Source organism: Heptranchias perlo, chromosome 19 (assembly GCF_035084215.1).
Source record: "Heptranchias perlo isolate sHepPer1 chromosome 19, sHepPer1.hap1, whole genome shotgun sequence".
In the NCBI taxonomy this organism is placed as follows: Eukaryota; Metazoa; Chordata; class Chondrichthyes; order Hexanchiformes; family Hexanchidae; genus Heptranchias; species Heptranchias perlo.
The window spans coordinates 19,881,512-20,458,227 of NC_090343.1; the positions used below are offsets into that span (position 1 = coordinate 19,881,512).

The following is a 576,716-nucleotide window of genomic DNA, read 5'->3' on the forward strand; positions in this document are numbered from 1 at the left end:
AGAGTGCCACTGATGGTGGGAATACTGTGCTCCTGCTGTCGCCAGCACTCTAATGAGATAGAAGTACCTTTAGGTCACACTTGTTAACAGTACTGAAATGGGCACTTTCCTGTTAATTTGTTTAAGTATTCATTAGACTTTGCATTGGATGTTTTCATTTACCATTGATGATAAATTGTTTTGCAATAATGGAAAATACCATAAAGGTTCATTGGTATCAATGTGTTTAATGCCTAGTTACTCCAAAAATGCCTACAAAATTATTCTGGTACCAAAGAGAATATTTTTCAATAAAACCAAATATTCATTGTGAATCCTTAGTTAGAATGTATTCATTAAATCAGAACTTGTTCTAGTAGCAGCTATAGGAACAGAGGTGTTCTTTTGATTCTTCCTAATTTTTTTTACATAATGAGCTACTGTTTCATGTTCATACAGTTAACTTTTCAAAAAAGTCTAAAGGGATTCTTTATAATCATAGCAAGAGGAAATGGCCTATTAAAGTACCGTTGATTAGCAACAGGAATGCATACCCTGACAATGTTAGCTTAGTAACACCGGTCTCAGTTTTGGCTGGCACCAGGCCTGATAAGTGTTTGAACTGGTACTTGGAGTAGAGTTTGTTCTAAGTACCACTGAGATAAGGATCTGACCTGCTCCATTTACATTACCGGCATAGCACAGCAGTTCAGATAACAAAGGCTTCACTTTTTAGGAAATGTATAAGTATGGTAACGATCATAGAAGCATATTTCTGTCATGATGTGTATAGATGATGCTGCACTTGAAGTTGTCAAATACAATCTTCATTCCATGTGCAAAGCAGTTATGCAGGCCTCCCACAAGTTGGACTAAATGTTGGTTACAGCATCACACTTACACAATGTTTGTGAATGAGTTTTGTGTGGTGTACCTCCTGTGGCATTGCATATGGAGACGGGAAACCAAGTGTGGTCTTCAGGTGAAAAGGGGTTAGAGAGCAGGGGTTAATTGAACCAGGGAGTGCGGATGCAATTCAGTCCTCACTTTAAAGTCAGACATTCTATCCTTATTTTGTATAATACTTTGACAAAACCTAGGAAAATTTGAAAAGCAAAGAAGTAGAGTTAGTTGCAGCATAGGAGTTTCTCTACAGTACAGGCTAAGGAGCTGGGAGACACAAAGCTGAGGTGCCAGAGTGTCACCACTGGTGGGAGCATGTAATTATTGTGTGGCAAGTTTACATAGGCAGTTTGCATTATAAATTTATAATAAATTCCACATTCTATATATGTGGGATAATGGGCCTATGTTGCATGCCGTTCTGGGCCATAAAAAGTTTTTTAAAAAATGTATCACAACAGTATTAGGGAATACAAATACATCAATCTTGAAATTGCACTGTGGGATATAAGCAAACAAATGCTAAACATGTTCTTCCGAAATGACCACAGCTGCTACTTTAGCGGAGGTATTAAAAATAGCAGAGAATACTTTCAGATGACCACATTAAGCATTCGTACATTGGTGTACCTAAGCACAATTTCAGGACCATGGAATCTAAACAACACCATAACTAATGGGATAGTTATTGTAATGTGGAGCTCAGAAATAGGCTTCAACAGCAACATGGCTGTTGGGGAAAGTCCTTGAATTGGTTTTATATCAGAATAAATAAAGGAAAAGAAAAAAAACTGCAAATGCTGGAATTCTGAAACAAAAGCAGAAAATGCTAGGAATACACAAGTCAGTGAGCATCTGTAAAGAGAATACCTAGGTTATTGCTTTGGATGTATACCTGAAAGTGGAGACATCAGAACAAATGAAATGGAGACGAAGAAACTAGGAGAAAGAGATGGAGCCTTTCCAGGAAGTGGGATTGAAAGAAGTACATTCCAGGTGCGAGGGACTGGGCTTGTAATAGATGTCTGTAGAAAGCCCATTGCTAGAGATTTTAATGGAATACTTATTTTATTAATAATTGCACTGGATATTGGATATAAACTGAAATAAATGCATTTGTACAAAACTCCTTTGTTGGTTATTTTAAATTATTTGGTTAAAATAAATGGATTAATGCCTTTATATGAATAGTGAACAAAGGAATTTCACATGAACCCATTAACATTTTGTTACAAATATTGCACATTGCAATTTCAACACAATAATCTCCAGTCAGAGAACTTCAATCATTAAAAAAAATATTGGAGGTGACTCAATTGCAATCTGTGCCAAGTTAGCTTATCTCAGTCAGGGTAGTGGTTGCAGTGCTACTATTGTCCTCAGTGTCCTTGTGGAAGTTTACTTAGGGAAAAAGTCAATGAGAATTCTTGCTCTTAATCATTACCAGTGAAGTACCAATGTGCGGACATTAAATGAAGACAGAATTCAGCTTGGCTGTGATGGCCCATGTTTGAATAGCCTGTTGATACTCACTTACAAGGATCCCAAAATAGGCACTTGGAGAAGGTAGTGGAGGGTGATCAATGCTCCAGCAACAGCCCTAATTTTAACTTGGAGCAGGAATTGGGCAGGCAGGGGCAAACCCCTCCTGACGATGCCAGCGTGAGGCCCAGCCAATTTTTGATGCCCAGGCCTCATTTGAATAAGATTGGTGGGCTGCCCAACCAATCGTATTGGGAAACGGGCAGCCCACCCATTTTCACAGTGCAATTTCTGGTGGGCCGTCCGAGGGCTATATAAAGCGAAAATGTACCTCTTAAAGTGAGGTTGCATTCCCTTCTGCTCGATTTGCTTGTTAGATTGCTGGAAGAAGGATCAAATATTAGAAAAAGTTGCAGTGCTGCCCCCAGGTTTTCTGATGTCTCCCTGGAGGTCCTGATGGAGGAGGTTAGGACAAGGAGGAAGATCCCAGCACCCACAAGGCGGCGAATATCCAGCAGGCCTGAACAGAGGTGGCTGAGAGGGTCAGTGCCAGCAGCATCATCAGGTACAGTGATATACAGTCAGGAGGGAGTGGCCCTGGGAGTCCTCAACATTGACTCCGGACCCCATGAAATCTCATGGCATCAGGTCAAACATAGGCAAGGAAATCTCCTGCTGATTACCACCTACCGTCCTCCCTCAGCTGACGAATCAGTCCTCCTCCATGTTGAGCACCACTTGGAGGAAGCACTGAGGGTAGCAAGGGCACAGAATGTACTCTGGGTAGGGGACTTCAATGTCGATCACCAGGAGTGGCTCAATAGCACCATGACTGACCAAACTGGCCGAGTCCTGAAGGACATAGCTCCCAGAATGGGCCTGCGGCAGGTGGTGAGTGAACCAACACGAGGGAAAAACCTATTTGACCTCGTCCTCGCTAATCTATCTGTCAGAGATGCATCTGTCCATGACAGTATTGGTAAGAGTAACCACCGCACAGTCCTCGTGGAGATGAAGTCCCGTCTTCGCACTGAGGACACCATCCAACATGTTGTGTGGCACTATCACCGTGCTAAATGGGATAGATTCAGGACAGATCTAGCAGCTCAAAACTGGGCATCCATGAGGTGCTGTGGGCCATCAGCAGCAGCAGAATTGTATTCCAGAACAATCTGTAACCTCATGGCCTGGCGTATTCCTCACTCTACCATTACCAACAAGCCAGGGGATCAACCCTGGTTCAATGAGGAGTGTAGAAGAGCATGCCAGGAGCAGCACCAGGCGTACTTAAAAATGAGATGCCAACCTGGTGAAGCTACAACTCAGGACTACATGCATGCTAAACAGCGGAAGCAACATGCTATAGACAGAGCTAAGCGATTCCACAACCAACGGATCAGATCAAAGCTCTGCAGACGTGCCACATCCAGTCATGAATGGTGGTGGACAATTAAACAATTAACGGGAGGAGGAGGCTCTGTAAACATCCCCATCCTCAATGATGATGGAGTCCAGCACGTGAGTGCAAAAGACAAGACTGAAGCGTTTGCAACCATCTTCAGTCAGAAGTGCCGAGTGGATGATCCACCTCAGCCTCCTCCCAATATCCCCACCATCACAGGAGCCAGTCTTCAGCCAATTCGATTCACTCCACGTGATATCAAGAAATGGCTGAGTGCACTGGATACAGCAAAGGCTATGGGCCCCAACAACATCCCGGCTGTAGTGCTGAAGGCTTGTGCTCCAGAACTAGCTGCATCTCTAGCCAAACTGTTCCGGTACAGCTACAACACTGGCATCTACCTGACAATGTGGAAAATTGCCCAGGTATGTCCTGTCCACAAAAAGCAGGACAAATCCAATCCGGCCAATTACCGACCCATCAGCCTACTCTCAATCATCAGCAAAGTGATGGAAGGTGTCGTTGACAGTGCTATCAAGCGGCACTTACTCACCAATAACCTGCTCACCGATGTTCAGTTTGGGTTCCGCCAGGACCACTCGGCTCCAGACCTCTTTACAGCCTTGGTCCAAACATGGACAAAAGAGCTGAATTCCAGAGGTGAGGTGAGAGTGACTGCCCTTGACGTCAAGGCAGCATTTGACCAAGTGTGGCACCAAGGAGCCCTAGTTAAATTGAAGTCAATGGGAATCAGGGGGAAAACTCTCCAGTGGCTGGAGTCATACCTAGCACAAAGGAAGATGGTAGTGGTTGTTGGAGCCCCAGGACATTGCTGCAGGAGTTCCTCAGGGCAGTGTCCTAGGCCCAACCATCTTCAGCTGCTTCATTAATGACCTTCCCACCATCATAAGGTCAGAAATGGGGATGTTCACTGATGATTGCACAGTGTTCAGTTCCATTCGCAACACCTCACATAATGAAACAGTCTGTGCCCGCATGCAGCAAGACCTGGACAACATCTAGGCTTGGGCTCATAAGTGGCAAGTAACATTCGCACCAGACAAGTGCCAGGCAATGATCATCTCCAACAAGAGACAGTCTAACCACCTCCCCTTGACATTCAACGGCGTAACCATCGCCAAATCCCCCACCATCAACATCCTGGGGGTCACCATTGACCAGAAACTTAACTGGACCAGCCACATAAATACTGTGGCTACAAGTGCAGGTCAGAGGCTGGGTATTCTGTGGTGAGTGACTCACCTCCTGACTCCCCAAAGCCTTTCCACCATCTACAAGGCACAAGTCAGGATTGTGATGGAATACTCTCCACTTGCCTGGATGAGTGCAGCTCCAACAACACTCAAGAAGCTCGACACCATCCAGGACAAAGCAGCCCGTTTGATTGGCACCCCATCCACCACCCTAAACATTAACTCCCTTCACCACCAGCGCACTGTGGCTGCTGTGTGTACGATCCACAGGATGCACTGCAGCAACTTGCCAAGGCTTCTTCGACAGCCCTCCCAAACCCGCGACCTCTACCACCTAGAAGGACAAGGGCAGCAGGTACATGGGAACAACACCACTTGCACGTTCCCCTCCAAGTCACACACCATCCCGACTTGGAAATATATCGCCATTCCTTCATCATCGCTGGATCAAAATCCTGGAACTCCCTTCCTAACAGCACTGTGGGAGAACCTTCACCACACACACTGCAGCGGTTCAAGAAGGTGGCTCACCACCACCTTCTCAAGGGCAATTAGTGATGGGCAATAAATGCTGGTCTTGCCAGCGACGCCCACATCCCATGAATGAATAAAAAAATAAATCCCCAGGACCTGGTTTCAATGTAGAAAGAAATTTAATGATACCACTAGAGCAGCAAGGGTGAGTACAGATCTCCATCTCCTTCAACAGCACCCGCCAACACTCTTTTCACTCCTTCCCCCAGCAATCTCAATTATTTCCTAGCTTCCATCACATCCTGCAAAATCCAAAAAAAGGGTACACTCCACCGCCTCTCTTTCTGATTCCAAGCACACTCACCTCTTCCTTTGCAGTCATCGCACCAGATACTAACAGTATTCTCTTCACACATGCTAGCAATTGCAGAACCAGCAACTCCTCCCAGGACTCCTTCCTCACTTTACATTCCAGACACTTGGATTTCCATTTATCACCTCCCCAACCTCATGCCATGTTGCCTCTTCTGCAGTTCTCAGCCGATGCACTATATGCAGAAGGCCTACACATCTCCACTTTCCTTTTCAAGAGCGACTCACAAACTCATGCCCTCTCTTTCTGCAGGACAATAAAGCACACCATGCCTGGGAAAGGAAAAAGACCGGCAGAGCAGTACTTGACATCTTTGCCCTCACCCAAATAGAACAGGAAGCCTTGGCGATCGTGGGAGTGGCAGTGATGCTATGGGAGTGGTACGTGTTGCCTTCTCACAGGATGTCAGCATGTTTGCTCCTTTGCCACCCCCTCAACCAATGCCTTTATGTACAAGGATATGAGCTGTTCCAGACTGCCCCGGCAACAGCCGAGGTACAGTAGTCTGCAGCCTGGCCCTCACAGGCTCAAGTATCCAGAAGTCGCTGTCTTTGAGCATTTCAAAGGTCCCAAAATGACCGACAGAAGCCTTCCACCTGCTTTGATGAGGCCACTAGGGGGTAGTTCCTCATAGGAGTAGTGTAGTTAGTAAACCATTTTAGAAAGGAACCATAGTTTGACACTTGGGAGAGAAATGAATTCAAAACAATTATTGTGTTTGGCGTAAAATTATATATCTTTATATCACATTTGGCACTTCGGTCTGCAGTGTGGTTTATAGCAGCACCTGAGTCTGCGTTATCAGTATGTCATTGATCTAGACGTTGGCTGAATGGTTTCAGTGTATAACTATACAGGGCAGGCAAATGTACAGGCCTCTGGAATCACTGTACAATTAACTACAAGGCGTTGAGGTGACCTTCCTTCTTCTGCTGCTTCTTCAGCTTCACCCCGTCTTACTTGTCCAATGAGGACTACTGCTGTTGCTTTGGCTCCTCCAAATGCAGACCTCTCTGTATAGCAGGGTTGTACAGGGTGCAGCACACCACTGTGAAGTGGAAGACTCTTTGTGCGACATATTGTAGGGAACCCCCAGTGCTATGGAGACACCTGAACCTTAGTTTGAGGAGCCCTCTGAAGTGCTCAATTATGATCCTGGCGATCCCAAGGCTCTGATTATATACCTTAGGTGTGTTGGGATTGTGGAGGGGTGTCATGAGCCCTGTATTTAGGGCTATCCCTTGTTCCCCAGCAGCCATCCTGTCACATTCCTGGAAAGGTCAAATATTGAGGAGATAGTTCAGTGTCACAGGATAAAAGCATCATGACTGCTGCTTGGGAACCTTGCACAAACTTGCATTACTCTGTTTAAATGCAAGTTCTTTCTTTTCTTTAGTTTTGTAATTGGAGATGAAATGCACATTAATTGAGTGGTAGCCCTTCCTATTTATGAAGGCTGTTGGCTGGTCTTCTGGTGCCCTGATGGTAACATGTGTGCAGTCAATGATGCCCTGGACTCAAGGGTAGCTGGCCACTTCTGAAATTCCCTGAGTTCTCTCCTGTTGACTGTTGATGTCAATGGGGAAAGTGATGTACTGGTTTGCTCTGGCAAGGAGGACACTGGTCACCTGCTTAATGTAGCTGTGCACTACAGATTGGGATATTGGGAGATGCCCCCTGTAGCAGGCTGGAATGAGCCAGTGGAAAAGATGTTAAGGGTTGTGGTAACTTTTACAGCCAGTGGCAAAGCATGGCCACCTGGTCCAGCAGGCAGCAGATCCTGTTGCAGGAGGCTGCAGAGGTCTGTAATAACCTGCCTGGAAAAGCAGAGCCTCTTGATGCACTACTCTTCAGATAGATCCAAGGAATTGGCCTAGAAATTTGAGCAAGCAAATGTTTGGGCATGCGGGAGGTGCATAGAACAATTCCTGCACCTGAATGGATTGGCTTGAGGCGCACCCAATATTGGGCCTTGGGCCTCATCATCATCAAGCTGCTGACACCTTATAGGCGTCCTCAGACAGCTCACTGGTGAAGAAAAATGGAAGATTGGGCCGCTGCGATGCCAGAATCATTCATCAGGTACAAGTGTTTAAAGGGGACCGGGAAGCGGGACAATCGGGAGGGGGGTTGACCTGCAGTGTAGGCCATCGGAAAGCGGGGGGGTGACATGGAGGGTTGGCGATCAACTTGGGGGGGTAGTGGGAGTCGGGAAGGAGGATAGCAGTCAACAGCGACCGCGAGGGGTATAGGCCAGGATCCGGGGCAAAGGCCGGGCTTGGTGGAGGAGCATTGGCCGGTAGCGTTCCGCAAGACTTGAATGTGGAGTCGGGAGAAGCATTCCTGCTCCTCCCAGCTCCACGTCCAGGGCAAACTAACAGTACAGAGAGGGCTTCAAACAGGCATTAGGCCTCTTATTTTTAGACGTAGGCCTTGGACGCTGATGTTTTTGCCTTTACCAATATGGTGGGTAGTGCACTTCTGTCTCGTAAGTTACTGAGAGACCATCCCACTAGGTTTTACTAGCTGGTTGCTGCTGGGTTCTGTGATTTCAAGTTAAAATCGCGACGGAGTCCTAATAATGTCATAGGATCAAGCAGAAGTTCACTGGAAGGGCAGTAATCTACACTGGGACCCAGATACATGGGGACTCAGCCTCGTACAGGAATTCCTGATTGGCCTTGTAAGGAGTGAAGCCTCTGCCTCCCTTTTACAAGGCCAATGAGGTAAGAGACGGTGAGCCCTGAGGTGGGGTCTCTGAATATCAGAGTTCCCAAATCACTACCATTTCAATTGGCAAGTGACGGATCGGCAGCCGGTTTACCTGGTGAAACCAGGAGTACCAGCCTAACTTATGGATATTGCTGGAGGCAGTTACGTTCTGTTTCTGATAGCCCGACAGCCCCCACCTGGCACACTTTGGCTACAATGTGCAGCATCTTCAGTAGGAGGACACTTGCCATTCACAGGTCAATTAGTGGACCTTTCCTGACCCTGCAAACTTTGCTGGGGTCAGCAGTGGAGATCTAAGGTGGGTGCATTTTAGCCTATAGGGGATTTTCGGGTCAGGATATGTTAGTCTCTCCCTTACTTCTGAACTGATGTCAGGAAGCACTTCTTCATATAAAGAATGATTAATACCCGAAGTATTCTTCTGGGGAGTGGAGGCAAAAATCCTGGAGTTGTTCAAGAGGCAATTGGATGCTGTGGTAGGGAACTAAAGGTTTCTATGAAAGCATGAGGTTGACAGGCCAAATAGTTTTCCTCATCTGTATTTATTCTTGTGATCTTAAGATCACTTGTCATGATTCATTCTTCTTTACATAGAAGGCCAGGGCTCAGCTCCACATTCAGGTAAGTATTTTAAAAAACGTACCTTTATCGTGGTGGTCCCTTTAAGGATTGCTGGTTAGGCCACATGTAGACCATGTTTTCCTGAAACAATTTCCTTGAAGCGCAAACAGCCGAAACAGTCTGTTTCAAGCTCAAACCCTGGTCGCCTCAATATGGTGAGCAGCGCACTTCTGGCACGTAATGAGCACGTGCACCCAGCCCTCCATATTGAATGCTTAGGTACCCGTTTAAAGCTACAAAACAGACATGGCACCATCACATTCCTAGGCCATTATCTTCTCGTCCACATAATCTTGCATTAAAAGTCTACAAAATATATTTGCTGAATTATTGGGAAAGCTTAATATAAGTTTGTACCTAATTTAGAGTTGACATCACTAACCATGATATTTATCTACCCTCATATAGAGATTGTATCACAATTTATTTGATCAAGTCAAATGTTCTTTCTCAGAGGCAACTGACATTGTTGTGATCATTTATCTTTGGTTATTAGCTGGGTAATTGGCAGACAGTCACCTCCCATGCCTTGACCTAATTGACACTGTAATTAGTTCTGTGGGCCTGCACTGCCTCCGGCACTCCTCCCATCTCAAAATTCTGCCTGTTTGAGTGATCCCAGCCTTTTCTTCATAATTGTCCACAAAGAGGGACCTTTATCTGGTCTAAAGATAGTACAAACATAATTTTTCCACTTGGGCAATTTTTCATAATAACTGGATTTAGGCATAAAGGTGGGGTTGCCTCAAATTAATGCTGCATCAAAGAGGTGCTGCAAGTAATTTACTCAGGGAGGCAAGAGTTTGACAGGTTTGAAAGGTAGGCCTTTCCGTCTAGTTAAATCAACATTTTTAATTTTATTCTAGTTTTTATATAAATCATGCACCAACAATTTCCACAGTCCCCTAGAATGCAGAAACTTTGGCTTGGAAGAAATGTCTACCATTCTCTTTATGAAGAAGCTATACCTTAAGTTTGAATTCATGTACTCTTGTACTGATATGGAACATCATTCTAAGATCCAATTTATCTATTCCCTTGAAGATCTTGAATACCTCAAAATCACCTCTAAGCCACTTTTTTCAATCAAGTCCCAAGTATACTTAGTCTTTCCACGTAGTTCCAGTTCCTAATCCATTTATCAAATTAGTCACCCTTCTTTGTACTCTCCCAGACAAGGATATCCCCTGCTTTATGGCCCAGTATTGTACAACATACACAAATGATGCGACTATTTGTTAATCACTCTTATATATCCATTACTTAATGTTATTTATTTTTTTGCTCAGCAAAGTGAAGGATGTCAGTGCAAAGAATTTATGAGCACTCATTGTCAGTATCAAGAACACCAGGTCAAGTATAGCATGGGCTGAAGCAAAGTGAAGCACTTTCTTCTCTGCCCCAGTAATAAGTCTTAACCATAACTTCAGAAGGGCACCTCCTGCAATCCGAGTGTCAACTTTTCCACTTCCAACACCACTTTCCACATCTTTACAGTCTTTCAGAGTGAGATTTCAAATATTATGTAAATTGTGGGCAGTTCTATACTGTAAACTCCCACCTGCTAACAGGTGAGTTTACAATGCCCATTTTGTTTTTGCCAGGTGCTGGTGTTATTGTTAGGATGCTCCATGTATGATGCTACTACCCTCATTGAATGGTTAACATTTTAATGTAATTTTTATGGAATTTCAAGCCAGGAAAATCAGTTGATTTTTTGGTTCCACAGAAAACTGCACTCCCGCCCCAAGAGCCAACACAAATACTACCCTCTTAACAGACTGCCAGATAAGAGGTCTATGTAAGGGTTTGGGCATAATTAGTATTCTGACAGGAAATATTTATCATATCACATTGATGACCATGACGGATTCTACTTAAATAATACATTAGATATTTTATTTAATACATATTATAAGTAACAACTTACATTTAATTAAAAGCAGAAAAAAACTATAATTGGCCCTGAAATTATGCTGTGGGATACTAATGTACAAATACGAACTTATTTTACTGAAATTCCTCTCTCTGGTATTTTAGAAAGGGTTAAACTGTTTTAATTAATGCTTCTGCGGAAATAATGGAGAGATGGATTTCAGATGAACATGGTAAGTGTTTATACACTACTATTCCACAGTGAAATTTCAAGGCCCAAAGTTGCTTTGTAATGTCACTATTATTTGGAAATCTGCTTTTATTTCACCGATTTGTTTCTCTGATTGATTTTGCTGATTTTAATTCTCTGATTTTATTTCGCTGATTTATTTCACTGACATGCCTTACTTCAAAATCAATCAAGAAAAATCTTCACAATTTTTGTTTCTCACAATTAAGATTGTTTGCCTAGCTTACAAAAGGGGAGAGAAAGAAAATTGTTCCTGTAGATAATTTTAGTTTAAAAAAAGTCAGCATGAGTATGGCAGGAATCCCATTTAGTACTCACACCAATTTTTTTTAAAATTATCAACAGGAAGAATTTCACCCCAACAGTAGGAAGAAGGAAATTATATCTAGGTGTGATCCTAAACCAAGCAACATTTAGAAATTATTTTGATATTTTCATTATACATCCTCACCAGTCCTGACGTGCACTTGCCACTTATTAATGTAAGCTTTTCTTAAATTACATTTTCTTTGTGATTCTGAAATGTGCCCTGGGCAAAACAAATCCACTGGAACAGACTATAGAGCCATGCAAGTGAACTCAGGTCTTCCTATGACAAGCTTGACAACATGTTCAAACAGTGCTACAGGAAAATCAATCCCTATGACCGCACATTTATGTTTATTTTGTCATTTTCTATTGGAAGTTTTCAGCTGCATATTTACAGGAAGATATTCAGCTTGTTTTAATTATTTTTTCTATTTGTAATTTCGCTATCTGCGAATGAACTAAACACTGTCATAATTTTTTTCTGAAAATGAAACAGAGACATGAAGCCTTAAATAGATGAATAATCAGAACCAAAGTGATCGCTGTTATCACACCTTTTAGGCAGCACTGTTCATCACAACATTTCAAACACAACAAATAATTTAATATCTTAGCAAATGAGAATATACTCTAAAAGGTGAACAAACTAAGTCACTAACTGGGTAAATATATATTCAAACCCACTAATAAACAAGCTGTCAAGCTAGTGAATTCATGAGTCTCCTGTGTGTATGCCTATATATGTGTGTATGTGAGTGTGTGTATATAGATAGAGGTAGAGAGAGAGGGAGGGGGTGTCTCTGTCTCTTTGTGTCCCTCACTTTATTTCTATTTCTTTTCCTCTATCTCACTGTCTCTTCCCCTGCAGGCACAAGCAGTCTGACAGTTAAAGAAAGTACACACTGTTGAAAAAATCCTGGCAGTTATTCAACCTGCTGAAAACAAAGTCTTGTTACTGATTTCTGGTCCCACACACACAACACAGCCTGAAACAGAAGCTGGTGGACAGGTACATTCATGCGATTTGCTCAACCTCTCTCAATTTTTCATACAATAAAATAATGGAATGAGGGGGAAAAAAATCAAACTTCTAAAGAATTGGGGCACCTACACGTAACCAGTGAGCCTCCTTTATCTTAGTTGCAATCATTCAAGTTTAACTGTTAAGCTCTTAAATATTTTTATGTAAGTCAATAAATATTTTTGATAGCTACATGATCATTTATTAATAATCAAGCTAAGCAAGTAGGAGGGGCTTTCTGATTTTATTTAATTACAATGATGACAGAAGTGGATGTTAAAATGAGTGGAAGCTGGCAGAGAAGCCCAAACTATTAGTTTTTCCTTTTTTTTAACTGTTCTTTTTTGCCCATAAAACAGAAGGAGTGGAATTGTAATGACATTTTTTTTGATAAATCTGCTTGTATGTTTTCTACTGGAGAGAATTAAAATTATCAGGCAGCTAAACTGGATGGCACATTGCATTTCCACCTCTGTGACCTGGGTATATATCCAGCCCAGATTGATGGAATGAAGATCGCTTTGTCTGCTAGCTGTTAAGATTCCATGTGAACTGTTTCCAAGGGTTGACTGGTCTGGAACAAGAGAACATGAATATAAGGTTAAATGTATGATATTTAGGACAGGCAGCAAGAGAACCAGTTTTACATAGAAGGCTGTGAGGCTGTGGAATGCACTACTGGAGTTAGTGTTTAAAGTAGAGACCATGTCAACACTTAAGACTAGGATAGATAGGTGGTTAAAGGAAAGGCGATAAAGGGATGGGGAACAGGTTGAACATACGAGATTAGGGCTACTATTCGCATTGAGGATAAACACTAACATGGACTGGTTGGGCCGAACAGCCTGTTTCTGTGTTATTTCTATACAAATGACTTTAGGCAGTCGCAGTTCAGTTCCCAGTGAGCATTGGCCTACATTGTAAAACCGTCTCTAATTTGGTGGGTGTCTCATTGTCGCGCTTCTGAGATTGCGGCTAAGGCATATTGTTGGCAGAGCAGAAGCTGTGCTATGCCTGGTCTGGGAATGTTGATGCTGACACTGGATGCCTGAAATGGGAAGAATTCCATTCCCATGAAGTAACATCCCTCACCCTGATGAGCACCAAAAAAACAATTAAATTAGCCTTGAAGGTTTTGCACTCCTTTCACCCATTTGGAGTAGCCCCTGAGGGTAGCCCTATGTGCGGTTGAAGTCTTAAAGGTGCACAGTTCTGAAACCTGAAATGTTAACTTGTCTTTCCTCTTTATGAATATGTGCATTTTCAGCATTTGCATTTTTTTCTTTTTTATTATTTAAAGGGCAGAGTTTTTAGCAATTTCTTTTAATTTCTCGTTTCACCATATGTTTGGTATATGTTTTTAGCATTAGCTTTTGTTCACATTTTGTTCACACTCTGAGTTTACGATGAACTGGAATATTCAATGTATGTGGCTCGCTTCCCCTATCTTCATGCATATTCTACCTAATTACCAGAGAAAGCCTATCAACGTATAGGGTAGGGGAGGTGGATTTGGATTTGCCCTGGGAACGGTGTCAGTTCCAGCTAGTATATTGGAGCTGGCACAGTACAAATTCACATCTGGACTTTCATTTTTGGATGATCTGACAGAAAGTGCAACAGGGATACTGATTCCTTACAAATCACTACACCCTGTAAATCTAGTGGTAACAGGGCACTTAGAACACCATAATATGATTATGCAGAGTCAACATAGTCTTATGAAAGGGGAATTGTGTTTAACAAATTTATTAGAGTTTTTTGAGGATGTAACTAGCAGGGTGGATAAAGGAGAACCAATGGATGTAGTATATTTGGATTTTGAAAAGGCATTTGATGAGGTGCCACATAAAAGGTTGTTACGCAAGATAAGGGCTCGTGGGGTTGGGGGTAACATATTAGCATGGATGGAGGATTGATTAACGGACAGAAAACAGAGAGTAGGGATAAATGGATCATTTTCAGGTTGGCAGGCTGTCACTAGTGGGGTGCCACAAGGATCGGTGCTTGGGCCTCAGCTATTTACAATCTATATTAATAACTTGGATGAAGGGGCCGAGTGTAGTGTATCCAAGTTTGCTGATGATACAAAGCTAGCTGGGAAAGTAAGCTGTGAGGAGGACTCAAAGGGATCAACTTTGAAATGGTGGCAGGTTAGCAGCAGGGGGATGAAGGTGCGCATGGCAAACCCGAATAAAAAAAGCTTACCTTTTCCGATGCAATCGCGATGTAATTGATGGTGATTAAAGTTGTTTCCAGGTTTCGCGCCCGGCAGCCAGCCTGATTGACAGGCTGGCTGCCGGCAGGAGCTGCAATGCCAAGGTGGGGGGGGGGGGAGAGAAAGGGACCCCAATATTAGCAGGGAGGCGGGTTGGCAGCGGGGGGGGCGATTGGGCGTGTGGCAAACCCGCATGAACCAAACTTACCATTTCCGACGCGATCGCACTCAGCTAGCCTGATTGACAGGCTGGCTGCCATCAGGAACTGCAACGTGAGGGGGGAACAGGAAAGAGAGAGAGTCAGACGTCATCCGGCGCTGGACTGGAAGACCAGGGAGGGGGGGAGCAGAAGGGAAGACCGGGGGGGGGAGGGGAAGATCGGGGGGGGGGGGAAGAGGGGAAGATCGGGAGGGAGAGGGGAAGATGGGGGAGGAGAGAGGACGATCGGGGGGATATCAGGGGAAGATCGGGAGGGTGAGATCGGGGGGACATTGGAAGGGTGAAGAGGGGGAACATCGGAGCGAGAGACATTGGACATCGGAGCAGGTTTCAAAGGTAGATGCATTTAGTGTTTTCACTTCATTGCATGTTTTTTTATTTAATTTATTTTGTTTCTTGTTCCCTGATCTGGCCCCAGGCGTGAATTGGAAGCCGTGGGAAAGCCGCCCAGGTAAGTTTAAAATCATTTTAACTATCTACTGCATCAGAAATAAAGTACCTTAAGTACCTCAATGAGGTAAATTTGGTTCTTTAACTATCATCCTGCCGGCTTTAATTGCCGGCGGGACTTGCGCACTTGTGAAGCGCGCGCACAGACGCATCTGTGGGGAACCCAGAAGTTGGTGGGTTGGAGCCAGCTTCCTCATCCGCTCGGGATTTCCCCAATTTTCGCAGCCCCCCCCCCCTCCCCACAATGCACCCGCAATTTCCTTTGAAAATCAGGGCCAGAGTGTCTGCAAAGGGATATAGACAGGTTAAGTGAGTGGGCAAGAAGGTGGCAGATGGAGTATAATGTGGGGAAATGTGAGGTTATTCACTTTGGTAGGAAGAATAGAGAAACAGAATATTTTTTAGATGGTGAGAAGCTATTAAATGTTGGGGTTCAGAGAGACTTGGGTGTCCTCGTACAAGAAACACAAAAAGTTAGCATGCAGGCACAGCAAGCAATTAGGAAGGCAAATGGCATGTTGGCCTTTATTGCAAGGGGTTAAAGTACAAGAGTAAGGAAGTCTTACTACAGTTGTACAGGGCTTTGGTGAGACCTCACCTGGAATACTGCATACAGTTTTGGTCTCTTTATCCTAGGAAGGATATACTTGCCTTAGAGGCAGTGCAAAGAAGGTTCACCAGATTAATTCCTGGGATGAGAGGGTTGTCCTATGAGGAGAGGTTGAGTAGAATGGGTCTATACTCTCTGGAATTTAGAAGAATGAGGTGAACTCATTGAAACATATAAGATTCTGAGGGGGCTTGACAGGGTAGAGGCTGAGAGGTTGTTTCCCCGTCAGGAGAGTCTAGAACTGCAGGGCATAGTTGTAGGATAAGGGGTCGACCATTTAAGATGAGATGAGGAGGCATTTCTTCGCTCAGAGGGTTGTGACTCTTTGGAATTCTCTACCCCAGAGGGCTGTGCATGCTGAGTCGTTGAGTATATTCAAGGCTGAGATAGATAATTTTTTGGAATCTAGGGGAATCAAGGGAAACGGGGATCAGGCAGGAAAGTGGAGTTGAGGTTGAAGATCAGCTATGATCTGATTCAAAGGTGGAGCAGGCTCGAGGGGCCGTATGGCCTGCTCCTGCTCCTATTTCTTATGTTCTTATGTTCTAATGTCAGAATTCCACTAATACCATTGCAAATAAAGCACAAATCTGGTAGTATAATAACAGTACTAGTCTACACCTGGTTATTTCTGGGCAATCAGTCACAGTGGAAGGGTCTGTACTATTGTGGGAGATTTAATGAAAGACAACAACAAATCCTGCACCAAACTACAGATTCTGAAGAAGAAAAATACATTCCTGTTGCCATTGATCCTGAGTTGGAGGAGCATGAGAATGTCAGCAGTAATTCATTAATCAAAACTAGAAGCCGAGGGAAACAACTGACACAACAAAAAAATGACCCCGGAAAAATCAAATGGCCGTTGAAATCAATTGTGAGAATAATGTTCAAGAAGAAGCACTTGGAATTCAATAACTGACAAAAGTATTCCTCCTTTACAAATTGCATGTGTGTCATCAATCACCCTCTGGAAATTGAAAGAGGATTTAATTTGAATCCAATCTAAGGGATTTTAATTATTGAAAGACAATCATCTTAAACCTACTCCATTTCCAAAGGAAACAGGAAATCTTCTTGGTCACATGAGAAAAGAAAGATAAGGAGGACTAACATACGAAGGACATGAGAGCTCTAGCTAAGTGAACGTGTCTTCAGAACTTATGCTTTCTGTTTTGAAAAAGTACTAGTTCTTCAATCTACTTCTATGGAACAAGAGAGAAAAGTCACTTTTCCAACACAATGGCACAGCCAGTTATTACAATACTGCCACAAGAGTAGTGATGTGGCCAAACTTAGCTCCAGGCTGCTTTTCCTTATTACAAGATCTTGTCAGAGGTTTTTATCACTAGACTGGAGAAGGTTCTTTCAGTTCTGATACATCAGGATCAACTTGGATTTATATGTGGTAGATAATATATGTCACCAAAGATAAGCATTCACATCAATCCAGACATGGTTCAAGTCTGAAGTCATTTAAAACTCAGGTCAGTGTGTGAGAGACCCTCTAATCAGCCATAAAACTTTGATACAACCCCCCAGCCATTACCATGGAAATTGGACACATTCCCCATCACCAGACAGTCAGGCACATTCCTCCATCCATTCGACTGGTAGTAATTGATTGGCAGAGGGGGGAAAAATTAAGAAAAGAAAATTTCTTGAACCATTCTTTCCTAACTAATAACAATTGACCAAATATAGAAGCATGAAACCTTACATGCCACTGAAAAAATAACACTGTACATGCTCAGAAAAGACCTAAACCAACAAATTGTCCCAGTACATCTGTGCTGCCATTCTAAACATAAGGATATAAAAAGACCAGAAGGAGAAAAGGCTATTAAGTCCACCAAGCCAGTTCAATCCAGAGTCCATGTATAATTACTCTATCATTTTTAAATTTTTTTTATTCGTTCACGGGATGTGGGCGTCGCTGGCAAGGCCGGCATTTATTGCCCATCCCTAATTGCCCTCGAGAAGGTGGTGGTGAGCCGCCTTCTTGAACCGCTGCAGTCCGTGTGGTGACGGTTCTCCCACAGTGCTGTTAGGAAGGGAGTTCCAGGATTTTGACCCAGCGACAATGAAGGAACGGCGATATATTTCCAAGTCGGGATGGTGTGTGACTTGGAGGGGAACGTGCAGGTGGTGTTGTTCCCATGCGCCTGCTGCCCTTGTCCTTCTAGGTGGTAGAGGTCGCGGGTTTGGGAGGTGCTGTCGAAGAAGCCTTGGCGAGTTGCTGCAGTGCATCCTGTGGATGGTACACACTGCAGCCACAGTGCGCCGGTGGTGGAGGGAGTGAATGTTTAGGGTGGTGGATGGGGTGCCAATCAAGCGGGCTGCTTTATCTTGGATGGTGTCGAGCTTCTTGAGTGTTGTTGGAGCTGCACTCATCCAGGCAAGTGGAGAGTATTCCATCACACTCCTGACTTGTCAGGACTAACCCTACCCCCCACTTCTACACCTTCAAATCTTGATCTTTAAGGAACACTAATTCCTTCTCCTGCTTCCCCAGAGAAAAAAATCAAGCAGTATTGTTATCTTTATGACCCTAAATTCCCATTCTCCTAAAGAAGCAGACCATCCTGATTTGAATGGTCAGAGCTCGAAAACATATCTGATTTTTTTGTTTTAAACAATATTTTACCTTTGGCATAATTCAGGTCATTGTGGCTTCAGAAATTGACATGCTTGTGTGATGCAGAATAGTTGCTCTTCTTCAATTGGTGCCTTTGGATCTTTTGCAACCACCTGAGCAGGCAGACAGTGCCTCAATTTAATGTCTCATCCAAAAGATAGCAGGGGCGATTTTCACTCTTTCCGTCCAGTGCAAATGGGGCAGTAGTGGAGTTAAAATTGTAGTGGTAGATTTTCTGCCCTATTCACGCTTGCTTCCTGCCTGCTGCTATATAGCTTCCGGAGTTTTCATGGAGGGCTGAGGCGTCCGCCTCAATCAGGTGGGAGCCTCATGAATCCATGAAAATCGAGGTTCTATGATGTAAATAGGACCCTGATGCAATTTTAACAGCCGAATGAGTGTCCCGTGGACGCTCTGCTCAATAAGACCTGATGGGCAAGAGAAAAAGGCCCGCAAAGGTAAGTGTTAAAAAAAACTTGTGGGGCCAGGAGGAGGAGCAGGAATCTAACTGCTGGCTCCAGAAGAATAATGCGGGCCATTGCCACCTCAGGCTCCCCCCCACCTCGATGTTTGGACCTCCTCTTGAGCCTACCTTTCGGCTACCCAATATTGCGTTGGCCCGAAGCCAGCGAGCTTCAGTGGGACACCCATTTGGGGCGTGCATCTCACTGGATGTATTTTAAGGAGGCCCAGCCCTCTGCAGGTATTAGGCAGTGCTCTACTGGCCAGCCACCTGCAAGTTAAAATTCCACCAGCAAATCCATCAATACAGTTCTGCACTGAAGTATCAGCACAGATTATCTGATAATGTCCACAACGGGGCTTGAACCCACAACCTTCTAATTAAGAGGCAAGAGTGCTACCAACTGAGCCAAGCTGATATAGTGGGCCTAACTAAAATGTAGAAACTTACCATCAACTTTTCTTGAGTTTTTGATAATTTAATATATCAACAATTTGCATCTTTAGAGTGCCTTTAACATAATGAACCATCCCAAGGTGCTTCACAGGTGAGAGTTGGATTCAAGCACGTGAAAAAGGATTTGGGAAAGGTGTCCAAATGCAAGGTCAAAGAGGTAGGTTTTAGGGAGGCTTTTGAAGGTGCAGATAGATATAGAAAGGTGGAGGCCTTTAGGGAGAGAATTCCAGGAGGCAAGATGACTGAAGGCTGTCCACAGATGATAGAGTGGGGGAGGAGGAATCCACAAAAGACCAGAGTTAGAAGAGCAGAGGATCTGAGTGGGAACGTAGAGCAAGAGCTAGGGGAATCTAAGAGGAGGGGTGCAGAACCTAAGAGATCTAATAATAATTAAAGGATATATAATTCGCCATATTTCTTGTGTGAAGTATTGCAGAAAATTTATATATACACAAGTGCGATACATAACTGTGTCTTTCGGATGAGACATTAAACCGAAGCCCCATCTGCCCTCTTAGGTGGGTGTAAAAGATACCATGGCACTATTTGAAGAAAAGCAGTGTACTGGCCAATATTTATCCCTCAAACAGCATCATTATCTGGTCATTATCACATTGCTGATGGTGGGACCTTGCTGTGCATAAATCGGCTGCCGTGTTTCCCATATTACAACAGTGACTACACTTCAAAAATAATTTATTGGCTGTAAAGCGCTCTGAGACATTCTCAGGTCATGAAAGGCGCTATAAAAATGCAAGTCCTTTTTTTTAAAGAGTACTTTTAACAGATGAACAGTTCAGGAGGAAGTTGATAAAACAGCAGAGGGCGCTAACTGACAAGTTAAAATTGCAGCTCCAGTTTGTAGGGAAGCCCTTATTCAGTTTCACGCTTTTGTTACAAGAGTTGGCGATTCATGTACTGTATGATGTTATCAATTTATTAACCACTGTAAACATATATATTTGAGTTTTAAAAAAAATTCTTACAACTCTATGTGAAAACCTGAAAAACATGCATTGTGACTCTGCTTTTTAGTTTATTCATATTTTCCTATTTTAATGTACTTTATTATCCCCTCCCCCGTGTTATTGACCAATTTTCAGCTGAGAGGGCAGCTAGTTAGCCTACTCCTGGGTCTCTGCCAATACTGCTCTGTATCCAGCTGCTCGGAGGTTGATTCATGTTCCAATTTTCCCTCACTCTCTCCTTTCTGGGGAAATAGCTGGCCTGTGCTTGGTGTCTCTCACCAAGGTCCAGTAAGAGTAGAGACTCATCGCATGGGAAATCATAAGTATGACATTTATTAAGATTATAGCAGGGGTGAGAGGCTTTAGTTGTAAGGAGAAATTTGAAAAACTGTTTTCACTAGAACAAAGATCTGATAGTGGTGTTCAAAATCATGAGGGGTTCTGATAAGGTAGATTTCACTAGTTGATGAGGATAACTAGAAGGCATAATTTTAAAACCAATCATTTAAAGACGGAGAGATTAAGAGAATTTTCTTATGCAGAGGATTTTTAGGGAATGGAGTGCCTCACCAGAAGCAGTGGTGGAAGCAGAATCCATAATATAGCTTTTAAAGGGGAAGTAGATAAATATTTGGAAAAAGAAAAATTAAAAAGGTATGGGGAAAGGGAGGGGAATGAGCCAAAGGGGCAGACATTCTGCTAGTACATTTCGTCCAGCACATTTGGCACTGCAGGGGGAACTTCCCTGCGGTTTCCATTGTCCTCTCATTTAAATATTACTGATACACTCTCAATGCAATTTGCAACACATGCTGGGAGTGCAGAGATCTGGATTTCCTGGGCAGGAGTAGTAATGTGCTGGTACAGCTTCTTAAAGTGGTACAGTACCTGCTCTTTCTGATGGTGGCAAAATTTGAAATTGGTCATTTTCTGCTGTGTTTTGTGCTGAAATGAGGCAGCAGAATGTTTGGGGGGGAGAGGCAGAATAAGCTGTCAGACAAAGTGCTTAGAATGGTGGGGTCCAGCAATAAAGTTCAAATCAAACAAAAAGGAATAAATAAATATCCAGCCAAAGAAACATGCAATGGTGCAATGTCAGGAAACCAAAGATGGCCAAAGGTGATGACTACTATCATTGAAAGGTCAATTTTAAAGGGGAGGCATATTGGGGGGCCTAAGCCAGCAGTTGGCAGCGGGCCACGGTATTTTTCTGGTCCCACAAACATTCCCCATAAAAAATTCCAGGCCATTTTTGGAGCAGCCTTTTAAGGACCGTTGGTAAGGCCAATTACCGCCTGGTACAAATGGACAGAGTGATCATGGCGCAAACTCCGCCCATTTGGACTTGAAAATTGCGAATGCAGTCCTGCAACAGGCGTAGGACCCCGATTTGCATATGAAAACAGCTTTTTGCATATTTTGTATGGGCCTGTTAGGCCCAGCTGAAAACTGTATAGGGTGATCGCTGTTTCCCTGCCATTTTCAACTGCCCGACACCTCGTAAGTGGGGCAGCCGACAGTTGAATATCACCCCTACAGTTGCAGATCCTGTTTACTGCTTGTCCTGTGCCCTGTGCACACCAGGGCCACTGGTGGACAGTAGCCGATTTTCAGCCCTTAAATGGAAAACTCTTTTAGAGAGGTGACATAGGGGTGATGAGCTGAATGGCCTTTTTCTGTACTGTAAAATTCTATAATTCTATGAACCCACATGCTTCCAATCCAAGTCTCCTTAAATGTACTTTTAATCCAAGGATGCTTATCAGTAAATAGGGTTAGGTTTCCCCATTGATATTATCACATTAGCTGGTGAAAATATTAGGCAATATCGAAACTAATCTTTACTGTGCTCAGAATCCACAAAAATACTCAGAGATGCCTATCACACTGACTGAAGGAAACTATCTCTAAACCCATGCATCAAGGAAAGTGAATGGAAAAAAGAATAGAATCTCCAAATCCCTAGTGAAAGTCCAAGAAATTCTTGGAATTCCATGTAATAAAAGTGAATTTTTTATTACCGTAAAAGAGGTGTCCCTAATAATAAATTGATGGAACTGCAGAATGGAATTCCCCAAAGGCACTAGTAAAATTCCTGGAAGCTCATGATATAAAAATGGAATTTGACATTTTCAGTAATTGTAAAACAGTTGCCCTGCGCATGTGGCAGAATAAAGCCTTTTAGAGTGTTTTTAGAGTAATGATTGGTGTAGTCGCATGAATCTCATTGAGAACCACATTTTAGTGTGAGAGTAGGATGTTTTGTCATTGGCTTAAAAGTGAAACATGTATTGCAATAGCAAATTAAATGGAAAGTTAGGAGTGATATTAAAATTGTTCCATTAATATGAGGATAAAACATATTTAAAGATCTTTTAAGTGCTAGCTTGACTCACCCAGTTGATAGCACTTTCGACTATAAGTCAGAAGGTTGTGGGTTCAAACTTCATTATGTAATGTCAATGCAGAACTGAGGGAGTGCTGCACTGTTGAGGTACTACCTTTTGAATGAGATATTAAATTGATGCCCCGTCTGTCTGCGGGAGGTACAATTGCACTAATCGAGGAAGAGCAGAGGCTCTCCTGACTAACATTCCTCCCTTTTATCACATTTGCTTTTTGTGTGATCTTGTGTGCAATTTGGGTTGTTGCAATTGCGTACATAACAGTGACTACACTTCAAAAATGAATTAATTGGATGAAAAGTACTTTGGGATGTCCTGAGGACATGATAACATGCTAAATGAATGCAAGTTCTTTCTGTTTCCATTCTGTCTGATGTGAAAAATAAATTGTCTCAATTTATTTGCTATTATAAGCAGTATCACTATGCTTAGTATGAGTATAATGTTGAATGCAGCAATAGTCAAGTACCATGATTTGCCAAAGCTAATATTGGTGACTCTCTTCACATATATCACTAAAGTCAGAAAGCAGCTGTATTTTAATCCTGGATCTCAACATTAGAGGCTTTTTGGCAAATAAAATCATTAATAAGTCTGGCAATTTACTGCCAAAGAACTAACACTGCATTTTCTAATTTGGTATAATGGTAAATCTACTCATGATGAGTTTGATTATCCAATCAAGTGCAAGTAGACAAAATATAGATTAATCATTTTAATAACCCACCAAACAGCCACTTGAGGTTTGCAAGTAAATCTGGTATCGTTTCTGATGCCAGTAAGCTTTGGGAAATTGTGGCAAAAAACAAGTTTGAAAATAGAGTAATGTTATTTGCAAATCAAGGGAACTAGCACTCAACCCTTATGGACTTGACAATGCAAGGGCACAAATTACCAAAATTATTAACACAGCCTAAAACATCAAATAAGATGGTGGTGACTGCAGAAAACGTCTGAATGTGACAAAAGTGGCTAAGAACAAGATCACCTTTGGATATAAATCTGAACATGCAACGGGAAGGGAAGGGGGGACCAAAAGAAAAACCCTTGACTCATGATGAGCAGAGACTGGCACAGCTTTTTAGCCTGGAGGCCATAGAGATAGAGAAACAAATACTGAAATGGAAAGCTTAAATAACTCTAAAAGACTCTGATGAGCCATTGAAAATAAAGACAAACACATTTTAAAATTGTCCATAGCTACTGCAAGTGCAGAATTTCTCATATGCAGATCATAAATAAAATATTTTGTTCTGTAAAAAATGCCATTGAGTCATTAACTGATATTACAAAATCATTCTAAAATTAAATGTTTTAATAAAAACTTTCGAGCATTGACTAATATATGGTCAATTGTCCTAGGATGTCCATATAACATACCATATAGTGTCCACATTATAGCTATAAGTAGAAAAATGTCCCAAGCATTTTACAGAGAAAATAAAGAAATGGGAACAGATACCCAATGGTGCAAGAATTAGCAGAGGTGACTGAAAGCTTAGTTGAAAAGATGGGTTTTTAAAGGTGAAGAGAGAAGTCAAAGTGAAGGGCTTTAGGGAGGGACTTCTTATAAGTAGGATAAAGTAATTGAAGGCTCTGCCATTACAGAGAATGTCGAATTCTTTGGGTTGTGACTATCAACCAAGCCTGCAGATTTTGGCAAAATATCCACCACTCTGGTTTCAGAAGAGGAAGAGAGCAAGAAGCTGAAGAAACTACCATCTGCGAACTGTACCTCTCATGACAAAAAGACAAACAACTATATGAAACCCAGACAGTGCAAATACCCAGTAGGAGAAGAAATCGGCACCAGAAATATCACAAGGGCAGCCAGGGTTGAAACTAAGCAATGCATTCTGGAATGAGAAAGAGAATAGAATGGCCGCTAACATAAAAGGAAATCCAAAAGTCTTCTATAGGCATATAAATGGCAAATAGGTAGTAAGAGGAGGGGTGGAGCCGATTAGGGATCAAAAAGGAGATCTACGCATAGAGGCAGAGGGCATGGCTGAGGTACTAAATGAGTACTTTGCATCTGTCTTTACCAAGGAAGAAAATGCTGCCAAAGTCACAGTGAAAGAGGAGATAGTTGAGATACTGGATGGGCTAAAAATTGATAAAGAGGAGGTACTAGAAATGCTGGTTGTACTTTAAGTAGATAAGTCTTCTGGCCTACATGGGATGCAACCTATGTTGCTGAGGGAAGGAAGGGTGGAAATTGCAGAGGTGCTGGCCATAATCTTCCAATTCTCCTTAGATATGGGGGTGGTGCCAGAGGACTAGACAATTGCAAATGTTACACCCTAGTTCAATAAAGAGTGTAAGGATAAACCCGGTAACTACAAGCCAGTCAGTTTAACCTCGGTGGTGGGCAAACTTTTAGAAACAATAATCCGGGACAAAATTTATAGTCGCTTGGAAAAGTATGGATTAATAAAGGAAAGCCAGCATGGCTTTGTTAAAGGCAAATCGTGTTCAACTAACTTGATTGAGTTTTTTGATGAGGTAACAGAGAGGGTTGATGAGGGCAATATGGTTGATGTTGTGTATATGGACTTTCAAAAGGCATTTGATAAAGTGCCACATAATAGGCTTGACAGCAAAACTGAAGCCCGTGGAATAAAAGGGGCAGTGGCAGCATGGATATAAAATTGGCTAAGTGACAGGAAACAGAGAATAGTGATCAACGGTTGTTTTTCGGATTGAAGGAAGGTATATAGTGGTGTTCCCCAGGGGTCGGTACTAGGAACACTGCTTTTTTTGATATATATTAATGACTTGGACTTGGGTACACAGGGCACAATTTTAAAATTTGCAGATGGCACAAAATTTGGAAGTGTAGTAAACTGTAAGAAGGATAGGGATAGTAATAGAATTCAAGAAGACATAGACAGGCTGGTGGAATGGGCGGACACATGGCAGATGAAATTTAACGCAGAGAAGTGCAAAGTGATACATTTTTGCAGGAAGAACGAGGAGAGGCAATATAAACTAAATGGTACAATTCTAAAGGGGGTGCAGGAACAGAGGTGGCAGAACAAGTTGAGAAAGCGGTAAAAAAGCAGTAAAAAAAGATTTACTAGAATGGCTCCAGGGATGAGGGACTTCAGTTACGAGGATAGACTGGAGAAGCTGGGATAGTTCTCATTAAAGCAGAGAAGGTTGAGAGGAGATTTGATAGAAGTGTTCAAAATCATGAAGGGTTTAGATAAAGTAAATAAAGAGAAACTGTTCCAATTGGCGGAAGGTCCAAGAACCAGAGGACACAGATTTAAGATGATTGGCAAAAGAACCAAAGGCGACATGAGGAAAAAGTTTTTTACGCAGCGAGTAGTTATAATCTGGAATGCGCTGCCTGAAAGGTGGTGGAAGCAGATTCAATCGTGGCTTTCAAAAAGGAATTGGATAAGTACTTGAGGGGGAAAAAATTGCATGGCTACGGGGATAGAGCGGGATTGTTCTTACAAAGAGCCGGATCGGCCTTGATGGGCCGAATAGCCTCCTTCTGTGCTGTAACCATTCTTTGATTCTATGATTCTAATTACTCATATCCTTCCAGTCCTTTTCCCTCCTTCAGCCATCTCAGGGATACAGCTCAGGAGACACCATATGGTCCAGTTGCAGGAAATGTTGAGGCAGCTTTAAGTGCCGCAGTGGCTTCTGGGTATTCTGAGGCAGCCTTTGAGCAGCTTGCCAGTTCCAACTGCAGCTCTACACCAAGCAGCAATAAAAATTCTTTTTGGAGTTCTTTTCTACTTGCATTTTCTTCACAGATTGGCTTAATTGACTTTAAGGGGTGAAATTCCCCATTTAACAAAAATTGAAAAATGCTTATTTCTTTTTCTCTGTAATTAAAGACCCCTCTTCACAGACATGCCCCCACTTTTTGTTAAAACTGTAATTTCACTCCTTTAACTCCTCAGGGAATAAACCACTGATCATTCATAATGAGTAAATCTCCAAACTGGCAGTAAGTAAGCTATGCTGCAAAAAGTGTTACCACAAGCAGAAAAAACTGCCCAAATGCAATACGAACAAAGGAAGATTCAAACCACAAAAGACTGTCTGCAGTGAAGCATTGAATGGTCTTCAGAACTACTGACCATACTATATTTGTGGTAATTGGGTAAATCTGGTACATTTACATAGCACCTACACATTGTGTAAGCACTCCTATAACATTGGCTTAATTGACTTTAAGGGGTAAAATTCGCCATTTAACAAAAATTTTAAAACGCTTGTTTTCTTTCTCTGTAATTAAAGACCCCTCCTAGCCAGCATTTTATACTCCCAATACTTGTCTTCAGGTTTGACGGTAAGCAGGAAGCAAGCTGAGCACCAGGAAATAAAGATATGTAAACACTATTGCTGTCATCTTTCACCACTTTACGCAGGTGAAAATATATTTGTGTCAGCATGGCTCAGTTGGTAGTACTCTGTTTCTTAGGGGTAGATCTTGACTTTGTGCGATAGTGTAAAGCGGGTGATAGCAAGTCAGCGGCCCATTTTACATCTCTCCTGATTTTTATTTCCATTGAAGTTAATGGAAATACAAATTGGGAGAGATGTAAAACGGGCCGCTGACTCGCTATTACCCGTTTTACACTATCGCACAAAGACAATATCTACCCCTTAGTGAGAAGACCATGGGCTCAAGCTCCAATGGGCTCAAGCTGGTCATTTAATTTGTTTGCTGTTTGTAGGAAGTTCCCAAGCACAAATTTAGCTGCTGCGTTCTCCTACATGACTGTACTTGATGGTTTCCTCTCCTCAGGTACTGTCCCCCTCCCTTTCAAATCTGCCGTCATCATCCTCCTCCTCAAAAAAGCTACCCTTGATTCCTCTGTCCTTGCAAACTACTGCCCCATCTCCAACCTCCCTTTCCTCTCCAAAGTCCTTGAACGTGTTGTCACCTCCCAAATCCATGCCCATCTTTCCCGCAACTCCATGTTTGAATCCCTCCAATCAGGTTTCCGTCCCTGCCACAGCACTGAAACAGCCTTTATCAAAGTCACAAATGACATCCCATGTGGCTGTGACCATGGTAAACGATCCCTCCTCATCCTTCTCGACCTGTCTGCAGCCTTTGACATGGTTGACCGCACCATCTTCCTATAAAGCTTCTCCTCCGGCGTCCAGCTGGGTGGGACTGCCCTCGCCTAGTTCCATTCCTATCTATCCAGTCGTAGCCAGAGGATCACCTGCAGTGGCTTCTCTTTCCACTCCCGAACCATTACCTCTGGAGTCCCCCAAGGATCTATCCTTGGCCCCCTACTATTTCTCATCTACGTGCAGCCCTTCAGCGACATCATCTGAAAACTCAATGACAGGTTCCACATGTACGCTGATAACAGCCAGCTCTACCATGCCACCACCTCCCTCGACCCCTCCATTGCCTCTGATTTGTCATTCAGCTTGTCCGACATCCAGTACCAGACCAGCAGAAATTTTCTCCAACTAAATATTGGGAAGACTGAAGACATTGTCTTCGGTCCCCGCCACAAACTCCGTTCTCTAGCCTCCGACTCCATCCCTCTCCCTGGCCACTGTCTGAGGCTGAACCAGACTGTTTGCAACCTTGGCATTCTATTTGACCCTGAGATGAGCTTCCAACCCCATACCCGCTCCCTCACCAAGATCACCAACTTCCACCTCCATAGCATCACCCGTCTCCGCTCCTGCCTCAGCTCATCTGCTGTTGAAACCCTAATCCATGCCTTTGTTACCTCTAGACTTGATTATTCCAAAGCTCTCCTGGCCGGCCTCCCATCTTCCACCCTCCATAATCTTGAGCTCATCCCAAACTCTGCTGCCCGTATACTAACTTGCACCAAGTCCCGTTCACCCATCACCCCTGTGCTTGCTGACCTACATTGGCTCCCAGTCTGACAATGCCTCAATTTTAATGTTCTGATCCTGGTTTTCAAATCTCTCCATGGCCTCGTCCCTCTGTAACCTCCTTCACTTACAACCCTCCAAGATGTCTGCGCTCCTCCAATTCTGGCCTCTTGCGCATCCCAGATTTTAATTGCTCCACCAGTGGTGGTCGTGTCTTCAGCTGCCTAGGCCCTAAGCTCTGGAATTCCCTCCCTAAATCTCTCCGCCTCTCTACCTCTCTCTCCTCCTTTAAGACGCTCCTTAAAACCTACCTCTTTGACCAAGCTTTTGGTCACCTGTCCTAATATCTCCTTATGTGGCTCCGTATCAAATTTTGCTTGGGGTGTTTTACTACATTAAAGGCGCTATATAAATGTTCTTGTTGTTGTGGTTATACTTGGAAAATAATTCATTGACTGCAAAGTGCTTTAGAATGGATGTGATAAGGTGCTATATAATTGCAATTTCTTATAGATCAAAGGGCTTCTTTTCAACTTGAATTTAGTTGGGTGCCAAATCCTACTGGGGGATTTACTCCCACGCCAATTGTGGAGATTAATAATGTGGCATGTGCCAACTACCTGCCAAAGGGAACATCTATGGCAAATATCTGCAAATAGAAAAGAGGAGAAAGTAATGTATAAATAACACTACCTTTTGACGAACAATTGGTGAACATTTAAAGAAATAATTCATAATTCTCAATGAATATACATTCCCTTGAGGAATAAAACTCCGCAGGAAAAGTGATCCAACCATAGCTAACTAGAGAAGATAAGGATAACATTAGATTAAAAGATGAGGTTTACAAAAAGAGTAATAAGCCTGAAGATTGGGAGGATTTTAGAAATCAGCAAATGATGACCAAGAAATTGACAAAGAGGGAGAAAATTGAATATGAGAGTAAACTAGGAAGAAATATAAAAGTAAAAAGTAATAAGAAATACAAGTATGTAAAAAAGAAGAGATTAGCGAAAGTAAACATAGGTCTCTTAGAGGCAGAGACAGGAGAAATTATAATAAAGAATAAGGAACTGGCAGAGACATTAAACAAATATTTTGTATCTGTCTTCACAGTAGAAGACACAAAAAACATATTCGAAATAGTGGGGAACCAACGGTCTAATGAGAGTGAGGAAATTAAAGTAATTAAGATTAGTAAAGAAAAAGTACTGGAGAAATTAATGGGACTAAAAGCCAACAAATCCCCTGGATATGACGGCCTACACCTAAGGTTTTAAATGAGGTGGGTGCAGAGATAGTGGATGCATTGGTTTTGATCTTCCAGAATTCCCTAGATTCTAGAACGGTCCCCATGGATTGGAAGATAGCAAATGTAACCCTGCTATTCAAGAAAAGAGGGAGAGAGAAAATAGGAAACTGTAGGCCAGTTAGCCTGACATCAATAGTAGGGAAAATATTAGAATTTATTATTGAGGATGTAGTAACAGGGCATTTAAAAATCATAATATGATTGGGCAGAGTCAACACGGTTTTATGAAAGGGAAATCATGTTTGACAAATCTATTAGAGTTTTTTGAATGTGTAACTAGCAGGTTGGATAAGGGGGAACCAGTGGATGTAGACAGTTTCCTAGAAGTAAATGGAATTAAGGGTTACGGGGAGCGGGCAGGAAATTGGACATGAATTTAGATTTGAGGTTAGGATCAGATCAGCCATGATCTTATTGAATGACGGAGCAGGCTCGAGGGGCCGATTGGCCTACTCCTGCTCCTATTTCTTATGTTCTTATGTAGTATATTTGGATTTTCAAAAGGCAATCGATAAAGTGCCACACAAAAGGTTGTTACATAAGATTAGGGCTCATGGGGTTGGCGTAATATATTAGCATGGATTAAGGATTGGTTAACGGACAGAAAACAGAGAGTAGGAATAAATGGGTCATTTTTGAGTTGGCAGGTTGTAACTAGTGGGGTGCTGCAAGGATCAGTGCTTGGGCCTCAGCTGTTTACAATATATATCAGATGAGGGGAACGAGTGTAATGTATCCAAGTTTGCTGATGATACAAAGTTAGGTGGGAAAGTAAGCTGTGAGGTGGACGCAAAGAAGCTGCAAGGGGATATAAACAGGTTAAGTGAGTGGGCAAGAACATGTAGGGAAATGCGAAATTCTCCACTTTGATAGAAAGTATAGAAAAGCAGAATATTTTTTAAAAGGTGAGAGACTAAGAAATATTTTAGTCAGAGAGATTTGGGTGTCCTTGTACATGAATCACAGAAAGTTAACATGCAGGTACAGCAAGCAATTAGGAAGACAAATGATTTGTTAGCCTTTATTGCAAGGGGTTTGGAGTATAAGAGTAAGGAGGTCTTGTTGCAATTGTATGGGGCTCTGGTGAGACCACACCTGGAGTACTGTGTACAGATTTGGTCTCCTTATCTAAGGAAGGATGTACTTGCCTTTGAGGGGTTGTAACAAAGCTTCACTGGATTGATTCCTTAGATGAGAGGGTTGTCCTATGAAGAGAGATTGAGTAGAATGGGCCTATATTCTCTGGAGTTTAGAAGAATGAGAGGTGATGTCATTGAAATATATAAAATTCTTAGAGGACTTGAAAGGATAGATCCTGAGAGGCTGTTGCCCCTGGCTGTAGAGTCTGGAACTAAAAGTCATAGTCTCAAGATAAGAGGTCGGCCATTTCGGACCAAGATGAGGAGAAATTTCTTCACTCAGAGGGCTGTGAATCTTTGTCATTCTCTACCCCAGAAGGCTGTAGATGCTCAGTCGCTCAGTCGTTGAGTATATTCAAGACTGAGAGCGATATATTTTTGGACTCTAGGGGAATCAAGGGATATGGGGATGGGGCAGGAAAGTGGAGTTGAGGTAGACGATCAGCCATGATCTTACTGAATGGCGGAGCAGGCTTGAGAGGCCGTATGGCCTACTCCTGCTCCTATTTCTTATGTTCTTATGTTGACAACCAGTGTGAACAATGTTAACAAAATTACATTTTGAATGAATCAGGTACCTGCCTCCAAGGATAGAGAAAGCAAAAGGAAGATATTTCTTTAAAGTAATGAAATGTTCAAATGTTCCAAATGGTTTTAGTCCACAAAAGTTACTTTTTTGGTAAGTCTTTTTACTCTTTTGCCTGACATTACTAATTTCACACAGTGAGCTGCATCAAGTGCTATGAGTACTAGATGAAAAATGGCTGCATATGGGTTTTATTCTTATTACAAGGATGACCTACATGATACACTCACCAGGTGCCTCCTATCGGCAGTCTTGTATGGCCTATCAACTAACTGAAGATTGACTTCGGCTAATGCTTCCTGTCATCTACCTGTCTTCTCAGCAGAGATTAGCAGAAGGTCTGGGAAGACCTAAAGAGGGTGAAAACAAACAAAAAAGTTATGCTAATTTTGTTTTGTTTTTCAATAAGGTTGGCACTCTCTTTTTCCTCTCCCAACTCATACCAACAATCTGTCAAGTCACTTCTATATTCCTATGTTCTTATATTCCTATGTTCCTTCTTATAGTCTGCATGTAAAACAGTCAATATTACACATTCCAGAACAATAGGAATCCCTCTTACCAGTCCAGCATTCTAAAATATGATTTATACTTCAGGTATCTATTTGGACACTCAAACCCTACTGTACAAAATCAAGGAGGAGAATACTGTCCGAAATTAGCATTTAGATATGTTTGTATGAAATTCCCTTCTCTGCTGTTTTAATGGCGTTGATGTGACTGTTAACACATTTACAACAGCCAGATTGCATCCCATAATTATAATACCTTGTATACTACAAAACATTTATACCTAAAAGTGTTAGTATTTTAAGGAACTCGGGGGCTTAAATTGGGCCACATGGCGCTCATTTTTCAGGCACTACAAGGCCTCCTGAGGCCCCGAAATGGCAGGCAGGAAACTTGCGCACACTTCTGACCAGAAATGCACTGCCCACCATATTGGGTAAGGACAAACTAGAGAGCTCCATTATCCACGTCTGAAGAAGGCATTAGGCTATTTGCATTTGCAAATAAGGGGCCTAACGCCTAATTCAGGTCGCTGCTGCAACATTGCCCCAAGGTAGTTAGCTCAGCGCTGGCAGCCTCGGGATAGGAACATAGTAACATAGGAACAGGAGTAGGCCACTTAGCCCCTCGTGCCTGCTCCGCCATTTGATAAGATCATGGCTCATCTGTGATCTAGCTCCATATACCTGCCTTTGGCCCATATCTCTTAATACCTTTGGTTGCCAAAAAGCTATCTATCTCACATTTAAATTTAGCATTTGAGCTAGTATCAATTGCCATTTGCGGAAGAGAGTTCCAAACTTCTACCACCCTTTGTGTGTAGAAATGTTTTCTAATCTCGCTCCTGAAAGGTCTGGCTATAATTTTTAGACTGTGCCCCCTACTCCTAGAATCCCCAACCAGCGGAAATAGTTTCTCTCTATCCACCCTATCTGTTCCCCTTAATATCTTATAAACTTCGATCAGATCACCCCTTAACCTTCTAAACTCTAGAGAATACAATCCCAATTTGTGTAATCTCTCCTCGTAACTTAACCCTTGAAGTCCGGGTATCATTCTAGTAAACCTACGCTGCACTCACTCCATGGCCAATATGTCCTTCCGAAGGTGCGGTGCCCAGAACTGCTCACAGTATTCCAGGTGCGGTCTAACCAGGGTTTTGTATAGCTGCCCCCTTGTACTCCAGTCCTCTAGATATAAAGGCCAGCATTCCATTAGCCTTATTGATTATTTTCTGCACCTGTTCATGACACTTCAATGATCGATGTACCTGAACCCCTAAGTCCTTTTGGACAGCCACTGTTTTTAACTTTTTACCATTTAGAAAGTACCCTGTTCTATCCTTTTTTGATCCAAAGTGGATGACCTCACATTTGTCTACATTGAATTCCATTTGCCACAGTTTTGCCCATTCACCTAATCTATCAACATCCCTTTGTAATTTTATGTTTTCATCTACACTGCTTACAATGCCACCAATCTTTGTGTCATCGGCAAACTTAGATATGAGACTTTCTTTGCCTTCATCTAAGTCGTTAATAAATATTGTGAATAATTGAGGCCCCAAGACAGATCCCTGCGGGACTCCACTAGTCACATCCTGCCAATGTGAGTACTTACCCATTATCCCTACTCTCTGTCACCTTTCGCTCAGCCAATTTCCTAACCAAGTCCGTACTTTTCCCTTGATTCCATGGGCTTCTATCTTAGCTAACAGTCTCTTATGTGGGACCTTATCAAAGGCCTTCTGGAAGTCCATATAAATAACATCCATTGACATTCCCCTGTCCACTACTTTAGTCACCTCTTCAAAAAATTCAATCAGGTTTGTCAGGCACGACCTACCTTTCACAAATTCATGCTGGCTCTCTCTGAGTAACTGAAAATTCTCAAGGTGTTCAGTCACCCTATCCTTAATTATAGACTCCAGCAATTTCCCCACAACAGATGTTAGGCTAACTGGTCTATAATTCCTTGGTTTCCCTCTCTCTCCTTTCTTAAAAAGCAGAGTGACATGTGCAATTTTCCAATCTAGAGGGACAGTTCCTGAATCTAGAAAGCTTTGAAAGATTATAGTTAGGGCATCTGCAATCTGCTCACCTACTTCCTTTAAAACCATGGGATGGAAACCATCTGGTCCTGGGGATTTGTCACTCTTTAGTGCTATTATTTTCTTCATTACTGTTGCTTTACTTATGTTAATTTTATCGAGTCCCTGTCCCCGATTCAATATTAGTTTTCTTGGGATTTCCAGCATGCTATCCTCTTTTTCTACTGTAAATAATGACGCAAAATAATTTTTCAACATGTCCGCCATTTCCCCATTGTCAATGACAATATCCCCACTTTCAGTTTTTAAAGGGCCAACACTAAACATCATGTGTGAAAAAAAGGAAGTACTTCCCATCCCAATCGGTGACGCTGCCGGTCCCGACATCCTCGACTTCTGACCTCCAGGCCCTGGCCACGATCTCCTTCCCCCACTGATTCCCCCCCACCCAGCCCCGACCTCCATGCCCCCCCACCCCGATCTTCCTCCGGAACCTGACCTCCAGGTCCCCTGATCCTCAATACCTCTCTCCCGGCCAAGTGATCGCTCCTCTGAAGCCTCCAATCCTCCACCCAGTTCCCCCAATGCCGACTCCGAAGCTCCTGTTCTTCCTCTCTCAGTCCCCCGATGCTGCCTTGACCCCCAATCCTGAGCACTAGCAGCAGCTCAAACTTGGAGTACCTATCTACCCTCACAGCGCCGTCTTCATGGTGATGTGGTTCGGAGCCTAATATCAGGTGCTCCTCGTACCTCACCATTTGTGCGTGGGGACTAACACTGCGCCGGGGTGGGGTGGGGAGCCCAAAAGAGGGCGCTCTCAAATTTAACCCCCCAGATCTTTAAAGAAGTTATATTTTGCAAAATGTGAAACTAGACAATTTGTGATAAATTGAATTATAAAATAATCTTGAGCACACATTGCACTATGAGCACATAATGGGAGTCCTTATTCCAGTAGGACATACTGAAATATGATCTATAATTGGAATATTGAACATAACAATTGTTTATTTACTTTAATGAGATCCTCCATAATTAATGCAATAATTTTAGGAAAAATTTGTAGGGCTATGGGGAAAGAGCAAGGGAATGGGACTAACTCTTTCAAAGAGCCGGTACAGGCACGATAGGCCGATTGGCCTCCTTCTATGCTGTACGATTCTATGATTCTAATTAAAAAGAATAATGTAACTTTCCAGAGATTTGTGCATTTGCCCCAGGCTTAATTACTTATTATTCCAGCTCTCTACAGCATATAAGTGAATGTTATTTATTATCTATTCTTTTACACTTTCATTATTCATGTCTCATTTTTCTGTGGAATTTGTTATCATTTGGAGAAATTTGTAAATTTGCTTTTAAAACATTCATTTTTTACAATTTTTGCAAGCAGGGGTCAAATATATTTGTTTATGGTGCCCTCTGGCATAAAATGCTGGATGAAGGAGGTGGAATTTAATCAAAAGTATATATTTTTTAGATAACATGACAAGTTCTCTGTGAAAAATGAAAGTCTTAAAAAGAAATTATAGGAGCATTTCTACCCAATACACAAGGCAGTGCACATAGCCTCAATGTCCATGCAACAACAATGTAATTGCAGCATCAATTAACTTGCCTTTAGGGCTGGGATAATGTGCTAATATTTGCCTTTTCGGTGACATAGCGATGTAATTAAATTCACAATTGTAAGCCATTAGTATTTTTGTTTTTATCCTAACTTGAATATACCTAAGACAATTTTAAAAATGCATTGAAAATATTTACACTGCACTACAGAATGAACTAGGGGTAGTCGCCAAGACAGTGGCATTTGGAGAAGGCTGTTCAAGCAACTAATGCTAGCCAAAAATAACCCTGAACAAAGTGATAATAATCCTTATGCAATATAATGATTACTGCAGCAACAGAAATACAATTTGTAGCATTTGAAGTTTTACGTATTAAATGAAATGTATAAATAAGAATGAAAATTACTCTATCAAATGCATGTATCAGACCTTAATGCATCTTCAAAGGTCCAAGAAAATGTATTGAAGGAATGGATTTGGGCTTATGTTTCCCACTCATTGAATACAAAAGCAAGGAGATTATGATAAATTTGTACAAGATTATTGTTAGGCCAAAGCTAGAATATTGCTTTCAATTTTGACCACCCCATTATGGAAAGGATGGAACCATGGAAAAGATGCAACATGGATTTATTAGGATGATACCAATCATAAGCTGATATTGTTATAATGAAAGGCATGAAAAACTAGGCTAGTAATTACTAAAACACAAAAGACTAAGGTGGGGGGTGTATAGAAGTGCTCAAAGTTTTGAATGGGTTTGAGAGGCTAAATAGTGAAAGATAATTTCCACTGGTTGGTGAATTGGTAACAAGGGGGCATAAATTTAATGTTAGTGGTCATAGCTTAAAGGGGAGGAGAATTTTTTTCACACAAAGCGTTATTAGAATATGGAATATATTACCACAAGTGAATCAGTCATAGCATTAAAAAGGTAATCAGATGCATGCTTGATGAGGAAAAATGTTAAAGGATCTGGGTATAGCAGGGAAGCAGGATTAGAATTAATGCTACCGATGTGGAGTTAGTGCTGGTACAGATATGATGGACTGAATGGTCTCTGTCCACAATAATACTTTGATGATTCTGTGATTCATGCAAATCTGGTATAAATCATTGTGCTGTGGTGATTTAGGAGTAGATAGTTTGTAAAATGCAGCAGTGCCACTATAAAAATATGATAACTTGCATTTCTATAGCGATTACAAAATCATGACATGTTACACTTTCCTATATCAATTAGTAATTTTCCTTGACTTAAACAAAATGCTTCTGGCTACCCTCCTGCAATCTAACCTTCTGAGTCTGGAGAAAGCTTACCCATGCAGCTTTCTATTTAAAAACCAGACTGACTGCATGTGTCTCTGTCTCTGCTTTTTATGACCTTGTTTCACAACTTGAGGGGAGGACCTATGCCAGACAACTGCTGGCAAACATGCAGGACTAGAGATCTCCCAACATAATGCTAAGGTGTTTATTGATTACCAAGACAGGCTGATGAATTGCTTATTGTTTACAGTCTTTGGGAAACAACTTCAAAGCTTAGCTCATGAGCATTTTAATCACCTTTCATCTCAGTACCTTTTTTTTCAACTTGTGTGAATATACTTTGCTTTAAGACACAATCCTTAAATGTAACTCTTTTCTTTACAAATCTTTTCCTTGGAAAAATAGTCAAAAAATCCCAAAACGTGACTCTGGTTATTCATCGTTTGCTATATGTGGGACGTTGTGTGCAGTTAGTTGCTGCATTTGCCTACATAATAACAATGGCTGCACTTTAAAAAGTAATTTGTTTGTTGGGAAGTGCTTTGAGATATGCTGAGGATGTGATAATGTATTATATAAATGCAAGTTTGTTCTTTATTTACTTGTTGTCTAGGCTTAAAATAAGTAGATATTTTGAAGGAAGCAAATGCCTGACACCATGCTACATGTTCCAGTTTTTTAAGAGGTTATCCTCAATCGAATGCAATTTTCCTCAGTCGACTTTGAGATTACAATACACAAGTTAGTCGTAACACTGTATTTTCAAACTCTGCCATTGAATGTATCATACATTACTCACTGTGTTGCAATGTACAGCACTGTGTGCTGTTTTATATAAAATATGATCACAATATAGTGCAACCAAAAGCATATTTACAACTCTAATAAACTTTGTAGAAACACAAAAAGTCAATTCAGTACCCTATAATGTTTCTGAATATTCTTTCATAGCAGTCCTTGCACTAGTAATAACAAGACAAGGAAATGACCCGTGGTATGCTGTTACTTAGCTATTGTAAATCTCCATGCCCTTTAACTCCTTTAGCACAAGTGCAATAATCAGTTTCTCAGCCTTCACACATTGTGCAGTGCATTCAGCACTTTCTAAAGCTGGTTCTGCTGTATAAGACTTTTGGCTGATAACAGAATGCAGAACTTGTATCAGGCTGTGGAATATTAATTGTTCCTGCTCACAGTCCAACCCCTCTTCAACATTTGGAGCAAGTGCAGTCTGTCTATCATCTTCAGTTTCATTCTGCACATTCTGATGTTGAAATTCTTTTCCAAGCAGTTTTTCCCAATCATGTCTCATTTGTGATCAAAGTCTAAGAACTGTAACTGGATGCTGTAATTAGAAATTGTATCAATAGTGCAGTGAGATTACCAACACATTTGCTTCCGTTTCTGAAACTTCAGTATGCCAAACACCAATCTTTAAGATGTGAAATACTGAGTAATAATGTCTGAGGAAACTTTGTTCAATGTCTATGCTGTCTGATTAATGACAACTAGAACAGTTAGTTTGTCAGCTGTCTGTGAGGTACTTTTAGTGTCCTCAACCTTCATCAATACTGATGTACTTGCTGCTGATAGTGTACTTTGAAGGTTGGATGAACCTGCGCCAAATAATTTAAGTTGTATTTAAGCCAATTATAAATCAAGATGTTAATATCACCATTCTCAGATGTATGGCTCTTTTATTTACAAGAATCACATATGACTCTCTCCCAGTGATATTTGTTCTTTGTTCTCTTCTCCCCAATTTTTTTCCTTTGCTTCTCTTTTCCTGGAGGCGGCATCCCATGGTGAGTACAGGTTCACAATTGTTGGCAGCCCTCCAGTATCTCCCATGAGTAACCATTCGTCATGTGTGACCCTGGACAGTGAACTTTTATAGACAGGAGGGACATCACAAGCACGTCTGATCCTGTCCTCACTCAATGCTGACATAAGTTCAATACACCAGGGGCTACTGGATAGTAATTAAGAACAGGAAAGCTGGTTGATTTTTTTTCCCTCCCTTGCCTGGGGGCACTGAAGAAAATTTTAGTGTCCCAAGCACTGCCTGACTCAGCATAGACCAGTGAGTGAAGCTAAGGTCTTCCTCATTTGCATCATTCAGTACTGCATCACGTGAATCATCAGGAAAGCTTCTGTTCTTTGTTTTGCAAAATGCTGAAAATTTTGTTTTACCCCCACAAACATTTGAATTACTTAATGTGAGCCCATTTGAGTCTCAAGTGTGTTTAACGTGAATTTACATCACAATGGTGCTGGTACACTTTGCACTGATGCTAAGAAGCTGTAGTGTAAATCTAGACTCAGGGCTGATTTGATTCTAGATTGGAGGGAGTGAGACTGTCTCTTCCAGGGAGTATCACCATGTCTTACTCTGGAGTCAGGGCCTGACCTGAGTCCAGATTTACACTATAAATTTAGCATCAGTGTTAAACAAAACCTCTTTGCACTGACATTACAGTTGTAGAGTAAATTCAGCCATTAAAATCTCAAGTCATTCAGAATATTTTTTTTCTGCTTCAATTAAAAAACATTTAAAATTAAATTTGAAAATAAAACTTTCTTTCACAGAATATTTGTATTGAAATGTCTTCATGGTTGACAGCAACATTTAAAAATAATTGAACGACGTTATACAAATAGACCTCAAAGGAAAACTTGATAGAGTGCTGCATTTTATCCCTCTACTCTGCAACGTTCCCATGTGTTATTTTTCTGTTTAAACCTGAACCTGAGGTTGAATCAGAATGGTTGTATGGTGAGTAATGGCAACGGAATTCCAAAAGAGATACCAAATGGCACCTACTAACGGGTGTTCATCAAAATCTATGTTCAAGAATCTCTTTCCTATCTTTCACTACTATGGTGAGATTGGATGATGAGACATACCAAGTGTAGCTTATTGAGTTAGGCCAGCTAAATGATCCTCCAAGCTTCTGAGTTAATCGCCTGTAACTGATTTGAAATTTGAGGAGGGGTCCCCATTAAAAAACAATGTTAAGCATTTAAAAAACATAAATATATAAGCCTTGCAGTACTGCTGGGGCCTAAAATCAGAACAACTCATTTATAGGCCAGCAAATTGGGGCAGATACCATTTACTCTTGTTTTTTTGTGCCTTAAATACAGCATCCAAATTTCGAAACAGGATTTGGCCCTTACAATGATCAGCCCGCCGAGTCTCACACACCTAATTTGAATGTATTTAACTGAATGTCAGTGGCAACACAGTTTGAATTTCCTGTACTTACACTCACTGTGCGCTAGGAGTAAGTTAGAATGAATATTATAAGGTGCATCAAATGCCAGGATCAACTGAGACTGGCAGAAGTAAGAAGGTTTTCAGCCTGAAGACTGCAGATAGTTTGAGTAGCAATTACTATGAGGAGAGATTGAGAAGGATGGGCCTATATTCTCTGGAGTTTAGAAGAATGAGAGTAGATGCAAAGAGGCTGTTTCCCCTGGCTGGAGAGTGTAGAACAAGGGGGCATAGTCTCAGGATAAGGGGTGGATGATTTAGGACTGAGATGAGGAGGAATTTCTTCACTCAGAGAGTGGTGAATCTTTGTAATTCTCTACCCCAGAGGTGGAGATGCCGGTGATGGACTGGGGTTGACAATTGTAAACAATTTTACAACACCAAGTTATAGTCCAGCAATTTTATTTTAAATTCACAAGCTTTCGGAGGCTTCCTCCTTCCTCAGGTGAATGTTGTGGAAATGTTTCGAGGATTTCATTTCCACAACATTCACCTGAGGAAGGAGGAAGCCTCCGAAAGCTTGTGAATTTAAAATAAAATTGCTGGACTATAACTTGGTGTTGTAAAATTGTTTACAATTGTCTACCCCAGAGGGCTGTGGATGCTCAGTTGTTGAGTATATTCAAGACTGAGATCGATAGATTTTTGGACTCTAAGGGAATCAAGGGATATGGGGATCAGATGGGAAAGTGGAGTTGAGGTTGAAGATCAGCCACGATCTTATTAAATGGCGGAGCAGGCTTGAGGGGCCGTATGGCCTACTTCTGCTTCTATTTCTTATGTTCTTATGTACTGCAGCTAGGAATGATATTTTGAAGCTTTTTTTTGCATTGAATATAGACAACTTTGGACTTGCTTCTAACTATGTAAGACCACCGGAGATTTTGACCTGCACCCATAGTGAGTAATTATCAGGAGAAGGTATGTCATTCCCATGGGCATACCTCTGCATGGATATAGTAGCCTAGTGGTTCTGGTACTGGAATAGCAACCCAGAATTCAAATCCTATCATGGAAAGTTGTGAAACTGAATTCAAAAAATCTGGTGATTTGTGGGTTAATACCAGAAAAGGACCATGAAAGCTGTCGAGTGTCATAAAAATCCAACTAGTTCATTAATGTCCTGTAGGAAAGGGAACCTGTCATACCTACCTGTTCTGCCCTACATGTGACACCAGTTCTGCATTTTGTGGTTGACTCTTAATGCCCTCAGGGCAGTTAGTCATGGACAATAAATACTGCAGTGTCACCCACATCCCAAAAACAAATTTTAAAAAAAGAGGAGCTGGAGAGGTTGGAAGAAAGGATTGTGAGGTAGCATTTAAAGAGGATATACCCCATAAAGTAATATTCTCTCTCCCCACCCTCCACAAAATATACAGGCAACATAGGTCCTACAAAGGCTTTAGTGAGGAGATGTGTGTTAGAAGTGTGAATTTCACCAAGGAAGCAATAGGGGGAGCTGAGCCAGCTACTGCATGAGGACCTGCAGCGAAGAGCATCAGCCCGCACAGCTCTATCTAGAGTAATGAAGGTGACAACCACACTTAACATTTATGGCACCAGGTCATCTCAGGCAGCCACAGAGGATCTCACGGGATCCAAGGTGAGGTAGCCAATTGGATACAAAATTGACTTGACGACAGAAGACAGAGGGTGGTTGTAGAGGGCTGTTTTTCAAACTGGAGGCCTGTGTCCAGCAGTGTGCCTCAGGGATCGGTGCTGGGTCCGCTGTTATTTGTTATTTATATTAATGATTTGGATGAGAATTTAGGAGGCATGGTTAGTAAGTTTGCAGATGACACCAAGATTGGTGGCATTGTGGACAGTGAAGAAGGTTATCTAGGATTGCAACGGGATCTTGATAAATTGGGCCAGTGGGCCGATGAATGGCAGATGGAGTTTAATTTAGATAAATGTGTGGTGATGCATTTTGGTAGATCGAATCGGGCCAGGACCTACTCCGTTAATGGTAGGGCGTTAGGGAGAGTTATAGAACAAAGAGATCTAGGAGTGCAGGTTCATAGCTCCTTGAAAGTGGAGTCACAGGTGGATAGGGTGGTGAAGAAGGCATTTGGCATGCTTGGTTTCATTGGTCAGAACATTGAATACAGGAGTTGGGATGTCTTGTTGAAGTTGTACAAGACATTAGTAAGGCCACACTTGGAATACTGTGTACAGTTCTGGTCACCCTATTATAGAAAGGATATTATTAAACTAGAAAGAGTGCAGAAAAGATTTACTAGGATGCTACCGGGACTTGATGGTTTGACTTATAGGGAGAGGTTAGATAGACTGGGACTTTTTTCCCTGGAGAGTAGGAGGTTTAGGGATGATCTTATAGAAGTCTATAAAATAATGAGGGGCATAGATAAGGTAGATAGTCAAAATCTTTTCCCAAAGGTAGGGGAGTCTATAACAAGGGGACATAGATTTAAGGTGAGGGGGGAGAGATACAAAAGGGTCCAGAGGGGCAATTTTTTCACTCAAAGGGTGGTGAGTGTCTGGAACGAGCTGCCAGAGGCAGTAGTAGAGGCGGGTACAATTTTGTCTTTTAAAAAGCATTTGGACAGTTACATGGGTAAGATGGGTATAGAGGGATATGGGCCAAGTGCAGGCAATTGGGACTAGCTTAGTGGTATAAACTGGGCGACATGGACATGTTGGGCCAAAGGGCCTGTTTCCATGTTGTAACTTCTATGATTCTATGATCTTTGTAATATCAGTCAGGGTGCTATCCAGACATGAATTCATCAACTTACATTGAGTCTACAGCACAGAAATAGGCTAGTCGACCCAACTTGTCTATGCCGGCGTTTATGCTCCACACGAGCCTCCTCCCACCCCTCTTCATCTAACCCTATCAGTATACCTTTCTATTTCTTTCTCCCTCATGTTTATCTAGCTTCCCCTTAAATGCATCTATGCTATTTGCCTCAACTACTTCTTGTGGTAGCGCATTCCACATTCTTACCAATCTTTGAGTAAAGAAGTTTCTCCTGAATTCCCTATTGGATTTATTAGTGACTATCTTATATTTATGACCTTTAGGTGACTGATGCATTCTTCAGGAGAGCCGGGGAATTCATTGAGTTTGGCAAAGCACCAACGAATTTCTAGGCCACTGTGTACAAGCTACTTCTGGAACCAAATTGAGCGAATTAGGTGAAGGTTAGCATGTTTCCTGGGAGACATTGGACAGCTGATGAAAGAGATCTGTTGGTATCACACTGTTAAAGTGGAGAAACAGGTTTTAAGATTCTGCATGCAAGTAATAGTTATTGCGGAGGGCAACACATAGCGTAAAATCCCGATTTAATGCCCTGCTTAACCAGAGTGCACTGTGAAGGGTTAACTGTACAGCTCTTTATTTTCAAAGGTTGAAGAGTTTGCTGGTGCCCAGGTTGCCAATGAAGAAAAACAGAGTGGCATTGGGTTACCTTGCCTGCTTTTTTGCATCATTGATTTGTAGTTTTGGGAATGAGAGTTGGCACGGCGCCACCTCCTCCCCTCCCCCCACATGACTCCAAACTCATTCACTCAAACTAAAGCAAAATACTGCGGATGCTGGAAATCTGAAATAAAAAACAAAAAATACTGGAAATACTCAGCAGGTCAGGCAGCATCGGAGGAGAGAGATGATCGACCTGAAACGTTATCACTGTTTCTGTCTCCACAGATGCTGCCTGACCAGCAGGATAATCATCACTTTATCAAAAATAATGGCTATCGTATGTAGTTTTAGATTTGGTGATCACTCTTCCCATATTACAGGTATTTTTTGCAATTTGTTTTCTTAAGGCCAAAGCATTTAAATGTAACTCTAGTCCATTTGAAACTAAAGAATTGAAACATGACCATTGTGTGGATTAAAGATATGGTTATTACTTTATTTAATTTTGTATCCCAAAAGTAAGGCAAAGGATTTCACTAAGTTTAAAGGAGATAAAATAGAAGGTTGCAGGCTACTAATAAGTAAAAGATTGTCATTGAGAACTATTATGTGTGTGCTTCAAACTGTAGTCTTCAATTTCCTTGTAAGTGCATATTGTTTCTGCAAGAAACTCAAAGGCTATTACAAAAAAAAAGATGGCCTTGATGGGCTGAGAGCTGAAAAGCAATTCCATAAAATGGCAGGACTGCTGAGAATGGCTCACTAAAGATAACACTGGTGTATCAGTTAAAAGAAGGCCTAAACCCAAAATGGTGAAGCGTTGAATTAAATAGTTATGTAATACTTTATCAAATAACTTCTCTGGATCTAAGGACAGCGTAATATTTATTTTAGGGACTTGTGCTCTTGTCATGTGCTCTAGTCATGTGGATAAAGCTACAAAAGCATTATTTTGAAGGCAGATCTTTAAACTTTTTTGATCCAAGTTGAGCAATGTATTTCTAACAGTTAGATAAGCTGCTCGTTGACAATGAAGCTATCAGAAACACTTTGATCTGTTCACATGAGTATGTGTGAGAGTGGATTGTTCCCTCAATAATGCAAATGAATTTGTGTAAATGCCCAGCTCCAGGAGAAAACGCACAGCACCTGGAAAGAAGAGTTTTACTGTCCCCCAGGTGACGTGCTTACAAAAGCCTGAATACTGTTTTCTTTCATTCCTTTTGAATTGTATTTTCAAATTATTTTCAACTGCCTGAAATTTCTCTTTTTTGACATTGTTCCTTCTGCATTCATTCACGTACCATATTGAGTTAGAATCAGCGAAAAGGGATTACAAAACTTACTATTGTGTAGCTTTACATATGAGACCATTTAACCTGGGATCTGATAACTAACTCGATTACACTGATGTGCTGTTAGAAAATACAATCCTGAAAATGCATATACTGTTCACTCTATAAAAATATTAACAATACCCAAGATGTAGTTATCAAATGGAAAATTATTAACAGTTACAATCATCATTTTAAATTCATAGCTACTAAATACATTTATTGATACTTGCAAAAGAAAATAACTATTTATTTAGTATTCTGCATATTTTGATGATTAAATAATGTGTTAATGTTGATGAGTTGGTAGTTGAGGAATAACCAAAAGAATGATAGAGTGCAATATTCATAATTCATAGACCAATTTGTAGACAGCAGACAGATTATTCACATAATCCTAATGTAGCAAGGTTCTCCTGCTTGCTGCTCATGGTCTCACTATTTCATAACAATGAAACAAATACATCTTATTGGGAGTCCAATAATGCACCACATTGGAGTACAAATACTATACAATGGAATGGCACAATATCAGTTTATGTGGCAATTCTCTACACAATGAGGTCCCAACTTTAGCTGTGTCGTCAGCAGCTGGTGCTGAGCAAAGTGAGGAAAATAAAATTGAAAGTGAGAGTGTCTAGGCTACTCCAGCATATCTGTTGGCTAATTATGAAATGGCCTGAGAGCAAGTAACTTATCTGCCTCTCTGAGAGATGAGATGGTACTTTTTCTCTTCGTTAACACCACAGATATGCTAGACCACATGCAGAGCTTGTTGTAGTGAACCAGAACTAGAACCTCATCTACTCTCTTGTGCTCTTGTTTATTTTCAAATAGACAAATATGGATGCATAATATCAATTTTTCAGTAATCTGTATAACTCAATTTGAAAAGTAATTGGTGACAGCTTTCTAGAAATATTTAGTTTGTAAAACAGAATTGAAGTTAGTGAAACAGAATTGAAATAAACGGAACAAAAATGATTACGAGAATGGCTTTTTTATGTATACCGAAAAACCCTGCCAAAGTGTCACCAATTTTTGGAGGTGAAATTGATCTTCAACAATAGTGCAAAATAGACGATGGCAAATCTTTAGCCCATTTTACACCCCGCCCAATTAGCTTTACCACTGACTTCAATGGAAAATAAAATTGGGAGGGTTATAAAACAGTCTGCTAATTTGCTATCATCTGTTTTGTGCTAGCGCCCGAGACTAATTTGACTCCTATTATGCTCCAAAACTTTGCTCTTGAATGAGGAATCAACATGGTTCTGCTGGAACAGGACATCACTAAACATTACCAAAGAAATGTTATTTGGGAGCCTGATGAACCAGAGGATTCAACAGTAAAAGCACCTATGCCAGTTGTAAGAGCCAGTCGACAGTCTCTCATAGAGAACACCTCCCCATAATTAACCCAATCCCCTTTTGCACAAGCAGTCTTTCCTCTTTTTCATGCCCTGGAAAAAAATCAGCATCAACAATGTTTGCACAGAAACCTACTTAACTGGCAGCCATAGCACTCCTCTCAACTGTGCATGTGTTTTGCTGAGCCATACAAATAAAATTCTCCACACATGCTGCAACTCCAGTATCACCATATTTTGTTATCCAAAATTCAATGTTTCTGATTCTAGTGCCTGCTACCACAATGCTTCTCTTTCCGAACAATCTGTGTGTGTTGTACTGTCCTACATAATCTTGTGTGATTCTTCTCGGTGCTACCTCAGTGGCTGGAGCCTTTGATGTGTTTGTGTGCCGTAAGACTGAGATAGCACTCAACCTCTGTGGGCATGGTCCTGAGATGATCCAGCTGCTGGCTGCTGCATTTCCACAGCTGGGAGTACCTGCTTTCTAATACACCTGAAGTCATCAGAGGAGGGTGACGGATTGGTGCAGATATGTTACCATGGGAAAGATATAAACATCAACCATTATCATTTCATGCCTGCTCCTGCTCCTAGATTCAATGTCATCAGACATGGCTACAGAACAGAAAACAGAGAGTAGGGGTTAAATAAAGGTAGTTACTCAAACTTGCAAAAGGTGGGAAGTGGTGTCCACAATGATCGGTGCTGGGACCATTATTGTTCACCATTTACATAAACGATTTGAACTCGGGAATCGGAAGTACAATTTCAAAATTTGCGGATGACACCAAATTGGAGGGTGTAGTTATTACTGAGGAGGACTGCGACAAAATACAGGAAGACATTAATAAACTTGCAGAAAGGGCATGTAATTGGCAAAAAGTGTGAGGTGGTACATTTTGATAGGAATAATAAGGAGGCCACATACTCCTTGGAAAATAAGAGTCTAAATGGGTAGAGGAGCAGAGGGATCTGGGAGTACAGATACACAAATCACTAAAAGTAGCGATGCAGGTTAATAAGGCCATTAAAAAAAAAGCAAAGAAAGCACTGGGGTTCATTTCTAGAGGGATAAAATTGAAAAGTAGGGAAGTTATGTTAAACTTGTATAGAACCTTGGTTAGGCCACACTTGGAGTACTGTGAACAGTTCTGGTCTCCATATTATAAAAACGACTAGAGGCACTGGAGAAGGTGCAAAAAAGATTTACTAGGGTGACACCAGAACTGAGAGGCTATACCTATCAGGGAAGACTGAACAGGCTGGGACTCTTTACTCTAAAAAAGAGAAGGCTGAGGGGTGACCTGATAGAGGTCTTTAAGATTATAAAAGTGTTTGATAGGGTAGATGTGGAGAAGATATTTCTACTTGCGGGGAGACCAGAACTAGGGGCGATAAATATAGGATAGTCACTAATAAATCCAATAGGGAATTCAGGAGAAATTTCTTTACCCAGAGAGTGGTTAGAATGTGGAACTAACTGCCACAAGGAGTACTTGAGATAACTAGCATAGGTGCATTTAAGGGGAATCTAGATAAACACATGAGGGAGAAAAGAATAGAAGGATATGTTGATGGGGTTAGATGAAGAGGGGTGGGAGAAGGCTCCTGTGGAACATACACACCATCATGGCCCCATTGGGCCGACTGGCCTGTTTCTGTGCTGTACATTCCATGTAATTACCTGCCAATCTGCAGATCAGCTAATGTCAGAACATCAGTGACATTACCGAGGCTTTCTCCAGTTGAACACTAAACCTTAGGTGTCACTGCAACCCACGCCCTCTATGGCAGCAGTCTGAACATTCATGAGAGATGCATTTGGGCCTCCATTGTGGGGGGCTCCACTGCAGATTGACCATGGAGTTGCCACACATTTCAAGGTGGTCTGCGGAGTTTTCATCCCATGCCACATTTGTGGGCATTGGACTATTTCACGCGAGCCACCGCATGATGGAAACTAGTAGGCCTGCTCTCCAATGAATTCATAATCTTTCATGCTCAGAAAACATCCTTGTTTTAAAAGCTGGGCCCTGAAAAGCAGGATTCCTTTTGCTATCAGCTGTGGATGGTTGTGATCTCACCCTTTGATCAGCTGCTTTCTACTTCTACTAAAACACTTTCGTCTGTTGCTGTTTACTTGTGCTCTGTTTTTCACCCAGTGTACCTTACTCAAATCCCACGGGGTGGATGCACCTGTACTACTATTTGTCAAGTTGCAATTGTATGATGGGATTTACTTTGACATGTAAGAAAGAAATACTTGCATTTATATAGTGCTTTTCATGACCTCAGGATATCCCAAAGCACTTTACAGCCAAAGTAATACGTTTGAAGTGTAGTCACTGTTGTAATGTAGGAAACGCGGCAGCCGATTTACGCACAGAAAGGTTCCACAAACAGCAATGTGAAAATGACCAGAAAATCTGTTTTAGTGTAAAGTCCAAATAGTGTAAGAATGTGCGGGTAAGAGGAAATTTTTGCTACATTGCTATGATGTCACAGTGTGGTCCCCTACCTTTCCACACCTGGTGAGATCATTGAACTTTTTCCAGAACCGAGCCCAGAATTGTCTGGACAGTGGTGCTGGCATTGACATGATCAGTAACCTCCTACCAAATCCCTGACTTACCCTTCAGTTGACTCAACAGCCAACTGGAGCAAAAGAGATGTCCCTCCTCTGGTGAACTTGCAGCAGCAAAATTTCTATAGCCATCTCCTTAAACTGTGGCATCCTGCTGCTGGCACAACTCCTCATCAACTTTTTCGGTTTCTCTTCCAGTACATCAGCAGAAAAATGAAGAAAAGATTGCCCCTTTAAGCTGTTGCAGACCCCCTAATGGGTGAGTACTGCATTGGAGATGTGAATCACATCTGGTGCTCATCCATATCATCTAAATGAGCTGAAATACAGCTGGGTTCAGCAAAGTTAAAGTTGAATGCATGTGCACTGTGCACTGCCTGATTTACACTGGGGCAATGGGCTGACTTGAAAATCAGCCTCTACATGTTAATTGGTTTTGGTTAGCTTTCAACTTTGGTAGAGGCGTAAAACTGGCTTCCATGGAAAGGAAAATCGGCCGAGCTTTATGATAAGCAGTTGATCCGATACCTCTGGCTTTACGACCCTGCCAAAGTTGAATGTTTACCCCATTGTTTGTACCCTCGCTCACTGAGTCAGAGCTTCAGTGTAGTTTTAGCATTTTACCTGTGGAGCTCTAAAATCTTTAGTAATTATTGCTACTCTGTAACCTGACTTACATAAAAGCAGAAAATATTGGTAATACATAGTAGGCCCATCAGCATCTCAAAAGAGAACCGTTTGTCAGTAGCAGTTCTGACTAAGAGTCTCTGTTCAGTATGTTAAAGAATAACAAAAAAAAGCTGGAAATGCACAGCAGGTCAGAAAGCATCTGCAAAGACAAAAGACAGTTTATGTTGTTCTGGGTTTTGTACACTTCATCAGAACTGATTTCAGATTTCCATCTTTTGCAGTTTTCCTTTTTCATTTTGTCATCTATTATGTTACTTGCCTTTTCTCTTTTCAGTTCCTGGTGGGTCTGCTGTACATTTCTAGCCCTTTCTGTTTCTAATTTAGATTTCCAACATTCACATTGTTATCTAACTTGCATAGTTGTAAAATTGTTACTTTGGTGGTTTGCAGTACATTTGTGTGGTTTTATATGGGAGATTTTCTGCTTCAGCGTTCCTGAGGCCAAAATAAATGGATGAAAAATCAAAAGCTGGAGGTGTGTAATTTCCTAATTTGTGCTCTTGCAGGACAGAAGCGGAAAATCTCCCCTTGTGTTTTCAGTAAATTTGGTGCAATTTCTGTTCACTGTGATCTTTGGATATGTGCAGTCAGGACAGAGCTGGGACTGTCTTAGGAGAAGAGATTTTATTTTTGTCCATGAAGAAGCCATTGTACAACTGTTACTATGAAAACACAGTATCAAATTGTAAAATTGATGAGTACGTATTAGAAAAAAAAGTATCAAAATATTAATTATTTGTTTGCTAATGATGAGAGAGAGCAGTGCTAACTGCTAATGCTAGTTTTAATTACAATCCATATAAAACACATAATGCATTAATTGTCCAAGTGGTTCAGGAAGAGACGATTTATCCAATAAGCAGTTCACAGGGGTTCCATTATTTTATGGTCGTGGTTACATTCAATGCCTCACAGTGCTGTGCTAGTTTCTGAATGATCTGAATTTCAAATGATGGTTGTTGCACAAATGATTTAACGCAGCACCAAATGATAAGATCCCTAGGGAATTGACATCTCTGAAGTCTGAGAGATGAAATGGACTGTCTTTTACTTTTGATACAAATGTGTACATTGTCACATCTGAGATGCAGAAATACAAACACGTAACATAAAATCACAGCATTTCTTTGGTATACTTTGTTTTAAAAATCAACAACGATCCCATGTGAATTATTCAGGAATCATTTTCCAGTGATAACCAGTAATTTCCTGGATTGTTGCAGGTTTATTTTAAAAAGGAACATAATATTCATGTTATGCAACCAATCATTCAAATTTCATGCCTGTGTTAATAAGAACTTATCATCCATTATTCAGCAACATAGTGCTAAAGTTCCTCAGGCTTCATAAAAAGCTGTTACTAGCTGTTGGCCTAGTAAGGCTCCAATAGAGTACATGTATAACTATGCAAGGTACTTTTCTCACCTACTCCAGTATTTTCAAATTGCTTTATATAATTTCATTGAAGTGTTACCAAATTTATTGACCCTGAAATATAGATGGTGGTTGGCATTTGCAGTTTGCCACAATCCTAAAAATACCATTCAACTTTAGCTTGCAGAGGTTCTCATCGAATAGTTAGAAAACCACTTCTGGAACTTTGGCTCAAATCCAGTCCAGGTTGAGGAACTGGTAGTCTCAGTTGGTAAGGGTGCTAAGTTTAGGCAGATTCTAATTCTCAACGAATAGGAATCTATAGCAAAAAATGACCCTGAAATTCATTACTGAAGCAAATTAGACTGTCTTGCTGGATCGAGTGTATATACTCTGATGGGTGAGCAGGCAATGAAAGTAGTACTGGAGGAGGATGGTGTGATTGTATTGAAGGCGGTAGGGAGGTCAAGGGAGACAAGGAGGGTCACAGTCACAGAAAATATTGTTTGTGACTTTGGTTATGATTGTTTTGATAGAAGTGGAAACCTGATAGGATGGATTCAAACAGGGAGTTGTCGGAGAGGTGGGCACAGAGCTGGGAGGTGACAACAAGTTCACAGACATTGGAGAGGAAAGAGAGGTTGGAGATTGGGCTGTAGTTACTGAGAACAGAGGGATCTGGGGTGTTTTTTTTGAAGGAATGGGATGATGATGGCGGTTTTGAAAGGGAGGAGGACAGTGCCTATGGAGAGGGTACCATTTACAATGTCATCTAACGTGGTGCCAGGAAGTGAAGTTGGGTGGACAAAAGTCTAGTGGGAATGGGGTCAAGGCAACAGGAAGTGAGTCTCATGGATGAAATAAGCTTGGAGATGGCATAGAGTAGATGGGGGAGAAAGTAGAGAGAGACTGGGGTTCAGGCTAGGGTAGGGGAGAGACTGAACAGGGTTTGGCTTTGAGGAAGGGGAAGGACGAAGCATCAGAGGTAGATACTTTGGTGATGAAGAAATCCTCATAATTATTGATAGATGTGATGGTGGAGGGAGCAGGAGAAGAGGGATTTAAGGAGGTACTAGAGGAAAGGAGTCGGGGTATTTTTGACCTCGAAGATAATCCTAGAGTCGGGCCCCATATAGTACTTATGCAATAAAACCCTGATAAACTGAACTCTAGTACAGTATAATGAAAAATTCTTTATAAAAATTTTTAAACACACTGATGTTGAAGACAGTAAAATGTTTCTCATAATAACATTTTGAAAAGACAAAAACTATACATCAAATTGGGTGAATTGGTAGCACTCTCACCTTTGGATCAGAAGATTGTGGGTTTGAGTCCCACACCATCACTCTGAAGTGATAATCCTGTGACGTACTGAGAAGATGCTATGTTGTTGGAGGTGCCATCCTTTGGTTGAGATGTTAAAACAAGGTCCTGTTCAGGTGGATGGTAAAGAGCCCGAGGCATATTTGAAGAATAGCGGCGAGTTTTGCCTGGTGTTCTAGTACAGAATAACTATTGTGTTTACCTGCATAATAACAGTCACCATCACCAGAATTTTCAACTTCAGTAGGGGCATAAAATGGACAGTAGTTGATCAGCTGCCCGTTATACACCCTGCTCGATTTTAGGAAAATTGGGTGGGGTGTATAATGGGAGACCAATCTGCTACCGCTCGTTTTATACCCCCGATGAAGTTGAAATTTCACATGTTATGCGCTTTGAGACGTTTCTATTATGTTATGATACTAGATAAGTCAAGTTTTAAAAAATTTCTTATTTTGCACACATCTTTGCATCTGCAGTGGTTCATACTCTTGTTACACAAAATGGTTTCAATCAACTGTATTCAATAATTGTACCTAAACATAAGGTATACTTTGTTGATGTTGATTTACTTTGTATAAGAAACTTATTTCTAAGAATAAGTACTTTGCCATAGAATAAGTACCTTGCTATTTGGTGCGCCATATAAAACTCTCTATTTGTTTTATAAAGCATGCATATATTCCTATATCTACGACACCCTCTTTGACTAAACTGGAAGCTCAGTTTATTAAAGGCAGTTAAAGATTATTTTTTGAGAATAATTTTAAGTATTTGTACACCCGCAGGTGGCAATTCAGGCATGGAGGTTAGTGAAGGTTGGATTTTCCATTTATTAAAATTAATGGATGGAAAATCCTGCGCAGTCTGCTGACTTTTGTGCTAAAATTCCCGATATCCGCTCATGTCAGGCGACCCTCCACGCCAGAAGCACGATTTCCTAAAATCTACCCTTCTGGCTTACTTCTAATTTGTTTTCCATTTTGCATCTAGCACCATTTCTACATGTATATAAGGGTGTTATAAAATAAAAATGACCAACTACTATATTTACATTTATATAGTGCTCCTCATGTAACAGAACATATCAGAGAACTTTATGAAAAGAAGAGATGGACACTGAGCGGGAAATAATGGAATTCGGGTGGAGGGAAAACGTGATCAAAGAAAGTGCTTTTATGTCAGGGGCGTCTTTAGTGTGGGTTGCAGGAAAATAATTGTGTCAGTCTGCCATGTTTAAGCATACTTGCTGAGCTGGTGTCCTTGCAGACTGGCCTCCGGATTGTAAACTTTGAGAATCTGCACATACACCAGTAGCTGTGCCACATAGGCAATTATGCATGTGTGAAATATTAGGACTGTGACATCAGCAATGACCAGCTCCACTGTTAAGCATAAAACAAGGAGTGGCACTTCCATGACCCAGGCTGCAGAATCTCTTAGTACAAAAGCAACCTAATGGACAAACTATTGCTTACCAGCATCATTTAAAGTCCAGGGTTAGGGTGGGCGAAAGAAAAGCACATCTTGGCTACATCACATGCACTGAGCTAATCCCATGCATCTTTGCACTGTTTCATGACACTGATTCGCATCATGCCATCAGGCTATAGACATGCTGAAACTAATTTAGGAAACATCAAGAACCGATGGTGCTGGAGAAAACGAAGTAAAAACCAGGCCTCTGCTACCACTGGACTTAACAGGCTGGTAAACTTATCTTTGATGGTGCTACTGGAGCATAGGACTTGTACACAGGAACCAACAGTGCTAGCATAATGTAAAAGTGCCTATAGATAGGTTTTTAGGACACAAGTGATGTAGTAAGGTGTAGAAATCTTGCAGTTTTCATATTGAAAATTAAGATCAAGCATGCTTTCATCTTTCTGCTTCATGAGAAGTTTCTGAGCTTCCTGAACTGGCTTTAGGATGCTTTCCATTGATGGAAACTGTTAGCAGGCCAATTAAATACAGTAAATCCTTTGTATATGAAGTAATAAATCTCTGTATAATCAGTTAATTCCAAAATAATAAATAACACTATTATTTAATAGAGGCAGCTTTGATGTGCTCCTCCAGTGTAAGGTGTGGTAGTTCATTCTTTTTTAAATGTTAGATATAAGGAACATATTCACAGTCAATAAGCTGCAGCATTTAGACTTTATGGTTTATATAACATACAGAAATATCCCTATCCACAGCTAGAATTGAAAGAAACATACTGCACACCTTTTAATTGGAAAAGATAACATTCACTTTAAATCTTAGACTACTGAACACTATGCCTAGTTTTAAAACTATTTGTAATAATGGACACCTGGGAATGCATTATATAGGGAATCAAGGAAGCCAAGAGTAATTGCACAGCAGTAATTTAATTGAGGGCTCAGGCAATACCATTAACTGCAAGAATGAAGCTTCAATGGTTCATAAGAAACATACAAATCACAAGATTCAACTGCAGCCTTGAGATTACTCCTTGGTATTGGTTGTTGTTTTATATTATATACAGTTTCAATTTTCTGTGTGTTTGTGGGGATGCATTTAGTTTTGGGTCAATACTTCCATCAGCAATGACTGTCAGTGCTAATGTCAAGTATAGTTCCCCATGCTGATGATGTGTGATATGGCTCAGACTGAAGGATTAACAGCATTGCTATAATTTTATCAAGAAATAATTTGCAGATAACTGGAAAGTTCTATGGCCAGAGTACAGTGCTGTGATTCCCTATTAAACTATATTATCAAAGCTATTGAACAATTTATAATCACCATCTAAACCATGATATTACAATGCAATCATGAACTCTGTATACTATATATAAATAATATTATGTCTGCAAGTATTTCTTCTCTACAAATCAGTGTTCTGTTGTCATGTATTTGTTACACTTTGGTGTCAACTTTTCTCTTTATAAATTCCTATGTCCACATTTATATTGAAAACTGCCTATGTAAACTTGTCATCCTGTAATTACACCCTCCTGTCAGTGGTGGCACTACAGCACCTAAGTTTTGCATCTCCCAGCTCCTCAGCCTACACCCAACTCTACTTCTCTGCTTCTCAAATTGGCGTAAGTTTTGCTAGTCAACTATAAATAATATCAAATCTAAGTGTAAATGCAAAAAAGGAACAAAATGTTTGTCTTTAAAATAAAAAATTAATTGCATTTGCATTCAACAACTTGCATTTATATAGCGCCTTTAATATAATAAAACATCCCAAGGCACTTCATAGGAACATTATCAAACAAAATTTAACACTGAGCCACATAAGGAGATATTAGAACAGGTGACCAAAAATTTGGTCAAAGAGGTAGGTTTTAAGGGGCATCTTAAAGGAGGAGAGGTGGCGGGGAGGTTTAGGGAGGGAATTCCAGAGCTTACGGCCTAGACAGCTGAAGGCACAGTCGCCAATGGTAGAGCAATTAAAATCGGGGATGTGCAAGAGGCAAGAATTGGGGGAGCGCAGAGATCTTGGAGGGCTATAGGGCAGGAGAAGGTTACAGAGATAGGGAGGGCGAGGCCATGGAGGAATTTGAAAACAAGGATGAGGATTTTAAAATTGAGGTGTTCAACACACTCCCAGTGATTACATTATTATATTTCTAGTTCCAACTTTGTTTAAGCCTAATATTATGACGTACGCTTTTCATTGCATTTTTGCATTTAAAGGCAATAAACTAATCAAGAGGTTCACCTGGCATCACAAATCGCATGTGTGTAGCTCAAGTGCTTTATTAGGATCATCTGAGCCCTGATATTAGATTACTGCCCTGAATTCACTCTAGGCTATCTCCTATTTTTTTTTACATATATAGTGTTCATTTTGTGGAGTAGTTTTATTCTGTTTTGGTTCATTATCTGCACCATCAGCAGCTTTTCAATGCCAACACCCACTGCCTGCCTGCTTCACATCACCAATGTGTGGTGATGGCACTGAAAAACAAATGATTGTGACATAATTGCTGGAAATTTATCAAGAAATAATTTGCAACTGACCATCAGGATATTATAGGGCCAGTGTAGGTTATGTTTAAACGCATGAATGTTAATGGACAATCGTATCTGGATTTAATTAATAGGGAAACGAAAATAACAAAGGTTATATATTAATAAATTTATGAAAATCTCTTAGTTCCAGCAGATTTTCTGGAGATTTGTATCTAAACTTAAAAACCTCGATAAATAGGACATTTAAAAATGCAATGAAAAGCGTAGGTCATCATATTAGGCTTAAACAAAGTTGGAACTGGAAATATAATAATACAACCACTAGCAATGTGTTGATCGCGTAAGGATTCAGCCCACTGATGCCTTTGCGCCATTTAATTGTTTTCTAGTGAGAGTGACAGCTACACCGTACCAGCAACTTCACGTTCTGAATAAGCTTCCAGTGACAAAACACTGCTGAAAGCATGTTAGATCTATGGATTTGCACTCGGCCAAATGTTTACGGCAGTGCAGCCATGGCAACAGATGAACTGCTGTTCCAGGTTAGGTGGATATTCTATTTACCAGGAGAAGCAGACTCCGGATTGCCTGTTCTGCTTGTACATATCACTAACCCATTATGTATCCTTTAAATCGTTCCTTACAATATTTTACAAGTATATATACGGCTTTACTAAAAAAAACTCTCAACAAGGTTTAAAATTATATTTGTGTGTTTTATATTCAGATATGTATTAAAGTTTTGTGTCCAGTTACGTTCCCACACGACAAAATATTTATCGATTTGTAACGAAACTGAAGAATTTGATTTAATGCTTACCTATAAAGGCACTATACGGAAAAGCTGTTGTAAGTTATTAAATGTGTCAATCAAGGAACGTGTTGAGAAAACGAATGTTAACAGTTCTGTTGTATTTAATAACTAGACCTGGAATCTGCGAAGCAAGTATGTGTTTGGGATGAAAGCAATTTTTACAGCTCAGGTCCAGGTATGTAGTTGAGAATTTGAATTCGTTTCCAACAATTGCATACCACAAATATTACAGCAAGACCTAGGCAAAATAGTCATCATTCAGCTGATGCCATCCATGGTGGAGGGTGTATCAGTTTTGTTTCTCTGATGTATATTTCTGTAAATTTCTACTAGTTTATTTTAAATTGGATATGTTAATTCCAAATGAAATGGTGATGTTTAGGCTCGTTTTCTTATTTAATATACACGTTATGAATAGAAATTTCTACACTCTAGCTTTTGTTTTAAAAAATGAATCAAAAACAAATACTAAATTTATGTCTGCTTGATATAAAGTGCTAAATAGTAAATCCAGATTTATTCAAGACACTAATTTCCATACTAAGTCCCAGTATCAGTTGTACCTGAGTTATATCTTTTGAATCCACAGACGAGTAGACATTGAGATGTCAAGAGAGAGATATACATATGCGTTTATAAATTCAATATACTGGTTTATGAATATGCATTTGGGACACATGTGTCATTAACCTGTTCTAAAGAACAGTGGGCGGTGGGACTTCAAACTGTGCCCGTGTTCTCAATTCTCAAATTAGCCGATTCAGAAGGGATGAGGCGGAGGCAAAAAATAATTTCACAAATGCCACTTATGGTAAAGCTAAAATTATTAGTAGCAGACCTGCTAGTGTGGTCCATATTTACTCCCAAAGCATTTTTAAAAAATCTGACAATGTTTCACACAGGCTTTGGAGAGAGAAAAAAAAGAAACAAGCAATTTTAAATTCTAATGCTACGAGTTGCTGTAATCCAAGCTAAAAGCAGTGGGCTTTGTTGCAGGCTGCAGAGGTGTGCTGCACAGTAACAGAGTCCAGCCTGAGGATTGGCCCCTCTGCTCCATTCCCAGCCCGCGCAGGCGCGCTCCGCCGCATTCCTAAATGGGACATCTGGCCGTGACATCATTGATTGGCTGTCATCCGAGAAACTTTTGTCCCTGCGTCCAATCAGGTCACCGGGTGAGAAGAGGAAGAGGAAGGGGGGCTGGACCAGGAACAGAGACCCCTCTGGAGGCGCATTTCCAGCACTACACCATCACCTAGAGCGTCTCAACCGGACCCTACAGCCTGCCCCAACCTCCCACCAAGTGGCTCCAAATCCAGCCCATCCAACCTGCAACAAGCTGTTCTTCCACAACTAGATCCGCCGCTTCAATCGCACTGACCATGCCCGGCCATCAGGTTTATTGATCCGGACGATCTATTGCAATTTTTTTTTGGGGAGGGGGGGAGGAGATCCTCCGCAAAAAGGTACCGAAGTGCTCGCAAACTGATTGAGCCCATTCTGTCTTTTTTTTTTAAAGGGTTTTTTTTACGGAGGTGTAAAGATTTTTTTCTCTCCCCCCCCCCCCCCCTCTCCTTCTTACATGGCGAACAAAGCGATCGATTGGGAGAGCAGCGGGGATCGCGACATGTACCGTCACTTTCAGGACTGGTGTCTGAGGACCTACGGGGATTCGGGCAAAACAAAGACGGTCACTCGGAAAAAATACGATCGGATTGTGCAGCTCCTGAGCGGAGCCGAGCTCAGCTCGGTTGATAATGCCAAATTCAAATTTTGGGTGAAATCGAAGGGATTCCAGCTGGGGATGGGCGATCAGAAAAAGGGTGCTGCCGGAAAACCAGCGGTGTACGTACCAGTAAAAACAACGGTTAGTCTCCAGAGTGGGCAATTTATTCATTTATATCTAACCAATAAATGTTTTGTCTGTCTTAAAGTCTGGGTAGTTGCTGCGCTGTGTAGTATTTTAGGCGGTCCTCCGGCTGTCACGTATTGATTTGCATGGCTGCTTAGTGTTGAACACCTGGCCGCTGTCTCTATGTAAAATAAGGTAAATAAATGGTTGCTCCAAATGCTGGAGCCCTGCATCTGAACTTTGTCCAGCTCTGATCTTGAAATCATTGTTAGACATTCAGTCATTTCAGAGGAAAGCAGATACAGCCGAATGGAAGCCCTCGAAATAAAGACGAAATCTATATCTCTATATGTTCATTGAACTGCAAAATGGTATTGCAAGTTTGCACGAGTTTTCAAATTGCGTTCTAACCAGTACAGATCATTTTCTATTTATAGGAGGGATGAAGTTAGCGATATACCTATTCCCTATTTTTGCAAGGTTAATGACAGTGAAACAACTGATGGGAATTTGTCCGGGATACAAAAAATATCACAGAGCACAGTGGCCATAGGTCGATGTTCCGGAATACCATTCTGCAGTGATGTGCTGTCGAGGTGCCCCCTGGCACACATCGACTGTTTCCTGCTCCCTCTACCCATCAGACTCCGTTTTTTCTCTCTCTCCTAGCTTAGTTCTCTAACGGTCTTCAAAATGTGCGTACGTTTCATTTTCTTATGTGTTACCATCAACTGTCTCTGCCCCCATCTTCGTCCTGTCTTTATTTTTATCCAGTGCCATCTTAAGCGGTCTGGTTTCTGTGGCCAGTCTCCACCTCACTGTATGACACTGTCAGTTAGGTCTTCCGTTTTCTTATTTGGAAAAACACAGGATGCTTTCGTTTGCTTTATGTAAAACGAATAGCAGTTTCAGGGGAGAAACACGATCCATTAGACCACTTAGAAGTCAATTCTACGGATATAAAAATTGAAAGTGGCACAGTCTGCCCAACCTAGGTTGTTAGTTTCCCTTCCTTTTCGTCGCTTCGTCTTGTTTTCTTTATCCCCACCCCCTCCCATTTGTTCAGTGCTTCTCGCTGCCTGCAGTAGTCACTAATTAGCCTGCATTAGCACTCTCCTGGCCAGGTAAATTGCACTTGGATGAGCAGTGCAAAGCACCAGCTCTCCGGTTCATTATAATTAGCTAAATGAGCCAGTCCTAAGAGAGTAGAACAGCGGAAACCACAAGTGGAAAACAGAAAGACGCCTGGGACTAAAACGAATTAATAGGGGAAATTGGGAACCAATCTCACTGGGATGTTTTTTTAAATGAGATTTTTTTTGTGTGTGTATGTGGAGAGACTGTTGACACAAATAATAGATTTTTGCATTTAGCGGTAACCTTTTGGTTCTTCCACGAGTAATCACAAAAGAGGTAAATTTTAGATAGCAGTATGGAAGTCAGACTGGTACACTGGATGTACTTCGTCGCCAGGCAACAAGCTCTGCGTCCCAGCTCCAGATTGTGTGCTGGAGGACGAGTAGATTTCTATAGAAGGCTCTCACTTAAATAAGTATTATTTCTGCTGCAAATATATCTATGATTTGCGTTTTTTTTAAAGCTGAGGTTTTATGCATACTATTTTAATTAAATATTGACTGTAGAATGGAATCACGCGTGTAGTATGCTAGTGTGTTGCTCTTTGACAGACTTTATTGTGCCTTTGCTGTTAACTACTTAAACGCACCGATTTCTGGGAAGCTTTCTGTGTGCAATAAATAAATTAGATTGATAATTTCGACGCTTGAAAACTGTTAAAAATCTGTTTCCAATCTGGTGGGTAGTTTGGCTTTATTGCATTGAATTCTATTTTTGAGGTAAAATCGAGTGGGAGAAGATAACGTTGGACATGTGATACTTCTGTAATTTGGCAGTTGGAGAAAAAAGATGCTTGATGTGAAGAGCTAGTATTTTGTCAGAAGCAGAAGGGAGTAACAGCATCCCACAGCACTCGTGTCACTGAACATGATTTTATGTGCAAACATCACCACAAATCCAGTAGTTTAAATAAGAGAACTCTAACCCGATATGTTTTTTTAAAAAACACTTTTCTACAAAGATACAACATGGGCTGGGCCATCGGTTTACTGTGGTTGAATAAGTCAAATCCCGTTTTTATTACATGGGATTCTGGGACTTTTACTACTGTGTGGGGACCTCTTTCCGTGATTCCAATGGTTTATAATTAAGGCTATTAGTTTACAGTGACTGAACGAGTCAAATTCCATTTTTATTTTATGGGATTCTGGGAGTTTCATGTATTTTTAGGAATCTCATTTCATCATTCCATTCATTTATAATTAGGCCCCATGGTTAACGGCAACCAAATAAGTCAAAATTCAGTTATTACAGGATTTTCACTGGTGTTTCAGGAATCGCATTCTGCAATTCCATCCATTTTCTATGAGAACTGGAAATCAGTGGCCTTGACCATGTCACATCCCAACTCATCTAGTTATTTCAGCAATACCTGTACATTGATTTTGTTTCAACACAAAGATTGTATTATCTAGAACTATGTTTAAATATTTTGCACATATCAGGATTAAAATCACAGTAAAGGTATATTTATATAGAAACATATTTTAGGTAACACAATATTCCTTTTATCCATGCACTTATTCACACATCTCCCTCTCATTGATTATGTAATGCGTGTCTGCCTTTCAGTTTGATTCAATATATAAAGATTAATCGACTTTATACTAAACTAATTTATTTACATTTATCGCAATGTAATTGTCAGTATATGGAAGTGTATGTATGTACACAAAATCTCGATCTATATACGAACCCGTTCAAAATACATTGACGGAATTTTGAATATAGACATAAATCACATTTGTACACCTTTGTTGAATACCTGACGTGCCACAATACATGTATATATGAAACTATAGCGCAGAGCAGCACTTTACACAGCTCATGTTGTGGGATTAGAGCTCGCCTACCAGGATCCTACTTCTCATCGAGACACTGGCGTTACCATAGAGACACTCATTACCTGTCTCCCTAGTAGAGTGGACCCAGGCACTCAGCTCCAGGAATTAACTTTAATGGAAGCTCTACCCACCAAGCGCACAGCCATCGCTTGTTCACAGCGCTCTGTTTACAGCTATGCTCAGGACAAAAGGCCCAACATGAGGTTAATTAAACAAATGTGAAGGAGATACGAGCACCTCAACCAGCAAGGGGCAGGAAGTAGTGGGGCAAGTTTGGCTGTCCACGACGACTTCAAGGCCCTGATACAGATTTCCCCCAAAAAATGCATTCGGTTTAAAAAAAGCACAAATCTGGCAGAGTGACAGGACAAGCAGACAAGAACAACAAGCCAAAATCGGTCTATTTATAACCGGACGCTAAAGCACTGGGGGAGGGCTCCCTGACTTTAAACTTCCCCTCCCCGCCCCGTAAATAAAGAAACACATTTTTGCTGTGAAATTATATTCCTAAAATACGATTCTAAGCAAAAGGAAACTATGAGGCATACAGAAGAGAATATATTTCTAAAATATTTTGAATGAAAATTGAATTTATACTCGTGTATTGTTTCAGAACTCACATAAAAAAGCCAATTTCATTCCTCACAGCCTCCACCCCGCACAGCTGCTTGTCCCTACCAGGATGATGAGAAATTAAATTTTCGGCAATTATGTAATATAAACAGAACCTGAACTTTCGTAGACAAGAAAAAATACTGCAGATGCTGCAAATCTGAAAACAAAAACAGAAAAAGCTGAAAATAGCTAGTCAGTCAGGCGACATTTCAGGTCTGAGACCCTCACCCAGGACCTGTACTTCCCGCCTTTTCTGCTCTCTGGGCTTTCATAGATTGCTCTGCAAAGACGATTAAACACAGAAGGGCAGAAATAATACTATCTGAATAAAGTAACAAACTCCACGGCTGGCCGAACTTAAAAGTTCGGAATGTAAAAGAATATGGGGAAAGAGAAAAGGCCATCGGCCCATTAAATTCTGCCCCAATGCACCCAAAACCTTTCGGATCTCTTCCTGGTGTCTTTTTTTTCTTTAGTCCCTTCTGAAATGCCTTCATTTCATTTTCAGCAAGATAAAAAACGAACGCAGGACATGTACATCCTTAAACAGAGTTATTACACAATATAAAATCGGATTTTATATCTTGGTGCTTCATTTAAAGAAAATGCATCACCCTAGAATTAGTGTTGCGAGTATCAGTGGCCGCCCTTAATGTATGACATTCTTTTGTCACTGTTTTAGCGGACACATCAACTCGTTTAAAGTATATGGGTTAGTGACTTAAAACAGTGGAGAAAGGAATGTCATAGGATTGCGTTAAGCATTTGTCCGCTAAACCAACAAGTTTCCATCTGATAGAGACCTCCTTTTGTAAATTGTAATACAATAATGCCTCTTGTTTAATTTTTGGGGTTGTTTCTTACGGATTATTTTTAAAATTTAAAATGTAATTTAAATGTTCATTTGGATGAGTATAGTACACAAGGAACATTAGCTAACTTAGATGAAATTGTGGGTCAGATATCGGTTTTGCAGCGATTTGACAGTTTCTGTGTCGCGTCCTAGGGATACACTGGAACTATCTTTTAATGTGAAGCAAAGAGTTTTTTGGTGCATATCAATGCAAACGTGGCAGTACAACTAAGGAGTTCGATCCGCTCTGATTCCCAAGCACAACAACAACAACTTGCATTTATATAGCGCATTTAATGTAGTAAAACGTCCCAAGGTCTTCACAGGAGAGTTATCAAACAAAATTTGACACTCTCTAAGAGACCATCTTACACTAGTTGGACTCAAGATCAGTGCCTAGATGGTCCACTGAATCTCATGGAGACTTTAAAAACAGTGAAAAATAAATTTATAACATTAGTAGTAGAAAGTCCATATGCACTTGGTAGTATAACTCTGGTCTGTCAGCTGCACATCACACACCACAGCTACAACATGACAGCAATCATTGCAAAACCAACTTTTCAAGGTTAAAATGAAAGTTGAAAAAGTTTCCAGGTATTCTGCTATGCTATCTTTACATTTCAATGAGACTGGACAGTCAGCTCTTTATTAGCTTTAGGAATTTCAGTGACATTTGGACCATGGTTAGCAGAGCTCTGTGCATGTTTAAGTGTGCACGTGTAGAGCTTTGCTTTGCCTGGTCATGGGGTAATGTGAACAGAGCACTATAGCTTGGTGATGTCTTCTCAAACTGCTGTCAAAGTACTTACCACAGTACGCTAACAGCCTTAAGTTTATTCTCAATCGACAGGTAAATTCTTTTAAATTATATTTTAACTGCTATTAATCATTCAAACCAAATGTTAACCACAGCTTTTATTTGACATTCTTTTATACTTCGCACATTTACCAAATTGTTGACTCATTTGCTGCCAGAATCAATGCTAACAATGTTACGGTTTCTGGCTCATATATTTTTACAATTAAAACAGCAGTCTGGTACAACATAGGCCCATTCAGTAATTACTTAGAGAATAATTGCCCAGTCACAAGTGGATCCTTCAAGAGAAGGTAAGGAGCAGAGGCACTTCCCCAGAGGGAAGGGAAAATCACAGGTCAAGACAATCTATATTGCTCTGGCAGATGTCCTGGACAATGGTTCAGAAGCAAAAAGGGAGAGATCTTTTAAAGTCTCGTACATGTTTGTTAAGTTAGGGAGTGGTTCGTGAGACAAGGGGAATCTTAAGAAAGCAAGAACATAATGTAGGAAATAGAGCAAAAATTTTTGTTTTGAAAAGCATTGTCTCATAAATGCTCTCCCAGACACTAAAATATTATACATTTTTAAGGGAAATCGCAAACATTATTTAGCAGTGTCATATTTACTGTGGTAACTTCTATATTTATAAAAAATAAAAATAAACAAATTGTAAAGTTTCTGATCTCAGATACCAGCCACAATTGTCAAACTGGCACAAGCATATACAACATATCCTGAGGCAAGGAGGTGCTAAAATTGTCCATTTTCTTTTGGCTCACTATCAAATATTTAAAAAAATGGATTGAGTTAACTCTATTACCTGACAGTTCCAAAAACTTCCAGCTAGATGAAATAGCGGACATCTGGCAATGTGTACAAAATATCACAGCGGAAGATCTATGATTTTTACACTTTTAGAGCTAGCCAAACTCTCAGTGTAGTGCAGATGAGGTCATTGCCGCTAACTGTGTGGGATGTGTAAGGGATCAGGCAAGGGAGACATTGTTAAAAAGAGATAAAAGGAGATACTGATAAAGGCACATATTCAGAAAAGATCCATCAACCCCCTCCAAGAAAGAGAACTGTATATCACCAGGTAGGAATACACAGATCTCACAGAAGAAACAAAGGGAAAGAGACATATTATTATTTATTTATTTGGGGGGGGGGGCGGTGGGTGGGAGAGACCATTAATTTTTAGTGGATACTTTGGGGAGAGAGGGAAAGTGAATGATCAACCTTGAATTGAGAGCCAGAGCTCCACTTGCAGGTCTCCACTTGCCTGGACTGACTGGAGCAGGGATCAAATCCTGTACCATCTAACTCAGACGCGGGAACGCTAACACCAAACCAAAGGCTTGCTCCTGAACACGAGGTGACCATACAAGATGTGCACTTGGGGGAAAGGGATGCGTGGTGTGGTGATATGTATGAACATTCCAACAGCTGGAAAACAACAGTCATATAATGTAGTGAAAAATAGTTTGCAACTTTTTAAAATTATATGCGCCTAACAGTTTAAGCCTAAACTCACCAAGCTGAGAAATGTATGCATGCATCACAGAATAAAATTAATAAATGTGATTTTCAAAGTTACAAATATTAAATTGCATAGTGCAATATAACAGGTTGCATGTCACTGAGCTACTAATTTTAGATATTTAGTAGCTTTGTATTACTAAAAAGTTAAATTATTACACCAGAATGTCTTTACTGGCACTATTTTAGTATGACAACCCTTCCATTGATAAATGTAAAAGACGACAGACCTAACAGCATTTAAGCAGCATTTTATAGCTGTATTCCATTAAGTCTGTTAGCGGAATAAAAGTATTTTAATTACTATTAAAATACACTGAATGTAAACCAACGATGACAAAAATAAAATAAAAACATAGCGAATGGCCCATTTTAAAAAATGCATCTTTATTCAATATTAAAATAATTGCCTTCAGCCAAAAATATCTTTAAGCAGCATTGAGTCATATATTACCATTATGGTCAATTGATTGTTCAAATCCAAAATGGATACCTTCATTTGAACAAAGTTCAAACTCCATGCAGTATATTATTTTTAGGTCAGTGGTACCAGCTTCCCTCTTCCAATGTCATGCCAATGCTGTGCAACCCTATAGGTTTTACTCAGATGCACTTTCCTGCCAAGTTTATTTCTAGGTGACAACTGAGAATTTTCCTTTCCATGGTTGTAACTTAGTTCCAGGCCCTCGTGGAAGTAATAGCTTCTGATTAGATGCTCTCCACAAGCAAAAACTTTCAACTAGGTCCCTCAGAGTAACAACCTGGTTTTTCACAACAACAACATCCCTCGCAACGGAAGCAGCAACATCAGCTTTCCTCCACATCCCTTGCACTGGCAGCCGCTTCCCTCCAGAGCCCCCTGGTAGCAACAGCTTCCCTCTCTATGGACAGCAGAGGCTTCCATTCAGGCCACTTTTCTCTAGGCCCTTTAAATAGGAGCAGCTTTCCTCCAAATATGTTTCTACCAGCCTAGTTCCAGCCAAATGTGACAAATCTGTGATTTGTTCATTTCATTTTGATTAAAGAACTTCTGCTGTCTTCTGATTTACATCAAATTGGTTAATTGATTTAAATTGACAATGGCCACATCTATGTAAGTAGCAGAAGTTTCCAGTAATCTGAACATGCTAATTGTTGCCAGAATACTTGTTAATGTGGTTTGGAGTTGAACTGACACAAAAGTAATTTCCTGCTATTTGTGTTGTATGAATTTTGTTGAGTTCTACTGTTGCAGAAATATACACTCACGTATTCATATGTGTACGTAGCATGTATCTATTGTAATATTTGTATATAATGTCATTAAGTTTGTCTCAATAGGCTAAAAGAGGGAATTTGTTTCACGATATATCCTTCAGGAATCGGTGTTAGGACTGTTGCTATTTCAATTGATGGATCTAGATGTAGGTGTTGGGGGAATGATCCACAAGTTTGCAGACGACACCAAGATATGTGCAAGAGTTAGTACTATAGAGGATGCTCGACTACTACCAGCAAATCAAGATGTGTTGAGGGATTGGTCCCGTGTTTGGCAAATGCTGTTTAACTTAGAAAAGTGTAGTCATGCACGTGGGCAGGTCAAATGCTAAACATACATACACTCTACAGGGGAAAAATTAAAACCAGTTATGAAAGAAAGAGATCTGGGTGTTTTGGTGCATCAGTCTCTAAAAGGTCCATGACCAATGCCGTGAAGCTACAGCTAAAGCGAACAGGGTTCTAGGGTATATTCACAGTACAATTCACTATAATACAAAGCATACCATTTTGTCCTTGTACAAGAGCTTGGTTAGGTCTGTTAGAATACTGTGCCCAGTTTTGGTCTACTCATATGGCAGGGGATATTGAGGCTTTGGAAAGAGTTTACAGGAAGGCCACAAGATTAATTGCCAGTTTAAAATATCTTAAGTTACTCAGATAGGCCCAACGAGCTGGGACTCTATACTTTAGAGAAGTGTAGACTTAGGGATGATTTGATCGAAATTATAAAATAATGCAGGCCCTAGGTTGTGTTTATTTAGACCAATTATTTCAAGGGAATTGTGATGTGGAGATGCCGGTGATGGACTGGGGTTGACAATTGTAAACAATTTTACAACACCAAGTTATAGTCCAGCAATTTTATTTTAAATTCACAAGCTTTCGGAGGCTTCCTCCTTCGTCAGGTTCAAGGGAATTGGTATGGGAAGACCATGGATCACGCTTACAAGTTATGTAAGGGCAGAACGAGGTTGGATGTTAGGCGATTCTTCTTTTCCTAGAGAATAGTGGATATGTGGAACAGGTTGCCAGCTCGTGCGGTGAATACTGATTCACTGTATTCCGTCAAGTGAGCTCTGGACCCGTTTCTGGCTGGGCCAGAGATCACCTCGTACGAGAGGTAAATATTCTGTAACATATATCAGGGCCAATGTGATCTCCTGGAATAGTTTTGATTGTCTAAGGGGTCGGAGAGGAATTTTCCAGTTTTTTTTTCCTTAATTGGCCTGGAGTTTTATCTGTTTTTTTGCCTCTCTCAGGAGATTACATGGCTCCGGGGTGGATGGGGAGTGTATGTATTGTGATGCAAAATGCATCACAACTATGTGCGACAGGCTGGATGGACCAGTATGTCTGTTCCTGTCTGTCATTTTCGTATGCTCGTATATAGCAAATAAGATCTTATATCATACACTTTGTGAAAAAAGCACAATATAGCATGATGATTCTTTGTAAGATTTTGATTATTTTCAGATTTGGGCCAGGATTAAAATGCCCACTTGTGACTAATACGTGACCCCTAGTCGTGCCTAATTAAGGTTTAACTGTCCCTGTTCAAATTCCTCCATGGCCTCGCCCCTCCCTATCCTGTAACCTCCTTCAGCTCTACAACCCACCGAGATCGCTGCATTCCTCCTATTCTGGCCTCTTGTGCATCCCCGATGTCCTTCGTTCCATCAGTGGCGGCAGTGCCTTCAGCAGCCTAGGTCCTAAGCTCTGGAATTCCTTCTCTAAGACTCGCTTTCCTCCTTTAAGTCGCTCCTTAAAAATTACCTCTTTGACTAAGCTTTTGGTCACCTGTCCCAATATCTCTGCAAGTGACTTGGTGTCAAATTTTGTTTGATGACTCTCCTGACAAGCGCCGTAGGACATTTTTTTTTTATTTGTTCATGGGATGTGCCAGCATCTATTGCCCATCCCTAATTGCCCTTGAGAAGGTGGTGGTGAGCCGCCTTCTTGAACCGCTGCAGTCCATGTGGTGGAGGTTCTCCCACAGTGCTGTTAGGTAGGGAGTTCCAGGATTTTGACCCAGTGACGATGAAGGAACGGCGATATATTTCCAAGTCGGGATGGTGTGTGACTTGGAGGGGAATGTGCAGGTGGTGTTGTTCCCATGTGCCTGCTGCCCTTGTCCTTCTAGGTGATAGGGGTCGCGGGTTTGGGAGGTGCTGTCGAAGAAGCCTTGGCGAGTTGCTGCAGTGCATCCTATGGATGGCACATACTGCAGCCACAGTGTGCCGGTGGTGAAGGGAGTGAATGTTTATGGTGGTGCATGGGGTGTCAATCAAGCGGGCTGCTTTTTCCTGGATGGTGTTGAGCTTGTTGAGTGTTGTCGAGCACTCATCCAGACAAGTGGAGAGTATTCCATCACACTCCTGACCTGTGCCTTGTAGATGATGGAAAGGCTTTGGGGAGTCAGGAGGTGAGTCAATCGCTGCAGAATACCCAGCCTCTGACCTGCTCTTGTAGCCACAATATTTTTGTGGCTGGTCCAGTTAAGTTTCTGGTCAATGGTGACTCCCAGGATGTTGATGGTGGGGGATTCGGCGATGGTAATGCCGTTGAATGTCAAGTGGAGGTGGTTAGACTCTCTCTTGTTGGAGATGGTCATTGCCTAGCACTTGTCTGGCGCGAATGTTACTTGCCACTTATCAGCCCAAGCCTGGATGTTGTCCAGGTCTTGCTGCATGCGGGCATGGATTGCTTCATTATCTGAGGGGTTGCGAATGGAACTGAGCACTGTGCAATCATCAGTGAACATCCCCATTTCTGACCTTATGATGGAGGGAAGGTCATTGATGAAGCAGCTGAAGATGGTTGGGCCTAGGACACTGCCCTGAGGAACTCCTGCAGCAATGTCCTGGGGCTGAGATGATTGGCCTCCATCAACCACTACCATTTTCCTTTGTGCTAGGTATGACTCCAGCCACTGGAGAGTTTTCCCCCTGATTCCCATAGACTTCAATTTTACTGGGGCTCCTTGGTGCCACACTCGGTCAAATGCTGCCTTGATGTCAAGGGCAGTCACTCTCACCTCACCTCTGGAATTCTGCTCTTTTGTCCATGTTTGGACCAAGGCTGTAATGAGGTCTGGAGCCGAGTGGTCCTGGCGGAACCCAAACTGAGCATCAGTGAGCAGGTTATTGGTGAGTAAGTGCCGCTTGATAGCACTGTCGATGACACCTTCCATCACTTTGCTGATGATTGAGAGTGGGCTGATGGGGCGGTAATTGGCTGGATTGGATTTGTCCTGCTTTTTGTGGACAGGACATACCTGGGCAATTTTCCACATTGTCGGGTAGATGCCAGTGTTGTAACTGTACTGGACAGTTTGGCTAGAGATGCAGCTAGTTCTGGAGCACAAGTCTTCAGCACTACAGCCGGGATGTTGTTGGGGTCCATAGCCTTTGCTGTATCCAGTGCACTCAGCTATGAAGAGAGACTGGGAAGATTGGGTTTGTTTTCCTTGGAGCAGAGGAGGCTGAGGGGGGACATGATTGAGGTGTACAAAATTATGAGGGGCACAGATAGGATGGATACTAAGGAGCTTTTTCCCTTCGTTGAGGGTTCTATAACAAGGGGACATAGATTCAAGGTAAAAGGCGGGAGGTTTAGAGGGGATTTGAGAAAGAACTTTTTCACCCAGAGGGTGGTTGGAGTCTGGAACTCACTGCCTGAAAGTGTTGTGGAGGCAGGAACCCTCACAACATTCAAGAAGCATTTGGATGAGCACTTGAAATGCCATAGCATACAAGGCTACGGACCAAATGCTGGAATATGGGACTAGAGTAGACAGGGCTTGATGGCCGGCGCGGACACGATGGGCCGAAGGGCCTCTATCCGTGCTGTATAACTCTATGACTCTATATCACGTGGAGTGAATCGAATTGGCTAAAGACTGGCTTCTCTGATGGTGGGGATCCTCGGGAGGAGGCCGAAATGGATCATCCACTCGGCACTTCTGGCTGAAGATGGCTGCAGACGCTGCAGCCTTGTCTTTTGCACTCACGTGCTGGACTCTGCCATCATTGAGGATGGGGCTGTTTACAGAGCCTCCTCCTCTCGTTAGTTGTTTAATTGTCCACCACCATTCACGACTGCATGTGGCAGGACTGCACAGCTTTGATCTGATCCGTTGATTGTGGAATCGCTTAGCTCTGTCTATAGCATGTTGCTTCCGCTGTTACGCTGTTTGCTACGTTAAAGGTGCTATATAAATGCAAATTGTTGTTGTTGTTGTAACTCTTGGAAGGAATAAAAAACTGCAAACAGTCATGTACAATTGCTTTGTTTTGCAGTTATTTTTCAAACCTATTAAAATAATGTATCAAAAATAAAGATTTTGAAAGTAAGTTTAATTCATAGAATGATACAGCATAGAAGGAGGTCATTCAGCCCATCATTCCTGTGCCGGCTCTTTGAATGAGCTATTTATTTAGTCCCACTCCCCTGCCCTTTCCCCATAACCATGCAAAATTTTCCCCTTCAAGTATTTATCCAATTCCCTTTTGAAAGTTATTTTTGAACCTACTTCCTCCAGGCCTTCAGGCAGTACATTCCAGATCATAACAACTTGCTGCGTAAAAAAATTTATCCGTGAGAGAAAATACTTTCATCACACTACTTCTTAGTTATGTGACAAATCTATATTTTATATAAACAATAATTATTTAAACATAAACATTATACCCTCATTTGACGCATTCTGAGGCTGTAATTTCACTGAAAACTGCAAGAAAGCTATACACTGTGCAGGAAAAATGACTGCATATTGTGATAGAAATGCATATGTTAAGTAAATAATGGAGTATGATCTCAGTCTTATCTGTCAATTAATAGGATCCAATTCAGCTTTATGCGCAGTACTGACATGTAATTTTTTAAATGACAACAAGCACAAGGCTGTACACTTCAAAGTTGCTTTGCCACTTGCAGCATTGTGTTGAACTACAATAATCAATTTGTAACATGCTTCATGCCTTCAGGCAAAGTAAACCACAGTGGCTCCCATCCTTTTGTTGAGAGTTTCCATTCCCATTTATCTGGATTAGAAAAGTATGGATCAAGAATAAAAAGGCGTGAGCCTAACAATGTTCTTCTTCCAGATTGGGGGCTCCTTTGGTGTGCTCCAGATGTACTTCCTTGGTTGGAGGATAGACCTCCAAGCAGCATGTCCTTTGTGTGAAGAGCTGCTTCCTGGCTTGGCTAACCTAAGTCCCATCAGAACAACAACAACTTGCATTTATATAGCACCTTTAACCTAGTAAAACGTCTCAAGGCGCTTCACAGGAGCATTATCAATCAAAATTTGACACCGAGCCACATAAGGAGATATTAGGACAGGTGACCAAAAGCTTGGTCAAAGAGGTAGGTTTTAAGAAGTGTCTTAAAGGAGGAGAGAGAGATAGGGAGGCGGAGAGGATTAGGGAGGGAATTCCAGAGCTTAAGACCTAGGCAGCTGAAGGCACGGCCACCAATGGTGGAGCAATTAAAATCTGGGATACACAAGAGATTGAAACTGGTCTTGTTATATGATAAATCCAAGAACATAACATTTTCATGTGTGACTTGATGTGATGTTTAGTAAAGTTGGAGGAATGCAGGGAAAGTATTCCAAGTTGTCCAAGCAATTTATTTGCACCTGCCTGCAAAAAATGAGACTGTTATACTCCTAAAGGGATTAAATGCAGGAATGGATTGACACTGCCTTGGCAGTTTCGTGAACAGCTATTTACTGGAAGTACTTGCCAGTTCCAAAAGCAATCCAAAGTTCATCAATTTGGGTTTGTTGACATCAACACAAAAGACACAAAACATCTGTGTCTACCAAATGAATCAATTGTTTTTGCACCTTCTTGCAGCATTGGCTGTGTGCAGTAAGAGCTATGTGTAAGCCTCATGGGAGCACAGTGGGAGATTGTCCATATCCTCTCTCAGCCAAATACAAGACATTCTCACTGACCATGGCATACATCTCCCCGTCCTGTTCTGCACACTTTGTAATTCCTTGGATAGATAGACGAATAGTTCTGATTTATTTCTGTCAATGTAAAGAAATTCTTTGCACTTTCAAGGCTCCTTTGCTGTGGTGATTAAGTGTTCTTGTGTGGTTTTGAAACATTTGGACCTGGGGGATATTTGTTCAGACTACCTGGCAGACATACATCTCAGACAATATCTGTTCTTTTCATATGTATGTGAAAAGATATTGTGAAGCCAACTTCCAAATTTTTATCATTTGTTCTAGAATACCAATAAGATGTTCTGCACACACAATTACAAGTCAATTACTTGGTGCTTGTCAGATATAACTATGCTTGCTATGTTTAATTTTTCAAAACAAATATACAATTTGAGTCCATTTTTGGGCTGACCTACATAATTTCCAGGTTTATATGCTTTTAATGTTCACAATTGAGTATAAATTGTGCACAGGCTCTAATTGGTCCTTTTGAAGTACCTGGGAACATTTTTACAATGACCCTATGTCTGAAAATGTCTAGTACTTCTCACAATGTTATTTTGCAAAGTTTCATTATTCTTTTTCCACAAGATGCACAATTTATGCATACTATAGACCTTAGCTACTGGACGATCAGTTCAGCACTTTTTTCTGAGTTCCGGTACCTGAGCAGAAGAATACTCTGTTAAGTTCTGCCTCATGTTAAGATTCTTAAAAATGCTAATACCAAAAGGACAAAAACAGGTTGGATTTACCATTCAGAGGCAGAACTTTTTTCTCAACACTGTGGCCTCAAAATTCTGGGATCCCTGCTTTGCTGACAGGAGTGTGATTGAGTGAGATGCCTTACTGCCTGCTGCGGTAGATGGGTTCATTTTGATAATCAGGGTGGGTGGCCTGTGCCTGTAGAGACACCCAACCCAATGGGGAGAGCCAGACTCCTGAAGGGCCAAAGATTCAAATTTTAAAAGAAAATATTTTGCCTTCAGGGTAACAAAGTACCTCCATTGAGAAGATAATCAACCACCTCTGCCATTGATTATCTTCACCTCTCACATGCTTCTAGTGCTTTACTAGGCCCACAATGGAACCCATGTCTGTTTTCAGCAGGTATGGCTTCTACTGGGTGTAAGGAGAGTGTACAGGCTGCAATTCTTAGGGTATCACAGACATGCTCCCAAAGCTGCCTGTGGCCCTCTGAGCTGAATTTTAGAGGCAGGTTGCACGGTGTGGAAATCCACCAAATCTGGGTTCCACCCCATATTCCCGCCCTCCTTGCGGGTAATCCATCCACTTTGCCAACCCCCACCCCGAAAGGGTATTGGCCCCATTCCTTTAATACCTGAAAGTGTACTTTCAAAGGATAATTGACCATTCTGGTCTTTTCTCATTGTTATTATGGTATATGTTGTTGCTTTAGTACTTTGCTGGCCTTTTAAGCTTCAAATCTACAATTTATAAATAAATATATTAGTTGCTATAGTCTGTAAAAATGAATGCCTTTGTTTAATATCTTATTTCAAAAACACAAGCTTTAATTAATAAGTAGATTGCTGCAAGTAGGGTAATTGTTAATCCATAGGTCATGCAATTTTGCAACGGATAGATTTAAAATAGGCACAGCTTCTGGTTCGTAGGGGACAAGACCCACTTAGAAGAACTGCAGTGGCTGTTACGAGAGAAAATTATCTATAAAAACCCTAAATTTTAAACTGCTTCCCTCCTTGGGGATAATTTTGACTTTGGGTGAAAGTGTAAAATTGGCAATATTGATTCAGCCGCCCGTTTACACATCTTTCCCGGGAGAGATGTATAACAGGCGGCTGAATCAATACGGCCCGTTTAACACTTTCACCCAAAGTCAAAACTACCCCCCCTCCCCATGTCTCTTGCTGCCAAGCTATTCCCAAGCAAAATACTTGCCAATCACAATTATCTCCTGAGCGCCAAGTAAAGCAAACTTGCATTTTAGCACTTTTTCATCTCTCTCAGAACACCCCAAAGCTTCACACACAATTAATACTTTGAAGTCTAGTCACTGTTGTTATATAAGCAAATGTTGCACCCATTTGAGCAAATCCAGCTTTTATAAACATCAATGAGATGAATAACCAATTGGTTAATAATGTAAGAAATAGGAGCAGGAGTAGGCCATACAGCCCCTTAAATCAGCTCCGCCATTCATCAGATCATGGCTGATCTTCTACCTCATCTCCACTTTCCCGCCTGATCCCCATATCCCTTGATTCCCTTAGTGTCCAAAAATCTATCGATTTTTGAAGGAGTGGTGTCGGCCAGGACACCAGGAGAATGCTTTGGTTTTCTTCAAGTAGTGCCATGTGATCTTTAACATCCACCTGTACAGGCAGACAGAGCCTCAGTTTAATATCTTACCCAAAAGACAACAGGGCAGATTTATCCAATCTCCATCAGTGCTAAATTTGAAGTGTGCTGCTCTTGTGCAACTCCAGGATTTCTGAGATTCCTGCCCCAGGCCATTTACTTGGCAGGGCCTTGTGCTGGCAGAAGGAGCAGGAAAACTTAGGCTTCTGGCTGTATGTCGGGCTTGGATATCGGAACCCTCTGGCTGCCAATTGGGGAAGTGCTGACACTTTAAAAAATGGCCAACCCGAATATCTTTGTCCTGCCCTGGGACCCTGGTGGACTCCCCCAGGGGAGGTGGCGGGGTGGGCAGAGCAGGCACAGGGTTTTGTTCTTTGGGAGTCTAACAAGTAGGCAATCAGGGAAATGACGCTGGAGACCAGGGATGTCGCCTTATTAGCATGCTCCAGATAGGTCTGAGCTTGAACTCCATCCCTCCCCCCCCCACCCCCATCATACAAATCGTGGGACAACATAAGAAGGACAGAGATAAGTCTCCACCTCTTGTTCCTGACCTTTGCAATACTACACCACATCAGTACTACACTGAAAGGCCAACCTCGACTTTGTGCTTAAACTCCAGGAGCGGGGCTTAAATCCACAACCTTCTGATTCAGAAGAAAGAGTGCTATCAATTGAGCCAAGCCAACACATTGTATCTTCCCGTTCTAGGTCTCTCAGAGCAATAACTTCCTTCTAGATCCCTCCCTGACCCTGGCTCTGTTTATATCATGGCATTTACTTATGCTTCATACTCTGAAGGAAGCTATTCCTGTGAGAAAGATTATCCAGAGAACTAATATCATTTCTGTATCAATGTGATTATAACTTCAATAAGTTAATTGTAATTTGCTTACTTGTGAGCAATTAGATGAACTTTACGCATAATAAAAATCACATTACGCAGTTCCTTATAGTGGTCAGTCTAGCTCACCTACTTAGTTCTTTAACTTAATATCCCTAATTTTCTTTCATTAAACAGATTTTGTATTTTTAATTTTTTTTTCACATACTTGTACATTGACAGCTATATTAATTTATCTGTTTTCTTTTTAACTTTGTCTTTCGGTTTTGATTATGCTGCATTTTTGCTACAGTTCCTGAGTTATCGCATTCAATACAAATCACCAAGATTTAAACTTAATGTAGATTCCCAAGGTTTATACTTCCCAATGCCCCAATTCAGTTCACATACCAGACAGTATTAAATAGGCAGATCAATGCAAGTACTAAATATTATCCCAGCAACAATTGGCAGATTTTCATCATATGAAGTGGATCTCTTGGTTCACAAGCCTAGGGGTAGGACTTGCAGGAAAGAAATTCTTCATATGAGTTCTGTGTTAGTTCTTCAGTATTTCTTTATCTTGTCCCCAGTCTCAATGACTAACCGCCACTGGTATTTTCCTGTGATTACAAAGATTCACCTGTATGAAGGATTGACTCTGGTGTATTACAATTTAGCATTTAATTGTTTCTAGATATCCTTTGCAATACCTTACTGAGTATTTCAACACTTTATAATCACAGTGTCTTGCATACTCTCTGTGAAAGAACATACTGTTCGGATTGAGATATATTTATCAACAGAATTTTATAAATAACTTCTATTCACAATATAATATGGAAATAACAAATCAAGGAAGTAGGTTAAATAATCACCAAAGAAGTTAAACAAGCTGATGGAAACATGAAACTTTTCAATTACCTTTGTTGGAATCAAACAAAACTAATAAAAGTTATTTTCAAATAAATAAATATATTTTTGAGGAATTATCATATAATTACAGGAAGTTAAATATGTGCGATGATTCCTACTTTGGACATTAACTTAAGCTAGAACAGTCACTGTCCTGTCCTCTTCATACTTTTGAGATAAACTAATGGTTTACTTTGAGTGTGTACAGTGAGGCATTTGAGTACTTTCAGTTGTTTGGCTTGAAGTACAAAATAACTGGATCATAACAGCTGCCCTCTCTTTCAATAAGGCTTTGATAGAACACAATTCAACAGCGTATTGATATAACATGATTCTTTTATTATTCTTTACGTATAGAGAACCAATATGTAATACATTCTATGTTCTGCCAATCCCTTTCTAATATGTTTTAGTACACACCCCAAAACAGCCTTAAGAAAGTTTATGCAGATTTTAGTTCAAATTTATTTTGCATAAACAAAACAAAATATTTATCCCTCAACCAACATCACTAAAATAGATTATCTCATCATTATTCTATTGCTGTTTGTGGGACCTTGCTGTGCGCAAATTGGCTGCCACGTATCCTACATTACAACAGTGACTACTACACTTCAAATGTACTTTATTGGCTGTAAAGCACTTTGAGACATCCTGAGGTCATGAAAGGCGTTATATAAGTCTTTCTTTTTTATGAATTTAACTCACAATGTATACTGAGCTCCAAAGGTTTATTTTGGTATCCTCCTAGCCTCTTCAACTAACCTGATATTGCAAAGCACTGTACTCTCTACACTTTTTCCTGATTTGTTTATTATTTTCAGTTTCAATAATTTAGTCTTTCAATTAAGATCAAAGGTGCATTAATATGTGGACTTTAAAATGTATGCTTAGTTTTTAAGCTGTAGAGGATATTGGTCATTTCCATCACCAATGGAAATTAAAATTGGGTGGTTTCTATAATGGGCAGCCAATCTACAATGCCCGTTTTACACCTAGGTGGCAAGTTGAAAATATATCTGCTGATGTGATAAATAGCTCCATGCAGATGAATGGCAAATAGGTAATAGTTACCCGTGAATTGATAGTCACCAGATCACAGAGTCGGCCATGTCATAGCCTATTTTTTCTCATCATCTGCATTAAAAATCAGACAAAGCAATGTCTTATGAATTCATTAAGTGTTTGTTCGCTAATATTGCAAACATTAATTTTTAGGCTTATATCTTTATTTCTGTGTTAAAAATTCTCTTGCTAAAGCACTTACTTACTCAGCTGCTACCAAGTGGTTCGGAGTCAGAGGATTTGGGTTCAAATTCCACTAAGGACTTAATTGAGGCTGACTCTGAAATGAGGGAGCGTTGCATCGTCGGAGGTGCTGTCTTCTGAAAGGCTACTTATGGTAAGGCTCTGTCCTTACCGTTCACTGATGATCGCACAGGACATTCGCCTGAGCATATTAAATTATAATTGCACGAATAGTTTAAAGTTTTTACCATAAAACAGGTCCAGTGATTTTAAAAAGAAAGGACTTGCATGTATATAGTGCCTTTCAAGTCCTCAGGATAATTCAAAGCACTTTATAGCCAGTGAAGTCACTGTTCTTATGTAGGCAAACACTGTAGCCAATTTGTGCAAAGCAAGGTTTCATAAATAGCAAATGAGATAACTGACCAGTTAATCTGTTTTGGTGATGTTGGTTGAGAGATGAATATTGGCTAAGAATTCAGAAGAACTTCCTGCTGCTCTTCAAATAATGCCATGGAATCTTTTATATCCACCTAAGCAGGTAGATAGCACCTCAGTTTAATATCTCATCCAAAAGGTGGCTCTTCCAACAAAACAGCACTCACAGTACTGCACTGAAGTGTCAGCCTTAGTGTTCTGCTAATGTCCATAATAGCTTTAACTCAGAGGCAAGAATGTTACCAACTTGGCCAAACGGTTCATAGAAACATAGAAAATAGGAGCAGGAGTAGGCCATTCGGCCTTTCGAGCCTGCTCCGCCATTCAGTATGATCATGGCTGATCCTCTATCTCAATACCAGATTCCCGTTCTCTCCCCATACCCCTTGATGCCTTTTGTGTCTAGAAATCTATCTAGCTCCTTCTTAAATATATTCAGTGACTTGGCCTCCACAGCCTTTTATGGTAGAGAATTCCACAAGTTCACCACCCTCTGAGTGAAGAAATTTCTCCTCATCTCAGTCCAAAATGTCCTACCCCGTATCCTGAAACTGTGACCCCTCGTTCTGACCCCCCAGACAGGGGAAACATCCTCCCTGCATCCATTCTGTCCAGCCCTGTCAGAATTTTATATGTTTCAATGAGATCCTCTCTCATTCTTCTAAACTTGAGTGAATCCAGGCCGAGTCGACCCAATCTCTCCTCATACGACAGTCCTGCCATCCCAGGAATCAGTCTGGTGAACCTTTGTTGCACTCCCTCTATGGCAAGTATATCCTTTCTTAGGTAAGGAGACCAAAACTGCACACAATACTCCAAGTGTGGTCTCACCAAGGCCCTGTATAACTGCAGTAAGACATCCTTGCTCCTATACTCAAATCCTCTTGCAATGAAGGCCAACATACCATTTGCCTTCCTAACTGCTTGCTGCACCTGCATGTTTCCTTTCAGTGACTGGTGTACAAGAACACCCCGGTCCCTTTGTACATCAACATTTCCCAATCTTCACCATTTAAATAATACTCTGCCTTTCTGTATTTCCTTCCGAAGTGGATAACTTCACATTTATCCACATTATACTGCATCTGCCATGTATTTGCCCACTCACTCAACTTGTTCAAATTCTGTTTTTATAATATGGGAATTTTACTGATATTTTGGGGATTGCATTCCATGATTCCATCCATTTGTAGCGCATTTACACTAGAGTTTAGCATTGGTGGGAAGTGGTTTGGGCTTTGCACTGATGCAAGCATAAGTCGGGTGTGAAGCCTGAACTGATTCATAAGTGAAGCGGAGTGAGACTCTCCCCTCCACAGAGTCTCACTCTGCTTCATTACAGTCCCTGGTGTCACATTTCAGGGCTTTTAAACATTTTTTCATGGAACAAATTTGAGAATAAGTTACATTTGAGTGTGTGTTTCAAATTAAAGTGAGTTCACATAGTTTTAAAATCTGCCTCAGAGCCAAATGCTGCAGCTGTTGAGACAAAAGGGAGATTGATATGTTAATAAGCCAGGCATTAGATGTTATCCACATCCAGGGACAATATGTAATTCATTGGCTCGTCTCAGACTCCCATCAGGCATTCACACCTATAGTTGGGAAGAAGCCCAGGCCCAGGAGGCATGCATACAACTACATTACTACATTGGGTTGTCTTCTGAGAATCCACTTTTGGGGTCGGGGGAGGGGGGGGGGCTGCGGGTGGGGGGTAGGTGATAGCCAATTTAATTGTCAGGCCTACCAGGCAACCATGGCTGGAGGGAAGTCGGAGGGACAGCCCTTTCTGTGAACATGAGGACAAAGGAACACATGTCAGGTAGTGAGTCATTTCCAACAAAAGCTGCGAGAGGCAGGGTTGGCTCCTGTATGGAATTAAGATACAGCTAATCAGTCTTTACAGCTAGAGGCTGACCAGAAAGAAAGAAAGAAAAAATTAAATATGAGCATTCTATCTGTAGTGCGTTTGATTGTTTTATACTTCGTATGTAGTGTTATGGAAGAAGTTAAAAAGAAATCTGGCTATACCACCTTGTTCAACCATGGGCATTCTGCAAAATAAACCAGCTTCTTGATTTTATACTGATCTCGTCTCACCAGAGTGTTTATCAGTTCCGCCTACTGGAAGATTGGAGAAACACGCATGAGGACACATGCAAAAGATATTGGCCTAGAAATTGCTGGAAAAATAATGGGAGTTCACGGTGCCTGCCATTATTGTGTAAAAATCCCAGAAATTTGTGGCAAGGAAGAGTTGCACCGTGAGATGCAAATCGCCACAAATCGCTGGACGATTTGCGCCGCTCCACTGTTAGCCTCACAAAAATGGCAGCTCACCGTCAACCTCCCTATATCAAGAAACTGCTGTATTTGCGCCGTAAATACAAGTGAATCTTGCCGCAGATATTTAGGGCTGCTATTTCATGTCGTAAGGACCCTGCTAATGACATGATTTATGGTCATGACATGAAACTCAACCTTAGAGGCCAAGAAAGGGGACAGTTGAAACTGTGGAGTCTCACTCCTGCAGCTAATAAATTTTAAGTTTTAAAGAATTTTTTTCTTAATTTTCCTTTCAGTCTCTGTTTTCTCCTTCTCTGAATCTTTCTTTCCCTCTCTTTATTTCTCTTTCTGTATCTATTTGACTATAATTAACCCTTTTTCCTTCTCCATCATTCGCTCTGTTTCTTTTTCTACACTTAAATTTTATTGGTTAAGGAGATAGACCATTGGACCCAATGTTCATGAGGTCCCAGATGCCCCATTATCAATTTGCAATTCCGGCAATTTGCAATGCAAAATTGTTTTGGGGTAAAATAATATGACCAGAAGGGTGAAGAAGAAAATCCAATTTGCAGGCTTGATGTGAGATGCCCTGCTCTGACAATTTCTGGGCCATGGGAGGCAATTTCCATTGCCTCTGCTAGCAGTAATGGGGCAGTAGTGCTCTGAAAATCACGGGGATGAACTTACCGCCTCATTCTTGCTCACAATCTGCCTGCTACCAATTTGTTTGGGGCCTTCACAAGGGCGGCCAAGGCACCCGCCTGTTACAGGCGGAAGCCTACTTGTAATATTTAAATCAGGGATCTATGATGTACACAGGACTTCAAAATGATTCTGAGGTACTAATGGCGGAGCGTACGCTGTGCATATTCTGCTCACTGGTACTAGGCTAAGAGTGGCCTAACCAGTGGTCCTTAAAGGGACTGCTGCAGGCTGCTCAGAAAAATGTGAAAGGAATGTTTCTCCTGGCCCCACAAAAGTCTTCCCACCTGCTGCCAGCCAGCTCTGTGCCCCCCTCCTGATTGCTTCCCCCCTCCCCCCCCATAACTCATTACATCCAACTTGGTTCCACGCAGAAGCTGCCAGATTTCCCACCCCCTCCGAATTGCGAGCTGCCTGTGAGTGCTGGTCCAGCACTCGCAGCTCACCGTGCAAATTGAAATGAGGCTCGATCATTAAAATGGTTTGGACCTCTCAGCAAGGTCATTGGGCAAGCAGCACGTTCTCATCTCCCATTGCCTCCCCAATATCCACCCAAAGATAAGATTGGCCCCATGGTATCCAGTTCATTTGAGAATATGGATGCATTGTTACACCCCCAGGTTATCTATTGTATGAGTAGACTTTGGGCAGTACCAGTTAACTCTGAAATGCCATAAATGTGGAGACTGGTTATGGGAGTGACCATTGCCACTGAACCTAAGAGAATATCTAAAGCAGGTCCAAAATTTGTAACATTGCTACGAGTGTGCTTGTCTCCAGTCATGATGTGGAGATGCCGGTGATGGACTGGGGTTGACAATTGTAAACAATTTTACAACACCAAGTTATAGTCCAGCAATTTTATTTTAAATTCACAAGCTTTCGGAGGCTTCCTCCTTCCTCGGAGGCTTCCTCCTTCCTCAGGTACCTGAGGAAGGAGGAAGCCTCCGAAAGCTTGTGAATTTAAAATAAAATTGCTGGACTATAACTTGGTGTTGTAAAATTGTTTACAATTGTCTCCAGTCAGGCCATGACACCGGATTTGGGTTGCATTTACACTATGAGTGCAGTGTCAGTACGAAGCAAATCGCTTTACACTGATGCTACAGTTGTAGTAAAACCGCAGCCTAAGTAAAATGTTTGATATGAACCTACAAATAAAATGTGACCAATTATTTAATGGTAATATATTCAAACTTCTAAAAATTTCTGCTGCTCAGCTTAAACCTTGGAGATACTTGAGCATATGTCCTAATCATTAAAAAAAAATCAATCGCATCATTGAAATAAGGGCTCCAAGTGCCCATTACCCAAGGAGAGTTTCATTTCATGCATCAGGATTAGGTGCATAAAGTTCATGGGCAACATGCACTCAGTGTGTATGAAGTCAAACTGACCTTTGAGCACACAGCTGTGATTACTTTATTGTCCTGGAGACAGGTGTCTAATTTGTACACACACTGCAAGGTAGGCACAGATTACCAAACAGATTATGTGTGAAATCAAACAGAAATACTGCATTTTAAACTCCTTAGTTGAAACTATCCCCAGACAGAAAACAACTGTTTAACATTTGGAAGTATATATAAAAGAAATAAATTTCTACTTGACAGCTCTTATTGGGCAGGAATTGATTTAGTTTTCTTGTTTCAATATCTTGTACAAATGGTTTTAGTCAGTTGTAAGGGAGATATCAGCATAATAATTTGGTTTTGCTAGACCTGTAATAAATGCTTTGTAACTATCTATTTTAATATATTAAAAATCTTATGTCTGCACATACTTCCTGTCAATTTTTCAAAGTATAAATTCTTATGTTCACATTTATAATGGAAACTGCTTAGGTAAATTTGTCACACTGTAATTACACCCTCTCCCCAGTGGAGGTACTCCAGCACCACTCATCGGTGGAGGTTGTAATTACAGTGTGACAAGTTTACATAGGCAGTTTCCATTATAAATGTGGACATATAAATTTATAGTTGAAATATAAAAATCCAGAATTTATGCATTTAAAATGGGGACTGAATTACATAGAATCATAGAGCAGAGAAGGAGGCCATACGGCCCATCATGCCTGTGCCGGCTCTTTGAAAGAGCTATCCAATTAGTCCCACTCCCCTGCTCTTTCCCCATAGCCCTGGAAATTTTCCAGTATATATCGAATTCCCTTTTGAAAGTTACTATTGGTTACCGACCTTCCTGCCAGTGGAAACAATTTCTCCCTAACCACTCTATCAAGACCCCTCATCATTTTGAACCTCTATTAAATCCCCCCTTAACCATCTCTGCTCTAAGGAGAACAATCCCAGCTTCTCTAGTCTCTCCACATAACTGAAATCCCTCAGCCCTGGTACCAGTTCTAGTAAATCTTCTCAGCACCCTCTCCAAGGCCTTGACATCCTTCCTAAAGTGTGGTGCCCAGAATTTGACATGATACTCCAGCTGAGGCCTAATATCTGTGCACCAATATCCAATTCTTGGCTTCCAACCCTGCTTCACCTAAGGACTACACCTGGTCTTGACTCCCCATATGCAGTGCCATGGGAGATAAACTAGTGACTTTTGTGTCTATGCCCCTCTCTTCATTTTTCTCCAAAATGTCTGGTCACTTACAAAAAAAGGCCCTTGCTATTCGTCACCTTATTACGGTTGATCGTATTGATATCATCACGTTGATCGAAACCTGGCTTGTGGTAGGCAACCACTTCTTCCTCAACAAATTCTCCCATCTGGCTTTACTTTCTATCAACTCCACCCCCCCCCCCCCACCCCAAATCCCTTGCCTCTCTCTAGTTTCTCCCCCTCTTCCCTTACCCTGTCCAAGCTCATCTCATCCATGAGACCTACCTTCTGTTCGCTCGACCCTATCCCCACTAAACTCATAATCGCCCAAAGTCCCATCCTGGCCCCCATGCTAACTGACATCACAAATGATTACCTACCTCCAATCAGGCACTGTCCATCTCCCTTTCAAAGCCACGGTCATCACCGCCCTCCTCAAAGAAAACACCCTTGACCCTTCTGTCCTCATTATTGCCACACTTCCAAGCTTATTTTCCCCTCCAAGATCCCTCAAGGCATTGTTAGCTTCCAGTTCCATGCCCATCTCTCCCACAACACCCTGTTTGAATCCCTCTCACCCGGTTCCTGCCAACAAAATGAACCTAATCAAAGTCACGAATGGCATTCTCTGTGACTGTAATCATGGCGCATTATCCTTCCTTGACCTCTCTGCAGCCTTCAACAAAGTTAACCATACCATCCTCTTCCAACATCTTTCCTCAGTTGTCTATCTCCAAAGGACTAAATGTTTTAAATCCTGTTTTATACTTTATCTCTGAACTCCGTTTTCAATCTCGAAGGTTTCCTACTTAACTCAATTTTGAACTGATTTAACATCTCAGGCTTGTATTGGCTCTCCTGTTAAAAAGTTTTCTCCTTCTCCTCCTTTGCTGGAAGGATGGGATATAATGAATGGAAAGGGACACAGGGAAGAGTTCTAGTCTCTTCCTCGGTTCACTTTCCAGAACCTCTATGACGGCCTCTCTCATACCTGCAACTCCCAGACCATCTTTTCCCTTTTCATTCTCAGTTTTGAGATGGTCCCTTTCTACAGAAACTTTAAATGTTTCTGAACAAGCTACTGCTGCTTTTTGATCAACAACATAATCTCCAAATTGCTGGATTTCCTTGTCCTAAGCTTCTACTTCTAACTGTTTCTGCTTATTTTCTTTTTCCTTTAACTGAGCGTCCTGTCGACTGAGCGTGGAGGCAGTAACCATAACAGGGTTCTGTTTTAATGTTACAGGCTCGTCATCTAAAACTACAACCACTCGTTGCGAACCTCTCGGCCCAAATTCATATAGGGTTTGTATCGTTTGTCCATAGCTACTCTTCAGATACTGCCTCCATGCTCAGTTGGCAGGAGGCTCAGTTAAAGGAAGAGTTAAAGGAAAAAGAAAATAAGCAGAAACAGTTAGAAGTAGACAGGTTAAAAAGGCATACTGGATCTTGGGCTTTACAAATAGAGGCATAGAGTACAAAAACCAAGAAATTATGTTGAACCTTTATAAAACACTCGTTCGGCCACAACTGGAGTATTGTGTCCAGTTCTGGGCACCACACTTTAGGAAGGATGTGAGGGCCTTAGAGAGGGTGCAGATAAGATTTACTAGAATGGTTCCAAGGATGAGGGACTTCAGTTATGTGGAGAGACTGGAGAAGCTTGGGTTGTTCTCCTTTGAGAAGAGAAGGTTGAGAGGAGATTTGATAGAAGTATTCAAAATCATGACGGGTTTAGATAAAGTAATTAAAGAGAAACCGTTCCCTTTGGCGGAAGAGTTGAGAACCAGAGGACACAGATTTAAGGTGATTGGCAAAAGAGCAAAAGGCGACACGAGGAAAAACTTTTTTTTAACGCAGCGAGTGGTTATGATCTGGAATGCGCTGCCTGAAAGGGTGGTGGAAGCAGATTCAATCATGGCTTTCAAAAAGGAATTGGATAAATACTTGAAGGGAAATAAAATTGCAGGACTACGGGGACAGAGCGGGGGAATGGGACTAACTTGATTCCTCTTACAAAGAGCCAGAACGGGCTCAATGGGCCAAATAGCCTCCTTCTGTGCTGTAACCATTCTATGATTCTATGACTATCCTCACTTGGTTGCACTCTTATCTTTCCAATTGTAGCCAGAACATCTCTAGCAATGGCCTCTCTTTCCACTCTCGCACCATTACCTCTTTGGAGGCCCCAAAGATCCATTTTTGACCCTCTCCTCTTCCTTGTCTACTTACTACCCTACCCATCTCTACCTTTTTTGATCCCTCCACTATCTTTGTTATGTGGACTGCTTATCTGGTATCCAGTCTTGAGGCCTAACATCCTCCAGTTAAACATTGGGAAGACTAAATCCATTGCCTTTGATCCTGCTACAGACTTCCTCCCTCATTAGTGACTCCATTAATCTCCCCAGCCATTCTCTCAGACTGCACCAGATTGTTCACAATTTTGGAGTCCTGTTTGACCCTGAACTAAGTTTCCAACCCCATATCTTCATCAGAAAGACTGTCTACTTTCACTTCTGTAACATCAACCTCCTCCACCCCTACCTCAGCCCATTTGCTGCTGAAAACCTAATTTGTGCCTTCGTCATCTCCAAACTTGATTACTCCAAAGTTCTCCTTGCCAGTCTCTCATCCTCCTCCATCTATAAATTCCAACTCGCCCAAAACTCTGCTGCTCGTATCTTATTTTCAAGTCCTATTTGCACATCACTTACATTGCTTCCTAGTTTTCCAATCTTTCAAGTTAAAATTCTTGTCTTTAAATCCCTCCATGGCCCGATTGCTCCTCCTTACCTCTGTAACCTCCTCCTCGAACTCTCCAGACCTCTGATTCTGTCCTCTTTTGCATCCCCTCCTCCAGTGGTAGTCATGCTTTCAGTCACCTTGGTCCTACTTTCTTCCCCAAACCGCTCTGCCTCATCACCTCCATCCATCCCCTCCTTCAAGACCCCCATGTCTTCAACCAAGCTTCTGGTCACTTCTCCTAATCTCTCCTTTATCTGGTATTTTTTGGAAGCACTGTAGACCTTTTCTATGTTAAACAGTCCACTGTTATATAGGCAAATTCGGCAGCTGAAAGATGGCACCTCCAACAATGCAGCATTCCCTCGGTAGTTTATTGAAGTGTCAGCCTAGATTTTGTGCTCAAGTCGAGTAGTGGGGCTTGTTAACTTCCTGCCACTGTTTTACAGTGATTGAAGGGGACACAATCCATTTTTAGTAAATGATATTATGGGATTTTTGCTGATGCTTTAATGATTGAAATCCATATTTCTGCTCATAATTCTGTGAAAGGTGATAGTGTGTGTAGTGTATGTGTATATATATATATATATATATATATATACACACAAACACATACAGTCCCTACCGCTTATATCAGGCAAATTGGTGTTTGCCCGCTATGAGGTGGACAGTAAACAAAGTAAATCAGTGGCTTTACAAACTTTAAGCCACACTTGTTAAAAAAACACCAAAGAAACAGTAACTTCTCATTTCATTATAGAACATGTAATTGTAGTGTACTTTACAGTTTGCATCATAAGAAGTCCTACTTGTCTCAGGTGAAAAACTCTAATCCGCATGTAATAATCATGCTGAGGTTTATGGTTTTCTCTTTCCAGCATGAGGTGTGTGTGTGTGTGTATTTACCTATGTATTTAAATTTATCTTTTACCAATTTTAAAGTTGAGGATATACAGCAAGATGGTGTGTAAAGTTTACCATTTGGACCTAAAATATCTGCTATTTAGTATTGCTGGGTAGGGGGAGTAGAATGTAGGTATACTGGGGATGCTTCTGGATTTTGATAATCCTGGGGTATATTTCTGGACTTTGGTAGCACTGGAGAATGTTCTGGTCTTTGGAATAACTGGGATGGGGGTTTAGAAGTTTGGCAGCACTGCAGTTGAACTGCTGGGATTTGGCAGCATGGAGGGGGGGGATCTTTTGGTCTGGCATCATTGTAAAAGGGGAACTGGGGGTTTGGTAGAACTGTGGAGGTGAAATATGTGGTTTGGCAGAAGTGTGTGTGTGTGTGTGTGATTGAGGAGGGGTGGGGGGGTGGGAGATGTGGGTTTTAATCAATGGTGGATTCCCAATGTCTGTCAGCATTTGAGGGAAGAGGGAGGGCATGAACCTGAAAGAATGGCATAGGATGGGTGCACGCACCCCAGGTCTGGAAGCACTGGTTTGTAATTTTCGAAGAGATCTCTGCAAATATTTATGTATTGCGTTTTGTGATTACTTCCTGGAAGTGTATCTCTGTTATTCTGTCCCTTTCTATTTGGCTCTCTCTCTCTCATGTCAGTAATTAGAATATTTACATTTTTTTAATCAACAAAACATAGGTGATAATCAGATGATGATTAAAGGCTTCCTTTACTTTCAAAATACAACTCATTTGTTCTCTAAAAAGAACTAGAATTAAGATGAGGTGCGTCTATCTCTCAGCTTCATTATGCTTTCTGAAGATTATAGAGGATTTATAATTCAAAACCAACTACAGATGATAGAATATTTTTCTCTCAGTTTGCTACAAAATCTATTTGTTTGATTTTCAAAATTATTTGAAGGAAAGTTAGAAGACAAATTTCTAAAACTTTATTTGGGTAAAATTTATGATGTATAATCAGTGCAGTCTGTTAATTTTTTTCTCTGTAGCTCTCACGCTCACGACATACACAGCCTCAATTTAAAAAAAAACTCAAAATAAATTTTACCCAAATAAAGTTTTAGAAATTTGTCTTCTAACTTTCCTTCAAATAATTTTGAAAATCAACCAAATAGATTTTGTAGCAAGCTGAGAGAAAAATATTCTATCATTTGTCTAGCTAAAAGCTACTGGTAGATCCTAGGAATTTGTGCCCACTGCATATTCTCATACTGCAGGATCTACCTGAAGCTGTCAGTCACCTCCCTGGGTAAAAAAATTCAAGTCCAAACATAGGCTTTTGAGGGAGGCCTCGGCCTTCAAGTAAAAAAACTTTAAAGGATGAATTTAATCATATTATTTTAAAATATGTTTTTATTTTATTTTGAACATTAGAAATTTTAGAACATTAGAAAAATAGCATTTGAAAAGCATTTTGAGTAATTTGATTGGTTCATTATGAGGCAAAATGATTACATGCGGTTTTCCTATTATAAAATGTTGACATGTTTAGATAGGGTTTTCCATTCTAAATGTTTACGTAGGAAGTTTCCTTTATAAACATTTGTGAACAGGAAGTTTACACCATACATAGGATTTTTAATAATATACCAGCATATCTCCCATACTGTTGCTTACAGTGAGTCGAAGGTTTTATAACAGGGGTGTTATACCAAGCAGTATTAGTAGGTACACTGACTTGTCACCACTGGGAGACAATTCTGCAATCTGGGAGTAATGGGAAAGGGGATCCAGAGTCTAATAGTACTGGAATTAGATCTCAGGGTCTAGCAGGTACTTGGGAGCACTGGGAAGAGAGTCCAAGACTTCTTGTAACGCTGGAGAAGCTGGTTATAGAAACACTAGGGCAAGTTCTGGGATATGAGGCACATCTCTGAGAAAGTGATCCTGGGATCTGGGGGCACTGCTTCATGTTTGTCACATAGACCCTTGGAGAGACTCTATTCCTGTATTTAGCCTTTCCATCCTCCTGGACCCCCCCTCTCGGGCCTCTTGCCATCTCTCTTTTCATTGAGAACTGCTGCTGTGGTATCTGTAGTCTGAGGTTCTCCATTTCCCTTAAAGAAGTTATGACCAAGGGCCTACACCTTAAATATTAGCAAGTCCTTTATTTTTACAAATGTTGATGGATCTTGTTATTTCCAGTATTTTTTGTTTTTATTTGAAATTCTTCTTTTGATCTGATGATATTTTTTGAGCGGTTTCAATGTTGATTTTATTTGTGACTATCAATGCTGTATTGCATAATTAAATCAATATTCCCCAATAGAGCTTCATTTTTCTAGAAAATAAGATTTGTTTGGAAAACTATTCACTATCTGATACTCGTGCAGTGTGGGGCTTGATTGCTCTCTTAAAATGTGAAGATATAACTATTAGAAAAATGGATAGGCCAAATTGACTGATCTCAGAATACTGACAGTATTGTCAAAAACTACTAAATGGATCAGATTTGTACCTGATTTTCTATCATCTCTTAAAGTTACAAGGTTTCACAGTTCCTTATTTATTAATTTCTTTATAAACGATATCTTGCAATTCGGAGAGGCCTGTCCTAGTCATCTATATAGGCTGTCTTGAGCTACTAATGATTAAGAAAAGAAACTGAATTTATATAGCGCTTTTCATGTTCCCATGACATCCCAAAGTGCTTCACAGGCACCGAATTACTGTCACTATTGCTATGAAGACAAACGCAGCAGCCATTTGTGCATAGCAGGGTCCCATAAACAGCAATGAGATGAATGATCAGTTAATTTGTTTTGGTGGTTTTGGTTGAGGGACGAATGTTGGCCAGGACACCAGGAATACTCCTTGCTCTTCTTTGAATATGTGCCATGGGATCTGAACTGGCAGAGCAGGCCTTGGTTTAATATCTCATCCAAAACATAACACCACCGAAAATGCAGCATCTCATCAGTACTGCACTTAAGTGTCAGTCTAGATAGTGTGCCCAAGTCCTGGAGTGGGGCTTGAACCCACAATGTTTGGACTCGGGAAGTGCGAGTGCTGCCAACAGATCCAAACTGGCACTATAGAGACACTGCTGATGTCTGATTAAAAGGTGCACAACATTATTCACAAACAGCTTCCCCCCACGGGTCAATATCCATCACTTAATATAGTGTATGGCATAGTACAAAGGTATTTTTCCCGATTGAACAGCAACTGATTTCTATCAGTCCAGCTACACTGGACTCTTATAGTGATGCTCTCATGTAGCTGGCCCCTGAGTACTTGTGTTTGCAGCTAGAAGCAATTACACTATTTGTGAGATAACATTAAAAACAACCAATGGATCATACCGATGTTTAATACGTTGCTACATTGCTCAGTTAGGATGTATCAGACAATAATTAACTGTGAGATTACTTAGGCGCGAAGCTGCTGGGGGCGGGGTATAAATTGCGAATGATTTTAAATGAAAAATAATTGCTGGTGTGATTAATGAGCCGTTTAATTCACAATCCTGCTAATTCCCAGCCTCGTCACTAAACCGTTACATATGAAAATTGTCTTTTAAGTACACTCAGAACGGCTAAAGGCAAAATTCGTTTACTTAACCATTTTGATCTCAACGCACTAAATATCCAAGTTCAGTACCATATTAGTGTGAAGGTTTTACAATGATTACAAATTATTAAAAGATACACATTTGATTATTTCCAATTTGGTTTATCCTGTCTAACTTGAATCGAGTAAATAGTACAAATTATAAATTTGATATACTATTTTTTGAATTGAGTTATGGCTGCAAATAATTTGGATACATGACGATCAAACCCCATCCCAAAGGTGAGATTAACTGTTTTATGTATGAAGCCATGACGCTCATTTATTAATTCACGTTTCGCAGTCAATTTGAAGTCAAATCTTTGCTGCTATTTTAGGCGGAAAATGAAGCCATTGAAATATGTGTAGTGAAGTACAGGACATTCCTTGTGCTGAATGTCTATGCAGTGAGATATACGGTAATCGAAGGAATTAGAAGTCGTCATTTTTTTTGCTTCCAATGGAAATTTGCTGACGAGCCAAATTAGATTTTCAGTGGTGTTTGTGTATTCTTCAATTTCTCTGTTCCTGTCCCAGTTTTACCACAATCTTAAATGTATAATGCGTGTTTGCATGCTTTGTGATAAATGATATCATTAATAATCTATCGCTGCTCTGTTCGTTGCTAACTAGTTGAATAAACACGCCCAGCTGTGATGCACAGTCTAAGATGTTTCTGAAACAATTGCTGCTGGTGAATATTGTAATGTGCTTTCACAGACTGGAGATGGAGTCACAGCTAAAGAGAGCATCTCGCTGAAACGCGTGGCCGTGGTGGAGGATTTTTTCGACATCATTTATTCTATGCATGTGGAAACTGGAACAGAGACTGGGAAGACGGCGAAACACGCCGGACAGAAGCGGACTTATAAAGCGGTGAGCTAAAACTTTTCACTTTAATTATTTATTTTCAAATAAATGTTCCCATAGGGTGTAGTCCTGGGCTATTTTATTAATAAAGATATGGTTTACTATATTGTTGCTGTGTCCCTTAAAGGAATCGAATGTATAAGTGTAGTTTTATAATTATGAAACCTTCCCGAGTGTAATTTATGCCTACTTTGTTTCGATCATAAAATGACTGCTAATATTAAATATTAGAACCACATTGTGACTATTAGCTATAAAATCAATACAAACATTTTGGCAGCAGCTTCATTCGAATTGTGCTCCTTGCCAGTTAAGTATTCTTACCAGGTAGAGATGCACTGTTTTGAGTCAGGGCTTCCACACTTGGAGGGAGGTTACATTGGTGCTTTAATCCTGATCTCTGCTGTTGCTGTTACTTTAAAATACATCAATCTGAGCGACAGGTTCTAAAACGCTTCACATCATAATACAAACTAATGTAACTGAATGTCTTCCTACAATACACACACACTGCCCCGATTATTGATTCGGGTTGTAACATTCTATGAAGGGGAATTACATACTCGGTACCTTCCCATTATTAACTTCAAGTTTCGTTTCAAAGGAGACATTTTTTTCTGGGGGCAAATGAAATCTAACCAGTCAGAAACATTTAATAGATTGCCCATTATAATTCTCCCTCCTCCCAGAAAAAAAAACCCTCAAGGCTCCCTTTTGTTTAAGCATTCTTATCTTTTGCACTATTGTTCTCACAAATTGGCATAAAACGTCACAGGAATTCCAACTGTTCCTCAGTCAGTCCCACCCAATCCCAATCCCAAAGGTTGAAGGATGGATCTGTATTAAGTTTTAATTTTCTTTTCCGAATCGTGACATTTAATTGAGAGCTAGTGACTTAAAGCGAAACGACCCAGCTTCAAACTAAATGGTGTTTCAGGAGCTGTTCGCGTTACCAGGAGCACCATAGCTATCAAAATGCCAGCCTGGTTGTTGTTGAGATGTGAAGGTTCCAGGATGAGTCGGAAACGTCATTAACTCAGCTGAGCGGTTCTATCCGTTGACAAGCACTTGTAGGCTTCAGAAGACCTATCACACAGTTTCATTCTTTATTGTGGAAAATAATCAGGCTATTTTATTGGAGACAGGCTGACCTTCGTAGGATGTGACTCTTAGAGGTGAGAATCAGATGAAGCTGGTCTCTCAATCTGTGATTATGAACAGCATCAAATCAGAGCCAAAATAGGAAAGCCACCTTGGTAACTAGAATATATCTTTTCAATAGCCCAGTATTTAACTGGTGTATAAATGTGTGCTTTTACAAAACGGCGATTCGTAACACCCCCATCAAATCTCATTGACACGAGCCTCAATAACGCCTATATCAAGGCTATAAATAGGTTCCCTTTTCTAGGGCCTCTTAAGGATCAACAAGGTCATCTATGTGCGGAACCACAAGAGATGGGTGAAATCCTAAATGAATATTTCGCATCGGTATTTACGGTTGAGAAAGGCATGGAGGTTAGGGAACTTGGGGAAATAAATAGTGATGTCTTGAGGAATGTACATATTACAGAGAGGGAGGTGCTGGAATTCTTAACGCGCATCAAGGTAGATAAATCTCCGGGACCTGATGAACTATATCCCAGGACGTTATGGGAGGTTAGGGAGGAAATTGCGGGTCCCCTAGCAGAGATATTTGAATCATCGACAGCTACAGGTGAGGTGCCTGAAGATTGGAGGGTAGCAAATGTTGTGCCTTTGTTTAAGAAGGGCGGCAGGGAAAAGCCTGGGAACTACAGACCGGTGAGTCTGACATCTGTAGTGGGTAAGTTGTTAGAGGGTATTCTGAGAGACAGGATCTACGGGCATTTGGAGAGGCAGGGACTGATTAGGAACAGTCAGCATGGTTTTGTGAGAGGAAAATCATGTCTCACGAATTTGATTGAGTTTTTTGAAGGGGTAACCAAGAAGATAGATGAGGGCTGTGCAGTAGACGTGGTCTACATGGACTTTAGCAAAGCCTTTGACAAGGTACCGCATGGTAGGTTGTTACATAAGGTTAAATCTCACGGGATCCAAGGTGAGGTAGCCAATTGGATACAAAATTGGATTGACGACAGAAGACAGAGGGTGGTTGTAGAGGGTTGTTTTTCAAACTGGAGGCCTGTGACCAGCGGTGTGCCTCAGGGATCGGTGCTGGGTCCGCTGTTATTTGTTATTTATATTAATGATTTGGATGAGAATTTAGGAGGGATGGTTAGTAAGTTTGCAGATGACACCAAGATTGGTGGCATTGTGGACAGTGAAGAAGGTTATCTAGGATTGCAACGGGATCTTGATAAATTGGGCCAGTGGGCCGATGAATGGCAGATGGAGTTTAATTTAGATAAATGTGAGGTGATGCATTTTGGTAGATCGAATCGGGCCAGGAACTACTCCATTAATGGTAGGGCGTTGGGGAGAGTTATAGAACAAAGAGATCTAGGAGTACAGGTTCATAGCTCCTTGAAAGTGGAGTCACAGGTGGACAGGGTGGTGAAGAAGGCATTCAGCATGCTTGGTTTCATTGGTCAGAACATTAAATACAGGAGTTGGGATGTCTTGTTGAAGTTGTACAAGACATTAGTATGGCAAACACTTGAAATACTGTGTACAGTTCTGGTCACTCTATTATAGAAAGGATATTATTAAACTAGAAAGAGTGCAGAAAAGATTTACTAGGATGCTACCGGGACTTGATGGTTTGACTTATAGGGAGAGGTTGGATAGACTGAGACTTTTTTCCCTGGAGAGTAGGAGGTTTAGGGGTGATCTTATAGAAATCTATAAAATAATGAGGGGCATAGATAAGGTAGATAGCCAAAATCTTTTCCCAAAGGTAGGGGAATCTATAACGAGGGGGCATAGATTTAAGGTAAGAGGGGAGAGATACAAAGGGGTCCAGAGGGGCAATTTTTTCACTCAAAGGGTGGTGAGTGTCTGGAACGAGCTGCCAGAGGCAGTAGTAGAGGCGGGTACAATTTTGTCTTTTAAAAAGCATTTGGAGAGTTACATGGGTAAGATGGGTATAGAGGGATATGGGCCAAGTGCAGGCAATTGGGACTAACTTAGTGGTATAAACTGGGCGACATGGACATGTTGGGCCGAAGGGCCTGTTTCCATGTTGTAAACTTCTATGATTCTATGATTCTAAACGCTGTTCTGTCCAGTCAATAAATGCATTTGAAGATCATTCGTTAGGTATCCAGCGCGATTGAAAACACTGAAGTTAATTAGATTTGGTACCATTATGAAATTGGACTGGGTACAGTATTACAAGAGACGCTGCCAATTCCTTATTGGAGTTAAATTAGCAAGAGTAACTAGGATCAACCACCAAATAAAGATTAGGAGCAATTTATGGGGTTATTAAATTCGGTGGCTACATATTGCCAAGGTTACAAAATCAAACAAATGTGGAGAAATAAATGAATACTATATTTATGAAACCACTAATGCAACTGACATCCAGGTGCAGTAAACATGTCCAGAATTAAGAGTACAGAAAATTAGCAAAAATGCCACTTGCAAGAACCTGCTGTTTTTAACAGTTTTTTAAAAAAACAAAATTATCAGTGGATTAATGCTTCAGGCTATTCATTTAACATAAACTGAGCCCTTTTAAGTTTTCATCAGATAGTTCTGGCTTAAAGCTAACTTTTTCAATACTTAATAACCAAGTAAATGATTCATAATTGTCACAAATCTCTCAATGCAAACATTCCAGATGCTATGTACCTATACAACCACTGGTCATTCATGAAGTCTATAAGTGCCTCCATCACATAAGGTACTGTCCCTCTTGCTAGCCGTTATCACACCCCTCCTCAAAAAACTCACCTACCAACACCTCCCTCAACCCCTCTACTGCCTATGTGTTGTCAGTCTTGGTTGAGACATAATTTCCTTGAGTTAAACATAGGAACAGGAGTAGGCCATTTAGCCCCTCGAGCCTGTTCCGCCATTCAATGAGATCATGGCTGATCTGTGACCTATCTCCATATACCCGCCTTAGCCACATATCCCTTAATACCTTTGGTTAACAAAAATCTATCAATCTCAAACTTAAAATTAACAATTGCCATTTGCGGAAGAGAGTTCCAAACTTCTACCACCCTTTGTGTGTAGAAGTGTTTACTAACTTCACTCCTGAAAGTCCTAGCTCTAATTTTTAGGTTAGTCCCCTAATCCTAGACTCCCCAACCAGCAGAAATAGTTTCTTTCTATCTACCCTATTATTTCCCTTCAATAGCTTGAAAATTTCAATCAAAACACCCTTTAATCTTCAAAATTCCAGGGACTACAACCTAATTTGTGTAATCTCTCCTCGTAATTTAACCCTTGGAGTCCAGGTATCATTCAAGTAAATCTGTGTTGCACTCCCTCCAAGGTCATTATGTCCTTCCTAAGGTGCAGTGCCCAGAACTGAACACAGTACTCCAGGTGTAATCTAACCAGGGCTTTGTATAGCTGTAGCATAACTTCTACCCCTCGTAGCCTAGGCCTTTAGATATAAAGGCCAGGATTCTGTTAGCCTTTTTGATTATTTTCGGTACCATCCATGACATTTTAATGATCTATGTATGTGAATCCCTAAGTCTCTTTGGACCTTCACGGTTTTGAGCTCTTCACAATTTATTAAGTACTCTGATCAATCCTTTTTAGGTGCAAAGTGGATGATCTCACACTCGGCCACATTGAAATCCATTTGCCACATTTTTGTCCATTCATTTAATCTATTAATCTCTCTCTGTAGTTCTATGCTTCCATCTACACTGCTTACAATGCTGCCTATCTTTGTGTCATCGGCAAACTCTGATATGTGGCTCTCTATCCCATCACCTATGTCGTTAATAATTGCAGTGAATAGTTGAGGCCCTAACACTGATCCCTATGGGACACCACTAGTCACATCCTGCCAATTTGAGTACCTGCCCATTATCCCTACTTCTGTCTCCTGCCGCTCAGCCAATTTCCTAACCAGGTCAATAATTTGCCCTCAATTCCATGAGCTTCAACTTTAGTTAACAGTCTGTATGAGGGACTTTATCGAATGCCTTATGGAAGTCCTTATAAACAACATCCATAGACATCCCCCTTTCCACTACTTTAGTCACCTCTTCAAAAAATTTAATCAGGTTCATCAGGCATGACTTGCCCTCTCTGATCAGCTGAAAATTTTCATGGTGTTCAGTTCTCTATCTTTAATTATAGACTCTAGTAATTTCCCGACAACAGATGTCAGGCTAACGGGTCTATAATTCCCTGGTTTCCCTCTCTCACCTTTCTTAAATAGCGGAGTGACATGTGCAATTTTCCAATCTAAAGGAACGGATCCTGAATTGAGAGAACTTTGAAAGATTATAGTTAGGGCATCTGCAATGTCCTCACCTACTTCCTTTAAAATCCTGGGATGGAAACCATCCGGTCCTGGGAATTTGTCATTCTTTAGTACCATGATTTTCTTCATTACTGTTAATTTGCTTACGTTAATTATGGCGAGTCCCCATCCCTGATTCAAAATTAATTTCCTTGGGGTGTCCGGTATCCTCTTCCTCTACTGTAAATACTGACGCAAAGTCATTATTTAACATGTCCGCCATTTCCGTATTTTCATTTACAATATCACCATTATCAGTTTTTAAGGGGCCCACATTGCTCTTGACCACCCTCTTTTTCATAATATAATTGTAAAAGTGTTGATTTTGATATCCTATGCAAGTTTCTTTTCATATTCCCTTTATGTAGCTCTATCTGTTTTGTCACCCTCTGCTGTTCTTTGTTTCTCTCCCAGTCACCAGGATCTGTGCTATTTTTTGTATTTTTGTATGCAATCGGTAAGAAAGAAGCCATTTTCTTCAGCCCATACCACAAAGTCTCTACCCTTGCCACCAATTCCATTCCCTTCCCTGGCCATTGTCTCAGACTAAATCAGACTGTTTGCTGTCGGCTTCCTATTCAACCCCGAGCTAAGCTTCCGACCCCATATACACTCTATCACAAAGACCGCTTACTTCCACCTCCTTAATATCGCGCGCCCTGCCTCAGCCCAACTGCTTCTGAAACCCTCATCCATGTCTTTGTCACCTTCAGATTCAACTATTCCAATGCTATCCTGGCTGGTCTCTTGTCCTCCACTCTCCATAAACCAGCTCATTCAACATTTTGCTGCCTGTACCCTATCCCAAACCAGATCCACTCACCTATCACCCCTGTCCTTACTGACTTACATTGGCTCCCGGTTCCCCAAAGCCTCCAATTTAAAAATCTCATCCTCGTATTTAAATCCCTTAATGGCCATGTCCATCTCTATCTCCGTATCCTTCAGTCCACTCCCCAAGGCCTTCTGGCCTTTTGTGTACCACAATATTGGCAGCCAGGCCTTCAGCTGTTTATGCCCACACTGTGGAATTCTCTTCCTAAACCCAGCCTCCTCCCTCTCCTCCTTTTAAGGTCCTCCTTAAAATCCACCTCTTTGACCAAGCTTTTGGTCACCCCTCCTAATACTTCCTTCCGTTTCTTGGTGTCTATTTTTGTCTGATTACACCTCTGAAGTGCCTTGGGACTTTTATTCTGTAATAATGGCACAATATAAGTGCATTGTTGTTGCAATGAGGCCAACTATATTAGGAAAAGAGTTGAGTAACAAGGTTAATAAATTTTACATTATTGTGAATATCAAAATTGAAGTTTAACATCAATTATTTGTCCCACTGATATTACTAATCTTAATATGCTTAGCTGCAGCAGTCTATAAAAATGATTCATCTTATTGCTGTTAATAAGATCCAAACTAGTAATCTAATATTACTTGTTTAGCCACTTTCAACATCAAAGATTTTGTCACAACAATTAAAGCTGTAATGCCTTAAGTCCATGTAAAAGTATTAAATTGGGAAGCAAACTCTGTTGATTCACTTTGTTAAAAATTATGTATGTATAATGTAATGAATGTTATTATTGCAGCCAGGCAGCTGCATGGCTTCAGAAAGTCTGTTACTTCTATCTGCAGTGTATCTGCATCAGTGCCAAGAGTCTCCTTTGCTGAAGGCGTTGGAGGCTCATTGGTTTCAAGGTGGAGTCTGGAGTGACTTTTGTGTGCTACAAGATAGCACAGAATTGCTGCAGAAATAAGTACTAACGGTCTGCTCTTAAATAAATAAAAACCAAATCTGCTGGAAATACTCAGCAAGTCAAGCAGCATCTATGGAGAAAGAAACAGTTAATGTTTCAGGTCGATGACCCTTCGTCAGAACTGGAAGAAGTTCTGAAGAACTCTTGTCTTCTCCATGAATGCCACTGCTGGACAGCATGTTCTCACCAGGCCCTGAGTTCTCTGAATCTCTATTTCATGGTTACCTGTAAGTATTTACCAAGCAAGTTCAAACTGGGTAGGACTGCTTAGTTCAACCTATCCTTTATCACTTTACACTGTTTTGTATATGGAGACAATATGGCACAATACTGTCCATGTATTTTAGGGGTGTACCCAGAAAAAATACTTCTTTGCACACTAGTTGCATATTGTCTGCCTCCCCTTAGTTGTGGGATATGGGGATTATTACTTCCACAGGGGCTGTGTGAACAAAGGTTTCATGTATGCAGTTTGATATTAAACAAACTATTTTCATAGGTAAAATAAGTTTATGCAAGAAGTTTACCTGAGGTTTGTGGACTGTTTGAAGTCAGGGGACTTGTGTTGATCTGGTTGATATCTGAAGTAAGAATGGCATCAATATGGTAATCCTGGGGTAGCCCTGAGTGATCAGGTCATAAAAAAGACTGAACAAGCCAAAGTCATTAATAGAAGATGTCAAACTGCTGCACTGATCAGTAGTAGGATCATGCCTCCAAAAAGATACTTCAGGGCCACCTCCTCATGCTGGTCATTACCTGTATTTCACTAACTGTGATTTTAAATTATTTTCTTTCCCGATTCTAATTAATTAATACAATGTAGATTAACTGCTTTAATCAGATGGCATGCTGAGAACTTATTTCCTGCAATTCAAACCTGCTGGTTTAGTAAGATAGTAATTTGCATGCATCTAGGTGAAATAAATAAACGTTTGGGAATGATTAGGTGCTTTGTTCTGTTGTGTTTATCAGCAACTGTTCAATCAATCCCTCCAGCAGAGGTGTGGAAACCATTAATGAGCTGCAATAGGTATTTAATTCTTTGCATTCAATGTCAATACTGGTCCTATTCATACTAGCAGAGATGCAAAATTACCACGGAGGAATTTGCTGGGTAGAGTTTGGACCATAAACTGGCAGATTATCAGTTGGGGAACCGTAGAATCAGCTGTGCAACTTTGTTCCTTTCTGTTCCCCCAACCTTGCTATCCCAACATTTCAATCAGTTCTGAGCCTCAATTGTTGTATCCACATGAAATATAACTGAATCGCACAACTGGTCGCAGAGTCTGGGAACAGAACAATCAGCTGTGAAACTCAACTGTGCTACTATACTGGACACAACAACTTCAACAACTTGCATTTATATAGCACCTTTAACATAGTAAAACGTTCCAAAACACCCTTGCTGTAGCCCCTGTGGAAAAATACAGTATACCATGTATGCCTGTCTATATCCATGCATTAGATCTAACATCCACTGTTGGAAAACAGGTCCACAAATACAGGTATCCTACAATAACTTAGGAAGAGCTAGCAGCTTTGTGCTACATCAGCTTATCTCTTACGCACCCCTACTTCTGCTGGCCCTTGCATTATCAACACTGTGGGCCGGAATTTGTTGTCAAAATAACAGTGAGGCTAATGGCGCTCGCCGTTATTTATGCTCAAATGCAACAGGAACTTCAGGTGAGGGGCAGATGCGTGGTTAAATATCGGAATCCAAAAGTTGCTGATGCAGATGTGCCGTTCCGCCGTTTGCTTTGTGAAAACAGTATCTCGCTGTCTGCCTCATCGTTGAATTGCATTGCAAACTATATGAGGGCCACCAGTGCAACAAATAGTTCACCCTCCCAGAAGCAACCATTAATTTCCAAGTGAACAAATGTTACATTAATGTATCTATGCTTAATAATTCATGTAACCCTCACCACTCTCCTTGAGGCAAGTGCTGTTACAGATATAGACACTTCATGGCAAATATATAGGGCCATAATTTGCTGTGGCAGGGCATCTAGTCTGCCATTAGTTAGACTTGCCCGTACGTGTTTAGGTTTTTAATTTTTTTGCGTGACAAGTTGCTGAAAGTGTGAGGTGATAACGTTGCAACGAGGGAAACGGCATCTGGGACCTGAGTGAACAGGGCAAGCAACTGGGTATCTCCTTAACCAACCGGATTGAAGGACTGAGAAATAAACAGTGCAAGGACTGAGAAGGAAGTGTAAATTAGTGGGTGAATTCAATGTCAAATCAGGTACAGAAAGAGAAATAAAGAGAGGGAAAGAAGGATTAGATTAAGAGAGAAAAAAGAAACAAAAAAGTAAAAAAAAGTAAACATTTAAATTTTACATTTTTGAAATCTCCAACAACAATTAAAACCTGAAGGATTGAGACTCTACACTTGTAATAGTTCATTTTTAGCTCCAGAGAGGTTAACTGGCAGTAATTAACACTTATCACATCATTAAAAGGGTACTGGGAGTGAAATGGACAAGACTTAACTTTTTGTGGCGAGTTTTGTTCGCAAATACAGCAACCTCACGTTGTGAAGTGTCTATATCTGTAACAGCAGTTGCCTCAAGGGGAGGGTGAGGGTTAGTGCTCTTCAGGTGCATGTATTGTCATTACATGAACTATTAAGCATAGATACTTTAATGTAACATTTGTTCACTTGGAAATTAATGGTTGCTTCTGGGAGGGTGCACTATTTGTTGCACTGGTGGCCCTCATATAGTTTGCAAGTTTAGCTTATGAAAATAAATGTGGTTAAGAAAGGCTGATTTGGTACTTGCAAAACTTCTTTCAGACTTCCTTACAGTAGTAGAGTCCAAGTTCATGCGTTCCACAACATATTGCCACAATCTTTGGGCTCAATCTTCAAAGTAAAAAACAGGGGGGTTGGGGGCAGGGGGCATTGAAAATTGCCACCATTTCAGACCCGCCCTCAACCCACCCATTTCCGGTTTTCACCAGGGCGGGAAGAGGGGCGGGCGACCAACCTGCTCCCAGGAGGCGGGTCAGGCCTTAAAACCTTTCAAGGAGGCCTCGGGCCTTCATTTTTCTCGAATTCCTGATTTCAACATCGGGCTGGGGGGGTGGGGGGGGTGTAGGATTCCCAGGCCTTCCGTTTTACCCCTCGCGGAAGGAGGTGAGAAGGCCCGAGACTAACAGGTAGGTGCACAGATTGTGGGCCCAGGGGAGCAGGAGTGCTTCCCCCAGGCCCAACAAACCTACCTGCACCGACCCCCCCCCACTGATCGCGGACCCCTGACCCCCGGCCCCAATCCCCCGATCCTCTTCCTCCAACCCCGACCCACCCCCGACCCCGATCCTCCGACCCTCAACGATCGTGGACACCCGATCACATTCCCCATGACTTGCGACCCCTGCGCCAACCTATGCCCACCCGTCCCCAACGTCAACCTGTGCCCACCCATGCCAACCCCCCCCAAACAAACGAAGACTTACCTGAAGACGTCCACTTCCTGGCTGGTCTCCTGTCCGACTGAGACCAGCCTGTCAATCAGGCCAGTCAGTCGGATGGAAAACTGACAAATAAAATAAAAGACGTCCTTATGTCAAAATCGTAAGGACGTCCGGGAAACCCATACTAATGGGTTTTCCAACCTTAATTTGAGCCCCCTTCCCCTTTCTCGGCTCTGTTTTATAATTGAGCCCTTTGTGTCTGTTCCTTACTTATAAGTTGCTCTGCCATATCAAAAGATCATTTATGAAGTGGACTTGTCAAATTTTGTACTACTTTTGTGCCACAGCTGAATGAACAAAATCTTCATAATTTGTACTAGTTAAGTGACGTGGTATCTGCTTGTGAAGTGTGAAAGAAGAATCATCATGTGCATTTTGATTGGTTTCAGGTTGCACAAATTGGTTGTGGGAAAATTGCTCACTGCCATTTTGATTGGCAGTTGTGAAATCTACATATATATATATATATATATACACACACAATATATGAATATTAACCCTTTTTTTGGAGAGAGAAAATGTAGTCTTTAGTGCTATATAATGGAATTCAGAGTCAGAATTCCAAAAACATTGGTAAAGAGGGAGATATAAGACTGCATAAGCTCTGATGTTAAACTTCAAATGAGAGAAGGTTTTAATTTTAGATCTCCTTATTAGTCCCTAATGAACATTCTGGGGTATATTCTGGGAATAACTTGACAACCGTAGTGTGAAATCTGGTTCTCTCATTTCATAATTGACATGATAACTTCAATATTACAAGCAGGTTCTCCACTTCTGGGTTAAAAACCGCTGGTGCATAGGAAATTTCTAACATATCTATAAGTAAATTGATGAAAATTATGTATTTTTATACTAGTAGAATAATTGACGGGAGAAATTTGAAAGAAAACAAAGTTTATTACTCTATGATGTAATGCATTAACTTGTATAAGGACAGAAACAAATGTCACTTTTTACATAACTTATGATGATTCAGTACATTGATGTGAGAACAGGAGCTGGCACTCTATAGTATCATTGTAGGTACAGCCTAGGAGGAGGCCATTCGGCCCATTAAGCCTGTGCTGGCTCTTTGAAAGAACTATCCAATTAGTTCCATTCCCTTGCTCTTTCCCCATAGCCCTGTAATTTTTTTCCTTTCAAGTATTTATCCAATTCTCTTTTGAAAGTTACTATTGAATCTGCTTCCACCACCCTTTCAGGCAGTGCATTCCAGATCATTACAACTCACTGCGTAAAAAAATGTTTCCTCATGTTACCTCTGGCTCTTTTGCCGATCACCTTAAATCTGTGTCCTCTGGTTACTGACCCTTCTGCCACTGAAAACAGTTTCTCCGTATTTACTCTGTCAAGACTGTTCATGATTTTTAAAAAATTCATTCATGGGATGTGGGCGTCGCTGGCAACGCCAGCATTTATTGCCCATCCCTAATTGCTCTTGAACCGCTGCAGTCCGTGTGGTAAAGGTTCTCCCACAGTGCTGTTAGGTAGGGAGTTCCTAGGATTTTGACCCAGCAACGATGAAGGAACAGCGATATATTTCCAAGTCGGGATGGTGTGTGACTTGGAGGGGAACGTGCAGGTGGTATTGTTCCCATGTGCCTGCTGCCCTTGTCCTTCTAGGTGGTAGAGTCGTGGGTTTGGGAGGTGCTGTTGAAGAAGCCTTGGCAAGTTGCTGCAGTGCATCCTTTGGATGATACACACTGCAGCCACGGTGTGCCGGTGGTGAAGGGAGTGAATGTTTAGGGTGGTGGATGGGGTGCCAATCAAGCGGGATGCTTTGTCCTGGATAGTGTCGGGCTTCTTGAGTGTTATTGGAGCTGCACTCATCCAGGCAAGTGGACAATATTCCATCAAACTCCTGACTCGTGCCTTGTAGATAGTGGAAAGGCTTTGGGGAGTCAGGCGGTGAGTCATTCGCCGGAGAATACCTCTATCAAATTTCCCCTTAACCTTCTCTGTTCTAAGGAGAACAACCCCAGCTTCTCCAGTCTCTCCACATAACTGAAGTCCCTCATTCCTGGCACTATCCTGCTAAATCTCTTCTGCACCCTCTAAGGCCTTGATATCCTTCCTAAAGCGTGGTGCCCAGAACTGAACACAATACTCCAGCTGAGGCCTAACCAGTGTTTTATAGAGGTTTAGTATAACTTCCTTGCTTTTGCACTCTATGCCTCTATTAATAAAGCCCAGGATCTCATATGCTTTTCAACAGCCTTCTCAACTTGCCCTTTCAGTATTTTTTATAAACAATTAAAATGTTATCAACAATTGTTTTTCTGTGGTGCTTTTCCTTGCATCTAAAAATGAGAATACAATTTTCAACCTCAAATTTGTGAGAATGTAATGGATTTGAATGCTTAAACCTTCAGACGAACATGAAAATGTCATTATAGTTGCCACCATTCGATCCTGTGTAGAAAGTCTGTTTAGTTGAAAAAATTAACATCAATGTTAATTGATTAAAGTAACAGTGCTACTGGCGTTCATCTTTATTAATCATTTGGTAGAGTTCAACAAATGAGAATTAATTTTTTTACATCAGTAAAACAGCATAAGTTTTGAAGGTTATCAAAATATGTATGACGTGAGTACAGCAGTATGTGGCCTCTGGGAACAAGCTCCTGCAGAGGATGATTGGGGTGGTGTGGGTGAAATGCCACTTTTGCAAACATGCCTCATTAAGATACACATTTAGAGTGCACTTCAGAAGAACTCCCATTTCATCACAACCACAGATATTGAAATGCAATATTCAGCTTATATATATTAACAGAAGCCTAACTGTTGGAATCTAATTTTTCAATTAAACTGTTTTTTGTAAGTCTATAATATGTAGGATTTTTGTCTCCACGTGTATAGTGTGAACATAGCTGCAAGAATGCTAAGGACACATTTTCGATGATGGTTCACCATTTTTAACACAGCAGACTTGTGGATTGATGCCAAGTCTGATTTTGAACAGGCCGACAACTCTCCAAATACACTACTTTCATAACACTGGAATCCTAATGAACCTTTCATTCCTGAGGGCAAACAGAGGCAGAGCTTTAGATGCTAATATATTTTGATATGTATAGCTGTTTTTCTTTCTACATACCCAAGTTAAATAGTTCATTTTACTGTGCAATGTATTGAGTTAATAGAGCTTAATGAGCCTGGTTATGCAGGGTACACGGTGTGTAGACTGTTGCTTTACGCTCAGTGGTTTATACTACCATTCATCCAGTACAGATTTCTTTTCACCACACACAGTTAGGATAGGAAATGCTTGCCGTGAAAAGTAATATTTTTATTTTTGAAAAGCTTAAATTATTTTTTTTAAGCCAACTCTGATGCTTCACTATGATTTATTTCATTGTATAATGACATATCCATCAAATTATCTAGCTCATTCAGCTGATGTTGAGATAGCCTCAGTAAATTAAACAGTTGCTATTACCACTGTATTCAGAATAATTGATCAGCATTCAGAGAAAAAAATAAAAACAGCACAAAACCATGGCAGTTCATACCACCTAGCAATATTGTACAGCTATTAAATACCAGTCATGCACACAACAGAAACCAGCCTTCCCTCCCAAACATGTCCAAAAATAACATTACATGCACAATTATTTAATGACCTTTAATATTTTAACTCTCAATTATTTAACATCTTAATTATATTCTGATGTATTGTTGAAATAAAAAAGTGTATATTAGATCCCTTAAAGTCATCAAGAGGACTTTTCCCAATGTTGATTTGCTTCTGACTGTCTAACACGATGTGAAGCAGCAGTACTACACACACCAAATCAATTACTAGCTTCCACATTGGTTTAAGATGTTGAAAACAGGTTTGTAAAACTGTTGCAAAAGCACTAATTAAGCTCTTTATGTGGGGGGGGGGGGATCCAATTAAAGTTTCTGCAGTTTCTAATCAATGAAGCGTTCTGCACATCTGTCCCCCACGTCCAGCTTAGTGCTGGCAATAATGGGGAAAACTCATTCACAAACTCTCCAAGTGGAATGGAATTTTGTCCTATGGCAGTTGCCATCATTTTGTCAGACAAGCAGCAGGACAAACCGGAGTTTCACTTTACAACACATGGATTTGCAATGTTGTAACTTATTTGATAATCTACTGAAGTTGTGATCTTCTGAAAATTAGAATGTGAAGCTAGGGAATGGAAAACTGGTAAGGATACTAGTTTATTTTATTTTACAGATCATATTATGATCCTTTGTTACCAACAATGTTAATTTTCTCTCTCTGGACACACATAGAATCAGAATGTTATAGATATAAATGTCTATGGATAGGGTAACCAGCAGACTGAATGGGTCAATTTGTAGACAAGGTTTGGAATTTGTATTACTTTACCTGCCGAAGAAAAAGTAAATAATCTGATTGACACAAAAGCTTAAACAGTACTTGCTTGAAAGAGACATGTTGAAATTTGTCTGGCAGTGATTTGTGCCTATGCCCCTTAGTATAAATTGAACTGCTGCATGTGCCCTTTGTCCAGGAGGGTGGGGCATGGGTGAGTATTATTGCCATTACTGGGGGGGGGGTGGAGGAAGTGATTAAAAGGAAGGCAAATGATTGGAAGAAAAATTAGAGCAATAGCTCTAAAATGTTTCTTTTAAAAAACAAAGTACAATTTTTTTTATTATTATGATATAGCATTTAAGAAAGTCATGCCTGGAAAACAACAAGGGCGTGCAACTATCACGTGGTCGGTTGTTTGAAAATCTGCTAAAGAAATGTAAAATAAAAATGTTACAATCTGTGCATTGAAAAGAGCTAAAAAAAAGTTATTCCTAAGTGCTTTAAATGAAATAGCACTTTCATTTATAGTATTTTGTGAGGCTGAAATAGAAGTGTGATTTGTGGTTACTTAGAAAATATATTTTGTATTTCTTTCAGTACACCACAGCAAAGTTTAAATAAATGTTCTTGTATGATATTGAAATTAACCACCAACAAGGCTATATTTACAAAGTTTCCACTGATAAAATTATTTTAAACCTTGCAATAATCTTGTGTAAGATTAGAAGATGTAGCTCAAATATATTTGTTTACATGTATTTTCACTGACTGAATCTTAACTACAAATGATATGGTACACTAACAAACTGTTTAGGTCATTCCAAGAATGTACTCGGTTTCTGTGACAACCTCCAAGAATACAAGTGAAATCTTTACATTACAGCACCAATTTTATTCTCATCTACAAATACTAACACTTAATGATTACACAGATCAAGTCATGAAGTGACAGGTGTTTAATAAGCGTGAAGGAAGGTTTCTTTTCTGTCCAGCACTATTTTATGCCTTGAATTACAGATTGCCTTAGTAAATCAAATGGTGGTTTCATCCTAACTGAAATATTCTCCATTTCTCAAAACCAGATTGCTGAGACGTATGCATTCCTCCCAAGAGAAGCAGTGACAAGGTTTCTAATGAGCTGCACCGAATGTCAAAAACGAATGCACATAAACCCGAATGGTGTGGACTCAAAAGGTAAGTGTTGGAGATTTATTGAATCTGGTATATTTCTGCAGGAACAATTAATTTTATTCCTGATGCATGGAAACAATAAATCATATTGCAGTTTACTTTACACATTTTTCAGAAAATGAAAGACCTTCCTCACTGGCTGGGGTGATAGATTATAATATGCCCATTACTGCCACATACCTGAAGCAGATGAAACTCCAGTTTATGAGTGCACCTCAAGAACAGGTAGGTTTGACAAATAACGCAGACATTTCATATTTACATTGTTATATTTAAGATTTTCTGGTTTAATCAATAAAACTCCCAGTTAATGCAACATTTTAAAGTTGGTGTTTATTTTGATAAAAATTACTAGAAAAAATATGAAATATTCTCACCGGAAAATCTCCAGTTTCATCAGGCTGATTAAAAACTAACAACTGTCTGAATGATTTTGTCAGGAAACTTATGACCAAGAAGTTCATGTTCACGTTTGCTTTGCTCAGTGAATCACATACACTAATTCTGCTGACTGACGCCAGTAAATAAGTGCACCTTTACTGATTTAGCTTGATGTTGATTGTTCTATTTTTTTTTAAAAAGCACAAATACAATGCATTTGGTGAAATTGAAAAATACATTAACAATAAACACAAAAAACTGGAAAGCTTAGTTATATTAGGGTAACACAATATGTTGTCATGAAGTGATAGGACATGCCTGTTTTTCCCCAGAAGTTTCTTATATACCGTTAACCTAATAGCCAATTTAAAAGTAGTATTCCCAAAGGCCTGGGAACAGTTGGAACGATAACGGGAGATATAGATGAGGCAGGAGAAAATAATTTACAAAATAGAAGAGGGGCAGGAAATAATAAAAACAAAATAAATCTGTGTGTTTATCCAACAAAGTTTATATGTTTCATAGTAGCTGAATAACAAGGCATTTTTACATTTTCATGTAGTGCAGATTGAGATGCGTTATTGATTATATACCATCTGGCAACTGTTTGAGCCAAGCTTGCCCTCTGGTGTTAGAGATTTGCAATTAATAAATTGATTGTATAGTAATAAATGTCTCAATTGTTTGGAGAAATGTTTAACTGTCATTTCTTGATTATTTTAGCAAAATAGCTGCATTAGAAGTATTTGAAAAAGTTATGAAAATACTACACTCATCTCAATGCTGTCACCTTGAAGTCACCTAACTAGAAATTGCAAACAAAATTAAATAAATCTGCAATACTGCTTCTTCAAATGATCAATTTGGCAATTTTAAAATCAGGTTTACAATTTTTTTTAAAATCAACTGGCTAGTGATCTCAAGAGCCAGATAAAATTGCTCTAACTGCTATTTTTGTGGAGGCTCATAGTAAATTTTTCAATATAAAATAAATGGGGTAATGCCCCTGATAAAATAGCAGAAAGAAATTTCAAACAATTTCCAGACACTTTCGTACACTAGTATTCTATAGCACATGGGTGTTAAAAGTTGTTGACTTTGTGGGCAACTCAGGTGCATAACATTGAGCCTTGGGAGTCACAGATAAAGTTTAAATCAATGTTCCCATTAATTTACATATAACTCAAATTGCTGAAACTAATAGATTATGGTGTTCTGCGTTAGGATTTATCGACCAATCAGCCAACAGTGAGAAGAAAAGCCCCTTTCAAACTTCATGACCCAAATAGGAACAGGAGTAGGCCATTTAGCCACTTGAGCCTGTTCCGCCATTCAATGAGATCATAGAGTCATAGAGTTATACAGCACGGATAGAGGCCCTTCGGCCCATCGTGTCCGCGCCGGCCATCAGCCCTGTCTACTCTAATCCCATATTCCAGCATTTGGTCCGTAGCCTTGTATGCTATGGCATTTCAAGTGCTCATCCAAATGCTTCTTGAATGTTGTGAGGGTTCCTGCCTCCACAACCCTTTCAGGCAGTGAGTTCCAGACTCCAACCACCCTCTGGGTGAAAAAGTTCTTTCTCAAATCCCCTCTAAACCTCCCGCCTTTTACCTTGAATCTACGTCCCCTTGTTATAGTACCCTCAACGAAGGGAAAAAGCTCCTTAGTATCCATCCTATCTGTGCCCCTCATAATTTTGTACACCTCAATCATGTCCCCCCTCAGCCTCCTCTGCTCCAAGGAAAACAAACCCAATCTTCCCAGTCTCTCTTCATAGCTGAAGCGCTCCAGCCCTGGTAACATCCTGGTGAATCTCCTCTGCACCCTCTCGAAAGCGATCACATCCTTCCTGTAGTGTGGCGACCAGAACTGCACACAGTACTCCAGCTGTGGCCTAACCAGTGTTTTATACAGCTCCATCATAACCTCCTTGCTCTTATATTCTATGCCTCGGCTAATAAAGGCAAGTATCCCATATGCCTTCTTTACCACCTTATCTACCTGTTCCGCCGCCTTCAGGGATCTGTGAACTTGCACACCAAGATCCCTCTGACCCTCTGTCTTGCCTAGGGTCCTCCCATTCATTGTGTATTCCCTTGCCTTGTTAGTCCCTCCTAAGTGCATCACCTCGCACTTTTCCGGGTTAAATTCCATTTGCCACTGTTCCGCCCATCTGACCAACCCATCTATATCGTCCTGCAGACTGAGGCTATCCTCCTCGCTATTTACCACCCTACCAATCTTTGTATCATCAGCGAACTTACTGATCATACCTTTTACATTCATATCCAAGTCATTAATGTAGACCACAAACAGCAAGGGACCCAGCACCGATCCCTGTGGTACCCCACTGGCCACAGGCTTTCAGTCACAAAAACAACCTTCGACCATCACCCTCTGCCTTCTGCCACTAAGCCAGTTTTGTATCCAAAGTGCCAAGGCACCCTGGATTCCATGGGCTCGTACCTTCTTGACCAGTCTCCTGTGGGGGACTTTATCGAAGGCCTTACTGAAATCCATGTATACCACATCCACTGCGTTACCCTCATCCACACGCCTAGTCACCCCCTCAAAAAATTCAATCAAATTAGTCAGACATGATCTTCCCTTGACAAAGCCATGTTGACTATCCCTGATTAATCCTTGCTTCTCCAAGTGGAGACTAATTTTGTCCTTCAGAATTTTTTCCAATAATTTTCCTACCACTGATGTTAGGCTCACTGGCCTGTAGTTCCCCGGTTTTTCCCTACTCCGCTTCTTGAATAATGGTATTACATTAGCGGTTCTCCAGTCCTCTGGCACATCCCCTGTGGCCAGAGAGGTTCTGAATATATGTGTCAGAGCCCCCGCAATCTCCTCCTTTGCCTCACACAGTAGCCTGGGATACATTTCGTCCGGGCCTGGGGATTTATCCATTTTTAGGCCTGCTAAAACCGCCAATACCTCCTCCCGCTCGATGTTAATATGTTCGAGTATATCACAGTCCCCCTGCCGTATTTCTATGTCTACATCGTCCTTCTCCATAGTGAAAACAGATGCAAAAAATTCATTTAGAACCCCTCCTACATCTGCCGGCTCCACACACAGATTGCCATTTTTGTCCCTAATGGGCCCTATTTTTTCCCTAGTCATCCTCTTACCCTTAATATACTTATAAAACATCTTAGGATTTTCCTTTATTTTGCTCGCCAGTGTTATTTCATGGCCCCTCCTTGATCTCCTAATTTCTTTTTTAAGTATCCCCCTGCACTTTTTGTACTCCTCTAGGGTTTCCTCCGTCTTTAGCCTTTTGTATCTGCCAAAAGCCCTCCTTTTTTTCCTAATCCATTCTCGTATATCCCCTGACATCCAAGGTTCCCTGGAGTTCTTGGAACCACCCTTGACCTTTACGGGAACATGTTGCCATTGTATGGTCTCAATCTCCCTTCTGAAAGACTCCCATTGCTCCGATGCGGATTTTCCTACAAGCAGCTGATCCCAGTCCATTTTGGCCAGATCCTGCCTTATCCTATTAAAATCGGCCTTCCCCCAATTTAGAACCTTTATTTCCGGCCCCTCCCTGTCCTTTTCCATGACCACCTTAAATCTCACTGAATTATGGTCACTGTCACCAAAGTGCTCACCTACTAGTACTTCTTCCACTTGGCCGGCCACATTCCCTAGAATTAGGTCCAGTACCGCCCCCTCTCTTGTAGGACTTTCTACATGCTGGCTCAAAAAGCTCTCCTGGATGCACGTTAAGAATTTTGTACCCTCTAAGCCTTTTACACTCTGAGTATCCCAGTTAATATTGGGGAAGTTGAAATCCCCCACTATTATTACCCTATTATTTGCACAATTTTCTGAGATTTGCCTACATATCTGTTCCTCTATCTCCCCCTGACTGTTTGGGGGCCGATAGTACACTCCCATCAAAGTGCTTGCCCCCTTTTTGTTTTTAAGCTCCACCCATATGGCCTCATTAGAGGAACCTGCTAATATATCATCCCTCCTTATGGCAGTAATTGATTCTTTAATTAATATTGCGACCCCCCCCTCCTCTTATACCTCCCCCTCTGTCTCGCCTGAAGATTCTGTACCCCGGAATATTGAGCTGCCAGTCTTGCCCCTCCCTCAACCATGTCTCTGTGACAGCAACAATATCATACTCCCATGTGTTTATCAACACCTTCAGTTCATCCACCTTATTCGCAAGACTCCTTGCATTAAAATAGATGCCATCCAGCCTTGCCCTCATATATTTGCCCTGTCTTCCAAGCTGACTGGTTTTTTTCTCTATATTTGGCTGCACATCACCCCCTATTGTAGCTCCACTCTGTATCCCATCCCCTTGCCAAGTTAGTTTAAACCCCCCCCAACAGTGCTAGCAAACCTCCCCGCAAGGATATTTGTACCGCTCTGGTTCAGGTGCAACCCGTCCGACTTGTACAAGTCCTACCTTCCCCAGAAGCAGGCCCAGTGATCCAGGAAACTGAAACCCTCCCTCCTGCACCAACTCTTTAGCCACGCATTCATCTGTTCTATCCTCCTATTTCTATACTCACTAGCCCGTGGCACTGGGAGTAATCCAGAGATTACAACCTTTGAGGTCCTGCTCTTTAATCTGCTACCTAGCTCCCTAAATTCTTGATGCAGGACCTCATCTCCCTTCCTACCTATGTCGTTGGTCCCAATGTGGACCACGACCTCTGCCTGCTCACCCTCCCCCTTGAGAATGCCCTGTAGCCGCTCAGTGACATCCATGACCCTGGCACCAGGGAGGCAACAAACCATCCTGGAGTCACGTTTACGGCCACAGAAACGCCTGTCTGTTCCCCTTACGATAGAATCCCCTACCACTATAGCTCTTCCACTCTTTTTCCTCCCAGCCTGTGCAGCAGAGCTACCCCTGGTGCCAGGAAGTTGGCTGCTGCTGCCTTCCCCTGATAAGTCATCCCCCTCAACAATATCCAAAGCGGTATATTTGTTTGAGAGGGGGACGGCCACAGGGGACCCCTGCACTGCCTGCCTGCTCTTCTTACTCTGCCTGGTGGTCACCCAATTACTTCCTGCCTGTACAACCTTTACCTGCGGTGTGACCATCTCACTAAACGTGCTATCCACGACGTTTTCAGCATCGCGAATGCTCCATAATGAATCCATCCGCAGCTCCAGTGCCGCAATGCGGTTTGTCAGTAGCTGCAGCTGGATGCATTTTCCGCACACATGGTCGTCAGGGACACCGGAAGGGTCCCTGATTTCCCACATAGAGCAGGAAGAGCATAACACGGGGCTGGGCTGTCCTGACATGACTTACCCTTTAACTAATTAATTCAAATTAAATGAATCCCACCAATTTCACTTCAATTAAAAAGGTATACTCAAGGGCCCTTGCTGAACAGCAGTCCCCCACTACACAACAGAGACCAGAGAATCCACAAACTCTAACCTTAGACAAATTCAGCAGGAAAATACTCACCAGCCAATCACTTACCTCTTCCTTGGCTGATTTGTGACCTAACTCCATACACCCGCCTTAGCCCCATATCCCTTAATAGATTTTTGTTAACAAAAATCTATCAATCTCAAATTTAAAATTGACAACTGAGCTAGCATCAACTGCTGTTTGCGGAACAGTGTTCCAAACTTCTACCACCCTTTGCGTGTAGAAGTGTTTCCTAACTTCACTCCTGAAAGTCGTGGCTCTAATTTTTAGGCTATGTCCTCCAGTCCTAGACTCCCCAACCAGCAGAAATAGTTTCTCCCTCTCTACCCTATCAGTTCCTCCTAATATCTAGAAAACTTCAATCTAATGTCAAACAGGGCAAACCTGCGAATAAGAAATGTAAGCACAAATAGGACTGCCATTGTATTCCTCCCCCTGACCCTAATGGATAAGCTTTGATGGCCAGGAATTGGGGGCTAAATGTGACCCATGGGCTGTAGATTGGATACCACTGCCATAGCATAATTTCAAGGCCTATGTATTCACATTCATTTGCTGTTTGTGGAACCTTGCTGTATGCACATTGGTTGCTGCATCAGCCGATGCAACAACAATGTTCTGGAACATCTTGAGGACATGATCAGATGCAACATATTTAAAAGTTATTTATTTCTACATACAGTATTTGGTCTTCATGTAAGCAAAAAGTGAATACACCAATCATTTACAAAATACACTGCCAGTTGTGATGGGCTCCCACACAAACATCATTATGGGTACACAACGTAATTGTGAATATTGTTGCCTGTGCAAAATATCTGTTTGAGAGTTTGGCATACTGATTTGCTTAGCATCTGAATGGCACCTGGTGGGTCAACATCTTAATGGTGTTTTAGTTATGGGGCACAAAATTAGTATATAGTCCTTAATCTAGTCTAGGAATGAAAAGTAGTAAAATTTGTAGACCGTAGAATATTAACTAAATTTAAGTTTACTTTACAATGTCTTCAACAGTATAATTTTTGGCAGTATTCGTCCCGTTGAGGCATTTTGCCCCCAAAACTAATCTGTCACTGTTTAACAGTGTTTTTGCATGTCTGATTTTGAATTATCAATATTTCATTCTTTTTTCTTTCCTTGCAACCAAATTCTTAGTCACTGTTGCCACATTACAGGATTTCAATGTAGGTGGAAAGGTTCTTGTAGAAAAGTAAAAAAAACTCAATGTGTGTTTATACTGTTAAACGATATCAACTTTAAAAACACTGTCACACTGGGAAGCTTGATCATTATTATTACTCAGGAATACAGTGCATGCAGAACATCTTGATTCTGTCACAATCAACAAGCTTTAAAATAAAAAATAAACTCAATTCTCTAACTATTTTTAAAGAGTTTATCCTGTTATATTCCTTATATTTCTGTAAACTTTATTCAGTGCCATCCTTGTACCTTTGTAAACAATTTTACAACACCAAGTTATAGTCCAACAAATTTATTTTAAATTCCACAAGCTTCCTCCTTCCTCAGGTGAACGGTGTGGAAATGAAATTTTCGAATCCTTCGCATTTGAAAATCACAGAACAATGCCTGGTGATTACTGCCCACCAGGCATTGTTCTGTGATTTTCAAATGCGAAGGATTCGAAAATTTCGTTTCCACACCGTTCACCTGAGGAAGGAGGAAGCCTCCGAAAGCTTGTGGAATTTAAAATAAATTTGTTGGACTATAACTTGGTGTTGTAAAATTGTTTACAATTGTCAACCCCAGTCCATCACCGGCATCTCCACATCATGGCTACCATCGATATCCTTGTACCTCTGTTTGAACAATATTTTGGCGTAATGATAGTTTACTGCATACAACTAGTACTGCATTTTAATATCACAACTAGAAAAATGGTTTTGCTTTGTTTACGTAAGTTACATTCAGTTACTAGTTAATCCAATCTATGCACATTAATAATAACCGATAATTTAGCTATATCCTTTGTGAGGAAAACATCCTAGTAGTAACTTTCACTGGTACTGCTCTTTCAACATTCTTATGCATAATAAGTGAAATGCTGATTTTTTAAAAAAAAATCCCCCATTGATCATTGTCAGTTTATTATTATATGGAATCTTACCTACTTGGTAATGGCCTGACACCGACTCTTTTATGGCCTCTCCCTGGCTCTGGTGGCCTGTCTCTCTCCTCAACACACCTGCCCAGCCCCGGGACCTCCTGCCCTCCTGCCTCACCTGATGGCCAGCCACTGGCTGTCTGCTGTTAGCCCATTACCCCTGGCTACCACTCCCGCCCGCCCCGGTCTTCGAACCACCACCGTCGCCCTTGCTCCAAGAGCTCGAGACTTCCCAAGTACGGTGGCCACTGGCTGCCAAATGAGCCGCGCCGCACGGCGGAGTGCGTGACGTCAGCGCCCGTCTCCATCCCCATCTGTCAGCTGCTGCGCCGCTCGCTCTGTCTCTCGCCGGCTTCCCTTTCTGCCTTCACTGTAGATTCCCCTCCGCTCGGGACCTCCTCGCACCGTGAACCGTCACGGAGTCGCCGATCGCCGAAACGACTCCCCCCAGAGCCCAGCTAGCAGTGCATTAGGTGAGTGCCGGCGCAGGGCGATCTTCTGGGAGAAGTGGAGTAAGTGGGAGCAGCTTGGATCTATCTGCCAGTGTGTTGGGAGGGAGGGGGAGCCCTGGACTAGACTTGGCTTTAAAATGCAATGACCTGATCCATTTTGTCTAAGAAGCGCATGCTTGGCCGTTATAAAAGCTTACTTATTAAATGGCACTCTTGTCTGTGCAATGTAGATCGCGAGGAAGTCTGATCGCTTGGCAAAAAATCTGATTTTTTTTGAGGGGAATAATTGCATGTGAGCTTGTGTTTTTTTAAAAAAGTATCCTCTGGTTTCTTTTGGATGCTAATATTTTTTTTGCCAAATGAATATGACTATGTCTTAGTACGAATTTTCTTCCATTTCGATCGGCGCCAATTAAGTCCTTAGTTCGATTAACGAAATAAAGGAGCGATAAGCGTTTCGTTCTATCTCATTATTTTCTCTTATCCGTTGTACTTACAGTGTAGTCTATGCATATATTTAAATCATTTTTGCTCTCCATTATCGCAGCGCAAAGGCCGGTGTTTGCAGGAGTCGTGATTGCATATTGTCATTGAGGTATTATCCCCAATACCTCTAAAAAGTTAGTCTTCACCAGTAATTCTACCGCGTTTATAAAAAAGAAAACGGTACAAATCGATGAAACTGCTGCAGCCTCATCAATCCATAATTGAATATTCTTTTTGCAAATTGATTTTTTTTCTATTGGATTTTCCAAATCAAGCCTATCGCAAGGTTTCGTTTAATATATCATCTGCGTGATATTGTGCAATATAATGCTACATCAACTTTTTCACTGAGTACGGTACTGTAATTTATACTTGTGGTTTTTCAAGTGCACGTTTTAATGATAAATTATAATGTACAGAATGATGATTTTTGGGAGTTGTGTGACTGATTAGATAATGGAAAATGAATAAAGGGATTTTGTTTCAGGAAAATAAATTAGTTTAGAATACAGGCTGAAAATATAAATATTGTATTAAAAAATAAAGTATAAGAATACCAGAGTTCACATTTCTGAAAATAGTCATAATAATAAACTAGAAAAGGAGTTCCACACTTTTTGGAATAGCTTCTTGGTCTTAGTTTAAGTGCATGCTGTATCAATGGAATTTGCTTTGGAATGCTCATACATGCAGTAACTTAATGTTATGGATTTTTTCCTTCTTCCAGTAATTTATACTTCCTCCAAAATCAGGCTGTTACAGGATTGGTTTGTTGTTTGTTCTATACTTTTCTCACTTTCAGCCACACAAAGATATTATGAGGTGTACAGGCTGTAAACTGCAAAGAGAAAGCTGCTGAAAATGCACCGAATTTATGCTTTATCTGCATTTTCCTTAGATGGATTGAGATTATTTAGGAAGGTAGTTAATACTACTTGTTAAGAAATAGAGTATTGGGAAAATCTTGCTTTTTGCAAGTCTTTGATACAGAAAGAAGACTTGCATTTATATAGTGTGCTATCTTGTCTCTCAGGAAGTTTCAAAGCACTTCACATCCAATGAACATAAGATTCTGCTTTTTAGTTATTCTAGTGTGGAGATGCAGTTATATGCCCAGTTTCACATATTAGGTAAATAATATAAAAATAAAGAAAAAAGGCTTCTCAATCAAAATCTTTCTTATCAGAAGTTCACTGTTACTGATTGGTCCAGAACTTAGATATGTGTTGTAAGCAGCTCTTTATTCATTTATACGTTAGTTGTAATACCTGATCGATTTTTTTGCATTAAATCAGAATTTTATTAGATGTCTCACCAAGGAAGGTCCAGGTTTTTTTTAGGAAACCAATGTGAAAGGCCAAGACCAATATTGCAAGACATCACCTGGTTGAAAGTAAATAGGAGAGATATTGAGCAACATCAAGAAGTAATGGTTAGGTGAAACAAAGCTTGGGTTTTAAAACTGTAGATTACAAGAGGAAGTAAAACGGAGGGATGTGCAATAATAGGGTAAGTACTAGATAGGTAATCTGTTGTCTTTTTTTGCCTCTATGAATAAATGACTAAAACTCTGAGGCTTTTATTGTGGTAATATGGACCACTACAGGCAATTAAGTGGTATAGCCCTAAAAACAAAGAGCACATCTTTGATCACCTAGTAGCTGAAAATTAAGGTAAAAGCGGAAATGTTTGCTTCTCGCAGAACATTTACAGTTTCGTAGAAATGAATGGAGGAAATAAAATGGATGGAACTTGCCCTTAAACTGAACTTGCTGTTATCAGATTTGTTTTTTTTTGTGTTAAGTAGCCTGTACTTAAATGTTATTAACTTGCACTGGGACTAGGAAACAAATCACTCTAACAGCATATACACTCTACCAATGCAGTCTTGTCATCACCTATTTATCATTAATCAGTCAGCATCTGTTTTTCATTGTAACTGAATGCAAGTTGTAATTTTGTCCACATCTTACATTGTACAGTAGAGGAAACATTTTTAATCAGGTTAATAGTAGATGGCCTAACATGTGAAGTCTGTACTTGTCTTTTATGTATACACCATCTTATATACCACCATAAATAGGGCCCTGTGATTCACACATGCACCATCTGTGGCAAGGACTGTCGCTCAAGAATTGGACTACAGCCACTAATAATGTTGCAGCATGGCAAATTTACGAACTGCTTATTGCTTACACCATTATCTTTTGAGATGAGCAGTTGCCATATCAAATATGGGACCTAATTAGATAATGTTAAGGAAATTTAACTACAGCGAAACAGAAAAAAGAACTAGCATTTGTATAGTGACTTGTGTCCTCAGGACATCTCAAAGTGCTTCACAACCAATGGATTATTTTTGAAGTGTAGACACTCTTGTTATGTCTGTAAATGGAGCAGTCAATGCACAGAGCAAAGTCCGACAAACAGTAAGTGAGATAAGTGACCAGTTGATCTATTTTTTTAATATGGTTTTGGTGTAAGGAGGAATGTCACCCAGAATACTGGGAGAACTCCCTGCTGTTCTTCTAATAGTGCCATGGGACTTATCATGCCCACCCGAACAGTCAGATGGACCTCAGTTTTTAACATCTCATTCAAGAAACAAAACCTCCAGCAGTACTTCCTTTGTACTGTACTGAAGTCGGCCTAGATTATGTGCTCAAGTTCTGGAATAGACCTTGAACCTGCAACCTTCTGACTGAATGCGACCAATTGAAAAGCTATAAACTGAAAAGTGCTGTTTTTGTTCTTTTGACACATGAATCATAGAAATTTGTAGTCTTTCAGTGTGATTTCTCACCCCCAAACAATAGTTGCTCAAGTGGATGATTTGGTTGCATAGTGCTATAGCTTATTGGAGCAGCAACACATGACATCATAGAGTGTAGCATACAGCTTTAATTCTCCCACTCTGCTGAATTCCTGATCTTGCTCCTGTTGTTTTGAGGAAATACTGAATGGAGTCCATGTGCTTTGCTATAGGGTATAAGGAAATATCAAAAGAAGAGTCAGTGTTAGGGCATGTTCTCATGCACTTCCTATTAGCCAGATCAAGATTAGCATGCAGAAAACTTGGAAGCGGGCCATCTGCCTGCTCCTCTGTTATAGGAGATGAATGATGTGGGAGACTAGAAGGGGGGAAAAATCAAGGATAACCCTCAAAAAAGGTGGGTGGTGACATGCTGCAGTCTGGTTTAAATTATCCGCCAAAATTGGCTTATGTAAACAAACTACAGAACATCATTGAACTGTCCAATAACTCATGCAATCCGAATCATTTCAAGAATTCCTGTTATGTTAAATGGGAATTGTATACCGAGCATTGGACTGATTCCTAGTGAAAGATTTAAGTATAATACTTTGAAAGGCAACCTGCCAAGCAGTCTATGGAGGGTTTTTCTTTGGCAATCTTGCAGTAAAGAATGTGACTGCTACCTGTGAATGGACTGAGAGTGTTGTTAATGATTCCTAACAAATTGAGATGTGTATGTGTGTGTGCAAGAGACATAGTTTGCTGCTTACAAACAATGTTTTGAAGTTGTCTGAGCATATTAACAGAGCATGTTAGAGAAATTCTGCATGGTGCAGACACGGTGAGGAAATTGAGGACATACTGTGTCAGTTATTTCAATACAATGTAATCAGTATATATGTGTCAGGCTCTTCAGTGCAGTATATTAATTGTACTAAAAATACTCAATGAATGATTTTACTGCATAAATTTATAAGTGACTTTGACAAGGATGGTACAATTAGCTGACTGATTTTATATCATTCAGTCCCTGCCATTCCATGTTCCATTGCATGCCCTAAAACGGAATTGAATTTTAGCACTTTAAAGAATGCTTAAATAACTTTTTTTGTTTACTGGATTCCACTGAAGGCAGAGTGGAACTTGATGACATTGATGGATGTGACAAAAGTCATGACATTGCTGTAGTAGACCCAGATCTTGTAGTGTTTAATGGGTGGCATTCAGCAGGCCACTGGGCATTTTCATACAATAAAGTAAGAACCAAAAAGTGGGGTTAGATTTTCTTTTTTTTTTTGGTTATATGTTTCCCACATTTTTCTGCCTTAGAATTGTTTGGCTCTGTGCAGCCTTCAACTTGATGGGAAGGGAAGAATCATAAATTTCTGGGCAATTCATTGCCCCTATACATTCAGCCAAGAGTTATGCTTGTTTTGGAGCGAGACACACTACACTTGATATTTTTTCCTTCTACCTGGTGTGATGCTTTTTGATGTTGCCAGGTGAGCACTCTCAGTTCCAAAATCAGACGCTGAAAAAATGACAAATGTGGTTGGCAGAATGGAGAGTGAGACAGCCATAGAACTCAAATCTATAAGCATGATTTTGAACTGAGCATCTTAACTGCTGCATTACCAGCCTAGCAATGAAAGGCTTTAAGATTTAGTTTTGCATATCTTAACTTTTGGCTTTTATGAAAGACATTGCCCTGGGAAAGGGGCTTGTGGTGCCCTTTTATATACAGTTACTGTATTACCATAGAAACCTGGGCATAAATACCACCAGAACTGAAAGGATGCATAATTTATAGGAAAATTCTTTAAGTCTTTCTAACCTGTCTCTAGAGAGGCTTGCTCTCAGAACACTAATGTCTGTCATCACTTACACAGAAATGGGGGCAACGATGGCAACAAGCAAACCAATTGAATCCTCCATGTTGTATAAGATTGGCTGAATGATTGGAACACCAACAATTTGAATATTAACTTTTTAAATGTTTCTATTATATCTGTTTCTTGAAACAGAAATGTAATTTATCTCCTCCGAAATGTCCCAGGTCATAAGACATTGAGGAGATATGAAAATGAGCAGCATGATGCTATTTGTATGTTCATGCTACTGTTGAGAACATGCTTCTTCAAGAAAGGAGATTAAACAATATTGCATAGGAGGATTCTCTTTTAAACCCCTTCTAATCTTGGGTTATTAAGGTAACTTTTTATGTGATATGCTATATTTGAGAGGTGTGATGGGGTTGTGAATGTCTACTAAGCTATTTAGGCCAGCAAGTTATTTTGACATAGTTTGGAAAAGCTAATCTTGTTGAAATACTGTAGGAAATGTAAAACACTTGCAAGCAAATCTTGTTTTCTTAAATGTTGAAGTAAAAAAGACGAGTGTTCGCAGCCAGGGCTGTAGCTAGCAAATGTACAAATGCATACAGTTTATAAAAATGCTCACTATCCTTTCCTCATTCTTTGCCCATTGATAATTTTAATTTTTCACATTAAAAATGCTACATTCTGATTAATTTGGAACACTTGTTAACTTCACAATTAATTAACTTTTAATCCAAAAATAAGTGTTTTTTGATTTATTCATATTCAACAAACTAATCAGACCATCACCTTCCCCAAAAGCTACCTGAACAGTCGCTTTCACAGGCATCCTTGCAGCATTCATAGAGGCACTCCTCCCAGTATAAAGAGGCACTGTCTCCTCCAGTTCATAGAAGCACTCTTTTCCCTACTCCTAGTTCACAGCGGCACTCTTCCCTAAAATCCCTTCCTCCTCTCCGAGGCACTTTGTCTCTCACTCCCCTCCCCCACCCCACCCCATCCTAATACTTCATAGACACACTTTATTCTCTTGATGAACAGCTGACGGCAGGTCCCATTGCTGTTTTGTTCTATGGACCAGAGTCTTTGCTGCTGGCAGGAATTTCCATGGGGCAGTGTGAACTCACACTCCCAACAGTTGAGTTTCCAACCCAGGGGATAGAAACTGTACATATTTGCATATACTGTTTATGCCTAGCTGTTCCATTGCACACAGACAACATTCAATGAAATTTAGCTGGGCTTAATGAATGAATTTTCTCTTGTAGGATGAAAGTTCAGTGAGCAGCGATGATTTTGATATGAGTGACACCACATGGATTTCAGCTGACCAGTGTATGAACTCTGATTTAAGCCCCAGTCAAGAAGAAAGAATGCACAGCCCACAGAATCTGCATAACCAGGAAGATGGTAAGTGGTTTGTTCAATAATAAAATCAAGCAAGAAGCTGGGGTTATTGTGACTTAATTCTTTTCTGGTCAATTAAAATGGAAACTATATTTTGGATGAAAATAAGAAAGAAAGAACTTGCATTTATAAAGCATCTTTTAGGGCATCCTAAAGCGCTTCACAACCAACGAAGTACTTTTGAATTTTAGTCACTGTTGTAATGTAGGGAAATACAGCAGCCAATTTGTGAACAGCAAGGCCCCACAAACAGCATTGAGATAAATGACCAGATCATCTGTTTTAGTGATGTTGGTAGAGGGATAAATATTAGCCAGGACACTAGGAGAAATCCCTGCTCTTCTTCGACTAGTCCCATACACCTTGAGAGGGAAGACGGGGCCTTTGTTTAATATAAGACAGCATTTCCGCACTCCCTCAGTACTGCACTGGGGTGTCAGTGTGGAATACGTGCGCAAGTCTTTTGAGTGGGGCTTGAACCCACGACTTTCTGACTCCAAGGCAAGAGTGCTGATACTGAGCCAAGGCTGACCCCTAGTAAAGTTTGTTAGATTCATATATTTTTATTCTGTTACCCATCTCTTTCTGTACCAGTACTTCACCTCAGCTACTTTGCCCAAGTTATAGGCTTTTTTTGCTAAAGTTATATTTGAATTAACTAACTACGTGAAGAAAAAACATCAGCATTTATACCATCTTGTCATTTTGTAGACATTTTTCAAAGCACTTCACAAAATGAATTGTGTTTGGAACATAGTGACTGTAGTTTTATAGATACATTTCTAAAAATGCAATGTTCTTTAATATGAAGATTTCTTTTTGAGGGGCATATAGGTATTTTCAAATGGAAATGTTGTTGCTTAGTGAGACAGAGCAAAATGTGTGTAAAATGTGAAACTTTGCAGTAGTCTTCTTAGGCCTCTTCAGGAATTTCTCAAACCCACATTTGCCAGTTGTCTAATGACCATCCTCTTTGGGTGTGAGGTAAGTCAGGTCTCCTTGAGGGAAGATGGCTCCAGGATTACACACCTGGTAAAGACTGAAACCAAGTGAACATTCCATGGCATACTTAGTAGTCTAATATGTGAGCAAGGCAGGTTAACAGTACATTGTTGTTGATTGATTGAACACCCAGTCTGGCTCATTAATGGGATCTAGAGGGGTGGAATTGTAATTGCAAGTTGGTATTCCTCCCTCTTCACACCAGAAAACCCTGCAAACCATGCTCTAATGGATAGGATATTTGTGGCTGGACAAGCAGTAGGAAGCATATCAGTGGTCTGTGCTGGTATGCTGTGTGGATTTAATTGGTTAAACTCCTGCAGTACCCCTATGCACACTTGGATTTCCTAAGCTTTGATTCTTGCCAACTTGCACCTAGCTCTCTGGATCTGGATAAGTGGGTTTCTTTTGTTACAGGAAGAGAATATGCACTCCATATCAGGCAAACCAGAAACTCCACCTGTGAGGTTGTCTCTGGTTATGTGTTTGCATCTGTGTTAGAAGCCTGGTTGGCAAAAAATAAATGAAATCTTACCCTAGTGAAAATAGTTCCCTTTTTTCCATTTCAGGAACTGGTCAATATCAAAGTTCACCATCACCACAGACTGTGGCATGTTAAAGTTGCATGTTGGTACCAATTCATTGTATGATGATGAGATTTTAACATGATTGTTACTAGCCACTGATGTAAAGAAATGGAAACCTGTGAAGCAAAGAGGGAGGGCAACAAGGGACTAAGAATGCTAGTCACTTTCTGTTTAATGAATATCCTGTTTACCACAGAGTTTTATTCACCTACTAGGAGTTCAGAAGTGAAATATCAGTAAAACCTTTCAGTAGCACGTGTTCTTACATATTTTTAATTGTAGTGGGATATTTTGAAAAATGTAAACTATTTCATATTGTTACCTTTCATTCACTATATTTTGCCAGATTGTAGATGTAATAGAAGTTGTGTAGTAGTAATGGAAATCACGTAAGGTTATTAAATTTTGGCAAACTATACCACTTAGTTAACATTTCTTATACTAGATAAAATCAGAAATATTCACTTCATCTCTAGGCAGTGACAATAAAAACTAATACAAGTGACCAGGATTGTCCACTTAATTGCCTATTGCATTATGTGCCAGAACGTACCATATGTAATCATAGAATCATAGAAATTTATGGCACAAAAGGAGGCCATTCAGCCCATTGTGTCTGTGTAATATATACTAGTAGGTCTCCTGCAGCATTGCTCACAGGTAGTCCGAGGCTTTGCGTTCGGTTTTAGATGTTTACCACAGCCTCAATGCAGGTTGAACATCACAGCAGTTCTCCCATCGTATTATACTAATTTACTGAAGCAATGAATCACGTGACTGACATGAAGTTAAAAATATTACACGCCTACTGATATTTGAAAAGAGAGGCCTTACAGATATAATACTTGCAATACAATTTACTGACAACTATACAAAACTTGCTTAAAATGCAAGCAGCTTTGTTTGTTCTCCCCCACCACCTCTCCCCCCCGCAAATCTTATTTTGAGTTAGTTACCTGATAATTGTTTTGCTGCACCTTCTACATTGGTTTTGCAGTTTTTGCTTAAGAAGAATGTACTTTATTTATTTATTCTTCCCTCGTCCCTCCCCAAAACCTTTGTTATTTCAATTATTTACATGATTATCAAATATACTTTTTCTCTGCCTTACTTCCTTGTTAGATTTGTTGTGCATGCTGGAACAGTTATTGGTGTAACGCTGCCCCGAGAGTTCTCACACTATCAAAGGACCATCACTTGAACAGGTGTCCATTCACAATCATCCAAGCCAAGGCCAGGATTGCAGGCGTTCTTAGACCCATTGTTGAAAGCGCAGGCATTGCGGAGGCAAGGCTAGAACAGAAGCATTCCTGGGCTGAGGCTGGATAGACTACCAGGGTTGGTTCTGCATAACATATAGCATGTTTACACTATCATGGTTTATTATGTATTACAAGCCCATATATATACTATAGAACAAAAACAGAAAACACTGGGAATATTCAGCAGATCTGTCAGCATCTGCCAAGAGAAAGAAATGTTCACATTTTGGATACAAACTGTTCATCAGAGAAATGACACATTTGATAATCTCTTTCCAGGTGCTTGTCGACTTGCTGTATATTTCCAGCATTTATGTTTTTATTTCAGACAGATGGACAATTTAGTAAATGGATACCATTGAAGAGCTTAAAATAAAAAGAATTTTAAAAATGAGCAACGCAAGACATGAAGCAACGGCACAAGAAGAAATATTTCACCGGTGTGTCCAGGAAAACCTGGAAATATTTCAACAGTGGTTTTGGTGTATTTTAACCATACAAACATAAGAAAAGAAAACTAAAATTATTTTTAAAAAATAAAGAACTATTCACTTATCAGGTATTCAATTGAGTTAACACTGGTACAATTTGATGAAAATATTGCATTAGTCAGAGTTGATTGCTAGTTGCTGTTTTCATTGCTGCAATCCACTAATTGCAAATCGTAGATTGAAGGTTTTGCTGTGGTGTGAAGTGAAATTAGAACGTAGGAATAGGAGTAGGCCATTCAGCCCCTCAAGCCTGTTCTTCCATTCAGTTAGATCATATTTGATCTGCAACTCAACTCCATTTACCCGCCTTTGCTCCAAATCCCTTGATACCGATACCTAACAAAATTATATTGATCTCAGTCTTGAGAATTTCAATTCGCCCAGCACTCACAGACTTTTGGGAGAGTTCCAGAATTCTACTACTGTTTGTGTGAAAAAGTATTTCCTAATTTCAGTCCTAAATGGCTTAGCTCTAATTTTAAAATTATGCCCTCTTCTTCTGGATTCCCCATCAAAGGAAATAGTTTATCTGTATCTACTCTATCAAATCCCTTAATCATTTTATATACCTCAATGAGATCACTCCTCAACTTTCTAAACTCAAGAAAATACGAGTCAAGTTTACGCAACCTGTCCTCATAATTTAACCTTTTAAGCCCAGGTATCAGTCTGGTGAATCTGCACTGTACCCATTCCAAAGCCAATATATCTTTCCTCAGGTTCAGTGCTAAAAGCTGAATCCAATACTCCAGATGGGATCTGACCAAGGCTCTGTACAACTGAAGCATCGCTTCCTCACTTTTCAATTCCAATTCCCTTGTGATAAAGGCTAACATTCCATTAGCCTTTTTGATTACTTTTTGTACCTGTGCACTAGCTTTTAGTAATTTCTATACATGGACACCTAAATCCTTTTGCTCCTCCACAGTTCCTAGTCTCTCAACATTAAGAAATTTGTCTTCCTCGGATCTAAAATGGATGACCTTACACCTCCCCACATTGAACTCCATCTGCAAATGTTACACCCCTGTTCAAAAAAGAGGAGAGGGATAAACCCGGCAACTACAGGCCAGTCAGCCTAACATTGGTGGTGGGGAAACCTTTAGAGACAATAAACCGGAAGAATACTAATTGGCACTTGGAAAAATATGGGTTAATAAATGAAAGCCAGCACGGATTTGTTAAAGGCAAATTGTGCTTGACTAACTTGATTGAGTTCTTTGATGAAGTAATGGAGAGGGTTGATGAGGGTAATGCGGTTGATGTGTATACGGACTTTCAAAAGGTGTTTGATAAAGTACCACATAATAGACTTGTTAGCAAAATTGAAGCCCATGGGATTAAAGGGTCAGTGGCAGCATGGATTAAAATTGGCTAGGGGACAGGAAGCAGAGAGTAGTGGTGAACGGTTGTTTTTCAGACTGGAGGGAAGTAATGGTGTTCCCCAGGGGTCAGTATTAGGACCACTGCTCTTTTTGATTATGTTAGTGACCTAGACTTGGGTATAGAGAGTATAATTTTCAAAGTTTGCAGATGACACAAAACTCGGTAATGTAGTAAACAATGTGGAGGAAGTAACAAACTTCAGGAAGACACAGACAGACTGGTGAAATGGACAGACTCATGGCAGATGAAATTTAATGCAGAGAAGTGTGATGTGGAGATGCCGGTGATGGACTGGGGTTGACAATTGTAAACAATTTTACAACACCAAGTTATAGTCCAGCAATTTTATTTTAAATTCACAAGCTTTCGGAGGCTTCCTCCTTCCTCAGGTGAACGAAAAAAAAATTTAAAAAAATTGTACCATTTAGTTTATATTGCCTCTCCTCATTCCTCCTACCAAAATGCATCACTTCACCTGAGAAGTGTGAAGTGATGCATTTTGGTAGGAGGAATGAGGAGAGGCAATATAAACTAAATGGTACAATTTTAAAGGGGATGCAGGAACAAAGAGGCCTGGAGTTGCACACACACATATCTTTGAAGCTGGTAGGACAGGTTGAGAAGACTATTAAAAAAGCGCATGGAATCCTGGGCTTTATTAATAAAGGCATAGGGTACAAAAGCAGGGAAGCTGTGCTAAACCTTTATAAAACATTGGTTAGACCTCAGCTGGAGTATTGTGTTCAATTCTGGGCACCACACTTTAGGAAGGATGTCAAGGCCTTCGAGAGGGTGCAGAAGAGATTTACTAGAATGGTGCCAGGGATGAGGGACTTCAGTTATGTGGAGAGAAGCTGGGGTTGTTCTCTTTAAAACAGTGAAGGTTAAGGGAGATTTGATAGAGGTGTTCAAAATCATGAACGGTTTTCGCAGAGTAAATAAGGAGAAATTGTTTCCAGTCGCAGAAGGGTCGGTAATCAGAGGACACAGATTTAAGGTGATCGGCAAAAGAACCAGAGGCAACATGAGGAAATATTTTTTTACACAGCGAGTTATTATGATCTAGAATGTACTGCCTGCAAGGGTGGTGGAAGCAGATTCAATAGTAACTTTCAAAGGGAATTGGATAAATACTTGAAGGGAAAAAATTTACAGGGCTATGGGGACAGAGCAGGGGAATGGGACTTATTGGATAGCTATTTCAAAGAGCAGGCACAGACACGATGGGCCGAATGGCCTTCTCCTGTGCTGTACCTGCTATGATACTATGACCTGGACTTGGATGTGCAGGGCATAATTTCAAAGTTTGCAGATGACACAAAACTCAGAATGTAGTAAACAATGAGGAGAATAGTAACAGACTTCAGGAGGACATAGACATGTGGGTAAAATGGACAGACACATGATAAATGAAATTTAACTCAGAGTAGTGTGAAGTGATTCATTTTGGTAGGAAGAATAGGAAAAGGCAATATTAAGTAAATGGTACAATTTTAAAGGGGGTGTAGGAACAGAGCTACCTGGAGGTGCACACACCCAAATCTTTGAAGGTGACAGGACAAATTGAAAAGGCTGTTAAAAAGGCATACAGGATCCTGAGCTTTATAAATAGGGGCATAGAGTACAAAAGCAAGGAAGTTGTGCTAAACTTTTATAAAACACTGATTAGGCCCCAGTTGGAGTATTGTGGCTATTTCTGGCTGCCACACTTTAGGATTTTTTTTTTTATTCGTTCATGAGATGTGGGCGTCGCTGGCAAGGCTAGCATTTATTGCCAATCCCTAATTGCCCTTGAGAAGATGGTGGTGAGCCGCCTTCTTGAACTGCTGCAGTCCGTGTTGTGAAGGTTCTAACCCACAGTGCTGTTAGGTAGGGAGTTCCAGGATTTTGACCCAGCGACGATGAAGGAACGGCGATATATTTCCAAGTCGAGATGGTGTGTGACTTGGAGGGAATGTGCAGGTGGTGTTGTTCCCATATACCTGCTGCCCTTGTCCTGGATGTTGTCCAGGTTTTGCTGCACGCGGGCACGGACTGCTTCATTGTCTGAGAGGTTGCGAATGCATCTGAACACTGTGCAATCATCGGCGAACATCCCCATTTCTGACCTTATGATGGAGGGAAGGTCATTGATGAAGCAGCTGAAGATGGTTGGGCCTAGGACACTGCCCTGAGGAACTCCTGCAGCAATGTCCTGGGGCTGAGATGATTGGCCTCCAACAACCACTACCATCTTCCTTTGTGCTAGGTATGACTCCAGCCACTGGAGAGTTTTCCCCCTGATTCCCATTGACTTCAATTTTACTGGGGCTCCTTGGTGCCACACTCGATCAAATGCTGCCTTAATGTCAAGGACAGTTTCTCTCACCTCACCTCTGGAATTCAGCTCTTTTGTCCATGTTTGGACCAAGGCTGTAATGAGGTCTGGAGCCGAGCGGTCCTGGCGGAACCCAAACTGAGCATCGGTGAGCAGGTTGTTGGTGAATAAGTGCTGCTTGATAGCACTGTCGGCGACACCTTCCATCACTTTGCTGATGATTGAGAGTAGACTGATGGGGCGGTCATTGGCCAGATTGGACTTGTCCTGCTTTTTGTGGACAAGACATACCTGGGCAATTTTCCACATTATCGGGTAGATGCCAGTGTTGTAGCTGTACTGGAACAGTTTGGCTCGAGGCGCGGCTAGTTCTGGAGCACAAGTCTTCAGCACGACAGCCGGGATGTTGTCGGGGCCCATAGCCTTTGCTGTGTTCAGTGCACTCAGCCGTTTCTTGATATCACGTGGAATGACTCGAATTGGCTGAAGACTGGCTTCTGTGATGGTGGGGATATCGGGAGGAGGCCGAGATGGATCGTCCACTCGGCACTTCTGGCTGAAGATGGTTGCAAACGCTTCAGCCTTGTCTTTTTCACTCACGTGCTGGACTCCACCATCATTGAGGATGATGTCAAGACCTTAGAGATGGTGCAGAGGAGATTTGCTAGAATGGTAACAGGGATGAAAAACTTTGGTTACATGGAGAGACTAGAGAACTGGGGTTGTTTTTCTTAGAGCAGAGAAGGTTAAAGGGAGATTTGATAGAGGTGTTCAAAATCATGAAGGGTTTGGATAGAGTAAATAAGGAGAAACTGTTTCCAGTGGCAGAAGGGTCGGTAACCAGAGGATTCAGATTTAGGGTAATTGGCAAAAGAACCAAAGGCGACATGAGGAAACATTTTTTAACACAGCTAGTTATTATGATCTAGAATGTACTGCCTGAAAGGGTAGTGGATGCAGATTCAATAATAACTTTCAAAAGGGAATTGGATAATTACTTGAGGAGTGAAAATTGACAGAGCAATGGGGAAAGAGCAGGGGAGTGGGACTAATTGGATAGCTCTTTCAAAGATCCGGCAGAGGCATGATGGGTCAAACGGCCTCCTCCTGTGCTGTACCATACTATGATTCTATGATCTGTCATAGTTTTGTTCATTCAGTCTGTTCATGTCCCTTTGTAATTTCCTGCTCCCATCTATACAACTTACTGTGCCTCCTAACTTAGTGTCATCTACAAACTTGGATATACAATTCTCTATTCCTTCTTCCAAGTCATTAATATATATGGTGAAAAGCTGAGGCCGCAGTACAGATCCCTGGGGAACACCACATGTCACATCCTGCCAATCAGAAAACAAATCGTCTTTCCCTACTCTCTGTCTCCTTCCTCCTAACCAATTACTGACTCGTATCACAAGGTTACCTGCAATTCTATGCGCTCTCATTTTTGCTAATAACCTCTTGTGCAGAACCGAATCAAATGCCTTCTGGTAGTCCACATGACAACACCAATAGACAGTCCGCTATCGAGCATGTTAGTGAACTCATCAAAACATTCAACTAAATTAGTCAGACATGACCTAGCCATCATAAATCCATACTGACTCCCTTTGATACTTGTCATTCATTCTGTCTCTGATGATAAATTCCGATAACTCTGTCTCTGATGATAAATTCCAATAACTTCCCCACAATTGATGTTAAAGTGACAGGTTTATAGTTACCTGGGGCCCGAATTTAGCAGGCCTGCGGGTTCCCAGCGGGTGGTCCTCCGGGAGCGTGGTCAACACGCTCGGCGAAATTAGTGGGTTGCCCACGCGATCGTAGCAGGCAACCCACTAATTGGAATCAATTACCTGCTCCTCCGGGGTCCACGGCGCTGGCCTGCGCATCGGTCGGGCTGCGCATGCGCAGTACGATCTGTCAGCTGGAGGCTCTCTAGTTAAAGGGGCAGTCCTCCACTGACTGATGCTGCAACCAATGGGACAAATTGCAGCATGGAGCAGCCCAGGGGGAAGGCTGCTCCCAGTTTAATGATGCCTCACCCCAGCTATCATCAGATGGGGTGAGGAGGAGGGGGAGGACACAGATCTTCCACCCGTTGGCGGGAGGAAGCGGCCTGCCTCTGCCACCAAGAAGGCCTGGCTCGAGGTGGCAGAGGGGGTCACTTGCGCCACCAACATATCGCCCACCTGCATACAGTGCAGGAGGCGCTGCAATGACCGCAGTAGGTCAGCCGCAGTGAGAACACGAAGTCTTTCCCCTACACTCCGTCTGCCACAACACTGCCCCCACCCCACATCTCCTTCGGCACCGCCAACACTATTCTGTCACATCACCCTTCATACCCACTCACACCCCATCCTCATCTTACCTCCACCTACTCACCTCGCCAGTACTCACCCTGCCACTAACACGCAACCCACTCCTCATACAATCTCATTGCTCCATCCCATACTCACCCTCTCGTGCATCTCCCTCACGGCCAGCCTCACTCAACGTGCCACCACCTGTGCTGCAGCCACAGGGCATGCATCACATATGTGCAGTAGGCAGCGTAAGGCAAACGTGTCGTGAGCATGAAGGGGGTGCACAAGGGTGTCTGAGGGTTTGTCATGGGTGTTACCCATATTGAATTTCAGAGCAACAAACAGCGCACATTATATTGACACCACCACTGCCATGTCTCTGCGAATCCTGTCCGTTGTGTCCAATAATGCCCGCTCCTGGGTATCACTATGAGGACCCACCACTGATGCCACCCATTGTGTTACTGCAGAGTAGGTGCAGGTGTATTTGCAGGGCTCGTCCGCGCAGACGACTGAGAGACATCGGCGGTGTAGCCGGCTGCACCCTGGAAGGATGCGGAGGAGAAGGTGTGGAGGGCAGTGGTGAATTTGCCAGCGACAGGTAAGCAGTTGGTGCTGGGGCCAGCCAGGAGCAGCTCAGCATGAAAGAGGCTGCAGATCTCCACGACTACATGTCGAGCGAATCTGCGCCTCCCTGTGCACTGCTGCTCGGAGAGGTCCGGGGAGCTGCGCCTCGGTCTGTGGACCCTGTGGCGAGGGTAGTGCCCTCTGCGACGCGTCTCTCTCTGCGGTAGCCCTCCCTCCTGCTGTGCAGGTGGGCGTGCAACAACACCGTGTTGGGGGGATCCACGTCCCTGCGGCGGACGGCGTGGACTGCGAGGCTGCTGGTGCTGGTCATGCTCTTCGTCCTCCGAGGGTCTCCACACACCACCCAACTGGCAGGTGTTGGTCTGAGGGGTTGTGCAGGGTAGGTGTGTGGTTCCTCGGACTGGGGCTGCGGTTTCGTGTCGGTCTGTCCTCTGGCTTGGCGGGGGGTGGTGGAGGGCAGGGGTTGCCCTATGTGACGCGGTGGCCTCCTGCGTGGGTGAGGGCTCTCCCCCGTGGAGCGCACCTTGGCACCTGCCACAGGCTGCTGGCTGCAACACGCCTGGTTGGAGGGAGACTGTTTCCCCCAGTGTGGGAAACTCACTGCCTTGAACCTAAAATCCCACACTTCCTCTTTTGACAGCTGCTTCAGCTCATTAACTGACCACAACGAGCAAGGTAAGTACTCTCAAGTGGAACCCCGCTGGCTTTAATTGCCTGCGGGATTCCCACCAGCGGGGCTTGCGCGCACAGCCCCGCACGTCAGCGCGGTACCCGGAAGTGGCCGGGATTTCGTCGCGATCCGGTCACGTGACCGGAGATCGGGATTTTCGGGGCCACCCCGCTGGGAACCCGCCGGAAACACGCTCCTAAAATCGAGCCCCTGGTTTCTCTGTCCTTCCCTTCTTAAATAATGGAGTGACATTTGCAATTTTCCAATCTAAAAACACAATTCCTGAATCTAGAGAGCTTTGGAAAATTCTAACTAATGCATCTTCAATTTTCTCACCTATTTCTTTTAATACCCTGGGATGGAAGCCATCAGATCCTGGAGATTTGTCTATCTTAAGTCCCATTATTTTCTCTATTACCATTTTTCCACTTATATTAAATCCACTAAGTTCCTCCCCTTGACTTATTTTTAGGTTCCCTTGTACCATTGGCATTTTATTCTCTTCCTCCACTATGAAAACGGATACAAAGTACTCATTTAACAAGTCTGCCATTTCCTTATTATCCATTACAGCCTTGTCGTTAATGGGCCCATATTCTCTATTTGCCATTCTCTTTTTTAATGTATTTTTAAAAACTTTTGTTGTTATCTTTGATATCCCTTGCTTGTTTATTTTCATATTCCCTTTTGATCTCGTATTACTTTGTTTGTATCCCTTTGTTGCTTCTCCAGTCTGCTGGATTTCCACTTTTCCCTGCATTTGTGTAAGTCTTTTCTTTTAGCTTGATACTGTCCCTTAACTCATTTGTTGGTCATCCTTGCTTAACTACACAAGTGGAGCAGTTGCCTTTTAGGGCTAGGCTCTGGTTTCATAGCATACCAATCACTTCTTTGAATACTTTCCACTGTTTTACGTAGGTTTACCCCTTAACTGTTCAGCCCATCTTACTGTGGTCAATTTATTTCTCATCTGTTCAAAGTTTGACTCACTTAATTTAAAACCTTGGTTTGTGACTCTCCCTTCTCCTTCTCAAACCTAATATCAAATTAAATCATATTATGGCCACTGTTTGCAAGATGCTTCCTTACCGTCAGATTGTTAATTAATTCTGGTTCGTTACTCATCACTAAATCTCGTATGAACTGTTCCCTTGTTGCTTCTAAAACATAATGTTCTAGAAAACTGTCCCGAATACATTCTAGAAATTCATTGCTTTTATTACTTTAGCTGTTATGCTTCTCCCAGTCTATTTGAAAAGTTAAGTCTTCCATTATAGCCACTTTGTTTTTGCTACATGCTTCCCTGATCTCCATATTCTCATAAAAGAAAAAAGAAAAAGAAAGACTTGCATTTAGATAGCGCCGTTCAGGAACTCAGGAAATCCCAAAGCGCCTTACAGCCATTTAAGTACTTTTGAAGTGTAGCCACTGTTCTGTTGTAGGAAAAATAGATTGTACTACATCATTTTGCAACAGTATCACAGGAAATCTATACCACTTGGTTATGAAATATAAAGTGATGGTGTCACCATTAACCCTCCTCCCTAAAATTGTTACAAAGAACTATCAGTAACATGTTTTAATTCATTTCTCTTTTACTGTTGCTCGTTTACTACTGAGCTTCACAGTGCAAAGGAACCATTGTTAATAAATATTATAAGCAAAAAAAATTCAGTGGAAGTGGCAATAGTGACACTCGGTTATTTTTAAATATTTAAGTACATATGCACAGTGCCATGACAATGTTGGAGGTTCAGTCTCCCATTTTGCTGAGTTCCCGGTTTGAGCTGTGTCAGACAGAGAGATGGTGGGTGAAGGCTGCAGCAGCTTCCCACAAAGTGGAGAGATAATTGGACTATCCTTTCTGAGTGGTACCTTGTGCCTCCAGCAGACACCCAAAATGAACATTTGCAAAAATCTGGGAGCAGGCTTCCCCTCGCTGTTGGTAGCAGAAATATGAATCCATGTAGACATAAGGCAAAAAAAAGTAAAATTAACAAAACTTATATTTCAAAGAAAGATACAAATTCATTGCAAGGACATAGTTGACATTGCAGCATTTGATGTCAGTATAATAAATGTTTCTATGCTACTATTTTAACAAAGGCATTAACCTGCTTATTTTAACGGCTTGAGGAATTTTATACAAACACGTTATATCTATTTAGGTATATTATTCTGTGGTGTATTACTGAGCCACATTGTTCCATAATTTGGTGCTGTTCCATGCACTTTCCTGTGGGTTTTGTAAAGGATAATTGGAATAAGTTGTGAAACTGCTGTTGGCCACTCTTCACGCAACAACGAGTTAATATAATTTTCCAGGAGAAGACAGGTTATTCTTTTATATTTAGAGGTGTAGTATTTAAGAAATGCACGATGTTCATCGGGGTGCAAAATGGGTCGGCCGCTGGTCACGCATCCGATTTTTTTCCATTCCATATTTTTATTTGATGCTTTACTGAAGAGTATGAGGAAGTGTGTTATGAAACTCAACTAGGAACTGAGAAAATATATTTTAAAAATATTTAATATATTGTTCTTGGGATGTGTGTGTAACTGGCAAGACTGCATTTATTGTACATCACTAATTGCCCAGAGGGCATTAAGAGTCACTGTTCTGGGATTGGAGTCACATGTAGTCCATACTGGGTAGGGGTGACCGATTCCCCTCCCTGAAGGACATTAGTAAACCACTTGGGTTTATAAGAAATCTGGCTATCTGGTGCCAGCCCACAAATGACCAGATTTCCTGAATTCAATTCACCAATTTGGGATTTGAACTATGGATTGCTTGTCCAGTATCACAACCACTAGGTTACTGTGTCCATAGTGGCTACTGTACTCACAGTAAGGGTCAGTATTATATGATAAATAATACGTAGATCAGAAAATAAGTTAGTGCATTACTGATTTTTGTTACAAGTTTTGAAATGCACATGAGCAACAGATACCGAGTAGATTGCAGGACAAAAGCTTATTGATTTGGAGATGCACTGTTTAGAAAGGAAGCATTTTGAGGTCCGGGCCTCCTTTAAATAGAACTGGTGAGCTGCAGGTGCCAATGTGTGTCCTGATGCAATGCATCGAATTTAGACCGGTGCAATATTGAGCAGCTCGGAGGGCACCTGACTGGCAGCAAGGCAAGGAGTGGGGGTGAGGGGGTTGGGGGTTGTGATTGCCGAGGGGGCAGTTTGGGGTGACAAAAATAATATATAACATACTTTTTCGGGTCTCTTCTGTAATACCACTAGTAAAACTCTTCTCAGTTCTGTCCTAAAATAGCAATCATGGTCCTACCTACATCATATTACTCTAATTTGCATATTTAAAAATGACGGCAGCTTGCGTGTTGGCATTAATGGGGCAGTAAGTCTGTTGACCCCTTTTTTAGGCCATTATATGCTTGTTAATGCCGATTTGGCCAAGCTAAATTTGGCTCCAACATTTGTTATGTAGGCAAAAGCAGCTGCCAATTTGCACACAGCAAGGTCCTACAAAGAAGATGAATGACCAGTTAATCTGGTTTTGTTTGAGGGAGGAAAGTTGGTCAGTACATTAGAACAACTCCATAGTGCTCTTCAGATAGTACCGTGAAATCTTTTTATGTCCACCTGAACAGGAACCTCTGACAGAGCAGTCCTCCCTTAGTATTTTACTCAAGTGTCAGTCTAGATTACGTGCTCAAGCCCCGGACCACAGCCTTCCAGCTCATAGGCTCAGTTGGTAGCACTCTTGCCTATATGACACTGAAAAAAGTGTGCTTTGGATTTCATGATGGATTTTGAGTGTGGTATTTAGAATGACTGCATCCTAGCTGACAGGTTAACAATTAACTGAGTAGCATTTTACTGGTAAGAATGAAGGAGTAGACAGCAAATTATATGCTTGACAGAACATGACCCTCATCATAATGTAGTTAACATAAATGTGATTCAATAGAAATTAATAGAATACAGCTTGAAGGCACAATGCATTGGAGCACCTAGGTGCTTTGTCATGGAGTGGTAAAATAAAGTTTTGTACCCATGATTCTCACAAACTGAGTTTTCAGTGTCAGCCACAATCGATGTTCAGCACAGCTCATGTGGACCGGAGGTTAGGGTTACTGCAGGCTGCTCTCATGTACCTCCTAGTGGCTGGCTAAAGAGCAGGAGTATAATCAGAGACAAGGAAGTAGGCCTGCTGTCTCAGTTGGACATTGGTGGATAGTCAACCATGCCTAAGGTAAGTGGAGAAAATAAAATAAGGATCTATTTTTGGTTTTGAAAACAATACTTTTAACAGGTATGGAGCATAAAAAACTAATCAGAATGACCAGGTAATCTGTTTTTAGTGGTGTTGGTCAAGGGAGGGATGTTGCCAGGACACCAGGAGAAGTCCTTGCTCTTGTATGAATAGTGCCAAGGAATTTCTATGTCTATTTGAGCAGGAAGCTGGACTCTTGGTTTAACTTATCATTCAAAACATGGCATCTCCATCATCGCAGCCCTGTACTGAAGTGTCAGCCTAGATTATCTGAAATTTAACCTTTAATGTTTGTCCAGGTAATAAGACTTTATTATGGTCCTCCAATACCATTTTCTGCTGATCTACAGCAATTATGATTGCTATAAATAACCTGATTTGTGATAATCATACTTCTGTATTTTCCTGATTGTGATAATCATTTATATATTGCAACAGCCCTAATTAAAAACACACACCACTGTGCAGTGCTTGTTTTAAATTTAAATTATTTATTACTTTTTAATCATTCACTGAATAGTTTCATGCACTAAATGTTACTCGAGATGAAAATAAAAAGATATCCAGTCTGATGTGCAGAATCATTTTGAGAACAAAAATTAAAGTTCCACTTGCTTATAAAGCCAGAAAGGTAGGATTTGTGCTATTGGGGATGTCCTCATGCCAAATTTTATTATAAAAATGGGGTTAGGTCTTAGGGAAATCATGCAGGTTGATTTATTTTTAACTTCCTTTTGCTTCACCAATTTTCTCTTCCTCCCACCCTATAGTCTGTGTCCGTTGCTGGGGCATGATTCTGTGGGTGCTGGCTACACTCCACTACCTCCTCCCAACTAGCCATTCTTTGCATGTGAACCTTGACAGTAAGTCTTAGTGGGTTATTCAAGCATTGGAAGCATCACAGCCAACCCCAGTCCTGTCCTTACCCAATGCTTACACGTCTATACTTCTGTTGCTGGACAGAGATCAGGAGCAGGAACCGTGGCCAATTTTCCCTGCTCTATCCTACAGACGTTGAGACCAGTTGCAGAGTCCCTACTCCCATTCTGGGGGAAGCCTCCGAAAGCTTGTGAATTTAAAATAAAATTGCTGGACTATAACTTGGTGTTGTAAAATTGTTTACAATTGTCAACCCCAGTCCATCACCGGCATCTCCACACCATTCTGGTTGAGATCAGGTAACTCAGGACAGACTAGACATCACACCTGAGCTGCTTATTGGATAAATTCACTGAGCCTGTAGGGGAGCTCAACACTCCATTTAAATGTTTTTGCTTTGCACATTCAAATTATACTACTGAAATTCTGGGGTGATTTAATAATAAACAAATATAAGAGAGAGTAAATAAAAATATGTGGGAGTGAGTGGGTGAGGTAGAGTGACTGAGGAGAAAGGCTGAATGTGTGAGAGAATAGAAACTGAAAGGTCAATTTCTGTCAAGTCCATATAGCTGAATTGTATGAAGAGACAAATTGTTTGCCAGTCATTGGAAATTGCTTGGTCCTTGCTTTCCACCTCACTCTTTGGCATGACTGAGAGTGAAATCTTGATATTTGGAAACTTTGGTCATGACCTGTGCCCTACCTTGCAGTTTTACACCCACGATTCTTTAAACATAATTTCACTATCTCATTGTGCCTGAACTGCATTGTGCACAGTACTTCTTGTTTTACTCCTATGTGTCTGTTTTTAACATATGTCCTCTTTCTCTGGGTCTCTTTTCCATGCTTCTGTCTTTTTTTTGTCTGCTGTCCATGTTTTCTCTTTTTTTCTTCTGCGTCTCCTTTTCATATTTCTGTCCTTTCCATGTTAAGTTGGTACTTTCCTCTCCTTTTCTATGTCTTCATTTGTTCTTCTTCTCCGTCTCCTATGCTTTCCTCATTGTCTCCTTTATGCACTTCTTTGTCCCTTCTCCATTTCTTTCAACAACAACAACATGCATTTATATTGCACCTTTAACATAGGAAAACATCCCAAGGCGCTTCACAAGGGGCATAACCAGGCAAAAATTGACACTGAGCCAAAGAAGGAGATATTAGGATGGGTGATTAAAAGCTTGGTTAAAGAAGGTTTTAAGGAAGGTCTTAAAGGAGGGTGGAGAGGTTTGGGAGGGAATTCTAGACCTTAGGGCCCAAACGACTGAAAGCATAGCCGCTAATCATGGGGTGAAGGGAGTGGGGGATGCACAAGAGGCCAGAGTTGGAGGGATGAAGAGTTCTTAGAGGGTTGTAGTGTGGAGGAAGTCGCAGAGATAGGAAGGAGCAAGGCCATGCAAGGATTTGAACAGAGGATGACAATTTTAAAATCAATGCTTTGGTGTACTGGGAGCCAATGTAGGTCAGCGAGCACAGGGGTGATGGGTGAGTGGGACTTGTTGCAGGTTAGGATACAGGCAGCAGAATTTTGGATGAGCTTAAGTTCATGGAGGGTGGCAGATGATTCACCTCATTAATTTCATCAGGGTATGCTCATTTTAATGATCTTTGCCATCACAATAAATTAAATGCAGCCTCCTGCCTTTATTGTATACTGTGCAAATATACATAACTAATACAGGAGACAGGTAGAATAATCATATATCGACCCTGGATGAAGCTGACTTGATGGTCAAAATGGCCTTTTCTCACTCTGGATTTTCTTAGAAAAATAATTATGCAACTGATCCTACACATTCAAATTTAAATGAAGCTAAAGAATGAAACTACAGCATATGGTCTACAACACTGGTTTACTATCAGGCAATATGATTTTTTTCGATTGGGACAATAAAAATTTAAAATGACCGAACCTTAAGGAACCTGATGAAACAAAAGTTATAACTAAGATTTAGAGAAATTATTATCGTGTGCCATTTGGGAGTGCAGTAGCATTTCCTCAGATTAGACTGGAGTTACATTTAACTGATTTGAGTGAGAATTCAGTTTATGATTCAAAAAATTTAATAATTAGTCCAAATCTACAAAATGGCCACACTTATTCTGGGAGCTTTTAATTTATTCATTTGCTTATTTCAGTTGAAGGTATGTATCCTTCTGTTTTTTTCCATCTAAGTACCTGCCCAGTTTATATTTCCCAGGTTAGAGAGAATAGGGAACAGCCAACTGGTAGGCCCCAGTCTGTACCACTGTGGAGTTGGCTGCTTGGAGATATGCGAGAGTGGCCCTGCAAATTATGTTCTCTCCCTCCCCTTCCCATGGCTGAGATTAGCAACTTTGGGGGGAGGGTGAAATCAAAGGCTCAGTTCCACAAATGAACTCCAAAATATTGTGTCAATATGCTGTCCATTCTGCATGTTTTAAAACATTTTTTGTGAGCTAGTGTAAGTCATTGTTAGTTATTTTGGAAAAAATAAAATCGGAAAAACATAGTAAATATGGTCTGAACAATTAATCAGTAAAACTGAATGATCAGCTAAATTGCTGACATTTGGCTTAGCTGAAGATGAGCTCAGAAGGAGTTCTTAGTTAAGTGAGCTTTTTAATGTGTTTAGATTAGAATATCCAGTACAGACTGTAACCCTTTGGTTTTCTAATGGAAGTTAAGTGGCTGAACGATGAAGCCAGGTTTCAAGCTTGCCACAAGTTTGAATACGGGTGCATCTACATTTTTGAGTTGACATCCAAAGCTGCACACTTAGTCACTGTGTGCTCTTTGACCCACAATAACCTGTAAAACTCAATGTGGCTGCACTCCAATTTTTGTCATAAATTTCGCTCGTGAAATGTTTATGAGCCAGATGCTCCTGGGGAAAATGATTAACTTCAAGCAGTAACACTTACACGCAGTATGGTACTTAATGTTTTTGGTGTAAAAATCCACTTTGACAATACAAGCCTCCTTGGCCTTTTTCTCTGTTGTTTTATTTGCCATATATATGACCTTGTCATTGGCATGTTGTGTTCTGGACTAGTTTGAGGTGAAATTATGTCACTGTTATGCAAAAATGAATGAGAACCTATGCAAAACTCACAACAGATACACTCTGTAACATAGCCTCAGAACCAATCTCAACCCTCAACAAATGTTTCCCGTTAATCTAACTAACTGGTTGTATAGTGAATGAAAAGTTGGGCAAACCTATACTGAATTGTTACTATTTCAGTCTTTAAACCTACATTTCAGTTCATGACATTACAAGAGTTCAAACCACTTCGAACCACTGCCACTTTTTGTGCACATATCTGGCGCAGGTAGTCCCACCGCAAAATTGGTAAGTGGAACGCAGATTCTACGCTCAAAAACTTGACAAAAAGTGAAGGAATTTCTACCTCTATGACTTTTTTAGTCACCGTTTTGCATTTACTTTACAGTGTAAATGCACAAATAGAAAATTAGATGGTAGTTATGAAAAATTGAAAAGACTATTTGGACAGTTTAAATTTTAATATTTTTTTCTAGAGCATTTCTTTAGCTGTTCAGAATCATATTGAGTCCCAGAAATCTGGAATACCAATGTAGTATGTGACAAAAACTGTAAAGTATTTTGGAAGCAGCACTAAAAGGATCATGGCACTACAGTTAATCAATCTGTTTCACCACAGAGCCAAGTCGGGGCCTAACTCGACTAATATTACAAACATTTAGCAGCAGTGAGAACTGGAAACTGCTTTGCTCCAACTTGCAGTGTAAATGCAACCTATGATTTGAAGTGGTTTGTTATTGCAATGTTAATTTTGCACCGTTTTATTAAAAGTAGTAATTTATCGGGAATTAATTTACAATTGCACTATCAGCACAGTCCAGACTTCAATTACTGTATTCAGAATTTTAAAGTGCAATGCGCATTATGTTTGAGATTATGTGCTTGAATTTATTGCAGGAGCCCAGTCAAAGATTTGATGTTGTCCACACTGGAAAATTTTATAGTAATAGATTAGAATGAGTAATGTGTGAACTGGAAAAAACAAAATGGATTCTAAAAGGAAATGTTTAGGTCCAGAGCTTAATCTGACAATGTTATTAGAATAGTTTTGTTTCATTCACTCTTTGTACATGTAATCTTGTTCACATTTTCTGGATTGTTGTGACATTTTGTTTTAGAATTTGAGAAAAGCCAAATTAGGAAGAGTTAACAAAACACTTTGTGGCTCTGTATCAATGTTACATTTCTAATTATAATGATCAACAATAGAAATTCCAGAAAATAGTATTTACAGATATTATTTAGAAACAACACTGCATGAATCTTGAAATTCACAGATCAAATTCAGGGCGGAACTTTCAGCTTTGGGGTGTAATACAGACGGTAGTGGATTGGCCGTCCATTCTATACCTCATCTGATTTTCCTTTCCATTGACTTCAATTGGGCTGGGCAGCCAATCGGCTGCTGCCCATTTTACGCCTCCGCCGAAGTTGAAGGTTCCGGCGTTTTTTTTTAAAAGCTTCATGGATGGAGTACAGCACAGTTGACTGATCTAAACTGGATTTGTGGCTGTACTATCCAACATGTTGAGTAGTCTGTTTCTGTGGTCAACAGCTTGGTGACTGGCTATATGTCAGTTGAGTGAATTAGTGATTAATGGACAAATGTTACAGTGAGAGAGGGTTGTGTCAGGCTATGTTAAAATCATAAATTTATATGGTTTGAGTGTTACCCACTCTTTAAACGACTTGCACAGTGTCAATAGTTGGTGGTTAACTAGGACTAGTGATATCAGTTACAGTGGTGACCTGGAGCTTACCTGATTGCCTTTAGAGGTCAGAGAGGAATTGTCCAGAGTTGGTGCATCTAGGTTGCACCATTGTCAGGAAGGGACAAGCTTGATGGAGCAGTTGGACTTTAACTGTCCTTCTTTTGTGTTCATAACTTTAGTAATGTTCATAACTTAACTTTGCATTAGTATGCATACTGATTAAGGTTCTTTAACATGAATGGAATGGTGTTTTAAACCATTTCATTTTTGGAAATGTAAGGTTGCCTCTAACTAAGGAACGACATTTTACAATTGTCAGCAGTACGTGGTAGTTCCACATCAATCTCTAGTCTATTCTATTCTATTCTGTTCTGTTCACGTACTCCATATTCTATGATGACAAACTGAAAATGTACCCATTTCATTTCTGCATCTACATTTTTTCCATCCTCTTTTTAATTTAAGCCTCTATCCCCAAGAGCTTTCAATGGCAAATGTTAACCAAATGCTTTAATCAGGCAAAAGTAGTGCTGTAGAAGCAATCTTTATTCTATGTCGAGTTTTTCATCAAGGCATAGTAAGGGGAGATGTAAAGTGGAGGAGAAAAATATGCATATATGAATACACTTAAGTTAATGCATTGAAAGACATTAAACAACCTAAGCACATGTTTGTATAATTGTACATAAACCATAGGCTGTTGACCTTTGTAGAAGTGCAAAACCACACAAACTTATCAATGATGTGCTGTGCAGAAGCAGTTAAAATTACATTGTTGTAAAGTCTGAAATACTTGCATGGATTGTTGATTTAATATAATTGTCCCAGCCTAAGGTACAAGTCATTATCTTGCCTCCCACTTCTTCCTCTACAAACACAGCTGTTACTTCAGAGCATTTCGGAGAGAGATTGACTGTCACTACTTCCACCATCTGAGCTGGGAATTCAGGGAGACCAAAGGCATCTAGACGTTATGGTTTGCTTCTAGTTGTGATTGAAGAACTGGAGGTCTAATTGAAGACTTCAGTCAAAGAGCAGATTAAACTGTGATGGAGACAGATAGGAAGAGCAGTATATTTTAACAGAGGTTACAAGACGAATGAGTGTGCCTCAGTTGCATGGTTATAGAGCCGATCTCACAATCTTCATACAACTTTAAAAGGAAGAAATGGAGGATTTTGCTTGGGTTCATTTCAACCCGAAGTAGTCTCTCTCTCAATAATTACTGTTGAACTATATAATCTTGGGAGAATGCAGTTGGACTTAGTTTCTCTATTTCTTGCTGTTGCTGCTTCAGACAAGGCATATATTATAGCTGAATGTGCCATTGCCAGTGGCTGTTTTCTGTTGTTGTGTCTTCTCTTTTACAGAACTCCACTGTTAAGACTAGGAGATTATTTGTCTTAAATACAACCAGTAAGACTGTAAAGGAGCTTTTTGGTTATAGTAGTAGATTTGGATATACAACTTGAGACAAGTAGGTTATCAAAACTGGCACTGCTTCAACATTTCTGATGCTTACAGGTTTTGGGCTTTGAAGTCACTGTGGATGTTTTTGATAACCCTCCAGCCCTCATCATGTTTCTTCAGTGTAATAGTGAATGACTTCATGGGCAAATCAAAAGGTCCCATCTTTCTGTAAATAAGTGTTTTTTTTTTGATTTGCTATGTTTTGTAATTTATTTTAATTGACACGCTTTATTATTAACACAATGCTGCATTTATTGTGAAAATTATTTCTGTAGTTAAAATCAGTATTTACTTTTCATATTGCCTTGAGTGATATTTATTTTAGAATGTTGTATGTTACCCAGACTGTTGGACTTTGCTGTCAAAAGCAATTACCAGATTAATAATATTAATAAAACCCATAGGGCCCATACAATATTCATAAAATGAATCCAGCTGTTACTGATGTTGTATCCCAGGCAAAGACTAAAAATATTTTTCCTTTGAATATGTTCTCCCTCTATTCTCAGTCCATTACCATTCAGGATAAATCTGCTAAAGGATGGGGAAATAGGCTTTGGCATGTTAAGATTAAAATGGTAAGTGCTGGAAGCAGCTGTAACCCATTAAGTTATAAATGAAACATAACCCACATAATTAGAATTATAAGCCTAATTACTAGGTGAAAGTCAGGAGAAAAGAGAACAAAACAAAAATGAACTGCAACATAGTGCAATTTGGTTGGAAAATTCTTTAAAAAAAAACGTAATTAAATAATATCAGCAAGATGCACATAAAAGAAATAAATTAATGTTACAATATCCTGATCTTCTGGATTAATGACGTAGAAATCTTAACCTTGGCATTAGACCTTTAAATAAATTACAGAAACTACACACTATTGTGGGAAAAAATGTTTGCGGACCAAATTGGAAAAGACAATTTCTGTAAAGATAGATTTTGTTGCCGTTGTCCTTCTGAAAAGTAGGGAACATACGCACTGCTGTATAATTTAAAACAAGAAATGTAGGAAGGGCTGCCAAATAACACAAAAGTCTATTTGTTAGTTTCAAGGTTGTGAGTGTAATATTTCAATGGCTTATACATTCTTCACAAATACTATCTGGGGAGTGATTGTGGAGGAGGATTTATGTGTCAAAATGAATCTTTCTCTAGTGGCACAAAGAGAACTGGAATTCTTGAGACAGGATTTCTCATGTAGAAAAGGCACCAAAGGATTTACTGAAATGTGAAATGTAGTTTGTGTTTTTCCTGGATTAAGGTTCTCTGCAGTTACATTATAGTACTGCAGACTTCATCTGAGTGCACACAGGGCAGGAGCATTTTGACACTTAATGAATTGATTTAGTTTTGTTTTATATTTTCTCTTTACAGTGAAATGCAGATTTCAGAGATAAAGGGGGTGATTTTAAACCCCAAGAACGGGTGGGTGGTTTGGAAGTTGGAAATAGTTGTTTTTTTGAGTCGCAACTGCAAAATTTACGGACTTTGCATTCCCAGTGGGAAGCTTGTACTTTTACGCGCCAACGTTAAACCCAGAAATAAAGCCTGGTTGCGGTCGGGACCCAAAAAGCAACTACTTTCAACTCCCACCCACCCCCAACCCACCTGTTCTTGGGGTTTAAAATCACCCCCAAAATATCCAAACATATGCTTAAGTGAGTACAAATGAAATTAGGAAAAATACATTTATGTCATCACTCATGGAGGTGAACAGATACTGACAACAGTGCCTACCCCCATTATATTATAGATTAGCAAAGTGGGCTTGGGTACAAGATGGCAGTTTAGACTGTATTGATGTGAAAGTCTCCAATCTAATAGTTCTTTTTATTTTTCCTATTCTCTGTTCTATAGCGAATATTCTATTTCTAAACATTTGAAATACAGGTCAATAAAAATAAGATCCACAAATGATTAAAATAAAAGATCACCTGAAGAGAAGGGCATTAAATAACAGGACTGACCAGTAGATGACTGCAGTGAGGTATTGATAATTCTGATTGCATACATTGAAACCTAGACTGTAAAAGTTTCAAAAATATTTCTTCTCAAAATGATGCCCTTAAGACATATTTTAAAAATCTGTTTTTGGTAGCCTCACTGTCATTTAGATTGATTCATCCTATTGTTACTACTAATCTAAACCTTAGTTAACTGTTGATATTATATTAAATAATATTTAGCATAAACTTGCTACCTTTCTAATATCATGTCTCAAAGGACTGGGAGTGTAAAATGTCTGTGACATAACTTTCAATTACACCAGATACCTGCTGGGTCTTTTAGCATTAGCTCCAGCGCAGCAATTATTTTGTTTGCAACACTTTTATTTGAAAGCAGGTTTGCACTGACTAGCTCCATTTTGTGAGTTGCCAAGAATGATATAATACTTATGGTGTGGTTTATTACCTGGTTTATCAGATGCAGAACTGTATGTAAGCTTTGATTTTTAAAAAATTGGTGATTTGTAGTTTAACTTTGTTCTGTTTCTATTCTTCAAAGAACATTTGAATTTATTGAGTAACACACTATCTTCAGGTTTTGATAATTTGAGATATTTATTGTATTGAAACTTTGCCACTAATAATTTCTATTGGTGATATTAGCCAGGGAATATTTAATGTGTTTGTGTCATATTCCTCGGTTTGCAAATTTCAAAGAGGTGTTAATACATTTATTTTAAATGGGTAACGGCTCCATTAAAATTACAGAGGAATGCCATATGAAGATGTTAAGTGTTCATCCCTGAACATAGACAATGGTAATTATTAGGCTATAGTCATTTACTTTTGGATTTTGACTGCACAATATTGTATTTCTTTGGGAAAATATTTTTAGCTTCGGTTTTTGTTTCCAATATTATTATTTTCACTGGGATCAACCTATATTTAGTCTCAAACACAAGTCTCTTGATGCTAGGCTCCTTGAATATTAATGTCCAAGCATTTAGTGTGTTCATATAAAATTCCTTTGGTCACTATTTTAGTGGAGGCACTAATCAGTTTAAATGGGCTAACAGCCTCATAAATAGTATTTTACACTATTATTCAAAGAATCTAATTTGAAGACAAATGTCTTCAGCTGGGTAGAATTTCTGTTTAACATGTTTCCCCTTTCTTGGAGTTAGTAAAATTCCTATGACTAAAATGTGTATTTTTAACCATATTCAATGAAAGTTAAATTTAAAAAAATAAACATATCTCCAGAACATTGCTCCAAGCTGTGGAGGACAGATTGAACAGCAAGAAGGCACTGAGGTATTGGTTTAATTGTAAAACAGCCAGCTGCTCTCTTCTTTGTTTGAGGTGCACTCAGCATAAACCCCACCCAATTTCTATTGATTTCATAATCACTTACAGACCTCTACCTTCCTTTCTTGTAATACTGCTAAGCAAATGGAATGGCTGACTGTTTGTTTATAAGTAGAACGGTGAGAACTACTGGTAATGTTTTGGCCAGGCAGGATGAGAAATGTAACATCCTGACTGTAGTATCCCCAAACTGAATGCTTGTGCTTCTGAGATCAAAGAACAAAGCCACACTAACATCTTAACTGCATGTCCTATCACAGTGAGGCAATGACTCTGGAATGATGCCCAGCCTGAAGATAGTAACACCATATGGCTGTTTTATGAGTCACAGTATGTTGAACCTTTTGAGGGTCAAAAGTCAGAAAGATCAAAACATAGTATAATGGCCTGAAAGTTTTCAACTCTTTCAATCTGCTAAAAATAAAATGTTTACTGAGATATTAAGATGTTAGATCTGAATTTGTGAAGACCTTGGTGGCAATATTCTGAGTTTGCGCTGCCGGCAGTAAATCATCTGCACATATCGGGAAAATATGGGCACACTGTCCACGATTTTTGATCCATTAAAGTGAATGGTGGGGAAATAATGGGCAGCTGTCCTGCTATTTCTTGATATGTGCTGCCAGGGATGAGGTTTCTCACTGACAGAAAATCAGACTTCTTATGTGCACATGCTTTTGTGCATGCACATAACAATGCTACATCGAGTTACATCGAAACTACAGCACAGAGACAGGCCATTCAGTCCAACTGGTCTATGCTGGCATTAATGCTCCACACAAGCCCCTTCTCTCCCTACGTCATCTAACCCTATTGGGATACCCTTCTATTCCTTTCTCCCCCATGTGCTTATTTATCTTCCCTTTAAATGCACCTATGCTATTTTCTCCTTGTGGTAGCGCGTTCCACATTCTTACCACTCTTCGGCTAAAAATGTTTCTCCTGATTTCCCTATTGGATTTATTAGCGACTGTTTTATATTTATGACCTCTAGTTTTGGACACCCCCACAGGTGGAAACATTTTCTCTACGTCTACCCTATCAAATCCTATCATTATGTTAAAGGGACCTCTTTCAGGTCACCCTCGGTCTTCTCTTTTCTAGAGAAAACAGCCCCTGCCTGTTAAGCCTTTCCTGATAAGGAAACAATGCTAAATTTCTGAAAACATATATAAAAGTTAAAATAGCAACAGCACCTTTAGTTCTAGAATAAATGAAAATCTTGTCTGAGCTGTTCTATGTTTAACTACCCTTTAGATAATTATGCTGCTGATACCAATTTTTAAGATTTAAGAATGGATTTAAATTACATAATAATATTCAGCAAAGTATTTGAAATTGACTTCTGGTTTTACACACTGGATTTTCTGTGAGAGTTGCTTTCCATCCGAGATATGCAGAAATGAACCATTTAGATCAGTTAATATTAGTTTGAACTACGTGTGTATAGGGAGCCCAGCTACAGTAATGCTACATTTTTTTAATTCAAGAAGTGTTTCATATGGTGATTTGGTCTTTGTATTCCAAACTCTGACATTGTTAAGTAATTGTTCAACTCATCCCTTCTGACTTGTTGAATCATTCATCACATGATTTGGTGCATATTCAATTTTTCAAGTTTGGTATTTTGAAAAATTAAATTTTTCATTTTATTTACAAATAGGACATTATCAAGCCAACCCCCTCCCCCTGCAAAAAATCTAAGCAAATGTCAATGGTTTTCTCTTTCCACAGCACTTATGACAATTTCTGTGCATTCCAAATACAAATATGTTCCTGGAGGAGGAAAAGAAAGTTAGATAATAAGTTTCACAAAGTAAAAAATTATCAGTGAATTAGTAACAATAAGGTGCAGAGTAGTGTGATTGGGTAGATACTACAAGCACCAAAAGACAACAAAGGTTTATTGTCACTGTCATGAAGAATGTTTTCTAAGAAACCTCAACTAGCAGCAGAGCTGTAGGGTGATCATGTTGTTCCCAAGAAATGTATGTTCCATTGATGCTTCCCACACAAAAAGTCTCCCACACAACTAGCTTTTTTGTAAACTGTAGCCAATTAGAAGCCCATTAATTCAAGAGGCGCCACATTAACACTACACTATCCTTATTGGTACCTTCAAGCAATAATATTGTCATTGAATAATCACAACATTGCAGACTTATCATTTCCCATTCACTGTCTCCAATTTGATTCTGTACATTTGTTTTGTAGATATAATTACATTGAGTTACATCGAAACTACAGCACAGAAACAGGCCATTTGGCCCAACTGGTCTATGCTGGCATTTATTCTCCACACGAGCCTCCTCCCTCCCTACATCATCTAACCCTATCAGGATACCCTTCTATTCCTTTCACCCCCATGTGCTTAGCTAGCTTCCCCTTAAATGCATCTATGCTATTTGCCTCAACTACTCCTTGCGGTAGTGCATTCCATATTCTTACCACTCTTTGGGTAAAGAGGTTTCTCCTGAATTCCCTATTGGATTTATTAGCGACTATTTTATAATTATGACCTCTACTTTTGGACTCCCCCACACGTGGAAACATTTTCTCTACGTGTACCCTATCAAATCCTATCATTATCTTTAAGACCTCTTTCAGGTCACCCCTCAGTCTCTTAGAGTCCCAGCCTGTTTAGCCTTTCCTGATAAGGATATCTTCTCAGTTTTGGAATCATCTTTGTGAATCTCATTTGCACTTTCTCCAATGCCTCTACATCCTGTTCTATAATAAGGAGACCAGAACTGTACACAATACTCCAAGTGTGATCTAACCAAGGTTCTATACAAGTTTAACATAACTTCTTTGCTTTTTTTTTGCAAAGGGTAGTTTCCGCTTTGGTCGCAATCAAGAAATTGCACCCAAAATATGCTTGAAATTGCACTGGTTAGGTTACAGTTTTATTTGCATAATCACAAAGGTAAAATCTTCCATGAACTAGCACAATCGGGCAGTGTAATAGAATGCAATCATTTTGTGGGCGGGGCCTGATTCAGGTGAGCTGAATCTTGAACCAGCGTAAAAGATTGTGGAAAACGCGAGCATAAGTGTTTTTAGGCATAGCTCACGTTTTAAATTCCCCGATCTTTTGCGCTGGTTCGGCCTATTGCGCTGGAACGTGTGCGCAAAACTAGCGGAAAAAAGTGGAATCTCTATCCCCAGACCTGCTGCCGGATCCCATTGGGTGACAGGAATCATTAGGCTCGTTTAATACACTACCATCTTCAAATTTAGATTGCTCTTACTCATGCAACATATCCCTGTCCATTAGAAAAGGCCTTCAGTTCTATCCCTACTAGGGTCTAGCTAGTCCTGTCACTTTATTCTGTTTCCTGTTGCCATTAAATAAAAACATGTCAGTCATAGGAATTGATAAAGAAAATTGCCAGATAGGCTCAAAATGGCAGAAACAGTGTAGATTAGATTACAGTCAACATATTGCAGGGGATCTGCACTTCAGGTAAAGTATATTATAACCTATGAATATCATACTATTAGTCTAGAAAGATCCATCCCTTGATTATACTTATTTTAGGAAATTGAAAAATTAGTGAAAATCATTTAGTTCTATCTTTATTTTCAAAGTAGCACAATTAGGAAAAGAGGCAAAGTGCAGAGGTCTGGCTTCAGAATTGGGATAAAAGCACCACAAAGACACATTTTGTTACGTCTTTAAAGAACTGTCTCATTATTCATTTTGAAAATATGTCTTCATCAATCTACAAAAAAAGAACAAAAAGAAAAGGTTAAAAATTGCCCTCAAAAGTTTCTATTGGTTATTCTGTATAGGAGGTTTGTATAGGAAGAATGAATACTCAGATTTGTTCCTTACAGTCTGTGTAATTTTGTATGGTTACTCCCCAAGGGCATTTTTGAAATGAACCCTGGAATGAGTAGATACAGTGCTGGGAGTGAACTGCCTCCTGCATTATGACTGAATGCAATTGATCCTGTGCAATCTGGTGTCAACAAATCTCTGAGCGTCTGCAGAGTTAGTAGTTTCATACAAGACAGACTTGAGGGACCAGTAAATACCAAAAATATGTTCTTTTAAACTAGCAATTTCAGAAGCAGAATTTGAACCTGCTAAAACAAGTCTCTGTGACCATTTTACATGTAAAGCGCATCTGTGTTTGAGTATACCAAAATATACATATGGAACACGTGATGTCTTTTTCATTCAGCAGACAGTTTTTCTCTCTGCCCTCCCTCTTTCCTCCCCCCCCAACAAGATTCCAAACCATGATTTGAAATCAAGTCCTGCTGAGGTGTGATCATGCAGCAACTGTACTTGCTGAATATTCAATTACGATATGGGCTTGAGCTGCATAGAGCTGTAGACAAGAAGCACAGCTGTCTGCATAAGAACAAATGTTAAATTTGTCCTTCCTTTGTGGCAGAACATTTCCTTATAACCAGTCTCCATTTCCCTTTTATGGAACAGTGAGTGACCATCATTCTGCCTACTATTTTGACCCGACTGCTGAATTGATCACTTGTAATGTGCCCATCAGGCAGTATTCCATGTATGTGGATTTCATTATCAGTAGGACACTCAATGGCTGGTTGACATCATTATGATGGTAAAAGAATTTAACCCTTTCATTAAGAGTTGGAATGATCCAGAAGCTCTGGATATTTCCATCTGCTTATCAAGTTTCACAGAAAAATAAACATAAGAACATGATGAGTAGAAGGTGTTGGCAGTTTTCTTCTGTTTTTACCATTATGTAAATTATAATTCCATGCAACAGTGTGCTTACGAACAAAACATTGTTCATCAAGGACTATTAATCATGAGAATCGCTAGCGGACTTTTGCGTTTGTGTGTGTGTGTTTGTGTGTGTGTGTGTGTGTGGTAAGGAAAGGGTGGTGTGAAGAAATGAAAATTGAGCTAGTTTTCACATTTAGAATGCTGAGTTAGTTAAATTAAGGAAGAACAATTTTACTATTAGATCTGTATGTATTTAAAAAACTCATTGGAAAAATGACTTTCAAAACATTAGATATCTGCATAAAACAGCATTTTTTTCTCAGAGAATTTAAGGAACCCTGTAATAACTTGCCGTTGTTTTGGATATATTTTAATAATTATGTATTTTTCATTTGACGTTTAATAGAATAATAATAACTGATATTTAATTAGCAATGACAGACCAATAATAAAAATCCTGAAATTCACTGTATATAACAAGTAACTGCATTTTGACATAAAGGTGCAATAGGGTGTCTGTTTTTCTGTTGTATGTGGTCAGCATCGGACATATAGTGAAGGACATAACAGAGATTAATGTAAAAAACAATACAATTCCCCCAAAAAAGTGTCTCCTGTCATAGTATTAGTTGCTGAGCAAGATAATGGAAGCTATCCTGCACCATCTGCAGTAGGTACTTTCCATTAGAGGTTAATTGTCCTTTGCAAGTAGATGACTCTCTATTGCCACAGAATCAATGTGTTTCAATCTCCCTCCTTTTACTCGGTCAACATTATAGGTTGACTACACCTGGGTGTGTAATCATAAATGCACAGCCTAGGGAAGTCTAAAGCCACCAGAGATCTATAGGTTGCCAGTGAAACCTTGCATCCAGCCAATACACTTACTCCTTCCACTGGGGAAGTGGAAGAAGTATTGGCTTATGTGTCATACATTTGAAACAAAGCACAAGTACCAAGGGGCAATACCATGACAGCTTAAGCTGCCAATATTCATACACTGCACAGTAGAAGAAATAAATGCACTCCACTTGGATCTGAATATTGTGCTGAATATTCATTGTCATTGTTTACAATTCAACAGTTTAAGTGAGTGGGCAAGAAGGTGGCAGATGGAGTATAATGTGGGGAAATGTAAGGTTATTCACTTTGGTAGGAAGAATAGAAAAAAAGAATATTTTTTAAATGATGAGAAACTATTAAATGTTGGCGTTCAGAGAGGCTTGGGTGTCCTCATACAAGAAACACAAAAAGTTAGTATGCAGGTACAGCAGGCAATCAGGAAAGCAAATGGCATGTTGGCCTCTTTTGCAAGGGGGTTGGAGTACAAGTGTAAGGAAGTCTTACTACGGTTGTACAGGGCTTTAGTGAAACCTCACCTGGAATACTGCATACAGTTTTGGTCTCCTTATCTAAGGAAGAATATGCTTGCCTTGGAGTTTAGAAGAATGAGAGGTGACCTCATTGAAACAAATAAGATTATGAGGGGACTTGACAGAGTAGACGCTGAGAGATTGTTTCCCCTGGCTAGTGAGTCTAGAATTAGGTGGCATAGTCGCAGGATAAGGGGTCGGCCATTCAAGACTGAGATGAGGAGGAATTTCTTCACTCAGCGGGTTGTGAATCTTTGGAATTCTCTACCCCAGAGGGCTGAGAATGCTGAGTCATTGAATATATTCAAAGCTGAGATAGATAGATTTTTGGACTCCAGGGGAATCAAGGGATATGGGGATCCAGCGGGAAAGTGGAGTTGAAGCTTGAAGATCGGCCATGATCTTATTGAATGGCGGAGCAGGCTCGAGGGGCCGTATGGCCTACTCCTTCTCCTTATGTTCTTAACAGGAGCCCAGGATTATTCCAGTAGATGGTATTTGAAGATTTGAGTGTGAAAAGGTAGAATAAAGTGGCTTGGACAGAGTTACTTAGCAGAATAGGTTTGAACCTTTTGGACCATAAGACCTTAAGAGATAGGAGCAGGAGTAGGCTATTTGGCCTTTCGAGCCTGCTCCGTCATTTAATGAGATCATGGCTGATCTGATTTTTACCTCAACTCCACATTCCCGCCTTTTCCCCATATCCTTTGACTCGCTTGCTGATCAAAAATTTGTCTAATTCAGCCTTGAATGTATGCAATGACTCAGCCTTTGGGATATAGAATTCCAAAGATTCACGACCCTCTGGGAGAAGAAATTCCACCTCATTTCCGTCTTAAACGGGCGACCCCTTATTCTGAGACTATGCCACCTAGTTTTAGATTCCCCCATGAGGGGTAACATCCTCTCAGCATCTACCCTATCGAGTCCCCTCGGAATCTTATGTGTTTCATTACGATCTCCTCTCATTCTTCTAAACTCCTACGAATATAGACTCAACCTGTTCAATCTTTCCTCATAAGACAACCCTTCCATACCCGGAATGAATGTAGTGAACCTTCTCTGAACTGCCTCCAATGCAAGTATATCCTTCCTCAAATAAGGGCACCAGAACTGTACGCAGTACTCCAGGAGTGGTTTCACCAGCACCCTGTACAGTTGTAGCATGACTTTTCTGCTTTTATACTCCATCCCCCTAGAAATAAAGGCCAATATTCCATTTGCCTTTTGGATTACCTGCATAAAGTATGTTGACTTTTTGTGTTTAATGTATGAGGACACCCAGATCCCTCTGTACCGCAGCATTTTGTAGTATTTCTCCATTCAAATAATATTTTGCTTTTTTATTTTTCCTCCCAAAGTGGATGACTTCACATTTTCCCACATTATATTCCATCTGCCAAATTTTTGCCCATTCGCTTAACCTGTCAATATCCCTTTGCAGACACTTTGGGGGTGATTTTAAACCCCAGGAATGGGTGGGTTGGGGGCGGGTGGGAGTTGAAAATAGTTGTTTTTTTGGGTCGCTACCGCAAAATTTTTGGACTTTGCATTCCCAGTGAGAAGCCTGTACTTTTATGTGCCGATGTAAATAAAGCCGGGTTGCAGTCGCAACCCAAAAAACACCTATTTTCAACTCCCACCCGCCCCCAACCCACCCGTTTTTGGGGTTTAAAATCACCCCCTTTGTGTCCTCCATGCAACTTGCTTTTTCACCTGTCTTTCTATCATCAGCAAATTTGGCCACAATACACTGTGTTCCTTCATCCAAGTCTTTGATATATATTGTAAATAGTTGAGGCCCCAGCACTGATCCCTGCGGCACCCCACTAGTTACAGATTGCCATTTTGAAACTGACCCTTTTATTCCGACTCTTTGTTTTCTGTTAGTTAGCCAATCCTCTATCCATGCTAGTATATTACCCCCAACACCATGAGCTCTTATCTTGTGCAGTAACCTTTTATGTGGCACCTTATCGAATGCCTTTTGGAAATCCAAATATACTGCATCTATTGGTTCCCCTTTATCCACCCTGCCCATTACTTCCTCAAAGAACTCTAATAAATTTGTCAGACACGATTTCCCCTTCATAAAACCATGTTGACTCTCCTTGATTGTATTATGAGTCTCCAAATGTCCAGCTACTACTTCCTTAATAATGAATTCTAGCATTTTCCCAATGACAGATGTTAGGCTAACTGGTCTATAGTTACCTGCTTTCTGTCTCACTTCCTTCCTGAATAGGGGTGTTATGTTTGCGCTTTTAAACAAAAAATCATTTAGCTGTGATATTCCTTGGAAAACATCTGGAATTAGAGCTTCGCAGATCAGTCTCCCACACTGCATTGTCCATACACATTTTCACGACCTTTTTATTCTGACACGTGTTGCAGTCCTACTCATTGAGCTGCATGCAGAGGCCATTTTTTAAGGTTGAAATTGTGGAGCAAGTAGCGGACAACAATTCTCCTGGAAACCGTGGGGTGGGGGAAAAGAGACTGTACTGTATGGCTGCTCCCAATTGCTCCAGACTGTGCAGTGATATGTTGGATAATTGCAGTATAGCGGTTACAGTAACAACCAAGTAGTCATGATTTCAAACCCCACCACGGAAAGTTATGAAATTGAATTCAGCAAATCTAGTTATTTATGCAGTAGCACCAGGAACAGTGGCCAAAAACTAAATAGGCTCATTAATGTACTTCAGAGAAGGAAATGGAGCTTTCCACCCCTACACATTACTGCAGTCCTACAATATGTAATTGACTCCTACTAAGCCGCTACAGTTGTAAACAATCGCTACAGAACACAATCTTAATAGAACATCATCATGAAGTCATGACTGCTGTAGATTTAATACTATTAAGCAACTATAATGTGCATCACTGGTCTGTGGAGTTTGCTGTGATTGACAAATGGTGTGCCCATTTACCTGTAGTACAGCATCTCTTTAAACTGGAAAAATTAGAATAGAAATTCCATCAGTAAACTACGCTTACATGCACATCCTATATTTTTGTGTGTGTCATTTTTATGCAGGCAGTAACCCATATTTTCAGTTTAGCATCTGCATAAACATAGCAGGAGTTGAGCATTAAACTTACATACATAAGCTTGCATGATTGGAATTTCTACCCTTTGATCTGTTGTGGATCTGGGACTTGCTTTCCATGAACATTGAACCTTGTGGGTAAATTGCCATTTTGTGCATTTTTGTTGAACACACATTTTGCAGGCCTCACAGCTGCATTAGTGACATTTTTGGCAGTTATAACTATGGAGGGACTATGTAACAGCTTTAAAAATGTGAAAGGGGTGTTATTACTGAAGACTCATAATTGGCCAGCATTCTTTTGTAACTCACTAATGGCTTTGGGTTTAATGAACTGACCTGCAGGAAAATTATGCACACCTGCTATTTTGATTTGGGCTTGTTAAAATTTCTGAATTCTGAGAAATTAACGTTTTACTTGCAAAAAGAGGAAAATATACCCCATTCAAGTTTTTGGACATTAGCCTGGATTTTTCACAAGGGAGGGTGCAGTTTTGGAGCCTAAGGAGAGGGAGGGTTGCCCTTTTTCAAAACGGGCTTCGGAGAGCTTTCTGCTGCAGTATTGGGGTTTACCACCACCCTTCTCCTGATGGTCCCAGGAGTTGGTAGCAGTTGCTATTTACATGTGGGCATCTTCCCTGCTGAGGTGTGGGGGGAGAAAAATCATCATGATGCTGGTAGGGGCAGGAATGTGGTGGTAGGCCCACCTGCCTGATTTTCCACCACTATACTACCTGATGTTGATGGTGATGTTGATGATATAGCAGAAGAAAATCCAGTCCATTATCTCTGTTGATTCTGTTCTGTTGATTAATGATTATTTTATAATTTTCCAAAATTTCCTGTTGAACTGTATCTGGTTTACATGGATTTCACAGAACGTCACACAGGTGTGAAGTTTAATTGCTGAAATCAAACAGAAAGGAGTGCAAACAGTAATGGTGGCTTTTGCCATCTGGAGTACACATTCAAACTGAAAAGTAGGTTTTACTATTCTTTGTAGAGGGTTGGCCGGTATGACATTGCATTTTATTCTACATTTTATCATTTTTACACTTGCAAATCTAAACTGATTTATAAATTAAATTGGATACAAAAGATGTGGTAAGGCTAGGATATTTTGAGAGGGATGTTTTGATAGCCCACTATCTGAAATAAAGCAATAGATTTCAAATCTATTATGTAAAATCTAATATTTTTTTCTGATGTTTGTCTTTACATTTTAGCTGTTACACTGCACAATGCAATCATCTGACAGAATAATTATGTAGTATATGTAACTGATTAAAACAGGTACAACAGCCAGAGATCCATGTTGATACTAAAGCTTGATAAGAGCTGGGAAATAACCATAATGTGGGAGGTATTCCCAGGTCTCATGTGACTAATGATAGTCCTTTGGTGAGACTGCCATGAAGAGCGCTTGGGAAAACGTCTGAAAAAAATGACATCTCTTCAGGAAATAGGAACTGGAGAAAGCAGAATTTTGTTTACTGTAACTACACCTTTTTATTCTTTGAACAGTGTATTTTTAATTATTGTTGTGCTCCAAATGACATTATCATGCCTGTGCATTCATATTCTACATCATGTCTGATAAGGTTAAATAATGAATCACAATAACTTTATGGTTTTATGAAAGGTTCTGTTTGGAACAAGCTGGTTTTGTATTATAAAATTATAGACTGCCCCAACAAGTCTGTGCCAGTGTTTCTCCACATGAGCCACCTAGTCTAATCCCACTCTCCTCCTTGTTCCCCAAACCCTTTAATATTTGACTTTTTCAAGCAACCATCTAATTCCCATTTAAAAGAATTTATGGACTCTGCTTTAACAACGATTTGTAGTAAAAAAAATCCACGTTCTAATCACCCCTATTTGAAGAATTTTTTTCTAACTTTGCCTTTAAATCTTCTTGCGAGTACCTTAAATTTATGCCCTCTCATTCCTGTCCTGCCATCCAGTGGAAACAATCTATCACTATTTACCTTTTCATAACCCATCGTAATCTTGAAGGTCTCCATCATATCACCAATCTCCAGTGAAAAACACTTCAACTTCTCTAGTCTTTCTTCATAATTGTAACCAGAATTCCCTGTTAACATTTTAGTGAGTCTTTGCAATGTCTTATCCATTGCTTTTATATCCTTCCTGTAATGCTTTGCCCAAAATTGTACTCAATACTCCAAATGCAGTCTTAACTAAGGTCTTGCACAAACTCCACATTACCTCTTTGCTTCAAGACCTTTGTCATTGCTGCTCTGCATCTGGCTACTGAGCACATCCTCTGATGTTTCTGTGCTTAAAGCTGTGTAGGACCCTTTTCTACATTAAAGGCGCTATATAAATGCAAGTTGTTGTGGCAAAGTAATGCCCTACCCTCTGCACCTCCCCATGATGGTACAGTTGAGATTGAAATTTACCCTGGGAGAAATTACACACACAAACATATTGGCTCACTACTCCATTGTTTATCCCAAAGATAATGCAGCTCCCTAAATCAGCACTCTACTTATAACAGAAAAAAGCCTAAACAATGGTTCCTTGGACCTTTTTGAAGCTCCCTCCCCTCCGTGCCCCTGTATACCTTACAAGTAATAATGTCTAATTTCTAGGAAAATAATAAAAACTTAAAAGGACCATCTTAATTTTTCCAAAGAAAATGCTGCTCTAGAGAAGAAATGGGGCTCCCGAGGGATCACAAAAGCACGCATTAGACTGGTTTATCTACTGGATGTGAAATTATTTCAGGACCACAGTAAATGATTGGATTGAAACCGAAGTAAGATAGACTTCATTATAAGAAACTCAGTTATTGCAAACTTCATGTTCTAGCAAATGTTTTTCATGGGCCTGATAGAATTTCCATTAAAGGCCAGTTGCCTTATCTTGCTGAGAAGCATGATACTTCAATTTGAGATGTGATTGTCTTCCCACCTGTGTCTGGAACTATTCATTTTATTTTTTACAAGTTTTTTTTGAAGAGAACTAAAATTAATTGGAAAATTTTGCTGCAGCATATTGGGTTGCAGCTGACATTGTGGTGCCATTATAGATTAGCTGTTGAGTTCAAAAGAAGACTGACTGAAAAATCACCTTTGTGGCAATAATGCCCCAGTAAAATAAATACAGGAGTAGAGATTTCAATATAAGAAAGCTGAAAAAACTCTCTGTTCCAGTACTCTGTCGTTTTGATAATCAGAATCCCCTGAATCTCTGTTTATTCTGAAAAAAGGCAACGATCAGTAAAAGGTTTTTTGCTCTAGTGCCTTTCTCCATTTGAACTCCTTTGTTTGCAGCAAGGGAAGTCACAGAATGTCACTTCTGCAGGTGTTATAATGTGATACATATGTGCAAAATGAACTTTCCTGGTTTCTTTAAAGATAAAGATGAAAGGGTGGGATTCACAATGCAAAGTAATCAATAATACTTTACTGTCTCAAAGAGCATTACAAAATCAAGAGCCCAGATTTTAACTCCCAGTGGGAGCTATGCGGCTGGTGGCCGAAGCAGACCGGAAACCCTCTAGCCCTCCCGAGCGCGAAGCCTGGAAAATTTTAACTTCCAGGTCTCATCCGCATGGGCCCCGTCAGTCTCCCACCCGAACCCAGCAGGAAACGCTAGCTGGCCAGTGAGCGGGGTTTCAGGTGACAGGAGTTGGTCGTTGGGGACCCGAAGAAACTGTCCCCAGCAAGTAAGTGCTTAGAAGGGCGACTCGGGAGGGCATCAGGGGAGGGGGAAGGAAGCTTGGGGCAAGGAAGGCCCAAGGTTGTCTTGTGCAGTCCAGAGGAACACTCTTGGCCCACAAGGAAACAAAAAAATATTAAAATGGCTTTCTTGTCTGGGTCTCTTCTGACCTTGGATCCACTTGCTGTCATATTGGCCTGGCAAGGAAGCTATGACGGCTTCCCCATGCAGGCCTCGGATTAAAATTGCAGTCGTGCTCTAAACATCGCCTGCTCAAAAAAGGTTAAAATTGGAACCCACAGGAAGGCAGGTAAGGGTACGTTGCTGTGGCCATTTTAACTGCCCACCACCTGGTTTCCACTGGGTGGTCAGGAATAAAATCGGCCCTAGGCTTTAAAAGTTGTCTCTTCAAAGAGTTTAATTAATTTCTAATTGCCTCATTTCCTCCCCATGCTGTACCCACACCAAGAGGGTATCTGCTCAAATGTCTTTGTCAATGGTGCCAGGAAGTCAAGAAGAATGGTCCAAGATAACTTCCTGTTTTACAAACAAAGTTTCTTCCCGATTCCCCCTCCCACAAAAATGAAGGTGTTCTCTTCCACTGTCAATGTCTTCTGATCAGCACAATCAATATCAGGATCACTGTGTCTGAAATCTTGGGTATAAACATGTATTCGATTGCAATAGTGATCATAACATAATAAAGTTTAAAATAATGATTGAGAAAGACATAAGTATGACAAAGACCAAAGTAATAGATTGGAACAAAAGCTAATTTTGAGGGGATGAGCATGGAACTAAGGAAGGCAAACTGGAAAAAAATTTTGACAGTCAAAGAAATAGAACAGCAGCAGATAATATTCAAAACAGTGATCAATAGAGTTCAGGAGAAATATATTCCTTTAAAAAGCAAGAACAAACCAGCCAATAATGAAACACCATGGATGAATAAAGAGATAAGGGAAAAATTGAAACCAAAGTAAAAGGCATACTCTAAGTACATAGACAATAAAGGAGAGGATGACAAAAGGAATACGAAGAGATTAGGAATGAAGTAAAAAAAAACAATTAGGAAAGCAAAGAGGAACTACAAGATTAAATTAGCAAGGAATATAAAAAGAAATAGTAAAATATTCTACAGGCACACAAATAACAAAAGAAAAATCAGAATAGGTATAGGGCCACTAAGGGATGCACAAGATAAACTCACAGGTAACGACAGTGAAATGGCAGAAATATTGAATAGTTACTCTGCCCCCATATTTACAAGGGAGACTAACAAGATGGGCAGGACATTAGAAGAAGAGGTTGAAAATGATATTTAAAGACTTAAGATAGAAAGGGGGGAGATAATTGATAAACTAATCAAACTTAGGGAGGATAAGACCCCTAGTCCGGATGAATTGCATTTGCAAATATTAAAGGAAGTTAGGGAGGTGATAGCAGAGGCACTATTACATATACATAAAAATTCACTAGAAAAGGGAATAGTGCAAGAGGACTGCTGGACAGCTAATATTATTCCTATATTTAAAAAGGAAGATAGAACAAGTCCCAGGAACTATAGACCAGTTAGCTTAAGGTCAGTGGTAGAAAAGATAATGGAATCTTTACCCAAAGATGTAATAGAAAGACATCCAGGAAATGAAAATAAAATAAAGAATAGTCAGCATGGATTTCAGAAGGGAGAGCCATGCTTGACCAACCTTACTGAATTCTTTGAAGAAGTAACAGAAAAAGTAGACAAGGGTAATGCGGTAGATGTAATATATTTGGATTTTCAAAAGGCCTAAGATAAGGTATGCATAGTAGACTCATAGCTAAGGTGGAGTCAGGGGCTAGGTAACAGAATGGATAGCAAGCTGGCTACAAAACAGAAAACAGAGAGTAGGGGTTAAGGGTAGCTACTCAGACTGACAAAAGGTGGGAAATGGTGTTCCACAGGGATTGGTGCTGGGACCACCGTTGTTCACAATTTACATTAACGATCTGGAGATTACTACCCGAGCCACGTGTTAATTGGCATGGGGATAGATCAGGAAGATGAATGCATGTCTGAAAGACTGGTGTGGAAAGGAGGGGTTCCATTTCATGGGACACTGGCACCAGTACTGGGACAGAAAGGAGCTGTACTGCTGGGATGGGCTCCACCTGAACCAGAAAGGATTAATAGGGCTGTGGACAGGACTTCAAACTAGTAAGACGGGGGAGGGATCTGGTGAAAATAACATAAGCCTGAAGGTAAAAAAAATAGGAGATGAGAGTAAAGGTCAGACCAAGGTAAAGAATAAGGATAACATAAATGGTCAGGGAATAGCTATAGTTATAGAACATATGATAAAATGACTGTTAAAAATAAAGTGAGTGGAACAATGAATAAAAACAAATTAAATTGCCTGTACAGCAATGAGCACAGCACCCGAAACAAAACGGGGGAGCTGGGGGCAATAATTCATAGCGAGGAGCCAGATGTAGTCGGGATAACTGAAATATAGCTTAATAAAAAACACGACTGGCAGTTAAATGTTGCAGGATATAACATATTTAGAAAGGATAGGGAAGGAAGAAGGGGGCATGGGGCAGCTGTACTAATTAGAGATAACATAATGGCATAGACAAAAGGGACGTAATTAATATTAAGATAGAAACAGAATCCATATGGTTTGAGACAAAAGATAAGAAGGGATTGATTACGTTAATGTGGGTATTCATCAGACCACCTAATAGTGGAAAGGAAGGGGAGGAAGAAATATGTAGGCAAATCAATGAAATGAGTAAAAGATATGGAATAATAATCATGGGAGATATCAACTACCCCCAAATAAACTGGCAAGAAGGGGTAGGGAAAGGGGAAACGGGAATGGAGTTTTTAGTGTGTTCAGGACTCCTTTCTTACCCAGTGCATAAGAAGTCCAATCAGAGAGGAATCACGACTGGATCTAGTAATGGGAAATGAACCAGAGCAGATAAAAGAAGTAAGCGTAAGGGAACATCTAGGCAATAGCAATCATAACATAATGAGGTTTAAAATAATGATTGAGAAAGACATAATTAATAGATTGGAAAAAAACTAATTTTGAGGGGATGAGAATGGAACTAGGGAAGGCAAACTGGAAAAAAATGTTGACAAGCAGATAGAACATGAGTGGGAAATATTTAAAACAGTGATCAATAGAGTTCAGGAGAAATATATTCCTCCAAAAAACAAGAACAAACTAGCCAATAATTCAACACAATGGATTAATAAATAGAAATGGGTAAAATTGAAACAAAAAAAAGGCATACACTAAGTACATGGACAATAAAGGAGAGGATTGTAAAAGGGAATACGAAGAGGTTAGGAAAGAAGTCAAAAAACAATAAGGAACACAAAGAGGAACTGCGAAATTAAATTATCAAGGACTATGAAAAGAAATAGCAAAGTATTCTACAGACACATAAATAATAAACGAAAAATCAGGATAGGGATAGGGCCACTAAGGGATGCACAAGATAAACTCACAGATAATGACAGCAAAATGGCAGAAATATTGAATAGTTCCTTTGGGCCCGATATTAGGAGGACGGCGGGTTCGCAGCGTGGAGTCGACTGGGCGCGTGGACTGCACATGCGAAGCGTAGGCTGTCAGCTAGAGGAGCCCTATTTAAAGGGGCAGTCCTCCACTGACTGATGCTGCAGGAAATAGGAAAAATTACAGTATGGAGCAGCCCAGGGGGAAGGCTGCTCCCAGGTTTAATGATGCCTCACTCCGGGTATTATTGGATGCGGTGAGGAGAAGGGGGAGGACAGAGATTTCCCCCCGGCGGGCGGGAGGAAGCGGCCTGCCTCTGCCACCAAGAAGGCGTGGCTCGAGGTGGCAGAGGAGGTCACCTGCATCACCAACATATCGCGCACCTGCATACAGTGCAGGAGGCGCTTCAATGACCTAAGTAGGTCAGCCGAGGTGAGTACACTTACTCATTCCCCGACACTCCGTCTGCCACATCACCGCCCCCACCCCACATCTCCTTCTGCACTGCCAACACTATTCTATCACATCACTCCTCACCCACTCAAAGCTCATCCTCATCTTACCTGCACTTACTCACCTTGTCAGTACTCATCCCGCCACTACCACTCAACCCAATCCTCATACAATCTCATGGCTCTATCTCATACTCACCCTCTCGTGCATCTCTTTCATGGTTTAGCCTCACTCAACCTGCCACTACCTGTGCTGCAGCCACAGGGCATGCATCACATATGTGCAGTAGGAAGCGTAAGGCAAACGTGTTGTGAGCATGAAGGGGATGCTCAAGAGTGTTTGAGGGTTTGTCATGGTTTTTACCTATATTTAATTTCTGATCAACTCACAGAACATATTATATTGTCACCACTACTGCCACATCTTTGCGAATCTTGTCTGGTTTGTGTAATAATGCCCTTTCCTGAGGATCACTATGAGGACCCACGACTGATGCCACCCATTGTGTCACTGCAGAGTGGGTGTAGGTGTATTTGCAGGGCTCTTTTGTGCAGACGACAGAGAGATGTCGGCGATGTCCCCGGTGGCACCCTGGAAGGATGCGGAGGAGAAGTTGTTGAGGGCAGTGGTGACTTTGACAGCGACAGGTAAGAAGATGGTGCTTGGGCCAGCAGGGAGCAGCTCGGCATGAAGGAGGCTGCAGATGTCTGCGACTACCTGGCGTATGACTCTGAGCCTCCGTGTGCACTGCTGCTCAGCGAGGTCCAGGAAGCTGAGCCTCGGTCTGTAGACCCTATGGCGAGGGTAGTGCCTTATGCGACGCATCTTTCTCTGCGGTTACCCTCCCTCCTGCTGTGCAGGTGGATGTGTCACAGCACTGTGTTGTGGGGCTCCACGTGTCAGAGGTGGACGGTGTGGCCGGCGAGGCTGGTGATGCTGTTCGTCCTCCGAGGAGATCATGACTGCAGCTACGGCGGCCCCCATCCAGAAGATGTACGTTTGAGGGGGTCCACAAGGTAGGTAAATGTGTCTGGACACCGGGGTAAGTGTGCAAGTTGGTGAATTTTATTGTTAGGAGGAGGATGGTGGAGGCCAAACTTTGTCCAAAGTGACAAAGTGGCCTCCTGCAATGAGTGACGGTCTCCCCACCCCCCCCCCCCCCCCCCCCCCCAACCTGTCAAATGGACCTTTGCAGTTGCCACAGGCTGATGGCTGCAACACGTCCATTTGAACTGGGAGTGTTTCCCCCAGCACGGGAAACAGTCCCAGTTGTTTGCAAAATCCCACCCCTCCTAAAATACCATGTTAATCAGGTCTCTAAACGATCTGACATACCTAAATAATTACTTTAAGTCTAAAGCCGGCGGGAGTCCCACATGCGGGGGCTGCGCGCGCATGTCAGCGTGTCACTGGGGAACCTGGAAGTGGGCGGGTTGGAGCCGGGCTCCGGACCCGCCCCGGGAATCCCCTATTTTCGCAGCCCCCCCGCCACGAACGCACCCGCTCGGGGGTACGAAAATTGAGCCCCTTGTCTCAGTGCTTACCAGAGAGACTAACAAGGTGGGTATGACATTAGAAGAAGGGATCAAAAAAGATATAAAGACATTTAAGATAGAAAGGGGGAAGATAATTGATAAACTATTAAACTCAGAGAGGATAAAACCCCTGGTCCGGATGGATTGTATCCACGCATATTAAAAGAAGTTAGGGAAGAGATAGCAGAGGCACTTTTCCATATATATATTATATATATATATTATATATATGTGTATATATATGTATATATATAAATTCATTAGAAATGGGAATCGTGCCGGGGGCTGGCAGACAGCTGATGTTATTCCTTTATTAAACAGGAGATAGAACAAGTCCAGGGAATTACAGTTAGCTTAACGTCGGTAGTAGAAAAGATAATGGAATGTTTACTTAGAAGAAAATCTAGAAAACAAAAATATAATAAAGAATAGTCAGCACGGATTTCAGAAGGGAAAGTCATGCTTGACCAACCTTATTGAATTCTTTGAAGAAGTAACAGAAAGAGTAGACAAGGTTAATGCAGTGGATGTGATATATTTGGATTTTCAAAAGGCCTTCGATAAGGTACCATATAGTAGAATCATGACTAAGGTCAGAGCATGTGGAGTAAGGGGACAGGTAGCAGAATGAATTGTAAGCTGGCTACAAACCAGAAAACAGAGAGTAGGATTTAAGGGTAGCTACTCAGACTGGTAAAAGGCGGGAAGTGGTGTTCCACAGGGATTGGTGCTGGGACTACTGTTGTTCAAAATTTACATTAATGATTTGGCTTCGGGAATCGGAAGCACAATTTCAAAATTTGCGGATGACATCAAATTGGGAGGTCTAGTTAATACAGAGGAAGAATGCGACAAGTTACAGGAAGACATTAATGAACTTGCAGAATGGGCATGTAAATGGCAAATGAATTTCCATATAGCTAAGTGTGAGGTGGTGCATTTTGATAGGGAGGATAAGGAGGCCACATATTGCTTGGATAATAAGAGTCTAAATGGGGTAAAGGACCAAAGAGATTATGGGGAACAGATACACAAATCACTAAAAGTAACAATGCGTGTTAATAATGCCATTAAAAAAAGCAAACAAAGCACTGGGGTTAATTTTTAGAAGGATAGAATTGAAAAGCAGAGAAGTTATGTTAAACTTGTATAAAACCTTGGTTAGACCACACTTGGAGTACTATGCACAGTTCTGGTCTCCATATTATAAAAAGGATATAGAGGTACTGGAGAAGGTACAAAAAAGATTCACATGGATGATACCAGAACTGAGAGGATATACTTATCAGGAAAGGCTGAACAGGCGGGGGCTCTTTTCTCTAGAAAAGGGAAGACTGAGGGTGACCTGAACGACATCTTTAAGATAATGAAAGGGTTTGATAGGGTGGACTTAGAGAAAATGTTTCCACTTGTGGGGGTGTCCAAAACTAGAGGTCATAAATATTAGATAGTCACTAATAAATCCAATAGGGAATTCAGGAGAAACTTCTTTATCCAAAGAGTGGTAAGAATGTGGAATGCGCTACCACAAGGGGTAGTTGAAGCAAATAATATAGGTGCATTTAGGGGAAGCTAGATAAGCAAATGAGGGAGAAAGGAATAGAAGGATATGCTGATAGAGTTAGATGAAGAGGAGTGAAAGAAGGCTTGTGTGGAGTATAAACGCTGGCATAGACTTGTTGGGCTGAAAGACCTGTTTCTGTGCTGTAGACTCTATGTAACTCTGTGTAATAAATGAATACTTCACATCGGTCTTCACCAGAGACGAGGATGCTGCCAATGTAAGCAGTAAAGGAGGAGGTAGTAGCGATATTGGAGAGGATAAAAATAGATAACAAGGAGGTACATAAAAGATTGGCAGTACTCAAAGTAGAAAAGTCACCAGGTCCAGATGATATGCATCCTAGTTAACTGAGGGAAGTAAGAATGGAAATTGCGGAGGCTCTGGCCACAATCTTCCAATCCTTATTTATGGGAGTGGTGCCAGAGGACTGAAGGATTGCAAATGTTAGACCCCTGATCAAAAAAGGGTGAGGGACAAACCTGACAATTACAGGCCAGTCAGCTTTACGTCAGTAGTGGAGAAACTTTTAGAGACAAAATTCTGGAACAAATTTAATTGGCACTTGGAAAAGTACGGGCTAATAAATAAAAGCCAGCACGGAATTGTTAAAGGAAAATCGTGTTTGACTATTTTGATTGAATTCTTTGATGAAGTAATGATGTGGAGATGCCGGTGATGGACTGGGGTTGACAATTGTAAACAATTTTACAACACCAAGTTATAGTCCAGCAATTTTATTTTAAATTCACAAGCTTTCGGAGACTTTAATTTAACGCAGAGAATTGTGAAGTGATACATTTTGGTAGGAAGATTGAGGAGAGGCAATATAAACTAAATGGTACAATTTTAAAGGGAGTGCAGGAACAGAGAGACCTGGGGTTGTATGTACACAAATCTTGAAGGTGGCAGGACAAGTTGAGAAGTTTGTTAAAAAAGCTTATGGGATCCTTGGTTTCATAAGTAGAGGTATAGAGTACAAAAGCAAGGAAGTTATGCTAAACCTTTATAAAACACAGGTCAGGCCTCAGCTAGAGTATTGTGTTCAATTCTGGGCACCACATTTTAAGAAGGATGCCAAGGCCTTAGAGAGGGTGCAGAAGAGATTTAATAGAGTGGTTCCAGGGTTGAGGGACTTCAGTTATGTGGAGAGACTGGAGAATCTGGGGTTGTTCTCCCTAGAGCAGAGAAGGTTAACAGAAGATTTGATTGAGGTGTTCAAAATCATGAACGGTTTTGATAGGGTAAATAAGGAGAAACTGTTTCCATTGGCAGAAGAGTCGGTAACCAGAGGACACAGATTTAAAGTAATTGGCAAAAGAACCAGAGGTGACATGAGGAAACCTTCTCTTATCCAGCTACTATGATCTGGATTGCTCTGCCTGAAAGGGTGGTGGAAGCAGATTCAATAGTAACTTTCAAAAGGGAATTGAATGAATGCTTGAAGGAAAAAAAATTACGGGACTATGGGGAAAGAGCAGGGGATTGGGACTAATTAGAGAGCTCTTTCAAAAAGCTGGCACAGGCATGATGGGCCGATTGGCCTTCTCTTCTGTACCATACTATGATACTGTGATAATAGTGACTCCCTTCAAAAGTACTTCATTGGCTGTAAAGTACTTTGGGGTGATTTGAAGCTGTGAAAGGCACTATGGCCTGGAGATTCAGCTTTGGGTATAATCGGCATTTAGGTGCAACTGTGCATTTTACACCAAGTTATGCCGAGTTTCCACTAAAATGTATTAACATAATCAAAGATTTAAAATCTGCCACGAATCAGCGCAGTTCGGCAGCTGATATAGCTGAAAACGTAATTGTTTCTTTTTTTTGCTGTCAAAAATATTCGTAGATGTATTTAAGAGTGGCAACCTGGTGCAGTTTTATTAATATTGCTGAAAATGGGTTTATCACTAAAAATAACCACTTTTAATAAAGGTGTCTAGACATTTGCTTGTGAGTAACCTGATTTAAACTCTCTGATACTGACTCAAAAAAACTATATTGAAGCATTTCCTACTTTCATTGGTGTACACTTGTCAGTTTCTTAGTAAATTTATATTTTAGACTATTTAAAACCAGCCTACTAGTGCCTTTGCACCTAAGAAAACTAGCTTAATTTTAAACCCCTCCACGAACGGCCACAGGCTGGCGCAATTGGCAGAAACTCACCATCCTCGTTGTCTTGAGTGGGGTGGGGGGAGGGGAGCATGGCCACTTTTGTGGATTTGGCTAGTTTCAGGCTTTTGCAGTAAGGTAGCACTCAGGAAAAGAACTTAAGCCTGTTACCTACTGTGTTATGTCTCCATTTCAGAACACCTACATTGAAAAATCTACTGTGTGCCTTTGACCTCAATTAACAACAAGCCATTCATTCTGTGAATTTGATTCAGGGTACATAGTTTCAAGTTACACCAAAATGAGTTTTATTTAAATTTATTATAAAATTTCATTGAGAATAATGCCCAGCACTGGCAGAATTCAAGCCAAAATGGGCTGGACTCGGGAACTGCACGAAACACAACTTGAAGTCCAAGTTAGATCAATTTTTGACAATTTGCTTGAACTGAGGCAAATGTGAACTTTTGCCTGCTCAGTTTACTGTTTCTGCAGAAATGAAAAGGCTTGGTTTTGTTAAACAATCTATTAAGAATAAGCAGTTAATGAGAGATTTTCTACATCAGCACTCCTGGCACACACATCTACATATATCGAAAAATTCCACACACCCAGCCTAGGATTTTCCATTGATTAATTTTAATAGGTTCAAATCATAGGCTGAGGGTTTGCAATTTCCCAAACTGCACTAGTGGCATGTACCTATAGTGCTGAGATGGAAAATCACCCCTTCAGTATATTTTTTGGATGGAAGGGAATCAATATCGAATTTAGAGTTTGGAAAATGTTGATATTGGCACAACAGAAGGTCAGAGGATAGACTTTGCAGCCATCAGGATTGTTTACATTGTGCAATCTGGGCATGCAAGGGTCATGAGATCCATGTTCCCAGATCTCCTGCTCAAATGCGCAGTACAAAATCTTCAGCTGGCCGTTGAGGCCCTTCTAAACTGCTCAACGCTTTCATTTTAATATGTATCATTTTAAGATCGATAGATTTTTGTTAGGTAAGGATATCAAGGGTTATGGACAAAAGGTGGGTAAATGGAGTTGAGGTACAGAGAATCTATGATCTAATAGAATGGCAGAAACGGCCTGAGAGGCTGAATGGCCTACTCCTGTTTTCGTGTTCTTTTGTAAGTCCATAGGAATTGCATTGAATGTGCAATTCCCTAACTTTTTTGTTGTGCACAATGAAGGTCAGGCACATTCTAGCCTTTCACAAAGTTGAACTGTAGCATTTTTGATGGACAAATTTGTGATGGTGTCATTTTTCTTTGGATTTCTGATTGCTAAGGTTTCTTTTTCCTGCATTTTTATTTGCAAAATTTTTGATTGCTCAATTCCTATGCAGTATTCCTAACTATATGAGTTTGTTAAAGCAATAATTATAGGAAGGAAGGAGAGCGGCAAGGTAGGTTCTCACAGACCAGATGTAGACTGCTTGCATCGCTGTTACTCACATGACCAGGTGTACAGACCAAGGCACACTTACCCTGAAATGTCTGAACACAACTCTCTTCACAGGCACTGCTTTGCCAGGGAGGCAGTGACAGAGTTGTGCCATCTCCTGGAAGCAGACTTCCAGCCAGTGGCAGTGAAGGTCACTAGAGCCATGAATATTTATGCCTCATTCCAAGCTTTCACAGGGGGCATCGATAACACTAGCCAGCCTGCAGTACACACATCCATCAAATGATCACTGATGCATTGTTCATCAGTTCAAGCGCCTTCATCACTTTACCCATGCAAAACCAGCAACAGAATGAGAGGGCACTGCAATTATTCACATTACAGGATTCTCCAAAATCCAGGATGTTGCTGATGGTATCCATGTGGCCCCCTGAACCCTACACACAATGCTATGGCTTCATGAATTGTAAGGGATTCCACTTTATCAATGTGCAGTGAGAAATGACCAGCAACAGAGGATTATGTTGATCAGTGCCCACCTTCTAGGCAGCAGTCAAAATTCCTTCATTTTACAACAGTGCTCTGTGCCTGTGCTGTTTGATGAAGAAAGAAGACTAGAAGGATAGCTCCAAGAGGTCAAATTACGCTCTTTAGCCCTGGCTTATGACAGCAGTATGACTGCTGTGAACACCAGCTGAGCAAAGATATAATAAGTCAGTAAGTCTACTATTAGCTAAGCCAGGTCAGGAGGGTATTACGTACAGATCCACCATGGTCTCTAGAATTATTGTCTACAGCATGCCACACAACTTTCCATTCAGAAAAGTCTAACCATGAAGTAGATGGAGCATCAGGAAGCCCAACAGCAGCCAAAGATAGAGAAGGACCCTGGCAATGACCCAGAATGTACCCCTGCTGAAATACCTTTGTAGCCAGAAAAAGTCAGATGCCAAGCTCTCATAGACAAGGGATTTTCCACTTTAGCACTCCTGGTGTGCACTTTAGCCCCTGATTTTCTGACTATTAAAATTAATAATCGGAAAATCACTTGTGGAATTTTTCACTATGTGTTCCTGGTGTACACCGGGAGTGCTGAAGTGGAAAATCCCAGACAAGACCTTCACCTTAGTGCCTGAGTACCCATTACTGTAATAGTTATGTCCACATGCACAACGCAGTGTTCCAATACACCTTCACTAACATTGTCTTCTATGCACATTCAACTAATATGGATACCCAAAACTCTCTGGACACAGTTGAAATAAAGTGACGCCAAATTTAATACCCTAAAGGTAATGAGTGCATATGCCCAGTGCACAGAATTCCTGTTGGTGACAGTGTATGATGCAAATCTACTAGAACTTAAACTAGTGATCTTTCTATGTTCTTTCCTACTGGAAAGATTAGCTGAAGTGGTGGCTGCTGGGCTTCAGTTGGTGCTTCTTGCCTTGTGCTTGGTCATGAGATGGTCCTGCAACTTATTCTTGGTTCCTGTGTGGTACTTGGACTTTCTGGCACATGTATTCTTATTTGAGTGGTGGTTGGGTGGCTGATAAAGCCGAATGTGTCATTGGCCTGAGAGAGACAGCAGCCACATCTGTGCCTACTCTCAACATGCTTCTGCTAGGCGTTCCTTTAGTGTGACCAATGACCTGCATGGGAGCAGCCCTCCAGGCAGCAATGAGGCTTCTGAAGTCCCGTGTAATGGATCTCTTAACCAATTCCTTAGCATGTTGAAGCTGGATGAGAGAGTGTCTTGCAGTTTGGAGCCAAAGGCTTCCATTGCAGCAGTGCAAGGACTCATCAGAGATACTCATAAAGTACAAAAGATCCCATCACTGACTACAAAATAACATATTTTGCGAGTTTCCACTCCTGGAGTGGAGCCTTGCTAACATTAAGTGCAGGTTGGAAAATCAGGACTACAATACTGTAGTCCTAGCTCTGCTGTCACATTCAAAAAATTACCACTATTCTCTAATTCTGTTCTTTTGTATCTATGGCTTTTATCTTTTGCAATCGATACAAAACTGTATCTGGGAGCTGTGTGTATCTGCTTTACATAATTATATAAAATGGTGTTGAATGATGAGCTGTTTCACAAAAATCCCAATTTAATGTGCTTGAACTCTAAAGCTGGCCTGTACTTTTGTTCTCTTGTACTATATTGTCATCCATATTGGCAACACTTCACATATAAAATCCATACCTTCAACTCAACCCATTTTTTTCTGTAAAAAAGTCTGGCCTATTTGTGCATTGATACCATATACTCCAGGTAATCATTTCTATCTAACTGAATTGTCGACCAATAGAAGGTAAAGCCTCTTGTTAACATGGTAATAGTGCTCTAGGGAAGCTACAGAGCAATGGATGGGTAGTTGGCTGTAGTCCCAATATGGTGAGTTTTCCAATGCCAGCCATTCTTTGTGGGGAGGCATCAAGCAAGCTGAAATCCGAGGCTTCCCAACAGGACAGTGGAGAAAGTCAGAAGCCCATCAGCCTTCTTAGCTCCAGGAGTTTGTTTTATAGAATTTTGTAATAATATTTGTTGGAGGCATGACAGCAGATTTCTAGCCTTTGTCTTAACTAGGAAGGCATGTGATTTGGGAAGACCTCAGCAGTGGACAATTTGGAGAAAATTAGGAAATAATTTAAAGGAAAACGAGTATTAGCTTAGAATTATTTTTCATACTAGGATATTATGGGCTCGATTTTAGGAGCGTGTTTCCGGCGGGTTACCAGCGGGGTGGCCCCGAAAATCCCGATCTCCGGTCATGTGACCGGATCACGACGAAATCCCGGCCACTTCCGGGTACCGCGCTGACGTGCGGGGCTGCACGCGCAAGCCCCGCTGGTGGGAATCCCGCAGGCAATTAAAGCCAGCGGGGTTCCACTTGAGAGTACTTACCTTGCTCGTTGTGGTCAGTTAATGAGCTGAAGCAGCTGTCAAAAGAGGAAGTGTGGGATGTTAGGTTCAAGGCAGTGAGTTTCCCACACTGGGGGAAACAGTCTCCCTCCAACCAGGCGTGTTGCAGCCAGCAGCCTGTGGCAGGTGCCAAGGTGCGCTCCACGGGGGAGAGCCCTCACCCACGCAGGAGGCCACCGTGTCACATAGGGCAACCCCTGCCCTCCACCACCCCCCGCCAAGCCAGAGGACAGACCGACACGAAACCGCAGCCCCAGTCCGAGGAACCACACACCTACCCTGCACAACCCCTCAGACCAACACCTGCCAGATGGGTGGTGTGTGGAGACCCTCGGAGGACGAAGAGCATGACCAGCACCAGCAGCCTCGCAGTCCACGCCGTCCGCCGCAGGGACGTGGATCCCCCCAACACGGTGTTGTTGCACGCCCACCTGCACAGCAGGAGGGAGGGCTACCGCAGAGAGAGACGCGTCGCAGAGGGCACTACCCTCGCCACAGGGTCCACAGACCGAGGCGCAGCTCCCCGGACCTCTCCGAGCAGCAGTGCACAGGGAGGCGCAGATTCGCTCGACATGTAGTCGTGGAGATCTGCAGCCTCTTTCATGCCGAGCTGTTCCTGGCTGGCCCCAGCACCAACTGCTTACCTGTCGCTGGCAAAGTCACCACTGCCCTCCACACCTTCTCCTCCGCATCCTTCCAGGGTGCAGCCGGCTACACTGCCGATGTCTCTCAGTCGTCTGCGCGGACGAGCCCTGCAAATACACCTGCACCTACTCTGCAGTAACACGATGGGTGGCATCAGTGGTGGGTCCTCATAGTGATACCCAGGAGCGGGCATTATTGGACACAACGGACAGGATTCGCGGAGACATGGCAGTGGTGGTGTCAATATAATGTGTGCTGTTTGTTGCTCTGAAATTCAATATGGGTAACACCCATGACAAACCCTCAGACACCCTTGTGCACCCCCTTCATGCTGACGAGACGTTTGCCTTACGCTGCCTACTGCACATATGTGATGCATGCCCTGTGGCTGCAGCACAGGTGGTGGCAGGTTGAGTGAGGCTGGCCGTGAGGGAGATGCACGAGAGGGTGAGTATGGGATGGAGCCATGAGATTGTATGAGGATTGGGTTGCGTGTTAGTGGCAGGATGAGTACTGGTGAGGTGAGTAGGTGGAGGTAAGATGAGGATGGGGTGTGAGTGGGTATGAAGGGTGATGTGACAGAATAGTGTTGGCGGTGCCGAAGGAGATTTGGGGTGGGGGCAGTGTTGTGGCAGACGGAGTGCAGGGGAAAGACTTCGTGTTCTCACTGCGGTTGACCTACTGCGGTCATTGCAGCGCCTCCTGCACTGTATGCAGGTGGGCGATATGTTGGTGGTGCAGGTGACCCCCTCTGCCACCTCGAGCCAGGCCTTCTTGGTGGCAGAGGCAGGCCGCTTCCTCCCGCCCGCCGGGGGGAAGATCTGTGTCCTCCCCCTCCTCCTCACCCCATCTGATGATACCTGGGGTGAGGCATCATTAAACTGGGAGCAGCCTTCCCCCTGGGCTGCTCCATGCTGCAATTTGTTCCATTGGTTGCAGCATCTGTCAGTGGAGGACTGCCCCTTTAACTAGAGAGCCTCCAGCTGACAGATCGTACTGCGCATGCGCAGCCCGACCGACGCGCAGGCCAGCGCCGTGGACCCCGGAGGAGCAGGTAATTGATTCCTATTAGTGGGTTGCCTGCTACGATCGCGTGGGCAACCCACTAATTTCGCCGTCCGCGTTTTCGACGCTCCCGGAGGACCACCCGCTGGGAACCCGCAGGCCTGCTAAATTCGAGCCCCCCATCTCTATTTTACTTTTTTCTCTCCTGCTCAGCATTCACATTTCTTCCTCAATATGAAGCACTTTGAGCTTTTTTTTGCAAGTGAGAAGCGCATCATCCATCACTTTTCACCTCTTTCCATTAAACTTCTTTACTGGCTATTTTTCCCAAGAACTTCTCTCCATAATTAGGATCAGCATTCCTTATACTTTTTACGCTGATGTTCTTATCCCTTTCTTCTTTGTTTTGTTCAGCCCTATTAAGGGGCTCTTCTTTTCCTTTCATTTTGAGTTATTACAAAGGGTGTACACCCAAAATATTAACCTGTTCTTTCTCTTTACAGATGGTAACAGACCTGCTGAACGTATCCATTTTTTTGTTTTTAATCTTGGTAATTATGGGGAACTGGATGGCAAAATGGATTAACCACTAATTAAAGGCCATAAGACATGAAACATTAACCCTACCTTCCTCTCTCCATAGATGCTACCTGACCTATTGAGTGTTTCCAGCATTTTCTGTTTTTATTTCCAGCATCTGCAGTATTTTGCTTTTTGGGAGCGCTTGATGGTGATATTGAGTTCCATTCCTCAGCACCAACATCCCTCACCTTGATCAGCTCAAAAAATAAATGACTGTGTGATTGCAGCACAGACATAACATGCCCAATAAATGGATTAATTCAAAACTAACAGATGGAATTGAGCAGTACCCTTCAACACCTTTTGAACAACAAGTTGGATCTGTGTTCTTGAATACTATTGCTATATTTTCCAAGAAGGAACTCACTCTTCTATTTAATTTGGTAATCTTTTCCAAAAATAGATTTGGAGCAGTGTTCCTCAACATATTGGCAGCATTCTGAAGCTGAAATTTGTACAGTAGTCTGGCACCCTTATTAAATTGGAACACTATTCTCCAACATGCTGGTAACAATCCAAAGATTAAATTGGAATGTTACTCAATGCACAGACAGGTCTTCCAAGTTGAATTTAGAACATTAGTATCCAATATACCTGCACCATTTTGCATATAATGTTGGAATACAACAGCACTGTGTAATTAGCATTTCCACCATAAGAAAATGATCACTGGCAATAAAGAACTGATTAATACATTGTTTTAGAATGTGAACACATTATTAAAATATTGGAGTGTGGGGAAGGTCAACAGGAGTTGGCTAGTGCCGACTGGTCTTGTACTGAAATATTGTAACATGGAAAATTGGTTTTGTATTGAAGTTCTTGAATGGAGCTGGCAGTTTTATTGCACTGGACAACTGCTTGAACCTTAGTATATATAGTACACGAATTTCAGTGTATCTACTAAAATCAGAAACAGTTTAAATAAATCCTTTGCTTAGATTTACAAAGCAAAATTATGATACAAAGTCAATATCCTTTCACAATTTATCATTTCAAAGCCTTGCATAATCTTGAAAATTTCCCTTAAGACTCCCACTAACCTTCCCTGTTCCAATGAAAAAGTCCCACTTTTTGAGCCTTTTCTGAAAACAGTAACCTCTCATTCCTGGAATAATTCTCAAGAATCTTCATTGTTGGATATCTCACTACAATCTTTGTTGGATATCTCACTACAACCTCTTGTTCTATAAATACTGCAGGTTTATCTCGCAAGTAGTATGATGTTGAAAGACATATGTGTTACTCAGGACCGGTTAGGTGCATGAATATTACTACACCTCTGATTCCCCTGCCTCCTGCTTCCCCAGGACTAAGGTGAGATAAACAATCCTACAGCCAGAAGTGCAGCTCCCATATGACACATTAGGGTATTGTTTCTCAGATGTCAGTTCATAATATAAAATAGATATTCAAAATGAAAATTAATCAGTTGCTTAGTATTCTGTATAGCCTATGTACATTTTGTAAATCAACATAAGCAGTCCAGTTTCCACTTAAAATGTCGACTCTTATTTTCCAAGTCTGATTCTGGAATTGGCAGACTGCAGCCAATATTACAGCCAAGTTCTGACCTGAAATAGTACTTTAATTTCACCTCAACAAACAAATAGTTGGCAGAAGCAGTACAACACCCATGAATATCAGATTTAAAATGTTTAGTTAATGGTCAACCCATAGCGACACCCTCAGTCCTCCATATAGATCTTCAATAATGCTGACTCGTTGTGTGAAGTAAGATATTTACCATTTTATTTGATTACTTAATAATGCAATCCAATCATTTCATCATCCAACCACATACTACATTTTCAAAATCTTGTGGTAGCATACTGGACTAATATTGAATAATACTTGAATAACTAAAATAAGTTCAGGCATAAAGATGCATGGGCTCGAATTTAGCAGGCCTGCGGGTTCCCAGCGGGTGGTCCTCCGGGAGCGTCGAAAACGCGGACGGCGAAATTAGTGGGTTGCCCACGCGATCGTAGCAGGCAACCCACTAATAGGAATCAATTACCTGCTCCTCCGGGGTCCACGGCGCTGGCCTGCGCGTCGGTCGGGCTGCGCATGCGCAGTACGATCTGTCAGCTGGAGGCTCTCTAGTTAAAGGGGCAGTCCTCCACTGACAGATGCTGCAACCAATGGAACAAATTGCAGCATGGAGCAGCCCAGGGGGAAGGCTGCTCCCAGTTTAATGATGCCTCATCCCAGGTATCATCAGATGGGGTGAGGAGGAGGGGGAGGACACAGATCCTCCCCCCGGCGGGCGGGAGGAAGCGGCCTGCCTCTGCCACCAAGAAGGCCTGGCTCGAGGTGGCAGAGGGGGTCACCTGCACCACCAACATATCGCCCACCTGCATACAGTGCAGGAGGCGCTGCAATGACCGCAGTAGGTCAACCGCAGTGAGAACACGAAGTCTTTCCCCTGCACTCCGTCTGCCACAACACTGCCCCCACCCCAAATCTCCTTCGGCACCGCCAACACTATTCTGTCACATCACCCTTCATACCCACTCACACCCCATCCTCATCTTACCTCCACCTACTCACCTCGCCAGTACTCATCCTGCCACTAACACGCAACCCAATCCTCATACAATCTCATGGCTCCATCCCATACTCACCCTCTCGTGCATCTCCCTCACGGCCAGCCTCACTCAACCTGCCACCACCTGTGCTGCAGCCACAGGTCATGCATCACATATGTGCAGTAGGCAGCGTAAGGCAAACGTCTCGTCAGCATGAAGGGGGTGCACAAGGGTGTCTGAGGGTTTGTCATGGGTGTTACCCATATTGAATTTCAGAGCAACAAACAGCACACATTATATTGACACCACCACTGCCATGTCTCCGCGAATCCTGTCCGTTGTGTCCAATAATGCCCGCTCCTGGGTATCACTATGAGGACCCACCACTGATGCCACCCATCGTGTTACTGCAGAGTAGGTGCAGGTGTATTTGCAGGGCTCGTCCGCGCAGACGACTGAGAGACATCGGCGGTGTAGCCGGCTGCACCCTGGAAGGATGCGGAGGAGAAGGTGTGGAGGGCAGTGGTGACTTTGCCAGCGACAGGTAAGCAGTTGGTGCTGGGGCCAGCCAGGAGCAGCTCGGCATGAAAGAGGCTGCAGATCTCCACGACTACATGTCGAGCGAATCTGCGCCTCCCTGTGCACTGCTGCTCGGAGAGGTCCGGGGAGCTGCGCCTCGGTCTGTGGACCCTGTGGCGAGGGTAGTGCCCTCTGCGACGCGTCTCTCTCTGCGGTAGCCCTCCCTCCTGCTGTGCAGGTGGGCGTGCAACAACACCGTGTTGGGGGGATCCACGTCCCTGCGGCGGACGGCGTGGACTGCGAGGCTGCTGGTGCTGGTCATGCTCTTCGTCCTCCGAGGGTCTCCACACACCACCCATCTGGCAGGTGTTGGTCTGAGGGGTTGTGCAGGGTAGGTGTGTGGTTCCTCGGACTGGGGCTGCGGTTTCGTGTCAGTCTGTCCTCTGGCTTGGCGGGGGGTGGTGGAGGGCAGGGGTTGCCCTATGTGACACGGTGGCCTCCTGCGTGGGTGAGGGCTCTCCCCCGTGGAGCGCACCTTGGCACCTGCCACAGGCTGCTGGCTGCAACACGCCTGGTTGGAGGGAGACTGTTTCCCCCAGTGTGGGAAACTCACTGCCTTGAACCTAAAATCCCACACTTCCTCTTTTGACAGCTGCTTCAGCTCATTAACTGACCACAACGAGCAAGGTAAGTACTCTCAAGTGGAACCCCGCTGGCTTTAATTGCCTGCGGGATTCCCACCAGCGGGGCTTGCGCGCGCAGCCCCGCACGTCAGCGCGGTACCCGGAAGTGGCCGGGATTTCGTCGCGATCCGGTCACGTGACCGGAGATCGGGATTTTCGGGGCCACCCCGCTGGTAACCCGCCGGAAACACGCTCCTAAAATCGAGCCCGGGGTGCCTGAAGACATATTTGAAAAGGAGGGTTTTGAGATTTTTTAAAAGCAGGGAGGAAGGTGGCAAGACAGAGGATTCTAAGGGGGGAGTTGCAGGTGGCAGGAGCATAGTGGCTGGAAGTGCAGTTACCAATGGTGTAGCAGAGGGAGTGGGAAACACAGATCTGATTACGGTTAACAAAACCATAAAAAGTGCAAACAAAGCACTGGCATTCATTTCTAGATCAATAGAATTCAAAAGCAGTGATGTTATGTTAAACCTATATAGAACCTTGTTTATTCCACACTTAAAATACTGTGCACAGTTCTGGTCTCCATATTACAACAAGGATATAGAAGCATTGGAGAAAGTGCAAAGAAGATTTACAAGGATGATACCAGAACTGAGAGGGTACAACTATCAGAAAAGATTGAATAGGCTGGGGCTGTTTCCTCTAGAAAAGAGAAGGCCGAGGGGTAACCTGATAGATGTCTTTAAAATTATGAAGGGGTTCGATAGGATAGACATAGAGAAGGTGTTTCCACTTGTGGGGGAGTCCAAAACTATGGGCCATAAATATAAGGTAATCATTAATAAATCCAACATGGAATTCAGGAGAAACTTCTTACCACATGGTGTGGTTGAGGCAATTAGCTTAGATGCATTTAAGGGAAAGCTAGATAAGTACATGAGGGAGAAAATAAAAGAAGGATATGTTGATAGGGTGAGATGAAGTAAGATGGGAGAAGGCTCGTGTGGAGCTTAAATACCAGCATAGACCTGTTGGGCTGAATGGCCTGTTTCTGTGCTATAAAATTCTATGTAATTCAATGCTGTCAAAGGAGCACAATGTGTGTGAGGATACACCTGTTGAAATACATGATAAATATGAGGTAGAATTTCTTTGGTTGTTACATGCAGCAAAATCATAAAGACCTTTTTCCCCAATCTCTATCTCAGCTCCCCTTGCACTTTCTTCTCTGAATTCACCACCTTCATGTCCTCCCTAAACTTCTCCCTCTATATAAACTCTCCCACCCATATTCATGGCCTCACCATCTCCCATGATCTCTCCACTCCTGTGATCTCAATCACTGATGAGGCTATCTCCAGCTATTTCCTTGTATCCCTCACCAACCATGTACCGCTGCCCTCTTCCAATCTCACTTCCTTTTGTGTCTTCCCCAGGGGAAAAAAACGTCCCTACGTCAATTACAACTGATCTTTCAAACTCCTGACCATCTAATCTTCCATGCACCACAATACTTTTGCAGCTGTTGATTTGCTCAAAAATTCCCTCATCTCTACCTTTTAATGCCCTTGTCCCCGACAAAACCTTTACTATCTTCCATCCCTGTAATTTCTCCAGTATAATGCCATCTTTGCTCTTCAAGTCCAAGGGGAATAGACTTGAGCATATCTAGTGCACCAGATCTGGCTGGACCACATCGAGCTCCAGCAGGACTCCCTCTCCTCTGCTAAAAACTAGGGTCATCCTGGAAAGTAAAGAAAAAACCCCAGCTTTGTTTCTGTACTAACAATCTCCTCTTCAAACTCCTCTCCCCTCCCTTCTGACAACTAGTGCAAGGAGCTCATGGATTTCTTCATCATCCCTGCTGCTTTCTCATCAGAACTTTCCCTAGCCCCCACTACCATAGCCTTAAAACCCTGCTTCTCTAGTTTATCTCCTATCTCTTCGCATGCCCTCTCAGAACTTATCTTGTCCTTGAGAGCCATCTCCCGCTCCCTCAATCCTATTCCCACTAAATTACTGCCCATACAACTTCCTTTCCAGACCCCCATGCTAGCTCATTATAAATAGTTCTCTCTTCTTCGATACTGAGACCCTCCCTTTCAAGACCACCTCTGCCCCCTCCTGAAAAAAAACACCACTGGCCGTTCTGTCCTTTTCAAACTATTGCTCCATCTTCAACCCAATAGTGACTAACAGGGCTGTTGATGTTGAACAATGTAGTGACCATCAATTTATCATATTATTTAAATGTTTATTGTACCATCAAAAAAGTCAGATCATGCCACCTTGATCATATTGAATTGTGAAATGAGAGGATTATCTGTGAAAGTTCAAAAACCCAACAGAACCATGGGTGTTCTGCAATCATTAGAAATCCAGTAAACTAGCTTTTAGTTTGAACTTCTTATTGAAGTATTCATATCAAAAGCTTCTAATTTTTTGCTGATCTATCATTACATTATTTATGAATTTTGTGGGGTTTTTATTGTTCACAGCTATTGGATACCATCAGAATTTTTAAGTGACTGTTTATTATTGTCCCGTAGCCCATACATACAAATCTAAGACAATAAAAGCTATTTAATTGAGATTTTGATTCCAGCCACTAGAACACTGCCATGCATTTCAAATTATGTTGAACTTTGCCATCTTATTTCCTATCCCTAATGAAAAAATCCATTAACTAGAGCACAATTTTGTTTAAAAGCTTTCATTATTCGTAATTTATATTTAAATTTGATTGAATAATAAAATTTGCACAGTAGGAGTAACTGCACTGAATACACAAAGGATAACCTGTAATTTATTTTGTAATCAGAGATTTCTTTTGGAGGCTAGAGATAGTAAAATTGTATATCTCTTTCTTCTTAAATGAAAAAAGTAATCAGATTAACAGGCGTGCTTTGGCCTTTAAATTTAAGTGCAAGAGATGGAAGCACGGAAATCTTTGTTAGAATTGAACTTTAAATGTGAATCTTATAAGAGGAAAATTTGTATCGCTCTGTTTCTGTGTTCGGAATAGTCAGGGACTTAGTAATATATTAATGTTCACAAAAGGAAGGAACATTGTTTGCTGAGTGAGAACTAAACCTAAACCAGAGCATTTCTGTTGTTCCAACAATTAAAAATAGTGCCAGTTGTGATGCTATAACTTTGGGGATAATGCCATCACTAAGTGGCATTACATTCACTTATAACCCTGTAACTAAGCATTGGTTGACACTCTTGTTACATCAGCCAATCTTTCAGGGCATTTTGCTAGTTTGTGACTGAATGTTTGGGTGGAATATCTTGCAGCTGAAGAGCATTTGACTTTGGGAAAGAAATGACATCTGATGTACTTGTTCTCTAAGCTGGAAGGGAATGGGCGGAGGTGAGAGCTCAGAAGATGCAGGAAAAAGCAGATAAAATGAGAAATGTAAAGGCTGGTATCCTTCACTGTTGTTCTTGGCAGAGCACATGGCAGCCTTTCCCTTTGACTATTCCTATTGGAATATATTACAGTTCCTAAAATAAATTACACTATATGAAAGAGGTTGCATTTATATAGCACCTTTCATGACCTCAGGATGTCCCAAAGTGCTTCACAGCCAATCAAGTACTTTTGAAGGGTGGTTACTGCTGTAATGTAGGGAAATACAGCAGCCAATTTGCACACAGCAAAGTCCCACAAACAACAATGAGATAAATGACTAGATAATCTGTATTAGTGATGTTGGTTGAGGGATAAATGTTGGATAGGACACTGGGAGAACTCTCCCGCTCTTCTTCGAATAGTGACATGGGATATTTTCTGTCCAGCTGAGAGAGCAGACAGGGTCTCAATTTAACGTCTCATCCAAATGACAGCACCATCGTCAATACAGCACTCCTTCAGTACTGCACTGGAGTGTCAGCCTGGATTATGTGCTCATGTCACTGGAGCGGGGCTTGACCCCACGACCTTCTGACTCAGTGGCAAGAGTGCTACCACTGAGCCAAGACCGACAGTCTGGGTGCATTTATACTTACAGCTGTAGTGTCTGTGCAAAGCAGTTTTGTTTCAGTTGCGGTTATAATATAAATGCAACCTGTATCTGGTTTTATCTGATACTGGAACAAAGTAAGGAGAGACTTCCTGGAGAAGGAAGTCTCACTCTGCTTACCTCAGTCAGCTTGAATCCTCACACCCAATTTACATCCACAAGTTTCGTGCTGGTGCAAAGCTGAAGGTGCCTCATACCAACACTAAACGTGCAGTGTGATGCACTAATAGCTTAAATGTTGAATAAGATACTTGCAAACTGGTTTCAATGTGCAAATGTGCTACGCAGTGGTACAACTCTGAATCGTGCCCACATATTGCCTTTTCATCAAACCTGATGCTATCCATACTGCAGAGGAAACACAGTGTGGAGTTTAGGCACTTCCCCCAGAGGGAAGGTCAATGTCTACTCATTCTCCCGGTGGGCAGATTAATGCTGACATTAACAGAGATCTAGTAGCAGATCAGTTCCGATTGCTTTTGGCTAGGCAGTGGTGCATTTTATATGTGTGTGTGTGTGTGTGCGTGTGCGCGTCTGTGTGTGTGTGTGTGTGTGTGTGTGAGCGAGTGAAGGGGGGAGGGGTGGGGGGAGATCAGAGAGGGGAGGTCCGAAAAAAGAGAACAAATGAATTAAAAAATATAAATAAAAATAAAAATCTGTGAAAGTTGTGCATATTCACCTTAAAAGACGTATTTGATCTTCCAGCAGTTAATTAAAAGAGCCCATTATTAGAGCATTCAAGCTGAGTAAACTCTCTTCATATTTGCAGCAAAGGTCTTTCCTTTTAATCTTTAATTACTAGGGCTGAACAGACCTGCTGTAATTAACATAAACACAAGTTCGTGGGTTCACTGGCAGTTAAGGAGTTCAAATTCTGTGTATTAGACCTGAAGCAATTTTCATCCCTTGGTACTGTGATGAGGATTTGACGTCAGTGGGGCAGCTCTGCTTAAGTCTCATTATTCTGCTGTGCAGCAGTTAGTTGAGCAAAACAATCTGCAAGAGAAACCAGAATATTGCGCATCAGTAAGCAAAGAAAACAACTCACCATAATGACATGGAACTCAGATGCACACTGCCACTAAACTGTCAGGTATCTAAGACATACCTACACCTTCCCCCACTGAAACTTGAACACTAGAAGATGAGGGAATAACCAAATTGGAACACACAAAAAAAAACATTTCTTCCTTTGTATCTTGTTTGCTGCAGTAGCTCAAGTCACAGATACAAACACCAAAAAATGTTGGTATTATACAGAAAGTGTTAACCTATATACATGGAGGAACAATACCTCTCTCTCTCCCTCAATACGTTTACTACTACTTCTTTAAAGAAATAAAATCCTAGGCTGCTCTGATTGAGGACAGACTTGGGCTCAACCTGATGTGCAAAGCAGATTAAACAATCCTTAAGTAGAGTGCCAGTAAACAGGTTCATATCCAGTGCAGAATGGACAGACCCGAAATGTGATGCAGATTAAGTAATGCCTATAAATAGTGCAGATTAAAAAATTCTTAAATACAGTGCATACTGCACAGACCATATGTACAGTGTTGGCTGAAGGGGAATATTACAGTGAGGAGTTCCTTTTAATCTAATGGCAGATCCCTGCTGGTGTCACTCACAATAAATCGGAGAATATGTTGTTTTATAACAATAGGACCATTATGTCATGCATTGCACAATGTATTATATAATAAGGGCTATGTTGTATAATATGCTGTGTCTTGACAGGTGGAGAGGGACTGGTGTAAGGGAAGCCACCTACTGCTAAGATGGAGTTCTGTTCATTTAAGAGCACAAAGTTTACTCCCTATGAGCAAGTGTTCTAAATAGTCAGTTGGAGGCTAAATGCAATGTTCATAGAAATTTGCCCACTGATAGTAAAGTTTTGGCTTCTCCCCTTGGGGAGAGGCCATGTTAACAAGGCCAGCAGGAAATGACTGGCTTTTTTATTTTTTAGGTACAGCTTTTAAAAAGATTCTTCCAATGTGATTTGGTGCTCTTTTATGAATATGATATTAGAACCAATGAGATGCAATTATTGTATATTCTTCTCATGTTACACTTTCAAGAGTAACAGATCTATTAAAAGTCTTTTGTCTAGCATATGTACCAGCTGATATCCCATGGGGTTCCTCACAGTGAATTAGAGTGTTACAAGAACAGAGGTGGCAGCCAAGTAGTAGTATTGAGGATACTGATTTATTAGCTTTTGGATGACCCTCAGATCTTAGAGCACTGGAAAGTGGGCCTGGGACCTGGCACTACTAGTATGCAGAGAGGTGTTAAGATCCCAGAATCTGGAATCACTGCAACAAGGTCCTAGAATCTAGGAACATTGGAAGGGAGGCTTTAATGCCTGTGAATGTTGGCAATAGTCCTGGAATCAGGGAACATTGGGGAGGGGGATCCCAGAGATTGGGAGGGATGGAAAAGACCTGAGGAGGGCATTCCTTGGATCCAGGACTATGGCGGAGGGTCCAGATGCATTGGGGGTGACTAGGATCTGGCAATATTTTTGGGGGGATTGATGGTGGGGAACAACAGGTTCTGGTAGCCTTGAAGTGGGGGGGGGGCGGGGTGAGGAGAATGGGCCATTAGTTCCTTTTGAACCATCAGACACCCTACTTCACTGTATTCCCACCTATCAGCCTTCTCTCCCAACCCAGCCATGACCCTTTGGATCATCAGAAATCTCTCACCATTTTACCCATTGTCAGCCAGTTTTTGTCCTGCATTTTGGCAATGGGTTTTCAATTTAATCTCAAATACTATAATGAATATCTGGGGAATAATTGAGCCACCAATCTTCATTTATGTATAGCAACTAGCTGACAGTGGATCTTTTGGACACACCCTTCGATTGGATCTTTTTCCACCCACATGTTTGGGATTTCATGATGCTTTTACATCATATAAATCAAGAAATATCGTTTCAAGGAGCGAGCACTTTTATAACTTTTTTCATGCTACTTGTAGGCGTACTTCACATTAAAAGTACTTCCCACCCAAGTTAATTCTCCCCTTTATGCAAAGCTGATGTGCTTAAAAAAAAAATTTGTTCACACAATGTGGACAGTGCTCGCAAGCCTGTTTTTACTGCCAATCCCTCGTTGCGCTGAGAAGGTGGTGGTGGGCTCCTTTCTTGAATTGCTGTGGCCCTTGTGGTGATGATGCTTCCACAACATTGACCTAGCAACGACAATATCTTTTCAAGTCAGGATGGTGTGTGACTTGGAAGTGGTGTTTCCATGATATTGCTAGTCTTGTCCTTCTTGATGACGAAGGTCACTGAGCTGGGAGATGCTCTCAAACCAATCTTGATGAGTGCATCCTGTTGATAGTACATGCTACAGCCACAGGACATCAGTAGTGGAGGGCGTGGATATTGAGATTCTGGCAGTGGTGTCAATCAAGTAGACTGCTCTGTCCTGGATGAGGTTGAGCTTCTTGAGTGTTCTTGCAGCTGCACCCATCCAGAAGAGTGGTGAGTATTCCACCACACTCGTGACTTGAGCCTAGTAGATGGTGGAGAATTTTGGAGGGCTCTGACATTGAGCCACTCATTGCAAAGTACCCAAACTCTATTCTGCCCTTTTAGCCATGGTGTGGATGTGGCTTGTGAACTTCAGTTTTTGGATCAGTGATGCTGCCTAGATGTTGATGCTGAAGGAACTCAACAACGATGATGCTGTCAGAGGTAGGTGGTTGAGCTATTATTTAAAGGTATCAGCTTTGGCTCATTGGTAGCACCCTTGCCTCTGAGTTAGAAGGTTGTGGCTTCAAGCCCCGCTCCAGAGACTTGAGCACATAATCTAGCCTAACAGTTCAATGCAGTATTGACAGGGTACTGCACTGTTGATAAGACGTTAAATCAAGGCTCCGTCTGCCCTCGCCAGTGAACGTAAGGATTGCGTGACGCTATTCAAAGAAGAGCAAGGGAATTCTCCTGATGTCCTGGCTAATATTTATCCCCAACCAATATCACTAAAATAGATTTATCTTGTAGCTGTCTGTAGAACCTTGCTGTGTGCAAATTGGCTGCTGCGTTTCCTACATCACAACAGTGACTACACTTCAAAAGTACTTAATTGGCTGTGAAATGTTTGGGACCTCCCAAGGTCATGAAAGATGCTATATTACTGAAGCTGGTTGTTACCTGGCATTTATGTAGCGTGAATTATACCTGCAGTGATGTGCAGTAATCTTCTTTGTACGTAGCATTTATTTAACCTCTACTATATACAGGGACTTCCCTAACACAAATCTGTAATTGCCAGCATACTGGCGTTGCTGCCTTATTATTTGAAACTCCTCCTCGGTTCAGGTACATATAATGGTCAAAGGAAAGTGAAATTAAAAGTGTATTTACACTAAAGTGGTAGCTTTGTTGTGAAGTAGTTTCATTTTGCACCAACACTAAAATTTTGTAGTGTAATTCAGGAAAGTGCTGCCACTTTGATTTAAATATAATCTCGTGCAGAAGTATGGAGAAAGGATGCAAACAGCAAATTGCAAAACCTCTGGCCATTTAAAAAAATATTTTACTTTAAAATATATGTGCTGAGATATCACAAAATCCATTAGCTGACTTGGATGAAAATATTAGCCTGACTGAAATTTGACCTGCATTTTGCAGTCACCAATACTGTGCAATAGAAAACTGTCTTTCTGATATAGAAGCGAAGCAATTTGCAGTAGGTTTTACAACTCCAGTACAAAATGAGTTCACTACAAAGCAGCTTCTTCCTGAACACCTGAGATTGTAGTTCGTGTTTACACTAAGGAGCATTCTGCAGAATTAATATTTACTTCATAGGATAGTACTTTGTCAGCTTTGAATCTGAATACTGTAATGCTTTGTAACAATTTAATATAATTCTTTGCCAGAGCACTCTCTTTAATAAAGAAACCATAGAATACATCTGTATAGCATACTCTCTTAATATACATTACTTTTTGTTTGCTCCCTCCCAGGCAGGATTATAAAGCGGGTATAATTTATAAGGCTAATCGATTGATGTTCTTTTGCATAGAATTACATAGAAATTACAGCACAGAAAGCGGCCATTCGGCCCAACTGGTCTATGTTGGTGTTTATGCTCCACACGAATCTCCTCCCACCCTACTTCATCTAACCCTATCAGCATATCCTTCTATTCCTTTCTCGCTCAAGTACTTATCTAGCTGCCCCTTAAATGCATCTATGCTATTTGCCTCAATTACTCCATGTGGTAGCAAGTTCCACATTCTAACTCCTCTCTGTGTAAAGAAGTTTCTCCTGCAGTATATTTTTATATATTCCATATAATTTTTTAAAAATCATTTATACTGGTATCAAGAATTCTGCCCTCTGGAGCATTATACTGCATTTAAATCAGGTTGTTAAATCAACCTGGATATGTTGGCACTTTCCCTGGTTCTTAAACTGAATGAAAGTGCATAATTATAGAAGAGAAGTAAGTGGTGCCTTTAAATAGACTGAATTAGATTGATCCACCTCATGATATCTGCAACTATCAGAATACTTCATAGTGTAAATTTTACAATGTGCAACTTTGACATAAAGCAAATATTGGGAAATTGCACACTTAAATTTCCAATTTGCGCTCCCCTTGGGTGAGGCTCCATGTTGCATTAGAAAATTTACCCTAAATCTCTAGCAGCACTGATAAAAAGGGGGAAAAATGCCAATGCTGGAAATCTAAAATAAAAAAACATAAAATAGTGTAAAAGAGAAAAAACAAATTGTTTCAGTTGGAGACCAGTTCTGTCAAAGGGTCCCCACCTGAAACATTAACCTATCTTTTTTCTCTCAGCTGGCTGATCTACTGTGTATTCCCAGCATTTTCTGTTTTTATCACTACATTGCTGCTTGACAAAGCAAGGTGCATCTCTGGTGGGTTATGTTACTGGTTTCTGTCTTGCTGGTGACAGTACATGCATGAACTGGACCCATTGTGAGCTTTTGGTTTCATAAGAAGTTATTTGAGCCCTGGGCCCAGTGGGGGAGGTGCATCTGAGGCACACAGTCCATAATTTTATGTTCATTAGAGAAAAGCCGTGCACCTGCAACGTACATGCTGGGAGTGCGGCAACACAGAATCGGCCTTTTATTCTGATCAGGCATTTGTTGGTGAGGTTATCTGCAGTTAATGCATGTGCTGTATTTAATAGACATGAATTCTCACTCATTTTATGCTACACACTTCGTCAAGGCTTATGTTTAGGTCAACTATAGGGATTGTTTAACAGGCAGGCTTTATCTTTCATTGTTGCGTGACTAAGGATTTATATTTGACAGCAGAATTTTCTGAGGCTGCAATAAGGGAAAAAATAGGAGTGTTTCTGTTGACTGACCCATTTATTCCATAACCCTTTTTGTTACCAATGAATGAAGTGTTTTGGTATCTTTCATCCACTGGGAATGAAATGGGCATGGGAGCATATTATTTTCAGTGGAGGCTGTGTAGAAGGTGACTGGATCGAGGTGGCAATGATCTGTTGTGTGCCCTTTGACCCATGCAGGATATGAAAGCCTCTATTCTGCATGGTGTAAATGTGCTCATTATTGGGCAGAGTTATCCTGCATGGGAACAGAGTAAACGAATCAGACTATTTTGCATAATTTATATTCTGTCACAGTTTTGCATGAATTCTTTCTCCCTTGAGTACAATTTGTTGGCCAAGCATTTAGTGCATTAATGGGTAAATAATTAATTTTAACTCTTAAAGGGCTAGTCATGCTATTTGGAATAAGAATACAGATCTCCTTTTTATTCTGCAGCAAAAGTATTAATAAAAACCTTTCTAGAGATATTGGGTCAATATTAAGACATTAAATGCAACACCTCAAGTGGACAAGGCATAAAAAGCTAATAGAATAACGGAAAGAAGTATAGAATACAAAAGTCAAGATGTAACGGTGAATCTATATAGCAGACCAATAAGGCCACAGTTTGGAGTAGTAAGTGCACTTTTGGGCCGTAGACTATAGGAAAGATGTTGAGGCAATAGAGAGGGCACAATGCAGATTCATTAACATGGTGCCTGATATGAGAAAGTAAAAATATGAAGAAAGACTTGAAAAATTGGGGCAATTTTCATTAGATCAGAGGAGATTACATGGTGATTTGACAGAAGTGTTCAAAATTATGAAAGGATGAAATAGAATAGATAGAATCAGATTATTTCCAGTAGTTGAGGGGTCTAGAGAACATAGTAAGGCATAGATATAAGATTAAATGTAAAAAATTTAGGACAGAGAATCATAGAAACTTACGGCACAGAAGGAGGTAATTTGGCCCATCGTGTCCGTACCGGCCGAAAAAGAGCTATCCAGCTTAATCCCACTTTCCAGCGCTTGGTCCGTAGCCCTATAGGTTACGGCACCTCAAGTGCTCATCCAAGTACTTTTTAAATGAGTAGAGGGTTTCTACCGACACCATTCTTTCAGGCAGTGAGTTCCAGACCCCCACCAGCCTCTGGGTGAAAAAATTTCTTTCTACCGACACCATTCTTTCAGGCAGTGAGTTCCAGACCCCCACCAGCCTCTGGGTGAAAAAATTTCTCCTCAGCTCCCCTCTAATCCTTCGACCAATTACTTTAAATCTATGCCCCCTGGTCAGTGACCCCTCTGCTAAGGGAAATATGTCCTCCCTATCCATTCTATCGAGTCCGTCATAATTTTATACACCTCAATTAAATCTCCCCTCAGCCTCCTTTGTACCAAAGAAAACAACCCCAGCCTATCCAATCTTTCCTCATAGCTAAAATTCTCCAGCCCTGGCAACATCCTCGTAAATCTCCTCTGTACCCTCTCCAGTGCAATCACATCTTTCCTGTAATGTGGTGACCAGAACTGTACGCAGTACTCAAGCTGTGGCCTAACCAATGTTTCATACAAATGTAAGGAATCTTACAACACCAGGTTATAGTCCAACAATTTTATTTTAAAATCACAAGCTTTCAGAGATTATCTCCTTCGTCAGGTGAGTAGTGAATGAGAGGTTCTCAAATCGCATATCTTATATTAGGCTGGGACACCATCACACCAATCAAAGGTGTCGTTGGTGTTCAGACAGGTTAGCCACGGAAAACAGTAGGTCCCAGTATGCTGAATACACATTGTGTCAAATTACACAGACAGAGAGAAAGAGACACGAAAGGCAGAGAGAGAGAGAATTTCCAGTTGTATTAAAAACAGATAACTTTTTTTCCCCTTGCTGGTGGGGTTACGTGCAGCGTGACATGAACCCAAGATCCCGGTTGAGGCCGTCCTCATGGGTGCGGAACTTGGCTATCAATTTCTGCTCGATGATTTTGTGTTGTCGTGTGTCTCGAAGGCCGCCTTAGAGAACGCTTACCCAAAGATCGGTGGCTGAATGTCCTTGACTGCTGAAGTGTTCCCCGACTGGGAGGGAACCCTCCTGTCTGGCGATTGTTGCGTGGTGTCCGTTCATCCGTTGTCGCAGTGTCTGCATGGTCTCGCCAATGTACCATGCTCCGGGGCATCCTTTCCTGCAACGTATGAGGTAGACAACGTTGGCCGAGTCACAGGAGTATGAATCATGTACCTGGTGGGTGGTGTCCTCTCGTGTGATGGTGGTATCTGTGTCGATGATCTGGCATGTCTTGCAGAGGTTGCCGTGGCAGGGTTGTGTGGTGTCGTGGACGCTGTTCTCCTGAAAGCTGGGTAATTTGCTGCGAACGATGGTCTGTTTGAGGTTGGGTGGCTGTTTGAAGGCGAGTAGTGGAGGCGTGGGGATCGCCTTAGCGAGGTGTTCGTCGTCATCGATGACATGTTGAAGGCTGCGGAGAACATGGCGTTGTTTCTCCGCTCCGGGGAAGTACTGGACGACGAAGGGTAATCTGTTGGTTGCGTCCCGTGTTTGTCTTCTGAGGAGGTCTATGCGATTCTTCGCTGTGGCCCGTCGGAACTGTCGATCGACAAGTCGAGCATCATATCCCGTTCTTACGAGGGCGTCTTTCAGCGTCTGTAGGTGTCCATCGCGTTCCTCCTCGTCTGAGCAGATCCTGTGTATTCGTAGGGCCTGTCCATAGGGGATGGCCTCTTTGACGTGATTGGGGTGGAAGCTGGAAAAGTGGAGCATCGTGAGGTTGTCCGTGGGCTTGCGGTAGAGTGAGGTGCTGAGGTGCCCGTCTTTGATGGAGATTTGTGTGTCCAAGAAAGAAACCGATTCTGAGGAGTAGTCCATGGTGAGTCATACAGTTCAAGCATAATCTCCCTGCTCTTATATTCTATGCCGCGGCTAATAAAGGAAAGTATCCCATATGCCTCCTTAACCACCATATCCATCTGTCCTGCTATCTTCAGGGATCTAGAGACATGCACTCCAAGGTCCCTTTGTTCCTCTACATCTCTCAGTATCCTCCCATTTATTGTGTACTCCTTTGCCTTGTTTACCCTCCCCAAATGCATTACCTCACACATCTCTGGATTGAATTTCATTTGCCACCTTTCTGCCCACCTGATCAGTCCATTGATATCTTCCTGCCGTCTACAGCTTTCCTCCTCATTATCAACCACATGGCCAATTTTTGTATCATCTGCAAAATTCTTGATTAAGCCCCCCACATTCATGTCCAAATCATTAATATATACCACAAAAAGCAAGAGACCTAGTACTGAGCCCTGTGGGACCCCACTGGAAACAGTCTTCCAGTGGCAAAAACACCCATCAACTATTATCCTTTGCTTCCTGCCACTGAGCCAATTTTGGATCCAACTAGCCACTTTCCCTTGGATCCTATGGACTTTTACTTTTTTGACCAGTCTGCCATGTGGGACCTTGTCAAAAGCCTTGCTAAAATCCATGTGTACTACATCAAACATGTTACCCTCATCGACCTCCTTGTTACCTGCTCAAAAAATTCAATCAAATTAGTCAGTACTTCCCTTAACAAATCCACACTGAATGTCCTTGATTAACCCCTGCCTTTCTAAATGACGATTAATGCTGTTCCTCAGAACCGATTCCAATAATTTGCCCACCACCGAGGTTAGACTGACTGGCCAATAATTACTCGGTCTATCTCTTTCTCTCTTTTTAAACAACGGTACAACATTAGCAGTCCTCCAATCCTCCGGCACCACGCCTATAGCCAGGGAGGATTGGAAAATGATGGTCAGAGCCCCTGCTATTTCCTCCCTTGCTTCTCTTAACAGTCTGGGATACATTTCATCAGGGCCTCGCGATTTATCTACTTTCATCGATGCTAATGCCCTTAATAGAGAGCAGGAGAAACATTTTTACACAGAGTGCTGTGAGGCTGTGGAATGCAACAGCAGAATAAGTGATTGAAACAGAGAACATGCCATCATTTAAGAATAGGTTAGATAGGCGATTGAAGGATAGGAAGATAAAAGGATATTGGAACAGGGTGGGCAAATGGGATTAGGACTACTGCTCATGTGGACGATAAACACCTTCAAAGACTGGTAAGGCTGAATGGCCTGTTTCCATGTTATTATTTCTATGTAATTCTATATGATGGAGTTGTGGATGCTGTCCAATAAATGATAAATAAATGGACCTGTTTGTTCTTCTGATTTGTTGAACAGTGAAGGTATGAGGGTTAATAATATTGGAGAAATCCATTCTGACATCAAGTGAGGGTGTTTATATGGGGCAGTAATGTGGAAGCACAGTATTCAATGGCATATACATCACGTTGAGTACTGAGCTATAGTATACAGTCATCGAGATCCCGATAATACAGCATGTGGCTTTCATTGAAATGGTTTTTAAAACATACAAATTGACTGCAATTATATGTGATTGCTTGTCATATGATTTCTATAATGTCACCATTTGTTATAAGACAAGCCTGACAGTATTTTAGGGCTTTCTTTTTTAGGCAGTTTTTTATTTTGTTCAAGTAAGTTTCACATTTGAAGGTGAAATTCCTCTTTTTAATGAAAAAGAGAATACTTGATTTTCGTGTAACTAACATCCTGCTAATGAATTCCAGAGGTGAGGTGAGAGTGACTGCCCTTGACATCAAGGCAGCATTTGACCAAGTGTAGCATCAAGGGGCCCTAGTAAAATTGAAGTCACTGGGAATCAGGGGGAAAACTCTCCAGTGGCTGGAGTCATACCTAGCACAAAGGAAGATGGTAGTGGTTGTTGGAGGCCAATCATCTCAGCCCCAGGACATTGCCGCAGGAGTTCCTCACAGCAGTGTCCTAGGCCCAACCATCCTCAACTGCTTCATCAATGACCTTCACTCCATCATAAGGTCAGAAATGCGGATGTATGCTGATGATTGCACAGTGTTCAGTTCCATTCACATCCACTCAGATAATGAAGCAGTCTGTGCCCACATGCAACAAGACCTGGACAACATCCAGGCTTGGGCTGATAAGTAGCAAGTAACATTCGCGCCAGACAAGTGCCAGGCATTGACCATCTCCAACAAGAGAGAGTCTAACCACCTCCCCTTGACATTCAGCGGCATTACCATCGCCGAATCCCCCACCATCAACATCCTAGGAGTCACCCTTGACCAGAAACTTAACTGGACCAGCCACATAAATACTGTGGCTACAAGAGCAGGTCAGAGGCTGGGTATTCTGTGGCGAGTGACTCACCTCCTGACTCCCCAAAGCCTTTCCACCATCTACAAGGCGCAAGTCAGGAGTGTGATGGAATACTCTCCACTTGCCTGGATGAGTGCAGCTCCAACAACACTCAAAGCTCGACACCATCTAGGTCAAAGCAGCCCGCTTGATTGGCACCCCATCCACCACCATAAACATTCACTTGCTCCACCACCGGCGCACCTTGGCTGCAGTGTGTACCATCTACAAGATGCACTGCAGCAACTCGCCAAGGCTTCTTCGACAACACCTCCCAAACCCATAACTTCTACCACCTTTAAGGACAAGGGCAGCAGGTGCATGGGAACACCTCCACCTGCACGTTCCCCTCCAAGTCACACACCATCCTGACTTGGAAATATATCGCTGTTCCTTCATCATCACTGGGTCAAAATCCTGGAACTCCCTACCTAACAGCACTGTGGGAGTACCTTCACCACATGGACTGCAGCGGTTCAAGAAGGCAGCTCACCACCACCTTCTCAAGGGCAATTAGGGATGGCAATAAATGCTGGCCTTGCCAGTAACGTGCACATCCCATGAATGAATAAACAAAAATGAAATTGCAAACATGTGGAGTACGGTACAGTAGTTTACTGGTTATAAGGGGTACGGTAGTGTACTGGTTATAAGGGTTATGGTAGTGTAGTGGTTATAAAGAATACAGTAGTGTACTGGTTATAAGGAGTACAGTAGTATACTGGTTGTAAGAGGTATGGTAATGTACTAGTTATAATGGGTACTGTAGTGTAGTGGTTATAAAGGGTACAGTCGTGCAGTGGTTATAAGGGCTATGGTTGTGTGCTGGTTATGTTACTGGATTAGTAATCAAGAGGCTGGACTAATAATCCAGAGAACACGTTTTAAATCCCAGTTTGGGAATTTGAATTCAGTTTTTAAAAAATCTGGAAATAAAAAGCTGGTATCAATAAAAGTGACCATAAAGCTATTGAATTATCATAAAAACCCAACTGGTTCACTGGTCTGGGCTATAGATGACTCCAGTCCCATACCAATGTGGTTGACTCTTAACTGCGGCTCTGAATTTGTATCATATCGCTGGCGGTTCAATAAGAAGGCCCAACACAACCTTCTCAGGGCAACCAGGGATGCACAATAAATGCTGGCCTTACCAGAGATGTCTATCCCGAGAACGAATTACAAAAACGTGGAGTTTTGAAATTGGCAATTTCTGACAATACGATTTTGTTACTGGGTAATTAATTACAAAGAATAAAGTGAACATTCACATGTATTTGTTAAAAGAGGAATTTCACCTCTTAATTCTCCTGCCCTTTGATTTTGTGAGCTCTTTGTTCTTGTTATTTTGATGTTATATTTCTAGTCTGACAGAAATGAGCTGTAAAATTGTTCATTTTATCTGCTTGGTTGTCCAGATGTTAAGCTTCTTTGGGCTTTTGCAAGGATGGTTTGAAAGCCTGGATAATAGCAGTACAGTGTGTTGGCCATTGTTAGGATCATTGTGTAGTTAATACTAAAATGTTTTGCAGTACAGAAGGTGTAACTTATAAATTAAACTTTGCACCCAGGATCATTAGTTATTATGTTGTGAAATTATAAGAATTGACCTGGATCTGATGGGACTACTTCCAGGGAGAAAATGGAATATTTTATGAATCTGTTTGTTGCAGTAAATGGTACATTTTGAAAGCTGGGTGTTGTTGGATTATTGAGGAGTTGGATTAAACCACCTTTTTCTATTTATTGATAAGGTAATTCCACTCACAAGATCTCATTTCATTGTGTATTCTTGGAAACTAATTATTTAAGTGCCATGGATTTAAACTGGCTGCATTCTTCACAGAAAGCACACTATTAAAGGAGGTGTTGTGTCTTTTGAACCCTTCCTTATTTGGTTATTTTCTCTATAAAAGTTACTTTGATATTTCAGCACTGGGGTCTTAGGAGAGCACTGCTATATTTGCTTATGAGCGGTGCTTTCTCCCATTTACGACATTACCATTTAATGTAACAAAGAGATTTTTTAAGTTCCAGTCTCCATCATGCGCAATGCTGCAGCAGAAATGGCAAATCCAACAGCAGTGGAGAGTCACTTGTTTGTGGGATCAAGTGACCAATGGTGGAGAAACTACACTTATCAGCTTCAATTGTAAAAGTGCTATTGACCTGTCTTCCCTCATGCCCACATTTTGTGCTGTTCCAATATCAAGGGGGGGTGGGTAGATGCTCGCGCAGCTCTGCTAGCTCTGCTAATACTGCTGTGGAAGTGTGCCTAGCTTCCTCTAGGCAACACCCTCCCTAATGGTCAGCTGAAGATTAACAGTTGAGAATATGTGAACAAACTAAAGTGGAAATCAGTGCACAACACACTGTAGAGCAGTACATTGGTAATTAAGCTGTGTACTGTAGAGCAGTACATTGGTAATTAAGCTGTGTACTGTAGAGCAGTACATTGGTAATTAAGCTGTGTAATCAAGCTCGCCCCGTGTTACATACCGTTGTATTATTGTACTCTGTAATAGTACTCATTATTAAAACATCCTCTTAAACAAAGAAGTGTAATTTCAAAACATCTGTTCATTAGAAAATAAAGCCGGTTTTTAGAGTTATTAGGGCCGATTTATCGGCAGAGAACAGCCGCCTGCCCACCCATTCTTGCTGGCGGAAGGCCCAAGCCATTTAGAGGCCGTTCCATTTTTCTGAGAAACTGTGGTGCCAGATGGGCAACCCGCTGCAGCTCGTTGGTTCTGAGAGGACAGGAAATCAATCGGGTTCCCACACTGAGGTGGCTGACAGTCGGAGCCCAGTGCATGGAGCCTCGGAGGGGCAGGCAGCGGCCTGGATTTCTTGGTGAGCCCAGAAAGAGCGCTCTTGCTCTTCCAAGCCCCACCAAAATGTTTTTAAAATTCTGGGCTGTTTTGTGAACGGCTTCCAGCAGTCCTTTTAAGGATGGAGCATGCGTGATCCCATTTGTACCTCAAAATTGCAATTGGGGTCCTATATGTGTCATAGGACCCCTATTTGCATATTTAATGAGGCTCCCGCCTGATTCAAGTGGACGCCTGGGTCACCCTTGTAAAGGCCCTGAGAAAATTGCAAATTTGGTGCAAGAATGGTGCAATAAATGCGACCAATTTTAGGGCTGCTACTGCCCTGTTCCCGCCTGGTGAACGGAGTTAAGATTGGCCGTGTTCTATCATTTTAATAACTATAGGGTCAGTTTTCTAAAGAGTTACTGAAGGGTTATAAATCTGCAAGGGCTTTTTCAGCAGCTGTTCTGCTCTAGAATTTTAATTGTGATGTATTTAAGTTGGAAGCAAGTCTGAAGCTATTTAGTTGGAAGTCACATCTCCTATTGCTATGTTGTTTTCAGAATTTGTTTCCTGCTACATGTATAGGGGTCGTTTTTAAAGGTTTTGTTAGCCAGTGCAAAACCTTGCTCAATGAAGCATGGATGGGAAAATTGGGTGCAGGGATCATTGCAGCCAATTTGTAGCTCTCCTGATTTCACCAGAAAATTGGGAGCGTGGCAAATTACTGAACACAATGATAGAACGATATGTAACGTGGTATGAACTTGATCATAGAGAGCACTGGATTACCACGGTCTATACCTGATTTTCTAATTCATGCACCTTTCAAGTGAGGCTTCAAGCTCATGAAATCAACCCTATAAATGTAGATACACTGTATTGTAAATTTAATCACCATGACATCACAATGTTGCAAATGGGGGACTTTTTCAGCTTAAATCAGGAATTCTCTGAGAGGAATATTCTAATTTTGTATGGACGTCACATTTAGGGGGCTTCCTATTCCAACAACGTTTCAGTGTCAATTCAAACTGTGTGTGTGCGCACACACATGTATAAAACCAAGGGTATCCCGTATTTGGGATGAAGAAACAAAGGAGAGATCCCATTTTATATTTTGTCAGCAGTGGTTATAAAGATGTAAGGTTACTAGTAATCAGTACAGTATTGAATTTGGCCACACACTGGGGTTAGCACGATTCACCAAATGTTTCCCTGCTATTTTTTTCAAAATTTTACTGCAGGCGATACAGATATTTCAACTTATGTCGGTAGTTTTGTCAAAAGCCCAGTAAATTTTACTCCAGCCCTTTAAAATTCACAACTTAGCTGGAGTGCAATAGGTGAAACACAACAAAGCTGCACATAATTTTCAAACATTTTAAGTTCAGGCTTTATCTTGACTCCAATAGCTCATGTGATCGAGAGCTTGAAACCATAGCAGGACAGTTCCAGGCCGACTGTCATGTGAACTTACTTGATTAAGTTGGATGAATTAAAAAAGTTGTCCAGCAAAAGTAGTGTTTGACAAAGAGTAGTCTATTTTGGCTACTATTTTGGCTAACTACAAACTTCCTAGCAAGAACTCATAGTAAGAACAGATTTAAAATGGCAACACCAGAAATATACTAATATGAAATGTTTTGTGGCATAGTGACACTGTATGTGTTGAGATCAACAACATATGGCACTACAGATCAGTGTGATTAGAGCTCCTTGCACCTCCATTCTGAACAAGGAGCACCCGGACACAGCAACATATTATTCAGTTTGCAGTAAAAATGGACTAGTGTCACGTTGTATTGTGCTGCGAGTGGATGAACCTTGATAAAAGCCAGTCACGAACATCTTGTTTAAAATATTGTGATGGTCTCAGATGGAGTGAGGGGATGTAAACAAAAACTGAATCTGGAGCTCCAGGTCAAACCTGGCATTAGTGTGTTTCACTAATGGGAAGATTTCGAAGTAAAGAGACACTGAAAAGACAAGCGATAGATTAATAGTAAAGTTAGAGGACAGAACAATAAATTTGCTGGACAGCTGACACGTAAAATAGCTTTGAATTTTGTAAGCACTGTTTTACATGTACAGACTGCCTGGTTTAACGATACAAAGGTTGCCCGTTGAAAAAGAGGTTACAGCAACTCAGTATTATACTATAATACTGAGTTGCTGGAACCTCTTTTTCTAAATCTGCTTTTCGGTTTTCCCTCTATTATTGCTTCAGAATACAATATTTCCCACTACCACTTCAATGGAAAAGAAAATCGAGCACAACGTAAAACATATGAGCCTGTTTTTGCACTGCTGGCACAGACCAATTTCACCCCCATGATGTAGAAGTCTAGTGGTGTTGGGAGGAGAGTCACAGTGTGGGCTGGAACTTAGCTCCGCCAGGTTTCCGCCCCTTGTAAGAAGCCCCATAATTTGCACCCTGGGAGGGGAAGGCAGTTTCTAGGCCCACTGCTATTATGACTGCAGCCTGCTTTGAGGGCACGCATGGGAATTCTACAAAGCACACCCATTAGGGCCAGAGGTTTCCTTGTCTGCTGAGAGCAGGTGTGGATTCCATTGGGAGCCTACTAAAGGCCCCAAATATGCAGAGGAATTAAAGTAATCGATCCCTGCAGGAAATTTATTTTTGGCAACTTATACCCATGATCTGATAAGGGCTTTATCCCCCCACCCCCGCCAAAGCTATCCATTTATTTTGGCATGATAAGCCTAAAGCTTGTAGGACATTAATAAACCTGTCATGCATTATAGCACCAGGAATAGCACCAAAGTTTCTGCTGGCAAAACGGGTTGGGTGCTTCTATTGCGCCTGTTACAGGCCCGGTGCATCCACCTCGGATATTTAAATTACCCCATCCATAGTATTTAGGACAGAGTCATGGGGAGGCCAAAATAGTGGGCAGAAATCCCACCCCACCATACTTCCGCCACAACGAATGGCATTGCATATTTTCTGGCCTGTGCACCTTCCCATAAGGAATGAGGGAAAATAATGAATTTAGGAATCCTGCGCTGCTCTTGCTCACCTTCCAGCAGCCCCCTCTAGAGTATCATTGGCAGAGGAGTCAAGTTGCCTGTCCACCTTTTAGCTTATGGATAAAATGTCGCATGGGGTTTACCTAAGGAGAGGATAGAAAATGTGCCTAAAGAAATTGTAACATAAAATTATTTTTAAATTTGCCATAAGATTTGAAAAAAGATTTGAATTTTGAAAACAACAAATTGAGAAAGAGCTGGTCTTTCACTAGAAAAATATGTGAGCAACACTGTTTACTATAAAGCTGAAATTGCTGAGGTTATTAGGGATTTAGGAATTAAAAAAACAAAGTGGAGATATTGTACTGGATTGTAATGTATTTTCTTCCATTCACTGCTAGCTGTGTCTTGGTCTGAGTTACAGTGGCTGGCAGGCTGTGAGCTCAGTATGAGCACTACCCATTTATATGACCAGTCATATCTCAGTGGAAAACTTGAAGGGGGAGGTCAGTAATCCAGATTGAAAATCATCACGGAGGAAAGACCCGAGGCCTAGTCTGACAGCCAAGGACATCGTTCGCTGTTAGTTCTTTAGAGCTTTTCATTGGCTATGCAGCGAAAAGGAGCTCAGTTGCCATGGCAATGCCAGCTCTTCTGCAGGCATGAAGACTTGCTCGTGCTGCCTCTCAGAGGGATAAACCAACTTAATCCCAGGGTGCAGAGTCAGTGAAAAGGTTGGACCACCCCTGAGGGACATTGTGGCAAGTACAATGAAGGAATTAGCAACTGCAAGCACTGATGTTAAGGCCAAGCTAAGGAAATCACTTTACGTTGTCAGTATGTCTGGGGTGGAATGAAAAATGAGACTGTTACGAGTCTAGCCCCTATACTTTGTAACACATTTTTCAGACAGTGAAAATGAATAAAAAGTGGAGCAAGAGTCTGTTATGCATTCTGTTTTATATATTAATGTTACTTTTAACAAAAAAACATAAATAAAAACAATAATAAAATATTGATGGGACTGTTTCTGTGAATTTGTTGAGTGTTAAAAAAATATTTTGTAGCTTTCAAAGTCCAACTGTATTTTCGATAACAGAACAGGTGATATTAGATCAATTTTAATACTGTCTATCGTCAAATGGAATTAGAGAATCGTAACACATTTCTGTCTTCAAAAGATGTGTGCTAAAAATAAGATAGCAGCCTTGTTTATTTTTTGGTGCAGGAATACTACTGTAGCCCTAAAAAGGGTAAATTATGCAAAACTGCTTCTGCATCAATGAATAAATAAATACTATTCCCACAGCTTTCAGAAGAGAGTGGGAGGACCATAATGCATGACAGGTTTATTAATGTCCTACAAGCTTTAGGTTTATCATGCCAAAATAAATGGATAACTGCAGTGAATTATAACGTTGTCATTATTTAATTGTTCTAGTATAATAGTGGGCTTTCATTGGAGAGCTGGCCTGTGACATTTGAGGGTCTCTTAAGACTTGGTCTGAATGCTATTTCAATATATCGGTTCCTCATCAGAACCCATGAGCACTTGCTCCCAGCTCAGAGTGCAGTGTCTATAAGGCATTCTGGAAGTGATAGATTATCTCTCATGGGTACTGTCTCCAGGTCTTAGCACTCAGAGCAATTTGCAAGCAGAGTTCCCTCAGAACAACATGCATTGCAGACAATACCCACACACCTCTGGCATGATAAAGACTCTCGTATGTCAAAGTGACATTTAGCTTCCACAGGAGTTTGACTTGCATTGTCATAGGCATTCGGGGAGGGAAGAGGGAGTGTTATGGAGCAAACAAGTTTGACAGTTGTTTTGTACCATTTTCTACTGGGATTCTAATGAAAATTTCACAGCGGGCATCTGACTTAGCTGTTTAGTCCAGCTCAATTAAAATTAATATTGCAAACCACAGTGGGAGGAAGGAGTGGAGGGAGCTATTAAAAGTCAGTTGGACATAGAAGGAAAAAAAAATACAGTTCACAATTTGGCACTGTGCCTGCTCACTTGAGAATGACACAGCTTTCCTTCTTTGGATTTTCTTCTTTGCCGGAGAGGAATTAGGCTAGGTTTAGTTCTTCTAGATGAATGATTCTTCTACTCTAATAAGCTGATGGCACAGCTATAAGTGAATGCAGAGGTATTCTACATCAGTAGCATATCAATGCCTTCTAGTGAGTTATGTACTCTAACACCACCACCTCTAGTTTTTCTGTTATTCTGTTACAGGACTGCTTGTCAGATTATTAAGCAAGGAAAGATAAAGAAACCACAATTTAATAACGCATTTCCTGTTTAAGCATACTGCTGGATAATTTATTAGGGGAACATCCAGTGTGGTTGCCCATCAAAACTGTGGTTCCTGTTTTTAAGTTCTGTATAAATTAGCCCTTTATGGACTATGTAGGATTTTTCACCAAAATAGATTAGAGTGGTAATTTTAAACCTACCCACCCAGCTGAAAACGGGCGATCAGGCAGTTAAGGCAGACTCACCCACTGACGTCCTGCACTATTCCCATTATCTTCTCTTTTAACCTGCTCTTCTGAGCAGGCAACAAGGCCACCCGCCCGAAGCCGGCGAGGTCATTCTTTAAATATCCAGATTGAGGCGCATTGATGTCCCCAGACTGCAATTTTAACTGTGACCTGAACAGGGAAGCCGTTGTGGCTTTTTCAGCTGGTAAAAACAGCAGGAAGCGGATACGGGATCGGAAGATGTAATTTGAGGTACATTACTGGCCCTTGGCTTCCATCCCCTTCCCCTTCCATGAGACCATCCCAATACCCACCCCCTACGACTTAACTTGTTGCCGGTGAAGGTGCCTTTTGTGCCAGCCAGTGGTCGTCTGCTACCCGATATTCTACTCCCATCCGCCATTCAGTTGCCACTTCCCACCCGTTTCGGGCGCACACCTGACTGGTGGCATGCAGATGAAGTCCGGGGGTTAAAATCGCCTGGGTCTCATGCTATCAGGGAGGGGAGGGGAGGTTGGCACTCCCCTCACTTCCCCCCCACCCCCATACCCGATTTCCACTCCCAATGGAAATAGTGCTGTGATATTCGTAATGTGTGCGTTAACATGTCATACAAAAATTTTTTTTTATTCGTTCATGGAATGTGGGCGTCACCCATCCCTAATTGCCCTTGAGAAGGTGGTAGTGAGCCTCCTTCTTGAACTGCTGCAGTCCGTGTGGTGAAGGTTCTCCCACAGTGCTGTGCTGTGAGGAAGGGAGTTCCAGGATTTTGACCCAGCAACGATGAGGAACGGCGATATATTTGCAAGTCTGGATGGTGTGTAACTTGGAGGGGAAATTGCAGGCAGTGTTGTTCCCATGTGCCTGCTGCCCTTGTCCTTCTAGGTGGTAGAGGTCAAGGGTTTAGGAGGTGCTGTCGAAGAAGCCTTGGTGAGTTGCTGCCGTGCATCCTGTGGATGGTACACACTGCAGCCATGGTGCACTGGTGGTGAAGGGAGTGAATGTTTAGGGTGGTGGATGGGGTGCCAATCAAGTGAGTTGCTTTGTCCTGGATGGTGTCGAGCTTCTTGAGTGTTGTTGGAGCTGCACTCATCCAGGTAAGTGGAGAGTATTCCATCACACTCCTGACTTGTGGCTTGTAGATGGTGGAAAGGCTTTGGGGAGTCAGGAAGTGAGTCACTCGCCGCAGAATACCCAGCCTCTGACCTGCTCTTGCAGCCACAGTATTTATGTGGCTGGTCCAGTTAAGGTTCGGGTCAGGATGTTGATGGTGGGGTTGCGGCGATGGTAATGTCGTTGAATGTCATGGGGAGGTGGTTAGACTCTCTCTTGTTCGAGATGGTCATTGCCTGCACTTGTCTGGCACGAATGTTACTTGCCACTTATCAGCCTAAGCCTGGATGTTGTCCAGGTCTTGTTGCATGCGGACACGGACTGCTTCATTATCTGAGGGGTCGCTCCACTATTTATATGAAGGCAATAACTCATTATGTTAAACAGGTTAGCAGCTCCATAAAAAAATTTATACCAACACATATGCACTTGTTACTAATATTGCACTATACAATTTCAATCCCCTGTATGATTTACACAGAAAGTATGAATGATTTGCCCAGGAAGTGTCCACTGTGTCCATGCAGGAGGCGGGTTCTGTTGTCGTGGATACAGAAGATGTGGGCCTTTGGTACAAACAGCTTGTGTTGTTGGCACAGGAAATATGTGCCATTTGTACAGTCGGTCCTTTTCACTTTCCCAGTTTTTTATGTCCCTCATTATTACTTCCAGTTACAGTGCTTTTTCAGTTTCGGGGGAGGATTTCAACAGTCCCAGCTGGGGAAATCGTCATTAATGTTAATGCCATTCCATGGCTGGTGACCTTTGCCTTACCTCCAAGATGAAATGTTTTCTTGCCAATGGTTGACCAAGAGTTGACGAATGATTTTCTTTGTGAAATTATAAACCTGTACTTCCTTTACACAAAATGAACAAGGGAAATCTTCCTTCAGTTTTGAATTTATAACCTTTTCTACTGCTAGAGCCATGCTGGTGTTCCCCCATAGCCAGTAGTTTTGTTCATCCCCGTCCTTTTCATGTATTTGTTTGCCTCAGTGTTTTAAAGTATCATCCTACAGATGAATCAAAAGGCAGGTACTTTCCTGCCAGGTCTCTAACAGGGCTACTCTTAAAGTAAGATCAGTCTGGCATGATATCCCCTCTGAGTTTGTGTGACAGTGGCTAGCCTCTGCTCAGCAATTTCCTTGATAGCCCAATTGAGATTGGAAGCTAGCCATGTGCAGAGAGCTGCAGGGTGCAGACCAATATCTTACCACTGTTCGGCACAGTGCATTGGTACCCCTGGTCTTTCCAACCAATCTTTTTTAAATTGCTGCTGCTTTTGCAAACAAATAATTAAATACTTCATAGTCCAATGGGTTGACTCTTATTGCAAACTGTAGTTCTGGAGGTTATCAATATTTGAATATACATATTTTAATCATTTAAAATATGAAACTCACAATTACAAAGATTGCACTGTACTTGCCATCTACTAGAATTATTAATTGATGTCAAATATCGATTCCCAGTCTTTTATGGCGGTTGCTTTAAAGCACAGGCTGATGGAAGAAGTCCAATGATAGACAATAAAGCTGGAGGACTCGGAAGAAGCCGAAGTGGCCGGAGATTGTTTTTACAAACTGGGTTAAATTTTCTGACTTTGTGCTGCTGGCTGGATCCTTACCTGCCAGTCTCACCTATTGGGAGATCTTGGGCACATTTCCCACAATTTTATGTCCATGAAAATTAAAATTATGTACAGCACATCCACGATTTTCCAAATAGCGCTGCCAACAGGAGAGGCTCCCAGTTGGCAGCTGGCAATTTTTTTTTTAAATGAGCATAGAAAATATTTAAGAGTAAATGCACTCTGAGGTGATATATTACATGGTTTGAAACTGGCTAAAAGGAAGGAAACAAAGGAGAGTTATCATCAGTACCTGAGCCAGGGTGATTCACAGTACTCTGGGGCACTGTTAAGGATTGACCAACTACCCTGCCTCACCTGCAATAGTAGACCTACTACAAGGGTCTGAGTTCTTCCCACTTGGCTCCAGATAATGCTGCAAGCCAACATGGTAATGTGTAGGGTGGTTTTGGCTGGTCAAGCAGCAGGAAGTTGGTAGGCTGCATGGGTTTAGCTGGTTAAACTCCAGTAATACCCTTGCACACATCTTTGGATCTTTATGTAAATAAGTTCCTACTTAACTAGATGTAGGCAATGTAAAGCGATTATTTATATTTACCAGCCTCTAGTTTCTAATAAATATATTCTTGTAATCTTTACATTCTTGCATCACAATATTTTCATTATTTTAATGTAATTTGGTCCCTCTCATACAAGCTGACCATGTTTTACTGTGGTATCACCTGTTTATTATTTTTTGTTACCCATGGTTGTTAGTTATCTAATATCCAACTAATGACGATCCTCCTTTGAGGGGAGGTGGGTGAGGTGACTAAGATATCATGCATGGCAGTGCAAGTTTGGAAACAAAGCAACCCTCTGCGGCAAGCTCAGTAATTCATTTTTCTTTACTCGCCAATATACTGTCAGCCATTAATCATGAGGGAGACAAGTTATCAGGACATATGCACATACTGATATCAAACCAACTCACAATTGTACACAACAACAATCAACAACTTGCATTTATATAGCGCCTCTGACATAGTAAAACGTCCCAAGGTGCTTCATAGAAGCGTTATCAAACAAAATTTGACACCGAGCCACTTAAGGAGGTGACCAAAAGCTTGGTCAAAGAGGTAGGTTTTAAGGAGTGTCTTAAAGGAGCTTAGAACCTAGGCAGATGAAGGCATGGCTGCTAATTATTACACAATCATAATGCATCACTCACTGTCTATTATTCATACTTTGCTCCACACTATTGTACTATTCTGCTACATGCTTGCCTGTATAAATTACAGTTCAATTTTCTATGTTATTGTAAGTTAACCTATATTAGGGGCAAGAATGCAGTGGTAAATCACGTATTTTTAGAAATATTATCCAACACGATTGAAAGGCAGTCTCCCACTTACTAATGAACAATTCTGTGTAGAATTATTCCCCGGGGAAGTTGATCAAGAATTATAGTAATAAACATGGTTAAGACATGATATGCGGAACTTTATGTCTCATACATTTCTATGTGCAGTGCCATTGTTGTATTAGTTAGGTATGTATGACTCAATGGTTTATTTAGTGGATAAATGACTGAGATATGTTTCAATGTTAAATGCTGTAGGGGATTTTGTCTGAAAGTTTTCTTTCCTAGCTAAATGCACTTTGGAAAGTTTAGAAGGCTTGAAAGGACATGGATGAGAGGAGACCTATGTATGAGTGGAGTAGAAAAGGTTGATCCAGAGCACTACTTCAAGTGAATCCATGATTGCAGGACAAGGAGTCATAGGTACAATCTGTTAAAAGGCAAGTTAAGGACTGACGTAGGATGCTCATGTTCACACTAATGGAAAATCTCTGGAATTATTCAAGAGGCAGTTAAATGCTGTGATAGGTAGATCAAAGGTTTCTATGGAAGGCGGAGCTATATGGGCTGACTGTTTTCTTATATGTGTACAGATTTTTATGATGTTTCAAATGTGGGTTTTAACCACTTTTCATCCTCTCAAATTAAAGGAGACCTGCACGTATACTGAGTGCTGACACTAATAATGTGCAAATGAAGCATTCTTCTACTTTGGCACAAAATGTGGTAGTTTGTGTGCACCCAGATGTATTTCAAGTTTTATAAATGTTAATTTTATTTATGAGACTGCAGACAAACAGGAAAAATGTGGAATTTTTCATAAAAACTCCAAACAACAGGATCAAAAGCACTCAGTACCTCAACAAAGTATGGGTGGGATGGAGAACTTTTGAGACCATCCTATGTCATCATGGGCTACATTTTTGTAAACATACATTATTTCAACAGTACAGAACCTTTGAAAATATTTCCTGTTCTTTATGGACTATAAATCTGACATCTGTTGGCTATTAAATAAATCTCTTTCCCCTTGTGGTCTATAGAGAGAGATCGCACCATTCAGTATATTGACTCCTTGTTTTATTTATCTATACATTTTAAATAAAGTTTCTGGAATGTTACAAAACAGAGTTGAAAACACATCTAATGTAAGTGGCCTCTTGATTTAATGAACAGTGTTAATTATATTGAAAGTGCTCATTAAATGTGCTGTAGTGCCATGCTACCCAAACATACAAAGCAACATTCTTGGCAAAAATCCCATTGGTGTACTTGCTGAATTTGCTGTCTATGCCACTGACTGCATAAATGAAGTAGAGTTATATTTTGTTATTTTTCAGAACAGCTTCCTTATTTATTATTTCATATCTCACAAGGCCTAGATTTAAGGCCATAGCAGAAGAAGTAACTGACCCCATGGTTTTACATCGAATCTACAGGTCATGCAGCCCAACTGGTCTATACTGGTGTATAGGCTTCACATGAGCCTCCTCCTCTCTAATTACTTCTTCCCATCCTGCCCCCATATCCCTCTATTCCCTTCTCCCTCATGTATGCATCAAGCCTCCTCTTAAATATGTCAACACTATCTTCTGCAACCAATCCATGTGGCAGCAAGTTCCACATTCGCACCACTCTCTGTGTAAAGCAATTCCTCCTAAATTCTTTATTTGGTCTGTTAGTGGCTGTCTTATATTTATGCTCCTTCTGGGCTCACCCACTAGTGGAATGTTTTTCATGTCCACCCTATCAAATCCCTTTATAATTTTAAAGACCTCCATCAGGTCTCCTCTTCGTCTTCTCTTTTCCAGAGAAAATAACACCAGACCGCTCAATCTTTCCTGATAATTGCATCCTCTCAATTCTGGTAACATTCTTGTAAATCTTTTCTGCACTTTCTCCCATGCTTCAATTTCCTTTTTCAGTATGGAGACCAGAACTGCGCCCAGTACTCCAAATGTGGCCTAACCAAGGTTCTATATAAATTTAACCTGCTCTTGTATTCTCCCTGCTTTTGTATTCTGTTCCTCTAGAAATGAACCACGCTTTATGGCCATATCAACTTGCATTACTACTTTTAGCGATTTATATATCTGTATTCCCAGATCTTTTTGCTCCTCTGCCTCATTTAATTTCTTACCTTCTGAGGAATAAGTGGCCTCCTTACTTCTCCTACCAAAATAAACTATTGGTCTACTGATGTAATAGAAATGAGGAAACCACACATACCTTTGGTGAGAATTAATAGGGTTTTAATATACGATGCTATTCAGTGATAAGCTGGAATCAACAAAAAAAATTATGAACTTGCATTGGATTAAAAAGGATCCCTTTTACCTTTGTGGTAAACCTCTCAGCTTTCATTGGAGGTTTTAACAAAAAGCTACTCACTGAATCTCATTCACAAATGCATGTTTACGGAGGGACAAGTCTACACAGCAACCTCTCTGACTGAGTGCAATATACCTCTGTACTGTTGGGAAGAATACAGGACTGACGTGACTGCAGACAGCTGTCCCATTTTCACTTTCCTTGCAAATCCTTGCAGCTTGGGTACAGCTGACTAAGACTGTGCCTGTGTACGAGTAGATGATTTGAAATAGTTGGTTTCATTTGTTTTACATTCATATTGAAACATCCAAATTACTGTAAACAACTGACCTAAACACCTTGGGGGCAATTTTCACCTTCACCGCTTGGGCGGTAAACTAGTAGAGCTGATTGCTCGCCTGTTATAGAACCCACCTGATTTCATCTCCATTTGGAAATGAAAATTAACAGGTAGGCATCCTACTCTGCTATTTTTCTGCCCAAGCGGTGAAAGTGAAAATTACCCCCTGTGTGTGCACATTAAACGGAGGCTTGAGCAGTGGGAGTGGATTAATTGAATTAACTCCCAACGGCATTTCTTGAATCCATCACCCAAATTAGCATGGAAATGTCATCAATTCATTCAACAACAAAAAAAATCGGAATCGTTTTGTGGTATTGAAAATTGAAATAAATATTGATAAGAATGATTTAAATTCTTTTTAGATTATTCATAATCTGGAGAATGCAGAAATATACTATTCAGCTACGGAAAGTAGAGGGAAGTTTTTAAAATGGATGTCAGGATGTTTATGGTTTTCAGTTGAACTGAATATTATGGATGAGCAGAAAGAAAAAAAAACAACATCTTTACTTCCCTTCATCCTTATATTCAAATTCATATTCAGAAACTGCTTTTGGGCTGGTCTCTGGAGATCACCCGAATCTGACAAGACGTTGCTTCAAATCATTTAAGGGGTCCCTGGAGAGTACATACAGCAAAACACCAGGCAAGAACTGGTAATATTTAAACGTTTTGCATGTGGTAAGGATGTAAACGTTTAACCGTAGGAGAAGAATTGTCAGAGTTTGTATCCTTAATATATGAATAAAACCTACTTCAGTGAGTTACGCTGCATTATTTAAATGACTCAATATACAAAATTAGTCTTTTTGCTACATTGTGCTTTTGTGAGCTAATTTATGTTTTCCCTCTGCTGTGTCTCCCCACACCCAGACAATCTGCCACCTTTGTAATATAAGATGTAACTGGTCACCAGGAGGTGTACAAGAGTGCCCCATGGCCAAGTTCCCCTCTATTCGTGTGGGGAAGTTCCTGGTCCCTGCTCAGTGACTCCCCCTGATGGATTGAAATGTTGCCATGTGGGAACAGATTCAGGTTTTGCCACTAAGAAGTGCAGTGTATTGGAGCTTTTACATGGCCCTATGCCATAAATAAAAGCTATTATGACACTTAATTTATTTAATATAAGTTCACACTACTGAATTCAGGTGCTTTTGAATCAAATAAGTAGGGTAGTTGGACTCCAGAATTGTAAATCTCTATCTGGTGGTTTCATAGTGTTTTTCATCAGAAAAGTAGAGGTGCATTTTAACATTTTTTTCAGGCAGCAGGAATCAATATTTACGTAAGAAACCTCCTCTCAGAGTATTTTATCAACGACCTGTTCTTACAGTGTTCTCTCTTTTTCCTCATCAGATGATTCATCTTCAGAATGCTACAGTGGGAATGGCTCCACTACACTGAATCCTGCAACATCAAACAGTACACAGGGAGACAGCACATTCCCAGAAATAAATGGAAACAGCTCCACTGGCTTGGACTACAGTGCTAGCCCAGAGGACCAGCCAGTCAACCTCAGTGAGCGGCTTCAGCCTTTTCAAGTGGATAATGGCAGTACAGATGGGCAAAGAAACCGGGTCAAATACACTGGAAAAGCAACATCCGATGTCAGATTGAACAGGGACACAAGGAACTATGGGAGTAAGGTACAATCTGCTATCATTTAATTTAATTGAGAAAGATATTTCCATTCAACACTGAAATCTACACCAGGAACTTGTTTTGAGAACAGAAGGGGTACTGCATTTATATAGTGTAGATAGAACATACTTATTGAAATCCACCACCAAAAATTAATCCTCTGAAAGCTGAAAGTAATGAGCAGATTTGAAAAGCTTACAATTGCTTCTATGTAACCAATTTGGTGACCGTAACATTTTAACATTAGAAATTGTTACGATGTACAACAACATTAATTTCTAAATGGGGTAAGCTGCAGATCCTGGCCCAAATTGATCAGATTGATTTGCACTCATTAAATTTGGCCCAATTTAGACAATTTCAGGTTCTCCTGGGACTAATTCTGTGAGCAATTGACAGTGCTGCAGCACCCCATCTCCGGCTTGATGGATGGCCAAATGAATATGCAGCTGCGTGAGGAGGGTTGCCCTTTTTGGTCCTTTAAGGCATCCTTAACCCAAGCCAGCAGTGCATTATTCCAGGCAGCAACTGGTAACCTGACACAGTGATGTGTACACCACTGCAGGTTCTGGGAGCAAATGTATAAAAAGACAACACACCTCAATAGTGCCATGTATCTTGTAGGTGGCTCAAGATTGTATACCGCAAAGTCTGCCAACCTGTCCCCACATTTACTGCTCATCCGTGCCAAGCCTTTATGCAATTTTATAGTTCTTTCATTGAGTCTCGTGCATACCCACATCTCAGTAAGGCACATCTTCAATATGCAACGTAAAGTTGAAAACCGTCCCACACTCACATCTTCAAAGACCATAAACACCTCAAGCATCGTGCAGCTAGGTTGTTTTACAGTCACTTACTAACATCCAGGTTATCCACGTTTATTAATGTACATGTACAATCCTGAAGCAGGGTCTCCCTGGTCAAGTGTAAGTAGTGAAGGCACATCTTCTCAGAGTTGCCCAAGTAGCTCCGGAGCAGTGTGTGAAACTACCTATTTAGGTAATAGTGAGTCTGTGCAAGTTACAGCCAGACATCTCGCTGACAGTTCGTCTTCGGTCTCTATCTCCCCGAAGTCAAAAAGAGTTCCAAAAGGATTGCTCATCCTATCACCAGGGGCTGTCACAGTGAAATACCCTTGAATGGTAGGTGGTGAAAAGAGAAAAAGTGGAGGGAAAAAATAAAAGGCAAAATTAAATTGAAATGCAAAAAAATGCACCTCAATAAATGCAACAAAAGGAAACCAAAAAGGCCAAAATCAATGAACAGGCAGCTTTAAAAGACCAGACTTTTCTTGGTACACAGCAATGACCAGTGCCGCTGGAGCAAGCAATTGTCAAATTCGGTGCAGGGAGGCCCTGCCTTAATTAACATTTTTTGTTAGTCAAATGAGGCATGTGCATTCCAGCGGCTAATCCACCGTACATATTTCCAACGCTCGGCCTCTGCGCCCAATTTTCCATACCCAGGGTACGCTTGCCGTGCATGGGAATTGATAATCTACCCTGTGGTTTCTTAATGAAATATACATGAAGACTGGCTTCTAATTGTGCACTTTCAAAGTGCACAAACATTGGAATGGCACGCAGCAATCAATGATTTTTGTCAATGAAATTGCATTTGAGAATACTTATATCATACTTAATCAGTTAATCTATGTATCTATCTATGCAACATGTCCGTCACATCTGAAAGTGCCAAAGCACATGTCCATCGTACTTCAAAGTGTCAAAAAGGCAGTGACTTCATCCTGTTTTTTCCTGACCTGGGGCTGGAAATTTACAAGCACCTGTCAATCTGCAAACTTCCCTCACCAAGAAAGGTAGGTTGTAATTGACCTCACCATGTGCCTATTTAGAATAATTAGGCTTTGTGGTCTTAAAAGCACAGGCCAACTAAAACACAACCCCACCGTAGCAACAGAATACTAAATTGTGTGTTACATGGTATAGTGTTCCTGTCCTTTTAAAACAGCTTATTCTCTGCCTTACTGTAAGAAATGCCACAGGAGATCTGCTGGTATATAAAATTTTGAGTGTCACACTCAAATGACACACTTTGTTACAGAAGCAAAATGGCCACTTAATAAATGAAAAAGATAAAGAAAGCCAGTGATTTCCTATTGCTGCCAATCTACATTGTTGTATATTGGCAAACAAGGTAGCTAAATTAAAGCTAATTTGAATAATTGTTCACAACTTCGGAAGCAAACTCATTGGGCCTAGGGAAGAAGCTATTAATGAGAGGGGAAAATTGCCTGTAAATTAAAGGGGAGCAGCACAATTGGCAGGGGAAGGAAAATTCAGCCTGCTTTCGAAGAGACTTGAAAAAGCATCTCTCGCCCGATCCCTCGCCCGGCCCGTCGAGATCCGATCCCTCGCCCAGCCCTCCGCAATCCGATCCCTCGCCGGCCCGCCGCCATCCAATCCCTCGCCCGGCCCGCCGCGATCCGATCCCTCGCCCGGCCCGCCGCGATCCGATCCCTCGCCCGGCCCACTGCCATCCGATCCCTCGCCCGGCCTGCCGCCATCCGCTATCTGTCTCTCTCCCCCTCCCCCGCCATCCGCTCTCTCTCTCCCCCCCCCACCATCCGCTGTCTCTCGCCCCTTCCCCGCCCATCCGCTCTCCCTCGCCCCTCTCCCCGCCATCCACTCTTTCTTGCCCCCATCCCCGCCATCTGATTTTGCCCCCACCCCCGGCAACCTCTCCCACCCTCCTCTCCGGTCCCTGGCTGTGGCCTTGTACAGCAGGCTTTCACGCCCGGCAGCGGCCAGCCTCTCAATCTGGCTGGCTGCCAGGCAGGAAACGGAGTAAAATAATTATAATGAGGGCCTGCTCTTAAATTTGGCAGAACCTCCGCCTTCCCGGTATTTCTGGGCTTCTTGGCCGCTGATAGGCTCCCCCGCTTCCTCCCCACCTCCCTGTAAATACTGGGGCCTTACTGTTTGATTTGCATCTTGTAAATCCAGTGGCCACCATAAGCTAAACTTGCCAGATTTTTTAAGACCGGCAACTGGAAGACCTGTTTTTCACTGGATTTTACCAGATCTTTCCACTGCTGCTGGTCCCCCTGAGTCCAGTAAAAGTGCTATTCAGCAGCAGCATGATCCTTCTCATGATGTCATGTAGCAATTTCATGATGTCAGCACCAATTCATTGTGGTGATATATGAGGCAATATCACAACATCAGTTTTTGGTACATTTGCACTAGCCAAACTGCTGCACATGTGCTATATAGCAGGATTGACTTTGCTATAGTATTCAAACATAAATGCAGGAGAGTGACATACTTGGGTCATGTTCCTGAAACTTACATAGAATTTACAGCACAGAAACAGGCCATTCGACCCAACTGGTCTATGCCAGTGTTTATGTTCCACATGTGCCTCCTCCCACTCTACTTCATCTAACCCTATCAGCATACCCTTCTATTCCTTTCTCTCTCATGCTTATCCAGCTTCCCCTTAAATGCATCTGTGCTTTTCGCCTCAACTACTCCTTGTGGTAGCGAGTTCCACATTCTAATCACTCTCTGGGAAAAGAAGTTTCTCTTAAATTCCTTGTTGAATTTATTAATGACTACCTTACATTTATGATCCCTAGTTCTAGTCTCCCCCACAAGTGGAAACATCTTCTCTACATCTACCCCATCAAACCCCTTCATAATTTTAAAGACCTCTATTAAGTCACCTTGCAGCCACCTTTTTTCTGGAGAAAAGAGCCTGTTCAGTCTTTCCTGATAGGTATAACCTCTCAGTTCTGGTATCATCATTGTAAACATTTTTTGCACCTTCTCCAGTGTCTCTATATCTTTTTTGTAATATGGAGACCAGAACTGTGCACACACTCGATCTGCCATGGGGAAGCAGGGGCCATCATCCAGCCTATTGAGTTGAGTTGACTGCACAAAGTATCAAATATTCTGTATGGAAGAACAATGGCAGTGTTACTTCAGAGGGAGCATTACTATAGGTAGATGAAACAGTAGAATTTGATCTCATCCCAGAAGAACTGCCTTCAATCTAGAATAAACCTATTCACCTGGAACAATGGTCCCTGTTAGTGACTCCTGTACTGTAATGCACGGCACTGTAGAATGCACAGTACTGTAAACTGCCTTTATATTGTACAAGACCCATACTAATATCACCAACTGCTGATATGTAGGTCTTGTACAGTATAAATGACAATGGGTCCAGGTTTGATGCCTTAAAAAAAACCTTCTCATGTTGTGAAATTACTTAATAAAGCAAATAAACTCGACAGCCATTTCATCACTCCTCAGCTCACCAAGAGACTGTGATAGACAAACTATCAATTTAAATAACTGCACTATCAATTTGAGTGCCGAGTGCAAAATTGGTTTGTATGCTCAGTAAGCCTCGTGCTATAATAGAATTCTGTGTGCATTGAGACCTATTCTAATACTCTATGACTTTTTTAGAAAATTATTCTAATTATAAATTATGGATGATTGAAGACTTCTATATTCCACAATTTAATACAGAAAGGTTATCATGCAATGTACAAAATGATTATGGGCAATGTCTAGATGGGCTTGCATGAGAATTGTGTGTGCCATTCCAAGATTCATGATATCTGTCCGTTTGCAGACTGATAAATGTGCTGAGATTACTGTATATTTAGTAGTTATTGTCAGCTCTTGAACATTACTGCCAGAGCCAACAAACCACAGTTTATTCCTGTTGTACCACACCTCATAAAGAACCTCTATAATGTATCTTAAATACCAACATGTTTATTATCTTTCCTGGGGCTACTTCAGTGATGCTTGCTATAGGTCCAGATTAAATCTGTATTACCTGTCCTGCCACTCTGTTTGGTCTGTTCCTCTCGACTGATAAATTACAGGATTATAATGTAATATTCCTAATTGGTGACAGTGCATCTGAGAATAATGTGTGCAAAAGGGAATTTAATTTTTGGAGACAACAATTATATTTTACTTTTATTTTTTTATTGATGAATATCCCACGGTGTTTTCTGTTAAATGCATTTGGATGTCGCCAATTGAAGGTAAGTGGCCACATAGAAGGGTGCGAAAATTCTTAGAGCCTTTGGAAAAGCTCAAAAGGCATTTTAACCCCCTGAAGCCTTTGCCAAGGCTAAAGGAGGAGAGGGGGAAAAAATACCAGGAAAAACTAAGTGAAAAGAACTTCATTGTTGAGGTGTGGAATGAAATTTGCTTGTACATGGTGGAAAGGCTTTGGGGAGTCAGGAGGTGAGTCAATCGCCGCAGAATACCCAGTATTCACAGTAGTCACAGTATTTATGTGGCTAGTCCAGTTAAGTTTCTGGTCAATGGTGACCCCCAGGATGTTGATGGTGGGGGATTCGACGATGGTAATGCTGTTGAACATTAAGGGGAGGTGGTTAGACTCTCTCTTGTTGAAGATAGTCATTGCCTGGCACTTGTCTGGCGCAAATGTTACTTGCCACTTATCAGCCCAAGCCTGGATGCTGTTCAGATCTTGCTGCATGCGGACAAAGACTGCTTCATTATCTGCGGGGTTGCGAGTGGAACTGAACACTGAGCAACCATCAGCAAACATTCCCACTTCTGACTTTATAATGGAGGGAAGGCCATTGAGGAAGCAGCTGAAGATGGTTGGACCAGGGCACTGCTCTGAGGAACTCCTGCAGCGATATCCTGGGGCTGAGATGATTAGCTTCCAACAACCACTACCATCTTCCTTTGTGCCAGGTATGACTCCAGCTACTGGAGAGTTTTCCCCCCGATTCCCAATGACTTCAATTTTACTAGGGCCCCTTGATGCCACACTCGGTCAAATGCTGCTTTGATGTCAAGGGCAATCACTCTCACCTCACCTCTGGAATTGAGCTCTTTTGTCCATGTTTGGAACAAATCTGTAATGAGTTCTGGAGCCGAGTGGTCCTGGTGGAACCCAAACTAAGCATCGGTGAGCAGGTTATTGGTAAGTAAGTGCCGCTTGATAGCACTGTCGACGACACCTTCCATCACTTTGCTGATGATTGAGAGTAGACTGATGGGGCGGTAATTGGACAGCTTGGATTTGTCCTGCTTTTTGTGGACAGGACAAACCTGGGCAATTTTCCACATTGTCAGGTAGATGCCAGTGTTGTAGCTGTACTGGAACAGCTTGGCTAGAGGCATGGCTAGTTCTGGAGCACAAGTGTTCAGCACTACAGCTGGAATGTTGTCAGGGCCCATAGCCTTTGCTGTATCCAGTGCACTCAGCCATTTCTTGATATCACGTGGAGTGAATCGAATTGGCTGAAGACTGGCTTCTGTGATGGTGGGGATATCGGGAGGAGGCCGAGATGGATCATCCACTCGGCACTTCTGGCTGAAGATGGTTGAAAATGCTTCAGCCTTGACTTTTGCACTCATGTGCTGGGCTCTGCCATCATTGAGGATGGTGATGTTCACTCCTCTTTCCGTTAGTTGTTTAACTGTCCACCACCATTCAGGACTGGATGTGGCAGGACTGCAGAGCTTTAATCTGATCTGTTGGTTGTAGGATCGCTTAGCTCTGTCTATAGCATGCTGCTGCCACTGTTTAGCATGCATGTAATCCTGTGTTGTAGCTTCACCAGGTTGGCACCTCATTTTTAGGTACGCCTGGTGCTACTCTTCCACACTCCTCATTGAACCAGGGTTGATCCCTGGCTTGATGATAATAGTAGAGTGAGAGATATGCCGGGCCATGAGGTTACAGATTGTGGTGGAATGCAATTCTGCTGCTGCTGATGACCCACAGTGCCTCATGGATGCAAAGTTTTGAGCTGCTAGATCTATTCTGAATCTATCCCATTTAGCAAGGTGGTAGTGCCACACAATACGATGGATGGTGTCCTCAGTGTGAAGGTGGGACTTCATCTCCACAAGGACTGTGCAGTGGTTACTCCCGCTAATACTGTCCTGGACAGATGCATCTGCGACAGATAGATTGTGAGGACGAGGCCAAGTAGGTTTTTCCCCCGTGTTGGTTCCCGCACCAACTGCCACAGGCCCAGTCTGGCAGCTATTCCTTTAGGACTCGACCAGCTCGGTCAGTAGTGGTGCTACCGAACCACTCTTGGTGATGGACATTGAAGTCCCCCACCCAGAGTACATTCTGTGCCCTTGCTACCCTTAGTGATTCCTCCAATTTCTATGACTTACGTAAACTACGGAAGTGCCTTGTCACTGAGCCTTCTACATAACTAACAAAGTAACTCATAAAAGCACTTAAAAAACAATCCTATACAACCTGTAGTCTGTATTCCTCTGTTCCCTTTTAATTCAATACTTCCATAACCAATAACTGCCTACCAATCTTGGGTGACAGCTGTATATGATCATTTTTATGAAGAATGCATATCTGAAGTAAATGTGGGGAAATGGCGAGGACATCTGTTTGATATAATTTCCCTTATTACGATGGTGAAATTAATCTCCCACCTCTTTCTGGTGGGAACTCCCACCAGAAATGTGTGCCACGTGCATTATGGGTTGAGATCTGGAGCAAATGATCAAGCCTGAATGTGCCTGTTTATGGGACAAATTGTTGACAAAAATCCTGGCTTCTGCCACTAGCTGCATATCCTCTCATTCTACTCACACTGAAATTGGCAAGGCCTTTTTCTGTTCAGTAGTAATTGCTTTAAAAGTAAATTTGCAATCATTAATGGTGACAGTGTTTACTTTATAGACTCCAAAAATCTGTTAGAGCTAAATTATGAGCACTTGTTGAAAGCTTGCAACAGCTAAATGGAGGAAAAGAAAGTTCTGTTTCCTGTTAAAATGAACAAGAAACAGTGCCCTGAAAGTTCCAACCACCATCAGCACACTGTGGGTGTGATTCACTGATGGCCTCACTGTGTCATTTATTGACCTAGCAGCACAAGCCATGGAGTATCTACCTCCCAATCACATTGGAGGTGAAGTTGATGTCCAGGGATCTCTCAGTCAAGTCCACCACTCAATGCTGAGAACGCACTTTAAGGTAAAATGTGTGAAACTCTGCTTCTGGCTTGGAGATTCACTCGACAGGAAGGCAGATTGGAGAATCAAGCATGGAGAACAGCATGCCCGATTCAGAGTTCCTGATTTTCTGGCCATCATTTTGAATTACTGGAAGGTTGAGTACGCTCCATGAGTATGCGACTGATTCTTGACCTGCGCTGTCGTCGAGCCAGAATCTCACAGAATTTGGTCCCTTTGGTGTTTTCTTTTAATTTTGGCTCCATTTAGGGGATAAAAGTAACTGACCTAGTTGGGTTGCCTTGCAACAAACATCCCTCCTGTCGTCTAATCACAGAACAGCGTTGATAGTAAACATGAAGTTTCCCATGATCATCCCATCCACTCAAACCTTACTGGTACATGTAGAGAATGGCAGAGTAAGGAAAGAAAAAATATTGCCTTGTTATATTTTTACTTTGGCAGAACAGTGCGTGGTATTTAAATATAATCCTAATAGAACGCTTAAGTCACAGAAACAAATGCAAACAGGTTAATGACTGGGTGAGGGTCACAAAATTCTACTTTTAATTGCTCCACTCATAAATATTTCACTGGGAAAGGGAGCTCTAATTTAATCCCATAGTAATACATGACAATAGTGCAAATGCATAAATTGCCATGGTTTGCTAGATACAAAATCAATGTGGAAACTCCAGGAATGCCTGAGAAAGAGGTCTCCTTTATGTAACAAATAAGTCAGTGGTTTGTAGAAAAAGTAAAATCCGTATCTATTAGCTTTTAAGAATGCATAGATCAGGCTAATACTTTAGTGCAGTATTGAGGAACTACTGCACTGTAGCGGTGATGCCTTTCAGATGAGGTGTTAAACCAAGGCCCCACGTGCTGTTCCTGTGGATGTAAAATATCCCATGGCATTATTCCAAAAAGAGGAAGGAGTTCGCCTGGTGTACTGGCCAACATTCCCTCCTCAACCAACAGCACAAAAAACAGATTAACTGGTTCTTCATCTCATTTGCTATATTTGGGTGCTAGCTGTGAGCATACTGAGTGCTGTATATGCCTGCATAATAACAGTGTCTTCATTTCAAAAAAATATCTCAATGGATGTGAAGCACTTAGTGATCTACTGACAATGTGATAAGGCGCTATATAAAGACAAGTTCTTCCTTTCTTTCTAAGTCTAGATAGCTCACGTCATTTTAGAAATGTTTCTTTTAGAAAGAAGAAAGAACTTGCAAGTATGTAGTGCCTTTCACGACCTCAGGACATCGCAAAGAGCTTTATAGCCAATTAAGTACTTTTGAAGTGTAAGTGTTTTATGATGTGATGTAAACCACAGGTTTTAAATCTGGTGAAAGAGGCATGTGCGGCAGATTGCATTGTAGTTCCAGGAAATGTTCAGTTAATCCTACCTTATTCCCTTACATTTTATAAAGTGTGTTTCCTATCTCACATGGAGGTACAGTGCATTGGAATTCTAAAATTCCTCAGATAATGCCCGCATGCAGCAAGACGTGGACAACAGTCAGGCTTGAGCTGATAAGTGGCAAGTAACATTCACGCCACACAAGTGCCAGGCAATGACCATCTCCAACAAGAGATAGTCTAACCACCTCCCCTTGACATTCAACAGCATGACCATCGCCGAATCCCCCACCATCAACATCCTGGGGGTCACCATTGACCAGAAACTTAACTGGACCAGCCACATAAATACTGTGGCTACAACAACAATAGACAGTTTCCTAGAAGTAAAGGGAATTAGGGGTTACGGGGAGCGGGCAGGAAATTGGACATGAATTTATGGACATGAATGGCGGAGCAGGCTCGAGGGGCCGATTGGCCTACTCCTGCTCCTATTTCTTATGTTCTTATGTTCCTATGTTCTTAGGTCAGAGGCTGGGTATTCTGTGGTGAATGACTCACCTCCTGGCTCCCCAAAGCCTTTCCACCATCTACAAGGCACAAGTCAGGAGTGTGATGGAATACTTCCACTTGCCTGGATGAGTGCAGCTACAACAACACTCAAGAAGCTCGACGCCATCCAGGACAAAGCAGCCTGCTTGATTGGCACCCCATCCACCACCCTAAACGTTCACTCCCTTCACCACCGGCGCACAGTGGCTGCAGTGTGTACCATCTACATGATGCACTGCAGCAACTTGCCAAGGCTTCTTCGACAGCAACTCCCAAACCTGCGACTCTGCCACCGAGAAGGACAAGGGCAGCAGGTGCATGGGAACAACACCACCTGCACGTTACCCTCCAAGTCCCATACAATCCTGACTTGGAAATATATTGCCGTTCCTTCATCGTTCGTTGGGTCAAAATTCTGGAACTCCCTACCTAACAGCACTGTGGGAGAACCTTCACCACACGGACGGAAGCAGTTCAAGAACCACCACCTTTTCAAGGGGAATTAGAGATGGGCAATAAAAATGCTGGCCTTACCAGCGACGTTCACATCCCATGAACTACTTTTTAAAAAGTGGCATGAATCTGATACGAATTTGTTGAAGGAAAGTCCTGTTTGACTAACTTGATTGAGTTCTTTGATGAAGTAACAGAGAAGGTTGATGAGGGTAATGTGTTTGATGTTGTGTATATGGACTTTCAAAACACATTTGATAAAGTACCACATAATAGACTTGTAAGTGAAGTTGAAGCCATGGGATTAAAGGGACATTGGCAGCGTGGATACAAAATTGGCTAGGGGACAGAAAGCAGAGAGTAGTGGTGAACAGTTGTTTTTCAGACTGGAGGGAAGTATACATTGGTATTCCCCAGAGGTCAGTATTAGGACCACTGCTCTTTTGATGTATATTAATGACCTGGACTTGGGTACAGAGGGTATAATTTCAAAGCTTGCAGATGGCACGAAACTCGGTAATATAGTAAACAATGTGGAGGATAGTAACAGACTTCAGGAGGACATAGATAGGTGAAATGGACGGACACATGGCAGATGAAATTTAACGCAGAGAAATGTTGCATTTTGGTAAGAAGAATGCGGCGAGGCAATACAAACTAAATGGTACAATTTTAAAGGGGGTGCAGGAACACAGAGATCTGGGGCTGTACGTACACAAATCTATGAAGGTGGCCTGACAAGTTGAGAAGGCTGTTAAAAAAGCATATGGGATCCCAGGCTTTATTGATAGAGGCATAGAGTACAAAAGCAAGGAAGTTATGCTAAACCTTTATAAAACACTGGTTAGGCCTCAGCTGAAGTATTGTGATCAATTCTGGGCACCACACTTTAGGAAGGATGTCAAGGCGTTAAAGAGGGTGCAGAAGAGATTTACTAGAATGGTAGCAGGGATGGGGGACTTCAATCATGCGGAGAGACTGGAGAAGCTAGGGTTGTTATCCTTAGAACAGAGAATGTTAAGGGGAGATTTGATAGAGGTGTTCAAGATCATGAACGGTTTTGATCGAGTAAATAGGGAGAAACTGTTTCCAGTGGCAGAAGGCTTGGTAACCAGAAGACACAGATTTAAGGTAATTGGCAAAAGAAACAGAAAGGGTGCAGAGGAAAAAAATGTTTTACACAGCGAATTTTTATGATCGGGGATGCACTGCCTGAAAGGGTGGTGGAAGCAGATTCAACATTAACTTTCAAAAAGGAATTGGATAAATATTTGAAGGGGAATCATTTACAGGGCTATAGGGAAAGAGCAGGGGAATGGGACTAATTGGATAGCTCTTTCAAAGAGCTGGCACAGACACGATGAGCTGAATGGCCCCCTCCTGTGCTATACCTACTATGATACTATGAAGTGTTAGCTTTGGTTTGTGCCCACTAGTTTTCATTGAGAGAGTTAGTGATCTCTGCCCTGCTGTCAGCAAAGAGTAGGTCCTTTCCCAAAGGCAGGAAGGGAAAATCCTGTGCCTCCCTCCCATAAATCCTTCATCATCTTTAAAATTAATGGACAGAAAATTATGTGGGGGAGTGTACCTAAATTCCCAATATACAACAACAACTTGCATTTATATAATGCCTTTTAATATAGCAAAACTTCCCAAGGCATTTCACAGGAACGATTATCAAACAAAATTTGACACCGAGCTACATAAGGTGATATTAGGACAGGTGACCAAAAGCTTGGTCAAAGAGGTAGGTTTTAAGGAGTGTCTCAAAGGAGGAGAGAGAGGCGGAGAGGTTTAGGGAGGGAATTCTGGAGCTTAGGCCTTGGCAGCTGAAGGCACGGCCGCCAATGGTTAAGCAATTAAAATCGCAGACGCGCAAGAATTGGAGGAGCGCAGAGATTGCGGAGGGATGTAAGGCTGGAGGAGGTACGGAGATAGGAGGGGGCAAGACCATGGAGGGATTTGAAAACTAGGATGAGATTTTAAAATTGAGGCATTCCCGGACCGGGAGTCAATGTAGGTCAGTCAGCACAGGAGTGATGGGCGAATGCGAGTTGGTGCGAGTTAGGATACGGGCAGCAGAGTTTTGGACGAGCTCAAGTTTATGGAGGGTGGAAGATGGGAGGCCGGCCAGGAGAACATTGGAATAGTATATTCTAGCACACAATGTTGTGCACTGGGGCACTAAAGGTGAAAATTTATGTCACCATCATTATTGCTAGTTTATTGAAATGGAATTTCAACTGATCCCAGATTTGTGGTGGAAAGCAGATGGAGAGTTACTGAGATCCAGGATTTGCTCCATCCCCCATCATGTTCGGATATTGAGGTCTTCAACCAGCCACAGTGCACAAAAATTTTCCAAAGGGTATTTCAGTTTGCTGAATCATTGGCCATCTTGAAGTTCCAGAAAGCAGGAGCTTATGTGCATTCCCAGGCCTTCTCATTTAATTAATTTAAGAAATGTGGCTGTGGCTGGCTTTTTTCAGATTTGACACCACATTAAGATTTCAGCAGCTCATTGTCAAAATTTCCCAACACTGTTTTACATACTACTCCGTAGATCTCATCAGGTACTCTAAGAAGGCTTGTACTCCTGTCATTGAAAGAAAGCACTTTATCACCTAAATAAAAAAGGCTGATAATTACAGCCCCATTCATATTGACCATAGGACACATAACAGCCATTGAAGGATAATGTAGCCATCCTGTTTAGGAAATTCTGCCTTTATGTTGTTAGTCCCTGGGGATTTGTGGTTCTTCTCTGCTTCCTCCAGACTTGGTTCCGGTTCATACGCAGAGGCTGCATTTTGCAATAAAATAAATTGCATGCAATTTTTGGTCTGCTAGTCTCTGCATTAAACAGTTCAGTAAAGTTTTCCCTTAACCTTTTGCTTTTCCTTTCATACGTTCAACCTTTTAAAAATATGTATTATATTGTCAAAAGCAGCAGTGGTGCCATAGCTTGCTTCCAGAGCTCAGACACAGCTGGCAGTACTTTAATTAGTTTAAAAAGCAATGGAGCTTATTTTGTGTCATGTCGGGCTCAAGCCCCCAGGGCATCTTTTCCCTTGTCTGTGTAGTGAGACAACACCTTTGCAGTGATGTTGACCCATTGCCTGCAGGTTACTGGTTATGTTTGAGGTTAAAGCTGAATTTGAATTTGTTTAGAAGCAATACTGTGCTCAAACATTGTGTACCTTTAGTTAAATAGAGTTCTAATCCAATTCTAAGAAAATGATATAACAAAGCAAGTATCAGCTTTATGATAGTATTTGGTTTACTTTTATTGGCTAATACAGTATTGACCATTATAGTCCATCCATTCCATTTCATGATTACTATTGATAATCAGGTCATTGCTGTTATTGGTGATGTTGGTTATAGAGGAAGCAATGTTGAAAAATGGGTGTTAGATAGTCAACATGATCCATACCCAAAGGCAATTTACCTCATATCTTTACTTACTCAGAGTCACTGATCCTTGCTGAGCCAAACACAAGAGATATGAGCCTAGAAATTACCACTGGCAGTATTCATGGACAAATGCTTAAAGTGTTTGCATAACAGTCCACTGTTTGCTACCCATTTTAATACCCATTTAAAATAGCAAATAAAGGAATGTTGTAGGATCCTTTTTTAAATTTGTTTGTTAACACCACCAGCAATAATTTATGGACTTTAACTTTTTAAAGCAGAAGAGAAAGCATCCTCTGTTATATCATTGGAAGCTGAAATACTTTGGTTAAATGTAGTTATCCAGCAAAGAGCGTTACACTTGTAAATAGGTAAGTGAATAACATGCAATCTTTGTACAGTATTGCATTGTTTTGACATTGTAATATTGATAACTGCAGCATTGTGTACTGCAGACAGTATAATGCTGAAGCAAATAAACTCTATAATGACTGAATACTCATCTGACAGCTGTAATTTAGATGTAAGGGCCTAGCCCACTTCTGATAGACTAACTGGGTCTCTGGGTAGACAGAAGTGATTCAAAGATATAGACTAAAGATTAGCACTCTCTATACTCCCAAGAAGCACTGGCCATTGAAGTAACCAGCAGTAAAAAAAAAATCAATACATTGGGCAGAATGCTACACAGTAAAACACTTGGCCTACAAGAATTCTCTCCAATATGTTGCCACTGAAGTTGTCATTGCCACTTCTACCCTGAAACTTCTGCCTCTTCTCAGCTCATTCAACACTTGTTGAGAAACTTTAAGGTAAGGTAGAAAAAAGAAATCTGACAACACAATACTCTTATACCACATTTATTGTGATTTGGACCTTGTAGTTTCAGACAGCTCCTTATTTTTCATCTAATAGCAATCAAGTATTTTGCAAAAGCATTACAAAAATGGGGACAGAATCAAAGCTAACATTTTTTAATGTTACATTGTAGTTTGCTTTACATTAGTTAATTTTGGATCTGGGACAAAAATTGATAAAACTCGGCCCAGTGAGATAAATGAACTGGAGTGACAGATAGTTGTGGGACTGAACTTGTGACCTTCGAGGTGATAATCACATACAGCTAGATGTAAGAGATACCACTCAATGGATAGTATTAGTTTGTAGCTGTATGCCCAGGAAGACATCCCTGTGAGGAGGAAAGACTCCACAAAAAGGGTGAACCAACCATGGCAAACTAAGGAAGTAAAGAATGGTATCAGGTTAAAAGAAACAGCATACAACATGGCAAAGATTGCCGGTAAGCCCGAACATTGGGAAAACTTTAAAAACCAGCAAAGGATGACTAAAAGAATAATAAAGAGGGAGAAAATAAATTATGAGAGTTAATTAGCAAGAAATATAAAAACTGACAGTAAAAGCTTCTATAAGTTTATAAAAAGGAAGAGGGTAGCTAAAGTAAACATTGGCCCCTTAGAGGATGAGACTGGGGAAATAATAATGGAAAACAAGGAAATGGCAGAGGAATTGAACAGATATTTTGTATCTGTCTTCACAGTAGAAGACACTAATAACATACCAATAATAGTAGATAATCAAGGGGCAAAAGGGAGGGAGGAACTAAAGATTATCACTAGAGAAAAAGTACTAGGTAAACTAATGGGACTAAAGGCTGACAAGTCCCCTGGACCTGATGGCTTGCATCCGAGGGTCTTAAAGGAAGTGGCTCCAGAAATAGTGGATGCATTGGTTGTAATCTTCCAGAATTCACTAGTTTCTGGAAAGGTCCCAGTGGATTGGAAAACCGCAAACGTAACACCCCTATTCAAGAAGGGAGTGAGACAGAAAGCAGGTAACTATAGACCAGTTAACCTAACATCTGCCATTAGGAAAATGCTAGAATCCGTTATTAAGGAAATAGTAACAGGACATTTGGAGACTCATAATACAATCAAGGAGAGTCAACATGGTTTTATGAAGGGGAAATCATGTCTGACAAATTTATTAGAGTTCTTTGAGGAAGTAACGTGCAGGGTGGATAAAGGGGAACCAATGGATGCAGTATATTTGGATTTCCAAAAGGCATTCGATAAGATTCTGTTTACTTGGCAATTAAAATTGGTGGCCTTAAAGGGACACAGTTGTACCTTAAAATGAATAATACATTACATGCTATTTACAAGAACAGTAGTGTTACATCAGTTGACTTCCTGTGAGCAATTCCATGTAGTGCAGTAAGATCACCTGAATTTCTAGTGAAATAAGTTCAAGTCCCATCAGTGCCTGATGCTCCGGCCCACCAATCTATTGGGTGCACATTGGGTAAAAGTGCACATTTCAGTCACTTCTGCTATTGCATTGCTCAAGTAGTGTCCAAGTATGAATTTTGCAGTAAATTAGGTGCTTTGTTAGACTATTGCAGCAAATGAGCTAGATATTGAATATAGGGGGCATGATCAAGAAGTTTGCAGATGATACAATAATTGGCTGTGTGGTTGATAGTGAGGAGGAAAACTGCAGACTGGGGAAGATATCAATGGACTGGTCAGGTGGGCGGAAAAGTGGCAAATGGAATTCAATTCAGAGAAGTGTGAGGTAATGCATTTGGGGAGGGCAAACACAATAAATGGGAGGATACTGAGAGGCGTAGAGGAACAGAGGAACTTTGGAGTGCATGTCCACAGATCCCTGAAGATAGCAGGACAGGTAGATATAGTGGTTAAGAAGGCATTCGGAATACTTTCCTTTATTAGCCGAGGCGTAGAATATAAGAGCAGAGAGGTTATGCTAGAACTGTTAGAGCACAGCTTGAGTACTGCGTACAGTTCTGGTCACCACATTACAGGAAAGATGTGATTGCACTAGAGAGGGTACAGTGGAGATTTACGAGGATGTTGCCAGGGCTGGAAAATTTTAACTATGAGAAAAGATTGGATAGGCTGGGGCTGTTTTCTTGAGAACAAAGGAGGCTGAGGGGAGATTTAATTGAGGTATATAAAATTATGACAGGGCTAGATAGAGTGGATAGGGAGGACCTATTTCCCTTAGCAGAGGGGTCAGTGACCAGGGGGCATAGATTTAAAGTAATTGGTAGAAGGATTAGAGGGGAGCTGAGGAGAATCTTTTTCACCCAGAGGGTGATGGGGATCTGGAACTCACTGCCTGAAAGGGTGGTAGAGGCAGAAACCTTCAACTCATTTGACTTGGATGTGCACTTGAATTGCCGTAACCTATAGGGTTACGGACCAAGTGCTGGAAAGTGGGATTAAGCTGGATAGCTCTTTTTCGGCCAGCATGGACACAATGGTTCGAATGGCCTCCTTCTGTGCCGTAACTTCCTATGATTCTATGATTAGAGAGCAAGGGAAACTACTGGTGAGGGAGGAGGCAGTGAATGTTCTAAATGAGGTGGGGGGGATCTTGGCATTTATTTTCTTTACAGATTGGTAAAACTAGTGCACAGCTTTCACATGACGTGTGCCAGAGTCAACCTTTATGCTTATATATAATGAGCTTCACAAGTTCCCATGAGTTTATAATAATAGGGTCATCTTAACCCCTGAGTGGAATAAATCTATGTTAATTTTGAACAAAATGCCTCCAGGACAGTTATAGTCTAAGTTTAGATCTAAATTGTTCTTTTTTGTACATCCTTTCAGAATAAACATGAAGCCTAAGTCACCTATGCCATTTTTCTCTTACATTTGTTGTAGAGCGTAGGCTGCATATAAATGCTTATAGGTAACCAATGCTAGGTTTTCCTTTATAGCTAGCATTTTATTTTATGGTCTACCATACAATCTAGTGTATAAATTCTGGCTTTATTCATGTGATGCGTCTGAATCAAAAAAAATGACTGGATTATACAGGAGTTATAGGATTTTTACTGAAAGGTTAACTGTAATATATACACTGGTGTGATTTCTAGTGCAAATATATACATTGGGGATAGTTTTCTAACTTTACACTTCCAGTGGGGAAGCTCATCCGGCCTACATAGTGGAAGTTTGGGCCCATGCTGTGCACAGTTTTCTGACAGCATTGGCTGGAACATACTCAAAAATACAAAATGGCAGGCAACCTAGTAAAAAGAACTAATGCAAGTACACTGATGACACATAGCTCTCTACCTCCTCTTAACCCAAAGGGTGTTGCTACACTCTCTAACTGTCTGCTAAGATCTTGATGGGCCAAAACTTCATCCAGCTTAATGTCAGGAAAACTGCAGCCATCCTCTCTGTGCCCACCAGCACCTACATGCTTCTGGCCTTGACCCCCATTCCTGGCTGCCACATCAAACCAAATCTTGCCAGGGCCAATTCTGCAACCTGTGCTTCCATCAAGCAAGGCTCCATGCTAGAGCACAGCTTCACTAAAGTTACCCTCTATTTTAAGATAATAAGAACATTTAGACATTAAAGCGCTTGTGTTTTTCTTTGTTTCTTGACATGTTGGTCCATTCAATTCGTTACCCATGAGTTGCACATTTTCAAAGGGCCTGTCAAAAAATTATTTTGCTTATCTTCTGGGACAGCTCAGTCTTGCTATCCCATTACTGAAAGAAACACGGGCTGTTGGTTGGAAAAAAAATTCATAAAATTGTTTTTTCTTTTAGAAACCGTGAAATATCCTCTCACACTAGATCTGCTCACAGCGCTATAACCTGTCAATGACTCCTGAGACTACTCTGAAAAGGAAAACTCCCTGAGCAAACATTATGAAACGGTGCAGTACAAATGTCACACCTGTTTGGCATTCAGTAAATGAATGCACATATGATACCTGTAGTTCAATAGAGAATTTAACATTTAATATTTTTTAACAATTACAGCAGAATTTCCTTTGGAACCCTTAACAAAAAACATGTGAAGAAGATTTAATAGGGTTTTTCTGTTAGAGTAAGCAATCAGTGTGACATTAGAGGTTGTGGCACATCAGACACTGTCCTAGAAATAGGTGGCTTCTATTTGAATACCCAACAGAAGGTATAGCTTCAAATATATCTTCACAGTAGCCATGATTGGTGTTGTGTATCTACTCGTATTACAGAAAAGTACTCTGCGTGCATGCACTTTTTTTGAAGTTTATATTTGCAACATGTGTTGATGTGGTAGCTTTCCTGTTACAATGAACTGTATATTAATTTCAGGTCAGTTTCAGATATTCAGAGTTATCAGCCAATGATCTACATGCACATAGCAGATACAAAGGCAGAAGTAGGGTCCTTCCCCTCACCCACCGTGTCCCTTTTCCAAATCTAAACATTCAGCAGATTTACTAATATCTGTTGACCTGCCTTAGGAAATGAATCTCAAACACCTATTTCCCTCTCAAAATCCTGACTGCTCCCATGATAACTGAATTCAGTGCATTAGAAGCAGGTGCATCAGTATATAAATTACTGTAGTAAAACTTAAATAGCTTTTATAATAAAAATGAATGATATGAAATCATACAAATTAAGACAAGATGCAGTGTTCCTTTATTCTGTTTAACATGAATCTATAAAATCCTCACAATGCAGGATTTGGCAGATTTACAAAGCTGACCTTTCAAGAGACTACGGGGTAGAAATTGATTTATGTTGCACCTGTTTTACAGGCATAAACGGTGCAAAAAGATCAACTTCGGGGCGCAACATCCCGCACCCAATCTGCGGTAGGAATATGGGCGCCAAAAATTTGTCGTAGGCAACTGCCCAGACCCCTGTGGCACCTGTCTGAAAAAGGCATTGGGCCTTTGCATATATAAATGAGGGGCCTAATACCTGCTTCAAGCCCCGTGCAGTAAATTGAGAAGCACTGAGAGGAGCAGGCACCAGCCTCGCCCCGCTTCGCTTTCCATAGCGATGGCTGCTGACTAAGCAGCCTGCACTACCAAAAAGGTGAATTTCTTTTAGTCAAACCTTCCTCCTCCCAGCTCCACAGCACTCCTGAATGCCACTGATGGCTCACAATCACCTCCCTTGCATTGTCGTCCTTCTACATTCCCTCCTCTCCCTGCCCCCTCGGGAATTACCTGAGGGCCACAGGCTGGCAACCCAAAGTTGAGCTGGCCACACAGGCTGCATCTGGAGATGCAACAGATGCTGGCGGCTCGCCCCTATTATTACATTGAGGCCTGACCCCCAAGTTCTGACAAGACTCGAGCCTTCTGGTTCGGGTGCATGCTGGAAGCGGACTGTCAGTTGCATGCCTGAAGACAGGCCATAACGAATTTGTACCCCTGTCATTTATTCGTGAATGTTTGTAATGTATATCATTTTAAAGGATGCGGATAATTAAAGAGGAGAGATTCACTAGTGCATGTTCAGTCAAAGCTACTTTGCAGTTTTAATTATTTAATGAAGATGGCTATTGATGGCAGTGCTCTTACAAATGTTACCCTGGTATTTGCACTAAGCAGTATTGTATATGCTAGTAAAAAGTAGCAATTCATACCAGACTAATACTGACTAGCTAGAAACAAGTAGAGACAGTGATTATCAACTGCTCCGTCTGCCTTGTGTAAATTGTATACGGGTATAACTTTGCTTCCTGCAGTCAAAATAAAACTTTTAGAGGTTCCACATATAATCGGATATTAAAGATAATCAAAATTAATGTTTAAAAAAGCACACTTTTTTATAATAAAAATGAAATAAAGATGTCTCATTTTATCATTTGTTTTTTCTCTGTAGGAGCTGCTTGCTACAATCTTTCTCAGCTTTCAAAGCAGAGAATGGTGTGAGTGCAATTTTGCATAATTACTGTTTAAAGGGACTTTGTGATGGTGTAACAAAAGATAAACATCTCATGGAGTGAGCTGAAACTGCAGTTTTTCCCTCTGCTACAGCCAGCCGCTCCATTAAGTAAACTGGGAAAACTCCCAATGGTGACAGATCTGGACTGGAATCAAAGTAGCCATGGAACTTGAACCCATTGCCAGCTGCTAGGGAAGCAGCTGTTCTGCTGCCTGCCCTGTCAAACCTTTTATAAGGGATGACTTTACTTTGACAGAATCATATTACATGAAATTTTACGGTAATACTTCCTAAGACAGAACAACCGTCTATATATCAAAAATCTTAGTCTGCACTTCCTGTCAATTTTTTGTATTACAAATTCTGATGTCCACATTTATAATGGAAGCTGCTTATGCAAACTTGTCACACTGTAATTGCACCCTTCTTCCAGTGGAGGTGCTGCAGTGCCACCAATGGCTGGAGAGTGTAATTACTGAGTGACAAGTTTACATAGCCAAGTTCCATTTTAAATTTGGACATAGGAATTTATACTGAAAATAATATAAAAATAAGGACAGACAACATGGGTACAGAATTACATGTATGCACCCTGGTCCAATTATCCCCCTCTCTAACCCCATTTCACCTGAAGACTACACTTTGGTGTTATTCCTGTGTGCAAGATCACAGGAAATCGGCTAATAATATATTAAAAATTTTGGGTTTGTATTGCTGTCAACCTGAAATCAATGGGTAAAAAATAACCGATGTTATTCTTACTTGCTTGCTTTAGGTGTGGCACTGTATCCTTTTTCAGCCTGTTCAACAAGCACAGCTAAAAGATATACCATTTCCTCTCATTAACCATGAACAAGGACACAGGAGATTCACTAGTATATGTGGGTAATATGCAAATAACAGAATAGTGAAATAACAAACTCTAACCAAATTAACATTTTTTCCCAGTCACCCCCTATGTAATGTCAAATGAACTCCCTCGTGTAATCAATTGTTTAGTGTCTAAAGGGTTAAATTTCCTTCGGTAGTGCACTGCTTAAAGAGTTAGCACAAAATTCCTTTATATGCTTTTTAATTCATTATAATATTTAAAATAAATGGGTTAATGACCACATTAAAATAGAACAGAAATAAATTTATGCAAATGCATTAAGTAATGCCTTATCAGAATAAATTAAACTCAACTTTCGGTCACCAGAGTGATTGCGACCTCGGAGAGCTCTCATGATCTGAAATTACTAATCCTAATACATTGAGGCGGAGAGATGCCAAAGACTATTAAACTTTATATCAAGGATTAAGGAGGAACTATCACCATCGGGAACTATCAGCATCAGTAGAAAACCCCACAGCTCCAAAACCTTGGGAACAGCATGGCAAAGAACAGCAAGGAGCTTCGAAGAGAGCAGGTGAAACAAAGGGAGTGAAACAACTTAAAAAGGAAAGAAATCTAAAAAAAAAAGGTAGCATAGGCAGAAACAAATTTATTAAATAGAGGGCAGCTAAGTTAATTCAAGAGCAAAGGGGACAGTTAAAAATATAAAACAGAAATCCAAAGAAAAATAATAATTAAAAGGGGCACCACTCAGAAGTAAAATCAAAAGGGACCTCTGGAGATAAGAAAGCAAAATTGAAAGAGGGCAACAGGAGAAATAAAATAAAACAGGGAAACACCTTGAATGCTGCATCCAATTCTAGTCACCAAAAAATTAAAAAGACATTCAAACCCTGAAGGAAATGCAGAGAAGAGCCACGAGGCTGAACTCTAGTGTCAGTGATCTGAGTTATGACGTAAGACTGGAGAAACTTGAACTTTTCAGCCTGGAAAGGAAGTGTCTAAGAGGTGATCTTGTAGAGTTATATAAGATTGGTAAGGGTATATTGCTTTAAATTAAACTGTAGGAGTAGAACTAGGGGACACATGTTCAAACTAGTAAAAGGTAATTTTAGGACTGATTTCAAAAAAATTGTTTTCACACAAAAAGTGATTAATATGTGGAATAAAATTCCAGATATAGAGTAATGGAGGCAAAAACCCTGGAATTATTTAAGAATGGATGCTACAAAGGTGGGATATTAGGATCTCTTTGGATGGATGAATGACCTTCCTCCTCCATAATTATCTTGTGATCTTGTAATATTCTGTTGCGCGTCAGCAATATGAACAACAAAGACAACCTGTTGTTTCACTTTGAGCTGTTTCCCAACTATTGCTCGAATTCAAGTCTGATCAGCAGTTTCCGTAAGCAGATCAAAACCCTTATAAAACAAAACTTGGAGTTGAGTTACAGATCAGCCATGATCTAATTGAATGGCGGAATAGGCTCGAGGGGCTGAATGGCCTACTCCAGTTCCTATGTTGCATCTTCCTTTACTGAGTGGGAGAATATGTGGGATGCCCAGCACACAACATTAGACCAGTGTGTAAAGGCTAAAACTATTTGGTCAATTTATTTACAGATGAAATAAGATAAAGAAGCAAGAGACAGAAACAGCACAATAATCAAATTTACACAATATATGAACTGTTTGAAGACAAGAGACAGTTCAAAATCCTTACAGTTTTGTTCAGAAAGTTCAATAAGTCCTTGAAAATGAAAAGTATGGTGGAAAATTATGTTGGAACAAATTTTATCGACATGTATTATTGGCAAAGCTAATAGGAAATTTGGAATCATGAGATCATCCTGGGATTATATGGAATCTTTCCCTTTGAAGATCAAATGATTCAGATCCCTGGTGGACATCACTAGCTATATCCAAAAAACATCCATTTACTCCTATCTCTGCTTTCTACACTTCCATCCATCCCTGTACCTGTACCACCACTTTATCTTTAAAATGTGGCCACGTACTGTGTGAGCTGTGTTATTGTACACTAACAATTCAATGCCAGCTGGAATAAAAGTGATTTTTAGCACACAAAAGTTTTCAAAACCTGTTTGATATTAGATGGGTAGGAGTGAGTTACAAGTTAGTTATGCAATTATGGCATTCAGAAAAGTGTCGTAAACCACAAAAACAAACCTTGAGCAGCTTATAAATGTCATCTGAACCTTGAGGTTATGTATCTCATAACTCACCCTATTCTACATATTGTTTCTTTTAAAATAATTTATAATTTGAAGTTTTAAAGATAATTGACTCAAATATACAGGGAGTGTTTTTCATTAAAACATTTAGATAAACACAGCAGGCCCATCAAAATGTATAAAGAGAAAATTCAATGATTCTATAAAAGTAAGGAATCTTACAACACCAGGTTATAGTCCAACAAATTTATTTTAAAATCACAAGCTTTCGGAGATTATCCCCTTCGTCAGATGAATGAGTGAAAAGGTTCTCAAATCGCATATCTTATACTATGCTGGGACAGCATCACACCAATCAAAAGGTGTCGTTGTTATTCAAACAGGCCAGTCACGGAGAACAGCACGTCCCAGTACACTGGATATACATTGTGTCAATTACACAGGCAGGCAGAAAGAAACCCAAAATGGCAGAGAGAGAGAGAGAGAGAATATTAAAAAACATATAATTTTTTTCCCCCTTTTTGCTGGTGGGGTTACGTGTAGCGTGACATGAACCCAAGATCCTGGTTGAGGCCGTCCTCATGGGTGCGGAACTTGGCTATCAACTTCTGCTCGACGATTTTGCGTTGTCGTGTGTCTCGAAGGCCGCCTTGGAGAACGCTTACCCGAAGATCGGTGGCTGAATGTCCTTGACTGCTAAAGTGTTCCCCGACTGGGAGGGAACCCTCCTGTCTGGCGATTGTTGCGCGGTGTCCGTTCATCCGTTGTCGCAGTGTCTGCATGGTCTCGCCAATGTACCATGCTCCGGGGCATCCTTTCCTGCAACGTATGAGGTAGACAACATTGGCCGAGTCACAGGAGTATGAACCATGTAACTGGTGGGTGGTGTCCTCTCGTGTGATGGTGGTATCCGTGTCGATGATCTGGCATGTCTTGCAGAGGTTGCCGTGGCAGGGTTGTGTGGTGTCCTGGACGCTGTTCTCCTGAAAACTGGGTACCTTGCTGCGAACGATGGTCTGTTTGAGGTTGGGTGGCTGTTTAAAGGCGAGCAGTGGAGGCGTGGGGATGGCCTTAGCGAGGTGTTCGTCATCATCGATGACATGTTGAAGGCTGCGGAGAACATGGTGTAGTTTCTCCGCTCCAGGGAAGTACTGGACGACGAAGGGTACTCTGTTGGTTGCGTCCCGTGTTTGTCTTCTGAGGAGGTCTATGCGATTCTTCGCTGTGGCCCGTCGGAACTGTCGATCGACAAGTCGAGCATCAAATCCCGTTCTTACGAGGATGTCTTTCAGCGTCTGTAGGTGTCCATCGCGTTCCTCCTCGTCTGAGCAGATCCTGTGTATTCGTAGGGCCTGTCCATAGGGGATGGCCTCTTTGACGTGGTTGGGGTGGAAGCTGGAAAAGTGGAGCATCGTGAGGTTGTCCGTGGGCTTGCGGTAGAGTGAGGTGCTGAGGTGCCCGTCTTTGATGGAGATTTGTGTGTCCAAGAAAGAAACCGATTCTGAGGAGTAGTCCATGGTGAGTTTGATGGTGGGATGGAACTTGTTGATGTTATCGTGTAGTCTCTTCAGTGATTCTTCGCCGTGGGTCCATAGGAAGAAAATGTCGTCGATGTATCTGGTGTATAGCGTTGGTTGGAGGTCCTGTGCAGTGAAGAAGTCGTGCTCGAACTTGTGCATGAAAATGTTGGCGTATTGGGGTGCGAATTTGGTCCCCATGGCTGTTCCGTGTGTTTGGGTAAAGAACTGTAAAAGTAGGTTAATGTTTGGGTGTAGACCCTCTGTCAGATCTTTGCACACTTATTTGAACTTCATGGGCTCCTCAGGTCTTGTGTTGTGAAATTACTGAATGCTAAATAGAAGGCTTTGTTTACAGCTCATGCACAGTAACCGTGTGATTGGTAGAAAAACATCATCAGGTTGTTTTTTCAATGAGATACCATACTATTTGCTGGTGCATTCAATCTAAGGGTACATTTATAAATTACACAGATGCTAAACTTGTGTAATGTAACTGTGGAGTTAACAACAACTTGCATTTATATAGTGCCTTTAACATAGAAAAATGTCCCATGGCACAACTGCCAATGGCTGGTGTTGGCCAGGGGCTGCAGAAACTACTGAGTTTATTCCGAACTGCTGACACACAGGCAAAAGCAACTTTTGAACTGAAGTAACCTGAGTTCAGTTGCTGGCCTGAGCTGGCTGGAACCGGTTTGAATTAGCTAAGTTTCGTGAAAGACAAAGGAGATGTGATAAGACACAAGTCCTTATTTAGAAAAGGTGTAATGAGGTAATGCTACCTAAGTCCTTGGGACAGAGCCAATGAGGAGAAGACACGGACTAGGCGAGCAAGCCTAAACCAACGGGAGAGAGACAGCACAGCTTGAAGAGATAAGATTCGGAATAAGAATGAAGAATCTCGGGCGTGGAGCCAGCGAAGACTCCGGAGACCAACCATCACGGAAGTGGAAGAACCTACATCATGGACGTAGAGACGACGTCGGAAGAGAGAGAGAGAGAGAGAACGTAGCGCCTGGCCAGCATCAGCTCTCCTTTTCGGGTATTAGCCTTTATATTCTGTGACCGCTCAGGGAGTGTCAGAGAAACCTAGTGGGTGTGTATTTAGATCCTAGTTTGGGTCCAGCCTAGAATGAAGGGGATAATGCATTTTGTTGCTATCGGATTGACCATCATCAGAACTGCGGTTGAACCTGCCTCGGAGCCATCACGACGAATGAACGTGCCTGAAGCAGTGTCGACGGCGGAGGGATATCCCAAGACCAGGAACAACTTTGCTCTGCAGAATAAGACAGTGCGAACCAACAAAGGGAAAAGAGAGGATTTAAATTTGTATTATACGGGAGTGGATGGGTTAGCGTGCGCGGGAAAGACTTTGGGTATACCGGAGGGAGCGGGAGTACAGTTTTCATGCAACAAAATTCTAGAGGTGACATTGTTGGTAATCCCAGGGGGAAAAATCATTAGTCAATTTGTGGGTCCATTTATTGAGCGACCATCGGGGAACGACGGTCAAGGTAAAATTATGGTCCACTGGGACCACACCTATGTGAATATTGACTGGGGTAGCGACTCATACCAGAGATATATTGATTGGGGTGGATATAGCAGGCGTTTTAGAAAGATTGGCTGGATCATCATCAATTGTACAAAGGAAGACACAACACAGGAAAGGGATAGAGCAAAAAGGGCGTTAAGGGTTGCAGACAGGAGTTTCTGTCGGGAGCCAGGACCCTTCATAATTTTCAGGACCCCAAGGAGGCTTACCACACCACCCCCTCCAGTGATTAAAACCACACTGGAACCTAGATGTAGCGAATCTCAGTACAAAACGGACGGTGTAGGTCTGATGCTGGAAGAAACAGGAGAATCTGCCACTTTGGTACTGGGATATCAACACTGGGCAAAGGGAGGGGGGGGATGCACAAGAGGCCAGAGTCGGAGGAACGCAAAGTTCTAGTCGGTTGTAAGGCTGGAGGAGGTTACAGAGATAAGGAGGGACGTGGCAATGAAGAAATTTGGATGAGCTGAAGTTTATGGAGGGTGGAAGATGGGAGGCTGGCCAGGAAAACATTGGAATAGTCATGTCTGGAGGTGATAAAGGCATGACTGAGGGTTTCAGCAGCAGATTGGCTGAGGCAGGGATGGAGGCAGGCAATGTTACGAAGGCGGAAATAGGCAGTCTTTGGGACGGAGAGGATATGAGGCTGGAAGCTCAGCTCAAGGTCGAATAGAACACAGAGAGGTGGTGAACAGTCTGGTTCAACCTAAGACGGTGGTGTAGGGGGTATGTGAAATAACTGGGTGGGCCAGTCATTCCAATAGTCAACTGCAGGAAATTGTGGCTCATTCAAGGCTGGATGTTGGGCAAGCAGTCTGACAACACAGAGGCAGTGGAGGGGTCAAGAGAGCTGACGTAGAGGCAGAGCTGGGTGTTGTCAGCTATATGTGGAAGCTGACCCTATGTCTGCGGATAATATTGGCCAGGCGCAGTATGCAGATGATGAACAGGAGGGAGACTAGGATAGATCCATGGGAAATTCCCACAATGGCGGGAAGAGAAACCATTGCTGGAGATGCTCTGTCTACAATTGCTTAGGTAAGAATGGAATCAAGCGAGGGCAGTCCCACTTAGCTGGACTGCAGGGGAGAGGTGTTGAAGGAGGAAGGTGTGGTTGATCGTGTCAAAGGCTGCAGAGTGGTCGAGGAGGGATAGTGCACTACGGTCACAGTCACACAGGATGTCATTTGTGACTTTGATTACGGCTGTTTCAGTGCTGTTGGTAGGGGTGGAAACCTGACTGGAGAGATTCAATCATGGAGTTGCAGGAAAGATAGACGTGGATTTGGGAGGCGACAACACATTCTACGACTTTAGAGAAGAAAGGGCGGTTGGAAATAGGGTGGTAGTTTACAAGGACAGAGGAGTCAAGGGTGGCTTTTTTGAGAAAGGGGATGCTGACAGTGGTTTTGAAAGGGAAGGGGACAGTCCCTGAGAGGGAACCGTTTACAAAGTTAGCTAGCATGGGGGTCAGGAAGGGAAGTTGGGTGGTCATCAGTTTAGTGAGAATGGGGGCAAGAGGTTGGTCTTGTGGACAAGATAAGCTTGGAGAGCAAGAGAGGAGATAAAAGAAACTAGAAAAAGATGTGGGTTCAGAGGTAGTGCTGGAAGGTTCCATGGGGGAGGTTTGGCTTGATGGGCAAGAGGATATTGGGGAAGCAGTAGAGACAACTGAACAGATGGTCTCAATCTCAGTGGCAAAGAAGTCCATGAGTTCCTTGAACTTGTTTTAGGAGGTGAGGATGAAGGAGGCAGAGGACAGGAATTTAAGGAGACGGTTACGACCCAACTAGACTCTGGAGAGAATCAGAGTGAGACTCCCTCTCCGGGCAAGTCTTATTTCACTTCTTGTACAGGGTTGGATTCTGACTTTAGGTTTAGGCTGCATTTACACCAAAACAGTAGTGTTGGTGTGAAACAAAACCACTTTGTATCCATACTACAGAAGTTTAAATGCACCCTAATAGTCCCTTGAGGTAATAAATTTAATCCATTATCATCTGCAGCAAAGGCAACTGGTAGTCCCAAAAGCACTCTTATGTGATAAAAACGTAAGTCAATTAAACTATCTCACTTTTATTTATGATGAAGTTAGTGACATAAACTACTATATAGTAAATTATGGAAATAAAAAAAAGTATCTTTCTGGAAAGTGAATGCTGTTGTGCTTGTATGTCAGATTTTCACACAAACCTGTTCAATGATTGTGAAATGGAAGAATACCTTTAAGCAGGACTCAAATATTAGTTTGAGTTCCCCCAATTAATGGGCAAGGGAACTAGACAGTGAAGCATTAAAGGCAAACAGACCTGAAAGCTGTAGGTTCCATTCCTGGTCTGTGCTGAGTTAACTGATCTCAGCCACGACTGCATTGGGGTGTTACAGTTGGCCTCAGCATACCTGGAGTGGGAAGGGAAAAGGTCAGCCTGGACTCATGCGTCTGATCGGTCGGTATCCAGTGACCCCTGCTGGCAAATGTGGGTGTGTGGATAAAGACAAGATCAGGCTCAGCTGTGATAGCCTGTCAACACAAAGGGCCCGAATTTAGCAGGCCTGCGGGTTCCCAGCGGGTGGTCCTCCGGGAGCGTGGTCAACACGCTCGGCGAAATTAGTGGGTTGCCCACGCGATCGTAGCAGGCAACCCACTAATAGGAATCAATTACCTGCTCCTCCGGGGTCCACGGCGCTGGCCTGCGCGTCGGTCGGGCTGCGCATGCGCAGTACGATCTGTCAGCTGGAGGCTCTCTCGTTAAAGGGGCAGTCCTCCACTGACAGATGCTGCAACCAATGGGACAAATTGCAGCATGGAGCAGCCCAGGGGGAAGGCTGCTCCCAGTTTAATGATGCCTCACCCCAGGTATCATCAGATGGGGTGAGGAGGAGGGGGAGGACACAGATCTTCCACCCGGCGGGCGGGAGGAAGCGGTCTGCCTCTGCCACCAAGAAGGCCTGGCTCGAGGTGGCAGAGGGGGTCACCTGCGCCACCAACATATCGCCCACCTGCATACAGTGCAGGAGGCGCTGCAATGACCGCAGTAGGTCAGCCGCAGTGAGAACACGAAGTCTTTCCCCTACACTCCGTCTGCCACAACACTGCCCCCACCCCACATCTCCTTCGGCACCGCCAACACTATTCTGTCACATCACCCTTCATACCCACTCACACCCCATCCTCATCTTACCTCCACCTACTCACCTCGCCAGTACTCACCCTGCCACTAACACGCAACCCACTCCTCATACAATCTCATTGCTCCATCCCATACTCACCCTCTCGTGCATCTCCCTCACGGCCAGCCTCACTCAACCTGCCACCACCTGTGCTGCAGCCACAGGGCATGCATCACATATGTGCAGTAGGCAGCGTAAGGCAAACGTCTCGTCAGCATGAAGGGGGTGCACAAGGGTGTCTGAGGGTTTGTCATGGGTGTTACCCATATTGAATTTCAGAGCAACAAACAGCACACATTATATTGACACCACCACTGCCATGTCTCCGCAAATCCTGTCCGTTGTGTTCAATAATGCCCGCTCCTGGGTATCACTATGAGAACCCACCACTGATGCCACCCATCGTGTTACTGCAGAGTAGGTGCAGGTGTATTTGCAGGGCTCGTCCGCGCAGACGACTGAGAGACATCGGCGGTGTAGCCGGCTGCACCCTGGAAGGATGCGGAGGAGAAGGTGTGGAGGGCAGTGGTGACTTTGCCAGCGACAGGTAAGCAGTTGGTGCTGGGGCCAGCCAGGAGCAGCTCGGCATGAAAGAGGCTGCAGATCTCCACGACTACATGTCGAGCGAATCTGCGCCTCCCTGTGCACTGCTGCTCGGAGAGGTCCGGGGAGCTGCGCCTCGGTCTGTGGACCCTGTGGCGAGGGTAGTGCCCTCTGCGACGCGTCTCTCTCTGCGGTAGCCCTCCCTCCTGCTGTGCAGGTGGGCGTGCAACAACACCGTGTTGGGGGGATCCACGTCTCTGCGGCGGACGGCGTGGACTGCGAGGCTGCTGGTGCTGGTCATGCTCTTCGTCCTCCGAGGGTCTCCACACACCACCCAACTGGCAGGTGTTGGTCTGAGGGGTTGTGCAGGGTAGGTGTGTGGTTCCTCGGACTGGGGCTGCGGTTTCGTGTCGGTCTGTCCTCTGGCTTGGCGGGGGGTGGTGGAGGGCATGGGTTGCCCTATGTGACGCAGTGGCCTCCTGCGTGGGTGAGGGCTCTCCCCCGTGGAGCGCACCTTGGCACCTGCCACAGGCTGCTGGCTGCAACACGCCTGGTTGGAGGGAGACTGTTTCCCCCAGTGTGGGAAACTCACTGCCTTGAACCGAAAATCCCACACTTCCTCTTTTGACAGCTGCTTCAGCTCATTAACTGACCACAACGAGCAAGGTAAGTACTCTCAAGTGGAACCCCGCTGGCTTTAATTGCCTGCGGGATTCCCACCAGCGGGGCTAGCGTGCGCAGCCCCGCACGTCAGCGCGGTACCCGGAAGTGGCCGGGATTTCGTCGCGATCCGGTCACGTGACCGGAGATCGGGATTTTCGGGGCCACCCCGCTGGGAACCCGCCGGAAACACGATCCTAAAATCGAGCCCAAAGTGTCTAGGCTCACACATAAAGAATAACTATTTGTGTGAGGTTCTGAGAACACATCGGATCGTCAGGGGTGCTCAATGCGCAACGATAATAGGAACATAGGAACAGGAGTAGGCCATTCAGCCCCTTAAGCCTGTTCCGCTATTCAGTTAGATCATGGCTGATCTATATCTTAACTGCATCTACCTGCCTTTGTTCTGTAACCCTTAATATCCTTGCCTAATAAAAATCTATCAACACCAAATCTCACTCATGTATGCCATGTATGTCTTGGTTCTCAAGGGGTGGATGTGAGAGTCACGTAATTGACACATTAACAGGAAGCAGAACGAGTTCCTCGGTAGTGGGAGTTGCACTAGCTAGACAGTGGTCATACAAACAGAGATAGCTGGCAGCAGAATCTTTACAAAGGTCTCAGCTAGTGTCACGGGGAAACATGGCTATGTGGGGCAGTCTGATGGGCAGCCAGCCACCAGTCCGGCAACACCCAAATCTCATACCACATGATGTATGGGAATGTAACAAGTGTAAATTGCAAGATGTGATTGTTGTAGGGGGAACAAATCTGTCAGGAGAGTTCTGCGTGTTCCAGAAAGCATTTTAATTAGAAAGATGTTGTCCAGGACTGTTCACCTAAGCAAGAAGCTGGACATGTTCTCGCAAGTGCCGCACAGAAGGCAGCAGTGAGTGACCATCTTTTTCTATGGACAAGTGGTGTAATTATTAGAGCAATTTCTGTATTACATTTGTTTTTATGAATTTAGAGAGGCAGGGTAAATGTGATTTAAAAATTGGCTTCAGATGGCTATACTGTTGCTTCTCTGTCAGCGAAGTAATCAATATGCAAAACTGACAAAATGTATCCATATTTTCAATGAGGGTCAGCTTTGTTAGTGTTATCATTTGCACTGAGACTAATTAGGTCAAAGTTTGCTTTGCGGCTAGCCAGCCCCTTTTAGAAATGTTAATGCATGCCAATCTATAGACTGGGAAAGTAGACAAATTAAATATCTCTAATGGCTGGCCATCCAGAAATGTCCTTGGAAAGAAGATAGTTAACAGCCTAGATTTTCTTGTCCCAATTGGAAAACTGGGTGCAGATCTGCAACACCAAATCTCCGCCCACTTTGTGCTGCAGCCACATTTCCAGAAGCTCAGAAAATGGGGGCATGAAGTGTCCACCTTGAAACAGTTAGGAACTTCATTGAAATATTAAAATATGAATGGGGTTCTTGCATCCTATTTCCCGATGTTTGCGTACGTAGGACGTCCATTCTTCTTCCTCCAAAAAGACTTGATGCGGGGGAAGGTGGAATTCCAAATAACATCATACATAAGGGTGCAGGCTTCAATTCATGGACAAGGGGCACGGGGAAGCTTTTCCAATCACCTGCAGCAGAACAGGTGGCCACTCCAAGCTTGGTTTACTAGATGACTCTGCCTGCAGTGTCTGCGGTCAACATCAAAGTGCCTCATAACTTCCCATCTGGTCCTGGTGCAAACATCCATCCTTATTACTGGTTTTTATTTTTGATGTTTTTTTCTGCCAGTCATGCCTCTCAATTATTTGCAAATTTTCTTTGTGGTGATGTGTGTGGTGATGCACTGTGATCATTGCAGTTCTGCTGGTGCAGGGTGAGAACTACAACTTTCATGATGCATCTCTGCTCGCACAGAATTTGTCCACAGGGGCTGGAAATACCTAAATAAATTTATAGCTCAAACTCCAAGCTCCAGACAAAAGGGTAGCCCTGTATGGGGCAACGTTATTGCAAGCATTTCTAACATTTAATGAGAAATTTTATGGATACATTTAGTAATTGTTTTTCAAAATTGTTTTCTTTAATATATGTTGTAAATATTATTGTTAGCTGTACACACTCACCCGAGCGACGAAGGAAAATGGCAGCTGAAAACAGTGTGAGGAAATAATTTCAGTCATTTGATTGGTATTATTCTACTGATTACACTTTACTTAGTGGCACTTCATGCTACTTTTGTTTAATTCACATTTAGTTGATTGGATATTCGGCAACTAAACAGATAGTTGTGCCAATCATGATTTTTTTTTTGCCTTGTTTATATGATGCTTTGAAGGTGTGCTCCTTGATGTGTGACACTTTTGAGGTGTGAGCCTCAGAAGTCACACTTTCAGATATGACAACTTTGAAAGGTGTGGCACTATGGACATGTGTTAGAAGCAAGACTTCTGATTATTTGGATAATCTGGTAAGAGATGTATCAGCATTCATTTTTAGTGCTTGCAGTTGTAAGCTTATAATATGTACATACAGGTTTATAAATCAAACAAAGCATCTACATTAATATGCCTCCATTTTATAAGAAGATATTAACTGAGCCCTGAAGCACATTCTGTCATCCTGAACAGGGTATGTTGAAGGGGCTATTTAGTACATAACATTTTGAATTATGTTTGCATATGGTCTCTGTTCAAATGTCAATAAAAAGGGATCTTGCACCTTGGAACAAATCCAGCTACCACACCTAAAATTATGGCTCCTTCATTGTCAACAGCAGGCTATTTCAATAAAGGGTAAAGAATGGAAAGACAGAAACATTTAATAGTAGCTTATGTGGCAAATTTATAGACTTTGCATCATCAAAGACTGTATCATATTTGAAAAAGAACCAGCATTTGGAGTTTCACAAGATTGAATCATAATAATTGAGTTCTTCGTCATAAGTATCTTGGTGCTAGTGTTTAAACATGAGAGTGCTGAGTTGTAAACTGTCACTGTTTGAACTCATTTGATCCCTTGGTATTTATTGACCCTGAAACTGACCTTCCTCTCTTCTATTACTTGGGGTCATATGCAGGGCTTGACTGATCCTGCTAATATAGATTAGTCAGCCAGTGTAAGCAGACTTGAAACTCAAATTCTTTAGAAGGATTGAATGTGAAAATGAATAAACCACTTCAGTTACCGTATATCCTTGAAAAAGTAACCCAGTCTTTGAATTTAAAATAGATTGAAATATTAATCGATAAGGTTAACAGAAAATTGTAGGGCCACAAATTGGGAGTGCTGACCTCCATGCCCGAATTCCCGTTATGTACTCCCGATGGAGAGCCTCGCCCATGGGGAGCATATATCAAAAATTTGGGTGCTTGATTTTCCAAACATTTCACTTAATGGTTGCAAAATCATGCCTGGCATGTACCCAAATTTCTGATATGCACGTCTAACAGGTGAGGCTCTCCACCTGGTGTGCAAAGTCAGAAAACTTTACCTTTTACCTCATCTTGTGCAACAAATGATCCTGTTTATAATTACAACACCTAGATGCAGAATGTCCCTGCATCACAGATAATGCACAGCACTGTCATTGGAAAATATATTATTTGTCATTCTAAGCTTGTTGGCTTAACTATTGAAAAAAGATTACATCGCAGGAGATTGACTACTAAGCTCACAACATGTGATCAGCATGCACAGTACTTGAAGTTATATATTAGATGTGTATTTCCTATTAAAATAGCAATCTTTTTTGTTAGTGAACCTACTTTACTTGCACAGCAGCAACATTTTAATATTGCTATTAATAAGAAACTAGGTGAAGGTCCATAGTTCAGGATACCACCAAGGTTGAAAAGAGCTCAAGAGAAGACAAGATAAATCAGGAAATTGTGATTAGATGATGCAAAGCTTTGGCTTTAAAGACTTGTAGCTTGTAGGAGAAAGGAAAGACTGAGAGAGACAGATAGTTTCACTGTTCTGACATCATGTTAGAGTAGGAGACTATGCGATGAATCTTGATTTTGAAACATTGATGGATACAAGGAAAAGGATGGCATTTTTGGAGCTTGAAAGGAACAGGGGAAGAAATTCAGAGGCGAACTTACTATTGTATCAATCAAATATGGAGTGGCAAGAAGCGAGAGAGAGAGAGATGGCTTGGGCTGATAAGTGGCAAGTAACATTCGCACCAGACAAGTGCCAGGCAATTACCATCTCCAACAAGAGAGAGTCTAACCACCTCCACTTGACATTCAACGGCATTACCATTGCCGAATCCCCCACCATCAACATCCTGGGGGTCACCATTGACCAGAAACTTAACTGGAGCAGCCATATAAATATTGTGGCTACAAGAGCAGGTCAGAGGCTGGGTATTCTGCAGCGAGTCACTCATCTCCTGACTCCCCAAAGCATTTCCACCATCTACAAAGCACAGGTCAGGAGTGTGATGGAATATTCTCCACTTGCCTGGATGAGTGAAGCTCCAACAACACTCAAGAAGCTCAACACCATCCAGGACAAAGCAGCCCGCTTGATTGGCACCCCATCCACCACTCTAAACATTCACTCCCTTCAACACCGGCACACCGTGGCTGCAGTGTGTACCATCCACAGGATGCACTGCAGCAACTCGCCAAGGCTTCTTCAACAGCACCTCCCAAACCCGCGACCTCTACCACCTAGAAGGATGAGGGCAGCAGGCACATGGGAACACCACCACCTTCACATTCCCCTCCAAGTCACACACCATCCCGACTTGGAAATATATTGCCGTTCCTTCATTGTCACTGGGTCAAAATCCTGGAACTCCCTACCTAACAACACTGTGGGAGAACCTTCACCACACAGACTGCAGTGGTTCAAGAAGGCGGCTCACCACCACCTTCTCAAGGGCAATTAGGGATAAGCAATAAATGCTGGCCTTACCAGCGACACCCACATCCCATGAACGAATAAAAAAAAAAGGATTCTCTGGGGAAGAGTGATCATAATATGATAGAATTTCACATTGAGTTTGAGAGTGACATACTTAAGTCCGAAACTAGAGACTTAAACTTAAATAAAGCCAATTACATAGGCATGAGGGGCGAGTTGGGTAAGGTAGATTGGGAAATTAGATTAAAAGGTAGGAAGGTAGATAACCAGTGGCAGACATTTAAAGAATTCAAATTCTCAACGAGTATACATTCCATTGAGAAATAAAAACTCCATGGGAAAAGTGACCTATCCGTGACTAACTAAAGAAGTTAAGGATAGTATTAGATTAAAAGAAGAGGCTCATAATGTTGCAAAGAAGAGTAGTAAGCCTGAGGATTGGGAGAGTTTTAGAAACCAGAAAAGGTTGACCAAAAAATTGATAAAAAGGGAGAAAATAGAATATGAGAGTAAACTATCAAGAAATATAAAAACAGATTGTAAGAGCTTCTACAAGTATGTAAAAAGGAAGAAAGTAGCAAAAGTAAACGTTGGTCCCTTAGAGGCTGAGTCAGGAGAAATTATAATGGGGAATAAGGAAATAGTAGAGACACAAAAAGCATACCAAAAATAGTGGGGAACCAAGGGTCTAATGAGAATGAGGAACTTAAAGCAATTCGCATCAGTAGAGAAAAAGAACTAGAGAAACTAATGGGACTAAAAACCGACAAATCCCCTGGACCTGATGGCCTACATCCTAGGGTTCTAAAAGAGGTGGCTGCAGAGATAGTGGATGCATTGGTTATGATCTTCCAAAATTCCCTAGATTCTAGAACAGTCCCAGCGGTTTGGAAGGTAGCAAATGTAACACCACTATTCAAGAAAGGAGGGAGAGAGAAAACAGGGAACTACAGGCCAGTTAGCCTGACATCAGTCGTCGGGAAAATGCTGGAATCCATTATTAAGAAAATGGTAACAGGGCACTTAGAAAATCATAATATGATGAGGTAGAGTCAACATGGTTTTATGAAAGGGAAATCGTGTTTAACAAATTTATTAGAGTTTTTTGAGGATGTAACTAGCAGGGTAGATAAAGGGGAACCAGTGGATGTAGTATATTTGGATTTCCAAAAGGCATTCGATAAGGTGCTACATAAGGTTGTTACACAAGATCAGTGCTCATGGGATTGGGGGTAATATATTAACATGGATAGAGGATTGGTTAACGGACAGAAAACAGAGAGTAGGGATAAATGGGTCATTTTCAGGTTGGCAGGCTGTAACAAGTGGGGTGCCACATGGATCAGTGCATGGGCCTCAACTATTTACAATCTATATTAATGACTTAGATAAAGGGACCGAGTGTAATGTATCCAAGTTTGCAGACGATACAAAGGTAGGTGGGAAAGTTAGCTGTGAGGAGGACACAAAGGGGGTGATTTTAAACCCCAAGAATGGGTGGGTTGGGGGCGGGTGGGAGTTGAAAATAGTTGTTTTTTTGGGTCGCAACCACAAAATTTTCGGACTTTGCATTCCCAGTGGGAAGCCTGTATTTTTACACGCCGATGTTAAACCCGGAAATAAAGCTGGGGCTGCAGTCGCAACCCAAAAAACAACTATGTTCAACTCCCACCCGGTCTTGTGATTTAAAATCACCCCCAAAGAGTCTGCAAAGGGATATAGACAGGTTAAGTGAGTGGGCAAGAAGGTAGCAGATGGAGGATAATGTGGAGAAATGTAAGATTATTCACTTTGATAGGAAGAATAGAAAAATAGAATATTTTTTAAATGGTGAGAAACTATTAAATGTTGGTATTCAGAGAGATCTGGGTGTCCTCGTACAAGAAACACAGAAAGTAAGCATGCAGGTACAGCAAGCAATTAGGAAGGCAAATGGCATGTTGGCCTTTATTGTAAGGGGTTTGGAGTACAGGAGTAAGGAAGTCTTACTACAATTGTACAGGGCTTTGGTGAGACAACACCTGGAGTATTGTGTACAGTTTTGGTCTCCTTATCTAAGGAAGGATATACTTGCCGTAGAGGCGGTCCAACAAAGGTTCACTGGATTGATTCCTTGGGTGAGAGGGTTATTTTATGATGAGAGATTAAGTAAAATGGGCCCATATTCTCTGGAGTTTAGAAGAATGAGAGGCGATCTCATTGAAACATACATGATTCTGAGGAAGCTTGACGGGGTAGATGCTGACAGGTTGTTTCCCCTGGCTGGAGAGTCTAGAACTAGAGGTCATAGTCTCAGGATAAGGGGTCGGCCATTTAAGATTGAGATGAGGAGGAATTTCTTTACTCAGAGGGTTGTGAATCTTTGAACTTCTCGACCCCAAAGGGCCTTGGATGCTGAGTCGTTGAGTATATTCAAAGCTGAGTTAGATAGATTTTTGGAGTCATGGGGAATCAAGGGATATGGGGATCGGGCGGGAAAGTGGGAGTTGAGGTTGAAGATCAGCTACGATGTTATTGAATGGTAGAGCAGGCTCGAGGAGCCGTATGGCCTACTCCTGCTCCTGCTTATGCTCCAGAATTAGCCACGCCTCTAGCCAAGCTGTTCCAGAACAGATACAACACTGGCATCTGCCCAACAAAATGGAAAATTGCCACGGTATTTTCTGTCCACAAAAATCAGGACAAATCCAATCTGGCCAATCACCACCCCATCAGTCTACCCTCAATCATCAGCAAAGTGATGGAAGGTGTCAGGGACAGTGCTATCAAACGCATTTACTCACCAATAACCTGCTCACCGATGCTCAGTTTGGGATCCACCAGGACCACTCGGCTCCAGAACTCATTACAGCCTTAGTTCAAACATGGACAAAATAGCTGAATTCCAGAGATGAGATGAGAGTGATTGCCCTTGACATCAAGACAGCATTTGACCGAGTGCGGCGATAAGGCGCCCTAGTATAATTGAAGTCAATGGGAATCAGGGGGAAAGCTGTCCAGTGGCTGTTGTCATACCTAGCACAAAGGAAGATAGTAGTAGTTGTTGGAGGCCAATCATCTCAGCCCCAGGACATTGCTGCAGGAGTTCCTCAGGGCAGTGTCCTAGGCCCAATCTTCAGCTGCTTCATTAATGACCTTCCCTCCATCATTAGGTCAGAAATGGGGATGTTTTCTGATGATTGCACAGTGTTCAGCTCCATTCGCAACCCCTCAGATAATGAATCAGTCCGTGCCCGCATGCAGCAAGACCTGGACAACATCCAGGCTTGGGCTGCTAAGTGGCAAGTAAAATTCACGCCAGACAAGTACCAGGCAATGACCATCTCCAACAAGAGAGAGTCTACCGCCTCCCCTTGCTAGTCAATGGCATTAACATCACCAAATCCCCCACCATCAACATCCTGGGGGTTACAATTGACCAGAAACTTAACTAGAAGGTATAAAGTTTGCAGATGACATGAAACTCGGAAATGTAGTAAACAATGTGGAGGGTAGTAACAGACTTCAGGAGGACATAGACAGGTGAAATGGACAGACACATGGCAGTTGAAATTTAATGCAGAGAAATGTTGCATTTTGGTAGAAAGAATGAGGAGAGGCAATATAAACTAAATGGTACAATTTTAAAGTGGGTGCTGGAACACAGAGACCTGGGGGTGTATGTACACAAATCTTTGAAAGTGGCCGGACAAGTTGAGCTGTTAAAAAAGCATATGGGATCCCAGGCTTTATTAATAGAAGCATACAGTACAAAAGTAAGGAAGTTATGACAAACCTTTATAAAACACTGGTTAGGCCTCAGCTGAAGTATTGTGTTCAATTCTGGGCACCACACTTTAGGAAGGATGTCAAGGCATTAAAGAGGGTGAAGAAGAGATTTACTAGAATGGTACCAGGGATGGGGGTCTTCAGTCATGTGGAGAGACTGGAGAAGCTAGGGTTGTTACCTTTAGAACAGAGAATGTTAAGGGGAGATTTGATAGAGGTGTTCAAGATCATGAACGAGGTTTTGATAGAGAAAATAGGGAGAAACTGTTTCCAGTGGCAGAAGGGTTGGTAACCAAAGGACACAGATTTAAGGTAATTGGCAAAAGAACCAGAGGTGACATGAGGAAAAGTTTTTCTTTTAATACAGCTAGTTATGATGATCAGGAATGCAATGCCTGGAAGGGTGGTGGAAGCAGATTCAGTCGTAACTTTCAAAAGGGAATTGGATAAATATTTGAAGGGGAGTCATTTACTGGGCTATGGGGAAAGAGCAGGGGAATGGGACTAATTGGATAGCTCTTTCAAAGAGCCGGCACAGACACGATGGGCTGAATGGCCTCCTCCTGTGCTGTACCTATTATGATACTATGTGGCTACAAGAGCAGGGCAGAGGCTGGTTATTCTGCAGTGAGTGACTCACCACCTGACTCCCCAAAGCCTTTTCACCATCTACAAAGCACAAGTCAGAAGTGTGATGGCATACTCTGAACTTGCCTTGATAAGTGCAGCTCCAACAACACTCAAGAAGCTCGACACCATCCAGGACAAAACAGCCCGCTTGATTGGCACCCCATCCACCACCTTAAACATTCACTCCCTTCACCACCAGCGGACCATGGCTGTAGTGTGTACCATCTACAAGATGCACTGCAGCAACGTGTCAAGACTTCTTCGACAGCACCTCCCAAACCCATGACCTCTACAACCTAGAAGGACAAGGGCAGCAAGCATATGGGAACACCACCACCTGCACATTCCCCTCCAAGCCACACACCATCCTGACTTGGAAATATATCGCTGTTCCTTCATTGTTGCTGGGTCAAAATCCTGGAACTCCCTACCTAACAGCACTATAGATTGTGGAACAGTTCCTGCAGATTGGAGGGTGGCAAATGTAACCCCACTATTTAAAAAAGGAGGGAGAGAGAAAACAGGGAACTACAGACCGGTTAGCCTAACATCAGTAGTAGGGAAAATTCTAGAGTCTATTATAAAGGATGTGATAATAGGACACTTGGAAAATATCAACGGGATTAGACAAAGTCAACATGAATTTATGAAAGGGATATCATGTTTGACAAAGCTACTGGAGTTTTTTGAGGATGTAACTGGTGGAATAGATAAGGGAGAACCATTGAATGTTGTTTATTTGGATTTCAGAAGGCCTTTGATAAAGTCCCACATAAGAGGTTGGTGTGCAAAATTAAAGCACATGGGAATGGTGGTAATATACCGGCATGGATTAAAAATTGGTTAACAGACAGGAAACAGAGAGTAGGAATAAATGGGTCTTTTTCGGGGTGGCAGGCAGTGACTAATGGGGTACCGCAGGGATCAGTTCTTGGGCCCCAGCTAGTCACAATATATCTCAATGATTTGGATGAGGGTACCAAATGTAATATTTCCAAGTTTGCTGACGACACAAAACTAGGTGGGATCCTGAGTTGTGAGGGGGATGCAAAGAGGCTTCAAGGTGATTTAGACAAGTTGAGTGAATGGGCAAATACATGGCAGATGCAGTATAACGTGGATAAATGTGAAGTTATCCACTTCGGAAGGAAAAACAGGAAGGCAGAGTATTATTTACACGGTGATAGATTGGGAAATGTTGATGTACAAAGGGACCTGGGTGTCCTTGTACACCACTCACTGAAAGCAAACATGCAGGTACAGCAAGCAGCTAGGAAGGCAAATGGTATGTTGGTCTTCATTGCAAGAGGATTTGAGTACAGGAGCAAGGATGTCTTACTGCAGTTATACAGAGCCTTGGTGAGACCACACCTGGAGTATTGTGTACAGTTTTGGTCTCCTTACCTAAGAAAGGATATTCTTACCATAGAGGGAGTGCAGCGAAGGCTCACCAGACTGATTCCTGGGATGGCAGGACTGTCGTGTGAGGAGAGATTGGGTCGACTCGGCCTGAATTCACTCGAGTTTAGAGAATGAGAGAGCATCTCATTGAAATGTATAAAATTCTGACAGGGCTAGACAGACTGGATGCAGGGAGAATGTTTCCCCTGGCTGGGGGGTCTAGAACAAGGGGTCACAGACTAAGGATACGGGGTAGGACATTTAGGACTGCGATGAGGAGAAATTTCTTCACTCAGAAGGTGGTGAACCTGTGGAATTCTCTACCACAGAAGGCTGTGGAGGCCAAGTCACTGAATATATTTAAGAAGGAGCTAGATAGATTTCTAGACACAAAAGGCATCAAGGGGTATGAGGAGAGAGCGGGAATCTGGTATTGAGATAGAGGATCAGCCATGATCATGTTGAATGACGGAGCAGGCTCGAAGGGCCAAATGGCCTACTCCTGTTCCTATTTTCTATGTTTCTATGCTTCACCACATGGACTGCAGCTGTTCAAGAAGGCAGCACACCACCACATCCTCAAGGGCAATTAGGGTTCGGAAATAAATGCTGGCCTTGCCAGCGACACCCACATCCCATGAATGAATAAAAAAAATTCTTATGTTCTTATGATTTATAGAAATTGTTCCTTGGGCCTCATCTACATAATAATGGAGAGTTGCCAGGCTGGTGATGCCTCTACAGGCAGCTCGTCCCACGAGAGAAACCAATTTCGGGCTGCCACGGCCTTCGGTATGTCCCAGGAGGGGGAATTGGAGTGGGCTACAGGGGGGGGGGTGTCATCACAACGCCTGTGGAGTCATGGGAGCACTACTCCTCCTGGCTCCTTAGGAAGGTGTTTAAGAAAAAAACATTTCAAAAACTTAACTTTTGTTTGGCAATCGCAGGGGCCACTAAAGAATCCTGATGATAACAAACTCAGCACAGACAGGGGATTAAACCTAGTACTTTCCTGGTTTATTTGGTTGAGCATTTCATTGTCTTCACTAGTTGAACACTAAGAGAACCTGTGTATTTTATTTTTATAGCTTCCATATTTTACCTTTGCATTGGCTCTACCATTATTGTCAGAGTAAGTAACAAGTTATTAACAATTAAAATATTTGCAATTACAAAATAGAGACTTAACCTGGCAAAAAGCTTCTTATGTGTGTTGGTTACAAATCTATACTAGTAAATGAAAATAACTCTTAGTATACACCTAATAGAATCAGGATCTATAAAACTGAGTGGGTGAAGATCATACACTTAAGAGTGCACACCTATTAAGACCAACAAAATGCTTTAAATGTTTAAGTAAAAATCTGATGATTTATGTTTTTGTTCCAGTCTCCACCCTACAGCTCAGGAAGTTATGACTCTGGCCGAAATGAGCTTTCAGGAAGTTGCCCTGAGGACCTGTCGATCAGCAGGGGTGGGGACGACGATGATGACGATCACGATGACCATGAAGACAATGAGAAGATTAATGACTCTGAGGGAATGGATCCCGAGCGGCTGAAAGCCTTCAATGTAAGAATAATGCTTTGGTTCTTGTGTACAGTTTCAAGGCACTTCTGTGAACGGTCTGGTCTACAGACTCCAACACAGGTACAATCTCTTTAAATACATCACTCTTATTAAATGGCTCTTGCAGGATAACCCATAGAAAAGAATTTAAACCCATAGAATTCATTTCTTTGGTCCTTGGAGCTTTCACGAGAATAAAGCAGAAGCAACATTTCCATGAATAGATTCCTGTCCTTCCTATACCTGTGCTTTGTAGATGGTGGAAAGGCTTTGGGGAGTCAGGAGGTGAGTCACTCACTGCAGAATACCCAGCCTCTGACCTGCTCTTGTAGCCACAGTATTTATATGGCTGGTCCAGTTAAGTTTCTGGTCAATGGTGACCCCCAGGATGTTGATGGTGGGGGATTCGGCGATGGTAATGCCATTGAATATCAAGGGGAGGTGGTTAGACTCTCTCTTGTTGGAGATGGTCATTGCCTGACACTTGTCTGGCGCGAATATTACTTGCCACTTATCAGCCCAAGCCTGGATGTTGTCCAGGTCTTGCTGCGTGTGGGCTCGGACTGCTTCATTATCTGAGGGGTTGCGAATGGAACTGAACACTGTGCAATCATCTGCGAACATCCCCATTTCTGACCTTATGATGGAGGGAAGGTCATTGATGAAGCAGCTGAAAGTGGTTGGACCTAGGACGCTGCCTTGAGGAACTCCTGCAGCAATGTCCTGGGGCTGAGCTGATTGGCCTCCAACAACCAATACCATCTTCCTTTGTGCTAGGTATGACTCCTGCCACTGGAGAGTTTTCCCCCTGATTCCCATTGACTTCAATTTTATTAGGGCTCCTTGGTGGCTCACTCGGTCAAATGCTGCCTTGATGTCAAGGGTAGTCACTCTCACCTCACCTCTGGAATTCAGCTCTTTTGTCCATGTTTGGACCATGGCTGTAATGAGGTCTAAATAGCATCTATATGGAAAAAAGACAGGTAACACTTAGGGTGTATACACTGCCAGTTTTGACAATGGATGTACACACTAAGTATTAACCCACCTATCCTCTTTACAGAAGCTGATAGGCCTGTTGTGTATTTCCAGCATTTTCTTTTTCATTTGATATACTTTAGCTGTCTGGCTGATTAGATACGAGGCAAAGATGTAAGCTTGTGTGTTTTGATGGGTTTTCCGACAACTTTCAATCATTATAGAATAAATATTTATTCCAGAATGATTTCTATGGGGGCTATTTGTGTTCCTATTTATTATAACTGGTTTACAGCTAGACTTTACTTTGGCTTTGTGTACCTACATCCAATTTGACTGCTGTGTGCCACTACTAGCTTTTCTGTGAGTTTAGTGTCCCCAAACAGAGTTTAATTTATCTGAACCACAACCAGACTTTGAGTTAGCTTGCTTGGCTCAGCCCACCAAGCTTAGTTTATGTGGATTGAGCCACAGCTATGATTTACATTGGCTAAGCTTAGCTAAACTGAACCTGTTTTAATTGAGCTGAACCACCATCTGGCTTTACACCAGCCCCTTTTGGCTTGGACTTGGACTTCTCCAAGAAGTTCGAATCCAAACTGACAAAGATCTAAGTTTTCATGTGATGGCAGTTCTAGTTGATTTGAACTGAGCTAGAATACATCCAAATGGTTTGCTCACCTGTACCCAGCACAGTTCTGAAGGATCAAGTCAGATTGGGCATTCTTTCTTCACCATTTCCAACCTTGTACAGGTCAACTCTATTATGATAATGTCAAGTGCTTACAAGTCTACAGATTATTTCAGAAGGCAGTATGAACTAAGAAATTATAGTTGATATCTTTATGTTAATTGTTACCACAAGAAGCCACAGGGGAGAAATTTGGTGCAGAGTCAGTAATGTGGCAATCTTACCTCAGAAATTAGAGTGACACCTGAAGGAAAGAAGAAAGGACTATTGAAATGGTTGTAATAAAATGCCCAGTTAGGTGCATTCTGTCTGTGTGCTGGCATCATTGCTATTTTACTGCTTCTAAACAGCCCAGGATATGGGTGACTACAACTCACATGGGTGAGTCTTGATGCTAAGTTTTGTCAGGCTGTTTTACCACACAGGCATCATAACTTGACCCCATCCTATCCTTAGCAGATGTGCACACGGTGCACAGGATAGCAATCAGGAGCAGGAACCGTGGATGAATTTTCCATCCCTAACCCAAAGGCACCGAGGCCAATTGTAGCACCCTTACCATTGCCCTGGCTGAGATCAGCTAACTCGGCCATTGTACCTATGACCTTCCTGGTCTATCTCAGCTACTCACTGAATCATTAGGGATGAAGTTTAATTTCTTGTTTGTTCACAAGCTATTCCAAACATACATGGGCTATAAATATTTAGGAAAACTACTGTATAGTCCATGATGCAAGGGACACCTAAAAATATATCTATTCATATAAAGTTTTGAGAGGGTCCCGTCACACTCCAGATATCATATTTTGTATAGAACACCATTAAAAAATCACAGCTAAACAATCTTAAAGGATAGAAAGAAACCCAGTTATTTCCCGCTGTTTTTTTTTGATCTTGAGATAAGCTGAAGAAGTTGTTGAGATAACTGCACTGGTGTAAGTCATGTCTAAAAGGTTAAGAACTGGTGCTAATAGCACTCAGATTTCTTGGGTCAGCTGATCTGCATCATTATTCACAGATCTAGGTTCAGATCGGGCAAATGTAAAGAGCACATTAGTGGTGGAATGGAAAATCTCATGTAGGTGAATTTTAAAGGAATGGGAATAACTAAATCAGAGGAGAACAATTCTGAAAGGCCCAAATGGCACCTCAACCCATTAACAGCCTTTACCAAGGCTGAAGCGGTAGGGCTTGAAGAAGTGACAAATAGAAATGAAGGGAAGGGAAACCCCATGTGCAGGCTTGAGGCTGCAGCTGAGTGGTTCTGTCACTGGCTGACCCAACGTTATAGTGCATGTTAACAGCAGGTATCCTTGCAGCAGATAACACAGTATGAAGACACTTCCTCACAGCTAGGTACGTCAATGCCTGCAAATATGGTTAACGGCATCTTGGCGGGTTGGCCAATCAGACTTGGTTGGTTGATGATCACCCTGGCATGCGTGCCTTCATGCAGCGCCATGTAAAGCATGACATACTGTTATTGGGATACTTCTAAAGAACCATCCAGCTTAATGGTTAGCCGAGCCTTCACACATATCTGTACCATTGAGCCTGCTATCACAACCTGATTTGAGCATTTGAGCCTATGCGGGCACTCATCATTTGCCAAATCGAGGTTTCGTTGCCTGTAACTACAAATGTGGGTGTGCAGGTACTGGGCAGAGGACACAAATGATCTCTTGTGCAACCCAACGTGCTTGGCATCCATCCGTTGGACTTCATCTTCCCAGCATCTCAGATAGGGTATTCCCAATGGGAAACCTATTATTGCCAGTAATGGTGCTTTGGCCAAAAAAAGAATTGGCACTAAAGCCCACGAAAACCTTAGCGCCAGGAGAAAAAAAATTAAGAACAGGCCAGAAAAATCCTCAAAACTGCTGCAAGAATGTTCTTTCTGGCACTGTTCTGTACGCCGTCCAGCAACACCGGGCATTAATTTCTCTGGTGTAAAGGATGCAAAAAGACATGGGAGGTATCAGAATGTTATTATTGTGTCATTTAAATATGATAATGAAGCCATACCTGTTTCAAACGGGAGTTCCCCCCATCCCACTGGAAGCGTGTGTTGTGTAGAAAAGGAGTGGGGACCCAGCGTTATGGGTCTCCGTACCTATTTCTTGTCCCTAGTGGCCCAGGAACTGGAGAGCCAGGCAGCTGCCAATATACAGAAACTTACTACAGCAACAATAATTAGACTCTAATTGACCTTAGTACCTACTTAGGCTTCTTTCCTATAGGGAATACCTGAGCAGTTGCTTTAAAGGGACAGGGCAGGTTAGCAGATAAACATTATAACTGTGCTCCAGACTACATGTGAGCAATGTCACAGATCAACTGTGTTAAAATAAAAAGGGGTAATTTTTTTTATTGTAGGACGCTTCCCTAAAGTAAACTGTAATTATAAAGATAATTTATCTGCAAAAATTTGGAAGTACCAAATTGGAAAATGAGATTCCTTATTAAGGCCTTAGTTGCAGTTAGTTCATAAGTTTGTGAGGAGGGAAATGGTTGTTATTGGAAAAGCAAAATGGTAAGGAAATTAGAAAAACAAGAAATAAAGAACAGAACTATTAAGATCAAGGGGAAAAAATAGAATGAGAGACAAATACAAGCAAAACAAAATCTGCAATAGGGAAAATTAAAATTGACATCAATAATGCATCTCATGTAAGTGCTATTGTGACACGATGGTCTGCAGCAATGCCCTTACCTTAGATTCTCAAATGTTTGTAAGTGCACATTATTGCCTTCAACTGGTATGGGGTTTGATTTATTGATTTGTTGCACCTTGCAGCAATGGATGATCTTGCAGCTATTTGGAGTCTGCTGACACACAGCATGTAATGTAGACGTTTTGTCTTAGTCACTTTGTAGTATGTAGTACCAGTACTGAGGAAGGTGCAAAAAAGAGTCAAGAGAAGTACACACTAGCAATGTTGAACTCACAAATTAATAATGAAGTCAACTCAACCTTCAGAAAATCCCTCATAACTGATCTTTTCTTTATTTGTCTTCCCTCCTATCTCTATAGCCTCTCCCTATATAATATTGGCATATAAATCCCATTTAGCGAGCAAAGGGCTTGTCATGGAAAAAAACTATTGTTTTTAGTGCAGTAAAAAGCCCAGCATTCACATGGCAAAAAAATCTACTAGCAAGAAACATTACTGGGACCTTGAAATTGTGCCGTAGAATCAAATGCTCGATGCATTTGTTTAAAATTCCTCTCTCCGTTATTTTAATGGAGGCATCAACTTGTTTAGAGTAAATAGGTTAAAGTCTCTACTAAATTAGTGGGGAGAGGAATATGTAGTGAACTGAATAGGCATTTGTACCTATTTCCCACAGCTCAAGTACTTAACTTGGATCCTTACCGTAGTAATGTGTACTACAGTATTATTAATGTTCCTGATAATACATTCAAAATTATTTTAACAACATTCTGGGGAAAACTAGCTACTCATTGCAGAATACTGGCACTTACAATCTAACGTGAACGAGGTTTAAAAACCATGTAGAAGGAACATGTGAAGATTTAGGTTAAAAAAACACTAATTGTACATGATGAAATAGACCAAAGAAACATCAAATGTAGGAACAAAAATGCTGAGCTGAATATAAACCAGGGGTGAAAGTGGATTGGCACAAAGTGACAGGGCCATGTCATCTACTTTCACTATAACTGCTAGACCAGAGGATTCTCTGTAGCTTATCTTGCTCAGTGCTAGAGGTATTTTTATAAAGCTCCACGGTGAGGTTTTGCTGCTTATTATAAGGACAGGCAATGCATTATTCACAAGGTGGTTAGAGTCATTTGTATGCAATTCATAGTTGTCTTTTCTACAAAGATTCCAGAAGAGCTAGGGCCTTCCCCTGTAGGCCTGGCTTAAAGAAGATTTAAAAATTATGAATAAAAATTTGAGGAGAAAAGGAAGCAACTGAATACACTATGTTTTTAGTAATAATCAAACCGTTGAATATTAAAAAGGTTTAATTTAAATAGGTTCATTCTGGGCAACAGACTGGAGCAAAGCTAGGCTGATCTCCCATATTGCTGAGATTTATATCCCTAACATACCACTGCAAGAAGTCTGGAGCTTCCCCTCATGGAGGAGAGAAAATCTGAGGGACAGTCACCCCCTAATGGCCAGTTCAGATTGGCATTAATAATTGACTGATGCCCACCTGAACCAGTATGTGTCTCACAAAGATCAAGGAAAAGGGAAAAAGTAGTGGGAGTCTTACCCACAAACTAAACAGAAATGAAATGAAATAGTACACTCTGTAATCATGGACTTTATGAATTAAAGGGCTTTAGTGGTACACTTTCTGAGAGACCTGCAATACTAGTGTACATGAGAACAAACAAATAATTAGATGACTTTTCAAAGCTAGAATATAAACATATTTATTTAAATATTTACAAGAATAATATTATGTAAAACATGAATTAGATTAAGCAAGCAAATAAATGAAAATACAACAAACTAAATACTTTCTCTGTACAAAAATGTTTAAACTAAATTGTTTATACTTGTAGTCAGTGACTTAAGAATATTTTATCATGTTTGAATCAAACTTTCAAAGTGTTTTCTCCTCAGACATGGGAGTTCCACTTAAAACTCTCACTGTTTTATCATTCCTAGATCTAAACTTAGCTTCAGTTTACTGCAATACTTTTTTCTGTCACCTTCTTACATGATTTGGGTTGGTACCAAACTAGCATTTAAAACTGGTATCAATAATAAAGGCATATTTTACATAATAAAAATGCTGTTCCGGTTCTTTTTTAACTCATTTATTGTATCATTCGCATGTCTCTGTATTTCGATCCCCAGACAATTTTAACTGCATTTTTGAATGGCTGCACCCCATGCCTTTAGCAAGGGATTTCTGTTTAAAACAGCACAAGAAAGCAGCCCAGTCAGACTGCCTGACCTCTGTCAGTATTTACATAGAAACATAGAAAATAGGAGCAGGAATAGGCCATTCGGCCCTTCAAGCCTGCTCCGCCATTCAGTATGATCATGGCTGATCCTCTATCTCAATATCATATTCCCGCTCTCTCCCCATACCCCTTGATGACTTTTGTGTCTAGAAATCCATCTAGCTCCTTCTTAAATATATTCAGTGACTTGGCCTCCGCAGCCTTCTGTGGTTCACCATCCTCTGAGTGAAGATATTTCTCCTCATCTCAGTCCTAAATGTCCTACCCCGTATCCTTAGACTGTGACCCCTCGTTCTAGAACCCCCTGCCAGGGGAAACATCCTCCCTGCATCCAGTCTGTCTAGCCCTGTCAGAATTTTATACGTTTAATGAGATCCTCTCTCATTCTTCTAAACTCTAGTGAATACAGGCCTAGTCAACCCAATCTCTTGGCTTCATCTTACTAGCACCACGAGCTACCTATAACTTATCCATTTTAGGAAAAAAAGGACGGAAAGTTGTCCCTTACTGATTAGAACAACAAGGTATCTGATAGAAAATGAGACAGCCAGGGTTAAGAAAATGCATCTTTTGCATAAAGATACATTCTCTTAATAAATAAAAATCCTGGTTCCAAATGAAACTATGTGGTGCCTTCCACTGCTTTTGTGTCTTTAACGCAGTTATGGAACTAGAATACCTAAAGTAGTCCATGAGATCAGCAAAGCCAAATGTAACTTTGAAAATGAGCACAGTTAGTAATGGGGTGGAATTACAACAACAGCAGCTTACATTTATAAAGTACCTTTAATGCAGCAGGATTTTAAATTGAAACAAAGCCAATTACGTAGGTATGAGGGGTGAGTTGGCTAAGGTAGATTGGGAAATTAGATTAAATGATATGATGTTAGATAAGCAATGGCGAACAGTAAAGAAATAATTCATAATTTTCAATGAATATACATTCCCTTGAGGAATAAAAACTCCATGGGAAAAGCAGTCCAACTGTGGCTAACTAGAGAAGTTAAATATAGTATTAGATTAAAAGAAGAGGCCTACAATGTTGCCAAAAAAAGTGGGAAACCTGAGGATTGGGAGGGATTTAGAAATCAGCAAAGGATGACCAAGAAATTGATAAAGAGGGAGAAAATAGAATAAGAGAGTAAACTAGTAAGAAATATAAAAACAGATTGTAAGAGTCTCTACAAATATGTAAAAAGGAAGAGATTAGCGAAAGTAAACGTGGGTCCCTTAAAGGTAAAATCAGGAGAAATTGTAATGGGGAATAAGGAAATGGCAGAGACGTTAAACAAATATTTTGTATCTGTCTTCACAGTAGAAGACACAAGAAACATACTGGAAATAGCGGGGAACCAAGGGTCTAATGAGAGTGAGGAACTTAAAGTAATTAATATTAGTAAAGAAAAAGTATTGGAGAAATTAATGGGACTAAAAGCCGACAAATCTCCTGGACTTGATAGCCTACATTCTAGCATTTTAAAAGAGGTGGCTGCAGAGATAGTGGATGCATTGGTTTTGTTCTTCCAGAATTCCCTAGATTCTAGAACAGTCCTCGTGGATTGGAAGGTAGGAAATATAACCCCACTATTCAAGAAAGAAGGGAGAGAGAAAACAGGGAACTACAGGCCAGTTAGCCTGACATTAGTAGTAGGGAAAGTGCTAGAATTTATTATCAAGGACGTGGTAACAGGGCACTTAGAAAATCATTATATGATTAGGCAGTCATCACGGTTTCATGAAAGAGAAATCATGTTTGACAAATCTATCAGAGCTTTTTGAGGGTGTAACTAGCAGGGTAGATAAGGGGGAATCAGTGGATGCAGTATATTTGAATTTTCAAAAGGCATTCGATAAGGTGCCACACAAGAGGTTGTTACACAAGATTAGGGCTCATGGGATTGGGGGTAATATATGGATTGAGGCTTGGTTGACAGACAGAAAATAGTGAGTAGGAATAAACAGGTCATTGTCGGGTTGGTAGGTTGTAACTAGTGGGGTGCTGCAAGGATCAGTGCTCGGACCTCAACTATTTACAATCTATATCAATGATTTAGATGAGTGGACCAAGTGTAATGTATCCAAGTTTGCTGACGATACAAAGCTAGGTGGGAAATTAAATTGTGAGGAAGATGCAAAGCGGCTGGCTACAAAGGGATATAGACACGATAAGTGATTGGGCAAAAAGGTGGCAGGTGGAGTATAATGTGGGGAAACGTGGAATTATCCACTTTGATAGGAAGAATAGAAAAGCAGAATATTTTTTAAAAGGTGAGAGACTAGTAAATGTTGATATTCAGAAGGATTTGGGTTTCCTTGTACACGAATCACAGAAAGTTATCATGCAGGTACAGCAAGCAATTAGGAAAGCAAATGTTATGTTAGCCTTTATTGCAAGGGGTTTGGAGTATAAGAGTAAGGAAGTCTTGCTGCAATTATATAGGGTTTTGGTAAGAACTGTGTACAGTTTTGATCTCCTTACCTAAGGAAGGATGTACTTGCCTTAGAGGGGGTACGACGATGGCTCACTAAATTGATTCCTGGGATGAGAGGGTTGTCCTATGAGGAGGGATTGAGTAGAATGGGCCCATATTCTCTGGAGTTTAGAAGAATGAGAGGTGATCTCATTGAAACATGTAAAATTCTTATAGGGCTTGACAGGGTTGATGCTGAGAGGCTGTTTTCCCTGACGGGAAAGCCTAGAACTAGGGGTCATAGTCTCAGGATAAGGGATTGGCCATTTAACCCTCACTCAGAGGGTTGGGAATCTTTGAAATTCTCTATCTCAGAGGGCTGTGGATGCTCAGTCGTTGAGTATATTCAAAACTGAGATCAATAGATTTTTGGACACTAAGGGAATCAAGAGATGTAGGAATAGGGCGGGTAAGTGGACTTGAGGTAAAAGGTCAGCCATGATTTCATTGAATGGCGGAGCAAGCTTGAGGGGCCATATGCCCTACCCCTGCTCCTATTTCTTATGTTCTTAAAACATCACAGGGCACATCAGAACCAAGGGCTAGATTGGAGGTATTAAGCAGTTTAAAAAATGATCCATGGACAATCATTTTTAAAACAATAATTGGATTCACAGCTCCAGGAGAATACTGATGGAGGAATTTCATACGGATGTATTAATGTGTTAAGAGAATCTCCTCACCACCCCCACCACCATCCAAACAGAAAAAAATGTGTTTCAAGAATAGTGAAGATATTTCTGACTCTTTAATGTTTTCTTTTGCCAACAGATGTTTGTGAGGCTGTTTGTTGATGAAAATCTTGACCGAATGGTTCCCATTTCAAAACAGCCCAAAGAAAAGATTCAAGCTATCATTGAGTCGTGCAGCCGACAGTTCCCTGAATTTCAGGTGCGGGCCCGGAAGCGCATTCGCACTTACCTCAAGTCCTGCAGGCGAATGAAAAAAAATGGCATTGAACTGGTAAGAGGCATTCAAAGTAAATCTGAATTTCAGCATGTCCTGCTAGAACAGGGCCGTTTATAAATTTGGAGAAATGTAGGAACAATCTATTTGAATTGTTTTGCATCTTGCAACATGAATATATATTCACTGGGACAATTCCTACTGGAATATATTCTTTTTAAAAGACTTAATACTTTTTTGAAATGAATATTTAAATTACACTCTTGTGTCTTGAGGGGATACTTTTTTTTCATTGCTAGTCTAACATACACCTAACCCAGCTGGTATTACCCCCTCTGGATTAACTGGAATCACAGATGTGATAGTGAACTTATTGCATGTGTCACTGTACTACAGACTGCCTGGGGAGGGGGTTCAGGCTGATGGTAGCTGGAAGGTTTCAATCTGTTCAGTACGCCCAGACCAGAAGTGGCTGCGTATTAATGATTTTACTGCTAATGATGTCAACCGAGACATATCCACTTTATCAAGAAATTGTTGCTTTCTGTTTTGATTTGAAATTGAAGTGTAGCCCCTAAAGCTTGTGCATGCCAGGAATTTAATTTAGGTCAGCCTAGCAAATATCATCTTTGTACTTGCTATCTATCTGAAATAGAAATTGACCTGAAATGGGAAGTTATTCATTTTTCCATTGACGAGCACAAACATTCATTAAAAGTAATTTTCAAAATCACAGAATAATTCTTACTTTGAATAACCTGACATTTTGGGGGGAATTTTAATGCCCCCACCCCACCTGGCAGAAACCAAGTGGGGGGAGAGGCAGTTAAAATAGGGTGGGAGCCTTGTCCACTTGCCTCCTGCTCCGATCCTGCCGACTGCAAATTTAAATTGCGAAGTCCAAGGACACCTGCCCGAAGCTGGCTAGGTCCTTGTTTAAATATGCAGATCAGGTCCCGATGACATCATCGGGATCGAACTGCAATATTAACCCCAGGCCTATGTGGGGAAGCCCTTGTTCCTTCCTCGCCAGGCCAAACCTACCGGGAACAGGAGCCATTTTGGGAATCGTGTTTTGTGATTCCATCCATTTTTCGTGAATACAACATATTCAGTCCTCTCCCTGCAACTGGGAATTTCTCATCAAAGATTTTTTTTAAATGAAATAATCTAATTATTTAAAATAAAAGCTTTAACTGGAATCTTTTATTAGTGTTTTTTAAACCTTTGTTTCAAAAAGATCCTCTAATGCAAAGAGGAGATTTAGACCTATGCACTCTGGGTAGTTTTCTATTTACTACCAGGATTATTTTTGAATAAACATTTTATTTGGAAAACCAACGCTAAAATTCTTTTCTTCACCTCTCACCTTTTAAAACAACTGAATTTTAAAAAAGCAAAATCAGTAACCCTTAATGAAAACAGCATATCCCATTGATACATTGTCACATTCTTCCACAACACACACAGTCATAGGAACATAGGAACAGGAGTAAGCCATTCAGCCTCTTGAGATTGCTCCGCCATTCAATTAGATCATGGCTGATCTGTACCTCAACTTCATTAACCCACCGTAGCTCCGTATCCCTTGATACCCTTACCTAACAAAAATCTATCAATCTCAGGCTTGAAAGCTCCAATTGTCCCTTAAGCCACAGCCTTTTGTGGGAGAGAATTCTAGATTTCTACTAAAATCTGCTTTCAGGGCAACTGCTGTTACATTTTACAGCAACAGACTGCGGACTTTGTGAAGAGGCAACAGATCAGGTTTCAGGGCGATACGTGACAGCAGATCAGGACTTGGTTGGGAAGCCGCAAAAGGAAAGGCGTGTAGGAGATTGGCACTTGGGCAGGAGATGGTAGATTGGGACTCTGGCAGACAGGAACAGCAGATTGAGACGTGAGTGAGCAGGAGGTGGCATACTGGGACTTGGGAGGCGGCAGATTGGAAATTGAGTTATTTAAAAGCCAGAGTGCAACACGGAAGCAATCCAGTCCATTATAAGTGCAAGGCAAACTAAAAATGGTGACCTATGCAGCCACATGAGTCGTGTATGCCTAAGGTCAGCCCTGTATCAATATGTTAATCATGCTGTATAAATCAAGGCTGATCGCAATGCATTTCCTTTCTTCTCTTGCCTGGTGGGAGATTCTTAACTCATTATTATTTCCACTGTTGCTTCTCCTCGCTATTCATGATCCCAGAATATCAAGGATTCTCCTGACATGATGCATATTTGTAATTTGCAAGATGTCATAGAAATGCACTGCTCTAAGGTATGCTCTTGGTCTGAAAATATTCATCAGTCCATAATAGCATAGAATCATAGAATGATGTAGCACAGAAGGAGGCCATTCGGCCCATTGCGCATGTGCCGGTTCTTTGATAGAGCTATCCAATTAGTCGCACTCCCCTGCTCTTTCTCCATAACTCTGTAAATTTTTCCCTTCAAGTATTTATCCAATGCCCTTTTGAAAATTTCTGTTGAATCTGCTTCCAACTCCTGGAATGCATTCCAGATCACAGCAATCCTTAAGATGGAGTTTAAAACTTAATTGAGATTCAAATAAAGTATGAGATATTGCTATATAAAGTAATTAGCCCTTTTCATTGCAATTTAAAAATAAAATTCTCTTTTTCTCCTGGGGAGTTTACATAACTTTAATGAGCACCTCAGGGAATTGTTTTTATGTTGTTTTAATAGAGTCCTTTTTGGCAATTTCTTAATTTGAGATAATTTTCATGAGTTTGTAGTTATTCTGGCAGCAATCATTTCAATCAAGACACAGGATCATCAGGTTATTGTAATAAACTTTAAAGAATTTAAGAAGAAAATCTCCTTTATCTTCTATATTCAATAAGTTAGCTACTGGGTTTTGCGGTGAGCAGGAAGCTTACTGCTGAATTTTGTAAATATTTTGTCTGACGGTAATATCATAGTTTCATCTACCATCTTTCTGTTGGCCCCCATACAGGTGACTTTGGGTTACCACTGCTGTAAGCAGAGTATGGAGTGTTGGAATTTTCCATTTCTTTTGATACTATTGGTGTTAAGGCCAAACAAAGATTTCCTTCACACCACAGATTTTATTTTTAAAAGAATCCAGCCTGGTTCTGTCTCACTGAGACCAGGACACCAATCATATTAATGGAAGACACAACTTCCCATTGATTTTAATTAGCTGTGCAGCACTGGAAAAATGGTAATTCTGGCAGAAAACTCAAGAGGATAGACTCCCAAATAGCTACACCTCCTGCCCCTTCCTAGACCCTAAACACTAAGATCAACATCATGATTAAGCTGCCAGGAGAAGCACTGGGCCCTCTTCACTCACATTTGACCCAGCCATGAGAGTGCTGAGACTTGTCCTGTGGGCAGGCCCAAGATGTAAATGTCAGTTGAGACTCAGATTGAACTTGGGCTGATCCAAACTTTTATGTGGAATTAAGTGCTATATTAGTGCCATAGATCTCACACTGCAAATAGCAACCCTGAAGTAAATTTATTGGTCTTCCAGGAGCAGGCCCCAGTGAATCTGGTAAGTTTACTTTTGGGTTGTTGCAAACAGTGTAAGACCCATGCATTTGGCACCAGAAGCATTAGTAGGGCAATATAAAAGCAGGTAAAACTGTCCAGTCAGGCCTGTTTATCTTTTTTAATTAAATCAATATGAATTTGTGAAATTGTGTTCTTCGAATCAGTAAGTGAATATATAAGTAAAACAAGTAGCTCTCATGATTAGCTGCTTTAACATTTTGTAAACTTTGTCAAATTTAATAAAAACAACCTTTCAACTAAAAGTGTAAAAGGAGCAGGATTGTGATAAAATCAGTTTGCAATTCAAACAAGGGTAATTGCACCTTTTCTTGTCCATTTATCCTCCCCCTCCCTTTTTTTTATTTCCATCTTTAGGCGTCTCGCCTACATGCCTCCTCTTTCAGACAGGAGGACAGGGAAGAGGGGGCCTCCAACTTCTTCATGACTACTGTCGCTGGTGCAGCTCCTTCTTCAGCCAACAGGAAGCGTGCTTGCTGGAGGGTGAGACGGACATCGGGTTTTCCTTCCTCTGAGGTGAGACGCTGCGTTTCGCGGGGCGCCCCACCCAGAGTCCCCACTGAAAAATTCTGGAAGTAATCTTGTGGAACTGGCGGGTGCGAGTTACAGAAAGCCCTGGGACTCAAACTTGCTGCTACACAAGTGAGAAGCAAGCATCTTATCAGCAACGTTATTGTCTCAGAACAATGTCCGTTCATTGTTCCCATGTCCTCCTCCCCCTCCAGTTAAAACCATCACTGGCATTGCCAGTTTTTCTCCCACTGAGGTAGAGTGGGAGCCTGGCTGAAAACTGTCAAAGTTTGACTATCAGTTGAGGCCAGGAAGAATCCAGTACTCTGCTGTATGACAGACTAGGCCTTCCCTGCTGCATCTAGCGCATGTCCATCACACTTCAGATGTCACACTTCAAAGTGTTGAAGTGTGTTAAAAGAAAAAGAAAAAACTTGTCATTTCCTGTACATTTTTCTGACCTTGATAAACTAGCCCCCAAAGGGCAGGGCCAGGGAATTACAAACAGCTGCCAATCTAGAGAAGCTTTCCTCAACAAATAGCCTTAAAAGTGCAGATTAAACACTGTTCGACTTTAGCAGTTTAATATCACAATCTACAGCACGCCAGATCCCCATCTACCTTGAGCAGCTCCATTTTGATCAGCTGGTGTTAGTTAATGATTGCTCAGAAAGACACTAGAGAAAAATTGTACACCCTGAAGATCAGAGGGAAAAATGTTGATTGGTATATATTTCCAGGAGGGATAAGCTTTGTGGCAGAGAGGCATATTCTAAATGAGCAAAAAGACAATAAGAACTGACAGTAAGTTCTACAGAAGTTTGTTGGTATCTGCTTGTCTCTCATGTGTACGTGTGTACAACTATAGCTGTTTTTATTTTGGAGCCAAATAAATTTGGATTCCAGGATTATGGCATCTCCCAACTGGATTAGTCACCTTTACACGGCTACATTTGACTCCCTTATCCCACCGGTAACCTCATAGATCTACAAAAACCTGGATTTATGCCAGGACAAAGGAGCCAAATTTAGCAGTGTAAACACCAGCAGCTGAATCAAGAACATTACTCTCCCAGAATCTGTATTAAAATGGCAGGAATATAAAAATAGATTAGGCGTTTCTGTGTGGCATGTATTACATTTTCTTTTTTTAGAACACAAATCCCCCTGCCCGCCCTAGCCCCAACCCCAAGGCCCATCCTGGTGCTGAAGATAGAAAAGGTAAGAATGTCTTCAGCTGCCAGGGGAGCCATGCAACATTTATTTTTAAAAGGTTAATCAAACCCCTCCAGTGTGGGGTGGCTGGGAACTTCTCCAGACACACACCCTTGGCAAAGGGAGATGGACCGAATATCAGTCCACAATATTACCCCACTGAAGTTTAAAGGGTCAGTCCAAACAGGGCAGAATCCTAGCGGAACCAAGTACCGCCTCAAATTCCTGGCCCACTCAACTGGAAATTTTGAGGTCACATCTACAAATTACTGTGATATTTTTCAGTTTGGGTTCAGGAACCTGTCTATCAAGAACTATGCCCTGTGCTGTACTTTAGCTTACATGAAGTTGTGAACGAGTCATTGTCTCACAGCAAACAAAAACTCCTGATTCTTTTACCCATCATGTGATGTGGGATCATGCATTTGCTTACCTCATGAATGGTTACAATATAGGCGAACTTCTTTCAATTTGCATTTCCAATGCAGAGCTTTTCCCACTGGGATCACATATTGAATATTTGAGTGTGCATCTGACTAGCCGGCAGGCAAAGCTCTGCGGCAAGAGAGCGAATTTGTAAAGTTGCTCTTTATGTATTTGCCAACATAATTTTCAAAAGGTTGGAGTTGCCCTAGGATTGACAAATCACTGGGAATTAAATCAGATTTATAGATATTATTCAAATGTAACAGCTAGTGGGAAGTTAAATAAGGAATGGAATATTAAGGTCCAGATAATTTGTATAAAGTACTTGAGCTTCAGAGCTTATTGAAGAAATTATCTAAATCTATTGATTATGTTACTGCCTCAAAGCCCATGTCACCTATCAGTTATTCTTGCTATCATTTGTGCTGTGATTTGACGTTCCCGTTTCAAACAGATTGCCAAATTAGTTTTTATTTTTATAAATATATAGCAGTTGTGTTAACATTTTCACAAGGTTAACGTTACCAAATGTTTGGAAGATGATCTGTAAAGCTGAGTTCTGCTGAATTCAGAAAATAACATTCTGTATGATAACGTATGTCCCCGAGCTGGAATAAAGCTACAAATGACAAACCGATTAGTTGCTGGAGAACTACTGAAGAACTGATTAGCGGGAATTTGCTTGATATCTCAGAGCCTGCTGGGGATGTTTCCATGGCTTTTGGGATTCAGTAAAACGAGGAATTTCAAGATTATATATTTTTCTTGCTATTTTCTTAAAGTTTTCATTAAAATTAGCAAACATTATCCATGATTGTTAGATTCTCTGTTGATTCTTCAAGGCTTTTTCAGGTCATTTTATTGAAAAGGCCCTTATTCCTGAGTATTTGCTTAAAAATACACCCCCACGTGTATTTGAAATCTGTGGACAGCAGCAGTGAAGATGATACTCCAAACAGGAGGCTACTCATCTTGTGGGGAGATCATTAAAAAAAATTCGATACGTGTAGGGCTGTGTTTGTAAAATGAATACTGAAGGTGTGGGATCTTATTCTGAAATATGCCTTATAACATCAGTGTTTCTGTACTGTTGAAGGTTATTAAAGTAGTTTCACGTTTCATGATTGTGTTTTGCGGTTAAGTTAAACTTGGGGATCTGAGTGGTGCATTGGATTAGACACTGCTTTTTTACCTCTGGGACCTGGGTTTAAATCCAGTTCAGACTGATGGGATTAAAGTCCCTGCTGGCTATAAGGGTCCTATTTGAAATGAGTTTGGGCAGTCTCCATTCATTTCCTAGTAAGGATGAGCCTATAGAGCAAAACTGGCACTGATTAACACTATCACCACAGGATAACTAGTATGGGAAATGGAAAAAATATCACAATGGGGTATTCTTCTGAGTTTGAGGCTGAGACATATTGTTCAGACAAAGTAAAGGGAGTTTTACTTTAATTTGGTTGTGCTATACCTGATTTGCTAGATGTTGATACGGTACCATAATGAGCACTAAATAAATAAGTTTATTTTAAAAATTTAACCCAATGGCCCTGAAACTACACCTTGGGATACCAGCATGTGAATCCTTTCTGTGCTTATCTGAATTTTTTCTCCTGCCTAAGGCATCAACCTATTTAAAATAAATGGATTAATACCTCCACTAGTACAATAGACAGTGGAATTTCAGACAAATATATTAAGGGTTCATACACTACTGTCCACATTGTAATTTCAGGGCCCATGTTTTGTTGAAAGATTGCACTGAGTGCTGGAACTTCCTCTGAGTTAGAAGGTAGCAGGTTTAAGCACAAAATCTAGGCTGACATTCCAGTTAATTACTGAGGGACTGCTGCATTGTGCGAGGTGCTGTGTTTTGGGTGAAATGTTAAACTCAGGCTCCATCTGCCTGTTCTCGTGGACGTAAAAGACCCTTAACTAATTTATTGGCAATGAAGAGGTTTGGAACGTCCTGAGGATATGATAGCGTGCCATATAAATGCAAGTTCTTGCTCTTTCTTAATGAAAGAAATTACGTACATCAGAAAGTAATCATTAATTGATACCAAGCCTAAGTGTTAAAAGTATGAAGATTGTAGCAGGAAGGAAAAGGTGAGGGGGTAAGGAGTTCCACAGTTATGAGGTTCTGAGAAAGAACAAATTAAAGTAGGATCGTGTATGATGAGTCTTGAATTTAAAACACTGAGGATGAAGGAACAGGTAGGAAGGAGGTATAGGATTGTGTATTTACAGCTTCTGAGGAATAAAAGAGCAAAGTTCAGAGGAGCACTGACAGACAAGAAAAAGTGTCAGCTTAGGAACGAGAGGTGAGAGATGCATTGCCTATCATATGTCAAATTTTTCTTGTACTCTGTTCAAGAGTTGTTGGACAAGTATCCCCAGATTTGGAAGCAATATTCTAGTTTTGAAAATACTGAGTTTTATAAGGTATCGAATTGTTGAGGAGGGAAGTGTTTGTCAAAAGGAGAAAACAAGGATATAGCAATGCAGAAGATATGAAAGAACTTGCGTTTATATAGCGCCTTTCATGAACTCAGGACCCCAAAGCACTTTACAGCCAATAAAGTATTTTGAAATGTAGCCACTATTGCAATGTAGGGAAACATGGTAGCCAGTTTGCACACAGCAAGATCCCACAAACAGCAGTGAGATAAGCAGTTTTTTTTATATTGATGTTGGTTGAAGAATAATTGTTGACCAGAATAATTCCCCTGCTTTTCTTCAAATAGTGCCATGGTATTTTTTACATCCACCTGAGAGGGCAGACGGGATCTCGGTTTAACATCTCATCCAAAAGACAGGACCTCCGCCAGTGCAGTACTGCACAGGAGTGTCGGCCTAGATAATGTGCTCATGTCATGGAATGTGGCTTGAACCTTCAGGCTCAAAAGTGAGAGTGCTACCACTGAGCCAAGGCTGACACTTTTGTGGGAGTTTCATTTGAGATTAGGGAGATTATGTGCATCTCCTAGTGACTGGCACAGAAGGAGGGCGAGGAATAACTCACCTGTCATCCCTCTTGGCTAGAAATGGTGCATGCCCTGTAGAAACAAGGGAGAAAGGGGAAAATAAAAATACACTCCTTAAAAATAAATATAAGGATCTCACATTCAAAATGGAGCATAGGTCAGAATATAGGTCAGAGTGGCTCACCACCACCTTCTCAAGGGCAATTAGGGATGGGCAATAAATGCTGGCCTTGCCAGCAACGCCCACATCCCATGAACAAATAAAAAAAAATATTGGCACTGCAGTGTTACAGCCCTATCTCCAACTTGCGTGCCCTTTTCTCTGTCTTTTCCAGTCCCCATGCAACATTCAACATTGTCTTGTCAAGAGAGAAAGTGCCTTTGACAGCAGCCCAGGTTGACTTGCAAAAGTTTGAAATTACGAAAGTTTAATGTACCCACATAAAATCACTCTCCACTATTTTAACAGTGGTTTCAATTCATTTAAAACAGGTTGACTTGAACTTCAATTTTCCTTGCTTATTGTGAAGAAGGACCTTACTTCTGCTTGTTGTCCACACCCCTCCCCATCCACTAAGACAATCTGATCAAAATCAGAAACTTGGCCACTCGGTATTTCTGGGTGGGAATCCACACTATTATTTTGTGGCACAGCATGCGGGTATATTTACCTCCCTCTGTCTTTTCTTTCTCCCACAATCATCATGCTTTCAAAACCCATCCAATCACTACTTCTTTATTTACCTCATCTTTTCTCCCACTCTTTTCAGAAGGATCATGTCCTGCACTATGGGCCTTGGCCATTCATCAGATTTTGTCAACTTAAAAAACTATTGGGCATAAAGTAGGTACTTTGTAAAAGAAGAGATTTTATATGGATTCTTGATTAGTGAGGAGCCATAAACAGTACATATTACATTAGTAGTCGTTGTATATCCCAGAGTGTCCTCACGAGGCATAATTCTGCCAAACTCTTCTCTCCAGACTAATAGTGTTGGCAAATGTAGCAACTTATTGAAAAAAAAGTTAAACTAATGTGCCTAGAAATTACAAAAGTTTAATGTACTCACATAAAATCACTCTTTCACTATTTTAACAGAGGTTTTAATTCATTTAAAACAGAATAAAATAGCAGAGAGAGAGCGATTTGATTCATGCGCGTTAAGCATTCGCACAATAACATTACTACATGTAATTTCCAGACTGTGATTCTTTCTGGTTAATGCTGAGGGCTCTAGTTCTCCTGCATTTCTCATGATAAATGGTATCACTGCAAAGCAATGATAATTTCCTGGAGACTTTACAGCATCAAACAATTCCAGACCTCCCTGCTCAATAGCCTGTTGCAAACACATTTTGAAGTCACATTCCTTGAAAGCTTGTAAATATTAACATTGGCTCTATTTTAGGAAGCATCTTCTTAAAATTGACAAATGCCACATTTTGAAAATTTGGTCCCAGGTCTGTACATTTCACCCTCCCATGCTGAAATAGATACGCCTGACTGCAGCACAGTCGGAGATGTTTCAGTGAATATTTCATTTTGGAGGTGAATAAAAGATTTTGCATCTCATTGCTGAGATCACAGGGTTTCTCTATAGTTAAATGCATTTTGTTTTGGCACTAAAAACCAAGCATATGATTCCTAAGAAAAGTGCATGAGAGATCTGTCTATGCTGCTCAGTGATTGAACTAGATTCAGTTTGCCACCTGACTAAAGGAGCCATTTATCTTGAGAACAGTGAGTATTTTTCACAAGCAGGACTTGTGATTGAGCAGGTCTGTTTCAGTGTCCCATGTTCATTTAGCTTTGAGTGATTTGATGCAGCAGTGTTCAACTTGTGTATCCTTTTCTTCTCTGTAGTCACGACCCACCCCTCCTCACTTGACCTCAGCTATGGCGGAGAATATTCTGGCTGCTGCATGCGAAAGCGAAAGCAGGAAAGCAGCAAAACGAATGCGACTGGAAACATATCAGCAGCAGGTACTATTAACACTTAGCTATTTGAGGGGACTGAAATACAAAGTGGGGGAGTTATGCTTCCCTTGTATAGAGCCTTGGTCAGACCCCTTCTGGTGTACTGCGTTCAGTTTCGGGCACCGCACCTCAGGAAGGATATATTGGCTTTGGAGGTGGTGCAGCGTACGTTCACCAGAATGATACCGGGTCTTAGAGGGTTAAATTAAGAGGATAGGTTGCATAAACTTGGCTTGTATTCCCTTAACTATGGTAGATGGAGGGGTGATCTGATCAAGGTGTTTAAATTGATACCTCTGCATTGCCTCCAAGGCCTGCATAATCCTTTTGTGTCGTGGTTGCCAGAACTGTACACAGTACTCTAGGCGCAGTCTGACCAGAGCACCGTACAGTTTCAATGTGGCATCTAGGGGTTTGAACTCAACTGATTTGGTGATATAATCCTGCATCCTATTTGTGTTGCTTATTGCTGTCTTACTCTATTTAGACACGGTGAGTGGTAAGTCAACTAACACTTCTGGATGTCCTTTAATCTTTCCATGTTTTCAATCCATAGTGCCTCCTATTTTTATCTACAATATGCAGTGCCTTGCGTTTGCTACTGATCAGCCCAGGTCTAAACCCTGTTGAGCTCTCTGTAAGATCTTGGCTGAGATTCTCTGAGTCCTCACATCCCTAACTTGGTGTCATTTGTAAATTTAACTACTTTGCATTAAGACTGCGATTTGGGATAATTTGTAAATATCAGGAAGAGTTGACATCTAACTCAGACCTTGGGGCACCCCACTGAATCGCTCTCCCAAGTGCAACTTAGCTCCCCTTAACAAATATGGTTTACTTCCTTCCCTTTAGCCACGTGTTATATTTGATACCCACTCGATGTTTATAAAGGAGTCTTTTATGCAGTACTTTATCAAAAGCCTTTTGGAAATCTAGGTAGACTACGTCATATGGCTTCCTTCCTTCAACAGTGTCCATTGTACAAAGTGAGGAACAGGAGAACATCTGGAGGGGTGGGGGGAGGAGGGGAGGATGAGAAACTCAAAATTACTACTTTGTAAAAGAAAATAAGGTTACTGGTTTAAACCACTACAACATGATAAAAGATTAGAGGAAGGGGTTCTTAACGAAAGGAGTGTGTACAGAAAAAGCTAGATAGCAACAAGTAAGTGATTGGAAATCAGTTGCTCAGAAAAAGCATACAAATTCCCTGAGGTACACTGTCACACCTTATGACATCCATTGAGTTGTGTCATATAACTCACTCACTGGGGGTTAAATTGGTGAACCCCTGAATCCGGGCGCGGGCATCGCGTTGCGCAATTAACCCGCACCCGGTGGTATCTACACAGCCAGCATGTTGGATTGATGCTGCAACTTCATTTACCTGATAGGTGCACAGCGTGGAGCCCTAGCTGCGTTTGTCTCTCCATTTTCTCCATTCTCTCCACTTCTCACCAGCATGGGGGGGCCCAAATTTCGGGTGAGTTGCTCGCACCTCTTAAAGGCAGACTGCACCTCTTATTTGCAAAAAATAAGATACAGGTCCGCACGGAGTCTGAATGAAGATCAGACATTGCTCAAGTAAAACACAGATGCAGGTCCCATCCCTATGTTTAAAACTGTTGAGTTATGTTAAAACATTGAATAAAGATTACGCACTACTAAATCCCACATCCTCCAATCTGCATGCCAGACCTCACCAATTTGCCGATCTGAGTTTGTACCAGCTCTGCGAGGGAGCTTGCGCCAAGGTTTTCAGATGATGCACAAGCAACCTTGGTGCAAGAGGTGGACAACAGGAGGGGCATCCTATATCCACAGGAGGGCAAGAGGCCCTTCAGAAATATACTCCCGAGGCAGTGGGATGCAGTAAGGGACGAAGTCAATGCCAGGTGCATAGCACCACAAACATGGATGCAGTGCAGGAAGAAGTTCATTACTTTGACACGAGTGGTCAAGGTGAGTGAGGTCAACTATCAAGTGGCTTCTCTTACCTACTGCACCACTAGCCATATTCACTGCTCCATGGACGACACCCCCCCATCACCCACATACCAACAAACTCGTTCAATCAGTACTCAACTCTTCCAATCAGACACTTCCTCTCACCCTCACACATTACCACTGTTACAAACCGTACACCCACAAGTCACAGATCACACACTGGCAGCTATTCAACCATGACAGGCATATCACCCAAACACACATCCCACTTTCTTGCAGGAGAAAGTGGTGTATAACAGGAGGCAGCAAGTGGCAGTGGCATTTAGCCCCTCAAACCTGTTCCACCATTCAGTAAGATCATGGCTGATCTGTGACATAACTCCATATACCCGCCTTAGCCCCATATCCCTTAATACCCTTGGTTAACAAACATCTATCAATCTTAGACTTAAAATTAACAATTGAGCTAGCGTTCCAAACTTCTACCACCCTTTGTGCGTAGAAGCGTTTCCTAACTTCACTCTGCAAGTCCTGGCTTTAAATTTTAGGCTATGTCCCCTAGTCCTAGTATTCAAGTATAGGAGCCCTCCAAAAACAGGTAAAAATGCATCAGCAGCCAGAAGCAATAATCCAGCAACTAACCTGTAAATCCTGCATGGTCCCTTTAAAAAGCACTGGCGAGGGGTCCTCCAGGCCATCTAGGACATGTTTAGCTGGTCATGGTTAAGACAGTGCGTTGGCTGCAGCGTTAAGTGCCAAAATGGTATCCATGCCTTTAAATCAGCATTGCACACTGATCTAACGTATATTCTCCTTACTTTACATGCTGCCGGCATTCGTTTTCTGCGCCTGCACAAACCCCTTTACGAAGATGGTGTCCGGCGCACGTCACACTAGAAGCATGTGCGTGCATCCCGGACGCCATTTTGGAACTTCGGGAGGCCGCATAGCGCCGAAACAACGGGCGCTACATGACCGAATTTCTAGCCCGCTATCTTTTAATTTTATTTTTTAAATACAGCTAACAGATTTTGTCATCTTGTGCTAAGGTCTGATATTAAATAGATTGTTGATAGTGTTGTAAAATGCAATGGCCCTGAAAGTATAAGCCTACGATCCTTATTTTAATTGGCATTAACTGGCACCCACATCTCTAACAGTTAGTCTTAGGCCACAGTTAAATCCCTAAAATGAAAAAATCCCTTTTCTTTGGGATCTAATCTGGGGCTGGGGATGCAGGAAGTCCTAGGCAGTACCCATGCCCAGACCCACCTGCTCTGATACCACTAGCCATGGAAGGGATGGGTGGAGGCTCTGCCGCTTCCTAGGCTGGCAGAGTCCCCCACCTTAAGTCTGGGACTGGCATTTCTGGGTCCACCCAGAATTAATTTCCGCCCTTTCAGCACACACTCAACGGAGGATTTTAGCCCCAGTTTCTAGACAAGCCACAAACTTTGAGACACGAGCCACTCACATCACCCTCTTGTCTTTCAACTGGCACAAATTGCCCTCAGCCTTGAAAAACTGTTTCTGCTGGCAGGAGGGTCGGTAACCAGAGGACACAGATTTAAGATAATTGTCAAAAAAGCCAGGGGGAGATGAAGAGAAATTTGTTTACGCAGCGAGTTGTTATGATCTGGAATGAATTGCCCAAAAGGGTGGTGGAAGCAGATTCAATAGTAATTTTCAAAAGTGAATTGGATATATATTTAAAAAAGAAAAAATTTGCAGGACTATGGGGAAAGAACAGGGGTGAGACTAATTGGATAGCTCTTTCAAAGAGCCGGCACAGGTATGATGGGCCAAATGGCCTCCTTCTGTGCTGTATGATTCTATGAATGTCAATACGGTAACCAAGACTTTATTGCTTCCTCACTTTTTGCCACTGTGAGCATCTTTCCATGGTTCCACAAAGCCACTTGGTGACACATCTGAGTATTTGCAGTTACTGTAGATCATGCAAGGACAACTTGGCAGATAGGTAACAAGACTGCCCTGTGTGAATCTCTGAATGATCACTCAACAAGACTTCAGTATATCTAAAGTTAGTCTCAATATCCCTCAACTGAACCAAATTGAACTGATGGAAGTTGTTGTGCCTGATTTTAGAGAAGTTGTCCTTGTTGAAATTCCCAAGGAACATCGATGACTGAGCAACTAGGAATAATCTATACAGAATGAATGCCAATGACAATGGAAGAGTTTTTCATACAGGCGTATACGTGGTCAGAACCAGTTAGTAAGTCCCAAAGGTAAAGTCCAATGTATATACTTCTGCAGCCAAAGCAATTATACTTCATTCAGGCAGCTGACCTAGCAGTTTGTCCGACAAACCCATTACAGCTACAGCTGCAGCAGTCAGAAGAAAGCGATTCTTAGGATATATGCATTAGACTTTGAATAAAGCAGGGAGTTATTTTTAGGCTTTGTGGATCCTGAGATAACAGCCTATCTTATAACATAAACATTGGATTAGTGACCAGAAATTGTGAATTTAAAAGCCGAAAATCAAAATTCTTTGACAAATAATAACACTCGCCCCAAAATTCCAACCATGTAAGTAGGGAAGACCTCCAATTGAGGTCCAGAAAATTGATTTAGAATCCGACTTCTGCCCCATTTGTGCCCTTAGGAGAAATTCCAATGGGTGGGGCGTGGGCATTCCTTCAACCCCACGTCATGGAGTATGTCTGGGGAAGGTCCCCGGCTTTTCCAGGAATTCCATCCAATGTGCCACTTAAAGGCCTCAATGGAACTTTCACCAGCTGACAGCTGGCATGAGTCCCAACGATGTCCCAAAAAAGGCCCCAAAACTCTTCCAGGTAAAGGCAATCGATCGTGGGTGGGATCGATTACCTTCAAACAATGTCTCTCGGCGCCATTGGGAGCGGAATTTGGTGAAAAGGTAGCTTTTTATTGGAACCCTTTCTAGCCCTACCTCAGGTCCCGGACCTGACTCCCAAGTTATATTACCTCAGGCCCCGGACCTGACTCCCAGGTTATATTACCTCTGGTCCTGGACCTGACTCCAAGGTTATATTACCTCAGGTTCTGGACCTGACTCTCAAGTTATATTACCTGTTTTGCATCAGTGGGCATTTGAAGCCACTGTATATCAATGTAAAGCAGTAAGATAACAATACGGTAATGCATTTTAATGGTTATTCCAAGACTTGCTGCCATACGTTGCTAATTCATAAATATCATCACAGTGGTAGAACATGTCTTAGTGACTGGGGTCATTATATGCATAGTACACAGGCCCACAATCGCTTGTCATTGATATGACAATTAGTCAATTGTTTAATTTTCTGTTGATTACACTTTGCAATCAATTAATATTTATGTTGAGTGAATCAGCACAGCCTCGCTTAAATACAATGAAGTGCTGCAGAAATATTCTACTCAAGGGCTGTCCTATTGTACCAACTCCTAGAGATGCAGGAACACTTAGATTATCTACTTCACTAATGTTGTCAATTTATCTGTTCAACACTGTTCTTATTGAAATGTTTTTATAAGAAGAATGTTTGTGGCTGCTTTCTAAAAATAATTTCATTTTCTTGGTGAATAAAGCCTGCACACAATTTTATTCTCATTAAGATAGTAGCCTGTACTGTTCTTAATTAACTCTTATCTTTCAAATCTATCTACTTTCTATCCAGTTTCCTTGGCTTCTGTACGTCATGCATTAACTAAAACAAAGAAGGCAGATATACCTGTTTTCAACTCATCTGTTCTCCTCACCAACCATTTCATCTTTAACCACTCTTTCCTCTCTAAGGTCCTTGAACACATCAGTCTAGAAATTCGGCTGCATAGCGCCTGTTTTTCAGGCGCTAAACGACCTCCCAAGCCTCCAATATGGCAGGCAGGAAGCACACGCTCATTACAAGCCAGAGGTGCGCTACCCACGATATTGGTAAAAGCCAAAAAAGCGGCATGCAGTGCCCACGTCTGAAACAGGCATTAGACTCTTTGTATATACAAATAAGGGGACTAACCCCTTTTTGTTTGAGGTTCCCACTGCAGGATTGGTCTGCCCTGAGGCATCCGACTCTGGCTGCACTCAGGAAAACCAGGTCCAACTAACAGACATCCCTTAACGAGACCGCCTGTTAGGCCGCAACCAACAAGGTAAGATCTTAAAATATACTTAACCTGACTCCTCCTGACATCACATTCAAAGAACACAGGCTGCTGCTGCTGCTACTGCTACTGCTCTCCCACCCCCGATCACCGCCACCACCTCCAGCCACCGCTACCTGCTGACTCGTTCGCTCCACTTCCCGACCCAATCGCTTCCCTTCCGGATCACACCCTTCCCCGTCCCTGTAATCACTTACCCGAGAGCCGCTGCTGGCGTCGGGGCAGCCCGATCTTCCATTCCGCTTCTCTGACAAGCTGGATATTATTGTCCACAGCTCGCTGGCTCAATGGTATGAGGCCCGAGGCTCCATTCAGGCACAGGGATTTTTCCCTGTGATCCTGCGTGTCCAAATATGGGCGATTTTCTACGCGGTCATTTTTTCTCAGTTCTATGCTCATTTCTCCCAAAACTCCCTGGTTAAATTCCTTGAGTCTGCCTGGGTCAGCATTCATATGTAAGCTGATGACACCCAGCCCTACCTCTCCACTATTTTCTTCAACCCCACGACAACTTCTGTCTGATATCAAGTAACAATTTTTTGGAGTCACAATTTCTCCAAATGAACAACTGGAAGACCAAAGCCAACATTTTCGACCCCCGCCATAAACTCCATTCTTTTGTCATTTACTCCATCCTCTCCATGGGTACCTGCTCAGATTGAATCAGACCATGCAAAAATCTTGGCAATTCAGCACTGGGCTTCATATCCCATCTATCCATCACCATGACTGTTTATTTCCACCTCTGTATTATCAGTCGCCTCTGCCCGTACCTCAACCCCACTGCCGCACCTATCCACACTTTTCTCACATCTGGATTTGATTCTTCCAACATCCTCCTTCCCAGCCTCCCATCCTCCATTCATCATAAATTCAGCTGCCCATATCTTGTCCCGCACTAAGTCCTACGTGCCTATCACTGCTATCCTTGTTGACCTACATTGGCTTTCTGTTCCCAAATGCATTAAATTTAAAATCCATGTCCTCATCTTCAAATCCCTCTATAACCTCACTCCAGTGTATCTCTGCAACCTCCTCCAGCCTTGCATCCCCTCCTGTACCCTTTGATTCTCAGTCATTACCCATTTGTGCATCTCCCTTCCCTTCACCACACCATCGGTGACAGAGCCTTCAGCTGACTCGACTTCACTCTCTGGTACTTCCTGCCTAAACCCCTAAGCTTTTCCACTTCTCCCCGCACCTTTAAAAACTTTCTCACAACCCAGCTTAGCAATCAAGCTGTCAATTGCCTCTCCTAATTCTCGCATCATAGCTCTGTGACCACATGGTATACATCAAAGTTGAGGGATTATAGTTATGAAGGCAGACTTGGGAAGTTAGGGCTTTTTTCCACTACAGCTGAAAAGGTTGAGGGCTGACATGATAGAGGTCTTGAAGATTATGAAGTGTTATGAAAAGATAAATAAATAAGGTTATTTCCACTCATCGAGCTGAAAAGAAGAGGGCACAAATTTACGAAAGTCAGAAAAAGATTTAAAAAGATTAGAAAAATTTTCTGCACTGCTCCTGTCCAGCGTTGAGTGGGGGGGGGGGGGGCAGGAAAGTGTACCCTCCTGAATTCTTTTAAAAGAAAATTAGATAGTTGCTTGAAAAGGAGGAATATTATAGGGTATGGGGAGCGTGCAGGGGAGTGGAATTAGACTAATTGGGCCGTGGAGCAAAATGTGGCACAGAGTTGATGGACCAAACTTCTTGTTCCTACGCTGTAACATTCTGTAATTCTATAAATCAAGTATTTCCAAGATTGTACATATTTTATGATAGTTTGATTTGGTTCAGAAGCCAAGTGGCTTTCCCCAAATGAACACTGGGATCGTTGTTTGTGTAAATATATAGAACTGACCTGAATTTGAGAGGAGCACTGGAAAAGATCGACTGCAGCTCTGACTGTGCTGTATCAGACTACATGACTCAATTCACTCCTTATTTTTAAACTGCTTTTGTTGAGGCAAAGAGACATTAAAAAAACAATTTTAAAGAGCTATTGATTTATTATTGTATTACAGCTCTATAGAAGATTCACTGAATATTGTCTGTATTAGAGTGAGTTTTTATTCATGTTGCATTTTTTAGCAGTTGCGCACCCAGTTCTAACCAACATCAGTAGATGAAGGGCATCGAAATAGTAAGGACAAAGGCTGTGGGGGATGGGTTTCTCCTTCAGTAATCCAGGCTGCCTGTGCCTCAATAGCCGCTTCATAGAATCTTGGATCTGCCATAGGTCAGTCACGTTAATGGTTTTCCTTATTTGGACGAACTAGTGTTCTGTGGTGAACTAATTATCCTCCATTGCCAAGGATCTTTTTCTTCACTCTAGATTGGTTCTTGCTAGCTACAGTTTTCTATTTAACTAAAACTGTTGCCTTCCTTCCTGTTTCTTGAAAGCGCGATGTTTCTAGTATATAATGTGCACCTAATTAATTTTGTTCTGCTTGAGAGTGGGTTAGGATGATTCTTTTCCCATGGGCCACTGCCTTCCCCTCATCAGGGCTCTGTTGCATCACTCGATGGGGCAGTTCAGTCACAGTGCACAGGGCTGTTTATTTTTTTTAAACTGACCTGAAATTGAGATATTGCAGATCCTTGGAAAGGGGATAGTACAGCTTTCATGTGCTAACATATAACAGAGCTGCAGCTGAACACTTAACCAGCCTTACAGCTGGGACTCTCATCTTAGCAGCGACACAAGATAGAGTAAAAACATGGTTTGGCTTTGAATCATACAAATACATCGGTCCTATTTTATCTGCATTGATCCTCATAAGTTTAGATTTTTCTTTTGAGGTTAGAACTTTGAAAAAAAGAAGTTGCATTTATATAACACCTTATCACATCTCTCTGAAATATCCATAATGCTTCATTTAGAATAAATTGATTTGACTGTTATGTGTACAAACTGTGCACAACAAGATCCCACAAACAGCAAATGGATGAATGACCAGTTAATCTATTGGTAGGGGGAAGAACATTGGCTGGAACCTCAGGAGAAATCCCTGCTTTTCAAATAATGCCATGGAATCCTTAACATCCACCTGACAGATAGAGAGACAAGTACTCAGTTTAATGCCTCGTCCAAAGGGCAACATCTCCATCAAGGGAACTCTTCCTCAGTGCACCACTGGAGTGTTTTCCTTATTTAGGCACTCAAGTTCTGCAATAGGACTTGACCCCACAATCTTCTCACTCATAGGCAACGGTTCTACCAACTGAATCAAGCTGATGAACAATACAGCATAAAATATCTGTTCCAACAAACTAACATGATTGTGACTTTGAAACTGAAGAAATACTTAATAGTACTGCATGTCTCTAATTCTACTTAATAATTACTGTGCTTTTATTCAGAGAAAATTGCTTTTTATAGTTTATATATGGAAAAGTATCAGATTTTTATAGCTGAGGAGGTTCAATATTGAAAGGATTTGAAATAAATAAACACAGAAGTACAACCACTGTACAAAGAAGCTGTTTCCAGCAGAGATTTTATTTTATGTATAATTTAGAAAAGCCTTATCTGATTTTTATGAACTAACCTCCAGCCAATGAAGGATTAATTGGTGCTTTGGGAGTGGAGAGTACACTATATAAATCTTTATACAGTCTGTAATAAAATAAATCATTTTATTCCCACAAAATGATTCCTGACACGATGGGCCGAAGGGCCTCTATCCGTGCTGTATAACTCTATGACATTAGGCTAGAAATTACTGTTTGCAATATTAGTGGAGAAATGCTTAATGCTTTCATAGGTCCACCATTTCTTCACAGATGTTAACATGTTAATTTCACCCTGGTTAATGCCAACTTTAAATTAGAAGGCAGAGTTAATCATTCATCTGCTGATATTGGCAACAGTAATTTCTAGGCTCTTGGTGTTTTAACATTAGCTGCACCACATACGTGGGGCTTCACTGATTGGAAGTTAGGCTCTCCACAAAGAGCACATATGAAAATCAGAGAGCTGGAGCACTTCCCATACCTCCCAACACTATTGACAAAGCCTTGCAAGCAGTTTCCTGTTTTCTTCCTCAGCTAAAGAATGGTGCTTAGCACTGGGGGACTTAACGAAGGAGAGAAAAATATACACTAATGGTGGAACAGCTTTCATGTGCTAACATAGAAAACAGCTGCAGCTGTACATTCACAGATCTGACAAATGGAACTCTTATCTGTACCCTTACAAGGTGCTGAAGGGAAAATCTTTTGCCTATCACTTTGTATTGTATCATCGCATGGGCATTATTTTATATTAGTTGAGCTTACTTCTTTAATAGCAATACCTGAAGTAGTGTGTGGGGTAGCTGGGGAACTCTTATTCTATCATCATCAACAGGATCAATTCCAAAATACAGTGGAATCAAAGCAGAGTACTAAAAGCCAACCTGTTTTTATCTTTGTCAGAACAACCTATAGGTAACCCCTTCTAAACAGATTTTCCATATGGCCAGGCATCTTGTGATATATCTGAGCTCCTGCTAGTGAGTAATTATTCATTCACGGAGGTATTAGAGAGGATCTTATGACTGTATTTCTATTATCAATAGAGTGGAACAATTTGGTCTGGTGAAGTAGATGCCATGCTATAATACTGTGTATATGAAGAGGTAGCTATTATGGTGAGGCCTACATGCTGTTGACAGGTTTGTCAATAGCAATACGTAATGAAAAACCTGCTGAGTGAGAGATTGAGTAGTCCTTACTAGCAAGGACAGAATTTGCTGAATTTTTATGTTACATGAACCTGCCATCCTTAACATTTGAATGCTTGTCCCAAGGAAATTCACTTTTGCACTAATTTCAATGAGTGAATGGATAGTTTCTACTGTCACTGACTAAAAAGCTCTGGTCCAGTTCTCACTGGCACTGTAATCTAGTGTACTTAACTGACTGGTAAGCTCTGGTACAATTTCTGTTGACACTGGTGCTTGATGTACTTAGCTATCTGGATCTTAAATTCAGAAATACATATTGCAGAACATAAATTTCAGACTGTACCTCCAGAGAGGATATAAAGTAAAGGCTGGGGCCTGACCACTGACAACATTTTCAACTATTGGACAGTTACACAAACTCCAGCTGCCGATGTGTGAAGAATGTGTTTATAAATTTGAAAAAAAGTGTACTGAAGTAAACACAAAGAAATGAACAGCCCCAATAAGGCTGCATGAGCACATTACTAGCAGACTGGAGCCAACGATTTGTTAATTTTGTTTTGCTGTTTTTTTTGCTGTAGGATGAACCGATTGCACTAGATAAACACACCCAACAAGCCAGGGATACTGCCCAGCTCGCGCACACCACATATTCACTGCCAGCTGCTTCCTACTCACAGGATCAGATGTATATCAATGGAGGACTGAACTACAGTTACCGTGGTTACGGAGGAATAGGAGGTGGACTGCAGCATGCGACTTCTTTGCAGACTGGCACCCTCAGCAATGGTATGAAAATCATAACAGCCAGATGCCGTTGACTGGTTTTAGCTATCCTTTGCTGTTTTTAAAATTAGGCTATGCTGTGTAAAGCAAAGGTTCATTCATCTGTATTATAGTTACAACTATTCGAAATTTAATTTTTTTTTAAAGTAGAAATAAAACTGTGTAATGTAAGTTGGAATAATTTTATGCTTCCTTAAAAAAAAGACTGTTGATAAACCTTTTCAAATGTACATATCTGCCATTTACTTGTAGGTTTATTTGGGTTGTGATAAATACTGTCAAAGCCAGGAAACAAGCAATAGCGCATATTTTAGGTGAAAGTATTACAACAAAGGACAATATTCTTTTTCCCACTCCTTTTCCATAACATGAAAATAAGCTTTCTTCAGGGAGTTTTCCTCTAATTTAGAGCACTGAAGAGAGGATTTTCACGGTGTTTGTCTGTCTGTCCTGCCTTGCACTAACCCACCTAATCCAGCGCTTGTTGTTGGCTGGAGAATAATATAATAACAATTTGCATTTTTGCATTAAATTTTTGCATTAAATTGTGCGTTTAACGTAGAAAAACGTGTCAAAGAGTGGATTTTAAGGTAGATCTTACAGGAAGAGAGGGAGGAAGAGAGACAGTGGGAGTTAGGGAGAGAATTCCAGAGCATTGGGCCTAGATTAGTGAGGCAAAGGGAGGGGGGCTGCAGAATAGGCCAAAGTGAGAGGAACAGAGAGCTTATGGGGGGAAAGTAGTGCAATAGTCAAGTATGGCAGTGGCAAAAACATGCATGAGGATTTCAGCGGCAGATAAGCTGAGACGAGCGGAGATGGGTGATGTTACAGATGTGAAAATAGGCGGTCTTTCTGATACAGAGGATATGGGGTCATAACTTCAGCTACCCCAGAATCTACGCTTCTCTAAAGTATACAGACCCATCTCTTTAAGCCTATCTGGGTCGCTAAGGTTTTTTAAACTGGGAATCAATCTTTTGCCCTTTTCCAAAGCCTCAATATCCCCCACTATGTGAGGGGACCAAAAAAATGGACACAGTGAGACTTGACCAAGGTCTTGTACAAAGACACAATGGTATGTTTTGTTTTGTAGTGAATTGTCCTGTGAATGCAACCTCATACCCTGTTTACTTTAGATATAGCTTCACGGCATTGGTCATGAACCTTTATAGAGTGATGCACTAGAACACTCGGATCTTTTTCTTTCACCACTGGCTTCAGTTCTGTTCCCTGTAAGATCTAGGTAAATTTAGCATTAGACCAGCCCATATGCATAACACTACACTTTTCTAAATTAAATATAATTTGCCTAACACGAGTCCTTTCCCCCAACACATCGAGATCTGCTGCCAGTAGTTTAGCATCCTCTACAGTCCTAACACTCACACATAGCTTTGTATAGTCCACAAATTTGCGGATCATTCCCCAACACCTACATCTAGATTATTAATGAAGATAGTAAAGAGCAAAGGCCCCATCACCGATCCCTGTGGAACACCACTGGTAACCGGTCTCCAAGCAGATCCAAATCCATTGGCAACAACTTTCTGCCTGTGTACATTCAGCCAATTCTTAATCCACCACTGCAGATTACTACCAATTTCACAAGATTCTATCTTGTAGAGTGGCCTCCTGTGAGTTACCTGATCAAAGGCTTTTTGAATGTCCAGGTACACAATGTCTACTGGGTTCCCTCATCCACTAACTTAGTAACTTCTTCAAAAAGTTTAATCAAATTATTAAGACACTTCTTTTCCAGAAGCCATCCATTGATGTGATTTTGTTTCCGGGAGAGGTTAGGAAGGGACAAATTTCAAAGGATCAATGCATTGTGACAACTTCCAGCGCATCTGACATTGAGATGTAGGATCCTCTTCATTTTGTCTCATACAATGTGTACATTGAGGGAGTGGAAGACCTTCCTATTGAGGTTGTTGATGGAGCTTGCAAAACTTTGGATGCCATCAATTGCACCGTGAACCTTGGAAAAGCCAGCAATCCTATCTTACTGCTGCCTTGCTGTGATACCAAACGTGATGAATTCCCCAGCTCTTCTGTAAAGTGCTTCAGTCAGTTGATGAATGCATAACCATATTGCAGCCTGACTGATATTACGGAGATCACCCATGAGCTTGTGGCATAATGGTCACCTTCATAGCCACAGACAGAGCAGTGCGGGTGGATGAGCTTGGCTTTAGGCGCTCATGCCGTACGTGACAGAGTTCCTCTATTGCCTCTTTGGTGAAGGTCATTTTTCTTATACACATCTCCACAGTATAGCCTTCATATGACCTGTACTGCCTGTTTATTCTATTCCATAAATGCTGCCTGACTCTTCTTTGCTCCATTCTTTGCTGCTGCTCCTCCTCCATGATAACCGCATACAAGGGTATGCCTGCAGGGAATGTCATTCCTGTTGCTGGGCATCTCTGACTGTGGATAGATAGTGGGGGCACACCGAAAATCTCCTGGTTGTCTGATGGAAACAGCTTCTTCCCAATTTTCCCGCCACAAAGATTTACGAACCCCATTTATGGTCCAGAAAGACACCAAAAATGACAAGGAAATTCACCCCACTAATTTTTGGCTTCATTTTAGTTAAATTTGACCCAACTACCCAAAGCCTGATTTATTTTAATTTCACAAGACATGCCGAAGACATGGTTTTATGCCCAGATTCCTCATTGAGTGAGTTCTTGATCTAAATAGGCAATTGGGATAGGGGCTGAGTGGAGCGGAGGCACTTTCCTTTAGAGAGGGAGGACAATCAGAAGGCATGTCAATTTAGGGTGATAGGTTACAAAGAAAATTGATCAGTCACAGACATGAAACAGTAGAAAGAAATCTAAAACTAAAAAAAATGATGGTGAGGAAGAAAAATAAAATAACCAAGTTGTAAAGAAACAGTGGAGCTATAAAATATTTCAGCTTTCTGGAAAAATACTCTATGCATTTAAAATGTAATTCAAACTACAGCCGGTATTGTAACTTTTCGGAACCTGAAGCTAGCAGCAGATTTCTATAATACAGCTACTACTTCATTTATTTAAATATATTGGGCCAGACTTTGTTCATTAGACTTGCACTTGCCCACAGACTTTCTGTGAGCTTTTGCATGGCAAGCTACTGTCAATGGGACAACTAAATGACATGGCACCCACTACAGAGCGTCTTGGACCTGCGTGAACAGGGCAAGCAACTAAGTAACTCCTTAACCAATCAGATTGAAGAATCGTTAATAACAGCGCCGAGTCAGAACCAGGTTAGAACAGGTAAGTTAGAATAGTGAATTCAATGTCATATCAGGTACAGAAAGTGAAGTAAAGAGAGGGAAAGAAAAACTGAATTAAGAAACAGAGATAAAAGAGACAAAGAAAAAGTTTTTAAAAAAATTATTCAAATTTTTGTATAAGTTAATTTTCAGTGCCACAGAAGTTATTTGGCAGTAATTAAGACTTACCACACCATTAAAAGGGTGCTTACACAGGAAAGGACAGGACCTAACTTTTTTTGGTGAGTTTAGTCCGTACCTACAATGTCAGTACAGGAACTTCACACCGTTCAATACATTTGAACGGGGAGTCAGACAGCCAGAAGACGTTTTTGCACAGCTTTTAGAGGAGCATCGCATCTTGAACAGCAACTTCCGGATTTCCATGTTTAACTGCGTGGTCGCCGGAAGTTATTGTTCGATTTGCACATAAACAACGGTGAGCACTATTGGCCTCACCATTTTTTTTACAGCAAAATTCAGCCCAACGTTCTTTAAGATAAGTCTTGGGTGAGACAGTACCATTATGTAGATTTGATTTTTAGAGGTTTTTTTTAGGAACAGTCAAGACAAGCTGAACAAAGATTTGCAGCCTGGAGATTACAATAAGTGACATTATGATATGAGCATTTAACGGGCTAGTATCAAATTTTTCTGAGGTAGTTGCTAACCTATCTTTTAAATGGGTTAATGCCTCTGTTAAAATAGTGGAGAGAGGAATTTGATATCAGCGCATTAAGTGCACTGAGGATAACATCGCTCACGGAAACTTCCAGGCTATACGTTTCACCATTTTGAAATTGCTCAAAATGAAGAAAACAGAACAGTTGGAGGCTGAATCTGCTCTCATGCTCCCATACACCTGCACTGAAAAAAAATTAACCTCCTGGAGTTCTAATAAGATTAGATGTCTCCAGGTCCATCACCTGCCTACCAGTAAAATGTAATTATTTGAGATGGGGTCAGGGAGGTGCAGCATTCTGGGTTTTGAAAGCAGTGCATCTCAGGGATTAACTGTTCTTATCCCACCTTAATCCTGTTCAGCGAGGCCTTGGCTGACGTGCTAGATGAGGGTGGCATTACTCAGGTGACTAATAATCCTACTTCTTTTAATGTGAGTGGATCCATTGTCAGGAGCAGATGCATCATTCATGTAGATCTGCACATCAGATGCTAATGGAATTAACATTTGCTCTTTGTGCCTCACACTTTCATTAGAAACAGCTAAAAATTTACCAGCAGTGATGTGCAATCAGCTGAAACATTACAGTGTAATCTGAGGTCAATGAGTTTGGATAGGTAACTAATAAATTAAACTAAATATGCAACCCCTGCTTAACCACTTAACGCAGAATTTATTTTTCATGTAATTTCCAATCCATAATTTTGAAACACATTGTTATTGCAGAAAAAGGATAAAGAGCTTATACAAGCTGGTATTAATTATATGCTTCACATGATAACTAATACATCTTAGCAGAGAATTTGCAGAGCTGGTAAATATACATTTATTTGAAGTAAAAAAAACACTGTTCAGCAAGCAGAATGTAGCATAAAACATTTGCCTTGATTTAAAGAAAGTTTTCATTGGATGGCCCAATTACACACAGCACAACCGACTCCTTTACAATCCAGGGGGTTACAAATTCATGTCCCAGCCTGCCTGTAGTTTACATCACCTGCCTTTATTTTAATGAGTTTGGTCAGGTTGTGGCTAGACCGTGAAGTTGAATTACCTGACAACAGTACAAGAGAGGAGTAAACTGATTTCCCTACCATAGCATCACAGTCAAGGCTGCCCTGCCATTCCAACATAGGAATGCTATCTGGAATTAAGCTGTCCTGTGATGAAGAATTTGGAAATGAAAATCTTTCGCCTTTAACTGCACGATGCTTCAAAATTTAAACAAGTTTTGTAATTGAGCAGTTGGACTCCGTTAGATTGAATGAGAAAGCAGTGCCACATCAAAATTCTTTAATATAACAACAACTTGCATTTATATATCTTTGACATAGTAAAACGTCCCAAGGCGCTTCTCCAATTCTTGCTTCTTGTGCATCCCCGATTTTAATCGCTTCTCCATTGGCGGCTGTGCCTTCAGCTGCCTAGGCCCTAAGCTCTGGAATTCCCTCCCTAAACCTCTCCGTCCTCCTTTAAGACGCTCCTTAAAACCTACCTCTTTGACCAAACTTTTGGTCACCTGTCCTAATATCTCCTTATGTGGCTCGCTGTCAAATTTTGTTTCATAATGCTCCTGTGAAGCGCCTTGAGATGTTTTACCACATTAAAGGTGCTATATAAATGCAAGCTGTTGTAGTATTGGCACAGTGCAGAACAGTTCTCACTTGGTTTTATTACTGCACTTGTGTGTCACAAATTGCTTGTATTTGTTGCCCTACCCATTAGTTCAGTGGTGATTTTCATCAGTCCTAATTAAATCAGATACCAAGCAGATTAGATCCAGTCTCGAGGCCTGAAACTTTATGCAAATAAGCAGTTTCCGCACATAAATGAGTTCAGTTTAGTCAGGAATGTTAAATAGACATAAGGGAGAAATATTGAGACTTAAACTCGTGTAATTAAGCAGGTTATTTAATTATTACCCAATTAGTGAGAAGCACTATATTACAGCATGAGTTTGGAAGGTTTTTGTGCTACAATTTGTATTTGAAGACAGAGATAATCCTTTACTGTTACGAAATTATATTTTAGGTTGTGATAGGCCTGTGGATGAAATACTTTGTATGCAGTTCACCTGCAAGCAAGTGACTGAGTACTGTACACACAGCAATAAGAGTCAAGTTGAATGCCCAAATTGTTTATTCATATAGATATGTGCTAATGTCATAATGCATGGTATAGATGTGTGCTGCAGACCACATCAGAATAGCACAATGAGGATTGAATCAGTAGACACTTCAGTTCAGCATAAATAATGAGAGGTGAGTCAATGGATATATGACATGGTCCAAATATCAATTGGTTGACAAATTGACAATTTGGCTGCAGGAGGATCTGAATGCTCAGCTTTAAGACTATTTACAATAACTCCAGAAGAACAGCTTCTCAGGGAAAGAGACATGTTTTAATCACGATTTTTATGTTCTAAAATTATGTACAGTTCATCCCTTTTTTCCTGATGATTACTGTTGCTCAAAACTGACTAAATCAAAAAACAGTAACGTAAAGATAATGGGGTAGAGTTTCCGCTTTGCGTCCTAAATATGCTCGATATTCCACTGGTTATTGCACAGTTCAAGTTTCCGATAAAATTCATTTGCATGATCACAAACAAAATCTTCCATGAGCCAGCGCAATCGGGCAGCGTAATAGAACATAATCGTTTATTTTTTTTCCATTTAAAAAGTATTCATTGATGTATTTAAGAGTGGTAACCTGGTGCAATTTTATTAATACAACTAAAAATGGGTTTATCGCCAAAAATAAGCATTTTTAATGTGTGTCCAGTTCTTCACCTGTGAGTAACCTGATTTTATATCACTGAAAATGACTTTAAAAAGCTATACTTTTCTAGTTTCATTGGTGTATACTAGTCAGTTCTTCAGAAAATTAAATCATTTTTGATATGAAAAATCTTTTAAAATGCGCCTACTGGTGCCTGTGCACCAAGTTACTAAGAAAATGAACGCAATTTGAAGAGCCTTTCCTAACCAGCGCAATCGGGAGAAACTTGCAATGTTGACCTGGTCAGTTTTGTGAGCAGGGCCTGATCCGCACGGATTGAATCTTAGACCAGTGTAAAAGATTGCGGAAAAGACGAACGTAAGTAGTTTTGGGCATAACTCACATTTAAAATTCCCCTTTCTTTTGCGCTGGTTTGGCCGATTGCGCTGAAATCTATGCGCAAAACAAGTGGAAACAATCAGAAACTCTAGTACAATAAATTTTAGGAACAGGAATAGGCCATTCAGCCCCTCAAATGCATTCTGCCATTCAATTAGATCTTGGCTTATCTGTACGTCAACTCAATTTACCTGTCTTTGCTCCATATCATAGTATCAAAGTAGGTACAGCACTGGAGGAGGCCATTCAGCCCATCGTGCCTGTGCCAGCTCTTTTAAAGAGCTATCCAATTAGTCCCATTCCCCTGCTCTTGCCCCATAGCCCTGTAAATTGTTTCCCTTCAAGTATTTATCCAGTTCCCTTTTCAAAGAAATTATTGAATCTGCTTCCACCACGTATATCTTGCCTAACAAAAATCTATTTATCCCAGTCTTGAAAATTTCAATTAACCCAGCATCCACAGCCTTCTGGGGGAGAAAGTTCCAGATTTATACTACCCTTTGCGTGAAAAATACTTTCGGATTTATTTCCTAAATGCCCTCGCTCTAATTTTAAGATTATGTCTCCTTGTTCTGGATCTCCCCCATCTGAGGAAATAGTTTCTCTGTGTGTACCCTTCTGAATCCCTTTATCATTTTTAAACGCCATGATTAGATCACCATTCCAACTTCCAAACCCAAGTGAATACAAGCCAAGTTTATGCAACCTGTCCTCATAATTTAACCCTTTAAGCCCTGTTGTAACTCTGGTGAATCTGTACTGTACCCTCTCCAAGGCAAATACATCTTTCCTGAGGTTTGATGCCCAAAACTGAATGTATTACTCCAGATGGGGTCTGACCAAGGTTCTGTACTACTAAAGCATCACTTCCTCACTTTTGAGTTCCAACTCCCTTGGGATAAAGGTCAACATTCCATTAGCCTTTTTGATTACTGTTTATACCTGTGCACTAGCCTTTAGTGATTTGTGACCATGAACACCTAAATCACCTTGCTCCTCCACAACTCCTAGTCTCTCACCATTAAGAGAAAGAAAGCAGAGAGTAGTGGTGAACAGTTCTTTTTATCAGACTGGAGGGAAGTATACAGTGGTGTTCCCCAGGGGTCGTTATTAGGACTATTGCTCGTTTTGATGTGGACTTGGGTGTACTGGGCATAATTTCAAAGTTTGCAGATGACACGAAACTCGAAATGTAGTAAACAATGAGGAGGATAGTAACAGACTTCAGAAGGACATAGACAGACTGGTGAAATGGGCAGACACATGGCAGATGCAATTTAACGCAGAGAAGTGGTAGGATGATTGAGGAGGGACAATATAAATTAAATGGTACAATTTTAAAGGGGATGCAGGAACAGAGAGACCTGGGGGTATACGTACACAAATCTTTGAAGGTCGCAGGACAGGTTGAGAAGGCTTTTAAAAATGCATATGGGATCCTTGACTTTATTAATAGAGGCATAGAGTACAAGTGTAAGAAAGTTATGCCAAACCTTAATAAAACACTGGTTAGGCCTCAGCTGGAGTATTCTGGGCACCACACTTTAGGAAGAATGTCAAGGCCTTAGAGAGGGTGCAGAATGGTAACAGAGATGAGGGACTTCAGTTACATGGAGAGACTAGTGAAGCTGGGGTTATTCTCCTTAGAGCAGAGAAGGTTATGGGGAGATTTGATAGAGGTATTCAAAATCATAAATGGGGTTTTCATAGAGTAAATAAGGAGAAACTGTTTCCAGTGGCAGAAGGCTTGGTAACCAAAGGAGACAGATTTAAGATGTCAGGAAAAAGAACTTGAGGCGACATGAGGAAAAAAGAATTTACGCAGCGTGTTTTTGTAATCTGGAATGCACAGCTTGACAGGGTGGCGAAAGCAGACTCAATAGTAACTTTTAAAAGGGAATTGAATAAAGGCTTGAAGGGAGAAAATTTACAGAGTTATGGGGAAAGAGCAGGGGAATGGGACTAATTGGTAGCTCTACCAAAGAGCCAGCACAGGGATGATGGGGACGAACGGCCTCCTTCTGTGCTGTATCATTCGCTGACCTACATTGGGTCCCGGTCCAGCAACACCTCGAATTTAAAATTCTTATCCTTGTTTTCAAATCCCTCCATGGCCTCGCCCCTCCCTATCTCTGTAACCTCCTCCAGCCCTGCAACCCTCCAAGATCTCTGCGCTCCTCCAATTCTAGTGCAGCGCTGATTTTAATCACTCCACCGTTGACGGCCATGCCTTCAGTTGCCCAGGCCCTAAGGTCGGGAATTCCCTCCCTAAACCTCTCCACCTCCCTACCTCTCTCTCCTCCTTTAAGATGCTCCTTAAAACTGACCTTTTTGACCAAACTTCCATCTTCAGCCAGAAGTGCCAAGTGGATGATCCATCTTAGCCTCCTCCCCACCATCACAGAAGCCAGCCTTCAGCCAATTCGATTCACCCCACGTGATATCAAGAAAAGGCTGAGTGCACTGGATACAGCAAAGGCTATGGGCCCCAACAACATCCCAGCTGTAGTGCTGAAGATTTGTGCTCCATAACTAGCCATGCCTCTAGCCAAGCTGTTCCAGTACAGCTACAACACTGGCATCTACCCAACAAAGTGGAAAATTCCCCAGGTTTGTCCTGTCCACAAAAAACAGGACAAATCCAATCCGGCCAACTACAGCCTGTCAGCCTCTCAATCATGAGCAAAGTGATGGAAGGTGTCATCAACAGTGCTATCAAGCAGCACTTACTCACCAACAACCTGCTCACTGATGCTCAGTTTGGGTTCTGCCAGGACCACTCTGCTCCAGACCTCATTACAGCCTTGGTCCAAACATGGACAAAAGAGCTGAATTCCAGAGGTGAGGTGAGAGTGACTGCCCTTGACATCAAGGCAGCATTTGACTGAATGTGGCTTCAAGGAGCCCTAATAAAATTGAAGTCAATGGGAATCAGGGGGAAAACTCTCCATGAAGTTCTCATACCTAGCACAAAGGAAGATGGTAGTGGTTGTTGGAGGCCAGTCATCTCAGCCCCAGGACATCGCAGCAGGAGTTCCTCAGGGCAGTGTCCTAGGCCCAACCATCTTCAGCTGCTTCATTTATGACCTTCCCTCCATCATTAGGTCAGAAATGGGGATGTTCGCTGATGATTGCACAGTGTTCAGTTCAATTCGCAACCACTCAGATAATGAAGTAGTCCGTGCCCACATGCAGCAAGACCTGGACAACATCCAGGCTTGGGCTGATAAATGGCAAGTAATATTTGCACAAGATACGTGCCAGGCAATGATCATCTCCAAGAAGAAAGAGTCTAACCACCTCCCCTTGACATTCAACGGCATTACCATCGCCGAATCCCCCACCATCAACATCCTGGGGGTCACCATTGACTAGAAACTTAACTGGACCAGCCACATAAGTACTGTGGCTACAAGAGCAGGTCAGAGACTGGGTATTCTGCGGCTAGTGACTCACCTCCTGACTCCCCAAAGCCTTTCCACCATCTACAAGGCACATGTCAGGAAGGAGTGTGATGGAATACTCTCCACTTACCTGGATGAGCGCAGCTACAACAACACTCAAGAAGCTTGACACCATCCAGGACAAAGCAGCCCACTTGATTGGCACCCCATCCACCACCTTAAACATTCACTCCCTCCACCACTGGCGCATCATGGCTGCAGTGTATACCATCTACAAGATGGACTCCAGCTACTCACCAAGGCTTTTTCGATAGCACCTCCCAAACCCGCAAACTCTACCACCTAGAAGGACAAGGGCATGGGAACACCACCACCTGCACGTTCCCCTCCAAGTCACACACCATCTTGACTTGGAAATATATCACCATTCCTTCATCGACGCTGGGTCAAAATCCTGGAACTCCCTTCCTAACAGCACTGTGGGAGAACCTTCACCACATGACTGCACCGGTTCAAGATGGCGGTTCACCACCACCTTCTCAAGGCCAATTAGTGATGGCAATAAATGCTGGCCTTGCCAGCGACGGCCACATCCCATGAATGAATTTTTAAAAAAGCTTTTAGTTACCTATCCTAATATCTCCTTATGTGGCACAGTGTCAAATTTTGTTTGATAAGACTCCTGTGAAGCGCCTTGGGACATTTTACTACGTTAAAGGTGCTATATAAATGCAAGTTGTTGTTTTTGATTCTGTGATTCTGTAATATCGTGGACAGAATAATATTTTCAAACCAAGAGCACATCATACCTTAGAATAGTGAATTTCTGTGGCACCTTGCAAATTACAAATATGCATTATGTCAAGACAATCCTTGCTATTCTGGGATCATGAGTAGCGAGGAGAAGCAATGGTGGAAATAATACCATAAGCACAAGTGTTAGTTGTTCCTTAAGGCTCAGGTTGTACAAATTGTTCTGAAACAATATTAAACCAAGACCACATTAAATAAATCAAATATTGCCGGTTGATGCTTCCTACATAAGGAAGATGCCTCCATAACTCATTTGTATCTGTGGTTGTGTGTTAAGAATCTCCCACCATACAAGAGAAGAAAGGAAATTCACTGCGACCAGCCCAACAGCCTTGATTTATATAGCACGATTAACACATTGATACAGGGCTGACCTTAGGCATACACTACTCATGTGGCTGCATAGGTCACCTTTATTGCGCTGGTGGTTATAATGGACTGAATTGCTTCGGTATGGCACTCTGGCTTTTAAATATCTCAACTCCCAATCTGCCGCCTCCCGAGTCTCAGTATGCCACCTCCTGCACACCCAAGTCCCAATCTGCTGTTCCTGCCTGCCAGAGTCCCAATCCACCATCTCCTGCCAAGTGCCAAACTCCCACACGAGTGACAATATCCTTCCACCTGCCAGAATGCTAATCTCCTACTTGCCTTTCCTTTTGCCGCTTCCCAACCAAGTCCTGATCTGCAGTCACATATCGCCCTGAAACCTGATCTGTTGCCCCTTCACAGAGTCTGCAGTCTGTTGCTGTGAAATGTAACAGCAGTTGCCCTGACAGCAGAATAGGCATCAGGACTACTACTATTTTATATATATTTTAATGACGTGGACTTGGCTATAGGGGGCATAATTTCAAAGTTTGCAGATGACACCATGGGGTAAATTTTAACCCGGAGCAGGGGTGGAGGGAGATTCCTGACAGGAAAGTCAGAAGGACAGGTTTCCCGGACGTCCTTACGATTTTGACGTAAGGACGTCCTTTTTCTTTTGTCGGCTTCCCACCTGACAGGCCAGCCTGATTGACAGGCTGGTCGTCAGTCGGACGGGAGAAGAGCCAAGAAGCGGATGCGAGCAGGTAAGTCTTAGATGGGGAGGGGATTGGGGTCGCAGGTCATCGGGGGTCGGGAGTCATGGGGATGTTGGTCATTGGGGGGGTGGGGTCGATCATCGGGGGTCGGGAGTTGTCGGGTGTCACCAGGGGCCTGAGATAGTGGGATTGGAGATCGTGGTGGGGAGGTCGCTGCAAGTAGGCTTATTGAGCCTGGGGGAAGCACTCCTGCTCCTCCGGGCCCACAAGCAGTGCGATAAAGGCACTTACCTGCTGAGCTGGGCCTTCTCACCTCCTCTCACATGACATGAAGCAGAAGGTCCCGGAATCCTGGCCCCCAGCAGTTGAAAATAAAAAAGCTGTAAAAATGGAGGCCCGCAGCCTCCTTGAAAGCTTTCACTGACCCACCCACATCCTAAGAGTGGGTTGGTCGCCGGCCTCCGTTAAAACCTGAAGTGGGCGGGTTGGAGGCGAGCTGGGGTTGGGTTTTAGTTTTTTACAATTTTAACCTTCCCACCCGCCCCCAACCCACCCATTCGTGGGGTTAAAATTTAGGCCCATGTTTGGAAATGTAATGAACAGCAGCAGAGTTCAGGAGGACATAGACAGACTGAAATTTAATGCAGAGAAGTGTGTAGTGATGCATTTTGGAAGCAATAATGAGGAGATGCAACATAAATTAAATGGTACATTTTTGAAGAGGGTACAGGAACAGAGAGACCTTGGGGTTCACATACACAAATCTTTGACGGTGGCAGGACAAGTTGATAAGGCTGTTGAAAAAGCATACGGGATCCTCGGCTTTATAAATAGAGGCATAGAGTACAAAAGCAAGGAAGTTATGGTAAATCTTTGTAAAATACTGGTTAGGCCTCAGCTAGAGTATTGTGTCCAATTCTGGGCACTACACTTTAGCAAGGTTGTCTAGGTGAGAATGTGCACAGGAGATTTACAAAAATGGCACCATGGATGAGGAACTTCAGTTATGTGGAGAGACTAGAGAATCTGGGATTGGAGCCATTGACTCCACCCCTCTCCCTGGCCACTGTCTGAGGCTGAACCAAACCGTTTGCAACCTTGGCATCTCATTTGACCCTGAGACGAGCTTCCGACCACATATCCGCTCCATCACCAAGACTGTCTACTAGCACCTCCATAACATCGCCCGTGCCTCAGCTCATCTGTTGCTGAAACCCTCATCCAAGCCTTTGTTACCTTTAGACTGGACAATTCCAATGCTCTCCTGGCCGGCCTCCCATCTTCTACCCTCCATAAACTTGAGCTCATCCAAAACTCTGCTGCCCGTATCCTAACTCATACCCAGTCCCGTGCATCATCCATGTGCTCGCTGACCTACATTGACTCCCAGTCCAGGAATGCCTCAATTTTAAAATTCTCATCCTTGTTTTCAAATTCCTCCATAGCCTCACCTCCCTATCTCTGTAACCTCCTCCAGCCCTACAACCCTCCGCGATCTCTGCGCTCCTCCAATTCTTACCTCTTGCGCATCCCCGTATTTAATCGCTTCACCATTGGCGGCCTTGCCTTTAGCTGCCTAGGCCCTAAGCTCTGGAATCCCTCCACCTCTCTACCGCTCTCTCCTCCTTTAAGATGCTCCTTAAAACCTACCTCTTTGACCAAGCTTTTGGTTACCTGTCCTAATATCTCCTTATGTGACTCAATGTCAAATTTTGTTTGATATTGCTCCTTGGGACGTTTTACTGCGTTAAAGGTGTTATATAAATGCAAGTTGTTGTTTGGAACAGGCTCGAGAGGCTGAATGGCCTACTCCTGTTCCTATGTTTTGTTCCTATGTTCTCCTTAAAGCAGAGAAGGTTAAAGGGAGATTTAATAGAGGTGTTCAAAATTATGAAGGGTTTTGATAGAGTAGATAGGGAGAAATTTTTTCCACTGGCAGGTGAGTTGGTAACCAAAGGACACATATTTGAGATAATTGGCAAAAAATCCAGAGGGGAAATGAGGAGAAATATTTTTTACGCAGCGCATTGTTATAATCTGGAATGCACTGCCTGAAAAGTTGGTGGAATTTGATTCAATAGTAACTTTCAAAAGGGAATTGGATATTTACTTGAAAAGGAGAAATTTGCAGGGCTATAGGGAAAGAGCAGGAGAGTGGGACACATGATGGGCCGAATGGCCTCCTTCTGCGCTGTATGATTCTAGAGTCTATGCTTAAGAAAATATTCCAATTTGCCCTTCTCAGATCCAAAGTAGATGACCTCACTTCCCCACATTACATTCGCAATATTTTTGCCCACTCATTTAGTCTGTCGATGTCCCTTTGTAATTTCCTGCTCCTATCTACACAACTTACTTAGTGTCATCCTAACCTAGGGTCATCTGCAAACTTGGATATACAACTCTTTATTCCTTCATCCAAGTCATTCCTATATATGGAGAAAAGCTGAGGCTCCAGTACAGATCTCTAAGAAACACAACTTGTTACACCCCACCAATCACAATAAATTCCATTTATCTATACTCTCTATCTCCTACCTCCCAGCCAATTACTGACACATGTCACAAGGTTACCTCCAATTCCGTGCACTCTCATTTTTGCTAATAATCTTTTATGTGGAATTTTATCAAATGTCTTCTGGAAATTCATATAGACAACATCCCTGAGCACTCCTCTATCCACCTCCTCAAAATATTCACCTAGATTAGTCAGTCATGACCTACCCTTCACTAATCCATGCTGACTCTCATTGATCAGCTGGTACTTGTCCTAGTGCTCAGTCACTGGGGGCAATTTTTAATCTAACCCTCCTGTCGTGAAACTGACGAGATCGGATCAAACGCTGGTTTTACACCCCACCCGATTTTACTCTCCACCCAATCCCTTGGTTTCCCGCCCACCCAGTTAGGTTAAAATTGCCTCCTCTGTCTCTGATGATATATACTAATAACTTCCCCACAATTAATGTTAAACTGATAGTTCTGTACTTACCTAGTTTCTCCATCCCTCCCTTCTTAAATAATGGAGTGACATTTGCAATTTTCCAATCCAAAGTGATAGACATTATGTTTTCAGGGCAGTTCAGTGAACCTGCTTCTTGCAGCATTAATGCGTTGCCAGGCTTCTTCTTACAGGAGAAGAGAAAACTTAGTTGAGGAAGTTCCACTGGGCCAGTCTCTCCTGGCTCCTAGCAACCAAGCCAAAGATGGCATTGGAATCCCTGGGAGCAACTTGCTGCCTGTGCCCTCTGGAAAATGGGGGGGGGGGGGTCTGTTCCTAGTAAAACCAATAAAAAGAGAAAATAAATTATAACACCTCAAAGCCTGCTCAAAGATATCATGTTGATCCATGGGAAATGCACCAGACTTGGCTGTTTTCTTTTCACCAGTTCAGTGATTAAGGTGAAGAGAGGACAGATGTTTCATATATCCTGAAGACTCCAGTATCACTTGTATGGTTGTAACTGTCACTCTGAGTTACTATATGAAAATATGCAGCGTGGAGAGATTGTTAATTAACCTTTCTGATGCCATTAGAATAAGCAGCATTTTGGTTCTTCGAGAATGAAAGGAACAATGTGCAAAGCAAAATATAGTCCCTTTGGATTTTATTCCTTTTGTATTTTTTTTCATTTTAAAATTTTATGTATAATTTGTCCAGCACATCGGTAAACAAGCTTTTTCTACTTTTCCTCCAGATCAACTGGAGTGACAGATATGGTATGCTACATAGCAATTGGGAACAGAATACAGATGGCAGAGATGTGAAGCTGCAATCTGTGAGGTCCCCTGATGGTTCAGCTGATTTATCCAGTACGTAGTTGAGCCAGACAGACATTAATGATTCCAGGTTTGATCTATGCGGAAATCACTGATTCAGGACTGTGCTACAATTGGTATCAGCACCCTGGGTTTGGAGAAGGAAAATCGATCAGGATTCCAGTTCCTGATTACTGTCCAGTGACTTCTGCTGGAAATATGTCTGGATATTGGGTGAGGAGAGGATTGCAATTTGCTGTGATTCCCCCTATGGTCTATAAGCCTGCTGACGTCCAACGTCAATGTTCACATATGAAGAACGGATATTTGGGTGAAGGATCAAAGCTGCCTGTGGAACTGTACCCCAGCAAGGAGTCAATACCTGGGGGAGGGAATTATTTTTTGCTGCAATCTGTTCACCCCTCCCACATTCAACACAGGGACTTCGGGAAACAGCCGCTTGCCATTGTGTTGAAAATCTTTTTTTAAAGTGTTAGAGATAATTTTAATCAAGAGATTGTTATTAGTAAAATGACATTATTTAGAGTTCTGAATATTTGTGATTTTGTCACCATCAATGACCAACAGGAACTTTTAAATGATTTCAATTTATGACTCTACTCTGCTTATCAGAGCACTTGATCTTGTCTCTTGTGAGCTTGGAAATTGCCTTTGATGGGCTATTCATGGGTAAACAGTGAGTTGTTAAAAGTTTTTGGGTATAATAGAGCTTGCTGGTTTACTTCAAAATTTGCTGTTTAATTTTGATGACATATGGGCTATATCTTCCATGCAACAGGCCTACTAATGTAAAGGGAGAAGCACTAATCCTCTAAACCAGCTGTGAACTGCACTGGCAATTAGTTAAGCACCTGAAGTAACACTGGGAAGACAAAGACAGATGTTTACTCAGCAACATTGCTGAGTAAACAGAGCATTACAGAATTGAGGAAACCCAGTTTTACAGGCCAGACACTCTAAACCCTACTGAGAGGAGGCTCATAATTCTTGGACTAATGGCCACCTCTTCCCACAGAAGCACTTGGTCCACCAGCCCAAAGAGGTCTAGGGCCATAACAATTTCAGCAAACCTCCAGTGAAACCCTGCAGTCAACCAACACACATACTCCTGCCACTAGGGCTCCTTTAGAAGACATTGTAGGTTAGGCATTACCCATCACACACAATTTATCAGCACAAAGGAGAAACACTGTGAATAAACACATTGACATCATTCACACATCATGCAAATTATTCAGTGAATTTTTGTGCACTTGATTTGTACATTATTCTGAGAATGTAATTGTGCAGAATTATGCAGCAGCAGTGAAAACAACGAGCATTGATGGTGGTAGAAGAAGAGGACAGTGGTGCTGAAGGAATTTTGGGCAAATTCTTTGTTATGTGGACAGGAGTTTTTTTTAAAAAGGGGCAACACAGTCACCTAGCAAACTATCTTGTATTAGTACCTAGCACAACAATCTTCTAGGCTGCATTAGTGTTACAAAGCTGCGTCTTCATTTTCACTGGCACACTTCCTGTATTTTGCATCAGAGCAAAGTTACGAAGCATACAGCAAATGGCAATGACTTGTGGTGAGGGGAGAGGGAGGTTGTTCTATAATTCATCTAGACATTTGAAACACTGTTTCACTATGCTTAATAATGATTTTGGTGGGCCTCATTATATCAGCACTTAGGTTCTCTCAATGGGTGGTGCAAAGGTATTATGGGTCTTCCTGGTATCATTGTTTCACTGCTACTTCCCCCTTCAGATAAGGCTGACAAAGAAAATTGGGACAAAATGAATGTATCAAGGGAGCTGCAAAGATCTAGCCATTGACCTGGATGATTCTATTCTGGTGGTAGCAGACCTGCTGAATGAGAGAGTAGAATCACTTTCTGTTCATGTAGGTCATATCATTATGGGCAGGAGCCCGATGCAATTAGTGTGGCCAGTCAATTACCCTATAAATTCATAGAAAGTCAGCAATACTTTGGAACTATGCAACTCTTTCACTGCTGCTGCTAAGTGGTAAATGTTAAGAAAGTGCTGGCCGTCTTTCATCAGTCGCAATCCTTGCTGCATCTGTGAGCAGCAAATTGATTGACCCTGCATATGTCCCCAATGCCAGCCCGGAAGGAGTCAGAAGCATAAAAATCGAGGATCGCAATGATCTTCATGGCTACTGGTATTACTGTTCAGTTTATTGTTGTTGTCTTAAGCCTTTGTGTAGGAGATATCACAGTTTGATCACTGCCGTTTGATCACTGCCTCCCTCCTAAACTGTAGCCTCCAGAGACCTGGGCTTCCAGATAGTACACCTTTGGTGCCACATCACATTTTTGCTAGCCCATTCCTAAACATGCTGATGCTCCACAGCCAAATCGAATGGCTGGGAGAGCACTGAATGTTATCCCTTTTGTGCTGTGTTTAGAGAACAGTGTTGATGGAAACTCAGAAAAGCAGCTGTTTCCCGGTAAATCTCCACTATAAAGGTGCTGTTTCAGCTCAAACACCAGAGTTGTACAGATAGTAGGAGCACGTAGCATACATGTTATGGAAGCTGATAAATATGGTTCCTCCCCCTCCCCCCAGGTAACTGACACTTACGCCGGTATTAATTGCCTTAATTATTAACCTAATGCCCACACTGTACGCTTTTAGTACACAGAAGCCTCCTCACATGGCCAGCAATGTAGCTGATTGGGACTGCAGCATAATACACATTTCCCAATTTTATTGCCACATTTCTCTACTTATCGTCAGTTTAAAGGCTCAATTTCTAGGCTATGGAATTTACTTATGTCTAAACATCACAAATGCTTATTACTTTTTGGGGCTTTCTCACCAATTTGATGAAATCTAGCAGCAGGCAACTTCCCTTTCCTCTTGCCTGAGAGGTAGCAAATCTGAAAACTCAATGATTATCAGTACAGGAATCTGGTAGCTGGTGTAACCCAAATATTACATCTTTGGAATGTTTTCAAATGTAACTATCCAGTTCTGCTGTAAAGGAGTTAAACATTACATATACAAATGCACTTTTCAGATTTTCATCATTAAGATTCTCCCCTATGCTTATACTGCCAGTTGCTCATCAAAATCACCTTTTGGTTAGTAAAATTACTGATTATGTTAACATGTAAAATTAAAGATAAATCGGTTCATTTCTTAATCCTTTCAGGTCCAACTGATCTCAGCATGAAGGCACTGGCCTCAAACTCAACTTCATCCAACACAAACAACAGCAGGAGTGTACCAGCAGCACAGCTCAGCCCAACAGAAATTAACGCGGTCCGGCAGCTCATCGCTGGCTACAGAGAGTCAGCAGCCTTCCTCCTCCGCTCCGCAGATGAACTGGAAAACCTCATTTTACAACAGAATTGACTCTTGTCAGCACAGTCCTAGTGATAAACCCCCACGTCCTGTAGTTACCCAGTTCAAAACTGGAAATTGGGAGGAGATTCCTCTTGTTACATGATGGCCATTAACCCATTGCTGCTATGGAAGTGATAATGCCACCAACCTTTAACCTCAGACCTTCATCAGGACCGAGTGTGTGAGTGCGTATGTCTTCAACCCAAGGACCTCATTCACCAGAGTATCTTTTTTTTCTTCGCTGGCAGCACAAACTGAAAGATTTGACACGTGCAAGGTCTCGGCTCCCTTCACAGGCAGCTGTAGTTCTTGGCCAGTTGCCACACAAAACCCACATAGCATTCAATTCCCAGGTGCAATACCTAGTAACGCTGCTAATAGAAATAACCTAGTCTGGGCCTTCTGGAAGAACGATAGAGCAGAGGAGTTAATCTCTATTGGTTTTGCGTTCATTCTGGTCATCAGTTTGATGTATTATGAGGATAGTAACATCAATGGTACATGCATTATTCAACTAATATACAAGAATTGTCTGCGTGCTAACTTTTTTCTGCTCATTTCAGGATCTAAATATTTATCCACTAAATAGTATCTGCAGTGAGGTCTGCAATACATTAATGCTGCAACTAATGGAGGCAACTGTCGGGGATCCACATAAAATGTCCTGTTATTAAATCTGATCACATATCAAATAATGTAGGGCCAAAGCTGGGTGTGCAGATTGATTTTAGGGGTAAATTTGTGTACAAAAGATATAGCCGTGAGTGTACATACAACTCCAAAGGTGGTGAAAGATCACGAACATTTATCTATAACTAATGGAGTGCACTTTTTAAGTATAAGACATGCAGCCCATTTTGTGCTTGCCTGTACATACGGATTGGTATAGCAGAGTGAGCGACTACACAGCTGAGTGCTAGTTTATTAATATTGGACATATAAGTTCTGAATAATTCTAGTGCATGTTCTGATGTCAGAATATGCCTAATAGAAAATATAGGATTTATAGCCGGTAATTATAACGTTATTTGATACATAGTGTCAGCAAGATAGGCATTCTTTAGAAACACATTCCATCAGACAACAAAATTCCAGTTTCAGCCATAACTAGTTTGATATCAGCCTCTATGTTATTAGTATAATACTTTAACAGAAATAGTGGCTGTAGTATAAATGCAGAGTCAGGACCCAGCTTGACTCCAAAGAGAACCAGTATGAGACTGCCTGGAAGGGATAGTCCCATTCCACCGGTTTGACAACACATGGAGTGGAAATCCATTCAGTATCAAAGCAGGTGTAAAAAGTGCTCAGGTGTGCCTTGTAACTCATGGGCACCTTTTAAAGTGTTCAGATAGTGTAGACACTGATGTTCACACTCTCTAAACATTTAAAATTTAACTGTTGGAAGAGAAGCTCTGTGAACTGCCGTAAGCATACACATGTGGGGCTCTCTCTTGGGCAAGAGACTCAAAGTTCCAGCAAGTCAATGTAAATAGGGTGTTGCCTGGCTAGAACTGACAATATAAATGCAGTCTGAGGGGTACATTTTGCAGCCAGTTAAGCACTTATTCATTATTGTAGGTAAACCCCAAATCCCAGTTGCAGTCCTTCATCTCATGAAGTTACATCAGATATCTTTCACTTTATTCACTGTCAAATGCTTGATCTCAAATCTTGCAAGATTAAGTTTTTGTCTCTTCAACAAATGAAAGTGCATCATGAAACCTTTCAGAACTCAGGTAACAATTTATACCAACGTAAAATTTTTACTATTTTTTTTAAAGTGAATACTGTGAAACAGGAAATGGTTTGTCATTTTATACTTTTCTCTAATTCTGCTTTTTAATAGTTATCATTAGCAACTTAAAAATAATTATTGTAGGTCTTGTATTGTAAGAAATAAACAGTGTTTGGAAAGTTTCAAATTAAATTTAGTTCTCAAAAGGTTAAACTTTCTTCACTGACACCAAATTGTATAAATATTTGAACAAGATGGCTCTAGGAAGGCATTAACCTACATTTAGGTTTGTTTCACTGCAATGATATTGTTTGGGTTTTCTTTCAGGTTAATAAAACCCATGGATTACCGCAAAGTCTTGTTCTCTACATTCAAGGGTGAACTCATTAACTTTGCAGAAATATTGAGATAAAATTATTTTGCTGATGCTAGCAGATAACCCTTTACAGAAGAGAATAGGGCTGCCCACACAAAATACAGAAACCATGAGCAAGATGTGTGAAAGTTAGTGGGTCTGCTTCCAAATTCATTAATATGTTGTTAGCTTTCCAAAGAACTCTAGTAAAACCTACTTACTGTGGGAAGCCCACAGTTTTGCTGGGGAACCAATAAAGGATACATCTTTTAAAAAAGAGTCAAACTCCTACAACTTTTGACCATAGCAAACGTGTGAAGAATAGGTGTGCCCTAGGTTGCTGCCTGCACCTAAAGTTCATCCTACCTTTGGAACAAATCTCAGTTGCACTTTGTAGAAAGATTGCTTCAGGACTGATGTTGCCCAGATATCACTAAATATGCTGGTTACTAACCTTTAACCACTCCTGTAAAAAGGCATGAGATACCTCTACCTCAGTTTTCCCTTCATTATTTTAAATATCAGCCGTAGAGTAAAAATCAACCACACACTAAGGTCTACATCACCTTGAATTGGAACTTAATACCAACCCTCATACAGTGACTGATCTGTAAAACAATTAGCTTGAGATGTTACTTGCTCTCTGTATTTCTCCCCTGTCCCAACCCATTGATAACTTCTTTCTTTCACTTCACTTCTTAGAATATATCTGAAGAGTATGAATAAACTATACACTGGATTAAGATGGCATTGAAAGATTGCAGTGAAAAGCTGTCTTGTTTAAGAATGGATATTTTCCCTTCAACAAACCTCAATAATGATTTGAGATTTAATTATAATGGGGAAACCTTGTAAGATCCATGTTAATTTTGAAATGTAATGTTTATTCACTCAATAACAAACTTATTTAGGAAATAAATGATCATCCATCCAACAGCTTGTGAATGAAGACCAAAACAATACAGCTTCATTTATTTAAATGTAGAACCAGATAGTAAACAACTGTGAACCTTAAACAGAAACATTCCTCAACCAGACCATCTAGGTGCCATACTGAGAGCTATCTGGCAAACACATCCTGTGTTGAAGGCATAAAATCAGAATTTCTTCACAACTATATCATCTGACAGGTTCATTAGTATCAGGTAGATTTTAAAGTTTGTTAAAAAAAACACTCCTTCATCCATATTGAAAATGCTACTATCCTCATAACAGCCCAACTGTACAAACCAATGGCATGAATGGATTTTGAATCAGTGGTCATTTACACCACTGTGATAGCTATGTTGAAAGGTGATGAAAGCTTAATATAACCTCATTCATATACTTTCGGGACCTCTTTCAGGCCGAAGAGCAGGTGTCTGTCTGTTCTCTGCCCTCTGTTTTATGCTAATTGTCCTTGTGAGTGATTTGTATATGACACAGAGTTACTTTTCTTCGTAGTGGGGGGGGGGTGGGGGGGGTGTGGGGGCAGGGAAAGATATTTTTTATGTACAGGATGTTGCAAAGTTTTGTTCTGTGTGGGTTGTTGTCCTTAGCAGTTCCAGAAAAGAGAAGAAATAGGCAAAAGACAATCTTAGCCCCCTTTGATGCTGTGAGTTACTTTTTCTTAAGTGCAGCTATTGAGTAAAACTGGGGGACCACTAAGTATTTTTCAGCCATAACTTAAAGTCACTGAAATGTTGTTGCACAATGATAATGAGTAGTTTTGAGGACTGTGTGTAATTATACAGTCATCATTCAAAGATCTTAACCCTTTGAGTGCTGATTTTTAAAAAAATTCTAGCTGTTAGGCTGTTTACTTTGTTGATCTACTGTACTATTGCACCCTTATGCAGAAAATGCTGACCACACGGAGGACATTTTCTGAATGGAAACCATTCCAAGTAACACTGAATAATGCTAACTGTACTGCTGCAGAAATATTTCCTGTAGGATTCAGAGGGTTAATAACTATTAACTGGCTAGAATTTGATGTGTTGTATAGTTGCAGTTAGCAAATTAACTGGACGTTGTTAAAAAAAAAACAACAAAATAGCGGTGCTTTTGATTTATTTTGACTGGGAAGAGGAGAATCCGGTTCCTTAACTGTTTGTACCTAATACCAATGTGAACTTTGTATTTCCTTCTGATTTTTGACTCAGTGAAAGTGTGGCTGTTTACATGTACAGATTTTGCAATTTCCTTGTGTTCTCCAACACCCTGTATTAATGCTGTAGAAAAAAAAACAAAATAACCCAAATTCTTTTAATATTTATTGCATATACACAGTGAATATGTTTTCCAATACAAGTGGCTAATATTTGGATTCTTCGTGTTGATATACGTAAAGCAACTGAGTTCTTTGTATTTTCTGTTTGCTAAATGAATAGCATGGGCAGTTCTACTTACATATCACTTTAATTATGAACCAATGATCTTGCTGGAGCTGTCAGTATGGTGTCAAACTAGCAAAATGCACTGGTTTCATTATACTCTGTGGAATATTCTCTGAACTATATACATATATAAGATGGAGTACTAATAAAACCAATATGCTGTGTATCAGACAGGATACTTAGATGCTAATATTTTATTATTCTAGTGCTGACTCTTGTGCGCACCAACGTGAACAATACTCGCTGAGAAATGGGATACCTTTCCATCTCTCAGTGCCAACTTCAAATCTACTTTCATTTTGTAACAGACTTCAACCAGTGCAACAAACGCATATTGGAAACCCAACATTATTTCTGGTAGAAGTTTGTATGTATGAATTCTGCAATCCCTCCACCCTCACTCTTTGGGTTTCCTTCAAACTGTGCCTCCCACTATTCGGAGATTCTCCTCAGCTTGGGGAACCCACCGGTATCACAGTGTCTCTTCTTGATTAGCCATTAGGAGGTGCTGTTACAGTATTGCAGGATAGATGCCCTCATGTTCCAGTAGCCAGCACTCTACATATGTACAATTGCTGAACTAAAACATCTTCATGCTGTATGGTGGAACATTGTCTTTCAGGCTGCACACAACAAGCAGGTCTAAAGCAACTGAGCAATATCAATTTTAACAAATCTGACTGCGAATTTCCTAGGGAAATTTTTTAGCGTAAAACAGGAAGGAGGGGACCAGCCAGAACAGGAAATGGGATAGGACCCAGAAAAACCAAGTGCTTGCCCTGAAGAGTAACTATAGGAATTCCTGCTCTGGAAGGGGGTGTGGTGAGAAGTTCCATCCACCCCATTGATGGCCTGACATGTAAAAGGACACAGGGCCAGCAGAATTATTTCACCTGCTGGAATTCCTCCGGCCTCTACCTACTTTGCCCTTAGTGACCTGAATGCCAACAGGTTACCAGCATCCAGGTCAATAGGGCAGCAGAAGCGGGACCACAGGAGTTCCAAGTCTGGGTGACAGCCTAGAAAATCCCGCAAAGATAACAGCATTCATATTCTGAATGGGCCCTCTTATAAAGGGAGCAGCTTGCCATAGATCAGTGTTCTTTGAAGCAGGGCCCACTGGCTCACACAGCATGCAACACTACATATTCCTCTTTCTTTCATTTTCCCCGCCTGGCACACATTCCTACTGATGTAGTCATCCACCGCGTTATCTTAATTACAGGATCTCATCATGACCCCAGCTACTCTGGCAGGGTCTGGAATGCAAGTCACAGTGAATGATGATTCCCACTCTGCCAGATACTGCACGGCGTTTGGTTGCAAATTTTCAGCCCCATATTTTCCTTTGCAACATTTAAGAAATATGGAGTAATGCAGTAGAATATACTTCCCCTTTAAAGAGTTCTACACTGTTATTACAAACAATATGCCAAATTCACTTAGGAGAGGCACTCTTACTTTTTGTCTTTACTTCCTAAATTTTTTCTTCCCCTTTTTGAGGAGGAAATCATAAAATGCGATATTGGTAAAACTTGTTGACACATTTGTATGAAGTTCCTCTGTCTGATATTTTAAGCAAAGTGTTAATCCGCTTATTTTTAAAAAAATGACAGATGAAAAAGTTTCATTAGGACTGCATTAACACATTCATTACTAATGTCATAGAGCATGATTTTACCATTTCCTCTATAATACCTGCTCTAGCAGAGTGACAAAGGTGAGTTTTATGTAAGTGTGCCACAAAGCTGGATAAGAAAAAACCTCTTATATTGGTGTAGCAATCTATGAAAATGTAATATTTAGTGTAGCTGCTTACATGCACATTTTGAATAGCTGTAGCCCCCTCCTCTCTCATCTACATGCAGACCCTAGGCAACATTATCCTCAGACATGGGGTCAGCTTCCACATGTATGCTGATGACACCCATCTCTACCACACCACCACCTCTCTTGTCCTCTCCACTGCTTGTGTGTTGTCAGTCTGTCCGCTATCCAGTTGTGCATGAGCTACAATATCCTCCACTTAAGCATCGGGAAGACTAAAGCAGTCATCCATTGACCTCGCCATAAACTCCTTACCCTCAATGCCCCTCACAGCCATTGTCTCAGGCTGATCTAGACTGTTCACAATCTGTGTCTTATTTGACCCATATACCCATCATCCATGTCTTTGTCACCTCTGCATTTGACTATTGCAATGTGCTGGTCAGCCTCACTTCCTCCATAAACTTCAGCTAATCCAAAGTTCTGCTGCCCGTATTTTATCCCGCACTAGATCCCACTCAACAATCACCCATATCCTTGCTGACTTATGTTGGTTCCTAATCCCCCAGTGCCTCCAAGTTAAAATTCTCACCCTCATGTTTAAATCCCTCAGCATGACCCCTTTCTATCTCTGTAACCGCTTCCAACCTTACAACTCCACCTCCCCAAAATCCCTGCTCCTACGAAGGGGCCGTTGCGCTTTCCCTTTGCCTCACCCTTGGCAGCCATGTCTACAGTGGTCTCAGCGAATACTTTGGAATTCCCTCCCTAAGCTCACCTGAGTTAAGGATGAGGTCAATTTAGACAGGAGTGCAAAGAAGTCAGAGGAGGAGGTGCAAGGACAATATAGGCGAAGTTTGAAATCACAGAAGATGAGAAGTCACTCGGTGCAGAGGTAAAGTGAGGAGAGGAGGGTAGGGATTTTGGCTAGGGGACTGTCAAGCAAACTGGGGGGAGTAGCAGTAGACAAAATGGAGAAATTTGAGGGATAGTAGAGGATGAGCTGCTCCAGGAGGAGAAGGTACTAGAGTAAAGCAACAGAACAAGATGGACCTGGCATTGATAGTCACAGCAGTTAGGATGAGTGATGTAATGGTACATATAGCTGGGTGGGTTAGCCACAGTAAGGGGAAAGAAGTCATCATCTGTGAGCCAAGTTTCAATAAGATCCAGGATACCCATGGCCTCCTCTAGAATGAGGATGTGAATAATGACAGCCTTATTTGCAAGAGAGCAGACATTTTGAAAGGCAACGCAGATTGGATGAGTAGTAACAGCCTCATAGAAGTGGTTGGAGATTGGGGCAGATGCAGAGCAAGAGAGAAAATTGCAGTGGTGTGCTCCTAAAAAGGGAGAGATGGGTAGGCTATGCCCTGTGATAGGAGAATGAGACAGCATGAAGCCCTGATTGGTGCAGCAGAAAATATCAAATGAAGCCACAGGCTTATCCAAGAAGATTCAATCCTGGGGCAGCAGTAGCAGAGGTGGTCAGTGGAGGAGTAGCAGTGAGGCAGTACGGTTAGAAGTGGGAAGTGATTGATAATAGGGCAGTAGAAAATAGGCCACAGGACCAAGGAAATAAGTCATGGGACGAGAAGAGGGAACCATAGCAGGAGGGGAGGTGGTCAACAAGAAAAATGAGGGAGACAGGTCATAGAACATCATGTTCATGGTACTTTGCAACAATGTAAGAAAGGCAGAACAGGATGCAGTGTAAAGCTCTTTAATATCACGTATAGCACAGACCAGATGTAGCATACAGCTCTCAGCAACATTCTTCAATACAACACAGAATAGCATCCCTTATTTCCTTAGTGTGACACCTGTATGACCTCAGCATGAAACATGGGCTGGGAAGTTTCTTGGGGCTTCTCCCACCCCACTGCCATAACTTTGGTGGAAGTTCATCAGAAACCCCATTTACGTGCACCAAAGTTATGCTGGCGGAGCAGGAAAAGCTCCAAGGAAATTGCCAGCCTCTTAAATTTAATAACAATTTTGTGACGACTCATGGTCACTAAAAACTGGGTTAAGATTGCCAAATTCATTTCAATTGGGAGCTTTACAGCTGTGAAATTTTCATCCCTTTAGTCTGAACTGGACCAAGTCTGAACTAGACCTTATAGAAGCTAAAATGGGCGAGTGGCTATTCACATCAATACTGAGCTTGTGATCTACAAGTACCATATTTGGAGCTCAGAAATGCACTATAGTAACAATATGTATCACATGGCACCCTGATGCTGTGGGGGACTAGTCTAGCTTAGTGGAATTGGGTAGACAAAATAAAAATATGGCTAGCAACCAAATTTATGCAGCTATTTTGTTATATTTCCATCTGCCATGTAACCGAAGGATTCCAATTATAAATGCTGTCATTTTCTAAAGGCCATTGTCCTGACATTGATATTCTTGCCCATACAGTTTTATTTCTAAATGGAGTACTTCTTCACTACCACCAGATGTCTCTAGTACACTTAGGGATTTTTCCCAGTGGTTCAGAATTTCCAAATATGGATATAAGTGGGGAAAATGGCAGCGTGTTAAACGGTTTAAGATCAAATCGTAACAGACATGGTGTGAAATGATGTTTACATACATGATTCCCGCATCCTGTGCAACACTTGCCAGGTTGCTTTTAGCCTGAAAAGCTATTTTTGAAGAAAGTAAATTTATGGAAAATTCCATATTGGCAATTAGTGCATTGGCAACAGCTCAGTGTGTTTCCCAATAAGTAGAGACTGACTGGGGGATATTGCCACCTTCAATTGAAAATCTGATATAAATGATACACAACATGGAACAAAAAGAGAACTAGAAAAGCAGGCAAAAAGTGAAATATCCTATAATTTCTTTAAAATATCCTACTTGTACGCAAGCTGTAGTGAAAATATCTTGCATTTTGTATAGCATCTTTAATGTAGTAAACACCCAAGGCACTTCACAGTATCTGAGCCATAGTAGAAAAATTAGGGTAGACAACTGAAAATATGGTCAAAGGAGAAGGATTGGAGAAGGCTTTTGAAGGTGGGAAGAAAAGTAGCAAAGGTTTAGAGAAGAAAGTTCCAGAGGGTAGGGCCCGGATGGCTGAAGGCTTTGTCATTGATGGTTGAACAGAAGGGAGAGAGTTATACAAAGGCAGCCAGAATCAGAGGAGGGTATAGGCTGGCAGACAGTACTGAAGGTGATTATAGAGATAAAAACTAGAGAGAAGTGTTTGCATTTTAATCTAATGACTATAGACAAATAGCTGCTTGTTTTTGGCAATATATTACAACAATTTGCATTTATATAGCACCTTTAACATAGTAAAACATCCCAAGGCGCTTCACAGGAGCGTGATTAGATAAAATTTGACACCGAGCCACAGAGAGAGATATCAGGACAGGTAAGCTTGATCAAGGATGAAGGTTTTAATGAGCATCTTAAAAGGAGGAGAGCGAGGTGGCGTGGTTTACGTGGGGAAGTCCAGAGCTTAGGGCCTAGGCAGCTGAAGGCACGGCCGCCAATGGTGGGGCGATGGAAATCAGGGATGCCCAAGAGGCCAGGATTGGAGGAACACGGAGATCTCAGAGGGTTGTAGGGGTAGAGGAAGTTACAAAGGTAGGGAGGGGCGAGGCCATAGAGGGATTTGAACAAAAGGATGAAAATTTTTTTAATTGAGGCGTTCCTGGACCAGGAGCCAACGTAGGACAGTGAGCACAAAGGTGTCAGGTGAACTGGACTTGGTGCAAGTTAGGATATGGGCAGCAGAGTTTTGGATGAGCTGATGTTAGCAGAGACCAGGAGAGCATTGGAATAGTTGAGTCTGGAGATAACAAAAGCATGGATGATGGTTTCAGCAGCAGAGGCTAAAGCAGGGGCAGAGACAGGTGGAAACAGAAAGTCTTGGTGATAGAGTGGACATGTGTCGTAAGCTCAGCTCAGGGTCGAATAGGACGCCGAAGTTGCGAACATTCTGGTTCAGCCTCAGACAGCGGCTAGGGAGGGGGACGGTAGCTAGGGAACGGAATCTGTGGCAGGAACTGAAAACAACGGCTTCGGTCTTTCCAATATTTAATCGGAGGAAATTTCTGCTCATTTAATACTGGACGTCAGTTAAGCAGAGTGAGAAATCAGAGGCAGTGGAGTCGTCGAGAGAGAGGTGGTGGTGAGGTAGAGCTGGGTGTTGTCAGGGTACACGTGGAATCAGACGTCATGTTTTCAGGCAATGTCACCGGGGAGGAGCATGTAGATGAGAAATAGGAAGGGGCCAAGGATAGATCTTTGGGTGATTCCAGAGGTAACAGCGGGAGCAGGAAGAGAAGCTATTACAGATACATTTTTTAAAAATGTTTACACAGTGAGAAAATGCTATTTGCATTACATACTTCCTACAGTACAGAATTTCACACTGTTGGAATAATTAAGAGGACAAAGGTCCATGTGTCCACTCTCTAACCACAGAATTCAATCTGACAGGAACTTTTTCCTCAGTTTAGTATAATGGGTTGATTTGTATTCTTAGCCATGCATGTATCAAGCTGACTGAGTGCAGAGTTCTCCAAACATTAATAGGTGAAATTAATTTAAAATCAGGATGTTTCTGGAGTAGATCTTAAGATAGGTACAGGGTAGATATTTTTAAGCTTTATCCTTAACTTTTGTCTACAACAAGGTTAACCTTTTATCTCATTGTGTCGGTCCCCATGGAAGAAGCTAAAATGGCACACCAGCACCACATGTGCTGAGCTAGAGTAACACATAAGGTGGTTTAGCATCATGGCTCTTGGCCTTCCTTCACATTTGTAATACACAGACATGGGGATATTTTGTTTTATAAAGTGTGTAATTTTTTAAAATTATAATTCTGTCATGATGTCATGTGGTGCCAGGGAACAATAGTGTTACGGTGGAGGCAAGTGTGTTGCTCATGGAGGTCAAAAAAGGCGTTTCACTTACTTTGCAAGTAAAGTCAGTGGATGTATTGGAGTATTGCAGAGGAGCAGCCTTCTCAACCCTCCAAAAAATTTAAACTCATTCAAAATGCTGCAACCCGGTTTGCACTTGCACCAAGTCCCAAACTCCCAATCACCCGTTCTCTTCAGGATTCTCGTGCTCTAGTTTATTGATTTCAAAATTCTCATTCTGGTTTTCAAGTCCCTCCATGGCCTCACTCTGCCTTACTTTTGTGATCTCCACCTGCTATACACTGCTCCACCGGACTTCTCACCATTTACGCATCGATCCACGATAACTGTCAGGCACTGTCACTTTTCTTTGGAACTCTTCACTCAGTTCCCTCTGCCTTGCCACCTCCTTCCTGTTGTCAAAGTCATTCTCAAAACCCTCTTCAGTTCCCCATCCAAGCCTCTCCACTTTTCCCCCCCTTTCCCAATACCCCATGTTCACCATTTCCTTATTCTCCTATTGTAAAACTCAGGATAAGAAAAGACAATTTAGCTCTTTAAAGCTCATCCCTCTGGCACATTAATTGTCCCATTCACTTTTGCTATCAGCTCTGCTACCTGGTGTTATGGAGCTACATATATAGAGTAGAAATATGAAACACTCAAATATCTGCCTGCATGTGAGGAGAGCTACATGACTGCAAGTTGCTAATTGTATTTTTCAATGGTTCAGCTGAGGGAAACAGTGTGATCACTGTCAGCAAGGCTTTGTTTTGCAGCAATAATCCCCTCACTGGAAGTCAGGGGAGTTATTTAAATTTAATTGCTTGCAGGACTGAGGTACCTGAAATCTAATGTCCTGCTGACAGAAAAAGATAGGTGCAGATGTCTAACCCAGCGATGGATGTTACTGAAAATGGTTTGGATCACATGAATTAGTTTCCCCTTCAATCGATTGCTGTCAATATCTCCCAGCTGTTTCTTACTACTCTAGGCAGAGGACCATGTGTTCACTTACACACTCCATGTAAAGCTAATTTCTGCCAGGACATCACTTTCCTCAAGTCTGTGTGTCCAGGGCTGGGTCTGTATCTGTATCAGTAGAGGTCTACACATTAACATTGTATCACAGGATACCGTACAGTAACTGCCTCATGCACTGTCCAAGCAAATCCTTAAAACAGAGCTCGAGTATGATCTTAGCCAGGCAGCAGTCCTTTGTTTAATATTTCTGTTCTACATGTAACACTAAGCCACATAGCTACTGGCGGAAGGGATGGGAGAGTTAATGTTCCAGAGGGATAAGCTTTAATGAGCCAAATAGTTTTCTCTCACCTTATATTCTAAAACAACTTCCCCAGTGTGGGGAACACAAGTCACGCAATCCTGCTACACAGGAAACAAGACTCCAGCCACTAATAGGACTTCTTTCAAAAAAGAAAGCTATTCTAAATTTAAATTGGCAAAGTAGCATTTTAAGTGACAGGTTTTCTATTGAATCCAATATTATATACACTCAAGTTATTACAGGTTACATTACTCGCTACTTGTAGCCATGATGTGGAGATGCCGGTGATGGACTGGGGTTAACAATTGTAAACAATTTTACAACACCAAGTTATAGTCCAACGATTTTATTTTTAATCCCACAAGCTTTCGGGGGCTTTCCCCTTCCTCAGGCGGTGTGGAAAATGGCTACGACTGTAGTTGCATTTATTTTAGTGTAGATGCTGAGTTCTGAGGTTATAGGGAAAGGGAAGATCAAGGCCATGAAGGGGTTTGAACAAGAGAATGAGCATTTTAAATTGGAAATGTTTGGGTACCAGGAGCCAACATATGTCAGTGAGCACAGGGTTGATGGGACTTGGTGCATGTTAGGCTGTGGTCAGCAAAGTTTTGGACGAGCTCAAGTTTATGGATGGTGAAGGATTCAACAGATGGGGTGAGGCGAGGTAGCGATGGATGATGTTAGAGGTAGTCCTTGTGATGGAGCGCCAAATATCTTTATAACCTTCAATTACTGAGTAAATAATAACTAAAATAAATGCAACTACAGTAATGGTCCACACCGCCTGAGGAAGGGGAAAGCCCCCGAAAACTTGTGGGATTAAAAATAAAATCGTTGGACTATAACTTGGTGTTGTAAAATTGTTTACAATTGCTACTTGTAGTTCATGCATTGTATTGAGGATTGATTGGGGTAGGAATTTTTGCTTGTTACCAGGGTTGAGGTATGAGCTAGTGAGGGTGTGTTCATATATGCCAACCTAGAAACTAGTAAAAGCTGACTAAGAGCATCAAAAAAAGTTGGCACAGCCTCGAATCAGTCCTGAATATAGGCCTCATGCTACATGAAGACAAGTTAGACTGAAAGTGCAGTTTAGACATGGGCTTATCGTAACTTTAGCTGCAGCTGCCCGTCATTCACTTATTGCAGAAGCACAAACCTAAAGTACACAAAAGTGCAGTTTGTAACACTGGTGGATTTAGAAATTGCTGAAGGGAGATGCAAGTGGCAAAGGCATGAGTTTTATTTTCTAGGGGGCTCTGGGGACATGCATGCTCCCCATTCCAAAAAATGATTAACACTTTATTTGGTGCATTGTCTGGCATTTTGAAACAGACTGTAAATCTGCCTTCCAAGACAAAAATAATTTCTCCTCAACAGGTTGCAGATAACAAAAAAAACCCTTACATTTACATAACGCCTTTTAACATAGGAAAAATTGACAGTCAAAGGAGATATTAGGAGGGGAGACTAAAAGCTTGGTCAAAGAGAGGGGTTTAGGGAGGGAATTACAGAGCTTAGGGCCGAGATGGCTGAAGGTACAGCTGCCAATGGTGGAGCAAATGGAATAGGGGATGCATAAGAGGTCAGAGTTGGTGGGATGCTGAGTTCTGAGGTTATAGGGAAAGGGAAGATCAAGGCCATGAAGGGGTTTGAACAAGAGAATGAGCATTTTAAATTGGAAATGTTTGGGTACCAGGAGCCAACATATGTCAGTGAGCACAGGGTTGATGGGACTTGGTGCAGGTTAGGCTGTGGTCAGCAAAGTTTTGGATGAGCTCAAGTTTATGGATGGTGAAGGATTCAACAGATGGGGTGAGGCGAGGTAGCGATGGATGATGTTAGAGGTCGTCCTTGTGATGGAGCGCCAAATATCTTTATAACCTTCAATTACTGAGTAAATAATAACTAAAATAAATGCAACTACAGTAATAGCCAAAGATCAGAACTAGAAGATTAAATGAACACAAGCAAAATATAAAAAATGTATTGTACATACCATCATGAAGTAAAAAAGAACAAATGTCTATCAACTTAATTCAGGATCAATTAATGATCAGTGAAGGAGGAAAGGTTTAATTGTGAAGTGTAATGAGGGTGGATGCTAAAAGAAAGTAAATCAAGATGATCGGCATATTATGCAAAATATGAGAATGACGTTTAAGCTCCAATTACTTTTCATCAGGTCTTGGAGAATTTTTACATCCGCTGCATGTTATCAATGTCATTTCAGTCAGTTACAACATTTCTCTCCTGGAATCTCAAAATAATTAAACACATCGTACCCTTACAATAAGAAAGCTGAAGAGCCAAACCTCCTCCATGTTGGAGACCAAGTGTGCAGTGTTGTACAACAAAACAATAAAACATGAAAAAAAAATGGAAGACAAAGCATGCAAACTAAAAGCACAATACAATTGTTGAGGGTCTTATAATGGAGGTTCTCTAGACCAGGTACTGACAACTACTGCGTTTAATTTTCCAAAAGTAAAAATTTAGCTTGAAGCCTTTGCTTAGAGGAAATGATTAAAAGTTCATTAGAAGCTTCCATATGTTTTGAGATTGGATTCTCCATCATTTTACCATGTGTTGATTGACCTACTCACTAGAATTTAAGGATTTATCCAAGTCACGCATAGTTTATATGAAATAGACATAAAAGCTATAAGTATATAAAAACTTGGGTCTGCATGTACTTCCAGTCTACAAGACACTATTACCTGTTATCACATGTGTCAACTTTTTCTCATTATAAATTACTTGGAAACTGCTTATGTAATTTATGATGTGGAGATGCCAGTGATGGACTGGGGTTGACAAATGTAAGGAATCTTACAACACCAGGTTATAGTCCAACTGTTTTATTTGAAAATCACAAGCTTTCGGAGGCTTTCTCCTTCGTCACACATTTCACCTGGCGAAGGAGAAAGCCTCCGAAAGCTTGTGATTTTCAAATAAAACAGTTGGACTATAACCTGGTGTTGTAAGATTCCTTACATATGTAATTTATACCAGTCATGCCAGTGATTCCACAGCAGCATCTCAATTTCCCATCTCCCAGCTCCTTGGCCTGTACGACAGAGAAACTCCTGTTCCAACTACTTCCCAAATTCCCGTAAGTTTTTCTTTTAATGATAAATAATATAAAATCAAAGTATTATTTAAAACTAAGGATAGAATGTACAACTTTAAATTAAGGACTGAATTACATTTGAATGCCATTGGTCCAATTATCCCCACCCTTTAACCTTACTTCACCTGAAGACCTGTGCTCCCTGTGTACAATGCCGAGTTAGACTAGTGATAAATTACACACATCACATCTATATACACACACATACATATCTTCAATTATAATTATTTGTTCACTTTTCCATTATAGTTTATTGTTTAGACCAACTGAGGAACCAGCCAATTTGCAGCGCCAGAGAACAGCTGACTTATTGTGTATTTTTTCCCTATTGAAAAGGGAAGTGCTTCAGCCCAGGTGAAGGCTTTCCAAAAAGCATGGCCAAGATCAGGAATTCACCGTGTGACAAAAGGTTATGTTTTCAGTAAATTATATTTGAACAGTGTTGGAATAAATGATTGCAATTACATTTCTATCCATTACAGGGCATGCTTCATGGGAAATTCCTATCAAGAGCTCTACCAATGATAAAATGTAAACAATTTTACAACACCAAGTTATAGTCAACAAATTTATTTTAAATTCCACAAGCTTTCGGAGGCTTCCTCGGCATCTCCACATCAATTTTAAAATGGTTTGTACAAGGTGACTATGTTTCTGATTTGCACAACTTTACTCCAATACAAACAAAAGTAACTCTACGGGGTGAGTTTTGAACCTCTCCAATGAAAATAAGTAGGGCCAAGATGTCCTTCAAAGGATTAGCTTTTTGCTTACTCAATAATAAACAATATTGGGCAACTCTCAATGTCGGTATAAGAATTCAAACTTTAGACATGCCTTGTTTTACATTGTACTTCAGTGTGAACACCAAATTTTATTCAGCACCATGTAAATGCTGACCTGGAGTCATCCTTTGGAGTAGGTGGTTTTCAGATAACAAGTATACAGCATGAATGTATTCCCATACTGATGCACTCCAACATAGGCCAGTGTTACACATCTGACTTTTGCTGCTAGGAAAACAGGGCAGAGTTCAGTCCTAAAGTGAAGGGTAATGATGTGACTGCTGCATGGTTTCAAACATTGTCCTCTTTCTATAGCCTACATAGAATGATAAACAATAGTACAAACACTATGTGCCTTTCAACCTATAATCTTTAAAGAACAAGAATATTTTTTTAAAAAACACAATTGTGGTGACTATTTTCTGTGGTTGAGCAGTCTTCTTGTTTGACTAAATTAATGTAAAATAACATGAACTTTATAACAAGGTTCAGTTCATTAAAATAAAATGTTGTGTAGACTTGATTGGTTACAATTCAGCAAAAGAAAACTGCCCTATTAATTGGGCATGTGCAGTGACAGAAAAATTGCACAAAATGAATTTTTTTATATAGGAACATAGGAACCCCTAACAAGAGCTGTACATGTGCTGTTTCAGAATGATGCAATATTAAGTTGCTAGTCAAGTTAGCACGAGTGTGAAATCTATATTTCAGTTTATATTTATTTAATCATATATTGTGAAACTTCGTTCCGTACTGAATAAACAAATCAATTATTTAATATGCAGCATTAAAATAGCCAATCTCAAAGCAAAGTGCTACCCCAACCAAAGGCTTGATTGCTTTCTAATCATTGATACATGCTTAAAGCATCCATATTTTCTGAACTTGAATCCTTCTGTCATGATAAATCTCTAGTCTTGCAAGTCATTTTGTTCATCTAGCAACAAGCTCAGTACATCAACAGCTGCATGTCTCAACACTACTTCAAATTCTCAACTTACTGTGCCATTAGTTACTGTTATTTACTGCCATGATACACTCACTGACTCAGTTAATTAAATAGCTAGTTATAATGTTGGATTACTCCTCCAAAACGTGCAGACACAAATCTAGAGCATAGAGTATTGGGTTTGAATGTAATACATGAATTCACTTTTTATCCTTTTAGTAATGTCTGATTATCAAACCTGAGCATTATAATAAACAAATTGCTTCTATTTCAAAATACCCAAGGATTAAAACAAGTAATCACTAATAGAGGGGTTTTTCAGTTAGTGTAATTATCAGCCCAAGTTAGTCCTTCACTTTTCCAGTAAAAGTCTAAGAAGCATGTTAAATTTAAAATTTCATTTCCTTTCATTTATAGAACACCCGATCTATAATGTCATCTTTTACAGACATTTAATGAGTATTAGAGTTTTTTTTGAGGGGGTGGGTGGGGGGGGGGGGGGGGTCTGTGTTAGATTGCATTCTGTATAGTGTCGGTTTTGTATTGGAGCTGAAAACAGAGTACATTAAAATTGGAAACTTTTTTTTAAAAAACAAGATAGCAGAAAAAAAAAATGCAAGAATCAAGTTGTGGAATCAATTGTCCAGTGGCAGCCACAACAAATCAGCTGAAAAATAAATTAGATCATCTTAATTTGCATCTTTTAAGGGTTGTATAAATGTATATTCTAAAGAGCATGTAGGTTAAGTCCCTCAGAGGTTAATTTCCATGCAAGTTTTACTTTTTACAGGAACAGTACACAGATTGTAACTACAGTGGATGCAGCCATTAGTCGCTGTGGCTAAATTATGAGATTCAGAAAGGCCCTCTGATAACTGCATCCCACCAATTGGAGGCATGGAAAACCAAAGCACTAGCACAGCAGGTGGCCACTATGAGCAGGCTAACAAGTGGGTTTGAATGTCAATAAACATGAATTATGATCTACACAGTGTATTCTGAAGTGATATCTTTACATACCAATTTATTAATTTCATTAACCTACAACCTACATGGTTTTTGGTTAGGGATTATAGTCAATCAATTCAGTGGCGAGAACATAATACTATGTGCACACCTTCTACTGATCCCATGGCATAAACTAAATGGAGCAAAGTTTCTCAGTGTATTTATTATCTAGAAAAGCTGTAATGATGGTGCCATTCTGCAAATATCCCTAAGAATTCTGAATGTTATTTTACCTATTAAGCTGATTGCATTTTCTCTTACTGAACTGCATCGATTTAATTTACAAAATTCGTAACTGTTATAGGTTAAGCAGTGCAAAGGGTCAATGCAGTTGTGCCTTCAGCCTTCTCCCCTCCCAATTCCCTGCTCAGTGACCACCTTGTCAAGCCTTCAGATGTTTTCTTTGAGAGGAACAAATGAAATGTAAACAGAAAAATGCAGTTTGTTACAGCCTGGAGTTTGCATAAGTTTCTAAACCCAAATCTGTGTCTGCTGTTAAGTTAATTGAGATGAACACATTTTTAAAATTGTCTTGTGTTAGCTGAGCTGAGGCAAGCTGTTACTTTAGAGCAGTGTTGTCCAATAGAAAATCGCTGACTAGCCAAACGTGTGGCTATGGTGAAACTGTTTTAGCCACATCCACTAACTTTAGTACAAAACACCTTACACACACTCGTGCAACTCAGGTAAACGTATTTCATGTGTATATTTACTTAAACATCGATCACCATTCATCAAGGAAGTAATGCACTCAATGATCAAAAAACGCTTGCATTCTGCTTTTCGTCTTACCATTTTACCAACAAGCACACAAAAAGGTTAAAGTGTACAAGCACATGCTGTGCGAATGAGTATTGAGATCACATGCCCAACGACAGTGGAGATTAATTTTTTTATTCACTAATCAGAAATGCAATAAACTCCATCTGGATTCTCAATTAGCTACATGTGGCCAGCAGCTAATGTATTGGACAACACTGCTTTGGAGGAACTAGAGAAAAAGTGTCTCTTTCTCAGTATCCTGTGCAACATACACTATGGTCTCAGGCTGTGAAATGCTTACAGCTATGCTTATTTTTTTTAAAAAACACCCACACAAACACACTCTGGTAAAAGTGTCGACTCAACATATTTTTCACAGGTCTGTCGTTAGAAGCACTTTTTCCAGATCTGAATTAGAAAATCAACCACCATCTGCTTTCTACTGATAATTAGGTATGACTGAAAAGAAAGACCTTCGAATCTACCTCATTAGAGCTCCCTTAAATACGCCAGAGCTTGAGTAATTTTACCTATATTTCCACAGCTGCCATTCAACTCCAACTGATTAATATCCTCAATCCATTAACAATAGTAAAAATCAAACAAATTTTAGGGGAGTGTGGCTCAACAGATTTAATAGTATCGGTTTGCAGAATTAGCAGTTGTAATTTTTTTATTTCAGTCGTGTCTGTGCCTGACCTGGATGTAAGCACAGGTCCTGACATTTGCTCAGGCATTTAAAAAAAATACCTGATGCTAAGGATCTGCAGTGCAGACCTCGTAAAGAAATAGAACTGCATTCCCCGTCATTCTGAATGATTAATGAGCAGTTTTATTTAAGCATGGTTTAAAATAGTGACAAATGTCATAAAACAGAAATTTTAAAAATGAGAATTTTATTTTTCTATTCGGTTTAAAATGTGACTAGTCTTTTAACCTTTAAGTAACCTTCTAAATTACCAAGAATTTGAACAAACACTGTTTATTTACTCTTTTGGTCTCATGCTGCAAAATGCTTATATTTTGCAGGTATATAATGTCCCAAGGCACTTCATAAAGGAGAAACAGATGCTGAGCAACAGTGGGAGTAAGGAGTGGTGACTGAGGAGAGGTGACAGATAACAAATAGATTTTAAGATGGCTTTTAAAGGTATGAAGAGGGATAGTGATGTAGAAGGCAGGAACTCCAGAGTATACAGCTAAGATGGCTGAAGGCTCAAGTAGCGAGGGTGGAAAAAGTACATAGAAGCCCAGAGTCGGAGGACTGAAGGGCATAGAATGGAATGCAATGCTGGAGGAGATTGCAGAGATCAGGCAGGGTAAGGTCATGGAGGGATTTGCAATAAGAGGACTTGCAAATTTAAACTGTGCGCAATAACTTAAAATTATAAATTTTACACCCGTTTATAAATTGTTCTCCTAAATAGTAGCACAAAAGGCACAGCTTATCCACAGGATTTTACAACTCAACTACCAGGAAAATGTACACAGGTTAGTTGCCATCAAAAATAAAATCAATCATTTTTAAAAATTCTTTTGCAAGCATGTTAATACTTTTCTTGCCTAGGTCTCCCGGTACGCATTGGTTATAAAACAATGTAGTTAAATCGAAAGGAAGAATAGATATCATTCCACAACCTTGATATCTTCCAGATAAAGGACTGATAAAAATGGGAAATCCAAATATTTCCCATTTTTATGGGAATGCCCCATATCCCAGCTTTTACTTGTACAAATAAAATGCAATGTACTCTGACAGCTCACAATGAATGTGACACCAGTGGGAGCGAGAAATTTTGTGATGAAAGAAAAATAATCTGGGAACACATTTAAGCTGACACGAAGATAGGACTGAGGGAGGGAGAAAACAGGGAACTCTAAACCAGTTAGCCTGACATCAGTAGTAAGGAAAATGCTAGAATCTATTATTAAGGATGTAGTAACAGGGTAACGAGAAAATCATTATATGATTAGGTAGAGTCAACATGGTTTTATGAAAGGGAAATAGTGTTTGAAAAATCTGAGCTTTTTGAGGGTGTAACGAGCAGAGTGGATAAGGGGGACCATCAGTGACAGTAGTATATTTGGATTTTCAAAAGGCATTCGATAAGGTGCCACATAAGAGGTTGTTACACAAGATTAGGACTAATGGGATTGAGGGCAATATATTAACATGGATAGAGGATTGGTTATCGGACAGAAAATAGTAGGAATAAACGGATCATTTTTGGGTTGGCAGGCAGTAACTAGTGGGGTGCCGCAAGGATCAGTGCTTGGGCCTCAGCTGTTTATAATCTCTCTCAATGACTTAGATAAGGGGACAGAGTGTAATGTATCCAAGTTTGTTGTTGATACAAAGCTAGGTGGGAAAGTAAGCAGTGGGAGGGACGCAGAGAGGCTGCAAAGGGATATACCCAGGTTAAGTGAGTGGGCGAGAAAGTGGCAGACGGAATATAATGTGGGGAAATGTGAAATTATCCACTTTGGTAGGAAGGATAGAATAGCAGAATATTTTTTTTTAAAAAGGTGAGACTAAGAAATGTTGATAGTCAGAGGGATTTGGGTGTCTTTGTACATGAATCACAGGAAGTTAACATGCAGGTACAACAAGTAATTAGGAAGACAAATGGTATGTTAGCCTTTACTGCAAGGGGGTTGGAGTATAAGAGTAAAGGGCTCTGGTGATTAGAAATCAAGCAATAACCTACCAAAATTTTACTGACTTTTTTTGATAATCTGCTTTTCATTTCCCCCCCAAAATTTACTTAATATAAATACTTGAATTCTCACTTCCTTTGCAGTACTTAAGCAGAGTGACAAATGCTCTGTGAATAAGCTCTGCTATGGTGCTAGTGTGAACATTTTTTCAACAAGCAGATGTGCCAATTAGGAGGAAGAAAAGGCTATTCTTGAGACAAATTAAAGATGGCACAATTTAATCAATGAAAGCGTACTTTTTCATTCAAATATGTAACCAAAAAAAATTGCCCAGCCCAGCAGCAAAACACAAGCAGCTTTCTTAGCCGCATTAGTGGAGATGTGAACTCATGACCCCCTCACCATTAGCACAAAAATAAAAACAAGTTTTAATATTTCAAATGGATAAAATTTGCAGATTGAAAGGATCAAAGTGCTTAGCAAATTTATATGAACAAAGTACTGCATCACAATATAATGAATGCATTTTATTCAATTTACTACACAACTTTTCAATACTGTGTAAAGATGTAAATAAAAATACAGCATAATACAGACAGAAGTCACCCACGCATCAAAGACCAATAAATCCCAAGCATATACTCAGTCAATACAACAGGATTAAGATAGACAAATAATAGAAAGGAGAAAGACTTGATGGCTAAAGAGATTAATGTACCCTGAGAATGAGTTTGTAAAGCCACTTCTAAATAAATTTATATTTGCAGAATGTCTTTGGTAAACAGGGAATGAGACTCAGGCCAAACAATGAAGTAAAAGACTTTCTGCCCCATTGTTCTTGGCAATTACAGATGGAAAAAACAAACCACTTCTTTTAAGGCCACCTAATAAGCTTGCATCATTGCTAACACTGTGTTCATAGGTTGTATTCTACCACTTTCAAATACTGTGGAAGCAAGCAAAACAAAACTAAATTTAAAGATACTGTCAGTAATGCTTTGGAAGCACCAATTACTGTACTCTCCATTTCAGTCTCTCTGAAGAGCAACATCGCCAACATGCAAAGCAGACTAATGTAGTAGACTATATGCATAACATTGCAAAAAAAAACCTGAACACTGCTTTATATTAGGGTATGAACACATAGCAAAAATTCAACATGCTTAATCATGTGGTCAGTTTTACAGCATTAACATGTTGCTTTAGGTTTTACAAACAAAATCAGTGCATAGAGCATTATTGTGGAGTTGACAACTTCATCTTTACACGTTTCTGGTAAGAAAAGACATTAACATCAGCAAGAAATAATAGGATTCGCAACAGATATAGGTCCCTCATGATTTGCAGTCCTATAATGGTTCATTATGAACTGCTAACATACACTTCCTAATGTTTCTGCATGCAGTTTATCTGCCCTTCCATTTATGTACAGTGGTCAGACTAGACTCAAAAAAGGCAAAATTATACACAATGATACACAATTCTGATACATATATGTTGCACTTTCACCATGCTATAATAATCCACATAACAGTGGTCCAGATTAGTAATTTCTTCACAACAGTTCTTTACTATCTCACCACAAGACATGATACACAAAGTTTAGATGGGCCGATACAATCATCATGGCAAAATGCTCCACATCCTTTGCACATGATCATGGCCTTTAGCCTGCAAGAACATTTAAAAGTCATTTCATTGACACCGCTACTTTCAGCGAACGTCTGAGCAGGAACTGCAGAATTATGGTTCCCAAAGTTTGCCTTCTGACTCAGTGACATCATACTTCCAGCAAGGGATGCTGGAAAGCCAGCCATAGAAAGTTCTGAAACCGATGTATTAGTGATATGACTAAATCCTGTGGTACTGAACGAAAGTTTCGGAAGCTTGCCGTATAACTGCTGCTGAATACTGAGCTGGGAATTGATGAGAGAATGTTCTGATGAATGCTGAAATTGTAGACCGGTTTCTTTCATAACCTTTCCAATATTGCAGTCCATCTTTATTGGTCTAACGTATAATTTGTCTTTGGAATCAAATGGAATGTAAGCACTGTCCTTTATACCAATGATGTCTTGATTTTTGTTAATTCCTCTACATGTGGGAATATTTTCAGTTTTGATGACTTTAAAGTTTTCATGCAATTTGGGAAGCCAATCCCTTCTTATATTTGGCAAAGTCTCCGTTCCAATGAAATTCCTTTCTGGTGAAGTTTGGGCAATGGCTGGCACGTGCTCAATAACAGAACCTTTTGACTGAATCTTAATTACTTCTGTTGCTCTACAGCTTCCATCGTTTTGCACAACTACGGTGTTATGCAAATAACCATGGCTAACCTTTTGCCTCCCTGGCATCCCACTGCAAGCCTTCGCTATTACTGAACCAAAAATAGTGTTCTGGCTCTCTAAACTTTTACAAAAGGTTGGTGTGCTTGGAATGTAATAGCCAGACACAGTAGAGCTACTGATTTGCTTTAATGTTTCAGGCATGCTTCTCATTACAGGATTTTGCAAATTGGGACTTTTGTTTCCAGAGGATATATTAATTAGTTCTTTGCTGCCATCTTCAAAACTGCAAGTAGCCTGTGTTATTTTGTGTGTTGTTGGCCCAGACTCTTCAACAGGCCTAGGAAGAATTGGTGTTCTATTTAGCTGCTCCTGTGAAACTGGACCTTCTCCTAGACTTTTACAATCTCTGTCCAAGACCATCTGAGATTGCACATAATGCTTACTGGATTGCAATACAGTTGATTTCATCTGCTCTAATCGTTTTTGAGACAGATCTCTGAAATCTCCTGACAATATTTTATGCAAATGATAATCAGCTAATTTAATTCCACTGTGTACTCCACTGATTATACTTTTGATATCAGTTGTTTGTGCAACATGATCAGTAGTCGACTGACTGAAATTTCTTTCCTGCTTAGCTGGCGGACTCTCAGAAAGCATTGGAGGTGGCACAAGCAGTCTAGTTATCTCCAATTTGGTACTAGAATGAGATTGTGGTAAAACCTTCTCCAAAGGAAGACTGCCCTGAAGTAATTGTGTGACCAGTGGGTTATTGACTTCAACTGATGACAGTGGTCGATTAAAATTACCAACCCTTTTCGGCCCCTCAACACATGGACGCAGCAGAGAGCCAGTTTGATTTAAATGATGCAAAATTTCTGGCTTGTGGTTCTGGCACTCATTCGGTCTTTCATCCTTTTGCAGCTGATCTTCCTCCAACAAATGTAACTGTTTGTGCTGATCACCATTATCAGTCCTTTTGCAGGCATCAGGACTTTCTACAATTACACCACTTTCAGAACAAACAGGGGCTCTGTCATCTTTAGATATTCTTTCATTTATGGGTTGTACACAACTTTCATCAGACAGCTGGCTACTTATTTCAGTTTTATAATACAAGCCATTCTTATTGTCATTTCCACAGTTTTGCTGCCGTTTGCCGGTTAGCTGGTCAAAGGCATCCTCTAATACAGCAGCATCAGCTTCTATCGATTGGTGCTTGCCATCTGCCATTGCCTGCTCTTGTTTTATACGATGTTCTTTCACACATTCTTCTGCGTCAACAGAAGCAGGACAGTCAAGCTGCTTTTCAAGCTTCTCAGACTCGAGGGAAAGTTTTTGTGCTAATGAATGGCTGGGATCTTTATTAGAGCACGTTGACACTATCACAGATGTCATTTGTTTCTCTGCAACACGTGGTTCATTTGATGTCTCCAGCAATGTTCTTGTTTCTAGCTGATTATGTATGTTTAGTTCAACACAGTCACTCTCCTTTTCCTCATGTGACTGCGAAGTTGGAGAACAAGTTACTTTATGGATTAATGGAGATCCAATTTCTTCTATGGTGCATCTATTAACCTCTTGCTCACAAGAGTCAGTCTCTGGAAATTCAACTGATAGTTGGGTTGACAGAACATCTGTAGTGTTTGTTTTAGTTCCACTGCCATTACTTGGTAATGAATCAGATGCTGCAATTTCCACCCCTACAACAGGGATGGTCATAGTACTGATGACTGCAGCATTCTTAGTTTCTGCAATTACTGTTCCAGAGAAAACATATTTTTGAAGAGGTTCTTCAATGCAGGTTGTTTTATCTTTTAGACCAGACTTCTGGGTTTGATCAGAGGGTAGAAGCAGGGGATTATCAGTCTCAGCAAATGAAAGGATTACAGTTTCACATTTAATATTTTTGCTGGATTCTATATAAATACTGTCTCTGTCTGCAGGCAATTCCAATGTTTCAGGGGGTGCATCATCTTGGAGAGGTGCAGTTTCACTGCTGTTAGTCTGTCCATCAGAAACCAGTGTGTCACTCAGTTGAGAAACAGTAACTTGATTACATTCTTGTACATCCACTAATAAGTCTGGTGATTTACTGCTAATTATAGTGTAACCGGTATCACTTCCCAATTCAGTTTGCTGGATATCATCTGCTGAAACCAATTTACTTTGTTGCGTTGTGTCAACTAGATGGCTTTCTACACATTCCTCGATTATAACACCTTGCTTAATACTATTCTCTCCATCGCTGGGTTTTTCTGGTTCATCTGTTGCACAGGTTTGGAATAGCTGTGCTCTATACTGATGTTTTGCCGTAGTTTGTTCAAGAGCTTTTGTCTTTCCGTTGGTCTGTCCGGGGGAATCAGTGCTCCCTGGCCCATTACCACCACTACCCCTTCCCCCTCCTTCCACTGTAACATTGGCAGCTGCAGCTGCTGCAGCCTCCCTTTGTGCCCTGGCTTGTTGAGCACGGGCTTTGATATCTGCAAGTGTTCTGGCACCTGTCCTTTCTCTACTGACTGTTCCAACTGTAGTGACAATCCTGGGGCATATCTGATAGGTTGGTTGCCCTTTGACAACCCATGGAGGTTTGATTCTTGAGAGTTGAATCTGTAAGCAGAATAATCCAAATTTACTATGAATTTTTTTGTGAAACAGGATTTACAACACAGACAGCAACTAATTATACTTTGTACAACATTTTGGGATGGAGACCAGATTGTGGAGACATTAATCCTAATGTACTTTGCCAATAATTTCAAAACACTTTACTATATTAAAGGAAAAACAACAACTGGAAATCTAAAATAAAAAAAAATGAAGATGTTGGAAATACATAACAGGTCAGTCAGCAATCTGTAAAAAGAAAAGGCACCCTTCAATGCAGGTTGTTTTATCTTTCAAAACAAGCAGTCGCATTTATGCGCAAACAAAACTAATTTTATCACTGGCAAGCTGCAATTTAATAATATCCCTGTATGTTCCTATGGTTGACAATCAGGAACAAAAGCACAATTGTCTGCTCCCTCCATGTTGCTACCAACAAAATATACATTCATAGAAAATCAGGAATCAAAAGGAAGACTTCGTGTTCTAAATAAAACAGCACATTCCAGATTACTACAAAAGCAGCTACAGATAGATAGCAAGAGCTGGCATTTATGTAGCACCTTGTCAGATCCTTAGGATGTCCAAAAGCACTTCACAACTAAAACTTTGAAGTGTAGTCATTGTTAAGTCAGCAAACTCAGCAATTTCAACCCAAGTTTCCACAAACAGCATCGAGTCTGTTTTGTTTTTTATGGTGCTGTTGGCTGAGGGAGGAGCGATGGTAGTCAGGACAGAAGAAAACTCTGCACTTTTGTAAGTATCTTGGGATCTTTTAGGTCTGCTTGAGCCACCAAAACAAGCAACCGGGACTCTGTTTAACATCTCATCTAAAAGACAGCACTCTCTCAATACTACACTGGAACATCAACCACCTAGATTATGTACTCAAGTTCACAGGGGGGCTTGACCCCACACCAGTGTGACTCAGAGGCGGGTGTGCACCAATTAAGCCAAGCTGCCGTATTATTATAACAATCCTGCAAACTAAGATATTTGATTTATAAAGCACAGCATATTCCCCATAAATCCCTGTACTCTAACTATTAAAACCTATAACCAAAAATGTCTTTCCTTTTGCATTTCCTAGTTGATGGGTTTTCAATCTGAAATCAGCAGATGTGTTTGTCTAGGGACAAGCAAACCATGCACTTGAAGCCTAATGTCTCAAGAATTCTGTATTTTTCTGTGTATGCTGAATTACCAGCATGTTATTTCTCTTGCTGAATACCAATAAAAATGTTTTCTGCAATGATAGTACTGTTTTCCATTGGGTAGCTGAGTCTCTTTAAGAGGTTAAGGATGGGTCCCCAGGAGGGTATTAATATTTGCGGGGAGTCCCCCACACAAAAAGTCGGAAAACCATTCACGTAGATTTACACGTACAATGCAGGCTATTGTTGACATGCTCAAGGTCAAATGTATAACTTACAAGTGTAAACTTGCTAACTTAAGATACCTGATGACTGTAAGGATCCAAATAGTGTCACTAGGTGATCATTGCAATTTCACAGCAAAAGGACTGCTCATAATTCACTATTAGCTAGTACTAAACTGATATTCTAACTCGGGGGACACTAGAATAGCAGGTGTGGGAAAATAAAAGAGGGAGTTTCACTTGGCACCTAACCTGTCCCTCACCTGGGAGAAATTGATGCTGACCATTGAAACATTTTTGTGCTCAATCGTCACCTTGAGGAACACAAATTTACCAATAATTCAAGACAAAAATAGACTTCAGTTTAGTTAACAGTGCCAGAAAGTAATTTTTAAAAAGTATCTTTGCCATTATTGGTTACTACCTATACAAGACATTCTGGGACAACCAACAATGGAAAGAAGAAACAAAAAAATCTCACCTTAAAAACAGGGTTATGCGTTTTAAAAAGAAACGAAGAATTAAGCTTTTATTTTGCATAGGGAAGGAGGAAAGAGGGAGAATGCAGTGTTGCTGCTGTCCCAAATTGCTCCATCTAAAAACAATAAAATTGAAACCAAAATATGCTTTCCAAGTAATGATTCAACATTTTTAAATGCACATACCCTAATAGGTGGCACCTTTGGCTCTTCTTTTGTAGGATGTTCTTTTTCTGTCCGAAAGCTATCAATTGCGGTCCGAAAGGACTGATGATCTTCAAGACGCGGCTTCTTCTCGGGGCCAGAGGTGGAGGCACTGTACTCAGAAGATTTTCTCTTTTGGTCTTTGGACTCTCCAGAATTGTGCTCTAACTCACTTTTCAAAACAGCACTCTTTATAGTAAGACAGGTGGTCTGATCCTTGGAAATTCCAGCAGGTTGCACATCAGTCAATTCTAAGCGTCCATCAGATTTGGTATGTTCTTGAGATTGTATTCCTGCAGGTCTTTCTGTAAGCAATACAGGTTTGGAGTTTAAGGCAGATTTATTTGGAAGAATTTCTGCTAGCTGTCCAGGTCTAGCTTCATTATTAATTAAACTAAGTTGATCTTCATCTGCACAGCTAACAGCCTGAAACACCTTGGCCTCATGATTGTGTTGTTTCTGGCTCCTGGTATCTTGAGAAGACACAGTGCATGAAACTGTTTTTTCATTTTGTTCAGGAAATTCAGTCTTTCTTTCCTTAATAAGAGTCCGCTTCACTCTACATTTGAGGTCCACCTTTGAACTTCTAGTGCATTTCCTTAGTCTCTCATCCTGCTTTTTAACCGGACTGGGTTGTTTAGATGGTCCTGCTAATACAGGTGAACTGGCTTCATTTTCTATTTCCACTTGCACTGATGTCTGCTGTTCTGATTCTTCTTTAGACAAGCCCAGTCTGTCAACATAACCAAAACAAATATACTCAAGACATACTGGATTGCATTATACAGCAACATCTTACAATGTTAAAGTTCAACTTTCCTTATTTAGATGTTATGTTCAGTTTGGATCCCATTAATCCAGTTGAATTCCATCTGCACTACCTCTATCCTGAAAGAAGCTACTTTCTACAGTTTAAGCCACGTCTAGTGAATATCGTGGGGTAAGAGGCAAATATTCAATAGAAAATGGAACTTTTTAAAAACAAGGGCCATATTTTAATCCATTTACGAAGGACATGATTGGACTGAAAAGTTAAATGGAAACAACTTTTAATCAATAGTCATTGGTAGAGTATAGCTCACTTATTTACAATCTTGCAAACGATAGGCAAAATAGGTAGACTATGCACTTTTAAGTGAACTAATTGCCTTTGAATAAATACTTAATAAATCATAGACAACAAGGTTATACTATGGGTTTTATGCTAAATTTACTTTAAGTTGCATGAAGCTGCATTAAATCACACAATTTGGATGACTAGGTGTTCTGACTCTGGACTCATGATAGGACAAGCATAACAGCAGCCAGAACTATCCTCAGAAACCAACCATCATGCCATATGTGGATTGTGAAACTGGCTTACCTATTCACACGTCTGACCTTCTTTCCTTGGTAGATAGATTTAAGCCTACGCTGATGTGTGAAATGGGTACACATTAGGGGCAAGAAATAAATGTCAATTTGGAACACAGATATATTTTGCACAGCTGCCATCCCAATATAGAGCCCAGTTTGATGAGAACTTGGATCAGAAGGTAGTGCATGATTTTAAGCATCACTTGTTAGAAAATGAAGGAATCTCTAAAATACTTCATGTCTAAAAAGCAAAAAAAGGTTGAAAGTGGGATAAAATTCACTAACAACTGAAGTAGGGTGCACGAAGCCTTGCTTGACAGGGGTACATATCAGAAGATGGTATGCAGAAGTCAGAATAATTTGCTGTGCGAAATGGACATATTAAGCATGCAAAAAAAGGCCAATTTGCAAAATTTGGCCATAATACTGCAAACTGACCCCTAATGTGAATCTATTTTGCACAGCAAATCACAGCAGAAAACTGTGAATCGGCCATGCTGATCTTCGCTCCCAATTATCTCATCAAGTGAAGTTCCATTCTGACTCTCAGGCTCACAGCACTTATCCTATAGTGCATGAAGTGGTTATGTCCATAGAGATTTGCATTTTATAAAAGATAATGTTACAGATAAATATATATGAATTTACTGAAGCAAACACTCACAAATCAGTACACATCACTGGAATTATGCCATTTGCAATTTAAAAAAAAATATGGCTAGTCACTTCTAGGTGGGGTAAGCTACCTTTCTTCTTTGGTTGCCACTCTACACACCATCTATATTTCAGCCACAATACTAACTCACAGGGAGGTGGGATGACTGGCATACCTGAAATCAAGGTAAGTTCAAGTCATGTTCATCCTTCTTAATAGATAGGTAGGTCTAAGCACTAATACCTAAATGAAGGACTAAAGATTGCTCCATAGCAACTGCTCTGCAAAAATTTTCATAAAGCTCTTACACAAAGTCAACCCAGGTAATAGCTACCCCCCCAGTCCAGTTAAGCAGCTGTCATCTTGTGATTTTTTTTTGTTCAAAAAATTCAAGTCATTCTTTGGACAAAGTGTGGGTTTACTACCTGATTAGATGTTGTCAGGACCCACAAGGAACAAAATCCTTTTGCTAATGTTCTCAGACCCTAGAGAATCCTGAGTTTTTGAAATCTCAACAAATAACAGGCTGCATTCTCAGCAGATATTAAGGGAGATTATGCATACAAGATTGTCTTACAAGCATATAAACTACAGGGGACTCAATGAACCTCATCTGAAAATGTTTTCACCATCTGAGAAATTGCCTCCTGGGTTATCTCAAGAGGTTGTGCCCGGATCCATCATTAAGTAGAGGGTGCAGATATATAGTCATCAGCATCAGACATTTGAGAAAATTAGTCCACAGGTGAAAAGGTAGGCTTGTACTTCATACAGACAGCACTTGCCTACCCATCACACTCAAACGCAAGCTTCATGTGGCTGTCCATTATACGGACATGAAAGTATCCATCTTTAATATCAATAGCCGCTTAAATAATCACTGTTCAAAACAGCATCTTGAACTTTTCCCTTTTTAGGAATTCATTAGGAGTGCAGTTTTTGGCAAGCACAAAAAAAATCCACTGATTGGTTGGGGGTGGCTGAAGAGAGAGAGAGAGAGAGAGAGAGAGCATAATACTAAGTCATGCTCATTTGCAATGCACCAAAGGAGGAGCTTTTAGTGTACCTGCAAGCACCTTAATTATGTGTAAAAATGGCACTACTGAATCTCTGGAGAGGGAACTTAATTCTCTGTCTGCTCCAAGAGGCTTTGTGAAAGAAGATTAACTACTGTCATTATAGTTATACTCCTTAGATTATAACTTCTTGATGGATTTGCCTCCATGGAGGGTTCTTTGATGTAAACTCAAACAAAGCACAAAGTGAAGCAGAAGAATAGCCATTTGTGCCTTAAGAACTTGCATTTATATAGTGCCTTTCACAACCTCAGGACGTCTCAAATCGCTTTGCAGCCAATGAAGCACTTTTTGAAGTGTAGTCACTGTTATAATGCAAGAAATGGGGCAGCCAATTTGCATGCAGCAAGATCTCACAAACAGCAATGAGATAATGACCCAATCATCCATGTTTTTTTTTTAAAAAGTGATGTGGTTGAGGGATAAATATTGGTCAGGACACCGGGAGAACTCCCCTGCTCTTCGTTGAATAATGTCATGGGATCTTTTACGTTCACCTAAGAGGGCAGAGGGACTGAGGGGGCCTCGGTTTAATGTCTCATCCAAAAGATGGCACCTTTGACACTGCAGAGATCACTCTGGTTGTGAGTAGTACAACAAAATAAATATTTTTCTTCAACTTCTAAAATTGACCTATTAGTAAATAAATTTCAAAATCTAATTTCTACATCTTCATATACCCCAGTAAACTGTCTGGATATATTTGGAGAGAAAGTTGTGCTTACTTCTGCCCATAATAATCTTCAAAGAATTTCTCTTTCCACAACTCCACTTTTTTCTCCTTCTCCATTTCTTGACGTAGCCGAAGCTGCATTTCAGGTGTAAACTCACCTACACAGGGTTAAAAGCACAGACGTTACAAGTTTCAAATCCAAAACATTTCACATCTAAAAGGCGATGAGTTTGAAACTGGGTAAAAAGGTCACCAATGGACGCTTGAAGAAAACCTAACCATACGCTAGAGATTTACATCCACTATTGCCAGATAGTGAATTCTTGGTCTATGCTATATAGTACAGGACAGTAGCTGGGCAGAAGCCATGTGCTTCCTTTGGGAGAAGGGGGGAAGCAAGAGAAGAAAAAGAAAGAGGAAAACTAGTCACATGCAATGTCCCAGTAGTTATACAGAGACATTGCAGTCACCTGGATATACTTCTCCAGGCTATTCCATCCATGGATGGGGTAAATTAGGACTAAGACAGTAATATGCCTCATTATTGCTTCTGCCTGGATTGAGCTGGACTGAGCAAATGCCTGGCCTATTTTCAGGCATGATTCATGCCCAAGATTTGGGTTGAGATTGCCCAAGCATTTCACTTAGGACCCTTAAACAAAAATAGGAGACTTTCATCCCATGCACAGGCTGAAGTCAAACCTGGATCTTAATGAGGTGAACCAACATTCTAGCCTCATTAAAAACCACCATATTGTAAATAGTTGTTTCAGAAAATGTCTTCCAAAGCACGCATATAGTACATTTCTTTGTTATTTAAATGTTTAATAAATGTGCTCAATAATACTTTAATTGTAATCAGATTATAAAATTACAAATGTATTTAAATAATTTGTTCTGGTATTCATTCTCTACTCTTAATTTTGGGTGCTTAGAGCTTGAAAATAAGAAAGCACATGGCTCCCTTGTCTCTCCTCTTCCTCCCAGCACTTTGTATTTGGCAGTTCTTAAACAGATTTCAAATATGTTTTGAAGATTTGTGACATGGACGGCTATAAAAGTCAACATAGCTGAAGGAGAAGGATACAAGCAACACTGTCTCAGACGCTCACATGGGGGCAGAAGATCCAAGAAATGTGATCTGGGATGGACGTGGAAGTAACAAAGTGAATGTATATGGGTCGGAACTGACAGCAGGAGATGTAACTAACCAGATACACAAAAATATGGTTCATATTTTAAAAAGGGAAATACTGTTACCATGTGGAATTAAAGTGTAGAACTTTCCCCTTGTTATTTTAGAGACTATCCCTCTCCTCTCAGGTATCAAGAGAATTTTGGAAATTGAACTAAAAATCCAACATTGTTAAAAGAAAGAGGGAAATTAGAAGAAAAAGGTACTACAAAAACTCATCTACTTGCTTCCATCCTAGTATCATAGAATTTACAGCACATAAGGAGGCCATTCAGCTCAACATGCCTCTGGTGTTAGTTCAACTGGAGCTTTTGGAAGAGGACCAAAAACAAAGCTCCACTTTAAAATAAGGTTATGGAGTATATTAAACAAGCAAGGTGCAACTTTTCCTAGTAGGTTCCATACCTTCTGCTAATCGCTCCTTCCATCCCTGAGCTGCAGAGGTGAAGAACTCATTATTTAGGGCTGAACTGCTGAGTCGCATTATACCATCAGTACCAACCTAGAAGAGTAAAAGGATATAATTCCCCTTTGTCACACACAGATAAAAATCAGTACAGAAACTGGGACTTTTCCACCCCCAAGAATTGAAATCTCAGCACTAACAAACATGAGTTTTCAAATCCACAAAGACCTCCTTTAGACAGTATATTTATTAGGCTGGAACATATTAATAGAGCATGAGAAGCATGAGCAAATAAAAAGAACTTTATGCTGTTGTATTATTAGTGATAAATCTATGTTAAAGGTTGTAATGGTCACTATCAATTTAAATATCACCATTGTAAGTTTTGGGTCAAATACAACAAACTTCAGCAAGTGCAATTTTGTTGGTGCAAGGACATTTTTTACCCCCCACCCCCACCCTCCACAAAAGGTGGCACATAAAATTCAGATGTAGATTTGAACTTTCAAACTATAAATTTTAGCTCATTCCCTCAAAGCAAGTGGAACAAAGTTTGCAGGGAACCTCCCACCACTGCAAGTTAAATTAATAGAGGCTCGAAATGGGAAACATGCATTACAATCTTATTAATCATTCATACAATGGCCCAGAAAATTTAGCCAGTTAGTAGTTGAGCCTTAAAAGACTAACCAGGTTCCAGGTTTGACTCCTTGTTTGTGCGGAGTTAACTAAATTTAGCGAGGCTGGTGACAGGGTGCTACAACTATCCTCAGCAGTTTTGAAGGGGCGTGGGAAAAGAGCCAGGTTCTCTCTCCTGATTGCTATTCACCTACCCTCCACTGGAAGAACATGCATGTGGACATCAGGCATGGATAGGGTCTGTTGTGAAAGCACATTGAAGCGTGTGCAGCAATGGGGGGAGGGGGGGGGGGGGGGAGGAGGCGGAGCTCTATAAATGTACAGCAGTCAGTACTGTATATGCCTACATTAATTTTTTGAAGTGCAAGTGTAGGAGTGGAGCTGACAACTGCGTAACTTAATATCAATGTAGAAATGCTTAATAAAATGTTACACTATCTTTACAGTAGTTACTACAGGTGCACTGAAACGCAAGTTTAGTCAAAAGGGAAATAAAGGAAGCGATTATTATAGTCACTGAACAAATTTACAAACTTGGGTAATTAACATTAATTTAGGGGGTTTAAGTTACAGTATACATTACAACCATTACACAATGAAAACAACAGATTACAGGACTGTGACCAGGTAAATAAATAGTTAATCTTACACCACTGGCACATTCGGCATCAGATAGGGAAAACATCTGCTCAAGTAAACTAAGAAGTACTGTACAAGGCCCTCCACAACTGCCCCCTCCTTTCCATATGCAGTTTTTTGTTACATTGTCATTTGAAGGTTGCAGCCCAGCTACATCTCCCTCATGTTCATGTCTCATTCATACAAATTTAAACTAATAACTAGACATTCATTACGAGGAATAATTGGGCATTCATTATGAGGAATATCTTGGTATTGTAAATACACAATAGTGTAGATTTAGAAAGCACATTCAAATACTACTGTATGCGGCCAAAGCAACTAGGAAATGTGACAGCAAATAATTAGTCTCCAAGAAAGGAAAGCATTTATTCATCAACTAGGAGAACAGAAACCCCTTGTGGAGATGAGGGGAATAAAAACCCCATTCACTTCAGATTTCACAATTAATAGTTCAATGAATCCTAAGCTTTTATTTCAGCACAGAACACAGCGCCACCCATTGGTCTGTGCATTACACACCACCTCATCCATCGACCATTTTACTCCGGTTCATACACAGAACTATCCAGCATCCACCATTTAAAACAACCAAGGATGCTGGAAATGTGCATTGCTCAAACTAATTCATATAAAAACCACTAAATATTGACCAAATGGAATTTCGCAAATTCTATAATAAGGCATTTTCTCAAGTTCAGGAGTTTAGCTTCTAAATACTGAGAGAATACACTCAACCAACACTAAGTAGGTACTTCAAGTTTATTCTCACATGCCTTCACTTCATTGCTAGCATAGTCTTGTAGATATTATGAGGTACACAAAACAATGCTCTACATGCATGAGAGAAATTCAATGCTTAAGTTAATCATTTTAAAATCAAGAGCAATGGTCGATTTTATAATTACCTAAAGTTGTGCTAGACTAGGTGTTGCAGCTAATAAATCTGAGCAAAGTTTTATTGAGTCTCCATATGTAACTTGATAAGAACTAGAATAAAGTGTTTTTTTTGCTTCACTTATCAAATCTCCCTCCTTTTTGATGTGCTGTACAACTAAGCAACATTCATTCTCTGGCAAAGGGTAGATTAACCTGTTTCCAAACCTGTACCAATGCAGTTCCAGCCAACTCAAAGTTATACACAAAGCAGTCCATAATGATCTCCCCCCATGTTATGTTCCCTTTTTCTACATGGAGAAGCCCAGCCACACGGTGTGGCCAAGATTAGCAATTCACCTATAGGGAATATCAAAGGCAGGAATCTGGCTTTACCGCTTCATAGTATGGTACAGCACAGGAGTCGCCATTCAGCCCATCATGCCTGTGCCAGCTGTTTGAAAGAGCTATCCAATTCGTCCCACTCCCCTGCTCTTTCCCCACAGCCCTGTAATTTTTTTCTCCTTCAAGTATTTATCCAATTCCCTTTTGAAAGTTACTACTGAATCTGCCTCCACCACTCTTTCAGGCAGTGCATTCCAGATCATTACAACTCTGTGCCTAAAAAAAGTTTCCTCATGTTGCCTCTGGCTCTTTTGACGATCACCTTAAATCTGTGTCCTCAGGTTACCGACCCTTTTGCCGCTGGAAACAGTTTCTCCATATTTACTCTTATCAAAACCCTTCATGATTTTGAACACCTCTACCAAATCCCCCTTAACCTTCTCAGTTCTAAGGAGAACAACCCCAGCTTCTCCAGTCTCTCATCCCTGGTATCATTCTAGTAAATCTGGTCAAGGCCTTAAGGAATGATTTCAGCACCTTCTCTAAGTGTGGTGCCCAAAATTGAACAAAAAACTCCAGCTGAGGCTTAACCAGTGTTTTGCAAAAGTTTAGCATAACATCCTTGCTTTTGTAATCTATGCCTCTATTAATAAAGCCCAGGATCCCATATGCTTTTTTAAAAAAAAAAACAGCCTTCTCAACTTGTCCTGCCACCTTCAAGGATTTGTGTACATACACCCCAGGTCTCTCTGTTCCTGCATTTCCTTTAAAATTGTACCATTTAGTGTATATTGCCCCTCCTCATTCCTACGACCAAAATATATCACTTTACACTTGTGTTAAATTTCATCTGCCATGTGTCTGCCCATTTCACCAGTATGTTTATGTACTCCTGAAGTCTCGTATCATCTGCAAACTTTGAAATTATACCCCCTATACCCAAGTCCAGGTCATTAGTATAATCAAAAAGATCAGTGGTCCTAATACTGGCTCCTGAGGAACACCACTGTATACTTCCCTCCAGTCTGAAAAACAATCATTCACCACTACTCTCTGCTTTCTGTCCCCTAGCCAATTTTGTATCCATGCTGCCACTGTCCCTTTAATCCCATGGGCTTTAATTTTGCTAACAAGTCTATTATGGGTACTTCATCAAATGCCTTATGAAAGTCCATATACACAACATCACCTGCACTTATCAACCCTCTCCGTTACTTCATCAAAGAACTCAACCAAGTTAGGCGAACATGATTTTCCTTTAACAAATCTGTGCTGACTTTCATGGAGCATCAACATGTACAGCTGAACTAGATTAAATTTCCATTGTGCTCAATATCAAAACCACAAAAATGCCACCAAACAGAATGCATTTCAGAAGTAAAAACTGGAGTCCTACAAAAATTCACTACAGGGACAATTTTACACATTAGGCAGCCAATTAAAAGACTAACGTGTAATATTAACATATCTTATTAATCAAAGGTCCCTGAAGAACACTCAGTCATTCACATCTAAAACAGCTCACGTCTTTTATAACATGTTCCCACTTCACACCATCTGTCTAACATTCACAAAAAGAAAGATGAAACTGAAGATCTCATCAGAACACCACCTATGCACTAGCCCTGCAATGCTTTCTCCCTCTGGCTCCGCAAAAGTAAAATTAAATATTTGAATGCGAAAGTATTGTTAAACTGGAGTGACAATGGTGTTTCAAATTCAGAAAATGGCTCCAAAATGTGTGCCTTAAATTAAAGCTGGGATAGGTTTCAGACTGGGCAGATTTAAACCATTTAGCATGTTATCTTTTATTTGGGTACCTCTGTGCACATGTAACTCATTTGTTCAACCTCACCAGATACAAAATAGACTGTGGATCCCACAACTTGAGAGATTAGAATTATAGAATCATATGCACATGGAGGCCATTTGGACCATTGTGCCTGTGCCAGCTCTTTGAAAGAGCTATCCAATTAGTCTCACTCCACTGCTCTTTCCCCATAGCCCTGCAAATTTCTCCTTTTACTTGGATTACTAAAAAATTTTCTCTGAAAAAGAAAAATATTTACATGGTTAAATACTGAGTTGCACCAGACTGTACATGGTCCACCAGACTGCAAGATAATTAACTTTACCTTATGCGCAAGAACATAATAAAATCAGAATGAGAAAAGGCCATTCAGACCATTAACGTGACCTACATGCAGATGATACACCAAGTCTACCTCATCATAAGCTGTTTTTATACTAGGTTCAGTCACCTCCCAATGTGTGGATCTCACACAGCCAACAGCAATCTCCCCAAAAAAAGCTTGTCCAGTTTGCTAAGATCTACAACCAGGCAGATCCAATGTAAGGAGTCGTACAACACCAGGTTATAGTCCAACAGCTTTATTTGAAATCACAAGCTTTCGGAGCTGACGAAGGAGGAAAGCTCCGAAAGCTTGTGATTTCAAATAAAGCTGTTGGACTATAACCTGGTGTTGTACGACTCCTTACATTTGTCCACCCCAGTCCATCACCGGCATCTCCACATCAGGAAGATCCAAGTAAGAGATAAGGCCTTCCCAGCCACAGCCATGCAATAGCATGGGCCTTGCGCAATATAAAAGCAGTATATAGATTCCTGTGGAACTCTTCTATTTATTGTCTAAAAATAACTAAACATAGTATATAACAACTGCCTATCCGTCCCCATGCCTCCACCATTCAACATTGGCCAGCTGCCCTGCAGAAAATATTTTCCCTTCCTCGCCCCAGCCCTTTCAGTACAGGAAGCACTGTTTCAGAGAATCCAATCAAACGGCCCACAGAATGCTCCTACCCAATTTTACCACTGACTGGAAGCTTAAAGTAAACATGGTGACACTAGCGTCAGTGGAGACAGTGCAGAAAACCAGAAGAACGTGTGTCAGGCTGTGTCCCAATCACAGTATAAACATGTTTTTTTAAACCTAAGGCAGGCCGAGCTGTTAAGTGCTTACACCCTCGCTCACTAGTGACAGCAAACCTGTTTTCCTGGCCCACTGCACAGGTCTTCTCCCCAGGCAGTAATCCCCAGCAAAATGTGTCCGTTTGCAATGGTTCTCTCACTGCATGAATGTTTGGCAACATGATTATTTTTGAACATACAACTTTATACCAAGTCTGTTTTTATTTGTGGCCAACGTATTTGTCAGTTTCTTACTGTTGCATATCTGCATGTACTGAAAGTACTTTGAGCACAAAAGATTCTAAATTCTTTACTGAGAAGACAATTAAAAAGTCCCATTTGTAACACTGGAGATAAAAAATACCAGAATCTCTTCAGCATTAACAGCCAAGATTGTAGTTGCTCAAAGGAATGGGTCACAACAATAGACTTTTAATTTAATTAATTAATTTTATTGATCAGTTGGTAAAAAGCTCTTCAAGTTATTTTTAAAAATTAGCTACATGTCTGAAATGCACGGCACCATGTTTAAAGAGCCGTGAAACAAAGATACTGAGAAATCTACAACTGTAGAGTTTATGGTGCCAGAGAGAAAAAGCGTGCACTCTCTCCCCATAGGAACGCACCCAGAGAGCTTAAGCACAAAGTTGGAAGAGCTAAGGTTTAGTGTTCACAGAAGTACTAGAAGTAACCCTGAAAAAAACATAACCTATTAGCAGTGGGCAAAACTGTGGCAAGTGGAGTTTAATGTGTGGAAGTGTGAGGTCATCTACTTTGGATCTAAAAGTTACATTGGAATATTTTCTAAATGGTGAGCGACTAGGAACTGTGGACCAGCAAAGGGATTTGTACACAAATCACTAAAATCTAGTGCACAGGTACAAAAAGTAATCAAAATGTCTAATGGAATGTTGGCCTTTATTTCAAGGGGGCTGGAATACAATGGGGTGGAAGGTATGCTTTAGTTGTACAGAGCCATGGGCAGACTATTTGCACACAGTTTGGGCACCTCACCTCGGGAAGGTGATATTGGCCTTGGAGGGGGTACGGCGCAGATATACCAGAATGATGCCAGGGCTGAAAGGGTCAAATTATGAGGACAGGTTGCATAAACTTGACTTGTATTCCTTGGAGTAGAGAAGATTGAGGGGGCGATCTAATAGAGGTGTTTAAAATGGTAAAAGGATTGAATAGGGTAGATGAAGATAAACCATTACCTCTGGTGGGGGAATCCAGAAGGGGGCACAATCTTAAAATTAGAGCTACGCCATTTAGGACTGAAATCAGGGAGCATTTTTTCAGGGTAGTGGAAATCTGAAATTCTCTCCCCCAAAAAGATGTGGATGCTGGGTCAATTGAAACTTTCGAGACCACAATCAATAAGATTTTATTAGGTAAGGGTATCAAAGGATATGGATCAAAGGCTGGTAAATGGATTGGAGGTACAGATCAGCCATAATCTAGTTGAATGGCAGAACAAGCTCAAGGGGCTGAATGGCCTACTCTTGTACTATGTTCCAATATAAACACAGATACCAATAAGATTCCTGCTGCCTATCCATCCTACTTGTTGGGGCACTGGTTTGCAGGGTTATCTGGAGTCGAATGGGAAGAATCACAGCCCTCAGTGACAGGTCTATTCCTCCAGGCTTCATGAATGAGCCAGACTAACTAGTAAATCAGCAGCAGTGCCCTGGAATACTGTAGATCAGCCAAGCTCATGAATCAGATTGGTCAGTCTGCCAAAGAGTGTTTAGCATATTTCCAAACTTCCAACACCAAAGACGTTATCTTGCAGCCATTTCGACCGCAGAAAGACCTCACACCTTTGTTCTATCCAAGTCACTAGTTTGCTATTAGACAACTAACAAGTGCAGGTTTTAGCCCTCACTAGGCAGACAGCAGGTGCTCCTCAAAAAAAGCAAGGTGAGCAGAACAATGTTTTGACTGTATTCCCAACATCATCCTGATCACAGAATGGATAAACACCCCATCAAATGGGGGATCCACCTGTTGGAGGTGCAGAGCTCCAGCAGTAACTGCTTCTCTCTCCAACTTAATCATGAGCCCTGGATAGGTAAGTATATGCTCTCGTACTCAGCCTCCAAGTATTACTTTCCAGCAGTGTCACCAGAGGTTTCAGAGTTTACTCATCAGCTATATGGACGGACATCTGCCTTCATACGACGAAAGTACTTACACAAGGCAGCTTGCAACACACCAACACCTCAAGTCAGAGCCATGCACCAGGCTTGCTCATCATCAACTGCTAATTTGAGTCTTTAACAAAGAAGTGTGCCCATCAAATAATTACAGATTGGTATATGCTGGATTCCTTGCTCCCTGCAAGATTCCTCTTTTCCACAAAATCACCATAGGCTGGAGAAAACTCTTACACTGGGTGTCTCTTATACAAGCTTAATTTACATTGGGACTTTGCAGCCATTAACAAAAAAAAGACAAAAAGTGTCCTTCGCTTCTTCTCAATGCAGTCCGAAGGACAGTTTCTAGGGTGAAGCTGGCATCCAACAGGACCTCCAGGGAATTATATAAAAGAATTGGGACAGATGCCCCGTGTATATTCTAAATCAATACATTCCAGACCTCTTAAGCCATGCAAAGCCATAATACTGCACGAGGCACCCACCAACATATTCAAGATAGTGAGTACAATCCACTAGATTCCCAAGTGATTCTGCAGACAATAGATCATCTGCAAAATACAATGCCACAACTCTTTCAGAAATGATCAGGACAAATATTTCAGAATGTCCAATCAATAATTTCAATCTACTAAAAAGTACACTGCAGACAGAACTCAGATTTAGCATTAACGCAGGTCAAAGGACTTCAATAACAACTTGAGGTCTTAAACACTTAGAGAAACACTATTCTAAATATGTCATCCAAATCTCAACAGTGATCAGCAATGTTACACATCTATTATACTGAACCTCTCTACACAGTCACCTATACAGAGTGTGCTGGAAATCAAAACTAGGTGACAAAGCAGCATATTTTAGCACCTAACCCCTAAAAAGGTCAACCATCACAGTGTGAATTTTGAAGTGTTTTTTCAGTTAAATACAAGGATGCATTTTTCCATTAAAGTATCAAGTCCCTATTGTGCTCAATATAAATTAACTGATGATTCAAATTTTTTGTCTCACTAAATTCCCAACTTGGTGAGCTATTTACATTGCTTAGTTCAAATTATTGGATAATTCAATTCAAGAAAATATATTACTGAATTATCAGTAGACTGTATTTTTTGTAAACAGTCAAAGCTAATGCACGCCTAAGCTAATTTCCAGAAACAAAAACTATTAACAAACATGGCTGGAGTGAGTAAATCTGAATTGGGATCACAAACAAAAACTGGTTCCTGCAGATAAAATTCCAGAACTGGCTACACCAAGAGCAGCAAGCGAGTCTTAACATACTGCATTCATTCACAATCAATACAATGGTCAGAGGCACTGCAAATGGCCCCAGACTAGCCATCATCCAGAATGAGGAAGGGCATACTACTTCTTTCCAATCTTTCTCTTCCCACTCAACAGAATTTGCACCATCATTTTGACAGATGTGTATTAAAATAAACAAACAGTCATTTTAAATATGCTCAGATCAGTCCCTACCTGCCTGTCAACCTCTGGCAGAAGAAACAGCAGCTGCTGCTGGAAATGTAGTGGTAAAGAAGTGAAAGTCCGTGAGTTGATCAAAGCACGCAGGTTTGTATTGACGAGTATTGATCCAGGTGTTTCAACATCAATCTCTTCCCCTCTGTTTCGCTTCATCTGTCCTGCTTGCAGAATACAAAACAACAAAACATCTTACTACAATTGATAAGGCAAATATACCTGCAAAAACACAAACTGGCAATGGGGTTTTCAAAACTTAGCTCCTGGTAGAATTTGTTTAGAATTGATTTCAACCCTTTTCCTTTCATGAAATCAACCAACACCAGGCACTTTTCCTGGAGAAAATGGACTGCAGATCTGCTCCCAGCCATCCACCAATCCAACAGCCAGCTCCAGGTGCGCAGAATGAAAATAATGGGAATTTGTGTAGCCCACTACCATTCTATGGATAAATGCATCAATCCTCTACCAGGCTGCAACATCAGTGGCATGCCAGTAAACTACAGTTCTTAAAAATTGGGTTGATCCTTTCATAGTAATTGTTAAAATTAATTTATCCCATCCTGCATAAAATGTATACAGAAATGTAAAAACAAACTCCAATGATGATTCCCAAAACACTGGTCTCTCCTTGACAATACAGTCTGATAAGAAATAGTTAAATCAGCAAAATCCATTGTTTTCTTACTAACCTACGAAGAGTTTTTCCTTCAGACCTTCAATACAACTTAAGGAGCAATCCACAAACCAATTAAAATTGGCCATGCCTCAAGGATTTCAGAAGAAAAGCATGTGCTTAAAATATAAATATCACTGATTAAGAGCACTGGTTTATGGTGACTGAATAAGTGAAATTTCATTTTATTATGAGATTTATAATGTTTTGGAATTTCATTGCACAATTCTATCCATTTTCTCATGAAGCTGCGAAACCAGTGGCTTTGTCAATGATTAGTGCATTATACTAAACTAAACTCTTGTGTCAAGTATCAAACTACCCAATCTTTGCAATCTAGAATATAGGGCCAAACAAGGATAAATCAAATCAAGATAGTTTGGATTAATCCAATGTTGGAACAACAATTTTCTCTAAATTTCAGAATCAGATCCATACTCTGCTGGATATGGCCAATTATTTTTTTGGATCTAAAGAAGAGTTTAGGTGTGTGTAAAGCTAACATATGTTCTGGCCTAATTACCAGTGCATGAGGAAATCTTGTAATGAACATTATGGGAACAATAAACAAGAACTTGCATTTATATAGCACCTTTAACATAGAAACGTGTCCCAAAGTGCTTCAGAGAAGCATAAATTGGACAAAAATTGACATGAGTCAAAGGAGGAGATATTAAAAGGAGTGACTAAAAGCTCAGTCAAAGAGGTAGGTTTTAAGGAGGGACTTAAAAGGAGAGAGATGGAGAGGCGAAGAGGTTTAGGGAGGGAATTCCAGAGCTTCGATCCTTGATGGCTGAAAGCACAGCAGCCAATGTTGGGGCGAAGGGAGTGGGAGATGCCAAGAGGCCAGAGTTGCAGGAATACAAGAGTTCTTGAAGAGTTCTTGAAGGGTTGTAGGAGGTTAGAGTTGGGAGGAGCGAGGCCATGGAAAGAGTAGAAAAGGAGGATGAGAATTTTAAATTTGAGGCATGTGTGGATCAGGAGCCAATATCGGTTAACAAGGACAGAGGTGATGGGTGAATGGGACTTAGTGCCGGTTAGGATACATACAGCAGAGTTTTGAATGAGCTCAAGTTTATGAAAAGGGAGGTTGGGAGGCCGGCCAGGACAGCTTTGCAATAGTCGTCTGGAGGTGACAAAAACAAGGATGAGAGTTTCAGCATCAGACGGGCTGAGATGGGGGGGCGGGGGGGAAAGACGGGTGGCGTTAAGGTGGAAGTAGGTGTTCCTTGTGGCGGAGAGGGTATGGGATCGGAAACTCAGCTCGAGGTCAAATTGGACGCTGAGTTTTGTGAATAGTAAGGTTCGACCCAAGACAGTGACCGCAGACGGGGATAGAATCGGTGACAAGGCTCAGGAGTTTGTGGCGCCAGCCAAAGTCAATGGCTTTGGTCTCATTGTTTAACTGAAGCTAAAGAAAAATTGTGGAACCCGACGTCCCGTCTTTGGATGATGTCGCCATATACATGAGCATTAGGAGGGGGCCAAGGATCAATCCTTGGGAGACTCTGGAGCCGACTGCGGCGGCAGGAAAAGACGACAATGCAGGAGATTCTCTGGTTATGATTGGATAGCCAAGAGTGCAACCAATCATGTTGTCCCACTCAGCCAGACAACGGAGGAGAGGTGTTGGAGAAGGATGGTGTGGTCGACAGTGTCAAAGGCTGCAGAGAGGTTGAGAAGGACGTGGCGGGAGAGTGCACCACAGGCAGAGTCAGAGGATATTACTACTGACTTTGGTTAAGGCTATTTCAGTGCTGTGGGAAGGACAGAAACATGATTGGTGGAGTTTAAACATGGAGTCGCAAGAAAGATGGGCACGGGTTTGAGGGATGATAACACGCTCAAGGTTTAGGAGAGAAAAAGGAGGTTGGAGTTGAGAGGTAATTTGCAAGGAAAGTGGAGTCAAGGGCGGGTTTTTTCAGGAGCAGGGTGATGGCGTCAGTTTTGAAAGGGGAAGTGGTTGGGTGGGGGGGGGTGGCGGGAAACAGCATCGGAGAGGGAACCGTTCAGAATGTCAGCTAGCATGGGGGCCAGGAAGGGAAGTTGGGTGATCAGTATTTTACTGGGAATAGTGTCGAGAGTGTAGGAGGTGGGTCCCATGAACATGATGAGCTTAGCGGGGGCTTATGGGGCAGATAGGAGAGAAAACTAGAGAAAGATGCTGGTTCAGAGCTAGGTGGACTAGGGGAAGGGACGTGCAGCAGAGGCAAATGAACGGATGGTCTCAATCTTATTGACAAAGTTGTTGATGAGCTCCTCGCACTTGTTAGAGAGCTGAGGGTGAAAGAGGCACACAAGATATGTTTAAGACGAAAGTTGGCAATGCAGAAAAGTCGGAGGCTATATTTCCATTCCAGGATGACGTTCAAATCTGCATCCCTTGGACAGGAGGGATCAAAGATGATGGACTGTACCAAGGGAACGACCAGGTTGGGATTGAGCAAAGATTTCAGTGACAACAGCATTAAAAGCAGACAGGAGGACATGACTGAGTAGATTGACAACAGCAGAAGTATCATGGCGAATGGAGAGCCAAAGGCTAGCCAGTTGGAATGTTGAAAGTGTTGTTGTAAGTGACTTGGAGACTTTTTTCCCCCCAGTGGCCGATGCATAAGAATATGGGGTTGGAAGGTGGAAACAAGTGGTGAGGGATAAAAGGAAGTGATCAGAGATGGCCTTGTATGTGATTGTGACGATGGGAATAGAGAGGCCTTGCGGGATGGCAAGGTTGAGGGAGGGATGGGGGTGCCAGCTGTAAATACGAGGAGTACGAGGAGATTTTATACAAAGGGAGAGGTCAAGAGAGGACAAGGCAGTGAACTCAGAGGAAAGGGTAAGGGGAGTTGAGGTGGAAGTTGAAATCACTGAGGATGAGGAGTCACTTAGTGCAGAGGCAAAGGGAGGAAAGGAGTGAGGATATCATTCCTATTCAAGCCTGGATGGGGCTTGGGTGAATGGTAGAGAACGTGTATTTTAAAAGAGGTGAGAGGGATGGAACAAGGGGAGGTGCTCAACAGGATATGGTGCCAGAGGAGTAGGGGGAAGAGACCAAGGTGCGATTTGGTGCTAAGCTCCATACTGCCACTGCGGTAGTTTGGACGGGGCAGATGGTGGAAAGTGTAGCCAGGTGAAGAGGCTTCAGTAAGGGAAAGGTATTATCACCTGTGAGCCAAGTCTCTCTCAAGGCCATGATGTCAACGCAATCATCTACAATAAGGTTGTGGATGGCAAGAGCCTTGTCTGCAAGTTAACATTCTGGAGGAAGATGCAGAAAGGGGTGGTGACTGTTGATTTGCCGGCACGGTCCAAGGGATCAGTGGTGGCAGGAGTGGGTGGGGCAGGAAGGAGGTTAGTGAGATTCGTCCCCAGCAGGTGCACTGGGTGTGAAGGTCGGCCAAAAAGAAGAATGGAGCAGTTGGGGTTGCTGCCCGGCAGGAGGCAGGGACAAGTGCCTTTATGCACCCTTCGGAGAATGCTAAGAGAGGCACAAAGAGAAACGAAAACTAAAATAAAATGCATCCTTATTGTAGGCAAAGATGCATGCGTGAGAATATTGACATTTGTAGCGTATTTTACTCCATTTCCTTTCATCATAGGTTCAATATGATTGATTTTTTTAATATTCTTACCAACACACTGAATAAGAATTTGTTTCTTTAAAAAGTCTAATAATAGCCTTGCACAATTACTGGCAATTGTACACTGACAGTACAGTAAATGTTACATTATAGAGCACGAATTTCACAAGAACACCGCTAAAGATTGCAACTGCTCACTTGTAGCTGTATGCAATGGTCACAATTTTATACTTCAATTTGGTAAGTATAGATTTAAGTGGTTTACTTCTGTATTTTATCCATTGTACTTTTGATGGCAGGCCTAACGAGTTACCAGTGCTGCAGAAAAGTAAGTGATCCGTCCAATGTTATTCTTCCAACACACACTGCTCACGAGTCAGGAGGTACACAATATTAGATCACATGCATGTTTGATCAGACACCGTCTGGGAGGGTTATTATCAACTACCTCCTTTGCAATGAGATTCCATGGTACAAGTCAACCCCAACTACCCCTTCCTCCTCTCTCGCCGACTTTTCACCACACAGCGCGCCTGCTGGGGGCTAATCAAGTTTGTTAGGACTTAAACCAACGTAGAAAATAGCAGCTTCCTCCAACTATAAGGAATCAGATTCACACAGCACTAGATAGAGCCAAATTATTTTTTTGATTTAAAAGGTTTGCTTAGGTGTGCGCAAATCTAACATCCACTGTTAAGGGTTAATTACCAGTGCAGGAGCGGATGGTCTAGGACATCATGGGAATTATAGCGCGTAAGAATCAATCTAATTTCTATGGTCAAAGTATTTTCCCTGGCAGTAATACATTTTTAGTTTATATCCAAGCCCACACCCTCTGTTCGTCTGACTGCTCGTCCCCTGCTCCAAAATTCACAGGCTGATCTTTTAGCCACTAACCCCCTGGAGTTTGCTTACAAAAACCTCTTGCCTTGTGAACTTTCTTCATACCTTCCAAATCCTCCTAAAAACTTGTCCAGAGTAATGCCACAGTCTCCTCCCTTCAATTTTCAGTTTGTATGCAGTGCCCACCTCTCCCCCACATATGGACCTCAGATGTTCTATTACCGTACCAGCATTATACAAATGTAAGTTGTTGAAATCCATAACAAAAAGATTGTATCCAACAAGAACAACTTGCATTTATACAGCGTCTTTAATGTAGTAAAACATCCCAAGGCACTTCATAGGAGTGTTAACAAATAAAATTTGACACCAAGCTACATAAGGAGATATTAGGACAGGTGACCAAAAGCTTGGTCAAAGAGGTATGTTTTAAGGAGTGTCTTAAAGGAGAGAGAGGTACAGAGGTTTAGGGAGGGAATTCCAGAGCTTAGGGCCCAGGCAGCTGAAGGCACTGCTGTGAATGGTGGAGCAATTAAAATCGGGGATGTGCAAGAGGCAAGAATCGGAGGAATGTAGAGATCTCGGAGGATTCTACAGCTGGAGGAAGTCAGAAGTAGGGAGGGGCGAGGCCATGGAGGGATTTGAAAACAAAGATGAGAATTTTAAAATCGAGGCGTTACCGGACTGGGAGCCAATTCAGGTCAGCGAACACAAGGGTGATGGGAGAACAGGACCTGGTGCGAGTTAGGATACAGACAGCAGAGTTTTGGATGGGCTTTAGTTTATGGAGGGTGGAAGATGGGGGGCCGGCCAAGAGGGGACTGGAATAGTCGAATCCTGAGGTTATAAAGGCTGAGGCAGCATCTTGCTGATGGATCGGATATGCGGTCGGAAGCTCATCTCAGGGTCAAATAGGATGCCAAGGTCGTGAACGGTCTGGTTCAGCCTCAGATAGTGCCCAGGGAGAGGGATGGAGTCGGTGGCTAGGGAACAGAATTTGCAGCAGGGATCAAAGACAATGGTCAACTTACCTGCAACTATTAGGAGGCCCATATACTACGCCCACGAGTGTTTTTTGCCCCTTATTATTCCTTATCTCTACCCAAACTGTTTCATTATCCTGATCCTTTGTCCCAATATCTTTTCTCTGAATTACAGTGATTCCTTCCCTTATTAACATAACCACCCCACCTTCCCTTCCTTCCTTAATGACAGATAAAATGAAAACTAGAAGGCGTAAGGCGATTAACCCAGCATCAAAGCTGTGGCAGGGGGTTGGGAACCTGAGCAGGGAGACAGAGGAAAGCGTATCAGGAAGGGACAGAAGGTATGGAGTAAAAGGTAAAGTGTTAAAAAAGGAAAAAGCAGGAACTAAGTGTCACAAAACATATTTGAAAGTTCTTTATCTGAATGCACGTAGCATTCGTAACAAAATGGACAAGTTAACGGCACAAATAACGACGTATGGGTATGATCTTGTGGCCATTACAGAAACATGGCTGCAGGGTGACAACGACCGGGAATTAAATATGCCAGGGTATTTAACAATCAGGAAGGACAGGCAGGAAGGAAGGGGAGGTGGGGTGGCTATGTTAATAAAGGAAGGAATCACTGTAATACAGAGAAAAGATATTGGGACAAAGGATCAGGATAATGAAACAGTTTGGGTAGAGATAAGGAATAATAAGGGGCAAAAAACACTCATGGGCGTAGTATATAGGCCTCCTAATAGTTGCAACTCTGCTGGAAGAAGTATCAATCAGGAAATAGTCGGGGCATGTAATAAGGGAACAGCTATAATTATGGGGGATTCATATTAACTGGACAAATCAAATTGGGCAGGGCAGCCTTGAGGAAGAGTTTATTGAGTGTATTAGGGATGGATTTCTTGAGCAGTATGTAACTGATCCTACAAGGGGGCAAGCAACCTTGGACCTGGTCCTGTGTAATGAGCCAGGATTAATTAATAATGTCCTAGTTAAGGATCCCCTTGGAATGAGTGACCATAACATGGTTACATTCCATATCCAATTAGAGGGTGAGAAGGTTGGTTCTCAAACAAGCGTACTGAGCTTGAATAAAGGAGACTATGATGGTATGAGAGCGGAATTGATTAAAGTGGACTGGGAAAATAGATGAAAGGGTAAGATGGTACATGAGCAGTGGTGTTCATTTAAGGAGTTATTTTACAACTTTCAAAAAATATATATTCCACTGAGGAAAAAAGGGTGTAAAAGAAATGACAGCCGTCCATGGCTAAGCAAAGAAATTAAGGATAGTATCAGACTAAAAACAAGGACATATAAGGTAGCCAAACTTAGTGGGAGGATAGATGATTGGGAAGTCTTCAAAAGACAGCAAAAAGTAACTAAAGGATTGATTAAGAAAGGGACGATAGATTATGAAAATAAATTAGCAAAAAATATAAAAACAGATAGCAAGAGTTTCTACAGTTATATAAAAAGAAAAAGGGTGGCTAAGGCAAATGTAGGTCCCTTAGAGGATGAGACCAGGAAATTAATGGTGGGAAATATGGAGATGGCAAAAATGCTGAACAGATATTTTGTTTCAGTCTTTACGGTAGAGGACACTAAGAATATCCCAACACTGAACAAACAGGGGGCTCTGGGGGAGGGGGGGGGGGGGAGGAGCTAAATACGATTAAAATCACTAAGGAATTGGTACTCAGTAAATTAATGGGACTCAAGGCGGATAAATCCCCTGGACCTGATGGCTTACATCCTCGGGTCTTGAGGGAAGTGGCAGTAGGGATTGTGGATGCTTTGGTAATAATTTTCCAAAATTCTCTGGACTCGGCAAAGGTCCCGGCAGATTGGAAAACTGCCAATGTAACACCCTTATTTAAAAAGGGTAGTAGGCAGAAGGCTGGAAATTATAGACCAGTTAGCTTAACATCTGTGGTGGGTAAAATCTTGGAGTCTATTATTAAGGAGACAGTAGCAGAACATTTGGATAAACATAATTTAATAGGACAAAGTCAGCATGGCTTTACAAAGGGGAAGTCATGTCTGACAAATCTGCTTGAGTTCTTTGAGGATATAACGTACAGGGTGGATAAAGGGGAACCAGTGGACGTAGTGTATTTGGACTTCCAGAAGGCATTCGACAAGGTGCCACATAAAAGATTATTGCTCAAGATAAAGAATCACTGGATTGGGGGTAATATTCTGGCATGGGTGGAGGATTGGTTATCTAACAGGAAGCAGAGAGTTGGGATAAATGGTACATTCTCGGACTGGCAACCTGTAGCCAGTGGTGTTCCGCAGGGGTCGGTGCTGGGTCCCCAACTCTTTACAATCTATATTAATGATTTGGAGGAGGGGACCGAGTGTAACATATCAAAGTTTGCAGATGATACAAAGATGGGAGGGAAAGTAGAGAGTGAGGAGGACATAAAAACCCTACAAGGGGATATAGACAGGCTGGGTGAGTGGGCGGAGATTTGGCAGATGCAATACAATATTGGAAAATGTGAGGTTTTGCACTTTGGCAGGAAAAATCGGAGAGCAAGTTATCTTAATGGCGAGCAACTGGAAAGTACTGCAGTACAAAGGGATCTGGGGGTCCTAGTGCAAGAAAATCAAAAAGTTAGTTTGCACGTGCAGCAGGTGATCACGGCGGCCAACGGAATGTTGGCTTTTATTGCTAGGGGGATAGAATATAAAAACAGGGAGGTATTGCTGCAGTTATATAAGGTATTGGTGAGACCGCACCTGGAATACTGCATACAGTTTTGGTGTCCATACTTAAGAAAAGACATACTTGCTCTCGAGGCAGTACAAAGAAGGTTCACTCGGTTAATCCCGGGGATGAGGGGGCGGACGTATGAGGAGAGGTTGAGTAGATTGGGACTCTACTCATTGGAGTTCAGAAGAATGAGAGGCAATCTTATTGAAACATATAAGATTGTGAAGGGGCTTGATCGGGTGGATGTGGTAAGGATGTTCCCAAGGATGGGTGAAACTAGAACTAGGGGGCATAATCTTAGAATAAGGGGCTGCTCTTTCAAAACTGAGATGAGGAGAAACTTCTTCACTCAGAGGGTAGTAGGTCTGTGGAATTTGCTGCCCCAGGAAGCTGTGGAAGCTACATCATTAAATAAATTTAAAACAGAAATAGACAGTTTCCTAGAAGTAAAGGGAATTGGGGGTTACGGGGAGCGGGCAGGAAATTGGACATGAATTTAGATTTGAGGTTAGGATCAGATCAGCCATGATCTTATTGAATGGCTGAGCAGGCTCGAGGGGCCGATTGGCCTACTCCCGCTCCTATTTCTTATGTTAGCTCCAATTTACCTGAGTAACAAGATTTTCTATAGCATCCAATTCACTAACACGGATGGATGAATGCCACTGGAAGGAGTCAACAATTAAGCAAAGGAAACCTTCTAAATGACATTGCACAGCTGGATCTACGGACTCTCCACATGTACACAAGTAATCAAAAATCCTAATACGTTGCTTTAAATATTGTTCTGTATAGTGCTAAGTACATTCTAAAAGGACAATGTCATATTTAGCTGACTGGTAGGTATGCATTTTGTGGAGCTGAGCATTTTGAAGCAATCTTCTGTGGCACAATTATCTCTATACAGAAACTAAAATAGGTACATCACAGTACATTATTCCAAAAATGTAATAAAACTAATTTCTTACCCGTGTTTGACCTTCTCAGGGCTCTGAAGTGTTGTCCAGGCTTCCGGCTCAGGCTAGGCCTGCACTGAAGTTTATTCATTTCTGTTCTGTTGTATTGAGCGCTGCCTGAGGTGACTGTGCAGGAACTACCACTGGATGCACTGCTTGATTCACCATCTGTGTGCTTGGCTGCAAATGCTGAAAACAAACCCCTTTCTTTACTCAACTGCTTTGACCATGAAAGACTGTTTATGAAGATTACACAAAAGAAAACTATATATGTTCTTGATCCCATGCTGTTAGTTTCTTGATTTTAGATCCGAACAAGTAAATTAGATTGAAGAAAAATATTTATCACGTGTGAACTTTCACAAATGTTTCACCCCATAATTTAAACGCCATTGAAAACTTCTCGAAGCAAATTCCTGATCAAGTTTGAGCAGATACATCAACCTGGTTATTGATGTGCTAAACGTTTCCTGGTAAGCATTCCACTATTTAAATAGAAACTTCATAGGTTTGATTTGAATACATCACCAAAAAAGAAATAGCAGTTGTAAATGAAGCCCATTGCACAGTGTTATTTTAAAGCTCAACATCTAAATTTGGATGTACGTATACAGAGTTAACAGGTGTCATTTACATCATACACAATTGCTTTCACTTGGGGGCATTAACTAATGTGACCTTTACTCAAAAGTGAAGTACACCACTTGAACAAAGAAAGAAGGTGATTATGGAGCACAACCCATTAGTATTTTGTGAAAAAGCACTTACTGTACTTTCTCCACATGGGTGAGAATATGCAATTTGCACATTATACTCATGGAACCTGAAATACTGCAAAAAGGAATGCAAGAAATGTACTGGACCAAAGATGGCTGTGACTCATTTGGCACTAAACCATTAATAGCTCCAACGTAAGAATGGTAGGGCCATTGAATCAAAAGCCCTATCTGAACAGAAAGATGTGGAGATGCCGGTGATGGACTGGGGTTGACAATTGTAAACAATTTTACAACACCAAGTTATAGTCCAACAATTTTTATTTGAAATCTACAAGCTTTCGGAGGCTTCCTCCTTCCTCAGGTAAATGTTCAGGAGCTCCTCGAAGCCTACGCATTTATACATATAGAACAATACATGGTGTTTACAGACTGTAAACACCATGTATTGTTCTATATGTATAAATGCGTAGGCTTCGAGGAGCTCCTGAACATTTACCTGAGGAAGGAGGAAGCCTCCGAAAGCTTGTAGATTTCAAATAAAAATTGTTGGACTATAACTTGGTGTTGTAAAATTGTTTACAATTGAACAGAAAGAATGAAGATAGTAGAAACAGATAGCATGTAAATAAAGCATCTCAACCACTATATTAAACTTCACTTTATATACAGTCGGAAAATGGCAAGTTCCGATTGCTTTAAGTGCTCTGGGAAGGTTGAGCTGAACGCTAAGTATTGGCTGCATCTGGAACACTCGATTCAACGGGGGCAAAATTCAACTTTAGCAGGGGCGCAAAACAGATGGCAGTGGATCAAAGTCAACAGAAAGGAAAATTGAATGGGGTGTTTAATGGGCAGCCAATCCAATACCACCCGTTTGCACCCCTAAAGTTGAATTTTACCCCCAATGTAACAATCTGCAGCATTAGATCCTGAACTGGCTGCTTTGGCTTGCAGCACTCACAGCCCAGCTGTACACACAGACAGATAGTTAGCATTCAGCTCATTGTGTGACATTAGAGAGCGCGACTAAAGAATCACCGTGCATCTGCGAGGCATTTTCTTGTACACAGAACTTCTGTAGAAAGGTGGAACAGAGACAAAAGGACACTATCTAGGCCATTTAAGTAATTTACTGATTTCCACTTAATTTACTAATTGGTTAAAATTTAAAATTTTTGTGTTCTTGCTGAGAACAATCTGTGTTCTTGCTGTGACATTGCTTGCTTAGCTTCTTTAAGCAAATTTACTGCAGATTTTGTAGAATGTTTTTGTTGTCTACTTAAAACACTAACTGGATATACAGGGTCAATATTTATTGTATTTGGGGTTTTAATTGTTTTAAATTATTTGCAATATAAATGATTTGCTGTGATATCAGACCTTTGGTCATTGCCGATCCACCATAAATTGGGCCCACTCAAATCTCTATTCTTAGCTATACTGGGTACGGTAGTGTACTGGTTATGTTGCTGGACCAGTAATTTAGAGGCCTGGACTAATAATCCAGAGAACAGGAGTTCAAATTACATCATGGTAGTTTGAGAATCTAAACTGTTTTAAAAAACTGCAAATAAAAAAAGTTGGGATCAGTAAAAGTGACCACAAAGCTATCTATTTGTTTCTAATGTCCTTTAGGGAAGGAAACCTGTTTTTTCATCTGGTTTGGCCCATAGGTGACCCCAGTCTTACACCAACATAGTTGACTCTTTACTGCCTTCTGAAGTGGCCTAGCAAACAACTTTGTTGTATCAAACCATTATGCAGTGGTTCAAGAAGTCACCACCACCACCTCAGGGCAGCAAGGGATGAACAATAAATGCCAGCCATGCCAACAATGCCCACATCCAGAGAATGAATGGTTTCACTGGAGTCAGTTCACAAGTTCGTGTGTGTGTGAGATTATTTATTGCTCCACATGCAACAGTTCAGACAAATATGTAACATTTCGGCCAAGAGGAATAAAAATGACACATGTTCCTTTTAAACTGGATTTATATCCATTTGAGTTAGGAACATTGAACAATTTGAGGGGATTGCTAAATTTTTAGGGTATTAAATTACAGTTCAAATTCAAGAAATTTGGGACAACTCAAATACTAGCCACTCAGTAAGCACAGTCATCAATTGCGCTCAGAATTCTATCACAAGCGTACATAATTCAGCAACACAGCACCCTCGAGGAGTCACCTTGCAGGGAATGCAAGCAGGAGAATTGGGATAACCACCTGGAATTCTGGTCTGTGCTCCCTCCCCATTGGGAACATGGGAGTGTGGAATCAGCCCTATAATCTAATGCATGGATTACTTCAAACATTCCGACCCCAAAGGGAGAATCTCAGAATGATGCAGCACAGGAGGCCATTCGGCCAACATGCTGGCTCTTTGAAAGAGCTATCCAATTAGTCCCACTCCCCTGCTCCTTCCCCATAGCTCTGCATTTTTTTCCCCTTCAAGTATTTATCTAATTCCCTTTTGAAAGCTATTATTGAATCTACTTCCACCACCTTTTCAGGCAGTGCATTCCAGATCATAACAAGGTGATGCATAAAAATCTTGTCCTCATGTCGACTGTTTCTTTTGCCAATTATTTTAAATCAATGTCTTCTGGTTACCGACCCTTCTGCCACTGGAAACAGTTTCTCCTTATTTAGTGCATCAAAACCCCATTCATGATTTTGAACACCACTATCAAATCTCCCCCAACCAGAGGAAGCAATGCTAGATTCCAGAACAGATAGGAGTGTGGGTCCAGACCAGGAGCAGCTGAGTGCACTCCGAGACAGCTACAGTTCTAACCACCACAATCACTCACGTACTACAACGTTCTTATTTTCGATACCGAGTGACCTGAATTTTCAATCTTGTAAGCAAGTAGCCTTGACTTCCAATTCATCCCTCTAGCGAGAGAAAGATAATGATTATTTTTTTTTAAAAGTTGCTCCCTTTAAAGGCTTGAATACAGTGAAACCTGTAAATTAGGGACACCTAAGGGACTTGCATTCCTTTATTTGCAGGTGTCCTTATTTTCAAAATGGTCATTGTATGTGAAGTAAACCGATCAGCCAAACATCCCAGGATTGGCTGCAGAGTTCCTTTTTTTCGCCTTCACCTGGGATTGTGCCTAATTCTGGAGCGCTGCTAGTGGTATGTGACTTCAGTTCATTTTCTGTTCGTTGGGTTTCCCAGTTCATTGCCATTCCGGGGTCCTTTTCCATTGAGGGAAGAATATCCTGATCCTGGGATCTGCTACGTTGGCAGACTGCACAGAGCAAGGTGACAGCCGTAGGGCTGGAGTGCCTGGGAGATCCCAGTCAAATTGGGGTGGGGGGCTGGAATTCATGTCCTGCAGATCCCTGTCCGGGACCTCCTCCCTCTGTGTAATGCAGCTGTGAATGTTTGAAGTGCTGTGGGTTGGGTAGGAGACTGATAGCAGTTCATCAGTACTTGATGTACTGGTGGAGTAGGGTTGCCAACTTTGGTTGGAGGCTTTCCTGGAGGTTTGATCAAGTGATCATCTACAAATGTTATTGGATTTACCTTATAAAGGTTGGATCCCCTGTGGTTGAGAATCTTTATTTGTGGTTTTGCGCCAGCAGCTGTTGCGTGAAGTTCCAAGAACCAGGAGGCCACTCTTGTGCAGGTGAAGAGGGGAAACAGAGGGCGGGGAAAAGGAGAAACTATTCTCTCCATCTCATCTCTTCCCCCCCCCCCCCCCCCCAGCCCCATCTCCCAGAGCCCCCATTCCCATCTCCCAGAGCCCCCAACCAGTCCTCCTCTTCTCTCTCTCTCCTCCCCCCCCCCCCCCCCCCCCGAGCCCCCATATCCGTCTCTCAAGCCCACATTTCCCATCTCTCCCCAGTCTCCCTCCAACTCTTGCGCAACACCCCCCCCCCCACCCACCTATAAAAAACAGCCATCCTGGGTTAGGGAGAAATTGATAAATCCATTTAAAGAAACTAACCTCATTAACAAATATCAGTACAACTAACTTCAATCAAAACTGCAAACTTTAATTGACCACAGCAATACCAAAATATTTTGCATAAATAAATATATTTGGCAAGGCTCTGGTCAAATCTCCAACTAAATACAATTAGTGTTAACTCCCTTGGGTTTTATTTTAACTACTTAGCAACTCTTGTTGAATTATTGGTTTCCTTTCTAAATGTGTGCGCCTCTCTATTTCTTTGGTATTACAATTTGTATTTATCTATTTTTTTTGCCGTTTTAAAGTTTTCCAGCTCATGTGGACCATGAACCTAGCAAATATCAGCTTGGGAATCTTCAGCAGGGATGGCAAGATTTCTGAAATATTTTAAATTTGTACAAAAACCATATGGAGATAAAATAGAGGCTTTCATTAATGTTTTTGAAGAACAATGTACCTCGAGAAAACAATTAGACATTAAAAAGAAAGCTCATCTGATTTTTCAAGATTTAATAGCAGACATTAAAACAGTTTCAGAATTAGCACAGATGACTTTTCAGTCCCTAATCCCTGTACTAATGCTAGTTCTTCAGCTAGGTTTGTCTACTTCAATTGAATTCCCCAATCTTTTGCTTTTATATCCTTCCCTTTCAAATACTTATCTAATTCCCTTTTAAACAGCGTTATAGTCTCTGCCTCAATAGCCACTGGTGGCAAAGCATTCCATGTTCTAATAATCCTGTGTATGAAACAAATTCTTCTAACTTCCCCTCCTTGTTCCTCTGGTGACACAGTCCATGCCCCCTTTCCATCTTCCATTATTTCTGCAAAAGCCAAGTCATTTTTCTTACAGACTGAGAATCCCTACGTGGTCAGTTTTCGGTAAAATATTAAGATGCCTACGTGGCAAAGAAGCAGAATGCAAAATGGTTAGAAAGGGTTAATTAGTTAGTAACTGAGATTGGTACAGGTGGCCTGGCCTCCTGCTGGGCCATATGTTTGCGTAGTCAGCAGGTTTGCATGGTCTTATCAATGTGGAGTCTTTGATGTGATTCAAGGACTGGTCTGAATGTCTCCATGTTTATGGCAGATCAATATAGGTAACGAGCTTAGCCAAAGTTTAAAGACATTCCAGGTTGGGAGATAAGGAACAGAAGGAACAGGGAAGAACATTCCAAGTTGGAAGGTGAGGAAGTATCCCCTTTGATGTCTAACAGCAACATGGTCAGCACATGGACGATCTATGATTGGCCGGCAATAATGTAACCTCGCATGGCAACCTGTGCCCGGCTTATGATTGGTGTTGACTCTTGTGCTAATGATGTTCCAACCCCTATCGATCTGTATGAGTTTTTGTCTTTGTCTCCTTATTCTGTTAGAATCGTTCGGATTCTCTCAGGAATCTGAATTGAAGCTACAGACTAAGACCTGCTATTAAAGTTGTGATGAACTTTAAAATGTACTCGACTCAGTTTTTACTGAACCAGACTGAGGGGAAAGAATCCGGATCGTCAAGACCATTTGCTTTAGATTGCAGAAATATTCAATCACAAATTCCAGATTGTTAGTTGAAACACTATAGCTGTTAAAATTTATTCTTGCAGCAGTAGTTCCACACCACTTCAAATCTGTGCAACATTTTTGCTAGCTTAATTCTACAAACAGTCAACACTTTTTTCACAAGCCATCAAAACTGCTTTAAAAGGTGTATAGAATATGGATCATGCAGGAAGAGGATGCAGATTAAAAATAGTGCAGAGCTTCCCTCTCTTACCTGAAGCAGACTCTACATGTTCTCCATTTACTTTCAATGGTGTCAGTACAACTCTTGGAATGGATTTGCTCATCATCACTGGAACTCCAATCTTCTTTTTCGGTTGTTGTTTCACAGGCTGTTACATATAATAGGACAAAGAGTTCAGGCACAAATTAGAATGGAAAAGTATAAGAACTAACTTGCATTTACGTCGCACTTTTCACAACCTCAGAACATCCCAAAGTACTTCACATGCAATGAAGTAGTTTTGAGGCATACTCACTCTTGTAATGTAGAAAAACATAGCAGCCAATTTGCACAAAGCAAGGTCCCACAAACAGCAATGAGATACATGATTGGATAAGTGTTTTTGATGCTGTTGGTTGAGAAATAAATTTTAGCCATGACACCATATAGTACCATGGGTTCTCTTATATTCACCAAAGAGGACAGACGAGGCCTTGGTTTAACATCTCATCCAAAAGATAGCATCTCCAACAGTGCAGCATTCCCTCATACTGCAATAACGAGTCAGCCTAGATTACGTGCTCAAGCGTCTCGAGTGGGGTTTGAACCCACAACCTTCTGTCTCCGAAGCAAGAATGCGACGACTGAGCCAAGAAACCAAAAGTCAGTCACACAGTTCTACACTTGTATTAGATCTCCTAGGGTGTATTTATGCTACAAGTTTAGCATGGATGGTCGTATAAATTTGACTCCAGAGCGAAGTGGAGCGAGACTCTTCTCCAGGCAGTCTCAATCTATTTCACTACAGTATCAGGCCAGACCCTGACTCCAGATCTAGTGTCTACATTAATTGTAGTGTTGATCAACCACTAAATAATTGGAGTTAATAGGAAAGGTAAACAAGTTCAACACTTGAATCAGGTATGCATTTATCGAGATTTTACTGCACTTTCCAGAACAAAGTTTTAACAGAGAGGGAAAACTAGCCTGATAAAATCAATTCACTGTACTTCCATGTTGCACCAAACAAAAAGCATCATTCATTTCCTACATCACATAAGGCAAGCACATCCAAACAGTCATGGACCACATGCAACCCAAGCCCTGGCCACTTGGAACTCGAAGTCCATGTAACTTAAGACCTATTTGCACTTACGTTTCTTATTTGTCCAATTTAAATTTGTGGGCCTAGAGGCTTGCAAACAGCTTTTTTTTGTTGTTGAAAAAGTGCTGTTGCCTCACTAGTGGATAAATCTTAATTAGTACACCTCGATCCATTTGTATCCATATGCAGGTTAACAGGAACATAGATTTAAATTTTTTAAATGGCTCCTAAGGCTCCACGGTATGCAGCTATGTGACCCACAACGACAAAAAGCTTGGACACCATATAAAGGAACTCACAGAAAATGAACAACCACCATTTTTAAATCTCTAAGCAGTGGTTAACAGTGACATTCTGTCCTAAATTCAGCTTTATTCCTAGCCTCAGATATGGCTGGTCTGGTAATGAAATAATGGTACTGCATGAGCTCCATTTATACCATCAACTTGTGATGTGAACAAAATGTGACTGCAAAGGGTTTTACAAGATGATACAGCTCAACCACTATTAGGCAATCAAAGATGAACAGAAATAAGAACAGAATTTTCATTTTCTACAGCAACTGATTTCAAATATGCTGCATTTGCAGTATAGTTTTAACAGATAAAAATCTTTGCTGTGAACAAGACAAAATTATTCCAGACAATTTATAGTGAAAAGATGAACTTCAAATGAGATTAAGAAAAAACTGAGCATTTTTCATTGAAGTGGGAGAGGCAGGGAAATTTCTACTGATATCTGACCTTAGAAATGGCAGGTTGAACTTATGTACAAATTCACCTGCATTATTCACTTTTAATAGAAAAAGTATCTCATGGGAGGTGCAATATGTATTTTGATTCAGCATTAAAGATGGAAGAAAACATCAGATAGCATTTAACATGGCTGTGACATAGCAGAACACCATAGGATAGGAGATGGCTGCTTGGACGTTCATGCTTACACTAGCTCCACATCAGAGTCAGCTATTCCAATTCCTTTGCATGTTGGTGTTTCCTTGCATCATTTAATATCTTACTCTTTCAATTCTCTTGTAAATATCATGATTGACTCAGTGGTATTAGCCACTTGTGCTAATGCACTGCATTCGCTATGGACCCTCTGCATGAAAAAGCTTCTAAACTTGCTCTTTAAAAAAAAATTGAATTTATGCCCCCTTTTCACCCACCAGTGGAAATGATTTTTCACTATTTACCTTCTCAAATATGTTCAAATCAAAGTGTGCAAAATTATGATCAGTATTGGGGTTCCACACAGCCCAAATCTACATAATGACAACAGCCTTATGCAACCTGATAGGGTTAAATGAAGAGAGGTTGGAGGAGGTTCATGTGGAGTATAAATGCCAGCATGGACCAGTTGGGCAGAACGGCCTGTTTCTGTGCTGTACATTCTATGTAATTCTATGCAACAAACAACATTAAACACTCCAAATACTGTGTGGAGTAATGTGAGGTGCACTGGCAATATGAGATATGGTCATTTAAAAAAAATACCACAAATTCAGAAAACAGTCAGAAATTGCACATGAATCATCCCATTCTAAAATGCACTAAATTTGACCTACTAAACTCAAACTTACAAAAATGTCAAACTGGTCCCTACTCAAAAGGCAACTCAGGAATTTATTTTTAATAGTTCAACGAAACTAGAAGAATGCACCATCAATCTATCTAACCCACCTCTGAGCAGTCTTCAGTCAGTCTTCTGATATACGGATACCCAACACACTGGGTGATATTGCATAAGGAAATTCAATACAGATAAGTTAAATTTTTAACTCGTAAAGTACTGAAATTGTGTGTGAACTTCATAAATATAAGGAATCTTACACCAGGTTATAGACCAACTGTTTTATTTGAAAATCACAAGCTTTCGGAGGCTTTCTCCTTCGTCAGGTGAGTGTGGGATTCAGATTCCATGGAAGGTTACCGCATTTATAGTCAAAGAACAATACCTGGTGATTACAGATAATCTTTCCAACTGCCCGTTGTCAAGGCAATCAAAGCGTTCAGACAGAGAGATGTTACCTACAGGACCACCGAATACACAAACGGCCAGAACACAAAACAGAGAGAGAGAGAGAGAGAGAGAGAGAGAGGGAGAAACATCCGAAAGGAAGAGAAAGACAGAAAATGACCCGTTGAATTAAAAACAGATAACTTTTATTCGCTGGTGGGGTTACGTGTAGCGTGACATGAACCCAAGATCCCGGTTGAGGCGGAACTTGAGGAACCATGGGTGCGGAACTTGGCTATCAATTTCTGCTCGACGATTTTGCATAGTCGTGTGTCTCGAAGGCCGCCTTGGAGAACGCTTACCCGAAGATCGGTGGGTGAATGTCCTTGACTGCTGAAGTGTTCCCCGACTGGGAGGGAACCCTCCTGTCTGGCAATTGTTGCGCAGTGTCCGTTCATCCGTTGTCGCAGTGTCTGCATGGTCTCGCCAATGTACCATGCTCCGCGGCATCCTTTCCTGCAACGTATGAGGTAGACAACGTTGGCCGAGTCACAGGAGTATGAACCATGCACCTGGTGGGTGGTGTCCTCTCGTGTGATGGTGGTATCGGTGTCGATGATCTGGCATGTCTTGCAGAGGTTGCCGTGGCAGGGTTGTGTGGTGTCGTGGACGCTGTTCTCCTGAAAGCTGGGTAATTTGCTGCGAACGATGGTCTGTTTGAGGTTGGGTGGCTGCTTGGAGGAGAGTAGTGGAGGCGTGGGGATGGCCTTAGCGAGGTGTTCGTCGTCATCGAAATGCGTCAATACCAGATTCATCAACCGCACTCACAAGACAGTCCAGAATGTCACCTGAGCACAACGCAACGCCATCGACGCTCTCAAGACCAACCGCAACATCGTCATCAAACCAGCGGACAAAGGAGGAGCCATCGTCATGCAGAACAGAACGGACTATTGCAAAGAAGCATACCGACAACTGGACAACCAGGAACACTACAGACGGTTACCCACAGATCCGACCAAGGAACACACCCACCAGCTCAACAAACTGATCAAGACCTTCGATCCAGACCTTCAAAGCATCCTACGCGCTCTCATCCCACGTACTCCCCGCGTGGGAGACTTCCACTGCCTCCCAAAGATACACAAAGCCAACACATCCGGACGTCCTATCGTATCAGGCAACGGAACCCTGTGAGAGAACCTCTCTGGATACGTCGAGGGCATCCTGAAACCCATCGTACAGGGAACCCCCAGCTTCTGTCGCGACACTACAGACTTCCTACAAAAACTCAGCACCCACGGACCAGTTGAACCAGGAACACTGCTCACCACAATGGACGTCTCGGCACTCTACACCAGTATCCCCCACGATGACGGCATCGCTGCAACAGCATCAGTACTCAACACCAACAACAGCCAATCCCCAGACGCCATCCTACAACTCATCCGCTTCAGCCTGGATCACAATGTCTTCACCTTTGACAACCAGTTCTTTACCCAAACACACGGAACAGCCATAGGGACCAAATTCGCACCCCAATACGCCAACATTTTCATGCACAAGTTCGAGCAGGACTTCTTCACTGCACAGGACCTCCAACCAACGCTATACACCAGATACTTAGACGACATTTTCTTCCTATGAACCCATGGCGAAGAATCACTGAAGAGACTACACGATAACATCAACAAGTTCCATCCCACCATCAAGCTCACCATGGACTACTCCTCAGAATCGGTTTCTTTCTTGGACACACAAATCTCCATCAAAGACGGGCACCTCAGCACCTCACTCTACCGCAAGCCCACGGACAACCTCACGATGCTCCACTTTTCCAGCTTCCCCCCTAACCACGTCAAAGAGGCCATCCCCTATGGACAGGCCCTGCGAATACACAGGGTCTGCTCAGACGAGGAGGAACGCGATGGACACCTACAGACGCTGAAAGACACCCTCGTAAGAACGGGATATGACGCTCAACTCGTCGATCGACAGTTCCGACGGGCCACAGCGAAAAATCGCATAGACCTCCTCAGAAGACTAACACGGGGCGCAACCAACAGAGTACCCTTCGTCGTCCAGTACTTCCCCGGAGCGGAGAAACTACGCCATGTTCTCCGCAGCCTTCAACATGTCATCGATGACGACGAACACCTTGCTAAGGCCATCCCCACGCCTCCGCTACTCTCCTTCAAACTGCCACCCAACCTCAAACAGACCATCGTTCGCAGCAAATTACCCAGCTTTCAGGAGAACAGCATCCACGACACCACACAACCCTGCCACGGCAACCTCTGCAAGACATGCCAGATCATCGACACAGATACCACTATCACACAAAAGGACACAACCCACCAGGTGCATGGTTCATACTCCTGTGACTCGGCCAACGTTGTCTACCTCATACGTTGCAGGAAAGGATGCCCCGGAGCATGGTACATTGGCGAGACCATGCAGACACTGCGACAACGGATGAACGGACACCGTACAACAATCGCCAGACAGGAGGGTTCCCTCCCAGTCAGGGAACACTTCAGCAGTCAAGGACATTCACCCACCGATCTTCGGGTAAGCGTTCTCCAAGGCGGCCTTCGAGACACACGACTACGCAAAATCGTCGAGCAGAAATTGATAGCCAAGTTCCGCACCCATGAGGACGGCCTCAACCGGGATCTTGGGTTCATGTCACGCTACACGTAACCCCACCAGCGAATAAAAGTTATCTGTTTTTAATTCAACGGGTCATTTTCTATCTTTCTCTTCCTTTCGGATGTTTCTCCCTCTCTCTCTCTCTCTCTGTGTTTTGTGTTCTGGCCGTTTGTGTATTCGGTGGTCCTGTAGGTAACATCTCTCTGTCTGAACGCTTTGATTGCCTTGACAACGGGCAGTTGGAAAGATTATCTGTAATCACCAGGTATTGTTCTGACTATAAATGCGGTAACCTTCCATGGAATCCGAATCCCACACTCACCTGACGAAGGAGAAAGCCTCCGAAAGCTTGTGATTTTCAAATAAAACAGTTGGACTATAACCTGGTGTTGTAAGATTCCTTACATTTGTCAACCCCAGTCCATCACCGGCATCTCCACATCATTCATAAATATACACATCATAAGCAAGTATAGGCAAAAATTATAGATCAAGAACTGAGGCTCTTCACGTATCTAACATGATGCTCTGCAAAAGGTACAAGCTGACTGGCTATAAAGTATACAGAGGCTAATTAAAAACTTCTACTTTGACAACGGCAGGTTTCCTACCCTAAAAGGACATTAGTGAACCAGCTGGGCTTTTACGACATTCTGACAACTTCATGGTCACTTTTACTGATACCAGTTTTTTATTGCCAATTTTTTAAAAAAAAATTGAATTCAAATTCTTAAACTGCCACGGTGGGATTTGAACTCCTAGTCTCTGGATAACGAGTCCATGCTTCTGGCTGCCACATTTAACTACATAACAGTAACTGCACTTCAAAAAGTTATTCACTGTAAAGTTTGGGACTTTGAAATATCTTGTATCATTGTTTATTTAAGTGAGCTGGTAACAAACCAGGAAAGACTTCAGAGGTTCAAAAAAATAGCTGTTTATTTTTCGGCCATTTTAAATGGACTATATCCAGTAATCAATTGGACAAACTCCTCCACGACAGAGGGAACAGTCAGGAAACTTCCCATACTTGATTATTGATACACACTAATATTGATACATACATACAAATGTAAGTTTGTTCTTTACAGTTCTAACAGCCTACACAGATCTTTTAATTGAGATAAGGAACCCCAACATACAGTTCTTTGCAGATTATAAAGATACATCAAAATATGAGGGGTGAATCAATCAACACAAAAGAAAATTACTGTGGGATATCCAGAAAATCCAAGCCATCATTTAAAATTATGATGTAGCATTTTGCTCTACTAATGTTTTGTTAAATACCTTCAGAATGACTAAATGCAGCATTACACTACGGGAAATTTTGGCTCTTCAATAGATAATATCACGTGCAAAATTTCAAGGCATAACTTATTTCCAATTCAAACCACCCAACACTCATCTAGACTTCAATGTGCAAATTGCCTCACTAAATGACACTTCATATAAATGGGATTTGCAAAGGAATAAATTAAGAGCAATAAAGTTAGCACACAACTAATTGATATTTCTTATCAATTCCACAATACATATTCCACTTCAGCAATGGTGTAATACTTGTGTATTGTAAGAGAACATTCCAGACAAAAGCTCGAACTAATTTAAACGTTAATAGCAATTAACCCATTAGCACTCCTATTCTGATGAGTTTCATTGTCCAACACACTGCTGGGTCTAAATCCTGGAATTCCCTACCTAACACCATTATGGGAGCACAGTCACCCATGCACTGCAGCGGTTCAAGGCGGCTCACCATGTTCTCAAGGGAAACCAAGGATGGGCAACAAGTGCCAGCCTCGCCAGCACCATTCACGTCCAGAGAATGAATTTTATAAAGTCCATGCTATTGTAACTTGTAACCATTATTGTATATGGATATAGTGCAGAACTGCACTAGAGCATACTTCGGTGCAACAGGCATCCAATGTTGATGGATAAAAACCTGAATTTTAATCAATTGTTTAATATACTCTTCCAAATAAAATGTGTAACATCCTTAGTCAGATGATAGCCCAGCTGAATATCCTGTATGGAAAATATAACCAAAGAATTAAGCAATTTGACAAAATATTAAAGAAAACACCTGTACTTCTGGGGTTTTGATTCTGGAAAAACAATAAATCCATTGTGTAATTACTAGAATTAGATAGAAAAACACAGTCCAACTCTTCAGTAACTCTAATGGCCCTTTCAGATCTAGTGCAGCTATGCAAGTATCACCAATACTGCTAAAATGTAATGCTGCTAAGCAACACAACTCTAGGGAGGGAAGCAGAAAGCCATAGAAAACTATCATACAAAACTGGCTCAGTGCCAGCTTGCATTTCAATTTTTAAGCACATATTCAATGGATTTTGTATTGAAGTATACCAAATACAACTGCCTGAAAATATTTACATATATCATGTTCTTAACAGTTTCTAAAATTGATGAGTTGAGAATCATGTGTTCTACTGCAAATTCATTACAGGACTTCACTTACCTGCTGGATTGCTTTGTGGCTATTCTGCTTGCCAGGGGACACCTGTTTGCCTTGAATCTCAGTGGAACATGATGCATTTGAGGAACTTTCATCAGACACAGGTGAAGCTAATTATAGAGTAAAGAAGAGGATGTTTAGAATGCCTCCCTTTTGTTTGTCAACCTATACTGCATTTCAACAATACTGACAATTAACATTCATAGATGCAACTAAATCTCAAGACAATTCATTCCATAAAGCTTTAAAGCTCTATTTCAGCATTTTCTTATGTTTTTACATTAAAAATCAATTGTGAATTATAAAACTGCTTAAAATTCACCAAGATGCATCTTTTTAATGCAGAAGTTCAAACTTTTGTGTATATAGGTCCCAAGATATCTTAAGAAATGCACCACCTGTTTCGTTCCTTGAATATTTGCATTTCCTCCTTCAGGCTTTCATGTACTCCTCCAATACAAGTGAAGGAATATTGGGTAAACCTACAGTTCAAGTTATAAAACCAGCCCCATGGTCCTATCTCCCCATAGCTTTAAATCTTTAACCAATTTTCCCATAAAAGGTGCAATGGCTCCCACCTCAACTCTCTCTGGCAAAGTTTTCCATGTTCCAACAATCCTCTGCGTAAAACTTTTTCTCCTGACCTCTTCCCTCATTCTCTTAGGTGGCAATTTTCAATTGATGACCCTTCATCACCGACTCCACAGCAGAAAGAATGGACTTCCCTATTCACCCCATCAAAACCCTCCATTATTTTTAAAAACTTTTTAAATCTCAGATTTCTCTGCTTCGATGGAAATAGTCTCAGTACTTCAACCATAGTTTCCAATCCTTGGCATCACGCTGTTTTCAGTTTAAACACCTGGGAGGTTTAGGGTGCAGGGTCTACAGAAACTAGAGACTTAATGTTATATCATGTACTTGTTAACAGTTCCCTCTCCGCAGGCACTGTTTCCCCTTCAAACCCACCGTCAAAACCCACCCATGGCCCCTCTGTCCTGGCAAACGACCACATCTCCAACCTCCCTTTCTTCTCCAAAGTCCTTGAACATGTTGTTGCCTTCCAAATTCGTGCTCATTTTTCCCAGAACTCCATGTTTGAATCCCTCTATTCAGGTTTCTGCCCCTGCCACAGTACTGAAACTGCCCTTACCAAAGTCACATATAATGTTGGGTAAATCTACAGCAGAATTACTTTAAGTTCCTCACTCTTATTAAGATTAGTAAAGAAAAAGTATTGGAGAAATTAATGGGACTAAAAGCTGACAAATCACCTGGAACTGACAGCCTACACCTTGGGGTTAAAAAAGAGGTAGCTGCAGAGATAGTGGATGCATTGGTTTTCATTTTCCAGAATTCCCTAAATTCTAGAATAGTCCCAGTAGATTGGAAGGTAGCAAACATAATACCGCTATTCAAGAAAGGAGGGAGAGAGAAAACAGGGAACTATAGGCCAGTTAGCCTGACATCAGTAGTCGGAAAAATGCTGGAATCCATTATTAAGGATGTGGTAACAGGGCACTTAGAACATCATAATATGATCAGCAGAGTCAACATGGTTTTAGGAAAGGGAAATTATGTTTGACAAATCTGGAGTTTTTTTTGAGGATGTAACTAGCAGGGTAGATAAAGGGGAACCAGTGGATGCAGTATATTTGGATTTCCAAAAGGCATTCAGTAAGCTGCCACACAAAAGGTTGTTACATAAGATAAGGGCTCACGGGGTTGGGGTTAACATATTAGCATTGATAGAGGATTGGTTAACGGACAGAAAAAAAGAGTAGGACTAAACAGGTCATTTTCAGGTTGTAACAAGTGGGGTGCCGCAAGGATCAGTGCTTGGGCATCAGCTATTTACAATCTATATTGATGAAGGGATAGAGTCTAATGTATCCAAGTTTGCTGACGATACAAAGCTAGGTGAGAAAGTAAGCTGTGAGAAGGACACAGATATATACAGGTTAAATGAGTGGGCAAGAAGGTGGCAGATGGAGTATAATGTGGAGAAATGTGAGGTTATTCACTTTGGTAGGAAAAATAGAAAAACAATATTTTTTTAAATGGTGAGAAGCTATCAAATGTTGGTGTTCAGAGGGATTTGGGTGTCCTTATACATGAATCACACAAAGTAATCATGCAACTTCATTGAAGTGTCATGAACTGGTGCAGAAAATAATCAAGAAGGCAAATGGAATGTTTGCCTTTACATCTAGAGGACTAGAGTACAAGGGGGCAGAAGTTATGCTGCAGCTATACAAAACCCTGGTTGGACCGCACCTGGAGTACTGAGAGCAGTTCTGGGCACTGCACCTTCGGAAGGACATATTGGCCTTGGAGGGAGTGCAGCATAGGTTTACTAGAATGATACCCAGACTTCAAGGGTTAAGTTACGAGCAGAGATTACACAAATTGGGGTTGTATTCTCTGGAGTTTCGAAGGTTATGGGGTGATCTGATCAAAGTTTATAAGATATTAAGGGGAACGGATAGGGTGGATAGAGAGAAACTATTTCCGCTGGTTGGGGATTTTAGGAGTAGGGGGCACAGTCTAATAATTAGAGCCAGACCTTTCAGGAGCGAGATTAGAAAACATTTCTACACGCAAAGGGTGGTAGAAGTTTGGAACTCTCTTCCGCAAACGGCAATTGATACTAGCTCAATTGCTAAATTTAAATCTGAGATAGATAGCTTTTTGGCAACCAAAGGTATTATGGGATTATGGGCCAAAGGCAGGTATATGGAGTTAGATCACAGATCAGCCATGACCTTATCAAATGGAGGAGCAGGCACGAGGGGCTGAATGGCCTACTCCTGTTCCTATGTTCCTATGTAGATGGAGCAAGCAATTAGGAAGGCAAATGGTATGTTGGCCTTTATTGCAAGGGAGTTGGAGTACAAGAGTAAGGAAGTCTTGCTGCAATTATTCAGGGCTTTGGTGAGACCACACCTGGAGTAGTGTACACAGTTTTGGTCTCCTTACCTAAGGAAGGATATACTTGCTTTAGAGGTGGTACAATGAAGGTTCATTAGATTGATTCCTAAGATGAGAGGGTTGTCCTGAGGAGAGATAGAGTAGAATGGGCCTAAACTCTCTGGAGTTTAGAAGAATGAAGTGATCTCATTGAAACACAAGATTCTGAAAGGGCTTGACAGGGGAGATGCTGAGAGACTGTTTCCCTTGGCAGGTGTGTCTACACTAGGGGGCATCGTCTCAGGCTAAGGGGTCAGCCATTTAGAACTGAGATGAGGAGGAATTTCTTCACTCCCCAGGAGGCTGTGGATACTCAGTCGTTGAGTATATTCAAGACTGAGATTGATGGATATTTGGGCACTAATGGGCACCGCACTTTAAGAAGGATGTGAAAGCCTTAGAGAGGGTGCAGATAAGATTTACTAGAATGGTTCCAAGGATGAGGGACTTCAGTTATGTGGAGAGACTGGAGAAGCTGGGATTATTCTCCTTCGAACAGAGAAGGTTAAGAGGAGATTTGATAGAAGTGTTCAAAATCATGAAGGGTTTAGATAAAGTAAATAAAGAGAAACTGTTAACATTGGCGTAAGGGTCGAGAACCAGAGGACAGATTTAAGGCGACATGAGGAAAAACTTTACACAGCGTGTAGTTATGATCTGGAATGCGCTGTCTGAAAGGATGGTGGAAGTAGATTCAATTGTGGCTTTCAAAAAGGAATTGGATAAATATTTGAAGGGAAAAAAATCTGCAGGGCTACGGAGAAAGAGCGAGAGAATGGGACTAATTGGATTGCTCTGACAAAGAGCCGGCAAGGGCTCGATGGGCCAAATAGCCACCTTCTGTGATGTAACCATTCTACGATTCTACTAAGGGAATCAAAGGGTATGGGAATAGGGCGGGAAAGTGGAGTTGAGGTAGAAGATCAGCCATGAGCTTATTGAATGGCGGAGCAGGCACAAGGGGCCGCATGGCCTACTCCTGCTCCTATTTCTCGTCTTCTTATCCTACGTGTGTGACCATGGTAAACTATTCCTCCTCATCCTTCTCGAACTGTCTTCGGCCTTCGACACGGTTGACCACATCCAGTGCCTTTCCTCTGTCGTCCAGCTGGGTGGGACTGCACTCACCTGGTTCCATTCTTATCCAGTCATTGCACAGAATCACCTGCAACGGCTTCTCTTCTTGCTCCCCTGCCATTACCTCTGGAGTTCCCCAAGGATCTCTCCTTGGCCCTATCCTATTTCTCATCTACATGCTGCCCCTCGGCATCATCCGAAAACACGTCAGGTTCCACGTGTGCGCTGAGGACACCCAGCTCTACCTCATCACCACCTCTCTCGACCTCTCCACCGTCTGACATCCAATACTGGATGAGCAAAAATTTCCTCCCAACTAAATATCAGGACGAACGAAGCCATTATCTTCGGTCCTCACCTCAAACTCCGTTCCCCAGCTGCCAACTTCATCCCTCTCCCTGGCCACTGTCTGAGGCTGAACCAGACCGTTTGCAACATCGGCATCCTATTTGACCCTGAAATGAGCTTCAGACCACATATCTACTCCATCACCAACACCGCCTACTTTCACCTCCGTAAAATTGCCCGTCTCCAACCCTGCCTCAGCCCATCTGTTGCTGAAACCCTCATCCTTACCTTTGTTACCTCTAGACTTCACTATTCCAATGCTCTCCTGGCCGGCTTCCCATCTTCCACCCTCCATTAACTTGAACTCATCCAAAACTATGCTGCTTGTAACCTAACTCATACCTCTGCTGCCAGTATCCTAACTCGCACCAGTAGCCTAACTGGCACCAAGTCTCGTTCACCCATCACCCCTGTGCTCACTGACCAACACTGGCTCCCAGTCCGGCAATGCCTCAATTTTCAAATTCTCATCCTTGCTTTCAAATCCCCCCATGGCCTTGCCTCTCCCTATCTCGGTTATCTCCTCCAGTTATACAACCCTCCGACAGCTCTGCGCTCCTCCAATTCTGGCCTCTTACGCATCCCCGATTTTAAATCACTTCACCATTGGGGACCATGCCTTCAGCTGCCAAGGCCCTAAGCTCTAGGATTCCTTCCCTAAACCTCTCCACTTCTCTCGCCTCCTTTAAGACGCTCCTTAAAACCTACTTCTTTGACCAAGCTTTTGGTCACCTGTTCTAATGTCTCCTTATGTGGCTCGATGTCAAGTTTTCTTGATAATGCTCCTGTGAAGCGCATTGAGACGATTCACTATGTTAAATAGCTATATAAATGCAAGTTGTTGCTTTTGTTTTTCTTCTGCAATACAAGTGGTGGAATGCTGTGTAGACCTACAACTTAAGTTACAAAACCAGCCCGACTGCCCTTGCCATAGCCCTGTGGCTACCTCCGCTTTAAATATTTAACCAATTTTCCCTTAAACGGTGCAATGGTATTCATTTCTCAATTTCACTTTCCAGTACTTCAATTTAATATTTACAAATAGGTTTTCTGCAGATAGTACACGGCTGATTTTTTTTTTAAAGCTGCCATCACCTAGTCAAGCTTAAGGCTGATGATGTCTCACTACCAATTACATATAAAACAATTGTGCGCAATAGGAATTCATGAGGTCACTTTCAAAATACGCAAATGTTTTTTAGATGCTGATTATTCTGAAAGCTAATGTAATATGTATGCAATTGCTGAAACTTACTGCACATTAAAATTTTTGAACTTGAAAAGTTAGGGCAGTTGACTAGGGATGATGGAAAGGAGGAAATAAAGAGGGAATGTACACAAAACCTCACCAGTAACACTTCAGAAGGAATGATTTTAACAAATGAAATAATTTATTAAAACTGCCATAGTTAACTGCCAAGGTTAATTTTAAAAAAAAAGTTAACTTCATTATAGTATTGCAATACTGGAGTGCTCATGTTTTGGCCTTTGTTAATGTAGTAGGTACCTGCAGAGTCTATTCATGGTAATTCTTTAGTGCATCCTATCTAAATATATGCAATAATGGCACAATGATTGCTGCTTTGGGCTTTCATGGTTTTAAATAAAAGTCTATTTACTTCATATATTAATCACCTACCATCATTTTCCTCGCCTGTGGTACTGGTTTCATTGGAGTCACAGCTCTCCAAGTCAGGTCCATCATCATAACCTTCACCATCTCCAATGGGCAAGTTTTTGGACCATAATAGTGCATCTTTCTGAATGAACGGAAGTTTTTTTTTTACAAGTTAGTCACTGAATAATAAATATAGCAAGCTATGTGTAAATTATTGAAGGTGGAAATGAGTAAAATGCTGCAGAAAATGTTTACTGTTAACACCTTCAGTATGTTATACTGCAGAAAATGGACAGCTTATCTATTCTGAATAGTATTGGATGATATTCAAAATGGGAGTGTATGCCATAATTTCTGCAATAATGCAGAACAGATACATTTCACACAATTTTTCTGATAAAGATTCCGTACTGAAATACAAGGTGAAATTTGACATTATCTTGTCTATATATTTGACTCAGTGGTTCAGCACAAGAACAATTTCCCCATGTAACAAATTCCCAATTTTGGCCACATTTCTGAGAGAAGATGCCAAGTAAAGACTGGGCATTCCCTACAAAAAGGGGAAAATCAAAACTTAAGGAAGGTACCACTGCTGCTTTTGTAAGATTAATGGTCAGTTAGAGAGATAGGCAAGGAACAGGTTAATTGTCCGCTTTCTCAACCAAGGAATGGTTTTGGGGAGAGGGGGCAGGGGCAAGGAAACAGATTGATAGAGATACATTAGCAACAAAAGGAAGTTCTAAATTAGCACTTGTACCTTTAAATTTGAGAGTGAGATACTGCAGGCAGTGCAAGTCTATCTTTCTGAAAGCTGTTAAAATACATCTCTTGCCAGATGCATCAAAATATTTTAATAAAGCTGATTACTTTTTTCCCCTCAGAACAAAGTTTGGAAACCACACAGTTTTGAAACGGTCAGTGTGAAAGCCATTAATTTTCATCACAAATCTATGAAGAAAAGCATTTTAATTTTAAAAAGATAAGTCACCATTATAATCACATAGGGTAATGACTTTTATTCACGTAAACAACATCAAGTACTCTGTTTGGAATCAACAATATTCTCAGCTACTGGATACAAATAAGAATGCCGTCTTTGAAGCGTGAAACCTAAACGTTCAAAGCAGGTGGAGGACACATTTCTAATTCACCGCATATACAATGCAGACCTCTGCTGGTATAACTGCAAAGTTGTGAAGCAATTCCAGTTCTACCGGGCTACCAATCTATCCAGGAAACAGGACTCAATCTAACTACAAAACACGTACCAAAAAAAAAAGGGAGGGTGGGGGAAGAGAAAAAAAAACGGGAAAAGCCAGAGGCAATGAACAAAAAGATAAGAAATCTACTACTATTCGATGCTCAGCTTTCCAATCAAAGCCATTTTCACTTTTTTTTGAAAGTCTAGTGTCTCCCACACAAGTACAAATAATCAGTGTTTGGTTGCTATTAGCAATATCATAAACAATTTATTTATTGGAGTTAATCTTTGTGATACTATTTTTTTCTTCTGATGAACTAAAGGAGGTAATATTGAACTAGTACAAAACCTTAGACTGCAGACAATTAGAATTTACACAGACAATTAGAAATTACTGCCACAAGCTACTTTTGAATCAGAGTCCACATATAATTTAAGGGGCAGTAGTAACTTTAAAAAACTATTAAAGGATATGAGGAACAAGGGAGTGGGATAAAACTCGGTGGCTCGTGAAAAAAAATGGCGCAGACTTGATGGGCCGAATGGCCTGTTTGTGTTAACATTCTAGTTTTCTACTGCCAGAAAGCACCCATCACAATCAAGCCGCTGAATGATATTACCACACTAAAGTGCTAGTTGAGCTTTACAACAGGAGCGCGACTAGACGGAGGTGGAGGTGGAGGACAGATCAAAAAGCAAACAGAAGTTTCCAGGATTCAGAGGTGAAACATCCAACAGAAAATGGTACTTAGAAACAGGAAAGGTTTACTTGGAACCAAGCAATACACTCACTCTTCGATTGCAAAGATACCAGGGAGAATATTGCCGTGTCCCAAGTAAAGAGAACATGGAAGACAGCAGGAAAAATCTGAACACTGGGAAAAAAAACAGGCTGCAGCAAAATGAAGATAACCACAATGGACACCACCCACTCCTTCAAAATCGTTGTACCAAGCAAGGTCCATTGAGAGATAGAAGGGAGTGTTGGCTACAGTGCATCAGAGATCAGTATTCCAATTATTCATGTTAATGTTTTGTTGCACTGGAAAAATAATATGTTGCTGCCATTGTAAATGCAACTGAGATCCACAAGATCACAACATAGTTACGGAGAAGGAAACCCATCTTCGTTTATTCATCCAGCAAGATCCGACACACACTCACTGCAACATTTAACTGTACCATAAATAATTCCAGTATTTGCCTTTGCACGACTTCATTTGGAAAACCATTCCACGTGATCATTTTTTGTATGAAGAACTGCCTGATAAATTTACAATACTAGTGTGAACCTAAGACTAAGTCCCTTTGTCCCACTCTTCAATTTAATTTGAACTAAGAGTCCAGATTTACCTTTTCCATTCCCTTGACTTTTTTTTTAATACCTCTCCTACATCTCCGTTCCAGACTGAAAAGCCCAAGTTTCTCCAATGTTTCCTCATAACTTAGATATTTTACATTAGATATCAGCCTCATAGCTCTTCTCTGCACTGCCTCAAGCACTTCAATATCTCCCTTATTTCTCGGCAATCAGAACTAATTCCTGTAGATTCCAGGACAATCCTGGAGGGTTGGCAACCCTATCCTTCAGACTTTCTAAAGGGAAACCCTCCACTTCCAGGTGAACAGTAGGCAGAACATGAAGCAGAGGGCCCACAGACAACAGATGGCAGTTCACACCACTCCAGACACTCTGCTAAATGTGAGGAACAGAGTTCAATGCAGTCACTGAAGGACTAAGACTGGTAAGGTGTGCTGCTCTATCATATAAGTCAAGGGTCGTGTGCTAAAATCCCCACGCAATTCTTGAAGGTGCAGTTCGATGACTTTATATCAGTTCGTGGTCCTAAGCAAAGTAATTACGGGAAATCATTTTTTTGTTTGAAGAGTGGGGCGAGGGGCTTTGTCCCACTTCTTATACTATGTCTAGATAGAATGTAATGCAATTATTTCCACTCTGCCCACTGATTGAAGATTAAGATTGTATTTGGCTTTTTATACCTATTCGGTGTTAACAGGCAAACTTCGACCTTAATGAAGACAGACAGGTAAAAATACTACAATCAATGGTGGGGGGATGAAGTATATCTGTGGATTGAATGCCATGAAAACTCTTAAATGAAGATGTACATTGAAGGCATTAAACTATATGATTAAAATTATTTTTTGTTTTTCATGTGTTAGGGGTGGGCAACAGTGGCAAGGCAGTGACCAGAGTTGCCCTGAGGGCATTAAGGGTCAATCACTGTATGACTTGAATCACATGGAAGGCAGTCCAGGCAATGAAAGCACATTCCTTTGTCTAAAGGACATTAATGAACCAGTTGGGTTTTTAAGACAATGCAGCAGCTTTCATGATTATTTTTCTGGTACCAGCCGACAAATCACCAGATTTATTGAAATCAATTTCACAACTTGCCTTGGTGGGAATTAAGCTCTCAACCTCTAGGTTGCTAGTCCAGTACTATAACCAATAGGCTACTTGATTTCTGGATGTTACAGTATTAGCAACAAATAAAACTGAAGTGAAATCATTACCAACAGCAATTCTAATCCCTACCCAATAATTGGCAAAGAAAAAGCACACTGTGCTTTCATATTTACAGTGGTTTTCATCTTACTGTAACTTAAAGATGTAAACAATGATATAAAATTAATTACATTTTCCCTTTAATAACTGGATTACAAAGGTATAAATTAACTACACTGGATAACTGACAGTTCGATACAAGGAGCATTTGCCAGAGGGTGTCGAATGTCATCGCTGCCAGAGCAAAGCTCAAAGTTTAACATGATCAGAACCTTGCAATTCATTCAATCACTGTCTTCATTACTGCGACATTTAAAAAAAATTCTTTGAAATATAAATACTACTTGCTACATACTATAAACACTCAATTGAATTACTTACTGCCTTTTTGGTGGAACAGCTCAACTGTGAAATTCGTGAATGATGTCAGTGACCCAACAATGTATAACATTAATGATAACTACCATGAATTTTTGCAAAATCAGAATACAAAAATGTCATAGTAAATAATAAGTAGAATACAAGTGGCATAATTTCCCTAGCAACTCACCACTACCACAAATCGATAGGCACTGTTTTTTTTAAAAAACATCATTCCACCACACAAGTAATCTAAACTTGGTCTTCTGCAAGTAGGCATTTCCCCATCAGAAGGGGGGCACGGAATAAAGACAGACTGGAGAGTCGACCAATGCTGCTCTCTCACACCCCCAATGACTGGCTTATGAGCATTATTAACAGTGATCTCAGGACAAGGCACCTTAGTGAGAGAAACACATGCAGTACCAGACCCCATTCTGTTCCTCATCTTCCATATCCTGATGAGCACTATAAAGACAAATTACTTGAGGTTGACACAATTGAACTGGGGAGGGGAGAAACGAATGCTCTTTTACCTTCTGTACTGATAAATCAACTTTTGTCACGACTGATTGGTCATGACATTACCAACCCACTTGCTTAAGGTGCCAAACACTTCAGTTTCAAACATCCAACTCCTTGGTTTGGGCATCTTATCCAAATTACTTGGAGGTGAGCAAGTGACAGGAGGTTGCTGAATAAGTTGAAGGAATCATAGAAAATGATTGGTCGCAGTCAACAATGACAGCATTCTATGAAGCATGCATCTGGCCTTTGATAGAATACCATTGACCTCTTCGACCAGCCATGAAAAAAAGGCTAATTTCTTGTTCTTCAGAAGTCACAGCCCAAAGTTGAGACGACTGATCTACTCAATCTTACTTATTCGCGTATCAATATTTTGGCCCATCTCCCTCAACCTCACAGAACTTTCATCTCATCCAAACTTGAAGCTGCCCCCAAGAAGCTCACTTTCTTCTTTCAAGTCTTTTTCCCCCCTCAACCACTTTTAATGCTCTAATGAAACTCAGATACTGCTCCCATACCTAGGAAGGCTTTTCTGACAACTAATGGACAGGATAAAAGCAAAAGCTTGCTATCTGATAAGCAACCACCCTTTCACTTCTGGCCTCCAACATCCCTCTCCATCGCAATTTCTTGTCTTTCTGTAACTGATACTACTGCGGCTAGCACTCCTCTAAACTTTTCTGTTCTAAGCTCCAAGTAGACCATTGCACATAGCCTTCTTCCTCTCCACATCCCACAGTGTTCAGATCAAGACTCATGGCACAATTTTGCACTCCAACTCATTCTTTCCTGGGATGTAAATTTAAATCTGAGATAGATAGCTTTTTGGCAACCAAAGGTATTAAGGGATATGGGCCAAAGGCAGGTTTATGGAGTTAGATCACAGATCAGCCATGATCTTGTCAAATGGCGGAGCAGGCACGAGGGGCTGAATCGGCTGACTCCTGTTCCTATGTAAAGCTCTGGAATTCCCTCCCTAAACCCCTCTGCCCCTCTACTTCACTCCTTTAGTATGTTCATTAAAACCTCTCTCTTTGACCAAGCTTTTGATCACCTGTCCTAATACTTCCTTATGTGAAGCACCCTTGGACATTTCACTACGTTGAAGGTGCTATATAAATGCAAGTTGTCGCTTACTGCACTCAATCTTTCCTTCTTTCAAGCTTTTACAAATCTATGCTTGGAATCACTTAATCACCTCTTGTCTTCAATTTTGGTGCTGCACTATGGGTCTTGGTCCTTCACTTTTTCCAATGGACCTTAAATACAACAGAGCCACAAGAGTTGCAGCTCTTAAACCAGATCTCAGCCAGCTGCAACTTTCAACCTTAAAAATCGATGGATTTAGCAAGTAATCCCAGCAGCAAGGCTGTTGTAATTCTGTGTGCGCAACTCTCAGTCAAGGTTGTTAACTAGAACTATGTCGCTTATACCAGCAATGACAGATACAGTTATCCCTCATGTTAAATCAGGGATTTTGAAACAAGATTCAAAGCACATCATTTGACAACAAAGCACGAGTTCTCCAGGCCTTCTATCTGAATCAGTCTCAGTTTTGTTAGTGAGCTCTAGCTGCAGCATACCAATGTCCCTAAATAAAAACAATGGGTGCTTGCTAACAGGTAGTGGTAAATTAAAAAAACTTCAATAAATACAGAAAATACTCAATATTAATGCCTTTAGGAATGATACAAGTCTTTTATAAGATACCCACTTTGTGACTTCCATTAAAGAGAAAGCTATGAAAATTAGATGCAAAATGTAAGAGCATTGAGGGTATTGTGCATACAATTACTATACTTGCCTCAGAATGGAGCCTTTCAAAAAGTCAACCTGAATCAAATTTTCTTAAGGACAAGTGAATGGAAAAAAAACCCTGAAAAAATATCTGCTTTATGCAGCTACACAGTACTGTTATACTGAGATAACCAAATCACTGAGTGGATTAAGTGCATGGAGGATACAGCCCCTTCCGAAAAACTATTGCAGCCATGTCAGTTTAATTTCCAGGCCAAACAAACAGTCATTTGCTAAAAGGATAAATATGATCAAAATATTAGTCAGCAACAACCCAATACTAGATTGTAAACATGATTTCAACACCCCCTCGTACTATCTGTGCTCTGTACATCTTCAATGGCCAAATTCCAGATATAAAGGCAAGTCACGTAAAAGATGCCAGCAATAAGCATTCTCAAAACATCAGGACCTTCAGAGCAGCTTTTCACTACAGACTGCTGTTGACGAGAGCCTGTGTGCTGGAGAGTTTATTAACAATCCTAACCTGCGCAGGACAAAGAGGGTAGGTACTTTATTCTGAAAGTACTATCTCTACGGCAACTGTCCTTCATTTCAAGTCACAGTGCATTTGGGCAAGTACTAATGAAATGCAAGTCATCTAAATAGCTGGCATGTTTTTTCCTCTCTTTAAAGAAAAGAATTGTAATACGCAAGAGTCAGTAAAGCAGAGGTATCCAATCTCCAGCCTGTGGGCCACATGTAACCCTAGAGTACCAGCAATCTGGCGCTTGAAGCTCTAGTAACCCAGTCCTATCTGTATTTATATTTCTTACTTGCTGGTTTCTCCCGTTTTGTTTTTGAGAAACTGGAGCTTTGGAAAGGGCTGTTCTTAGTTCTGTTGTCGCATTGTGAGATAAAATCCTAAATCAGGAGATTTGTTAACAGTTGTAACTGGACAAACACCACAAATTAAAGGGAACATGCATTTAAACTTTATACATGGGCCATCAGAGATCCACAGTATGCAGCTGTGGTACTCAAACAAAAAGCTTAGAAATCACGACAATTACAGCAACAAGATGGTACAATAGTTCTTACCTTCAATGTATAAAGACCCATTCGCCCTGGAAGTCTGTAAAACATTCCATCATCTGCACGAGAATTAGTATGAAGCATAGCATTCAGACATGCCAAGGGAGATGTTCCACTACATAAAATAGATTAAAAAGCACATTTTATGTAAATACCTCACATACAGTTCAGATTGGCACAGTGGTATATATTCTGCTCCAATTGGCCGTATTCCCTTACAGTTTTAAAACTGTAAAAGTAAAACATGCCAAGAACAGCAGCCAGGTTGATTATAAAAGCGAAAGTTTTAAATTAAAATAACTTTGCAGTTGGATTTTCAAATACTGCTTGCCAATTGTCAAGCCTTTTGATTTCCACTAGTCTACACATTTTGCTTCAGATGTCAGCCTGAAATATTGATGATTGAAGCATTTCATACTCCGTTCTTCATAAACAGCATAAATACAGTACATATGTTTACACCCATATGGAATTGTCTTTCTACCAATTAGGACCTAAAAAAAATTAGAATTCTAAAATTTTCCAATACTGTTTGTTAAGCATGTAATTTTCTGCTGATACAAGTTGCACTATAGATTTAGAACCACAGAATCATAGAAAGGTTACAGCATGGAAGGAGGCCATTCGGCCCATGCTGGCTCTATGCAAGGGCAATCCAGCTAGTCCCACTCCCCTGCCCTATCCTCTTATCCCTGCAATTTTTTTTCCTTTCAAGTACTAATCAAGTTCCCTTTTGAAAGCCACGATTGAATCTGCCTACACCACCCCACCCCCGGCAGTGCATTCCAGATCATAACCACACACTGTAAAAATGTTTTTCCTCATATCTTCTTTGGTCCGTTTGCCAATCACCTTAAAATCTATGTCCTCTGGTTCTTGACCCTTCCCCAATGGGAACAGTTTCTCTCTATCTACTCTGTCTAGACCCTTCATGATTTTAAATACCTCCATCAAACCACCTCTCAACCTTCTCTGTTCCAAGGATAACAACCCCAGCTTCTCCAGTCTATCAATATAACTGAAGTCCCTCATCCCTGGAATCATTCTAGTAAATCGCTTCTGCACCCTCTCTAAGGCCTCCACATCTTTCCTGAAGTGCAATGCCCAGAACTGGACACAATACTCCAGTTGTGGTCAAACCAGTGTTTTATAAAGGTTCATCATGACTTCCTTGCTTTTGTACTCTATGCCCCTATTTATAACACCCAAGATCCCATATGCTTTTTAAACCACTTTCTCAACCTGCCCTGCCACCTTCAATGATTTGTGCACATATGCCCCCAGATCTCTGTTCCTGTACCCCTTTTAGAATTGTTCCCTCTACTTTATATTGCCTCTCCTCATTCATCCTACCGAAATGTATCACTTCGCATTTTTTTTGCATTAAATTGCATCTGCCACATGTCTGCCCATGTCACCAGCCTGTCTATACCCTCTTGAAGTCTATCACTACCCTTCTCACTGTTCATTACACTTCCAAGTTTTGTGTCATCTGCAAATTTGGAAATTGTGCCCTGTACATCCAAGTCCAAGTCATTAATGTATATCAAGAAAAGCAGTGGTCCTACTACCAACCCCTGGGGAACACCACTGTATACCTTCCATCAATCTGAAGAACAACCAACTACCACTACTCTCAGCTTCCTGTTACTTAGCCAATTGCTGCTACCACCCCCTTTATTCCATGGGCTTCAATCTTGATGACAAGCCTATTGTGCGGCACTTTATCGAACGCCTTTTGAAAGTCCATATACATCACATCAACCGCATTGCCCTCATCTCCCCTTTCTATTACCTCATCAAAAACTCAATCAAGTTAGTTAAACACAATTTGCCGTTAACAAATCTGTGCTGGCTTTCCCTAATCAATCCACACTTGTCCAAGTGACTGCTAATTCTGTCCCAGATTCTCGTTTCTAATAGTTTCCCCTCCACCAAAGTTAAACTGACTGGCCTGTAGTTGCTGGATTTATCCTTACACCCTTTTTTGAACAAGGATGTAACATTTGCAATTCTCCAGTCCTCTGGCACCACCCCCATATCTAAGGATGTTTGGAAGATTATGGCCAGTACCTCTGCAATTTCCACCCTTACTTCCCTCAGCAACCTAGGATGCATCCCATCCAGACCGGGTGACTTATCTACTTTAAGTTCAGCTAACCTTTCTAGTACCTCCTCTATCAATTTTTAGCCCACCCAGTACTTCAACTACATCTTCCTTCACAGACTCTGGCATCATCTTCCTTGGTAAAGACAGATGCAAAGTACGCATTTAGTAATTCGGCCATGCCCTCTGCCTCCATGAGTACATCTTTTTGGTCCCTGATCGGCCTTACTCCTCCTCATACTACCTATTTACATGCCTATAGAAAACTTTTGGATTCCCTTTTATGTTTGCCGTCAGTCTAATCTCATATTCTCTCTTTGCCTCTCTTATTTCCTTTTTCACTTCCCCTCTGAACTTTCTATATTCAGCCTGGTTCTCACCTGTATTATCAACCTGACAGCTGCCATATGCCCCTTTTTTCTGCTTCATCTTACTCTCTCTCTCTCTTTTGTCATCCAGGGAGCTCTGACTTTAGTTGCCCCATCCTTCTCCAGCGTGGGAAATACACTTAGACTGTACCTGAACAATCTCCTCCTTAAAGGCCGCCCATTGTTCAATTACAGTTTTGCTTGCCAATCTTTGATTCAAATTTACCCAGGCCAGATCTGTTCTCATCCCACTGAAATTGGCCCTCCTCTAATCGAGTATTTTTACTTTAGAGTGGTCCATGTCCTTTTCCATAGCTATTCTAAACCTTATGATACTATGATCACTGTTCCCTAAATGTTCCCCCACTGACACTTGCTCCAATTGGCCCACCTCATTCCTCAGAACCAAGTCCAGCAATGCCTCCTTCCTGATTGGGCCGGAAACATACTGGTTAAGAAAGTTCTCCTGAACACACTTCAAAAATTCCTCCCCCTCTTCGTTCCTTATAGCACTATCCCAGTCTATATTAGTGTAGTTGAAGACCCCCGTTATCACAACTCCATGGCTTTTTCTCCTCTAATTTCCCTGCAAATTTGCTCCACCATCTCCTTCCCACTAGTTGGTGGCCTACAGAATACACCTAGTGTAATGGCACCTCTATTGTTTCTTAACTCTAACCAAATAGATTCTGTCCTTGACTCCTCCAGGACATCCTCTCTCTCCACACTGCAATATTCTCCTTAAATCAATACTGCCGCCCCCCCACCCCCTTTCTTCCCTATCTTTTCTGAACACCTCGTATCCAGGAATATTTAGAACCCAATCCTGCCCTTTTGTGAGCCAGGTCTCAGTTATCGCCTTGCGGTTAATTGCGCCTGCAGCTCTCCAACCCTGTTTGCCACGCTTCGTGCATTTACACATATGCACTGTAAACCTCTCTTAGGCTTTCTTGTACTCTTAGTCTGACCCCATCTACTACCAGACTATTCCTTGCTCTAGTGCTATCTTTCCCTCCCAATCCCAATTTGTTCTTAATATTTTGCCTTCAACACTTATAGCTCAAAATTTGTTTAACATTATTCTGCTGCATATTTTAGGAGAATAGGCTTTTTAACAAGCCCATCAGCACAGCTGAAACTATATTCAGACCCCTAATTGCCATGCAAGGCTTCGTTCGGGCTCCTATAACATTGCCTGTGGTCAAGGATGAATTAAATTATATTGATCAGAATACGGTTTTAGACTACGTAATGACAAATGTACAGTAAACACCTCAAAGACAGAACTAAATGCTTAGTCAGTCAGTAGGCTATACTTCAACCGCTGCACAGGTTGGAATCTAGCTGAGATTGACTAATCACTTTCCATCTTTCTCCAGAGTGAGACTCAACAGTCTTAATCTAGTTAAAAGGATGTGGAGATGCCGGTGATCTAGTTAAAAGGAGGCAATGTCCATTACATAAAGTGCCATGCATTGGACTGGTGCTTTGAGTTAGAGGTGATAAGGAAGCCAATTGGTGGGGTAAGGGATAATCTGAGATTAAGGCAAAGGTATATTTATTTTGGTGGCAGAGTATGTTGGACAGTATGGTTGACATTGGATCTGACCATGCTGTTCCCCTATTGAATGGCTTCATGTGGACAATGAACACCGAAGTGTGCACTGACATCCCTCGTAGGGAACAGAAACAGAATTCACATTTCACAGAGGAACTATCCCATTTACCTCAATTTCTCTCACAAATATGCCCATATGTCCTGCTGCACCCAAGGACAGATATTGTCAATCCACTTCAAAACAGATTGACAAGGTGTGTATATATATTATATTAATCTATACACATCTGTAGATGAATGACTTGGATGTACAGGGCACAATTTCAAAATCTGCAGATGACAAAACTTGGAAGTGTAATAAACAGTGAGAAGGATAGGAATAGACTTCAGGAAGACAGACAGCTGGTGGACTGGGCAGACACATGGCAGTTAAAATTTAGTGCAAAGTGATACATTTTGGCAGGAAGAACAAGGAGAGGCAATATAAGCTAAATGGTACAATTCTGAAGTGGGTGCAGGAACAGAGACCTGGGGGTGTATGTGCACACATCTTTGAAGGTGACAGGACAGGTTGAGAAAGCAGTTTAAAAAGCATGTGTCATCCTGGGCTTTATAATTAGAGGCATAGAATACAAAAGCAAGGAAGTTATGTCGAACCTTTAGAAAATACTGGTTCAGCCACAACTGTGTCCCACTCTGGGCATCGCACTTTAGGAAAGATGTAAAGGCCTTAGAGAGGGTGCAGAAAATATTTACTAGAATGGTTCCAGGGATGAGGGACTTCAGTTACGTGGATAGAATGGAGAAGCTGGGGTTATTCTCCTTAGAGCAGAGACGGTTAACAGAAGTGTTCAAGATCATGAAGGGTTTAGATGAAGTAAATCAAGAGAAACTGTTCCCGTTGGCAGAAGGATCGAGAACCAGAGGACACAGATTTATGATTGGCAAAAGAACCAAAGGCGACAAGAGGAAAAACTTTTTAAACCAGCGAGTAGTTGTGATCTGGAATGCACTACCTGAAAGGGTGGCGGAAGCAGATTCAATTGTGGCTTTCAAAAAGGAACTGGATAAATACTTGAAGGGAAAAAAAATTGCCTGACTATGGGGAAAGAGTGGGGAAATGGGACTAACTAGATTGCTCTGACAAAGATCCGGCACGGGCTCGATGGGCCAAATGGCCCCCTTCTGCTGTAACCATTCCAGGATTCGAAAACTAGCTCATGGAGTACAATAAGCCTATGGCATGGCATCAGCAAACTGTTTTGAAAAATCCAATATGTCTCATTTGTTAATGATGATTCAAGTCAAAATATTTAGATCAGGTGGCAACACAATGCTCCAATGCATCACACCAGAGTGGCTCAATATATGGTTGATCCAATTCCTCAACACAACTTGTTAATAATCTGTCATTTTATCAGAAAGAGCTACCAGTTGGAGGTAAGTTGAAGGGAAAGATAAAGGGCATAGACACACACCCCTCTTATTTTGTACTCAGTCAAGAGACTGGCTCCACAGTAGAATTGGTAAAAGCTTCAGGATAGGATGCTTGCCTTGTCTCTGGCCTGAAAAAAGATGCATATCCAATATAGGAAGATCTCAAGATTAAAATAAATTTAAGAGTAAATTTTTTTTTTAAATGGACTTCAACACGAAACAGGAATCCAAGGCTTGCTTTTAGGGGACATGAAGTATCAGTGCAGGTTCAACTGCCTTTACACTATGAACAAATGCTGCAGTACCAGCCTTCCATAAAGCACTTGCAAAGGCCAATGAAAGCATTCAGTTTCAAGGGATTGCAATACTAGGCAGACCCTTCTAAAGTGCCGGATGCACTGAACTTATCAGATCTGCAACAGTACGATCTTAAAATCATTTCTATATCTGCAATGAGTCATCACTTTTTAAAACTAAATGCATATAAAATTCTGACCATTTGTTATGTTCAAATTTTTTTTTTAGTCTTCAGTTTCAACATGGATCAGTTTCAGTGGCATCCAAATCATGTTTATAAAGCAGAGACCATCTAAACTATTAGAAACCAGAAGCTTTTCCATTTGACTGTACAGAGGGTGAATCTATCTCAACAATTACTCCTTTTAATGGAACATTCCTATAACTAGCTGGCCTGTGTAATGTACGCTCTTTAAAGTTCTGCTCCTAAAACATATATATAAAAAAAAAATCACACAGTAAAGCTATATATGGGCAGTTGGGAAATTGATGTTTCTGCCAGGATTTGTCCATTATGCCAGAATGGGAAAGATTCCCTCTGTGTGCTATGTTCCCTGAGTAACTCTGGGATGTCCCAATGCTGAACTACACTCATCATTACACAAAAGAAGCTGTGCATCCCAATTTACAAAAGTTCAACAGAGAACACGAGGAGCAGTTACGGGATACAATTTATACCCCACAGGTCACAACCAATCATGGGGCTATAGACGAGACCAATCCCATAGTATCTGCTTGACACTTAATGCCCTTTGAAGTGGCCCAGCAAGCCACTGAGTTGTAAAACAATTGCTACAAAACAGAAGAGACATATCAGATGGACCCATCGGCAACAACCTAGGCATTGGATCAGTTCAAAACTTCAGCAATCCCAGCCCAGTCAAACTGGAAAAGTCCTCCTCACCAACACCAGTGGACTGGTGCTCAAGTTAATAGAGTAACTTTCCCACAGATTAGTCAAGCAATAACTTAACATGGTCATGTTCAGAGTCATACCTATTAGCCAACATCCCAAGATGTGAGGAATGTAATGGAATATTCATCATTCTCCTGGATGGATACAGTGACAACATTTAAGAAGCTTTATACCATCCAGGACAAAGCAGTCTGTTTGCATCAGCGACCCCAACACCTCCACCACTGATGCACTATGCCTCCAGTACACATCATCTGCATGGTGCACTGCAGCAACTCAAACCCTACGTTGACAGCAGCACCTAGCCCATTGACCTCAACTATTGATACAGCAATGACACGAATACACCATCACCTCCACACATCATCCTTACTTGCGCATATCCCATTTCTTCATCGTCGGTGGGTCACAATCCTGGAATTCCTTACCTAACACCATCATGTCACCACAAGAACTGTAGCTGCACAAAGCAGCACCACTTTCTCAAGTTAACTACCTGAGCAACAAATGCAGCCTGGCCAGTATTGCCCATATCACAATAACAAATACCACATAATAGAAAGAGAAATAGTGAGTACACGAGAGCTTGGTTTAATGTTTCATTTGAATGACAAGACCGCCCAACAATACAGCACTTCTCCCAGTATCGCATTAGCCTAGATTTTATACTGAAGCTCCAACTTGAACCCATATCCTGAGACAAGTTTGCCACCGACAAAGCCAAGCTGACTTGTGACAAAGTAGCAAAGCAGAAGAGTTTAAGCAGAGTTCCAGATTGTGTAGCCAAGACAGTTGAAGTCTCGATCACCAAAGGTGCTGCTAGAGAGGAGGAAGAGAGAACTTTCACAGGAAACCAGATTTGAACTACAGGCTTTTGAGAAGAGCTTCATTGGTTTCTCCTTTAAAGCAACAATCTTAGGATACTCCAAATCAGGAGCCGGAAATGCAAATTTTGCAAAGTTACTTTTGAAGAGGTATTTTCCAGAGATACTTTTGATCCAGTAGGTAAGCAGCAGCAAAAACAGCTGTAGGGTAGCATTTCTTACCACCATATCAGGGGCAGATCGGTTAGAATTGGCACCTCATCAAAGCACAGCAAAAAAAAAGGGGAGGGGATTAATATTCACTATGAAAAAAGGCAAAGATCAACAAATTCCGTAAATTGCTTGTGCACTAGCCTTAGAGGGTTGTTGATGGTGCCCTCTCCTAACACATGGATCTCTGAGCAGCTGACAGCAACCCTAATGTAAACTTGCTAAGAATCGTCGGGACCGAATACCAATACCACCTTGCGGTTGCATTTAGCAAATTCAGCAAGTTTAAATTCAGGTGGTCACTGGGTTCGCAAAGTCCATACACTAGGAACCAGCAGCACAGCCATCCCTTGGAGGGTAATGTTAAAAACTGCTAAAAAGGCACAACACAAATTCCATGAGCAAGGTTAAAATGCAATAAACAACCTTGCACAAATATTGGAAATGTAATTGACAATAATTTCCTAGTTTACAATTATATTAACTGATGGCCAAGATAAATAATACAATTAAGTTTCAATGTACATTAAAAATTATTCGATTACTAACAAGTGTACAGAAATATTTTGTCGGAGACAAAAAAGCCTACAAAAATTTCACATAGCAGAACAATTCCACAATGAGACGGTAGGTACTGTCGGTTGAATTTACTCAAAAAATTAGTCTATTCTACTTTAGTTTAAAAGCTTACTAATGCAACAACCTGTTTAAACATTCACAGCCCTGGGGCTCATCTCACGTGTCAAACCATATCTCACTCCATTATTTATTAAGTAACCATAAGCCTAAACATACTTTTCAGCTTACTACAAATATGACTAACAGGTGAAAAAGTCATTAAACTTTTGTTTTTTATATAAAAGAAATTAAAATGTGAACTGTAAAGATATTGCATTCCTGTAGAAAATCCTTCACTCGAGGTATACAAATTTATTTTAAGTTCTATGGGATTTCACACATAAAAACACAGCAGTTTCCAAGTCATCAATTCCCATGAACCATGTTGAGTAACTGTAATTGTAATTGTACCTGTTTAAAAAAAAAATCAAGCATTTGATCTATGATCAAAATAAACTTTGAACAATTTACAACCAAGCCCAAGCCAAATTAACATAGCAATGCTGTGGCACTTTGCCAGTGTAACAAGCCTGAAAACAGGTCGATCCTTATTTAGCACATTGATGCATAAAAGTTATTTTTTCTGCCAATTTTCTCCCCTCCTCTCAATGGCATTGATTGCTTGCTGGTGTATAATTCATCACACAAGCCTGGACAATGAGTGCTGACAGGTTATTTCACTGAGAAACATCACACCTAAGCCTGGCCCTGACTTCACTCAATATCCACACACATGCACTTCCATTAGGGATCGTTGGATAATGATCAGAAGCAGGAACCCTGGCTGGTTTCCCCCAAGACTGGGGCGCTAGGCCAAATGTAGTACTCCTACCATCACCATCACTATGGCTATAGGGGAAGTATTTATGTCAGGTCAGAAATGGGGGAGGCTTTTAGTCCAGGTCAGTAATGGTTCGCACTAGTTGACCTGGCTCAACTTGCATCTGTTCTGCTAGATTCTCTACAGATATCTTTGTCAAACGTGAGGAGGGAAAGGACAGAAAATGAAAAGAAATGGAAGGAAAATGGAAAACTGCTAATCGGTGGGGATGGTAGCTTCGCGATTGTAGTACTCAACTAGCAACCCAGAGGTCATCCCATCATGGCATGTTGTAAAACTGAATTCAATAAATCTGATCATTTGTGGGCTGTTGCCAGAAAACAACTATGAAAGCAGCCAGGTTGTTGTAAAAACCCAACAAGTTCCAACCATTGTCCTTCAGCGAGGGATTTGCCACCCCTCTGCATGACGCCAGACCCATGCTACATGGTTGAATCGATGCCCACAGAGCAACCAAGCATGGGAGACAAGTATTGCCTGGGGGGGGGGGGGGGGGGGGCGACGAGGGGGTTTGGGTTAATGCCTGCGGTGGTGTCGTCCACATCTCAAGAACAAATTAGCAAAAAAGGAGGAAAAAGGTGAAGAAAGGGATGGACATGAGCAAGGAAAATAAATCCTACAATTGAAGTTTAGCCTAAAAAACAGTGGGGTAGAAATTGCTGCTGGTAATGTTATCAGACAACACTTAACACACTCAGTATTAAATTCCTCTCTCTGCTATTTTAAGAAGCGTTAACCCATTTAAAATAAACCTGGATAACCCTGTCAAAATTAGACTCACAGATTGATTGATGTGAGCACATTAAGCATTTGTGTAATTACTGCGTTCTCAGTGATTTTCAGGCTGAAGAGAATTTAATATAGCAAGACTGAACTGTAATGTTCACTGAAGCATACTGAAATGTTTGATAGAAGACAAAGTGTGAGAACCTAATTTTAAAATGAAAAGTCTGAACATTTCATATTTTCCAGAGTGCAAATATTTAGCTTAGGCCAAGGGATGTCTAACAAATTACAAAGCAATAATTCAAATCCTGCCATTTTGACAATGTCAAACCACACATGCAAAGCATGAGCAGTTTATAAAACAGGTACAATCTAGACACTGAATTACTGCCATCAATGATTTGTTGAGCATTGTTTTATGGTGTATGCATTTTAAATAATGACATTTAGCCTTTTTTTTGTGTGGTATGTCTGGTAGAAGCAATTCCGTGTAGGTTTATGAACATTAAAGAGTACAGTTTTATAGAACCAGAGGCAGGAACTCCTACTATAGGATTATAACACTGCTTTTCAGCAATGGATTAAAACTATGCTACATATATGCATACAATAAAAAGTGCTGTATCTTAAACAGTGATTTCTCAGTACAATTAATCCTCCTATTACAACCCTAATCTAACATCCGATATAAAAAAACATGCTCCTTCATGTCACTGGAGCTGAATTGGAAAATCTGAGCCGATAATTGTAGCAGTGTTGATATGAAAAGGAAACTACAAACTGTCTTCTGGCAAGGAAAGAATTTGCAATTACATAGTACCTCATCATATCTCAAAATGTTCCAAAGTGCTTCACATACAATTACTATTTTTGAAGTACACTGTTATATAGGTAAAAGTGGCAGCCATTTTGTGCACAGCAACGTCTCTCAAACAGCATTAATGACCTGTTGATGTTATTGGTATGTTCAAGGCTGCAACACTTAAGTGTTCCACTGACTTTATAAAGAAATTTTCTAAAGTTTCTCTATTATCCAAACCTGCAGATTGTTCCCCTCCAACACTATATACATTAGTGACTTTACATTTTCTATAATTAAAATACAAGAAATTAAAGTTTATTTTAATTTACCATTAAAATTGGAAGTATGAAAGAGGCCAAAGGGGAGTAAAATTTTTCTGTGCAAATTTAATGCACGACCCAACAACTTGAATATTCAACTGTGTGCATATAATGACTGCCAGATTCAAGCTGCTCCACCTCATCTTCTCCTGCTTCTCTGCCTCCCTTACCTCCCCCACAAGAGACTGCACCTGGCCTGTCCCTTTCGCCAACCCAAACTGTACTGCTCTTCCCACAAGAACTCTTTTGCCTCCACTGTCCCAGGCTCTCGCTATTCCTAGACAGGTGTACAGTTTATCTTTGCCTCCATCCGAGTGTTCTTTGCTGTGCCCATCACTGCACATGCCAGCAGCTCTACCCAACAGTCATTGTACATTAACTGCCTTATTGTCTTTTCCTGGTATTTGACTACCAACCATACTCCTCTCTGCCAAATCTCATCTCCCATGCCTCTTCCACCAGGCCCCCCACACCCCCAAGCACACTCTCCAAAAACCTCTGGTTAGGTTCCTACTTAACATCATCCAACAAAATGGAAAAATGGACTGGAGGACATATTGGATTAACTGAAAACTGCTTCACCAATGGCAACACCTTGCATCACATTGTAGCTACAGCGCCCCTTCCCACCAACTGCTCCCAAGGCATTGTGGCAGTCATCTCCGGATTGCAGCTTGGAAATTCCCCCACTACTCTGATGCCTTCATTACCTTGATCCTCTCCCCCTCTACCACACTTCTCTCTCAAGACCCAGTCTACAGTTCCCTCAGTACCTGACTCACAGAAATCTCCTCCATCTTGTCTGCAATGAGCAACCGACTTATCGTTGGTGATTTAAAACTCTGCTTTAACTGTTCTGTCACCAACTTCAGCTTTTGTGCCCTCAACTTCACTCTTCACCCATCCACACAGGCATCCCATCAACTTCAACATTACACTTGGCATCAGGATCTCAAGGCCCACCACTGAAACTTAGTTTCCTTTCTCCTGTGTGGTCCCCTGCTCACCCCACTACCTCCTTCCCCATATATTTTTTTTTTTGGGGGGGGGGGGGGGTGGAAAAAGAGAAACTACTGTGCCTCTCCCATCTCCCTCATATGTACCCCCTCAAACGCAAACTAACACTGGCCTCCTATTCACAGCGACGCTGACATCAGGCTCAGTCCAAAGCTTTGGAATCTTGGCATCCTGCTTAGTTTCTTCTTCACCAAATCTAATTATCAAGACCACTTTCTTTCATCTGTAAAATTCACCTTCGCCTGAAACCCTAATTCATGCCTTTATTATGTCAAGGCTTAATTGCTCCAACAAATTCCTTGACACCTGCCCCCAACCCGCCGTTACAAATCAGTAGTGGTTTTGGATGCCACGGCCAGTGTTCTCACCTCCAATAAGTCCTGCACTCCCTTTGGATGTTGCCAAACTCCATTGACTTCCCGTGCCTCAATGATTCAATGTCAAGATCCTCTTTCTTAACTTCAAATCCCTACATGATCTTGTTCCACTTCAATAATCTCCTCCAGCAGCATATCCACATGCACACTTCTCTTTCACTTCAATATCAGAGTACTTGTGGTCCATCAGTCTCGCCACTCCATCACCTGCATCCAATCCTTCAGAGACTATACCTGGCCCTCAAACACCTCCACAAGACCATTTCCTTCCATACCTTAAGAAGCCCCTTCCAACTTTATGTTCGTTTCTCACCCCCAATCTTTCTTCTCTCCCTCCCTCCCCTCCCTCCCCTCCCCCCCCACCCGCCCACTCATGCTCAGGTCAATTGCTGTACTTTGCTCTATAAAGCACTTAGATGTCTTTCTGCATTTTTGCATGTTTTAGCAATGTAAGTCGTTGTGATAGTAATGGAGCATATTGATTCTGAACCAACAACTTTCAACTAGTGTTGGTCCTGCATAACCAAAGCTGAACCAGGAAAGGGATAAAGGAGGATGTGATTAAAGTTGGGGCCAATCGTTGTCTTACCCATTTCTTTCCAAATTGAAGGTATTATATGTTGATTTAAATCAGTTTATTGTCTAACTAAAGCTGTACTACCACAAAATTCAAATCGAATTATAGAAGGAGAATTGAATTATAGAATGAGAAAGGCAACTCCCTGCACCAACTTTTATAGTCCTGGATTCAAAATTCAACCCTTTGTCTGCTACACACAGATTATCATGCATTCAAAATATTTTCAGATGATCAAAATACTGCAGTCATATTTTTATGAACAGTTAATAAAGCTACAGTTAATAAATTGCATGAAAATATTCTGATTCCAGCCCCATCCACTATCAAGACATTTTGATTCTGTCCAAAAAAAGCAGATGCAATTTGTGTATTTTCACTACCAGCCTCTAGTTGCGGCACTGGCAGGAACACAGTGAGCAGTGGAGGTCATTGGATGAGTAGACAAAATGTACAGTATATTACTAAAATCAACTTCTACAGAACAAAATAAATTAAAATGTCACCAGAAATCCAAAGGCCACTTTTTGCATTTTAATTTTTATGATGGAAATAGAAAATGTTGCAGAGCAACTTTAGAACACTAGAGCTTCAACTTATTTGCAAGTGGGGCTGTTAACAGTGCACGGACAGCAAATCACTCGAGTTGCCTGAAGATATGAAGGCCACATTTACACTTTGTTCAGGGATCTGTAGTTTGTGTTTGAACTGCCAGTGTGAAGGGAGCTCAGATCGCTGTCATGGTGAAGTTGTTGTGTAACTGCATCCCTAATAGTAAAGTTGGGGGGGTAAATGCATTACCAAAATTCTGAATGTACAAAACAGACAGATAAAAACCAAAAGATTCATCAAGCATATCTCTTCCCTACGACCTAAGTGTGCCATCAACTACCCCACCAAGTCATGCAATCGCCTGGGAAAAGGCGGGGGGGGAGGGGGGGGGGGGGGGGGGGAGGAATTTTTTTTTAAAAATCAAGTAAACTCCAAGACACCATAGTAGCTGATATCACTAGTCCCAGTCCCACCTACCTTTGATAACACAAGAAGTCTTCTACTTCCTGGTACCTAACCTAACTAAGCTTTTCTAACTTGTACTGATGCCCCATTGGCCTCCCCTGCCTATCAAGCTCAAATAACCTAGCCACTTAGGCAGAATCTAATCCCTCCATTATTTTGAAGACGTTAATTATATCCCCTCAAAGTCTACACTTTTCCCAGGACAAAAACACCCTAAGCCCATCTCGATAACAAATACTTCAACCAACCTGCCCTCCTCTGGTTCTTTCCTGGGCCTCTATATCCCCTGCCGTGAGGAACCCAAAACTGGATACACTATTCTAGTTGTGGCTGAACCAAGATCTTGTACAAGGTAATAACTGTATCTTTGTTTTTATATTCAATTGTCCTGGTACACACCTCAATACCCTATTCATTTTGTAGCAGCCTCATGCACCAGTCATGGACCGTCAATATTTCATGAACTATAACCACTAGGTCTTTTCCACTCAGCTGCTTTGAATAGGTAACCCTGCCTGGTGTTTACATGCCTGTAGTACATAAAATTAATTTTCCTGCACAATAACAATTACCAGTTGGTGCAATAACAATTCATCACACTTCATAGAATTCCATTAATAACCCACACTAAGAAATTTCAGAATCATGAGCGAGAAGCTATAATGTAGACTCATTTTAATTTTAAACCAGATTGCACAGTGTTAGACAAAAATCTTTTAAAAATTCCTCTTGAAGAATATATTTCAACAAAGAGCTCCTTAACTAAAATGCACAGCCTGCACCATGATTTCCAAAGTTTATACGCCACTGACAACTTGCACTTACATAGTGCCTCCAAACATGAACATCCCAAAATGCTTCGTAGAAGCGAAAATAGGATGCAGAAAGGAAAAAAAATTAGGGAATGGTCAAAAAGCTCGATTTTGAGGAGCAAAGGCTCCTAGCAGAAGCCAAGCACATGTAGGGAAAAAAACATATCTCCACAGGCTGCCAAATGGCAGTTTACAGAGTTCTGCTGAGACAGGCCTCCACTCGTCCATTTAATTGAGGAGCAATGCGTCTTCCAAGAAGAAAGCCCAAGAAAAGAAGCAATTTCTTTCCTCCCTCCCCAACCAAAACAAAATACATCTGGTTTCCAAGCGTGTGTTGAAACAAAAATAACCTTTTGAGGACGTAAGTGACATAAACTGGTCTTGTTCTTTGCATTTTAGAGAGAAGTCTGAAAATGGCATGCTACCTGTCTTGTCTGTTTATAGAGGGTCTCTCAAATAGGGTCACTGTAGGTAATACAAAACAGTATTCTGGTACTGATATAGAAATGACTGAATTAAAATTCATGCAAAGAGCTGTGGTAACATGAAAGCAATTGACAGGAATACACAATAGCAGCAACATCCATGCATTTCTACTGATGGGTTCACCTAAGGCAAATAGATCAACACAGTTGTGAATCTAGGAATAGAGACAGCGGATTAGAAACTCACCCCTTTTCTGGGGCAAAATAAAAAAAGTGAAGAAAAAGGAAGGGAAAATACAGAATACAAAAAATGGGTAGGGAAACAAAACAGTTTACTGCATTGTATTTTTTAAATTAACAATGGCAGGCAGTGGCCTATTGAAACAGAGCAATATTACATTACATAACCCATAAGCCCAATGTTGCCCATCATGAATAAAAATACTTCTTTCACCAGTTTCTTTCTTGTTGGGGGTGGGAAATATTGAAAAAAGTACAGATTCAGCGATTCAATGTGAAGTAATCACAATTTTACATAGCTCGTTGTTCAGTGCACTGCACACAGACAGACACAAAGTAGCTCAAACACTACAAGTGGACTGTTCATCAGATTAGCAAGCAAAGAAAGCAAGGAATTAAAAGGAGTACAAGGCATTACACATATATGACCCATAATTCAATTGTCACTATGAACTGCTTTTGTCCAGCTGGTCTTAAATCCTTCAGGCAAATTTTTTGCCAAGTTAAATTTAATATCAAGACTGAGTGTTTTTTTAGGGTGCAGGTACATTACAGTTGTAGGTTTGGTATGAAGCAGTTTCAATTCATACAGATGCTGCAATTACGATGCATACACAGCCCAAAACTATCAGGAATCAACCTGACACCAGAACAAGATGAAGTGACACTCCCTAAAGGAGGGAGCCTCACTCCGCTTCAGAGTTAGCTTTCACAGCTAGCTTTCACAGCTGATCTACATTCCAAGTTTAGTGTCGGAGTGAAATGGTTTCGGCTTCACACCAACGCTAAACTGGGAATATAAACGCACCAAGTGAGGAACACCAAATTGCAACACAAAGAAATGTGAAAATCAACACCAAGTTTTCTTCTTTTTAGTTCCCATTCAGGAGGAAGTAGTTGCTGAGAGATTAAAAGCAGTGTGCACTCAGTCATGACTACTAAAACCTCTTGTGAAACACAAGAAAATGTCTGGTTGAAGTATGTGCTTAGTGATTCGATCTAAATGGGTACCAAATCTGTCTGTATTTGCACCAGATGAAGTTTACAAGTTTTAAATCTATTCAATAGAACTACAGATTAACTAATACTTTGTAATGCCCTACTTTCCTAGATTTGCAAAATAACTACTATAAACTTCTAAAATATTTATTTCATGCTATTAATTCACCAATTTCTTTCACCCTGCTGAACAGATATCACCATCAACAAAATAAAAAGGGCTTGCATTTTCAGGGTTAATTCCAAACTAAGTATAGAAGGTTATTAAGTAAATTTATGCCCAGCTGCTCAGTAAGATTTTTTTTTTAAAATGGTAAAAGCATGCAATATTGTGTGTATTCCAGGACCAATAAATCTAATGTTTAGACCAAGCAAAGATGCCCACAATGAACTGAATGCATCTAGATACACGTACTGTGTACAATGAAATGCCACCAAAGTTTCTTACAGAATAAGGGGGAGTATTTGCTTTTGTGAGGGTGTCAGTCAGTACAAAAAGCTGGCGTGATAATGGAATGCATTAAACTGCACCAGGAATGTGATGATTTAAAGAATCACTATTATTAGGTACAGAAAGCTGCAATTGCTACAAGGCCATTCATGATCATCTGCTACCAAAGCATTCATATCAGTGCAAAGAATTACAAATTACCTTCATGTTCTGTACAAAATTATTTTACTCTTATTTTGACAGTTGTCCACATATTGTGTTTATCGGTATATATTTTGGCTTAATCAGTGCTTACCTTCTACAGCCATTACATCAGGAAACAGGGACATGAAAAAAGAAAAAAAACAATTAGTTTCAAATGCAATATATATATTCCCTGGAAAAAAACTATAGAAAAACAGCAATACTAATGTAATGATGTTTTATTGACTATAAAAAGTGAATAGCTAAATTGGAATCTATTGGCAAAAGGCATAAAAACCTCTGGTGAGTTAAGAAGTTCATGATTAATCATTTAAAATTATTTTTCTTACATTAATCACAATTTTAACATTTTTATTCTATTCCTATAGATTTAAATTATTTGCAATAAGATATCAAACAAGAAATGGTCAGGAAGATACTGAGCTCAGCAGTACAAGAGGTTCATAGAAAAATCACATTTAGGAATTAAAACTCTTTCTTTGTTAACGGTTAGGATGAATTTGCAGAACATGAAACTTAAATCACTAGCAACACACATTAACCATAAAGAAGATCACTGATTTGTGATTTTCACACAAAAAAAAACATACAATGCAATACTCAAAACCACAGTAAGGAGCTCCAGAATCCCATGTAATAAAACAGAATTGGACTTCTTCACCATAAACCAAGGGCCTTGGGCACAAGTAATTTCCATTTAACTTGCTTGTCTACACAACAAACGTCACTGCACTTCAGTAACTAATCATGCATGAACCATTTTTAGACATTTGAGGGGCATGTTTAGGCATATTTCTTGTTTCCTATCAAGGTACAAATGAAGCACAATTGTCTGCCAAAATGGAAGTGAGCTAGGCTGTTATTGCCCACACACACGGGACATCAGAATATAATTGGCCACCCAAGTGAGGCACAAGGGAGAAATAGGACACAAGGCTGGAAACTAAAACTGTGTGTTTTGATTACATCCTTAGGAACAAAATCCAAGATTGGAGAAAAAAAAATGAAGCCTTTTTTCTTTTTTCCAACTGAATAAGCAAGTCTTTTAACAGCCACTAAAAATCAATAGGAGTAGACAACCCAGCAGCTCCAGTTACAGAGAATGCTGAACTCCCATTCCAATAGCTGGGGTTCAAATTTCAACCAAGACTGACATTTGAGCTAAGCCAAGGATATGTTTTTACTCGTTATTGATCTAGTTACAGATCTGGTCACTGGATGCAGCTTCAGGCTTGACCTCTCCAACACCCTCCTTGCCAGTTTCCCAAACTTTACCTTACATAAACTCCAAATCATCCAAAACTCTGGCCATGTGGATCCTGTCCCACACTAAGTCCAGCTCACCCATTATCCTTGTCCTCATCAACGTCCAGAGTGAGTGTCCATCCAATGCACTGAATTTGAAATTCTCATTTACAAATCTCTCAACGGCCTTGTTCCACTGTACCTCCGCAACTTCCAAAAGCCCTACGTTACAGTCTTCCAACTCTAGTCTCCTCCACTTCCTTTGCCCCACTAGCGGTGCAACAGCCTTCAGCCTTTTTGGCTGTACTCTCTAGAACCCTCTAATTTTTTCTGTCTTGATGTCTTTCTCTCCTCCCCCTTTCAGAAGTCTACTTGAAATCCATCTTTTTAAACATACTTACGACCAACATTTCTATTACTGCTTTGATAACACACCTTGGGATATTTACAAATCCCAGTTATTTTAGCTACTATTTCAATGGAGGAAATGAGAAAAACATACGGGACATCAGGGTGATTTAAGATATGGTGCCGACTGACTAGCAAGAGCATATAAGGAAAACAAGAAATTTTAAAAGTAAAATTTCTGGGATTCATCTATAAATTAAAACAATCATCCTCAAAAGATTTCCATTAATTATTGTAGACTGCATAGGGAGAATAGCTTAAACAATGGTACTCTTTCCTGCTTCCCAATTTCACTTTTATATAAAAAAACTCCACATTCTCCTCGTGAAACCATTCGCCACAACTGACCTCATTTCTTTGAGTCCTTCAGTCTCTATAACGTGTAGAATCTGTTTGGGGGTCATTGGAGCATCAGAGTAATTTTCCAACACCTGTGGACAGATATGTACTGAAATCCAAGTCAACCATTACCTGACAGCACAAAAAGGTTGAAAAGAAAAGATCATGTGCAGCAATATATGATGCAGGTTCTTTAATCCATAGGATTTCCAAAGCAATTATATAGTCAGTTCTTAGACTATGGTCACATTATTGCTTGTTAAAATATTGTCTATGGGAAGAACATTTGTAAATTTATATTTTCTGAAAGCTGAAGACAGAAGTGAAATTTACCTCAGTAGCCAGATGATTCATAGTACATCAAAATGCACTGTGCACTAAAATCATCTCTTTAGTCATAATTATATACTTAAAACAAAGCCAGCTTTTTAAATTTAAAACAGGTTTCCCCCCCAGAGATAATAAAGCTTAGTTTATCACCTGTCTTTTGATCTGTGATAAAAATGCACCAGCAGAGATATAGAGTTACGTTTTCTTTTCTTCCCTCATAATAGTAACTCATACAGAATATAGTCTCTGGTAGAACAGGTAGTGGCAATGATCTGGTACTTTGCCAAAATAACCATTTTTCAACTGTTAGCCAAGGCAGTGAGTGGTGCTCGGCTATTTTTCAAGGGAGCCTCACAACCTAGCGTAATCCTGCCCTATCATTTGTGAAATTTGCAGCTGTGGTCACAGGATCGCAATCAGGGAACCTTGGCCAACTTTTTGATATATATTAATGACCTGAGCTTGGGTAGAGGGTGTAATTTCAAAGTTTGCAGATGACACAAAACTCAAATGTAGTAAACAATGTGGAGGATAGTAACAAACTTCAGGAGGACATCGACAAGCTGGTGAAATGGGTAGACACATGGTAGATGAAATTTAATGCAGAGAAGTGTGAAGTGATACATTTTGGTAGGAGGAATGAGGAGAGGCAATATGAACTAAATGGTACAATTTTAAAGGAAGTGCAGGAACAAAGAGACCTAGGGATGTGTGTACATAAATCTTTGAAGGTGGCAGCACAAGTTGAGAAGGCTGTTAAAAAAGCATATGGTATCCTGGGCTTTATCAAAAGAGGCATAGAGTACAAAAGCAAGGAAATTATGCTAAACCTTTATAAAACACTAATTAGGCCTGAGCTGGAGTATTGTATTCAGTTCTGGGCACCACACGTTAGGAAGGATATCAAGGCCTTAGAGAGGGTGCAGAAGAGATTTATTAGAATGGTGTCAGGGATGAGTGACTTCAGTTATGTGGAGAGATAGGAGAAGCTGGGGCTGTTCTCCTTAGAACAGAGAAGGTTATGGGGAGATTTGATAAAGGTATTCAAAATCATTATCTGTTTTGAAAAGAGTAAATAAGGAGAAACTCTTTCTAGTGGCAGAAGGGTCAGTAACCAGAGGACACAGATTTAAGGTAATCAGCAGAGCCAGAGGCGACAGGAGGAAACATTTTTTTTAAATACAGCGAGTTATAATGATCTGGAATACACTACCTGAAAGAGTGGTGGAAGCAGATTCAATGGTAACTTACAAAAGGGAATTGGATAAATACTTGAAAGGAAAACATTTACAGGGCTATGGGGAAAGAGCAAGGGAATGGGACTAGTTGGATAGTTCTTTCAAAGAGCTGGCCCAGGCAAAATGGGCCGAATGGCCTCCTCCTGTGCTGTACCAACTATGACACCAAGGCTTTCCCCTTCCTAGTCCAGGGATTCTGAAGCCAATTGTAGTTCCTGTAATGCCACCCCAGCTGCATTCATGCATCCCTGCAATACTAAGCTTTATACCTGGGAGCTTCCTAGTCAGTATGGCACAGGACTACACTACATGGTGCAACAACACAGCCATCAAGAATGCCCCATAGGTTTCACTCATAAGTGGAAAGTTAAAACAATGCAACTTCATGTAGCTTCTGGGAATGTTTAAGTATAGATCAAGACTCAAAATAACCCAAGTTTAGGAGAAAGATAATTCAAAAATTCAGATCAGAACTTTCCAAAAGCAGAGACATTCATTACTACAGCTTTAGCGTGTCGACTTCCAAAACATTAGCAGATTTGCTATTCTAAGACTTCATCTGAACTTAAGATAAATACTCCACACCAAAATGTTTAGCAATTTGCCATTATATTGCACCAAAACCCAACTGTGTTACAGAAAACAACAACATTAAATGACACTGGGTCTAACAATTCACAAGTGCTATAAATCATTCCAACAGCAGTAATATTGAACAAATTTGATTAAATCCTATGTGCATATGTTTAGCCTGGCTGATGTACATCTCGATCACAGTGACTGAAGACATGCAGAACAAATATGTGGGGACAGAACTTAACTGATTGTCAGTTCTCTTTATGAAGCAGTCAATATTATTGGTTAAGACATCTGGATGTTAGCAGGAAAATTGTCAGGAAAGAATTAAGGATTTGATAGTTCTTGGCATGGTTATGGAAATTGTAAAGTTACTCAGGCAGAATCTTGTGGGATTCACACACTATTGTTCATGCCCCCATTTTTGTAATACAAGTGCTGTATAACCAATATTTGGGTTCTGAAAAAAAGTCTCCATTTAATTGTTAACCTATCTTTTCTACTTCAGATGCTGATGGACCTGCTATAGACATCCAGCATTTTCTCTCATTTTTCCCCACAAGAAATACAAAGATGTTCACTGCATCTTGAAGCAGCACATAAACTGTACATTATTTCAGAATGTACACTTCCATCTGTGCTACAAGATGCTCTACTGGAAAATATCCAGTCCCAAGCATACCACAACTTAAATAACCCTAACTAGATACTGTCATAAGTAGCATTTAATGGAAAGTACAGAGTGTTAGTGATGAGAGTTGTGCTGTCAGGGGAGGCCCCAAACGTGAGTGAGGTGCTTCCCCCCAGGAATAGGGGAAAAATATATTTATACACACTTCACCCACTTGGTTGAATGAGACAGAGACAATATGCAGCACAAAACATGCACAGTAAGGCAAGGATTAAATTGAATGGATCTGTTAAGAATCCAATCTTAAAACAGGCTGGAAGGGTTAATTATCTTTCCTTGTTTGCAATCTTTTTGGTTATACAGCTGAACAGTCTACATTTTATCATTGTAATGAAGTATCAGCCAGTATTTCAGTATGCCTCCCACTGCAAATTTAACCCAACTTAGTGCTGAGAGAAATGCAGTTGCATTTGTCCAGCAGGGCTGAAAATTAAAATTCTCAGGGTGTAGCTTAAGCAAATACATTAAACACGTTTATATTTGCTTCGCCTTGCTTGAAACAAGCATCACTTTTTCTTCTTTCAAAATACAATGTTAGAAAAATTTGATCTTTTTCTATAAAAAAGGAAAAAAACATTTCAGCTCACAAAGGATTTCAGCATCAAATGCTGCTAACAGGACAGTCAGTCTGCAGTGGTGCATGTGGATCAGGGAATCTCCATTAATCTGTATATTGATCACTCAAAACATGCCTGACCTATGAGTCATTGCCAAAAGAAAACTAATCTTAACATTTCTCTACATTTTCTGCTTTTGGGAGCTGCACTGTTGGTTGTTAATTACAAAATATACCTAAATAAATCAGAAAATACTGTTTAAAAGCTCACAAACTGCCAGCTTGTTTGAAAAAAGAAGTCTTTTGGGAAGGAAGAAAAGTCAGGAACAGGGTACTGAAGTATTTATAGTATTCTAGACCATTTCAATAAGGGAAATTCATTACTTGAGTGCAAACAAATTTCAAAATTTTATATGGTTCTGGTTACATTAATAATGTAAAATAAAAAGCCCAGATTTGTAGTTTCAGACTTAAAAAACAAAAACTTAAGACATTTAATAAAAATTTGTTCAATCTAGCCAAGGTTAATACCCATGTATGCAACTTGGTAAGATGCTAGTCTACAGCAAATTTTCAATCACTTATCACTAGAAGATTTTCCCTGGCACTGTTAGCTGTAAGTCAGAGGATATACTATTTTAGAAGGACAGGAGAAAAATACCATGTAATGCATAATTTATTATTCAAATTCTAAAATGCAGCTTGTTGTCTTTTAGGCCACAAGGTGCAATTCCTACACCTTCCTAAGTTAATTTGAAGCTAATTCTTCTTCTGTGACTCCTTAGTACAATTAGAGGTCAGACCAGATTTTAAAAAAAAGTATGACAGAAATCTGCACGACTGACAACTGAAATATGACAGGACATTTTTCAAAATGCAATATATCCCAGATTTCCTATTGTGTTGCTCATGACAAATTGAATGAAACACTTTTGTAATTTTCCTGCAAGAAAAATATAGGTTACTATATTTGAGGAGCTGTTTATAGCAAGTTACATATGATAAAGTAAACTTTAAACAATTATAAATTTTAGTGTGGAATCTTCATATTTTGCAAAGTAATCTAAATGTAATTGATTTTCTTATCTTTACACAGAATTCAAAAACAATAATTTCTCAAATACACAAACAGCAACGTCTGCAAGAATTATGCCATTATTCAAGTTTGGAGGGAGGTTCTACATAAATGTCCCGAATTTAAAAAGTGCTATCAAAAAATTCTGTTTAAATATTTAAAGTATCTTTGCTAAAGAAAAGATGTAAATAAGAACACAAGGAATTAAAGATTTATATTTCTTGGTCTTCTCTATAAAAAGCCACATCCCAAATAGATGGACAGTAAATGTTTACAGAGATTTATTCATCTACCTGCAGTGGATGATGAGAATATTGTTCCCTGGAAAATAATCAAATTACTTAACTTTACTGTCTTGGAGATCTTATAAACTTTTCCCAATTTTTTCTTTGGAGATGTGCACCAACCACTCTTCTCCCTCACCTTTTTATAACAGCAAAGCTCTGACATGTAAGCAAAAAAACACACTTTTCTTTGTATGTGTATTAATAAACTCAAGATTAAATCATAGGTACAGTGTTAAGACAGGGGAAAGTACATTTTAGATTGCCATTTCAGAATATATATTACTCAGCAGTGAATTTACACTACTGAGTCTTAGTTATGAAAATGATCAAAACTAAACATTCGACTAGTTAAAGACTATTCATCCATTGCCTGTTTCAAAATTCCCAAGTGAAATCAGTTATACTATAAAAGCACCCTACTCCCAGACAAAAAGCATTAACGCTAAGCTGACAAATCCAGATCTAGGTGAGCACCTATGGCTGGTCTCACAGCATAAGTGCCGAATTTAAAACACAGTAGGATTATGTAAAACCATACCCACATGCTTTCTATTGCAACATTATTCAAACTCCCCTAACTAATAAACATTATAGCTGAATGACCAGTGCAATAAAGAATAATTGTAAATTATATTGGTCAGATACAAAAGCAATACATTGCTTCAAACATAAACACAGCTCAAGAATGATGGAATCTGCCAGAAAAGGTCATGAAAATATTAAAAAATGCTCAATGGATAAACAAAATCTGTACATTATCTGATCTCCCATGACACTGTTCAAGGAGAGGGGGAGAATGTGGTGTTTTATAATATAGGTGTTACCAACAAAGTGCAACATTTACAAATCTTAACTGTACCATCAATGGAGGCAGCAAGTGGGAGTTGGACACTTCAAAAATCATAGAATAATACATCACAGGAGGTCATTTGGCCCATCATGCCTGTGCCAGCTCTTTGCAAGAGCTATCCAATTAGTCACACACCCCTACTCATTCCACATAGCCCAGCACATTTTTTCCCCTTCAAGTATTTATCGAATTCCCTTTTGAAAGTTGCTACTGAATCTGCTTCCACTACCCTTTCAGGTCGTAACTCACTGTGTACTTTTTTTTCCCCCCTCATGTCACCCCTGGTTCTTTTGCCAATTACCTTAAATCTGTGTCCTCTGGTTACCGACCTTTCTGCCACTGGAAACAGTTTCTCCTTTAATACCTCCATCAAATCTCCTAACGTTCGCTGATCTAAGGAGAACAACCCCAGCTTCTACACCCACTCTAAGGCCTTGACATCCTTCCTAAAGTGTGGTGCCCAGAATTGGACACAATACTCCAGCTGGAGCCTAACCAGTGTTTTATAAAAGGTTTAGCATAACTTCCTTGCTTTTATACACTATGCCTCAATTTTAAAGCCAAAAATCAGATTTTTTTTTTAAAAACAGCCTTCTCAACTTGTCTTGCCACCTTCAAATATGTGTACAATACAGTCCCAGGTCTCTGTTCCTGCACTCCCTTTAAAATTGTACCATTTTGTTTATATTGGCTCTCTTCATTCTACCTACCAAAACGTCACACTTCTGTGTTAAATTTCATCTGCCATGTGTCTGCCTATTTCACCAATCTGTCTATGTCCTCCTGAAGTCGATTACTATCCTCCTCACTGTTCATTACATTTTCAAGTTTCATGTCATCTGCAAACTTTGAAATTATGCCTGGTCATTAATATATATCAAGAGTAGCAGTGGTCCAAATACCGATCCCTGAGGAACACCACTGTATACTTCCCTCCAGTCTAAAAACCAACCGTTCACCAATACTCTCTGCTTTCAGTCCCTTAGCCAATTTTGCATCCATGCTGCCACTGCCCCTTTAACCCCATGGGCTTCAAATTTTGCTAACAAGTCTATTATATGGTACTTTATCAAGTGCCTTTTGAAAGTCCATACATACAACATCAACCGCACTACCCTCATCAACCCTCTCTGTTACATCAAAAAACTCAATCAAGTTAGTCAAACAAGATTTACCTTTAACAAATCCGTGCTGGCTTTCATTTGTTAACCCAAACACCAATTAATTCTGTCCCAGATTATCGTCTGTAAAAGGGAGAATTCAGCTAGCTTCTAACATGACTTCTGCCACACACAAGACTTCTTACATCATCACCACAGATCTGCGAGCAAGTCATTTTGCTGCCCTCTCAAACGACGTTTACTTTGGAACTTCTGTAGTTTAGATCACGTTTACATTGCTAAAATCAGCTTCCTTATGCCAACAGCAGAACTGTGTATCACAAAAATGTCTCTCTCCGATTCTGCACAATGGAGCTGGTTTTAGCATATTAAAACACAGGAAGCCAGCACATAGACATAATTCTCCCTTGATCCAAACGAAAGAAGTACCAATTGCAAAGGTGAATGCTACAGGAGGTAGGAAGAGGGAAAAAAAAAAACAGGCCTACAATCAATTATTTTAGTTGCTATGGCTTCACTTTAAGCTGCAGTTTCAGTTGCGCACCAACATGAGCCTAGCGGTGTAACCCAGTATTAGGTCCCAATCAGACAATGGAGCAAACTAAAACCAAGCAATGTAAAAGTACCCTCCAAGAGAACATTTCATACAGCTTAGGTTCCACACCTGGTAGAGTGCAACACCAGTCTGGTTTGAAATCTGGTTTAGAAGTGCTCAAAAGGACTTCCAGGGCTCTTTATAAAAGCTAAGTGTGAGAATGCAAACACTGTCATTTGCTCTCTCTGAACAGGCAAATGTGAGTTGCAGTTGGGAACAGCCCATAGTATAATTCTAGCCTTTCTGGCTGCACTTCACAGCTAGAGGTGCAGTGTAATTGCAGTCTTAGGAGAAATTACTACTGAAAGCAATTATTTTCAAGGTTTTTTTTGATGTTATGAAAAGAGAATAGTTAGGTGCCAATTTTCATTAATTTTCCTGATAAAAGATGAGATAGAAAAAAAAAATCATAGAATGTAGCTTCAGGTAATCCCTTAAAAAGTGTATAAATTCTGATTTCATATTAATGTAAAAATGGAAGCAGGAGTGCTGTGCAATTCTCAGACAAAATTTGTTTCATACAATTAATACAGCACTAGGATGTTTGGTGCACATTACTGCGGAGTCTGGAATTCAGCACAAGTGCCGCTCACCTTATTTGAGGCCCTTGTCATTTATAACAAATACCATACGAGTAATGTTGATACATGCAACAGTCACAGGACACACAGAATAGTAATATTTATCAGCTCTAGGTTGCATTGTATAACTAGTCCCATCAAAAACATCAGCTAAAGAGACAAATTCTTAAACCTACTTATGTTAGTCAGCAAAAACAGTAATACAATTATTAAAACAGAAAATGGATTGAATGGGAAAGTCTTCAGCAAACCAGGATGCGATTTAAAAACTTTTTTTTTTTTTTTTTTTAAGTACTGCAGTCTAGTTTCACAGATCATAAGAGCAGTAGTCAACTTCTACATTTACTTGAAACACTTCAAAACTGCCATCCTGCTGAAGCTGATTGGGTTCTGGTCAGGCCGTACCTCGACTACTGCATCCAGTTCTGGTCAGGCCGTACCTCGACTACTGCGTCCAGTTCTGGTCAAAATACAAGAGAAACATCCATGCCCTGGGAGTGGCACAGAGAAAGGTCACGAGACCAATCTCTGGGGTCAGAGGGCTGAATTATGAGGTAAAGTTAGAAAAAAAACTTGGACTCCAGCCTTGAAAACAAGCAAATGAAAAGGAGCCTTAGAGTTATTGAAAATACTGAGTGGAATAGAAAAGGTTAATCCAGAGCATTATTTCAAGTTAAATTAGGGCTGTTGGACAAGGGACGATAGGTACAAACTAGCAAAAGGCAAGTTCAGGATAGACATCAGGAAGCATTTCTTCATATAAAATGATTAGTACCTGGAATGATCTTCCAGATAGGGTAGTGGAAGCAAATCTCTGGAATCAGTCAAGTAGTTAGATGCTTTGATTGGAGAGCAGGGAGGGGAAATCACCATTTTTTAAAAAATTATCCGTTCATGGGATGGGGGCGTCGCTGGCAAGGCCAGCATTTATTGCTCATCCTTAATTGTCCTTGGAAGGTGGTGGTGAGCCGCCTTCTTGAACTGCTGCAGTCTGTGTGGTGAAGGTTCTCCCAGGGAGAAGGAAGGGAGTTCCAGGATTTTGACCCAGCGACGATGAAGGAACGGCGATATATTTCAAAGTCGGGACGGCGTGTGACTTGGAGGGGAAAGTGCAGGTGGTGGTGTTCCCATGTGCCTGCTGCTTAGAAGGACTGGCCAAAAAGTCTCCCTCACCTTTAAAGTTAGGTTAAACTGATGTTCAAGTTTAACTAGTTATGACATTTGGATTTGAGGGCAATCAGGAAAACAAAACATAGGACAATAACTTAACAGTAAACAAATAAAAGTGGTCGCATCATATTGATTTTTATAATTAGATGTTTACAGCCGATTACAAAATAATGAAAATATAGCTCAGACTTTTAGTCAGATTTTGAAAGTGTACTGCAATAAATTATATAGTTTCAGACGCAACAGCCAAAACCATTTTTAACGTTGGCAGCAATTTGGAATGATGCCTGAATTTAAGCTTCAACCTAAACAGGCAATGCTGTCAGAAATTTCCAATGTAAATAAATTGCCCATTAATATCTAACCCACTGACATTCCAGCCTACTATGATTTAATAAAATAAATACATTTTGGAAGAGTTTAAATAGTGTTTTTATTATAAACAAAACACTGAAGACTGCATCATTGAACTCTTCTTCAGTGGACTGGATCTGTCACCATGTTGGACACTAGTGCTGCTACTAGTAACAAGTGGTTACCATTTACAGCTTGCTACTCCTGAGGAGCAGGATTTATTAGACAGTGTTTAGCCAATGAACACCCAATCCAGTCTAAAGCAGTCTTTGGCAGCATGTTGAAAGAAAAAGGGAGCCCATTACAAGCATCAGGAAAACTTGACTTTGGGGAGGAGTTGGGTTGTTGACAAGTATGCCTGATGCTCTGTCCTTCTAAGTGCCCTGGAGGAAGGAATAGGAAAACGGACAAACAGAAATGCTTAACAAGGATACAACAGAAAAGCTCCAGCGTGGCTGCTCCCTTCTGGCTTACAAAGTTCAAATATAGAGTTTCAATTAGACAAATGCTTGTTCCCTTTTAGTCTCATGCACAACCTTACGGAGCGTGTGGGATTCTCCATTTGATCACCATACAATTGAAAGGAGGGCAATACAAGCACGATGCTGAAAATAATTTCATTTTTCCCCAAAGACATATTGTGGAATCTTCTCCAGATGCCTCCAAAAACTGTATCAACACATCTGCTTTAAAATTAAACATTTAAAATAGTAACAAACCATCCCGTTATGTGTTACAAGGGTACTCGCTAGATTACAAGTATGGTAGTGATTTTAAGGCAGTAATCTATTAGAAGATTAAATGTAAATATCATGATACTTGGTTGTACTATTAAATAGGGTCCACAGTGGTAGCCAATGTTGACACAACATTGAAAAGCAAGCCCTTAAAATCAATGTTATACAAGGATAATGGAAATATAAAGCTTTAATACAATCACTATTTAAACCCTGAAGATTAAATTACTTTACCGTTTCTATAGAGCATTTTCTAGAAAACACACAGCATTATGGGGTCCCATTATTCCAACAATGGCTTTGTAAGTGTATGCTCACTGTAACTCCAATCCACATCTAATGATTCATATTGAAGATTTAACAACTGTGCTCAATAAAAGTTTATCACCAAAAATATTCAACTAATAAATAGGAAGTTCTATCGCTAACACACAACATACAATTTATCTAAAACTGAGGAAATCTATAAACTCCAAGTTATTCAGATAGGACTGTTTAAAATAAGTGACTGCGTAGATGGTCTGATACAGTACATGAATTTATATTTATAAGCAATGCTGCTGACAAATGTACAATACGCATTAACAGAACACACATAATGTGGTTAGATAAAACATATGCCTCACATTAATCTTAAAATCCCAGAGTGAAATAGACAGGCTTTTATGCTCAACGTCAATGGTACAAATGTAAGTACAACATCGAATGCATTTGAACAAGATTATCCTAACAGTCTGCAATTTCAATCAATTTTAGTTGTACTAGCTGCATACACTTCACAATTAAATGATGGAGGAGAGGAGGAGAATGCAAAGAGTAGCAATGCTTCTTAACCAAACAGAAAGACGATTTTCACAACTTTCAAGCCTGCTGTGACATGGCACCACGACGGAGATAGGTTTCGGACATTACCGAACTAGTTACACTACACAGCGCATAATTCATTTATAAACAGGAACCCTTGCCTGCATAGCTATAATGTTTATAGACTACATAGAGACTACATAGCAGTCTAAGCAAACTGAAAAATGAGTCATTGGCTAAAATAATACATTGCATATTAAATTTCACCACATTATAAGCCACAAAAATAAGGGAAAACAGCTTGATAGCTTTTTTTTTCAAATATAAAGCTTTTGTTGCACAAATAACTGAAACCAAAAAAAAAATGCAGACAAGGACATGGGGAACACACAACATGGATTATTGATGTTCATCATGTAAATGCTACACCATCATGCGCATTAAAATGTTTACATGTATATATTAGTATAAACATACTTAAAACTGCAAACACACACAAATCGCCTCCCCCAAACTTTAACCCGTCTTAAAAAGAGAGAGAGAAAAAAAACATCTTTTCTAAAAAAAAAATATATAAGAATTTGCACGAGTAGGAGGAGAAGGCGCGGGTGCCGCGGTGGCTGACACACATGATAAACATGTGCTGGATGAGCCTTGATTGCTACATTATTATTGTTACAGGAGCCAGCGCGGAGCGCCCGCCCCCCATCGGGTCATGAACCCATTTCAGATTGTTCTGAATGGGGGAATGAAAATCTCAAACGCTCTTAGTTACCATGCGGGCAGCCTCAGCCCACGTGCGGTCCTTCTTCTTCTTCTGCTTGTCTTTCATTTTTTTCCCCCCCCCCCTCTTTCTTTGTTGCTCTTTTTTTTTGCAAAAAAAAAAGATGCAAAAACAGAACGTTCAGAGCGCGCCTCGCGCCACAACGGTCACTCGCTCTTTTAAAAAAAAAACAGGGAAAAAAAAATTAAAGCTGCGGACGAGCGGCGGTTGCAATTAGCGCCTGCAACGGAGCGGACTCTCCTCACTCTGCGGATCCCGGGGCTTCTAGGCTACGCAAACGGCCATAATGAAAACAGGGCCAAAGGGCAACTGACGTCATTAGCCGCAGCAATTGTTGTTTTCTTCTTCACCTATTTATTTTTTGTATCTGATGCCGTGCGAAACATCATGGAATCAAAATATGCAGAGTCCTGGCATCCTTGACGATTTATGTTTTTATACCTGAATCTTAGGGCTCTCACTAACCCCACGGGGGAGGGGAGGGTAGGGGGCGCTTGTTGCAAGAAGGCTGTGTTTTTTTCTCTCTCTCTCTCTCTCTCCTCTCGCTTGACTAAATGATTGTTAAAAAAAGAGCTGGCAGTGCGCTCTGGAGTTTGTAGTTCGTACCGTGTGGGCGCGCCCTTCGCGAATGTGGCCGCTCCCGCAGAGTGGACTACAGCTTCCGTGAGCCACCGGGAGTGCCGCGCATGCGTGTAAGTGCGCGGCTGCTTCAACGAACAGATAGCGCCGCCCCGCGGCAGTGAGTGGCAATGCAGCGGCATGACCGCTTTATACTTGTGGAGCCGGCAATATTTCTTGCTCGCAATATACTGACAAATAAACATGGGAGTTAAGGGCCAGTTGAACGCACAGATCTTGATCTCCTCCCCAAATATTTATGTGAACCTTTAAGTACAGTCCCTGTATCAGTGCATTGTCGAAAGATTTTTTTCCACAAGGTTCCTTGATCAGTATTTTTACCAAATAATCTCCCTGTGTAAGTTTAACTGTACTCCTGAAACTGTTGAAACTGAACGAAGTCCCCCCAAAAATCACGGAAACATTGCAATTGCGGTACAATGTTGGCAAATAAAATATTGTCTGTTAAAAGTGTTAAAAAAGTAATTATCTAAAAAAAGTCGGGATTTTTTCTGTTTAAGGGGGTTGTCGTGCTGGGGAATGTAACACTTCTATTTTAATATTCAGTGGCAGCATCGAGCATTCCCTCGTCAAATATAGCACGCCCACATGCAGAGTAAACCTCTCTTCAGTCTGTCCCAATAATATGATCTTGCTTAACTTGATCTAATTCAAAGCTAGAATTTCGAAGACCGTCAGGATTCAAACCCTCCACCTGCTTATAAAGTATTGTTAAAAAGTAACATTTACAAAGCTTATTTAAAAAGTGCTTAACCTAAACAAACATAAATATTGTTCTATTTATGCTATATAATTTTTGAATTTTCCTTATTTTGTTAATTGAAGTTTTAGAACATAAAGAAAAATTGGAAATATTTAAAGATCTATATAGCTGAAATAAAATATTTTCATTATGTAAGTTAATTAAAGAAAGTTCTGCATTTTATTTGTTGTTTTAACAAATTCCCCAAATAGCAATTAGTAGATTCAAATCTAGGCAGGTCTTTGCTGGAGGAAACACCAAGTTCTGCATATTATTCTAAATTCAGAGTGACCAGTACATCAGATGTATATTACCTTTTCTTGCTCAGCCAGTGTTTCTGTTGCAAAAACTTCACAACATAAATATTGCATGGTATATATAATTTATGTATTTACTCCATTCTACACTGATGGCAGAACCTTCAATTGTGTTGGCCCTAACATTCTGCAAATCTCTTCCTAAACTCTTTCACACCTTGGTACATCGCTCCCCACCTTCAAAAGTCTCCTCAAAACTTAACTCTTAAATCGTGCCTTCGATGGCCTCAAAACTACTTTTCCCACTCATCACCATTTTCACATCTATGAACATCTCTTGGGATATTTACTATGTTAAAGTGCTTTATAATTGAGTTCTCCTCAATTATAAAAAAAATTAAATTTGAAGTTAAACGTGCTAGTGGCCTTGAAAATTAGAACAAAATGTTTGAAAGATGTCTGACATTAATGGGAAATTGAGGATTCTTTACCTTATTTGTTGACTTTTCTTCCTTTTTATCCATGGCAGGATTTAGTGAGGGCTTGAAGTTTCCTGTGGAAACTGTAAATTCCCATTAATCTGGGAGCTCAGATTTTTCCTGCATTCTATAAAATGCTATATGTAGACAAAAAGAAATGCAAGGAAACTTTGCAATTGGGGTGCAGTTTTAGTATCACCAAATTCTGGACTGTTAAATGCTCCATGCACAGTGATACAGCATCTGATAAAATTGTTTAGACAAACAATAATTAGCACACACTTGATAAATATGAAAAATATCTAAATCTATCATCTTCTCATGATTTGTTTCCCCTTAGAGCAGTAAGCAACACTACAAGGCAGCAGGAGACACAAGGAAAACAGGAATCATCCAGATAACACACCTGACAAACCGGAAACAGGCAGCAATGGGAAACAGCAGATAACACTGAAAGGCAACAGGCAGGAAAACCAGGTAGTCATTATACTTTTTTAATGCTCCCATCCACTGCTAATTTTCCATCAGGGGTTCTTTGTTGATCTGAAAGCCCTGAATTCAGTGCTTTGTGCTTGTAAGAGTTCTCAGTTACAGTACTGAACCTGAAGATGTGAATGTTCAACACAATTTTAAAAAAGCATTGGCCCCAAAAAATAATAGAACCTTTCTCAGCAGCTTCACAAAGGTTGATAAAAACCAGGAATATCCAGACCAACCCATAGAGCTGGCAAGTCTATAAATTTGAATTAATTTCAAATGTGTAACTGAATCGCAAGAAGGACTGAGAAAAAGCAGCCCTAACTCTCCTATGCTAGAACCTAAATGTACTTTTTGTCTCTACTACCTTGCTTGGCCACTTTTGGGTTAAAACAGTTCTTCATAATATCTGTTTAAATTTACATTCCATTAATTTAAATGTATGTCTTTTAGTCCTAATTTATTTAGGGATATTGTTCCAAGTTTATCTTATCTATATCATTCAATATTTTATATATTTTAATCATCTTAATCCATCTTCTACTATCAAGACTATAGAGCATAAGCTAATCAAATCTTTCCCCATACCTCATCCCCTTTACATATGGGATCACTCTTGCTGCTATTCTCTGCACCATTCCAAGACATGTACATCCTTTTTGTGGTGTGGTGACCAGAATTGAACACTGTACTCCAAGTGCGTTCTGGCTACTGCATTGTAAAGCCTCAACATAACCTCTGAAGATTGTCTGATAACCAACTAGAAGGGAAGTGGGGTTTCTTTGGCATCGAAGTGGCTTCAAGGTAACATGCCTGGCAATGTAAGTTCAGAACCAAGTCAACCCTCTGTGGCAGACTCATTAATCTAAGACCTCAGCCAGGCAGCTCTGCAGTACTCCAGGATAGTGTTGATTGACCAGCCAAGCTTCTTTAACTGATAGCACCCAGAGGAAGCCTGTTTCTGGGAACTGAGATATTTTCCCACTTTTCTCTAACGGATAGGTTGTTTTTGGCTGGGAAGTAGTAGGAATTTTATCAGTACTCTGTACTAGTAGTTTACAAAGGTTCAGCAGGTTCAAATGGAGAAGTAACCCTGCATGTATTCGGGGATCCCCAAGTATTAGATCTGCCAACCTGTGCCTAAGCTCTCTAGACTTATGTAAGTGGGCTGTGTCCCTATAAGAGAGTGTGAACTCCATACTGGACAAACAGAAACTTTACAGGTGTAGATTTCTCAGTACCTTGGTTTGGAGACTCCTAAACATGTCACATGACAAAAAAACCCTCTTACAATGACAATATATCACAAAATTATATTTGCTCAGTGGAAAGTTTATTTTTCATTTGTCCAACCCAATTGCATAACAGGTGAAATACTTGTGTAAATCTTTGACTACCTCCTTTTTTTCTCAGCTTTTCTCCTCATTTTAGAATAATCTACAAATTTGACACGTGTACAATTGGTTTCATCATTCAGATCATTTACATACCCTGCAGGACTCCATTCACCATTTCCTTTCACAGTGATACTGTACCTCCCACAGTATGTTTATTTCCTGTTATTTCACCACCTTCTTATCGAGTCCCATCTTGCATTCATTTTTTAGTTAAACTAGAAGTCTTTCATATGGAACTTTGTCAAAAGCTTTCTGAAAGTCCAAATAAATGATATATTGTCCCATTTTGAACTTCTCTTTTCCTAAACCTTTCTGCCTTTCCACCTCTCTCTGTGTTTCATGCCCTTGTTTCCAATAAAACCCTTACTCACTCCCATCCTGGTCATTTCTCCTGGTACAGCCTCTCCATCACAAAGACCACTACTTCCACCTCAGTGACAGCCCCCATTTCCATCTATGCCTGAGCCCATCTGATGCTGAAACTCTTATAACCTTTATCCATGCTTTAGTTATCTCCAGACTTGACTGTTCCAATGCTCTCTTCGCTGGCCTCCAATCCTCCACCTTTCATAAACTTGAGCTCATTTAAAACTCTGCTTTCCAAATCTTAACCCCCACCAATTCCCACTCACCGATCACCCCTGTTCTTGCTGACCTACATTGGCTCCTAATCCCCCAACCCCTCAAATTTAAAATTCTCATCCACATGTTAAATCTCTTCATGGCCTTGGCCCTCCCTATCTCCTTCAGCCCTACAACCCTCTGAGAACGCTGCATTCCTCCAACTCTGGCCTCTTATGTATGCCCCACTCCCTTTGCCCCACCATTGGCAGCTGTGCCTTCAGCTGTCTAGGTCGTACGCTCCGTAACTCCCTCCCCAGATCTCTCCATCTCTCTCCCCTTCTTTAAGACCGTCCTTCAAAACTAACTCTTTGACCAAGCTTTTAATCGCCCCACCTAGTATCCCCTTCTTTGGCTCGATGTCAATTTTTGTCTGATTGTGCTAACCGCGAAGCATCGAAGGACGTTTTCCTACATTAAAGGCGCTATATAAATGCAAGTTGTTGTTGTGATGGTGCTCCCATAACACTACTATCTTGTCCTTTTTGGTGGTACAGGCTGCAGGGCTGGAAGGTGCTGTCGAAGTAATCTTGGTGAATTGTTAAAGCGCATCCTGTAGATAGCACATACTGCAGCCACAGTGCACAGGTGGTGGAGGAGATGCATGTCGGGGCACTCAAGATCATAAGATCAAAAGATAACAATTCAGTCCATTTGATCGATCCATCAAGAGATCTGAACACCCAACCCCAATTGTAGCATCCAATTCGTTCTTAAATAGTTCCAGAGTTTTTGCCTCCATTACTCGACCGAGAAGTTTATTCCCCATGTTGATTAATATGTGTGAAGAACAATTTCCTGAACGTATCCTTCTCTAGTTTGAACCTGTGTCCCTAGTTCTACCCCTGCAATTTAATTTAAAGTAATTTCCATGGTAACGTTTTCTATACCCTTAACAATCTTACATACCCTTAAAAGGTAACCTCTCAAAAACTTTCTATCCGGGCTGAAAAATCAACGTTTCTCCAGTCTTTTCTCATTAACCTATTCCCCTAACACTGGGGATTAGCTTTGTGGCTCTTCTCTGCACTGCCTCCAGCGTTTGTATGTCTCATTTGTTTCTTGGCAACCAGAACTGGATGCTGTATTCGAGGCGCAGCCTGACTAGAGCACTATAAAGTTTGATCATTATCTCCTCTCACCTATATACTTTGTTTCGGCTATGTAGTTAAACATCTTATTGGCTTTGTTGATTGCTGTTCAGCACTGTTTGGACATGTTTCACATTGAGCCTACTAAGATTCCAAGGTCTCTTTCAGCTATATCCTTAGCTATTTAAATACCATTCATGGAGTACATGTGTTGTCTATTTTTTCTTCATATGTGTATCACTTTACATTTGTCTGCATTAAATTTCATCTGCCATTGTTCTTCCCACTTACATATCCTGTCCAACCCATCTGTAATTTCTGATCTGCCTTTTCCAATTCCCCTGCTCCTTCTAGTTTGATATCTGCAAATTGAACACCTGGCATTGAGTTGCTCTATCTTGGATGATATCAAGCTTCTTCAGTGTTGTGGCTGTATCATCCAGCTGAGTATTCCATCACACTTCTGATCTGAGCCTTGGAAATGAAGCTTTGAGGGGATCAGAAAATTAGCTACTCATTGCAGAGTACCCAACCTCTGCCCTTCTCTTGTAGCCACAGCTGGTCTATGGTTCTGGTCTATGGTGACCCCCAAGTTGTTGATGGTGGGGACCTCGGCAATAGTGGTGCCGTTAAAGGTCAGGAGGAGGTGGTTGGCCTTTCTCTTGTTGTAGATGGTCACTGCTTGGCACTTAAATCATGCAATGTTACCTGCCACTTGTCAGCCCAAGCCTGGATGTTGTACTGCTGTCAGCTACCAAGGGCTGCTTCATTATTAGAGAAGTTGTCAATGGAGCTGAACACTGCAATTATCAGTGAACAAATCCACTCCTGAACTTATGATGGAGGTGTATAATAATGCCTGTATTTAATTTGATTAATTTAACTACCAATGTTACTTTCCTCATTTTAACAAAACCTTTCTTGAGCAATTTATTTTAAATCTTTGACCACATTGGTGAAGATCTACAGAGAAAACCAAAGATAGTGCATCTGCCATCAGAAATCAGGCCTTGAAAACCATAGTAACCAAACTTTCTTTGTCAGTTTCTCAGTCAATAAAGTGAGACCTGCAATTAATACCTCTGGAAATCTAGTGACTAAAAGCCTGACTTCAGGTAATATGAGCTATCCATTAGCATATACCATTTGAAATGTATGTAGGGACATGTTGCTATAGTAACCAAGGTATTGGTTAAACGTACAAGTTATGTGCTATTGTACTGCCATGGCAGAAAGATTTATCAGGGTCAGCTTATGTTTGACAAGCAATATGACCCTGAACTCCTTGTTAATAACTGACTGGCCATTGACTCTTTAGGTATTGACTGTATTGTAATGCAACTCAAAAACATAGTATAGTGGGAATGGTAGAGCCTTTTATTATTGTTGCACATGACAACATTAGACAATGCAAGAATCTAAACTAGCAAAGAGAAAAATCAGGCCTTAAGAAAGAGAAAGTAAAACCTGTACTTCTTTGTGTTTTCATCTTTTGCGTTGTTTATATTCAGAGTCTTGCTCTGAAAACAGAGGTTTAGCAATTTAATTATCCTAAATATCCCAGACACCAGGGTTGTTACATTAATAAGTGCAATCATAGAGAACTAGTGAACTAACTATGATAAGCAATCTTTGGAAGATTTTAAAAGCCAGGCTGGTTAGGAATTACATATAAGGGGCAAATTCTCCATCCCAGCAAAGCAGAGCCAGGACAAAACTAGCCAAAAGTACACTAAGCTGATAACTTGCAATTTTCCAAGGTTAGCTTATTTGAATAATTAGTATGAGCACCCAGCACAACTTTGGCCGTATGCCGGGATCTAGTCAAATAGGGGTTGTGGAAACTCTGGCTAGCAACTCAGGGATATGCTCATCTAAAGGTAAGTGGGGGAAGAGTTCCTTTATACATTAAGTGCTGTGAAATCGTAAATGTATTTATGAAGAACAGGTTCACAGCTTTGCTATACCGAGCACATGGAAATTTTCACTGATGGTTACTCGTTTCACAGGAGGGTACAAAAAGGGAATTATTTTGCAATTCTGAAACAGAATTATAAGAGAATTAAGTATCATACATTCAGTTTAGATCATTCCCTTTGTGTCTTTGTTAGTGCTGCCAACAACGACTAACCCCTTCAAGCTATCTGTCTCTGACATGCAACAGATTCAAATAATTCTCAAAATGAAGAGTTGTCTTGAAAGCTTACATCTCAGTTAAAATAAACTGTAACTTCAGTATCTGTGTAGGAGAGCACTGCAGCAGCAGTGGGCAGCTGCTGCTGTTGCTGCAACTGTGTGGGTGAGCTGACAGAGGAGGCATAAGAAAAATAAAGAGTGAGGCACAATTATTTTTTAAAATTCCAATTTAAGAGTCTCAACATGTGCTTTCTCCAGACACAACTGCTCCCTGACTATCATATAGCAGGTAGATGAATCCAAACATATGCCCAGTAACACACAGGTGTCGTCTTTCTCCACAGCTAACAAGGTTGCCCAGGAAGGCTATCTGTTCCTGAATTTTCTCCAGCAGAGTGGCAATGCAGCCCGTGAAACTTTGCATCAATAACTGGTGTTGGAATGTGGCAGCATTGATGTCAACTTCAGTGAGATCTTGATCATGGAGTTGGATCATTAAAGGAACCCCATATTAGCTTTAAAGTGATTGTCCATGTTTAGGGAAAAGCACATGTTCAGTCTGGATTATTAACTGGTTACTCTAACACCTGATCTTATGGGCAGCAAGCACACAGCTCACCAACACTTCAATTCAGATTCTAATTTTAAACAGTGCTTATGTGCTGAGTGCTTGTCATCTATAAGATCAGTAGCTATTTCACAGCTCCTTTCACTGTTACGCGGGCTGAGGGGGACAGGATATCAGCAGTTTAAAGCATGCTGCTAATTAAAACTCAAGTGCTGTTGAGTGGAGAAACTAAAGCTCCAATGTAAGTTGAAAATAAGGATATGTCATGCTGCAACAATTCACTTGCCTACTAATAAATTATTACGGGTCAAATATTTTGGAACTGAGGATGGATCATAAATCATGAACTTTAGGAGTGAGCGGAGAAAGTTTGCCTCTTAGTTTTGACATTGGAGAGGTCAGGTCATCCACAGATACAACTTAGTAATAATTAGATGGTTGAGTACAGGAACAAGTGCCAGGCCCCTACTACCCCTGATACCCAACTGCTGGTGTATATTTTTCCATACATGGATTTTGTGTTTATATTAAACCAGTCTTGACTCCTTTCCTGGAGCCCAGTACAGCCCAATTCCTCCCTCACCAACTCTACTACACACAAGAGGTGAGATAAAGGTACAAAATAGGAGAGCCCCATGCATCCATCACTATCTACCTCTTCAACCCATGGCCACTCAGATCCTGAAATAGGTAACAGTATCAATAAGTGCAATTATAATAACAGACTTAATGTATGCTCCAGTAAATTATATATAAACAAAATATATAACTGTATCCAAGTTAAAATTCTGAAAAATAGTTTTTTTTTAGAAAAAGAGCATTTAACAGACATCGGAAGAACTGCTGTTGTATTTTGAAAACAATAGTTTATTTTTCTAGTTAAGGTAAGATGTAAGCTGCATTGGACATTAAAAGTATATTAAAGAATATGATGACTCAGTGTATTGATATATTAATGAAGTGTCACAGAGTAGTGGGAAGTAGTCTTGTTCCTGCAATTCCCCACGATGAGATCCCAGTGTTGGCTAGGTGATTAGGATGTGTTGTTGAGTTGAGTCTAAGTGTTTCTGTTAGGAGAGAGAGAAAATGAACAAGTGGCATATTATGAACCATTTTCTCACACTCCTAAAGGCTGGCTGTTGCATATCTCTGGATTGGCAGGAGATTGGGAGCAGTTTAACAATTCACTTTGTCATGGGGGAGTGATGGATGACGTGGGCAGCCCTAAATGAAAAATGGCTTTGGTTTGAAGCCACTTCCAGACCACAGAAAAGGAATTCATAGCAGCTTTAGGGCACTCAATATCATCAGATTGAATTCACTTCCTCTAATGATACCAAATTAGGCAAAAATTATATTTGCAGTTATACAGCACTTTATCACTTCAATGAATTATTTTTGAAGTGCAGTGACTGTTGTTATGCAGGCAAACAAAGCACCAGCAATATCCCATAACGAATTGATCAATTTTTTGGTGGTTTCAGTTCAAGGAGGCATATTGGACACCAGAAGAACTCCCTACTCTTCCTCAAATAGTGCCATAGTTTGTTTAGCTCCCAATTCAACAGACATGGTTTAATGCCTCATTCTAGACTGATACAGAGGAACATAGAACAAGTGTAGGTCATTTGGCCCATCAAGCCTGTTCTGCCCTTTTGTTACCCTGGCTCTCTGCCCTTTCTTCATATCCCTTAATATTCTTACTTCTCACTTAATTGATTCTGCATCTACAACCTTCTGGGGCAATGAATTCCACATTCACACACCATATGTGCGAAGAAATTTGCCTGGGTTTTCTTCTAACTGGCTTCTAATTTTAAGATTATGTACCTCTGGCAATACAACCCTCTGTCAGTACTGAACTGGTGTGTCAAACTCTGGGACCCACAACCTTCTGAGCTAGAGGCAAGAATGTTCCCAAGTGAGTCAAGCTGGCATTCTCCAAAAAAGTGGATTCTCAAACAGATGTTAAGCTGAAAGAACTTGTAATGGTGTTTTTAGTCTGGGATCTTGGACCTATTTTTGGCATGTTTTGGAGTTGTTTTGCTTAAATGGCTGATTCTTTCCATAGGGGAGTTAGAAGTAATTGTGCCAAATAGTTTATAGTTCTACTGTGTAAAAGCTTACAAAAGCTGCAAAGCTATGGAGACAAAGTACAACTTTGAGCTTTAAGGGCCTGTTTCTGAGATAATATAGTCTCCCTTTTTGTGATTTATATGAAAACAACCAAGAGAAATCATTAATCAAGCAAAAATTGCCTCATAACAATACAGCAAAAGCTATTGGGCCCCGACAACATCCTGGCTGTAGTACTGAAGACTTGTGCTCCAGAACTAGCTGCGACTCTAGCCAAGCTGTTCCAGTACAGCTACAACACTGGCATCTACCCGACAATGTGGAAAATTGCCCAAGTATGTCCTGTCCACAAAAAGCAGGACAAATCCAATCCGGACAATTACCGCCCAATCAGTCTACTCTCAATCATCAGCAAAGTGATGGAAGGTGTCGTCGACAGTACTATCAAGCGACACTTACTCACTAATAACCTGCTCACCGATGCTCAGTTTGGGTTCCGCCAGGACCACTCAGCTCCAGACCTCATTACAGCCTTGGTCCAAACATGAACAAAAGAGCTGAATTCCAGAGGTGAGGTGAGAGTGGCTGTCCTTGACACCAAGGCAGCATTTGACCGAGTGTGGCACCAAGGAGCCCCAGTAAAATTGAAGTCAATGGGAATCAGGGGAAAACTCTCTAGTGGCTGGAGTCATACCTAGCACAAAGGAAGATGGTGGTGGTTGTTGGAGGCCAATCATCTCAGCCCCAGGACTTGCTGCAGGAGTTCCTCAGGGTAGTGTCCGAGGCCCAATCATCTTCAGCTGCTTCATCAATGACCTTCCCTCCATCATAAGGTCAGAAATGGGGATGTTCGCTGATGATTTCACAGTGTTCAGTTCCATTCGCAACCCTTCAAATAATGAAGCAGTCCGAGCACACATGCAGCAAGACCTGGACAACATCCAGGCTTGGGCTGATAAGTGGCAAGTAACATTCGTGCCAGACATGTGCCAGGCAATGACCATCTCCAACAAGAGAGAGTCTAACCACCTCCCCTTGACTTTCAATGGCATTACCATCGCCAAATCCCCCACCATCAACATCCTGGGGGTCACCATTGACCAGAAACTTAACTGGACCAGCCATATAAATACTGTGGCTACAAGAGCAGGTCAGAGGCTGGGTATTCTGCAGCAAGTGACTCACCTCCTGACTCCCCAAAGCCTTTCCACCATCTACAAGGCACAAGTCAGGAGTGTGATGGAATACTCTCCACTTGCCTGGATGAGTGCAGCTCCAACAACACTCAAGAAGATCAACACCATCCAGGACAAAGCAGCCCGCTTGATTGGCACCCCATCCACCACCCTAAACATTCACTCCCTTTGCCACCGGCGCACAGTGGCTACAGAGTGTACCATCCACAGGATGCACTGCAGCAACTCGCCAAGGCTTCTTCGACAGCACCTCCCAAACCCGCAACCTCTACCACCTAGAAGGACAAGAGCAGCAGGCACATGGGAACAACACCACCTGCACGTTCCCCTCCAAGTCACACACCATCCCGACTTGGAAATATATCGCCATTCCTTCATCATCGCTGGGTCAAAATCCTGGAACTCCCCTCCTAACAGCACTGTGGGAGAACCTTCACCACATGGACTGCAGCGGTTCAAGAAGGCAGCTCACCACCACCTTCTCAAGGGCAATTAGGGATGGGCAATAAATGCTGGCCTTGCCAGCGATGCCCACATCCCATGAACGAATAAAAAAAACAAACATAATTTTGAATACACGTCTGGACATCATGATATAATTTCATGCCTAAACTCAATTTTTGCGGGACAAACTAGTCTGATTAAACTATGCTAATGAATAGATGAATGGGACTAAGAATGAATGGAACTGCTTGGCTCTCTTCCCTAGTGGTAAAATCATAGGGCTCGATATTAAGAGGGCTGCGGGTTCGCGGCGGGGGGGCGACTGGGCGCGTGGTTAACGCGCCCGGTGAAATCAGTCTGCCCCACGCGCGATCGCAGCCTAATTTATCCACTTACCTGATCTTCCGGGTTCCCCGCTGCTGAGCTGTGTGTCGGGTGGACTGCGCATGCGCAGTAAGGTCTGTCAGCTGGAGGAGCTCTATTTAAAGGGGTAGTCCTCCACTGACTGATGCTGCAACAAATAGGAAAAATTACAGCATGGGGCAGCCCAGGGGGTAGGCTGCTCCCAGGTTAATGATGCCTCACTCCAGGTATCATTGGATGGGGTGAGGAGGAGGAGGGGGAGGACAGAGATCATCCCCCTGGTGGGCGGGAGGAAGCGGCCTGCCTCTGCCACCAAGAAGGCCTGGCTCGAGGTGGCAGAGGAGGTCACCTGCATCACCAACATATCACGCACCTGCATACAGTGCAGGAGGCGCTGCAATGACCTAAGTAGGTCAGCCAAAGTGAGTACACTTACTCATTCCCCTACACTCCTTCTGCCACATCACCGCCCCCAACACACATCTCCTTCTGCACTGCTAACACTACTCTGTCACATCACTCCTCACACCCACTCAAAGCTCATCCTCATCTTACCTGCACTTACTCACCTCACCAGTACTCATCCCGCCACTACCACTCAACCCAATCCTCATACAATCTCATGGCTCTATCTCACACTCACCCTCTCGTGCATCTCTTTCACAGTCAGCCTCACTCAACCTGCCACTACCTGTGCTGCAGCCACAGGGCATGCATCACATTTGTGCAGTAGGAAGCGTAAGGCAAACGTGTTGTGAGCATGAAGGGGATGCACAAGGGTGTTTGAGGGTTTGTCATGGTTTTTACTTATATTTAATTTCTGACCAACTCACATTACATATTATATTGTCACCACTACTGCCACGTCTTTGCGAATCTTGTCTGGTTTGTGCAATAATGCCCTTTCCTGAGGATCACAATGAAGACCCACACCTGATGCCACCCATTGTGTCATTGCAGAGTGGGTGTAGGTGTATTTGCAGGGCTCTTTTGTGCAGACGACTGAGAGACGTCGGCGATGTCCCCGGTGGCACCCTGGAAGGATGCAGAGGAGAAGTTGTTGAGGGCAGTGGTGACTTTGACAGCGACAGGTAAGAAGATGGTGCTCGGGCCAGCCGGGAGCAGCTCGGCATGAAGGAGGCTGCAGATGTCCACGACTACATGTCGAGTGACTCTGAGCCTCCGTGTGCACTGCTGCTCAGAGAGGTCCAGGAAGCTGAGCCTCGGTCTGTGGACCCTGTGGCGAGGGTAGTGCCCTCTGCGACGCATCTCTCCCTGCGGTAGCCCCCCCTCCTGCTGTGCAGGTGGATGTGTCACAGCACTGTGTTGTGGAGCTCCACGTGTCAGAGGTGGACGGCGTGGATGGCGAGGCTGGTGAGGCTGGTGATGCTGTTCGCCATCCGAGGAGGTCATGACTGCAGCTACGGCGGCCCCCATCCGGAAGATGTACATCTGAGGGGGTCCGCAAGGTAGGTACATGTGTCTGGACCCCGGGGTAAGTGTGCAAGTTTGTGAATTTGATTGTTAGGAGGAGGGTGGTGGAGGCCAAACTTTGTCCAAAGTGACAGAGTGGCCTCCTGCAATGAGTGAGGGTCTCCCCCCCCCACCTGTCAAATGGACCTTTGTAGCTGCCACAGGCTGATAGCTGCAACACGTCCATTTCAACTGGGAGTGTTTCCCCCAGTACGGGAAACAGTCCCAGTTGTTTCTAAAATCCCACCCCTCCTGAAATATTCCCTTAATCAGGTCTGTTAACGACCTGAAATAGCACCATAAATACTGTCAAGTGGCACCCCGCCGGCTTTAATTGCCTGTGGGAGTCCCACATGCGGGGGCTGCGCACGCACGTGAGCACGTCTGTGGGGAACTTGGAAGTGGGTGGGTTGGAGCCGGGCTCCCGACCTGCTCCGGGATTCCCCAATTTTTGGAGCTCCTCCACCAGGAACGCACCCGATAGCGGGTGCTAATATCGGGCCCATAGAATCTTACAGCACAGAAAGTGGCCATTCGGCCTGTGGTGCCTGTGCCAGCTCTTTAAAAGAGCTGTTGAATTTAGTCCCACAGCCCAGCTTTTTCCCCATAACCGTGCAAATTAGTCCTTTTCAAGTACATGTCCAATTCCCTTTCGAAAGTTCCTATGGAATCTGATTCCACCACCCTTTCAGGTAGTACGTTCCAGATCTTAACAACCCTCTGTGTGAAAACATTTCTCCTCATTCTCCTCTAGTTCGTTTGCCAATTTTAAAAAATCTATGACCTCTGGTTACCAACCCACTTGCCAGAGAAAACAGTTTCTCCCTATTTGCTCTATCAAAATCCATCATCATTTTGAATATCTCTATTAGGTCTCCCCTTAATCTTCTCTGCTCGAAGGCGAACAATCCCAGCATCTCCAATTTCTCCACATTCCTGAAGTTCCTCATCCCTGGTATCATCCTGGTAAACCTCCTCTGTACCCTCTCCAAGGCCTTGATATCCTTCCTAAAATGTGGAGACTTGTACACAATATTCCAGTTGAGGCCTAACCAGTGATTTGTAAAGGTTTAGCATGACTTCCTTGTCTTTGTATTCAATGCCCATATTTACAATGCCAAGTATCCCATACGCTTTCTTAACTGCCTTATCAACTTGCCCTGTCACCTTCAAAGATTTGTGAATATGCACCTTCAGGTCCCTCTGCTCTTGCATCCCCCTCAAAATAGTACCATTTAGATTCTACTGCCTCTCCATGTTGTTCCTCCCAAAGTGCATCACTTCACACTTATCCGCATTAAATTGCATCTGCCATGTTTCTGCCCATTTCACCGGTCCTGTCTATGTCCTCCTGAAGTCTGCTACTATCCTCTTCACTATTTACTACATTGCCAAGTTTTGTATTATTTGTAAACTTCAAAATTGTACTCCCTATACCCAAGTCCAGGTTGTTTATATACAACAAGAATAGCAATGGTCCTAATACCCACCCCTGGGGGACCCCACTGCATACTTTTATCCAGTCAGTTTATCACTACTCTCTGCCTCCTAACCCTTAGTCAATTACGTACCCAAGTTACCACCGCTCCTTTAATCCCATGTGCTTCTATTTTCCGAATAAGTCTGTTATGTGGTACTTTATCAAATGCCTTTTGAAAGTCCATATATACAACATGTACTGCTCTACCTTCATCAACCCTCTCTGTTACTTCATCAAAGAACTCAATCAGGTTAGTCAGGTATGATTTGCCTTTAAAAAATCCGTGCTGGCTGTCCCTTACTAACCCATGCTTCTCCAAGTGAGAATTCATTTTGTCCTTGACAATGGCCTCTAGTAATTTTCCCACCACTTACATTAGACTGATTGGCCTGTAGTTACCAGAATTATCCCTCTCCCCCTTTCTGAACTGAGGTGTAACATTTGCAGTCCTCCAGTCCTCTGGCACCACTCCCATATCCAAGGAGGATTGAAAGATTATGGTCAGAGCTTTTTTTTTATTCATTCATTCATGGGATGTGGGCATCACTGGTAAGCCAGCATTTATTGCCCATCCCTAATTGCCCTTTATAAGGTGATGGTGAGCCGCCTTTTGATTCACTGCAGTTCATGTGGTGAAGATTCTCCCACAGTGCTGTTAGGAAGGGAGTTCCAGGATTTTGACCCAGCGACGATGAAGGAACGGCGATATATTTCCAAGTCAGGATGGTGTGTGACTTGGAGGGGAACGTGCAGGTGTTGGTGTTCCCATGCACCGCTGCCCTTGTCCTTCCAGATGGCAGAGGTCGCGGGTTTGGGAGGTGCTGTCAAAGAAGCCTTGGCGAGTTACTGCAGTGCATCTTGTAGATGGTACACACTGCAGCCACGATGTGCCGGTGGTGGAGGGAGTGAATGTTTAAGGTGGTGGATAGGGTGCCAATCAAGCGGGCTGACCATAAGACCATAAGACCATAAGAGATAGGAGCAGGAGTTGGCCATTCGGCCCCTCAAGCCTGCTCTGCCATTCAATAAGATCACGGCTGATCTGATTTTTACCTCAACTCCACTTTCCCGCCTTTATGAAGGGCTGCTTTGTCCTGGATGGTGTCGAGCTTCTCGAGTGTTGTTGGAGCTGCACTCATCCAGGCAAGTGGAGAGTATTCCATCGCACTCCTGACCTGTGCCTTGTAGATGGTGGAAAGGCTTTGGGGAGTTAGGAGGTGAGTCACTCACCACAGAATACCCAGCCTCAGACCTGCTCTTGTAGCCACAGTATTTATGTGGCTGGTCCAGTTAAGTTTCTGGTCAATGGTGAGCCCCAGGATGTTGATGGTGGAGGATTCGGCAATGGTAATGCCGTTGAATTTTATGCGGAGGTGGTTAGACTCTCTCTTGTTGGGATGGTCATTGTCTGGCACTTGTCTGGCGCGAATGTTATTAGCCGCTTATCAGCCTAAGCCCGGATGTTGTCCAGGTCTTGCTACATGTGGGCAGGGACTGCTTCATTATGTGAGGAATTGCAAATGAGATTGAACACTGTGCAATCATCAGCGAACATCCCCACTTCTGACCTTATGATGGAGGGAAGGTCATTGATGAAGCATCTGAAGATGGTTGGGCCTAGGACACAGCCTTGAGGAACTCCTGCAGTGATGTCCTGGGGCTGAGATGATTGGCCTCCACTACCATCTTCCTTTCTGCCTGGTATGACTCCAGCCACTGGAGAGTTTTCCCCCTGATTCCCATTGACTTCAATTTAACTAGGGCTCCTTGATGCCACACTCGTTCATAATGCTGTCAAGGGCAGTCACTCTTACCTCACCTCTGGAATTCAGCTCTTTTGTCCATGTTTGGACCAGGGCTATAATGAGGTCTGAAGCCAAGTGGTCTTGGCAGAACCCAAACTGAGTATCGGTGAGCAGGTCATTGGTGAGCAAGTGCCGCTTGATAGTACTGTCGACGACATTTTCCATCACTTTGCTGATGATTGAGAGTAGACTGATGGGGCGGTAATTGGCCGGATTGGATTTGTCCTGCTTTTTGTGGATCGGACATACCTGGGCAATTTTCAACTTTATCGGGTAGATGCCAGTGTTGTAGCTGTACTGGAACAGCTTGGTTAGAGGCACGGCTAGTTCTGGAGCACAAGTTTTCAGTATTACAACTAGGATATTGTCGTGGCCCATAGTCTTCGCTATATCCAGTGCACTCAGCTGTTTCTTGATATCACATGGAGTGAATCGACTCGGCTGAAGACTGGCTTCTGTGATGGTGGGGATCTCTGGAGAAGGCCCAGATGGATCATCTACTCGGCACTTCTGGCTGAAGATTGCAAACGCTTCAGCCTTGTCTTTTGCACTCACATGCTGGGCTCTGCCATCATTGAGGATGGGGATGTTCACAGATCCTCCTCCTCCTGTTAGTTGTTTAATTGTCCACCACCATTCATGACTGGATGTGGCAAGTCTGCATAGCTTTGATCTTGATCCTTTGGTTGTAGGATCAGATCAAAGCTCTTTCCTACAGCATGCATATAGTCCTGAGTTGTAGCTTCACCAGGTTGGTACCTCATTTTTAGCTACTCCTGGCATGCTCTTCTACACTCCTCATCGAGCCAGGGTTCATCCCATGGCTGGATGTTAAAGTGAAGGATATGCCAGGCCATGACGTTACAGATTGTGCTGGAATACAATTCTGCTGCAGCTGATGGCCCACAGCACCTCATGGAGGCCCAGTTTTGAGCTGCTAGATCTGGTCTGAATCTACCCCATTTAGCACGGTGGTAATGCCACACAACATGATGGACGGTGTCCTTACTGTGAAGTTGGGACTTCGTCTCCACAATGATTACCACCTAATGCCCTCCCTCAGTTGATTCCATGAGATATGGAGTCAATGTTGAGCACCAGGGCCACTCCCTCCTGACTGTACACCTCTGGTGGGTCTGTTCTGCCAGTGGGACAACACATACCCAGGGATGGTGATGGAAGAGTCTGGGATGTTGGCTGAAATGTATGATTCTGTGAGTATGGCTAGACTAATCTGTCGGATAGTTCTCCCACTTTTGGCACAAGTCCCCAGTTGTTAGTGAGGAGGACTTTGCAGGGTTGACTGGACTTGGTTTGCCTTTAGCCATGTACCTAGCAGTCCATCCGGTTTTAATTTTGTTATGTCCTTTTTTAGTGGGATTGTACAACTGAATGGCTTACTAGGCCATTTCAGAGAGTAGAGACCCTGTGTGTCCGGAGTCATATGTAGGCTTTCCCTAAAGGGAATTAGTGAACCAGATGGATTTTTACCACAATCTGGTAGTTTTATGGTTACCATTACTGATGCTAGTTTTTTATTCCAGATTTTTAATTAACTGAATTGAAATTCTTCAGCTGCCGTGGTGGGATTTGAATATATTAGTCCAAGCCTCTGGCTTACTAGTCCAGTAACATAACCACTATGCTACCACACCTGATACTGTCTACTAGTTCCACCCTAGCTTCTCTCAGTAACCTAGGATGCATGCTATCTGATATGGATAATATAAGTATTGAATGAGAAAAGTCACATGACACATTGAGCTCCATCCCTCTAACAGACGGTGTATAATTTATAATCGTGAAGTCTCCCCTGAAATAGTCTCCTAAGGGAGGTAGATAACCAAGAGTAAAACTTTTAAAATGAAACTCTGAAATTTTTCCCAGCTCCTGAACTGAAATTGTTGTATGATGGTGTGGAGTGGAGGTGTCCAAGGTTTTGTGTTTGTGAACCACATTTAAAGTTTAATCTTTCAAGTTGCTGATATTAACAGATTCTGATTTAGGATTTATCCACGCATGATGCAACACTGCTAAAAACAGTCCTTTCCACCAAGCCTACAAAATTACACTATTGTTAGCTGATACATCACTGCTTTTTTAAAAAGGAATTTTTGTTTATAAAGCAGATTTCTCATCCTCAGGACATCCAAAGGTGATGAATTACATTTGAAGTGTTTTTGTGTAAGGCAAACATGTCAGCCAATTTGCACACAGCAAGGTCCCACAAACAGCAATGAGATCTTTTACACCTTCTTGAATAAATTTAACATCTCATCCAAAAGTCAGCAACTCCAACAATGCAGCACTCCCCCAGTACTGTCTAGCATTGTGATCAAGTCCTGGATTAGGATTTTAATCCACAATTTTGTGACTCAGAAGCAACAGTGCTACCAATTCAGGGCAAGGTGACACTTTTACTAGTTTAAACAGTCCCAGCTTTTTTGTGTAACAATATGCATCAATGTGTGTAGGAAGTATCTTAATTTAAAAAAAATTGTGAACTACTTTTTCAGACAGTTGATAAAAATACCAGAAGTACAAAGTGTAAGGGACAATCTCTGTATTTTGTTTTGCACTGAGGCATGTTTGTGTACCTTTATGTTTTGCACACTTGCTATGGTACATTCTTTGTACTCTGTTGTATGGGTCAGTGGAAAATATGTTAATACCCAAAAAAATCTGCAAAATTATACAAAATGCTATGTTGAAATACAATGCATAGCTTAAAATACAGTGGACAATTTAAAATACGTCACAGCCCTTTATAACATATATATGGAAAAATTAGTTGATTTAAGGGTTAAAGTTAGTGTGAAGAAAGCATATTTCACACATTAATTGGAACATGTCCTACTTCTACTGGCCATAAATATAAGTCAAAACTGAAACATGTTTCCTTTCCCTGGCCTCTTCTTCCCAACTGAAATTGTACTGTTGAAATTTATAGCAGCACAGCGTTTAAAAGTTGCCTTGCTAAACCAACAGGAAGCAGATGCACTGTACGTGAATTGCAAGGCTGCAGTACCATCTTGCCCAGTTGAAAGGCTCTGTACATACCAAGGTCACCTAAGGGTCAACATTAATGCATAGAAACCAATATCACTGTGTACTGAGCAGGAAAGCTGTGCTAGTCGATGGCGGGCTTAAGCAGGAAAGAGCCACTGCCTGTCAGTTATAGCTTACAGTTACAAATCCTATTTAAGTGCAGTTTGCACTTTTGTTACCAGCATTTGCAATGATCCAGAAGCTTAACCAAGATTCTTAAAGTATAGCAGTTTTCTCAATAACTATATAGGGGATCATGGAGTATTAGAAGGCAAATATGTCAAGTCTTACTGATTTTCTTGTGACATTTACTCTGATGTTTTAGAACTACTAATTATATATTATTTTTGCATTTAGAAGTGTAGTTAACAGATATGATTTGTAGTTTTAAACTAAATAAAGAAATATTTCTAAAATTGAAATATCATTGCAAAAACACCTCCACTGAAAAAATAAATAATAATTTTAGGACCTAGTGGCCTGGATTTTCTGCTGAGAATCTGCCTAGTTTCAGGCAGCCCCAGAAAATAGGGCAGGGAGCCCAGCACCAGATCTCACCCCTAAATTGGACATCTGAAGTTTTCCTTCCTGATCCCCTCACACTGGCAGGGATGTTAGCTGTCTGGCTTGCCACGATTATATGTCATGGGGACAGGGCTTGGAACAACAGCCAATTTTCCTGCCTTCCCACCGGAATGCAGCCAACCTACAGCAACAGTGGGAGGCAGAGGAGGGAATGTTGCAGCAGGAGGCAGAAGGAATCCATGGAAGGAAGGAGGTGACTTTGTTTTGGCAAGCTCTCCTTTTCCTATCCCCTCCAACTTCCATTTGGGCCTCACACAGTAAATATTCAGACACCTTTAAGTTGCTTCTGGTTCCTTTAACTGGATCTGCTATTTCCAGTGCTGCAGTGATTACCCCTCTGCAACATCACAGGTCTTTCCTCTATGGCAATAGTGCACTTCATCTGCAGAGCTGAGATACTGTTTGGAACCAGCTACGGCAATTGTAATTGACCCCAGATGGGTCAGGGTCCTAGCATTGTCAGACTGTCACTGTGTGTTTCTATTGGTGTAATATATTGTGCCAATCGTCGAATATCTGAATAACATGGTATAGACCACATGTTCTGTGCTGTTCTCTGATTTCCACAGACCACATATTTTCCAGGCTCTCCCTCCTTAACAGATCAACTATAATTTGACCATATGCATCAGTGGTTTATGATATGAGGTCAACCACCTTTCTATCTTGTGCTGTCCTCATTATGTGTGAGTTTTGTCTATAAACATTAGGGCAGTGGGGAAGCTTTGCAGGGCTATGGAGAAAGAGCAGGGAGTGGGACTAATTGGATAGCTCTTTCAACGAACCGGCACAGGCACGATGGACAGAATGGCCTCTATCTGTGCTGTATCATTCTACGATTCTATGATTGAGACTTGGAAATATAGCTTGGAAGTGGTTTCCTGCAGTAAATCTCCTATCATGGCATTTGTAACATAATTTGCATAACCCTGCTATTTTTGCTTCTAATACCGTGCATGCTACATTTTCTCTGTCAGCACAGCTTGTTTTTTGCACATATCTTTCACAACTATAAAGTTCCATCACATGCATATATGTCCCGTGCTTTACAGTTTTATTTATGCCTAATCTTGGTGCCCTTCTTTAAGTCATGAAACTTATTTCTCAGTTCTATTCGGGTTCTTTGAGTGGTTGACACAGACTCTTCCATCTTTGCCGGGTGCTCCTGTTTGCTTCCTGCCAAAAAAGGTCCTCACAAAGCTCAATTACAGAGTTCACCAAGACTTGCAGAGCCTGGTTGGTAAAATGTGAATTTCTGTGCTGTCGTTGAACTATTTTCTAATATAGCTGCACACTCCACAGCTGGATTAACACATTTATACTGGTTATGTGGCTTGTTAGCTGTGTGAGAATGTTAAAAGATCATTGCTGTGAATGTTTCATGATTGGCTGATAGTTTTTCAATGCCACTATGAAATCTTTGGGTAAATTTTACAAGTTAGTAATCCCGGTACAAATCTTTGTGTGAAGGATTTGCATATTGGAAATTTTGAAGGTTGCATCCAATTTGCGGCCCGTCTAACTTTCCTTCCATTCATTTTTAGATGGAAAATTGTGCAGGGGCACAATCAGATGTGCTGATCTCTGTGCCAAAATATTCATTCCCATCAAGTGAAGCTCTGCACCAGGAGGGATAACTCGTAAAATTGACTCCTTTATTTTCATGAATTGCACGTTTCAAAAACATGCATTCCCACAATTTTGTGAGCAGCTTGTTAATCTCAACAAAAAACACATCCACCTATTTTTTGGGGGAGAAAAGTGTTTCAGCAACAAAGACAATTCACTAAACAATGTCAGACTAAGCAGAATGGTAAATTGGTCAATAAATCCTAATAATTCTTTTAAATTAATGTAATATTATTAAAATACCAGCTGGCTGAGTTTGAACATGTATGACACTTGGCGATTAAAAGGGTTTAATGTGCTTTTTTAACCTGCTTTTTAAATTTAAACTCAATATCCATATTTAACTCTGTCCATATTTAGCTCATTGTACAAATAGCATGGTGCTGTCAGGACAGTGACCTCATGGCATATTTCCCTGACCCCATTCTGAGACTTGTCACTCGATGTAAGGAGAACATGAAGTATGGGCATTCTAAAGTTATTGTAAGTAGTTCATTAAAAAGAAAAACTGAAGAGTACCTCTGTTTTTTTTAAATACAAAAGTTCCTCAGCAGAAAAATGTTAGTACTGTTGGAGTTGAAAGAGTTTAAATGGATTGAATTAATAATTCAGTTTATAACATGGCCAATAATATCCAGAAATGGCAGTAGTTTAACAAAAATGTCAAGCTATGATAGTAGAAACACTGGTAGATAGATTTGCCCCTTAGCCATCGAACATCCACTCTCAATGCCTCTGCACCTTGGGAATAGTAATGATTGCAGCTGTGGCTGTGCATTCTGGGAAAACAGCTTTGCAAGCTCTGACAGTCTTTTCAGGCACTAATTAGCTAAGCTAAAATGATAGTTACTGATGTGTATATTCTTTTAGTGATATACAGGGAAAAGACAAATAAAGTGAAAAAATGAAGGGCCTGAAATTACACCAAGTGATACTAGTGTATAAATGATTAAAGCCTTTGTCTAAAATCTCACCCTCTGGTATTTTAGTAGAAGCGTTACCTGTTTGAAATAAAATATTAGGGAGAGGAATTTCAGATGAGCATGTCGAATGTTTATATGCTAGCATACCTCAGATTAATTACAAAGCCGAAACACTTATCAGTTCATTTTGAAATAATTTCCATGAAAAATAAGCAGTGACAAGGGTTAGCATTTGGGCAGGCCAGTGGTTCAGTGTGATAGTGCATCAACACATTATATGGAACCCATAATTGTTCCCACAATTCGAGACTTGATTTCTGCTGGGCTACCAGAGGGAGACAGTGAGCAAAGGGAAGACTTACAAAGGTCAGGGGTGCAACCTGGAATTTAAGAGGTAGATTTTATGAATTAGCGCCTCTGACTCGTAACTATGCATGCAAGTAGTGATTGGAATATTGGGCACTGAGGTTAATGTGCCTGTTTCATATTAGAATTAGAATTATTAGCCCATTAGAATTAATGGACAAAAAACCAGAAGGACTGTGAAACAAGCACATTAAGTTATGATCCGATTAGTGTTCCTGGTGCATAACGCTCTATGGCAAGAATGCAAATTCATAAAATCTACCCCTAAAAGTGAAGGAAGATAAATAGGGGAGTGGGAATGGAAATAATTAAAAACGTTAAATTTAAATTTTGAATTGATAACTGCATTTCAAAATATAGAATTATATGAATACTTTCGGTTACTGGAGCATTACTTTACTTTTCATAACCATTAGCTTTGCATTATTTCATAACTTCCTTTTCCTTTACTGCTCTCTCTTTATATATATATAGATTAAAATTTATAACTAACTCATACAATGTTCGAAGACACTGAAAATACTAATTTATCAGGTAGATAGAGGTAACCATGAGTATGGGGAAAATGCTTAGATTATCTGATACGACTGTTGTTGTTATCTTCAGAGCACTATCTAGTCTCTGAACAAGGATTAACTGCTTTCCCATCACAGGTAATCATTAAATACAGAAAAGCTTTCTGAGGAAATGAAGACTGATTGAAAAGATTACAATTTATGGAAGTTGCTGTGTGCCGAGTATGCCCTCTGACATACCAGCATTACTGTCTTGACTCATTACTAACACGTGCTGTGCAGTTCATGGATAAAATAATCTGATACATCCTGATTAACAAAGAGACATAAAAAGGAGCAAAAACTTCAAAAAGTATTTATATATACATAGATATGTCCTTGACTGAATCTGTTTTAGACTTGTTTTCTCTTGTTAGTAGATATATTAACTAAAATGAGCAATACTATGCACTGAGATCAGGATTATAAACTGATTGTAAGCATCTTGAACTTTGCGATTCTACCTCTGTTCATGACTGCTGGTGGTCATAAATTTAAGGACAAGAAAATGGTGTTAATAAATATTCAGTGAGGTTAAAAAAATCCCCATGTTAAATTATTTTACTCTGCTCTTTAGATGCCTTCCCATGCAACGCACCATTCCTTGGCTGAGAGATTAGGGAGGCAACATATTCTCAGGGCTCTGCCAATACTGCTTTGTAATCAACTGCTAGGAGAATAAACTGGGTTGACTCAACTTTTGATTTTTCCTTTCTGTTGGCTATCATTCTTGACTCCGTAATGATTTGGAACTTCTGTGGAGAATGGCAGGGTTAACCCCACACCTTATTGCTCCCCTGTACAGATACTTTACTAATAGTAATAATGAACACACTAACATGTTGTCTGCAGAAATGGATGACCTCAAACAAACTAAAACACCTGGCTGCTCCTTAATCAACACTCAGTCACTTATTCCAGAACAAAACAGCCCAGAATATTTGCTGTTACCATATCATAAATCATAACAGTGATAAGCAATCAACTTCACTGCATTCCTGATCACAACATGCTTTATAATTCTACTTAGATTAATCACTGACTTGATATCGAAAAGAGCATTATTAGAAACCTTCTTTACCAAAATGCTCAGTATATTGTATTCATAGAAATTATACAGGTATAATTGTCAGTAATATTGGGAAATCAATAAAGGTATATCAAGAAAACACAACACAGACAGATAATGTAGTTATTGCTGGTGAAAACGCCCTTAGAAATGAAGAGTCTTTAACCAGTGGATCTCAGTGAATATGTGGTGGTCTCTAAATGTTGCAAGATTTAGAATCATAGGATCCCAGAATGTTATATCAGGGAAACAAGTAATTTGGCTTATCAAGTCATGTTGGTGAGCCACCTAGTCTAATCCAACTTTCCTGCTTGCTCCCCATACCCTTGAATGTTCCTCTTTTTCAATCAACTGCCTAGTTTTCTTTTAAAGAATTGATGAACTCTGCTTCAACAATGGTTTGTAGCAGAGAATTCCACATTCTAACCACCCTCTAACCACCATCTGTGTAAAGGAATGTTTTTCAACCTCTTTAATTCTTTTTGTGATTATCTTAAATTTGTGTTACCATTACCGGTTTACCAAACTGTGGAAGCAACCCATCAGTACATATCTTATCATAGCGCTTCATAATTTTAAAACCCTATCAGGTCTCAGCGCTAGTCAAAATGCATTTAGTTCTCAAGTCTAATCACCCCAGTAACACCGTAGCGAATTTACTCTGCATCTTTTCCATTGCCTTTGGGGTATCCTTCCTACAATGGAGTACCCACTAGTTAAACCCTTTTTAATTACTATCAAATTGTTCCAGGATCAACTAAAGGACTGTAACTGTCCTGTCTCTATTTTTTCTTTCTATTATCGGGAATTTGTTCGCCAGTACTATTTGTCTGCAAAATTTACAAGTGATGTTCCTATTAGAAATTTTCATTGGCAAAGCAGAAAGAATTCAAAGTATCACATGATTACATTCCCATCCTAATAATCTCCAGGCAACAAGATGAAGTAATAACAAACACAAAAAACAAGAATGAATAAGATCAAAAACATGAAACAAAAGATTTTTTTAAAATTTTGACGCACCTATCTATTGATTTATCTAGCTATAGAAATGTAGATTTGACACCCAGAAACAGAAAGGAAATCATTTTTAAATCGCATTGCTTGAATCATTTTAATTCAGCTTTTTACCTTTTTCTGTTGTCTTCATTGTCCAAATGTTCTTTTTCTTTTCCTCAATTTAAATTGTTCTGTTTTAAACAGAAATAGATCAGAAGCAATTTACTTGTTCTGCTTGAAAAAATATTTCCTTTAATTTCTTTTCATTACTTCCTTGTTTCTTCCTTTTTAATATTTTCCTTCCTTGAATCGTTTTTTTCCTGATTGGCTTTGCTTTACCATTTATTCTCTGAATTCTTCCCCTTAATTCCTACTTTTCTTCATTTTGCCTAAAGCGAGTACCACAGTAACTGAACTGTCCTAGAAAAAAAACTGACAATTTCATTTTCACATAATTCTAGTTTCCAGAAGATGTTACATTAAATGCGTGTTCATTACAGAGATTCAACACAGAAATAGACTGTACAATACAAGCAAATATTTGGTCATTCAGGTAATTACTACATATCACACTATAATGATTTTGTGCACATTCTGAATAGTCCTGTAATTTTTTCATCATACAAGATCGCCCTTGGGGCAGTTTGCTCTATTTCTAACACTATGAATTGACAGTTGGTAGCTGAGACTTGGGAAACATGATCAGCTGCTGGCCTCTGAATAATGGAGGTAACTGCTATTACTTTCTCTGTGACCCTGCTGCCCTCATGAGGTTGGAAACTAACTACCATTTTTTTTTCTTACTTAGGCTTGAACTCACTGAAGTGAAACAGCAATTGCATTATCCAGCTAACCGTTTCACTAGATGCATTTTCTAACTAATTGACTACTTCAGATTTCATAATTCTAAGAAATCAAGATATAAATGACAGCTTAACCATGTAGATCAGCTAACAACATAGTTTGGCCTTTCAGAAAATACTAGCTGAATACATTAAACCAAACAAACTTTCTTACTCCTGCATTGATTGAAGCTGACTGAAAAAAAAATCTTCTCAGTGCTATATAACTAGGAGCTTAATTAACATTAACAGAAGCTTCCTCTACTGACTAGTTAACAGTGCTGAAATCAGATGCATTTTATTTTTAATAGATTTCTAACTGTAGACTGCCAAATCATTTAAAGGGGCATTGTCTTCCTATATCCCAAGCTATATTGAAATTAAGATTCATCACAGTCCCCTACTTTTAACTCATTATTTTCCAGACCTCAAAATTGAGGAGCTTCTTATCTCTTAGTCTTTCTTTTATCCTACAATCTTCAGATTCTTAAACCCAAGTTTGGCATCACCTAATCACTGCTGGTTTACGTAATCTTTTTTACTCTTTTCAACCTTGATGGGGTCCTACACTATATGGGCCTTCTCCTTCACTTGGTTTCTTGTTAATATTATTAATAATAATGCCCACCTATTAAGTCACCTGCTGACAGTACAAAAACTATTCACAGTTCAACTTTTCTCTGTAATCAAGAATACTTTACCTGTGCTGATAAAGGACAGCTAGTGAGATACAAATTAAATCCTTAAAGCTCCATAATGTTAATTTTGTATTTTAACAATGCGCATTAATGAGATCCTGAGAATACTTTCAAAATTCATCAAAAGGAAGCTTAATGACCATTTTTTCTGCAACTCATTACTTGAGTGTGCCTGCATTTTAAAAAAATGTGCAGCCTACATTTTCTCAATTATTTACTTCAATTAAGCCTCATCAGCTTATTAATCTTTAAAGTTGATAAATATACTAAAAGTACTTCAATTTCATTCTCAAAATACATTCAAACCATTGCTGCAATAAGTACTCATCAAAATGTCACAGAGATTTCAGATAATGTCAACTTATGATGAGGTGGGAAAAGGTTTCCAAAATGGCTGATCAATAAATTAGGAGGGCAATGCAGTAAGTTTCCTACATTATGATTTAAATGCAGCTGTTAATACAGGGCGCTAGCAAGAGCCTGGTAAGAAATTTCATAGTGTGGTTATTTGCATTTATTTTTTGTGGAAATAGGAAAATACTTCAAAATGATCTCCTGAAAAACCTTATTGTACATTTCCATGGCTGCTAAAATAAAAAGATAAAAAAACATTAATTATTTGTAAATGCTATATAATATTTTTTCATGGTTAGTTCAATAACCATTTATAACAATTTGAAGCACAATTGTGTTTGGTCATAATTACAAACCTGCAGCATACTGAAATCGAGAAGAGGAGCTTTGCAAAAACCTACTAGGAAAGGAGTATTAGCAAATAACATTACTCCTGTCAGTAATTTTAGAGGTAAAGTCGGCGTGAATTCAAATCAGGATCTCACAACAACTTGTTTTCCTAAGTTATTAATAGGAAGAATTTCATCCTCATTATCAGTAGCATATACTGTAGTCACACTCTGCCCTCTTTGGGTAAATAAAAGACTTACACAAGAACAGGAACTGCTACCTACTAAACCTGCACCAAACATTAGAGGATCCCTTTAATGTCACAGAAGAGTTATTTCTGTTTGTAGTACTCATGTAGTCCCTAAGTTATGGAAATAAACACATTTTCACATTGGTAATGTAACAGAGAAACATTATCGTCACCAGATGGTTAACTGTGGTGTAAAATATAAAAGATCACAAAGATTTCATTTAAAAAGGCATGGGTGCTATAAACAGAATAGTGAACGACAGTCAATGTAATACATTTTTTTCCACTCGTGAGACTGAGAACAAATTTATCTGCCTCATTTCAAGAGATTAAAACCTATTACATGGTCTGCCATTCAGAATTCTCCATGGTACATTTAATTTTACTTTCTGTCACTATTGGAAAATTATTGGCTTTGGACAGATGTACTCTGCCCCAGCATTCTGTGGATTCTGTTTTTTTCTATTTTGTGAGTGTGCTCAGTGATTTTATGCCCACAAGATCAATTTTCATACATGTGAAAATCAAAAGTGATAATCTACATATAACACTCAACATAAGACCACAATATACTGAATTTATTCAAAGCAGTCAAACGGCTGATTGCACAATTAAGAAACAAATTGATGAAATTAAGATCACTTTAATTTCTATTATCAGCAGCAGTGATAGATAAAAGTGGAAACCAGAAGGGAAGATATTAAACATAGAGCAGGAGATTGCACTGAAAGGTTTTGTGGATACCGAAGAGAAAAAAAAAACTTACCAAAGAGGAATTCTACGATGGTAAATAAGATTGACAACTTGTAGAATAGAAGGGGTAACCAAAAATGTTTTAGTCTCAAACATATTGGAGGGAAACGATGCAGTCAGCTTCACAATTATGTTTTTGCAGCAAGTCCTGAACAGTGAGCAGAGCTAAAATGATGAATCAGGGACTGCTCACCTCGTGCATCCTAACGTGCTGGTAAATGAAACCGTGAAATTTCAAATAAAGCAAATGATCCTGCAGAAAGCAACAGAAAATAGGTCATTGCATTATGAAAAAAGATGATCAATCTGCTGGAAGCTACAATACAACAGTGACTACACTTGAAAACAAAAGTACTTCACTGGCTGTAAAGTGCTTTGGGATGTCCTGAGGTCGTGAAAGGCACTATATAAATGCAAGTTCTTTCTTTTTTCTTTTAACTGTTTAACATTAGGTAAACAGAAAATGCAGGAAATACACACCAGGTCCATTAGCATCTGAAAAGAGTAAATATGGATTAATGTTTCATATTTTACCAGAACTATAAAAACCCAATGAGCTCCCTTATAAAACTGATTAAAACAGAGGGGAATAAAGAAACAACAGCCAAGGGTTACAGGTCAAATATGCTAAATTCTGGTACAAAGAAGTTTAAGAATATAAAAAAAAGTCAAGAATTAAACGAGGTCTTTCGGCTCATTGAGCTCATCTCTCCTGTATTCCGACTCACCCCGCCTAACATCCAATTGCATTTTGAATTTCACTACCTTCACTTGGAGAGTAATTCAAACATTTATCACTCGTGTAAAGAAATATTTTCTAATATCTGTTTTAAACTTACATTGCATTAAAGCAAACCGATGTTATCTCGCCCTACTACTGCTATCTTGACTAAAGTTTGGATTCAACATTTTTATTCCCCATTTAATATTTTATATACCTCAATGAGCCCCATCCCTTCCCCAACCATTTACTCTCGAGACTGCAGAATGAAAGCTTCCCTAATCTTTCCTCATAGATCATCCCCCTTTTATTTGGGAACATTCTTTTTGCTTTTCTCTGCACTCTCTCCACTGCATGTATGCCATGGAGCCTGGCAACCTAAGTTGTACACTTTGAGTGTGGTCTGAACATTCCATTATAAAGCTTTTTTATTTATTAAAAAATGATAAAGCTTCGGCATAATCTCTGTTGATTTATGCTGCACTATTCTACCTACGTATTCTTACATTTATTTGTTTTTTTTAAATGCTCAGCACTGAAGGAACCAAGTCTACTGTTACTCCCAGGTTCATTTCTAAGTCTCTTAATTATATTTCCTCTGTTCTATACCTTTGTTTCTCATTGTTTTGCGCATTATATAATACTTTATAGTTGTCAATGTTAATCTTCATTTGCCTATCAAAGTGCATAACTGATCTGAATCATTATGCAAATTGTTCGCTGTATCTTCTGTCCTAGTGCAATCTCTGTTAGCATCGTTTCCAAGTGTAGTAAGCTTGCAATTGCAATCTTCTACATCTAGTCATTTATGTAGATGGGAAACAAGGATCCAAGCACCAACCCCTGTGGTACTCAATTCAACACCTCCTACTAGTCTGACAGTACATCTCTTATGAGTACTTTGTTTTCTTTTTTTAAACCAACTTCCTATTTAGTTCCACCTGCTAGCCTAGATTATCATGGTTTTTAGTTTTATTAGCAGTTTCTCATGCAGAATTTTACTTTCTGGGAGTCCAAATAAACTGTATCATCGGAAATTCCATAATCTATTTGTAACATCCTCAAAGAAGTTAAGGATCTTTGCTAAGACATTCCCCTTCTAAATCTATGCTAACTGATTTTTTTTATTGAGCTACTGCTTTGTAGATTCTCCTACCTCTTAAAATGGTTTTTATTATTTTGGTTGACAGGATTAGATTTATATCCCTTTTTTAAAGTATTACTATGTTTCCTTACTTACAAACCTGCGGAAACTCTCGAGTATCAAATGATTTTTTCATTACTGTATCCAGTGGCCTATAAAATTTTCCTTAATCTCCTTCAGAATTCTAGGATATATGCCATCTGACAGTTTTGTTAATGTTCAGTATCACTGAATTTTGTTAGTCTTCAATATCCTTAACCTATCAAGTACCTTTTCACATCAATTTCAATATCCTCTAGGATATCTGTTGTGCTACAATGATTAGATCAATATCTTCCTCCCCAGTGAATACTTTTTGGAAACAATCAAGTATTCTACCATTTTTCTTCATCTTCAATTGCTCCACTACTTTTATCCTTTAAATTTCTAACTTCCTTCTTATTCGCTTTAGTTATGATACTGAAAAATATTTTATTACTGTGCTCAACATCTGTGTACAGTTCTATGATCATCTCTAATACCTTCATTGCACTCCAAATATCTTAAGTAGCCTGCAAGGTTTGTAGACATTGTTTTTCAGCCTTTAAATTTCTGATTTCATCCATTTTGGGTTCTGCTCATTTAGCTTATATTTAACAGGCTATGAACAGATGTTTCTTAAAACTGTGAAGAGCTTAAAAATGATGCACAATACACAAAGATCTTTGCAGTCAGGATGTAAAAGGTGTTAGAAAGATAAAAGATGAAAAAAATGAATAATAGTAGGGCATAATGTAGAATGGCAGAAACTGGCAGAGAAATAACTAAGTTCTGATGTTGCTAATGTCAGTGTTCAGAATAGGCTACAAAATGCCTAGTAGGAAGATGAAGTGCTGTCCCTGAATTTTGGGATGAGCTTGGTTGAGATGCTGGAAATGGGAGGGAAAGTTGAAGTGGCAGACCACTGGGATGTCAGAATGATTCTTGCAGACAGTATGCAGATGCTTGACAAAGAGGTTACCCAAACCAACATTGCCACCAAACCTGCTGCTGTTTGTTGTTTGGTGCAATGATCATTACCTGGCTGAGGCTGATTGGATTATCTAATTCTATCCGACTGGAAAATCACCTTATTACCAAAACATTCCCAGGCTGTCATTGATCTGATCATTTCCAGAGATCCTCCTCTCACTTCTCTCAATTTCAGTTTCTCAACCCCGCATTGCGAGTTTGTACCTTTTCCTCGAAATTCACAAAAAGGGCATTCCGGCACACACATTATTTCAGCTTACTCCTGTACCATGTAACACTACTCCTCTTAATTCCATTTCATCTTGCGCCTTGCCAGTCTCTGCCACCTACATTTGTGACATTCAATGCTGTCACTTAGATGATTTAAGGTTCTCTATCCTCAATCATCTCATCTTCACATGAATATCCAGTTCCTCTACACCACTTTCCCTCACCAGGACGGCCTTCAGTCTCTCCATTTTCTCCAACAGCACTCAACTAGTCTTGAACTACCAGAAGCCTCCTTTGATTGGTTGAATTTGTTCTCATTCTCAACAACTTTGAACTGCATAAAATTTGTCCAAATCAAGGTGTTGGTAATGGCTGCCTGCAAGTGTCCCAGCTGTGCTTGTTTTTTTAGGATATGTAGAACATTTGTTCCAATCCATCTCTACTCTGATCTCTTCATCCATTACATTGATAATCGTGTTAGTCTGGCATCTTGCTCTTGCTCCAATCTGCAAAAGTTCATTAGATGTTTATTGACTATGCTTACTGTTTTTAGCCAGCCTGCATCTTTGTATTTTCCATCTCTGACTCTTCCCTGCATCTTGGACTTTTAGCTCTCCATCTCTGCTAGTAGAATTTCCACATGTATCTTTTACGAGCACACACTCTCAAATACTTGCATATGTTTTTCCCCACCCTTGTTCCTACATCGACTCCATCCATGTGTCAATTTCTCTGTCTTGTTTGTATCTGGTCTGGTGAAACCATTTTCCAAACCAAAGCTTGTGAAATGTTTTCCTTTTTCCTCTACTGATATTTTCACCATCATTGCACCATCAAGCACATCTCTTTCTTCCCCCTCCCTTTCAGTTTTCTGGAGGGATCGTTCTCTCTGCAACACACCTATCTACTCTTCTATCACCCTTCCTTCCAGCTATGCCTAAAATGTTACCAGTTTCTTTCTAGAACAGTGTCTACCATTTCCTTGTGAAATAGAAATTTACCTGTGAATCCTTCAATTATACAGTGCAATCTCCTCCATATTGGAGAGACCAAATGTGGTAACTGTTTACTGAACAAATAGTCTGTCTGCAAGAATAATTCTAAGCTCTCTGTGACTTGCCACCTCAACTGCTCCCCTCATTGCCACTGTGATCCATCCATCTTGGGTCACAGCAAACTTCAGGAACATTGGGCCCGATATTAGGAGGGAGGCGGGTTGCCAGCGGGTAGTCGACTGGGCGCGTGGGTAACGCGCCCAGTGAAATCGGGGTGCTCCGCACGCGATCGCGGCCTAATCGAAGGTACTTACGCGTGCTTCTGGGTTTCCCGTTGCAGGCCTGCGCAGCGGACGCACTGCGCACCCGCATCACAAGCTGTCAGCAGGAGGAGCCCTATTTAAAGGGGCAGTCCTCCAATGCTCCTCCTGCAGCAAATAACCATATTGTCAGCATGGAGCAGGCCAGAGGCAAGGCTGCTCCAAGGTTCTCTGACTTCTCATTCCAGGTGCTGCTCGATGGGGTCAGGAGGAGGAGGGAAACGTTTTTCCCATCGGATGGGAGGAAGTGGCCTGCCTCTACCACCAAGAAGGCCTGGCTCGAGGTGGCAGAGGAAGTCACCAGCAGCATCAATGTCTCCCGACCTGGGTCCAGTGCAGGAAGCACTTTAATAACCTAACCAGGTCAGCCAAAGTGAGTATACTTACACATTCTCCCACACTCCGTCTTCCACGTCACCTCCACCACCACACAACTCCTTCTGCACTGCCACTACAATGCTCTCGCATCACTCCTCACATCCACTCAACCATCATCCTCACCTTGCCTGCACGCACTCACCGCCCCAGTTCCCATTCGAACATTACCACGCAACCCAATCCTCATACAATCTCATGGCTATGTCTCACACGCACCCTCCCATGCAGCTCCCTCACAGTCACCCCCACCCACACCAATGCATGCAGCGGGTCACTATGCAACCATCACTCAATCACGCCTCTCTGTGTTTTGCCTTGATAGGAGAAGCAATGCCAGAATGCCCGGGAGAGGGCAAGGACCGGAGGGGGCCCGTCACACCAGGTGGTCCTAACGGACGCAGAGCAGCAGGCACCAGAAATAAGCCGAACGCTCGAGTGCCTGTCCGTGGCGGACGCCGAGACTGGGAGCGCACAAGCTGCTGGTGACAGAAATCTAACACTCAGCACTCATGATAGCGAATGATCTTAACATTACTTGGCATCTGCAGCACCTCAACATTTGTCCACAGGCTAAATTTGCTTTCTGTTCTCTTGCAGGGCCATCTGTGACCGCCGTGACTGCAGAGGGCAATTCCTCAGAGGACCTGCCGGCCTCTGAGGGTGCATCGTCACATCCGAGCCAGCCGTCCACCAGCGCAGATACGCACACCTCGGTGGGTTCTCGTCCTCAGTTAGTTGGGCTTGCACATGGCGAGTCACCACGCACATGTGAGCACGAGCAGACCCTGGTGGCAGGGGCAGCCGTGGAGAGTCCACGTCGGTGGGAGCACTCTTCTCCAGGCTCTGCTCAGCTGGACCCAGATGCTGAACCCTGGGGGCCAGCTATGATAAGGAAAGTCATCGAGGGGCAGCAGCACATTGCCGACATACTGGAACAGTTGCCACACGCACTCTCCACAATCAAGCAGAGGATGGAGGAGTCCAATTCCTGCATGAGTGGAATGGTGGCACAGGTACAGGAGGGGATCTCCGAGATAGTTTCACAGGGACGTGAAGGCATCTCTGAGATAGTGTTGCGGGAAGGTGCAGGAATGTCTGCGATGGAGGGAAGGCTAGCCTCCATTGAGCTTCAAGCACGGCTCAACAATGAGTCCATTTAGGCCCTGACAACGGCTGTTCGGATTCATGGTGAGCAACATTCTGCCGCCTTAAACAGGCTGACAGATACCTTACAACTGGCCTTCCAAGGCTTCACACAAGTCCTCCAAACTGTCGTCCAGCAGGGTGGAAGGAGTGATGTGGGCCTGGCCCAGGAGAGGGATGATGGTGAAAGGGGATATGGAAGTGGGAACGCCACTCAAAGCGCTCCCACGTCTCACCCGTTGCCCTCCTCTCCAGGTGGCCGAGTCTGCCCCTGCACAGGTGCAGGTGGAGCAGTCTTTGGCGGGGCCCTCGCGGGCACCGAAACCCAGAGGGCGTCTGCGCAAAGCATCTCATCGGTCAGGGCATGGACAAGAGCAACCTACCACTACCTCTGCTGAAGCCACAGGGGTAGCACCCCGTAGGGGTTCCCGTAAACGTAAGGCCAAGGTTTTGTGAGCACAAAGGGGATGCACAAGGGTATATGACGGAATGTCATATTTTTCATTTAGATTTGTTTCTTTTGCCAACCACATTAAATTTTGTTATCACCACTACTGCCACGTCTTTGCAAATCTCATCTGGTTTGTGCAATAATTCCCTTTCCTGAGGATCACTATGAAGACCCACACCTGATGCCACCCATTGGGTAACTGCAGAGTGGGTGTAAGTGTATTTGCAGGGCTCTTTTGTGCAGGCGACCAAGAGACGCCGGCGATGTCCCCGGTGGCACCCTGGAATGATCCGGAGGCAAAGAAGTTGAGGGCAGTGGTGACTTTGACAGCAACAGGTAAGAAGATGGTGCTCGGGCCAGCCGGGAGCAGCTCGGCATCAAGGAGGCTGCAGATTATCCACGACTACGTGTCGAGTGACTCTGAGCCTCCGTGTGCACTGCTCCTCAGAGAGGTCCAGGAAGCTGAGCCTCGGTCTGTAGACCCTGTGGAGAGGTTAGCGCCTTCAGCGACGCATCTCTCTCTGCGGTTGCCCTCCCTCCTGCTGTGCAGGTGGATGTGTCACAGCACTGTGTTGTGGAGCTCCACATGTCTGAGGTGGACGGAGAGGCCGGAGATGCTGTTCGTCCTCCGATGAGGTCATGACTACAGCTATGGCGGCCCCCATCCGGAAGATGTACGTTTGAGGGGGTCCGCAAGGTAGGTAAATGTGTCCGCACGCCGGAGTTGAGGTTCCAAGTTGGTGAATTTAATGTTTGGAGGAGGGTGGTGCAGGCCAAACTTTGTCAAAAGTGACAGAGTGGCCTCCTGCAATGAGTGAAGGTCTCCCCGCCCCCCACCTGTCAAATGGACCTTTGCAGCTCCCACTGACTGGTGGCTGCAACACATCTGTTTCAACTGGGAGTGTTTCCCCCAGCACAGGAAACACGGTCTGTTGAGATGAAAAGCCCACCCCTCCTAAAATATCCTCCCATTCAGGACTGCAAATGACCTGAACTATGTAATTAATTGCTTTAAGTGGGATCCCGCCAGCTTTAATTGCCAGTGGGAGTCCAGCATGCGGGGGCTGCGCGCGCATCTAAGCGCGTCATTGGGGAACCCGGAAATGGGAGGGTTGGAGCCGGGCTCCGGACCCACCCCGGGAATCCTCAATTTTAGGAGCCTCCCCGCCACGAATGCACCCGCTCAGCCATCCGAAAATTGACCCCATTATCTCATCTTCTGGGTACTCCACAGAATTGTGAACTGAACAAATACTTCAACAACTTCAAACCTTAGCTATCTTCTACTATTTTCCTCTTATTCACATTCTACCATGCCTACTTTACCTTGGTAGGAATCTTACAACACCAGGTTATAGTCCAACAGTTTTATTTGAAAATCACAAGCTTTCGGAGGCTTTCTCCTTCGTCAGGTGAGTGTGGATTTCCTTGAAGGTTACCGCATATATAGTCAGAGAACAATGTCTGGTGATTACAGATAATCTTTCCAACTGCCCGTTGTCAAGGCAATCAGAAAAAGAGACAGTACATACAGGACTACTGAATATACAAACGGTCCGAACCCAAAGAGAGAGAGAGAAACATCCGAAAGGAAGTTTCTCTCTCTCTGTCTTTGGGTTAGGACCATTTGTATATTCAGTAGTCCTGTATGTACTGTCTCTCTGTCTGATTGCTTTGACAACCGGCAGTTGGAAAGATTATCTGTAATCACCAGGCATTGTTCTCTGACTATATATGCGGTAACCTCCGAGGAATTCCACACTCACCTGACGAAGGAGAAAGCCTCCGAAAGCTTGTGATTTTCAAATAAAACTGTTGGACTATAACCTGGTGTTGTAAGATTCCTTACATTTGTCCACCCCAGTCCATCACCGGCATCTCCACATCATACTTTACCTTGGAGCTGTTTTGCTCACCTCTCATCTTTCTAATGCCTTTTAGCAGTCACCGAATGTATATAAACACTTGTATGGCTTTTCAACCAAAAAAACCCTAGTCATATGCCACCAAATCAATTTGCTACTTCTTTGTACTAGCATATATTTGACCCATGATATTTACCTATTGTTCTTCTTCCTTTTGTTTTGTCAGTCCTATAAATTGTCTGAACTTTATTTTTTGCTTTTGACAGAGGGTCTTTACCTGAATGTTAACTTGTTTTCAGCCACTGACTGATTGGCTGCATATTTCCAGAATTTTCTGTTTTTGTTCAGCAAGCCAAAATCAAATATATAACAGCAACTTGCATTTAGATAGTGGCTTTAACGTAGAAAAACGCTCCAAAGCACATCACATAGGTGCGATCAAAAAGAATAGATGCGAAGCGAAGGAGAAATTGGAAGCCAAATTGCCCACAAGGTTCCACAAACAGCGATGAGATAAACGAAGTTGGTTGAGGGATAAATGTTGATCAGGACACCAGGAAAACTTCTCTGCTCTTCGAATAAGTGCCATGAGATCTTTTACATCCACCTAACTAATGTAGATTAGAATATCCAATAAGTATCACCCAAACAAGGAGACCTCCTTATTCTATCAAATGAAAACAAGTGGGGGTTCGAATGGAAATCATATGGTAGCTAGATTACTGGAGCCAATAGATTAGTATGAATTTTATGCAGAGCTCTGGCTTATGATTAAAGTATTTGTTCAGAACAAAGGAAAAGAGTAGCACTTCCATTGACTTTTAAATAACATTTAATCATATGTTATATAAAAATCTATCCATATAGTTATTAAAAAAGGGCTGCCAAAATCTAGGAAAGATCCCAGAGTGGTAGCTTTTGGCCAATATCTGTCAGACTACATTTCAAAATACTGGCAAAAGTACTTCTCAAGAGGCTGAAGAAACTGTAGAGAGTAATTGGAAAACAAGTTGGCATTGTATAAAATTGATATTCTGCAGACATGAGGAAGTTTCTCCAAGTTATGAAAGGGGGAAGAGTTGGACATGCTGACATATTAAAAAGGACTGGCAAAGTGAGATTATCGGAGGAGAACTGAGTGGACAAAAACTCTATCCAGTAATGCGCTACATTGTGTTTTATTAAATAAATGGCCTATCAGTACCTTTGAGTTTATGGAAAGGAATATAACAGTATGTTCTACTATCCATACGTCTCTTGGCACTTGCAAAAGAAACCCTTGGATTGAGCTATTAGACACAAATCCAGATTCCAGGGAGTACTAGTGAGTAATGAACATGAAGATGAGTCTTCAAGAGCGTCGTCACCATAACAAAGAATTCATATTTTTGAGTAATGAACATTGTTTAGCTTGTCACAAGATCTGATCTAGCAAGTATCCAAATACAAAGTCAACTAGTTGCACATAACAAATTCACAACTGGAAATTTGACAGAAAGAAATAGGACATAAGGTGCATAGCAAATGATGCCAGCTGGAGAGAAAATTAGATACTGAAAAAGTAACCAGGGTGGGGGATGGGTGGGCAGAAATCTTGAGCACCTGCGTTGTTCACAGGTGAATTAGAATTGTAGCTGCAGGAAAATCAAAACATGTTAAATTATGCGTATGCTTCTGTCAATCTATAAGCAGGCACAAAATTACTAATGCATATTTACCTTCAACACTCATCTGCTGTTCCATATATGTTAAATAGCAGATATAAACAACAGAAGGAATGGTGTCAATTGTGATGTTCACTTCCTCAAAATGAAGTAAACTCAGCATCAAGAATGATCAAGTTAATATCTTAAAATCTGTTCTGATTCATTTAATAGTGTGGAGAAATAGTAAGATGATGTCAACTGTGAAAGTTTCATAAAGTGCCTTTAATTTTTCACTGGCTACTGTATATAGTTCAGGGAACTATATCTTCTGAAATTCCAAATTTTCACTTGGCAGTTTGTTACTGTTTAGGAACTTACATTTATGTAGCCCCTTATATGTTCTTAGGTTGTTCCAAAGTGCTTTACAATCAATGGATTTTTTTTTAAATGAAAGAAATGACAGGCTGAACACCAAATGAAAAACACTGAATAAAAGTGTCAAAATGCAATTTAGACTCGTGCACTGAAAAGCTGTGCAGGTGCAAAAAGATAGACTCATGAAAGATTAAGTTGTAGCTGCTTCAGAAAGTTTATTTGTCATTTATAGGGTGCATTCCAATTGTACATTTACAAACAGAAGGGATGTTTTTATATTTTGAATGAGTACAGACTGTTATAAGACGCAGAGATAATTTAAATTTCTATATCATTTAAGGAAGGACATTCCTTTCGGTTTGAAATTTGGGACATCTAAAATTCTGTACTATATGGTAGATTTTGTGTATTCTTCCAACATACGCAGTCAATTATACAGAATCTTGTTCTGGACATTGTCTTCATTTATAATGCGCATTTCATAAAAATCAGGTTACATGCAGGATTATTATGTTGACACTGGAAATCACTGGTTTAAATGAAAAACTTCAGGGGTTTTTTTTGTTGAAAGTGCAGTGCTTACTGAAGTTTTGGCCATTCATTTTTGCTTCAATATTCTAAGACTACTTTTTCTAGCAGCTGATATTATAATAACTTTTGTTCCTATTCCAGGTTTGCTGGATATTTCTGGAAGAAACTACAGCTTAAATTAAGGAAATAATGTTTATTGTGATTTACACCAATTTGGTAACCTAAAAGTCAACATACACTGATTCACCAGTGAATCACCAGTTATCACCAATATATAATTTATATATGACAGAATTACATGGTGTGCAGGAGCTGTTGTAAGAGAATCAGAAAATAACCATTACTGTTAAAGTGAGATTCCCATAATCAGGACTCCAAACTACACTAGCAGCAGCTAGTGACTCAAATATTTGCTAACCAACCCAAAACTGTATTCATTGTAGAACAAAGTGTATTCAAACATGTAATAACATATTGTTTGCAGATTAAAATTAAATGAACACAATTAAAATATTAGTGAATCAATAGTATAATTCAACATTAATGCCCCATATATTTTTTTTTACAGGCACTGCTCACAGGGAAAATGCTAATATAAACATGACAGGTATATTAATCACCTTCCACTTTACTTGGAATTGCCTATGCTAACTTTTTAAATTTATCACAAAACAGGAAGTAATTCTGATTAGAATTATTTATGCTAAGATTTTGGTCACTTAAATCTCTCTGTTACTATTTGCAATAGAGGCAATAATATGTAGGAGAACGGTTCCAACTTCACAAAGCTGTTTCTCTCTCCCCCACCCTTATTAAAAGGTGGTAAATTTAAACAGAGGGGGTTTCTCCTGAAAATTTAATCTAGTTTTAAAACAAACATATATATATTTTTGTTTGTTTCTTTATAAATAATGCTTTCTGCATTGGAAGCCAACTTCATAAAACAGGTTTGGTTGAGACAAAAAACGTAACTCCACATGTTAACATCTCGTGCTGGAACACTGTAAACATACACTCCAAATCCTCTAAAGTCAGCATTTGAGAACATATCTCTCAACCTAATTATCATTGATGCAGGGCTTTGGAAAATAACAATTAAACCATTGAAAAATCCAACAAATTGCACACTTTTTAAAAAACAGTGTGACCAGTGCCAAACAAGAATTTTAAACAACTAAATAATTCAGGAAATTTTCTTAGCATATAATGGAAAATGGCCACTTTCTACTTGTATTGGTTTTATTATACTGCACAGTCTGTGAATATGAGGTACCATAGAACAATGTGCGTAAAGATGCCCAAACTTTCAAGTTGAAACTGTGAAACAAATATCTTAATTATGAGGATACTGTTTAACTTGAAGTGGACTTCCAGCCATGCTAGAACAGGTGAGCTCCCCTGAGGAATGAGCAATATCAAATTTAACTAGCCCATAAAATGAGGTTGTAACAGTCCAATCTGAGGTCATGTCAAGTTTTTTTTAATATCTTCTTATATATTCTTCAATATTAATGTACAACTTTTTTCAGGGAGAAGCAATCAAAAAGAAAATTTTCTCCACAATAGAACAGAAATCCTGTGACACAAGAATCTTAACATTTCCTTCCAGCTTTAATCTTTTTAAAAATCGAAGTCATTCGTTTCTCAGCGCCCAATTAAACTCTCAATTACCCACTTTCATATTCCAAATGTTTTATTTAATTTTTGATGCTTGAATGTTAATTTGACCTGTAATGCAAAGATCAGAACGCATAACGTTTTAAGATGCCTACCTAAAATACACACCTTTTAAACATACACCCAAACCCAAATTGACCCCAACTGTTGTGCATATTTGGGGGAAATTTTGCAAAGCTCCATTTCTATCGCAAAGCCTTGCTTAATGAATCGCAGATCAGAGAACCGGGCATGGAAACCGAATCTTTGATCAGTGATTCTGTCAAACAGATCTCCATGTTGACATGCTCAACTCAAAATTTACTGTATATATTTCCGTACTCGAGGATTCCTGTATTGAATGATACAGATAATTTGCTGCAAGCCAGTAACCAGACTTTGCTGCTACAAGAAAAATGTGGCACCATGCAACGGTGTAACATTTCATCAAGCCGTGACATGACCAGAAGTACTGATACACTTTAGCAAGGTCAGATTTTAAGTCAGGACACTGAATTGGTAATCTGAAAATGGACCGGTAATATATTATTACAGGAAGTTTTGTTTATAAGTTAGTTTACAAGTGTTATTTATAATCAGAAGCAACAACTTGAAAAGTATTTATGATTTTATACTGACAGAATGTTCAAGATAGTTAAAGCACATTTACTCCTGGATGACATCTCCGCTGTTGAAGTCAGCAGCCACATTTACAGCCTGGTTAAAAAGTTTGTGATTTGTAATTTTAAAAAATAAGTTTTTGAAGTTATATTGAGTCTTTATGTGAGGCTGATTTATATTAATACAAATTAGGTTGATGTTTGATGACCCATAACTGTCCCCTAAGAAGGAAACAATCGCTAACTGTATCTTACAATGTCAGACCACTGGCCAGCTTCATTGTGTCTTACTGCATGTTACATTAGGATCTGGAAAAATCATAATAAACATTTAACATTAAAGTTAAACAGTAATAAAAAAGTGTTTGAAAAATACCAACTATACAGTAACAAATATTCAAACCTATTCTATCTACATTCAGCTTTCCAACAAGAAAATCTAATAAATTAAAGACAGTAAAGTTATGCATCATTTTTAAGAAACCTTTAAATACAATAAATTTCCTCAGTAAAATGTGAGGTATTCTTTTGCTATATATAGGATAATGTGTTTCCATAGCAGCAAGCAGTGGCACTATCCACTTGGGTTATATTATGAAACAGACAATATTGTCAAATTAAGAATAGTGGGTACAGAGGAAGTGCAGTTTTTGTCTAGGAATGGAATGGTTTACACTGTAAAAACAAAATACAAATGTAAATTTCATCTCAATCCAAACTATATTTCTGATCTGTGTGAGGTCAGACTGAAATGAGACCAGGAGATGAACCTTACTCGTCTCCATTTTTTCTCCCTGCTGAAAAGTTATTATATCTTCTTGAGAATAGGTTACTTGGGTACAAGGCCACGAGACTGTGGGTAGAGTGGGGTTCCAGACATAACTGAAGAGGGGGGGCCAATTCTTTTCCCAGTTTTGGGCCTGCTGAAGACAACAGAAATATGATTTCAGCCACACTTAGCAAAACAAATTCTTCTCAGATAATGTGCAATCCCCTCAGTAATTTGAGAAGCATGAAACAGTAACACAGGATCAGTCTAAAATATACAGAAACAGGTAACCATGAACAAGTATTAATAGTGAACAATGTCTACAATTCTTTTTAAGATTACATACAAATTTTAAAGTTTGTTATTTAAAATATTAACAGATTCTATTCACAGTAATAAATTTAACCATTAGTGCACCACAGACTAGTTTATCCATGTGCATTGTTCCTCTAGGGGCTTCCAGCACTCATAATTCATTGGCAGCCCAGACCAATAAAAATTGAGCTGGTTGCATCTATTGCAAATCTAAATCAATCACTACTCTTCCGTTTGTAAAAAAAAAGGCTGTTGGATATAGTTTTTAAGTTAATCAGGACCCTTTTTTAAACAAGATTCTCCCACTTTCAAAATTAACAATGAGAGCTAGATGGAAGAAAATGTATGTAAAGCATTTAGAAGTTTTGAAGTAATGAAAGAAGAAAAGGAACAAAGTTAAAGTAAAAAAAACAGAATGAGGATCCAGAAAGGCTGAGCAGAACTTAAGTGTTTAAATTTTTTTGTTAATAATTAACACTAATCAATCACCCATGCAGTTGCATATGGGGAGTCAAGACCAAGTGTAGTCGTCCAGTGAAGCAGGGTTAGAGGCTGATAGATATTTGGACCAGACGTAATTTTAAAGTCATACATTCTATCCTTATTTTTATATTTCTGTTATGAAATTCTATGTCCACATTTATAATAAAAATTGCGATAGAAACTTGTCACACAACAATTGTGGCACTGCAGCATCTCCACTGTGGGGGGAAATTGTAATTATTGCATGCAAGGTCACATAGGGAGTTTCTATTATGAATGTAGACATGAGAATTTATAATGGAAAAGTTGACAGGAAGGGCGTGCAGATGCAAGGTTTTCAATATATAGATTATTTAATGTAGTTTAAGTTTATTGTAGAAATATAGCTACTCAACAACAGTTTTATTCCTCAGTTTGTAAATTAAAAGTGGAACTTTTCAAAAGGTCAGCTGTAAATGAAGCTTATCTAATTATCTGCCAATTGTGTACATTATGGTTATGCATGTAAAAAAATTCCAGCTCACTACCATGTTCAAATTTGAATATATATGATCTGATTCAGTTAAGAAACATTTTATAATGAGAAAAATAAACAATTCACTGTTTTAAAAAAGTGAACTGTGAATGAGACCAATTGAGTAGAATGGGCTGATACTCTCTGGATTTTAGATGAGAGGTGATCTGATTGAAACATATAAGATTCTGAAGGGGCTTCACAGGGTACGATGCTGACAGGCTGTTTCCCCTAGCTGGAGAGTCTAGAACTAGGGGGCATAGTATCAGGATAAGGGGTCGATCATTTAAGACCGAGATGAGGAGGAATTTCTTCACTCAGAGGGTTGTGAATCTTTGGAATTCTCTACCCCAGAGGGCTGTGGATGCTGAGTCATTGAGTATATTCAAGACTGAGATAGATAGATTTCTGGACTCTAGGGGAATCAAGGGATGTGGGGATCGGGTTGGAAAGTGGAGTTGAGGTCGAAGGTCAGCCATGATCTTACTGAATGGCGAAGCAGGCTCGAGAGGCTGTCTGGCCTACGCCTGTTCCTATTTCTTATGTTCTTATGTTCCTTCTGCAGTCACCTGGATTTTGATTTTCTAGCACTGCCACTTCTTAGAGGATCAAATGTAGAGGCGTCTACTTGAAGCTCATCTTCATCCTGCAGAGCAGCTTCCAGTGCAGCCTGTACCTTTGGAGCAATGGCTGGACCTTCATAGTCCCGAGTAGTTCGGCTGGGCATGTCCAGTTCTAATAGTAAGATGTTTTCAGCCTGCATGTGAATAAGAATATAAAACAATCAATAAACCAACCATACATCCATAAGGCCATAAGAGATAGGAGCAGGAGTAGGCCATTCAGCCCCTCGAGCCTGCTCCACCATTTAATGAGATCATGGCTGATCTGATTTTTACCTCAACTCCACTTTCCTGCCCTTTCCCCATATCTTTTGACTCCCTTGCTGATCAAAAATTTGTCTAACTCAGCCTTGAATGTATTCAATGACTCAGCCTCCACAGCTTTTTGGGGTAAAGAATTCCAAAGATTCACGACCCTCTGGGAGAAGAAATTCCTCCTCATTTCCGTCTTAAATGGGCGACCCCTTATTCTGAGACTATGCCCCCTAATTTTAGATTCCCCATGAGGGGTAACATCCTCTCAGCATCTACCCTATCGAGTCCCCTCAGAATCTTGTATGTTTCAATAAGATCTCCTCTCATTCTTCTAAACTCCAATGAGCATAGACCCAACCTGTTCAATCTTTCCTCATAAGACAACCCTTCCATACCCGGAATCAACCTAGTGAACCTTCTCTGAACTGCCTCCAATGCAAGTATGTCCTTCCTTAAATAAGGGCACCAGAACTGTACGCAGTATTCCAGGTGTGGTCTCACCAGCACCCTGTACAGTTGTAGCATGACTTCCCTGCTTTTATACTCCATCCCCCTAGAAATAAAGGCCAATATTCTGTTTGCCTTCCGAATTACCTGCTGCACCTGTATGTTGACTTTTTGTGTTTCATATACGAGGACACCCAGATCCCTCTGTACTGCAGCATTTTGTAATATTTCTCCATTCAAATAATATTTTGCTTTTTTATTTTTCCTCCCAAAGTGGACGACTTCACATTTTCCCACATTATATTCTATCTGACAAATTTTTGCCCGTTCGCTTAACCTGTCAATATCCCTTTGCAGACACTTTGTGTCCTCATCGCAACTTGTTTTTCCACCTATCTTTGTATCATCAGCAAATTTGGCCACAAGACACTCTGTTCCTTCATCCAAGTCATTAAAATATATTGTAAATAGTTGAGGCCCCAGCACTGATCCCTGCAGCACCCCACGAGTTACAGATTGCCATTTTGAAAATGACCGTTTTATCCCGACTCTTTGTTTTCTGTTAGTTAGCCAATCCTCTATCCATGCCAGTATATTACCCCCAACACCATGAGCTCTTATCTTGTGCAGTAATCTTTTATGTGGCACCTTATCGAATGCCTTTTGGAAATCCAAATATACTGCATCCATTGGTTCCCCTTTATCCACCCTGCCCGTTACTTCCTCAAAGAACTCTTAATAAATTTGTCAGACATGATTTCCCCTTCATAAAACCATGTTGACTCTCCTTGATTGTATTATAAGTCTCCAAATGTCCTGTCATCCTATGATTACAGCATTGGAATAAACTACTGGCCATTACTTTGTATGCATAAATATTGCTTCCGCAGGGCACAGATGTGTGCAATTCAGCTTTGCACATTTTAATATATTCAAGTCAGTTCCGACTGAGCAATATTTTAGCAGTACAGTCTATAAAACAAGGAAGAGTTACAATTTATACTGACTCATTTACTCACCCTGCATCTGGGGTCAGATCTTGATAGCAAAGCCATTTTTGCATAGCTACTGAGCGGTCTCTTGTATCCAATTGCTGATACAGGTCGCTTCATCATCTGCTGATTGCTAGAAGGTATAAAGTGAAAAATATTCAAATACTTAGAGGTTATAAAGACTTTAGTGGATTTCCTGTGGCATTTCTCACAGGCTGTCCAGATTTTTTGTTTTTATAACAACAGGGTGTTTATGCCATATATAACATAAAGGCCACTGATTTACAGTGAATGAATAAGTCAAATTCCATCTTTATTAAATGGCACTCTGGGACTTTTACCGAGGCTATCCGTTATTCTGTGAAAACTGTAAATAAGTGGCCTTTATTCATATATACTTTTTTATCCCAAGCCATTGTGAAAACCAAAAATATATAGCAAGATGTACTAGTTGTAGGCTGACATCTGGTATTTAGCATTGCTAGGGAGGCAGAGCAGTTTAACTGCGCTCTGGGCTTTGGTCGCACTGGTGATGGTCCTGTACTTTGGCAGTATTGGGATGGGAGCCCTGGAGTGAACCTGAAGGGATTTGTAAGCATAGGTGGATTCTTTGGTCTGGCATCACTGATTGATTGATTTTTGGAAATGTTTCTCTGTATGTGTTTGTCTCTATCTCTGTCTGCCTCTCTCTCTAGCTCTGTCTCTCGCTGTAGCTCACAGGTGTCTGTAATTAAAATGCTTAAATTTAGCAAAACACAAGTGATAATTATAGACTGTTTGCTTTCAAAATTCAACTGATTTCTATATATTGTTTTTAAAAATTGATCTCTCTCAGCTCAAAACACATTTTAAAGTTTATAAAGTATAATCTGAACAGCAACTACAACAGGTGTGTAATTAATACAGTTCATAATCTTTGTTTCTCTTTCTCGCAAACAATTCAATAGATTATTCACAGTAACACATGATTAAATTATGTATTTGATCATTTGTTTTGTTTAAAACCCTCTATGGACACCAGAAATTGCAGTTACTGAGAAAAAAATGGCAGATAAAAATTGTTTGAAAAAGCATTTTGAGTAATTCGATTGGTTCATCGACAAACTATGACGGTGGAAGGTGCCATAGGAAAATTAAAGAGAAATGTGGATATAGGAATCACAATGTGCAAAGCTGATACAAGAGTCTAACCAAAAAGGGTGACAATAGGAAGCAAGGTTTGTAGATATGAAATGTGCTGATATAGTAAAAATTACATACTATATAGATGCACATAAAACTTTGATTGCAACAATGCTGAGTGAACCTGAGTGCCATTGTTGTGTGTCTTTAATCTGTGTCTATATCAAAACAGATCTGTCACTGTCCGCCTATAGCTATGTCTGAAAACAGCAGTCATAAGGCACAGCTCTGATGGGAACAAAAATGACGTAGTTTTTTTTTGAAGCCCCCAGGACTTTCTGCAAGCATTTTTCCAGACCTTCCGCTCTGAGGATGCTAGGTACAAGCACTAAGGTCCATTTGGGCATTCTCCAAGCAGTGACCCAGAAAAATGAGATGAGAGGTGATACCACACCCGTCTAATAATCCAGACGATTTGCATGGTTTCTTCACCTCCCCTCCCATGGGCAACCTTCAGAAGTGCATACATACATTAAAGGGCTCAGAAACACCAGCGCCAAAGATCCCTGCCCCTTTTTCCTCTGCTTTGCACCTGGGAAATAAGTGTATCCCAGGCCCAAATAGTCCAAGAATCATATTACCTTAATGCAGTGAAATATTTAGTGGATGTTCTACAAAATAAAGGCACTTAATATTCAAATATTCTTAAATGTACTTTGAATAAAGATACTAGATGGTGTAACAGGATGTGAGAACTGGTATCTCACAAAACTGCACTTGCAGCATCTGTACCATGGTATCAAGGGATAAACTAGAGATTTTCCATGATCCAATTGATTCAAAGTTCTGTGTATAAGGGACTGAGTTCCAGGCAAAGATACTATGTGGGAGAGAGTTCCACAGGCAGGAAGACCAATGTGTGCAGTTTCATCACTGGTATGCTGTATAATTTTTTGGAATTGATACAGTGCAATGATGTGCAGCTGAAGAAGGTCTAAGAATGAATATGGAAATCTGATTTAAGTGACAGTAACTCCTCTGGTGCTGAGCCCTAGAGTAAGAGATGGATTTTTCTCTATAGCTTGCTGGGCGACAATTTTCTATCCCTGGAGAATACAACTTTTGCATAACCTTGAAGTTACCAGGAGTGACAGACTGAGCTTTCTTCAGCATTTACACTCTGCAACAGCTTGGTCAGCCATTTTTGTCACTGCACAGCTCTGATGTGATTATGAAAGAGCTGAATGTCTGTTACTAAGTGGGAGTTAGGTATTGTCATGGATAAACTTTCCAAATCTGCATGCTGCCAGTCTCAATTATAAGAAAATGAATAGGATATACTTTACTTTTTTGTCTTGATTTAATTATTAAACCATAGGATACATTTGTCTTGACAATTTAAGTATGAATACTGTAGCGCACCCTTCAATTCGTGTAATTGGCTGGGTCTTCCAATGGTCCTCTTCTTCATCAAAATACGCCCTGTTCATTATTTTATTCTTTTCTTCCAACGGTATGAAGTTCTCAATTATAAGGTGCCTAAAAATAAAATATTATTAGATGTTTTTGTTCAAACCAACTAAATGTAGTAAGGTATGTGAAAGATAAACATTAAATCTATGCAAAATAAATAGATTTTCCTTTCAGTACCCATGAATAATAGCAGGAATTTAAATATCCAAGTGTCCAGGAGGATCATTCTCACTGTATTTCCTCATTACCAAGCTATCACCAACAGTGAATACTACTCGGTGGGGGGAGAAATCATTTTGGTGGTCTGAGACTAAAATCTTTTTGTAATTGACTCTTCTCTTACTAATCTCCAAAGTAATTCGCCAGATAACCTATTCCACAACCCGATTATCTTTAGGATGAAATAGTTCTGTCCAACTTCTTTTCATACTCGTAACTTACCAATTTACAAAAAACTGTTACCTGGTATTTGAATGTTTTACTGTAGTGAACTATATTTTGCTTTGCTTGCCTGGGTCAATGTCAAATTCCATCATAAACTTGAAAACTTCAATTAGATCCTTGTGTGTTTTTTTTTTAAAAAAACATCTTTTTTGAACTTTCCTTTTAATTTAAAAAGTTAATGTAACAGATGCAAAAGCTATCAAAAACACACATGGTCTTATTTCAGTGCTCCACACCAGTGAGATCAATTAATTTTCTTAACTCGCAAATAGCATGTATCAAGAAAACAAACCTATTATAAGCATCCGATGATTTATTGGAAGATTTTTAAACCCGCTTCTTTAACTATCAATTTGAACCGTTTGTATTTATTTTAAGTATTTTTTTCTTCTCCAATACTAGGTACGTACTTAAGTTTGAGTTCCCTGGTTAGTTCATTCTGTGTTTGTTCCAGCTCCTGTCGTTCTTTGATGTGTTCCTCTTGCAGATCATGAATCTCAGCTTTTACTGCCTGGAGCTTAGCAAATAACTAACAAAAGAAATTGTTTAAACTACTGAACACAAATGAAAAAATGTCAATAAGACCTCTCGTAAGTAATCAATGGACTAGCACAGAATCACTGGTTTCTGAAAAAGGGTTTTCTTAAAAATAAATTCTGACCATAAATCACAATCACAACTAGTGACATTTTAACAGCATAATCAGACCAGATGACATTTCCTTCTGTGTGTCTGTTCTATTACAACATCTTCAGGTACACCATTTGCCAGTCACGAGCCCATCCCACAACACATCAAGAGTTGCCTGAAGCAGTCGAGCATCGTCGGCAGTCCTAACACTCGCACAGATCTTGGCATCATCTGCATCGTGCCCCTAACACCTACATCTAGATCTTTTTCTGTCAATCATCTATTATATGTTCGTATGTGACATTCACCAGAGAAGAGGATGGAGGTGAGACATGATGCAAGTCTTCAAAATAATGAAGGGTATAGCTAAGGTTGAAGTAAGTAAGCCATTCAACTTGGAAGATAAGCATAGGAAAAGAGCATACATGGATAAAATTCACAGACTAGAAAAAACTTTTTCCTTGTCCACAAGATAGTGGACGGGCGGAACAGGCTCCCAGAGAAGGTATTAGATTTGAAGTCAATTTAAACCTTTAAAAGGGAGCTTGATTAATACCCGATGAGGAGGATTGAGGGTCACAGCACTCTTTATAATCATTGGGTCTCGCATGGAGCGGGAGACCCAGTGAGTATAAAGACAGCTATGAAACTGAGCTGGGAGAGAACGGAGCGAGAGACCCGGTGAGTATAAAGAGAGCTATGAAACTTACCTAGGAGAGAATGGAGCGAGAGACCCGGTGAGTATAAAGAGAGCTGTGAAACTGACCTGGGAGAGAATGGAGCGAGAGACCCGGTGAGTATAAAGAGAGCTATGAAACTTACCTAGGAGATAATGGAGCGAGAGACCCGGTGAGTATAAAGAGAGCTATGAAACTTACCTAGGAGAGAATGGAGCGAGAGACCCGGTGAGTATAAAGAGAGCTATGAAACTTACCTAGGAGAGAATGGAGCGAGAGACCCGGTGAGTATAAAGAGAGCTGTGAAACTGAGCTGGGAGAGAATGGAGCGAGAGACCCGGTGAGTATAAAGAGAGCTGTGAAACTGACCTGGGAGAGAATGGAGCGAGAGACCCGGTGAGTATAAAGAGAGCTGTGAAACTGACCTAGGAGAGAACGGAGCGAGAGACCCAGTGAGTATAAAGAGAGCTGTGAAACTGACCTGGGAGAGAATGGAGCGAGAGACCCAGTGAGTATAAAGAGAGCTGTGAAACTGACCTGGGAGAGAATGGAGCGAGAGACCCGGTGAGTTTAAAGAGAGCTGTGAAACTGACCTAGGAGAGAATGGAGCGAGAGACCCGGTGAGTTTAAAGAGAGCTGTGAAACTGACCTAGGAGAGAATGGAGCGAGAGACCCAGTGAGTATAAAGAGAGCTGTGAAACTGACCTGGGAGAGAATGGAGCGAGAGACCCGGTGAGTTTAAAGAGAGCTGTGAAACTGACCTAGGAGAGAATGGAGCGAGAGACCCGGTGAGTTTAAAGAGAGCTGTGAAACTGACCTAGGAGAGAATGGAGCGAGAGACCCAGTGAGTATAAAGAGAGCTGTGAAACTGACCTGGGAGAGAATGGAGCGAGAGACCCGGTGAGTATAAAGAGAGCTATGAAACTGAGCTGGGAGAGAATGGAGCGAGAGACCCGGTGAGTATAAAGAGAGCTGTGAAACTGACCTGGGAGAGAATGGAGTGAGAGACCCAGTGAGTATAAAGAGAGCTGTGAAACTGACCTGGGAGAGAATGGAGCGAGAGACCCAGTGAGTATAAAGAGAGCTGTGAAACTGACCTGGGAGAGAATGGAGCGAGAGACCCAGTGAGTATAAAGAGAGCTATGAAACTGAGCTGGGAGAGAATGGAGCGAGAGACCCAGTGAGTATAAAGAGAGCTATGAAACTGACCTGGGAGAGAATGGAGCGAGAGACCCAGTGAGTATAAAGAGAGCTGTGAAACTGAGGAGCGGCGTGAGAGCGGAATCAAAAAAATCAAGAAAAAGACAAAAAGTGACGTCACAGCGCAAGGAGGAGTGCTGAGGTTAAGTCAGTAAGTATTTAGTTTATTGATTAGTGTATTTAGTTGTTGGTTTGCGTTTTAGTGATAAGTGTTTTAGTGTTAGCTGAACAGTAAACTGCCTTGAAGCTAAACAAACAAGTTTAAATAACAGTTAGCTAACATGGCAGGACAGCTGGGGCTCGTTGCAAGGTGCAAACTCCAGAACACAGGAAGTGCTGCCAACTGCTTGAGCTCAGAGTTTCTGAGCTTGAGGGACAGCTGGTATCACTACACTGCATACGGGAACCTGAGTTTAGTGGAAAGCACGTTTCAGGCAGTGGTGACCCCACATCTACAGAGAGTTCAGGCGGAGAGGGAGTAGGTGACCACCAGACAGACTAGGAGGAACAGGCAGGCAGTGATGGAATCCCCTAGCAGCGTGGCACTCACAAACTGGTATTCAGTGCTGAATACCAGTGAGGGAGTTGACACCTCGTGGGAGTGCAGTCAGGAGCAAATTCACAGCACTGTGGGAGACTCGGCTGCATCGGGGGGCACAAGAAACGCAGTTGTTATAGGGGATTTGATAGTCAGGGGGATAGACAGGTGCTTCTGCTACCACCGTGAGTCTCGCATTGTGTGTTGCGTCCCTGGTGTCAGGGTAAAGGACATCACTGAGAGGGTGCAGAACATTATGAGGGGGGAAGGGGAACAGCCAGAAGTCGTGGTCCACGTGGGAAACAATGACATAGGAAGGAAAAGAGATGAGGTCCTGCAGTCAAAGTTTCAGATCAGTCAGTGGTGAAGAAGCCTAGTTTAGAGCCTAATCTTCAGTTGCTTCCAAGCCTTTATTCTCAGTGCTCCTATTTACACATTCTGCCCTCCCCCCCAGATAAGCTCCCTCCTCTCAGTGGATACAAGAGTCCCCAATTGATACCTACCACCTGAATACAATTAACACTAATTAATATAAATCACATGGATACAATTAACAAAGGGCTAATTTCAGTGAGTTTAAAAAAGGGATCTTGCCCTGGTGGATTGGAATAAAAAATTGATTTGCAAAACAGTAATTGGACAATGGGAGGCCTTCAAGGAGGAGATGGCTCGGGAAGAGTAGGCACATATCCACGAGGGGGAAAGGAAGGGCATTCAAAGCTAAAGCTCCCTGGATGACTAAAGATAGAGAGATTAAAATGAAACTGCAAAAGCTTGTGACATAATACAGTAGAGAACCAAGCAGAATACAGAAAGTACAGAGGAGATCTAAAAAATGAAATAAGAGGGGCAAAGAGAGATAATGAGAAAAAATTAATGGCTAACATAAAAGGGAACCCAAAAGTCTTTTATAAACATAAAAATAGTAGAAGGGTAGTCAAAGGAAGGCTGGGACCGATTAGGGACGAATAAGGAAATCTTCTTGTGGAGGCAGAGGGCATAGCTGAGGTACTAAATGAATACTTCGCATCCGTCTTCACTCGAGAAGAGGATGCTGCCATTGTAGCAATAAAGGAGGAGGTAGTAGCAATATTGGATAGGATAAAAATAGATAAAGAGGTACTTAAAAGATTGGCAGTACTCAAAAGTCACCCAGAACAGATACGATGCATCCTAGGTTACTGAGAGACGTAAGGGTAGAAATTGCGGAGGCTCTGGCCACAATCTTCCAATCCTCCTTAGATATGGGGTCGGTGCCAGAGGACTGGAGGATTGCAAATGTTACACCCCTGTTCAAAAAAGGGGAGAGGGATAAGCTCGGCAATTACAAGCCAGTCAGTCTAACGCGATGGCAGGGTAACTTTTAGAGACAATAATCCGGGACAAAATTAATTGGCACTTAAAAAAGTATAGGCTAATAAATGAAAGTCAGCACGGATTTGTTAGAGGAAAATAGTGTTTGACTAACTTGATTGAGTTCTTTGATGTAGTAACAGAGAGGGTTGATGAGGGTAGTGTTGAGTATATGGACTTTCAAAAGGTATTTGATAAAGTACCAAATAATAGGCTTGTTAGCAGAAGTAAAGCCCATGGGATTAAAGGGACAGTGACAGCGTGGATACAAAATTGGCTAAGGGACAGAAAGCAGAGAGTAATGGTGAACGGTTGTTTTTCATACTGGAGGGAAATATACAGCAGTGTTCCCCAGGGGTCAGTATTAGGACCACTGCTCTTTTTGATATATATTAATGACCTGGACTTGGGTATAGAGGGTACAATTTCAAAGTTTGCAGATGACATGAAACTCGGAAATGGAGTAAACAATGTGGAGGATGGTAACAGACTTCAGGAGGACATAGACAGACTGGTGAAATGGGCAGACACATGGCAGGTAAAATTTAATGCAGAGAAGTGTGAAGTGATACATTTTGGTCGGAAGAATGAGGAGAGGTAATATAAACCAAATGGTACAATTTTAAAGGGAGTGTGGAACAGAGAACCCTTGGGGCAAACGTATACAAATCTTTGAAGGTGGCAAAACAAGTTGAGAAGGCTGTTAAAAAAGCAAATGGGATCCTGGGCTTTATTAATAGAGGCTTGGAGTACAAAAGCAAGGAAGTTATGCTAAACCTTTATAAAACACTGGTTAGATCGCAGCTAGAGTATTGTGTTCAATTCTGGGCACCACACTTTAGCAATGATGTCAGGCCTTAGAGAGGGTGCAGAAGAGATTTACTAGAATGGTGCCAGGGATAAGGGATGACAGTTATCTGGAGAAGCTGGGGTTGCTCTCTTTAGAGAAGATTAAGAGGAGATTTGATAGAGGTGTTGAAGGGGTTTTCAAAATCATGAACGGTTTTGATAGAATAAATAAGGAGAAACTGTATCCAGTGGCAGAAGGGTCGGTAACCAGAGGACACAGATTTAATCTGATCAGCAAAAGAGCCAGAGGTGACATGAGGAAACATTTTTTTTTTACACAGGGAGTTGTAATGATCTGGAATGCACTTCCTGAAAGGGTGGTGGAAGCAGATTCAATTGTAACTTTTAAAAGGGAATTGGATAAATACTTGAAGGGGTCAAATTTACAGGGTTACGGGGAAAGAGCAGGGGAATGGGACTAATTGGATAGCTCTTTCAAAGAGCTTGCACAGGCACAAAGGGCCAAATGGCCTCCTCCTGTGTTGTACCTACTATAATACTGCGAGAAAGACATTGAAGCGCTGCGTGTTTTTTCCCCCACATAAGTTGGAGGATGAAACTTGGTGCTCTGTAAAGTAGGTGAACGATAGATGACGGGGCATGAATATAGATGATGCCATTTTTGTCGGCTATTTTGTTAAACAAGTTTTTTTTCTTTCAATACCTCAAATTTCTACTCAAGCCAGGCAAGGCTATAGCTGCGATGTCAACGATCTGCCTGCAGGCATACTTCAACCAACACTGTTCTGAGCAGACTGTTAGAAGGTGCAGGGCAGCAATGTGGAGTCACTCTTTCCATAAACATATATACATACACACACACCATTGGGGAAGGATGCTGGAATCCGATGGTTGAGATTAGGATCTCTATTAGGCGGGGGGGGGGGGGGCGCAGCAGGGGGCATTCGGGTTGACCATGTGCCCTCCCATTCCTCAGAGTCATATGTTGGTACTCCAAAGCAAGAACCACAATCTAACTTTTTTTTCTGGTCAATGGACATTCCTCTCTAATTATTTTTACATTTTGAAGTGCGAAAATTACTTGCATATGTTGAATTAATGTTTTAATTTCATTTTGTAATTTGCCATTGGCCAATTAGCTTCAGACAACGAGAATCAGATTCTGAGAATTGCCTATGATTTTAATAACTACGAGCAACAAACATAATAACTTGCTGGTTAAAGACACACTTGTGATACTACAAATAACTACTGACTCTTACAGGCTTGTGTTTTAAAATTTTACATTTGCTTTACCATTTTTTATTGTACTTACTGGAAGTATTGAACCACAGAACTTTGATACCTATGTTACCTTTTTCAGTTTCTTAGTTTTGACATCTACTTCTTGCTGGAGGGAACTGTATGTCTCCTTCAGCTCCAGTGTCTCTTCATCCTGAGTCTCCATTTGCTGCTGCATCTCACGTTCCCGACGTTTCTTAACACAAAATAGTCAGCACAGAAGATATAGGAGGAAATGATTTCAGAACTTTTCTTAATATTTTCACTCTTCTCAAATTGCACATGAACTTTTCAACAACAACAACAACAACATGCGTAGTAAAGCGTCCCAAGGGCTTCACGAGTGTTATTAACCAAAATTTGACACCGAGCCACATCAGGAGATATTAGGACAGGAGACCAAAACCTTGGTCAGTTACTACTATACTTCTAGCCAGTACTTTCCTTCAATAATGGCATGGTGGATAAAATGTTTTTCAAACACAAACTTTTGGCCCACAAACACCCCATTGACATTTTCCTCACAAATACCTTGTGTCTTTATTTATCACCATCTTAATGTTCCTATTATATCAGTCAACATTTATTAGCAGGTAACTGAAACTGGGTGTTGGGGGCGGGGGTGAAGAAAGAGAGAGAACAAAAAACAGCAACCTGACCGGGAGAGGAATGGAGAGTGATTGACACTTGAGAGTGACCAATCAGGAGAGGAATCACTGAGAAGCTTCAGACCAATTGATGTGGCATCATGTGACCAATCACTTTGCTCAGTTCGTGGGTGATCTACAAACTGAGTAAGATTGAGCTGCTTTTCAGTGCAAGTCCAAATTGTGAAGAACTATTATTCTTGTCACTAGGGCAGGTCTGTGCTTGTGCTTCCCCTAGTACAAATCCAGACCTCACCAGGAATGTGCTCTACAGTAATCAGAGCAGAAACCATATGGTATGATATTACCAAACTTGGCTGAAGATTAGTGACACTTGGATAATAGGCATAATTTAAAATTGAAAAGTGGTAAAATTACTTAATGTTTAAAATGTTTTAATTTCACATTGGTAATGTGCTATTGATCAATCTGTTCACAGCCCACCAGATCAAAATTGTTGATAATTTTCTTTTAATGTAACTAAGTTTATTTTGAAAGACAGCAAACTTGGATAAAACACTCAAAGGAGCAATCTTGCAGAGATGATACGACTGGCACCAATTCTACCATACGTACCTAATGCAATTATGGGCCATTTTGCTTCTAATTGAGCAAGAGATGATAAATAATTTCCTACAATTAGAAAGTTAAGAAACCAAAACATTGCATGTCAAAGAAAGGATGCTCTTGTTCCTATATTATAAACTTTATCTTCTTTTGGTGGGAAGCTCCTAAAGCAAATAATCTTAAGCCCTTTATAGCAGTGTCTTCTCCATCTGTTTATTTAAGTAGTTTTGATTCTTTGCTATCTGCCCCCAGTTACCTGCTCTGCAATTTCTTGACGTCTCTGTTCCAGAATCTTCTGCTGTTCATTGGTGTGATCCACAATATTCTTGCCTCCTACTAGAAGTTTGCTTTCCATAGCCTAATGAATGAAACATTGACATTCAATTGCTTACCATTCAGCCTTGTGTAAATATAATGCACGGATATTAACCAGTTATTTCACAGGTGGAGAAACCTTATCTGTTATCCAATTTTTTGAAACAGAGTCCCTGACAGCTATTATTAGATGATAATTTTCTACTAAATGCCTGTAAATGCCTACAAGATAGGTAGATTTGAAAACAAATAACGAACACTTGTATTTTCTACTCATGTTTTACTCGTGGTTTAGGAGGTAAGGATCAATTTGAATTCTATTTTTCTCTTCAATTTGAAACTCAGGTTAGAAACTGTTTCCATGTACGTTAAGACCGAAAAAGCATTTGGGTGTCATCTGTTTATAAGATGCAGTTGCTGTCAGAGTAGAAATCAATGTTGCCCAATTTATGTAACTATGCTGCTGATCTCCACTCTTCATCCTGGTTTCTGGTTCTGTGACTAGCAGGGACTTCACTGCAGTTCTTCACTGCAATTCTACTGACACAAGCAAAATATCTTGAACTGATGGGGTAGGGAATTATTCATTTTTAAACAGAGCTGATACGCTTTCTTAAAGCTCATACTAGACTTGTATGCAAGAAAGGGGAACCGCTGTTTGATCGCATCATATAGAAGGTAAATGGATTTACAGATCACATATGGTCCATGTGTTCTCCTGGACTGGTTTTAATCGCCTGAGGGTGTCAGAGATGAATTTTCATCTGTTTTTTTGTCTCTCCCAGGAGATTACATGGCTGCAGGGCGATGGGAAGTGTCTGGTCATGATGCTCCAGCCATCACAAGTGTGGGGCAGGCTTGATGGACCAGTTGGTTTTTTTCCTGCCTGTTATTTTCGTATGTTCATATGTTTCAAACACTGAATAACCTATTTATAAATAAAATTTGTACAAAAAAAAAATCACATTTCATGCAAACAGAAATAGCATTTTATCTGCAATCTGAATAGAATCTGGCAAAGCAATATTTTTTAATTTGCATGGTCAAAGTTACAAAGCTTTCTCTCCAACTATGTTAAGAGTGTAGTATTTAAACATATTTAAATGGTTAGTTGTTGCAACCTGTAAAAATAACGCTGAGTTTAGTTCTGAAATATTAGAAAAACCATAATAGTTTTGTACATTTCATGTCTTCTGGTAGGCAACATGTCCAATCCTCCAGTACATCTTATGATAATACACTACCAACTGTATCCTCCATCATCAGAAATGATTTTTATAGTTCTCATTGGTAAATTACAATAACAGATCATTTTTGTGAAGGAAATATATGGCCTCAGCTGGTAGTACCACTTTGTAATTATTACAGACTGTATTTTCCTTTGTTTGGTTTTCACTATAATTAATTAGTGAGTTATAAAGCAGGGAACCATCACTTCGTACTCACATTTACTTTTTAAAAAGAATAATAGACCCCCTGTATTTTTACAATTGTCCATTTCCTAACCAGTCAGTCATCGACAGGTCCTAAAACAATTGGCAAATAAGCCCTGAAAAAAACAGCAATTTGCATGCCATCATTAGGAACATTTATTGGTAATGACCTATCTCTTCTATTAATAGTTTGTGCATTTAATCTACTTTCATAATAAATTCATATTTACATTTTTCTTTTGTATTTTAATGCCCAAGAGGCTGCAAATTAGCCTCATAATGTTTTGTCCTGCTGGCTTTTAAAATGTTTGTCTCGATGAATAACACCCTGTGTAAAACAGGTAACATTTGTTTTACAACTACTTTATTTCCTAAGATGCAGCTCATCAATCATTTATTTTTAAAAACTGAATTGAGTACACACAGAATTAAATAAATCTGTGCCCCAACTCATCAACTTGCAGTAACAGATAATTCTATGCCCCTCATCTTCCCCAGCTACATACATAAATACGTGCCTTTCACATGCCCCAGTTTCATCAATTTGTTTCCCTCCTCGCACATGCTTCCTTTCCCTTGTTGCAGAATTAACTAGAATCCAAAGCCAGGTGGCAGCTTCACTTTGTTTTTTTCATCACCTTTTAGTAAGGACCCATCTCCATTGATTTTAAAATGGTTTATGCATTTAATTTACTTTTATAATAAATTCAGTGCACATCATGTATTTCCTGGAGGCAAGTCTGGGTAGAGGATACAGGCTGGGGCTATCTGTCCTTTTCAATTTTTGATATATGCCAGGCAGTAAAAGTCAGTTAAGAGCAGAACCTGCAGACAGCAGTGCAGAGGAGAGACATCAGAGGAGAATGGAGTGGGCGACTGGTCGAAGGCAGTAGAAAGATAGAGGAAGGAGAGGTCAAGGAGGGGGAGAAACACCATCCCAATTGCACCAGATGTCATTTGTGACTTTGACCAGTACAGTCTCGGTACTGCAGGAGGGACAGAGCCAAATTGCAGGGACTTGAATAAGGAGTAGCAAGAGAGATGGAAGCATATTTGCAAGATTTGAGATGGCCTGAAAGTTTTTTAAAAATCTGGCAATCTCACTTAAACAGTCATATGAATAAGATACACTAGATAAATCATAATTGTGCACTTCAGTTTAGGTAAATTATGAGGTACAACACAGGGAAATGTATAAAAGGAAAAAGTGAATAATGGAAAAATGCTGGAAATACAGAGCAGATTATCAGCATTTGAGGAAGGAAAAACAGGTTAACGTTTCTGGTGTAGACTCACCATCAGAAATGGTATAGGAAGTCGAGAGAGCCCCTTTGTAGGATTGATTCATACAGTAATTGGAAATCTACATTATATTTGGCTCAAGTATGGCTGGTATAAAAATACAAAATGGAAACAATTCTATTCCCCAGTACTTGGTATGTACAGTGCCCCTTAAATTGCCTGAAAGGTGCTCTTGAGCTTCATGGAGGAAATCACCTAAAATGTGCCTAAAATGGAGTTTTAGTTTGAAAGCTGACCACACAAAATGGAGCTCAGCTGTTGAACAGAATGCTGGGAAAAGGCTTTTAGTTAACACAAGCAAAGGGAGTTTCCCCACATAATTTGGCCATAAAAATCTTCTAAGTTGAAGGGCGCAAAGCAATTAAAGTTGTTAAGTTCCTAAGTAACGACCCCAGAAAGTACTGTGTTTACACTAAAGGCATTCTTTACTAGTATGCGAAACCATTATCCCTAACTCATTCTATTTTACTAACTTTATTATCAGTTTGATCAAATTAATTGCATTATAAATTCTATGTAGGAACCTCACTTTAAAACAGAGTGGTTACATTCTGCAGCCATCTCATGATGTCATTTTCGGCAAATGACCAATCCCACCGATTACGCCATTTTTGGCGCATACACAAAAAATGTCAACATCTGTTAATCTGGACTCTAACTTCAGGAGCAGCTACCTTAGAACAGGTGCAGACACTGAAGACAAAAAAAACGGCTTGTAGGTACGGCTATGGATTTTTCATACATTTTTAAAAGGAAATTTTAATCCATTAAGCAGCATATCTCCTTTCAGGAAAATAGAAGCAGAACAAGTATGCATCACATCTGAACCCAATACTATCTCATCCAACATCCACATGTGCACTTTCCAGCAGGGATCACCGGATAGTGATTAAGAATGGGAACACTGCAGATTTTGCCCTTCCTGTGGGGCAATGAGGCCGATGGTAGTGCTCCTATTATTCCAGTTAAGAATAATAGCTCAGATATTTACTGCACTAACCAGCTGAGCTACTGGGGAAGCTATAGAGTGTTCTATAACAACAACAACAACTTGCATTATATAGCGCCTTTAACGTAGTAAAATGTCCCAAAGCACTTCAATGGAGCGTTATCAAACAAAATCTGACACTGAGCTACATAAGGAGATATTAGGACAGGTGACCAAAAGCTTGGCAAAAGAGGTAGGTTTCAAGGAGCATCTTAAAGGAGGAGAGAGAGGTAGAGAGGCGGAGAGGTTATGGGAGGGAATTCCAGAGCTTAGGACCGAGGCAGTTGAAGGCATGGCCCCCAATGGTGGAGCGATTAGTTATATCACTTCATGTTTTATTTTGTTTTAAAACATAAAAATGTATTTTAAGTTTCTTTAAAAAAAGATGTGGTTTTGGGTTACTCCCTTATTTGGCAGCTGAACTGATTTAGAGTGAGCTGATGTTGCTGCCAAGTGTATTTGAGTCAGCCGTTGAAAGGGAGGCTCCTCAGAATTAAGGTCCTAAGTTATTGTGGTAAAATTAGTATCACTTTGCATATTTAGTTTGTGTGGTGCAGATAATTTGTTTAGTTGTAATATTTCATACTATTGTTGGTTTGCAGTGAATACTTTAAATTATTTAAATGTTATTTGGTATGAAATTACTTGTATAATATCACCTTTTAATTGCAGTTTTATAGTGTGTGGAACTGCATCTTTTATTGTCTAGTTAGAGATTGAGCTCAGGCTCAGGGAGTCTAACTTAGCTTTGTTCCAGTATCAGTTCCAGTATGCTGTTGCTGGATTGAAACTACATTTAAACTGCAACAGCAGCATCAGTGACATGCCAAACCGCTTCACAACAATGCTTTGGTTGGAGTGTCAAATCATCCCAAGTGTTTGGGACCACTTTGTCCGATGATGGAGAATCACTGTTTTTAATATATGCAATGTACCATTAAAATCTATATCACATCCCAAAATCCTGTGAAGTCTTACATCAGTCGGTATCGTACATATGTCAGCAAAAACATTTTTTCCACAACATATCACACTACGTGCGGCAATGGATTACGATCACTAATCTAATCTGAGTTCAGATGAGAAACCAGTTAAGATTCACTCCTGTCCCATCATGACGTAGTCTGAACCCCTCAACTGGATTACTGCGGTGTAATCCATCATCAGCCATCCAATATCCTCAAAGCCCTTATCTACTATTTAACAGAATACTATCAGAATTTTATTTCTTTGCATGCTTTTTCAGTGTAGATCATATAGAAGCTGTATCAAAATCTAAAGGAAAAATGTACATACTATATAGGAAAAGCCTGATCTTAATCAGGATACACCATCTCTTGTAATATTCATTAAGTTACTGTAATATCCCATTTTTGACATTGGGTGGAACTTTAATAAACCTTCATAATCCAAGCTGTTGTTCAATTCTGCCTCTGTGCTGTGTACAGCAGATAGTTAGTTGTTCACCGCAGTTGTTTTGTGTTTCTGCACAGCACCACTCAACAGCAAAAAATGAGAACTTCAGAAATAGAATCGTAGAAACATTGAGTTTGTGCTGGCTAGTTACTAGATCGTCCAAAATTAATACCATTGGCCTGCTCTCTCTCCATACACTTGTTTCTTCTGCTTCAAATAATTCACTTCAAGATGAGTGTCAAAACAAAGACAGAAAATGCTGGAGATAGACAGCGGGTTCATTTGCATATGTGATTTCCACTCCCATCGATCCACCATTAGTGGCCATGCCTTCAGCCGTTGACATAGTTACATGAGTCTACAGCACAAACAGGCCATTTGGCCCAACTGGTCTATGCTAGTGTTTATGCTCCACACAAGCCTCCTCCCACACCTCTTCAACTAACTCTATCAGCATATATTTCTATTCCTTTCTCCCTCTTGTGCTTATCTAGCTTCCCTTTAAATGCATCTATGCTATTTGCCTCAACTACTACTTGTGGTAGCATGTTCCACATTCTACCTCTCTTTGGGTAAAGAAGTTTCTCCTGAATTCCCTTTCAGATTTATTAGTGTCCATCTTATATTTATGGCCCCTGGTTCTGGTCTCCCTGGCAAGTGGAAACATCTTCTCTAAGTCTACCCTATCAAACCTTTTCATAATCTTAAAGACCACTATCAGGTCACCCCTCAGTCTTCTCTTTTCTAGAGAAAAGAGCCCCAGCCTGCTCAATCTTTCCTGATAGGTATAACCTCTCAGTTCTGATATCAACCTAGTAAATCTTTTTTCGCCAGTGCCTCTACATTCTTTTTATAATATGGAGACCAGAACTGTGCACAGTACTGCAAGTGTGGTCTAACCAAGGTTCTATACAAGGTTAACGTAACTTCTCTGCTTTTCAATTCTTTCCCTCGAGAAATGAACCCCAGTGCTTGGTTTGCTTTTTTTTAAAAAATGACCTCATTAACATGCATCACTACTTTTAGTGATTTGTGTATCTGTACCCCTAGATCCCTTTGCTCCTCTACCCCATTTAAAGTCATTATCGAAGCAGTATGTGCCCTCCTTATTCCTCCTACCAAAATGTGCCACCTCACACTTACCTATATTGAAATTAATTTGCTGGTTGCACACCCATTCTGCAAGTTTATTAATGTCTTCTTTGTATTTTGTCACATTCTTCCTCAGTATTAACTATAACCCCCAATTTGGTGGTGTCCCCAAATTTTGAAATTGTACTTTCGATTTCCGGTTCCAAATTGTTATTGTAAATGGTGAACAACAGTAGTCCCAGCACTGATCCCTGTGGAACATCAGTCCCCACCTTTTGCCAGTCTGAGTAACTACCTTTAACCCCTACTCTCTGTTTTCTGTTTTGTAGCCAGCTTGCTATCCATTTTGCTACTTGTTTCCTGACTCTACATGCTCTGACCTTAGTCATGAGTCTACTATGCGGTACCTTATCAAAGGCCTTTTGGAAATCCAAATATATTACATCTACTGCATCACTCCTGTCTACTCTTTCTGTTAATTCTTCAAAGATTTCAATAAGGTTGATCAAACATGACCATTCCTTTTGAAATTCATGCTGACTACTCTATTATATTTTCGGTTCAGTTTCTAAATGTTTTTATATTACATCTTTGAGTAACGATTCCATTATCTTTCCAACCAGCACTGTTAAGCTAACGGGTCTATAGTTCCCTGGACATGTTCTATCTACCTTTCTCACGACGGACGGACATACATACATACCCTCTGCTATCTCTTTCCTAACTTCTTTTAATATTCGCGGATGTAACCCATCCGGACAAGGGTTTTTATAATCTCTAAGTTTGATTGGTTTATCAATTATCTCCCCCTTTCTTTCTTAAATGTTGTTATATCTTTTTTGATCTCCTTCTAATGTCATGTCCACCCTGTTCATCTCCTTGGTAAATACTGAGGCAAAGTAACTATTCAATATTTCTGCCATTTCACAGTCATTACCTGTGAGTTTACCATGTGTATCCCTTAGTGGCCCTATCCCTATCCTGATTTTTCTTTTCTTATTTCTTGTCTGTAAAATACTTCACTATTTCTTTTTATATTCCTTGATAATTTAATTTTGTATTTCCTTTTTGCTTTCCTAATGGTTTTCTAGGCCTTACACTCTGGAATTCTCTCCCTAAATTTCTTTGCCTCTCCACTTCCTCTTCTTCTTTAAAACCCTCTTTAAAACTGACCTCTGACCAAGATTTTGGTCACTCCAAATATCTCCTTCGGCTTGATGTTAATTTTAGTCTGATTATACTTCTGTGAAGCCCCTAGAGACTTGTTTCAATGTAAATGAAAGCTGTTGTTGATGAAAAGAATGGTTTTAATTGAAGGTCTACATTTGAAATGTTAACACGCACTTTTGTTGACAGACCTGCTGTACATTCCCTGCACTTTCTATTTTTATTTCAGACTTCCAGTACTTACAGCTTTCTAGTCTTCTCAGTACTTATGTTTGTTGATGTTTCAGCCAATGACAAGAATCAGGTGCTATAATTACATCAAATTTACCCATCAGTAATTTTCAATTTTCCAGTAATATTGCTCACAGTGAGTCAGAGAATATGCTGTTTTATGACACTAGAGGTGTTTGTCTCATCCAGGCTCTTAATTTGCAATGACAAAGTCAAATTCTAGTTTTATTAAATGGGATAGATTGGATTTTTTTAATGGTGCTTTGGAGATTGAATTCCAGGACTCTGTCAATTATTCTTTGAAAACCACAAATCATTATATATTATCCATGTGTTGATTATGTAAATTGCCCATTGTTAGTTTATCTACAAGGTGGTGATGGAGTTGTGGAAGACTTCTAGAAACTCTGACACCACCTACTGGCCAGAGACTGCAACTACATCATGAACAGGTAATGGTTAAAAATTAAATTCATAGGATAAAAGTCTATAATGCATACACATGATAAAATGTTGATATTGGCAGTTTCAATGTTAAATGTGATACAAAATAGTGACAACAGAAAGTAAGGTTTGTGGACAGGAAGTACACCTATATAACATTTTTAATATATAGGTAGATGGAGTCTCATTTTTATGTAAGGTGGCTTGATTTTTGTGAATGGATGGGGATTGGATTTTGTGTAAATGGGGAGTCCTGACTTTTCTGTTTATGAAGATTTGCACTTTTCATTTATGGGGGGTCTCACATTTTTGTGTAATCATATGCAGTCCACTCACTGGTTTTGGCACATGTATCTAACCCCCTACTCCAAAAGGTTGAACACCCCAACTTTAAAGGTGTTGGTTGGACCACCTGGTTCTGTTTATAAATGAACCAGAAGTATGTCAATGAACTAAGTGAGCAAGTTTAGTACAGTATGGTTCCACCAATGAAGCCATGCACCAGGCCATAGTGGTGCAACATATTGGAAAGCCAATGCAAGGTACCACTGCAATTGAGAATATAAGCACAATCAATTATTGCTGAGTTCCTGATTTTAGTCGCATTGCTATGAGAAGGCACCAAATAGAGTTTAGGTACACCATGACAGGGTGAGGGAAAATTAAAGGATGTTCTTGTTCCCAGCCTACTATTGTTTATCCCCTTGCAGTTGATTCAAAGGGCAGGTATCAATCATCAACCATCACAGTGACAGGTTGTGTATGATCCGGGCAAGGGGGAAAGTTGGGCGGAAGATGATTTATATCGCAATAAAAACCTTCCCTGTAGTTGACAGTGTGGAGGTTCACATAAATTCCTAAACCCAAGGCAATTTGCCAGTGCATTCAAACCAATCTATATGTATATCTTACTAAAATCTTACATTTGTGTGTGCTTCTTGTTTGCACATGACTTTCTGCTGTCATAATTTTCCACCACACTTTTTAGGTCAATTTTCCCCCCAATATAAATTCCTACATCCATGTATCATGGAAAATCTCTATGTAAGCGTGTCACGCTTATTTCACAAGCGGCTGTCCATGGAGGAAGTTTCTGAGTTGGGTGTGCCAGCTTGGCAACAATGTTGATTTTGTTCTTCAGGTTGGCTTTACTTGAAAATTTTAACATAGTTTTAACAATTTTCTGAAAGTAACATTTCAAAATTCACTCTTTCCTCTGCTTTTTCAGCCCTTGCTGTCTTTCAGCCTATTTCACTCAAAAATTTAAAAATAAGATCAATTTCCCACTTACTCCCTTCATTTTCTCATTACCCATTTATCAGGCTTTATGCGCTGTCCAGGTGATATAGCTACATTTTTTACTTTTAGTATTTTAAAAAATTTCCCCCAATGTGGAAAAATTCTCACTGCCCTTTTAAGAATGCTATAAATGTGTTAATATTTATTATTGCTGTGATTTGCGTTAAATTCTTAGCACCCAGTATTCTCTCTGACTACTTGGGCTAGCAGTAACACCAGCCCCAAATTGAAATCTCAAACCACCTGATGACTATCAGCCTGGATTAAAGGCACTGACGCTGGCACACTGCAAAATGGAAGTCAGGAGTGTCATATTTATGAGATTAACTTCATATTTTGCACATAGTATTTGGCAATGATAAATTCAGAGACCTCTAAAACAGCCCCCATTAAATGGAGCATAGCACTGGGCAATAGTAGCTCCCTTAGAAACAAAATGACAGTCTCAGGGAAGTTGCAAGCAGTCTCACTTTGCAAGACAGATTTTATTCCCTGCCTGAACAGCACATCTCTCCTCTTTCTAGATGGTTCGTCCCAGTCAAGAAACCCCCTCTTGCTGGCTCTGCAGCCAGACTTTCCCGATGGAACATGTTGGCTGAATACCATATCAAATCATTTTTAATATAATGCATCAGAAAAAGGACTCAGATAAATGATTCTGGTTTTAATAAGAGCGTTCATAGTGGTGTATCTGTATGCTCCCCGCACTATCAGCATTAACTCCCAACCCCCACCAAGCCAGATTCTCATACCACCTCCCTCCCAGCCAATGAGGCAGATTCCTGCCCCCTCATAACTTCCCCCACACCTGAAGCAGATTACTAGCCCTTCAACCCCCACACTGAGGTACAGTGCTGACCCTCCATCACATCACCCCCCCCCCCCACCCCAACACCAACTGAGGTAGATTACTGACCTTCATGTCCCCATCGAGGCAAATTTCGACCAGAAAACTATCTCCCCCCTGGCGCCCCCCCACAAAGAGAGCCAGATTATCCACTCCAACACTAATCTCACTGCTGAGGGAACTGTCCCTCTTTTGCACCTCTCTCCTAAGAGATCGAAACTGAAGATGAGAGAAAGTGAAGGAGAAAACAAGCACAAAGAAAGAAGCGCCAACACAAAGGCAACAGAGGCAGGTGAGAGAGTATCCTGCACATCACCATGGGAAACTGACTAGCAATATGTAAAAAAAATTTATGTCTGCATGCACTTCCTGTCAACTAAATTCCTATGCTCACATTTATAAAAGAAATTGCCTATATAAACTTCTCACTCTGTAATTATACCCCCCTGGCAGTGGAGGTGCTGCAGCAGCATTACTGGCAGGAGGGTGTAATCGCAAAGTGACAAGTTAATACGGGGAATTTCCATTATAAATGTGGACAAAGGAAATTGTAAAAATGAGGACAGAATGTATGACATTAAAATGGAGACTGAATTATCCCTCACCCTCTAACCCCACTTCACCTGAAGCCTATACTTAGTTTTGACTCACGTGTACAAGGCCACAATTTCAATGAGTGGTTTTGGACAATATATAACCTTGAATGTTTACATGTGGTATCATTCAGCAAGACTGTGTTGAAAACCAAAACACAAAGGTTTATTAAAATAAAATGGTTAATAAAATATTGTGTCAATTAGGTCACAAAGATGGGTGCAAAGTCAGCAAATTAAAAAAATGTATTCGGTACCCCCCCAAAAAAAAACCTTTCCTATGTGCCATCTTTTGGATTTTGGAATCACATCATGCTGGTCATGTCACACATCTACTCACCCACTGTGACCCTGGTTCTAAAGATTGGGGAGAAAAGAAGAATAAAACTTTTTCATCAAAATTAAATCCACACTGGTGCTATAAACACACATTCACTAGGTATTGAGTAAATAAGAATTTGAATGCATTTACAGTTACAAAGAATCACTTTCGTAATTCACTAATGACTTCATTGCTGAGAGGTTGGGTCTTGACACTCTTGCAACATCAAATACATACATCAGCAATCCTGATCAAGTAACCTCTACTTACCAGCTGCTAAGGTGGGTACTTTCAACAAAATGTTCCATTTACCTATTAATTAGTCCAGTCCCTTATAGTGGACCAAAAAACTGAGCAAAAATGATCAGAATCATTGTTATCTGACTTGTACCCTACTTAAACAGGAAATGGAAACATATTTCAAACCAATATACTGGCTCCATTTTCTCGATTCCCCGCTGACTTGAGAGAAGCAAGCATTATAACATCTTCCTTTCAAAGGACAGAGCGTTTGTGAGCCTGCATTGAATCCCACACAAATAATTGTGTGCCAAACATCATACTTTGCATAACACAGTGTAAGATATAGCAAGTCATTTCATTCAGATTTTTCTATTTCAACTGAAGCATTTTCAAGTTATCTGTATAAACTGAGCTTCAAAGTATTACCAATGAAGATTCAAGTTAACCAATAATTCATGCAATACTTCATTACTATACCTTAATTTTAGTAGCAAGGGTCTCAGAGGCTTCCCTTTCTCTCCGCACATCCCCCATCTTTTTCTCCTTTTCACACAACAGTTTCTGTTTCTCATCAGCCACTAAGCTGTGGTCATCTAGAATCGCTTTCTTTTCTCTCTCCAGCTTTTCCTGTTGTGCTCTCCAGTATTCAGGTTCATTTTTAACTCCTTCATCCTCTTCTCCATCGCCGTCATCTTCCTCTATCTCCTCTTCTCCTTCTCCCCCCTGCCTCCTTCGATTCTTCTTCTTCCGCTTGTCCACACCCCGCTTCTCCAATTGAGCTTTCAGCCGAGCTATCTCCTCCTGGAACTCTCTCAAAAGTGCATCTTTGGGATCTTCGTTTACTCGAGGTTTATTCTTAATGTTCTTGGCACGATTTGCATATCGTAGTGTTGTAAGAGTCTCTTCACAATTATAGGAAGCAGGACCAATATTTGCCACCATAACAGTTTTGGCATTCCCTCCCAATGAGTCCTGAAGTAATCGAGTTAGCTTTGAATCCCTGTAGGGAATGTGAGTGCTTTTACCATCCACAAGTGCAGATATCACATTGCCCAGTGCTGAGAGAGAAAGGTTAATCTTTGTTGCTTCTTTTAACCGCTCCCCTTGGGCTCCAGTTTTAGCTTGTCGTTCACTGCCAGCAAGGTCTACTAAATTCAACTTTCCTACACGGATATGGTTCTCTCCATCAAGTCCAACTTCACTGCACTCAACCGTTATAACAAAGATGGCATGGGAACGAGAGCTGTGTTCATTCATATTTGTGGAGCCAACGGACCGATTCTGATTGCCAACATTCATAACATGTTCAATTTCTTTCACATTTTTTGTCACAAAAGAAGACAAGTCTTTGACATATACACCAGTGTCTGGCCTTTCCTTTAGCTCCAATCTTTTAGTTTGATCTTTTGCTAGCAAATCCTTTATTTCCTCTTGGTAAATCTCCAAATACGATGCCCTTACCAAGTACTGCTGATTTTGTGATCGAGAAATGTGTGTGAATATGTGCTCGAAGGAATTTGGGATGACACCTCTCCTTTCAGGGTCTGAGCGGAGTCCCTCCATGGTGTATGTTTTCCCAGTTCCAGTCTGTCCATAAGCAAAAATTGTCCCATTAAAACCCAGAAGAACTGATTCCACAAGAGGCCGAAAGGTCTCATCATACAGTTCTACTTGTTTAGAATTGTAGTCATACACAGCATCAAATGTGAAAGTCTTGGGTAATTCACTTGGACCTCCTCTGGGGGTTTTCACCAAAATCTGACCCAGTTTTACATCTATGTCAACAATTCTTCCATAGCCACCTGCAATTTCCTTCTCGTTCATTGGCCGACATCGCACAACAACCTTAACCGATTCAGAACTTTTTAACTTTGACATTGTACGTTGTGATAATATTCAAATACTAAGAATTTTTCTTGCCAGTGAGCACCACCAACCTGTAAAAGAGATTTAACAGTTATCAATCTCCTACTAAACACAAACTAATGGCAATATATCACATTGACAAAATCAATCAATAATCTTAAAAATCTTCATTAGGGGTGGTCTATGTAAGGTTAAACGCAGAAAGTCATTTATAATATGATGTGTGTTCTTGGTTGCATTACCTAGCCATTAATTCAGGATGCGGACAGAAATTTGCAAAGTATTTAACAGCAACATTATAGCTTTCCAAAGTTGATCCGTGTCCTAGCGGATATTTGCGCTGAACATCTGAAAAATGTTCTTGTTCAAAAGTGTAAAGCTAAAACAATATTGTGCAACTTACAACCTTTTCCATTTATTAAAGCATTATTTTGCCAATTTCAACCAAAAGATGAAATCTGCCACAGTTCAATATTTTTCCATTTTGCCTCATACAATAATATAAAGCTTTTATTCTCTACGTTCAAGATTGCACAGCTCATAAAACCTGGGCTCTTATCTTATTAATTCTCAGGATGTGGGCGTTGCTGGCATGGCTGGCATTTATTGCCCATCCTTAGTTGCCCTTGACAAGGTAGTGATGGGCCTTCCTCTTGAACTGCTACAGTCTGTGCGGTAAAGGTGCTCCCACAATGCTTTTAAGTGGAGTGTTCCAGGGTTTTGACTAGGGGCACAGCTTGTTCTGGAGCACAGGTCTTTAGTACTATAACCAGAACGTTGTCAGGGCCCTTTGCTGTATCCAGTGCACTCAGCCTTTTCTTGCTGTCACATGGAGTGAATGAAAATGGCTTTAGACTGTGATGGTGGGGACATCAGGAGGAGGCCAAGAAGCATCATCCACTCAGCGCTCCCGGCTGAATTTGGTTGCAAACGCATCAGCCTTGTCTTTTGCACTCACGTGCTGGGCTCTGCCATCGTTGAGGATAGGGATGTTCATGGAACCTCCTCCTTCTGTTAGTTGCTTAAGTGTCCACCACGTTTTGCGATTGGATGTGGCAGTGTTGCAGAGCTTTGTCCTGATCCGTTAGTTGCAGGATCGCTTAGATCGTTTTCTGGCATGCTGCTTTCGCTGGTTAGCATGCACACAGTACTGATGGGGAGTGAGGGATACGTCAGGCCATGAGGCTACAGGTTATGCTGCTGATGGCCCACACCTCATTGATACCCAGTTTTGAGCTGCTAAATCTGATCTTAAGCTATCCCACTTAGCACAGTGGTAATGCCACAATATAATTTTATATTTACTTTCATCATGGATACAATAATGTCAGCTAATAAAGTTTTCTTTCATGTCCACAATTCAATTCAGGCATTAAAAATTATGAAGCTTTGACTAAACTTCAATAAAGGAGATTGCAATTTCACTGCAGTATTGTTTAGTGGCTGAAGTAAATCTCACATAAACTTGCTTTTAATCTTGTGCTTTCCTTCCATGGCTTGTGAGGTCATCTGACCCCGGAATAATTTTAAGCCATATTACTCACTCCCAACCATCGAGAATTTTATATACAATTTACTCTAGGGATTCAGATCCCTCATAAAACAAAGAAGTGACGTCAAAAACCTCTACTTGCATCTATAATTTTGACAAACTTATTATAGCCTCACACTCATGGGAAAAAATAAAGACTGAAAGAAACCTATTTTAAAAAAAATGTTTTTTGTGCTCATCAATGTGAGGGATATCAATAGTGGGGAAATGGAACACATTCCATTTAAGGCACTAAGTGTCAGCAAACACTCCCAGCCACATGCAGAGCAAAGCTCCCTTTGCTCTGTTCCAACAATGTGCCTCAGCACCCACCTGAGAAGAGCACCCCCTACTGCACCACAGTAATGTAAATTTATGTTTTTCCAGACCAAACATCCTTAGGTCAGTGACTGTTTGATTAGAAAAATCTTTTGCGATGACACCACCATAAAATATTGCCACGATTCATATGGGCATATACCAATAATAATGGACTTGTTTAATACTTAAGTATAGAGGAATTAAAAGTGCAGTATACTATTATATATCAGTTAACACACAGTCCACATCCACACTGTGGTAATACAAAGGTTTGAGATTATGTCATGATTTATCAATTATTATATCTCAATATTTTTTTTATTTGTTCATGGGATGTGGGCGCCGCTGGCAAGGCCAGCATTTATTGCCCATCCCTAATTGCCCTTGAGAAGGTGGTGGTGAGCCGCCTTCTTGAACCGCTGCAGTCCGTGTGGTATGACTTTTTTTAGCGAGATTTTACAACTGAGTGGCTTGCTAGGCCATTTCAGAGGGTAATTAAGAATCAACCACATTGCTGTGGGTCTGGAGTCACATATAAGCCAGACCAGGTAAGGACGGCAGGTTTCCTTCCCTAAAGGACATTAGTGAACCAGATGGGTTTTTACGACGATGTTTTATTACCTTAGCCAGGATGTATGAATCTGTAACAGAAATTTGTTGATTTCTTACCAGTTTTAATATTTTATGAGCAGCAGTGTTATAGCAGAGAGTTAAAGATGCCCAGCTCTTGCAAACAAACTACATGATTTGAAAATGGAGCAATATTGTATTGCGTTTTGATGAACAGTGGTATCAGGATTTATTTTATTAACTGAAAGAACATGATAGCTTTTACATATTTACTCACTAAACTTCAATAAATTAAAAAGAGATTTACATTTTTAAATAGAATTAGGTGGATATATATATACACCTTACTGAAAGTCCTTTCTTCCTTCCCCAACCCAAATTTCTTCCTTCATGTCCTGAAGGCACAGACCCATGTTAAGGTATGGTTCCATGGAGCCTGCTGCCCTCCTGCACCTCTTAACATGTGAGCCCAGATAGAGGGTTGACAGTTTACTGAACGAGTGAGGGAGTGCAGCAATGACCACACCTGCTTTCAGTCAGACCCTTTTGCTGAAGTCACTGAAATCAATCAGGAGGTGCAGCCCTCTTTCTGGCCTAGACTAATTGTTGGATCCCTACAACAATGAGATTAACTAACTCAACAGAGGCTGGGGTCTGAACCTGGTAAAGTACTTTCCCAGTCTGTATGGTTCAGTTTCACACTGGGTGGTGCATTTACAAACTGAGCCATCGGGGTAACCCAACCTAAATTTTGCTAAAATTTGTTTCCCATTATTCTATTGATGCCCTTGGTTGTATTTGCATTATCCTATTTCCAGAGAGGGTCAATGTTGCTCAAGTTAATAAGGCAGCAAAGAGAAAAGTGGAATGGGACCCACTCCCCTTTTTGGTTCACAGTTGTGCCGACTGCATCTACTTGTAAAAATCTAAATTCAAACTTAAAAAGTCTTCCTGTCAGGAGCCAAATACTCTAGAGCTATTGCAACACAAATCAAATTTCACCTCAAAGATATTGCTATTGTCCTCGTGGGATTAAAACAATTTTTATTGGATAGAGGAAGTTGAAGAAACGAAATCTTGCAGCTACTATAATAAATATTTCATTAAATTAAATCATAGAAAACTATTTCTCGTCATGTACCAAGAGTACCAATTGTACCCTTTCATTGCAGGGGGAGACAAAAGTAACTTCAAATAGAAGGAACGAGAAGCTGAACAAACTATAATGTACTACACATCAGAGAAATAGAGGAAACCACAATGATCTTGATTCATCCTAATGACACTCTCAGGTATAAAAAAGGCCCAAATGAGGGGATTAGAAATGAGAGAACCAGAACCTCACGCTACATCCTACAGGTATGGTGCACACCAACTGGAGCCAACACACCAAGTGAATTAGAATACAAAAATATCAACATCTCAAGGAGCTTAATTCATAATGAGACATGAAGTTTCAATAAGTAGCTCCCACAGCAGACCGAGAAATACATAATGATTTCAATAAAAGGAAGCTTTGTGGACTCTGTGCCCTCACACTGCTGATTGCTATGGAAACAGCTGTAAGCAATGAGAGAATTCCTTGCACCATTGTGTGTTTATTTGCCTTACTGCACTAGTAAATATACAATCTGGATCTTTCATCGGTGGAAATAAAAGTCTAATGTTATGAAATTACAATGACAGTCATATTACAAAGGAGTTTCAAATGATTTTCTTAAACTACAAAAACAATAGTTGAAAACGTACAAGTGTTACATAAATTGAACAGGCTATGGTCAACAGCATGATAGAATATCTTCACTCATGAGACTGACCATAACCTACTTGTGATTTTAGCAGTTTATTCTGCAGGACACAATATATCATCTATACAATGAGTGAGAGTGTGCACGAAGTAACATCATACTATATTCAATGCCAATGCAAAGATTCTGCTGGGGCTGCTTTTTGTTTTTCTTCATGCGAGCTTTAAAAATTGCAATGTAATGAACGTAACCAATATCCTAGAAGATACTTCAACATTGATTTCAATAACTTCACTTCATAACCATTTTTTCGGCCAGCAGGCGCTGGTAATGGTAATACTGTTGCCATTTACAGTTCCTCCAGACCCATCTTTTGTTTCTTTACCACCCTCCTTGCCTTTCACCATCATCCCTTTTGTCATTTAATCACTCCTGCCCTCCACCCTATCACAGACCTTCTCTTTTGTTCTTTTCTCCCTTGCCCTTCCCACCCCCCCACTTTGCCTGGCTCTGTACTTGCTTAAAAACTGTTAAATCTTTAACTTCTTCGAGTTCTGACGAAAGGTCACGGACCTGAAACATTAACTCTGTTTCTTTCTCCTTAGACGCTGCCTGACTTGTTGAGTATTTCCAGCGTTTTCTGTTTTTATTTTAGAATTTCAGCATCCGCAGTTTGTTGCTTTTGATTTCCTATAAGGTACTATTTGCCTGCAACCTTTGGATCAATTTACCGGTGTAGATGTACTTCAGTATAAAGGTGGCAGCATAACTCAGTGCGCATTTGCACTACATGTTTAGCACCTGTCTGAAGTGGTTTGGGCTTTACACAAATAATAAACTTGTGTACATGTTAAGTGGAGGGGTTTCACTGTCTCTGAAGCTAAGTGAAACCCCTCCACTTCGCTCCAGTGTCAGGTTGATCCCTGGCAAGTTGTTAACTAACTTGATTGAGTTTTTTGATGAGGTAACAGAGAGGGTTGATGAGGGCAATGCAGTTGATGTGGTGTCTATGGACTTCCAAAAGGCGTTTGATAAAGTACCATATAATAGGCTTGTCAGCAAAGTTGAAGCCCATGGAATAAAAGGGGCAGTGGCAGTATGGATACGAAATTGTCTAAAAGCCTGGAAGAGAGCAGTGGTAAAACGGTTGTTTTTTGGACTGAAGGAAGGTATACAGTGGTGTTCCCCAGGGGTCGGTACTAGGACCACTGCTTTTCTTGATATATATTAAATGACTTGGTCTTGGATGTACAGGGCACAAATTCAAAATCTGCAGATGACACAAAAGTTGGAAGTTTAGTAAACAGTGAGGAGGATAGTGATAGACTTCAAGAGGATATAGACAGGCTGGTGGAATGGGCAGACACATGGCAAATGAAATTTGATGCAGAGAAGTGCGAAGTGATACATTTTGGTAAGAACGAGGAGAGACCATATAAACTAAATGATACAATTCTAAAGGGGATGCAGGAGCAGAGAGACCTGGGAGTATATGTGCACAGGTCGTTGAAAGTGGCGGGGCAGGTTGAGAAAGCCGTTAAAAAAGCATATGGGATCCTGGGCTTCATAAATGGAGTTCAAAAGTAAGGAGGTTATGATGAACTTTTATAGAACACTGGTTCGGCCACAACTGGAGTATTGTGTCCAACTCTGTGCACTGCACTTTTAGGAAGGATGTGAAAGCATTGGAGAGGGTGCAGAAAAGATTTACTAGCATGGTTCCAGGGATGAGGGACTTCAGTTACGTGGATAGACTGGAGAAGCTGGGGTTGGTCTCCTTAGAGCAGAGAAGGTTGAGAGAAGATTTGATAGAGGTGTACAAAATCATAAGGGGTCTGGACAGTGTAGATAGAGAGAATCTGTTCCCATTGGCGGAAGGGTCGAGAACCGGAGGACACAGATTTAAGGTGATTGGCAAAAGAGCCAAAGGCAACAGGAGGAAAAATTTTTTTAGACAGCGAGTGGTTATGATCTGGAATGCACTTCCTGAAAGGGTGGTGGAGGCAGTTTTAATCATGGCTTTCAAAAGGAAATTGGATAAGTACTTGAAGGGAAAAAATTTGCAGGGCTACAGGGAAAGGGCGAGGGAGTGGGACTAACTGGATTGCTCTTGCAACGGGCCGAATGGCCTCCTTCTGTGCTGTAACCATTCCATGATTCTAGTCTATGACTTGAGATTCAGAGTCTATTTATTTATTTATACTTTATCGATAAAGCATAACTATCAAGCGCACTATGTTAGACACCCTGCAGGAAAATGTCTCATACCACCTTGAGTTCTCAAAGGATGAAGTATAAATCCAGCCTCATGCTGACTATAGAAAGAGCTACAAGGATTGAGCTAAGCTATGCCAGAGTCCACAGGGTGTCTTTTATTTATTTCAGTGGAATCACCACATATATTCTCAGTCCTCTGGCTGATATTACTTCCCAAAACACTGAGGCAATTACTACAGGAATACGCAGTATGCGCCACAGTAAAAATACAGATTTACAGCTTAAGATCTTATTCTGAACTCACTTACAGCTGTGCTCCTGAGATGAGCTCGTTCTCAGTGAAGCATTAAACCTCATTTTACTATAACCACCAGATATATGGTAGAGTTATACTCACGACAATGCAATTGCTTTTGCTGCTGGAGTATTAGGCAGCCATATAGAATGTGGAATCACCCAGTAACTGTGGGAGATCCTTTAAAGTAATTTAAATATCAGTATGGTGGATTTAGTTAAACCTGTAGATGTCACAGAGAAAACATATTAAATACCCTATAACATAAAACATAATACTGCAAAAAATAAAATAGAAAACACTTGAATTGATTAAAAATCAGGTGTTTTAAACCTCCAGAACATGGCCAACAGGAGACAGGATAAGAGAGAGTAACTGACCCGGGGGAGGCGGCAATGGCCAGGCACTCGCCGCTCCTTCCTCCCTCCAACCCCATCCCCCACCCCAACACTCCTGGGCTGGACGCTCTCCACTCCCTTCCTCCCCCACCACTAAACTCATACGAACATACGAATTAAGAGCAGGAGTAGGCCATTCGGCCCCTCGAGCCTGCTCTGCCATTTGATAAAATTATGGCTGATCTGATTGCGACCTCAACCCTACTTTCCCGTCTACCTACTATAACCTTTGATTCCCTTGTTAACCAGGAATCTATCTAACTCAGCCTTAAAAAATATTCAATGACCCTGCCTCCACCGGTCTCTGGGGAAGGGAGTTCCAGACTCAGGACCCTCAGAGAAAAAATTTCTCCTCATCTCCATCTTAAATAGGAGACCCCCTTATTTTTTAAACTGTGGCCCCTAGTTCTAGTCTCTCCCACAAGGGGAAACATCCTTTCAGCATCGACCCCTTCAAGTCCCTTCAGGATCTTGTATGTTTCAATAAGATCACCTCTCATTCTACTAAACTCCACTCCTGGACCGGAGACTTTCCACCGCCCCCCACCAAAAACCATTCCATTCCAGGGCCGGACACTCGCCGCCTGACCACACCTTATCCCCGCCCCATAGTCTGCAGCTAACGTCAACTGCTGCCCGGATTCACCTGAACTCGCTCCGCCGGCTCGCCATCATCACCAGCCCAGCGGCCTAGCAACGGCAAAACAAGGCCCTCGACTGCCCAACAAATACAACTACCAACCGCCCACTCGCCAGCCGGGAGACCCGGTCGCACTCCCGAGCTACTCGCACCTCCGGCGGCCGGGTACACCGGCGCCGGCAGAAGGCGGAAAGAAGCGTTTCTGCGGCTCTACCTGTTCCCTCAGACGCGGTCAGCCATTAGCGCAGGAGACACGACGCTGGCAGCACTGCCCCGGATGAGAAGGAAAGTCAGGAGCTGGAATCAGGGTCGGAGTCAAACCAGGGATAGAATTCCAGGAGGAGCAGGTCAGGTTGCTGTGGGAACTAAGTTATCCTGTCAAGTTGCCCCCTAAGGGCAAAGGCCAACAGATGCCTTTTCTTCAATTAACTATAAGGAGACACTGGGTTGTCCCAGTATCGTCAAAACAAAAAATCCAACAAAGAGTTCCCCCTTTTTAGAGGGGCACAACTAATGGAAAATCCTAAAAAAAAAATTAAGTATACAAATCTGCTGCTGGAGTTAAGGAGACAGATTTAGTCAGGTAAACCAGGGAGCCCATTCACAGACTCCTGAAATACAAAGTACCACCACTGTACAGCCTTTGAGTTGTGATGTAAGGTAGCCGGCAAGGTCATTGAAGCAGGTAGTACAAATGAAATACTTTTGAGGTGTAGTCACTGTTGTAATGTAGGGAAATACAGCAGCCAATTTGCACACAGCAATGAGGTAAATGGCCAGATAATCTGTTTGTGATGTTGAGGGATAAATATTGGCCAGGACATCAGGAGAACTCCCTTACTCTCGGCAAATAGCGCCATTGAATCTTCTACATCTGCTTCTGAGGGCAGACGGGGCCTCAGTTTAACATCTCATAGGAAAGACGGCACCCTCCAACAGTGCAGCACTCCCTCGATCTTACACTGAAGTGTTAGCCTAGGTTATGTGCTCAAATATCTGGATATTTGATATTGAAAGCATGGCGTTCTGAGTCAGAAGCAAGAATGCTGCCACTGAGGCAAAGAAGGAAGTGCCTTCGTTCTGGTATTCTAATATTCTCTTAATTATTTAGCCTCACAAACAAACTTGCCATTTTCAAGAAATGATCAGAATGAAATTTTATAGTGGATTACATACTCAATTTATTTGTGTGTGTGTTGTTAAGTAAAGTCTTTGAGAGACAAGTATCTTGCCAAAACTCCACTTCTGTGATTGCAGGTAAATTTTCATGGGTACAAAAGACCAGGGAATTGCTTATTCTAATATTTGCTGCTTTTCATTGAGCTCCCTGATAAAATCAAGTTATGTCAAAGTAGCACAGAAAATAGAATACAGAGGACAGTTTGGAGGAACATAGCACTTGTCAGTTTGAGTTGTTCAATCAAGACAGCAATTTTCATGTGACTCCAAGTAAATATAGTACGTTTCAAATCAAAATACGATGGAAATTTTACAGATTAGGTCCTCTTTCCATCATGCCTCCCCCTCCTATAATTTGGTGATTGCCATGCTCTACTACCTATTCAATTTCTGCTTCTTAGTGCATCCCCTGTGGCAGGAGCAGAGCAAGAGGCTGGCAGCTGATTGCCAGAAGAGGGCTCCTGAAACCAAGGTAGCATCTACATATGCCTGGGCCCCACATGTCCCTATGTCAGGCTGAAGTTGCTCCTTTGGGGGACTGGAAGTCTGGTCCTACATGGTCTCAGTCGCTACTGCATTTCCTTGAGGGAGGAAGATGGAGTCCATGGCGGTGGTGCATACCAGACAGTACGCAACATTCACCACAACAATCTCCATCCTATTCCTGATCACAGCCTTCATGCCACTTTGTGGGCTGATCAGTGTGAAAACTGACCCCATTGCAGAAGCGACATACATGAAGCTTGAAACCGTATCCCTCTTCATTTGTCCCAGCTTGCATGTGCACTAAATGGAGGAGGATACAGTGAAGCACAACGCCTAAACTACAACAGGCTGGTCATTCATGAGATACTAAGACTGGCATCATGGCATAGAAGCTAGGGGCAGCCATGTTTCGGTAAGTGCCACCATGTGTTGGAAAATGCTCAGAACATCCTCAAGACTGCTGCAATCTTTTGTGGTCTGACAGTATTCTTAATTTGCATGCAGTGCCTCCTAGGTTGGGATCCCTTTCAACGACAGCTATGGGGGGGGTGCTGTCACCCACCAGCAAAGAGCCTCCTCTTCCTCCTTCATCTCTTCCCCTTCCTCCTGCTCACCTGTGCATTATGCACCAGCAGTTATGCTCCACTATAAATCACTATCTAAATCCCCTAGTGTGGATGGACTTGGGCTGGTGCTTGAAAGTTCAGGAGGGTGTGACAGGGGGCGTGGTGAGATGCTGGGAGTTCTAACTGTGGAAGGGTCTGACTTGATTGGCCATCTGCACCTGAGAAGACATAAGAGAGAAGAGATTAGACAGCTCACAGCAGGTGGCTTCGGAAAATTTGTGGATTTACAATGAATGGATATCATGAGTTTCTTTCTTGGAATAATGACACTTGGATTATTAATGCAGAGCAAATGAAAATGCAAAGGTGCATCAACCCTTCAGCAGGAGCATTCTCCATCTCTATCTTCCTCATCTAGATAGTGCCCCTATATTTGGAGAGTCCTCTTATCAAAAGCTGTCATTTCATGAATTGTAGCCATTCCACCTCCAGCCATGGATCTCTGGCACCTATTATAGGCTGACAAATGCAACAATTGATTAGTTTTGACATACTTTGGGAAAAGACTGTCTTCCATGCACTTAAGAATTTACTCCAGGCATGCTAGGGGAGGATGGTGAGAGAAGGGGCTGATGATACAGGTAAAGTACTGCAAGCTTACCTTGCTTGGCTGGGGTGGGCATACTGTATGTGGTTTGCAAGGGTCTCTCAGTGTCACATGGTAGGGGTGTTTGTGATGACTTTCCAAATGATGATGCTATGCCTACGAGGATAGTTTGGTTCAAGTGCTGGACGGTGCTTCTCTCTAACAGTAACAACAACAACAACTTGCATTTATATAGCGACTTCAACATAGCAAAACTTCCCAAGGCACTTCACAGGGGCATTATCAAACAAAATTTGACACCAAGCCACATAAGGAGGTATTAGGACAGGTGACCAAAAGCTTGGTAACCAACAGATCAGAGATCCTCTCCTATCTTTTCCTTTCTGGTCAAGTTTTTTTTTGCAGCATTGTAGCCAGATCCTCTGCACCATGCTTGCTGCAATAATAGCCTCTGCCAACTTCTGCCCTACTTTTCTGCCCATAATCTTGCTTACCTTCTTTCCAGATGAAGGGATCAGACCCTTCCTTCTCTCTTCTACTTCGTGGAGCAGGAGCGCACTGCTTTCGTCATCAAAGGAGGGAGTCCGAATGCATGATCCAGTGCTTGAACTCATTGTTGTCATGATACAGTAAAAGTTTGAAGATACAGTATTTAACTCAATTGCCAACACAATTGGTTGGTGCTCCAGTACCCTTTATGCTTGGTATAAAAGAACATAACTGAAATATACAGCAACGGTGATGCAAAATAATGCAAACAGTGGGTTAAATTTGTCGATCTTGCGCTCCCAGCAGGGAGCTGCACTCAAGGATCATGGATCAGAAATAGGGCTACAATACCATGGTGCCAAGTCCCCATTCTGCGCCCCCTTCGAGTGCAGATCCCTGCTGGGAGCACATGATCTGTGAATTTTCCTAGTGAATCAACAGTATCAACTAAAATAGCTAAATTAAATCAGGGCCATTGTGTCTTTCTGGCACAGAGTAACTTAAACTTGATCTTTGATCCAAATAATGATTGCCAGCTGCATTCAATAAGGGCAAAAGCTTATATGAAATTAAACAATTAGCTATTTGATGGTATAAAACTGCATGGAGTAAACCTGAGCCATTTAGAAAATCAACACAGAATGCCAACATGTCATTATTACATAAGGATATCCTACCACGGTCCACTGTACTGACAAGTGGGGTTAATTCTTTAGTGTATTTTTCTGTTCCTTAAAAGATGTCATAAACACGAGTGTGGTTTCTACAACCAACTTATAGTTCTAACAATTATTAGAGGCTTTCAGACATATTTCTGTGTGCTAGTATGTTAGAGTTCTATGTCCCTTTAAAGCAAGTATAACCTTCAGTGAAAAGTGAAATTCCACAACTCCCAATTTGTGTTTTTTCAGTAGGAAGGTGAACATCCAGTTTAAAGCACAACTGAATGAGACAGACTGAAATCTCCCAAAAGAGGTAAACATAGTTAAATTCATTATTAGCAGGGGCATTTATTTACTTGACTGAATAAGTCAAATTCTTTTTTTTTTACATACATGGGATCAGTGGCGGCTGGTGACCTTTTTGACAGGTGAGACACATACTTAACCAAGCCAGCGTGTTATTGTGGCAGTGGGCCCTTCACGTGGAAACCCACCAGCAACCTTATAACCTTTGCTTCCTGATTTACCAGTGATTTATACAAGTACCAATACTATATAATAGGAAGCCCTAAAGTGTATATATAAAAAATATTATGGTACAGTGCATAAACTTTTCTAAAGCAGTGATTTTTATTACAAATGCATTTGTTATGCAGCATGTATTCAAGTAAAGGCAATCTGCTGCTCAGATTTTACTCCTTGTCTGTAGACAAGAGATCTTATTTATTTATTACTTACGCGGTCTGTTCTTTTCGGCCAAATCCCGGTGCTGCTGCAGTATGCTGGTAGTCGGGATGGGATCTTTGGTTGCAGGTGGTTGCTGCTCCGCTCTGATTGCTGTTGCTAGCAGTTTGAGTGCAGCCGCTGGTAGCCCGCATGGGAGGGGGCCGCTGTTTTAGTAAACATCCACCGACAACAACAACAACAATTTGCATTTATATAGTGCCTTTAACATAGTAAAAACACCCAAGGCACTTCACAGGAGCGATATCAAACAAAATTTGACACTGAGCCACATAAGGAGATATTAGGACAGGTGACCAAAAGCTTGATCAAAGAGGTAGGTTTTAAGGAGTGTTTTAAAGGAGGACAGAGAGGTAGAGAGTTTGGGGTGGGAATTCCAGAGCTTAGGGCCCACCCAGATGAAGGCACAGCCGCCAATGGTGCAGCGATTAAAGTCGGGGCTGCGCAGAGATCTCAAAGGGTTGTAGGGCTGGAGGAGGTTACAGAGATAGGAAAGGGCGAGGCCATGGAGGGGTTTGAAAACAAAGAAGAGAATTTTAAAATCGTGGCATTGCTGGACTGGGAGCCAATGTAGGTCAGCTAGCACAGGGATGATGGGTGAATGGGACTTGGTGCGAGTTAGGATACAGGCAGCAGAGCATTGGATGAGCTCAAGTTTATGGAGGGTGGAAGATGGGAGGACGGCCAGGAAAGCATTGGAATAGACAAGTCTAGAGGTAACAAAGGCATGGGGGAGGGTTTCAGCAGCAGATGAGCTGAGGCAAGGGAGGAGATGGACGATGTTACAGAGGTGGTCTTGGTGATGGAGCGGATATGTGGTTGGAAGCTCATCTCAGGGTCAAATAGGATGCCAACATTGTGAATGGTCTGGTTCAGCCTCAGACAGTGGCCAGGGAGAGGGATGTAGTAGGTGACTAGGGAACGGAGTTTGTGGCGGGTACTGAACACAATGGCTTCAGTCTTCCCAATATTTAGTTGGAGGAAATTTCTGCTCATCCAGTACAAGTAGTGTGACAAATCAGAGACAGTGAAGGAGTTGAGAGAGGTGGCAGTGAGGTAGTGCTGGATGTCATCAGTGTACATGTGGAACCTGACATTGTGTTTTCGGATGATGTCGCCGAGGGGCAGCATGTAGATGAGAAATTGGAGGGAGCCAAGGATAGATCCTTGAGGGACTCCAGAGGTAACGGTGTGGGAGCTGGATGAGAAGCCACTGAAGGTGATTCTCTGGCTACGACTGAATAGATAAGAATGGAACCAGACGAGGGCAGTCCCACCCAGCTGGACGATGGAGGAGAGGCTTTGGAGGATGTGGTCAACCATGACAAAGGCTGCAGACTGGTCAAGAAGGATGAGGAGGGATAGTTTACCATGATCACAGTCACACAGGATGTCATTTGTGACTTTGATAAGGGCCATTTCAGTACTGTGGCAGGGGCGGAAACCTGATTAGAGGGATTCAAACATGGAGTTGCTGGAAAGATGGGCATGGATTTGGGAGGCGACAACACATTCAAGGACTTTGGAGAGGAAAGGGAGGCTGGAGATGGGGAGTAGCTTGCAAGGACCCGAGGAGAGGGAACTGTTAACAATATCAAGCTAACATGGCGGCCAGGAAGGGAAGGTGGTCAGCAGTTTGGTGGGAATTTTTTTTTTATTCGTTCATGGGATGTGGGATTCGCTGGCAAGGCCAGCATTTATTGCCCATCCCTAATTGCCCTTGAGAAGGTGGTGTGAGCCGCCTTCTTGAACCGTTACAGTCCGTGTGGCGAAGGTTCTCCCACAGTGCTGTTAGGGGGCTCCAGGATTTTGACCCAGCAACGATGAAGGAACGGCAATATATTTCCAATTCGGGATGGTGTGTGACTTGGAGGGGAATATGCAGGGGATGTTGTTCCCATGTGCCTGCTGCCCTTGTCCTTGTCCTTCTAGGTGGTAGAGGTCGCGGGTTTGGGAGGTGCTGTCGAAGAAGCTTTGGCGAGTTGCTGCAATGCATCCTGTAGATGGTACACACTGCAGCCACGGTGCGCCGGTGGTGAAGGGAGTGAATGTTTAGGGTGGTGGATGGGATGCCAATCAAGCGGGCTGCTTTGTCCTGGATAGGATCGAGGGAGCAGGAGGTGGGTCTCATGGACAAGATAAGCTCGGAGAGTGCACGAGGGGAGATAGGAGATAAACTAGAAAAAAATGCGAGTTCAGGGCTCGAGCAGGGGGGACCCTTAGTGGAAGTTTGGTTCGGTGGGCTAAAGGGAAGTGGCGGAGGCAGCTGATCGGATGGTCTCAGTCTTAATGACAAAGAAGTTCACGAGCTTCTCGCACTTCTCGTGAGGGTGGAGTAGGCAGGGGAGAGGGGTTTAAAAAGATGGTTTGTAGTGGAGAAGAGAAGCCAGGGGTTATCTTTGCATTCCAGGCTGATTCTGGAATAGTGAGCAATTTTGGCAGAGGAGAGCAGGACCTGATACTGCTTTATGTGGTCCAGCCAGATCTGGTGATGAATGGCTAAACTAGTTGTCTGCAATAAAGGTTCAAGTCTGCGTCCATTGCACATTAGGGAGCGATATGAGGGTTGTACCGGGGGAAAGACAAGGGAGAGAGAGAATAATGGTGTTAACGGGGACAAGGGCATGAAAGGTGGAAGTGAGGGTGTGATTGAGCAGATCGGTAGCTGCAGAAATGTGGTGAATGGAGGGCTAAAGGCTTGACAGTTGGGAATTTGAATGTGCCGTTGTAAGTGACTGGGGGGGGGGTGAGGGGGGAAAGAGTTATTTCCTGGGGTGGAGACAGAAGGAAGTGGGATTGGGAGGGGGATGTGGGTGGAGAGGGATACAAGGAAGTGATCAGAGATGGCTATATCTGAGATTGACACGATGGGTCAGGCCACGTAAGATGGCAAGGTCGAGGGGGTGGCCATGAATATGGGTAGGGGAGTTTATATGGAGGGAGAGATTAAGAGAGTATAGGAGGGCAGTAAACTCAGAGGAGAGAGGGCATGATGAGTTGGGATGGAAGTTGAAATCACAGAGGATGAGAAGTCACTCGGTGCAAAGGCAAAGGGAGGAAAGCAGTGAAGATATCTCGGTGAGAAACTTGGCATGGTACTTGGGTGGGTGGTGGAGAAAGAGGATTTTAAACTAGGGTGAGATGTTCAAAGGAGGAGAAGGTGCCAGAAGAATAGGGGGAAGACCAAGGTGTGATTTGGTGATAAAGGTCACACCACTACTGCGGCGGTCTGGATGGAAGATATAGCCAGGTAGGGAGGCTTCATTAAGGGGGAAGGTATCACCCCCCATCAACCAGGTTTCTGTCAAGGCCATGATGTTGATACAATCATAGTATCAAGTAGGTACAGCCAGGAGGAGACCATTCAGCCCATCGTGCCTGTGCCAACTCTTTGAAAGAGCTATCCAATTAGTCCCATTCCCCTGCTTTTTCCCCATTGCCCTGTAAATTTTTTCCCTTCAAGTATTTAACCAATTCCCTTTTGAAAGTTACTATTGAATCTGCTTTCATCACCCTTTCAGGCAGTGCATTACAGATCATTACAACAGCATGTTTCCTCATGTCGTGTCTGGCTCTTTTGCTGATCACCTGAAGTCTGTGTCCTCTGGTTACTGACCCATCTGCCACTGGAACAGTTTCCCATTATTTACTCTATCAAAACCATTCATTATTTTGAACACCTCAATCAAATCTTCCCTTAACCTTCTCTGTTCTATTCTAGTAAATCACTTCTGCGCCCTCTCTAAGGTCTTAACATCCTTCCTAAAATGTGGTGCCCAGAATTGAACACAATATTCCAGCTGAGGTCTAACCAGTGTTTTATAAAATTTTAGCATAAGTTCCTTGCTTTTGTACTCTATGACTCTATTAATAAAGCCCAGGATCCCATATGCTTTTTTAACAGCCTTCTCAACTTGAGCTGCCACCTTCAAAGATTTGTGTACATACACCCCCGGGTTTCTCTGTTCCTGCACTCCCTTTAAAATTGTACATTTGGTTTATATTGCCTGTCCTCATTCTTCCTACCAAAATGTATCACTTCACACTTCTCTGCATTAAATTTCACCTGCCATGTGTCTGCTCATTTCACTATTCTGTCTATGTCTTCCTGAAGTCTGTTACTATCCCCCTCCACATTGTTTACTACATTTCCGAGTTTAGTGTCATCTGCATACTTTGAAATTATACCCAAGTCCAGGTCATTAATATATATCAAAAAGAGCAGTGGTCCTAGTACTGACCCCTGGGTATCACCACTGTATACTTCCCTCCAGTCTGAAAAACAACTGTTCACCACTACTCTCTGCTTTCTATCCCTTGGCGAATTTTGTATCCAAACTGCCACTGTTCCTTTAATCCCATGGGCTTTAATTTGCTAACAAGTCTATTATGTAATACTTTATCACATGCCTTTTGAAAGTCCATATATACATCAACCGCACTACCCTCATCAACCCTCTCTGTCACTTCATCAAAGAACTCAATCAAGTTAGTCAAACACGATTTTCCTTTAACAAATCCATTATGACATTCATTTATTAGCTCATACTTTTCCAAGTGCCAATTAATTTTATCCCAGATTATTGTTTTTATAAGTTTCCCCACCACTGATGTTAGGTTGTCTGGCCTGTAATTGCCGGGTTTATCCCTCTCCCCTTTTTTGAACAGGGGTGTAACATTTCCAATGCTCCAGTCCTCCGGCACCATCCCCATATCTAAGGAGGATTGGAAGATTGTGGTCAGAGCCTCCGCAATTTCCACCCTTACTTCCCTCAGCAACCTAGGATGCATCCCCTCTGGACCAGATGACTTTTCTACTTTGAGTACTGCCAATCTTTTAAGTACCTCCTCTTTATTTATTTTTATCCTATCCAATATCGCTACCTCTTCCTCCTTTACTGCTACAATAGCAGCATCCTCTTTTCTAGTGAGGACGGTTGTGAAGTATTCAATTACCTCAGTATTCAATTAGTACCTCAGCCATGCCCTCTGCTACCACAAGATGATCAATTTTGTCCCAAACGATCCTACCCTGTTGTTAATTGTATCCATGTGATTTATATCAATTAGTGTTAATTGTGTCCAGGTACTGCATATCTATTTGCAAGAGAGCTGATCTGGGGTGCGGTGTGGGTGTAATGTGGAGCTCTGTGAATAAAGGCTTGGAAGCAACTGAGGTCTAGGCTCTGGTATTCTATCCTTCACCACCAGATTTATAACACCTTTGACTACCCCTTTACTATTTTATGTTTATAAAAGAATTTTGGGTTCCCTTTTATGTTAGCTACTAATCTATTCTCAAAATCTCTCTTTGCCCCTCTTATTCCCTTTTTTAGATCTCCTCTGTACTTTCTGTATTCAGCCTGGTTCTGTACTGTATTATGAACCTTACATTCGTCATGAGCCTCCTTTTTCTGTTTTATTTTAATCTCCATAGCTTTAGTCATCCAGGGAACTATAGCTTTGGATGCTCTTCCTTTCTCCCTCGTAAGGATGTGTCTACTCTGTACCCGAACCAACTCCTCCTTGAAGGCCTCTCATTGTTCAATTACTGTTTTGCCTATCAATTTTTGATTCCAATGCACCTGGGCAAGATCCCTTTTTAACTCACTAAAATATGCCCTCCTGCAATCAAGCATTTTCACATTTGATTGTTCCTTGTCCTTTTCCATAACTATTCTACACCTAATGATATTATGATCACTGTTCCCCAAATGCTCCCCCACTGAAACATGTTCCACCTGCCCCACTTCATATCCCAGAACTAGATCCGGCACTGTTTCCTTCCTTGTTGGGTTGGAAACACACTGTTCCAGAAAGTTCTCTTGAACACATTTCAGGAATTCCTCCCCCTCCTTGCCCTTTACACTGTTACTGTCCCAAAACAAGGGCCCTGTTCACAAGTGAACGGACATTCTGGAGGGAGATGCGAAGAGGGTCGATGATGGGTGATCCACTGCGAGAGGTGAGTGGGGTGGGAAGGAGCTTGGCAAGATTAGCCCCCAGCGGGCCGCTGGGTGGAAGGTCAGCGAGAGAGTAGGATTGGGGTTGCTGCTCATAAGGATGCTGCAATGAGTGCCTCGATGGGCCTTTAGGAGGATGCCAAGAGAGGCACAATGGGAAGCTGTAGGCTTATCGAAGAGGCAGTCAAGCCTGGGGAGGCGACAGAAGAGTAGGACACTGCACTGTCCATTACCTGCGGGCCTCCTCCACCTGCTCCACACTATTCAAACGAAACCAGTTGAAGAGCTTAGCTCACCAGGAGCTCATATTAGGAATTTAGCACAGAGGTTGGCAGGATTTTACATCCATTGAAAATAAATGCATGTAAAGTGTCGTAGGACCCTCTGACCTCCACATCTGAATTCTCGGTATGTGTTCCTGGTGGGTGCAGCTCTTTGCAAGGAATGCAAATCTCTTAAAAGTACCTCTTCTGTGTGAAGATTCCCTCTGTTTGTTACATGTTGCAAACCCATTCTTTATGAGTGGCTTGATGATTTCACGACACTAAGCGCACAGAGGAAACCTTCCCCTACAGTTTATAAAAGATGAGATTCGCCTCTAGCGCAGAAAATCAAAAAAAGGTGGGAACTGCAAGAGAACACTAAAGAAAATACCCCAGAAATTTAATTGGAATGTACTGTAGGAATTCATGTTTCAAAGCAATATTAGATCCATTAGTTTATGTGGGCCTCTCCCATGTCTTTTCATTCACCTATTTGCATGTTCTTTTTATTCTTCTAATGTCATTCCATTACCTTACTGATCTATGATCTAACAGTGTTCTATTAAGCAGCTAGCAGGCTATGCAGCCCATTCACTTCCTCTCTTCTGTGATCGTTGATTCTCTCCTCTCTTACAGATGTTGACTGACCTGTGTATTTATGTTTTTATTTCAGATTTCCAACATTTGCAGTTTTTTTCTTTTTACTTAACTCCCTCGTTGTGATTGTTAATTCTCTCTCTTTTCTATCCCTCCTCTCTCTTTTTCCAAACACACGAAAATGCTTTCTTATCATTCAGCTTTCAGTTCCCACCCATGCCAGCATCACAGTAAGATCCCCCCCCCTCACCCCTCACCCCTCCAGCAGGGATCTTGGTTGTCTAACCTTTGACTATCCCACTGCATTTAAATGACGGTAGGAGGCAGGGCCTGGGCGAGAAAGCGACCAATCCTAGGAACATCAGGAGAGGGGTGGTGGTACAACCTGAGGAAGCAGTGGGAAGCCCACTAATGGTATTGTTGGGAAGGAAAGGGCATAGTAGTGGGCATCTCTCCCTCTTTTCAGACCCCTTGCTTTTCCTGGCGGACCTGTGGCTTATGGAGAGCCTCTCATTGAGTTACGCAAAAAAATCTTCTGGACACTTCTACCCCCTCCAAGATATCCTCCTCTTCCTGCTGCAGCTCCGCCAACTTCTTCTCACACAAAGTGGTGGCCTCCCCGATGTGGTGAAGATTCCACTAAAAGCTCGCCCTGCAAAAGAATTAGGCCTGACCTAGGAATATGGGATGGGGCTGCAGGCAGAAGTCCCACCCAACCTTCTTCTGATGGCAAATCCACCTCAGAAAAATCCACCCAAACCTGCCTTTTCTCTTTATGGTTTGGCTGACCTGCTGTGTATTTCCAGCACTTTTTGTTTCATTTTAGACTTGCTGCATTTGCAATTTTTCCTTTTTTATTTGATTGATTGACTTGTGCATAAATTTAATAATCTGGTATTCCTTGCGCACCTGGGATTTACTGTGTTAAGTGTACGAGTGTTAATGTAGGGTATTGTTGTTAATCTGAAATTCCCAATAGGACTGTAAAACACTATTAGCAATACTAACAGATGGATGAGCTCTCTATGCATGTTCCCACAGCACTCCTCCATCTGCCATCCCAACAGAGGCAGTAACCCACCTATTTTAAGGGGACAGAGGAATGTCATTTGAATGGGTCAAGGTTTTGTTCATCAATATCATCAATGGTAGTTTCTAGTCTCATAATTTCATACTTGCACTTTTGATAACCTCTTAATTTCAAAGATTTTAACCATAATTTAATTCACCATTATTACCAAATAATGAAGAAAACTAGACAAGTAGTCAATCTATTATACACGCTGCCTGTTTACAGAATTTTAACTCCCAATTAAAAAAACTAGTAACATGCAGTCGGACAGGAAATTTCTACTTCCTAACTTGATATTTTCCCTTCAATTTGCAGACTATATAACGTCAATAATAAAGTGCACCACTAGTCTGGTTTCCATTTTACGCACCTACAGTTTATGTCTTCCTCCCAATCCACTGCTGCACATCACCTCTCCAGCACTGACTCAATATATCCACTTTGATGCTGTCCATAAAAGCAGGAAGTTGATTTAAATAAGCCAGCCATCACTTAAAAAGGAATGCATGATTAAACTATACTGATGCTCATCACTGTTACACTGGGGCTGGGACACAACTGGTCATGGACTGAAGTCACCTTGATCAGTATAATCAACAGAAGAGCAGAATCGTCCCCGACTGTTTTGTGCCCTTTTTATTACACTGTGCTGTCCTGGAAATGATTAGAATTTTAAATGTGTCCTTAGATGAGGTAATTAGAATACTAGAGCATCTTAAAGAAAAAAGTGTATTAATGCAGGGTCTGTGTGATCAGAAATCAGCAAGGTTTTTAGGAGAGCTGAATAGTAATACTGCTTCTAGCTTAGCTGTGTCTACAGTGCCCTCTGCTGTAATGTAGTGTTATTATTGTGATTGGATTTAAATAGGACAGGATCAAAATAAAAGTAAAATTTTGTAATCAGATTTGCAATAAAATTCCAGGTAGGGATTTATGGAATGAATTGAAGTGATCAAGTTGGCAATGTAGTTAAAATATTTTTTTAAACAAAACATTACAATGTAGTTTCTACAACGGATTTCAAATGGATTATTCATCATAGAAATTCCAGTACGGAAGGCGGCCATTTGGCCTTTTATATTCTTTCTTTTTCAAATGCCGACTCAATTCTCTTTTAAACGAAGTTCGAGGTTCCTGAAATGACTCATTTTTACTGAAATTTCTGGGGCACTATTTTAGCACACCATTTTCAGCAGTGGATTCCGGGGCAGGACCTGGTTCCACTTGGCTTCCACGTGGTAATAGTAGCGATGTAATTTGTGATTGGGCCTAGGACCTTCCTGTGATCCATCTGCAGATTCTGTAGGCAACTACTTTAAATATATGTAAATGAGGTGTCCTGGCATTGGCACACTGAAATCCCGGAAGTTACGCTTGTGCTGGACCAGGAGTAAGTTAGAATGATATAAATGGGGTTTACCCAGTGGTAGCATCAGCTGAGACTGCTGGAATTGCTTTACTTTGAAGCCTACAGTCTAATGTAAAATTCGAATTGATGTAATGTACCTGTAATGAATCTGTAATCCAAAATCTGTATTGAGTGTAATGCAAAGAGACACCCTAGAGTGTCATGAACTGTAATTATGTACAATGTTTTTGTTGAACTGTACTTGATGTAACCTGCAAATTGTATAATCTGTATTGTGTACATTTGGAATATAATATGACAACTGTTTTGTATGTTTTGCTATAAATTTTATGAATAACGTTTATTTTATGAAAAAACAGATTGCTGAAGTTAGAGAAGAACTTGGATGGAGCCTTGCACTTGGATGGAGCTCTGACAACTTGACAACTTGAGGGCCTGTGAGATCACTCTGATATTTTTGCCCCCACCCATGGTAAGAGGTTCTGAGTACCAGGTATGGGATTCCCAATTATCACTCCTATGTTTGCAATTTTAACGGAAGAGGAGGAGGAAGAGTACAGATTGAAGGAAAGCAGAGTGAGGCAGCATTTGAGGAGAATGTGCCCAATAAGATATTATCTCCCCCAAGGAATTTACAGCCACCCAGATTGTATGAAAATCTCAGTTAGGATCACTGCAAAGGAGGAGTGCACTTCACAAAGGGGCAATAGGGGATGTGTGACAGCTACTACAAGACGACCTGTGGTCATTATCAATTGCTTGGACAGTTCTTCCTCTGCCTGTGAAAGGGATTCAATTTTTATGCAATAGGCTCATTTTAGCCAACCATGGGAATCTGTGCAATATCACCCAGTGTACTGTCTGGGCATGCATTCGCCAAATCGCTGACACACTTTTTAAGGAGAGTTGGCGAATTCATCTAGTTGACATTACATGAAGACAATAGCATGATAGGGCCATTCAGTTTTTCTTGCATTGCTGCGTTCCCCAAAGTGTAGGGTGTAATAGATGTCATGCACATAGCATAGCTCATACGGTTAATCTCCTCAACTTTTTTTTAATAGAAAGGGGTTCCATTCACTGAATGTTCAGATTGTTTGTGACCAGATGCAAAGAATCCTTCACATGAATGCAGATTTACTGGAATAACCTGTGGATTTTTTTAGGGCCATAGTCTCTGCCTCAATAGCCACTTTTGATAAAATATCCCATGTTCTTATAATCCTCTGGGTGAAAAATATCTTCTAACATCCCTCTACATTCTTCTAATGATAATCCTGAGTCTATGCCCCCTCCTTGAAACCAATTCACCAACCACTGGAAACATTTTTTCACTATTCACCATCTTCTCAAAATATCCAATAATTTTGATAACCTCTATTAGATCCACCTTAACCATACTTGTTACACTTGAAAAAAAAAGTCCCATTTGTCTGACCCTTTCTTCGTAACTATGGTCTTTCATTTCTGGCAAAATTCTAGTGAATCGTCACTGTACCTTTTCCATGGCTCTAACATCCTTCATATAAAGTTGTACCAGAACTGCATGTAGTACTCCAACTGTGGCTTACCAGTGTCTTGTACAAATTGAACATCACTTTCTAGATTTTATATTCAATGCCCCTGTGTATAAAACCCAGGGTCCCATTTGCCTTTCTACAGCCTTTTCTGTCTGCTTCCCATTTTAAAAGATCTATTTATTCCAGGATTTCTCCATTCCTCTGCTCTTTTAAGAATCTTCCCATTTAGAATACATGTCCCTCCACTGTTCTTTTTTTCCAAAATGTATTGCTTCATATTTCTATGTCACCAAAATACCCACTCCACTAACCTGTCTATATCCTCCTGCAACCTTCTGTATTCTTATTCATGGTTTGCCATGCTCCTTAATTTAGGATCACCAGCAAACCTCACAATTACTGCTCTTGTGCCTATGTCCAAATCATTTATATAAATGGAAAACAAAACAGGTCCCAGCCTAGCTCCCAGGGACACATAACGACCTGCATCCTGCCAATCTGAAAAATTCCATTTACCTTTACTCTTCACTTTCTGTCTCCTAGCCATCTCTTTATCCATGTGGCTACATATCATATGCTTCAATATGCTTTAATATCATATGCTTCAATTTTCATAACAAATGTCAAACACCTTCTGAAAAATTCATATGTACAATATCCCCACATTCCTCTGAGACTTTCTCAAAAAACTCATTTGAATTAAGCATGACCCACCCTTAACAAATCTATGCCAACTGCCCCGTTTTGCCTAAGCATTTCTAAGTGTTTTCTAATTTCATCCTATATTCTGGACTTTAGCACCCTAAAATTCCTCTGCGTTTGGAATGCATATACTGTGCAATCTAGGTAGGAAGGAAAAATTTGGGGCAGGTATTGTGCACAGCCATTGCCCTATTGCACACACTCTTTCAGAGAACATAAGAACATAAGAAATAGTAACAGGAGTAGGCCAATCGGCCCCTCAAGCCTGCTCCGCCATTCAATAAGATCATGGCTGATCTGATCCTAACCTCAAATCTAAATTCATGTCCAATTTCCTGCCCGTAACCCCTAATTCCCTTTACTTCTAGGAAACTGTCTATTTCTGTTTTAAATTTATTTAATGATGTAGCTTCCTGGGGCAGCAAATTCCACAGACCTACTACCTTCTGAATGAAGAAGTTTCTCCTCATCTCAGTTTTGAAAGAGCAGCCCCTTATTCTAAGATTATGCCCCCTAGTTCTAGTTTCACCTATCCTTGGGAACATCCTTACCGCATCCACCCGATCAAGCCCCTTCACAATCTTATATGTTTCAATAAGATCGCCTCTCATTCTTCTGAACTCCAATGAGTAGAGTCCCAATCTACTCAACCTCTCCTCATATGTCCACCCCCTCATCCCCGGGATTAACCGAGTGAACCTTCTTTGTACTGCCTCGAGAGCAAGTATGTCTTTTCTTAAGTATGGACACCAAAACTGTATGCAGTATTCCAGGTGCAGTCTCACCAATACCTTATATAACTGCAGCAATACCTCCCTGTTTTTATATTCTATCCCCCTAGCAATAAAAGCCAACATTCCGTTGGCCGCCGTGATCACCTGCTGCACCTGCAAACTAACTTTTTGATTTTCTTGCACTAGGACCCCTAGATCCCTTTTACTGCAGTACTTTCCAGTTTCTCGCCATTAAGATAACAACTTGCTCTCTGATTTTTCCTGCCAAAGTGCATAACCTCACATTTTCCAATATTGTATTGCATCTGCCAAATCTCCGCCCACTCACCCAGCCTGTCTATATCCCCTTGTAGGTTTTTTATGTCCTCCTCACTCTCCACTTTCCCTCCCATCTTTGTATCATCTGCAAACTTTGATATGTTACACTCGGTCCCCTCCTCCAAATCGTTAATATAGATTGTAAAGAGTTGGGGACCAAGCACCGACCCCTGCGGAACACCACTGGCTACTGGTTGCCAGTCCGAGAATGAACCATTTATCCCAACTCTCTGCTTCCTGTTAGATAACCAATCCTCCACCCATGCCAGAATATTACCCCCAATCCAGTGATTCTTTATCTTGAGCAATAATCTTTTATGTGGCACCTTGTCGAATGCCTTCTGGAAATCTAAATACACTACGTCCACTGGTTCCCCTTTATCCGCCCTGTATGTTATGTCCTCAAAGAACTCAAGCAAATTTGTCAGACATGACTTCCCCTTCATAAATCCATGCTGACTTTGTCCTATTAAATTATGTTTATCCAAATGTTCCGCTACTGTCTCCTTAATAATAGACTCCAAAATTTTACCCACCACAGATGTTAGGCTAACTGGTCTATAATTTCCAGCCTTCTGCCTACTACCCTTTTTAAATAAGGGTGTTATATTAGCAGTTTTCCAATCTGCCGGGACCTTTGCTGAGTCCAGAGAATTTTGGAAAATTATTACCAAAGCATCCACAATCCCTACTGCCACTTCCCTCAAGACCCTAGGATGTAAGCCATCAGGTCCAGGGGATTTATCCGCCTTGAGTCCCATTAATTTACTGAGTACCAATTCCTTAGTGATTTTAATCGTATTTAGCTCCACCCCCCCTAGAGCCCCCTGTTTGTCCAGTGTTGGGATATTCTTAGTGTCCTCTACCGTAAGGACTGAAACAAAATATTTGTTCAGCACTTTTGCCATCTCCATGTTTCCCACCATTAATTTCCCGGTCTCATCCTGTAAGGGACCTACCTTTGCCTTAGCCACCCTTTTTCTTTTTATATAACTGTAGAAACTCTTGCTATCTGTTTTTATATTTTTTGCTAATTTATTTTCATAATCTATCTTCCCTTTCTTAATCAATCCTTTCGTTACTTTTTGCTGTCTTTTGAAGACTTCCCAATCTTCTATCCTCCCACTAAGTTTGGCTACCTTATATGTCCTTGTTTTTAGTCAGATACTATCCTTAATTTCTTTACTTAGCCATGGACGGCTGTCATTTCTTTTACACCCTTTTTTCCTCAGTGGAATATATATTTTTTGAAAGTTGTAAAATAACTCCTTGAATGAACACCACTGCTCATGTACCGTCTTACCCTTTAATCTATTTTCCCAGTCCACTTTAATCAATTCCGCTCTCATACCATCATAGTCTCCTTTATTCAAGCTCAGTACGCTTGTTTGAGAACCAACCTTCTCACCCTCTAATTGGATATGGAATGTAACCATGTTATGGTCACTCATTCCAAGGGGATCCTTAACTAGGACATTATTAATTAATCCTGGCTCATTACACAGGAGACCAAATGATAAACAATCCATCAGAAGTGTTTAGTCATTCAGGAAGACATCTAGGACCTTGGTGTTGGCAAACTCTTTTGATCTCTGTGGTTCAGGGCGAGAAACATTTAAAAATCAACAGTCAGCAAAAACGGAGACAGCAGCAGGCTGCAAGAGGAGAATCTCTGCCCAGGTCAGGGAGAATTTGTGCTTTTATGTTAAATAAAGGGCCCACCAAAAAGGGCTAGCATATGTGTGTTCTTTATTTTTGTAGTAGAATGCATACAGAAGTTTTACTGATTTTATCAAGTGTCTCTCATTGTACTCAGTGCTCCGTATGTTTTGCCGACTGTGGAATAAAGTAGCCTACGAATCAAACTGAACATTGTCTCACCTAGTGTTAATTCAGTCCACCTTCAGAGAGATTGAAGGAGGACATGTGTAAGACATGGAGATCTGGTCCAGAACACAAGGGAGTTTCATTGTTAAATTCCTGGGTCCTGCTAACTGCACTTGTAGAAATTGGGCAATGGGAGTCAAATTCCCTAATAAGCAGATGACCAAACCACGTAAGGAAACGACTGGCACCACTGCACTGGAGTAGATATCTGCGGCAGACCCAAATTCATTGCACCGAATTTCGATATTAAACTATTTAGGTTGTGGTCACTATTTCCCAGATGTTCTCTTACCTTGGGGTGGGCAGAAGCTAGCAAGAGTAATAATTGGGGAAAAATCTATTAGTCTGGGTCTCTACCTGTTTTGGATCTTGCCAGTATTTTCAGGAGTGGGGTGGAGGAGGTTAAGGCACTTCTTGTGCCATACCCTTTGCTGGTGACATCAGGAAAATAGGCGAAACTAGGTGGGGGTTATATCATCTTCCAGAATTCCTGCTATTTCCACCTGTTGCCCCCACCTTCTATACTATACACCTGCATGAATACTGGCTGAAGTGAGGCCTGCTAATATTTTTGATTTAACCTCTGTCATCATGGATGCATTCATTGACCCTTTACTACCATCTCCAATGAAGATAGAAGGATATGCACTCTTGTTTTGAAGTTTTGAAGCCAGGCTTCAAATAGTACAACAACTTAATTTTTTTTTAAAAGAAAGAACTGTTTGACCTCCTTTGTGAATTTCCTCCCCCCGTCTAATGGATGCCCCAGATGAGCTGCCAGTGGTTTGGGTGCGCACCCACTATATAGAAATGTTCCTTGCCCTGGGAATGTGGACAAGGTCGGGGTGCGTGGGGCCAGCAGAGAGATGTCCCCCTCAGCCATGGTTATGGCAGCAGAGCAGGATCATAGATTTTCAGCTATACGGAACAAGACTAATAGAATTCTTATTAAAATTATCATACACATGCTTTCAAGCTGTGTTATTTTATTGCTTTTGACAATAAATGTATGATCTTATTTTTTGTCAGAATACCAGTCAAAGTCTTTGAGCACTGTATTAAATACAAATTCCTTACAGCCATCAATGACCATGTTTATATTAATGCACCAGAATTAGAGCACTATTATTGCAATTGTATCCTTTTTAGCATAATTTTGTTTGCCTGAATTATTACAAATACTACTGCAAAACTTGCCTGTTCAAACTTACAGTTCAGAGTGATCCAGTCATTGTGAAAATGACTGCTTCAAGGAGTTATTTCCACTGATTGACTGGCTTACAATGACCCCAGCAATTGTAGCATCGATGGTTGGGAGACGTATCCTGCAAAGATTATCGTGTTAATGAGGTGCAGTTTCCAAAACTGCAGAAGAAATTTGGCTTGTTTCTATGCTGTAACATTTTATAATACTATTTGGATTGAGCAGGAGACTGGGATTAGACTAGGTGGCTCATGTGGAGAAAAACATTGGCATAGACTTGATGGGCTGAATGGCCTGTTTCTATGCTGTAACATTCTATGACTCTATAATTCATTTATTTGAGTTCAGGAGATTAGTATAAATAGGGATATTTTTTGCTTAAAAATATGGAACTGCAATATTTTTATAAACATTAAATTGCAAGCACTGTGTGAACATAATATTGACTCTTTCAACTTTCCAATAACATGAATTATAACATCAAAAGTTAGAAAAACAGTTTTGTTGGTACAACCAGATTCTGGATGCTAACTGAAATTTGGATGTTGTCTAAAATTGTGTACTGTTTGTATTACAAGATAGATATGCAAAGACAATGGGGCAATCATTAATTTTTTTTGGTCAGTCGGGTGTCTGACTTGCATGGAAACCCATGATATTGTTTAAGAGCCTCCAAATCAAGCGACTGAGAAATCCATGAAGGAATTTCTGTTTGCCTGAAATGGAGTGCACACGCTCTCCCTGTGGGTCACATCCCATTTACCGGTGGGCACACTTTTGCGATAGGACTGCAGAAGCAGAAAATCCCGTCTTAAATTGGCGGTGCCAGTCAGAGGCCAAAAGCATGGCAAGTGTCAGAAATGGAAATGTCACACTAATGCAAGTAGGGCGTGACCCAGTAAGAATGAGTTAAAATGTATAGTTGGAGCAATTTAGAGGTAGCTTTCGCTTTAATCTAACCTTTAAGATGGAGTACTTGGGGCTCAAACTGGGTGTGACAAGTGGAAAATGTTTCTTTTTCCAGCACTGACATCATCCATTTCAATAAAAAATTCGGAAACAATAATTTGTCATTTCATTTGTTCTGTTGTATCAAAGTAACTGCTGAAGTGCAAATATAAAAATGTTGCCTTGAAATAGGTGTAACCATATTAATATTACAATTAATAGTTTTCACAATATTAAGTCATACAATGTTGTTTAAATAAGCATTCTAAATGTATTTTGATAATGTTATTGTTATTCATTATCAGTCTGAAAATCACCTAACTACACAAAGAAAATTGTATTGAGACCAGAAAGTTAAAGAAGTTTTCATAATAAGATTCCAACCAAAATAATTGTTGCTAATGACTGGAATGAGTAATTGCAATGAAAAAATGATTGCAGATGTGTTTCAGAATGGTGGGCTCAATAATGATCATATATGTCTTGACTGATGGAAACATTTCCTGCAAACTTACTGATTCCAAATGTGCAGGACTTGCTCTACCTAGAAAGCAAACGGAGTATCCCTTGTGTTGTTTGGCAGCAGACCTCTAGGTGGCTCTTCCTGATGAAAATCTATGTTGCACTTTGCATTAATAAAAGCACCTTATCACATCAATCAGGTCATCCCAAAGTGCTTCACACACAATTAATTACTTTGAAGTGCAGTCATTTTTCCAATGTAGGTGATCTAAATGCAAAATGATTTTCTAAAACTGAGATCTGGAGAAGCAAACTACATCTCATTATGAAGAAAAAAGTTTTTTTGGCATAAAATGAGGAATAATTGTACCCGATAAATATTATGTAAGTTGAAACTGAAACCCCCAATTTTACCCATAGGATTCATTAAGGCCCATTAAAGAAATACTCTGTATTGTAATCTTCATTAGTGAACACTGAATTACACCAGATATTTTGACAAATTGTGCATTTAATAAGTTAAATTACACAGGCTTATTCTGTGTTGTGTCTTACATAACTGATGGGGTAATTTTTTACTTTCAATCAAAATTCTGCAGCTCTGGTTCCTATTAATGTGGATGTTTAACCAATTTATCTAAATATTGACATCATGCTAAACCTTTGGAGAATTCAGTCTTGGCTAATATTTTAATGTTTTTTCCCTCCTTTGTTCAGTTCCCATATCCATGGTTGACCAAGAGGACAGATGGAATTTAGTGCAAGGCTCGGTCAATACTACTTTGTAACTGGCCAAGAGGGGAAATATCAATTGGTTGAATTGACTCTCACTTCCAATTACCTCTTCTTCTCCCAGTGAAATTCCTTGGCTTCAAATGCTGCAACCCCAGATAACTCAGGTCTGAAACTCAATTTGTAGGAGCTTTCAGGTTCAAAACAGAGTTCTACTCCTGTGTGATGCTTAATGGCAATAAGCTTCATGAATAAAAGAGTCAGAAATATTAGAAGGGAAGAACTCATACAAAAGACATTTGTCATAAAATATATATCAAAACAGAGACTGTAAATTTGTTGATATTTATTATACTCTTTGTCAGGGAAATTGCACGGCATGCGGAGAATTAGGGCCAGGATAAAGGAAAAAATAAATAAGCTAGAAAATAATTTCCTTAAGAGTGACTTCTGCAGTTGTACATACGAACATATCAAATCGATGGACAGGAAAAGACCAACTGGTCCATTGAGCCTGCCCTATACAACCACGACACCTGGAGCATCATGATTAGGTACCCACACCCATTAGCACGCATACCCACCTGCCCACCATCAGTCATGTAATGTCCTGGGAGAGGCAAAAAAAGCAGGAAAAAATATCCAAGGCCAATCAGGGAAAGAAAAAATCTGGGAAATTCTTCTCCGCCCCCTCAGATGATCGAAACTGGTTCAGGAGACCATAGCTCAGGCATAAAGCACCTGTTATTTTACCTACTTTTTATAAGACGTGATCTTCTTCCTAATCAGGAACTGATGTAACATTCTCTTTAAGGTCTGCAGATACTATGCACTCACCACGTGAGCTGGTAACTTGTTCCACAGGTCTAACATCTAATCTGACCCTAACCTTACCCTAGGCCTGGCTTATACGCATGATCTCTGGTCTTCCCCAACCTATCTAGTTGAAATAGCCTCTCAAGGGTAAACACAATCAAGCCCTTTAATAATTTTGTATATCTCTATCAAATCACCCGAAGTCTATGCATTTCTAATGGGAATAGATCCAGCCTTTTAAGCCTTTCTGAATAACTACAGTCTTTTAAGCTGACAATCATCCTCATGGCTCTTCTTTGGACTTTTTCCAAAGCTACTACATTGCCCACCATGTGAGGGGACCAAAACAGGATGCAGTGTTCCAAGTGCGGTCCAACCTGGGTCTTGTACATGGATAAGACGCTGTGTTTTGTTTTATATTGAATAGTTCTATTTATGCAACCTTATAGCCTGTTTGCTTTGGCTACAGTTTCTCGGCATTGAACAAGAACCTTTAGAGAATTATGAACAATAATGCCAAGAATCCTTTCTCTCAACTGATTTTAATTCAGTACCATGTTGTATGCAAGTACACTTGGTATTGATGCTGCCCAAGTGCATTACAATGCACTTATCTACGTTAAAGGCCACCAGAGCTTGGCCCATTCCCCCAGCACATATAGATCTCCTTGCAGAAGTCCCTTCTCCTGTGTAGTCCTCATATTCTCACAAATTTTGGTATCGTCTGCAAACTTGTGGACCATTCCCGTAACACCTACATTTAGGTCATTTATAAAAATAGTAAAAAGCAACAGCCCCAAGACCAATCCCTGTGAGACACTATGAGTAACCAGCCTCTAAACAGATTCATAGCCATTAACCACAACTTTCTGCCTACGGGAATGTATCCAATTCCTAATCCATTGTGACAGCTCCTCACCGATATCACAAGATTCTGTCTTGTTGCATAACATATTGTGGGGTACCTTATCAAAGGCTTTTTGGAAGTCCAAATAGACAATGTCTACCAGGATGCCCTCGTCCATTAACCTTGTAACTTCCTCAAAAAATTATAGTAGATTAGTTAGTCATGACCTTCTTTTCCAGAAGCCGTGTATAGTGTCTATAATCCAAGGGCTTGCTATCGGTCCATTTTATACAAGGAAAATTGAAGACCCCCACAATACATACATGGCCTAACCTAGATGGATAACAATTTCTGACCAAAAGGTCTCATTTCCAACAAGTCCTTGTCCTGGAGGTCGATAACAGGTGCCAAGTAATAAATTAGAACCATCAGCTTGAATTAATTGTATCCAGTTAGATTCAGTTGCTGTTAATGTAACAACATAATCTCTTACCAGAGCAGTTAGATTATCTTTAATAAATAGGGCTACACCTCATCCCTTCTGACCTAGTCTGTCCTTCCTGAAACACTTATAACCTTTGACTTGGCATTCTGTTCAAATGAATATTAAGCCATGTTTCTGAAAAACCAATGTTGTCTAAATCCTCTAATGATGCTTCGGACTGTAATTCCACCAATTTATTTCTAATACTCCTTGCATTTGCTTAAAAGCATTTTAAGGGTACGTCTGTTAGTTGAATTGAGGTTACTTTCCCTTTGTATCCTTGTCCCTTGGCTATAGAATGGCTGGGTGTTTCATTAAGGTTACCTACCCAGGAGAGGCCAGACATAGAATTGTCTATTCGAACCCCAAACTTAATTAGTTTAAATACTTGCTAATGGAGTCTCAAAATTGCCAGCCATCTTCTGAGCCACTGCAAGATTAAGATGGAGGCCATCACTCCTAAAAAGCTTACCATTTCCTTGGAAAATACTTCAATTATCTATGAAGGTTAGCTTTTCACTCTTGCACAGGTCCTGTAGCCAGATGTTAAAACTGATGATGTGACTACTCCTCTCCAAAGAACATCTCATCACTGGCAGTAGGCTTGAGATGCACACCCTTGCTCCTTTATTCCTTAATGCATTGGCCAGGTCTTTGTACTTCTGTTAAACAAACTCCTATCCATGATATCATTTGTACCTATATGAAGTGCAACCACTGTTTCAGTTTTCTCACCTTTCACAAGGTTGTCCATTCTGTCCTGCTCAATACTAAGACCAATCTCATCCACCTTCTCCTCAGCTTTTCAACTTCAAAAGCCACCATATGAGCTCTTTCTAACACTATTGCAATTAATGCTTTTCAGGTGGACTAGCATATTCCTAGTACATGGTCTTCAATTTGCTAGTCTGAATCTCACCAGAATAATGTTTACCAAATCAGTGGATGTGCTTCAAAAGCTAGGATTATTCTTGCCATGATTACATATATCTCAAGATTTATATAGATGAGAAAGGCAATTTGTCCATCCACCCTGAAAGAACCTAATGTTTCCCTATCACAGCATCAAGGTGCTCCTTAAATATTGCCATGTTTTTTTCCCTTGCATTACTCCATCCAGAAATCCATTACATATATTAATTACTCTTAGAATGAGAAGAATTTGCTAACATTCATACTAAATTTGCTTTTCACTAGTTTGAACCTGTGTCCTCTTGTCCTACTCTCATGGTTTAGTTTGAAGTAGTGTTCTGGATCTATCTTTTCTATACTGTTTACTATATCTCTAAAGTCACCCCATTCCAGCTTTTCCTCATAACTCAGTCCTCTGACACTATAGCATCAGTCTTGTGGTTTTTATATGAATGGATACTTGGTATGGTGGCTACTGATAACAACAGGATTATGTAACAAATCAACGAATACTGGGTGTGGATGGTGAGCCTGTCAATGTCTGTGTTATTATAGGTTGGCTTTAACTCAGGCTCCAATTCATAAAGTTTCTATTCATCTGTTGAAGTATGTTTTTCTGAAATTTATCTGCAAATGGCTAAATTTTATTATCAAAAGTTTGCAAGCAACTGAGCTTACAAGTTTAGTAGATGAAGGAATCCATTTTAAAACCAGGTCCAGGTCTTCTACCTTTTGCATAAAACACGATGCAGCGGATATCGTAGTTTTAAGGATATGTCCCTATCGTCACAAATAATTTTTCCAGAACAACTAACTGTACTACTTCTCGACAATACAATCAGACTTCTTTATTACATACTTATAGTACTAGGCTAAACAAGTTTATTCTTCAAAAGTTCTTCTTACGGAAATTTGAGGTGCAATTTGCTTATTTGCTTTTATCCAGTGCCTTCAGAAACCAGGAGTGGAATTTTAATCCATTAATGATCAATGAGGGAGTGTTAACCCATGGTGTTAAATGAAAAACAAATATAAAAATGCAAAAAAATAAATATACCCATGAACTTGACAAGCAAAATGTTATTGTCTGAATAAAATTGACTGGCAAGATCATAAGATAGTAACAGCAATTTGCCAGTCAGTGTGTAATGTTTGACGTCTGTTTGCTTAGATCTGTATTTCAGAGACAAAGCTGATGGAAATCTGTACTTGGCAGGGTGGTCTGGTGGTAGAAGATGTTGAAACATTCCATCCCTTGCTCTACTGATCTCAGCTCTCCTGTTATGGGGAGGTACAAGAAAAGGACAGGCACCGCCCCACTGATAGGGAATCTGGCCAGTGTTGTGTATTTCCTTTTGGCTGCCAAGAGGAGACCGAAGGAGGTGCATTGTTTGGACGGCCTTGTTTAGGGAACAAGCCAGGAAGAAGAGTAACACATTCTCATAAAAATATTGCTTGGGGAAATATCTGTGGTGTCAAGGGAGTCTTTGAATGAAAATGATAAGAAATACAAATATTTATACAAATGTTTAATATGTTAAAAATACAGTTAACATTTAGTGGGATTATCATCATGCAGTAACTGCACTTTCTTGAGGTTTTTTTTACAAAGGCCTGTATTACTTCATTGCATCTGTGCCCTCATGACATTGTCGTGCAGAACATTTGCATTGTTTCTTATACATCTGTAGAGGAATTATTAGAAAATAAACACACAAATCCCAATGCTGCATTTTTAATATTTAACTTGCAGATCTATCATGGTGCTGCTCATGGTGAGGCATATATGCTAAAGTCTGATGTCTTGAAGTATGACAGGAAGTAAATGTGATGCTTACAGGAAGTGTGTGCGATATACAAAACCTTTAATATATTACTAACAGATCTCCCATGGTTTTCAATTTTCAGGTGGGCCTGTAAAAATGCAGGCAGTCCACCTGCCTGTTTCCAGTGGGAGGCTGCTTTTGGCTTTGAATAAACTTAAATTTAAAGGAACTTAAAATTAAATAAACTTAAACGTAAGTAAACTTAAGCTTACATACAACAAACTGACCTGAGAGAAGGAGCTTGGAGGAGCAGCAGTACCACTTATTACTGGGAGGACTAAAAGGCAAGTATACTTGTAAATATGCATACCTTACACCTAAAAGTAATACTCAGGCATTACACCCATGTGTGATGCCCAGGCATGACAAAATCATGAGACAATAAGTGAATACAATAAATAGGAAATGCACATTAGACGCAAACTTATTATTTTATAGATATAATTTTTTTGAGTCCAGCATTGCCCACCAGCCACCCACACTGGGAAATAGCGGACACACTGCCCACAATTTCCCATGCAGTGCCAACTCAGAAAATCAGCCCTACAGACATAAAGAAAAATAATTGTTTATTCAGTAAAAATGATACCACCCGTGTATTTTCTAAGCAAGTTCTTACAATTTGAACTCTTTTAGATTGTATAAAACTCTGAAATACCAAACCATTTTTATTTATTTCCATTTGATTTATTTTATGCATGGTAATAAAAATAATACAGCCTTTTCACTACCAATTCAGGCAGATACTTTATGAATGGTTTGGTTGCTATGGCACTAGCTCTATAAGCTGCTTATGTCTGTTAATTGCTGAGAATTATTTTTGTTTTGTTGAACTTCTTATTGAATTGTATCTATACCATTCTCAAAAGGCTGCATTTTTTGCTGTGAAATTTTATTGTTTAAGCAAAAAAAAATGATCAGTGCATACTAAGTTAGTGCTATATATGAAGTGTCATTTGTTCCAACCTAAATATAAACCTGGCCTGCTGGCAACATAGCATTATTATTCTATTCACCTATTCAATGGGGAAATCCCATTCACTCTGATCCGCTACAAACCTGTCCTTTGTTTGCCCCACCACTCTGTTTGCAATAACCTAATTTATTCTCCCCATTCCAGCCAATTACTCAAAAAAAGTGTGAGGGCTGGGATTTCCCAAGTTCCATTATTGTAAACATACATTTTTTTGAGTCTTTGATAATTCGTGTATGAAAAACACACCCTGGTCTTCCAAAAACTGCTGTTCTGTTTTATATTTCAGGACTCCTAAAATGACTGGCTTCATGTCTTATAGATGCCAACTTTGCTGTAAATAGATACTGACTTAATGCCTTACTCCCTTAGCAGATATAAATCAGAAAGAAGAGAATTGGGATAGCAGGGTTCAATCCTTAACTATACTTAGTTACAATTTGCAATATATTTGCATCAAGCATTTTTCTATTTAATCTATTGGAGTTTTGTACTCAGTAGAAGACTAGAGAAACAGTAGAATAATATAGCAGGGCAAATAGCAATTATAACATGCTTTTAGTTTCATAACTTTAGTCAAAGATAATTGCCAAAGGAGATATTTTCCTCAGCAGTCCTCATTCAACAAGTTCAATAGATGTCACAGATATTATGCAAGATTAAAGTTCTAATTTCCTGATGAATTTCTTGCTCTTTCTGATATTCATTACCACACAGATAATGTGAGATTGTCCTATACATGTTCTTTTTTGGGATAGTGTTTAGTGCAAACACCAGAGAGAGAAGCAGTGTTACTTCAATCACCCAGTGTAAACAGAGTAGAATTCCCAAGTACAGGGCAGCTCCAAATGGAATCTCAATTCCACTGTTTAAAAGTTTAAGCAAGTGCAGGATATGCCATTGTTAGACACCATTTTTTCACACTATCTCCTGCTAGTCTTGTCAACTCAAAATGTAAGAATAATGATTTTGATCTCTCTCTTATGCCAATCCACTTTAATCTTATCTGTTCAAATTCTTTTCAAATATGAAAAAATAAGTCTTTCCTTTTCATAAAATGCATTTTAGATATTCACATTTACACCATCATTCAGTCAACCATATTTCTTCTGGTCAAAGGCCAAACTCATTATCAACGTATTTCCTTATTTATTGTTGTTTATCTGCAACTTTGATCCAGCTGTTTAGAAGCAGTTTAATCCTTTGTACATCAGTTACAAAGGAGAGAGTTTACATCCGTGGCATTCATGCTATGAATGAAACCTACGGAAATGATAGTTATGATTGAAAAACTGTTTCCTTTCCTTGCTCCAACTTTAAAAAAAAACAAGGAAACAATCAACAGTGACTACCCACCCCACCCCGCACTCCACAAAAAAAATCTGGAGTACAGCTATACTTATATAGGAGGATTCAACCATAATATAGCATTGTGCAACGACCCCTTTCATTAACAGATTATAATCCATTTTTGGTTATTCTAAATAGAAAGAAAAAACTTTGATTTATATAGTGCTTTATTACATCCTCAGAACACCGCAAAATGCTACGCAACAAATTACTTTTGAAGTGCTGTTACAGTTGTTCTTTGTGGGCAAACGTAACAACCAATTTGCACACTGCAAGAGCTCACAAACTGCAAATGAGAAGACTAACCATTTAATCTACTTTTGGTGTTGTTGAACTGAGAGAAGAATGTTGGACAGGGCATCGGGGAGAACTCCCCACTTTTCTTCAAATAATGCCATAGAATTTTTTACATCCACCTGAACCACTGGAACAGGCAGATCTGATCTGATAGGCAATACATCTCAGACAATGCAGCACTCTCAGTATTGTACTGGAGTGACAGTCTAGATTATGTACTTAAATCCTGCAGCAGGGCTAAAACCCACAAACTTACTGAATGGTTCTTCCAAATATATAAAATAAAGCTACTTTGGAAGCTTATTTATAAATAGTTTGGATATAGATCCAGGATATTAATCAATACTCATCTTGCAAGTTAAATAGCTTGCTTAATTAAACCTTACAATATGCCTTTCATTATTTTGAAAACCTGTATCACGTTTCCCCTTTTGCCAGTGAAAATAAGTTTAATTGTGTGAGCATTTTTTCATAACTTATAGACTTCATGACAAAATCATATTGCCAATTCAGTCTGATTTGTTCTATCTACCAACAACGCAACTTTCTTCGAGACACCCAATATGGTTAAACTTTTCTGATTCCTTTGAGTTTCCCTTATCAACTTGCTGGCGTGAAGTGGGCAGCAGATGCTCCTATAAATCATACTTTCATCTCTGACCTTACAGATTGTCAACCAGGATTCAATTGGTGATGTCGTAGTTGCACACTTCTCAACTGCTTTTGAACTGGACAGGGACACTGTGCCTCAAATCTTCATTAATGGAGTCTTTGTGATGACGACAAATGTCCTTGCAGATAATCACGTTCCTATGTTGTTGAATCATGTCTACTAGCTAAACTATCTGGTAGCCTATGCCCTTTGCATGCTGGTGATGACAATGCTCTAAAATGGCTGGAATTACTCGTTGCATCTGCATACACTAAATAAATAAATGTATAACTTAGTCCTTCGAGGCTTGAAATTATTCTGCACACAGCACTAACAATTTTAAAAGTACAAATGATCAGTAAAGGAGGCCGTTCCATAAACCTTGGCTTTGGCACTTTGCTACTAAACCCATACATACCAACGGTCAGTGTTTCACAGTGATAGTGCTTTGGAGGCCTTGTCAGCCTGTCAGTGTTTGTTGACAAAAATCAGCTAAGCTGGCCCACTCTTCCCCCAGTCCTGCTCTTCCCAAATGGTTAGCGCATTGGAACAGATCCCTGTCTCCTTTCTGTGCTGCTCCAAGCCCTCATGGTGGGTTTGTATAACGTAGTTGAGAATGGTCACTAGAACAACTATCCATTCTCCCCACTATCACTGCCATCCATTCTGCTGATACATTAGCAAACACCATACCAAAACAACTCTCTGGAAACAACTGAACTTCAGGGCAACCGAATGTTATTTGCCTTAGTGCAATGTGTATGTCCCTAGTGCTTTTTACACCAGTGCTTCCCCATGGTAATATTGTATGATTTGTGTGATCTGCAACTTAACCTTATGCTCTTTCTAGGTGCAGGAATAAGTGAGGTGGTTACTTTATGTCCATGACAGCCTCTTGGGATTGAGATGGCCATCTACCTACATGAACCAGGTCATAAGAAATCCCAGCTATGGGCTCTGTTACTCATGCAGTTGCAGGTACTGTCTGACCATGCCTCCTTTCTGCCACATTTGCAGGCATTGGAATGGATTGGCAAGTGGGTCCAGATGTATTGATGTTCTCAGAGACAACACCATGATCTATGCCCATTCCAGCCAGACCTCTGCTGCTGGGCACTGCCTCACCAAGATCACTGATTAGCATGACAGCAGATTTGATGGCACCCATAAGTTCAGTGAAGCAGTGCATCATGGTTCTCTCCAACTGATCCCCAAGCCTGGTTCACAATGAAGCCCAAGGCAACTATGGTAGAAGACTGTACAATCAAGAGAGATGCTATGTTTGACCTGGTGGTGGTGGGGCGAGGGTGTGGGGGGGAGTTGCCAGACAGCAGGTTCATACTCCTCTTCCACTACCACCACTTGTTCTTGTCAGTCATGCTCTGTGGATTACCCGTACACGCTCCTATAATTCATCATCTAACTCCCCCAATTTCTGAGAAGGTGCTTGCATTGGTTGGGAGTGAATTATGCTGGATGCTGTGAGGTGCTGGGTATTTTGTGGCCACTGCTCCCTGCAGTGATTTCTTGGGGTTCACCTGGAGAAACAGAAAAGGAACATATATTAGAATGCTGTCATTATTACAACATTTCAATTATAGTTTACATGACAATGAACTTTACTGTATGCTTTTGTGCCAGGGGTCAGTGAGGGAGTGAGTGAGTTGGATGAGGAGAAAAAACATGAGAAGGCTGGTACTAATAGTGTCCTTGGGGAGGCCTCCTACTTCTTTATCCCCACTCCCTCAAAAGCCTTGGTGGCCAACAAACTGAAAAGCAACTTCTTCAAAATCTGGGTTTCTTCCTACCTTTTATGTTTGTTTTTGTTGGTCTTGCCCTGCAAGAAGAGAAAATGAAGTGAAATTCCAATCATCCAAAGGATATACAGCAACAGTCAAGTGCCATGCTGCAACTCACAGTGGGTGTGTTTTTATGTAAAATGTAATTTGTAGCCATATTGAGATAAAAGGAATGTTTCAGGCTGAATCCCTGTAAGGATGTGAGTGATAAAGGAGTTACAAGTGGCTGGTGCTAAGTGTTCCTATGCAACTTAATATTTATTCATGGTAATCATTCCAAGCACCATAAGACAGTGTGATGGGGAATAAAGATTACAAAGTGTCATGTATTCTTAACACATGTACTACACTTAAGGTAGTGATGGTCAGTCCTACTTTGGCTACCCTGATGGGGTCTCTGAACTTCTTCTTCACCTGCATCCAGGTCCTCTGAGTGTTGCTTTCTTATTGACAAGGTCTGCCACCTCCTGCTATGCACTTTGTGTGGCTGCTTGCTTTGTGTCCTGGAATGTCAATGATGATCACCCTCCTCTGCTTCACTTGCTGCAATGATGTGGAGATGCCGGTGATGGACTGGGGTTGACAATTGTAAACAATTTTACAACACCAAGTTATAGTCCAACAAATTTATTTTAAATTCCACAAGCTTTCGGAGGCTTCCTCCTTCATCAGGTGAACGGTGTGGAAATGAAATTTTCGAATCCTTCGCATTTGAAAATCACAGAACAATGCCTGGTGATTACTGCCCGTTGCTAAGGCAATCACGGTGAGCAGACAGAAAGGTGTCCTAAAGGCCACCGAATATACAAACCCCCAAAAAAAAACAAAAAAGAGAGAGAGAGAGCGAGAAGGAAGACAGTCAATGACCCGTTATATTAAAAACAGATAACATTTGTTCGCTGGTGGGGTTACGTGTAGTGTGACATGAACCCAAGATCCCGGTTGAGGCCGTCCTCATGGGTGCGGAACTTGGCTATCAATTTCTGCTCGACGATTTTGCGTTGTCGTGTGTCTCGAAGGCCGCCTTGGAGTATGCTTACCCGAAGATCGGTGGCTGAATGTCCATGACTGCTGAAGTGTTCCCCGACAGGGAGAGAACCCTCCTGTTTGGCGATTGTTGCGCAGTGTCCGTTCATCCGTTGTCGCAGCGTCTGCATGGTCTCGTCAATGTACCATGCTCTGGGGCATCCTTTCCTGCAACGTATGAGGTAGACAACGTTGGTCGAGTCACAGGAGTATGAACCGTGCACCTGGTGGGTAGTGTCCTCTCGTGTGATGGTGGTATCTGTGTCGATGATCTGGCATGTCTTGCAGAGGTTACCGTGGCAGGGTTGTGTGGTGTCGTGGACGCTGTTCTCCTGAAAGCTGGGTAATTTGCTGCGAACGATGGTTTGTTTGAGGTTGGGTGGCTGTTTAAAGGCAAGTAGTGGAGGTGTGGGGATGGCCATAGCGAGGTGTTCGTCATCATTGATGACATGTTGAAGGCTGCGGAGAACATGGCGTAGTTTCTCCGCTCCGGGGAAGTACTGGACGACGAAGGGTACTCTGTTGGTTGCGTCCCGTGTTAGTCTTCTGAGGAGGTCTACGCGATTTTTTGCCGAGGCCCATCGGAACTGTCGATCGATGAGTCGAGCATCATATCCTGTTCTTACGAGGGCGTCTTTCAGCGTCTGTAGGTGTCCATCGCGTTCCTCCTCGTCTGAGCAGACCCTGTGTATTCGCAGGGCCTGCCCATAGGGGATGTCCTCTTTGACGTGGTTAGGGTGGAAGCTGGAAAAGTGGAGCATCGTGAGGTTGTCCGTGGGCTTGCGGTAGAGTGAGGTGCTGAGGTGCCCGTCTTTGATGGAGATTCGTGTGTCCAAGAAAGAAACTGATTCTGAGGAGTAGTCCATGGTGAGCTTGATGGTAGGATGGAACTTGTTGATGTTATCGTGTAGTCTCTTTAGTGATTCCTCGCCGTGGGTCCATAGAAAGAAAATGTCGTCGATGTATCTGGTGTATAGTGTTGGTTGGAGGTCCTGTGCAGTGAAGAAGTCCTGCTCGAACTTGTGCATGAAAATGTTGGCGTATTGGGGTGCGAATTTGGTCCCCATGGCTGTTCCGTGTGTTTGGGTAAAGAACTGGTTATCGAAGGTGAAGACATTGTGATCCAGGATGAAGTGGATGAGTTGTAGGATGGCGTCTGGAGATTGGCTGTTGTTGGTGTTGAGTATTGATGCTGTCGCAGCGATGCCGTCATCGTGGGGGATACTGGTGTAGAGTGCCGAGACGTCCATCGTGGTGAGAAGTGTTCCTGGTTCAACAGGTTCGTGGGTACTGAGTTTTTGTAGAAAGTCTATAGTGTTGCGACAGAAGCTGGGGGTTCCCTGCACGATGGGTTTCAGGATGCCCTTGATGTATCCAGAGAGGTTCTCACACAGGGTTCCGTAACACTTGCTGCAGTAACACTTCCACTGAAGGATCTTTGGGGCACCACTTTTCTATACGTAAAAATTCAAGATAAATTGAGTTGGAAAATTTATCTGCTTCAAAAAAGCCTACCTCTTTGATAACTATGTCCTGCCGCATCACACTAAATCTTAACCTACGCTTGGGGCTATTTTAACTTTGGGCGAAGATGTAAAATGGGCGATATCGAATTAGCTGCCCATTATACTCTACGACTGATTTTCCTTTTCAATGAAGTGAATGTAAGGGAAAATCAAGTGAAGTGTATAATGGGCGGTCAATTCGATATCGCCCAAAGTTAAAATTATCCCCACTGAGCTTCCAATCGCTGGCGATGTTTATTCCAGGAACTCACTGGTGCTATGATAATGAGGCTGACCCCAGAAGCTGTATCAGGGTCAACCAATGTAGCAGGTGCAAAGCTTGCTGCATCAGAAAATCTGCGTTTGCAGATCAGAAAATCTGCGTTTGCACATCTTCAATATGACACATCACATTGCGTAGTGTACATAAAAGTCTTGACATCTTCTGAGACTGCACCACTGGTGGAGACTTGAACATAACAGGTGACTTATCAGAAAAGCTTAATTGCTTTGCCCGCCATTTTCCACCCATTGATTTCGGTGGGTGGAAATGTGTGGGCAGTGTACCCACAATTTTCCAATAAGCTGCCTTCTGTTTGCGAGGCCCCCCAGGTGGAAGGACCCTCAGAAAATGTTGCTCCAGCTAACAAACTCTCGACATCATACTCCAGGTATCACACTTCAAAGTATTGTATTTCATTACAGATGCAAAACAATTTTTAAAATAAGAACGTCAATTATTGACCTGGAGACTATGGGCCCGATATTAGGAGGGAGGCGGGTTGGCAGCGGGGGTCAACTGGGCGCATGGGTAACGCGCCCAGTGAAATCGGGGTGCTCTGCACGCAATCGCAGCTTGATTGAAGGTACTTACCTTTGCTTCCGGGTTTCGCACTGGAAAGCTGCACAGTGGGCGGACTGCGCAGGCGCATCATAGGCTGTCAGCTAGAGGAGCCCTATTTAAAGGGGCAGTCCTCCACTGACTGATGCTGCAGAAAATAGGCAAAATTACAGCATGGAGCAGCCCAGCGGAAAGGCTGCACCCAGGTTTAATGATGCCTCACTCCAGGTCTTATTGGATGGGGTGAGGAGGAGGGGGAGGACAGAGATCTTCTCCCTGGCGGACGGGAGGAAGTGGCCTGCCTCTGCCACCAAGAAGGCCTGGCTCGAGGTGGCAGAGGAGGTCACCTGCAGCACCAACATATCGCGCATCTGCATACAGTGCAGGAGGTGCTTCCATGACCTAAGTAGGTCAGCCGAAGTGAGTACACTTACTCATTCCCCTACACTCCATCTGCCACATCACGGCCCCCACCCCACATCTCCTTCTGCACTGCCAACACTACTCTATCACGTCACTCCTCACACCCACTCAAAGCTCATCCTCATCTTATCTGCACTTACTCACTTCGCCAGTACTCATCCCGCCACTACCACTCAACCCAACCCTCATACAATTCATGGCTCTATCTCATACTCACCTTCTGATGCATCTCTTTCACGGTCAGCCTCACTCAACCTGCCACTACCTGTGCTGCAGCCACAGGGCATGCATCACATATGTGCGGTAGGAAGCGTAAGGCAAACGTGTCGTGAGCATGAAGCGGATGCACAAGGGTGTTTGAGGGTTTGTCATGGTTTTTACTCATATTGAATTTCTGATCAACTCACATTACATATTATATTGTCACCACTACTGCCACGTCTTTGCCAATCTTGTCTGGTTTGTGCAATAATGCCCTTTCCTGAGGATCACCATGAAGACCCACAACTGATGCCACCCATTGTGTCACTGCAGAGTGGTGTAGGTTTTATTTTCAGGGCTCTTTTGTGGATACGACTGAGAGACGTCGGCGATGTCCCCGGTGGCACCCTGGAAGGATGCGAAGGAGAAGTTGTTGAGGGCAATGATGCCTTTGATAGAGACAGGTAAGAAGATGGTGCTCGGGCCAGCCGGGAGCAGCTCGGCATGAAGGAGGCTGCAGATGTCCACGACTACATGATGAGTGACTCTGAGCCTCCGTATGCACTGCTGCTCAGAGAGGTCCAGGAAGTTGAGCCTCGGTCTGTAGGCCCTGTGGCGAGGGTAGTGCCTTCGGCGATGCATCTCTCTCTGCCGTTGCCCTCCCTCCTGCTGTGCAGGTGGATGTGTCACAGCACTGTGTTGTGGAGCTCCACGTGTCTGAGGTGGACGGCGTGGCCAGCGAGGCTGGTGATGCTGTTCGTCCTCCGAGGACGTCATGACTGCAGCTACGGCGGCCCCCATCCGGAAGATGTACGTTTGAGGGGGTCCACAAGGTAGGTAAATGTGTCTGCACACCGGGGTAAGTGTGCAAGTTTGTGAATTTTATTGTTAGGAGGAGGGTGGTGGAGGCCAAACTTTGTCCAAAGTGACATAGTGGCCTCCTGCAATGAGTGAGGGTCTCCCCCCACCTGTCAAATGGACCTTTGCAGCTACCACAGACTGATGGCTGCAACATGTCCATTTCAACTGGGAGTGTTTCCCCCAGTACGGGAAACAGTCTCGGTTTATCTGAAAATCCCACCCCTCCTAAAATATCAGGTCAATTAGGTCTGCAAACGACCTGAAGTACCGACTTAATTATCTTAAGTGGCATCAGTCCCGCATGCGGGGGCTGCGTGCGCATGTAAGCGCGTCACTGGGGAACCCGGAAATGGGGCGGGTTGGAGCCGGGCTTTGGACCCGCCCCGGGAATCCCCGATTTTCAGAGCACCCCCGCCACGAACCCGCCAGCTCGGGGGTCCGAAAATCGAGCCCTATGATTTGCCCTCTGATTGACTTCAATTTACAAGCAGTTACAATCAGGTGCATTTGCCTAATCCGACCATTTTCCCACAGGGAGTGCTTTAGAAGTGGTTTTAATGGGACACACCAGGTTAGCAGCTGAGCATCACAACCATGCTTCAGTCTACATGTGAGCAACGCCACCGGAGATCTGATAGTATTATACAAAATTTGTTAATTTCTATTTGAAAATACATGTTTATAACACAATATTTTACTTCCAAGCAAATTCAGGAGCAAAATTTTCACCACTTTAAGGACACCTGTGATTTTTCCACTTCTTTCTTGCTGAAATCCTTTTAAATACCATAATTTTCATTGCATGCAATAAAAGTCTGAAAGGGCCAATATTTCATGCAACTTACCAAAATGACCCAGATAGCATGTGGCAATTGAAGTAGTGGTCCCCTGAATGACAGTGACCATGACACGATCAAATTTGACAAAACTCAGGAGAAGCAAGTATAGAACAAAGAATAATGATCCTAAATGGATTAATAAGGACAATATGAAATGAAATAAGGAAAACAAAGTCTACAAACCCAGTAGGGAGAAAGGTGAAAGAAACTATTGGGACCACTGGAAAAAATACAAGAACCTCCAAAAAATTTAAAAATGGGCAAAGAAGGACCTAGAGCATAGCTGTAGAAGTCAAACTCAACAGTAAGGAATATTTCCAGTATTGTAGAAAAATAGAATTAAGATCTCTTAAGGATGCAAATAGGATTCAAACTGAGGATGATCAAAATCAGTTAACGCACTCAATGATTACTTCCTCGAAATATCCACTGGAGAAGACACTATTACCATGCCACCCAACATAAGAGGCCTAGAACTAAGCTTAATGATTTTGACATCACGTGCATTGACATCCTGACAGGTTTAAATGACACAAAACAAATAAATCTCCAAGGACAGATAGTATATACCTAAAGATGCTATACTAAATTAGGGACAAAATCTACTGAGTGCTGACAGTCATCATAAGGAAATTAACAGATATAGGGAAGGTCCGCCTGAATTCGAAACAAACAAATATGGTACTTATTTTCAAACAAAGTCACAAAACAAACCCAAGTAACTAAACACCCATTAGTTACATCGATAACTGACAAAATAGTAGAATTGATCATCAGGAACAAACTTGCGGATGACCTATGTGAAAGTAACCTGGTTAGTGACAGCCAACACACTTTCAGAAGGGGAAGAACCTGCCTGTCCAATTGCCTTCATTTTTTCGATGCAGTGACATCCCAAGTGAATGATGTAAACCTCAAGATATAGCTTAGCTAGACTTCCAGAAAGCCTTCAATAAAGTTTCCCTTGAAAGATTATGACAGAAGTTTAAGGCAATGGATATCCTTGGTAAAATCTGGAAGTGGAGAAGGAAGTGGCCAAAAGAGAGGAAGCAGTGGGTACTAATTAGGGGATTGATGTTGAGCTGGGGAAATTTACTGAATGAAATGCCCAGGGATAGGTGCTGGGACCCCAGTTTCTGATCTACATAAACAACTTAACAGATATAGGTAAAAGGGAGTATGAAGAGGTTAGGAAAGAAGTCAAAAAAACAATTAGGAAGGCAAAGAGGAACTACAAGATTAAATTATCAAGGAATATAAAAAGAAATAGTGAAGTATTCTACAGACTCAGAAATAACAAAAGAAAAATCAGACTAGGAATAGAGCCACTAAGGGATGCACAAGATAAACTCACAGGTGATGACAGCGAAATGACAGAAATATTGAGTAGTTACTTTCCCTCCGTATTTACCAGGGAGACTAACAAGATGGACAGGACATTAGAAGAAGCGGACGAAAAAGATATTAAAACATTTAAGATAGAAAGGGAGGAGATAATTGATAAACTAATCAACCTAAGGGAGGATAAGACCCCTGGTCCGGATGGATTGCATCCATGAATATTAAAAGAAGTTAAGGAGGAGAAAGCAGAGACACAATTAAATTTTTATAATAATTCACTAGAAAAGGGAAAAGTGCCAGATGACTGGCGGATAGCTAATGTTATTCCTATATTTAAAAAAGGAGATAGAACAAGTCCAGGGAACTATAGACCAATTAGCTTTACGTCAGTGGTAGGAAAGATAATGGAACCTTTACTCAAAGATGTAATAGAAAGACATCTAGAAAACAAAAATATAATAAACAATAGTCAGCATGGATTTCAGAAGGGAGAACAATGCTTGATCAACCTTATTGAATTCTTTGAAGAAGTAACAGAAAGAGTAGACAAGGGTAATGCAATAGATGTAATATATTTGAATTTTCAAAAGGCCTTTAATAAGTTACTACATTGTAGACTCATGGCTAAGGTCAAAGCATGTGGAGTCAGAGGACAGGTACTAGAATGGATAGCAAGTTGGCTACAAAACAGAAAACAGAAAGTAGGGGTTAAGGATAGCTACTCAGACTGGCAAAAGGTGTGAAGTGGTGTTCCACAAGGATCGGTGCTGGGACCACTATTGTTCACAATTTACGTCAATGATTTGGATTCGGGAGTCAGAAATACAATTTCAAAATTTGCGGATGACACCAAATTGGGGGTGGGTGTAGTTAATACAAAGGAAGAATACGTCAAAATGCAAGAGGACATTAATAAACTTGCAGAATGGGCGTGTAATTGCCAAATGAATTTCAATATAGATAATTGTGAGGTATTGCATTTTGGTAGGAAGAATAAGGAGGCCACATAATGCTTGGATAATAAGAGTCTAAACGGGATAGAGGAGCAAAGTGATCTAGAAATACAGACACACAAATTACTAAGAGTAGTGATGCAGGTTAATAAGGCCATATTGATCAAGCACTAGGGTTCATTTCTCGGGGGATAGAATTGAAAAGCAAAGAAGTTATGTTAAACTTGTATAAAAACCTTGGTTAGACCTCACTTGGAGTATTGTGCACAGTTCTGGTCTCCATATAGATGGAATGTAGAGGCCTTGGAGAAAGTACAAAAAAGGTTCATGAGGATGATACCTGAACTGCAAGGTTATCCTCATCAGGAAAGGCTGAACAGGTTGGGGCTCTTTTCTCCAGAAAAGAGAAGGCTGAGGGGTGATCTGGTAGAGGTATTTAAGATAATGATAGGGTAGACGTAGAGAAAATGTTTCCACTTGTGGGGGAGTCTAAAACTAGAGGTCATAAATATAAAATAGTTGTTAATAAATCCAATAGGGAATTCAGGAGTAACTTCTTTACCCAAAGAGTGGTAAGAATGTAGAATGGGCTACCACAAGGAGACGTTGAGGCAAATAGCATGGATGCATTTAAGGGGAAGCTAGGAATAGAGGGTATCCTGAGAGGATTAGATGAAGTAGGGAAGGAAGAAGCTCGTGTGGAGCATAAACAGCAGCATAGACCATTTGGGCCAAATGACCTGTTTCTGTGCTGTAATTTCGATGAAACTTGGGTTCAGTAACATAATGTAAGTTGGCCAAATTTGCAGATGCTTCAAACTTCTTTTTGTGGGGGAGGAGGGGGCGTACAGTCTGATGATGCAACCAAGGAGTTATTGAAGGATCGAGGCAACATTTGCAAGAACTATGGCAGATGAAATTCAATACAGATAAATGCAAGGTCTTACACATCAGAAACAGTGGACATACTTATGAATGGTGTTGAACTAGCAAGGAGACAAGCTGAAAGAGAACAGGAGAGACGGTAGACTCAACATTGACCATGTCCAGTCATTGCAGAACATTAATCATCAGAGTAAAATTCTAATACTTGTCCAAAGCAGAATTAATTGTCTCTGATGACTTGGAAATTAGTTTATTTATAGAAAGATAAACTGTGACTTAATAGTATACACCCTTAAACTATTAACCCCCTCCCTTGCTGCCCATAAAATTAATTCTGGAATATTCTACCACAGCACAATATTTGTTCCAGTACACCCAGACTTATTACATTAAAGCCACAAACAGGCTTCAGTGGATCACAATCCGCAGGGTACAGTCCAATCTGCCCAATTTACCATAGAAAGTGTTTTGTATAACAGTCATTCATATTTAAGCTTAATCAATGGATTACAGTATAAACAACTTCACGAAACTATTGGTGGTAAACTAATTTCAATTTTATTTAAAGTCTTTCTCAAATGGCCATAGAATTTTTGCAGAGAAAAATAAACAGGTATTTGTAGAAAATCCGCTTAAGACAATCATAGTTTCCAATACATGCTCTCAATTTTTCTACTTTATGCCACTAGATACTGCAACTTTTTAATGACAACATTTGTGACCTAAAAGAGCAGTTATGCTAAATGTCACATCACACCTTAAGCTATAAATGGAACACCTGACTCAAATTTCACCATCTGCAATTCAAACTGTTCCACAAATTCTGTTTTAATACATACTGAACAAATTAAACTAGTAAAATTGTAAAGGGTTTAAATAGAAGCAAGAACTAATTATGAAATCTAAACAAACCACAATACAAGTAAAAACCAGTTTAAATTGAACACAAGCACTAACTAATTAAAGCCAAAGTGTACAGGTGGGATTAAATAATGACCTCACGACCAAGTCTGTAGCATAGGCTTCATATGTGGGTTACAATCTGATTGTCTTTCAGTTACTGACTTCAGATTATATTGAATTAATATTTCAGAAAATGTGAAAACTTTATGCTTGATGTCTGCTTCGGCTTCTCCTGGCCCAAAAAGAAACTTCAAATAAATTTAAAAAGCTTACCATACTAAGTCTCTTCTAGTTTTTAATACAGCTTTGGCCTAGTGGTGAAGCCACCACTGCTCTCCTACTCAGGTAAAATTAGCAACCAGGCCCCGATGACATCATCAGAGCCAGATCTGTATATTTAAATAAAGAACCCGCCTGTAAATTCAAATTTCAATCGATCAGATTGGGGCAGGAGCAGAGTGGGTACGTCCTCCGCTCCATTTTACCTGCCCACCATGCCCCGGTTTAATTGACCGAGCATGGAGGCTTACATATACTATCCTCAATCCAGTCGTTCAAGTAAAATATTTGTTAATTTTTTTTCCCAATCATATGACCCTGCTAATTATCTGTAGCCTTTAACTGAGTAATTTCTGCTAAGTAAAATAGTTAAACATCTGTTTGTTTTGTGCAAAGGCATTGGTGGGGTCCAGGTCCACACATGTGAAATCAATTCAAGGCAATTAATAGCACAAATTAATGACTTCTGTGAAAACAGAATTTCACAGCAAACCTTTAGATTAAAATCACAGTTGGGATATGATTGATTGTATGCCATATGATTCTTCTGAAAGAAAAATAATCATGCATTAGGAATGCCTTACTCTTGAAACAGCAACATATAGAATCCACAACCATCCCTTTCATAATCACAACCATGTTAAAAAACAAAACTTCAATGAATTTCAACTGTTTCTCAATATCATAACATAGGTGCAACCTGTTGTTACTTCTGACAATGGAGTGTTCTCTTTTGCAAAGCCAAATGCCACCAGAACTACGTCAAGCCACCCCCCTTCCCAGGAGGTGGGCATCATTAATCATTAATGATACACTGCCTGTCCAAACTAAAGACAAATGCCAGTTAGATTTTTGAAAGACAATTTTGAAATTTAGATCATTGAAGCAGTTGATGTTCTGCAGTGACATCCAGTTGCAAAAAGCTTCTAGTGAACCAATGGACAATGTATGGTCATATTCCATGATCATCTGGGTGCATACCAAAGATCTAAACATGGACAAGCAGTCAAAAAACCTTCTCAAGTGATTTTTGGACCTGTGCATGGTGGAATTGGCTAAGTCCAGGAGCAGGCCCACAAGATGGTCCTCTGACCTGCTCGCCTTGCACACTGGATAACCAAATATTAACAGTCTGTGCGAGAAATGTAACCAAACGTTGAGGAGCAATGCCTTTAAATTGCCAACTGAATGTCAAAGTTTCAAAATATGCCCACAATTATTGTATAACTTGGTGAAAAACGGTCCAATTTTCAAAATGGTTAATTTTAGAATCATGAAGGTACCAATAGTTCAATATGTATGTTTTCTTTAATTATTGCTCTTGTAACCATTTGGTTTCTTAGTTGTGTCTTCAAAATTTTTTGAATTGATTAGCTTTGCATCTGTGTTTCTTACAAATCTCTTTGCCAAAAAAATTCAAATTCTAATGGTCAACTTAGTGGCGTAGTGCAACGTTACACTAATGTGCTGAATACTGGTTAGTATCTATAATTCACCAAGCAGTCAGTTCCTAATCTTGGCCGAGATATCATAGAGACACCAAAAGATTGTTATAAGGACACATTAATCGAAGCTGCTCTTGTACGGCTCCTACAGTGGCTTTGGTAGAGGGATGAGCCAAACCTAAAATCGAAATCTTGACTGCCTCACTCAACCGACTTCCACCCAGCTGTGCTCCTAAGGAAAATCCAATGCGTACAAAGGATTATGATTCAAGTTAGCATTTTTTTATGTGTTTCTATTTTTCTTGAATATTTTGTTGAAACACTAAGGGCCCGATTTTACCAGGGGTGCGGGTTGGCAGCGGGTGGTCAGGCGGGCTCGAGGAAAACGCGCCGGCCAAATTGAGTGCGTTGCGCACGCGATCGCGGGATGATTGATGGAATTAGCCGGCAGTTACGGGTTCCGCGCTTCTCAGCTGCGTGCCGGCGGCCTGCGCATGCGCATTGACGTCTGAGCGATGGTGGCGCTCTATTTAAAGGGGCAGTCCACCAAAGCCCCTCCAGCCACAAACTATACTCCATGAAGGATGGAGGAGCACAGGGGTAAGGCTGCTCCCCGTTTCACGGACCACGCCCTCCAGGTGCTGCTGGACGGGGTCCGCATGAGGAGGGAGACGCTGTTCCCCACGGATGGAAGGAGGTGCCCTGCCAGCGCCACCAAGAGGGCATGGGAGGAGGTGGCCGCGGAGGTCACAAACAGGGGAAACACCACCCGCACTTGGATTCAGTGCCGCAAGAGATTCAATGACCTCACCAGGTCCGGAAAAGTGAGTACACTAACGCACTCTGCGTCACTCCGTCTTCCACATCACCTCAAACACCTCACAACCCCATCTCCACTGACAGCACTGCGCTCCCGCACCAATCCTCACAGCCACCCAACTATCAGCCTCACAGTGCCTGCACGTACCCACCGTCCCTGTCCCCACTCGACCACTACCACACACCCCAATGCCCATACAATGGGATGGCCATGTGGCACACGCATCCTCCCATCCATCTGGCACAAGCTCAACCCAATCACACCAATGCTTGAAGCGTCTCACATTGTAATCATTACTCAATAACGTTTTTGTGTTTTGCCCTCACAGGAGAAGAGGGCCAGGAATGCACGCGATAGGGCACGCACCGGAGGGGGCCCGCCACACGAGGTGGCCCTGACAGACGCCGAGGTCGAGGCACTGGAGATCAGCCGCATGCTGCATTGCCTGTCGATGGCGGATGGCGAGTCTGGTTCTGGCGAAACGGCCGGTAAGGGAAAGCTGGCACTCATCACTCATGATCGTGAATGATCTTAGCATCACATGGCATATGCCGCACCGCCACATTTGGTCACATGCCTGATATTTCCCTCTGTTCTCTTGCAGGACCGTCTGCGATCGACGTTTCGGTTGAGGGCGATTCCTCAGAGGACATGCCCGTCTCTGAGGGTGCATCGTCACACATGAGCCTTGCATCCACCAGCGCAGATACACACACCTCGGTGGGTCCCCCCCTTCAGCTAGTTGGGATTGCACATGGTGAGTCACCGCGCACACGTGAGCATGAGCAGACCCTGGTGGCAGGGTCAGCCGCGGAGGGTCCGCGTCGGTGGGAGCACTCTTCTCCAGGCTTTGCTCAGCCGGACCCAGATGCTGAACCCAGGGGGCCACCTGTCAAAAGGAGAGTCGTCGAGGGGCACCAGAACATTGCTGAGGTACTGGGAGAGGTGCCACGTGCACTCTCCACAATCGCACGGAGGATGGAGGAGTCCAACTCCTGCATGAGGGGAATGGTGGCACAGGTGCAGGAGGGTATCGCCAAGATAGTGTCGCAGGGACGTGAAGGCATCTCTGAGATAGTGTCGCGGGTAGGTGTGGGAACGTCTGCGGTGGAGGACAGGCTAGCCTCCCTCAAGCGTCACGCACAGCTCACCAATGAGTCCATCCAGGCCCTCACAACGGCTGTTCGGATTCAGGGTGAACAACATTCTGCCGCCATCAACAGGTTGACAGATACATTGGAGGTGGCCTTGCAAGGTCTCTCCCACGTCATCCAAACTGCCGTCCAGCAGGGTGGAAGGGGTGATGTGGGCCTTGGCCATGAGAGGGAAGATGGTGAACGGGAAAATGGAAGTGTGGACGCTACTCAAGGCGCCCCCAAGTCTCACCCGTTGCCCCCCTCTCAACCAGTGCCCGCAATAGTCCATCCTCTCCAGGTGGCCGAGTCTGCCCCTTGCACAGGTGCAGGAGGAGCAGTCTGTGGAGGTGCCCTCACGGGCACCGAAACCCAGCGGGCGTCGGCCCAAAGCATCTACCCGGTCAGGGCACGAACAGGAGCAACCTGCCACCACCTCTGCTGGAGCCACAGGGGTAGCACCACGTAGGGGTCCCGAAAACGAAAGCCTAAAGTTCCGTGAGCACACAGGGATTGCACCAGGGTGTTTGTCTATTTGTTTTTTAATTTTCCACTCTTTGAATGTCACCACAAAATAAACTCACTTTTTCTCACCAATGCTGCCACCTCTTGTCCATAATTCTGCGGCTTGTGCAATATGTCCCTTCCGTGCGCCTCATCATGACGACGACCACCCCGTCGCACCCATTGGGCATAATCCAGTGGGTGCAGGTGTACAGGCACCACTCTTCTGTGGAGGGAGCCTGTATGGACCTTCGTCTGTGCACGTTATGACATGTGAACGCCTCACACAGTGTGATGTTAGGAGAACCATTGGCATATGAGTGCCTCCCTGGCCTGACGAGCACGCAGGTGAGCCGGTGTTCGGCACATGGGTCGTTCCTCCTCCTCTCCCTCTTCCTCCTGCTCCTCTTCCTCCTCCACCTCCTCCTCATTGTCGTCCTCAATGTGGGTGGCTGGTGTGCATGGGGCCTCCTCCAGCGGCACCCCTCTCTGTAGTGCCATGTTATGCAGGGCACAGCAGACAACTATAATTCGTCCCACTCTGAATGGCGTGTATTGGAGCGCTCCCCCGGAACGATCAAGGCACCTGAAGCGCATATTGAGCAGCCCTATAGCCTGCTCAATTGTAGACCTGGTAGCAATGTGGCTGTCATTATACCGACGCTGCGGCTCGGTAATGGGGTTCCTCAGAGGTGTCATAAGCCACGTGTGCAGGGGATATCCCTTGTCACCGAGGAGCCAGCGTTGCCGGCGTTGGGTGTGTGGAAGAGGGGCGGGACGGTGGACTCCCTGAGGACGAAGGCATCGTGGCAGCTGCCAGGGTATCTGGCGCGCACGTGTAGGAATCTCTGGCGGTGGTCACAAATGAGCTGGGCGTTCATGGAGTGATACCCTTTCCTGTTGATGAACAGCCCTGGCTCATGTGGAGGTGCCCGTATTGCTATGTGGGTGCAATCGATTACACCCTGCACCCGTGGGAAGCCAGCCACAGCATGGAATCCAACCGCCCTCTCCGTCTGGCTGCGCTCATCCATGGCGAAGTTGATGTAGGTCGAGGCCCTGCGGAACAACCCATCGGTGACCTGCCTTATGCACTTGTGTGCAGACGACTGACAGACCCCGGTGATGTCCCCCGTGGCACCCTGGAAGGATCCGGAGGCGAAGAAGTTGAGGGCAGTGGTGACTTTGACGGCGATGGGTAAGAAGATGCTGCTTGGTCCATCCGGGAGCAGCTCGTCATTGAGGAGGCTGCAGATGTCGGCGACTACCTGGCGAGTGACTCTGAGCCTACGTATGCACTGCTGCTCAGAGAGGTCCATGAAGCTGAGCCTCGGTCTGTAGACCCTGTGCGGAGGGTAGTGCCTCCTGCGTCGCATCTCTCTCTGCGGATGCCCTCCATCCTGATGTGCAGGTGGATGTGCCGCAGCACCGTGTTGTGGGGATGCACGTCTCTGAGGCGGACGGCGTGGACTGCGAGGCTGCTGAGGCTGGTCATGCTGTTCGTCCTCCGAGGATGTCAACGCAGCACCCATCTGGCAGGTGTAGGTCTGTGGGGTTGTGCACGCTAGAAAAGTGTGTCCTCGCACAGGGGTTGCACTTCCACGCCGGTGAATCTTCTTGCTTGGAGGAGGGTGGTGGAGGGCAGGCGTTGCCCAATGTTACGGAGTGTCCTCCTGCGTTGGTGAAGGCTCTCCCCCCCCACCTGTGGAATGCACCCTGGCAGCTGCCACAGGCTGCTGGCTGCAACACGTCCGTTGAGAGTGTGAGTGTTTCCCCCAGTATGGGAAACAGTCTCATTTCACTGTAAAATCCCACACCTGTTAAATAAACAGCTCAATCAGGTCATTTAATGACCTGAAATACCTAGATAAATACACTCAAGTGGAACCCCGCTGGCTTTAATTGCCTGCGGGATTCCCACCAGCGGGGGCTACGCACGCACCCCCGCACGTCAGCGCGCAACCCGGAAGTGGGCGGGATCGAGGCGCGATCCGGTCCCGCTCCTCGAAACTGGGATTTTAGAGGCCCCCCCGCCGAGAACGCACCCGGGACCGGGTGCTAAAATCGGGCCCTAAGTGTTGATGTTATCAGTAGGGTCCTGACCTGAACGAATTACTGTGCTGGATGGCGCAAGGAAGCTAAATCAATAGATACAACTGAAATGATATATCATTGATACATCATAGGTTAATAACTTCCTTTCCTGATGTTAATCTGCACTGTAGGGCTCATTCAGTACTTCCAATTAATAGCTTACTTAATCTAATTTATATGAAATTTTTAAATAAATTAACTGAACAGCAAAATGGATGTCAAAATTAATCAAATATATTCAGCTTTTCAATTTTTAAAAAAGCATACTAATGGGGAAAATCTTTATTTCAATTCTGACATTATCACTGCTGGCAGTTTTTATGGCCAATGAGGCAAAACTACTGGCACCAGAAACTGCATGAAGCTTTCTGTGGGGTTTGGAACTAAAGTGATTTCCTTTCTTTGGTACTTCAGCATTGTGCCCAGGAAGCTCCTTAGCATTACCATAGAACAAAGAAGTTTACAGCCCAGAAGGAGACTATTCGGCCCATTGTGTCACTGCTAGTTCTTTGCTAGAACAATCCGAAACTAATTACACTGCCCTGCGCTCTCCCCAAAGCATCTTCCTCTACTTCAAATGTTTACCCACTTTTCCTTTTAAAGATGCAATGTTCCCTACCTCAACTACCTCTTGTTGCAAAGCACTATTGGTATGGTAACATAGTGGTTATGTGACTGGACTAGTATTCCAGAGGCTTGGACTAATAATCCAGAGTTATAAATTCAAATCCTGCTATAGCAGCTGGGGACTTTAAATTCAATTAATTAAATAAAGTCTGGAATTCAAAAAAAAATAGTACCAGTAATGGTGGCCATGAAACTACCGGATTGTTGTAATAAACCCAAATGGTTCACTGATGCCCTTTAGAGAAGGAAACCTGCTGTCCTTACCTGGTCTAGCCTATATGTGACTCCAGACCCAGAGCAATGTGGCTGATTCTTAATTGTCCTCTGAAATGGCCCAGCAAGTTGTAAAATCTCGCTTAAAAAAAGTTATAATAAGAATAAAACCGGATGGACCACTAGGAACTGGACACGACAAAGGCAAACCAAGCCCAGTCGACCCTGCAAAGCCCTCCTCAGGAACATCTGGGGACTTGTGCCAAAATTGGGAGAGCTGAACCAAAGACTGGTCAAGCAACAACCTGACAAACCATACTCACAGAATCATACCTTTCAGCCAATGTCCCAGACTCTTCCTTCACCATCTCTGGTGTATGCCCTGTCCCACCGGCAGGACAGACCCACAAGAGGTGATGGTACAGTGATATACAGTCAGGAGGAAATGGCCCTGGGAGTCCTCAACATTGACTCCCGACCTCATGAAATCTCATAGGCTAGGAAACCTCCTGCTGATTACCACCTACCATCCTACCTCAGCTGATAAATCAGTCCTCCTCCATGTTAAGCACCACTTGGAGGAAGCACTGAGTAGTAGCAAGGGCAGAGAATGTACTCTGGGTGGGGGACTTCAATGTCCATCACCAAGAGTGGCTCGGTAGCACTGAGCTGGCCAAGTCCTGAAGGACATGGCTGCGAGACTGGGCTTGCGGCAGGATGGTGAGTGAACCAACACGAGGGAAAAACCTACTCGACCTTGTCCTCGCCAATCTACCTGCCGCAAATGCATCTGTCCGTGACACTATTGGTAGGAGTGACCACTGTCACTCGTCCTCGTGGTGATGAAATCCCGTCTTCGCACTGAGGACACCAACCAACGTGTTGAGTGGCACTATCACCGTGCTAAATGGGTTAGATTCAGAAGAGATCTAGCAGCTCAAAACTGGGCATCCATGAGGCGCTGTGGGCCATCAGCACCAGCAGAATTGTATTCCAGCACAATCTGTAACCTCATGGCCTGGCATGTTCCTCATTCGACCATTACCAACAAGCCAGGGGATCAACCCTGGTTCAATGAGGAGTGTGGAAGAGCATGCCAGGAGCAGCACCAGGCGTACCTAAAAATGAGGTGCCAACCTGGTGAAGCTACAACTCAGGACTACATGCATGTTAAACAGCGGAAGCAACATGCTATCGACAGAGCTAAGCGATTCCACAACCAACGTATCAGATCAAAGCTCTGCAGTCCTGCCACATCCAGTCGTGAATGATGGTGGACAATTAAACAACTTACTGGGAGGAGGCGGCTCTGTAAACATCCCCATCCTCAATGATGGCAGAGTCCAGCACGTGAGTGCAAAAGACAAGGCTGAAGTGTTTGCACCTATCTTCAGCCAGAAGTGCCAAGTGGACGATTCATCTTGGTCTCCTCCCGATATCCCCACCTTCACTAGAAGCCAGTCTTCAGCCAATTCGATTCACTCCACGTGATATCAAGAAACGGCTGAGTGCACTGGATACAACAAAGGCTATGGGCCCCGACAACATCCCGGCTGTAGTGCTGAAGACTTGTGCTCTAGCCAAACTGTTCCGGTACAGCTACAACACTGGCATCTACCCGACAATGTGGAAAATTGCGCAGGTATGTCCTGTCCACAAAAAGCAGGACAAATCCAATCTGGCCAATTACCGCCCCATCAGTCTACTCTCAATAATCAGCAAAGTGATGGAAGGTGTCGTCGACAGTGCTATCAAGGGGCACTTACTCACCAATAACCAGCTCACCGATGCTCAGTTTGGGTTCCACCAGGACCACTCGGCTCCAGACCTCATTACAGCCTTGGTCCAAAAGAGCTGAGGTGAGAGTGACTGCCCTTGACATCAAGGCAGCATTTGACCGAGTATGGCACCAAGGAGCCCTCGTAAAATTGAAGTCAATGGGAATCAGGGTGAAAACTCTCCAGTGGCTGGAGTCATACCTAGCACAAAGGAAGATGGTCGTGGTTATTGGAGGCCAATCATCTCAGCCCAGGACATTGCTGCAGGAGTTCCTCAGGGCAGTGTCCTAGGCCCAACCATCTTCAGCTGCTTCATCAATGATCTTCCCTCCATCATAAGGTCAGAAATGGGAATGTTCGCTGATGATTGCACAGTGTTCAGTTCCATTCGCAACCCCTCAGATAATGAAGCAGTCCGTGCCCGCATGTAGCAAGACCTGGACAACATCCAGGCTTGGGCTCATAAATGGCAAGTAACATTCGTGCCAGACAAGTGCCAGGCAATTACCATCTCCAACAAGAGAGAGTCTAACCACCTTGACATTCTACAGCATTACCATTGCCGAATCCCCACCATCAACATCCTGGGGGTCACCGTTGACCAGAAACTTAACTGGACCAGCCACATAAATACTGTGGCTACAAGAGCAGGTCAGAGGCGGGGTATTCTGCAGCGAGTGACTCACCTCCTGACTCCCCAAAGCCTTTCCACCATCTACAAGGCACAAGTCAGGAGTGTGATGGAATACTCTCCACTTGCCTGGATGAGTGCAGTTCCAACAACACTCAAGAAGCTTGACACCATCCAGGACAAAGCAGCCCGCTTGATTGGCACCCCATCCACCACCCTAAAAATTCACTCCCTTCACCACTGGCGCACTGTGGCTGCAGTGTGTACCATCCACAGGATGCACTGCAGCAACTCGCCAAGGCTTCTTCAACAGCACCTCCCAAACCCGCGACCTCTACCACCTAAAAGGACTAGGGCAGCAGGCACATGGGAACAACACCACCTGCTTGTTCCCCTCCAAGTCACACACCATCCCGACTTGGAAATATATCGCCATTCCTTCATCGTCGCTGGGTCAAAATCCTGGAACTCCCTTCCTAACAGCACTGTGGGAGAACCTTCACCACACACACTGCAGCAGTTCAAGAAGGCGGCTCACCACCACCTTCTCAAGGACAATTAGGGATGGGCAATAAATGCTGGCCTCGCCAGCGATGCCCACATTCCATGAACGAATAAAAAAAAATTCTATGCTCAATGACCCTCTGTGAAAAGATTTTCTTCCTAACCTCTCTCCTCATTTTCTTGGTGACAATTTAAATTTGATAACCTTTCATCCCTGGCTCTCCTTCCAAAGGAAACAGACCTTCCCTATTCACCCAATGAAAGCCCTTCATAATTTAAAAAAAGCTCCATTAAATTTCCTCCTAGCCTTCTCAGTTCCAGGGGAAATAATCCAAGTCCTTCCTCATAACAGTAATTTCTCACTCCGTTATCATCCTAATATGCTGTATGCTCTCTATGGCTTTAACTCCCTTTCTGTAACGGGAAGCCCAAAACTGCACACATTACTCTTATTGTGACTGATCCATTGCTTTGTACAGATCTCATTAGCCATTTGCTATTGCACTCTATGCCTCTATTTATAAAACCAAAAGTACCTTTTTTATGGCTTTAACTACCTAGACTTGCACTTTCTGATTAATGATACATCAAAAATCTCTCTGTTTATCTACATCCTTTAGTGTCTTGGCCATTGAGTGTATACTCCCATTCCTTGTTTTTCTTCTCAAAATGAAATACCTCACATTTTGCATTAAATTTCATCGGCTCCCTGTGTGTTTCAATTCTGCTAACCTGTCTAAGTCTTCCCGAAATCTTCTACAGCCCTTCTTGCTGTGTGCAAAACCCCTATATTTGTGTCATCAGCATATTTTAATATTGCACTCTGTTTGCCCAAGTCCAAATCATCTATTTATCAAGAACAGAGCATTGTTTCTTGTGGTAGATGTAAAATCATTGGGGAGAAAATTAGTTATAACAAAGCTGTTGTTTCACACATTTCAAATAATTCTCTGCTTCATGGGGATTATATGGGGATTGGGAGGGAAAGTGGAGTTGAGGTCGAAGATCAGCCACGACCTTATTGAATGGCGGAGCAGGCTCGAGGGATGGTATGGCCTACTCCTGCTCCTAGTTCTTGTGTTCATTTTTTGCTAAATGCAGCCAACATACAGTTCTTTATGAAGGTATTGGTTTTCCTTCAGACAAATGTAACTATGTTCTTATGAGTTTGATAGCCGAGGATAGCACTATGCTGCCAGTATGTTTGTAAACTGCAACATTCTGGCCCCTGATAATGCTCTTTTTAAGATCTTAGTGGTACACAATAGCAAAGACAATTCAGAACTATAACCATGCAATTTTCCAATTTCTCTTGTACCCTGGTGGCATTAGAGCTTTAGTGTTTCAGTATACCACATTGCTATGTCTCTGTTTACATTGCTTGGCTCTCAGCGGCTGGAACTTTCTTCATCCTGCCTGTTAATTGTATCCATGTGATTTATATCAATTAGTCTTAATTGTATTCAGGTGGCGCATATCAATTGGGAACGCTCTTGTGTCCATTTATAAAAGAGCTGATCTAGGGTGTGGTGTGGGTGTAAATGTGCAGCTCTGTGAATAAAGGCTTGGAAGCAACTGAAGACTAGGCTCTCGTATTCTATCCTTCACCACTTGGCTATCCAATTTATAACACTGCCCAGCAGAGAGCTCTGTGCATATCTGGATATATGAATGCACAGAGCTCTCTCCGAACAGTTAAAAATGTAAATGTATATGATGGATTCCCTGCTCTCAACATGTAAATAAAGTCAGGTCGATTTAAAAACTGACCAGGTGGTCCAATGGATTTCCTGAGCAATTTATAAACCAAGTTTGACACTTCATGCAATATCAGACCAAAGCAGCATGAGACTACCATGTCCAGGAGTCTTATCCTGCTTCACTCAGCAGTCAGTTGTGCTCTGACTCTGGATTCAAACTGCAAGTTCAGTGTCTGTACAAAGCTGCACACCAACACTAAACTTGCAGTGCAAATATACCCTAAGAGAAAAGTGCAATCTCTGATAGTAGTTAATTTATTTTGTCCTTTTTTTTCATGTAGGTGCAAGATTGGCATGATGGATGCCATAATGGATTAAATAATTTTTAAAGCAAGGACCCATCATTTTTTCAGTAGAAATAAATAGTAGGTTTACCTGAACTGAGCAATGGGAAAATACCAAATTCCCAAATGAAATAAAAGAGAAATATTCAACGGCTGGCACAATCTGAGAACTGTTGTTTTTGAAACCCCAATTTGAAACACTGCATTTCTTGGTTGTGATACATTTTAAAGTCTGTTTTATACTGAAATTGTTTACTAGAACATACAGGAGGGAGAAAGCTCTGCTAAAAGAATGAAATGTTGGGATCTTGCATAGACAAGTGCAGCAGGACAAAAAATAGGGATCAGTGGTTGGAACTTGGATTCCAGCTGAAGTGAAATTTGTGTGGTCCAAATCAGCTTTCAAAGAAAACTTCACTTTTTCTTGTTTGCTTTGGCTCTCTGATGTATAATTTCTGTCAATCAGAAACCCCAAATATTCATCTTCAACATCCAAAACTGAAACTAAAGAACCATGCACTCACCTCAAGTAAAACAATATCTTTATATATAAAGTTGTAGCTCAAGTGAAGTGTGCACGGGTCCGTTTAAGCCCTTTTGCTTTTCAATTCTAAAGACTGTAAGGATCTCTTTTACATGGTAAAATGTACCATGTAAAAGGTTTCAGTGTGATTTTATCCTGTTTGTTATAATAATTGCAAAAGGCGTCTCTAAAATATGTAGTGAAAATTAACAAAATATGCAGAGATTACAGTGCAGATATTCACTGTTATTGTAACGGGGGTAAATTTCCATCTTTACCACCTGGGCATTGAGCATCACCTAGTGGAGTGCAGAGAGGAAAATCAGGCGGGGAGGACAGCACGCCTGTTGCCGAACCTGCCTGATTTCCCATCCAATTATCCTCCCTGCCAGGTTTTTGTCTCTGCACTCCAGCCAGGTGATGTTTAATGCAAAAATCTATCCCATGGTCTCTAAATAGTGTATGACTTGGCTTCTAAAGCTTAACATGTTTAAACCTAATGACCATTTAATAGCATGGACTATTGTGTATTTCCATCCACGAATAAGCCCAGTCCACTTCCACTGGTTACAACAGTGCATCGAATGACACTTGAATTTCTCTGTTAAAAAGATCTGCATCAATTTTCCTGCCAATATTTGGATAGTGAGCTGTGCAGACAGTATCCAAAAATTTTAAGATTGGTAATGGTTTATTTAGAAATATCACATGTTTATTTTGTATTGTTCCTTTTTACTTTTACAAAATAAATTTTAGGACAATCCCCTAAGCAAACTGACAATAAGTTCACCTATTTTTTTGTTCAGTGGGCCATATTACTCAGATATATTTTCTGCTACACAATTTGTGATTGTTTGGATACTTATAGTTTAACTCATAGGTTGATATATATTGCTCTAACGATACAAAATAAGATAGGAAAGTTTCCAACACCTGTTGCTCAGGGAAAACCACAGGAAAGGTTTTACAAGACAGCGTAAACCTTAGTTGGAGTTCCAGTGAGAGACAGAACAAAACTGTCTCTTGACACAGCACAAATATATTTTCCATTACCCAACAAATAAGCAATTAAAATACCTGGCTGAAAGTAAAGCACAAAACATAACAACATTTTGCAAACCTTACCAAATGGTGCATAAAATGATACCACTCTGTGTTAAAGGGCTTTCTGTGCATTGATATATCAAAGTTAATTGTGAAAATGGATCTGTAATTTTTATACAGAAAAGATCAATAGTAAGTACAAAGCTGGATACAAAAGATGCTTTTAGAAGAAACAGATTGTCAAGGAGTGTAGCTGCAGGGCTAAGATATTAATAGCCTACGATGGTCTTTTAACTTCTTTCAATTATTTCTGAAGGGGGTTGCTTCTTTCAGTAAGTACTGAATTCTACTGATATCAGCCACAAAATCTGCATTCATTTTCAAAATAGATTTTTACACATTTACCTACAATAACTGAGCTAGTTTTCTGATTTACACAGATTCAGATTATCTGTGTTTTTGAAAGCAGATTGCTTGGATCTTATTTACTTTAAAAAAAAATCTTGCTTTCACAATGTCAAAGTCATAGGGCCCGATTTTACCAGGGGTGCGGGTTGGCAGCGGGTGGTCAGTCGGGCTCGAGGAAAACGCGCCGTCCAAATTGAGTGCGTTGCGCGCGCGATTGCGGGATGATTGATGTAATTAGCCGGCAGTTACGGGTTCCACGCTTCTCAGCTGCGTGCCGGCGGCCTGCGCATGCGCATTGACGTCTGAGCGATGGTGGCGCTCTATTTAAAGGGGCAGTCCACCAAAGCCCCTCCAGCCACAAACTATACTCCATGAAGGATGGAGGAGCACAGGGGTAAGGCTGCTCCCCGTTTCACGGACCACGCCCTCCAGGTGCTGCTGGACGGGGTCCGCATGAGGAGGGAGACGCTGTTCTCCACAGATGGAAGGAGGTGCCCTGCCAGCGCCACCAAGAGGGCATGGGAGGAGGTGGCCGCTGAGGTCACAAGCAGGGGAAACACCACCCGCACTTGGATTCAGTGCCGCAAGAGATTCAATGACCTCACCAGGTCCGGGAAAGTGAGTACACTAACGCACTCTGCGTCACTCCGTCTTCCACATCACCTCAAACACCTCACAACCCCATCTCCACTGACAGCACTGCGCTCCCGCACCAATCCTCACAGCCACCCAACTATCAGCCTCACAGTGCCTGCACGTACCCACCGTCCCTGTCCCCACTCGACCACTACCACACACCCCAATGCCCATACAATGGGATGGCCATGTGGCACACGCATCCTCCCATCCATCTGGCACACACTCAACCCAATCACACCAATGCTTGAAGCGTCTCACATTGTAATCATCACTCAATAACGTTTTTGTGTTTTGCCCTCACAGGAGAAGAGGGCCAGGAACGCACGCGAAAGGGCACGCACCGGAGGGGGCCCGCCACACGAGGTGGCCCTGACAGACGCCGAGGTCGAGGCACTGGAGATCAGCCGCACGCTGCATTGCCTGTCGATGGCGGATGGCGAGTCTGGTTCTGGCGAAACGGCCGGTAAGGGAAAGCTGGCACTCATCACTCATGATCGTGAATGATCTTAGCATCACATGGCATATGCCGCACCGCCACATTTGGTCACATGCCTGATATTTCCCTCTGTTCTCTTGCAGGACCGTCTGCAATCGACGTTTCGGTTGAGGGCGATTCCTCAGAGGACATGCCCGTCTCTGAGGGTGCATCGTCACACATGAGCCTTGCATCCACCAGCGCAGATACACACACCTCGGTGGGTCCCCCCCCCTCAGTTAGTTGGGATTGCACATGGTGAGTCACCGCGCACACGTGAGCATGAGCAGACCCTGGTGGCAGGGTCAGCCGCGGAGGGTCCGCGTCGGTGGGAGCACTCTTCTCCAGGCTCGGCTCAGCCGGACCCAGATGCTGAACCCAGGGGGCCACCTGTCAAAAGGAGAGTCGTCGAGGGGCACCAGAACATTGCTGAGGTACTGGGAGAGGTGCCACGCGCACTCTCCACAATCGCACGGAGGATGGAGGAGTCCAACTCCTGCATGAGGGGAATGGTGGCACAAGTGCAGGAGGGTATCGCCAAGATAGTGTCGCAGGGACGTGAAGGCATCTCTGAGATAGTGTCACGGGTAGGTGTGGGAACGTCTGCGGTGGAGGACAGGCTAGCCTCCCTCGAGCGTCACGCACAGCTCACCAATGAGTCCATCCAGGCCCTCACAACGGCTGTTCGGATTCAGGGTGAGCAGCATTCTGCCGCCATCAACAGGTTGACAGATACATTGGAGGTGGCCTTGCAAGGTCTCACCCACGTCATCCAAACTGCCGTCCAGCAGGGTGGAAGGGGTGATGTGGGCCTTGGCCATGAGAGGGAAGATGGTGAACGGGGAAATGGAAGTGTGGACGCTACTCAAGGCGCCCCCACGTCTCACCCGTTGCCCCCCTCTCAACCAGTGCCTGCAATAGTCCATCCTCTCCAGGTGGCCGAGTCTGCCCCTGCACAGGTGCAGGAGGAGCAGTCTGTGGAGGTGCCCTCACGGGCACCGAAACCCAGGGGGCATCGGCCCAAAGCATCTACCCGGTCAGGGCACGAACAGGAGCAACCTGCCACCACCTCTGCTGGAGCCACAGGGGTAGCACCACGTAGGGGTACCCAGAAACGAACGCCTAAAGTTCCGTGAGCACACAGGGATTGCACCAGGGTGTTTGTCTATTTGTTTTTTTTAAATTTCCACTCTTTGAATGTCACCACAAAATAAACTCACTTTTTCTCACCAATGCAGCCACCTCTTGTCCATAATTCTGCGGCTTGTGCAATATGTCCCTTCCGTGCGCCTCATCATGACGACGACCACCCCGTCCCACCCATTGGGCTTAATACAGTGGGTGCAGGTGTACAGGCACCACTCTTCTGTGGAGGGAGCCTGTATGGACCCTCGTCTGTGCACGTTATGACATGTGAACGCCTCACACAGTGTGATGTTAGGAGAACCGTTGGCATATGAGTGCCTCCCTGGCCTGACGAGCACGCAGGTGAGCCGGTGTTCGGCGCATGGGTCGTTCCTCCTCCTCTCCCTCTTCCTCCTCCACCTCTTCCTCCTCCTCCTCCTCCTCATTGTCGTCCTCTATGTGGGTGGCGGGTGTGCATAGGGCCTCCTCCAGCGGCACCCCTCTCTGTAGTGCCATGTTATGCAGGGCACAGCAGACAACTATAATTCGTCCCACTCGGAGTGGCGTGTATTGGAGTGCTCCCCCGGAAAGATCAAGGCACCTGAAGCTCACCTTGAGCAGCCCTATAGCCTGCTCAATTGTAGACCTGGTAGCAATGTGGCTGTCATTATACCGACGCTGCGGCTCGGTAATGGGGTTCCTCAGAGGTGTCATAAGCCACGTGTGCAGGGGATATCCCTTGTCGCCGAGGAGCCAGCCGTTGCCGGCGTTGGGTGCGTGGAAGAGGGGCGGGACGGTGGACTCCCTGAGGACGAAGGCATCGTGGCAGCTGCCAGGGTATCTGGCGCACACGTGTAGGAATCTCTGGCGGTGGTCACAAATGAGCTGGGCGTTCATGGAGTGATACCCTTTCCTGCTGATGAACAGCCCTGGCTCATGTGGAGGTGCCCGTATTGCTATGTGGGTGCAATCGATTACACCCTGCACCCGTGGGAAGCCAGCCACAGCATGGAATCCAACCGCCCTCTCCGTCTGGCTGCGCTCATCCATGGCGAACTTGATGTAGGTCGAGGCCCTGCGGAACAACCCATCGGTGACCTGCCTTATGCACTTGTGTGCAGACGACTGACAGACCCCGGTGATGTCCCCCGTGGCACCCTGGAAGGATTCGGAGGCGAAGAAGTTGAGGGCAGTGGTGACTTTGACGGCGACGGGTAAGAAGATGCTGCTTGGTCCATCCGGGAGCAGCTCGTCATTGAGGAGGCTGCAGATGTCGGTGACTACCTGGCGAGTGACTCTGAGCCTACGTATGCACTGCTGCTCAGAGAGGTCCATGAAGCTGAGCCTTGGTCTGTAGACCCTGTGCGGAGGGTAGTGCCTCCTGCAACGCATCTCTCTCTGCGGATGCCCTCCATCCTGCTGTGCAGGTGGATGTGCCACAGCACCGTGTTGTGGGGATGCACGTCTCTGAGGCGGACGGCGTGGACTGCGAGGCTGCTGAGGCTGGTCATGCTGTTCGTCCTCCGAGGATGTCAACGCAGCACCCATCTGGCAGGTGTAGGTTTGTGGGGTTGTGCACGCTAGAAAAGTGTGTCCTCGCACTTCCACGCCGGTGAATCTTCTTGCTTGGAGGAGGGTGGTGGAGGGCAGGCGTTGCCCAATGTTACGGAGTGTCCTCCTGCATTGGTGAAGGCTCTCCCCACCCACCTGTGGAATGCACCTTGGCAGCTGCCACAGGCTGCTGGCTGCAACACGTCCGTTGAGAGTGTGAGTGTTTCCCCCAGTATGGGAAACAGTCTCATTTCACTGTAAAATCCCACACCTGTTAAATAAACAGCTCAATCAGGTCATTTAATGACCTGAAATACCAAGATAAATACACTCAAGTGGAACCCCGCTGGCTTTAATTGCCTGCGGGATTCACACCAGCGGGGGCTACGCACGCACCCCCGCACGTCAGCGCGGAACCCGGAAGTGGGCGGGATCGAGGCGCGATCCGGTCCCGCTCCTCGAAATCGGGATTTTAGAGGCCCCCCCGCCGAGAACGCACCCAGGATCGGGTGCTAAAATCGGGCCCATAATGTTAAACAAATATCATCAATTGTACGGCATAATTTCATTACTAGTGAACCACAATGCAGAATTAGGTTGAGGCAAATCCAAAAAAAATTGGTGTAGCTGTTTTCAAATCAATTGCCAAATGGCATTTCACAGAACGTCCTTTTGCACATAATAATATTATTTTGGTTCCCTTTCAGTGAATTTTAACAGTGTTTGAATTCTCAGAATGTTGCTTGATGAAAATTGATATTCTTACACTTCATCTCCAACCAAGCATTTTCATTTCCCTAACCTGCAGTAAACAAAATGTCAGATAGGAAGTGCATTTAAATTACCACATTATAATCTTTTTAAAAATATATTTTGACATCATTTTCTATCAGTGAAGTTGTTCTGAACAAACCCCTAAATCCTGAATTGTCCACTCTCAAAAATGATATTAGAAACAAGATGCATTGGGAGAAAAGGAGTCTGCAATCTAGAGCAGAATACCACTGATACTAGAAAGCACAGGAGTCACCGATAGTTGTGACATTCAAAATGTTGTGACAAAGTTACTTGTCTTAAATACTTTGGGGTCGATTTTAACCCTACCTGCCCGGCGGTTGGGCAGTTAAAAATGAGATTACTTACACGCTCAGATCCCGACCGTTTCCAATATTAACTTGCAGGGTTTTGCAGGCATATGAGGCACCTGCCCAAAGCAGGTAGGAGCCTCATAAATTTAGACAAATTGAGGTTCTATTACATCAATAGGACCCTGATGTAGTTTTAACCAGGGCTTAAGCAGGGAAGCCACCCCAACTTTCCAGCTAGGCAGAAGCAGGTTTGCAGCTGATCTGAAGACAGAAGATGCTCTTCAGATAAATCTAAGTGCTCCTCTGGGTCCCACAAAAATGGTCGTGGCCTCCCCTGCCCTGGACTCGCCCCCCCCACCCCACTTCCCTTCCATGAGACCCCACCCCAACACTTGCTCTTACCTGGAAGCCAATGGGCAGTCAAGGGCCACCCGATCTTCGCATGTTGGCAGCTGTTCTCCGCCTTCTTCACGCCCGTTCTGGGTGGGAAGTGGACTGGCAGAATTTAATTGAGGCCCGGCAGTTAAAATCAGAGTAGCCTCCTGTTGCCTGTGCCATATCTTACTGTGTAGAATGATAAAAGTCTGATAAATGATCTCTAATCTGTATCTTCTGATCATCAGACTTATTTTTGAAATAGCTTTGCAGTTTAGCTCTGTTTCACGGTAAGAGATAAGCAACATACCATAAAATTCTGCAAACAAAAATACAGAAATAAAGAAAAATCTTCTTTCAATTAAACTGTAAATGATCATAGGAACATAGGAACAGGAGTAGGCCATTCAGCCCCTCGTACCCGCTCCGCCATTTGATAAGATCATGGCTGATCTGTGATCTAAATCCATAAACCTGCTTTTGGCACATATCCCTCAATACCTTTGGTTGCCAAAAAGCTATCTATCTCAGATTTAAATTTAGCAATTGAGCTAGTATCAATTGCCGTTTGCGGAAGAGAGTTCCAGACTTCTACCACCCTTTGTGTGTAGAAATGTTTTTTAATCTCAATCCTGAAAGGTCTGGCTCTAATTTTTAGACTGTGCCCCCTACTCCTAGAATCCCCAACCAGCAGAAATAGTTTCTCTCTATCCACCCTATCTGTTCCCCTTAATATCTTATAAACTTTGATCAGAATACAACCCCAATTTGTGTAATCTCTCCTCGTAACTTAACCCTTGAAGTCCGGGTATCATTCTAGTAAACCTATGCTGCACTCCCTCCAAGGCCAATATGTCCTTCCGAAGGTGCGATGCCCAGAACTGCTCACAGTACTCCAGGTGCAGTCTAACCAGAGTTTTGTATAGCTGCAGCATAACTTCTGCCCCCTTGTGCTCTAGTCCTCCAGATATAAAGGCCAGCATTCCACTAGCCTTATTGATTATTTTCTGCACCTGTTCATGACACTTCAATGATCTATGTACCTGAACCCCTAAGTCCCTTTGGACAGCCACTGTTTTTAATTTTTTACCATTTAGAAAGTACCCTGTTCTATCCTTTTTTGATCCAAAGTGGATGACCTCACATTTGTCTACATTGAATTCCATTTGCCACAGTTTTGCCCATTCACCTAATCTATCAACATCCCTTTGTAATTTTATGTTTTCATCTACACTGCTTACAATGCCACCAATCTTTGTGTCATCGGCAAACTTAGATATGAGACTTTCTATGCCTTCATCTAAGTCGTTAATAAATATTGTGAATAATTGAGGCCCCAAGACAGATCCCTGCGGGACTCCACTAGTCACATCCTGCCAATGTGAGTACCTACCGATTATCCCTACTCTCTGTCGCCTTTCGCTCAACCAACTTCCTAACCAAGTCCGTGCTTTTCCCTCGATTCCATGGGCTTCTAGCTTAGCTAACAGTTTCTTATGTGGGACCTTACCAAATGCCTTCTGGAAGTCCATATAAATAACATCCATTGACATTCCCCTGTCCACTACTTTAGTCACCTCTTCAAAAAATTCAATCAGGTTTGTCAGGCACGACCTACCTTTCACAAATCCATGCTGGCTCTCTCTGATTAACTGAAAATTCTCGAGGTGTTCAGTCACCCTATCCTTAATTATAGACTCCAGCATTTTCCCCACAACAGATGTTAGGCTAACTGGTTTATAATTCCCTGGTTTCCCTCTCTCTCCTTTCTTAAAAAGCAGAGTGACAGTTCCTGAATCTAGAGAACTTTGAAAGACTATAGTTAGGGCATCTGCAATGTGCTCACCTACTTCCTTTAAAACCCTGGGATGGAAACCATCTGGTCCTGGGGATTTGTCACTCTTTAGTGCTATTATTTTCTTCATTCCTGTTGCTTTACTTATGTTAATTTTATCGAGTCCCTGTCCCCGATTCAATATTAGTTTTCTTGGGATTTCCGGCATGCTATCCTCTTTTTCTACTGTAAATACTGATGCAAAGTAATTGTTCAACATGTCCACCATTTCCTCATTGTCAACGACAATATCCCTACTTTCAGTTTTTAAGGGGCCAACACTGCTCCTGACCACCCTCTTTTTCCTAATATAACTATAAAAGTTCTTCATATTGGTTTTGATATCCCTTGCAAGTTTCTTTTCATACTTTCTTTTTGTAGCTCTTACTATCTGTTTTGTGACCCTTTGTTGATCTTTGTATCTTTCCCATTCGCCAGGATCTGTGCCATTTTTTGCCTTTTTGTATGCCCTTTCCTTATGTCTTTTACTGCCCCTTACCTCTTTAGTTGTCCATGGCTGTTTTTTTTGGCAAGTAGAGTTCTTGCCCCTCAGGGGTATAAACTGATTCTGTATCACGTTAAATGTTTCTTTAAACATTTCCCACTGATCATCAGTAGTTTTACCCATTAACAGATTAACCCAGTTTACTGTGGACAGTCTCTGTCTCATCCCATTGAAGTCAGCCTTACCCAAGTCTAGAATCTTAGCAGCTGATTCACTTTTTCCCTTTCAAACACTACATTGAACTCGATCATGTTATGATCGCTATTGGATCAACGTTCGTGCATAGCTAAGCTGCTAACTAAATCTTCATTACTCATTACTAAATCTAGTATGGCTTGCCCCCTTGTTGCCTCTAGGACATACTGCTGTAGAAAACTATGCCGGACACATTCAAGAAATTCACTACCTTTCTGACAGTTACTAGCCTGCTTTTCCCAATTTATGTGAAGTTTAAAGTCCCCCATTAAGACCACTATGCCTTTGTTACATGCATGTCTAACCTCTGCATTTATACAATCCAGCACTTCAGAGCTGCTGCCAGGGGTCCTATACACAACTCCCACTATAGTCTTAGATCCTTTCCTATTTCTCAATTCAACCCATAAGGTCTCTGTTGGCTGCTTACCTCTCGTTATATCCTCCTTTATCATTGAAGTGATTTAATCTCTAATCACTAAGGTTACTCCTCCCCCCCTTCCATTTTCCCTATCTCTCCTGTAGACCTTACAACCCGATATATTTAGTTCCCAATCCTGACCATCCTGCAGCCATGTCTCAGTAATAGCTATCATGTCATACCCTCCAATTTGAATTTGAACCTGTAGTTCATTTAATTTATTCCTTATACTCCGTGCATTTGTATATAGAACTCTTAGTTGGGCCACACACCCTAGCCTGACCTTCAGCTTTGATGCTGGGTTAATCGCCTTACAACCTTCTAGTTTTCACTTTATCTGTGGTGCCTAAAGTACACTTTCTTTCTGCTGCTCTACGCTTTTCCCTTTCACTTGTTCTTGAACAACTGTTTGTACTATTTGTATTGTAAATTTCCCCTGGGTCTTCCCCTCTCTTGCTGCTTTCAACTTTACTCCCTTCTGACTCCCTGCTCAGGTTCCTATCCCCCTGCCACTCTAGTTTAAACCTTCCCCAACAGCACTAGCAAACACCCCCGCGAGGACTTTGGTTATCATTGTGCTGAATGATCTCGGAGTTACATCTTCTCTTGTTTATCCTTTGTGATATCATATAGCTGCATCTTGTACAGTGTGCACATTTCAAACAGTAGTTTTCATCAATAATTTAATTGTTCATGCCATATAATGATAATAACTGAAAATAAATCTATATAGTAGATAAAGGTTTGATAAAGTGCCGCATAATAGGCTTGTCATCAAAATTGAACCCCATGGAATAAAAGGGGTAATAGCAGCATGGATACAGAATTGGCTAAGTAACAGGAAACAGAGACTACTGGTGAACGGTTGTTTTTCGGACTGGAGGGAGGTGTACAGTGGTGTTCCCCAGGGTTGATACTAGGACCCCTGCTTTTCTTGATATATATTAATGACTTGGACTTGGTTGTACATGGCACAATTTCAAAATTTGCAGATGACACAAAACTTGAAAGTGTAGTGAACAGTGAGGAGGATAGTGATAGACTTCAAGAGGATATAAACAGGCTGGTGGCATGGGCGGATATGTGGCAGATGAAATTTAATGCAGAAAAATGTGATACAATTCAGCAGGAAGAATGAGGAGAGGCAATATAAACTCGAGGGCACAATTCTAAAAGTGGTACAGGAACAGAGAGATCTGAGGGTATATGTACACAAATTGTTGAAGGTAGCAGGGCAGATTGAGAAAGCGGTTAAAAAAGCATTCGGGAATCTGGGCTTTATAAATAGAAGCAAGGAAGTCATGATGAACCTTTATAAAACACTGGTTTGACCACAGCTGGAGTATTGTGTCCAGTTCTGGGTACCACACTTTAGGAAAGATGTGAAAGCCTTAGAGAGGGTGCAGGAAAGATTTAGTAGAATGATTCCAGGGATGAGGGACTTCCAGGGATAGACTGGAGAAGCTGGGGTTGTTCTCCTTGGAAAAGAGAAGGTTGAGAGGAGATTTGATAGAGGTATTCAAAATCATGAAGGATCTAGACAGAGTAGATAGAGAGAAACTGTTCCCATTGGCAGAAGGGTTAAGAACCAGAGGACATAGATTTAAGGTGATTGCAAAAGAACCAAAGGTGACATGAAGAAAAACTTTTTTACACTGTGAGTGGTTAGGATCTGAAATGCACTGTCCGAAGGGGTGTTGAAGGCAGATTCAATCATGGCCTTCAAAAGAGAACTGGATAAGTACTTGAAAGGAAAAAAAATGCAGGCTACAGGGATAGGGTGGGGGAGTGGGACTAGCTGGATTGCTCTTGCATAGAGCTGGCATGGACTCGATGGGCTGAATGGCCTCCTTCCGTACTGTAACCTTTCTATGATTCTATGATTCTACGATAAACCCTTCGCTGTCATGTCGGACTGCAAGAAATGGCTCTTGATTCAAACACAATTGTTTAAAGAATATGTTTCTGCTCACTTTGATAAGGAAGCTCAAATGCTAAGTAAGCTCGAAATCCTGAAGAAAAACTGGAAAGACTGATACTTGTAGAATGAAAATTTCCACAGGAGGGAAAATCTGAGACTGAGTTTGCAAACTCTGTGCTTTTATTTCTAAACTTATGCCACATCTTGATTTCTGATTATATATTTTTCAAAACTGTAATTTTTACATATCTGGTATTTTTACAGTTCCAGTAATTTTTACTTTTCTGGGGTAGTTTTCATATCTGGCATTTTAACATCTATCTATAATAAGTTAACGATCTTGTGTATAGTGCATGCTCATGTCAGTGTCGCACTTGGTTCCTGTTACAATTTTCTCATCATACTTTCTCCACTGCACGCTTCTGATTTACTTTGAGCAATGCCATGGGAAATCTGCTAATAATGTATGAAAATGGGTATGGTAGCCTAGTGATTATGATACTGGGTTTACAACTCAAAGGTCACAAGTTCAAATCTCACCATGACAAGTTGTGAATTTGAATTCAATAAATCTATTAATTTGTAGCCTAGCACCAGAAAGATAATGAAATCTGCTGAATTGTTATAAAAACCCAACTGGTTCACTAATGCCCTTAAGGTAAGGAACCTGCTACCTCTCCAGTCCCACACTACATGATGCATTCTTAATGCCCTTGGGACAACTAGAATTGGGCAATAGATAATGCCTTGCAAGTGTCACCCACATCCATGGAACAAATAAAAAAAGCACTGATGGTCATTGTTTCCCTGTCAGCATATCAGTACTTCCTGACCTAAATCAGTGTTATTTCCAAGCCTCACAAAATTGCCAGAGAAATGCAATGTTGAAATCCAGTAGCTGAAGTAACAGAACCATAAATAACTTGAGATGCAGTTCCTAAACACTGGGAAATGGGACAGAAATGTAGATGACTAAAGGCCGTAATGTGGCTTAGAAAAGGCTTTGGGGGGTGAAATGTTTTTTGGGTGATAGCACAAGATGAATGGTAGCCAATCAGTCCAAGACGAATTTCACCCCTTTTATTTCTAAAGCGTGCGTTGTGGTAATATTAATTTGTGCCTGAGTAAATTTGGAATTTGCCAGGCCCATCACTCCAACTGCTCCTGCTGCTATAGTGAGAGACACAGGGAAAAGCAAGGAAGAGAGAGAAGCAGAAAAGCAGAAAAGAGAACATAGAAGCAGGATAGAGAGGAGCGAGAGAGAAGTAAGAAAGGACAAACAAACCAGAAAAAGGAAGGAGGTAATGAATCAAAAATGGATAGAGAACACACTAAAAAAGAATGAAAAATAATGAAAGGTGAATGGAAAGAAAAAGAAGAGATGGGAGATTAGAGAAACAGGAGACAGATACACAGACAGAAAAAGGAAAGAGAGAACACACGCAAATGTGAAGGGGACAGAGAGATACACACAAAGAGAGAGACACACACAAACAGAAGGGGAAGAGACAGACATACAGAAAGGAAGAAAATGCAAGAGACAGAAGAGAAGGAGATGAGAGAGCAGAAACAGAGGAGAGGAGAGAGAGCGTGAAGCAGAAGGAAGGGAAGGGAGACACATAGAAAGAAAGGAAGGAAGTAAGGAATGAATGAACAAACTTGCATTTATCTAATGCCTTTCATGACCTCAGAATGTCTCAAAGCACTTCACAGTCAAAAAAGTGTTTTCAAGTGTATACCCTGTTGGAATGTGGGGAAAGCTGGTGCAAGAATGCCAGAAAGGAAGGAGGAGAATGAGGAAAACAGACCGAAGGGAAGCAAGAGAGGCTTAGCAGTACTTCTTTTCAAGGAGTCATCTGTTAAAAAAAGTAAACATTTTGGGAAGTACTGCAATATCATTTCCAGCAATAGAGTGTCCAGGTTATTAAAAGCTGCTGCTATTGTGGGAAAAATCATTGCTATATTAATATTAGCAATATTATGTTGTATTATAGTCATAGGTTGGATTCCCCCATTAGCGGGTCAGCGACAGGCTGGGCTTCTGCCTTGCCCTTGTGAATCCACTGCTAACCTGCTCAACTTTCTTCCCAGAGCCGCTTAGGAGTGCTAATACTGCTCTTCATTAGATTACCACCATTCAGATACTCGTCATATCCTTTCCAATGGAACCAAAGAAACATAGAGAAAGAGCTGGCAAGGAACAATTGACAGAATGCATGTGGTACTCAAAGCCCCGTATGACAACCTCCCCCCAGCCACCCATTTCCTCAAACAGGAAAGGCTTGCTTTCATTCCATTAATGTGCAATTAGTGTGTGATGCCAATCACTTTATCCTGCATGTGAATGTCCATTGCCCAGGAAGCTGTCATGATACTTTCATTATGCATCAATCTACCATTACCCCTGTTGGCTCAAAGTCATGTATAAGGATGGTGGGTTGGGTCAGACTAAATAGGGATGGTCCCAATGGATTAATAAACAAATCAAAAGAGACAATAGAAATGAGAAGAAATTACCTCTACAAATTCTGCAGGGAGAAAGAAGATTGGGTTCATTGGCATGAATATAAGGACATGCAAAAATATGTCAAAAGGATGAGGCAAAGAGTCAAAGAGAGACCTAGAAAAAGCATAACTGCAGACACAAAACATAACAGTAATAAATTCTTTAGTCCTTCAACCACCTTCCCAACTCCCTTCAACCATCTTCCCAACTCCCTTCACCACCGACGCACTGTGGCTGCAGTGTGTACCATTCACAGGATGCACTGCAACAACTCGCCAAGGCTTCTTCGACAGCACCTCCCAACCCCGCGACCTCTACCACCTAGAAGAACAAGGGCAGCAGACACATGGGAACAACACCACCTGCATGTTCCCCTCCAAGTCACACACCATCCCGACTTGGAAATAGATCGCCGTTCCTTCATCATCCCTGGGTCAAAATCATGAAATTCGCTACCTAACAGCACTGTGGGAGAACCTTCACCACTCGGACTGCAGCGGTTCAAGAAGGCGGCTCACCACCACCTTCTCAAGGGCAATCAGTGATGGGCAATAAATGCTGGCCTTGCCAGCGACGCCCACGTCCCATGAACGAATAAAAACAAACATTTAGCGGGCAGTCAGAGAAGAGGTGAGAACTATATAAGATGTAAAAATTCTGAATGACCATTTCCTCCAAGTATTCACAAGGGGAGACATGAGCAACAAGCCTTTCCACAAACACAGATTGTCCAGACAAAATGAATGACTTCGATATAGGGGAGATGGAAGTCCGAGACAGGCTGATACGGCTCAAAAACAATGAATTTCATGGGATAGATTGTATTTATCCCAAAACACAAGGGGGACATTTAAGTGGTTGGAGGCAGTGCAAAGAACAGCCACAAGGCTGATCCCTGGTCTTAGAGGTCTGAGATATGATGAAAGACTGAAGAAACTGGGGGCTTTTCAGGTTTCAAAGGAGGCATCTGAGAGGCATACAAGATTTAAATGGTATAGAAAATGTAAATCTGGAAAATTGAATTAAATTGTGAGAATAGGACAAAGGGTCACAGGTTCAAACTGATAAAAGACAAATTTAGGACTGATATCAGGAAGTTTTTCTTCACACACAGAATGAGCAACACATGAAATGGACTTTTGGATAAAGTAGTGGAGGCAAAAACCCTGGAGTCATTTAAGAATTCAATAGGGAGACTTTAAGGTGATTCTGGATGGATAAACTAGGATAAGCTAAATTGTATTCCTCATCCATAATTATCTTGTAATCTTGTGAAGTTTATATTGAATGTGTTTTTATTGAATAGAGAGGCACTCTGTGTGTGAGAGAGAAATAGGCACAGGCCCACTTCAAATATGACAGACAACACTGATAACATGCTTATTGCAACTTTTGTTTATTTTTGAGTTGCATATAATCTATTATTTATTTTTCTGTGTAGAAAAAACAAATTGTACAACAGTATTTCAGTTTGTGCATACTTGAAAATGGTTTGAATACAAACTAGATGATGAACCGGAATAGATTTACAACTAAAATTTTAAATTTTAAAGTTAACCTAATTATTTTACTTCGGTAAGCACCACAAACTGAGAGGGGGAGATAAAGAGAGAGACATTCATTATTTGCTGTTGAAAATCCTGTGTTAGGTAATTAATATTTTTGTATATTAACCTAATAACGACATTATATATAGCTGGTATTTGCATAGTCAGTATTTTTATATATCTGGTATTTGTATATATTTGGTATTTTTACACATCGGGTATTCTTATATAGCCAATATTTTAAAATGTCTGCAATTTTTACATAGCTGGTATAATTACACTTTCAGTGTTTTTACATCCAATATTTTTACATATCCACTATTTTTAATCATTTGATCTTTTTACATATTCAATATTTTTAATATCCACTATTTTTACATTTGGTAATTTTACATCTTCAGTTGTTTTTATATATCTGGTAGTTTTACATTTCTATGATTTTACATATTCTGTTTTTTTATACATGCAACACTTCTACATAATTTGTACTTTTACATATTCTGCATTTTTAGATAGCTGGTATTTTTAAATATTCAGTATTTTAAAATATTTGTTTTTGTTGAACTGGTAGTTTTTATATCTGTTATTTGTACATAATTAGTATTTTTACATGTTGAGTATTTTTACATATTCAGCACTTTTCCATATCTAGTTTTTCCATTTCTAGTATTTTTACATGTGACATTTTCACAGGTTTATCTTTTTTGCATATATCTGATTTTTTTTGCAAATGTCTAATATTTTTACATCTTCGGTATTTTATACATATCTGATATTTTTTCATATTCAGTATGTTTACATATTTTATTCTTATATATATGATATATTCACATAGTCAGGTTTTTTTTAACATAACTTACAGTTTTACATAGCCATTCATTTGAATATTTAGTACCTTTATAATATCCCAAACAAGAGTCACGGTGAACGATGGATGCATGAATGAATTAATTAATTACTCAAAAAGTCATACAAGTATATGTATCTGTGACATATTAGCTGTTTTCTTAAGGTCTGTGACTGGTTTCCAAAAGAATAGCTGAAAAGCACTTAAGAAGTTTTGCTCATTAGATCAGAAAAAGAAAGTACTATGTTCTCAAGCATGCTGTATAATGCAATGCATACATCACACAAAGCAGTACATACATTGTATAAAGGAATTTATATGTTTTATGGAGAAATACATACTGTACAGGAAATGGCAGACACTATATAGCGAAATAGTCCGAGTGAGATTAGTTAGTCTGATGTTACAATGCTTGGAATGGGAAAACTGAAATCTCAATACAGTTTCTGAAAATAAATTTCCAGAGTACCGATGATTAAAACAAATTAGCACATGTTCTAAAAATGAATTACAGATTTATTCAGTTTAGGAATAACATTTCAGTTCAAAACATAAAGGAAAGCTCAAGTCACAGCTATCAGAGAAGCTTTGTGCCTTAACAGAAAAATACACGCAGAGTTACTGAGTGTAAGATTAAAGCTTTAATTCCTGCTAAAAATTACACGTGCTCAAAATTAAACAGAAGAGAATGAGAGGCAAGCTTATGTTGCAGCTGAGCTAACATGAACAAACATAGTCCTTGTCTTACTACCTTCTCTTGTGGTTTTAGACCTGCTTCTAAACACATTCACAGACTTATCATGAAACTTCAGAGCATTTCAGAATAAAAAGGACATCCAATTCTGATATGGGTGTACTCCACTAGTGCAGGGTATTTGGTAGCACATTCCATTTCTGTTGTGGATATTTGGTATGTTGTCATTTTGCTGTGGATAGTTGGTGTTGTTTTCTGATGTCCAGTGTTGCTATGTGAATTTGGTGCTATGTATCAATCCTGTGCATTATTTTGGACACATATCTGTTTTAATTTTGTTTCAACTTTGTTTGTATTCTACACCACAATGCAACGACGTTCACACTAGGTATTTGCTCCAATTCTGCCTATATTTGGATTTTCTAATTGTATTCTCATACTCGTCTTGTAGCTGTTTGGTATTATAGGCAGCAGAAAGAGCAGACTTCCATCTTAACAGCCTGCGTTGGGTTCAAAGCCAGGCCTTGTAGGTGAAAGTTAATCTAATGCACCACTCAATTTCCTGCTGGTACATTTTGATAATGCTGCTTGTATCCAAGCTAGTTTTGGTACTTCATTCCTTACTATGTTCCAATTCAGTTTGTATTCTGCATCATATCTCAGTTGAGTTTCCAATTTTGTCTGCATTCTGTACTATATCCTTATTCTATTGTACATATTTGGTACCATATTCCTATTCTATTTGCAATTTATTCCATATTACAAAACTTTTGCAGGTATTCGGTATCCATTTACAATTATGTTCATATTCTGCACTATAACCCACATCTGTTGTATTTATTTGCGATTATATTCTGTGGTTACTACTGACACATTCTATTTTGTTGGCGGTGCTTAGTACCATTTTCTAAATTTGTGCGGGGTATTTGGTAGCACATTCCATTTCTGTTGTGGATATTTGGTATGTTATCATTCTATTGTGGATAATTGGTGTTGCTTTCTGGTCCAGTGTTGTTATGTGAATTTAGTGCTATGTACCAATTATGTGCTTTATTTTGGACACCATATCTAATTGTGTTGCGGGTATTTAGTGTTATATTCTGATTCTGTTGTAACTATTTGGCATCGTGTTCTCATTCTGTTGTCGATAATTGGTGCCATTTTCTGATTTTGTTATGTGTATTTGGTGTTTTGTTCTAATTCCATTGTGGGCAGTTAGTACGATATTCTAATTGTGTTCTGGATATGTCCTATGATGTTCCAATTCGGTTCTGGATATTTGTTACTATGTTCTAATTTTGTCATGGGACTTTAATGCAATGTTCTGATTCTGTTCTGGATATTTGCTACTATCGGTACCATGTTCTAATTCTGTTCTGGTTATTCGGTACTATATTCTAATTTTTTTCTGAGTATTTCACACTATGCTCTAATCTTGTTATGAGTATTTAGTACTATATTCTGATTATGTGGTGGGTGCTTAGTGCTATGTTCTAATTCTGCTGGGGACATTTGGTATCATATTTCAAATGTGTTGTGAGTATTTTGTATTATATTCTAATTCTGTTGGTATTTGGTAGCATATTCTGAATGAGTTGTAATTTGTGGTATATTTTAATTCTGTTGTGAGTATTCAGTTCTGTATTCCAATTCTATTGTAGGTATTTACTATTTTTTTCCAATTCTTTTGTCACTTTTGGACCTTTGTTCTTATTCTGTTGTGGTTTTTTGGCACAATATTTTAATTGTGTTCTGGATATTCAATACTATGTCCAGATTATGTTGTGGGTATCTGGTACTTTGTTCCAATTCTGTTCTTGGTATTTGCATCATATTCCAATTCTGTTTTGGATATTTTATACTATCTTCTAATTCTGCTGTGGTTATTTGTTTCTGTATTGTGATTCTGCTTTGGGTATTTGTTCCATTATTCAGATTCTGATGGGGGTTTTTGGTAACACAGTCCAATTCTTGTATTTGACACCATATTCTGATACTGTTGTGTTTGATTGATAATGTGTTCTCATTCTGTTATGGGTATTCAGCATTATATTTAGTACAATGTTCAAATTCTGATGTGGGTATTTTGTACAATTTTCTAATTCCATTGTGGTTATTTTGTACAATTTTCTAATTCCGTTGTGGTTATTTTGTACAATTTTCTAATTCAGTTGTGGGGATGTGGTATCAGATTCGGATTCAGTGGTGGGGTTTTTGGTGCCTTTTTTATTGTGTTCTAATTCAACTCTGTGTATTTGTTCCCAAATTCCATTTCTGTTGGGTATTTGTTGCTATGTCCTTATTCTGCTCTGGGTATTTTTTGTCATATTCTGATTCTGTTGTGAGTATTTAGCACTATGTTCGCATTCTCTCACGCATATTTCATACCATATTTTAATTCTGTTGTGAGTATTTGGTACAACATTCTGATTCAGTTGTGGGTATTTGTTGCCATATTTTGATTCGTTGGTGGCGATTTTTTTTTACAATGCTCTAATTCTAGTGTGGGCAATAGGTACCTTTTTCTGATTCTGTTATGTATATTTGGTACTAAACTCAATCTTGTTATTTTGTATTATACTCTCATTCTGTTGTGGGTATTTGGTACCACATGCTTAACGTATTGTGGTTATTTTGTACTATATTGTAATTCTGCTGTGGATATTTGGTGTCATATTCTGATTCTGATGTGGGTATTTGGTGCTATATCCTGATTCCAGTGTGGTTATTGGGTATCACATTCTAATTCTGTTGTGGGTATTTAGTACCATATTCTGATTCTGTTATGGGTCTTTCATACTATGTTCTAATTGTGTTCTGCATATTCTAATTCTATTGTGGGTATTTAGTACCATGTTCTTATCATATTTTTCTTGTTTGGCACCATATTCTGATTTTGTTCTGGGTATTCGGTAGTGTTGTAATCTTGTGATATTTGGTGTTATTTTCTCATGCTGTTGTGGATATTTGGTGCTGTATTCTAATCCTGTTGTGCCTATTTATTATGATGTGCTAATTCTTTTGTGGGTATTTAATATCATATTTTGATTCTATTGTGAATACTGGTACTTTGTTCTCATTCTGTTTTGCATATTTGGTACCATATGCTGATTTGGTTGCAAGTATTTAGTACCATATTCCAATTGTGTTGTATGTGGCACTATGCTCCAATTAAGTTGTGGGTTCTTGGTGACATATTCTGATTGTATTGCTTACAGTGGTACCATATTTTGATTCTATGATGGATATTTGGCATTGTGTTGTAATTCTGTTATGGGTATTTGGTGCTATCTTCCATTTTCAATTGTGGGTATTTGATGTCATATTCTGGTTCTATTATGAGTAGATGGTACTATGTTTTTTGTGCAAAAAGCCACAACAGAATGAGAATATAACAATGAATAACAACAGATTTTGAACATGGTGCCAAGTGAACATAACAGAATCAGAAAATGGTATCAAGTGCCATAACAAAATTAGAACATAGTAACAAATCGCCACAGAAGAATCAAAATGTGGCAACAAATACCCACAACTGAATCAGAATTTTGTACTATATAGCCACAACAGAATTAAAAACACATACTAAATACACGAGAGAAAGTGAGAACATAATGCTAAATACCCATGTGCTGATTCTGTTCTGGGTGTTTGATATCATATTTTGATTTAGGGTTTGTTATCATTTTGTGATTGTATTGTTTGTCCTTGATACTTTGTTAAAATTCTCCATGTTTATTTGGTGCCCTATTTCAATTGTGTTGTTTTTCAGTTTATGTTTGAAATCTCCTGTAGTTTATTTGGTGCTATATCCTGATTCTGTCCTGATTTGATACCATATTCCAATTTTGTTGCGGTATTCAGCATTATATTGTGATTCAGTTGTCTGTCTCTTGTACATTGTCCTAATTATGTTGTGGAAATTTGGTACCATAGGCTAATTCTATACTGAGTATTTGGTACAATGTTTTAATTCTGCCATGGGTATTTAGTACCATTTTCTGAATGTAGTGTGAATATTTGGCATCATTTTCTAATTCCATTCTGGGTATTTCGTACCATCTTCCAATTTTGTTATAGGTATTTGGTACATTGCATCAAATTTCTACAGCAGAATAGAAACAATGTTCTAATTCTGTTGTTTGCATTTTGTAATATATTGTCATTCTGTTGGGATATTTCGACCATAATCTGATTGTATCATGGATATATGTTACTATGTTCCAATTCTGTTGTGGTTATTTGGTACCAGGTTTTGTTCCGAATATTTGGTAGTGTTCTAATTTTGTTGTAATATTTGATATTGTGTACTAATTCTGCTGTGGCAAATAGAATTCTATTATGGGTTTTTAGTACCATATTCTAATTCGGCTGTGTGTATGTGGTGTTATATCTGATTCTGTTGTGGGTATCTGGTACCTTATTCTGATTCTTTTGGTGTATTTATTTAGGATTGAATGAAATTATATTGCATAAATTATATTTGCCGGGAGATTCATAATTTCTACTTATTTTGCCTGTTAAAATTTGTGTATAACGTAGGAAGTTTTTCACAGTGTCAGGAGTATTTTTAAAAAAGCATTTTCATTGAGATGCCTGTATCTGTAATCTGCATTTCCCAACTCTTGGCAGTTAAAGCTAGTTCAGACTTACAGTGGTAATATATTCAGCTGAAGAGCTCCAAGAGATGGACATTACATACCTCAACACCGGATGTCTCCATATCTGTTTTTCAGTTTGTTTTCCTGGGTGAACAACTGGAACTAAAGTAGCAAATTTGTAAAGAATCTTGGAACATTTCTACCTTTGTGACATGTTTTAAATGAAGTTAAAACATGCAGTGTAGTTGCTTTGTTTTGTTTTTACAAGATTGAAATAAAAAGCCACTATTTTGTTGTGATGCAGTGATGGGAATCCACTTAGCATCTCTTTGACAGTAAGTCTTTAACCACTGTATCATTTCCATGGTCCAACTGTTGACAGAGATACAGGAGTTGCCGCCTCAGTAACTGTGTGCCATTAAAATTAACTAGGTCGACTTTTCAATTGAAAGGGTTCTTTTCTAAGTTGTGGAGTCCAACGAAAATCCGTTAATATTATCCATGCATTGCTAGCATGAAGTTGCCAGTGTTCATGAGTATTTCTTTACTTGGCAACAAGTAGTAATAATTTGCCTTCTAATATCTATCCCTCAGTATCTATCTCTACAATTATTGATTGGCGAAAAGGCATCTGATGCACAGTATGATACATATGGAAAGGGAAAAAATGTATTTCA

The 576,716-nt window shown here is 41.2% G+C and overlaps 3 protein-coding genes and 1 long non-coding RNA gene across 8 annotated transcripts; 1 reads left to right on the plus strand and 3 right to left on the minus strand.

Moving 5' to 3' along the window:
- Positions 1–12,873: 12,873 nt before the first annotated feature.
- LOC137335208 (uncharacterized) lies at positions 12,874–117,034 on the minus strand. The gene is made up of 4 exons (XR_010966362.1): positions 116,850–117,034; positions 100,442–100,495; positions 32,170–32,289; positions 12,874–13,210 (listed from the first exon to the last, which is right to left on the minus strand). It is a non-coding gene; the product is annotated as an uncharacterized lncRNA (long non-coding RNA).
- nol4lb (nucleolar protein 4-like b) lies at positions 58,708–312,046 on the plus strand. 3 transcript variants are annotated; one of them, XM_068000429.1, is made up of 13 exons: positions 58,708–58,922; positions 59,052–59,323; positions 92,592–92,747; positions 108,804–108,915; positions 109,028–109,137; positions 123,646–123,787; positions 213,335–213,624; positions 256,646–256,828; positions 266,688–266,879; positions 270,737–270,895; positions 277,382–277,501; positions 288,846–289,053; positions 308,318–312,046. In XM_068000429.1, exons 2-13 carry the CDS (start codon positions 59,084–59,086, stop codon positions 308,518–308,520), a joined length of 2,115 nt encoding a protein of 704 aa, XP_067856530.1. In that variant the 5' UTR covers positions 58,708–58,922; positions 59,052–59,083; the 3' UTR covers positions 308,521–312,046. The 3 variants fall into 3 exon arrangements, with proteins under 3 accessions (XP_067856530.1, XP_067856529.1, XP_067856531.1); XM_068000428.1 differs by having other exon boundaries at positions 58,708–59,323; XM_068000430.1 differs by lacking the exon at positions 270,737–270,895 and having other exon boundaries at positions 58,708–59,323.
- Positions 312,047–330,736: 18,690 nt separating this feature from the next.
- asxl1 (ASXL transcriptional regulator 1) lies at positions 330,737–420,596 on the minus strand. 2 transcript variants are annotated; one of them, XM_068000432.1, is made up of 13 exons: positions 420,294–420,596; positions 408,563–408,645; positions 406,653–406,655; positions 389,425–389,533; positions 381,986–382,106; positions 375,955–376,061; positions 367,802–367,919; positions 361,393–361,569; positions 351,614–351,780; positions 342,541–342,637; positions 340,993–341,098; positions 337,163–337,913; positions 330,737–335,122 (listed from the first exon to the last, which is right to left on the minus strand). In XM_068000432.1, exons 1-13 carry the CDS (start codon positions 420,348–420,350, stop codon positions 331,796–331,798), a joined length of 5,223 nt encoding a protein of 1,740 aa, XP_067856533.1. In that variant the 5' UTR covers positions 420,351–420,596; the 3' UTR covers positions 330,737–331,795. The 2 variants fall into 2 exon arrangements, with proteins under 2 accessions (XP_067856533.1, XP_067856532.1); XM_068000431.1 differs by lacking the exons at positions 367,802–367,919; positions 375,955–376,061; positions 381,986–382,106; ... (2 more) ...; positions 408,563–408,645; positions 420,294–420,596 and adding an exon at positions 365,637–365,695.
- A 39,813-nt stretch (positions 420,597–460,409) lies between these two features.
- Positions 460,410–499,708, minus strand: kif3b (kinesin family member 3B). Of its 2 annotated transcripts, none has more exons than XM_068000435.1 (9): positions 499,645–499,708; positions 490,322–491,781; positions 478,409–478,510; positions 477,012–477,134; positions 470,860–470,978; positions 469,955–470,071; positions 467,438–467,543; positions 465,663–465,850; positions 460,410–463,932 (listed from the first exon to the last, which is right to left on the minus strand). In XM_068000435.1, exons 2-9 carry the CDS (start codon positions 491,720–491,722, stop codon positions 463,842–463,844), a joined length of 2,247 nt encoding a protein of 748 aa, XP_067856536.1. In that variant the 5' UTR covers positions 491,723–491,781; positions 499,645–499,708; the 3' UTR covers positions 460,410–463,841. The 2 variants fall into 2 exon arrangements, with proteins under 2 accessions (XP_067856536.1, XP_067856535.1); XM_068000434.1 differs by having other exon boundaries at positions 460,410–463,935.
- Positions 499,709–576,716: the final 77,008 nt, after the last annotated feature.

Bases quoted from the DNA above. Each gene is read 5' to 3' on its own strand.
- asxl1 (XM_068000432.1), bottom strand. From the start codon at position 420,350: ATGAAAGACAAGCAGAAGAAGAAGAAGGACCGCACGTGGGCTGAGGCT. The intron at 361,570-367,801 runs GTAAGAGAGGGA...GTTTGTTTTCAG, and splicing joins ACATGTAGAGTCTGCTTCAG to CATTTGCAGCCAAGCACACA. The intron at 335,123-337,162 runs GTATGTGCATTT...TTCTGCTTACAG, and splicing joins CAAAGGTGCCACCTATTAGG to ATTCAACTCTCAAGAATCAA.
- nol4lb (XM_068000428.1), top strand. From the start codon at position 59,039: ATGGCGAACAAAGCGATCGATTGGGAGAGCAGCGGGGATCGCGACATG. The intron at 59,324-92,591 runs GTTAGTCTCCAG...GTGCTTTCACAG, and splicing joins ACGTACCAGTAAAAACAACG to ACTGGAGATGGAGTCACAGC. The intron at 270,896-277,381 runs GTGAGACGCTGC...TCTTCTCTGTAG, and splicing joins CGGGTTTTCCTTCCTCTGAG to TCACGACCCACCCCTCCTCA.
- kif3b (XM_068000434.1), bottom strand. From the start codon at position 491,722: ATGTCAAAGTTAAAAAGTTCTGAATCGGTTAAGGTTGTTGTGCGATGT. The intron at 467,544-469,954 runs GTGCGCTACAGT...TATACCTTCTAG, and splicing joins CCAATTACACGAATTGAAGG to CAATCAGCAGATGATGAAGC. The intron at 463,936-465,662 runs GTGACTGCAGAA...TGTTGTCTTCAG, and splicing joins GCTAGAAAATCAAAATCCAG to CAGGCCCAAAACTGGGAAAA.